This window comes from Eubalaena glacialis, chromosome 11 (assembly GCF_028564815.1).
Source record: "Eubalaena glacialis isolate mEubGla1 chromosome 11, mEubGla1.1.hap2.+ XY, whole genome shotgun sequence".
Taxonomy (NCBI): domain Eukaryota; kingdom Metazoa; phylum Chordata; class Mammalia; order Artiodactyla; family Balaenidae; genus Eubalaena; species Eubalaena glacialis.
In genome coordinates this window covers 74,413,089-74,989,804 of record NC_083726.1, presented here as the reverse complement: position 1 = coordinate 74,989,804, position 576,716 = coordinate 74,413,089, and the positions used below count along the sequence as shown (strand labels likewise).

The following is a 576,716-nucleotide window of genomic DNA, read 5'->3' as shown; positions in this document are numbered from 1 at the left end:
AGAGTACTTACTGTTTACTAACATTGGGTGCCTTAATAATAGTCTAAAAAGTTCTGTTTAAGAAATTACCTTTGACTTATACATCAGGATCCTTTCTTACTTTCACTGTGGTTTAGTGATTAGTAAGCTGATCTAGCAATTGGTCTTGAATTCCTAATTAATTTTTTCTTAGGCAAATAGGAACAGGGATTATGTAGTACATAGAATTTGGTGAAAGTCATAAGATAATGTCCTGGATAATGGAAAATCAGCCTGGAATAAGTTCAGTTGGTTTATGCATATATTAAGACTGTATTTAGACTTTGACTTATCCCTAATTCTGTTGATCTTTATAATGTGGGAACTGCTTATACAATTGATATTTCTTTTTTCTCTTTATAATCTGGATTGTTTAGTGTTATTGCAGCTTCTATCACTTCTTATATTTCTGACTTTGGAAAGTCACTTTTCTCTCTGTGCCAAAGTTTTTTAAGTTTTGAAATGATGGAGAATAAACTAATCCCAAAGGTCCTCTCTAGCCTTAGCATTTAATGAGTTAATGAAGTGTAATTTGTTTCCTTTTTCTTTTCTAAAGTTTGAATGCCAACAGTACACTTATGCTGCATGGAGCAGAATAGATTGGATTTATTGTTCAGTGACCTCAAAATGGTCAATTTAAGACATACTATTGGGAAATATGTTAAAGAACAAGTTCAGTAAGTGGCAGAGGACTTCCCTGGTGGTGCAGTGGTTAAGAATCCACCTGCCAATGCAGGGGACACGGGTATGATCCCTGGTGCAGGAAGATCCCACATGCAACAGAGTAGCTAAGCCCATACGCCACAACTACTGAGCCTGCGCTCTAGAGCCCGTGAGCAACAACTACTGAGCACATGTGCCACAACTACTGAAGCCCACCCACCCTAGAGCCCATGCTCCGCAGCAAGGAAAGCCACCGCAATGAGAAGCCTGCGCACCACAACGCAGAGTAGCCCCCGCTCACTGCAAATAGAGAAAAGCCCGTGCACAGCAACAAAGACCCAACACAGCCAAAAATAAATAAATTTATTAAAAAAAAATAAAGTGTCAGAGTCGGGGGATATTCAGTAACTGTCATTCATGTAGTTTATGAAAAGCATTTGGAAAAATGAACAGCTTTGTATATTCACAGTTGGCATACTTGGCAGGCAGTAAAAGGCACTGGTTAAAAATTTTAAAGCTAGATTTCTTGGATTTGAATCCTGGTTCTACCACTTATTAGCAGTATGACCTTGGGAAAATTACTTAACTTCTCTGTGTCTTAGTTTCTTCATCAGTAAAATGGGGATAAAAATAGAACTTACCTTATAGAGTTGCTATGAAAATTAAATGAGTTTATACATGTAAAGATTCTGGAGTATCTAGAATGGTACAAGATTTATGGTACTCATTATTAGCAATTTTATTTTCATGTTATTATTACATAATCTCATATAGCTAAAATACATTTTGTTATTTTACTTATAATTCTTGCACAAATCTTGAATTTGAGAGCATAGTTTCATGTATATCCAAAAGATATATTGTGTAGATCTGACTATATTATCAATGTTTTATAGCGTTCTGCTATTATTAATAGAGCAAATATTTTATAACTGTTAAATACTGCATTACCATTGGGATTCAGTGCAGTTTTTGGCACAAAGATTATGTGGTTTGAAGCACATCCATAATGAATACCTGTTTTTTAAAGAAGTTGTGAGGTTTCAGGTACACATAGCTGATATATTAAGGCAACTGAAGTTGCTCTAATAATAAACTTAACATTTCCTTAGATCCTATATAGATTTTGATCTTCTCTCTATTCCATGTTGATTTCAGTAGAATATTGAAATACAAGGAAAGGCAAAGAAAATAGCAGTGTTGACCAAGAATATTGCTATCAGATGAGAATGTTTCAGTGATACATTCTTTCCAGTGCATTTGTTTCTCTACTTATCTTGTTTTTTATAACAGGCTTATTTTATGCTTAATTATTCATCATAGGTCTAGAGTCTTTTTTATTAGTTGTTGTATTTTCTATCTGGGAAAATTTTGTGAAGCAGTATATATACTTTACAAATAATTTAAGAACATTTTCACAGTTGTCACTACACTTTTAGATTTTAATTCCAAGTCTTCAATTCAGCTAAAATGGCAATTGTTTTAGAGACTATTTCTTTAATCATTATATGTTTTATCATGCTTCCCTTTTCAGGACCAGAGTTCTGATCAAGCAGGAAAGGAGAAAGCAAAAGGTAAAGAAAATATATTTTTATTGTGTCTCATAGCCTTATGAGAACAGTGATCTTTTGGAGCAGTTTTCCAAGGTTAATAAATTCACCTGAGTGAAACTGGAAGACCATCTTTCTTTAGTCTTCTTCCTTCTTGTAGATAGCTTAATTAGCTACCCATTTTGCTCAGGCAGAGAGTTAAGGATCATGATGATTCTTGTTGTCATCTAGTTCCAATATATCCCAAGTCTGATCACTTCTCACTAACTGTACTGTTAGCCCCCTGATCCACATCATTATCATTTATTGCCCAGAGTACTATAATGACCTTATAACCTATTTCCTACCTTTTTTAGTGTTTTTTTTAATTATTACATTGACTGTATTACATAGTAAAGTTGAGCATGTATACGCCTTGCAACTGAGCAGTATATATCCCAGAGAAACTTCCACAAGTGCACTTTATGTACATGCTTGTTTGAATCGTTGTTGTTAAGTAGCAAACAAAAAAAAAAAAGAAAGAGAGAAGGAGAAAGAGAGGAAGAAGAAGGACAGGGTACAGGGGAGAGAAAAGGGAGCACCCAAACATTCAGGAGCAGTAGAATGGTTAAGCAAATTGTGGCCTACCCAAGTAATGGTATAGCCATGAAATGTATCATCAGAATGTAATTAATGTAGATGAATCTCAAAAACAGAACGTTGAGCAAGTGAAGCAACTCACAGAAGAATACAAGCAGTGAAATTCCATTTACAAAAAGTTCCAAAACAGTAAAAATATGTTCAAAGGTGGTAAAATTTAAAGAAAAACAAGGGAGTGATTATGATATAAGCAGGATATTTGTTAACTCAGTGAAATGATACCTTATTGTAAGTTTAACTTGTATTTTCTTGATTACTAATGAAGCTGACTATCTTTTCATTCAGGTTTTCTGTTTTTTGGGGTTTTTTTTTAACATCTTTATTGGAGTATAATTGCTTTACAATGGTGTATTAGTTTCTGTTTTATAACAAAGTGAATCAGCTATACATATACATATATCCCCATATCTCTTCCCTCTTGTGTCTCCAGGTTTTCTGTTTCATGAGGTGCTTTTCCAAGTATTTAAAATTTTTTTTCTTTGGGTTCTTTGTCTTTTTCTTATTGTGTCTTTATACATTTAGAAATTCTTTGTCAGTTATATGTGTACTCCGTAGCTTTTATTTTTACTTTCTTAATGATATCTTTGAAGGAAAGTTCTTACTTATAATGTCATTGAATTTGTCAAAAAATTTTTTTGCTTTTTCTTTTACTCTTTTGTATTCTATTCTTCACACAGCTGTTAGTATGATTCTTTTTAAAACACAAACCAGAATTTATCATTTCCCTGCTTAAAAGCCTCAATTATTTTTCATTGCTTTTAGAATAAATCTGATTTAAACATATCTAAAAGGACCTGAAGGTTCTGCATCCTGCCTGCTTCTCTGACCTTATTTTTTACTACTCACCCTATTGTTCATTGTATTTCAACCACACTGAGCTTCCTTCTGCCACTCTTCTTCCCTTTCTCTGGAATATTCTCCCTTGAGATAGTTTTATGTCTGGCTTGTCAATCTTGGGTCTCAGCTAAAGTATTTCTTAGACTGGCTTTCTCTGATCACTACATCTAAATGCTCCCCACCCTCCAGTTACTCTCTCTTCAGTACTCTCTCTTATTCATCACTCTTTTCAAAGTCTGGTATTTTCTTATATATTTCTTGATTCTGTTCTCTTCCCCCACCCCCTATTAACATATATTCATAAAAAAAGGATCTTATCACTTTTATTCATTCTGTATCTCCTGTGCCTAGAATTGTGTGTAACATAGGCACTCAATAACTAAATAATCTATGAATGTAATCTGTACCCAGACTATTTTTCAAAAAATAATCTAACTCTATTTGGATCATTCTTTTGAATATTTATAAGAAAGAAAAAGACTCACGGCCCTTTCCCAAAGTGTTGATCTCTAGTCATGTCACTTTCTTATTCTTTGAAAATTTCATACCTTCCTTTGTCTCCTCAAGCCTCTCTTCCCCAACCCTATTCTTTATCCCTTCATACTCATTAGATGACCTTGTCTCATATTTCAAAGGAGATAGAAACTATCAGATGAGAATTATCTGAAATTTCTATCACCAGTTCTATAAATCATCTTATATCTTCACCCATCTTCTCTTTCCTTCCTGTAACTAAGGAAGTAGTTTCCTTTTGTCAAGGTCTCTCTATCTGTGATCTGGATTCCATTTACTTCTGCTTTCTCAGGGACCTCACTGCATCAATTACTTCACCCCTTTCTTGTATCTTCAACCATTCTGGGTCAACTGGAGGTTTTGCATCGATATCATACATACTCAATTCTCTCCTGTTGAAACAAGTAAAAGCTCTCTCTGGATCCTTTCCCTTTTCTGCTATGGCCCATCCCTCTTATCTCCCATTCGCTTCTCAGTACACTCCACTATACAGCTCTTGCTAATGCTGAAATTGAACTTCATGTTGTTCAATTCCAAGGATGTTTTTCAGTCCAACTTACTTTAGTATGTCATTATCTCCTGCAGTTTGCCATTACCTCCATCTTTTCTTTTTGTAGGTGTGTGAGATATAAACAAACCATTCAACACTTCATAAAGTGGATAGTCTCCATTTGGAGAACTGCACACTCCCTTTATCTTGAAACAAGCTCTTACCTTGCTTTCTTCAACACATTCTCCAGATTCTATTCCTGTCTCTCTAGCTGCTTCTTTTAAATGGCTATTATCAAGTTAAAAATTGATTATTTCCTGAGGTTTTCTAACTATCTTCTAATTATTTTCTATTTGTCTCTACCAAATGAAACTTGATAGAAAAATTGAGCCTAACCTTGTCAGGTAAATCAGTTAGTCACATACCTTTGTTCTTTCTGGGAACACAAAGATTAGAGGCTATCATGATATCTAGAGTATGAGGATTCGTTCTCTTCAGCACAGTGTCCCCTGAAATAAAGACTTACTTGCTTTGTAGATAGTCGTTGTCCTGTTCTTCCTTATTCCTAGAACCTTGTATTTCTATACTCTGGCTTACTCTTGACTCATCCATCTACCTTAGAAATAATTTCATAAGAAACCTTCCCTCTCCTCCTCTGCCTGACCTCCCACCACCTACCCATAGGTTGACTACCCTTTTGGGGTAGATTCTATAACATCTCGTATCACATTGTGTTGTAATTATTTGTGTCATTGTCTCTCTCGCCGTAGTCTTATTTATCACAAAGTATACTGCCTTAAGAAATAACATCTTAATTCTAAAATATCATCAATTATAAGATCCATAGTCAGTTTTTTCAAGGGGAAAAAATATTTACATCCTGAAGGTACTGTCATTTCATTGCTGAACCATAGTGTGATCTTTTCTAAGACATTTAAGTCCAATTTGGGATTGCAAATCACTGAAACAAATTATAAACAGATATGTTTATCTGTGGTTAATTTTGCATAACAACATGACATTTACTTTGTTGCTTGAGAACTGGTAAGTTTCTTACAATTCTTACAAGTTTTTTACAATCTTAAGTCTAAGTCTACAGTATAAAAGTCTATTATAATTAATGGTATTCTGAAAGGTTAATGTGAAAGAGCTTTAATTTCTTGGAAAAGCGATACTTCCTCTTTAGTTTTTTTGCCATCTTGGACCTTCCTCATTTTTGATATCTCACATTTATAATCACATTCATGGCAATGTATTATGAATTATTAATTTAAGAGAAGATGTTTTCGCAATTTGTTATAGTGTTAGTACATAGTAGTTGCTCAATAAATAAATTTTAAACAAATAAATGCCTTTGAACTTGGTAAATTAAGGATATAATCTGAAAGAAAAGAATGAAGATAAGGAAGAATAATTAAGTTCAAACAACCAAGAAGAAAATAAATGCTGGATGAAAAAAGATAATTATGTACAAGTCTGGTTTAAAAAAAAATTGTAGTCATGGAGGTATAACAAAGGGAATTAAATTGCCTTTGGCTGCAGATTATTTCTCACATAGCTGCTTTTTTCCCCCCCCTCTTCTCATCTCAGTTGACTTTTGATGGCACCCAGCTGAGAATATCTTTAAGGATTTTTATATCTATAGAATAGCACACTTTGTAGAAAAACAAATTTGTAGCCTGTCAGATTTGTTTTATCAGATTTTTTAAAACTTTCTACATTCAGATAATTTTTGATACCTGTGAATGGCTTTATAAAGTTCTGTTTTAAAAGTATTACATTTAACAAAAGAAAGATTATAAGAGGCTGTGAAATTTAGACTCTTTAGGCAAACTGCAAGTTATCATGATTGATTTTAATTTGTAAACATATAAAGTGTGTGTCACAAGAATATAAAAATATCAAGTCAATTATTTGATTGTATTATTGCTTTTTATTATTTATGATTCTGCCTGAAACCATATAGTTGCTGCAATAACTTTTTATTTATAATTACTTTAGGAATATTTTGAAAAGAAAAGGTTAAAATCAAAAATGGAATTACTGGGAGTTTCATCCCCTGTCAAAAATTCTACTGTCAGTTTAGACCTCCTTAACCTGTATATGGTAAATCAGATATCTTGCCAGAAGAAAACACCTGGTAAGTAAGTTTTTCTAATACCATTTTGTTTTGATTCTGATGTGATTATAAGATTTAGTTCTCTAATAGGTGTAATATTAGAACTCAAAGGATGTGGAAAGTAAACTAATTTTAAAACTTGGTTGCCTGGTTAAATAAGATTTGTTAATTTTTGCTTAAAATCTGTTGTTGTTTAATCCATTTACTTTTATTTTTAGGTTAAGTGTTATATAAAATTAATTTTATAAGGTATGGTTAGACTTATTACAGTGCAGCTGTTTCAGTTATTACATTATTCTGTCTAGGCAGATAGTTATCAAAGTTTAGCTAAAGAGCAGGAAATAAATGTATTTACTATCTTATACTATTTAGAGAATTTGTTTGAAAGGAAGAGCTGAAAGGATTTTTGTCTCAATGATCAGTTTCCTGTCTCGCAATATGAATAATTTCTTAGGCATTCCTGGGGTATTAACTATGATAGTCTAATAATTCAAAATAAAGTTCCTTTTGGCATGCACTTTGATTCTTTAAGTAAATAAAAAGTTTAATCAGAGTATTTTTTTTCTCTCTGAAGGGAACTTGTGTCTGATATTTAATTTTTAAAATAAATGCTAAAATGAGAGCTTAAAGAAGTAAGAGAGTTCATAAATGATGGATAGAAATTGATCATACTGTTCTTAGTATCCCCTCTTTTCCTTTCTCTGCCGTTTTTGTTTCTCCCTCCACAGATGGCAGTTTACACAAGTAAAAAACTTCTACTGTAGTAAAAGTAAATACGTTTTTCATGGACTTTGGGAATAAAAGCTTTTGTTGTAAATCTGTTTGTTGAATTTACCTTTTATTTTCTTCACATGTAATACAGTGTTACCAACTATAGTCACCACATTTTACACTAGATCTTCAGACCTTAATCATCATACAGCTCAAAGTTTGTGCCCTTTTACCAACCTCTCCCTATTTCCCCTACTCTCCAATCCCCAGCCCCTGGAAACCACTTTTCTACTCTGTGTTTCTATGAGTTTGACATTTTTTTTTTTAAGATTCTACATGTAAGTGATACCATGCCATATTTGTCTTTCTCTGTCTGGCTTATTTCACTTAGCATAATGTCTTCAAGGTCCATCCATGTTGTCACAAATGGCAGGATTTTCTTCTTTCTCAGGGCTGAAGAATATTTTATTTTATATATATACCACATCTTCTTTATCCATTCATCCATTGACAGACATTTAGGTTGTTTCTATATCTTGGCTATTATGAATAATGCTTCAGTGAACATGGGAGTGCAGATATGTCTTCGAGATCTTTTTTCATTTCATTTGGCTATATATCCTGGAAGGGGGATTGCTGAATCATGTGGTAGTTCTACTTTTAATTTTTTGAGGAACCTCCATTCTGTTCTCCATAGTGGCCGCACCAATTTATATTCCCACCAACAGTGCACAAGGGTTCCCTTTTCTCCACATTCTTGTCAACACTTGTTATCTCTTCTCTTTTTGGTAATAGTCCTTCTGACAGGTATGAGAAGATGTCTTATTGTGGTTTTGATTTGCATTTCCCTGATGATTAGTGATGTTGAGCACCTGTTGGCCATTTGTATGTCTTCTTTGGAAAAATGTCTATTCAGGTCCTCTGCCCATTTTTAAATTAGATTGTGTATTTTTTTGCTAATGAGTTATGTGAGTTCTTTATATATGGTGGATATTAACCCCTTATTAGATACATGATTTGCAGATATTTTCTCCCATTCCATAGGTTGCCTTTTCATTTTGTTGATGGTTTCTTTTGCTGTGCAGCTTTTTAGTTTAATGTAGTCTCACTTGTTTATATTTGCTTTAGTTGCTTTTGTTTTGGTGTCAAATCCAAAAAATCATTGCCAAGATGGATGTCAAGGAGCTTACCCTTTATGTTTTCTTCTAGGAGGTTTATGGTTTCGAGTCTTATAATTTTTACTTTTTTTTTTTTTTTTTTTTTTGGCCACGCTGTGTGGCATGCAGGATCTTAGTTCTCAGACCAGGGATCGAACCCTTGCCCCCTGCATTGGGAGTGCGGAGTCTTAACCACTGGAACGCCAGGGAAGTCCCTTGGGTCTTATAATTAAGGCTTTAATCCATTTTGAGTTGATTTTTGTTTATGGTGTAAGATAAGGTTCCAGTTTTGTTCTCTTGCATGTGCTGTCCAATGATGAATTTATCTTTATGTATTTTCTTTCTCCCTTACTTTCTTTTCACTTATGCATTCAACATATGTTTACTGAATACCTACCATAAGTATTGTGTTGGATGCTGGGAATAGAATAGAAAGTGACAAGGTCAGGACACGATACCCCAAAATATGGCACCTTGGCATTTTGAATATTTTAAGCTGAAGGAATTTGAGAAGCAGCATGTGCGGGAAGGATTCTCATGTGAGAGGTACCCTATACCTGGAGGAAAGGAGCATCTTTATCTCCAAGACAGAGGGGCACTGAGAGGAATCTAAATGAACAGGACTGCTGTTTCCCCCAGTTTACTACACTTTACTCATACCCTTTTTTTGTCCTGTCACATTCTTCATGACTTTCCATTGTTCATCAAACCTAGCATTAAAATGCTCAGGTTTAAACACTTCTTTGGGTCTTCATTTTCTTTTGAAGTTTTCTATGTAGAACCTATATTAAATAAATTTGTATGCTTTCCTCTTGTTAATTCCTGTTTTGTTACAGGGTCCCCAGCTGGGAGTTTAGAAAGGTAGAGGATAGAGATATTTTTACTCTCCTACAAAAGCAAGACTTTATTAGTGAGGACTCATGGCTGCAAACAACAGACATTTAAAAATATATACTTATTTAATGTTATGAACTGAATGTTTGTGTCCCCCCCTCCAAACTCATATGTTGAAATCTTAATCCCTAATGTGATGGTTCAGGAGGGACATTTAGGAGGTGATAATGTCATGAGGGTGGAGCCCTCATAGATACCATTGTACCCTTATTAAAGAGACCCCAGAGAGCTCTCTCTCCCTTTCTACCATCTGAAGGCACAGTGAGAAGATGGCTGTCTGTGAAACAGGAAGCAGGCCCTCACCAGGCACCACATCCGCCAGTGCCTTGATCTTGGACTTCGCAGCCTCCAGACTGAGAAATAAACTTCTGTTGTTTATAATCCACCCAGACTATGGTATTATGTTACAGCAGCCTTGAATGGACCAAGGCACTTAACTAAAAGGAAGGGCTGTGGTGCAGCTGGGCCTCAGAGACTGCTTAAATCAGGGACTTGAATACAGCCAAGATTCTTTCTCACTTCAGATATTAGCTTCATTCTCTCAGACTGTCTTCATCATTGAGGCTTAAAACATTACCTTAAAAAACTAATATTGCTCATCTCTCCTAGTTTTGCTACCAGGGAAATACTGAGATTTGTTTCTCTGGTTCTGAACTTTAAAAAATTCCACTGGAGGGATGTTGCCTTGCCCTACTGGTGCCAGGGCCCAGCACTGGAACAATTACTTATTTTTTTAACTTTTTATTTTATACTGGAGCATAGCCGATTAACAATGTTGTGATAGTTTCAGGTGCACAGCAAAGCGACTCAAACCTACATATACATGTATCCATTCTCCCCCAGGCTCCCGTCCCATCCACGCTGCCATGGAACAATTACTTATAACCAGAGGGAACAATTATTAATTCTTCTTGGGTCAGATGAGTACCCATTATTTTTTCCAGAAAGGCAGGGTTTTATAACATAGAAAGTCTCCACTAGAACTACATAGTTGGTGCATGTGTAAAAGCATTTCACAGAAAAGAATAGTTGTCAAAAGTACTGAACAGACAAAATAGAGACTTCTTCTATAAAGAGAGACAAGGATTCTGCTCTATAAAGTTTAAAAATCTAGTGAGAGAAATAGAGTTAATCAAGTACTACAAACTATGGTAAGTGCTATAATAGAGAACTTATATAGCGCTATGGGAATGTATCAGACAACATCTGATATAGTCTGGGGGTCAGGGAAGTCTTGGAGGAAGAAAAAAGTAGAAGTGAATAAGTAGAGCCCCTTTCAGGAGGAATATATAAGATGATGAAGAAAAAGAGATGATTTGACTTACTATGATAGTTAGTATTGTAATGACTTCTAGCATATATATCAATAGAATATAGGTGGTTTCAGTAAATTTCTAAAATGTACATTTATTTAATGAACATAGTATATCAAACAATGCTTTTAAAAGATTTTATTATTCTTATAATTTTTAATAAATTGTAATTGTAATTTTTTTCATTATAGAAACTGTGAGAAAACCAATCCACGTGAATATGAATAGAGACATAAAAATGCCCCTAAGAAAGCATGATATAGAACTTCCAATGTCGCCTCACTGTGTACCATCTAACCTCTGCATTGATGATGTAGAAAACAAGTAGGTTTTAGCTAAGTTGTATATTATTAGGTATTTAAATGGATTATTATCAACACTCTTTTATTCATTGGAAAATGTACAAAGGATTTATCCTTCTAAGCTTCAGTTTTTATTTGTTCGGCTGTTATAATATTATTAAACTATTAAGACCTTTATCAAATGACCAAATGTCCACGCTAAGTTTTTTGTACACAGTTTCACTTTCTTTATCATAAAAATGTCTCTCTTGTAATAATATAATTTTTAGAAAACTCAGTAATATTATGACCCTGGAATGAAGAGAGTTACTTAGAGTTCCATATATTTTCAAGTATTTGTGTAGAACCGTATGAATTTTAAGTAGATATAAAAAGATGGTCAATTTTATTGCCAGCTATATTTTTAACCTTAAAATTTTATTTTTGTTAGTATATACTCTCAAAGACTAAGCAGCAAGGAAGAATTTGATCCAGTTCAGGTGAGTTTTTTTTTTAAATTTTATTAATTATTTTGACAATTGTGACATGCCACCAAATGATATAAATTTTTCAAATACTGGAGAAAATTATAGTCCTTAAAATGATTCTTTTAAAAGTTTTTAATGTAAAGAACCTATACCTTAAGAATATTTTAACTGATTGCTTATGAGAAACAATTTGGAGTTCTGATAAGGTAGACTAGGCCTACGTGTGCATAACATTTGATTCTGCTTGTTACTGACAAACTGCAAAGGATAATTCATTTGGAGATTCCTACTTTGGGTTCATGTGATCATCGAGCAATTCATCTCTTCAAACATAGTGATCAGATTATTTTATTTTACATCAAATTGTGATTTTCAATATTCACATTGTTCCTAAGATTATTTTTTAAAGTATTGCAAATGATTATTTTTTAGCAAATAAATTATTTTTAATTTAAACATTTTTATTTTTTTAAATTGAAGTATAGTTGATTTGCATGTCATGTTAGTTTCAGGTGTACAGCACAGTGATTCAGTTATATATATATATGTATATATGTGTATATATATATATTCTCTTTCAGATTCTTTTCCCTCATAGGTTATTACAAAATATTGAGTGTATTTTTCTGTGCTATACAGTAGGACTTGTTGATTATCCATTCTGTATATACTAGTGTGTATACATTAATTCCAATTTCTTAATTTATCCCCCCCTCCCTTTCCACTTTGGTAACTGTAAGTTTGTTTTCTATGTCTGTGGGCCTATTTCTGTTTTGTAGATAAGTTCATTTGTATCTTTTTTTTTTTAAATTCCACATATAAGCTATATCTTATGATATTTGTCTCTCTCTGTCTGACTTCACTTAGTCTGGTGATCTCTAGGTCTATCCATGTTGCTGCAAAAGACATTATTTCATTCTTTTTTTATGGCTGAGTAATATTCCATTATAACTATAAACCACATCTTCTTTATCCATTCATCTATTGGTAGCATTTAGGTTGCTTCCACATCTTAGCTATTGTAAATAGTGCTGCAAAGAACATTTGGGTGCATGTAGCTTTTCGAATTATGGTTTTCCCCAGATATATGCCCAGGAGTAGGATTGCAGGATCATATGGTAGCTCTATTTTTAGTTTTTAAGGAACCTTCATACTGTTCTCCAAAGTGGCTGTACCAATTTACATTCCCACCAACAGTGTGTAGGAGGGTTCCATTTTCTCCACACCCTCTCCAGCATTTATTGTTTGTAGACTTTTTAATGGCCATTCTGACCAGTATTGGGGTGATGCCTCATTGTAGTTTTGATTTTCATTTCTCAAATAATTAGCAATGTTGAGCATCTTTTCATGTGTCTTTTGTCTACCTGTATGTCTTCTTTGGAGAAATGTCTATTTAGATCTACTACCCAGTTTTTGATAGGTTATTTGTTTTTTTGCTATTGAGCTGTATGAGCTGTTTGTATATTTTGGAAATTAATCCCTTGTCGGTCGCATCACTTGCAAATATTTTCTCCCATTCTGTAGGTTGTCTTTTGATTTTTTTATGGTTTCCTTTGCTGCAAAAGCGTTTAAGTTTAATTAGATCCCATCTGTTTATTTTTGTTTTTATTTCCATTATTCCAAGAGATGGATCCAAAAAGATATCACTGTGATTTATGTCAAAGAGTGTTCTGCCTATGTTTTCCTCTAGGAGTTTTATAGTATCCAATCTTACATTTAGGTCTTTAATCCATTTTGAGTTTATTTTTTACATTGTATTAGAGAATGTTCTAATTTCATTCTTTTACATGTAGCTGTCCAGGTTCCCAGCACCACTTATTGAAGAGACTGTCTTTTCTCCATTGTATATTCTTGCCTCCTTTGTCATAGATTAATTAGCCATAGGTGCCTGGGCTTTCTATCCTGTTCCATTGATCTATATGTCTGTTTTTGTGCCAGTACCATATGTTTTGATTACTGTAGCTTTGTAGTCTGAAGTCAGGGAGCCTGATTACTCCAGCTCTGTTTTTCTTTCTCAAGATTGCTTTGGCTATTTGGGGTCTTTTGTGTTTCCATACAAATTTTTAAAAATTTTGTTCTAATTCTGTGAAAAATTCCATTGGTAATTTGGTAGGGATGACATTGAATCTGTAGATTGCCTTGGACAGTGCAGTCATTTTAACAACATTAATTCTTCCAATCCAGGAACACGGTGTATCTTTCCAACTGTTTGTGTCACCTTCAGTTTCTTTCAACAGTGTCTTATAGTTTTCAGAGTACAGGTCTTTTGCCTCCTTAGGTCGGTTTATTCCTAGATATTTTAATCTTTGTGATGCGATGGTAAATGGGATTGTTTCCTTAATTTCTCTTTCTGATCTTTCATTGTTAGCATATAGAAATGGAACAGATTTCTATGTATTAATTTTGTATCCTGCAACTTTACCAAATTCACTAATGAGCTCTAGTAGTTTTCTGGTAGCATCTTTAGGATTTTCTATGTATAGTATCATGTCATGTGCAGTGACAGTTTTACTTCCTGTTTTCCAGTTTGGATTCCTTTTATTTCTTTTTCTTCTCTGATTGCCATGGCTAGGACTTCTAAAACTGTGTTGAATAAATATCATATGATATAGCTTATGTTTGGAACTTTAAAAAAAAGACAGAAACTGTGTCCACAAGAGTGGACATTCTTGTCTTGTTCCTGATCTTAGAGGAAATGCTTTCAGCTTTTCACTGTTGAGTATGATGTTATCTGTGGGTTTGTCATATATGGCCATTATTATGTTGAGGTATGTTCCCTCTATGACCACTTTCTGGAGAGTTTTTATCATAAAAGGATGTTGAATTTTATCAAAAGCTTTTTCTGTATTTGTTGAGATGATCATATGGTTTTTATTCTTCAGTTTGTTAATGTGGTGTATCACGCTGATTAATTTGTGGATATTGAAAAATCCTTGCATCCCTGGTATAAATCCCGCTTGATCATGGTGTATGATCCTTTTAATGTGTTGTTGGATTCGATTTGCCAATATTTTGTTGAGGATTTTTGTATCTAAGTTCATCAGTGATATTGGCCTGTAATTTTCTTTTTTGGAGGTATCTTTGTCTGGTTTCTGTATCAGGGTGATGGTGGCCTCATAGAATGAGTTCGAAGTGTTCCTTTCTCTGCAATTTTTTGGAATAGTTTCGGAAGGGTAGATGTTAACTCTTCTCTAAATATTTGGCAGAATTCTCCTGTTAAGTCATCTGGTCCTGGACTTTTGTTTGTTGGGAGTTTTTAAATCACAGATTCAATTTCAGTGCTTATGATTGGTCTGTCATATTTTCTATTTCTTCTTGGTTCAGTCTTGGGAGATTGTACCTGTCTAAGAATTTGTACATTCTTTCTAGGTTGTCCATTTTCTTGGCATATAGTTGTTTGTAGCAGTCTCTTATGGTCCTTTGTATTTCTGTGGTGTTGGTTGTAACTTATTTTTCATTGCTAATTTTATTGCTTTGGGCGCTCTCCCCTTTTTCTTTATGAGTCTGGCTAAAGGTTTATCAATTTTGTTTAGCTTTTCAAAGGACCAACTTTTAATTTCATTGATCTTTTCTATTGTTTTCTTGGTCTCTATCCCATTTATTTCTGCTCTGATCTTTATGATTTTTTTTCCTTCTACTAACTTTGGGTTTTGTTTGTTTTTCTCTCTGTAGTTGCTTCAGGTGTAAGGTTAGGTTGTTTGAGGTTTTTCTTGTTTTCTGAGGTAAGCTTGTATCACTATACACTTCCCTCTTAGAACTACTTTTAGCAAATAAAATTTTAATCAATTAGAAAATGCACCGATTGTGATTAAAGCTTGAAATATTAAGGTCTAAGGCTATATTATTACCCTTTCTTTCCTTTGAATTGCTAAAGTTATACTAGAGAAAGGTAACAACAGTGATACTAAAATCTCTTGGAAATCTTTTCACCTGTAATGTGGGTTAATGAAACTCAGGTTTCCCGTCTTTAGGAGATGGCATGTAGGAGAATGGGGCTTGAGGATGGAGGGGACCAAGTGTGATAAAGGCAAATGAAAAGGAACTCTTAAGTATAATCTTAGTTGATAACCTCTCTTGTCTTAATAAGTCTTGTCCATTACTGATGGGCTTGCCTTTCCTTGGGACTTTTTCTGCAACCCATGACCTTTTTGCACTTCTATTTTCACTTTTATCTTCTCTAGTTTTTACATTTTGGCAAATCAAATGATTGTATCTTCTTTCATATAGTCATCACAAGTCATGGACTCATATAGAATGTTTGAACCTCAATTCAATGGAACAGAAAACTGCAGTTTCACTCCACCATCTTTTTCAGCTGAATTATCTTCCAATAGAAATATTACAGAACTAAATTTCATTCCCAGAATAGCACCTAGTCTTCAGAAAGTTGCATATGAAGAGAAGCAGAATGAACAGGTATCTTTAGATCACGAGTTCTTAGCATTTTGATATTATTATATTTTTATGATATATTCCTTTCTCTTTTTATAGATTTAAAAATATTAGTTGTGAATTGCTATAAATATAGCTAAAATAAGATATAAATTAAGTGTAATAGTTCCTCAAATGTCAAAAACTTAATTCTCTGCACTGTAGAAGATTATGAATCCAAAAACTGGAGTGTTCTTTAAAAATCTTTGAAAAAAATCATTTTTTATCAAATTGATAGTGAAATTGAAAATTGTTCAGTGTGTTATATAGTAGTATGATTGTAATCACAGTAAATAGCTAGTTGGTGATGTCATGGTGGCCCGGTAGACATGTTATGGAAAGGCTCTTGTGAATAGCAGTACATAATCTCAGTGATATCATAGTAGCCTGTTAAAGTATGAGTTGTGATGGCTTGATTCTTTTTATGATTTGTCAGATGACAACTGGTTATATGCACTTCAATTATAATTATACAAATGTATTTATATAGAGATGTATAGTGCTAAAATATTGTTCATTGTGTGCTCTAAAGTAAAAATGTGAAAATGTCCAAAATTTAAAATTCTGAAATATATCTGCCATAGAACATACCAAGAAATGATTTTTTATTAAATTTATATAGAGTTTAAAAATAAAATTATTAAAGATTACTAATGTATAATGATAGGAAAATGGTTATATAAACACTGTCTTATTAACAGGAATATTTAGTTTTGAATTTCTCCCATTTTTAGCATGCAGTAGTTTTATGCCATATTTATGTATTTATTATTTTTAAATTAATTTATAATTATAAATTTATAAATTATAGTTATATATCATGCTATATTATAGTTATATATAGTATATAACATGATTCAATTTTATTAAAGTATGTTTTCTGTTTTTCAGAAAATAGAAAATGAAGTATTATGTTTCAGTGATATGTGTTAGCCTTATTAATTTGAGGACCCAATAATTTTTGAAAGATGCAGTGAAAAACATCCAATTACCCATTCAGTTTGTATTTTACAAGACTAAAACTTGCATCCTAGATCAGCTTATAACTCATCCTTATTCTGTTAAATAGTTTATAGGCTAGAGAATGAAATGCTCTGTAATCTCCTACTTATAGACTGCAGGTTAGTGATTATCTCCAGAGGGGTAAATAATGTTATTCTTAATATGACAGAAGAGAAAAAGAGAGTTTAATGTCCCTGTCCAAGGCATATTGTCACATTGTGACCTTTTAATGAAGTATTTAATAGTTTATTTGGAGGGATTTCAAGAAAAGTGAGAAGAATTAAAATGAAATTATATGATACAAAAGAAAATGAGTTGAAAAAACATGTTAGAAGAAAAAGTGGTCTGGGGCTCACTTCTCACTTCCCTAGAGAAGTAGTATTTGAGCCCATATATAATATTCCCTTCTCTTTTGATTTATTTGTTTCTCACTTCAAGGGATGCACCTTTGTCTCTGCACCTCTGTCACTGTCTCTCTGAGGCTGAGATGTGAGGTGTATTATCAGACTTTATTTTCAGCTCTCCCTCACTTCAGACCTTTTTTTTTATAAGACTTTCAGTATCTCTTTTTGTCTCCCCCTCTTTTTTTCCTATTTCTGTCACTGATTGTCTTTGGACTTGTCATTTCTATGTTTGATGACTTGTAGATAAATATATACTACAGATATAAACTATTATTGCTGGATAGATTAGTGCTGAGCCAATATAATATCTTATATTTATATGGTACTTTCCACATTAATAAATGGATTATCTCAACTGCTTTTCACAATAGTCTTCCAACAGTTTCCCCATTTTGTATTCAATGATATTGGTATTTGGAAATATTAAAGTAGCAGTCTAAAATTACTCAGTAAATGGAAAAACTGAGATAAGTACAGCTGTTTTCTTGGGAGAGATCATGTATTTTTTGTCAGAGAAATTTAACTTTTATTTACTCAAGATCCTGGTGTACTGGGTATTTTTTTAATCTTTTTTTTTAATCTCTGAGAAAATGTTTAGCTCACCATAGTATCAACCCTGTTATTTCAATAATTACTCAAATACTGATATTGCTTTCATTGTTATAACAGTATTTATTTTGTTTTCAATTAGGACACAATTACTTTCTTTTAGACTAAAATAATACATTTTTGTATATATATGTTCACTTAAATGGCATTGTGATAAATAATTTAACTTGTATATATGTACATTTACCACTTTGGCAGGCTCTTCCTTTCTTTTTGCAGCTCAGTAGTGTTAATTATTCTAATTCCTTGGTTTCTAAATTAAATGAAAGTCAAGATACTTTCAGTCCATCATATGAAATAGCACAATTTGGACCATTACTTGAAAGATTAAACAGGTAAGCAAAGATGTTGAACGTAATAAAGAACCTGTAGCATTCTTTCCTTGAATTATTAATTTGACTTTTAATAGATACAAATATTTTTTGTTAGAAATGTAAGCAGACCTAAATATTACTTCTAGAAAAAAAAACACTATCAGTAAAATGTAACATTTCACTAAAACACTTGTAAGTAATTATTTTCTAATGTGCACATTTACCTTTCATTTATTTATTTTAAAACATATTTGGGGCCAAGGTGTTTTGTACCTGTTTTATAATCTCCATGAATTACTAGTTTCTTTTGCTGTGTCATAATCATATTTCTTTTTCATATTTATGATAGTTGATCAGTGTCTTATTTTTATTTTCTAGATGTCTGTATATAAACCCTAGTTATTTGTTTTAAATCCATTGAACTTGTCAAACCAGTTTGAATAACTCTTGGTAATTGTGGTGAGAAACCTTGACTCTGTAATCCTACCCCAGTCTTCTTCATGTTAGTAAACGGCAACACTATTCACTCAGCTGCTTAAGCCAAAATAAAAGTTGTCCTTGATTCCTTCCTTTTCTGCATCTTCCAATATACATTTCACCAACAAAGTATTGTCATTTCTGTATTCTAATAAACTTTAAAATTATTTACTTACATTTTCATCTCAAAGGGTTCCATCCCAGTCTAAGCAACCACTGCTTCTTGCCTGGAGAATTGTAATAGCCACAAAACAGTTCTTTTTGTTTTCTCTTTGTCCTGAGATAAATTTTTTTTACAACTTTATTAATGTATAATCAACGTACAACAAAGTGAACTTATCTAAAATGTGCACTTCAATAAGTTTTGACCTGTGTTAAAAATAATGAACTTATTTATCATCTCCAGTAGTTTCTTGGGCACCTTTGTAATCGCTTCTTCTGGTCACTTCACATCCCTTACTCCCGTCCCAAGACAACTGCTGATCTGCTTTCTGTCACTATTGATTAGTCTTTAAGTGGCATCATACAATATGTTCTCCCTTTTTTTCGTTTAGCTTTTTTCACTCAGCATAATTATTTTGAGATTCATCTATATTGTTTATTGTATGTATCAATAAGTCTGTTTCTTTTTATTGCTGAGTAGTATTCCATTGTATGGACATGGCACAATTTATTCATCTGTTGATGGACATTTGGGTGTTTTTCTCCCAGTTTTGGCTATTCCAAATAAAGCTATTATTCCAAATAATACTATGAACATTGATGCTGAAATCTTCATTTGGACATATGCTTTCATTTATTTTGGGTAAATATCTACAAGTGGAATAGCTGGGTCATATGGTAGGTGTATGTTTAACTTTTCAAGAAACTGACAAACTGTTTTCCCAAGTGATTTGTGTCATTTTTACATTCCCATGAGCAATGAGTGAGAGTTCCATTTGCAACACATACTTGACAACACTTGGTACAATCAGTTTTTTTAAATTTACACCATTCTAGTCAACATGTAGTGGTGTCTCATTGGGGTTTTAATTTTGCATTTCCCTAATGACTAATGATGTTGGCATCTTTTCATGTGCTTACTAGCCATTTATGTATCTTTGGTGAAATGCTTACCCTTTTCATTTTCTTAATGGTGTCTTTTTGACACCAAACTTTTTTACAAAGGTTTTAATTTTGATGAAATCAAATTTATTAATTTTTTTAATTTATGAATCATGCATATGGTGTCAAAGTTAACAAATCTTTGCCTAAGGCAAGGCCAGGAAGATTGTCTCTTATGTTTTCTTCTGTCTTGTAGTTTTCAATCTAATATTTTTGAGTTAATTTTTATGTATGGTGTGAGGTAAGGATCTAATTTCATCATTTACATTTGTGGAAAGAGAAGAATAACTTTTCCCCACTGAGTGCTTTGAGACTTTTGTTGAAAATTAATTGACCAAAAATATGGTTTTTTTCCCTATAATCTCAATTCTGTTTTATTTATCAATCATGTCTATCTTTGTCACACTGTATACTAAAGCTTTAGTATAAGTTTTGAAATTGGGACTTGTATTAGTCCTCCAATTTGTTCTTCTTTTTCAAAAATGTTTTAGCTTGTCTTAGCTCTTTGCATTTTCATATAAGTTTTAGGATCAGCCAGTCAGTTTCTGGGGAAAAAAAAGTTTAATTGGATTTTTATAGGGATTGTGTTGAATCTATAGATCAATATGGGAGAAATTTTAACATTTTAACAATAAAATTTAACAATTTTAACAAAGTGATTCTTCCAATCCATGAGCATGAAATGTTTCTCCTAATCGATTTTTTTGTATGTCATAGCAGCTTTATTCTTAATAGCCCCAAACTTGAACTAACCCAGAAGTCCATTAAGAATAGAATATTATATAATATTCATATAATGGAATAGTACACGGAAAAGAAAAAGAATGGACTGCTAATATATGTAATAGCAAGCAAGAACATGAACAAATCTCAACACAAAAAGAGAACCATTGTATAATTCAATTTAAATGAAGCTCAAAGACAGCTAAAATAATGAAGCTAAAATAATGTATAGCAACAGTAATCAGAATGGTGGTTACTTTTCAGAGGTACGAACTTGGAGGGACATGAGAGAGCCTTCCAGTGTGTTTGAAGTGTGGTTTTCTTTCTCTCCAGCTTTAATGACATATAACTGACAAATAAAAATTGTATATATTTAAAATGTTCACTGTGATGATTTAATATACATACACATTTTGAAATGATTACCACAATCAAGCTAATTAACACATCCATCACCTCACATAGTTACCATTATTGTATGTGTGGTAAGACCACTTAAGATCTACTCTGTTAACAAATTTCCAGTGTAAATATAGTATTAAGAACTGTAGTCACCATGCTGTACACTAGATCCCCAGAACTTATTCATCTTATAACTAGAAATTTGTACCCTTTGACCAATATTTCCCATTTCTCCCACTTCCCAGCCCCTGGCAACCACCATTCTACTCTCTGCATTTTTGAGTTTGGCTTTTTAGATTCTACATATAAGTAAGATCATACAGTATTTGTCTTTCTGTGTCTGACTTTTCACTTAGCAAAATATCCTCCATGTTCTTTCATGTTGTCACAAATAGAAGGATTTTCTTTTTATGGCTGAATAATATTCCATTGTATTTAATCTTCTTTAATTTTTCTCAGTAATTTACGTAGTTTTCAATGTATAAGCCTCATGGTTATATTGTTAAATTTATTCCTACATATTTAATTCTTTTTATGCTGTTGTGATTGGAATTATTTTCTTTTTTTAAGTTTTATTGAAGTATAGTTGATTTATACTGTGTTAATTTCTGCTGTACAGCAAAGTGACTCAGTTATACACACACATACATATATATGTATATATATACACACACACACATACATATATATTCTTTTTCATATTCTTTTCCATTATGGTTTATCACAGGATATTGAATATAGTTCCCTGTTCTGTACAGTAGGACCTTGTTGTTTATCCATCCTATATATAATAGTTTGCATCTACTAATCCCAAACTCTCAATCCTTCCCTCCCCCCCAGCACCCCCTTGGCAACCACAAGTCTGTTCTCTATGTCTGTGAGTCTGTTTCTCTTTCATAGATATGTTCATTTGTGTCATATTTTAGATTCCACATATAAGTGATATCATATGGTATGTCTCTCTCTTTCTGACTTACTTCACTTAGTGTGATAATCTCTAGGTCCATCCATGTTGTTGCAAGTGGCATTATTTTATTCTTTTTTATGGCTGACTGATATTCCATTATATATATATATCTTAATCCATTCATCCATCAGTGGACATTTAGGTTGTTTCCATGTCTTTGCTATTGTAAATAGTGCTGCTATGAATATAGGGGTGCAGGTATCTTTTTGAATTATATTTTTTTCTGGGAATATGCCCAGGAGTGGGATTGCTGGATCATATGGCAACTCTATTTTTAGGTTTTTTGAGGAACCGCCATACTGTTTTCCAGAGTGGCTGTACCAAATTACATTCCTACCAATAGCGTAGGAGGGTTCCCTTTTCTCCACAACCTCTCCAGCATTTATTTGTAGCCTTTTTAATGATGGCCATTCTGACTGGTGTGAGGTTATACGTCATTGTAGTTTTGATTTGCATTTCGCTAAGAATTAGCAATGTTGAGCATATTTTCATGTGCCTATCGGCCATATGTATGTCTTCTTTGGAGAATTGTCTATTTAGGTCTTCTGCCCATTTTTTGATTGGGTTATTTTTTTTTTTGTTACTGAATTGTAGGAGCTGTTTGTATATTTTGGAAATTAAGCCCTTGTCAATTGTATCATTTGCAAATATTTTCTCCTAATCCATAGGTTGTCTTTTCATTTTGCTTATGGTTTCCTTTGCTGTGCAAAAGCTTACAAGTTTGATTAGGTCCCATTTGTTTATTTTTGCTTTTATTTCTATTGCCTTGGGAGACTGACCTAAGAAAACGCTGGTACAATTTATGTCAGAGAATGTTTTAACTATGTTCTCTACTAGGAATTTTACGGTGTCTTGTCTTATATTTAAGGCTGTAAGCCATTTTGAGTTTATTTTTGTGTATGGTGTGAGGGTGTGTTCTAACTTCATTTATTTACATGTGGCTGTCCAAATTTCCCAATACCACTTGCTGAAAAGACTGTCTTTTATTGTGTATTCTTGCCTCCTTTGTCAAAGATTAATTGTCCATAAGCATGTGGGTTTATTTCTGGGCTCTCTATTCTGTTCCATTGATCCATATGTCTGTTTTTGTGCCAATACCACACTGTTTTGATTACTGTAGCTTTGTAGTATTGTCTGAAGTCTGGGAGGGTCATGCCTTCTGCTCTGTTCATTTTCCTCAGGATTGTTTTGGCAATTCTGGGTCTCCCATGGTTCCATATAAATTTTAGGATTATTTGTTCTAGTTCTGTGAAAAATGTCATGGGTAATTTGATAGGGATCACATTAAATCTGTAGATTGCTTTGGGTAGTGTGGCCATTTTAACAGTATTAATTCTTCCATTCCAAGAACATGGGATATCTTTCCATTTCTTTGCATTATTTTCAAGATTTCCTTTATTAATGTTTTGTGGTTCTCAACATATGTCTTTCACCTCCTTGGTGAGGTTGATTCCTAGTTGTTTTTTTTTTTTTGATGTGATTTTAAAAGGTATTGATTTTTTTACATTCCCTTTCTGATATTTCATTGTTAGTATAAAGAAATCCAACTGATTTCTGTATGTTAATCTTGTATCCTGCTACCTTGCTGAATTTATTTATCAATTCTAGTAGTTTTTGTATGGAGTCTTTAGGGTTTTCTATATATAATATCATGTCATCTGCATATAATGACAATTTTACCTCTTCCCTACCAATTTGAATACCTTTTATTTCTTTTTCTTATCTGATTGCTGTGGCTAGGACTTCCAATACTATGTTGAAGAGAAGTGATGAGTGTGGGCATCCTTGTCTTGTTCCAGATTTTAGCAGGAAGGCTTTCAGCTTTTCACCATTGAGTATTATATTGGCTGTGGGTTTGTCATAAAAAGATTTTATTATGTTGAGATATGTTCCTTCTATACCCACTTTCATAAGGGTTTTTATCATTAATGGATGTTGAATTTTATCCGATGCTTTTTCTGAATCTATTGAGATGATCATGTGGTTTTTATCTTTTCTTTGGTTGACGTGGTGTATCACATTGATTAATTTGCATATGTTGAACCATCCTTGTGACCCTGGGATGAATCCAACTAGGTCATGGTGTATGATCTTTTTTATGTGTTGTTGGATTTGGTTTGCTAATATTTTGTTGAAAATTTTTGCATCTATAGTCATCAAAGATATTGGCCTGTAATTTTCTTTTTACTAAAAAACCAATGGGTCAACGATGAAATCAGGAAGAAATTTTAAAATGCCTTGAGGCAAATGACAATGAAAACACAACCAAACAAAATCTATGGGATGCAGTAAAAGCAGTTCTTAAAGGGAAGTTCCATAGCAGTACAGGTCTTCTTTAAGAAACAAGACAAATGTCAAATAAACAATCTAACCCACCACCTAAAAGAATTAGAAAAAGAAGAACAAACAAAACCTAAAGTTAGCAGAAGGAAACAGATAATAAAAATCAGAGAGGAAATAAGTAAAATAGAGGTTAAAAACAATAGAAAAAAATCAGTATAACCAAGAGTTGCTTCTTAGAAAGGGTAAACAAAATTGACAAACCTCTGGCCAGGCTCACAAAGAAAAGAGAGAAGACCCAAATAAAGAAAATAAGAAATGAAAGGAGAAATCATAACTGATACCACAGAAATACAAAAATCCATAAGAGATTACTATGAACAATTATATGCCAACAAATTTGACAACCTAGAAGAAATGGACAACTTTCTAGAAACATACAGCTTGCCAAGACTGAGTCAAGAAGAAATAGATAACTTGAACAGACCAATCACTAGAAATGAAATAGAATCTGTAATAAAAAAAAAAAAAAAAAAAAACAACTCCCTACAAACATAAGTCCAGGACCAGATGGCTTCACAGGTGAATTCTACCAAACATACAAAGAAGAACTTGTACTGATCCTTCTCAAACTCTTCCAAAAGATTGAAGAGGAAGGAACACTCCCAAAGACATTCTGTGAAGCCATCACCATCACTCTGATACCAAAACCAGACAAAGACACTACCAAAAAAGAAAATTACAGGCCAATATCTTTGCAATTATTTTGTTAATATTATTTTTGGATTATTCATTGCTAGTATATAGTTATACAATTTTGTATATTGAAATTGTATCCTTTGACCTTGCTGTATTATTAGTTCTACTAGTAGTTTTATGAGTTCTTTAGGATTTTCACCATATTGGATTATGCCGTCTATAAATATAGATATTTTTACCTTTCCCCTTTCAATCTGAATGCCTTTTGCTTTGTTGCCTGACTCCAGTGACTTGAACCTCTAATACAGTGCTGAATAGCAGTGGCAAGAGTGGGCGTGTTTACATTGTTCCGAGTCTTAGGGAAAAAGCATTTTACCTTTCACTATTAAGAATAATATTAGCTTTAGGTTTTTTGTAGGTGCCCTTTGTCAGGTTGCCCTCTATTCCTAGTTTATTGAAAGTTTTTATCATGGATTTTTGTCAACTGCTCATTCTGTGTCTCTTGAGATTATCATGTAGTTTTTTTTCTTTATTCTATTAATATATATAATATATTACCTTATTTTCAAATGTTAAACCACCTTGCCTTCCTGTGGTAAAGGCTGCTTAATCATGTTACATAACCCATTTCATAAAATGCTAGATTTATTTTGCTAATTTTTTTATGATTTTTACATCTATACTCATGAGAAATATTGGTCTGAATTTTTCTTTTCTTGTGATGTCTTTGTCTGGCTTTGGTAACAGAGTAATACTCCTGGCTTCATAGAACAAGTTGGAAAGCGTTTCTTCCTCTATTTAATGGAAGAATTTGTGGAGGATTGGTTATTTCTTCTTTAAGTGTTTTTGCACCTTGGCTTTTCTTAGTGGGAAGACTTTTAACTAATAATTCTTTTTATTTTTAGTTGTTATAGGTCTAATCAGATTTTAAAATTTCTTCTTGAGTACTTTGTGTGAATGTGTGTTTTTATAGGAATTCATCCATTTCATCTAAGGTGTATAATTTGTTTGCATAAAGTTGTTCATAGTATTCCCTTGAAGTCCTTTTAATTTCTATAAGGTAAGTGTTGATATCCTTGTTTAACCTGTTTAATTCCAGATCTGTGTCTTTTCTACTTTTTTTCTTGGTCAGTATAACTAAAGATTTGCTAATTTTATTTGCTAAGTTTTGAGTTTCATCAATTTTCTCTATTTTTTTTCTATTCCATTGATTTCTGCCCTATTGTTTATGATTTTCTTTTTCTACTTACTTTGGATTTAGTTTGGCCTCCTTTTTTTCCTAGTTTCTTTTTAACTAGTTTCCTAGTTTCTTAAGGTGTAAGCTTAACTTATTGATTTGATATTTTTCTTCTCTTCTAATATAGACATTTAAAGCTGTAAAGCAGTGCTTAGAGGTCAACCAATGATTAGTTGGAGGTTGTGTTTAAACACCTTGAGCTAATAAGACTTCCTCCTGGGCATAAGACCTTACATTCAGCCAGGTATGAGTGGATACCTCACATTCAGGCAGGATGAGTGTTATTTTTCAAAGACATTTTGAAAAATGTCTTTGAGTGGCATTGTTTCCAACTAGAAGTTTGCTGTCATTCTTATCTTAATATCTGTGTATATATAATATATAATTTTCTCTGTTTTTAAGATTCTTTTATCGTGGATTCTCTACCACAGATTTTTTACGGTGGATTTCTCTCCATTAGGATTAGGATGTTTGTTTTCTATTTCTTGTGTTTGGACTGTGTTGAGCGTCTTGGATCTGTGGACTTCTTATTGTTTTTACAAAATTTGGAAAAAATTCAGTCATTAATTTTTCAAATATTTTTTACGTATTTTTTCTGATTGCTCTCTCCTGTGTGTGCTCACAGCCTTATACATGTTTGCAGCTTTCCAGACCACCAGGGATGGCTGAGAGTTTATGAAAGCCTATTTGTTTTCTAGATTTCTCCATGAAATTTCTGGATCGTTTTTTGCTTTCTCCAAGTATTATAGCCTTAGGCAGCTGCAATGTTAGCCTATCCTGATGGTCTGCCACCAAGATAATGATCGATTTTGACAAATTCCCTGGGCATGGGGCTCCCCCATACCCACCTCCAAACTGCCTAGCCTTGGTAGTGCTACCAGCCATGGAGCTGGGGATGGAGGGAAGCAGCCCAAGACTAAAACTCCACAGACTCCCACTCTTCCTACTAAGGTTTAGTAGTTTTACCTGCTTCTCAGTTTATTGTATACCTTTGGTCACTCCCCAGATTCTGAAATAGTTTTTTTTGCAAATGTTATTTGGTTCTGTTGTTGCTTAGAGTGGGGAAGAATTTGCCAAGCTTCTCTATCAATTCCAGAGGTCCTGCTCCTCATCGATTAATTTTTTAAATATTAAATCAGTCTTGTATTCCTGAGATAAACTCCACTTGGTCACAGCATGCTATCCTGGTTATGCATTCTTGGATTTGATTTGCTAAAATTTTGTTAGGAATTTTTGAAAGAGATTGTTTTCTAGGTTTCTTTTTATTTTAATATCTTGGTCTGATTTTGATATCAGCCTAATGCCAATATCATAGAATAAGTTGGGAAGTAACCCCTCCTATGTAATTTTCTGAAAGTTTGTGTAGCTTTGGTATAATTTACTCCTTAAATGTTTGGTAGAGTTCATCACTGAGGAGTTCTTTTTGTGGGAATGTTTATTTTTTACTATAAATTTCATTTCTTACTAGATACAGGCTAGTCAGATTAGTTTTAGTGAGATTTGATAATTTGTAATGAACAAAAAAAGTATTCATTTAATCTGTTGTAGAATTTATTGACTTCAAGTTATTCATAATATCCCCTTACAATGCATTTAACATCTTTAACATCTGTAGTGATGTCTTTTCTCTCATTGATAACATCTTCTCCCTTTTTTCTCCTGATTATTCTGATTAGAGACTTACCAATTTTACTTATCTTCTAACAGAATTAACTTTCAATTTCACATATTTTTAATTTTTCTAGTGTTCATTTCATTGAATTCTGCTTTTATTTCCATTTGTCTATTTAATTTGGATTTAATTTACTCTTTTTTTTTTCTGGTTTCTTAAGGTGAAAGCTGAGGTCATTGATTTGAGACCATTTTTTCTTTTCTGTGTGTGTGTGTGTGTTTAGTGCTATCAATTTCCCGTTAACCACTGCTTTTGCTATATCCTACAAGTTTGATATGTTTTGTTTTAATTTTCATTCAGTTAAAAACAATTCTAATTTTCCTTTTGATTTCATTTACAATCCATGAATTATTTAGAAGTTTGTTGTTTGGTTCCTAGAAACCTCAAGGCTTTTCTGTTATCTTTCTAAATTCATTATATTGTGGACCAGGAAGATGCTGTATGTGATTTGAATCCTTTCAAATTTATTGAGATGTATCACTGTTAAGAATATGGTTTACATTTAATGTGACAATTGATATGGTTGGGTTTAAGTCTGTTCTCTTGCTATTTGTTTTTTATTTGTCCCATATAATTTTGTTCCCCTTCCCTCTTTTTCTGCCTTTTGAGTATTTTCTATGGCTTAATTTATCCCTTTTGTTGGCTTATTAGATATAACTCTGTTTTTTGTTTTTCAGCAATTGCTTTAGATTTTATAGTATATATTTAATTTATCATGGACTGTCTTCAAGTTATATTATGCCAATTCAAATATAATATGAGACTTATAATGGTATGCTTTTATTTCTTTCCTTTAGCCTTTGTGTTTGTTGTATTCATACATTTTACTTATATGTATGTTATAAATCCATTATTCTTTTTGTTTTAGAGAGAGTTAAAAAATAAATAAACAATTTTTTATATTTAGTTCAAATTTATCATTTTTGGTGGTCTTCATTATTTTGTGCAGATCTAGATTTACATCTGGTGACATTTTGCTTCTGTTTAAAAGGCTATCTTTAACATTTTTTATAGTGTGGGTCTGCTGGTGATTAATTCATCTCTTGTATACTTTTAAGTCTTTATTGTTCTCTTCTTTTTGAAAAATGTCTTTGAGTACCATTGTTTCCAACTAGAAGTTTGCTGTCATTCTTATCTTAATTTCTGTGTATATATAATGTACAATTTTCTCTGTTTTTAAGATTTTTCATCATGGATTCTCTACCACAGATTTTCTACTGTGGATTTCTCTCCATTAGGATTAGGATGTTTGTTTCCTATTTCTTGTGTTTGGGCTGTGTTGAGCTTCTTGGATCTGTGGACTTATTGTTTTTACAAAATTTGGAAAAAATTCAGTCATTAATTTTTCTAATATTTTTTCTGATTCCTCTCCTCTCTTCTTTGGGATCCCAAAAAATATGTAAAGTAGTCCAACTGAAGTTTTGTAACAGTTTGCTGATGCTCTGTTTATTTTCCATTTTTTCCCTCTCCTTTCATTTTATATATATTGTTAGATCTTCAAATTCACTAATTGTATCTTCTTTGGTATCTAATACTGGTAAATTTATTCAGTGTATTTTTCATCTCTAGAAGTTTGATTTAACTCTTCTTTTTATTTTCCTTGTATCTATTCAACATGCTCAATCTTTCCTTTAGCTTCTTGAATATAGGGAATATAGTTAGGATAACTCTTTTAACGTTTTTGTCTATAAATTATATCATTTTGTGTCATTTCTTAGTCTATTTCTAATAACTGATTTTCCTCCTCATTACAGATTGTAACTTTCTGCTTCTTTGCATTCTTGCGAATTTTGTTTAGATTCTATACATTGTGAATTATCTTTTTGGTTTCTGGAAATCTTGTATTCCTATAGATCATCTTAAGCTTTGTTCTGGGATACAATTTAGTTACTTGGAAGTAGTATGATTTTATTGAGGGTTGCTTTAAACTTTGTTAAGCAGGACCAGATACACCTTCAGTCTATGGTTAATTTGCCCTCTGCTGAGGCTATACTCTTCTGAGTCCTCTCCAATTTCCTTTGAATTACAAGGTTTTCCACTCTGGTTGATGAGAACACAAAATTTTCCCATCCTTGTGTGAGTTCCTGGAATTGTTCCATCTTCTCATGTTGGGTGGTTCTTTTCCCAGCCTTGACTAATTGCTTCATATGTATGTGCTGGTCAGTACTTGGTTAAAGATTTGAGGACTCTCTGTAGATCTCTGGAGCTTCCTCTTTTTGAAACACCCTCCTTCATGGTACTCTGCCCTGTGAACTCTATTTTCTGTAGTCTCCCTGAACCCCCAGCCCTATTTCCTCAAGAAGGGTAATCTGTGGGCTCTGACTAGGTTTCCCCTCCAAGTATTCAAGTATTCTGTGGCTTGGATACACTCTCAAGGTAGTAAGCTAGGAGCAGTTATAGGATTCATTTGATTTGTTTTCTCTTTCTCAGGGATCATTATCCTGTTCTACCTGATGGCCCATGTCTGAAAATCATTGTCTCATGTATTTTGTCTAGTTTTTTAATTTGGTCAGTTGGGAGGATAAATCTGGTCCTTTTTACTTCATTTGGGTAGTCAGAAGACCTGAAATTCATATTCACCCAGCAATCAGACTGATATTTTCCAAGGCAGAAAGCAGTCAATTTTACTTTTGTACTTGGAACCTTTCAATGTTTCTTATTGCTCTTTTCAGAAATAAAGCTGTGCATGATTTTTGGCCCTTTTTTACCTTTTAAGCCTTAAGTCATAAGTTTTCTTTCACTGATTCTAATCTAGCTTTATTCCTCTTCTTTTCATTTCCCAAACATGCTGCAGACCTTGCATTTGTTATTATTCCATTCCCAGGGTGTGCTTACTCCTTTCCTCACATGTCTAACCATTCTGTACTTTTAGCTTATTTATCACTTCCTAATTAGGGACTTTCCTGACCAAACTATCTGAAACAGGACCTCCAACATGTTATTCCATCACGTGATTTTGTAGCACTTATAAAGGCACTATAATTATCTTTATCTGTTTAATTCTTTATTTCTTTTATTCATTGTACTTATTAATGGTTAATTATCTTATTTGTTTAGTATATTTGTTCACTAGAATATAAGCTGTATTGTCTCCTTACCACATAGTAGGCATACATTAAATATCTGTTGAATACTCTTTATTAGATAATAAATTTATCCCTATTTTTGTACATAATTTTCATGAATTTTATATTTATCTATAGGAAAAATTGAATTGTTAAAGAAACTGGATGGATTTGTCTTAATAAGACTTTTAAATTTTTAGCATCATTTCTCTCATTTGTACAAGTAACAATTCTTCCCAACATTTGGTCCCCAACTCAAATGCCACCTGCCTGATTTTTCTCAATCAAAAGAATTTCTTCTTTCTATGTACTATAGTAACAATTTACTGTAGGATAGCACTTTTCACTTTCTAATTTTTTCTTGCCTCTTCTAGACTATTTCTTGTGAGCAATGACTGTGCACTATACACTTCTGTATTGCCCACATCTTTTGAGTTACTGATTATCCTGAGTCTGAATGCTTAAAATACCCTTTTAAAATGATGATTTACATTTTGTAGTATGCTTTCTAACTTACTAAGTGCTTTTAAATTTATTTTCTCATTTAGAGTAATAGAAATTTCTCTGGTGTTAATGGTGTGTTATTGCATACTATAGGTTATGCCTTTTGGTAATAACAGAGTAGCATTTTTCTGCCCAAAATACCAATAAGACCCATATTGAGAAATAATGTAGGATCATGATCTGTGTGCATTCATGGACAAAACATCTCTCTCTATCCTTAATACCAAACTGAAATATTTTATCTCTCTGTCCCCAACACATGGCACACTGCCTAGAACAGAGTAGGTGTACTTGCTCATTAAATATTTAATAAATTAATTATAAATAAAATTGAAACTCAATCAGAGTTTCAGCAGTCTATGTTTTTCTAAATTTCTTTGGTACCTCCAATCTCTGGAACAAAACCAACCCCAAGTAAATTTGTAGATAGTCAAAGGGAACAAAATTCATAATACCTTGATTTCTAATTACTTTCCATGATAACTTTGATTCTTTAATACAAGTTGGATATAACTTAGAATTATGATTTATAATAATTTATAATAATTATGCATTAGAAGGGAGTTTGCAAGCTATCTTGTCTAACATTTTCATCTAATCCATCTTATCTCTTGGCTTTATTACTTACGTATGCATTTGTAGTTATATTGCTCTTCCTTGGGAACTTCAGAGATAGTTTGTTAGGTTGAGTTCCTTGTTAGGTTGAGAAATATCTGATTTAATGTTCTCATAACAATTTTATTTGACATTTTAACACTAAGGGTAATTATTTTCTCTGAACAGTCTTCAGAGTGTCTTTCTCTGGTTAAATGGAGTGGCATTTAGGTACAGTGTTTGCCTAGGTAATTCTCTAGACGGTATTATGGAAGACATACTATAGATTGGTCATATTTTGTTTTGTTAATAGAACAGTAAATTGAACCACATACTAGTTTTTCATGTTGCAGTACTAAACTAAGTGTAGATTATTTTTATACTCACTAAGGTATTAGAAGAGGATATTAGACAAATTTCCACCCAAAGCAGTATTATTTATTTAAATTTTAAAAATGTAAACATGGTCTACTTAAATGTTAGCAGCTACTCAATATGTTCTGTAAGAATTTAACTTCACGTGTTTCTAAATGAGAATGCTCTATGCTTTTCTTGCTAAATATGTTTTTATTTATCCTAAAGTCCAGAAAATAGAAATTTCCTTACTAGGAGATCTGCTATAGTTGTAGGTGAATATTGTGGAAGCATGGATGAAAGAAGACAGTCAGACTTCATTACTGAAAAAAATTCATTACAACATATTTGGGGAGAAAATAGAAAAATGTTTTCTAATGAAGATATGAACCAGCAAACCCCAAGCCTTCTATCAGATAATTGTGACTCTTTTATTAGTGAAAATATGATCAACTTATTAAACATAGATCAACAGAAGATAAATAAAACCTTTGACAAGTGTGGTTATGACAGTGCAGTCATTAGTTCTGATAAAAACCATTTCACTGATAGATGCATTAGAAGTACTTTTACAGATCCAGAGTTGACTTCTAGTAATTCTACTTTTAATAAATCAAGTTTTCCAGAAAAGTGTCGACCAAACAAGAATTGTCAGAAAGAGTACAACAATAATGAAAGAAATAAGTTTAGTACATCTTTTGAGAAGGATTGTTACCCAGCCAGCTCTGATAAAAAAGGTTGGTGTTATAGATGGAAAGTGTAATAATCTATTGAGGCCTTTTGTTTGTTTGTTTTCAGTTTTAATGAATATCCGTATGTGTGTATGTGTGTGTGTGTGTGTGTGTGTGTGTGTGTGTGTTTGGAGGAACATGAAATTAAAAATAGAATGACATTCTATTATATGACATTGTGGACCAGTGGCATCCCTCTATATGGGTCATGCTAATAAGCTTCAAATTAAAAAATAGAAATTGTCTATGCTAAAGTTTTATTTCAGTGCATACTTTTATTTTTAAAGGAAAATTTGAAAGTGATTACCAAGAGAAGACATCCCAGAAAAAAACCCAGAAATATTCAGTGAACCATATGTAAGTTTTTAGGTAAATTTGGGGAATGCAAATTGGGACCTAATATAATGCATGTTTAAGGATTAAACTGATACAAAGTGAGGTAGGCATAATGCTGTCTGAGGGTGGGCAGACTGGCCTCAAAAATCAATTGTCAGACCTTGGTAGTATCACCCTAGTTGAGAGTTTGGTCCTCATATTCACCAGTGCAAAAATATCTTCTTATCTGAATCATAGTGTTAATTAGATTTGAGAAAACTGACTTATGTGTTCAGGAAATTTATTTACCCACCAGAATGTCAATTTATTAATTTACAATAAGAAATAGAAGGGTGACATATATAGGAATGCTTACTGGCATAATTTTCTTACTGAATATTTTCTACCTTTTGGCAGCTTGCCATGGGAAGGTTGCTTGGTTAATATAGAATCAGAACAAGGGAGTAATAGAATTCAAATGTTAATGTCATAAACAAGCATATCAACAATTTATGGGACTGACATTATAGGAAATTAAAGAAAACTTGTAGTTTCAGAATATGCCTAACTTTCTCAGTAATGATTATGATTTAATCAAATCTTTGTAATTGAAAATCATGAATTAGGATAGATTTTTATTTTGGAAGTACTTTCTTATGGAAATATGTAAAATATCTATTAATACAAAGAATTATTAGATGCCATTTTTATGGCATTGGTACAACAAATTAAAAAATAGATTCACCACTTATTTAATAAAATCAACAACTTAGGTTCTTTGTTGTCAAACCTCCAAATACTCAGAAACTTATGAATGAAAAACAGGATGTTAAAGCTTGAATTTTAAAACATATTTTATGAAAGTGATTTAGAACATGGCTTCCAAACCTGTGTGAAAATCCTCATCACTTGAGGGGTTTTTTTTTTCCTAATAAATTTATTTATTTATTTATTTATTTATTTATTTTTGGCTGCATTGGGTCTTCATTGCTGCACGTGGGCTTTCTCTAGTTGCGGTGAGCAGGGGCTTCTCTTCATTGCGGTGCAATGAGGCTTCTCATTGTGGTGGCTTCTCTTGTTGCAGAGCATGGGCTCTAGGCATGAGGGCTTCAGTAGTTGTGGCTTGTGGGCTCTAAAGTGCAAGCTTAGTAGTTGTGGCGCATGGGCTTAGTTGCTCCGTGGCATGTGGGATCTTCCTGGACCAGGGATAGAACCCCTGTCCCCTGCATTGGCAGGTGGATTCTTAACCACTGTGCCACCAGGGAAGCCCAAGGGGTGATTTTAAAATACAAAATATCAAGTTTGACCTACACAAAATAAATAGGCTCCTTAAGATAGAGCTTATGAATCCTTATCTTTTAAAAAACTTCTCTTATAATTCTGATCTTTAACCAACTTTGGGAATCATAATTTAGAACAATAATTTTCAGAGGGAATACAACACACTCTAATACTTTCTTATTTAAAACCCTTAGGGGTAATATCCCTTTGGAAGAATTGTGTTCTAAGCAATCATGGGACTTTGGAATTGGTGAGGTAAAGTACATCTTACATTATCTTTCCAATTAAGTAAGTTGTATTATCATGTCTTATTTTAGTATTTGAAATTTACTTTAAGGTTAGCTCTTTCTGAAAATTTTCTTTTTAGGGTAGCTTTTTTTTAATATATTTTTTTACTCTGGGGAAATTATAGCTTAGATTGAGAAATAAAATTAACAACATTTCAGAAACTGTAATGTGCCTTATTTTAGTCAAACCATATAGATGCATTTAAAGTTCTTTCTATAAGTCCTATAAAATCTATTCCAAGATGAAATTTCTTTAGGTTTAATTGTGTTACAGGTGAAAATAGTTATATATTTAAGAATACTAAAACATATATAAACATTGGTTACCTAAGTTGTAATCCCTGCTCATAATAAGGGTGTATGATTCAGTCATTCAAAAAACAATACACATTTTTTTTCAAGAGCGCATGGGACATTCTCTAGGATAGGCCACATACTAGGACATGAAACAATGAACAGTTAAGGAATAAGCACAAAGATGTAAAATATAATGTAAAAAAACCCACAAAATGTAAGAGAAGGGAGTAAAAAATGTAGATATTTTAAAATGTGTTTGAAATTAAATGACTATCAGTTTAAAACAAGTACAGTAAGTCCCCTATATATGAACCTTCAAGTTGAGAACTTTCAAAGATGCAAATATGCATTCACGTGTCCAATCACATAAATTAGTTCATGTGTCTGGCATACATTGTCACATGCATGCGTCTTCTAAAAGTGGTTGTGCTTTTGTGTACTTTATTCTACAGTACTGTATAGAGTATAGTAGTACAGTGTCTTTATTTCAAGCCCAGGATGTCTGGAAGCAAGCGTAAAAGCAGTGGTGATGTAGCTGGTACTGCTAAGAAGCACCAAGCGATAACAATAGAATTGGAAGCCCAAAGAAAGGATGAAGAGAGAAAAGAGGAAGAAGAAGTAACTGAAGAACTAAAGAGATTCACAATGCAGGGAATTTGGTAAGGGGACTTTCTTTATTTGAGGAGGCACTGTTAGTTTTTGAGGCACAGGACCCGAACGTAGTACATGAAAGTTGCAGCAGCCATTCAGAATGCAATCCAGTGCTACTGTGTCATCTATGATGAGAAAAAAAGAGCTACTACCCCCCAAACATCACTGGATCTTTTGTTCAAGAGGGTAGATAGAATTGAATCCAGCAAGGAACCAGAACGTTTGTCATCAACGTCAGGCATGTATAAAATTGCAGCTTGCCCTCCATCTCTCATTGCTGATGATCCTTCAGCTCTACCATCTCCTACCTCCTCTCCCTCCTCCAGTCAGTAATTCTTCTTGCCTGTTCACTCAGTGCCAGCCCCTGTATGCCAGCTGTTGTACTGTACTACTGTACTTTTCAAGGTACTGTACTGTAAGATTAAAAATGTTTTCTTTACTTTTGTGTTTGTTGGCTTTTTATGTATTATTTGTGTGAAAAGTATTATAAACCTATTACAGTACAGTACTATATAGCTGATTGTGTTAGTTGGGTACCCAGGCTAACTTTGTTGGACTTACAAACAAATTGGACTTATGAACGCGCTCTCAGAACAGAACTCATTCGTATGTAGGGGACTTACTGTAGATATAATTATGGGTCAACATATGTGATCCTCATGGAAACCACAAGTCAAAAGCCTATAATGGCTACACAAAAAGCAAATAGCAAGGAAACCAAGGAATTACTAAAGAAACTCATGAAACCACAATGGTAGAAACAAAAAGAAAAAATGAACAGAGAAGGACTACAGAAACAACTGGAAAACAAGTGATAAAGTGGCAATAAGTACATACCTATCAATAATTACTTTAAATGTCAGTGTTCGATCAAAAGACATAGGGTGGCTGATTGGGTAAAAACCAAGACCCTCAATATGCTGCTTACAGGAGACTCACTTTAGGGCAAAAGACACATACAGAATAAAAGTGAGGGGATGGAAAATGATATTTCATGCAAATGGAAACAACAAGAAAGTGGGAGTAGCAATACTCATATCAGACAAAAGAGACTTCACAACAAAGGATATAACAAAAGACAAAGAAGGGTATTATATAATGATAAAGGGATCAAACAAGAAGAGAATATTATACTTGTTAACATATTTGCACCCAAAACAGGAGCACCTAAATATATAAATCAAATACTAACACTTAAAGGAAGAAAAGGACAATAATACAATAATAGTAGGGGACTTTAACACCTAACTGACATCAATGGACAGATTATCCATACAGAAAATCAATAAAGGAAGAGTGGTCTTAAGGACACACTAGACCAATTAAACTTAGTAGATATCTATAGGACAATACATCCAAAAACAACAGAATACACATTCCTTTCAATTGAACACAGAACATTCTCCAGGAGAGATCACATACTAGACCACAAAACAAGCCTCAACAAATTTAAGAGGGTAGAAATTGCATCAAGCATTTTTTTCAGAACGCAACTGTATGAAACTAGAAATCAACTACAGAAAGAAAAATAGGAAAAGAACAAACACGTGAAGACTAAATGACATGCTACTGAAAAGCAAATGGATCAACAATGAAATCAAAGAGGAAATCAGAAAGTACCTTGAGACAAATAAAAATGGAAACGAAACTTTTCAAAATACATGGGATGTTGCAAAGTCAGTTCTAAGAAGGAAGTTTATAGTGATATAGGACTTCCTCAGGAAACAAGAAAAATCTCAAACAGCCTACCACCTAAAAGAATTAGAAAAAGAAAAACAGAGATCAAAGTCAGCAGAAGGAAGGAAATAATAAAGATCAGAGAGAAAATAGAGATTAAAAAAATGGAAAAGATCAATTAAACTAAGAACTGTTTTTCTGAAAAGATAAACAAAATTGATAAACATTTAGCTGGGTTCACCAAGAAGAAAAGAGAGAAGACTGAAATAAACAAAATAAGAAATGAAACAGGAGAAATAAAAACTGATACCACAGAGATACAAAGAAATTATAAGAGAATTCTCTGAACAGTTATATGCCAACAAATTGGACAACCTCGAAGAAAGGACAAATTTCTAGAAACATACAGCCTGCCAAGACTGAGTCCAGAAGAAACAACTTCAACAGACCAATCACTAGGAGTGAAATAAAATCTGTAACTTGAAAAACTCCCTACAAATAAAAGTCCAGGGCAAGATGGCTTCACAGGGGAATTTTACCAAACATATAAAGAAGAACTAATACCTATCCTTCTCAAACTATTCCAAAAAATGGAAGAGTAGGTAACACTCCCAAATTCATTCTACAAGGCTACCATTACACTGATACCAAAACCAGACAAAGACAGTACAAAAAAGAAAATTACAGGCCAAATATTTTTGATGAATATAGATGGCAAAATCCTCAACACAATATTAGCAAGCCAAATCTAACAATATATAAAAAGGATCATATACCATAATCAAGTTGGATTCATTCCAGGGTCAAAAGGATGGTTCAATATTTGCAAATCAACCAATGTGGTATGTCCCATTAGCAAAAGGAAAGATAAAAATCACATGATCTTCTCAATATATGCAGAAAAAGCATTTGATAAAATTCAACATCCATTCCTGGTAAAAACTCTCATCAAAGTGGGTATAGAGGGAAAATATTTCAACATAATAAAGCCTATTTATGACAAACCTATGGCCAATGTCATACTCAATGGTGAAAAACTGAAAGCCATATCACTAAATTCAGGAACAAGATAGGGATGTTCACTCTTGCTGCTTTGATTTACCATAGTACTGGAAGCCCTAGCCACAGAAGTCAGACAAGAAAAAGAAATGAAAGTTATCCAAATTGGAAGGAAAGAGGTAAAATGGTCATTAGTTGCAGATGACATGACACTTTATATAGAGAACCCTAAAGTCTCACACAAAAACTACTGGAACTAATAATGCAGCAAGGTGGCAGGATACAAGAGAAAGTTTTTAAAAATTCCATTTAAAAATCACACCAAAAAGAATAAAATACCTAGGAATAAACTTAAGAAGATGAGAGACCTATACTCTGAAAGCTATAAAACATTGATGAAGGAAATTGAACATGATACAAACAAATGTAAAGATATCACATTTGTGGCTTTGAAAAATTAATATTGTTAAAATGACCATATCACCCAAAGCAATCTACAGATTTCATGTAATCCCTATCAAACACTCATGACATTTTTCACAGGACTAGACCAAATAATCCTAAAATTTATATGGAACCACAGAAGACCCTGAGTTGCCAAAGCAATCTTGAGAAAAAGAACAAAGCCAGAGGAATTACCCTCTCAGACTTCAGAGAATACAACAAAACTGAAGTATTCAAAACAACATGGTACTGGCACAAAAACAGACACAGATAAATGGAACAGAATAGAGAGCCCAGAAAGAAACCCACAGAACTATGGTAAATTAATCTATGACAGAAGAGGCAAGAATATACAATGGAGAAAAGAGAGTCTCTTCAACAAGTGGTGCTGGCCAAACTAGACAGCTACACATAAAATAATGAGATTAGAACATTTCTTCACACCATATTCAAAAATAAAATGTTTAAGACCTAAATGTAAGACATGAAACAATAAAACTCCTGGAAGAGAACATAGGCAGAACACCCTTTGACATAAATTGTAGCAATATTTTGGGGGGTCTGTCTCCTAAGGCAAAAGAAATAAAATCAACAATAAATAAATGGGACCTAATTAAATTTAAAAGCTTTTCCACAGCAAATAAAACCATCGGCGAAACGAAAAGCCAACCAGCAGAATGGGAGAAAATATTTAGAAATGATGCAATCAACAAGGGATTAATATCAAAAAATACGTAAACAGCTCATACAACTCAATATCAAAAAAACCAAATAACCAATCAAAAAATGATCAAAGACCTGAACAGACTTTTTTCCCAAAGAAGACATACAGATGGCCAACAGGCCCATGAAAAGATGCTCAACATCACTAATTATTAGAGAAATGCAAATCAAAACAGCAATGAGATATCACCTCACACCTGTCAGAATGGCTATCATCAAAAAGTCTACAAATAACAAATGTTGGAGAGGATGTGGAGAAAAGGGGACACTTGTACACTGTTGGTGAGAATGTAAATTGGTGCAGCCACTATGGAAAACAGTATGGACGTTCCTTAAAAAACTAAAAATAGAGTTAACATATGATCCAGCAATCCCACTTTAGTATATATATCAGGAGAAAAAGAAAACACTAATTTGCAAAGTTACATGTGCCCCAAAATTTATAGCAGCACTATTTGTACTAGCCAAGACATGGAAGCAACCCTAGTGTCCATCAACAAAGTAATGAATAAAGAAGATGTGGGATATATATATATATATATATATATACACACACACACACACACACACACACACAATGGAATATTACTTAGCCATTTGCAGCAATGTTGATGGCCCTATGGCCCTAGAGGATATTATGCTTACTGAAATAAGTCAGGCAGAGAAAGAAAAATAGTGTATGATATCATTTATGTGTAGAATCTAAAACATAATACATATGAATGCATATGCAAAACAGAAATTGACTCACAGATATAGCAAACAAACTTATGGTTACCAGTGGGGATAGGAAAGCAGGGAGGAACAAATTAGGGCTGTGGGGTTAAGAGATACAAACGACTAAGTATAAAATAGATAAGCAACAAGGATGTATTGTATAGCACAGGTAATTAGCACCATTATCTTGTAATAACTTATAACGGAGTATAATCTGCAAAAATACTGAATTACTATGCTGTACACCTAAACTAAATAATATTGTAAATCAACTATAGTTCCATTCAAAATTGCTTTCCAAGATTCTGTTAGATTTCAGTAATTAATACAGTAAATAAAATCGGAATAAACAAAACTGAATTATGTATTAATAATTTTCCTTTTGTTTGCTAATCAGTGAAAATAAATATTGTTTACCATCAAAAAAGAGAGAGAGAATGAGCTGCTAGAGAGATTTGGGAGTTCTCAAAGAGTGGTGTCATAGGAAAGAAAAATGGGAGAGATTTTCAAGGAAGGGAATGTGGTCAATAATATTAAATGCTATCCTGTTACTCCTTTAAATAACTCATATTTCCTAAATAAGAATAATATAGATATATCCTCTTAAAGAACGAATCATGAGCAGGTTAGAATCCTTAAAAAACAATCTCTACATCTATGGCAGCTTGAATGTGTCTAGAGCAAGTCAGAAAAGAAAATAAGCTCACTGGTGGAACCTGAAGGGTATCAGGTGCCATGAGTTCTTTAGGTAGAGCAGGCATCAGCTTTTAATTTGTGATGCCTAGACAGGGCTAAAGGCATAGTAGAACCCTGGCTAAAATCTTAAATTTTACAAGAGAGACCAAGGCAGGAGTCACAATAAGAGAGGAATAAAGGGATTGAAGCAGTAGAGGAGCTGAGCTATACCTGCCTACCGGTTGGGAAACTTCGGGACAGGTAATTCCTACTGAGGCAGAATTAATGAAGAGATAGCAAACAAGCAAACCAAAACCAAAAATCAAACCAAACAAAAACTCCTCTTGGATGGCAGATAGTAGGGTATGGGTAATTAGGGGTGTTCCAAGATCCTTTTGTTGGATGTGGAATGGAATAGGAAAGAAGAACATCTTGGAGGATATAATAATTTTTTTTTCCGGTTTTCCCAATGAGTTTTATTTGGGCAGACCTGGGGACAGGGAGGGCCTGCATCTAAAAGAAGGTGTTGGGCCTCTTAATGGTGAGGTGTGGCTTGTGCTGGCAACAGAGAACCTGGTAGGGCAGTGGGAACTTGATCTTGGAGTCGTGGAACTGCTTGACTGCTGGTCGACAGCACTTGCTGGCTGCCATCTCTTCTGCTTTTGTGATCTGGGTCGAGTGGGCCCAGGCGCGGTGCCAGGCGCACATGTCTCGGTAGCACTGGGTGACCGCACTGGCTGTAGTCAGGTCCCGGTACTCTCAGTGCTGTGGAAGTCATAGCGCAGCCAGAAGCCAAAGTTCTTCACCCGCAGGGGAGATTTCTCCAGCACCTGTCTACAGTAGACAATTTCCCCTGAATACTCTCTCATCTTCTTCAGCTGAGACACAAAGTACCAGAAGTAGGACTTGGCAACATGATTAGGCGCAAAGATTTGCATGCAGTAGAAGGGAGACATGCCGCATTTGGGGATCAGCAGGCAGCACCCTACCACCTTGTACTCTGGAAGTGTGCCCGAGGCCTTCATGGTGCTCTATCCGTGCTCGCTGCCACCCTCGAAAAGGAAACTACTTTATTATTTTTATGGCGGTATAATTGACATATAACAGTTATTTAAAGTTTACAACATAGTGATTTGATATGTGTACCCACTGTGAAAAGATCACCACAATAAGTCTAGTTAACATGGATCACCACACAGTTACAAATTATTTTTCTTTGGATGAGAAATTTTAAGATACACTCTCTAGAAACTTTCAAATATAAAATACAGTATTATTAACTATAGTCGCCATCCTGTACATTACATCCCCAGGACTTATTTATTTTATAATTGGAAGTTTCTACATTTTTACCACCTTCCCTAATTTTGCCCATACCCCACCCCCCAACTCTAGCAACCACTAATCTATTCTATTTATGAATTTTTTTTCAGATTACATGTATAAGTGAGATCATATGGTATTTTTCTTTCTCTGCCTGACTTATTTCACTTAGCATGATGCCCTCAAGGTCCATCCATGTTGTTGTAGTTGGCAGGATTTCCTTACTTTTTATGGCTGAATAGTATTCCATTGTGTGTGTGTGTGTGTATATATATATATATATATATATATATATATATATACACCACACCTTCTTTATTCATCCATTGATGGACACGTAGGTTGTTTCCATGTCTTGGCTATTGTAAGTAATGCTTCAGTGAACATGGTGGTGAGGATAATCTTTTTGAGTTAGTGTCTTCTTTTCCTTGGAAAAATACCAGAAGTGGAATTGCTGGATCATATGGTAGTTCTATTTTTAATTTTTTCTTCCAGTTTTATTGAGATATAATTGACATACAGCATGTATGAGTTTAAGGTATACATCATAATGATTTGACTTACATACATTATGAAATGATTAGCACAATAAGGACAGTGAACATCAATCATCTCATATAGATACAAAATTAAAGAAATAGAAAAAAATTCCTTGTGATGAGAACTCAGGATTTACCCTATTTTTAATTTTTTTGAGGAAACCCCATTCTATTTTTTGATAGCAGCTGAACAATTTACATTCCCACCAACAGTGCACCCGGGTTCCCTTTTCTCCACATCCTTGCCAAGGCTTGTTTTTGCTTATGTTTTTGATGCTAGCTATTCTCACAGATGTGGTTTTGATTTCCATTTCCTTGATGATTCATTTTGTTAAGCATCTTTTTCTGTACCTGTTGGTTGCCTGTAGATCTTCTTTGGAAAAATGTCTGTTCAGGTTGTCTGCCCATTTTTTAGTGGGATTGTTGGTTTTTCACTTTGAGTTATATGAGTTATTTATATATTTTGGCTATTAACCCCTTATCAGATATATGATTTACAAATATTTTCTTCCATTCAGTAGGTTAGCTTTTCAATTTTTTGATGGCTTCCTCTTCGGTGAAAAGCTTTTCAGTTCGATGTAGTCCCACTTGTTTATATTTGCTTTAGTTGCCTTTGCTTTTGGTGTCAAATTCAAAAAATCATTGCCAAGATGTATGTCAAAGATTTTGCCACTTGTGTATTTTTCTAGTATTTTGGTTTCAGGTCTTATATTCAAGTCTTTAATCCATTTTGAGTTACTTTTTATGTATGATATAAGATAGGGGTCCATTTTTCATTCTTTTGTGTGTGGCTGTTCAGTTTTCCCAGCACCATTTATTGAAAAGACTGTCCTTTCTCCCTTGTATATTCCTGGCTCCTTTGTCATAAATTAATTGACCAAATATGTATGGGTTTATTTCTGGGCTTTCTTTTCTGTTCCATTGGTCTATGTGTCTGTTTTTTTGTCAATATCATACTGTTTTGATTACTATATCTTTAATATTGAGATTATGAAATATGATGCCTCCAGCTCTGTTCTTTTTTCTCAATATTGTCTTCGCCATTTGGGTTTTGTTGTGGTTCCATACCAATTTTATGATTTTTTTTCTATTTCTGTGAAAAATATTGGAATTTTCACAGAGATTGCACTGACTATGCAGATGACTCTGACTAGAATGGGCATTTTAACAATATTAATTATTCCAATCCATTATCGTGGACTATCTTCCCATTTATTTGTGTCTTCAGTTTCTTTTATTAATGTCCTATAGTTTTTAGTGTACAGGTATTTCACCTCTTTGGTTAAACTTATTTCTAGGTATTTTATTCTTTTTGATACAATTGTAAATAAGGTTGTCTCCTTAATTTCTTATTCTGATAGTTCATTATTAGTGTATAGAAATGCAACTTATTTTTGTATATGGTTATGTATCCTTTACCCAAATTTATTTATTGTACAGTTTTTTTGGCAGCAGTGGAATCTTTAGCATTTTCTATGTATAATATTATGTTATAAGCAGATAAAGACAATTTTAATTGTTCCTTTCAGTTTTGAATGCTTTTTATTTCTTTTTCTTTTCTTTTTCTTGTCCATTGGCTCTAACAAATATTACCAATATTATGTTGAATAAAAGTGGTGAGAGTGGGCATCTTTCTCTTGTTCCTGATCTTGGAGAAAAAACTTTCAGCTTTTCATCATTGAATGTGATATTAGCTGTAAGTTTGTCATACATGGCCTTTATTATGTTGAGGTACACTGTCTTTATACCCTTTTGTTACAGATTTTTAGACATAAATGGATGTGAATTTTTGCAAATGCTTTTTCTGCATTCATATCAATGATTATATGATTTTTACCCTTCATTTTGTTAATATGGTATATCTCGTTGACTGATTTGTGTTATGTTGAACCATCCTTATCCTTGGAATAAATCCTACTTGATCATGCTGTATGATTCGTTTAATGTATTGTTGAATTCAGTTTGTTAATATTTTGTTGAGGATTTTTGAATCTATGTTCATCAGGGTTATTGGCCTGTAATTTTCTTTTCTTTTTGTGTTCTTGTCTGGTTTTTGTATCAAGGTAATGCTGGTTTATAAAAGGAGTTTTGAAGTGTTTCTTCATCTTCTGTTTTTTGGAAGAGTTTGAGAAGGATTTATATTAACTTTCTTTAAATATTTGGTAGAATTCATCAGTGAAGTCATTGGTCCTAGACTTGTTTGTTGGGAAGTATTTGATTACTGTTTTGATCTTCTTACTAATTATCAGTCTGTTCATATTTTCTATTTCTTCATGGATTAGTCTTGTAGGTTGTAGTTTCTAGGAATTTTCCATAAATTCTAGGTTGTCCACTTTGTTGGTGTTCAGAGTACTGTCTTATCACTTGTATTTTTGTGGTATCAGTTGTAGTGTCTCCTCTTTCATTTATGATTTTATTATTTGAGTCCTCTCTTTTTTTGTTGTTGTTGGGTCTAAATAAGTTTGTTAATTTTGTTATATCTTTTCAAGAAAGCAGTTCTTAGTTTTATTAATCTTTTCTATTATCTTTTTATTTTCTATTTTGTTTATTTCTGCTCTGAAATTTGTTATTTTATTTCATCTACTATCTGTAGGCTCAGTTCGTTCTCTTTCTAGTTCCTTGAGGTGTAAAGTTACTTTGTTTATTTGAGATCTTTTGTTTATTGATGTAGGCATTTATCACCATGAATTTCCCTTTTAGAACTGTTTTTGCTACATCCCTTAAGTCTTGTTATGTTGTTATTTCCATTTTCATTTGTCTCAAGATATTTTTTTCTCTTTTGATTTCTTCTTTAACCTGTGATTGTTCAGGAGCATTTTGTTTAATCTCCACATATTTGAATTTTCCAGTTTTCCACTTGTAATTGATTTCTAGTTTAATACCATTGTAGTTGGAAAACATGCTTGATATTATTTCAGTCTTTAAAAAGAATTTGAGACTTGTTTGTTTTTTGATATTGAGCTCCATGAGCTGTTTGTATATTTTGGAGATTAATCATTTGTCTGTTGTTTCATTTGCAAATATTTACTCCCATTCTGAGGGTTGTCATTTCATCTTGTTTATGGTTTCCTTTGCTGTGGAAAAGCTTTTAAGTTTAATTAGGTCCCATTTGTTTATTTTTATTTTTATTTTCATTGCCCTAGGAGGTGGGTCAAAAAAGATCTTGCTGTGATTTATGTCAAAGAGCGTTTTTCCTATGTTTTCCTCTAAGAGTTTTATAGTGTCCGGTCTTACATTTAAGTCTTTAATCTGTTTTGAGTTTATTTTTGTGTATGGTGTTAGGGAGCATTCTAATTTCATTCTTTTACATGTAGCTGTCCAGTTTTCCCAACACAACTAACTGAAGAGGCTGTCTTTTCTCCATTGTATGTTCTTGCCTCCTTTGTCATAAATTAGGTGACTATATGTGCATGGGTTTATCTCTGGTCTTTCTATCCTTTGCCATTGATCTATATTTCTGTTTTTGTGCCAGTACCATATTGTCTTGATTACTGTAGCTTTGTAGTATAGTTTGAAGTCAGGGAGCCAAATTCCTTCAGCTTCATTTTTCTTTCTCAAGATTGCTTTGGGTATTCAGGGTCTTTTGTGTTTCCACATGAATTGCAAAATTTTTTGTTCTAATTCTGTGAAGAATGCCATTGGTAATTTGATAGAGACAGCATTGAATCTGTAGGTTGCTTTGGGTAGTATAGTCATTTTCACAATATTGAGTCTTCCAATCCAAGAACATGGTATATTTCTCCATCTGTTTATGTCATCTTTGATTTCTTTCATCAGTGTTTTATAGTTTTCTGAGTACAAGTCTTTCACCTCCTTATGTAGGGTTTTATGTTTTTCTTTTTTTAATAAATTTATTTATTGATTGATTTTTGGATGCATTGGGTCTTCGTTGCTGCACGTGGGCTTTCTCTAGTTGCGGAGAGCGGGGGCTACTCTTCGTTGAGGTGCGCAGGCTTCTCATTATGGTGGCTTCTCTTGTTGTGGAGCATGGGCTATAGGTGCACAGGCTTCAGTAGTTGTGGCACATGGGCTCAGTAGTTGTGGCTCACAGGCTTTGTTGCTCTGCGGCATGTGGGATCTTCCCAGAGCAGGGCTCGAACCCGTGTCCCCTGCATTGGCAGGTGGATTCTTAACCACTGTACCACCAGGGAAGTCTCCCTTAGGTAGGTTTATTCCTAGGTATTTTATTCTTTTTGTTACAATGTTAAGTGGGATTGTTTCCTTAATTTCTGTTTCTGATTTTTCATTGTTAGTGTATAGGAAAGCAAGAGATTTCTGTGCATTTATTTTGTATCCTGCAACCTTACCAAATTCATTGATTAGTTCTAGTAGTTTTCTGGTGGCATCTTTAGGATTTTCTACGTATAGTATCTTATCATCTGCAAACAGTGAAAGTTTTACCTCTTCTTTTCCAATTTGTATTCCTTTAATTTCTTTTTCTTCTCTGATTGCCGTGGCTAGGTCTTCCAAAACTGGTTTGAATAAGAATGGTGAGATTGGACATCGTTGTCTTGTTCCTGATCGTAGTGGAAACACTTTCAGTTGTTTACCATTGAGTATGATGTTTGCTGTGGGTTTGTCATGTATGGCCTGTATTATGTTGAGGTAGGTTCTGTCTATGCCCACTTTCTGGAGAGTTTTTTTTTTTTTTTTTTTAAACATCTTTATTGAAGTATAATTGCTTTACAATGGTGTGTTAACTTCTGCTTTATAACAAAGTGAATCAGTTATACATATACATATGTTCCCATATCTCTTCCCTCTTGCATCTCCCTCCCTCCCACCCTCCCTATCCCACCCCTCTAGGTGGTCACAAAGCACCGAGCTGATCTCCCTGTGCTATGCGGCTGCTTCCCACTAGCTATCTATTTTACATTTGGTAGTGTATATATGTCCATGACACTCTCTCACCGTGTCACATCTCACCCCTCCCCCTCCCCATATCCTCAAATCCATTCTCTAGTAGGTCTGTATCTTTATTCCCATCTTGCCACTAGGTTCTTCATGACCTTTTTTTTTTTTTTCCTTAGATTCCATATATATGTGTTAGCATACTGTATTTCTTTTTCTCTTTCTGACTTACTTCACTCTATATGACACACTCTAACTCCATCCACCTCATTACAAATACCTCCATTTCATTTTTTTTATGGCTGAGTAATATTCCATTGTATATATGTGCCACATCTTCTTTATCCATTCATCCGATGATGGACACCTAGGTTGCTTCCATGTCCTGGCTATTGTAAACAGAGCTGCAATGAATATTTTGGTACACGACTCTTTCTGAATTATGGTTTTCTCAGGGTATATGCCCAGTAGTGGGATTGCTGGGTCGTATGGTAGTTCTATTTTTAGTTTTTTAAGGAACCTCCATACTGTTCTCCATAGTGGCTGTATCAATTTACATTCCCACCAACAGTGCAAGAGTGTTCCCTTTTCTCCACACCCTCTCCAGCATTTATTGTTTCTAGATTTTTTGATGATGGCCATTCTGACTGGTGTGAGATGATACCTCATTGTAGTTTTGATTTGCATTTCTCTAATGATTAATGATGTTGAGCATCCTTTCATGTGTTTGTTGGCAATCTGTATATCTTCTTTGGAGAAATGTCTATTTAGGTCTTCTGCCCATTTTTGGATTGGGTTGTTCGTTTTTTTGTTATTGAGCTGCATGAACTGCTTGTAAATCTTGGAGATTAATCCTTTGTCAGTTGCTTCATTTGCAAATATTTTCTCCCATTCTGAGGGTTGTCTTTTGGTCTTGTTTATGGTTTCCTTTGCTGTGCAAAAGCTTTTAAGTTTCATTAGGTCCCATTTGTTTATTTGTGTTTTTATTTCCATTATTCTGGGAGTTGGGTCAAAAAGGATCTTGCTGTGATTTATGTCATAGAGTGTTCTGCCTATGTTTTCCTCTAAGAGTTTGATAGTGTCTGGCCTTACACTTAGGTCTTTAATCCATTTTGAGTTTATTTTTGTGTATGGTGTCAGGGAGTGTTCTAATTTCATACTTTTACATGTACCTGTCCAGTTTTCCCAGCACCACTTATTGAAGAGGCTGTCTTTTCTCCACTGTATATGCTTGCCTCCTTTATCAAAGAGAAGGTGACCATATGTGCGTGGGCTTATCTCTGGGCTTTCTATCCTGTTCCATTGATCTATATTTCTGTTTTTGTGCCAGTACCAAACTGTCTTGATTACTGTAGCTTTGTAATATAGTCTGAAGTCAGGGAGCCTGATTCCTCCAGCTCCATTTTTCGTTCTCAAGATTGCTTTGGCTATTCGGGGTCTTTTGTGTTTCCATACAAATTGTGGAATTTTTTGTTCTAGTTCTGTGAAAAATGCCAGTGGTAGTTTGATAGGGATTGCATTGAATCTGTAGATTGCTTTGGGTAGCAGAGTCATTTTCACAATGTTGATTCTTCCAATCCAAGAACGTGGTATATCTCTCCATCTATTTGTATTATCTTTAATTTCTTTCATCAGTGTCCTATAATTTTCTGCATACAGGTCTTTTGCCTCCTTAGGTAGGTTTATTCCTAGATATTTTATTCTTTTTGTTGCAATGGTAAACGGGAGTGTTTTCTTAATTTCACTTTCAGATTTTTCATCATTAGTATACAGGAATGCAAGAGATTTCTGTGCATTAATTTTGTATCCTGCTACTTTACCAAATTCATTGATTAGCTCTAGTAGTTTTCTGGTAGCATCTTTTGGATTCTCTATGTATAGTATCCTGTCATCTGCAAACAGTGACAGCTTTACTTCTTCTTTTCTGATTTGGATTCCTTTTATTTCTTTTTCTTCTCTGATTGCTGTGGCTAACACTTCCAAAACTATGTTGAATAATAGTGGTGAGAGTGGGCAACCTTGTCTTGTTCCTGATCTTAGTGGAAATGGTTTCAGTTTTTCACGATTGAGGACAATGTTGGCTGTGGGTTTGTCATATACGGCCTTTATTATGTTGAGGAAAGTTCCCTCTATGCCTACTTTCTGCAGGACTTTTATCATAAATGGGTGTTGAATTTTGTCGAAAGCTTTCTCTGCATCTGTTGAGATGATCATATGGTTTTTCTCCTTCAATTTGTTAATATGATGTATCACGTTGATTGATTTGCGTATATTGAAGAATCCTTGCATTCCTGGAATAAACCCCACTTGATCATGGTGTATAATCCTTTTAATGTGCTGTTGGATTCTGTTTGCTAGTATTTTGTTGAGGATTTTTGCATCTATGTTCATCAGTGATATTGGCCTGTAGTTTTCTTTCTTTGTGACATCTTTGTCTGGTTTTGGTATCAGGGTGATGGTGGCCTCGTAGAATGAGTTGGGGAGTGTTCCTCCCTCTGCAATATTTTGGAAGAGTTTGAGAAGGATAGGTGTTAGCTCTTCTCTAAATGTTTGATAGAATTCGCCTGTGAAGCCATCTGGTCCTGGGCTTTTGTGTGTTGGAAGATTTTTAATCACAGTTTCAATTTCAGTGCTTGTGATTGGTCTGTTCATATTTTCTATTTCTTCCTGGTTCAGTCTTGGCAGGTTGTGCATTTCTAAGAATCTGTCCATTTCTTCCAGGTTGTCCATTTTATTGGCATAGAGTTGCTTGTAGTAATCTCTCCTGATCGTTTGTATTTCTGCAGTGTCAGTGGTTACTTCTCCTTTTTCATTTCTAATTGTATTAATTTGAGTCTTCTCCCTTTTTCTCTTGATGAGTCTGGCTAATGGTTTATCAATTTTGTTTATCTTCTCAAAGAACCAGCTTTTAGTTTCATTGATTTTTGCTATTGTTTCCTTCATTTCTTTTTCATTTATTTCTGACCTGATCTTTATGATTTCTTTCCTTCTGCTAGCTTTGGGGTTTTTTTGTTCTTCTTTCTCTAATTGCTTTAGGTGCAAGGTTAGGTTGTTTATTCGAGATGTTTCCTGTTTCTTGATGTAGGCTTGTATTGCTATAAACTTCCCTCTTAGAACTGCTTTTGCTGCATCCCATAGGTTTTGAATCGTCGTGTCTCCATTGTCATTTGTTTCTAGGTATTTTTTGATTTCCCCTTTGATTTCTTCAGTGATCACTTCGTTATTAAGTAGTGTATTGTGTAGCCTCCATGTGTTTGTATTTTTTACAGATCTTTTGCTGTGATTGATATCTAGTCTCATAACGTTGTGGTCGGAAAAGATACTTGATACGATTTCAATTTTTTTTAATTTACCAAGGCTTGATTTGTGACCCAAGATATGATCTATCCTGGAGAATGTTCCATGAGCACTTGAGAAAAATGTGTATTCTGTTGTTTTGGGGTGGAATGTCCTATAAATATCAATTAAGTCCATCTTGTTTAATGTTCTGGAGAGTTTTTATCATAACTTGGTGTTGAATTTTGTCAAAAGCTTTTTCTGCATCTATTGATATGATCATATGTTTTTTTTTAAATTTGTTAATATGGTGTATCACACTTGCTGATTTGCATATATTGAAGAATCCTTGCATCCCTGGGATAAATCCCACTGGATCATGGTGTATGATCCTTTTAATATGTTGTTGGATTCTGTTTGCTAGTATTTTGTTCAGGATTTTTGCATCTATGTTCATCAGTGATATTGGTCTATAATTTTTTTGTTTGATATCTTTTTCTGATTTTGGTATCAGGGTGATGGTGGCTTCATAGAATGAATTTGAGGGTGTTCCTCCCTCTGCAATATTTTGGAAGAGTTTGAGAAGGATAGGTGTTAGGTTTTTTCTAAATGTTTGATAGAATTCGCCTGTGAAGCCATCTGGTCCTGGACTTCTGTTTGTTGGAAGATTTTTAATTACAGTTTCAATTTCATTACTTGTGATAGGTCTGTTTATACTTTCTAATTCTTCCATGTTCAGTCTTGGAAAATTGTAGCTTTCCAAGAATTTGTCCATTTCTTTGTGACTGTCCATTTTATTGGCATATAGTTGTTTGTAGTAGTCTCTTATAATCCTTTGTAGTTTTGTGGTGTCAGTTGTGATTTCTCCTTTTTCGTTTCTCATTTTATTGATTTGTGACCTCTCCCTTTTTCTCCTGATGAGTCGGGCCAAGGGTTCAATTGTGTTTATCTTCTCAAAGAACCAGCTTTAGTTTTATTGATCTTTGCTGATGTTTTCTTCGTTTCTATTTCATTTATTTCTGCTCTGATCTTTATTATTTCTTTCCTTCTACTGTCTTGGGTTTTCTTTGTTCTTCTTTCTCTAGTTGCTTTAGGTGTAGGGTAGATTGTTTATTTGAGATTTTTCTTGTTTCTTGAGGTGAAATTGAATTGCTATAAACTTCCCTCTCAGAACTGCTTTTGCTGCATTTCAGAGGTTTTAGGGAACATGTTTTCATTTTCATTTGTTTCTGTGTATTTCTTAATTTCTTCTTTGATTTTTCAGTGATATCTTGGTTATTTCATACTGCACTGTTTAGCCTCCATGTATTTGTGTTTTTTATAGTCTTTTTCCTGTAATTGATTTCCAGTCTCATAGCATTGTGGTCAGAAAAGATGCTTGATACAATTTCAATTTTCTTAAATTTTCTGAAGCTTGATTTGTGACCCGAGATATGATCTATTCTGGAGAATGTTACGTTTGCACTTGAGAAGAAAGTGTATTCTGCCACTTTTGGGTGGAATGTTCTATAAATAATAATTAAACCTATCTGGTTTATTGTGTCATTTAAACCTTGTGTTTCCGTATTTATTTTCTCTTTGGATGATCTGTCCATTGGTGTAAGTGGGGTGTTAAAGTCCCCTACTATTATTGTATTACTGTCGATTTCCCCTTTCATGGTTGTTAGCATTTGCCTTATGTACTGTGGTGCTCCTTTGTTGGGTACATAAACATTTATAATTGTTATATCTTTTTCTTTGATTGATCTCTTGATCATTAGGTAATGTCCTTCCTTATCTCTTGTAACAGTCTTTATTTTAAAGGCTATGTTATCTGATATGAGTATTGCTACTCCAGCTTTCTTTTTATTTCCCTTTGCATGGAATATCTATTTCCATCCCTTCATTTTCAGTCAGTATGTGTCCCTCGTTCTGAAGTGGGTCTCTTGAAGACAGTATATATATGGGTCTTGTTTTCGTATCCATTCAGCCAGTCTGTATCTTTTGGTTGGGACATTTAATCCATTTACATTCAAGGTTATTATCGATATGTATGTTCCTATTACCATTTTCTTAATTGTTTTGGGTTTGTTTTTGTGGGTCTTTTTCTTCTCTTGTGTTTCCCACCTAGAGAAGTTTCTTTAGCATTTGTTGTAAAGCTGGTTTGGTGGTGCTGAATTCTATTAGCTTTTTCTTGTCTGAAAAGCTTTTGACTTCTCCATTGAATCTGAATGAGATCCTTGCTGGGTGGAGTAATCTTGGTTGTAGGTTTTTCTCTTTCATCACTTTAAGTATATCCTGCCACTCCCTCTGGCCTGCAGAGTTCCTGCTGAAAAATCAGCTGATAACCTTATGGGGACTCCTTTGTATGTTAATTTTTGTTTTTCTCTTGCTGCTTTTAATATTTTTTTCTTTGAATTTAATTTTTGTTAGATTGATTAATATGTGTCTTGGTGTGTTTGTCCTAGGGTGTATCCTTTATGGGACTCTGTGCTTCCTGGACTTGGGTGACTATTTCCTTTCCCATATTAGGGAAGTTTTCCACCATAATCTCTTCAAATATTTTCTCAGTCCCTTTGTTTTTCTCTTCTTCTTCTGGGACCCCTATAATTCAAATGTTGGTGCGTTTAGTGTTGCCCCAGAGGTCTCTGAGATTGTCTTCAATTCTTTTCATTCTTTTTTCATTATTCTGCTCCTTGGCAGTTATTTCCACCATTTTGTCTTCCAGCTCACTTATTTGTTCTTCTGCCTTGGTTATTCATTCCTTCCATTGTATTTTTCATTTCAGTTATTGTGTTGCTCATCTCTGTTTGTTTGTTCTTTAGTTCTTCTAGATATTTGTTAAACATTTCTTGTGTTTTCTCAATCCGTGCCTCCATTCTATTTCTGAGATTCTGGATCATCTTTCTATCATTACTTTGAATTCTTTTTCAGGTAGATTCCCTATTTTCTCTTCATTTATTGGTCCTGTAAGTTTTTACCTTGCTCCTTCATCTGTGACATATTTTTTTGCCGTCTCATTTTTTTTTTTTATGGGTGGGATTGTGTTCCTGTCTTAGTGGTTGTTTGACCTGAGGCTTCCAACAGTGGAGTTTGTAGGCTGTTGAGTAGAACTGCATCTTGGTGCAGAGATGAGGACCTCTGGGAGACCTCACTCCAATGAATATTCCCTGGGGTCTGCGGTTCTCTGTTAGTCCAGTGGTTTGGACTCAGAGCTCCTCCCATCACAGGAGCTTCAGCCCAACCCCTGGCTCGTGAACCAAGATCCTTTTAGAGAAATGGTATGCATCCAAATTTTAAGCCTCTCTGTCCAGAAGTTCCTTAACTTCAGACAAGTTCTTTAATCTGGTGAGCCACTTGCCAGGCGCTTCCCAGACCCCCTCTCTGTGACCGCCAAACTTCTTTTTCCTCCAGACCCTTTAAACTGCCTCTAGGTATTTTTCTGATTTCCTCTTTCTATTGGTTGTTTAGTAGGATATTGTTTAGCCTCTATGTGTTTGTGTTTTTTTACAGTTTTTTTCTTCTGGTTGATTTCTAATCTCATAGTGCTGTGGTCAGAAAAGATGCTTGATATGATTTCAATTTTTTTAAATTTCCTGAGGCTCACTTTGTGGCCTAGTGATCAATCCTGGAGAATGTTTCATGTGCACTTGAGAGGAATGTGTATTCTTCTGCTTTTGGATGGGATGCTCTGTAAATATCAGTTAAGTCCACCTGGTCTAATGTGTCATTTAAGGTCTGTGTTTCCTTATTGATTTTCTGTCTGAATGATCTGTCCACTGATGAAATTGGGGTGTTAAAGTCCCCCACTAATATTGTGTTCCTGTTGATTTCTCCCTTAATGGCTGTTAATATTTGTCTTATATATTGAGGTACTCTTATTTGGGTGCATATATATTTACAATTGTTATATCTTCTTCTTGGATTGTTCCCTTGATCATTATGTAATGTCTTTCTTTGTCTCTTGTAAAGTCTTTATTTTAAAGTGTATTTTGTCTGATATGAGTATTGTGACTCCAGCTTTCTTTTGATTTTCATTTGCATGGAACACTTTTTCCATCCCCTAATTTTCAGTCTGTATGTGTCCCTAGATCTGAAGTGGGTCTCTTGTAGACAGAAGATATATGGGTCTTGTTTTTGTATCCATTCAGCCAGTCTCTGTCTTTTGGATGGAGCAATTAATCTGTTTACATTTAAAGTAATTATTGATATATATGTATTTATTGCCATTTTGTTAATTGTTTTGTGTTTGTTTTTGTTCGTCTTTTTTCTTCCCTTCCTCTTTTGTTCTCTTCTCTTGTGAGTTGATGGCTAACTTTAGTGTTGTGTTTGGGATGCTTTTTCTGCTTTATGTGTGTATCTATTGTAGATTTTCAGTTTGCAGTTACCATGAGGTTTTGATATAGCAGTCTATATATAAGCAAGATTGTTTTAAGTTGCTTGTCTTTTCATTTCAAATGCCTTTCCAATATCCTGCATTTGTGCTCTCCTCTTCTCACAATTGCTGGTTTTGATACCATATTTTGTATGGATGATTTCCTACATTTACTGTTTGTTTGCCTTTACCAGTGAGCTTCTCCATTAGTAATTTTCCCGTTTTTAGTTGTGGCTTATTCTTTTCTGCTTAGAGAAGTTCCTTTAGCGTTTGTTGCAAAGCTCATCTGGTGGTGCTGAATTCTCTTAGCTTTTGCTTCTCTGTAAAGCTTTTGATTTCTCCATTGAATCTGAATTAAAGCCTTGCTCAGTAGAGTATTCTTGGTTGTAGGTTTTTCCCTTTCATCACTTTAATATATTGTGCCACTCCCTTCTCGCCTGCAGAGTTTCTGCTGAGAAATCAGCTGTTAACCTTATGGGAGTTCCCTTGTATGTTATTTGTTGCTTTTCCCTTGTTGCTTTTAGTATTTTTTCTTTATCTTTAATTTTTGTCAATTTGATTACTGTGTCTTGGCGTATTTCTCCTTGGGTTTATCCTGCCTGGGACTCTCTGTGCTTCCTGGACTTGGGTGGCTATTTCCTTTCCCATGTTAAGGAAGTTTTCGACTATAATCTCTTCAGATATTTTCTTGGGTCCTTTCTCTCTCTCTTCTCCTTCTGGGACCCCTATAATGCAAATGTTGGTGCATTTAATGTTGTCCCAGAGATCTCTTTGGCAGTCTTCATTTCTTCTCATTCTTTTCTCTTTTTTCTGTTCTGCAGCAGTGATTTCCACCATTCTGTCTTCCAAGTCACTTATTCGTTCTTCTGCTTCAGTTATTCTGCTATTGATTCCTTCTAGTCTATTTTTCACTTCAGTTATTGTATTGTTCATCTCTGTTTGTTTGTTCTTAATTCTTCTAAGTCTTTGTTAAACATTTCTTGAACCTTCTCAATCCTTGCCTCCATTCTTTTTCCAGCATCTTGGATCATCTTCACTATCAGTATTCTGAATTCTTTTTCCAGCAGATTGCCTATCTCCACTTCTCTTAGTTGTTTTTCTGGGGTTTTATCTTGTTCCTTCATCTGGGAGGTATTCCTCTGCCTTCTCATTTTGTGTAACTTTCTGTGATGGTGGTTTCTGTTCCACATGCTGCAGGATTGTAGTTCTTGCTTCTGTCTGTCCTCTGGTGGTTGAGGGTGTGTAAGAGGTTGTGCAGGTTTCCTGATAAAGAGACTCCACTGGTGAGTGGAGCTTGGTCTTGTCCCTCTGGTGGGCAGGGCCATGCTGAAGAAAACTTTAAGCAGCCTGTCTGCTGATGGGTGGGGCTGTGTTCCTGCCCTGTTTGTTGTTTGGCCTGGGGCACCCAACACTTTTGGGTGAGGCTAATGGCAGCCTCTGGGAGGGCTTACACTAAATGAATACTCCCCAGAACTGCCACTGCCAGTGTCTTTTTCCCCACAGTGAGCCACAGCCACCCCCCGCCTCTGCAGGATACCCTCCAATATTAGCAGGTAGGTCTGGTTCAGTCTCCTATGGGGTCACTGTTCCTTCTCCTGGGTTCTGGTCCACACAGAACCTTCTGTGCCCCCTTCAAGAGTGGAGTCTCTGTTTCCTCCAGTCCCATGGATTTTCTGTGATCAAACCCCACAGGCTTTCAAAGCCAGATTCTCTGGGGGCTCCTCCTCCCATTGCTGGACCCCCAGGCTGGGAAGACTGACATGGGGCTCAGGACTTTCACTCCTGTGAGAGGGCCTCTGTGGCACAATTGTTCTCCAGTCCATGGGTCACCCACCTGGCTGGTATGATATTTGATCTTTTCGTGATTGTGCCCCTCCTAACATCTCATTGTGGCTTCTTCTTTGTCTTAGGCTGTAGGGTATCTTTTTTGGTAGGTTCTAGCATTTTTCTGTCTATGGTTGTTCAGCAATTAGTTGTGATTTTGGTGTTTCCGTAAGAAGGGATGAGTCCACATTCTTCTATTTCACCATCTTGAGCTCAAGATAAAAGCTCTACATTTTTATTTCCCTCCCCCATTTTGTTTTCGATGTCACATCTTACTTCTTCTTATCTTGTGTATCTATTAACAAGTTACTGTAGTTGTTATTTTTACTTCTTTTGTCTTTTAACTTTCATACTAGTATTATAAGTGATTAACGACCCTTACAACATTAGATTATTCTAAATTTTACATATTTACCTTTACCAGTGAGATTTATACTTTCACATATTTTCCTAACTACTGTTATTTTGTTTTGTCTTAAAGAAGTTCTTTTAACATTTCTTTTAAAGCCAGTCTAGTGGTGAAAAACTCCTTTAGTTTTTGCCTTTCTGGAAAACTCTTTATCTCTTCTTCTAATCTGAAGAACAAATTTGCCAGGTAGAGTATTGTTGGTTGGTGGTTTTTTTTTTCTTCCTGCAATTTGAATATATTGTGCCACTCCTTTCTGGACTGCAAAGTTTATGCTGAAAAACCTGCTGATAGTCTTATGAGGGTTCCCTTATACTTAACAAGTTGTTTTTCTCTTGCTGCTTTTAAGACTGTTTCCTTGTTTTTAACTTTTGATAAGTTAATTATAATGTGTCCTGGTGAGAGTCTCTTTGGATTCATCTTATTTGGAACTTTATTGTCTTCTTGGATCTGGAGGTATGTTTCCTTCCCCACGTTAGGGAATTTATTGGCCATAATTTTTTCAAACCAATTTTCTGCCCTTTTTTCTTCTTCTTTTCATTTTTGGACCCCTATAATGTAAATAATGGTCCACTTGATATTGTCCCATAAGTCCCTTATGCTATTTTCACTCTTTTTCATTCCTTTATCTTTTTTGCTACTCTCATTTGATGAATTCCTTTGCCTTATTTTGAGTCTTCTGATCACTTATTCAGCTTAATCTGGTCTTCTGTTGAACCTTTCTATTGTATTTTTCGGTTCAGTTATTGTATTCTTCAGCTCTGATTTCTGTTTGGTATTTTCTTATATTTTCTGTTTCTTTGTTGAAATTGTCACTTAGCTCATGTGCTGATCTCCTGACCTCAGCGAGCAGTTTTATGACTGTTATTTTGTAAGGTATACGCTAAATTGCTTATCTCCATTTCATTAAGGTCTTCTGAGGCTTTATCTTTTTCTTTCGTCTGGAAAATATTCTTCTGTTTCTTCATTTTCCTTGACACTCTTTGTTGGTTTTTATGCATTAGAGAAAACAGCTACCTCTCCTAGTCTTGAAGGAGTGGCCACATGCAGGGGATGATCACTATGTTTCGACCTCACCCTAGGTCTTTGTTGTCTCTCAAACCTTTGTGATTGTCCAAGCAACCTAGTTCATTTTTAGTGGCTCCCAGCTGAGGGTGTGCCAAAACCACCAGGTTCCTAAACGGGAAGATCTCAGTCAAAACATAGATTTAGTTTGATTGGAAGCTGGACCCTCAGCCAACAGCTTTTAAAGTACACAAATATGCCTCTTCCATGAGAAAACTTTCAGATGGGAATTTCTTTCTGCTCCCTCTGCTCTGAGACCTGATGTGATAGCCAGTTGAGAACTGTTTCTTTGTTTGCTACCATCCCATTGAACCTGTGAAAATAAGCGCTGCTGACCACCAGAGCTAGGCTGTCAAGGGATGTGTCCTTTGGGCAGCAGCCTCAAAAGTCAGGGTGCCAGATGTGTGCACAAACTCTTTTCTGGGAGATACCCATGTCAACTGAAAAGAATGCACAACCTAAAAATTGAGAATTATGTTTTATTCAGCAGGCATACTGAGGACTTAAGCCCAGGGGACAGCCTCTCAGATAGCTCTGAGGAACTGTTCCTTAGAGGTAAAGGAAGAGCCAGGATATATAGGAGTTTTTGCAAAAACAAACAACAAACAAACAGATTGTCAGAACATCAAAGGATTACTGTTAATTAAAGAAAAACCAGACAATAATATAGCACTTTTCTATGTGTGGGAAGATGCAAGTATCTGGGCTCATTGAAATCATTCCTTTGATATGCACTTTAACTGTCTAGGTCCAGTAGCCTGGTTTCTCCATCCTGAATCCCTCAGGGTGCACCTGTGGGTGCAGGGGGTTGGGGAGGCTGCAGTAGCTGATGGCTTGATGGCTGCAACATCCTTTGTTTACTGATTTAACAAGTGACATTCTTTGTGACAACCTAGAATAAGACAGAGGGAAAGGGCAAAGATGGCACCTGCTGGTCTCTGTGGTCTTTGAAAAGTATTTCAGTCTGTCTCTAAATGTGTGTCAAATAAGAAGCCTGTTCCTGAGGCTGAAGATTTAAGATAAGCAAATAAGCCTCTCTCACGGAAACATTCGGGGTATGTTTCAGTCTGCTACCTCTGTGCTGTGCCCTGGGGGAATAACTGGTTAAGAATTCTTTCTCCATTTGTTATAGTGCTATAGGACCTATGGATGTAAGACCCATTGGCTACCAGAGCAAGGCAAACAAGGGGTGGAAACCACAAAAACTGGGGCACAGATGTGTGTACAGGCTCATCTCTGGGAACAAGGCAGAGAGAGAGCATGAAGATAGTGCCTAGACTCTGAGGTCTCTGGAGAGGATTACAGTCTGCTCTTAGATATGAGTTTAATTAGAAGCCTTCTGTTCAGGCCACATCTGTGAAGTTAAACTAATAGGCTTCTTTCACAGAAAGATTGGGTATGTCATTGGACTACTTCTGCTCTAGGCCCTGGGGAGTAGTCTTGTGGAGCTTGTGCAAACACTTTGAGAACTGTTTCTCAGTTTCCTATAGTCTTGTGGATCTCATGGACAAAGGCTTCACTGGCTTTCAAATCTTGATGTTTGGGAGGCTCATCTCTCAGTTGCAGGTCTTAGAAGTTCAGGAACCAAATATAAGGTTCGAACCATTAGCTCTTCATGGAGAAACTTGTAGTAAGTTCCTTCCTGATTGGGGGTTGCTGCACCTGGAGTGGGGGTTATGGTGTCTCAGCATAATCTGAGATTGAGTCTGTCCTACCTGTCCTACCTGCTTCAATGTGGGTTTTTTCTAATTTGGCCAATGTGTGGGAGGCTCTTGGCTAGCTGAGGTTTTTTTTTGGGGGGGGAGGTTCTTTTAGAAGAAATTGTTCTGTGTGTAGCTGTAGATTCAGTGTGTCCATGGGAGAAGGTGAGTTCAGGATCCCTCTACATTGCCATCTTTAACTGCAACTTATTTAATTTTAAAATAGTAGAGGAATACAGTTTAAACATGATAGTTTAAAATGGGAGGATAATCACTAGAGAAATGGAGACACGTGGAAGAACTTCAGAATGCAAAAGGGTGGGGATGTCACACTAGGAAACCTGATCAAGGTGGGAAAAAATGAGAACACTTCTACATAAACAATAAATGTAAAATGTAAGGAATGAATGAATCCTGCTTAGCAATATATTAAATTTTATTAGAGGGCTGGTGTTTCTTATCAAGATTAGAGGAATATCAAATTGAGGAGACAAATATCTCTACATATTTTTCAAGAAACATGTAGAACATAATAATAAAGGTTGAAAATAAAAAGATAGCAAAAGATATATATATGAAGAAAATATATAGTATTAGGGACAGTATAAATGCAATAAATGCCCATTTAGAGAAGAGAAGAGAATATAGAAAGTTATTGATCCATACCAATAATGAAATCCTGCTGAGCAGGCATTGTGAAGGCTTGCTGAACCTACAGAATGGGGGAAATTCCTTGAATAATTCAGTTTTTTTTTTCTATTTGGGCTGCTCTTTTTCTGTTTTTCTCTCTCAAAAGATCTGAAGTTGGCATTGTAGTATATGTCTACCTTGGAGTCTATGTAGCTTTCTCAGCTTGTGGGTTCCTGGTACAAGTTTGAGACTTGAATGTTTTAAGGATTGAGCATACAATACTTTTTTTTTTTATATACAGCAGGTTCTTATTAGTCATCCATTTTATACACATCAGTGTATACATGTCAATCCCAATCTCCCAATTCATCACACCCCCACCCCCACCCCCTGCTGCTTTCCCCTTTTGGTGTCCATACGTTTGTTCTCTACATCTGTGTCTAAATTTCTGCCCTGCAAACCGGTTCATCTGTACCATTTTTCTAGGTTCCACATATATGCGTTAATATACAATATTTGTTTTTCTCTTTCTGACTTACTTCACTCTATATGACAGTCTCTAGATGCATCCACATCTCTACAAATGACCCAATTTCGTTACTTTTTATGGCTGACTAATATTCCGTTGTATATATGTACCACATCTTCTTTATCCATTCATTTGTTGATGGTCATTTAGGTTGCTTCCATGTCCTGGCTATTGTAAATAGTGCTGCAATGAACACTGGGGTGCATGTGTCTTTTTGAGTGATGGTTTTCTCAGGGTATATGCCCAGTAGTAAGATTGCTGGGTCATATGGTAGTTCTCTTTTTAGTTTCATAAGGAACCTCCATACTGTTCTCCATAGTGGCTATATCAATTTACATTCCCAACAACAGTGCAAGAGGGTTCCCTTTTCTCCACACTCTCTCCAGCATTTGTTGTTTGTAGATTTTCTGATGATGCCCATTCTAACTGGTGTGAGGTGATACCTCATTGTAGCTTTGATTTGCATTTCTCTAATAATCAGTGATGTTGAGCAGCTTTTCATGTGCTTCTTGGCCATCTGTATGTCTTCTTTGGAGAAATGTCTGTTTAGGTCTTCTGCCCATTTTTGGATTGGGTTGTTTGTTTTTTTAATATTGAGCTGCATGAGCTGTTTGTATATTTTGGAGATTACTCCTTTGTCCATTGATTCGTTTGCAAATATTTTCTCCCATTCTGATGGTTGTCTTTTCGTCTTGTTTGTAGTTTCCTTTGCTTTGCAAAAGCTTTGAAGTTTCATTAGGTCCCATTTGTTTATTTTTGTTTTTATTTCCATTACTCTAGGAGGTGGATCAAGACCTTGCTGTGATTTATGTCAAAGTGTGTTCTTCCTATGTTTTCCTGTAAGAGTTTTATAGTGTCTGGTCTTACATTTAGGTCTCAAATCCATTTTGAGTTTATTTTTGTGTATGGTGTTAGGGAGTGTTCTAATTTCATTCTTTTACATGTAGCTGTCCAGTTTTCCCAGCACCACTTATTGAAGAGACTGTCTTTTCTTCATTGTATATCCTTGCCTCCTTTGTCATAGATTAATTGACCATAGGTTGGTGGGTTTATCTCTGGGCTTTCTATCCTGTTCCATTGATCTATATTTCTGTTTTTGTGTGAGTACCATGTTGTCTTGATTACTGTAGCTTTGTAGTATAGTCTGAAGTCAGGGAGTCTGATTCCTCCAGCTCCATTTTTTTCCCTCAAGACCTCTTTGGCTATTCGGTGTCTTTTGTGTCTCCATACAAATTTTAAGATTTTTTGTTCTAGTTCTGTAAAAAATGCCATTGGTAATTTGATAAGGATTGCATTGAATCTGTAGATTGCTTTGGGTAGTATAGTCATTTTCACAATATTGATTCTTCCAATCCAATAACATGGTATATCTCTCCATCTGTTGGTATCATCTTTAATTTCTTTCAACAGTGTCTTATAGTTTTCTGCATACAGGTCTTTTGTCTCCCTAGGTAGGTTTATTCCTAGGTATTTTATTCCTTTTGTTGCAATGGTAAATGGGAATGTTTCCTTAATTTCTCTTTCAGATTTTTCATCATTAGTGTATAGGAATGCAAGAGATTTCTATGCATTAATTTTGTATCCTGCAACTTTACCAAATTCATTGATTAGCTCCAGTAGTTTTCTGGTGGCATTTTTAGGATTCTCTATGTATAGTATCATGTCATCTGCAAACAGTGACAGTTTTACTTCCTCTTTTCCAATTTGTATTCCTTTTTATTTCTTTTTCTTCTCTGATTGCCGTGGCTAGGACTTCCAAAACTATATCGAATAGTGGTGAGAGTGGACATCCTTGTCTTGTTCCTGATCTTAGAGGAAATGCTTTCAGTTTTTCACAGTTGAGAATGATGTTTGCTGTGGGTTTGTTTTCTGATTTGGATTCCTTTTCTTTCTTTTTCCTCTCTGATTGCTGTGGCTAAAACTTTCAAAACTATGTTGAATAATAGTGGTGAGAGTGGGCAACCTTGTCTTGTTCCTGATCTTAGAAGAAATGGTTTCAGTTTTTCACCATTGAGAACAATGTTGGCTGTGAGTTTGTCATATATGGCCTTTATTATGTTGAGGTAGGTTCCCTCTAGGCCCACTTTCTGGAGAGTTTTTATCATAAATGGGTATTGAATTTTGTCAAAAGCTTTTTCTGCATCTATTGAGATGATCATATGGTTTTTATTCTTCAATTTGTTAATATGGTGTATCACATTGATTGATTTGCATATATTGAAGAATTCTTGCATCCCTGGGATAAATCCCACTTGATCATGGTGCATGATCCTTTTACTGTGTTGTTGGATTCTGTTTGCTAGTATTTTTTGAGGATTTTTGCGTCTATATTCATCAGTGATATTGGTCTGTAATTTTGTGTTTTTTGTAGTATCTTTGTCTGGTTTTGGTATCAGGGTGATGGTGGCCTCATAGAATGAGTTTGTGAGTGTTCCTTCCTCTGCAGTTTTTTGGAAGAGTTTGAGACGGATGTGTATTAGCTCTTCTCTAATTGTTTGATAGACTTCATCTGTGAAGCCATCTGGTCCTGGGCTTCTGTTTGTTGGAAGATTTTTAATCACCGTTTCAATTTCATTACTTGTGATTGGTCAGTTCATATTTTCTGTTTCTTCCTGGTTCAGTCTTGGAAGGTTATACCTTTCTAAGAATTTGTCCATTTCTTCCAGGTTGTCCATTTTATTGGCATAAAGTTGCTTGTAGTAGTCTCTTAGGATGCTTTGTATTTTTGTGGTGTCTGTTGTAACTTCTCCTTTTTCATTTCTAATTTTATTGATTTGAGTCCTCTCCCTGTTTTTCTTGATGAGTCTGGCTAATGGTTTGTCAAATTTATCTTCTCAAAGAACCACATTTTAGTTTTATTGATCTTTGGTATTGTTTTCTTTGTTTCTATTTCATTTATTTCTGCTCTGATCTTTATGATTTCTTTCCATCTGCTAACTTTGGGTTTTGTTTGTTCTTCTTTCTCTAGTTCCTTTAGGTGTAAGGTTAGATTGTTTATTTGAGATCTTTCTTGTTTCTTGAGGTAGGCTTGTATAGCTATAAGCTTCCCCCTTAGAACTGCTTTTTCTTCATCCCATGGGTTTTTGGGTCATCGTGTTTTCATTGTCATTTGTCTCTAGGTATTTTTTGATTTCCTCTTCGAGTTCTTCAGTGATCTCTTGGTTATTTAGTAATGTATTGTTTAGCCTCCATGTGTTTGTGTTTTTTACAGTTTTTTCCCTGTAATTCATTTCTAATCTCATAGCGTTGTGGTCAGAAAAGATGCTTGATATGATTTCAATTTTCTTAAATTTACTGAGCCTTGATTTGTGACCCAAGATGTGATCTATCCTGGAGAATGCTCTGTGCGCACTTGAGAAGAAAGTGTAATCTGCTGTTTTGGGATAGAATGTCCTGTAGATATCAATTAAATCCATCTGTTCTATTGTGTCATGTAAAGCTTGTGTTTCCTTATTAATTTTCTCTTTGGATTATCTGTCCATTGGTGTAAGTGAGGTATTAAAGTCCCCCACTATTATTCTGTTACTGTCGATTTCATCTTTCATAGCTGTTAGCAGTTGCCTTATCTTCTTCTTGGATAGACCCCTTGATCTTTATGTAGTGTCCTTCCTTGTCTCTTGTAACATTCTTTATTTTAAAGTCTATTTTGTCTGATATGAGTATTGCTACTCCCGCTTTCTTTTGATTTCCATTTGCAGGGAATATCTTTTTCCATCCTCTCAGTTTCAGTCTGAATGTGTCCCTAGGTCTGAAGTGGGTCTCTTTTAGACAGCATAAATATGGTTCTTGTTTTTGTATCCATTCAGCGAGCCTGTGTCTTTTGGTTGGAGCATTTAATCCATTCCCGTTTAAGGTAATTATCAATATGTAAGTTCCTATTACCATTTTCTTAATTGTTTTGGGTTTGTTTTTATAGGTCCTTTTCTTCTCTTGTGTTTTCCACTTAGAGAAGTTCCTTTAGCCTTTGTTGTAGAGCTGGTTTGGTGTTGCTGAATTCTCTTAGCTTTTGCTTGTCTGTAAAGCTTTTGATTTCCCCATCGAATCTGAATGAGGTCCTTGCCGGGTAGAGTAATCTTGGTTGTAGGTTCTTCCCTTTCATCACTTTAAGTATATGATGCCACTCCCTTCTGGCTTGTAGAGTTTCTGCTGAGAAATCAGCTGTTAACCTTATGGGAGCTCCCTTGTATGTTATTTGTCCTTTTTCCCTTGCTGCTTTCAATACTTTGTCTTTAATTTTTGCCAATTTGATTACTATGTGTCTCGGTGTGTTTCTCCTTGGGTTTTTCCTGTATGGGACTCTCTACACTTCCTGGACTTGGGTGGCTATTTCCTTTCCCATGTTAGGGAAGTTTTCGACTATAATCTCTTCAAATATTTTCTCTGGTCCTTTCTCTCTCTCTTCTCCTTCTGGGACCCCTATAATGCGAATGCTGTTGAGTTTATTGTTGTCCCAGAGGTCTCTTAGGCTGTCCTTATTTCTTTTCATTCTTTTTTCTTTATTCTGTTCCTCAGCAGTGAATTCCACCATTCTGTCTTCCAGGTCACTTATCCCTTCTTCTGCCTCAGTTATTCTGCTTTTGATTCCTTCTAGCGTATTTTTCATTTCATTTATTGTATTGTTCATCTTTGTTTGTTTGTTCTTTAATTCTTCTAGATCTTTGTTAAGCATTTCTTGTATCTTCTCGATCTTTGCCTCCATTCTTTTTCCGAACTCGTGGATCATCTTCACTATCATTATTCTGAATTCTTTTCCTGGAAGGTTGCCTATCTCCACTTCATTTAGTTGTTTTTCTGGGGTTTTATCTTGTTCCTTCATCTGGTACATAGCCCTCTGCCTTTTCATCTTGTCTATCTTTCTGTGAATGTGGTTTTTGTTCCCCAGGCTGCAGGATTGTAGTTCTTCTTGCTTCTGCTGTCTGCCCTCTGAACATACAATACTTTTTAAATGGTTGAATAATGGGGTTGGAGAAGAGGCTCTGCTCTATAAAGTTATTCAGGACCCCTAGCTGGTAGGGACTCTGCTGTCTTTTAACTGGTAGCTTTCCATGTTTGCACTGTATGTTGATATCAGAGGGAAAAGGAAGTGGAGGATTATGCAGAAAATTTTTATAGACCAAGACTGGTAGTGGTCTGCACCATATTTGCCAATGACCAGAACTTAAATCACTTGTTCAAACCAGCTGCAAGGGAGGCTCGGAAATGTAGTTTAGCTGTATGCCTAAGAGGAAGGGGAAACAGGTTTGATTGAGCAGCCAGTTTCTCTTTTATACTACCTATCTATCTAAAAAACTATATCCCACCAACAGAGAATATTTATTTTCTATGAATCCGTGGTACATTTATAAACATAATTCATATATAATAATAAGCCATTCATATATAATAATAAGCCATAAAGAAACTCTAAGATATTTATCTATGGAGAGATTCATAGCCACATTCTCTAGTAAAAAATCATTAAAGTTGTAATCAACAGCAATAACAAAAGTGTTTAACCTCCCTTACCTTCTTGGAAATTAAGAAACACTGTGGGTTTAACAAAGAAAAAGAAAAAAAAGAAAAAAATCGAAAGAAAATGCAAATTACATAGAAATTGATGAAAATCAAAGCCAGTGGTGTGTTATACAGAAAATTTATACCTCTAAGAGCTTTTATTATTTAGAAAACCTGAAAGTAAATGAACTGATATCCAACTTAAGAAATTAGAAAGAGAATAGAAGAATAGATTTTCAAATTGCTTTAATATCTTTGTCTTTTTTCAACTACATTTGCTAAGGTTACCTGAAGCCTTTCCTTTTTTCAATAATTTATTTCTTGGTAAATGTCTATTCTGTTGCTTGCTGTTTCTAAACCAATTTAAATTTTATTTCATTTTATTGTTCATCACAGGCAAATTTTTCTTTGTGATTTTAAAATCATCTTAGTGGAATTAAAGTAATATGAAAGAAGAATGCTATAAGATGAATTGGTGTGGTTAAAAAGGAACTATAAGTAGGTATTATTTTATATACTTTGGAGTTGTTAAAATTTTGTTTTTCTTCTAGATACTGATGGAAGAAGGAGGAATGTGTTCTTTAAAAGGTGGGATAACATCTACTAAGAAAACCGGTCAGTATAACTATAAGTGAATTTTATTCTTTTAAAAAACAACATTTTAACAGAAATCAGTTAAATTTTAAGGTTTTTTTAGAGTTTTGCGAGCAAATATATTTTATAAGTATCTTAGAATATATTAATAATGCAATTGGCTTTTTAAAATTAATTTTATCTTCTATAAAATGTTATACATGATGAGTATATATAATATATATGTACAACTTACTGAATAATAAACAGATACCTTTGTACTTAGTTTGTATAGTAGTTTAAGAAATAATACATAATTAGTACTTTTGAATATCTTCCCAATTGCATTGCCTATCCTGCCCCCTAGTGGTAACTCTTTTCCTGAATTTGTTTTTTGTGATAGCACATATAGACTTTTCCAATTGCTTGATTTTGAGCTTTCTGCAACAAATTGAGTCAAACTCTATACATTTTTCTGCAACTTACTTTTTGTTCACCCAGTAATATGTTTCGAGGTTCAATCACCCTGACACTTGTGACTCTAATACAGTTCATCATTTGTTTTCTCCTATATAGCCTTCTATTGTGTGAATGTAGCACAATCTATGTATGCATCTTCTGACAAAGATTATTTGAGTTGTTTGTAATATTTTGCTATGATAAACAATGCTACTTTGACAATTTTTTGACATTTCTCCTGGCACACATGTATAAAAGTTTCTTCTAGGATATAATTCTAGAAGTAGAATTGGCTAGTTCATATGATATTCACTCTTCTAACTCTTCTTCTAATGCAAAATTGTTTTCCAAAGTAGATGTGCCAGTTTAAACTCCCACTAGCAATAGGTAAAGAGTCTTAGCTGTTACATATTCTCACTAACACTGGGTCAGCTTTTTATCATTGTTGGCAATGTGATATCTCATTGCAATTTCAATTTATATTTCCCATTATTGATTAGGCTCATTGGCCACCCATATTTCATCTGTGAAATGTCTTTCATGTCTATTGTCCATGTTTCTTTTAGGAAGTTTGGCTTTCTTTATGGGATGTGTCTTTTGTATATCTATGTCCTTTATACCTTTTATATATCCTAGATTCAAATTGCTTGTAGACTCCTGTGTAGCAGATATTTCATATTTGAGTAGCAGATATTTCATATTTGAGTGGTCTTTTTATTCTATATTGTCTTTTTATTGACAGTACTTTCTGGCACTTTTTAGATATTTTGTGATAGAATGATTCTTCAGCATATCTAGTCTGTTGGGATACCTAGAAATCTTTATGGACTTTTTCCAGTTTTACTTAATTTAATTTTTTTAATATGTAAAGCATCAGTTTGGTTTCTATCCCTCTCCTGTCTGCCCTATTTCCTTCTGCCTCATATGAGTAGCTATTTTTTGTTGGTTTACTGTTTATCATTCCAGTGGACTTTTTTTCTAAATAAAGCCTGATGTGTATAAATGCACATATATGTGTGTCTTAGTTCCCTGCCCTTTTCACTCTAAATGTAATGTAGGATATTTTATTTAATACAGTATATTTTATAGATGAATTAAATGGATTTATTTAATAAATTTTCTGTAGATTTCCTCATATTAGTAGTGGACATTTATTCATCCTTTATTTATGCCCATTTAGTAATCCATTATGTGGATGATCTATAGTTTACTCAGTCAGTGCCCTGTTGGTGGACATTTAGGTTGTTTCAAGTATCTCTTTCTTACAAACAATGTGCAGTGAACAACTTTGAGCACATATTTCTTAATTGTGGAGGTACATTTTTAGGGTAATTTCTAGAAGTGGGATTGCTGAATCAAAGAAGAGATACATTGTGGGGTTTTTTTTTTGATAGTTATTGCCAAAATTTGATTTTCATAGAAATTGCCAAATTCCCCATTGCATCATTTTGTAATCCTACCAGAAATGTGCTTTTTATTCCACAGCCTCACCAACAGGGATTGTGGTCAAACTTAGGAATTTTTGTGAATCTTATAAAGATATATAGATAGAAGTTTCAGTTTGCACTTCTTTTTCTATGAGTGCAGTTGAGCATCTTTTAAAAATGTGTAATGGCTATTTGTGATTTTTTTTCTGTGAACTCTCCATTCATGTCCTTAGACCCATTGAGTTTTTATATATTTTTCTTGACATTTAAGAGCTCTTCATGTATTAATATTAAAGAGATTTAGGTCTTTGTAATGTGTCACAAATATTTTCTCCTAGTTTATTATTAATTTTTGATTTGTTTTGTCTGTTTTTACTATGCTTATGGTGTCTCCTGCTTTGCAAAAGGCTTAACATTTTTTATGTAGCTAATATTATCAATCTTTTCTTTTATACCTTTGGATTTAATTAGAAAGACTCTTTACACTCCCTGGTTGCAAATGAATTCACTTATATTTTCTTCTAGTGTTAGTATGATTTTATATTTTTGCACTTAGAGTTTATCCTGATTTAGGAGTTTATCGTGATTCAAGTTTTTAAAAATGCATCTTTTCCCTAGGTATTTGTAATACTACCTTTTTATGTATCAACTTTCCATATATACTTCAGTCTGTTCTGGGGCTTTCTTTACCATTCCATTGATCTTTCCTAATCTTCATGTGCTAATATCACATTATTTTTATTATGATTACTTTATACTATGTTTAATTTCTAAGAGTTACACCTCCCTTTACACTTTTTAAAGAATTTTTCTGGCTATTTTTTATTAATTTTACATGTAAACTTTAAAATCAACTTGTATAACTTCAAGGAAATGGTTTCTTTTTTCGGGGGGCGCACACTGCTTGGCATGTGGGATCTTAGTTCCCTGACCAGGGATCAAACCTGTGCCCCCTCCAGTGGAAGCACGGAGTCTTAACCACTAGACACCGGGGAAGTCCCGCCAAGGAAATGTTCCAATTTTTATTAGAAAAGTACTAAATGTATACATTAATTAAGTGTGAATTGTCATCCTAATGATGTTGAGTAGCCCTATATAAGAATAAGGATGCCTTTTTATTAATTCAGTCTAATTTTATATCTTTAATAGTTGTTTAAAACACCTTTATGCACTTTAATGTTTTCCTCAAGCAGATTCTGCATGTCCTTTATTAGATTTAGCTATAGGTACTTTTCGTTGTTTTTGTTGCTACTTTAGTGTGAATGTACACCCCATGTTTCTACATTAAGTAAGAGTCTGGATTTTGGACTTAGGCACGTGTGTGTTGATTGTTTTATTGAGAGTTTTTTTAGAGGTGATTTTGAGGCAATTAGTAATTTGGGGAAGAGTGATTATTGGCATCTGTGGAAATGATTATTATCTTTCCCTCATATATCTTTTTTTGTACCCCAAAACACATAACATAAAATTCACCCTTCCAACAATTTCAAAGGGTACAGTATACCTCTCCTTCCCCCCAGCCTCTGACAACCACTATTCTGTTTCTATGAGTTTGAATATAAGTGTAATCATACAATATACAAATATTGTATGTAATCATACAATATTTATCTTTTTGTGACATTTCACTTAGCATAATGTCTTCAAGGTTCATCCATGTTGTAGCATACAACAGGATTTCCTTCTTTTATAATGCTGAATAATACTCCATAGTATGTGTAAACCACATTTTCTGTATCCATTCTTTTGTCGATAGACATTTAGGTTGCTTCCACCTCTTGGCTATTATAATTCTGCAATGAACATGGGTGTGCAAATATCTCTTCAAGATTCTGTTTTCAATTCTTTTGGATATATCCCTAGAAATGGGATTGCTGGATCATATGGAAGTTCTGTTTTTAAATTTTTGAAGAACAATTCATACTGTTTTCCATATCAGCTACACCATTCTACATTCCCACGAATAGTGCACCAGGGTTCCAACTCCTCCAAATCAGTGCCAACACATTATTTTCTGTTTTTTTTTTCAATAAGTAGCCATCTTAATGGGTGTGAGGTGATATCTCATTGTGGTGTAGATCTTTTAAAATGGTGAATCTTGCTAATGGATTTTGTGATATGGACCATTCTAGCATTCCTAAAATAAATCCCACCAAGTCATGATGAATTATGATTAAGTTTGCTATTCTATTTAATTTTTAATTTTTTTTGTTTTTTAATTTTAAATTTAAAAGTTTTAATACTTATATACAATTTTTGCATTGATCCTATAAGTGAGATTGGCCTATAATATGTATGTGTGTGTGTATGTGCATGTGTAATCTTTCTCAGATTTTGGAATTAGTGTTATGTCAGATTCACAAAAATTTTTTAAGTTCATACACATAAAAATTGAGGCTATTTGAAAGCTTTCTTGAAATTTGAATCACTTGCCTCTTCAACGCAGCCCCACTGTTTTATTGCAGATCCTCGTCACTTCATAACTTGATTATTGAGTTAATCTCCTAACAATCTGCTTTCATATAGTTTCACCCTTCTTTAATTAATCCCCAATTAGATGCCTTGGTAGACAGTCTAAAATTAATTTTGTATTAAAGTGCACCTCTACACTTTCTTTTCCCCCATCCCATATGCTATTTTTCATCTTGTCTTTTGGGAAATTGTTTATTCATCTTCCAAAACCCGTTCTTTATCTTGTGCTTTCTCTATTACTCTTCACTAAATCTTTTTTCCCTAGAGCTCATCACACTTAGGTCTCTACCACTTTTGTACCTTCTATGACTTCTATTGTTGGGCCTAATTTTGTGACTATTTTAAAAAAATAAATGTATGTCTTTTTCTCCATCTCAAGAGTCTGAATACTTTGAGCTTTATGGCCACATATTCCTAAAAACTACTAAGTGACTTACATAAGGTAATTACTCAATAAGTGTTGAATTTACATTTTAATCTACATATCCTTTTTTACACTGTTAGAGGTAAGACATTCATTTAACAGACATTTGTCTTCTCTACTAATAACTATGGGTTTACTATACTTATGAACTGAATGAACCTTGTTGTTGGGGAATGCCCTTAGATCATGTTGTTAGTAAAATCCTACTGTTCACTTTTCTTTTCTCTGCTTTCCACTGTTGAGGAGAACCTGCTTTGTGAGGGTATAAATTCCTTCTAGAATGATGAACTAAGGGTAACTGAATTTACCTAAGAAGTTCTCTCTACCTCTCAGCTGACTGATGGTTAGATTCTGTTACAGAAGGCATCAGATCTGATCTGAGGTATGAATAGTAGTCATGGTCTGTTATGTATGGGAGGACATGTGATTTAATATGTGTTGTTGCACCACATTCCATTACCTTTTTCTTTTTCTTTTTTTTTTTTTTTTGGATAGCAAATTCATTTTCACAAACAAGAGGAATGGTTGAAGCTACTGTTGATCTATAGTATTTATGCATTCTAAGGAGTCATGACCTACTTTTCAGGCCCTTTTTTAAACTTTACTTGTAATCATAAGAGAACACATTAGGCAGATAATGAAAGAATAACATACTGGATGCTTTGAGTTGAGTTTTTTTACATACAGCTTTTTAAAAAATAAATTTAACAGTGTCACAGTCACCATCAAATTTCAATAGATTATATATCTTTTTATATTATTTTGAATTCATAAATGGCTTTAAAATTCTATAGTTATGAAATCATATTAAAGGTTAAATACAGTTTTGATTGTGTGATAAAACTTCATTTACTCAATTAGCAAATATCTGGTACCTTAACTTGACTTATTTCTCCTTCCTACAGATTGACACTTTAAATTATTTGCTCATAAAAAATGGTTTATTGTATTGGAAAAAATCAATTCAATTTCCTCTGTTCTCCTTTCTTCCCTTACGTTACGTACCCTCATTTTACTTGTAGATACACATCTTTTACATGTAGAATAATTCCAAAATACCCTGTCAAAAATGCAAGCTGCCACATATCCAAAATTTTAACTTTTAAAATGCTCTGTAGTATGTTAGCTAAACTTATTTACCAGCAGCTATCTTCTGCCTATGTACATATTAATAGGTACCATTCTTCACAAATTAAATCTTTATTTTCAGATCTTGATTCTTCACAGAGTAGTCAGTCTACCAGTTGCTCCCCAAGGCCAGCAGATAGTTGTTTCAGTTCTAGTTCAGAGATGGTAAGTTATGCTCTTTTTTTTTTTTTGCTTGTTAATATATGCTATACTAATTTAGAATGATTTGTATTTCTCATAGTTTACTTTTTCATTCTGAAAAAAATAGTTGAGATAATAGTGAAAATAAATGTAAACAAAAATGTGAAAATATTAAAAATGTAAGAAGAATGTAAATTAAAATGTAAGTGAGCATCATTCATTCATATTTATGAGATGATGAATATGTTCATTGTTATTTACAAAACCCACTCTTATTGAAATGTATGTGTATATGATAAATGCATTCTTCTTTTAAAAGAGTTTTTAAAAGAACCCATTCACAATAATTGAAAACCTAAAACAACCAATAATACACACAAAAAGAAAGTCTCAAGACTTATGTGAAGAAAACTATAAAATATTATAATCTGAATAATTGGAGTGACATGTTTAATGCTGAGTGGGAACTGTAATCTGAATAATTGGAATGGCATATTCTGAGAGAGTTTCTCACAAATCACATGTTTAAATTGAATTCTCCACTAATTCTTCCATCTTCATTTCATCTACCTTTTGTGTCTAGCTCGCTGTCCAAACTGCTCTTGCTGAGGAAGGACACCAATGACCTCTAATGATGCCAAATTCATTGGACAATTTTCAGTGTTTATTTTACAAGAATTTCTAACAATATTAGTAGAAATTATTATTTTCTTTTCTTGAAACATTTTCTTCTCTTTGCTTTTGTGATACACACTATCTTAGTTCCCTGCATACCTCTCTGAATGCTACTTTATGCCTTTGCCCACTTCTCTCCCACCTTTCCCTGTATATAAATGTTGTAATGTTTAGGGTTTGCTTCAGGAGCCTTTTCTTCTCTTAACCTACACTCCAAACTCTAGATGATGTTACATACTCCATTGATTTTTTATACTATTACCTGGTTGATGACAATTCTCAACTTTATGACTTTAGCTTAGATCCTTAATTAGGTGTCCAGTTTCTTATTGGATATCTTCTTGGATATTTCACAAAAAACTGAACACTCCTGATCTCCCCATATCAGTTTTTCTGATAGTTCCCATATTAGTAGATACCTTTTCTATCCACTCAGTTGTTCATGCCAGAAACTTTAGTTTGGCATTTCTTTCTGTCTCATCTGCCTTCCTTAACCATATTCATTTCATCACTTGATCCAATCAATTCTACCTCCAAAATAAATTGCATATTTATCTACTTCTCACCTAGGGTACTAGGTGTCAGTACCCTAATCTAAGGTACCATCATCTTGTTCTTGAACTATTATGGTTGTTGGCCAAGAGATCTCTCTACTTCCACTCTTGCCCCACTTTTTCTCTAGTTAACAGTCATCATGGTCTTTTGAAAACTGAAACTGAATGATGTTATTTCTATGTTTATTCAATGGATTCCTGTTTTACTTTAGAATCTAAACTGCTTTCAGTAGTGACAGGCAATGTGTGATCTAGCCCCTGGCTACATCTCCAACTTCTAGTATTCCTCTCTCACCACACTTTACACATACTGACATTCCACTTCCTTAGCTTATTAAGTCTCTTTTCTGCTTCAGCACATTTATATATTCTGTTTCTTACCTTACTGTTATTCATCCTTTAGGTCTCAGCTTAAATATGTCACTTCTTTTGAAAGCCCCTCCTTGGCTTTTCAATTTAAATTAGGCCCCTTAGTTATGCTCTTGAAGTGCTTCCTGCTTGCTCTTCATAATGCTTTTTTCAACTTGTAATTACATATGCTTGTGTGTAATTATTTGATTAACGTCATTTCCACACATAAGAGTGTGTGCTGTAGAGAGCAGCAAATATGTCTGCTTCACTCACATTGCAGGTGCTGAGTATTTATTTCTTGAATAAATAAATGTACTGATCCTATTTTCTCTAATTTATGCCCAGCCAGTTTTAATGCTGTTTCTTGGGCTTACTTTTCCTATTTTAGTGCCAATCAGCTGAGGCCTATATCTCATTTTAGGTTTTTTTATGTTAACTTTCCTTTTTATTTTTAGCTAGAATAATCAATACTTCTATATATGATTTTTATTAAAACAGTATTTTGGTTCAGTAATTAAAAGATAAATTTTTCTTGAAGTTGAAAAATTCAAGCTACTAAATTGAAACCTAGACCTATTAAAAGTTCTTAAAATTTGATTTTTTATATAACAGTTTTGATATTTATTGCTGTTTAACCTTTCTTTTGTCTATTTGATTTCCTGTTAGCTGATACCATTCTTAATGAATCTTTTTTGAGACTGAGCCCGTGAAAGATACAATATAGATATTTTTTGACTTAATGACTCAATGAGTGAATATTAAAACAAATTATATGTGTTAGCTTTTTCTTTCAAAGTTATACTTCTACTTCACTCTTTTTAAGTAGTTGAAGAGTATATGTTGTATTTCATTTCCTCTCTGTGAAAAGGTAGTAGGGTGATGTCACCTATGAGTATGAAGACTAATAATAGACAAAAATCTTCTCTTTTTTGTGCTTTTGCATCTTTAATATAAGGATTATTATTATTGTTTCATGCTATTTTAAAATCCATAACCTTGATTAAAAAAAAAATTAAAAATCTAGGTTGATTTGCCACCTGCCAAAGTCTCTTCTTTTTTTGAAATTTTCTATAATGTGAATTTTAAGAATGTCTGCTTTGAAGTGATTAAATGATTTTTTTTTAATTTAAGCATCATTAACAGCAAAATTACTAAATTTCTTTTAGCCATCTGAAGATGAAGATCAAATTGAAGGTTCAAATAGGAGATCCATCAAACCAAAGAAATAACTAATAATTTTTATTTAGAAAGCATGGAGAAACTTCCATGTGATAGGATTATTAAAAACAATGCCAAATTCCATAAACAAAATGAGAATTTTAACCAGTTCTCAATGAATAGTAATATAGATCAGTTTCCACAGTCTCAGTGTAATTCAGCACATATATTGCAAGACATAACCAATAATAATTGTATTCTACAGGTTGCAAGGTGTGATGCATGGATACAAACGGAGAGTGGACCTGTAATGGAAGAAAAATTAGATGCTGCCGTACAATGTGATATAATTTCAAAATGTAAATGTAGAAAAGATGTGTCTTCTTTTTGTAACGTTGAAAGGTGCAATGAAAATATTAAGGCAGATACCACTGGAGGGCAGGAAATCCTTAAAAACAACTAATATTCTAAAACCTCAGCCTGAGATTTTGCATTTGGTTTAATGTTTAGAATTTTATTAACATAATAAAGAATGAGAATATTTTCATAGCTAAGCAACTAAGTGGAAGTATTCAGAAGATGTATTTTTTAATTTAATAATATTAATTTATGCTTTAATTTCCCATAGGTATTTTTAATAGCTTTAGTATGTCAAAGTTTTTTAGAAAATAATATGTATGTAAATTTACTATCTATCATTCTTATGGTGATTATTCATTACATTATGATATGCTGCTGTTTATGGATTAAAAATATGTTTAATTACTTCCTTCTTTGTTGCATTTATTTTAAAATTTAGTGCTGTTGCATCTTTTGGCAAAAATGTTCTCTCCCAAGAGCTTAAGACAGAAAATAATACTAAATAATACTAAATATGTTTTATAACTTAATTATAAGAATTTTCTTAGCTATTTCCCTTATTATACCATCATTAAAAATTCTGGCATTAATTTTTAGATAAAGTATTTTTTTCTAATTTGGAGAACATTTTTTCTTGATGCTTATATTAATTCAGAGGAATGGGTTTTCTCTTCAAGATTAAAAAAAAATGTTTTAATGCTTTTGTAAAAGAATTGGTCAACCTTGGAAAATAATTTATGTTTACTAATTTTAATATTACATAAGATTTTCATAAATATTGCATCAGAATTTCTCATTTGTAAAATATAGGCTTTGTTTCTAACATAACACTTATTTTTTTTTTTTTTGTCAAGATTTTAAATGTTCACACTAGTCATTTTAGAAAATGGACATTTGTATGGGTATATTACAAAGTGACCAGCAGGGGGCATTCTGATATCTAACTGTAATAAAAATAAAATTGTTAGGAGTTTCTGTTAAAGGATGATTAGATGCTGCATTTTTACATGTACACATATCACTCAATAGTTTGTTTTACAGAGGTGATCTGAAACATAACAATTTAGAAACACCAATAGCTAATATTTAAACAGTAGCAATCTTTAGGTTTTTAGCTAGTTTTAGGAAGCTCTCTTTGCTGCCTCAGAGAGAGCACAATGAACTCTAAAATAATTTTCTTAAAGTAGGGTAATCATCTCATGAAAGGGTAATATAATAATCTGATGTACACTGATAGTTTTTCAAAAGGCCAGATTTTCATCCTGATATTCAATAAAAAGTATTCCATAGTGGATTGATTGTCTTGAGCATTGCTTTGTAAAATATGACATATTGTAGTAATGAAGACCTATATATGGAAAAGAAGACTATACTGGTGATACTAGAATAAGATTGAGCTTTGAATCTTGGGTTGTTTCAAATATCATGTAAACTGATTTTTTCCCCAAATACAAATCAAAGTCTAGCAGTTATTAAAAGCACATTCATTACAAAAGTTCACACCTAGTTACATTTTTATCAATATCGTAATGTGGCAGTTAAGATTAGTAAGGTAAAGAAAAATATAGGGGCTATTTAGTGTAATGACTGCACACAATGATAGCAGGGTAAGGTTCAGTGTAGTAAAGAATTTAAACTTGCCCCAAAAGAGATCTGGTTTTTTACCCTTGACTTTTGTGAGGTAATCTCTAAGCTCTTGGAGTGTCATGGCTGATAGAAGTGTCTCTGTTTGCCTTGGGACCTTGGGCCAAGCCAGATAGTTAACAGTGTGATTTAGGATGGGACTTTGAGTCAAGCAATATCAGCTCAACTTCCTAAGGGGCTAGAAACTGAAATCAGCCATGTGGGCTGTCAGTCATGCCACTGTGATAGAGCCAGAGTAAAGGCTCTGGACACCAAGGCTCAGGTGAGCTTCCCTGGTTGGCAGTACTGTGTGTTGTCACACATTGATACCAGGAAAATAACACTGTCCATGACTTGTAGAAGACTGGAAGCTCTGTATTACTTTCTTAGACTCTGTACTAAGTGCCTCTTACCTGGGCTAATTTTAATGTCTCCTTTCCTTGTAATAAACTGTAACTGTGAATATAACAGCTTTCAGTGAGTTCTGAGTCCTTCCAACAAATTATCAAATCTGAAGGTGCTCTTGGAACCCCTGAATTTTTATGGACTGTTCCCTAACATTGTAGTTGCTAACTCTTTAGGGAAATAAATATATTTGGATAGGAAAGTGAGTACAGATTTACAAAATAAAGAGGACATATCTTATATAACAGAATAGATTATAACATACTTCTCAAAATACTAGTTTAGAGTTTCTCTTGTTGAAACAATTTAATGAAAAAAATTAACTGAGGTAAACATTGCTTTCTTCCATATTTGCAATTTAAGGTTTATAAAACAAAGTAATCCTAGCTAAGTTTTATCCAAATGAAACAAAATGGAAAACTTAATGATTCTGCACACACTTATAAACTGTCAATCACAGTGACTTCAAATAAAATACTGTACATCCAATAATGGCTATTGTATATAATATCGATCTGGAGTTTGTGTTTAACAGTTTGTGAAAAGCTGCCACCTGAAATTATATGAAGCTATATTTAGGGGTAGTCTCATGTAATTTACTTTTACAGCACATCGTAATTGTAAGTTATTTTTGTAATTTCCTGTTTAATGTTTATTTTCCCCATGACACCATATATAGCAGTATGGCAAATGTCAGTACTCTGTTCACATTACCTTGGCACTTTCCATTTCAATACATGCCAACCTGATTTCCAACTGCCAGCACATTTGACTCATTCCCTGAGGGGTTTCTCCTGGCTGCAGATACCTGTTTGGCCTATGTGCAGGCAGGCAGGAAGTACCAGGGTATTAATACTGTCTGAAAGTGATCTTTTTAGAGCAATGACTGATGGTAAATGGTGAATAAACACCCCAGTTCCCTTGCCTCTTGAGCAAGATAATGTCCTCAGAAGTGTGTTCTACACCACTGCTTAAAGTGTGATCCACTGACTTGTAACATCAACATCACCATTGCTTGAGAGTTGGTTAGAAATGCAAATTCTTAGAATCCACTCTAAAATTACTGTATCAAAATCTCTTGGAGTGGGGCCAAAGAATCTGTGCTTAAATAGGTGATGTTTATACATTCTAAAGTTGGAGAAACACTCTTCTTCCAGAGTTCCTCAGAAGTATTATGCTTCAGTTGCTTTCAATGGTAACTTGCTTGATAGTAAGCTCTTTGTTAGCTTCCTTCTTTTCCTGTCTCACTTCTTCAATTCCATACCAGTGTTTCTTGAGATCACACCCCAAACATATTACATGCACTTAAATTCTTGGCTTATGATTTGCTTCTGAGGTAATCCATACTGACAAGTTAGGGAGCATGACAAATAGCTGAATGAATCGTCTTTATTGGTGTCACTCAAATGTTAACATTAATAATTTTCTGGTTTTACAATTCTCTTGTACCAGTTTTCTATTTCTGCCACCTGCTTAAAACTCAGTAAATGGGACTAGAAGCATATAGACACAAGTGAAGAGAGAATTAGTGAAATGAAATATTCATCATAATAAATTATCCAGATGCAGGAGAGAAAAAGAAATAGAAAATATGAAAGAGAGTGAGTTAAACAGTAACAAGGATATAATGAGAAACTCCAACATATGTTTAATTGAAGTGTCAATAGTAGAGGAGAGAAATGGGATTTTGAAGAGATAATGGCTGAGAATTTTCCAGAATTCATCAATCACATTAATCCACAATTCAAGGAGGCCAACAGATTCCAAGTAGCATAAATAATGTGACATCCATGTCTAGACCCAGCATAATGAAATGGCAAACCTCAAAGACAAAGAAGATGTTGAAAGCAACTGGAGAGAAAATGATGACCTTCCTAGAAGGATGACAATACTGTTGTTAGGTTATTTTTAAAAGCAATAATGAATGCCAAAAGACTAAAAATACCATCCAAATCCTGATAGAAAAATAACAAGTCACTCTAGAATTGTGTTTCCAGCTCTACAGATCTAGCACTATTTGACACCACCATACTAGCCAATACTAGCATGAAGGATCCAATTTTGTAGGCTACAGAAATTTATATTTAGGCTTTTTGAATACAGGTAGTGCTTTCTCTTTGTGGAAAAAGTTTCTAATTTTTTCACTGTTTGGTTTTTAACCCATATGCACAATTTTTCCACTGCTTCTATTTTTTTAGGCCCTCTTCTTATTGACTGTGCAACACTTGAAGTTGTTCCAGCGATGGACTTTATTTATCTTTTCAGTGTTTTCTCTGATGGTCTGCAATGTATATTCCTTTATGCCTGTTGCTGAGGAGCTACCACATGTTCTCTCATTCCTTTAAAATTACTTTATTATTTCAAACTTCTCTTTAATACTTAAAGCTTTACTTTTACATGCACTGCTTGGCCTTTTTGAATCAAGATATTTAGATCTGTTTTGAATGTTGATATCTATATCTATCTGTTTATATAGATATCCACAAATATGAAAACTTAAAAGATAACACAGTGAATTAAGGTAACTGCTAAGTTTTTAATGGATGTGTGTTCATTTTGTGTATACCTATATGGTTCAGTTCAAATGGGTGAAGTTTTCTGCATTCACCTAGTGTTTCTTGTGGATGCAATTGAATATCAGTCAGTGCAAACTTCACATCATGCTCCCCAGGACCTGGGTCCTGGGTCCACCCACCCATGGGCCAGCACTACTCCCAGGACATCCTGGGCCCTGGCCTACCTACCAGCAGGTTGACACCAGCTCCAAGACACCTTGGAACCCTCAGCAATGCACACCAGGATCCAGCCCCAATCACAAGTGAGCCAACACCAGCTTTAGGATACCCTGGACCCTGAAGCCAGCCATGTCAGGAACCAGTCCCCCCTACCAGCAGATTGATACTAGATCCAGGAACCCCAGCTTCACAACCACCCAGCCCAGAACTTGATTCCACCTACCAATAGGCCAACACTAGCCCTGGGACCCCCTGAGGCTCCACAGCCAGCCATCTCATGACCTGGCCCCACTCACCAGTGGCCAGCAGCCTCTGCGCAAGACAGGTTCTGGCCACCAGCTGGACCAGGAACCAACCAAAACTGCTAGATAGTCCATAGTAGTCAGTCCACCACCACAGAAGGACACATGCAGCCTACCTAGGGGGCACCCCAGAGCATATAGCTCTGGTAACCAGATGGGAGTGCACTGCTGGGAAGCATAGGACATCTCCTACAAAAGGTCCCTTCTCCAAGATTGGAAAATGTAACCAACCTACAAATACATTGATATAAAAACAACAAATTAGGCAAAATGAGGTGACAGAGGAATAAGCTCCAAAAAAAAAAAAACAAGGTAAAACCCAGAAGAGAAACTAAGTGAAGTGGAGATAAGCAATCTACCCAATAAAGCGTTCAAGGGAATGACTGTAAAGATGTGCAAAAACTCAGGAGAACATTGGATGAACAGAATAAGAATTTAGAATCTTCAACAAAGAGAAAATACAAAGAAGAACCAGAGGTGAAGAAAATAATAACTGAAATTTCAAAATACACTGGAAGGAACAAATAGTAGATTAGATGATACAGAGGAATGGATCAGTGAGCTGGAAGACAGAATAGTGGAAATGATTGAAGTTGAACAGAAAAAAGAATAAAAAGAAATGAGGACAGTTTACTACCATTCACATTATAAGGCAGTCTCAGAAGGAGAAGAGAGAGAGTAGGGGCAGAGGACATATTTGAAGACATAAAAGATGAAAATGTCCCTAAGCTGGAAGAGAAAACAAACATCCAGGTTAAGAAAGCACAGAGTGTCCCATACAGGATCAAGCCAAAAAGTACCAGACCAAGGCATATTGCAGTTAAAATGTCAGAAATTAAAGAGGGAGTATTAAAAAGCAGCAAGGGAAAAGCAACAAGTTACATAAAAGGAAACTCTCATAAAGCTATCTGCTGACTTTTAAGAAGAAATTCTGCAGGTGAGAAGGGACTGGTACAATATATTTAATGAGATGAAAGGCAAAAAGCTACAACCAAGAATACACACCCAGCAAGGCTTTCATTCAGATTTGATAGAGAGACAAAAAGTTTCATGGACAAGCAAAAGCTAAAAGAGTTCGGCACCACCAAACCAGTTTTACAACAAATGTTAAAGGGACTTCTCTAATTGAAAAAGAAAAAGCCACAACTAGAAACAGGAAAATTACAAAAGAAAAAATCTCATTGGTAAAGGCAATGTATAGTAAAGGCAGTAAATCAACCACATATAAGCTAGTAAGAAGGTTAAAAGACAAATGTAGTCAAATCAAATATATATCCACAATAACGAGTTAAGGTATACACAAAAGAAAAAGATGTAAAATATGAGGTCAAAACCAATAAATGTTGTGGGAGGATAAAAATATAGTGTTGTTAAAATTCATTTGAACTTGAGAGATCAGAAACTTAAAATAATGTATACCTTATGACAATTACAAACCAAAAATCTATAATGATAAATACACACAAAATAGAAAGGAATCCAAACATAACACTAAAGATAGTCATCTAATCGTAAAAGAAGAGAACAAAAGAAAAAAAGAACAAAAAATAACTACAAAACAACCCCAAAACAATTAACAAAATGGCAATCAGTACATATATATCAATAATTACTATAAATTTATATGAACAATATGCTCCAATCCCAATATATAGACTGGCTGAATGGATACAAAAACAAGACCCATATATATGCTGCTTATAAGAGACTGACTTTAGATCTAAAGCTACACACAGACTGAAACTGAAAGGATGGAAAAAGATATTCCATGAAAATGGAAATCAAAAGAATTGCAAATATATATGCACCCAACAGAGGACCACCTAAATACATAAAGCAAATATTAACAGACATAAAGAGAGAAATTGACAGTAACACAATAATAGTAAGGGACTTTAACAGCCCACTTACGTCAACGGACAGATCATCTAGACAGAAAATCAACAAGGAAGCACTGACCTTAAATGACCCATTAAGACCAGATGAATTTAATAGATGATAGATAGGTAGATTATAGATATAGATAGAACATTCCATCCAAAAGCAGCAGATTACACATTCTTTTCATGTGCATGTTGAAAATTCTCCAGGATATGTCACATGCTAGACCACAAAACCAGTCTCAGTAAATTTAAGAAAATTGAGACAATATCAAGCAACTTTTCTAACCACAACACTATGAGACTAGAAATCAACTACAAGAAAAAAATCTGCAAAAAACACAAACACGTGGAGGCTAAACAATAAGCTACTAAACCAATGGATCACTGAAGAAATGAAAGAAGAAATAAAAATATGGGAGACATATGAAAATGAAAACACAATGGTCCAAAATCTATGGGACACAGCAAAGGTGGTTCTAAGGGAGAAATTTATAAATAGTGATACAAACCTACCTCAAGAAACAAAAAATCTCAAATAGAAAATCTAGCTTTATACCCAAAGGAACTAGAAAAAGAAGAACAAGTGAAACCTAAAGTTAGTAGAATGAAATAAATCATAAATATCAGAGCAGAAATAAATAAAATAGAGACTAAAAAAATAGAAAAGATCAATGAATCTAAGCGCTGGGGAATAGCAAGCATACAAATAACTTATGCATATTTTGCTCAAACAATTCCAAAAAATTGAAGAGGAGAGAACAGTCCCAAATTCATTTTATGAAGCCACCATCACCCTGATACTAAAACCAGAAAAAGACACTGCCAAAAAAAAAATTATAGGCCAATATCTTTGATGAATATAGATGAAAAATTCTTAACAAAATATTAGCAAACCAAATCCAAGAATACTTAGAAAAAGATCATACACCATGACTAAGTTGGATTCATTCCAGGGTCACAAGAATGGTTTGACATAAAAAAATCAATGTGATACACCACATTAACAAAAACATGATCATCTCAATAGACTCAGAAAAATTTTTTTTGATAAAATTCAACATCCATTTATGATAAAAATTCTCACTAAAGTGGGTATAGAGGGGACATACCTCAACATAATAAAAGCCATCTACAGCAAACCACAGTAAACATAATACTTAATGGTGAAAAGCTGATAGCCTTCCGACTAAATTCAGTAGCAAGACTAAGATGCCCACTGTCACCATTTCTATTCAACATAGTATTGGAAGTCCTATCCATAGCAGCCTAACAAGAAAAAGAAATAAAAGGTATCCTAAATTGGAAGGGAAGGGGTAAAACTGTCACTCTTTGCAGTTGACATGGTACTCTATATAGAGAACCCTAAAGTCTCCACACAAAAACTAATAAATCAATTCATCAAGGTAGCAGGATACAAGATTAATATAAATAAATCTGTTCCATTTCTTTTCACTAACAATAAAATATCAAAAAGAGAAAGTAAAAACTAATTCCATTTAAAATCCCATCAAAAAAAAATAAAATAAAATACCTAGGAGTAACTTAACCAGAGAGGTGAAAGTCCTATACACTAAGCACTATATAACATTGATAAAGGAAACTGAAGATAATTAAAAGAAATGGAAAGATATCCTGTTCTCTTGGATTGGAAGAATGAATATTGTTAAAATGGCCATACTACCCAAAGCAATCTACAGATTTAATGTGATCCCTATGACGTTTTTCACAGAACTAGGACAAATAATCCTAAAATTTATATGGAACCACAAAAGACCCAGAATTGCCAAAGCAATCCTGAGAAGAAGAACAAAGCTGGAGGCATAACCCTACCAGACTTCAGACAATACTACAAAGCTTCAGTAATCAAAGCAGCATGGTATTGGCACAAAAACAGACATATGGATCAATGAAGCAGAATACAGAGCCCAGAGATAAATCCACGCACCTATGGTCAATTAATCTACAACAAAGTAGGCAAGAATATACAATGGATAAGACAGTCTCTTTAACAAGTTGTTCTCAGAAAGCTGGAAAGCTACATGTCAATCAATGAAATTAGAAAACTCTTTCACACAATATGCATAAAAAAACTAAATGTGGCTTAAAGACCTAAATATGAGACATGACACCATAAAACTTCTAGAAGGGAACGTAGGCAAAATATTCTCTGACATAATCGTAGCAGTATTTTCTTAGATCAGACTCCCATGGCAAAAGAAATAAAAGCAAAAATAAACAAATGGGACCTAATCAAACTTAAAAGCTTTTGAACAGCAAAGGAAACTATCAACAAAACAAAAAGACAACCTATGAAGTGGGAGTAAATATTTGCAGATGTTGTGACTGACAAGGCATTATATCCAAAATATAAAATTAACTTATACAACTCAATATCGAGAAAACAAACAACACTATCAAAAAAATGGGAAGGAGACCTGAATAGACATTTCTACAAAGAAGACATACAGATATCCAACAGGCATGTGAAAAGATGCTCAACATTGCAAATCAAAACCACAGTGAGATATCACCTCACATCTGTCAGAATGGCTATCATCAGAAAGTCTACAAATAACAAATGTTAGAGAGGATGTGGAGAAAAGGGAACCCTTATACACTGTTGGTGGGAATATAAATTTGGTGCAGCCACTGTGGAAAAATAGTAGGGGAGTTCCTCAAAAAACTTAAAACTACCGTATGATCCAGCAATTTCACTCCTGGGTACATATCTGAAGAAAATGAAAACACTAATTGGAAAAGATATATGCACCCCAATGTTCATATAAATATTATTTACAACAGCCAAGAAATGGATGCAACCTAAGTATCCATCAACAGGTGAATGGGTAAAGAAGATGTGAGATATATAGATATAGATATAGATATAGATATAGATATAGATATAGATATAGATATATAGATATATATAGATATACACCCCAATACAATGGAATACTACTCAGCCATAAGAAAGAATGAAAATTTGCCATTTGAAACAACATGGATGGACCTGGAGGGTATTATGCTTAGTGAAATAAGTCAGATAGAGAAAGACAAATACTGTATATATTTTATATGTGGAATCTAAAAAATAAAACTAATGAATATAAGAAAAAAGAAACAGACTCTCAGATATAGAGAACAAACTAGTGGTTGCTAGTAGGGAGAGGGAAGGAGGGAGGGGCAAGATGGGACAGGGGATTAAGAGGTATAAACTACCATGTATAAAATAAATAAGCTACAAGGATACATTGTATAGCACAGGGAATGTAGCCAATACTTTATAATATATAAACTATGAATGGAGTGTAATCTATAAAAATTTTGAATCACTATGTTATACTCTTGAAACTAACAAAATATTATAAATCACCTATACTCAATAAAAGAAATAAAATTTAAACTGTCATTTGCCTAACAGTTATTTGAAAAAAATAATTTAAAAATGGGCAAAGCACCTGAAGACATTTTTTTCAAGGAAAACATACAGATGGCCAACAAACACATTAAAAGATCCTTGACATCCAGAATGGCCGTCATCAAAAAATCTGCAAACAATAAATGCTGGAGAGGGTGTGGAAAAAAGGGAACCCTCCTACACAGTTGCTGGGAGTGTAAATTGGTGTAGCCACTATGGAAAACAGTATGGAGGTTCCTCAAAAAACTAAAAATATAGTTGCCATATTATCCAGCAATCCCACTCCTCAGCATATATCCCAAGAAAACCATAAAACTATAATTCAAAAATATACATGCCTCCCAATGTTCATTGCAGCACTATTTACAATAGCCAAGACATGGAAACAACCTAAATATCCATAGACAGATGAATGGATAAAGAAGATGTGGTACATATATACAATGGAATACTACTCAGCCATAAAAAAGAATGAAATAATGCCATTTGCAGCAACATAAATGGACCTAGAGATTATCATACTAAGTGAAGTAAGTCAGAAAGAGAAAGACAAATGCCATATGATATCACTTATATGTAGCATCTAAAATATGACACAAATGAACTTATCTATGAAAAGGAAACACTCACATAGAGAACAGACTTCTGGTTGCCAAGGGGGTGGGGGGTGCAGAATGGGTGGATTGGGAGTTTGGGATTAACAGATGCAAGCTACTATATAAAGAATGGATGAACAACAAGGTGCTACTGTATAGCACAGGGAATTCAGTATCCTGTGATAAACTATAATGGAAAAGAATATGAAAAAGAATATATATATATAGATATATATATATATACATATATATGTATGTATAACTGAATCACTTTGATGCACAGTAGAAATTAACACATTGTAAATCAACTATACTTCAATAAAATAAATTTTTTAAAAAGATGATTGACATCACTAATCATTCTGGAAATGCAAATCAAAACCACATGCTATCTCCTCAAACATGGCATAGTGGCTATTATAAAGTAGATAACAAACAGCAAGCATTGGAAAATTGTGGGAAAAAAGGGAACACCTGTGCACTATTAATGGGAATGTAAATTGTGCAGCCATTCTGGAAAATAGTATGGAGATTCCTCAAAAAAATTAAAAATAGAACGACCATAAAATCTAGCTATTTCACTCCTGGGTATTTACCTGAAGAAAATGAGAACACTAATTAGAAAAGATGTATGTACACCTGTGTTCTTTGCAGCATTACTTACAATAGCCAAGATATGAAAGCAAACTTAGTGCCCATCAATAGATGGATCTATATAGAAGACGTGACATATACATACAATGGAATATTACCAGCCATAAAAAAGAATGAAATCTCACCATTTGTGACAGCATAGATGGACCTGGAGCATACTATGCTAAGTGAAATAAGTCAGACAGAGAAAGACAAATAATGTATGATTTCATTTGTATGTGGGATCTAAAAAACAAATGAACAAATGTAACAAAACAACAGAGAAGAAACACATGATTGCCAGAAGGGAAGTGGGTGCAGGGAGGAGAGAAACAGGTGATGGAGATTAACAGGTAGAAAATTCCAGGTGCAAAATATGAGTCATATGTATGAAATGTACAGATGGGGAAGATTCAATAAGTATGTAATATCTTTGCATGGTGACCTATTGTAATTTGACTTATCATGATGATCATCTTGAAATATATAGAAATATTAAATCATTATGTTATGTAACAGGGAACAAACAAACTCATAGAAAAGAGATCAGCTTTATGGCGACCAGAGACTGGGGTTGCAGGGAGGGGGACTTGGATGAAGGCAGTTAAAAGGTACAAACCTCCAATTATAAGATAAAAAAGTACCAGGGATGTAACATACAACATGATAAATATAATTAACACTGTTGTATGTTACATATGAAAGTTAAGAGAGTAAATCCAAAGAGCTTTCATCACACGGAAAATTTTTTTCTATTTCTTTAATTTTGTATCTATATGAGATGATGGATGTTCACTAAACTTATTGTGTTAATCATTTCATGAGGTCTGTAAGTCATATCATATGCTGTACTCCTTAAACTTATGTAGTGTTGTATGTCAGTTATATCGCCATAAAACTGGAAGAAAAAAAAAAAGAAATTCATGTCATTCTCAAATTGTCCCCTAATATGTCACATGGGAACAAATTTGTCTTCTCAAAACAATTGTTGTAGCAAAACTGACTCTACTTTCCCCCAGACAGAAGGGTCTTTTTATTTTCTTAATGGTGTCTTTTGAAGAACAAACGTTTTAAATTTTAATAAAATCTAATTTATCTTTTTCAAAAAATCATGGTCACTAAAATTCTCTTCTGTGTTTCTTTCTAGAAGTTTTATATTTTAAGTTCTTACATTTACGTTTATAATTCATTGCCAGCTAAATTTTTTGGTATAAGGTAATGTTGTAAGGGTTTTGTTGGTGTTGTTGTTTGTATATAGATAGACATTCAATTGCTCCAGTAGCATTTTTTCAAAAGACAATTTTCCCCTGTTCAATTGACTTTACAGCCTTGTCAAAAATTACTTGACCGAGAGGCTTCCCTGGTGGCTCAGTGGGTAAGAATCTGCCTACAAATTCAGGGGACACGGGTTAGAGCCCTGGCCTGGGAAGATCCCACATGACACGGAGCAACTAAGCCCATGCACCACAACTATTAAGCCTGCGCTCTAGAGCACGTGTGCCACAACTAATGAAACCCGCGTGCCTAGAGCCCATGCTCCACAACAAGAGAAGTCACTGCAGTGAGAAGCCCATGCACTGCAATGAAGAGTAGCCCCCGCTCGCCGCAACCGGAGAAAGCCCGCATACAGCAACGAAGACCCAACACAGCCAAAAATAAAAATAAAATAAAAATAAATTAAACAAAAATTAATTGACCGAAATCACCTTGAGGGGGCACCTTCAAGATGGCAGAGGAGTAAGACGTGGAGATCACCTTCCTCCCCACAAATACATCAAAAATACATCTACATGTGGAACAACTCCTACAGAACACCTACTGAACGCTGGCAGAAGACCTCAGACTTCTCAAAAGGCAAGAAACTCCCCACGTACCTGGGTAGGGCAAAAGAAAAAAGGAAAAACAGAGACAGAAGAATAGGGATGGGACTGCACCTCGGGGAGGGAGCTGTGAAGGAGGAAAAGTTTCCACACACTAGGAAGCCCCTTCACTGGTGGAAATTGGGGGTGGGTGGGGGGAAAGCTTCAGAGCCACGTCGGAGAGCACAGCAACAGGGGTGCAGAGGGCAACATGGAGAGATTCTTGCACAGAGGATCAGTGCCGACCAGCACTCACCAGCCTGAGAGGCTTGTCTGCTCACCTGCCGGGGTGGGTGGGGGCTGGGAACTGAGGCTCAGACTTCGGAGGTCAGATCCCAGGGAGAGGACTGGGGTTGGCTACATGAACACAGCCTGAAGGGGGCTAGTGCACCACAGCTAGCTGGGAGGGAGTCCGGGAAAAAGTCTGGACCTGCCTAAGAGGCAACAGACCATAATTCAGGGTGCGCGAGGAGAGGGGATTCAGAGAACTGCCTAAACGAGTTCCAGAGACAGGCGTGAGCTGCGGCTATCAGCGCGGACACCAGAGACGGGCATGAAATGCTAAGGCTGCTGTTGCAGCCACGAAGAAGCCTGTGTACAAGCACAGGTCACTCTCCACACCTCCCCTCTGAGGAGCCTGTGCAGCCCGCCACTGCCAGGATCCCGTGATCCAGGGACAACTTCTCCAGGAGAACACACAGCGTGCCTCAGACTGTTTCAACATCACACCGGCCTCTGCCACCTGTAGCCTCACCCCGCATTCTGTGCCCCTCCCTCCCCTGAACTTGAGTGACCCAGAGACCCTTAATAAGCTGCTATATTAACCCCATCCTGTCTGGGGTGGAACAGACGCCCTCAGGCGACCTACATGCAGAGGCAGGGCCAAATCCAAAGCTGAACCCCAGGAGCTATGTGAACAAAGAAGAGAAAGGGAACTTTCTCCCAGCAGCCTCAGGAGCAGCGGATTAAATCTCCACAATCAACTTGATGTACCCTGCATCTCTGAAATACCTGAATAGACAACAAATCATCCCAAAATTGAGGTGGTGGACTTTGGGAGCAACTGTAGACTTGGGGTTTGCTTTCTGCATCTAATTTGTTTCTGGTTTTATTTTTATCATACTTTAGTATTTAGAGCTTGTTATCATTGGTAGATTTGTTTATTGATCTAGTTGCTCTCTTCCTTTTTTTATTTTATATATATATACATTTTTTTCTTTTTTTTCCTTTTTCTCTTTTTGTGAGTATGTGTATGCTTCTTTGTGTGATTTTGTCTGTATAGCTTTTCCTTTCCCATTTGTCCTAGGGTTCTGACTGTCCGTTTTTTTACTATAGTTTTTAGAGCTTGTTATCATCGGAGGATTTGTTTCTTGGTTTGGTTGCTCTCTTCTTTCTTCCATTCTTCCATTTTTTTTCTTACTTTTTTATTTTTAGTAATTTTTTTCAATTTTAATAACTTTATTTTATATTATTCTTTCTTTTTCTCCCTTTTCTTCTGAGCTGTTTGGATGACAGGGTCTTGGTGCTCTGGCCAGGTGTCAGGTCTGAGCTGCTGAGGTTGGAGAGCTGAGTTCAGCACATTGGTCCACTGGAGACCTCCCGGCCCCATGTAATATCAAACAGCAAAAGCTATCCCAGTGATCTCCATCTCAACACTAAGACCCAACTCCACTCAATGAGCACAAGCTACAGTGCTGGACACCCTATGGCAAACAACTAACAACACAGGAACACAAACCCACCCATTAGCAGAGAGGCTGCCTAAAATCATAGTAAGTTCACAGACACCCCAAAACTCACCACTGGACATGGTCCTGCCCACCAGAAAGACAAGATCCAGCTTCATCCACCAGAACACAGGTACTAGGCCCTTCACCAGGAAGCCTACACAACCCACGGAACCAACCTTACCCACTGGAGCAGACACCAAAAACAATGGGAATTACAAACCTGCAGCCAACAAAATGGAGACCCCAAACACAGTAAGTTAAGCAAAATGAGAAGACAGAGAAATACACAGCAGATGAAGAAGCAAGGTAATAACCCACCAGAACAAACAAATGAAGAGGAAATAGGCAGTCTACGTGAAAAAGAGCTCAGAGTAATGGTAGAAAAGATGTTACAAAATTTTGGAAATACAATGAAGAAAATACAAGAAACGTTTAACAAGGACCTAGAAGAACTAAAGAGCAAGCAAACAATGATGAACAACACAATAAATGAAATAAAAAATTCTCTAGAAGGAATCAATAGCAGAATAATTGAGGCAGAAGAACGGATAAGTGACTTGGAAGATAAAAGAGTGGAAATAGCTACTGCAGAGCAGAATAAAGAAAAAAGAATGAAAAGAATTGAGGACAATTTCAGAGACCTCTGGGACCACATTACACACACCAACATTCGAATTATAGGGATCCCAGAAGAAGAGAAAAAAATGGAACTGAGAAAATATTTGAAGAGATTATACTTGAAAACTTCCCTAATATGGGTAAGGAAATAATCAAGTCCAGGAAACACACAGAGTCCCATACAGGATAAATCCAAGGAGAAACACTCCAAGAAACGTATTAATCAAACTATCAAAAATTTAATACAAAGAAAAAATAATGAAAAGCAGCAAGGGAAAAGCAACAAGTAACATACAAGGGAATCCCCATAAGGTTAACAGGTGATCTTTCAGCAGAAACTCTGCAAGCAAGAAGGGAGTGGCAGGACATATTTAAAATGATGAAAGGGAAAAACCTACAACCAAGATTACTCTAACCAGCAAGAATCTCATTCAGATTTGATGGAGAAATTAAAATATTTACAGATAAGCAAAAGCTAAGAGAATTCACCACCAAACCAGCTCTACAACAAATCCTAAAGGAACTTCTCTAGGCAGGAAACACAAGAGAAGGAAAAGACTTACAATAACAAACTCAAAACAATTAAGAAAATGGTAATAGGAACATACATATCAATAACTACCTTAAATGTAAATGGATTAAATGCTCCAAGCAAAGACATAAACTGCCTGAATGGATACAAAAACAAGACCTGTATATATGCTGTCTACAAGAGACCCACTTTAGACCTAGGGACACATACAGATTGAAAGTGAGTGGATGGAAAAAGATACTCCATGCAAATGGAAATCAAAAGAAAGCTGGCGTAGCAATTCTCATATCAGACAAAATAGACTTTACAATAAAGACTATTACAAGAAACAAAGAAGGACGTTACATAATGAACAAGGGATCAAGCCAAGAAGAAGTTATAACAATTGTAAATATTTATGCACCCAACATAGGAGCACCTCAATACATAAGGCAAATGCTAACAGCCATAAAAGGGGAAATCGACAGTAACACAGTCATAGTAGGGGACTTTAACACCCCAATTTCACCAATGGACAGATCACCCAAAATGAAAATAAATAAGGAAACACAAGCTTTACATGATACATTAAACAAGATGGACTTAATTGATATTTATAGGACATTCCATCCAAAAAGAGCAGATTACCCTTTCTTCTCAAGTGCTCATGGAACAGTCTCCAGGATAGAACATATCTTGGTCACAAACCAAGCCTTGGTAAATTTAAGAAAATTGAAATCATATCAAGTATCTTTTCCGACCACAACTCTATGTGACTAGATATCAATTACAGGAAAAAATCTGTAAAAAATATAAACACATGGAGGCTAAACAATACAATACTTAATAACTAAGAGATCACTGAAGAAATCAAAGAGGAAATCAAAAATACCTAGAAACAAATGACAATGAAAACACGATGGCCCAAAACCTATGGGATGCAAAAAAAAGCAGTTCTAAGAGGGAAGTTTATATCAATACAATCCTACCTCAAGAAACAAGAATCATCTCAAATGAACAACCTAACCTTACACCTAAAGCAATTACAGAAAGAAGAACAAAAAAAAAACCCCCAAGTTAGCATAAGGAAAGAAATCATAAAAATCAGATCAGAAATAAATGAAGAAGAAATGAAGGAAATGATAGCAAGGATCAGTAAAACTAAAAGCTGGTTCTTTGAGAAGATAAACAAAATTGATAAACCATTAGCCAGACTCATCAATAAAAAAAGGGATAAGACTCAAATCAACAGAATTGGAAATGAAACAGAGAAGTAACAACTGACACTGCAGAAATAAAAAGGATAATGAGAGAGTACTGCAAGCAACTACATGCCAATAAAATGGACAACCTGGAAAAAATGGACAAATTCTTAGAAAAGCACAACCTTCTGAGACTGAACCAGGAAGAAATAGAAAATATAAACAGAACACTCCCAAGCACTGAAATTGAAACTGTGATTAAAAATCTTCCAACAAACAAAAGCCCAGGATGAGATGGCTTCACAGGTGAATTCTATCAAACATTTAGAGAAGAGCTAACACCTATCCTTTTCAAACTCTTCCAAAATATAGCAGAGGGAGGAACACTCCCGAACTCATTCTACGAGGCCACCATCACCCTGATACCATAACCAGACAAAGATGTCACAAAGAAAGAAAACTGCAGGCCAATTTCACTGATGAACATACATGCAAAAATCCTCAACAAAATACTAGCAAACAGAATCCAACAGCACATTTAAAGGATCATACACCATAATCAAGTGGGGTTTATCCCAGGAATACAAGGATTCTTCAGTGTACGCAAATCAATCAATGTGATACACCATATTAACAAACTGAAGAATAAAAATCATATGATCATCTCAATAGATGCAGAAAAAGCTTTTGACAAAATTCAGCACCCATTTATGACAAAAACCTTCCATAAAGGGCATAGAGGAAACTTACCTCAACATAATAAAGGCCATATATGACAAACCCACAGTCAACATTGTCCTCAATGGTGAAAAACTGAAACTATTTCCACTAAGATCAGGAACAAGACAAGGTTGCCCACTCTCACCACTATTATTCAACATAGTTTTGGAAGTGTTAGCCACAGCAATCAGAGAAGAAAAAGAAATAAAAGGAATCCAAATCGGAAAAGAAGTAGAGCTGTCACTGTTTGCAGATGACATGATACTATACATAGAGAATCCTAAAGATGTTACTAGAAAACTACTAGAGCTAATCAGTGAATTTGGTAAAGTAGCAGGATACAAAATTAATGCACAGAAATCTCTTGCATTCCTATACACTAATGATGAAAAATCTGAAAGTGAAATTAAGAAAACACTCCCATTTACCATTGCAACAAAAAGAATAAAATATCTAGGAATAAACCTACCTAAGGAGACAAACCCCTGTATGCAGAAAATTATAAGACACAGATGAAAGAAATCAAAGATGATACAAATAGATGGAGAGATATACCATGTTCTTGGATTGGAAGAATCAACATTGTGAAAATGACTCTACTACCCAAAGCAATCTACAGATTCAATGCAATCCCTATCAAACTACCACTGGCATTTTTCACAGAACTAGAACAAAAAATTTCACAATTTGTATGGAAACACAAAAGACCCCGAATAGCCAAAGCAATCTTGAGAACGAAAAATAGAGCTGGAGGAATCAGGCTCCCTGACTTCAGACTATATTACAAAGCTACAGTAATCAAGACAGTTTGGTACTGGCACAAAAACAAAAACATAGATCAATGGAACAGGATAGAAAGCCCAGAGATAAACTCACGCACATATGGTCACCTTATCTTTGATAAAGGAGGCAAGCATATACAGTGGAGAAAAGACAGCCTCTTCAATAAGTGGTGCTGGGAAAACTGGACAGGTACATGTAAAAGTATGAGATTAGAACACTCCCTGACACCATACACAAAAATAAACTCAAAATGGATTAAAGACCCAAATGTAAGGCCAGACACTATCGAACTCTTAGAGGAAAACATAGGCAGAACACTCTATGACATAAATCACAGCAAGATCCTTTTTGACCCAACTCCCAGAATAATGGAAATAAAAACACAAATAAACAAATGGGACCTAATGAAACTTAAAAGCTTTTGCACAGCAAAGGAAACCATAAACAAGACCAAAAGACAACCCTCAGAATGGGAGAAAATATTTGCAAATGAAGCAACTGACAAAGGATTAATCTCCAAGATTTACAAGCAGTTCATGCAGCTCAATATCAAAAAAACAAACAACCCAATCCAAAAATGGGCAGAAGACCTAAATAGACATTTCTCCAAAGAAGATATACAGATTGCCAACAGACACATGAAAGAATGCTCAACATCATTAATCATTAGAGAAATGCAAATCAAAACTACAATGAGATATCATCTCACACCAGTCAGAATGGCCATCATCAAAAAGTCTAGAAACAATAAATGCTGGAGAGGGTGTGGAGAAAAGGGAACACTCTTGCACTGTTGGTGGGAATGTAAATTGATACAGCCACTATGGAGAACAGTATGGAGGTTCCTTAAAAAACTAAAAATAGAACTACCATACGACCCAGCAATCCTGCTACTGGGCATATACCCTGAGAAAACCAAATTCAAAAAGAGTCATGTACCAAAATATTCATAGCAGCTCTATTTACAATAGCCAGGACGTGGAAGCAACCTAAGTGTCCATCATTGGATGAATGGATAAAGAAGATGTGGCACATATATACAATGGAATATTACTCAGCCATAAAAAGAAACGAAATGGAGGTATTTGTAATGAGGTGGATGGAGTTAGAGTCTGTCATACAGAGTGAAGTAAGTCAGAAAGAGAAAAACAAATACAGTATGCTAACACATATATATGGAATCTAAGGGAAAAAAAAAAGGTCATGAAGAACCTAGTGGCAAGACAGGAATAAAGACACAGACCTACTAGAGAATGGACTTGAGGATATGGGAGGGGGAGGGGTAAGATGTGACAGGGTGAGAGAGTGGCACGGACATATATACACTACCAAATGTAAAATAGATAGCTAGTGGGAAGCAGCCGCATAGCACAAGGAGATCAGCTCGGTGCTTTGTGACCACCTAGAGGGGTGGGATTGGGAGGGTGGGAGGGAGGGAGATGCAAGAGGGAAGAGATATGGGAACATATGTATATGTATAACTGATTCACTTTGTTATATAGCAGAAACTAACACACCATTGGAAAGCAATTATACTCCAATAAAGTTGTTAAAAAAAAAAAAAAGAAGGTAGATCAAAAAAGAAGTGATGTTTGAAAAAACAAAGTACAATGAGTGCAAAAATGTTCTTTTCCTATCATAACGTAATTATATTGAAACTTTATTACGTTTCATATTAGTCATTTCTAATCTGTCTTTAGTAATTGATAATAAGGAACTACTTCATTTTACATAAGATCAGATCCAAGTGTTATTATTTTCCTGAGCTGCTTTTACTTGAAAATAAGTTCATCTGACTTTACAGAAAGTGACCCCCACAAAAAAATTAAGTGACATATCCTAAATTATTTCATAAGATCTCTGAGTAGTGATTTATTTGTTCAATACCCATGAAGGTGATATATTTTAATATGTCTTTTTTTGAAGTTTTAATTATTTATTGCCAGTTAGGTGCCCATGTTATTTATATTAGTGTTGATCAGATTCCACTGAGTCTTAAAAGTAACTAAATATTAATTATTAATAATGAGTTATGGCAATTATATTTCTATAGCCCATACACTGAAGATGATGTATCACTGTAAATAAGAAAACCATTCAAATACAGAAGATGATAGCCAGACCTGGAATTTCAAGAAATGTTCTTTGTTTTTATTTTTTTCCTATTTATTTATTTATTTTTTTTTCTGTTTTGTAAATATATGTTCATTTGTATCATTTCTTTTTAGATTCTGCATATAAGTGATATCATACAATATTTCTCTTTGTCTGTCTGATTTACTTCACTCAGTGACAATCTCTAGGCCCGTCCATGTTGCTGCAAATGGCAGGATTTCATTCTTTTTTATGGCTGAGTAATATTCCATTGTATATATGTACCACATCTTTATCCATTTCTCTGTCGATGGACATTTAGGTTGCTTCCATGTCTTGGCTATTGTAAACAATGAATTCAATGAAAAATGCGGTGCATTTAGCCTTTTGGACCATGTTTTTCTCCAGATATATGCCCAGGAGTAGGATTGCAGGGTCATATGGTAGCTCTATTTTTAGTTTTTTAAGGAACCTCTACTGTTCTCCATAGTGGCTGTACCAATTTACATTCCCACCAACAGTATAGGAGGGTCCCCTTCTCTCCACACCCTCTCCAGCATTTATTCTTTGTGGATTTTTTGTTGATAGCCATTTTGACTGGTGTGAGGTGATATCTCATTGTAGTTTTGATCTGCATTTCTCTAATCATTAGTGATATTGAACATCTTTTCATTGGCCATCCATATGTCTTCTTTGGAAAAATGTCTGTTTAGGTCTTCTGCCCATTTTTTGATTGGGTTGTTTATTTTGATGATATTAAGCCACTTGAGCTGTTTGTAAATTTTGGAGTCTAATCCCTTGTTGTTCACATCATTCGCAGATATTTTCTCCCAGTCTGTAGGTGGTCTTTTCATTCTATTTATGGTTTCCTTTGCTGTGAGAAAGCTTTTGAGTTTAATTAGATTCCATTTGTTTATTTTTGTTTTTATTTCCATTATTCTGGGAGACAGATCAGAAAAGATATTGCTGCAATTTATGTCAGAGAGTGTTCTGCCTATGTTTTCCTCTAGGAGTTTTATAGTGTCTGGTCTCACATTTAGGTCTTTAACCCAGTTTTAGCTTGTTTTTGTGTATGGTGTTAGAGAATGATCTAATTTCATTTTTTTGCATGTAGCTGTCCCGTTTTCCCAGCATCATTTGTTGAAGAGACTGTGTTTCCACCATTGTATAGTCTTGTCTCCTTTGTCGTAGATTAACTGACCATAGGTGTGTGGGTTTATTTCTGGCCTTTCTATCCTGTTCCATTGCTCTATAGTTCTATTTTTGTGCCAGTACCATACTGTTTTGATGAATATAGCTTTGTAGTATAGTCTAAGGTCAGGGAGCCTGATTCCTCCAGCTCCATTTTTCTTTCTCAAGATTGCTTTGGCTACTCGAGGTCTTTGGTGTCCCCATACAAATTTTAAGATTTTTTCTTCTAGTTCTATGAAAAATGCCATTGGTAATTTGATACGGATTGGATTGAATCTATAGATTGCCTTGGGTAGTATAGTCATTTTGACAATATTTATTCTTCCAATCCAAGAACATGGTATATATTTCCATCTGTTTGTGTCTTTGATTTCTTTCATCAGTGCCTTGTATTTTTTGGAGTACAGGTCTTTTGTCTCCTTAGGCAGGTTTATTCCTAGGTATTTTATTCTTTTTGATGCCATGGTAAATGGGATTGTTTCTTGAACTTCTCTTTCTGATCTTGCATTGTCAGTGTATAGAAATGCAACAGATTTTTGTGTATTAATTTTATATCCTTCAATTTTATCAGATTCATTGATGAGCTCTAGTAGTTTTCTGGTAGCATCTTTAGGATCTTCTATGTATAGTATCATGTCATCTGCAAACAGTGACAGTTTTACTTCTTGTTTTCCAATTTGGGTTCCTTGTATTTCTTTTTCTTCTCTGATTGCCATGGCTAGGAATTCCAAAACTTTGTTGAATAAAAGTGGTGAGCATGGGCATCCTTGTCTTGTTCCTGATCTTAGAGGAAATGCTTTCATCTTTTCACTGTTGAGTATGATGCTAGCTGTAGGTTTGTTGAATATGGCCTTTATTATGTTGAGGTATGTTCACTCTATGCCCACTTTCTGGAAAGTTTTTATCATAAATGGGTGTTGAATTTGTCAAAAGTTTTTTTCTGCATCTATTGAGATGTTCATATGGTTTTTATTCTTCAATTTGTTGATGTGGTATATCACTCTGATTGATTTACTGATATTGAAAAATCCTTGCATCCCTGGGATAAATCCCACTTGATCATGTTGTATGATCCTTTTAATGTATTGTTGGATTCAAACTGCTAGTATTTTGTTGAGGATTTTTGCATCTATGTTCATCAGTGATATTGGCCTGTAATTTTCTTTTTTAGTGGTATCTTTTTTCTGCTTTCTTTATCAGGATGACAGTGGCCCCATAGAATGAGTTTGGAAGTTTTCCTTCCTCTGAAATTTTTTGGAACACTTTCAGCAGGTTAAGTGTTAGTTCTTCTCTAAATGTTTGATAGAATTCGCCTGTGAAGCCATCAGGTCCTTGACTTTTGTTTGCTGGGAGTTTTTAAATTACAGTTTTAATTTCAGTGCTTGTATTGGTCTGTTCATTTTTTCTAATTCTTCCTGGCTCAGTCTTGGGAGACTGTACCTTTCTAAGAAGTTGTCCATTTCTTTCAGGTTGTCCATTTTATTGGCATACAGTTGCATATAGTAGTCTCTTATGATCCTTTGTATTTCTGTGGTGTCAGTTGTAACTTCTTTTTTGTTTCTAATTTTATTGATGTGAGCCCTACCCCTTTTTTTCTTGATGAGTGTGGCTAAAGTTTTATCAATTTTGTTTATCTTTTCAAAGAACCATCTTTTAGTTTCATTGATCTTTGCTATTGTCTTCTTTGTCTCTATTTCATTTATTTCTGCTCTGATCTTTATGATTTCTTTCCTTCTACTAACTTTCAGTTTTGTTTGTTCTTCTTTCTCTAGTTGCTTTAGGTGTAAGGTTGGGTTGTTTATTTGAGATTTTTCTTGTTTCCTGAGGTAAGATTGTATTGCTATATACTTTCCTCTTAGAACTGCTTTTGCTGTATTCCATAGGTTTTGGATCATTGTGCTTTCATTTTCATTTGTCTCTAGGTATTTTTTGATTTCCTCTTTGATTTCTTCAGTGATCCATTGGTTGTTTAGTAGCATATTGTTTAGCCTCCATGTGTTTGTGTTTTTTATAGTTTTTTTCTTGTAGTTTATTTCTAATCTCATAGCATTGTGGTTGGAAAAGATGCTTAATATGATTTCAATTTTCTTAAATTTACTGAGGCTCGTTTTGTGGCCTAGGATGTGGTCAATCCTGGAGAATGTTCTGTGTGCATGTGAGAATAATGTGTATTCTTCTGCTTTTGAGTGGAGAGCTCTATAAATATCAATTAAGTCCATCTGTTCTAATGTGTCATTTAAGACCTGTGTTTCTGTATTGATTTTTCTGTCTGGATGATCTCTCCATTGACCAAAGTGGGGTGTTAAAGCCCCCCACTATTATTGTGTTAGTGTCAATTTCCCCCTTTATGACTGTTAGTATTTGCCTTATGTAGTTAAGTGCTCATAAGTTGGGTGCATATATGTTTACAATTATTATATCTTCTTCCTGGATTGATCCCTTGATTGCTAGGTAGTGTCCTTCTTTGTCTATTATAACAGTCTTTATTTTTAAGTCTATTTTGCCTGATATGAGTATTGCTACTCCAGCTTTCTTTCGATTTCCCTTTGCATGGAATACCTTCTTCCATCCCCTCATTTTCAGTCTGTATGTGTCCCTAGGTCTGAGGTGGATCTCTTGTAGACAGCATATAAATGGGTCCTGTTTTCATATCCATTCAGCCAGTCTGTGTTTTTTGGTTGGAGCATTTAACCCATTTACATTTAAGGTAATTATTGGTATGTGTGTTCCTATTGCCATTTTCTTAATTGTTCTGGGTTTGTTTTTGTGGGTCTTTTTTCTTTCCTTCCTCTTTTGTTCTCTTCTCTTGTGGTTTGATGACCATCTTTAGTGTTGTTTGGGGGTTGCTTTTTCTTTTTTTGTGTGTATCTATTGTAGTTTTTGGGTTTGCTGTTCCTATGAGGTTTTGATATAGCAGTATCTATATGAACAAGGTTGGTTTAAGTTGCTAGTCTCTTTCCCACCTAGAGGAGTTCCTTTAGCATTTGTTGCAAAGCTGGTCTGGTGGTGCTGAATTCTCTTAGCTTTTGCTTGTCTGTAAAGCTTTTGATTTCTCCATCAAATCTGAATAAGAGCCTTGCTGGGTAGAGTATTTTTGGTTGTAGGTTCTTCCCTTTCATCTCTTTAAATATATCTTGTCATTCCCTTCTGGCTTGCAGAGTTTCTGCTGAGAAATCAGCTGTTAAGCTGATGGGAGTTCCTGTATATGTTATTTGTTGTTTTTCCCTTGTTGCTTTTAATAATTTTTCTTTGTCTTTAATTTTTGTCCATTTTATTACTATGTGTCTCGTCATGTTTCTTCTTGGGTTTATCCTGCCTGGGACTCTCTGCTCTTCCTGGACTTGGGTGGTTTTTTCTTTTCCCATGTTAGGGAATTTTTCCACTATAATCTCTTCAAATAATTTCTTGGGTCCTTTCTCTCTCTTCTCCTTCTGGGAACCCTATAATGCAAATGTTGGTGCATTTTTGTTTTTCCAGTGGTCTCTTAGGCTGTCTTCATTTCTTTTCATTCTTTTTACTTTACTCTGTTCTGTGGCAGTGATTTCCACCATTCTGTCTTCCAAGTCACTTATTCCTTCTTCTGCCTCAGTTATTATGCTATTGATTCCTTCTAGTGTAGTTTTCATTTCTGTTATTATATTGTTCATCTCTGTTTGCTTGTTCTTTAATTCTTCTAGGTCTTTGTTAAACATTTCTTACATCTTCTCGATCCTTGCCTCCATTCTTTTTCCAACGTCCTGGATCATCTTCACTATCATTATTCTGAATTCTTTTTCTGGAAGATTGCCTATCTCAACTTCATGTAGTTGTTTTTCTGGGGTTTTATCTTATTTCTTCATCTTGGACATAATCCTCTGCCTTTTCATTTTGTCTATCTTTCTGTGATTGTGGTGTTCATTCCATAGACTGCAGGACTGTAGTTATTCTTGCTTCTGCTGTCAGTCCTCTGGTGGATGAGGCTATCTAAGAGTCTTGTACAAGCTTCCTGATGGGAGGCACTGGTGGTGGGTAGAGCTGGGTGCTGCTCTGGTGGGCAGAACTCAATAAAACTATAATCCACTTGTTTACTGATGGGTAGGGCTGTGTGTCCTCCCTGTTGGTTGTTTGGCTTGAGGTGACCCAGCACTGGAGCCTACAGGCTTTTTGGTGGGGCTAATGGAGGACTCCAGGAGGGCTCACACTAAGGAGTACTTCCCAGAACTTTTGCTGCCATTGTCGTTGTTCCTGCGGTGAGCCAGACACCCTCCTGCCTCTGCAGGAGACCCTTCAACACAAGCAGGTAGGTCTGGTTAAGTCTTCTATGGGGTCACTACTCCTTCCCCCTGGGTTCTGGTGTGCACAAGACTTTGTGTGTGCCCTCCAAGAGTGGAGTCTCTGTTTCCCCCAATCCTATCAAAGTCCTGCAATCAAATCCTGTTGGCCTTCAAAGTCTGATTCTCTGGGGATTCCTCCTCCCATTGCTAGACCCCCAGGTTGGAAAACCCAAGGTTGGGCTCAGAACCTTCACTCCAGTGGGTAGACTTCTCTGGTATAATTGTTCTCCAGTTTGTGAGTCACCCACCCAGTGGTTATGGGATTTGATTTTATCGTGATTGCACCCCTCCTACCGTCTAATTGTGGCTTCTCCTTTGCCTTTGGATGTGGGGTATCTTTTTTGGTGAGTTCCAGTGTCTTCCTGTCAATGATTGTTCAGCAGTTAGTTGTGATTCTGGTGCTCTCACAAGAAGGAGTGAGCGCACGTCCTTCTCCTCCCCATCTTGAACCAATCTCCAGTAGATGTCTTAATCTAGAAGTCTTTATTCAATTTCACTGCAATATGTAGAATAGTTTTTGATATATTATATACAATGCTTAGAATAGTGTGTATCTCACAATAAGTGCCTTTTAAATTTTTGTTGAAGAAATGACTCAAGGGATCAATGGTACAATAAAATTTTAAAAAACAATAGCAAGATGAGTTTCTCCCTCAAAGGACCATTACTTTTCCCATAACCAAAGAACTGAATATCTTTCTTGTTAATTGATATGTTCTAATCCTCCCGATCAACCCAAAGAACTGAAAAGTGTGGTAATAGTTCTTATTATTAGGACTCTATTTTTCAGTAGATTTGGTCACCTTGCAATTACTGGAATTACATTGAGATGGACATGTTTTTAGGATGGATTATGTTTGTTTTTATTTACCATTTTGTAGATATATACAAGCCATCCAACTTTCAAGGCCTTATGTAACCAACAGTTCCTTCCTTGCTGTCACACCAAGCCTACTCCTTTCACAGCCCATTATCAATATATGCTCTACACAGCATATGTCATCTTTGGCTAATCAGTCCACAATATTATTGAACTGGGGTGAGCATTTGTAGCCCAAGAGAGTTTTGAGTTTCTCCAAACCCTATGATGCTAGAATCCACAATGTAGTAGGAAGAAACCAGACTTTTTATTTAAATCTATGAGATTCTATTAACCGCTACTGATCTATTATTAAATACTCTTTAATGACATTAACCTTCATATTTTTATTAAATGAAATAAAAAGATGTTGGAAATTCCCTGGTGGTCCAGTGGTTGGGACTCCATGCTCTCACTGCCAAGGGCCCTGGTTCAATCCCTGGTCAGGGAACTAAGATGTGGGGTGTGGAATAAAAACAAAAACAAAGCAAAACACAGGAATTTTGAAAAATAAATAAATGAAAAAAAAATTTTTTAAGGTGATGTTATTATGAACCTTTTCCATGGTAAAATGGCTGATGAAAGAGCTCTTTACAACTAACAGTAAGGTTGAGGTAGGAGTGCTATTGCAGAATAGGTATAACTTGTTGTATTTATAGCTAAAAGGTCATATATCTTTTTTCTCCTCTGCAATGTGGTGAAGTCAATGTTTACAACCAGTCCACACATTTACAGACAGCCAGTTAATTTTCTGGTGTCACTAGGATGGCTATACATATACTTGAACATATACTTTTGAACATGTACACATTAAAAAATCCTGTAGGGTGAAAAAGCATGAGAAGTGTTTTACAGAATTCTTTATTTATTCTTCTTTATTCTTTATTATTATTAAAGTATAATTGATATAAAATATATTAGTTTCAGGTATACAACAGTGATTCAATGTCTGTATACATTATCAAATGATCATCACAATAAATTTAGTCACCATCCATCCCTATAAAAGGTTAATACAACAAAAAAAGTTAATACAATATTATTGACTGCATTCACCATGGTTTACATTAGATTTCCCATGGCCCATTCTCTTTATAACTGGAAATTTGTACCACCCAATCCCCATCATCCATTTTGCCCACCCCAAAACCCTGCTCCCTTCTGGCAACCACCGGTCTGTTCTCTGTATCTATGAGCCTGGTTTTGTTTGTCCATTTGTTTTGTTTTTTATATTTTGTATATATGTGAAATCATACAGTATTTGTCTTTCCCTATCTGACTCATTTCACTTAGCATAATACCATCAAGTTCCATCCATGTTGTTGCAGATGGCAAGATTTCATTCTTTTTTATGGCTAATATTTTGCATATTCTTTATCCATTCATTCATTGACAAACACTGTTTGTATCCCTATTGTAACATTTGGCTATTGTAAATAATGCTGCAGTGAACATAAGGGTATGTATATCTTTATAATGAGTGTTTTTTATTTCTTCAGATAAATCCCTAGAAGTAGAATTGCTGAATTTTATGGTAGTTCTATTTTTAAATTTTTGAGGAATCTTTATACTGTTTTCCTTAGTGGCTGCATGAATTTACATTCCCACCAACAGTTTACAAGTGTTTCCTTTTCTCCACATCCTTGCCAACACTTACTGTTTTTTTGATAATAGCCATTTTGACAGGTGTGAGGAGATATTTCATCATGGTTTTGGTTTCATTTCCCTGATGACTAGTGAAGCTGAGCATCTTTTCATGTGCCTGTTGGCCATTTATATGTCTTCTTTTGACAAAGGTCTATTCAGGTGCTCTGCCCATTTTTAACTGGATTTTTTATGTTGAATTGCATAAGTTCCTTATATACTTTGAATATTTGCCCCTTATCAGATGTATGATTTGCAAATATCTTCTCCCATTCAGTATGCAGCCTTTTCATTTTGTTGATGTTTATTCTTCACTGTGTAAAAGCTTGTTAGTTTGATATAATCCCATTTTTAATTTTCACTTTTGCCTTTGCCTGTGGAATCAGATTCAAAAAAATGTCACTAAAATCAATGTCAAGAAGGTTACTGCCTATGTTTTCTTTGAGGAAATTTATGGTCTCAGGTCTTACATTCAAGTCTTTAATCCATTTTGAGTTAATTTTTTATATGGTGTAAAATAATGGTCCAGTTTTATTCTTTTGCATGAAGCTGTCCACTTTTCTCAACATCATTGTTGAAGAGACAACAAATCTCTTTTCCCTGTTGTATATTCTTGCTTCCTTTGTCATAGATTAATTGACCATATAAGAATAGGTTTATTTCTGAGCTCTCTATTCTGCTCTATTGATCTCTGTCTATTTTTGTGCCAGTACCATACTGTTTTGCTTACTATAGCTTTGTGGTATATTTTGAAATCAGGGAGCATTATTCCTCTGGATTTGTTCTTCTTTCTCAATTTGCTTTGGCTACTTGGGGTCTTTGGTGTTTCTATACATATTTTAGGATTTTTTTTAGTTCTGTGAAAAATATCATTGGTATTTTGATAGGGGTTATATTGAATCCATAGATTTCTTTGGGTAGTAGAGGCATTTGAAAATATTAATTTTTCCAATCCAAAATCATTGTTTATGTTTTGATTTATTTGTGTCTTCTTCAATTTTCTTCATCAATGTCTTATAGTTTTCATAGTACAAATTTTTCACCTCCTTAGTTAAATTTATTCCTAGGTATTTTATTCTTTTTGTTGTGATTGTAAATGGAATTGTTTTCTTAGATTTTCTTTCTGAAAGTTTGTTATTAGTGTATAGAAAAGTAACAACATATTAATTTTGTGTCTTTCATCTTTACTGAATTTATTTATTAGTTCTAACAGCTTTTTGATGGAGTCTTTAGAGTTTCTTGTGCATAGTATCATGTCATCTGCAAATAGTGACAATTTTACTTCTTCCTTTCCAATTGGTGCCATTTATTATTTTTTTCTTGCCTAATTGCTGTGGCTAGAATCTTTTTTTGTTTTTCTTTCTTTCTTCTTTTTTTTTGCTGCAAGGATATGTCTTTTTTTTTTTTTTTTTTTTTGGGTGCTGTTTGTCCTTATTTTTAACCTTGCCAAGGAATCCAGCAATACAGATTTTAATTGTCTGGCACAGTCACTGACCAGAGCAATTTCCTCTGGGCTCAAAAAATCTGGGTGACATTTTGAGCAAATTTACTATCTCTTTTCTTTCAGGGTAAAAAATATTCTTTCTACCCATCATGACATGGTGTTGTCCTGGGAACTCCGTCAAAGCACAGACTCACTAATCAAGTTTCTTTGCATAGGATTAAGATGGAAATGTTCATTTTTTAAAACTACAATCCACGTTTTCTTAAAATCTGTTGTCATTATTCCATAGGAGGAGTGGGGAATCCAATGTTACATGGAGATCATTGATCCCAGGGTGTGCAGACAGGAGATAGCACTCAGGCTTGTTATAGTTGTTTGGTTTGGAGTTTTTTTGTTCTTGCAGATCTGATCCTTCTTTATCCTCTTGGTGCCTAGGGTTGGGGTTCGGGTAGGAGGGGGAAATGAGCAGTCCTCTGACGGAGGGGGTAATGAGCAGTCCTCTGACTGAGGGAGGAGATGGGGTGGAGGCCTTTGTTTTAAGACCACGTTCTGATTATGTGGTTAGAATTTCCAATACTGTGTTGAATGAAAGTGGTGAGAGTGGGCATCTTGTCTTGTTCCTGATCTTAGAGGAAAAGGTTTCAGCTTTTCACCATTGAGTATGATAGCTGTGTATTTGTCATAAATGGCATTTATTATGTTGATGCATATACCACTATGTTGAGAATTTTTATCATAAATGGATATGAAACTTTTTCAAATGCTTTTTATGCATCTATTGAAAGGATTATATGATTTTTGTCTTTTATTTTGTTAATGTGATGTATCACATTGGTTGATTTGCAGATGTTGAACCATCCTTGCAGCCCTGGAATAAATCCTACTTGTTCATGGTGTATGATCCTTTTAATGCATTGTTGAATTCAGTTTGTTAATATTTTGTTGAGGATTTTTGCATCTGTACTTATCAGGCATATTGGCCTGTAATTTTTTTTAATGTGTGTGGTGTCTTCGGTTTTGGTATCAGGGTGATGCTGGCTTTGTAAAATGAATTTGAAAGCATTCTCTCTTATTCAGTTTTTCTTGAATAGAAGGATAGGTATTAAATCTTCTTTGAATATTTGGTAGAATTCACCAGTGAAGCTGTCTAATCCTAGACATTTGTTTGTTGAGAATTTTTTGATTACTGATTCAATCTCATTACTAGTAATTGGTCTATTTAGGTTTTCTATTTCATCATGATTCATGGAATTGGAAGATTGTAAATTTCTAGGAACTTATCCATTTCTTCCTGGTTGTCCAATTTGTTGGTGTATAATTGTTCATAGTAGTCTCATAATCATTTGTATTTCTGTGGTATAAGTTATAATGTCTCCTCTTTTATTTCCAATTTTATTTATTTGGCCCATCTCCCTTTTTTTCTTGCTGAATCTGGCTAAATGTTTGTCAGTTTTGTTTATTGTTTTAAAAAACAGCTCTTAGTTTCATTGATATTTTCTAATTTTTTAGTCTCTATTTCATTTATTTCCACTCCGATCTTTATTATTTCCTTCCTTCTACTAATTTTGGGTTTTGTTTCTTCTTCTTTTTCTAGTTCCTTTAAGTATAAGATTAGATTGTTTGAATTTTTTATTGTCTTTTGAGGTGGGCTTGTAATGCTATAATCTCCCTTCTAAGAACTGATTTTGGTGCATTCCATAGACTTTGGAATGTTGTGTTTCCATTTTCATTTGTCTCCAGGTAATTTTTGATTCTCAACTTGATTTCTTCAGTTACCGATTTGTTGTTCAGTAACATGTTGTTTAGTCTCTTTGTGTTTGTGTTTTTCCTTGTGTTTTACAAGTTTTCTTCTTGTAATTGATTTGTACTTTCATATCACTGAGGTTGGAAAAGATGCTTGCTATGATTTCAATGTTCTTAAATTTATTGAGACTTGTTTTATGACCTAACATGTGATCTATCCTGGATAATGTTCCATGTGCACATGAAAAAAAAATGTGTATTTTTATGCTTTCAGATGGAATGTTCTCTATATATCTATTAAATTCATCTGCTCTTAATGTGTTGTTTAAGGCTAGTGTTTTCTTATTGATTTTTTGTCTGGAAGACCTATCTATTGATGTAAATGGGGTATTAAAGCCCCCTATTATTGCTGTGAATTTCTCCCTTTATGTGTGTTAATATCTGCTTTATATATATTTAGGTGCTCCTATGTTGGGTGCATGAATATGTACAAATGTTATTTCTTCTTGTTGGACTGATTTTTTAATCATTATGTAATGCTGTTCTCTGTCATTGTTAGAGTCTTTCTTTTAAGGCCTATTTTGCCCAATAGGCCTAGTATTTTGCCTAGTACTGTCACCCCAGCTTTTTTTTGGTTTCCATTTTCATGGAATATCTTTTTCCATCCTTTCCGTTTCAGTCTCTGTGTGTCTTTATCTGTAGTGAGTCTCTTATAGGCAGCATATATATGGGTCTTGTTTTTTTTATCCATTTAGCCATGCTTTGTCTTTTGATTGGAGCATTTAGTCAATTTACATTGAAAATAATTGTTGTTAGGTATGTACTTATTGCCATTTTATTCCTTGTTTTCTGATTGTTTTTGTAGCTCTTCTCTGTTTCTTTCTTCTTCTCTTGTTCTCTTCCCTTGTGGTTTGATGACTTACTTTAGTGCTTTGTTTAGATTTCTTTCTTATTATTTTTTTTTGTGTATCTGTTATAGGTTTTTGGTTTATAGTTACCATGAAATGTGTATATGTGTTTGTAGTTACCATGAGATGTGTATATATATATGTGTATATGAGATGCATATATATATGAGAGAGAGAGAGAGAGCAGTCTATTTTGACAGTCAAGTTAGAACACATTTCAAAAGCACTATATTTTTACTCTTCTCCTCCACATTTTGTTTCTGTTGTCTTACTTTACAACTTTAATTTTGTGCATTTCTTAACTAATTATTGTAGTTAAAGTTGATTTAACTAATTTTGTCTTTTGACCTTCATGCTAGCTTTATAAGTGGTTGATCCACTACCTTTAGTTTGTTTGCCTTTACTATTGAGGATTTTGTCTTGCATATATTTTTTTATTTCTAGTTATAGCCTTTTGTTTCAGCTTAGAGAAGTAAGTCCCTTTAACATTTCTTGTAAGGCTGGTTTAGTGGCGATGAACTCTTTTAGGCTTTGCTTGTCTGGGAAATTCTTATCTCTCCTTCAACTCTGTATGACAACCTAGCTGTGTAGAGTACTCTTGGGCGGAGTTTTTTCCTTTCTGTCTTTTGTCCTGCAAAGTTTCTGCTGACAAATCAGCTAATAGTCTTATGGTGGTTCCCTTGTACATAACTGGTTGTTTTTCTCTTGCTGCTTTTAGATTTTTCCTTTATCTTTAATTTTCAATATTTTAATTATGTTTCTTGGTGTGGATCTCATTGGATTCATCTTGTTTAAAGCTCTCTTTCCTTCCTGGACCTGGATCTCTTTTTTCTTTCCCAGGTTAGGGAAGTTTTCAGCCAGAATTTCTTCAAATAAGTTTTCTGCCAATTTTATTTCCTATGGCAGATTTCCTATGGTGAAAGTGGAATTAGGAATTAGAATATGTGTGAATTATATTGCTTTCCAAAATGTTTGTATCAAGTTAGTAGGAGATAGGTATCCATTTTCACTAAAACAATGTTGTAATTTGTTGTAATTTTTAATGTTCTTTTTTGTTTGTATGTTAGTTTTGTTTTGATTTGGGGGAGCACTTTGCCAAGCAAAAGTGAAAATATTAAGGTTTTATTTAGTTTGCATCTTGGGTTCACTTGCAAGGATAACTTGTGTTAGAAATATGAATTGCCAGATGGAATCAGTGAGACCCTTATGTTGCTGTAGAAGTAATATAGTGAAAAAGAAAGAAAGTGAGATTTGGAGTTGAAACAACTATATCTGCTAATAAAATACAATTTTCTTGTTTTTTTTAAGAAGGTTATTTTTTCTCTTTTCAAAAATTTTTTTTCTTCCCCTAAACTAAGGGATAATGTTTAAAATCCAGCTATTCAGTGATTTTTTTTATAGTAAAATTAAAGGCATGTAAAAGGAAATCTGATTTATGTTGTCTGAATGAACTAAAAAATTTAATGTAACATGAGTAGTTGTTTCATGAACAAAAGTGCTCCTTTACATTCTTAAACATCTTTAATTTATAGAAAGCATTTCAAGTTCTTTCAAAATTCATTTCTATAGTTCTCCTTGGAAAGTTATTTGTCTTATGCATTTAGAATTTTCATTAGATTTACATCTCTCTTATTCTGTCATTCCAACTGGACTTTGAGGTTCTCATGGGTTACATCCTTCCCTTTATAAGAGTACCTTACATAGGACCTACTATAATCCTGGGGACATACAAGCATTTCAATAGAATTCAATCGGCATGATCATCATCTTATTAGGGAATATGATTAGAATGTTATATCTCCATTTTGCTGAGGAGAATCAGTATTACTGGGGACAGAGGAATTTTATCACATGATTCATTTCATAGGGCTTGGGGTATGGAGTGATGGTAGAGTGACAATGTTTTCTGATCTGTGCTCAGCTGGATGCTTTTTTATAAAAGGCCACTCTCTCAGGTTCCTTTCCACAGTTAAACATCTTTTCTTTTGAGAGAGAGAGGAAGAGGTCATGTAACTGCCAGTTATAACTAAGCTATGTTTATTAAGTGTGTTGATATATGAGCTCCAACATCTAGCAATTTGAGGGCTTCCCTGTTGACACCTTCAGGTTACCTGAGATTCCTGATTAAACCTCAAAAATAAAGGTAATATATATTTTTGTTTTCTGAAGTTACAGCTGTCTTGGAGCTCAGGGACTTCCCTGCCTGTGACCACCTCTGAAAAGGCTTCAGTGTCTTCTGGTCACTTGCCCAGTAGTTCCTCCTGGTATGAAAAAGGTCTCTTAAAGTGTATAAAAAGGTATTGTGTCTACCTCAGCTGAAGTAATCCTAACTGTATATTATAGAGCCGAGGAAGCTTATTAGTTTCTGGTCTGGCATGTAAGGAGCTTGGGAGTTATACACCACCCTAATAACAAGTAAAAAGCTGAACAAACTGAAAATCAACAACTCTTCCATATGAGAAGTGAGGTCACAGGGCAAATTGCTGCCCCCTAAACTGGAGACAGGAGGACACAGAGAATCACAACTTACTTAAGCAAAAAGTCAAGAGCAGAAAACTCTATGGGAAGCAGTGCCAAGGTGAGAAAACTAAATTGTAATTGATAGAAGCTCAGTGTGGAAAAGTGTGAGAGTTAAAAATTCCAGGATGTCACAGTCATACTGAGGCTTCCATACACTTTTTGAGCTTTACTTCTAAGAGCTCTACCAGGTTCTGACAGTGGAGATTGGGGAAAATCTCTCAGGCTTCTGGCAGGAGGAAGAAAAAGGAAGCATTTTGAAATAGGCCAGAGCATTCTGTTCTTAACAAGGTCAAGAGAAACTGAGTTACTACAGCCTAACCTGCTGGAGTTTTATCAGAATCTAATTGACCTGGAGGAAGGGAAATACCCATCTCTAGTTCCCTATAGTCATCTTGTTCCACCTAAGGGGAAAAAAAAAAAAAAAACCTGAGAACTTGTGAAGTTCATAGCCCAGGGGCACAGGCTCACTAAAATACTGAGACCTAATCACAGGACTTTAGAACACTTCTCCTCCACCCACACCCTATGTCTGTATCACTAAAGGCCTATTTATTGGAGTTCCTTTTATCCAGTATGTCAAGTCCAGCTTTCAACAAAAAATTACGAGGCATACTAAAAGGTAAAAAACACAGCTTGAAGAGACAGAACAGCATCAGAATCAGATTCAGATATGCCAACGATGTTGAAATTATCAAACTGAGAATTTGTTGTAACTATGATTAATTTGCTAAAGACTCTAATGGAAAAAGTAGAAAATATGCAAGAGCAGAGGGGTAATGTAAGCAGAGAGATGAGAGTTCTAAGAAAGAATCTATTCTTTCAATAAAAGAAATGCTAAAGCTCAAAAACATTTTGACAGAAATGAAGACTGACTTTGATGGGTTCATTAATAGACTGGAAACGGCTCAGAAAAGAATCCCTGAACTTGAGAATATGTCAACAGAAACTTTCAAAACTAAAATCAAAGAGAAAAAAAGACTTAAAAAATTGAACAGAATATCCAAGAATTGTGGGACAATTCCAAAAGGTGTAACATACATGTAATGGAAATATCAGAAGGAGAAGAAAGAAATAGAAGAAATATTTGAAGCAATAATGACTAAGAATTTCCTCAAATTTATGTCAGATAACAGATCAATGATCTAGGAAGCTCAGATAAATGCCAAAAAACCTACACTTAGGCATGTCATATTCAAACTGCAGAAAATCAAAAATAAAGAAAAAAATCTTGAAGGAAGCCAAAGGAAAAAAACACCTTACTTATGGAGGAGAAATATTAGAATTACATCTGATTTCTCAGAAACCAGGTGAGTAGGAAGAGAGTGGAGTGAAATATTTAAAGTGTTGAGAGAAAAAAACAACAACAAAAACACACCAACCTTGAATTCTGGATCCTGTAAAATTATCCTTCAAAAGTGAAGAAGAAATAGATCTTCTCAGATGAAAATTGAGGGAATTTGTTGCCATAAGACCTGACTTGCAAGAAATGTTAAAAGAAGTTCTTCAGAGAGAAAGAAAATGATGTAGGTCAGAAACTTGTCAACAACAAAAAGAATGAGTGAAGGTAAATTAAAAACTTTTATTTTTCTTATTCATAATTGATTGAACAAATAGTTTATTCAAAATAATAACAACATGGCATTCAATGTATAACATGTACAAGTGAAATGAGTGAGAGCAGAAATAAAAGGAACAAAAATGAGAAATTAGGAATATTTTGTTATTATATGGTACTTATTCTACCTGTGAAGGAGTATAGTGTTATTTGAAATGGACTTATATTAGTTGCACACACATATTGCAAACTCTAGGGCAACCACTTTAAAAAAGTGAAGAAAAAAGTATAATTGATACGCTAAGAACAAGAGGAATGGGATCATATATGTTCAATTAAAACCACAAAGGGCAGAAAAAGTAGAAAAAATAGCAACACAGAACAAAGGCAACAAATAGAAAAGAGTAACAAATATGATAGATATTACATCACTTTAAATGTCAATGGTCTAAATACACCAATTAAAAAGTGGATTGTCACAGTAGATCAAAAAACAAGACCCAACAATATGTGGCCTTCAAGAAACCCACTTTAAATATAAAGACACATATAGATTAAAAGTAAAGGGATGGAGAAAGAAATACCAAGCTAACACTAATTAAAAGAAGCTGGAGTAGCTATATTCATTTCAGACAGAGAACAGTTTAGAGCAAGGAAACTTATTAGGATTCTGAGGGTTAATTCATAAATGTAAATTTGGGCATGTTTTCAGAAATTACTGATCATTTTTGACTTTAACTAAATCCTAATCCTTTCACATTTGACTCTAAATTATACTGTCAGTTTTATCCAGTAGTTATGTTTTAGTTCCTAAATCCATAACCAGAGACCCTGCAGGAAGAAAATAGTACAAAAATTTTCAGATAGAGGCAGGTATCAATTTTTCCATGATAAAGCTCATTGTAAAAAACAACAACAACAACAATAAAGGGAAGTGGTTAAAAGTGACAGAAACTGACTTGGGTCTAAGTTCAGACTCTACAAGTTACGCTACTGAATATGTTACATTACTTCCTGTGACAATTATTTCCTCATTCATAAAGTTGTGGTAATAACAGTCTTTTTTATATAGGGTTTTTGTGAGGATAGAATAAAATGATGTATGCAAAGTATCTGTCATATGAGTTGTTGTTTATAAAGAAAACATAGAAATAGATTAATTTATTATAAAACACACAAATTCCACCCCAAGCTTGCTATCCTAATATTTAATAATTTTGTTATTATCAATAGATTTCCCCTTCTTTTAACAGGAATCATAACAAACAAAATTTATCATCCAAATGTGTTTATGTGAATACACATGCATTCATATACCACACGGAATTTGCTGTTTGATTAAAACAGCTTTCCTATACAGAGGTTCATTTTCAAACCATGCTTGTTGATATTGTCTGGGTGCCATGGTGTCATTTTCATCATTTTTTTAGCCCAGAAAAATCTTCCACTGTTTCTTTGTGGACCGAAGGAGCACCTGTGATGCATGCATCCATTTATTCTTCAAATATTTATTGAGCACATATTATATGCTAGGTGTTGTATGAGGTGCTGGAGAGTCAGTGGTAAATAATACAATTTCCCTGCTCTCATGCTGTGTATATTCTAGTGGGAGAAACAGACAAGAAATAAGAAAAATAATTTTCAAATAGTGATAAACACTCGGAAGAAAATAAAACAAGGTTACCTGATAATGTCATGGGGAGGAAGGGAGTAATTAAGTTGTATAATCAAGGTAGGCCTCAGAGATGATTTTGAGCTGATATTTGAATAACAAGAAAGAATTAGATGCACAAATAGGGTGATGAGCATACCAGGCAATGGTAAAACCATGTGCAACACCCCTGAAGTGTCAGTGACTTAGCTTTATGAATTCCTAAGTAACTTGAAGATAAATCCGCTCAATTAGTTCAATATTCAGTAGATGAGCTTACCATTTGAAAGAACATGCTGACTCCTTTTTAAAGTGATGATTTCAAAATTCTAATGCAATGGTTCTCACACAATCATGTGCTTAAGAATCACCTGGAGAGTTTGTTAAATTACAGTTTCCTGATCTAAAAGAGTTGAACTTATAAAAACAGAGAGTAGAACAGTGGTTACAAGAGGCCGGGGGTTAGAGGAATTGGGGAGATGATTAAGGTTACAAACTTGGAATTAGTGGACAAATAAGGCTTGGTGAGTTTTATAGACAATATTGTATTATAAACTTCAAAGCTGCTAAGAGACTAGATCTTAATTGTTCTCACCACAAAAAAGAAATGTTATGTGATATGATAGAAGTATTAGCTAACTCTATGGTGGTACTTCTATTGCAATATATAAATGTATCAAATCAATACATTGTATACCTTAAACTTACACAGTGTTATATATGTCAATTATATTTAAAAAAACTTTTCCTGGGCTACAATTCCAGAGATTCTGATTCAGTAGGTCGGGTAAAGTCCACAGATTTGCATTTGTAATAAACTCACAGGTGATGCTAGCGCTACTACTCTGGGGACAACACTTTGAGAACCACCGCTCTATCAGATCTGTCTTGTGAGTTTAATATCTATTTGATAAAAGTAAAGCATGCCAATATTTTCTTTCATGTAAAAAATTTACTTACCATGCATGGTGATCATCTGAAATTAAGTTTTGTAAGTGTAGTGGAAAAGTGCATGAAATACTGGAGGTAAAAAATACCTTCAATGTTTCATGTTGAATTCATAGCATCTATAATAATATGAGCTTAATTTCAATATAGCCTGTTGGTAAAAGGGTTAATGTCAGTTGTCATTCAGAGAGGATTTCAAAATTATTTTTTAAATGCTGAAAAGAATTTAAATGATAATTAACTGAGGGTTTTTTTTAAATTATGTTTTTCATGGCTGGGAGATCACATAAATAGAAATTATATATTACATCCTGTTAATCTGGAGAAAATGAGAAGGTTGTGTTCTTATCAGCTGTGCCATTCAGGAGGATGCTAATGGAAAAGAGGTGGAGAAAGGAAGAGGGGTATCAGGTTAGTCAGCGAGATCCGCTCAAACAATTCTGGTCAGCAAAGAGCTTGGCTGTTGTGCTCACACAGCCTGCATGACGTGTCAAAGAAGCCCATGTGCTCCTGTCCCTATGCACAACATGACCTTAGCATCAGGGATAGCATATGGGTGATGATACTAAGAACAGCCAACAGTTATCCAGCACTTACTATGTGCCATTCCTCTAAGTGCTTTACACGACTAACCAATGTGACCCCTCCCTGCCACAACACATATATGAGGTAGATAGTAACATCTCCATTTTATAGATAAGAAGGTGAGGCAAAGAGTAACTCAGTGATTTAGGGTACCAGGCAGTAAGGGGAAACGCTGGGATCCAAACCTAGATAATTTGTATCAGTCTGACCTCTTAAACAATGTATTATACAGATCTTCCTCATTCTGATGGGGTTACATCCTGACAAACCAATCCTAAATTGAAAATACACTTAATACTAACCTACTGAAATCATTGCTTAGCCCAGCCTACCTCAAATGTGCTCAGAATACTTACATTAGCCTGCAGTTGGGCAAAATCATTTAACACAAAGCCTGTATTACAATAAAATGTTGAGTATCTCATGTAATTTATTGAATACTGTTTTGAAAGTGAAAACAGAATGGTTGTGTGGGTATGGGATGGTTATAAGCGTATCAGTTGTTCACCCTGGTGACAGCGTGCCTGACTGGGAGCTGTGGCTGCTGCCCTGCCCAGCATCACAAGAGAGACTATCGTACCACATGTGGCTAGCCCAGGAAAAGATCAAAATTAAAAATTCAAAATACAGCTTCTACTAAATATGAATCACTTTCACATTATCCTATAGTTGAAAAATTAAGTTGTACCACTTTAAGTTGGAAACCATTTGTATACTGCTTCATATTTGGAAAAGAATCCCCAAATTAAAGGTTTTCAAGATTTGTGTCTATAGTCCAGGTTAAAATGAGGTATCTGATTCTTTTTCTTCACACCCTTTAAGTTATAATACAGCAATAACATGATGTCTATTTTTTAATCTTTCTGCCTGGATCTGACAAGAAGACATTCCAAATGAGGATCAAGAGAGAAAGAGTGTGGCGTAGTCACTGCAGAGAAAAATTTTGTACACACTTCCTAGTGTGTGATCTTGGGCAAATCACCAAAATGTTCTGAACTTAAGTTTTAGTATCCACAAAAGGATGACAACATTTACCCCACAAGATTAGACAATTAAATGAAGACTTTTCTGACCACCGATACAGATATGAACTGCACTATTCAGGTGTTCAGATGAGTGGACACTTTATGCATAACTTATGGGATTTTCAAGGGTCATTTTGACTTCAAGTAGGATTTTTGCCTTACCTGCTGACATCAGAATCCTTGCTTAAGATGCAACTCCATTGTAAGCCTTTGAGTGACAGTGGATCTAGTGTCTTCAGAGGATCTCCTCAGACTAGTTCTATAGTTGGGCTCAGGATGGCACACCCTAACTATGGAGATAAGTCTGATGGCTGCCCAGATCAAACAATAATATAATGCTTACTAATAAAATCTACAGTTGGGGCAGAATGGCAATGGAGAGCAGCAGAATTCCAAAAGAATTGCCAACTGGTCATCCAGCAGGTATTTTGTTTTCATTTACAAAGCAACAACCATAAACAATTTTTGTCAATCTGACACAATGGTTCATGTCAACATCTGGTTCTGACAACAATAAGAAATAATATTTCAAGGATTTCTGAGTACTTCATTTCAAAGTTTTATATTTACTATTTAGAATAACTCCTTGCAATAATTTTTAGGTATTATAAAATATTTTCAAAGGTAGTTAAGTTTAACCATGGTCAAAAAGAGGTAAAATAGCATTAAAATGAGTAGCATTGCATAAATATATAGAGGTAGGTAATCTTTGTAAGTGCTTTTACTTTGTAACCTAGATCTTAAAATCCAAGGAAAAGAATTGGATAAAATACAAAACTGCAAGGGAGATAAATGAGTAGTGAATTGTCTTAACTTTTATTTGACTATTTTCATTTACAGTTCTGGCACTGACACTTTTTTTAAAAAAAGATTTAAATTTTATGTAAAGATTGAACGTCAATAAAATAACTTAAAAAACATTTACATATACATCACTAAATCTCCATAAAATATACAATACTTTTGATACAACTATAGGCTACAATGACTTTGAAGGAAATGACACGTATTCATAATTGTAAGAGCTATCCCATGTGTCACATGTAGGAATAAATATTTATGTTGGATTTGCTAAGACATGTGGAGTATTAAACACTATATAACATGCACTCTCAGAAATTAAAATATACTTTTGAAAACATATTTTAAAAGCATAAAACTGTGTTTTCATTTAATCTAGATGTACATTAGAGCTTTTAAATAGAAATTTGAACATTTATTACAAATAAAAGATACTATAACATCAAGTGAGATATAGTCCAAAAGCTGCTAGGAACAAGTTTGGACATGTAGAATATAAATTTCAACTTTGGCTAGAGATAAGTATCATTTTTTTTAAACCTCAAATGAGAAGGAATAATGTTAAATTTGCTAAAATTTTAAAACTTGACAAAATATTGGTGGTTTTTAATTTTTAGTACTTGTAAGCTATATTTCTTTTTCCCATTTATATAGATATGATAAAATCAAATGCATGGACTTAACTGTCTAAAATCAAAACCTGAATATTACTGCTAAATGAAGGTATATATTTAACATTCCATAGACCAAATCACTCAAGTGCAACAGACTGTGTTTTATACATACAAAGTAAAGATTTATAAGAATTATATTGTTTTACACTCACAAGCAAATTATGAGATAAAATTCTTTCATGTACTTCTGAACATCATTAACACTTACAAAATAACTCTCTGATGATTATTGGCACATGAAAATCTCCTTCTCTAAGAGATGATGTTTAAGAGAGTTGGTAGCACTAAGCTGTTTGGCATTTTAAAATGATTGCTATTTCTAGAAAATAGCAGCAATATTGCTCACCCAGAAGAACTGAAAATTGATACATTGCTACAACCTGAATCACTTCATCAAATTAGCTTAACATTACTGTACATGAGGCTAAGAAAATGAATAGAAAGTGACAGAAAACAGGATGTTAAAACTAATGCAGAGAACAGTTCTGAGTCTTTTAATAGGAAGAAGCTACACATGAGCTGTAAATTTTACCCACAGTTCAATACATTTTGGTATAAAGCACATATTATGAATTCTCTGCTTCTGGCATGGTATGTCATTCTTTTACTCGTAGTTAGTGAAAATGTCTGAATTTGGCAACTTAAAACATGATACAACAACTGTATAAATGTCAGTTGTTAGGTACTTAGTATAATTTGAGATATTATAACTAAGAGAATAGTAAAAAAATCTGATTATAACAAAAATCTTATTTTATTGTTCTTAATTACTGTGCTGATGAAATAAAGTCAAAACAATTTTCTCACTCCCCTTACTGTATTACAGTATTTGTAAAATATATTAGTGTCATTAAACTAATGAGACTAGTGAGACTTTCTTAGATAACATGTGAAGAGTATTTTCTAGAATATCCTCCCCCCAAGCTCTATGGATTATTATAGTACATTTCAGTTTTACTTTCTGATATAAAAGGAAAAGGATAAGTTGTCAACTTATATTTTTCCTGTTAATTCTTTCTCTATATAACTGATTTTGAAATTATAGTAAACAATTTCTAAATTCTCTGCCTTAAAAGATTTCCCATTTTAGAGTGAATAACTTAAGAAATAATATTTAGACTCTTTTATATTAAAATGGTTCAGTGGTAAAATAAAAATATGGAAAGCACTTGATAGCATTACACTCATAGCATTTTCCATCTGGGAACTAACTACTGCATATGACTGGGAACAAAATTTCAAATGGAAATATTACCTTTTAAATCTAGTTTTAATTTAGATCTTTTACATATACATTAAAAATCATGTTTTGGGCAATTATTGACTAAGGTGCAACAATCAAAATTATAAGAAATTTTATATTTAAGAAAAATATTAATACCAAATCTTTAAAATCTATCTGACATCACATTCAGCCCTATGTGTTCAGATGCAGATGAAATGTTACATTCTCTTAAGTCTAGTGCAGATCTCACCAGCCATCCAGCTAAGCCTCAGTAAGGGTTATGACTGTCTTCCCTATATTTTCCTAAATCACAATATACCTCTATTAAATTTGCAGCATGTTTAGAAGGAAACATATAATTTCAGCTAAAAGCATGATTCTTAATGTGTTTTAATATGGTAGGTCAAATCATACCATATATAAATTGTTCTACAAAATATATATTTGATGATATTTCAAATGGAATGTATTCAAGTTGATAGTGGTAGCCAAAGATGTTTGATAACTTAAAAGGTGCATAATACTAAAAAACCTGCAAAATTCAAACATTTAATTTTTAATATACTATAAATGTTCACTGAATCTAAAAATAATACCCTAATTGTATAAGGTTCCTTTTCAAGTAGTTGTTATTAAAAAATTATAAATAATTCTTATACTGTGCCTCTCTGTCTTATACTTCAAAGATATGGAATATTATCTTTATCACTATATAAATAACAAGTAGTCCTTTATAGAAGGAATTGAGGAGAATAGAGGAAGAGAACTGTGGCTATTTTTCCCTGTTATTATGTGCATTTATGGATATAAAGTTGAAAACACCACTTGCTTATGTCAAGGAGAACAGGCTATGTTCTGCTTTAGGAAATAATGAGCCCAGGTGCTCCTTTAATAAAGTTACTGTGCATTCAGCTCAGCTGAGTGTAAGCATATAGTTAAGGCTATGTATACAATAAAGAGAAGAATTGAGGCAATTATTTGGATAAACCAGGAAAACAAACTTCTAAAGAGATCACTTTATGGGTCTAAATATTTTTTCTCCACATTATATTCTGATATATATTACCACACAATAGTTCATTTTCCGCTTCACTTTACCTGTGTGAAATATTATACAGATAAGAAATTTCTTATGGGAAAAGCAATATCGATAGAATAATAACTTTCTCTATCAAAGCACATCTGCTTTTCTGGGGAAAATCAAAATCAATATCCCCTTAGAAATCAATTGCCAAAGTGCCTAATTCAAGGAAAGAAGCTCTCTAATTTTTTTTAATTACATGAAATTATCAAAGGGAGATAACTCTTTTTTGGCTGAAGGATTTTTAGGTTTAGAGAATGAACCTCCTTGGCTACATTCTCAGCTGTGATCATTGTGATAAGAACAAGCAAGAGAGACCAAACCATCTCAGAGATTGGCAGAAACATTCTGAATTTAGAGACAGCCACTTTTTCACTCCAAAGAGTACCTTATTAGATATTTAGGGCTATTTTAAAATGCATCAAATGTACGCACTCTTAACTGACCACAGAAGAGTCATTCGTATTTCCACTGGAACTAGCAAGTAATTTTGTGAGTTATTTTGTACATACTATATAGTTCTTAACATACGAGTGAAAATTGGAGTTCATTGATGAATGAGCATAAAAACCAATGAACACTTTGAAAAGATATTGTAGAAATGTAGTAAGTCAACATTTCTTAAAGACGTATTGTATGAGAACCATTAATCTGTTCCAGTAGAAAATCCCAATTTTTAGACACGGAGGAAAAAAATCCAAGCCAAGCATGAGACAAAGGAAACACCCACAGACAAATCTATGTATCTTTTTACATAGAATGTCATGTAAAATGAGAAAGGGTGTGCAAAATAAAAACCAGTTTATGCTCTTAGAATTAAAAGAAAAAAAAGACGAGTATCGTAAGTAACAAAATGTGACAATTCCCTTAGGAAGAGTTAATAAAAAGTTAAGAAAAATAGAAGTCCCACTACTTAATTAAACAAACATCAGTAACAGCAGGATTATTTCTGCCACCGATTTTCTTCCTTCCTTTCTTGTTTCAGAAATTATTTGATTAAAAGAAGGGGAAAAATAGTCTGCTAGAAGTTATTTATATCACACAAATGAAGGCACAAATAGTAGGACTCCAGAGTGGATGAGTGAAGGCATGGTGAATATCAGGTGATTTTGGCATGAACAAAAACTGACCCTGAAACACAGTTGAAGATCTAGTGCTATTTTGTGTTTACAGTTGCACACCTAAGTGACTAACTCAGGGTTAAAAATCTTTAAGGTCCATAAAAATCTTTTCTTTCTTACTTTCTAGCAATAAAATATACTTATCAAAACTTGCTAGCTAATCTGTGCAAATGTATACTTCTCACTGATGCAAAAAATATGTAGGAAAATAAACCTTAAAAGACCTGCTTTTCATAATGTTCAAATGATCCTATACAGAGTCAGCTTCTGAAGAACTTTCCAGATTTGAATTGGAGAGAGAAACCAAAATGTGGGATCCAAAGGATATAAGGACAGCTGTGCCCCTGTAGGACGCACTTTTGAATTTGTTGATGAAAGCTTAAATGGAGTTTACTTTCTAATAGCTGATCACAGGTAAGCTCCGTGTCCTTAGGAGAATTTAGGGCCAACAGGCCATGCTTTGACAGAAAATACCCTTGGACCATACTTCAGAATCCTTTGCTGTAAGTATATCACATATATATGATTTGGCTAGATTAGCACTGACTCAATTGCCACTAATAATTATATATAGTCTTAGGAAAAAAGGATTATCACGGAAGTCACTGGGTACAATATTCATTTTAAACTATCTCAGGAAGGAATTATACACATTTGCTCAATAACTATTAGTTTAAAATCTCTGTAGATTTTTTTTTATATCTCTGCTTGTGAAAAAAAATGTCATTGTGATTGTATCTTCCTTGGAATCAAATATTCTAGAATATGAAGTCATTCAAAACTAGACTGTGGAAAGAACCAGATTAAAAGCAGGGCAGTGAGGTCACCAATTGCTGTTCTTCTCTCCCAAGTTTGTTTAAATGACTAAATATATCAGCAACTGACAATTATTCCACATCAGAAGCGTCATTGTCAGAAAGATGATAGTTACTTCCTTTCACCCGAATATATTCAATATATCTCCCTTCATCAGAATCTGAAGCACCACATGTACATAGCCTGTTATCAAAGAGTGATTCAATTTCCTCTAATTTTTTCCCTTTGGTCTCAGGAAGACAGCCGTAGATGAAAAGGAGACCCACAGCAGCGAATCCAGCATAGAGGAAGAAGGCTCCTGCAATGGGAAATAATATATATGTATAGGTTTACATTGGAAAGGGTACTTGATCTTAACTTTTCTTTCTGGTCAATCATGCATGACTGTGGTCTGAGATGGAACCAAAAAATTGCTTCCAGCCTCGTTTATTCTAATTGTTCTAATGCTGTGAATATAATGCAATTTGTCTTTCTAAACTCAAGTCATGTAATCAAACTCAAGAAGAATGACAGACCAGGCTCAGATGTAACTTCTGCTTTGAAGTCTTTCCTCACTTCCCTGGTTAGAGTTAATTGTGTTTTCATGAAACTCTGCTGAGGTAAAGTGGTATATAACAACCAAGAAGTATTATAATTATGTGAATATATTTGTCTGTCTTGTCTACTAGACTGGAGGCACTTTGAGGGAGAAATTAACTTCTCATTTGTCTTGTATTTCCAGAACCACATTCAATGACGATATTGCTGAATTCATGGGTCAATGCCCAAAGTATGGGAGTCAACTTTGAGTTTTCTCTTACTCTCACACCCAATACCCACTCTGTTAGAAAATCCTGTTGGATCTACCTTCAATCACAATCCAAAGATGACCACCTCTCACCATTCCTGGATATCTCTGGTCTTAAAAGACAAATGGCTGGAGAAAGGATATCAGATTGGGAGTTGGAAGATCTGGTTTAAGTCTTGCTATGTGACTTCCAGATAGTCATTTAACCTCCTCCCTGGACCTCAGTTTCCTCATTAAGTAAAATAAGATCATTTCTCAGCTCCTATTTAAATTTATGGTTTAAATTATAATTCTGTAGGTTTTACAACCCAAATCAGGACCAGGTATAGGAAAGATGGTTATGAGATGCTTGAGGAGGAGACCAGCAAAAGTGGTCTCCTCAATGACAGAGTCTATGGCTTGTCTTTGGGTTCCTAGCACAGTGCGGACACATTGGAGTGTTTAGAGAATGAACGTTCTCTTGTTGACTGCCAGATGGAACACACTGGGTAGCAGATCTGAAACAAAGGGCTATACTAGACATCATGAAGACATATTTGAAAGTCAAGCTATAAGCTAAATAGTACAGCAATTAAAGAACTGAATAGTATTTCTCAGTTCTGCTGAATCATTACAGAATATGGAAAAACATTACTAAAACTACTTTCTTAAAGTAGTTTTTAGGCCTATAAAGTAGTTTAGTAGGCCTATAAGTAACCATTTCAGTACTATCTACAGAAACATTTCTTGGGAAGACTCAAGGAAAACTACAGAGGAAAAATGCTGCTGAATTGGCCACTCCAAAGAATCTGCTCTTTGGAATGAGGAGCCATGAGAAAATAAAAGGGAAACAGAGGTAAACTATGAGACATTAGGAAAAATATGAAAGGGCTGACTAAACCAAGACATAATTTGTTAGATTAAATCATCAGAAGCTATATAATTCTTAAGGAGTGGGACCTGCATAAATCAAATTCTTTCTTTAATAAAAATACAATTCCATTTACAAATATAAATAAATAAAATTACTTCATTTCAGTGTGGTTTACATTAAACACTTACTACAAGTTTATATATTTTTATGTCATACTTGATAAATAATCAGAAAATAATAATAGGTCATCTGGAATGAATAGCTGAGTGTTATAGTGAGAGAAAGGCACCATGTCTCTGTAGAGAGTGTAGGTCTGAAAGTCACAAAGTGATGCAGGCTGAATCCTTGAGCAGTTTCTTGAATTGTCTTGACCTTAGTTTCCTGATCTGACAGGGAAAATAAATTCTGCCTGGCTAAACTGCAACGAATAGAAACAATGTATGTTATAGTCCTATTAGAATTTTGGATGTTAGTTGCTCAAAAGAGTGATAGACAGCATTATTAAATTCTACTAAATGACTAGGGAAGAACAGTTGCTAGTAAGATCAGCATGACTAATAAATTGGTAATGTTTTCATCTAAAGGGTGATACTGACATGCTAGCTCTTGGAGAATGTGGAATTTTGAGAAAAAAATGATAGGAGATGAAGTCCTGTGTTCTGAATACAGATAAACAAAATTGTGGACATAAGAAGAGAAATGGAATCTTCAGTGGGGAGGGGTAAAGAAAGGATGGTAATCATGTTGATAATACAGAAAAAAATAAGTGTGGAGGGCAAAACATTTTAGACCAAATCAGGACACTAAACTCTAAAGTATCTAACAGAGTAAATATAGTCTGGCTTTATAAAATATAATATTGAGAAATATTCATCATCTTTCACAATTTAGGTGCAGTGGCATGATTAGAAGTAACAAATCAAATCTGTTAGCACTAAACTCATACAGTCAAAAACAATTAGATGGATTATGAAGATTCTTAAAGGCCATGAAGTTTCTTGTGTGTGAACCAGATTCCCAAAGCCAAATAACATTAAGGAAATTCTATTCCTTTTATAAAAATCTGAGTAATCTAAAGAAGGCAAATGTCAAAATTGCGTACATGGGCTTCACTGGTGAGACCTGTGGTTAAGCCACAGAGGTGAGGTGTAGGCAGGCCTGGGAGGCTGTGACCTGCTCCATGTAATGGGCAAGTCAATTATGTAACTTACTTTCTTAATTATGCCCCCTTGGAATGAAAATGAAAAAAAAAGTCTGTAACAAGTCTGTCAGGATTGTTAAAGAGTGCAGATATTCCTCAGCTTTATTCTAAAGGAAATAAATCTTATTAGAATCCTATATTAAGTTTCAGATTAAAACAAATATTTAATTAAATCATATAAAATGAGGAATTAAAGACCATGTTTGATTGAATTTCAGTACTTCAACACAGGAACTTTAATAATAATGCTCACCAAGGGATCTATTTAGTCACATGTGTTATAAATAAAGTGATATACTGGTGACATTTTAATGATAATTTTTAGTAATAAACATTACTGAATGGGGTCCAAGGCATACCTTTCTAGGCAGTATAGTTTAGGAAGGAATCAAAACCTGAGGTCTCCAGAATGGCCGTCATCAAAAAGTCTACAAACAATAAATGCTGGAGAGGGTGTGGAGAAAAGGGAACCTTCCTGCACTGTTGGTGGGAATGTAAATTGATACAGCCACTATGGAGAACAGTATGGAGGTTCCTTAAAAAACTAAAAATATAACTACCATACGACCCAGCAATCCCACTACTGGGCATATACCCTGAGAAAACCATAACTCAAAAAACGTTATGTACCACAATGTGCATTGCAGCGCTATTTACAATAGCCAGGACATGGAAGCAACCTAAGTGTCCATTGACAGATGAATGGATAAAGAAGATGTGGCATGTATATACAATGGAATATTACTCAGCCATAAAAAGAAATGAAATTGAGTTATTTGTAGTGAGGTGGATGGACCTACAGTCTGCCAAACAGAGTTTAGTAAGTCAGAAAGAGAAAAACAAATACTGTATGCTAACACATATATATGGAATCTAAAAAAAAAAAGGTTCTAAAGAACCTAGGGGCAGGACAGGAATAAAGATGCAGATGTAGAGAATGGACTTGAGGACACGGGGAGGGGGAAGGGTAAGCTGGGATGAAGTGAGAGAGTGGCATGGACATATATACACTACTAAATGTAGAATGGATGGCTGGTGGGAAGCAGCTGCATAGCACAGGGAGATCAGCTCGGTGCTTTGTGATCACCTAGAGGGTTGGGATAGGGAGAATGGGAGGGAGACGTAAGAGGGAGGGGATATGGGGATATGTGTATACGTATGGCTGATTCACTTTGTTATACAGCAGAAGCTAACGCACCATTGTAGAGCAATTATACTTCAATAAAGATGTTGGAAAACAAACAAACAAACAAAAAAAAACTTGAGGTCTTATGAAACAATAAAAAAGGAAGTAAAAGAAGACATGAATATTTCCAGAGAAATACATCGTTATGGTGCATATTTGTTAAATCAGTAATATAAACATATACCTTACATAAATCAGTAACCTATAGATTAAAATACAGAGCAGTAAACAGAGAAAATCTAACCTGAGCTGAGATATTGTTCCACTAGTGAGGACCTAATGGACAGTGTGCTGACATGATAGAAGCTTGGCTTAATGCAAAGCAAAAAGCTTCTTCTAAGGAGATATTTTTGAAAGTAGCCTGGCTATGCCATATTTAAATTTTGTTTCTGTTGCCTCATGTTTTTCTGACAGAATTTATTCAAGGAAGAGGTGCTTTGCTATCAAAAGTCTTACCACATAGACTTTTATTATTTGGTCTATGACTTTCTATTAAAAAATGCTTTCTCAAGATATTAGTCTATATTTAGGTCTTCAAATATTTACATGTTCTTAAGAATCAGAAAATATGGATAAATATTTATTGTGTTCATATTTATGTTGTGAGGAAGATAAGCTTACAAATTTATGTAAAACATTTTAATTGGCAAATGGGATAAGGCTGAATATACTAAATATATATCCAGTTTAAAATGCCAGTGCGTTCCCTTTCCAAGAAAATAAATATTTCTAAATGTCCCAAATGGTGATCGGCAGAGAGAGGAGTTTTATAAAGATAAAAAAAGCATTAGATAAATAGTTTTAAATAAAAGTAAATATCAATTCAGCATGTTCAGAAGAGAGGAGGAATAGACTTTTATAATGTTTCCTCATATTCACCATTCAGCCAAAAGTTCATCTGTGTATTTATTCATTTGACAAATACTTCTGAGTGCTTATTAAGTGAATAGGATGCCCTGGAGGGCACTGGGAATATAATGGTGAACAAAGCATAATCCTGGTCTAAGCGCAAGGGATTTATGGTCCAGTAGTGAGGGGTGGGGTAGGGGAGCTGACAAATAAACCTGTTCTTACAAAAAGGAATTATAAGTAGCCAGAACATGGGATGAGGTGAGATGAGGTAAGAGATGGGGGAGGGGATCAGAGAATGGTCTAAGCAATAGGCATTCAATATACAATCACAGAGGCTCATGAGAAGATTAGATTGAAAACCTCCTATTTCATCACCTAGAATCCAATCACAGCTATACACTCATAAAATGAAGAAATCCTCTTGCTAAAAAGCCAAAATCATTTCATTTTAGCAAAAATAAACTTGAAGTAGCTTCCCAAAGTTTTTTCCTAACTCAGTCACTTCTCAAGATTGTTTTCTTTGAATTACGGTCTCCACACATTTTCACTTGAACACTTCTGCCACATTTATAGTTTTGGCAGTGGTAAGCACTGGTCTCAGTGGATCCTGAAATGCTTTGGCCTGAACAGCACAGATGATAGAGTGGAAGGCATAACTCATAGCACAACATTTGGGGGAGCTACTTTAACACTACTTCCACTCTTGGATACCACTTCATCCTGTTATGAGACATCTTCAAGCATTAGCCCTAGACTCCTGCAGTTTTCTACCATTCTCTGTTTATGTTTTTTCATTAAACTAAAAGCCTTGTTGTTTAGATTTCCAACTGGGGAGATGGGTGGGAGATGTTTGGGTTTGAAGTGTAGGTGGGTGGGTGAAGGCTATAAGCAATACTGCTTAGGAAAGGAGAGTTCCTCTTATTTTTTCCCAGAAACATTTCCAAGGGCTGTGGGGAATAAGAAAGCCATATAGAGACATTTATAATAGCAAAAATATAACCATCTAATCTTTCAATCACAAATGATAGCATATCTAAAAATAGAGTAAGAAAATAAAAATGAAACTATAGCTGGAAAAAATATTCTCTTACCATAGTATGTAAGATACTCTGCTGTGTGTAAAAATGTCAATGAAACCAGAACGTTGAAAATCCAATTTATTCCAGATGAACATGCATTTCCTGTACTTCTTGCCCAAAGGGGATATATTTCAGAATTCACAGTCCAAGGCATTGGTCCCATTCCTGAGAAATACAAAATGAATTTCAGTAAATGTAGTAAGAAATTTAAAAGAGTAGTTTTTTTCCTTTAAATAGAGACACTTTAATTAACATAACAATAATAACAACAAAGCCTTTGTTTACCAGGTGCGAAGAAAACAAGATATAAAATAAGGCCCAGAAGTGCAGTCCAGGAGTATGGAGTAGGGCAGAAATTGTAAGCCCAAAATACTTCTTCTGTTTTGAATTTGGTTTCATTTTCACACCTGAAAAATAATGCAATATAAATATTAACTTAGGGTTTTAGGGTATAGTTGCAGAAATTCAGTGTGATCATCTAGAAGGTATTTGGAAGTTCCTTAATGTCATTAAGGAAAAGAATCCAAGATGTTTCTCTTGAAAAAAAATTTAAGATTTAAATAGGAGGATTAGATATGTAAGCTCACATAAAACTTTTTAGAGCTGAATATAATTCAAGAACAACAACACATTGTGCATTCAACTCAACAGCAAAAAAACAATCCGAATGAAAAATGGGCAGAGGATCTGAATAGACATTTTTCGAAATAAGACATACAGATGGCCAACAAACACATGAAAAGGTGCACAACATCACTATTCATCAGGTAAATGCAAATCAAAACCACAACGAGATATCGTCTAACATCTGTTAGAATGACTATCATCAAAAAGACAAGAAATAAAAAGTGTTGGCGAGGATGTGGAGAGAAGGGAACCCTCATGCATTGTTGGTGTGAATGTAAATTGGTGCAGCCACTATGGAAAACAGCGTGGAGATTCTTCAAAAACTTAAAAATAGAACTACCATACGATCCAGCAATTCTACTTCTGGGTATTTTTCAGAAGTAAACAAAAACACTAACTTGAAAAAATATCTGCACTCCCATGTTCACAGCAGCATTATTTTCAATAGCCGAGACATGGAAACAACCTAAGTATCCATCAATGGATGAATGGATAAAGAAAAATGTGGTGTATATATATAGTATACACACATATATAGTATTCAGCCATTAAAAGATGGAAATCTTGCCATTTGAGACAACATGGATGGACCTTGAGGGCATTATGCTTAGTGAAATAAATCAGAAAAAGACAAATACTATATGATCTCACTTATATGTGTAATCCTAAAAAAAACAAAAACAAAAAAGAGCTCATAGATACAGAGAACAGATTGGTGGTTGCCAGGGGTGAGGGGTAATGTGAGGTGAAAATGGGTCAAAAGGTACAAATTTCCAGTTATATAATAAATGAGTCATGAGGATGTAATATATGCCATGGTAGCTATAGTTAATAATACTGTATTGCACAAGAGAGTAGATCTTAAAAGTTATCATAAGAAATAAAATGTAAATATGTGTGGTGACGGATGTTAGCTAGACTTATTGTGTTGATTGCCCAATATATTCAAATATTGAATCATTGTGTTGTACACCTGAAAGTAATATAATGTTGTATACGTAAAAATATACCTAAAAAAAAATTGTGTTTCATACCCATTTCATACGTCAGACATGATTTTCAGTTAGTCCTTGAAGGCTGCAGCAACAGTTTAAAACCACTGAGAGTAAGTAGGTTGTGGTAGAAAGCTTTAGATTTTGCAGTTAGGACAAGATTCAAATTTCAGAACCAGATTTTTTTCATCTGTAAAATGGGGTATAATGCCTAACAGGTAATTTTAGGGATTAGAAGGGTCACCTGGAAAGGGGTGATAGGGAAACGTGGGCAGGGAGCAATGCTTATTTCTTATTCAAACTAACCCTTTACTTTCCTGCTGTGTGTACTTGCTTCTCTATCAGTCACTCCCTGCTGACTTTGCTTCCTAGTTCTAGACTGATTCTCAAGTTGAACTCTCAATTCTTTACCTTAATTGAAATCTGAATTGCACCTGAAGTCATGATCAGCCTGAAAAACTTTCTTATCCTTTACTGTCATTTTTTTAGGCTATTGTTTTCTCTCTACCAACCTCTATTTTTGAACTTTGACATCTAAGCCCTGTTATTATTGCTGTGTTTATGACCTCCATCGTAACACCCCATCTGACTTGATGCCTGGTCAGTCATCTTCTCCATCCCTCTCATCCTCTGTCACATTCATTTATGTCTACTTCTGGCCTGTCTGATAACTTGGCTTCATAGTTCCTTATTTAACCTCTGAAACTGTGGAAAGGGCAATATAATTAGCTTGATTTGGGACTATTTTACTTCAAAATTTTACTGTTTTACTTCTCAAACTTAGAGCATTCCATTTCTGATTACAAGCACTTTATTTCTTCATTTCTGGTAGCTTGTTCCACACCCAAATTACAATCTTTAGATTCTACATTCCTCTCAGTATTCATTCACATCACTGTTTAGACCATGCCAATACTGTCTTCGCTGACCTCTAGAATCCATCTTTCATTCCTCCATGCTTGCCTGTCATTCTCACAGTTTCAGTTCCCAACCCTGAGTGGGACCATTAACTTCCTTTAATAACTGCTTTTCAGAAGCTGGGCAAAATTATGAAACCATGCTGCTGAGTTCTATTAAAAGTTCATGCTATTTCTTCTCAGTTGGGTTCCTAATTATGCTTATTTTTATCCTTTATTGTCTTCTCTACTGAATTTTCTGCTTATTTCAGAGTAGACATTGAATAAACTTTTTGTCAACTGTTGCCTCAATTAATTAAAATATTTCTTACTATCCTCTAGTCATGAAATCTTTCCCTCTCTTTCTGGGTATGAAGAACTTGCCTCCATCTTTAACACAATTGAGGACTTTCAATTTGAATACGCTCAGTTTTTCTCTACTGGACCTCTACTTTTCTATATTTTATTTTAGATTCTTCTCCTACCTAGAATGGTAACATGTCCCTTTCTAAGGTCTGCCCTTCCTATTAGTGGTCCTGCATCTCATTCTCCTTCTGTCTCCTCTGGGGTCATGTTCCATCAGTAGTCAATTCTCTTTATGCTATCTTTAGTTTCTTCCTACTTGAGCCTACCCTTCTGTTTACAACACAAAAAATTACTCCTATTAAAATCTTTCATCCCTCTCATATTACTACTACTAGCTCATCTGAAATTACAAAGAAGTTTATACTAGTGAGCTCTGTATCCTTACTATCCACTCTTTCCTACACAAGCCCATTTCCCCACCTACTCAGACACCTGCCCGATTCTTACTCAGTCTCTGTTTTTTTCCAAATCTGCTCACCCCAGAATCGATGACCTCCTAATCCCCAAATGCACTTATCTTGCCTTAATTCTGAGGCTCTTTGATTACCCTGTGGTGGTTGATATTGCTGAAAACCCTCCTTCCTTCTCTTTCCCCTTTGCTTTTATATCTATATATGCATCTCAACTCTCTGATACATATGTCTTCATTGCTTTTTAAAATGCCTCTTCCTCCCCTCAGCCTCTAAACATAGGTGTTCTCTAAGGTTCTGGTTTGGAGCTTATACCCTCTCCCTTAATCATCTCATCTAATTTTAGGGACTTTTGATCTCCACATGGATGCTCCCTGACAGGGAGCTTAGCCTTGACCTTTTCCTCAAGCTCCATTTAATAGAATTTATATATCTGCTGAATATCCATATCTAGATTTCCTGCTAGGGCTACAATGGAATGCATTGTCTACTCCAGGAGGTAGAGTGAGGCTGTTCTGAGTTCAACTCATGACTCTACCACTTATAAGCTCATTCATTCAAAAATTTATATAATGAACACTTTTTTATGTGTCAGACATTAGAGATAGATAGAGCTATGAACAAAATAACCCTTTGCACTTATGGAAACGAGGGTTTAGTGGGCACAGGCACAGTCCTGTTTTCTGATCTGTAAAATAGGGGAAAGGACTATTTTCATAGGCTGTTGGCAACATTAAATGTGATTATGCATGCTGAGTGCTTAGCACACTGCCTGGCATGTAGTGTACGCACAATAAATATTACTTTAATAGTGCTTCTCACGACGTTTCTCTGAGTTGAAATGGAGTTGAAAATAGTTGAAATCTTGGAGTTATCGTCAATATTTTCTTATCCATCTCTCTTTAAATTCTCTATACTTTTAGGTCCAAGTAAAGAAGGGTGGCCACGGCTATGAGCTCTGGGACTGCCATCCTACTTTCAAATCTAGGTTAGGACACTCAGATTTGAAGCTCATATGTATGTGATCTAGGCACTTAACTTTTAAAAGCCTGTATCCCCACCTGTGAAATAAGGATTTTCTTGGCACCTACGTCAAAGAGATATTTTGAGGCATATATGAGTTAATGTATGCAAAGAATTTCAAAAGAAATCATAATTATATTTCCTAGATGTAATTTCTTGAATCTAACTCTTCCTCTCTATGTGCATTCATACCACCCTAATTCAGACTCTTGAGTGTTTGTTTCACCAACTGTATCTGTCTGTGGCAGACTCTAGAGTAGACACTCTATGACCCATGTTTCCTGATGTTCACGCTCTTGGATCATCCTCTCCCCTTAAGTGTGGGGGTGACCTTTGACTTGTTGGTTAGAAACCAACAGAATATGGCAAAAGTGACAGGACACATGTGATTAAGATTACAATGCTATTTAGCTGAAGTCTCTCACTCCCTTGCTGGCTTTCAAAAAGCAAGCTGCCACGTTATGGAATGCCAGTGTTGGAATGCTCATGGCAAGAACTGAGAGAAGTCTTTAGGAGCTGAGGGTAGCCTTTGGTTGACAGCTAGCAAGAAACTGAGTCCTTGATACAAAAGTTACTGAATTCTGCTAACAAAAACTAATCCTTTCCTAGTTGAGCCTCAGATGAAATCACAGCCCCAGTCAACACTTTGATTGTAGCCTTGTGAGACCCTAAGCAGAGGACCTAGCTAAGCTGTGCCTAGACTCCTGACCCACAGAAACTGATATCATAAATGTTGGTTGTTTTAAGCTGTTAAGTTTGTGGTAACTTTGTTATGCAGCAATAGAAAACAAATACAGTTTCTGAATTATTTTTCCTGCTTCTAGCATTCCTTTCTTCAAACTACTACCCCATCAAGTTGAGCTCTTTAGAGCATTGTTCTTGCCACCTCATTGCTCAAAAATCCTCATCCTCCTTATTCCAAATGCCTATGAAATGGGGCCTGCAAAATTTGGCTGTAGCCTACTTTATCCGGTACTGTTGTATACAATCTCTTTCTCCAACTAAACTAAACTACTTATTTTCTGAACCTACCTTCCAGACCCAGCATCTTCTACGCATGCCATTTCCTCTAACTGAAAGCAAATTCTCACTCCTGATCTCCACCATCAAAATCTACCTCAGTCCTCAAGGCTAGTACAGATGCCACCCATTCACCTGTCTGAAATATTCTCTCCCTCCTCTCAATACCTTTTCATTTTCCTCATCTATATTGTTATCACATAGTGCTCTGTATTATGCTGTCTGAATATACTCCCTCTTCTACTGTCCTGAGCTCTCATTCTAGGCAGCATAGCACAAAGGTTAAGGACATAGGGTCTAGAGTCAGGCTGCATGGTTTTGAATCTCAGTTCTGCCATGTACCCACTGTTTAACTTTGGGCAAGTTACTTAACCTCTTTGTACCTTGGTTTTCTAATCCGTAAAATGAGAGTCCCTAATAATAGACTTGTTACAAAGATTAATTGCTCAGCACAAAGAAAGCAAGTTATCTAAGTGTTTGCCAAAGAATAGTCATTTTTGTGTCTCCCGTCTAAAAATCTCAACCTCTAGTCCATAATAGTACTCTGTATAGAGAAAAATGCTCATTGAATGATGAATGAAGCATACATTTGTTTAATAGTGAGTAGTAAACAGCATTAGAAATCCCCTGATCAATAATCCTCCACCTTCACTTCCCACTAGTCAAATAGTCTTTTGGGTTGTGAACATCTTAAAGTGAGAAAATAGGATAGAAAGTGGGAGAGGGGAGGGGAATGATGGGAGAAAGGGATGGAGAGGGAAGAAAGGGAAAAGACAGGCTACTGTGGAGGGAAATGCTTACAAATAATCAAATCACTAAAATTCACTGAAAAATTCTATTTACTATTTACACTGATTAGTATCAAAGTTCCTTGTATGATTGCTTGCTGGAACAATGGAAAGCAGGATATTTTCAGGTAGACTCTGTGCTTGCTGTGATGTAGCTTTTAACCATCTGGACACACACATTTATATGCATAAAAGGCTAACGCCTCTTCATCCTCATGCTGATTTTAGGAAAGCACTGCAGGCATGGACCTGGCAGAGTTACATACCCAGCAATACGTAGACAGCTAATGACTAAGAATGTGACATCACACATGACCTTCAAAATATAAATGCTAGAAATTCCAACTAAAAAATAAAAAATGTATATTCCAAGTGTTATTGCAAAATACCCTCATGTTTTCCTGGCTTAGTGACTGCTGGTGGAAGAACACAATGCTCTGGGGAAAGAACAAAAATACTCTGACATCAGTGTGTGGGTTGGGATAAGAAAAAGTCATGCTCTCTGATAGGGCGCCTTCTCACCACATCCTAGAGCAAAACCAGAAAATATTACAATAATGGCAGCTGTGCAGATAGTGCTGCAGTGGACAAAGCAGAAAAATCATATGCAAACAGGCAAAATAGGTCTCATTTTGGCAGAGTGACAGAACTACTCTTTACTAGCAGACTAGACTAACACCTGATATGTAGACCAAAAAAATGATTAGTTCCCTGTTTCAGCCATGGAGCCCACAGTGCTTCCCTTAATAATGCGTCTAGAAATTAACAGCCTTCTTTGAAGGTAGAACAATCCTCCCTTGCCTACTCAACACCCACCCCAAAATCAGTTCATACATAGAGCTATTTCTGCCTATTTTTTGGTGTTACTTCTCCATCAGATCTCTAAAGAGTTTTGAACCAAAGAAATAACCAAAGGAACTAAGTGGTGCAATTGCTCTTGCCACAATTAACCATAAGGAACTTATTCTTTGCTTCCTACACAGGACATGCTTTTTGTTTTGTTCCTTTATTTACTATGATGAAATTATTTAAGTGTTTCATGTTCATATATGGGGGATGGGTGAAAATACAACTTGTATGTATAGCACAAAACTTCTAATTTTATCTATCTAATCCTAATCATTGAGAAACCTACAGAACTTTGCCACCTTCCCAAAAGAGTTTATAAAAGACCTGGGGTTTTGGAGAAGGGAAGGGACAGGTTACTACGATTTGTGTGACACATCTACCATTCTTCTACTGGGTTTACTGCACACGCTTTACTTGTCAATTCATTACGTAGAAGTGTGATTGAAGCATGATTTCATCTCCAATTCCTGACGCAGGACTGTGGTTTCTTTGAACAAGATCATTAAGCTATCTCCTCAAAACCAAATGGATACTGCTAAGGGTTAAATTTAATAGTTCTTTATCTATAGGAATTTATGATCTGATTACACATTTATAGTCTGATGTTGGTGGTAGAGAGGTACCTAGAAAAGGATAAAGTATCTCCCCAGGAAAGGACACCTTCACTTTTGTCTGAGGAGAAATAAAGAAACACAATGCCAATCAATCAGAGGACTAGGATGATATAAATTTATAAATAACCCTAGCCATGAGAAATTTCAACTCAGCAAAGCAACCAGAAAAAGTTACTCTTACAAACCTGAATCATTACTACTCAGACATTGTAATTTCTGTTCACTAGTATAATTCCTGTATAATAAACTAACATGAAATAAACTTATGTCAAGCATAAGTTGAACTGCAACATAGCATTTAAACTCTAACATATCTGTAGTTGAATAATTTTAGGAAAGTATGGCTCCCGAGCTTGCAGTATGCAGACCATGATGAACATCTTGGCCTTGGATAATTTTCTATTGTCAAGCCTTTTCCCCTGTTTTCATGTTTTACGTTTTTCCTGCAGAGGACTGTCACATAAAGGCAAGTTGAAAAAAATCACCTCTTTTGCTAATTACTATTATTTTCTGGTGAAAATAAAACCTTTAGAATTATTGAGATGATTAAACATGGACATCAGTAAATTTCAAAAGCACTAGAAATTTGTAACTAAAAGCCATTTTTATTGAATAATAAAGAATTAATAAAGTTTTATTTATATATAAATCACTGAATATAAACCATATACCAGTATGTTGGCTAGCTTACATGTCCTAAATATGTGAAAAAGATGGACAGAATATGAGTGGGCAAGCAAATGAAAATAATAATAATACTTAAAGCTGATGAAGATACAGTGGTATTGGTATAGTCTCTAATTCTGGTAAGAATTTAAGTTAGTATAACTTCCTCTTGGGATGAAATCTGGCAGTTTTATGTAAGAATAGTCACACCCAAATATTCCTGACCCAAAGTTTCATTCCTAAAATTTATCCTTAGAAAATGATCTAAATGGAAAAATATTATATGCTGAAAGATATACTTTCACTGTACTTTTATTTATCGCAAGCATAACATAGTTAAATAATTAGAAAAATTGCAGATATACTACAATGGAGGGTAGTTAAGTCAATTAAGGTACCACAACTGAATAGCATAAAGGAGCCATTAAAATAATAATTATAAAGTAAGCTGGGCCAAGCCACAAAGGATGGTCTGGGTTTGAAGATTGGTCAAAATGTCTTAGATTTAACTTCAGTTACTTTCATTTTGGTATCAAACTGGCAAACAAACAGTACAATGGATGCACAACTAAGGACCCAAGTAAGAGGACATGGTCCCCTGTTGCCTGTCTGGCCCCTCCCAGACTTGTCTCTGAAGTTCTGTGCTCAATGTAGAGTAAAGAGTCTGCCAAGTCAGAGGAGCCCTGAACTCTGCCTTGGAGAGAGCTCACATTAGCATTCAGGGTTCAACCCCATTTCTGTGTAAGAAAAATTTTCCACTGTATTACTTAATAAGAAAATACTTCATTCTTTTTCTTACTGCATCATCACACCTACAGCCAGCCTGGTCATGGTCTACTTTGTAAAGATTACCTGGCAACATGGAAAATGCCATGAAGTTGGCAGTATAGGGGATATCAAACTCAAAATATTATCTAGGATATAAGGTTATATGGGTAAGAGTAAATGGAAACATGGAAAATTGGGGGGAAAGTAAATCTATTAAGATGATGATTGTTTTCACTTTTAAATTTATAGTTGTGATAGCGTCACTCTGACAAGGTGGGAAAACCTTTAGTGACTCATAGACAACTAATCTTGGGATTCTTCTTCCATTTTTTTTCACTCTAAAATTTTTCCCATAGTAAAGGCAGACATTAAAGTTATTAGCTATTCTTCTGCTTCGACTGGCACTGAAAGGAAGGGAAATCTTGCCTTTGAATTACATACCTTCTCCATCACGCTGTTACCCAAAAGGGTTCAAAAGCTTTGGTTTGCATATTTATATGCCATAGTCATCACTACACTGCTTCCCTTCTCAGGAGTCTCACGGGGCCTGCCTCTATCCACAGCTTAGGGGTCTCCCATGTGCAAATGGTAATGCTCTGTCCCACAAACTGCCTGCCTAGCTCTAACTATGTTTGACACCAAGGCTGTCAATAGCCTTGGCATAGGGTGGATGCTTTATACCAGAGAATGTTGAGAAACGATTTATATTTTCTCTCTCTCAGGAAGTCAGAATATGAAATATCTGAAGAGGATAGAGCAATACAGAAGTGGAAAGACTCAGAGAGAGAAGAATAGGCAGAGGTCATAAGAAGGGTCATGTAGCTGATAGCCATGGGGGACGTGCAGAAGAGAGAGGCCAAGAGCAGACAGCTACCAGTCTGATGATTAGTATTCTAGATATCCATGAAGCAGAGCTGGGTAGAAGTTGAGACTTTTTTCTTTCTCATTTCCCCCCTTACTTTTCTATGCAACTTTACCATACAACTTCCATTAACTGAGGAAATCAAGTGTCTCTGTTCTTCTCAACATGAGAAGTTCTAACAAGATAAAGGCTAAGTTCTATGATAGAGTACTGATCCTGATTCTAAATCTATAAAATTCCACAGGTCCTCAAAAGAGTGTACAGAGTGTATCACAATGGCCATACAGATCCATTCCTGCAACAAGGTTTTTTCAAACATCACAACATTTCCCCATGTAGTCACTGTGGGAGGTGCTACACTTATTCCAATTATGCTGTATTATATTGCTCATATTTTCTAGAATTCCTTTGGGAATCATATTCAGAATCTGCTTCTTTTGTCAGTCAAGAAAATCAACCTTATTTTTTTTTTTCTTTTACTTTCTACTTCAGGCTCTCTTCCTTTCCTTTCCTTCCCTCTTTCTTTTATTTCTTGCCATTGTGAGGCAATCATGAGGAATTCTGAAGTACTGGGTGGAAAGAAGAGACTGAACCAATGGAGTGGAGGTAGGTAAACAGTGTAATGGAAATAACAGCAACAAACACAGAGAAAAAGTGCATTTGTGTATTATGGGCTCTAGAACAGTGAGAAATGAGAGGGATGATGCTAAATGGGGTTTGCTGAAGGCACCCTTCTCCAATCATCAGTATATAAGCTGATAGCCACTTGTTGTGATATCTTAAATGATGTTCATTACCTGGCACAATGTATACATTCGTCAAATAAATGAATGAAGAAAAGGCTTAATGTGTTCAATAGAGTTATTCTGCTGGTTACTACTGATTTAATAATTTAATAACAATTTAATAATCTTTTAATAATTAAAAACAAATTTTCAAATAAAAAATACTAAAGCAAGTAAAATTAGTAATACAATTTATATATTATATATATAAAGGGTTAGGATTGGTCCTCATGTGATTGTGCTGTGACAAGAATCTCAGGATGGGGAGTTATACCACCCCTCTCAAGTTTCAATCAGAGACTTGAGGTTTTTCCACACTGAAGGGTTCTCTCTCCTACCTGACTTCTTTTACTGCTCCCGTTTTACTTGGGGACCTTTCTCCAGTGAGGACACAGCACCTCTATCTTCCTTCTTCCTTCCCTGGGCTTCACAGGCCAGTACTCAGTACAACATTTTACACATAAGCAATGCTCAATTAATGTTTGTTAAATAAAACAATAAAAATAATTTAATCAGTTCCCATTAAGCTGGTCTTTGATCATCTGACACTCATTTCTTATATTGTAATTTAATTTCACCAATTAAATTACAATACTATTTTATAATTATATTGTAAGCATTAGAGAAGACAGATATATTTGTCATTAAAATTTTTTTAAATTCTAAGAAGGTTATTGCTACTTACTTAAAAGAGTTATTGCCTGTGGTAGTACATGTTTCCATACCATAGGCATTGCAAAATCCATCTGTATCATTTCAAACCACACCAAGACTCTGATCTGATTTTCTTTCCACTGCAAGAATGTTTGCACAGGATCCCTCACTTGTTTTTATTTGCAGGTGCATGGGAATGAATGTAGCTGATATTGCTGTAGGCTATCTTGTTACAAACAATGGTATAATTTGTTCTTGGATTCTTTTCAATCCATGCTACAGCTGCCTTCCATCAAGTGTGAGTTCTATGGCTTCTTTATGAAAATTGTGCTCCCAACAGAAATGTCCTTGAATAACTGTAAATCTTCACTTGATGAAACTGACTAATATTTGTATAAAGTATTACACTATACAATACACCTTAATATACATTAACTCATTTAATTCTCATAATAATCCAAAGCAATAGCACCATTCTTCCCATTCTGCATATGCTACAAGCCTTTTTAAAATACAGTGATTTTCCCAAGATTACACAGCAGAGGTAACAAACATTTGAAATTCAGTGTTATCTGTTTCCTTCACCTTCAACATAATCATCCCACCAGTTAACGTATATATGAAAACCTCTCTCTCGGGGTACTTTACTTTTTGTGGAATTTAAATGGAAAAAGAATTGAGATGAAAACTCTGCTTGAAATCTCCCCTAAGTCAGTGTTCTGCCTTAATGTCGGGAGTAAAGTCAGTCATTTAAACCTCTATCTAAAATGAGGAGAATAAACTGCTTCCTAAAGAGCATTAGGAATTAAAATAAGCAGCATCATGGCAAACCTGGGCCTCTGTGTCTTGTACATTCTCTTTTGATTCAGCATCCATTTTTTCTCCAAAGCACAAAACAATAATTAGAACAAAAAGAATGCTTATATAAGCTGGACACTAAAATATCATATAACAATCTCAATAACTGGCTAACTCATTTGAGGACAACACTACAAATGTATGACAAGGAAAACAGTCATTCTAATATTATAAGATGGCAGTATAGCAGTCTTTAAGTAATACATATTCTAAAACACAAAGCTACCTAATGACTTTGTCTGATACAGTTATAAGGAATTTAAAAAAAGTTTTCCCAGAAGTTTCTTGGAGGATGATGAAAATACATATGGAATGTCTCAGCAATTACTTAAAAAGAAATAGTGCCATTAGTTATTGACATAAAAATTTTGTAAATAAAGAGAGGGAAAGTCAATATAATAAAACTGTAAGACAGTTTCACATTATTTTATCTCAAATTACTGCTAAAGTGAAAATGTAATAGCTTAACAAATTAAGCATTATAACTGCAATTGCCTGTTTTCTCACTTCCTGATTTGTAATAGAAATTTCTGAAACACCTTTTATCAGCAATGAAACAGAACTATAAAACAGAAAAGATGCGTCTCAATCGTTCTAAGCAAAGGATGGTTTTTCTACCATTTCGGTGAATACAGCTAAACAGGTCCATTGAAATCCACAATATCCTTCCTTCTGATCTGTTCCTGGCACTGGAGCAAAGCAAACTGTGTCATACTCACCATCACACTCATCCTCCTAAAAACAGCTGTGGCTTCACGCTGGGGGAGGCCCCTGCACCAGCCTTACCTGGCACCTCCTCCACTTCACTACCATCAATCACTCCTGTGCCTCCAACCCCAGCCCAGAGGCAGGTTCACAGTTGGGGCTCATTAAATATTTGTTAAATGAATTACTTTATTTCCAAAACAATTTTATGTTAAGGATAGAATGAATTAGCAATGTAATGTATCTTTTATTCTTTGTGTGAATTTTCATATATTTTGATAATCTACAGCAGGTATTTAAAGCTACATAAATTTTAACTCCAAGTAATTACTCATTTGATTATTATTTCAACAAATAAATGTCTGTGTGTTCTAGGTATGAGAATAAGCATTAGAATAGATGAAATTAAATATTAAATCATTCTATCATTCAACAATCATTTACTACAAGCTAAGTGCCAACTGAAATTATTAGAAACACAGCCAAAAAGAAATTGTCAGGTGAAGTGAGATGGGAGTTTTTATATTTCCCAACACACACACACACACACCATAAAAGAAATATTTGTGGAAATCTGTGGTATTTTTCTTTACAGAGAGAGAAAAGGGTCTGGTAGCAATGGACAAAAGTGGAGGGTGGGCTTGGGTAGGACTCTGACGTATCTTGAAGGAGCGGACTTTTAGGCACATTTGCCTGTATTTGTAGGGTTGTTTAGGCGATCATCTCTAATGCCTGGTAATGAGGACTATTCTGGGCAAGTGAATAAGCAATGGACAATCTGAGATTATGGGTGTCGCATGAACATGTGAACTGGGAATTACTCAATGTTTGGGTTCTATCTTGGATCCTAGATAAACTTGTACTCTGTGGGGTTAGGGTAACCATGGTCATGGAATTATGCCTAGAAATAAGGCCAAGGTCTTAGCAGATACAGACAAATTTTAGGGTGAAAAGCATATACTCAAATTTAAGGAAAGCTTGCTATGCTTTTATTACAAAGTAAAAGGAAGTCTCCTATTGAGAAAACCTTGAATTTACCTTGGGAGAAGTTTTCCCAGAAGGACCCTTGGAGCTAGTAATATGTCTCAAAGTTCTTTCACTTAAGGGAAAGGAGGTCCCAAAGCATCTGAAATACATTCTCAGCAGATACTGGTATATACAGAGAGAACACAAAATTCAGCGGTGGGTCCTCAGGGATAGTTAGATCAGTCTGGCTACCCTAATCACACCTAGAAAACCCAGTGTCACAAAATTTAGGAGTTGGGGAAACTTCAGACAAAGAATGTTAAATATGGGCTCAACCCTGGTGAGTGGATCATTTTTGCACTATCTTTACCGTATGTGGAGTGTGGAGTGTGGGAGATAGCTCATGGGCCTCTCTCTCTCCTATAACAGGTAAAAGACTATTCTCCCTGGAAAGTGAGTGCTACTTAAATTTAAGATTACAGTAAATGGGCTACTTTGAGCTCCTTTTTGTCCCACTTGTGTTTGTTCTTGGCTTAGTACCTATAATAGCAGGAACATTTTTATATGAGTCAAATCATAGCCACAATTAAATTTTCTGTAAATGTTTTTTCTTTTAAAAAAGTTAAAATTAGGGCCCTGTAATGTAGTAAAACAATGTAATCAACCTAGATGTTAAGATAAACCTCTGATCCATATACCAGGAATGACTCAATCTGGTTAAAAGCTACAGAGGAAATGAAGATGGATTTGGGTATGTGGCCAGTTTTACACAGAGTCTGTTTAACAGAAACAAACTTTGCAATAGAGCAGACCAGGGTTTGAATTCTAGCTCAACTACTTACTAGCTTCCACCAATGACTTTAAGCAAGTTATTTAACCTACCTGAGGCTTGCTACCTTTCTTTAAAAATGCTTAGCATGTAATGAAATTATTATTATTATGAAAATAACAGTAATTATTCTTGCTATTAATAAAATGCATGTATTCAGCAGGTCTGGGCTCCAAAGACAAAAAAGAATATTTTTCCTTCTATAAAGTTCTATACATTACAATACTCCCTTGTGGATATGATGTGTTTCCTAAAGGAGAAGGAAGTAACATCATCTGGATTCCTAGGACATTATTTTTTCCTTCAGCTCATTTTATGTATTTATGCCAGTCACAAGCTTTTTGTTAATCTTTTAATAAATTGTTATACTTCCTTAGCTTTCTCTTTTGTTCTTATTGAAACAAGTTTTCCCTTCATTCAATCACGAATGAACTTATTGGTATTTCTATACAGTAATGTAAGCATTGTCTTTCAGACCATTATGATAAATTTTAGGATGAAAATGAATAAATAGTAAGAGTAAGAGACAAGAGAAGGTGGCCTGTGAATAAATAGATGAATCATGATGCAAAGTGAATGGAAATAGTTGAGAGACTTAGCTCATATTTCTTCTTTGTCTAAAAATATAAAAGGGTGAATTCACCAAGTTTATTGATGATAAACTGATATTTGCTAGCCATGAATCGACCAAGAGAGGAGAGGTATTGTTACTCACTAAATGTACAATACAAGTTTACTGGTACTAAGATAATATGTGATACTGTTACATGTGATAGGGTTCATTCATCATAGAAATTTGACTGGTGCATGAGAATATATCCTAAGAACAATTACATAGTAATCAAAATAATATTCTATTACATACTTGCTGAAGTATATAAAAAATGTTTTCCACTTCTAGCAGACTTATGTACATTCAAATGAACTAATCATAACTTTCTATATGTGCAAAAGAATTAGAAAGCATCTAGAATGTTCCTAAACATACTCAAGCTTGCCTGTTAGGTCTGTAGTGATATAATGCTGCTTATGTTTTTGATAAGCACAATTAGCAAAATGCTGACCTCTATTAGAAAGTAGCTCAACAATCAAAGCTGCCCTGCAACCTGAATGTCCAAACTTCTACTTGAATTACTCATCTACATGTATCCTTTCATCATTAAATAAATATTTTGGTGTACTTCCTTAGAGCTCTTTTCCCACACATATTTAAAAATCTAGTTTTTGTGTGTGTGTGTGCAAATAAAATTAGTTTCATGATATAGTTGTTTTATAGCCTGTCTTAATTTATCAAAATTTATCATACAAACAAGGAACTTCTTATAAGATATTTATGTATACTTTAAAGAACAATAATAAGATAATCACTGATATACTCAACAACCAGGTTAAGAACTACATCATTATCAGACTTCAGAAGCTGTCCGTGGGCCACTTTCTGATTGTATCCCCTCCCTTGGCCCACAGATAATCACTATCATTAATTCTGTGATAATTATGCTGTCTCTCTATTATGATCCTATTTATACACTCATTTCTAAAAAATAAATTGCTTGGTTGTGCCTGATTTTGAATTTAATATAATGGGATTATATGCTTTCTCTTATGACTTGCTTCATTCTTTAATATTATGCTTTTGAGATTTGTCCATGGTGATTCCTTTAGCTTATAGCTGATTTTCAGTGCTCTATAGTATATAGTTGTATGAACATACCAGTTTATCCATTCAATTGTTTTTTTCCAGTTTTAAAAAGTTGCATATAATGCTGCTATGAATATATTTTTAACGTGTCTCCTGGTGCATGTGTCTAAGAGTTTCTCTATTAAATACAGGGAAGTAGAATTGTGGGATGATAGGTATATACAAAGTCAACTTCATAGATAACACAAATTGTGTCCTAAGGAGTTGTACCAGTTTAGATTCTCCCCAGCAGTAGACAAGGGATAGCTCTGCACGGAACCTAAACAGTTTTTTTTTTTTTTTCCCAAAACATCCACTAATCTGATAGATGAAATGGTAATCCATTATAGTTTTAATTTGCATTTCCTTAATTAAGAGCTAGAAGTATTATAATTATGTGAATATATTTGTCTATCTTGCCTACTAGACTGGAGGCACTTGAAGGAGAAATTTCCTTTTCATTTATCTTGTATTTCCAGAACCACATTCAATGTGATATATATATATATATATATATATATATATATATATATATATATATATATATATAAAACAAATCTAATATCTGAAACCTCTGCAGGCAATTACTGCTGTTGTGTGTTTCTTTGATTCCCATTCATGGTGCCTAGTACCCTTGGATGTTTTGTGATTTGCTCTGTGAACTGCTTGTTTTCCTTGGAATTTTATCTATGGGAATGATTTGAGGCTTTGATTGAGGTTGATATTTCCAGATAGGATTTACATTTGCTTCTGCTAGACCAGCAGGAGCTGCTGTAAAATCAGGACCACTTTAGATTAAGTCCTCAGCTGGAGGTTTTACAGACACAGGGAGCATGAAGCCACACATAAGGGCTGACTTCTGGTTTTAAATTCTTGGGGTAGAGTGGTTTCCCCTTCTATCCACCTGAGGGCTGAGAAAGGAAAGTTTCCTTGTACTTTTCTGCAAGGGAACATTTTTTCTTTCTTTTATAACAGTTTTATCGAAGTATAATTCACATGCCATAAAATTCATCATTTTCCAGTATATACTTCAATGATTTTTAAGTATATTCACAGAGTTGTGCCACCATCATCACTATCTAATTTTGGAACATTTTCATCACCCCAAAAAGAACCCCCATCCTCGTTAGCAGTCTCCCCAATCCTTCTTCCTTCTAGCCACTGACAACCATAATTCTACTTTCTGTCTCTAGATTTGCCCATTATGGACATTTCATGGAATCATACTGTATGTGGCCTTTTATAACTGGCTTCTTTCACTTAAAATAATGTTTTCAAGGTTATACATGGAAACTCACATTTCATTCCCTCTCAAATGCAGAGTGTAGCCCTTGACATCCTAACTTTACCTCAGTGTGACCAAGTTACTAAGTTTTAGCCATTGGAACGTGAGCAGAAATAATGTATGTGACTTCTAGGTCATTTTCTTAAAAGAAAGCTGCTTGCTCTCCCTTTCCTTTTTCCCCATTCCCATGGGCTGGCGCAAAGTGATGGTGATGGTGAGTTGGCTGAAACTATGTAGAAGGTATTATTCTTCAAATTAACAGAGAAAGAGAGTGGAAACCTAGGTCCCTGACCATGTTTTGGTGCACAGTCACAAGGTTTAGTATCTCTGGAATATTGAAATTGACTGAAATAAACCTTATTTAGATAGATCTTTTGGTTACAACAGTTTAACCTGTATACTAAATAACATAATTAGAATGTAGCATCATTTATTTTATCATTTGCTAACTGGATATTATTCCAATATTTTTAATAATAATAATGCTGCCATGAACATATATGTCCTTAACTTACTCTCCAGTTATTTCCTTATAACACATTTCTAGAAGTAGGGTTGCTAATCATAGGTTGAGGACATCATTAAGTCTCTCGATAGGTATTCACAAATTTCCATTTAGAAAGATGATTTGTTTTATTCTTGACAGTGCAGTAGAGTGCTTTTTGATCATTTTTTAAAACTTAAAACTTAAAAAAAAAAACCTAAAAAGTGCTATTTGATAACGTGCTTAGGGTAAATAATAGTAACTAATGAATAGTGAAAACTATTCATTTTATTATTTGTATAAGTTCTGATGCTAAGAAAATAACACATATCTCTTCAAGGGATGTAAAGTAAGCATGTGATCATCCCTAAGCCCTTCAACTGGGAAACAATGGTAAAAATTGTATTATGTTTGCAATATAGTTATCTTTAAGTACATTAAAAAATGCTAACGTTTTCAGCGTACACTGAACTTATTTTGGATTTCTGACTTGCATTTCCTGACCTATAATTATAATGTTATTTTCCCATTTCAGCTCAATATTTTCTCATTTATGTTGTGGTTCTGTAGCAGAAAATGGTTTTCTGTTTTCATAAACAATAGCAATATGTAAAAAATATGTAAGTGGTGATTTGACACAAAATGAGGAACTAATCCAATAACCCATCTCCTCTTAGCTAAATATTTCAATCCGTTTCACATAGATGATGAGGACAGTTGCCTAATTTTTGTTGTCTTGTATTGGTAGCTTTTATGCTGTGAGAATGATAAACATAAATCAGATAATTTAACCATAGTCCCAGATACAAGTGTGCTCTAAAATAAAAAAGTTAATGGATACATGTTATATGCCAGTTATCGTAAACACAGACACACATAGACACAGACTGAAAAGCATATATTCTGTCCATATGAATATAAAAGCTATTGTTTTGATTAAAATCTACTTCACACATGACTTCTATTTGGAGTTATGGGAAACAGCCTGCAAGATGTCCCCCAATGATCCCACTTCCTGGTACTCATGACTTTGTGTATTTCCCACTGAAAATGGTTACCTGTGTAACTAATATTGTGGAATGATAGAGTATGATTTCTGAAGCTAGTTCATGAAAGATATTGTGACTCCTGCCTGACTGTCTCTTGGATCATTTGTTCTGGGGAAGCCAGGTGCCATGTCACGGGAACACTCAATCAGACGGACAGGGAGTTACACATGAAAAGAAACTAGGCATGACTGACAACAACCGGCATTATCTTGCCAGGCACATGACTGAATCGCTTTGGAAGTGGATCCTTTAGCTCTAGTTAAGACTTCAGATGAGAGCAGTCTATGAGCAACACTGAGCTAGAATTTCTCAGCTAGGCTATTTCTGGACTGCTGACGCATAGAAACTATATGGCACAATAAATGTTTATTGTTTGATGCCACCAAATTTGGGATTTTTATTACATAGAAATAGATTACTAATATAGGGGCTTTTGAATATAAAATGAGGCTCAATTAACCTGAATAAGAAATTGAGAGGCAAAAGGAGAAACCTTAATAGTAAATTAAAATCTATATTCCCAAGTAACTTTTTAACAACTTTATTGGAGTATAATTGCTTTACAATAGTATGTTAGTTTCTGCTTTATAACAAAGTGAATCAGCTATACATATACATATATCCCCATATCTCTTCCCTCTTGCATCTTCCACCCTCCCACCCTCCATATCCCACCCCTCTAGGTGGTCATAAAGCACCGAGCTGATCTCCCTGGGCTAGGCGGCTGCTTCCCACTAGCTATCGATTTTAGATTTGGTAGTGTATATATGTCCATGCCACTCCCTCACTTTGTCCCAGCTTACCCTTCCCCCTCCCCGTGTCCTCAAGTCCATTTTCTAGTAGGTCTGCGTCTTTACTCCTGTCTTGCCCCTAGGTTCTTCATAACCATTTTTTTTTGATTCCATATATGTGTTAGCATACGGTATTGGTTTTTCTCTTTCTGACTTACTTCACTCTGTATGACAGACTCTAGGTCCATCCACCTCACTACAAATAACTTAATTTCGTTTCTTTTTATGGCTGAGTAATACTCCATTGTATATATGTGCCACATCTTCTTTATCCATTCATCTGTTGATGGACACTTAGGCTGCTTCATGTCCTGGCTATGGTAAATAGAGCTGCAATGAACATTGTGGTCCATGACTCTTTTTTAATTATGGTTTTCTCAGGGTATATGCCCAGTAGTGGGATTGCTGGGTCATATGGTAGTTCTATTTTTAGTTTTTTAAGGAACTTCCATACTGTTCTCCATAGTGGCTGTATCAATTTACATTCCCACCAACAGTGCAAGAGAGTTCCCTTTTCTCCACACCCTGTCCAGCATTTATTGTTTGTAGATTTTTTGATGATGGCCATTCTGACTGGTGTGAGATGATACCTCACTGTAGTTTTGATTTGCATTTCTCTAATGATTAATGATGTTGAGCATTTTTTCATGTGTTTGTTAGCAATCTGTATATCTTCTTTGGAGAAATGTCTATTTAGGTCTTCTGCCCATTTTTGTATTGGGTTGTTTGTTTTTTTGATATTGAGCTGCATGAGCTGCTTGTAAATTTTGGAGATTAATCTTTTGTCAGTTGCTTCATTTGCAAATAGTTTCTCCCATTCTGAGGGTTGTCTTTTTGTCTTGTTTATGGTTTCCTTTGCTATGCAAAAGCTTTTAAGTTTCATTAGGTTCCATTTGTCTATTTTTGTTTTTATTTCCATTTCTCTAGGATGTGGGTCAAAAAGGATCTTGCTGTGATTTATGTCATAGAGTGTTCTCCCTATGTTTTCCTCTAAGAGTTTTTACAGTGTCTGGCCTTACATTTAAGCCTTTAATCCATTTTGAGTTTATTCCATTGTATGTTCTTGCCTCCTTTATCAAAAATTAGGTGACCATATGTGCGTGGGTTTATTTCTGGGCTTTCCATCCTGTTCCATTGATCTATATTTCTATTTTTGTGCCAGTACCATACTGTCTTGATTACTGTAGCTTTGTAGTATAGTCTGAAGCCACGGAACCTGATTCCTCCAGCTCTGTTTTTCTTTCTCAAGATTGCTTTGGCTATTAGGGGTCTTTTGTGTTTCCATACAAATTGTGAAATTTTTTGTTCTAGTTCTGTGAAAAATGCCAGTGGTAGTTTGATAGGGATTGCATTGAATCTGTAGATTGCTTTGGGTAGCACAGTCATTTTCACAATGTTGATTCTTCCAATCCAAGAACATGGTATATCTCTCCATCCATTTGTATCATCTTTAATTTCTTTCATCAGTGTCTTATAGTTTTCTGCATACAGGTCTTTTATCTCCTAACGTAGGTTTTTTCCTAGGTATTTTATTCTTTTTTTTTTTACAATGGTATATGGGGGTGTTTTCTTAATTTCACTTTCAGATTTTTCATCATTAGTGTATAGGAATGCAAGAGATTTCTGTGCATTAATTTTGTATCCTGCTACTTTACCAAATTCATTGATTAGCTCTAGTATTTTTCTGGTATCATCTTTAGGATTCTCTATGTGTAGTATTATCATGTCATCTGAAAACAGTGACAGCTTTACTTCTTCTTTTCCTATTTGGATTCTTTTTATTTCTTTTTCTTCTCTGACTGCTGTGGCTAAAACTTCCAAAATGATGTTGAATAATAGTGGTGATAGTGGGCAACCTTGTCTTGTTCCTGATCTTAGTGGAAATGGTTTCAGTTTTTCACCACTGAGGACAATTTTGGCTGTGGGTTTGTCATATATGGCCTTTATTATGTTGAGGTAAGTTCTCTCTATGCCCTTTCTGGAGGGTTTTTATCATAAATGGGGGCTGAATTTTGTCAAAAGCTTTTTCTGCATCTATTGAGATGATCATATGGTTTTTCTCCTCCAATTTGTTAATATGGTGTATCACATTGATTGATTTGCGTATACTGAAGAATCCTTGCATTCCTGGGATAAACCTCACTTGATCATGGTGTATGATCCTTTTAATGTGCTGTTGGATTCTGTTTGCTAGTATTTTGTTGAAGATTTTTGCATCTATGTTCATCAGTGATATTGGCCTGTAGTTTTCCTTTTTTGTGACATCTCTGTCTGGTTTTGGTATCAAGGTGATGGTGGCCTCGTAGAATGAGTTTGGGAGCATTCCTCCCTCCGTTGTACTTTGGAAGAGTGTGAGAAGGCTAGGTGTTAGCTTTTCTCTAAATGTTTGATAGAATTCGCCTGTGAAGCCATCTGGTCCTGGGCTTTTGTGTGTTGGAAGATTTTAAATCACAGTTTCAAGTTCAGTGCTTGTGACTGGTCTGTTTATATTTTCTATTTCTTCCTGGTTCAGTCTCAGAAGGTTGTGCTTTTCTAAGAATTTGTCCATTTCTTCGAAGTTGTCCATTTTACTGGCATATAGTTGCTTGTAGTAATCTCTCATGATCATTTGTATTTCTGCAGTGTCAGTTGTTACTTCTCCTTTTTCATTTCTAATTCTATTGATTTGAATCTTCTCCCTTTTTTTCTTGATGAGGCTGGCTAATGGTTTATCAATTTTGTTTATATTCTCAAAGAACCAGCTTTTAGTTTTATTGATCTTTGCTATTGTTTCCTTCATTTCTTTTTCATTTATTTCTGATCTAATTTTTATGATTTCTCTCCTTCTGCTAACTTTGGGAATTTTTTGTTCTTCTTTCTCTAATTGCTTTAGGTGTAAGGTTAGGTTGTTTATTTGAGATGTTTCTTGTTTCTTGAGGTAGGATTTTATTGTTATAAACTTCCCTCTTAGAACTGCTTTTGCTGCATCCCATAGGTTTTGAGTCGTCCTGTTTTCATTGTCATTTGTTTCTAGGTATGTTTTAATTTCCTCATTGATTTCTTCAGTTATCTCTTGGTTATTTAGTAGTGTATTGTTTAGCCCCCGTGTGTTTGTATTTTTTACAGAGTTTTTACTGTAATTGATATCTAGCCTCATGACGTTGTTGTTGGAAAGGATACTTGATACAATTTCAATTTTCTTAAATTTACCAAGGCTTGATTTGTGACCGAAGATACGATGTATCCTGGAGAATGTTCCATGAGCACTTGAGAAGAAAGTGTATTCTGTTGTTTTTGGATGGAATGCCCTATAAATATCAATTAAGTCCATCCTGTTTAATGTATCATTTAAGGCCCAAGTTTCCTTATTCATTTTCATTTTGGATGATCTGTCCATTGGTGAAAGTGGGGTGTTCAAGTCCCCTACTACGACTATGGTACTGTCGATTTCCCCTTTTATGGCTGTTAGCATTTGCCTTATGTATTGAGGTGCTCTTATGTTGGGTGCAGAAATATTTACAATTGTTATATCTTCTTCTTGGATTGATCCCTTGATCATTATGTAGTGTCCTTCTTTGTCTCTTGTGATAATCTTTATTTTAAAGTCTATTTTGTCTGATATGAGAATTGCTACTCCAGCTTTCTTTTGATTTCCATTTGCATCGAATATCTTTTTCCATCCCCTCACTTTCAGCCTGTATGTGTCCCTAGGTCAGAAGTGGGTCTCTTGTAGACAGCATATATACAGGTCTTGTTTTTGTATCTATTTGGCCAGTCTATGTCTTTTGGTTGGAGCATTTAATCCATTTACATTTAAGGTAATTATCAATATGTATGTTCCTATTACGATTTTCTTAATTGTTTTGGGTTTGTTATCATAAGTCTTTTTCTTCTCTTGTGTTTCCTGGCTAGAGAAGTTCCTTTAGGATTTGCTGTAAAGCTGGTTTGGTGGTGCTGAATTCTCTTAGTTTTGCTTGTCTGTAAAGGTTTTAATTTCTCCGTCAAATCTGAATGAGATCCTTGCTGGATAGAGTAATCTTGGTTGTAGATTTTTCTCTTTCATCACTTTAAATATGTCCTGCCGCTCCCTTCTTGCTTGCAGAGTTTCTCCTGAAAGATCAGCTGTTAACCTTATGGGGATTCCCTTGTGTGTTATTTGTTGTTCTTCCCTTGCTGAATTTAATATTTTTTCTTTGTATTTAACTTTTGATAGTTTGATTATTAGGTGTCTTGGTGTGTTTCTCCTTGGATTTATCCTGTATAGGACTCTCTGTGCTTCCTGGACTTGTTAACTATTTCCTTTCCCATATTAGGGAAGTTTTCAACTATAATCTCTTTAAATATTTTCTCAGTCCCTTTCTTTTTCTGTTCTTCTTCTGGGACCCCTGTAATTAGAATGTTGTTGTGTTTAATGTTGTCCCAGAGGTCTCTGAGAGTGTCCTCCATTCTTTTCATTCTTTTTTCTTTATTCTGCTCTGCAGTAGTTATTTCCACTATTTTATCTTCCAGGTCACTTATCCGTTCTTCTGCCTCAGTTATTCTGCTATTGATCCCTTCTAGAGAATTTTAAATTTCACTTATTGTGTTGTTCATCATTGTTTGTTTACTCTTTAGTTCTTCTAGGTCCTTGTTAAACATTTCTTGTATTTTCTCCATTCTATTTCCAAGATTTTGGATCATCTTTACTATCATTACTCTCAATTCTTTTTCAGGTAGACTGCCTATTTCCTCTTCATTTGTTTCATCTGGTGGTTTTTTACCTTGCTCCTTCATCTGTTGTGTGTTTCTCTGTCTTATCATTTTGCCTAATGTACTGTGTTTGGGGTCTCCTTTTTGCAGGCTGCAGGTTCATAGTTCCCGTTGTTTTTGGTGTCTGCCCCCAGTGGGTAAGGTTGGTTCAGTGGATTGTGTAGGCTTCCTGGTGGAGGGGACTAGTGCCTGTGTTCTGGTGGATGTGGCTGGATCTTGTCTTTCTGGTGGGCAGGTCCACGTCTGGTGGTGTGTTTTGGGGTGTCTATGACCTTATTATGATTTTAGGCAGCCTGCTAATGGGTGGGATTGTGTTCCTGTCTTGCTAGTTGTTTGGCATAGGGTGTCCAGCACTGTATATCTTGCTGGTCATTGAGTGGAGCTGGGTCTTGGCGTTGAGATGGAGATCTCTGGGAGATTTTTGCCATTTGATATTACATGGTGCTGGGAGGTCTCTGGTGGACCAATGTCCTGAACTTGGCTCTCCCACCTCAGAGGCACAGGCCTGACACCCGGCCAAAGCACCAAGACCCTGTCATCCACATGGCTCAGAACAAAAGGGAGAAAAAAAGAAAGAAAGAAAGAAAGAAAAAAGAAAGTTATTAAAATAAAAAATAATTATTAAAAATAAAAAAATTAAAACGTAATTAAAAAAAAGAAAAAAAGGAAGAAAGAAGAGAGCAACCAAACCAAGAAACAAATCCACCAATGATAACAATTGCTAAAAATTATACTAAAAAAAAACCCCAAAAAACAAAAAACCAGAAAATGGACAGACAGAACCCTAGGACAAATGGTAAAAGCAAAGCTATACAGACAAAATCATACACAGAAGCATACACATACACACTCACAAAGAGAAAAAGGAAAAAAAAATATTGTTTCTCCCAAAGTCCACTGCATCAATTTGGGATGATTCGTTGTCTATTCAGGTATTCCACAGATGTGGATTACATGAAGTTGATTGTGGAGATTTAATCCGCTGCTTCCGGGGCTGCTAGGAGAGATTTCCCTTTCTCTTCTTTGTTCGCACAGCTCCTGGGGTTCAGCTTTGGATTTGGCCCCACCTCTGCGTGTAGGTCGCCTGAGGGCATCTGTTCTTCGCTCAGACAGGATGGGGTTAAATGAGCAGCTGATTAGGGGGCTCTGGCTCACTCAGGCCGGGGGGAGGGAGGGTTATGGAATGTGGGGCAAGGCTGCGGTGGCAGAGGCTGGCGTGAAATTGCACCAGCCTGAGGCGCCCCGTGCATTCTCCCGGGGAAGTTGTCCCTGGATCACGGGATCCTGGCAGTGGCGGGCTACACAGGCTTCCGGGAGGGGAGGTGTGGATAGTGACCTGTGCTTGCACACAGGCTTCTTGGTGGCTGTAGCAGCAGCCTTAGTGTCTCTTGCCCATCTCTGGGTTCCATGCTCATAGCCGCGGCTCGCGTCGTCTCTGGAGCTCGTTTAGGTGGTGCTCTTAATCCCCTTTCCTCTCACACCATGAAACAAAGAGGCAAGAAAAAGTCTCTTGCCTCTTTGGCAGTTCCAGACTTTTTCCCGGACTCCCTCCCAGCTAGCTGTGGTGCACTAGCCCCCTTCAGGCTGTGTTCATGCGTCCAACGCCAGTCCTCTCCCTGGGATCTGACCTCTGAAGTCCGAGCCTCAGCTCCCAGCCCCAACCCACCACAGCAGGTGAGCAGACAAGCCTCTCAGGCTGGTGAGGGCTGGTCAGCACCAATCCTCTGTGCAGGAATCTCTCCACTTTGCCCTCTGCACCCCTGCTGCTGTGCTCTCCTCCATAGCTCCAAAGCTTACCCCTCACCACCCTCCATCTCCGCCAGTGAAGAGGCTTCCTAGTGTGTGGAAACTTTTCCTCCTTCACAGCTCCATCCCACTGGTGCAGGTCCCATCCCTATTCTTTCATCTCTGATTTTTCTTTCTTCTTTTGCCCTACCCAGGTACGTGGGGAGCTTCTTGCCTTTTGGGAGGTCTGAGGTCTTCTGCCAGCATTCAGTAGGTGTTCTGTAGGAGTTGTTCCACATGTAGATGTATTTCTGATGTATTTGTGGGGAGGAAGGTGATCTCCACATCTTACTGTTCCACCATCTTGAAGGTCTCCCCAAGTAACTTTTAATTCATCAAAAATTTACAAGATACTATTATGAATAAGAGCCCTTTAACTCTGTCAACTGTAGAGCCAGTGCTTCACTCCTAAGTAGGCCGTCTAGCCTGTGTTCAGCCTCTTTGCAAGGTACATGAATACAACTCCCAGGAATATTCTAGGCTAGTGCTAAGGCAGAGGAGAGACTCATGGGACACATCAGCTCCATTCAAGGTTTTCCTAAGTTTTTTTTTTTTTTTTCCTAAGTTTTTAGAACATTTCCATGACACCTTTGTATAAACATAAATATCTCTCACACCCTTTTATACTAAATGAAGTTCAAAATACTTTATAAATGGCCCCCAAAATAAATCAAGGTAATGAAACAAAGGTACTGCCTCTCTTCAAACTATACGCAGTCTTATCACCCTTATCCCCCATTCCCACCTCAAGAAAGGTACAACCACTTGGAAAATCAGTGTTGTACTTTAATTTTGAACATTAGCACCCCCAAGGTACACTTTTACAGGGACATACACAGAGTAATCTCAAGATTACAGTAAAAATAAGTTTCATTTCCATGGCCACTGGCTGAGTAAGGCAAATAAAGGAAACAAATATGACAGCTCAAAACAAAAATCTGAAATATAGCTAGTAGGTGGGTCAAAAAAGATTGGAAAAATCAAGGCTACAGATTGGTCTGTACAACTAATAGCAATTCAAAAGGTGGAGACTGGATATCAGTGAAATGCAGCAACTGAGTGCATTTTGAAGGCCAATTATAAAAAAACATGCACAGAGACAAAGAGGAATAATGCCTTCCCATTACTAAAGTTTGACAATTGAGGAGGATTTGCTGAACCATGAGTTCACATTATCCAGAAAGAAACTTGGTAGACCTTTCAGTTCACTGGTCAAGAGAGAATCAAATTTATAACAGTATAATTTGTAACCTGTCAGAATCCTTAGAGTAAGAATTTGTTCCCGATCTGCATTGAAGCAACTGTTACATACAAAATATGTAATGAAGATAGATCAGCTTTTTCTTCAATTCCATGAAAAACAGATCCTTGCTGAGAAAACTTATACACAATACTTATCGTGTATTTAGTTGGAACTATTCCAATCTTCTTAGTACATGGAGAAATCAGGGCAACTCTAAAACTGCCGCTGAGCTTCCCACATCAGTCATACATCTTCAAACCCTTGGCATTTTTGCAGAGAGGTAATTGATACTGACATGTTCTGAATAAGAACTGTAAACAAAAGAAAAATTTGTGGCTAAATTCCCTTTTGAAAATATTGATAATATAAATAGGAATGCAAGTTATGCTGAGTAAGATTTTGCAGACCCATTTCCCAGAGGGGGCTCTGTGGGTAGCAGAGTCATAAACAGAGAAGTTCCCTCAGAGATGAAGACAATCTACTTGAGAGGGCTGACCTTCTGGCTAGCCTGATTCCCACTGGCACAAAGGTAAGATTCAAAATTGGTAGTATTCCATTACAAGATTATTTAAAAGTCAGGTAGTTGATCCCATAACTGACTCCCATCCATCCCCAATATCTTCTTTTGTCTTTAGCTGGAGATGTTATTTAAGTGAGGGGTTGGACCATTTTAGGGAGTTACTCAGTTTTCCTGGGTATCTTCCATGTTATAAGGAGGTATACATGTTATTAAATTTTTTTTTTTTTTTTAAAGTCAGGTAGTTGAATAAAAAGATGACTAGAATAGGAAAATTCACTGAAGGTACTAGTGCTGAGAGAAAGAAGATTTAATTGGGAGTCAGTTGACTTATTCTCTTGTCCCAGCTTGGCCATTAATTAGTTCACTTTGTGAGTCTTAGCAAATCATTTAAAATGTCTGAGATTCAGTTTCCTCATCTGTATAATGAAAGAACTAGACTAGGATCTAGGAATTACTAGTTTGTGGAAAATCAATATTGTGCTGAGGAAAATTCTCAGGCTGCTTGGACCCCATTAGGAAAGGAGACTGTAACCAGTTAGTAATGTCTGCCAGGGCAAGACATGGTGAAAGAATGGCTGGAGAAGGGCACAGTCACTACCCTTGGACTCAATCATCCTTAAGGGCACTTGCAACTATAACTTTCTATCATTTATTCATTGAACATAACTAACCAGAAAACCCATGATAGGTTATTTCAAGAGCTTAGTAATGAACAGAAGGAAAATCCTTTATTGTTAAAGGTTGTTAATTTGCAGAGGTAATAATGACTATATTAAAGAAATTCATGTTCAGTTAAAAAAGAAAAGTAAACTTAATGGTGGGTACTAGTTTGCATAGATAAAAATCCAAGATCATGACCAAAACATGGTTATGCATTTCACAGGCATGAAGCAATATTATACCTATCACGGGTATAATGTCCAGCACTTCACTAAAATGCCTTGTACTTTGCCTGTTACCTCACTGTAAAACTCTAAATAGCTAGAGCAGCATTTAAAAAAAACATTGTAGGCTTTACCACCTAAATTTGAAAAGAAAATGGATTAAAAAGTAGAGCTGTCAATTTACTGTCACATTTTTAATCCATGGTTTTTCTGCTGCTATTGGGGAGATCATTAACCTATTTCTCAATTATGAATTAACAAAAGCTTAGTTAAAATGTACATTTATCAAACAACAAACTAGAAAATATTTTAAGTGATTTTAGTCTAGAATCATTTACACATTCATAAAAATATTTTAAAGTACATTCTGATAAAGTTGTAAAATCATACAAGTATAGGAAAACCACAGAAGTTAATGAATTCAAATTCATTTCCTCTTGTAAGGCTTGGTACTAAGTTATCTGACCATAATGGATTGACTGTCCTTGGATCAAAAAAAAAAGATGAAATCTAGCAGTAAGAGAAGATGCTAATGATAAATTTCAATATCACTGACATTTTCAAGACAATAAAACCTGCTTAAGTCCATATGATAGTTTTGAGCTTTACTTGAACTCTGAAAAGAATAAAATAAAATTGCTATTCAAAAAAACATAAGTAAAATTTGCCTTCACAAGTTCTTGGGAACCTTGGTAACATTAACCTCTTTTTTTTTTTTTTTGTAATAAACAACATCACCAAACATCATTTCGTATTAGATGAACAAAAACATAAATCATTTAAGGTCTCTCTTTTTCTTGGGTCCTAGAATCCATCTTCAAGCATCTGAATGGGAAGAATATTTTTCTTGCTTCTAAGCTAATCTTTTAAAATTCTGATTGTGGGTTTACTTTTATATCTATCAAATACATATGTTGTTTGAGATTTTCTGGCTTTAGGGATAGGGTAAGTCATTCTAGAATATCTCTGGCCTTAAAGTAGATTGCTTTTGTAACACTGAAACTAATGGACTAAGTTATTCACTCATAAAAGAAAATATTTATGGGGCCAGGCAAAATTCTATGCTACAGCAGTGAACAATATGGAAGTCCCTGTTTGCAAAGATTTTATATTCTAGCAGTTGGAGATAGGCAATAAATAAGTAAGCAAATAATTTCAGATAATGGTAATCGTCATGAAGAAAGAAATACCAGAGTGAAAAACATAGAGAAAAACTAAGTGGAAATGGGCATTCGATTGGCTAGTCAGGGAAAGTGGGGCCAGCTTCTTCATTGTATGACATGTGTGATTGCACAGGCCCATGCTTAGGAGAGCTTGTTTAATGCTCTGTTGTCACTGTCTTGAAGTTTTTAATAAAGGATCTTAAATTTTCATTTTACACTGAGCCTCACATGTCTCTGGTCTTGCAGAGAAGTGAGACCTGAAGGGCAAGAAGGAGCTAGATCTCTGTGATAATGGTGGAGGGACATTCTACAAGAGGGAACAGCAACAAAACCTTGACGTGTTTGAGAAACAGAAGACTAAGAAGACTGATGCATGGAACTGAGTGAAATGCAGTGGCAGCAGGTGAGGCCAGAGAAGTAGGTAAGGGCCAGTTCATATAGTGTCTTGTAGGAGATTGGATTTTATCTAGTACAAGGATTGTGTACTTGATAAAATTGTATAAGAAGGAAATTTCACTCAGTGGCAGAGGGACACAAGAAAGCTTGTCCATATACACATATTTATATATGATTATATCTACAAGCCAAATATCACATCAGATTGAGATTTCTTGGTATAAACTGAATGATTTAGGAATGCCCAATTAGAGAAATTAACATAAAAATATGTACTAGGACAGTAAAGCCCACTAGAAGGGCAACTCAACCAGTATGGAGTAATCCAAGATAATTACATTTGAAAAGAAGTCTCAATGTAGGTATCTTCCATGGGCCCTCCGGGATACTAAAATGACAGAAATGTCTAAATTTATTTGTAAAAGTGTTCAGAAAAGAGGAGTAACATACAGCTCCCTCCAACTGAAATATAGGGGATAGGGCAGCCACTCTAGGTGCCCTTTTAAAGGACCAACCTGCAGGTTGGTGACAGCCCTGCACAGTACATAATAGAAGCAAATGGAAACATTTTCTGGAAGAACAATCTCAATACACAGGATTGCCAAGATAAAACCACGTTGAAAATAAACTTATGCTACAATTATACAGAGCACATAAGGAAAAAAAATCTACTGTGATCAACTGCTAGTAGATAACAATAAATCACAGATTCACAGCTGCAAAAAACTTTAAACTGTAAAACTCATCTACAAGCAAAAATAAAGAATAATTAAATGATTAAAAGAAGATATCTAAGTTATAAGTAAAATACCATAAAATATTCATATTTGAAAAAGAATCAAATATAATTTAAAATATATAGTCATTGGAAAGAAATCCTTCAATAGATGTGCTAATCATCAGATTAGACACCAGTGAAGAAAATTAGAGAACTGGATGATCTGAGAAAATGTCCCAGAACATGGCACTAAAAAAGACATGAAATAAGAGACAGAGAAGGCAGAATGTGAAGGCCAACATGCATCTCACTGGAATTCCAGGATGACAGAAGAGAGAGAATTTGGGGAGAGAGACAATATTTTGAGATATAATGCTGGGAACTTTTCGTAAGTGATGAGAAACAAGACTCTTAATATTCAGAAAGAACAGTGATCACTTAGCAGGATAAGTAAAATTAAATTCACATCAAGGTACATTATTTGAACTACAGAATACTAAAGACAAGCAACAGGGCTTAAAGCATCCAAAGGAAGCAAAGAATACTTAAAAATGAATGATAACTACCCTGGCAGCTGGCTATTCAGAAGACTAAGAAATGACATTTTCAAAGTATTGTGAGGAAAAAAACCCTAAATCTAGATTTCTATGTCCAGGTTATTATCAATAAACAGTGATGCAAAAATAAGTAAAATTTCAGACAACTCTTGGTAGAGTTGTCTCTCAATACTCTTGCAGAAAAGGTTTCTAAAGGATACAGTAGAAAGAAGAAATATATATACATATTTCTTCTTACATATATTCATATATTTATGAATATAAGTTTAGCAAAAACAGAAGGAAAAAAATATAGAACAAGAAATTATGAGGGAGTGGCCAAGATGGTAGAGAAGGAAGACCCTGAAATAATCTCCCCTCATGGACACACCAAAATTACAGCTACTTACAGAGCAATTATCTATGAGAATGACCTAGAGACTACCAGGAAAGATTTTCCACAGCTAAAAACATAAAGAAGGAACCACAGTGACATGGGTAGTAGGGACAAAGATGGGGTATAATCAGGACTCCCAGGTGGGTGACCCACAAATGGGAGGAATATCACAATCATAGAGATCCTCCTCAGAGAGTCATGGGTCTGAGCCCCACATTGGGTTCCTTAGCCTGGGGGTCCTGCACCAGGAAGACAAACTCCCAGAAGGTCTGGCTCTAAAAGCCAGTGGGGCTTATGTTCAGAAGAGCTTTAGGACTACAAGACAGAGACTCCATTATTAAGGGCGTGTGCAAAAATCTCACAAGCTCTGACTCCCAGCACAGAGGGGTCTGCGTCAGGCCCACCTGCTGATATTGGAGAGCCACACAGAGAGGCAGGAGGCAATTGGGACTTCCCTTGGGGAAGGAGATGCTGGCATCAGCCATTTTGGAGAGCTTATTCTACTGTGATAACACTGGCACTGGCAAGTGCTATTTTGGAATCTTCCCTCTAGCCTATTAGTGCTGGGGACCTGGCCCAATGTCAGCACCAGCACTGAGGTGCTGATGCAGAAAGCCTGGCAGGGACCTGGCCCAATATAAGAGCAGAACTGCAGTCACCACATGAGCCAACCAGGCAGGGCTGGTTCCCAGCCTCCCACATGCCCACAGTAGTCATGCCCCCCACCCCACAACAGAAGAGCACATACAACCCCCTTATAAGGTACCCCAGGAACATATAGTTGAACAGAGGGGACTGTGCTGCTGGGCCACATAGGAGGTCTCCTATATAAGATCACTTCTCCAAGATTGGGAAATGTTAATGACCTGACTAACATATAGAAATAAACACAGAGAACTGAGCAAAATGAGGAGACAGAGAAATACATTCCAAATGAAGGAACAAGAAATAACCTCAGAAAATGAACTACACAAAATGGAGATAAGCAATCTACCCAATAAAGAGTTCAAGGTAATGATCATAAAGATGCTCAATGAACCTGGGAGAAGAATGGATGAACACAGTGAGAATTTCAACAGAGTTACAAAATATGAAGAAGAACCAAACAGCTGAAGAATGCAATAACTGAAATTAAAAGTACACTAGAAGGACTCATCAGTAGATTAGATATTACAGAGAAACAGATAAGTGATCTAGAAGACAGAGTAGTGGAAATCACCCAAACTGAACAGAAAAAAAAAAAAAGAATTAAAAAAAATGAAGATAAGTTTAAGAGATCTTGGAGACAATAACTGCTATACCTAAATTTATATTTTAGGGATCCCATAGGAGAGATAGGAGAAGAGAGGGAGAAAGAAGCAGAGAAACTATCTGAAGAAAGAACAGCTGAAAATTTGCCTAACCTGGCAAGGAAACAGACATCCAGGTCCTGGAAGTAAAGAGAGTTCCAAACAAGATCAACCCAAAGAGGTCGATACCAAGACACATTGAATAAAATGTGTGAATAAAATGGCAAAAATTAAATATAGAGAGAGAACCTTAGGAAAGCAGCAAGAGAAAAGTAACTAGTTAAGTAGAAGGAAACTCCCAAAAGACTACCAGCTGACTTTACAGCAGAAACTTTGAAGCCAGAAGAGTGGCAAGATATACTCAAAGTAATCAAAGGAAAAAACCTCTAAAAAGAATACTCTATCTGGCTAAGTTATCATTCAGATTTGAAGAAGAGATAAAGAGTTTTACAGACAGGCAAAAGCTAAAAGAATTCAGTACCACTGAACCAGCTTTAAAAGAAATGTTAAAGAGACTTCTCTAAGTGGAAAAGAAAAGGCCACAACTAGAAATATAAAAATTATAAAAGGAAAAATCTCATTGCCAAAAGAAAACATACAGTAAATGTAGCAAATCAAAAACTCATAAAGCTAGAAGGGGCTTTCCTGCTGGTGTAGTGGTTAAGAATCAGCTGCCAATGCAGGGGACATGGGTTCAAGCCCTGGTCCAGGAAGATCCCACATGCCATGGAGTAACTAAGCCCGTGAGCCACAACTACTGAGCCCGTGTGCCACAACTATTGAAGCCTGTGCATCTAGAGCCCGTGTTCCACAACAAGAGAAGCCACCGCAATAAGAAGCCCGTGCACCACAGCAAAGAGTAGCCCCCACTCGCCGCAACTAGAGAAAGCCCACGCACAGCAATGAAGACCCAATGCAGCCAAAAATAAATAAATAAAATAAATTTATTTAAAAAAACTCATAAAGCTAGAAGGAATGTTAAAATCATCTATATCCACAATAAAAGGTTGAGATACACAAAACAAAAAGATGTAAAATATGATGTCAAAAATATTAGATGTTGGAGGGTAGTAAATATGTAAGGTGGTAAGAATGTGTTTGAATTTAAGAGATTATCAACTTAAAATAATATATTTGTGTGTATATGTGTATATTTGTGTATTACATACATACAGTTATATATAGTTATATATGAACTTCATGGTAATAACAAACCAAAAACCTATAATAGGTACACACACAAAAAAGAGAAAGGAATTCAAGCATAACACTCAAGACAGTCAACAAATTACAAAGGAAGAGAGCAAAAGCGAAAGGAGCCAAAAAAAATAAATAAATAAAACTACAAAACAACCAGAAAAAATTAACAAAAGAGCAATAAGTACATACCAAACAATAACTACTTTAAATTTAAATGGACAATATGCTCCAATCCAAAGATATAGACTGGCTGAATGGATACAAAAACAAAACTTGCATATTTGCTGCTTACAAGAGACTGACTTCAGATCTAAAGGCACACAGAAAGTGAAATTGAAAGGATGGAAAAAGATATTCCATGAAAATGGAAATCAAAAGAAAGCTGGGGTATCAATACTTGTATCAGACAAAACAGACTTTAAAACAAAGACTGTAACAAGAGACAAAGAAGGACGTTACATAATGATAAAGGGATCAATCCAAGAAGAAAATATAACAATTGCAAATATATATTCACCCAGTGTAGGAGCACCTAAATACATAAAGCAAAAAGAAACAAACATAAAGGGGGAAATTGACAGTAAGACAATAATAGTTGGGGGGACTAACATGCCACATATATCAATGGAAAGATGATCCAGACAGAAAATCAATAAAGAAATACTGGCAGTAAACAGCACATTAGACCAGATGGATTTAATAGATATATAGAAAACATTCCATGCAAAACAGGCAGAATACACATTTTTTTAAAAGTGCACAAGGAACATTCTTCAGGATAGATGACATGCTAGGCCACAAAACAAATCTCAAAATTTAAGAATATTAAAATTAAAAAAAAACGAATATTAAAATTACATTAAATATATTTTCTGACCACAAATGTATTGACTATAAATCAACTAAAAGAAAAAAACTACAAAAACCAAACATGTGGAGTCTAAATAATATGCTACTAAACAACCAATGGATCACTGACAAAATCAAAGAGTAAATTAAAAAATATCTAGAGACAAATAAAAATGGATAAAAACAATCCAAAATATACCATATGTAGCAAAAGCAGTTCTAAGCTTATAGTGATAAAAGCCTACCTCAGAAAATAAGAAAAATCACAACTAAACAACCTAATCTTACACCTAAAGGGACTAGAAGAAGAAAAACAAAAAATCCAACATTAGTAGAAAGAAAGAAATAATAAAGATCAGAGCAGAAATAAAATAAATAGAGACTAGAAAAACAATAGAAAAGATCAATGAAACCAAGAGACGGTCTCTAGGAAATATAAACAAAATTGGGAAAAATTTAGCCCGACACATCAATAAAAAAAGAGAGAGGGCTCAGATCAATAAAATCATAAATGAAAGAGGAGAAGTTACAATCAACATCACAGAAATACAAAGGATCATAAAAGGTTACTATGAACAATTATATGCCAATGAAATGGACAACCTAGAGGAAATGGATAAATTCCTAGAAGTCTACAATCCCCCAAGATTGACTCAGGAAGAAATAGAAAATATGAACAGACTAATTACCAGCAAAGAAGTTGAATCAGTAATCAAAAAACTCCCAAAAAACAAAAGTCCAGGCCATACGACTTCAGAGGTGAGTTCTACAAAACACTTAAAGAAGAGTTAACACCTATCCTTCTTAAACTATTCCAAAAAAGTGAAGAGGAAGGAACAGTTCTGAACTCATTGTACAAGGCCAGCATCATCTTGATAGCAAAAGCAGACAAAGACACTACAAAAAAAAAAAAAAATCACTGATGAATATAGATGCCAAAATCTTCAACAAAATATTAGCAAACCTAATTCAACAATACATTAAAAGGATCATACACCATGATTAAGTGGGATTAATCCTAGGGATGCAAGGATGGTTCAATATTTACAAATCCATCAATGTGAAACCCCACATTAGCAAAAAGAAGAATAAAAATCATATGATCATCTCAATAGATGCAAAAAAAGTTTTCAGCAAAATTCAAAATCTATTTATGATACAAACTGTCAACAAAGTGGGTATAGAGGGAACATACCTCAACATAATAAAGGCCATATATGACGAACTGACAGCCAACTTCATATTCAACAGTGAAAAGCTGAAAGCATTTCCTCTAAGATCAAAGAGATGATAAGCATGCCCATTCTGGCCACTTTTATTCAACATAGTATTGGAATTCCCAGCCACAGCAATCAGACAAGAATACAAAATAAAAGGAATCCAAATGAGAAGGGGAGAAGTAAAACAGTCGTTGTTCACAGATGATATGATACACTACATGGAAACCCAAAAGACGCTACCAAAAACTATTAGAACAAATAAGTGAATTCAGTAATGTTGTAGGATACAAAGTTAATACTTGTACTCTGAAAACGATATGACATTAATGAAAGAAACTGAAGATGACACAAACAAATGGAAAGACATATCATGCTCATGGACTGGAAGAATAATATTGTTAAAATGTCACTACTACCCCAGGCAACCTACAGATTCAATGCAATGCCTATGAAAATACCAAATGCATTTTTTTCACAAAACTGAACAAGTAATTCTAAAGTTTTTATGGAAACACAGAGACTCAATAGCCAAAGAAAAAAGCTGGAGGTATCATGCTGCCTGATTTCAAACTATACTAAAAAGCTGTAGTCATCAAAACAGTGTGGTACTAGCACAGAAACAGACACATAGATCAAAGGAACAGAAATGAGAGCACAGAAATAAACCCACACATATATGGTCAATTAATCTACAACAAAGAATGTAAGATTATACAATGAGGAAAAGTCACTCTTCAATAAATGGTGTTGAGAAAACTGGACATCTACATGCAAAAGAATCAAACTGAATTACTTTCTCACACAATGTACAAAAATAAACTCAAATGGATAAAAGACTTGAAAGTAGGAACTGAAACCATTAAAATCCTAGATAAACACATAGACAGTGGGCTCTCTGACATCAGACTTAGGAATATGTTTTTTTGGATCTGTCTCCTCAGGCAAGAGAAACAAAAGCAAAAATACATAAATGGGACTATATCCAAATAAAAAGCTTTTGCACAGTGAAGGAAACTATCAACTAAATAAAAAAGCCATCTACAGAATGGGAGGAGATATATGCAAATGATACACTTGATAAGAGGTTAATAACCAAAATACATAAAGAATTCATATAACTCAACATCAAAAAAACAAACCATGCAATTAAAATATGGACAGATGACCTGCATAGACATTTTTCCAAAGAAGACATACAGATGGGCAGCAGGCATACAAAAAGATACTCAGCATCACTAATCATCAGGGAAATGCAAATCAAAACCACAATGAGATATCACTTCACACCTGTCAGAAAGACTATTATTAAAAAGGCCATAAATAACAAGTATTGGCAAGGATTTAGAGAAAAGGGAACCCTCACGCACTGTTGGTGGGAATGTAAATTGGTGCAGCCACTGTGGAAAACACTATGGAGGTTCCTCAAAAGATTCAAAATAGAACTACCATATGATCCATGAATTTCATTTCTGGGTGTTCACCCGAAGAAAATAAAAATAGTAATTCAAAAAGATAAATGTACCCCAATGTTCACTGTAGTATTATTTACAACAGCTTAGATATGGAAGCAACCTAAGTGCCCACAGATAGATGAATGGATAAAAAAGATGTTATACACACACACACATGCATGTGCGTGCACACACACACACAATGAAATATTACTCAGCCATAAAAAATTGAAATCTTGACTTTTGTGACAACATGGATGGACCTGAAGGGTATTATGCTAAGTGAAATAAGTCAGGCAGAGAAAGACAAATACCATGTGATCTCACTTTTATGTGTAATCTAAAAACAAAAACAGACAAAGAAAACAAAATGAAAACAGACTCATAGGTACAGAAAACAAACAGGTGGTTGTCAGAAGGGAAGCAGGTAGAGGGTGTTGGGAAAAATAGGTGAAGGGAATTAAGAGGTACAAACCTCCAGTTAGAAAATAAATAAGCCATAGGGATGTAATATACAGCATAAGGAATATGGTCAATACTATTGTAATAACTTTGTATGGGGACAGATGACTACTAGACTTATGGTGATCATTTCATAATGCATGCAAATGTCAAATCATTAAGTACACCTGAAACTAATATAAAATTGTACATCAACTATATTTCAATAAAAAAGAAAGAAATTATGAACAGAAAACTGGTTTACATGTGGATAAATGTAAACAAGCAGTGATTTGATGAAAAGGCACTGGTTAGAATGGTGGGAAAAAAATACTATGTTTGCTATTCAGAAGACATACCTAAATATATGGATGCAGATATTTGAAATAATAATGAAGAAAAAGATATAACAAACAAAATTAACAAAAAGAAAACTGGAGAACCTACACAATAATAGACATATGGATTTTAAGGCAAAAATAGTTATCAGGAATAAATGATTCATAATAATAAAAGGTTCATTTCATCAGAAAAATATAATAGTTCTCATCTTGTAAACACCTGATTAAATATGCTTCAAGCTATGTAGAGCAACACTAGGATTTCAAATAAAACTGACAACTTCACAATCATGAGGATAGAATTGAACATTCATTCTCGAAAACTCCTAGGTTAATAATAATTATTATCTGTCAAAATCAATTTACTTATCATTCTCATGTTATAAACATATGCTTGCTTTAGTATTCCCTGATTCCTCTGCTCTTAGGTTGTTCTGCCACTTTTGCTAATGCAGTGTAACGTAAAGGGGACACAGACTGGTTAATTAATGTACTCAACAAATATTTACTGCTTGACTCCTAGGCTCCAGGCATTTTTCTAGTCTGTGGTGTCAGAAAAGGTCTCTACTCTCATGGAGCTTACATTCTAGGTGGGCACACAGAAAACAAACAGATAAACATACAAATATGTTTGTATTTACATGTTAAATATAAACATAGTATTATAAATACAAAAAGGGAAACAAAACAGAGTGAGAAGCACAAGGAGTAGGGCAGGGGTAGTTTGCTATTTTTATAGGGCTCTAATGTAAGGTGATGATTGAGCAGAGATGGAAGAGAGCACTCCCTGTAGGTATCTGAAGAGAGGCAAGTGTGAAACCCAAAGATGGAAGCCTGCTCAGTATCTGCAAGAACAGAGGCTGCAGCAAAGTGAGCAAGGAAGACTGCATTGGGAGGCCAGGGCAGAGAAGTGTGTGTTCCATATGCTCAGAGTGTGTAGGACTTTGTAGGGGTGGTTTTTATTCCAAGTGACACGGGAAGCCATGAGAGGGTTCTGAACAGAATAATAGTGTGAACTGGCTTCCAGTTTAAAGGGTCACTCTGGCAGTTTTGTGGAGAACATAGTACAGGGGAGGCTGTGCAGGTGCCAGGGCTAATGCAGGCAGATGAGTTAGGAGGCTCCTGAAGTAATCCAGGCGAGAGAGGACAGTAGCTGGAAACAAGGGTACAAGAAGTGGAAGGGATGGGAAGAAGTAGGATTCTGGGTATATTGTGAAGAGGGCCCACAGGATAAATGATGAGTCTTTTCCAGGCAGCAGCAGCCACCCACATTATACTCTTTCTTTCAGGTTCTTTATGCCTCTGATTTGCTTTTCTTTTCACAGTCCTAACCCCCATAGGCTATTGGCCTGAAAAAACTGTATTGAAAAACTGATCTATTGCGACATGTGTAAAAAAAAGAAAAAACAAAACTTTGAAGAAGTTGTAAATACTGTTAAGAGCTCTCATTAAAAAATCTGTTCTTTGAAAAATGCTCTTGGTATTTTGATAGGGATTGCAATGAATCTGAGATTGCCCTGGGTGATATGGTCATTTTAACAATATTAATCCTTCTAATCCATGAACACAGTATACCTTTACATCTGTTTGCGTCGTCTTCAATTTCTTTCATCAGTGTCCTAGTAGGTTTTGAGTACAAAAGGTCTTTTACCTCCTTAGGTAAGTCTATTCTTAGATTGAGTTTATTCTTTTCGATGCAATGGTAAATGATATTGTTTCCTTATATTCTCTTTCTGATAGCTCATTGATACTGTATAGCAATGCAACAGATTTCTGTATATTGATCTTGTATCCTGCAACTTTACCAAATTCACTGATGAGCTCTAGTAGTTTTTTGGTATCATCTTTAGGATTTTCTGTGTATAGCATCATGTCACCTGCAAACAGCGACAGTTTTACTTCTCCCTTTACGACCTGGATTCCTTTTATTTTTCTTGTCTGACCACTGTTGGCTAAAACTATACTATGTTGAATAAAAGCGGCAAGAGTGGGCATCCTTGTCTTGCTTCTGATCTTAGAGGAAATGCTTTCAGCTTTTCAACACTGAGTGTCATGTTTGCCATTGGCTTATCATATATGGCCTTTATTATGCTGAATTATGTTCCCTCTATACCCACCTTCTGGAGACTTTTTATCATAAATCGATGTTGAATTTTGTCAAGAGCTTTTTCTGCATCTATTGAGATGATCATATGGTTTTTATTCTCCAAATTGTTAATGTGATGTATCACATTGACTGACTTGTGGATACTGAACCATCCTTGCATCCATGAGATAAATCTCACTTGATCACGGTGTATATTTTTAATGTATTGTTGGATTGAGTTTGATAATATTTTGTTGAGGATTTTTATATCTATGTTCATCAGTGATATTGACCTGTAATCTTTTTGTACATGTTTGATATCTTTCTCTGGTTTTGGTATCGGGGTGATTCTGGCCTCTTAGAATGCATTCAGAAGCATTCCTTCCTCTGCCATTTTTTGGTATAGTCTGAGAAGGATAGATGTTAATTCTCCTTTAAATGTTTGGTAGAATTCACCTGTGAAGCCATTTGGTCCTGTACTTTCATTTGTTGGGAGTTTTTATTACTGGTCAATTTCAGTACTGGTAATGGGTCTGTTCATATTTTCTATTTCTTCTTGGTTCAGTCTCGGGAGGCTGTACATTTCTAGGAATTTGTCCATTTCTTATAGGTTATCCATTTTATTGGCATATAGTTGTTTGCAGTAATCAATTTGTATGGAAACACAAAACACCCTAGATAGTGAAAACAATCTTGAGAAAAAAGAACAGAGCTAAAGGTATCACCCTCCCTGACTTCAGACTATACTACAGAACTATAGTAATCTAAATAGTATGGTACTGGCAGAAAAACAGACACATAGATCATTGGAACATAACAGAGAGCTCAGAAATAAACCCACACACTTATGGTCAGTTTATCTATGACAAAGGAGGCAAGAATATACAATGGAGAAAAGACAGTCTCTTCAATAAGTGATGCTGGGAAAACTGGAAAGCTACACATAAAAGAATGAGATTAGAACACTTCCTCACACCATATACAAAAGTAAACTCAAAATGGATTAAAAACCTAAATGTAAGACCAGAAACCATAAAAATTGTAGGAGAAAACATAGGCAAAACACTTTGACATAAATCATAGTACTATTCTTTTGGATTTGTCCCCTAAGGCAAAGGAAACAAAAGCAAAAATAAACAAATGGGACCTAATTAAACTTAAAAGCTTTTGCATAGCACTAGAAACCACTGACAAAATGTAAAGACAACATACTGAATGCGAGAATATATTTGCAAATGATATGAGTGATAAGGGGTTAATAACCAAAAATACAAATAGTTCAAATAACTCAATATCAAAAAACCAAACAATCTGATTAAAAAATTGGCTAGAAGACCTGAACAGACCTTTTTCCAAAGAAGACATACAGATGGCCTACAGGCCCATGAAAAGGTGCTCAACATCGCTAACCATCAGGGGAATACAAATAAAAAAACATGAGATATCGCCTCACACCTGTCAGAACAGCTATCATCAAAAAGACCACAAATAACAAATGTTGGGAAGGATGTGGAGAAAAGGGAACCCTTGTATACTTTTGGTATGAATGTAATTTGGTGTAGCCACTGTGGAAAACAGTATGGAGGTTCTTCAAAACCTAAAAATAGAACTACCATATGATCCAGCAATTCTACTCCTGGGTACTTAGGTAAAGAAAATGAAAACTAACTAACTTGAGAAGATACATGCATCTCAGTGTTATTAGCAGCATTATTTACAATAGCCAACATATGGAAGCAATCTAAGTGTCCATCAATAGATGAATGGATAAAGAAGATGTGGTATATATATGTACAATTGGATACTACTCAGCCATAAAAAAGAATGGAATTTTGCTGTTTGCAACAACATGGATGAACTTGGATGGTATTATGCTTAGTGAAATAAGTCAGGTAGAGAAAGTCAAATACTGTATGATATGACTTATGTGTGAAATCTAAAAATAACACAAACTAGTAAATACAACAAAAAAGAAACAGACTGACAGATATAGAGAACAAACTAGTGGTTACCAGTGCAAAGAGAGAAGAGGGGAGAGGCAAGATAGGGGTAAGGAATTAAGAGGTGCAAACAACTATGTGTAAAATAAATGAAATACAATGATATACTGTACAGCATAGGGAATATAGCCAATATTTTATAATAACTATAAATGGAGTATAATCTTCAAAAATTGTGAATCACTACATTGTACACCTAAAACTTATATAATATTGTAAATCAACTATACCTCAATAAAAATCTATTCTGCATAAACAATCTGTTTATTAAAAGGCAAAGGGAAGTAAAGGGAGTTTGGGGGGTGGCACCTCCTCAGTAACTCAGGTACCCAGGAAACTGGATCTGAGTGGGCAATTCAGTCAAGGTCTTAGACAAATGACAGAGAAAGAGGAGTTACCTGGCCTTTTCTTCACTTTTGTTTGCTGAACGGAAAAAGGAAAGATAGCTGAATGGACATTTTAGAAACATAGGCAGAAAGCAGAAAGCTGTGGGGAGAATTCACCTAGTTTCATGGGTAAATGGATAAATCAGCAAGAGACAATTAATGGCTGGTGTATTCATTAAACACTTTTCTTAGCTATAGCAGCTTGCCTGAAATTTTTACAACCTTCTTTCTGATATTGGCTGCTACCTGAGAAAGCTTAGAGTGACAAAATCTTAGCTACAGCAGAACAGATTATTTAAAATCACAAGACCATTTGTATATGAATGCATAAAACAGGCTCCTGAGAATGTAATTTCAAAATCAAAAAATTAATAAAAATGTGTTGAGAAGTTTATATTTTAGAGTTGATTTCCCTGATCTTGCCTGAAACCTCTGAAGCTGAACTATCAGACCAAAAGCTCTCAATCCTTTTGAAAATGAAATGAAGGATATGTCGGAACCATACCTTTGTCCAACAAAGTGTAAGGTATTCTTAAGGGAAATATCTAATTGACCCTAGGTGCCTGATGAATTACCCTTTTCCAGGACAAAAGGGTATTCTGTCCTTTTCCCCTAAATGCTACTGGATACATTTCCCCTAGGCTCCAATTAGAAGCGACACAGGATGCTGACTGCATTTATCATTACCTGCATATTATAAAATGTCCATAAAAAGGCATGCTTTCAGTTGAGATAAAATCTAATCTGAGACAGATCTAGGTGCTAGATAAATGAAATACTACTGTGCTTGAAAAGCTATAACTTCTTCAAGAAAACTTCCTTATAGTTCAACTCAGCAAAAAGATCTCAAGGGTACTTTAGACAGTATACAAACGGTCAACATCATAATATTTGAAAATTCTCCTAAGTGCTTAAATTACATATGGGAAACAATTTAGTTGTTATAAGTTTTGTCATGTAATAATGAAATCAAGATATTTGAAAATAACTTTTTAGCATTTAAAATGGGAAACAACCCAGATGTCCTTCAATTGGTGAATGGTTAAAAAATGATACATTCAGTTCTATGCAATACTAGTTAGCAATACAAAGGAACAAACTACTGATATATCAATACAAACCTCTAGAGAATTATGTTGATAAAAAAGTCAGCCCCCGAAGGTTACATACTTTATGATAAAATTTATTGAACATTCTTGAAATGACAAAATTATTGAAATAGAAAACATAGTGTTTGTCATGGGTAAAGGCCGGGGTTGGAGAGGTTTGAGGGGAGGGGAGTGGAGGAAAGTGGATATCATTATAACAGAGCAATATCTGGGATCCTTGTGGTGACGGAACTGTACCTCGACTGTGCTGGTGGATATGCAGGTGTACAACTGTGATGAAATACACATACACATACAAGTAAAACTTGGGAAACCTAAATAAGATAAATGGGTCAATATCCAGGTTGTGATACTGTAGTACAGGTATGCAAAATGTTATCACTGAGGGAAACTGGGTAAGGAGTACATGGGATCTCTTTCTATTTTTTTTTTTAAATTGAGGTAAAATTGGCTTATAACATTACATAATTTTCATGTGAACAGTGTAATTTGAATTCTTGTACACACTACAGTGTACTCAGCACTAAAAGGCTAATAATAATATTGCATTCCACTGATTTTAGTGATAGTATCCTTTGCTGTACAGAAGCTTTTCAGTTTAATGGCAGTCCCATTTGTTTATTTTCACTTTTGTTTCCCTTGCCAGTATCCAAAAAGACACTACCAAGACCAATGTCAAAGTGTACTGCCTATGATTTGTTCTAGGAGTTTTATGGTTTCAGGTCTTACATTCAAGTATTTAATCCATTTGATTCATTTTTAATCCATGGTGTAAGATAGTGACCTAGCTTTATTATTTTTTGTGTGGCTGTCCAGTTTTCCCAGCATCATTTATTGAAGAGACTTTCCTTTCTCTAGTGTATGTTTTGGGTAATTTTTTGTAGATTAGTTGTCCATGTATTTGTGGGTTTATTTCTGGGCTCTCACTTCTGTTCCATTGATCTGTGTGTCTGTTTTTCTGCCAGTATCATGCTGTTTTGATGACTGTAGCTTTGTAGTATACCTTAAAATCAGAGAGCATGGTACTTCCAGATTTGTTCTTTTTTCTCAGGATTGCTTTGGCTATTCAGGGTCTTCTGTGGTTACAAACAAATTTTAGAATTTTTTGTTCTGTATTTGTGGAAAATGTCATTGGGATTTTGAAAGGGATTGCTTTGAATCTGTAGATTGCATTAGGTAATTAACATTTTAACAATGTTAATTCTTCCAATCCATAAGCATGAAGTATCTTTCCATTTCTTTGTGTTTTCAATTTCTTTCAACAATGGGTTATAGCTTTCAGTGTACAGGTCTTTCACCTACTTGGTTAAATTTTTCCTAGGTATTTTATTCTTTTTGTAGTGGATGAAAATGGGATAATTTTCTTAATTTCTCTTTCTATTAGTTCATTGTAAGTGTATAGAAACACAACAAATTTTTTTGTACATTAATTTTGTACCCTGAAACTTTATTATATTGGGTTATTATTTCTAATAATTTTTTGTGAGTGTCTTTAGGATTTTCCACATCTAAAATCATTTCATGCACAAATAGTGACAGTTTTACTTCTTTATTTCTAATTTGGCTGCCATGTATTTCTTTTTCTTGACTAATTGCTCTGGCTAGGACTTCCAATACTATGTTGAATAAGAGTAGAGAGAGTGGGGATCCTCGTCTTGTTCCTGATCTTAGAGGAATAGGTTTCAGCTTTTCATCGTTGAGTATGATGTTAGCTGTGGGTTTGTCATGTATGGCCTTTACTATGTTGAGGTACCTTCCTTCTATACCCATTTTATTGGAAGTTTTTATCATAAATGAATGTTGAATCTTGTCAAATGCATCTTTTGAGATGATCACATCATATGATTTTTACCCTTCAGTTTGTTAATGTGGTCTATCACATTGACTGATTGGCAGATGTTAAACCATCCTTGCATCCCTGGAATAAATCCCACTTGATCTTCATGCATGATCCTTTTAATGTATTGTTTATTTGGTTGCTACTATCTTGTTTAGTATTTTTTCATCTATGTTCAAGATATATTAGGCTGAAACTTCTTTTCAGGGGTATTCCTTGTCTTGTTTTGTTATTAGGGTAATATAGGCCTCATAAAATCATTTAGGAAGCATTGCCTCTTCTTCAGTTTTTTGGAAGAGTTTGAGAAGGACAGGTATTAAATCTTTTTTTAATTTGTTTGGTAGAATTCATCAGTGCAGCCCTCTGGTCCTGGACTTTTATGTTTTGGGAGCTTTTTGATCTTACTAATGACTTGTCTGTTCAGATTTTCTATTTCTTCATGATTCTGTCATGGACAGTTGTATGATTTTAAGAATGTATCCATTTCTTCCAGATTGTTCACACTGTTGGCATGTAGCTGTTCATAGCAGTTTCTTATAATCCTTTTATTTCTGTGGAATCCATTGTAACTTCTCCTCTTTCATTTCTGGTTTTATTTATTTGAGGCTTCTCTCTTTTTTTTTCTTAGTGAGTCTAGCTAACACTTGTCAATTTTGTTTATCATTTTGAAAAACCAGCTCTTAGTTTCATTGATCTTTTGTTTTTTCAGTCTTCACTTCACTTATTTCCACTCTTATTTTTATTATTTCCTTCCTTTCGACTGACTTTGGGCTTCATTTCTTCTTCTTTTTCTAGTTCCATTAGGTGTAAGCTAAGATTTGTGTATTTGAGATTTATCTCTTTTTTTGTGGTGGGCCTATATTGCTACAAAAGTACCACTTTTGCTACTTCCCATAGATTTTGGTGGGTCATATTTTCATTTTCATTTGTCTTGAGGTATTTTTTTAATCCTCCTTTGATTTTTTCTATGACCCAATAGTTGTTCAGTAGCTGCTGTTTATTTTCCACGTATTTGATTTTTTTCAGCTTTCTTCTTATTGCTGATTTCTAGTTTCTTACTGTTGTGTTTAGAAAAGATGTTTGATATGATTTCAAACTTTTTAAATTTACTGAGACCTGTTTTGTGGCCTAGCATGTGATCTATTCTGGAGAATGTTCCATGTGCACTTGAGAATGTGTATTCTGCTGCTCTTGGATGGAATGTACTGTATATACGTATTAAGTCCACCTGATCCACTGTTTCCTTTAAGGCTGATATTTCCTTGCTAACTTTCTGTCTGGATTATCTATCCATTGATGTAAATGGTGTGTTAAAGGTCCCTACTAGTATTGCTGCCAATTGCTACCCTTAGGTCTGTTAATAATTGCTTTATACATTTTGGTGCTCCTATGTTAAGTGCGTATATGTTAATAAATGTCATGTCTTCTTAATATATTGACCCCTTTGTTATTATATAATATCCATCTTTGTCTCTTGATACCTCTTTTGGCATGAAGTCTTTTCTGTCTGATATGAGTATGGTTACACCTGCTTTCTTTTGGTTACCATATACTTGGAGAATCATCTTCTATCACTTTACTTCCAGCCTGTTTGTCTTTAGAGCTGAGATGAGTCTCCTGGGGGAAGCATATATTATTTGGATCTTGTTTTTCAATCCATCCAGCCATTCTGTGTATTTTGATTGGTGAATTCAATCCATTTACATTTAGGGTGATTACTGATAGATGAGGACTTAGTACTGCCATTTATCTTTCGTTTTCTGGTTCTCAATATCTCCATTGTTTATTTGTCCTTGTGTTTCTGTCTGCTATTTTAATTTGGTGGCTTTCTATAATTTTTTTTCTGTTTTTTAATTTTTTTATGTTTTGTGTCTATTCTAGATTTTTGTTTTGTGGTTACCACGAGGTTTGTAATAAAACCTTTAATAGATAAAATAGTCCTTTTTCTGCTGATATCATTTATCTTCATTTGCCTATACAGGTTGCATCCTTTTCTTCTTCCCCTTTACTTTTGTTGTCACAGATTGTCCCCTTTTATATTGCAAGTTTGTTACCAAATCAAAGTAGCTATAGTTATTTTTAATGCTTTCTTCCCCTTTAACATTTATGCTATAATTCTTTAACAACCTATTCTGATATAGAGTTGCAATTTTCTGATTCCGTCTGTCTATTTATCACCTTACTCAAGGTTTGTGTACTTTTGCAATTTCATTTCAGGTAGAAAAGCTCCTTTCAACATTTCTTGTTAGGCAGGTTCTAGTAGTGATGAACTCCCTCAGCTTTTGTTTGCCTTGGGAAAGCCTTTACTTCTCCTTCATATCTGAATGATAACTTTGCTGGATAGAGTATTCTTGGCTGACATGTTTTTTATCTTTCAATATTTTAAGTATGTCATTTCATTCTGGTCTGTAGAATTTCTTCTGAGAAATGTGCTGATAGCTTAGTGAGATATCAGCCTAATTGGTGCCTTTTTTCCCCCCTAGCTGCCTTTAAAATTCTTTCCTTATGACTGACTTTTTAATATAATGTGTTTCGGAGAAGGTCTTTCTGCATTTAGATAATTAGGTGTTCTATTAGCTTTGTTGATTTGCATATATAGTTCCATCCTCAGGTTTGGAAAATTTTCAGATGTTATTTCTTTAAATAAACTCTCTGCTACCGTCTCTCTCTCTTCTTCTTCTGGGATACTCATTAACTTTATGTTGCCTTTTCTAATGGTGTGGAATAGTTATTGTAGAGTTTTTTTCATTAAAAAAATCTTAATTCTCTCTCCTATTTAAATCATTTCGAGATTTCTATCTTCAAGTTTGCTAATTCTCTCTTCAATATGGTCAGCTCTACTTCCAATGCTTTCTAATGAATTCTTCATCTCATTTAGTGAGTTTTTCAGCTCCACAATTTCTGTTTGGTTCTTTATTAGAGCTTTGATCTCTAGTAAAGTATTCCTTCTGTTCATTAATTTTATTCCTGAGCTCACTGAACTGCCTTTCTGAGTTTTCTTTTAGCTCGCTGAGTTTCTTCATGACAGCTATTTTGAATTCTCTGTCAGTTAGATATCAACATTATGTGACTTTGGTTTCATATGTTTTATCATTTTCTTTTTGTGATACTGTGTTATTGTGGTTTTTCATGGTGCTTGATGAGTTGTTCCTCTGCTGGTGTATTTGATGTAGCAAACAACTTTCTTATTTAGGCAAAGCTTTGATTTTAACAATTGAAAGATTGGCAATTCGAGATCTTTGTTTTGTTTTTCAGTAGTTGGCACTATAGCCCAAGTTTTTGATATCTCTCACCTGAGGTGCTTCTGGCTATATTGGAGAATCAGCACTTTCCACCCTCTACTGCCTCTGCCAGAGGTGTCCCTGGTGCCTTTGTCTTTGTTGCTTGTTCCTCCAGGGTTCCTGGTGCCTTGCTGCTGCTGCTGTTAATGGTGTTGGTGTCACCACCAGGGGCATGGTGATGGAAGGCACCTCTGATGTGTCTGGGGTCACCTGGGTCATGGGCACCATCACCATGTTGGAGGAAGGGAGAAGGTGGTGGGGAGAGCTGGGGTCAGGGATGCCTCCACTGCATCCAAGGTTGTTAGGTTTGTGGGTGCCACCACTGTAACAGGGTGGCCTGAGTTACATCACTGTGGCTAGAGGGCCCAAGCTTACAGGACCTGCCATGTCTGCCCAGTTCCCTGCCTGTGGGTGCTGCTGTGACTGGGAGGCTGGAGTCATGTGCACCACCTCCACTGCTGTTACTGGGTTGTCTGGGGATGTGGCCTCAGCCACTGTGGTCAGGGACCAGGATTGTGGGCACCGTCTCTGCTGTTCCCCTGGTTCTGCCTCCTCTATGTGTTCCAATCTACCCATGTTCAGATGCACAGACGTATGGATCTCTCCAGCATCTTGCTGTGTTGGGTGGAGGAACCCTTGTAGAGTTACGGATGTTTAACTAGATGTAGATTGAAGGGGAGAGACAAAGGAACTGTCCCATAATGCTATGATGCTGATATCACTCACCCTTAATTTCTTAAAGCTGCCTGTAAATCTAAAATTATTTAAAATTAAAAGGTTAAAAAGTTTTAAATAAAGCATGGCTAGAAGACATGATAAATATATGAGCTTGGCTAATCATTCACTTTCAAAGGTAAACTGATAAAGTTATTCAGAATTTGGCTTTTAATAACTACCAGGAGAATCTTGCAGTAGCTCATAGTGCCACCAAATGCTGCTTGCTAAAAGAAGAATCAGTCTGCCCTTTGAAAACAGCTAGAAAAACGTAATTTTGTATCTTAGGATCTGCTTTTGGTCACTAGAGATTAGTTTTGCTTTTCTAGAATTTCAAATAAAGACAACTATACATTATATATTGCTTTGTGTCTAGATTCTTCTGCCCAATATAGTGTTTTGAAATTCTACCAAGGTATTGGATATACCAGTCATTCATTTTGTTTATTTCTGAGTGGTATTCAACTGTTAGGGTATATCATAGTTTGTTTATCCATTCACCTATTGATGTAATCTTTGGAGTAGTTTCCAGTTTTGTCTATTATGAATGAGGCTGCTATGAACAATAACATATAAATCTTTCTTGGACACATGTTTTTATCACAGTTGAGTAAATACGTAGTAGTTGGATTACTGGATTGTACAGAAAATGTATGATAAGCTTTATACGAAACTTCCCAGCTGATTTCCAAAGTGTTTGTACCAGTTTACATTCCTACAAACATGCTTTGCAACCTCACTAACACTTGGTAGTGGTCAGTCTTTTTCATTTTAGCTATTCTAGTGGTTAGCTGTGGCGTGGCATGTCACAGTGATTTTTATTTGCATTTCTCTGATGACTAACAATGTTAAACATCTCATTATGTGCTTATTTGCCATCTCTATATTGTGTTTGGTAAAGTGTCTGTTCAAATCTTTTGGTCTTTTTTGGGTTATTGTTTCCTTGTTTATCTTATTATTAAGTTGTAAAAATTCTTTATCCATAAAGTTTTTTGTCAGATACATGTATTGCAAATATTTACTTCTGGTCTGTAAATATTACTTCTAGTCTGTATGCTTTTCACTCTTTTAACAGTGCCTTTCAGAGTAGGTGATTTTAATTTTGATGAACTCTAATATATCAAAAAATTTTCTCTTTTATCGTCTGTGCTTTTTGAGTCCTACCTTCCTAAAAATTATTTGCCTATCTTGAAGTCACAAAGACTTCCTCCCACGTTTTCCTATAGAAGTTTTATGATTCTAAGTTTTACATTTAGGTCTATGATCCATTTTGAGTTATTTATTGTTTATGGTGTGAGGTAAGGATTGAGGTCCATTTCTCCCTGATTCAGATATCCAATTTTTCTAGTGCCATTTGTTGAAAAGAATATCCTTTCCTCATTGAATTAACTTTGTATCTCTGTTAAAAATCAACTGGTCATACATGTATGGATTTATTTCTAGACTCCATTCTGTTTCATTCATGTGTATGTCTGTCCTACCAATACCACATTTTCTTGATTACTGTAACTTTATAGTAAGTCTTGAAATCCTTCAAGCCAAATCTTCATTGTTCTTCTTTTTCAAAACTGTTTTGGCCACTCCACTTCTTTTGCATTTCTGTATAAACCTTAGAACCGACTGGCCATTTTTACAGAATAAGCTGTTAGGATTTTGATTGGTATTATTTGAATGTATAGATCAATTTGGAGAAAACTGACATCTTAACAATACTGAATCTTCCAATTCATGAGCCTGTTATATCTCTCTACTTAGTTAGATCGTCAGTTCATTCAGCAACATTCTGTAGTTTTCAGTGTAGTGGTCTTGACATTTCTTGTTATATTTATCTTTAAGAATTTATACATTTTGGTGTTATTATAATTAGCTTTGTTTTTAAAACACATTTCACTTGCCAGTTGTTAAGTATTAGAAATAAAATTTATTGTTGTATATTGACCTTTTTAAGAACTTGCTAACCTCACTTATTTGTTCTAGTAGCTTTTGTGTAAAAACAGTGTCATCTGAAAATAGAATACATGTTCTTTTCCAACCTGTACGCTTTTTCTTGCCTTATTATACCAGATAAAACTTCCAATAAAATGTTGCATGGAAGTAGTAGTAGACTTTCTAACCTTGTTCCCAAGGTTAGAGGGAAAATATTCAGTTTTCACCATTAAGTATGATGTTAGCTGTAGGGCTTTCCCACAAATGTCCTTTATCAGTTTGAGGAAGTTTCCTTCTAATACTATCCTTCTGAGAGTTTTTATCACAAATGGGTGTTGAATTTTGTCAAAAACTTTTTCTGTATATATTGAGATGATCATATGTGCTTTTACCTTTATTCTATTAGTATGATGAATTACATCAACCGATTTCAGAGGATAAATCAATCTAGCATTCCTTTATATTGCTGTATTCAATTTGAGAATTTCTGTATCTATATATATGAGGGATATTAGGATGTTGTTCTATAATTCTCCTTTTTTTTGTAGTTTTTGTATGGCTTTGGTACCAAGATGATACCAATCTTAAGTTCCCCTGCCCTCCACTTCCCCTGCTACTTTCTGAAAGAGTTTATGTAAGATTGGCATTATTTCTTCCTTAAATATCTGGTATCATTCACCAAGGAAGCCATCTGGGTTTGGCTTTTCTTTGTGGGGAGGTTTTTAATTACAAATTTGATTTTTAAAATAGATATAAGATGATTTAAGTTTTTAATTTTTGTGTGTGTTTTGGTAATTTGTATCTTCAAAGATTTTTTCCACTTCATCTAAGTCTTCTCTTTTAATTCTAATAGTAATGAGTTATATATTCTCTATCTTTTTTTTCCCCTTGATGAATCTAGGTATAGTTAATCAACTTTATTGCTCTCTTTAAAAATAGCTTTTGATTGCATTTACTTTACTGCTTTATCTACTGTCCTGTATTCTATTTTATTGATTTCTGTGTATCCTTTCTTTTCTTCTACTTACTATGGGTTTTATTTGCTCTTCATTTCCTAGCTTCATAATTGGAAGTTATTAGATTATTGATTTGAGACCTTTCTTATTTTCTAATATAATTATTTTAAACTAACATTTGTCCTAAGCATTGCTTTAAGCTACATCCCAAGATTTTTGATGTATTTTCATTTTCACTGGGTTAAAAATATTTTCTAATTTACTTTGTGAGTTCTTCTTTACACTATGGGCTACCTGGCAGTGTGCTGTTTAATTTCTAAATATGTGGAAATTTTTGTGAAAACTTTTTTTTTTTACTGATTTCTAAGTTAATTTTACTGTGGTCAGAAAATGCATTTTATATGAATTCACTTATTTAACATGTTGAGACTTGTTTTATAACCCAGAATATTGTAGATCTTAGTAATGTTCCATGTTCATTTGAGAAGAGTATGTATTCTGCTGTTGTTGGGTGGAATGTTCTGCAAATATCCAGTCGTCTAGGTCCTGTTGGTTGACAGTACTGTTCAAGTCTTCCATGTCTTTAGTATTTTTTGTCTGTTTGTACTATCAACTACTTAGGCAGTGGTGAAAAACTCTCCAATTATAATTGTAGATTCAGTTTTTGCTTTATGCAGTTTTAAGCTTTCCTATTAGAGATATATATACTTAAGATTTTTATATCTTTTTGATGAATTGGCCCTTTTATTATGAAGTGTCTCTCTTTATCTCTAATAATATTCCCATCCCTTTACTTCTAACCCATAATTGTCTTTATATTTAAATTGCTTTTTCTCCCCTAGACAGCAAATAGTTAAGTATTGTTTTTTTAAAATCCACTTGGACAATTTCTGTTTTTTATTTACTTGGAGTTTCTAGACAATTTACATTTAATTTGTCAATATAGTTGGTTTAAATCTACCACCTGTTTGTCTTGTATTTCTCCCATCTGACCTTCATTACTCCTCCTCTTCTTTTTTTAGGATTTCTGTTGCCATAACTGCATATGTTTTCATATTCCATTTTATCTCTTCTATTTGCTTCTTAGCTATCATTTTTGTTTTAGTTTTTAGTCATTAATCTAGGCCATCATTTATTTTGATATAATATGAACATTTTCTTTTACTACAAATATGTTCATATATACTCAAAAGACAACCAATATAATTAATTTGATATACCCATAATAAAACTTCAACAACTATAAATACATTTGTTTCATCTAAACACCCACTAACTCTCCTCTCTTAGATTATTTAGACGCAAATTCCAGACATCATATTACAGGCATACCTCATTTTCTTATGCTTTACAGATATTGCATTTTTTTAGAAATCAAAGGTTTGTAGCAACTCTGTATTGTCAGATGGTCAGCATTTTTTAGCAATAAAGTATTTTCAAATTAAGATATTTACACTGTTTTTGTAGACATAATGCTATTGCATATTTAACAGGCTGCAGTATAGCGTAAACATAACTTTTATATGTACTGGGAAACCAAAAAATTCGTGTGACTCGCTTTATTGTGATATTTGCTTTACTGCAATGATCTGGAACCAAACCTGCAATATCTCAAAGGTATGCCTATATTTCATCTGTAACTATTTCAGTATGTATCTCTGCAAGGACTTTTAAAAATATAAAAGCAATATAATTAGTGCATTTAAAAAATTAACAATAAATTCTTAATAGCATTAAATAGCCAATCACTGTTCAGATTTCTCTGGTTGAACTGTTAAAAGATTTTTTTTTTCACAGTTTATTTGAATTGAGATTCTAATAAGGTCATTCCTTGCAATTGTTTATTTTTATTGGGGTGGTGGGAATGAAAGAGATTCAGGGAGATTTAAAAACACTGCTGCTGTCACTACCATCTTTGAATCCCATCATGACTTCCGTTTGATTTAAAATTTAAAATAATAATTAAGAGATTTAATTTGTAATATTAATTAAACAAAACTCTTACACTACATACATTTTTTGAATTAGGGTTTCCATTTTATATTGAAGAATGTCAATCTTGGAAATTCTCTAATGCCTACCCTCACAAATCTTAGGTAACTCCATATTTTAAAAGTCTCAATTTTGGACAATATCCAGTATGAGTGATTTCCTATTGCTTCATTAATATTATATTGCCAAATTCTGTAAGGCCATAATCACACCTTTCAGGAGGAGGAAAACTGCTCATGAATATTCTCTTAAATTTTGCCTGCACAATGTTGTTTATTTCTTTATGACAATTAGGGGTTAAATTAACTTAAAATGTGAAGACTAGGGACAAGACTCCAAAAAATTAACCAACCATTCTGATGTAGACTGTACTTCTGGAGTTTTAATGTCATTACTTCACCACTCAAGGCAATGAGCTACGGATATAGACAGCAGTTGATAGTTTATGAGGAATAAGCTCATTGATGACATTTAATGAATTATTTATAATTTCCTCAACGTACATTTTTTTTTTACCAGCCTAAGCTTTTTACAAGTAGAGGGTAAAGTGGAAACATCTATTACTTGAAGAAAAATACAACAAGGCTTGAGCTGATTTTATTATGTCATCAAATAACATACTGTCTTACTAAAGAAATTTAATAAAAATTCTGATAATACTAAGCATTGGTATAATTGTATAAGTATAATGAAAATGAATTGATGAAAGTTCTTATAAACTTAAGAATGCATTTATAAGAAAATGAACTCTTTTATCTCAAAATACTTGCATGCTTAATAAAGAAATTTTTAATTTTACATTTGCCGATTAGGTATGCAATTCCAGTTTACAAAGTTAGTTAAATCAGGAAGTTATCTTAGATTGTGGAAGTTATCTATAGATTGTGGAAATGAGATTTACAATCAGGTCTTTTTAATCAAGTGTACATATTCTTTTCACATATATTTTCATTTGACTTTTTCAATGATCTTGCATGGCAAGTAAAATCCTTCTTTCCATTTTAAAGATAAGCAAACTGATAACAAGACAGGTAAAATAAATGACCCAATGGCACACTGTGGTCAGCTACTGAGTCCAGATAAAAATCAAAGTCTTCTGACTCCATGTAGTGCATTCTTTCTGCTATACCAGAGGTCAATTCATTTTAGACTTTTGAAAAAAACTTCTGGAATCCCATATACTCAACTATGAGTCAGAAATAGAAAAAGAGACAATAGAATAAGGCTTAGAATCCTGTGAGCTGTGGTGGATATGATAATGGTCTGGCCTTTATTGTTAACTATTGTCATTTCTACTACAAGTTTCTCAAAAAAGTCTGGCCTTGTCTATATTACACAAAATCATCCAGAAGAATAAAATTGACAGATTCTTTGTCAAAACACCTATAAAGGACTGGGGCTGGAGCACTCTCATTTTCTTTATTACTATTGTTTCAACAATTTTCACACATACTGAGAGATTTCTATGTGCCAGGCATAATGCCTGGCAGATAGAACAACACTGTCTAACTTTGCCCTTGAGAAGTTTCCCGTTTGAGGATAGTTAGAGGAAAACAGGTATATAAATTGCCATAATGCAACATAAGGAAATAGTTATAGATTATTGATAAAGTACTAGAGAGCAGCTGTACTTAAGGCATTGAGAATAGGGTGTTTTGGAGTAATAGATGAAAAGTATCTTAATATATGCTAGCTGTAATGAAATAACTTCCTATATTTCCAGTCTGAGAAAAATAATTAACTACTATTTTACAATAGTTGATAAATTATATCACAGGCCACCACTCTGTAAGAGATTTTTGAGAGTTTTCTGTAAGGCCACACTTTTTATATATTTTATGTATAAAACAAATGTAGCCAAAAAACTGGAGAAGTAAAATAATCTTTTAATGTTTACACTTCAGAATCAGTGGGTGATATTATAAATCCAGAGGTTTCTGAAATATTTTCCCTTTTGTTCAGAGCAATATTTTTTGTTCAAGAAATTCAATTAGATGTTCAAGTATTAATCAGTTAGCTATACTGTAGATCCTACAGTGTTCACAAAATTCTAACTATAACATTTAAATCCATGAGGCATACAGTGTGTCCTAGAGTGATACTGAAGTTTGAAATAGTTTCACTTGAATTTGCCTCTTCCTCTTAAAATTTTAGTGAACTGATTGTTTGTTTCCAGGTTGGGTCTATGCTTTATTGTCATGCTTCTCAAATTAGCACATGTGCTACAGAATAAAAGCACATTTCCAAAGAACAAAAATTTTCCTTTTTTTACTGATGGGATGAAGGATGAGATGAGAGGTGGTAGGTTGGGGTTGTCTAGAAAAATTAATGGATAAGTAGTAACAATTATAATACTAAACTGAATGTGGCATCACTTTAGAATATAAAGGAGAATTCATATAAATTTTAAAAAACACTAGATTAAAAACCAAACAAATACAAACAAATAAACCTGCCCTCTCATGCGTCTCTTTGGACTATGCTGCCAGAACCTCTATCCATTGGCTTTTATTCTACTTAGCTCTTAGGGATAAGTTTGTGATAAGCAATGCTTTATTGAATTCAGAATAATTCTGAATATTATTATTTTTAAGAGTTTGAAAGACTTTAATAAAAAAAGGCATAGAGGATCAGATGCTTTGAACTTGTTTTATATCCAATACACTAGGTGTGCCTATCATTTCTCTTATCTTGGGCAAGTATATTATTATTCCAGTGTGGTTTGGGTCATTTCCAATTTTAGAAAGACAACAGCCACAAATACCTTGAAGGGGGGAAAAGAATATGTAGGTAGTGAGTGACTTTCTCCTTCTCTTTTCAAAACAGCACACACAGAATATCTCATTCAATTTTTTGAGTTGGAAGATAAAAGAAGAATGAATGGTACTGGGAAAACACTAACTTCTTTGAACATCTCACTCAGGAGTACTGAAAACAAATTCATAAGGGCTAGAAAGTGTCTTTCCAAAGACTCAGATTAATTCACAACCAGTTTTATGTCACTCATTTCAGGAGTGGTGTGTACCTGTGGGGTGGGATGGAGGAGGTCATCAGTCAAGGTTACACTGCTGCTACAAATCACAAGTAAATTCACAGGGTGATCAGCTCTATTCCTATTTCAATTTAGGATGGGCTCTGCCAGCTTACAATTGTGGATTACATGCTCCACAAATTTAGGCTCACAATAATTTATACTCTATCACCTCCTCATCTAAAGCAGAAAACAATACCTTGCCTGAAATGAAATGACTGCACTACAGGACATGAAAAATTTATAGAAACCAGTTGAGAAAAGAAACTGATGATTGCTGAGGGGTTTAATGAAACAAAGATATAGTACCCTTCATCTACATTCAAAAAAAAGTTATTTGTACACAGTAGATATAATAAAATTAATGCTATAATACTATTTCATCTTTAGTTTTTGTATATGTTAAATATATACTTAAGAAATTTCTATACCCAATGTATTCAATATACAGCTACTAAATACTAAATCCATAAGAAAAATTCAAAGCTGTCAATCTTATGAGGACTTTGTCAACATCTAGAGCAATTCTGCTTACTTCAAAGGCAGTTCTTTGCCCAGGCAAGAGACATCTGCAAATAAGAAAAAACTCACTACAGAGAAGACTGACTATATGTCCACAGTGTGTTTCCTGAGCTGCCTTCCTGGAACTTGTCTACGTTTGCCATTTTTATCTCCAGATTCTTCTCTACTTTATCATTCCAATTTGGATATCTTTATGATAACATCTTCCAGCTCTTTATCCTCTCCCCATACTCCTAATTTACTTCCTGCATTATACTCTGCTGCTGAGCTTTCTTGAGCAGCTCCTATGACCCAACTGACATACTTAGGAGTGTGATCCCCCTTCATAGTTATGCCAAATAAACGAAGCCAGAATACGTCATGCCAAAATAGCCTTTTTCATATAAGAATTATTTTGATCTAAAGGCAATTAAAAAGTAGCAAAAGCAGGAAAGCTCTCTGCCCTTCTCCTATGTGCCTAAAAGCAGGACATAAATTTAGAAAGATGTCCCTCCTTCCCTCTCTAAAAATCACAGGAACAACTGTAGGCTCTTATCAGCCTGGAGATGGCACCAGAGGAATCTATGTAACAGACTTTACCAACTAGCCTTGATCTCCCATTCCTTTCCCATATATTTGCCTTCCTACAATTTGCCACCTCTAGGGACTCAAGGGCCTTTGCTTTTGCCTTGTCACTTTCTAAAATTTATTGTTCTTTGTTGAAAATGCTACATAAGCCTGAATTCTGAGCCACCTCTTTGAGTTATTCATTCCTGAGCTTCTCACATTAACATGTATATATGAGATATAGATGTTAATAAACTCCTGTTTGTTTTCTCTGGTTAGTCTGTCTTGTTACAGAGCCTAGCCGAGAACCTAGGATGGGTAGAGGAAGAATTTTCTCCCCTATGTGAATTCTCAGAGCTTGCCTCCCTCCTGGCTCAGGGCAGACAGAAATAATCACATAGAAATTCTCAGGCTTAAATAAGCAGCAGTACTAAATATGTTTCCTGGTTTAATTGTAAAAGATATAGACTATTTCCTTCTTAATTTCTATTTAAAGGAGCCAAGTTGTAACACTATATCAAGAATTATTTGCTAAATGTTCACTGCTCCCAAGATATCAGATATCTTACAAATCAATGAAGAACTTAGAATAATAACTTTGTTAGCAGGGAAGAGGATGTTCTGGGCAATAATACATCTTTGCTGAACTCTGATGTTACTAAAAGTGGCTTCTGTGACATTGCCAAAGGCAAGGACATTTCTGTGCTTCGTAATCACCTTTGAAATTCTTTTTCAAGTCTGTCTAACTGTCCTACTTGATCTCTCCCAATTTTTAAGAATACTAAACTTTGCAATCCTATTTTAGGTTATAGGCAAAGTTATTAGTTAATGTTTGTTGAATAAATAGGCAGAATATATATAGATAATAAGTTTCATACATGTTTTCCCCCACATGACAACTACAGTCTGAATGCACAGATGTAGAAAAGAGTTTCAGATGTTATTGAAATATAAAATGTTGACTTAACTCTGTTCTGCCCTTTCCTTCATCCCTAGATTCTCTTGAGCAGAATTCTGATCTCCTGTTTCCTAAGCCAAATAATTAAAAAGTAACAATAGGTCTGCATAATCAACTACTTCCTAAAAGCTCAATGCTAAAACAAGTAAGATGATTTTCCATTACTAATCAGTTTTCAGTCAACCAGCATGCACCCACAAGGAACAAAATCAGTACAGTTATCTGAACAATAGTTTCCCATCCCTGATGCTTCAAAAATTTGGATAGCTCTAATATTTTAATAAATGGGATTCCATGCATCACACATCAATCTCATTTTTAAGCTTTCAATGAAATTTTCATCAAGAATAATAAAGAACATTCACTGCAGTGTTATTCACAAGAGCCAAGATACTGAAACGACCCAAGTGTCTGTCCATGGATGTATGGACAAAGAAAACATGGTTTTATGTACGTGTGTGTATACACACACACACACACACAATGGAATATTATTCAACCATAAAAAGAGGAATATCCTGCTATTTGTGACAAAATGGATGAGCCAGGAGAGCATTATGCTAAGTGAAATAAATCAGACACAGAAAGACAAATACTGTATGATCTCACTTATACGTGGAATCTAAAAAGTCAAGCTCATAGAACCAGAGAGTAGAATGGTGGTTGTCAAGGTCCGGGGGATGCAAGAAATAGGGAGACGTTGGTCAAGGGGCACAAACTTTCAGTTATAAGATGAGTAAGTTCTGGGGACCTAATGTACACCATGGTGATTACAGTTAACAATACAGAATTTTATATTTGAAATTTGCTGAGAGAGTAAATCTTAAATGTTCTCACCACACACAAACACATAAAAGGTAACTATGTGAAGTGCTGGGTGTGATAACTAACTTGATGATGGTAGGCATTTCACGATGTATATGTATGTTAAATCACCATGTTATACACCTTAAGAAAATCATATTGTACAACCTAAATATAAACAACTTTTATTTGTCAATCATATCTCAATAAAGCTGGAAAAAATAATAATAAAGAATAATATATGCTATATCTTCATGAGGCTTAAAAGCTCATAAAATTAATTAATGATTTATTAATGGGTTTACAGCTTAGAGACATTTTCCTCAGTTATGTCATAGAAAGTTCAAGTAAGTTACCATGATAGGGGGTATTCAACATTATTTTAAAATATACTTAAGGTGGGAACACATAATTTTATAAATATTTACAGTCCATACTTTATATCTGAAATACTCTGCCTCCTAGCTTGCCATAAGCATTTATTCCTCAAGCCTTCCATTATTTGAAATTCCTAAAAGCCAGGTTTGGTTTTTTAAACTCATTCCATATTTGCACATGCTACAACACATTTTCACACACCTTCTCTCCCAAATGGCCTTGACCTTAAGTAGTATACATGGTAAATACTTTTCTTTTTTTTCATATTTGTAAAAAGAAACATTCATTTATTTACAATTACTTTAAAATTTGCTTGCATAAATGTTTCTATCTGTCCTAGATTATAAGTCTTGAGGTAATGTCTGTGTCTTTTTATCAATAAATACATTTTTTTTGGTTTTCACAGAAGAAAAATATTTATAAGCCTTATAAATCATCACATACATCACATACAAAGGACAAAGCAGAAAAGAGGGAAGATAAGATCCAATATGCAGAACATTGTAGAAAGATCACAGAGCTCTTTAGAAGCAGAGCTGAGTCTGAATTTCTGCTCTGCTGCTTATTTTGTGACTTCAGTCAAGTTTCCTAACATCCCTGGCCTTATTTTTTTCCCTACCTCAGAGGATAGTAATGAGGACTAAGCTAATGTATATAAAGTACTTGGTAGAGTTGCTGGAACGTAAAAAGTTTCCAGTAATGGTAGTAACTGCAGTTTATCATCATTATTGTTGTAGACATTATTTTTGTCTTCCTCTCATTATTGGAGCTGGTTATTCAGCGTCCTAAGGCCTTTTTCGTCTCCTCACCCTTCACCTTCCTTTTGACCCCTGTTCTTTACTGCAGAACTCTTTTTCCTGCTCTTTTCATGAGTGCCCTAAGCTTCAGATACCACCCTTTCATTGCTAACTCCCAAACTGATATCTCCAGTCTGGCTTCCTATTCTACATCTCCAGTTAAATGCTGAAATGTTGTTTCAAATTTAACATGTCTAAAACTAATTTATGTCTCTCATAATCTTTCCCACATCAGTAGGAGTGCTGGACAAGAAGCCACAAGTGCACAGAGAACTAGGCCAGGCTTAGGTACATGAAGATCCCCTAAATCTCTCAGCCTTCAGCTCCTGACCCTGTAAAGTTCCTCCGGGATGGGGAGAGCCTTGCTCACACAGACTTTATATCTCATGTGTACTGCTGGTGTCCAAATCCCGGCCATGGCAGTCATTGCCATTACCTTGTTACTGGTGAGTCCTGGCATTGAATAGGAAGACTCCTAGATATTTCTGGGTTTTAATTCTGGTCCCTTCCTAAGTCCATAACTTTGTCTAAGTCACAGCCCTGCTCTGTGGCTTGGTTTCCTCACTTGTAACACAAGGGTGAAGATACTAACACTAAGGTAACCATATAATTTTAGTCCAAACCAGGACACTTTTGAGAATGAAAGGGAGCTGTTAATAATTATGATTAGAGTCACAAGCATACCATGACTATCCTGGGCAAACCAGGAAGTAGAGTGGCCCTAGCTATCACTCAAATCCCTTCCTGCATTTCCAATAGTTGAAATAAATACATTTTTAATAGCATATAGCACAATATCAAATTTCAATGTTATAAAATGACTTCAGAAAAAAAAAACCTCTTTGTATTTCCAGTTACAAATAGATAGAATTTAAACATGAATAGAATTTAAATTCTGTTACAAAAAGCCAACCTACCAATAATTAAAGGAAAAAATATTAACATATATGAATTTGTACATGCATAACAGGTCTATTTCCAACCTTTTCCCCATACTCATATATCAAATAGATAAATAACGACAAAAAGGAAAAAAAAATTTAGTTTTTAGAGGGTTCCAGGGCACATGGGCCTCTGAAATGAAAATAAAGTTGGTTAATACTTTGGAATTATTTACTTTAAAACTAAATTCTTAGATGACATGGGGAGCACTTATCATAATAGATGACAAGTGACGATACAGTGAACAGTGTTATAATGAATTCTTCCCAGAAATCACAGGGATAGAGTATTGTGTTCTCAGTTTCCAGGTTGCCATTTTGGTGTTATTTTGAAACAGTAAGAATTCTGATTGGTTCTGGTTCATGAATGTCTATGCAAATTCCAAGTGATAAAACATGCAGTTGTTACTGTACAAACTGTAGAAGTTGTAAACCCAGATAATAACTAATGGAAAACCAATTTTGTTTACTTTTTTCTGAAGCTAGCACTGAAACCATGAGAGTAGGAAGGACTTGAGTGCTAAATTATGTGTACTGAGGCAGCAGCTCTTTAATGTGAGTAACTGGATTTTAGTTCACACCTGCTATCTAGCAAGAAACTTCCTGAGAGTATTTGGATTTCTAATGCTATCCTTCTTTCTGTATCTTAGCAATGTGTATAGTCTGCCCTTTAAATGTCTTTATTAAAAAATATAACAACATTTTAAACTGCAGATACCATTACTCTATATATCCCTTATATTAATAAATTTCCAAATGCCTTGCCTTACCTTCTACCCGTGCTTTTAAAAATTCTTCCCTCCTTTTTCTATCAGAATTTTACCTTCTAAACCCAAAGCCATTCACGTTAGCCCCTACTTAAAAACCTAACAGCTCCTACCACATATAGCAATATTCTTCAAAGTTAAGGCATTTGGTAACCACCATGTCTTTCTTTTTCCTGTATTATTATTTGTTTAATAGTTTTTTAAAATGAGCTTCCTTTTATAGCGTAAGTAAATTTTGTGCCACTTGCACAGTGGAATGCAGTTCATCTTGCTTTGTCAGTCAGAAGAGAATAGGTTATGCAGAGGTAACAAAAGAGCCCCAAATCCCAGTGCCATAAACTGGGTTAATTTATTGCTCATGCTACTGGTCCATTGAGGTTAGTCGTGATTCTGTTCCACATTTTCTTTACTCTGTGACCAAAGCTAATGGAACACCTTCTATACTGGGACATTGACAACTTTACTGCAGATGGAAAAGAGGATATGGCCAATCATTGCTCTTAAAGCTTCAGTTTAGAAATGACACAGATTGGTTCCACTTTCATTTCCTTGGCCAGAGCAAGGCATGTGGATAAGACTGAATGGGCCAGGGAAATCTAATCCTTTCCTAGCGAGTGCAGCAGATAGTTTGAACAATAATACAATCAAACACACTTATCAAAAATAGAAGATAATTAAAATAAAATGGAATGAAAACAAAATGTTATTAATTTCTAGTTAGATAATATTTCCTACCAAGTGTTAAAATTTTGCCAACTGATTTTCTTCTTAATATATTTAGAATATTTGAAAGAGAACTATATCTCTCTATATGATATAATTCATATCCACATCCAGGTATAACATAAAGTCATTCACCTAAAATCGTTACCAGTATGATTTCCACACCTATGAAAATACATCTACAAAAGTCAAAATAGAACTCCTAAATAAGGCTCTCTGAAACTCTGATCCAACTCACATTTCCAGTATCAGCTCCAGCCATGCATTTTCCTACCTCTCATTCCCACTGCTCCCTATGCCCCCTTTTTGGCAAATCCCAACCTCCCCAGACTTCATCTCTGCGGTACCACACCTTCTGTTGCTTAATTGCACCATTACTTGATGAACCAAGACTCGCTTCTGTTATATTTACCAAGCACATGCAATTCATGCCTCGGCCCTTATTCTCATACAAAAAGTCTTACAGTCTTATTTAGTGAGAAATAACTCACAGGCTACTTTTCAGATGAAGTATAAACTGAAGAGTAATTTTAAAAATGTAAAAGGAAAAGGAAGTGACTAGAAATGTAAGGTTTTGGCCTAAGATGAAGGGTAGTCAAAACATTATGAACATTACTACTTAGATAAAACTGTTAAAATGTGTTTATTTATTATAATTAAATGTCAGTGAAGAAATTGGACAAACTAACATGGAGGAGGGAGATAAATTATTCAGAAATGTTTTGCTCTTTTCTGATTTGTACACTTTGCAACATAAATAGCACCAGAATCTGCAATATAGATAATCACTAAATCCAAGAGAGTCTTAGTTTCTGGACTTGAAAAAAGAGGCTTGCCATCTCTGAAATTATTTATGGATAGATAAAACTTACAAATATATACTATACAGCTACAGATCTTAAAGGGATTAATCTAACATAATGACTTCTATTCAAGCAAAAGCATGAAGAAAAGTGTAATTTAAAAAGCAAAATTGTGAGGCTACCATCACCTTGATATGAAAACCAGACAAAGGTATCACATAAAAAAGAAAATTACAGGCCAATATCACTGATGAACATAGATGCAAAAATCCTCAACAAAATATGAGCAAACCAAATGCAACTATACATTAAAAGGATCATACACCATGATCAAGTGGGATTTATCCCAGGGATGCAAGGATTATTCAATATCCACAAATCAATCAATGTGATACACCAAATTAACAAAACGAAGAATAAAAACCATACGATCATCTCAAATAGATGCAGAAAAAGCTTTTGATAAAATTCAACATCCATTTATGGCAAAAACTCACCAGAAAGTGGGCATAGAGGGAACATACCTCAACATAATAAAGGCCATATATGACAAACCCACAGATAACATCATAGTCAATGGTGAAGAGCTGAAAGCATCTCCTGTAACATCAGGAACAAGACAAGGATGTCCACTCTCATCACTTTTATTCAATATAGTTTGGGAACTCTCAGCCACAGCAATCAGAGAAGAAAAGGAATCCAAATTGAAAAGGAAGATGTAAAACTGTCACTATTTGCAGATGACACGATACTATACATAGAAAATTCTAAAGGCACCAGCAGAAAACTACCAGAGCTCATCAATGAATTAGGTAAAGAGTCAGGATACAAAATTAATATACAGAAATATGCTGCATTTCTATACACTAACAATGAAATATCAGAAAGAGAAACTATGGAAACAATCCCATTTACCATCACATCAGAAAGACAAAAAGCTAGGAATAAACCTCCCTAAGGAGGCAAAAGACCTGTACTCTTAAAACTATAAAATGCTGATGAAAGATACTGAAGACCACATGAACAGGTGGAAAGATACACCGTGTTCTTGGATTGGACAAATCAACATTGTTAAAATGACCATACTACCCAAGGCAATCTACAGATTCAGTGTAATCCCTATTAAATTACCAATGGCGTTTTTCACAGAACAGGAACAAAAAATTTAAAAATTTTTATGGAAATACAAAAGACACCGAATAGCCAAAACAATCTTGAGAAAGAAGAATGGAGCTAGAGGAATCACACCTCCTGACTTCAGACTATACTACAAAGCTACAGTCATCAAAACAGTATGGTACTGGCACAAAAACAGACACATAGATCAATGGAACAGGATAGAAAGCCCAGAAATACACCCACATGCTTATGGTCAATTAATCTACAACAAAGGAGGCAAGAATACGCATTAGAGAAAAGGCAGTCTCTTCAATAAGTGGTGCTGGGAAAACTGGACAGCTACATGTAAAAGAATGAAATTAGAACATTCTCTAACACCATATACAAAAATAAACTCAAAATAGATTAAAGACCTAAATGTAAGACAGGATACTATAAAACTCCTAGAGGAAAACATAGGCAGGACACTCTTTGACATAAATTGCAGCAATATTTTTTTGGCTCTGTCTCCTAGAGTAATGGAAACAAAACCAAAAATAAACAAATGGGATATAATTAAACATAAAAGCTTTTGCACAGTAAAGGGAACTATAAATAAAACGAGAAGATAATCTATGGAATAGGAGAACATATTTGCAAACGATGTGACTGACATGGGATTAATTTCCAAAATATACAAACAGCTCATGAAGCTCAATATCAAAAAACAAACAACCCAATCAAAAAATAGGCAGAAGACCTAAACAGGCATTTCTACATAGAGGACATACAGATGGACAACAGGCACATGAAAAGATGCTCAACATTGCTAATTATTAGAGAAATGCAAATCAAACCAGAATGAGGTATCACCTCACACCAGTCAGAATGGCCATCATTTAAAAGTCTACAAACAATAAATGCTCTGAGAGGGTGTGGAGAAAAGGGAACCCTCCTACATTGTTGGTGGGAATGTAAACTGGTGCAACTATTACGGAGAACAGTAGTTCCTTAAAAAACTAAAAATAGAGTTGCCATATGATCCAGCAATCCCACTCCTGGGAGTATATCCAAAGAAAACTCTAAGTTGAAAAGATAAACACACCCCAATGTTCATAGCGGCACTATTTACGATAGCCAAGACAAGGAAGCAAACTAAATGTCCATTGACAGATGAATGGATAAAGAAGATGTGGTATATATACACAATAGCATACTACTCAGCCATAAAAAAAAGAGTGAAATAATGCCATTTGCAGCAACATGGATGGACCTAGAGATTATCATAGTCAGTGAAGTACGCCAGACACAGAAAGACAAATATCATATCACTTTTATGTGGAATCTAAAAAAGTGATACAAATGAACTTATTTACAAAACAGAAAGAGACTCACAGATGTAGAAAACAAACTTATGGCTACCAAAGGGGAACTTGGGATTAACAGATACAGACTACTATATATAAAATAGATAAACAACAAGGACCTACTATATAGCACAGGGAACTATATTCAGTATCTTGTAATAACCTATAATGGAAAAGAATCTGAAAAAGAATATATATATATGTACAATTGAATCACTTTTCTCTACACCTGAAAGATTACAAATCAACTCTACCTCAATAAAAAAATAAAAATTATAAAAATTTAAAAAAGCAAAATTGATTAAAAGTATCCTATGTTAGATTCTCTGTTACTTCTCTCTATATATAAAATATATGCTAGCAAAAATTAATTTTGAACTATACTGTTATTAGTTTAGGAGCACAGCTTGAGGATTTTAAATCCCTAATATGAATAACTAATAAAAATATCAATCTTGTACATGAATAATTATGATACTGATATAGTTTGTTAATGATAAAATAAATTCCTTTTTCTAAATGCAAAACTGATATATGTCTTTAAAAATTAAAAAAGAAGAGGTGATAAGGGGAAAATCCCCTTTTTGCTATTTGGCCTACTTCTGTAATACACCTGATCTTATACTGTCACCATAGATACATTGCTTCCCTAGCATACCAATGAATGTTTGGAGGAAATTTGCTGAATACTTCTTCCAATAATTATTAAAAAGTATTTTTCATGTAGTATGACTACAAGCAATATGCAGTATGCATATTTGGAGTACATGGTTAATTTTTATTTTTTAAACTTTCTTAGTGTTTTAATGAGTACCAGGTAAACATTTAAGATTGTTTACTAAAAATCACATCATTCTCATTTTTCCTTTAGAATGAATGTAGAAGATATCACTAAAATGAAATAATGGGAACATCATATCCTCTCATTTGGAACTTTGTTACTTTCAAACCCTTATATATTTTCTGGTGATGGCAGACTTTTCCCTTTTTGTTATTTAATGATTATTGACTGAATGGTAAGGCACTGAGGCATTTAAAATACTGCAGGATACAGACATTGGAATTTATAATCTAATAAAAGAGAAGATACATCCAAACTCAAATCACTATCACATAAGACAGTATAATTATCATAAGTTACACAGGTAAGTGCTAGAGGGGACAACAGGGGATATAATAAGCATTGTTCTCTGGGGCTAATCAGAGAGATTGCAAGGAAAAAGTGATACCTAATCTGGGCAAAAAATAATGCTTAGAAGTCAGAGTCAGAGATTCAAAAGAGGGAGAAGGAGGGTAAATCCTAGGCAGAAAGCACAGTATGAGGAAAGGCAAAGAGATCAGAAATCATAATGGATATTAGGGTGACAGCAGGGGGTTTCGATTGACTAGACTTCTGTGTGGGAGAGTGGTGGGTAGCTGGGAAGACAGGCTGGTGTTGTATCAGAGTGCAGCTTTGAGAAAAATATCTGCTGAATGAATACAATAAACCAGACGTTCAGTGCAAGTTAGAACAATGAATTGTCAAATAAGGATCTATCTGGCTATTTTGGTGTGTCTAATTACAGAGCAAAAATGTTGTATTATAGGAAACAAATACTGAATCAGCACATTAAGAAAGTATCCCTAATTAACAATACTTTTAAAGAGTCAGGATATTTGAAGTACCAGAATAGATTATTTTTGTTTTTGTGTGTATAGAAAGCCAGGAGAGATGGAGGTGCATGAATAGACACAGATAAATAAATAGAAAGTATTCTAATGCACTTATCTGTTAGGAAGTGCTTATTCTAGTCTAGAAAATGTGTTATTGACAAATGTAAGAAAAATAAAAATTATTACAGGATATTTACTACTTATATGTGTGCAGAACATTACATTTTTATGAGTGTCTTCAGAAATACTCATTTAAAGTTCATAAAAACCATACTGCTGTGGATAAAAGGGAACCGTCAAATGTTGGTGGGAATGTAAATTGGTGCAGCCACTTTGGAAAACAGTATAGGTTTCTTAAAACACTAAAAATAGAGCTACCACATGATCAAGCAATCCCACTCCTGGGTACATATCCAGAAAAAATGAAAACTCTAATTCGAAAAGATATATGTACCCCAGTGTTCATAGCAGCACTATTTATAATAGCTAAGACACAGAAACAACCTAAATGTCCATTGACAGATGAATGGATAGAGAAGATATGTGTGTGTGTGTATGTCTATAGATATATATATACACACATACACACGCATATATATATACATATATATATATATCTATAGACACACACACACAATGGAATATTGTATGTTATGTTGTATATTAGGAGTATGAGATTAACAGACACAAACTACTATACATAAAATAGACAAGCAACAAGGATTTACTGTATAGCACAGGGAATTATATTCAATATCTTGAATAACCTATAATGGAATATTACCTGAAAAAAATAACTGAATCACTGTGCTATACATCTTAAACTAACACAGTATTGTAAATCAACTATACTTCAATAAAAACAAATAAAAACCATATTATTCAACACAGCAATTATATTATTCCCATTTTAAAGATGAAGACTAGGGCTCAGAGAGGCCCAGGCTATCCCAGTGCCAATGATGAGGGAAATGATAAAAGCTCAGATTTGAAACTGACTCAAAAATGTGCATCTTTCTTCTACCCAATTGTTGCTCCCCTAAAAGCAATGGACTTACTGGCTTTTTGACTTTGAGAAAGTAATTCAGACCCTCTAAGCCTCACTGTCTTCATCTGTACAATGGGAATAAAAATCACACTTCACAGAGGTATCAAGCTGGCTCTGGAAAGTTACGTTTTTTCTAGAAAACTGTCTATTTTATTTGTTTCCAAATGCACTGGACAGCATTATTCATAATATTCTCTTATGAATTTTAAAATCTTTACTATCTTTATATGTCCTTTTTTCTCATTCTAAATACTGTCTGTGCCTTCTCTCTCTTCTTAACCAGTATTGCCAGAGGTTTCTCCATTAAATTTGTCTTCTCTAAGAACCAACTTTTGTTTTTGGATCTTCTCTAGTATTTCTTTGCATTATTTTTTCCTCTTGTCTTTTAATTTCCATCCTCTGCTTACTCTACAGGCTAACTCTGTATTCTAGCTCTCACTTCTTGTGGATCTTGTCAGTTACTAATTTCAGTGTCCTGGTTTCCATTATGATTCCTTCTTAACCCATTAATTAATTTGAAGATTTTTTTTTTTAAGTTTACAGACTAAAGTAAAAGACGTGATAAATATCTTTCTATTGCTTTGCAGTGTTATCACTGAAAAGACATTTTGCACAATACTGATTATCTGGATTTACTTAGAATTTATTGGAATTTACATTTATATAAATTTATTCTTTGTGCTTGAATATGGTAAATCTTCGTAAGTGTTTTATGTTTGCTTGAAAAGAATGAAGTTCTCTGTGTGTTAGGTTCATTATTTAACTCTTACATCAAGCTTGTTATTAAGTTTTCCAAATTCTCTAACCTCTGCTATTTTTTGTCTTCTTGATTGAGCACTTATCTAATTTTTTCCACTCCTTTATTTCCAACCTTTCAATGATTGTCTCTTGTAAATAGCATATAACTGCATTAAAAAAATCTAGTGCGAGGAACTTTGTTTTTAATAGGTATGTTTAATTGAGTTATTTTCACTCTAATAACAGGTACATTTACATGTAACTAATTTTGCTGGGTTTTTTTTTTTTTTTTTTTTTTGGTGGTTTCTCTTAACCATGTTTTTTTCCTGTAATTTTCCCCTTTTCCTGTCTTTATTAGTTTGATTGATTCTCTTTTTTCTCTCTGTACTAGTATATATCTTTAAGAGATTATACTCATATTTTTAACACCTATATTTAACAAGTTGCAAAACTAATTATAATCTCCATTTCCTTCTGAAAACAAACAAAAGAATATAGAGGGCTTTTTTTTTTCCCCAAAGTTCCCATACCACATTCTACGTTATTTATCCAGAAGTTTAGCTTTCCAAGTTTTTTTTTTTTACAAAATTTACTTAAGTATAACATTTGTTATATATGTATATATATGTGTATATATATACACACACGCACATACATACTCATATACTGCACAAATCATAAGTGTGCAGCTTTTAGTATAATTGAAAAAATTATACTATTTCCTTTTTTTCTTTTAAACATATTAAAGTCTCTTAAAATTTTTTTTTTTTGGTAATACAAGGTTCTTTAGGTATTCATTCTTCCATCTGTCACACTTGGTGGCTTCCTTTCCTTCATAAATTGATGTAATTTTAAATTTTTGACTATCTCATATTTGCTTTCCATGGAAGTCTCATGTTGTCCTGGATTCTGACAATTGCATGTTTCTTTCTGAGTTAGCTCTATAGATGTCTCCAGTTTGGGACCCACTTGTTTTTTTCACTCTTCATGTTTCTCCTATGGTTCCCCCTTCACAAAGGCAGTGTGAAATTAGAAGCCATATTTCCCCACAGCAAATGCTCCTGGTTTTGATTTCTCATGTGTGACGCTATTTCTATTCAAGGTCCCAAGTGGGCCACACAGAATTTAGCAGCTTGCCTAACCCAGGCCAACAGTTTTTCCTGTCTCTATTTCAGAGCCTTAGGTAGTCCATCATAGCTCCAGAGTCAAGACCTGCACCTTTGTCTTCTCAGCACCTAAAATACTAGCCTCTCACCCTTTAGGCCGGCTTCTGATATTCCCATGGGCTGCTGGGTTTCCACATGGGTTCACTGCTCTCATTCTCATTGGTGGCACGTGGGCATTTCTCTCAAGTTCAGCTGTGAATTAAACCTGTATTTGCCTGTGTGGGGGAGGCATGTGGGAGGTACAGAGGACGATGGACGGGTGGAGGTTTTCTATCAGCTAAGTGTACTATATTTTCTAGACGTATGTTAAATGATTTTAACATGGATTTTCCTTCTTAAAAGTTTTAATTGTAAAGTACACATTACATAAAAGTTACCATCTTAATTAACCATTTTAAATTTTAATCATTTTTTATTGTACAGTTCAGTAGTGTTAAGCATATTCACCTTAGTGTGCAAGCAACCTCCAAAACTCATTCCATTTCCAAAACTGAAACTCCATACCCATTAAACAAACTCCCTATTCCCTTCTTGCCCCTGCCTGTGGCAACCACCATTCTTCTTCCTGTCTCTATAAACCTGACTACTCTAGGTACCTCATATTAGTGGAGTCATACAGTATTTGTTCATTTCACTTATCATCATGTCTTCAAGGTTCATTCATGTTGTAGTAGCCAGAATTTCTTTCCTTTAAATATGAATAATATATCATTGTTTGTATTTACAGTTTGTTTATCCATTCATCTGTCAAATAACACTCGAGTTGCTTCCATCTTTTAGCTATTATGAATAATGCTGCTATGAACATGGGTATTCAAATATAACTTCAAGACCTTGTTTTAAATTCTTTTGGACATATACCCAGAAATGGAATTGTTAAATGATATATTATTCTGTCTTAAAATACTGTTTTCCATACTGGTTGCACCATTTCACATTCCTATCCACAGTGCATACAGTTTCCAATTTTTCCACATCCTTCACAACAATTGTTGTTTTGTTTTTGTTGTTGTTTTTTATCCTAAGGGGTCTGAGGTAATATCTCATTGTTGTTTTGACTTGCATTTCCCTAATGATTAGTGATGCTGAACCGTTTTTCATGCGCTTGGTCATTTGTATATCTCTTTTGAGAACTAAATGATTTAAAAAAATCTTTTGATTGAAATATAACTACATAGATATAGAAAAGCATGCTGATTGACTTAAAGTTTTGTTTCCAACTAATTATAGTTGATTATATGGACAAATGGTTTTCATTATGTTGAGATAATTCAGAGTACATCAAAATCAGCATACTATCCCCATCATGAATGGTATTATCATTTTACCTGGTGTCTTTTCAGGAAAGAGCTACGATCAGAGATCTCAGTTTCTGTCTATGAATTGCCTCAATACTTGACCCTAAAACATCTAGAAATAGTATATCTCAAATATGAATCCAAGGTAATGGTAGATTTTACCCTGAAAATTCCATTCTAGGTAACTGCATAAAACCTGTCAACCAACTAATAAACAAAAATATAGTGAATGCTATTTTACCTACAAATGGAAAATCTGTTGTAGGAATTTTTCATGGTTAACACATCCTGCATTTTTTGCTTCCTTTCTAGAACAGATTGAGGCAACCCACCACAGTGGCCAAGCTAGGAGGAGGGTTGTTGCTTAGCACAGAGAAGAGTGAGAAAACCTGTTTTTTTTTTTCAGGGGGGCGGGCAGTAAAGAATTTGAGGTTATTCTAAGAATAGTCCACAAACATTAAAGTTCTTTGTATATTTTGTTTAGTTCTTTGTATTTTTCCTACTTGGTATTATCTGTTTTCACTTTTCTCTAGTAGTGTGTGTAACCAAGGAATAATGGTACAAAAATATAAATAAAATCTAAGAATAAGTTGAAATAAAAGAAGTAATACACATTTCTATTAAAAAGTTATACAATTTGTTATTTGCAAAAAGAACAAGACTCTTATTTTGAGACCTCTGACCTCTAGACCTTCTACTGAGGAAGAGAGAAACATCTAATTTTAGTGTCCCCTTACCATCAGTAGACATTTCCCTTAAGTTTGTATATTAATTCTATGAAATACAGGAAACTACATACACAGATTTCATAATGTTCGTAATTCTTGACTAGTAACTTTCAGGTTTTTTCTATTGAAAAAAATCATAAGGATTAAAGCTGTAAACTATTACATCTAAAAGTATTTAATCAATTAACTTCCTAATAAAGCTTGACTGATGAAAAGTATGTGCTGGGTGTTTTTAAAAGAAGCTCTTTCATGTTTTCATTTTAAGTAATAATTGCATTTCTTTTACATATTTCTTTTTAATCAGTGTATTTAAAATGTGGTCTGGATTTTCACTCAACTACCATATAATTTATTTCTACTTCTTGGGGGTAATTCCCTAATAAAATGATTAATGACAACAGCATAATGATTAATAATGATATATTATACTTCATGGCTCCTAGGAGATACAAGCACTTTATTACAGATTTCATTGCCTTCATCAGTATTAGGAGACAGAATGAGAGGATACTACTCTTTTTATGAGAATTTAAAACACAAAAGAGGTTAAAGCCATGTCAAATAATACTTACATGTTTTTGTGTCCATGAATATGAATATTAGTTCATATTTGTTCTATACTAATATTTCTTTTATGTGCCTACTATAAACCAATGTGATCTGTCAAAAAGAGAAAGGTTTATACTTTCTCATACATGCCTATAATTACCAACTTTATCCTTACTTTGTTTAATTTCTCTGACTTCCAGGAAAGTACTAAAAGAATAAAAGAATTTAAAGTGATAGTAATTCATTTTGACTTGACAATTTTCTGTCTTTCACTTAAGTTTGGGAGTTTGGAAATTATTAGTATAATTTAAAAATACCCAACAGGAGAAACTGCCTTGGCAATATTTAGAAATACTTGCCTCAAGATCCAAACTGTAGCTTATTAGGACAACGCTGGGTCTGAAATTTGGATTTCCTGAAGTCTAGGCTAGAGTTTATATTCTAAGTTTGTGAAACGTACAGTTGCAATGTTGTCTACCCACACTCATCAGAATATGCTGTAAAGTAATGTAGTTATAAAGACCAGTTTCAAAGATTCTTTAAAAGAAGACCAATTTAAAAGAAGTAGAGTCATTGAGTGTAAGTGCAGTCATTCTGTAAGTTTAAAAATAAGACTCATTCTGAAATTTTATTGTAAATTCTTATGGTATATACTGAGCTACATACCTGCCCCAGGCTGCCTCATTTGTAGATGCTTTATTAACTGGAACACAGGAGGAGTCACTGACAGCTGATTTATTCATCTTATAGCAGAAACCGCAGTCTGGATCCAACATACATTCATTACAGTAACTGTAAAATGAAACGAGTTGTAGTCATGTTAGCAGAGACAATTGCTGCTCAGTCAGTACACAATATGTGCTCCCCTGCATTTTCCACTTTACTTTGCAGTAAGCTTGGGGCCATGGCACTTGTTTTGGCCATGGCAAATGACATGTGCTGAGACAGGTGAGAGCTGGCTGGTCTCTTCCATCTCTCCCTCCTCTGGTTGCAGCAACTCTGGAAACTACTTTGAGATGGAGGAGGATTGGATGTGCAATATTGGATGTAGAAGAACCCCTGTCTACCTACAGCAAATATACTTTTGTTTTCCTAAGCCACTGAGATTTGTTACTGGAGCATGGACTGGTCCATCTTGAACCAGCTTGCCTGGTTCCCAACTGTACCAAAGCATTTATTTCTCTTAAATGTCTCCATCATGTACCATATCTTCTAAAAAATGGAATTTTCCCCTAATATATATCATGAAATAGAAAATTCAAAGAATGAAAAAAATTATATCTAGAGAAAAAAGTTAAAAAATAAAAATGCCACCACCCAAATAATGGTCACTGTTAACATCTTGGTGGACATCTGTATTTTTAATAAATATATATTGAAAATCAACTATGTTGTGTGCTTAATTAAAAGAAGTTGTAACCTTTCAAAATTGTATAATTTTTTTTTTATTTTTTAGGCTGCACCATGTGGCATGTGGAATCTCAGTTCCCCGACCAGGGATCAAACCCAGGACCCTGCATTGGGAGCGCAGAGTCTTAACCACTGGACCACCAGGGAAGTCCCTAAAATTTTTTTTAAAAAGAGAAAAGAAAAAAAAAGTTGGTGTAGGGAAAAAGGCTAACTTTTCTCTAAGTTAATTACATCCACTGCTTGGATTACAGAGCCATAACCAATTAATCATTGCTCACTTAACAGCAGTATCCTAAATGCAGGAAAATTTTAAAGAGGCAAAATCCTTTAGAGGGCAGGGTTTTCCAACATAAGCCTACAGCGTGCTTGTAGAATGAGTTTTCTCACTGTCATACTATTTGCCAGACAAACCTGGAGCACTTTATACATAGCAGGCACACACAAGGTATGGAGACCCTAAGGTGAATAAGCTAAAGTCCCTGCACCTTGATAGATAAAAGGCAACAATGAGAAATAGCTACACCAGTAAATAATGGTAATATGATAGAAAACAGTTAAGAACTACTCTAAGGACAGAGACCTGATTATTCGCCTGTAAGAGTGGGGGATAATTTCAGAAACGATATTTGAACTGGATTATAAGAGAAATTTACCCAGCAAAGAGGTAGAGAGAAGGGCATTTCAGAGAACTGCTTGTTCTTGGGTTGGCCAAAAAGTTCATTCGGGTTTTTCCATAACATCTCACAGAAAAACCTGAACGAACTCCATACATAATTAAAGAACAGTCAATACAGACTTATTAAATATCTACTGTGTACAAGTAATTACACAGTGGGGTGTGGGAGAGAAACAGGGTAAGAACTACCACAAGTTACCCAAAGAAGACATGAATCCTCAAAACCAAAATACTTCTTTGATACATTTAGCTAAATGGAAAAAAACTGGTGTTGTTTAAAAATTAGATTATTGCCATTTCAGCCTCTGTCTGTAAACCTTTCCTTTGCAAATAGTCTATTTTTAATGAGACTTCAACCATATTCTAAAAGCAAAAAAGAGGTCATTCAAAGCCTACTGAAAGATCAATACACTTTAGAAAGGTGATACAGTATTGCGAATCTAAAATTTCCCACACTGGTGATAAGCAAAATAAAACAATAGAAAGCATAAGAAGTACTCCGAGCTTCTGGCTTTGAGAACTAGACTAGGCTAATTTGGAAAGGAAGATCATTGCTACTAGTATTTTGTTTATTTATTTGTTTGTTTGCTTTTTTATTATGTCCATATGAGGTAGAATTAACAACTTTGATTGTTTCAATGGCTTTAAATGATACTTATTTGGGAAATGTCAATTCATCCATTTGTAGAGAAATGACTCTCTACTTAATTTCTCAAAAAATACTTATTTCCTATAAAAGGCCAAAAAACTTAATGATAAAGACTAATAGTTACCAAGAACCTACTGTATGTGCATGTCAGACATACAAGGTGTTACCCATAATGCTCCACCTCTCTATCACCATTCAAGCATCCAACTCTGACCACAACCTTCCATTCTTCCAGCTTTCTTCCTAAATGATCCCTGCTCTGCCATGATCATTCATTCAACAAATACAAATATTTTACACTTACTCTGTGCCAGGCACTGTTCCAGGGGCTGGGACTCATTAGCGAACAAAACAGTTTCTCTGCCCTCATGAAGCCGATTTGTATATTAGACCTCCTGGTGACCTCCAGTTAAGTGATCTATTTGCTCCCTATTCCTTAGCTTTTTCCTTTCTTTAGTTCTGTCCTTAACTAGCTTATTGACCCTGACCCATCATTTCAACATCCTAAATTTCCCTGCCTATTTATCTTCTCATTTCACCCATCTAGCTATATATGAACACAAACATTTGCCTTTTCTGTGCCTTCACCCACCTACCCAAATGCAGTTGAAGGAATTACACAACACAGCAGATCAGTAGTTCCTCTGTAACACACTACTACCAGCCTCAAAAGGATCCTCAACAGCCTGAAATTCTCAATAGTTTTCTCTAGTCAACTCTATAGGACTATTTTAACCATTCTACACAAAAACTATTCCTCAAATCTCCAATGCTCCATTTCCCTTTACTCTCTGCAAATGACCTCAACTTCAGCTTTACAGAGAAAACAGATGAAAGCGGTAAAGATGGGAAATTTATAATCTTATAGCAAACATATAAACCATTCTACTTTCCTATGCTCCAGTTATGAAGAGAAGCCATTCTTCTCAGCTAAGGTCAACTTCTCTATCTGGGCTTTCATCCCATTCCATCTCCTCAGGCCATCTAAGACCTGATTATTGCTCCTTCTTTCTCTTAAGATAAAAGATTAGATTTTTGATTGTGATATTTTTCTCCTTTTAATGTAGGCATTTATAGCTATAAATTTCCCCCTAAGCACTGCTTTAATTGCATCCCATATTTGGTGTGTTATGTCTTTATTTTCATTCATCTCAAAGTATTTTGTAATTTCCCTTGTGATTTCTTCTTTGATACATTAGCAATTGAGGAGTGCATTATTTAATTTTCATATACTTGTGAATTTCCCAGATTTCTTTGTTAGTGATTTGTGATTTCTAATTTCACTCCACTGTGATCAGAGAACATACTCTGTACTATTTCAATCCTTTTAAAATTTACCAAGGCTCGCTTTGTGGCCTAGCATATGATCTGTCCTGGAGAATGTTCCTTGTACATTTATGAAGAATGTGTTTTTCTGTTGTTGTTGGGTGAAGTGTTCTCTAGATGTCTGTTAGATCTAGATGGTTTATATTCAATATACTAATCTTAAAGCATCTTGGCCCCTTGGTTTCTAACAGCCTTCACCTCCACTTAACTTCCTCCACATCCTGGTAATTGTCATTATCTTCAAGAGGGGTCAGCAAACTATAGCCCTTGAGACAAATACAGACCACCCCCTGTTTTTGTAAATAAAGTTTTACTGAAACATAGCCATGCCCATTTGTTTACTTATCTATGAATACCTTCAACTACAAGGGCAGAGTTGAGAAGTCTAACAGAATCCATATGGCCTGCAAAGCCACAGACATTTACTATCTTACCCTTTACAGGAAGTCTGCTGATCCCTGATCTTAATCACAAACACAGATTTCTTATTCCTTTCCTTCAAGATCTCTTACTTCCTTACTCCTAGGATAACTGTTCTTCTGTCTCAGAGATCTTCCACACTCCTTTTTTCCTGATGCTTCACTAACTTCATGGCTTTGCATCCTTCTCTGTCAGACTTTCATGGTAAATGACTTTAACCACTTTCACCAGACCCTCAGCGTTTTTGTATTTAGTTTCTCCTATAAAGCCAACCTATAAACTTGTATGTTTGTTTCTTTCTATGTTTTTACTTTCTACATCTAAGTTGCTCTTTACTGGTGGAGAATTAACATAACCAGGCATATTGGTGAAACTCCACAATCACAGTATTCAACTGCAGCTGGATCCTCACTGCTGGGAGGAAACTTTTACCTGTCCCTCATCAGTGATTTTCCCCACTCCCACAACTGATATCCCAAATGCCCACAACTCTCCTACAATCCCAATCCTTATTCCCTCCTACAAATCTTTTTGAAAATGGCCTTGCCTTGCTTCCCAGTGAAAACTGAAGAGATTAGGAATGAACTTTTTCAACTTTCAACTCAGACATGAACATAGATATCTATAGCCACATCTATCCTTGCCTGTTTTCCTCCAGGCTCTGAAAAAGAATTGCTCAAAGGTCATCCTTCTATCAGAGCTTTTAATCTTACTCCCCTTGGTCTTCACTAGGACCAACACTTTGTCTCATTGGTTATTTTCTTCTCTTTATACTTTCAGACCTCTCCTAGAACATACCCCATAGTTTATGTGCAGGCTCTGGCCTTTCTCATTTTAAAAAAGCATGAAAAACTGTCTTTTGTACTACTTCACACCAGTTCATAGGAGTCGGTCAGTGAAAAGAGGCCAAATATTAAAAAGAGTTCAATTTCCTTGCCATCTCAGGGAGTGGGCCACTGTTGGGAACTGACTAGCCAACTGATCTGGTCTTGGAGCCTCTCAGGCTTCTGAAGGCAAAGTATGATTCCCTACCACTCCCTTATCCTTGACCTGGAATATTTGTTTTTCATCATTTGGACTATTTTATGGCAAAATTCTCCCAAATGTAACATTTCTAACTTCAACTTGACATTTAGAAGATAACACAAAACTTTAAGTATCCTGTGGAATTTGCTAATTGACCTTTTACAGAGAGCATATATCATAACTGTGGCTTTAACAAATAGTGTTGAAAAAAGGAACAACTTCTAGAAGTGGCTATTTTTTATTCATGATTTGCTCTTTAAGGCTTTCTTGAACGTGACCTGATAAATTTACATGAGATTTTCTAAATATAAAATTTGAGAATTTAAATATTTTGTTACTAAATATATTGTTACTAAATCAATGCTCATAAGAACATTCTAAGCATAGATTAAAATATTTTTTTGTGAAAAGCAGACTGGTATATTAGGCCCTATTTGTCCCCTTTCACAGTATGACCTGGTGAGCTCTAAATTTTGGACTTCAAGTTTTCCATCCCAAGAGCACATGATCTCTAAGAACCCACCCAGTTGCAAGATTCTACATGAAAGAAAAAGAAATACATATACTCTCACTTTAAATTCACACAAACTTTAATAGTGTAAAACATATTAGGATGCTGTAACATCTCACAAATATTTACTCTTACATACTTATTTCAAGGGCAGAAATTATAAGTGTGCCTTACTTTAAGAAATTCTAAAGTTACAAAGGAAACGAATTAAGAAAGCATTTACAAAAGGGCTATGTTTTATCAACGGAATTGCTGAATTAATTACATAAAATGGGGATCCCTCTCTTTTGATACAAAATATTTTAAACTTCAGACAAGTCAGTATATAGTACAGTTGATGGTGATGGCCCTCCTCTCTGCTCTGTGCATACCTCTATTGTAGAACTTACAATGTTCTTTACTGACTGGTTTGCAAGGACCTGAGGGAAAAGGCCATGCTTACGAACTCTGCAAATGCAGCACCCCATTGTAGGCTAGATACCCAATGCATGTTTATTGAATGAATCAAAGCATGGTACCTCTATAAATCAAGGCACACTGTAGGTTCATTAATCTGTTTCTGCCCATTAATAGAAAATAATTTTGGGGGGTGGGTAGCTTGGAGTGAATATCTGAGTCATTTTTTGGAATGAAATTAAAAGAAGGTAAAACCTAGTGTCAGATGGTACTTTAAGCTAAGCCCAGTATTTAAATTGCCAGAGGCTAAAGCTGCCATTTGCAAACATTTAATCCACAACATAAATGGAACTGGTTAGTAATTTTGATAACTCACTTTCAGAAACAGCAGCTGCAAGGGCCAATTTCCTTGAAGCCCAAAGAAAAGAGCCACACAGAGAGAGGGCTCTCTTTTACATCACAGCCTGCAAAATTTCATAGTGAAAGGACATTATGATATTTAGAGAGAAATTGTGGTAAATAAGTGTGCCCAGAATGCATGCTGTTGTTCTTGACTGTGGATACTTTCAATTGGGGAAAATATACAATAGCCAATGTTCTACTAGGGGATGAAACTGCTGGGAAAACTAGCAGAGCATACTAGAAACTCTACTAGGAAACTGGAAAATATATAATCCAGACAATAACTACAATTAGAACCAAACAGTTCTTTTCTTGCTAGTTTCAAGGAAGGAAGATTTAACTTCTTAATCTCTGACATTTCTTTTTAGAAAGGGAAAAAAATAAGTATTCAGATATTTAGAAAAAAACTGGACCTAAAATCTTAAAATATTTCCAATTAAGGTAAAAAAGAGTAGAATAAAAGGTGGCTTAGTGTCTAACGGAGAGAAAGGATGGCCTATTTTCATTCAGTCAATCTTTTACATGTTTCACATGGCACTCAGGGTCTTAACCAAATGTGCCCTCTTCTCTCTCCTGAGAAAATCTTTTAAAAATTGATTTCGGTTAATTTCGAACATTTTAAGTTTCTACTCTGTGAAGTCGAGTGTGAATCTGGCCCTATAGAAAACAGTCCATTTGTTTTTAAGTATGTCTCCTTAAATCCAATAAGATAAGAACATTAAGAACAGTGGTATTAAAATGCCTGTCTTGGCATGGCCTAAATTAAAAAAAAAATCAGTTGTGGTAAATGCAAGTGTTAGGACAATCCATTGCCACAGGTCCACTTTCATTCTCTGTGGGTAACTTCACTCATTCATTCCTTATGCATGAATTTAATACCCTACTTTGTGTAATTATGTCACTCTGTTTCCCAGACAGCTATTCTAAATTTTCTCTACTCCTTACTATGCCCTCCTTACTCCTAACTGTCCCCATTGCCTTCAAGTAGGCAACCTGGAATCCAGTTTACTCTTACTGGGGGGACAGCTTGCCTTGCTTGTAGCTCTCTGCAGGACCAGATTTCTTCACGAGTTCTGCAAAGAGAACTCCAGGACACCTGCCTTCTTTCTCAGCCAGACAGTAGATGTCAAGGGACTCCCTCTCCCCATTTGGACTGTGAAAGTAGGGAACTTGTGAGAATTTTTTAAAAAATAAGAAATTCTGGGGGACTTAAGTAGACCATTGGAAATTAATTTAAAAAGCTAGGGACTATTGGTGTTGATTTTACGAAGTAAGTCATGCCTCACCACTTCATGAAAACTGCCCTAACAGAGATTGCTGGTGATCTTCTCATTGTTAACTCTGGGTGCTTTTCTTTCCTAAACTTATCATTCTATGATAAAATTTCCTAAACATTTTCCCCCTTTCCTAAAATTTTCTCATTCCTTGACACCATGCCCTTTATGTTTCTTCCACCTCTCAGACTGATGCATCTTTTCTTTCTCCTTGGTTCTGTTCTTGGCAATCTTCTTTCATTACTCTGTATAACTTTTGCTGGGAAACATCAGCCATACACAACCATTATTATCAGTGATACACAGAGACTCCATGACCTGTTTCTCTAGTTTGTTTCTCCTCCCTAAGTGCCAGACCCATATTTCCACTGCCCAATTTTCTGAATGTTCACAAGTACCTAAAGCTCCATCTTTGACTTTCCCCTCAAAGCTTTCCTACTGCTCTTCTGTGTCTCACAATTTAATGACCTGAGCATGATCTGAGACCACTCACATTTAAATAGTTACAACTCCATCATGTCTATCTCCAAAGCATGTGTAGTTTCTCTACTCTCCATTCTTACCACTTCTCACCGGGACTTTGACTTGAACTTGCCACCTCTCACCTGACCTCTTCCAATAGTCTTCTACTGAGTCTTCCTGCTTCTAGACTCCTTCCACTTCATCTTCTACATTGTCCTAAATCTAACCCGATCCAAACTCTCTCTTGTTTAAATCCTGCAATAGCTTTCCATTGCCTATAGGATGAAGACCAATCTTATTATGGCATGATCTAGTCCCTTCTTGTCAATCTTTTGTGCTATTTCTCCACAGATGTCACGGGTTGTAGTCATTCCATACAAACTGCAGGATTCAGAATATGACATGTTCTTATGTTTTTCCTCATAATGTTTTCTCTGTCTGGACTATTACTTTCCACCTTTGTTTTCCTACACATTTGCCTCGAGACTCATATTTGGCATCACCTCCTCTGTGAAACTCAGACCCCAGCAGAATTAGATGTATCACTATGTTATCAGAGGATCACAAAAGTCTATTATTATTACTGCCCATCCCACCATTTCTCTAAGGGTTTGTGATATGTTTGCCTTCCCTTAATGCACTGTGACCTTTTCAAGGTAGAGACTTTTGTCTTGTACATCTTTTATTCCTAGTGATTTCCATGTTGCCTGATAGATAAGTGTTCAATAAATACCTGTTGTATAAATAAAGGGATGAATGAATGTCACTTATATTGACAACAGATTTGGTAGTTCTCCCTGCAGTTCCATTAGAGAAGTGACATCTCATTCACCACATCTTGGTCCATGAGATCATAGGATTGAAGCTTGAAATCAAGCTATGAATTGTTCCTTACAATTCATGGCTCTCAGATCAAATCCACATATAATTTGCTGCAACCTTTTGGAACACAGTCATATTTCTCATCACTTCCCCTTAGAAACTGAGGCTGAAAATGCAGTGGATTCCTGAGTTAGAGGCAAAAAGTAATTCACAGCAGTGAGGCTTGCTGATTAAAAGCAAGCACAGGCTCTTGCTCTTTGGTGCTATTAAATAAGGAAAGTTTAGCTGATTTGTCAGAGTGGGTTTCTTTTTTTTTAAAAAGAAATTTTATTAGTACTTTAGGCTCTAATTTCTAGTCACTGATTGTCTAACCTTCTTTTATGAATTCTTGGATTTGTTCTCCCATTTTATCTCAGAAAAGTACACCAATAAACTCTCTAAAGGGGAAGGAGGTAGAAGAAGAGAGTTCTATCTGCCAAGCCCGTCACCTTCAATAGGGCTAAGTGCTTTCCTATTATACTACATAAACCTTTGGTCAACATACTTAAAAACAAAACCCTTAATTCCAACTTTGCAAATATAAGATGACATGTATATGCATGTGTTTATATACATACATATGTGTGTTTATGTAAGTAAATCTGCATGTGTGTGTGTGTGTGTATATATATATATATATGCACACGCATTTAAATACAAATTTTTCAGTCTATAAGTTGAGAGTAAAATCAGATTTACAATACTATTTGGTAATCAACACATAGGCACCCAAATACAATCTAATTAGTGTGCAACATGTCACCTTCAAAGGAAAAAAACAGTAATTCATCTACTCTGGTGACAGTATATGTTATTCATTTTTGATGGGACAGAAAAATATTAGAAGAAACATTAAGAGATTGGAATTTTTAGGTTTGCCAACAGACCGAGTCGATTAGCATTTGTAGATTTCAAGAGAATTGTGGAGGGTGCGTTTTATTGTGGCGCTATCACAGAGCTCACCACATGCAGAACACTGTACATGTGCTTAGTTAATCCTTACATGGGCTTTGTGAGAGACGCTTTACTTTCCTTTTTGCTAGATGAGAAACCTGACATTTAGAGAGATTAAGCTATCTAAGCAAGGTCACACAGCTAAAATGTGGCAGAGCCGGAATTCAGACCTAAGTGTATTGACTCCAAATGCCCAGATTTTTATAAGTTTATTTAAAGTGAAATAGGCTAAAAGTTTTAAAGAAAATATGCTAAAATTAAAATTGGAAAGAAAAGAATAACTACAGCTTCTATAGCAGTGTAAAATTTACAAAGCACTTTCACATACACTGTGTCATCTGGTCTTTGCAACAAGTTGGTGAGGTATGCATTAAAATTCCTACTTTACAGATGAGAAAACCAAAGCTCAGAAAAGCAAGCCTTGCTCATGTCCCTAATGCAGGTTCTCTGACTCCAAACGCAATTTTTACTCTACTTAGCCTTTAATTTGTTGAAATTTAAAGTTATCCTTGTGAGAAAATTGATTAGCATATTGAAGATACTGACATTGTGATAGATAAAATAAATACTTATTGTGCATAGATGATTTGGAATCTTCTGTTGTCTTGTGTAGAGAGCATATGAAGCAGTGGTTACACTCCCAGGAAAATGAAGGCAGAGAGGTCAACACAATTTGGAAAAATGGTGACCACTATGGCACATACTTTTGTTTTAATTAAAATTTTTTATTGAGAAAAAACTCATATAATATAAAATTTACTATTTTAACCATTTTAGAGCTTACAATTCAGTAATTTTTATTATATTCAGAGTTGTGCAACCATCACCACTATCCAATTCCAGAAAATTTCCAACACCCAAAATAAACCTCATATCTCCCAATTTCCACCTCTCACCATTTCATGGCAACCACTAAACTACTGCATGTCTCAACAGATTTCTGTATATACATGCAATCATATAATAATATGTGGTCTTCTGTTTCTGGCTTCTTTCAATATGATGTTTTCAAGGTTCATCAAAATTTTAGTACTTCATTCTTTTCTATAGCTTTGTAATATTTCATTGTGTGGATATATCACATTTTGTTTATCCATTCATCAGTTGATGGAACAATTGGGTTATTTCTACTTTTTGGCTATTATGAATAATGCTGCTAGAAACATTTGTGTACAAGGTTTTATGTGAACGTTTAAAAAAATTCTTTTGAGTATATGCCTAGGAGTGGAATTGCTGGGTCCCATGGTAGATAACTCTATGTTTAATGCTTTGAAAACTGACAAACTGTTTCATGCATGTCAAACATGTTTCATGTTCTGATATTTAATCTTCAACCAATTGTACTGGTACAGGCATAGTCTTGAATGTCATCAATTTTTCCAGAGCAGTAGTCAACTGAAGAATTTTGTCATTTTTAATGGGTACCACCAAAAAAGGAGATGTTTTCAAGATCACAGTGCTATCAATCAGCAGAAAGAAAATTCTTTACGCCTTTCTGCAGAAAGAATGATAGGGAATCTTGGCCAATAAGAGCAGCAAATAAATTGTGGGAAGATACAAGTAATGTTCACCAATGTCTAGTTGCCCTCCATTTCAAGATTTATGGAGGATTATAATTCCCTACCCTCTTGAAGTTAGGAGCAGCCAAGTGACTAGCTGTGGTCATATATTGTGAGTAAATAATAGTGGTAGGTCACTATTTATCTCCGCGATGAATCCTAAAGCCTTGAGGTAAGAGGTGGCATCATAAAATGTTGGAACTTCCATTAGCCTAGGTTCCTGAGACATGAGCAGAGCCTTTGTTGCTTTAAACCACTAATATTTTGGTGTTTTTCTTTTTTTGTGTGTGTGTTATAAGGTAATGCCTTTCCTAGCCTGACTGCTATAACAGCTGAAATTATTTATGTATCATCCTGGTTACCAGCTACAGTAATATGATTATTGACACGTGATTTTATTGAAGAGTTACAAACTGATCACTATTTTGTTGACAGATACTTTATATTAAGTCACATAGTTTTACCAAAATAATAATAAATAAAAATAATGTAAGAACACAGTTTTGTTTGGGGCTCATCATTACCATTTGAAGACTTTTATATAAGCCTTATTTTATGTATTTGTGATTGTATTTGTATAAACACTGTCCCTAAAAAGCTGTATAAAACACTCCTAAGATATGCATTTAACTAATCACACCACCAGATATGAGTTGCTGATTTCTGCATGGTGCTCCTAACACTAGTTCTTCTACTTATTGAGAACTTTCCAATATTTCAAGGTCTAGGTCTCTTGTTAACTTTCACTGTTTGGAGTATAAAAAGTGAAATGTGAATATATAGTATAGTATCTGCATTCTTTGTGAATACATGGTTATATTGACTTTCATATATTTTCTTTAGGTCAACACAAAAAAATAGGTTGTTTTAAAATAACAATATTTTTTTTATCCATCTGTGCAAACACTTCTTAAAACTGCCTCTCTTTGGGGGACCCATTTTTGTTTGTTCATTTGCTTTGATAATTCACAATTCTATTTTAAGTATTACCCAAGTATCTCCTTATGCAGCAAGAAAGAAACTTGGTGATCAAGCCTGTTTTATATTTTTCATCAAACCCTACAACACCTGGCACTATGTTTAACATACTGGCAAGTACTTCACACAGAGAAAACAAAATCAAGAGGTAAAATACATTTTGGTTTATTTGGCTTTGCTTATCAGCTCTTCCATGGTTGCTTGGAGGACTTCTTGATTTTCATAGGAAATGATATGTTTGAAAGTGAAGGACAAAGTGAGTTTTACTTGGAGAGTGAGAGAAACAATCAGCCCTGAAGCCCCAGAATGATGCTTGATTTGGAAGCTGCGCTGCTTCATGGAGATGAAATGAGGTGGCCTGGACGTCATCTCTCTGGACATGATGATGTCCTTTGATGCCTGCAACTCTAGTGTGATCATGTGCTCTTTCAAACTAGAACCTGCCTCACTGACAGCATTTTACAAAATAAAAAGAATTGAAAGTGGATGAAACCAATAGGAACCAGTAAAGTGATGTCAGGGGTTGGGTCAAAATACTAATACCAGCACACAGTGATTCTTCCTCTCTAAGGAAAATATTCAGATTCACACATATCATACATCTCTCCATAACTAAAGAAGGAAGATAAGAAGAAGAGAACAGCTTTCATGGTCTTTTTTTTTTTTTCTCATCTGAGTGTATAGGTACAGTCTAATTTGCCCAAAGGGTATTTCTTTGTGAGTGCATCTCATCTCTTTGCTTCTTTTCTTAAATTACTTTCTCCATATTTATCTATCTGTGTAACAGAGGCCTAAAAAACAACACTCACCGCAAACCAACTAAACAAAATAAAAACTACAATTAAACTTGCATCAGATACTCAAATTCAAAACTATGTGGTGAAGGCCACTCTGCTCTAAGGAAACCAAAGGTAGTGAATCATTTAAAACACTTAAGAATGATTTCACTTTATGTTAAGCACTTGCTTTTATAGCAAAGATGTTCTATGATGATACTGCTAACAGCAGAAAAATAATTTTCTGAGCAGAGTAAATACATGTAAATGAAAATAAATGAACGAAATAAAAATAAATCTTCTTTAAGTCCCAAATAGACTACCACTCACAAAAATGGTTTCTTAGAGAAAGAATCTCAATTACACTGAATGAGTGAAAATACACCAACATAGGTATTTTTAGACCTACTGGCTTTTGATCATCAGGAATTACTGTCCATTTCCCAAAGAGTGTGTGACACCTGTCAGTAGAAGCATCCTGCTGCTTAACTGGTAAATTTCAGAATGATGAGTGTAGTGCTAGCTGGGCTCTTACTTAAAGCTAGTTTTACTGTCTGCTAAGCCACATGATCTTCTAAACTTCTTCACTCAACTTATTTAAGCCTCAGTGTCATTGGTAACATGGGGGAAATAATACCATCTACCTCCGTTTTGCTGAAGGATAAAAGAGAGAATCCATGTAAGCCTTAGCACAGCAGTTGGCACATCGTGACTATACGATAAATGGTAGCTGACATGATTACTCCTTTTGAATAGACGAGCAAACCGCACAACAAAGAGCAGCTATTTCACTGGTTTCCAAGGCCAAAAGAAATGCAATAAATGAAGAGACTGTAATGATTCTTCTGCCCTTGCAAAGCTGGAGGTACATTATCTAATGTGGCCATATTTCTTGCCACCTGCAAAGCTGACCTTAGACTTCCAGTCACTATAAAGAGAACGAAACCAAAAAAAGTAAGTAGCTAGAGCCCTATTTAATCAGTTAATTCATCCATCCTGCTGTCAAGCAGAACCACCTATTCATGTCCCATAAAGTTAACTCCAGTACTGTTGTGTCAAAGATTGTTAGTGTTCTATCCCAAGATTCCTTCTTTGCTTCCTCCTTTGTAAGAGAATTCTGATTCTTAACTGGGAACACTGTGCCCCCTGTCCCTTCCTCTCCCAACCACTGATTAAAAGAATACATTTCCCAGTTTCCATTAAAACTAGATATGACCAGGGGACTAATTCTGACCTGTGAGAAGTATTGTGTGGGATTTCAGGAAGGCTTCAATTCAAAGGGAGCTGATTCAGCCAGGAAGCATTGCTCCTTCTACATTTTCTCCTTCTGGCCTGTGTCACAGACATGACTGTGGTGCTCCTGCAGCCATCCTGGACCTTCCTCATGAACTTGTGAAGAATACTTATATGGGTACAGCAAAAAGACAGGTGCCTGGATCCCTGATGACACTAGGTATAGCACAATGATTCCAAAATCCCTGCCTTTGAATTTATCTTACATGAGCAAGAAAGAAACTCCTTTCCTGTTTAAGAGTTATTTTGGGTTCTTCTGTTATCCACAGCCAAACACAATTCCTCACTGATAGAAAAATACTTATTCAAATGCGTAAAACATATTTTTGCTAATTTCTATATATATATTCTGAAATATCAGCTTCTACCCAAGTCGCAACATCTCTGAAGATATGAGACTTGAGTATGGGTTCAAAATGTAAATAAAAGCCATTCTAAGATATTGCCAACTCCTGACAAGGGGCTATATCTCATGTTTTGTTTTCTTAACAGCTGGCACAGCACTTGGTAAATGGTCAGTAATGGAGGCCAAATGAAAGAATAAAAAGTGGGGAAAAAAATCCCTAATAGTGTCTCTGTGTACCTATAATTGCATATTTGTAATTCTGGATCTTCTCAGTGATGCAGTCAATGTCTAGTGGTGATGGGGCATTTACCAAGCATGCTGGTTCCTTCAAGTTACTTGGACACCAAGAAAGGTGACCTAAAAGTCTCTAAGAGTTAATGCTTCACCCAGTTAATTGCACTCACCCCAGAATGGCTGAGCTTTCATGGCTGGCCTCTTATCTGTGAGACTCCAGCTTGGTGACGATGAGGGCAGTGAGTGCTCTAGCTTGTCACAGTTATTTTGCTTTGTGATTCTGTTTTTTGAGGTGCTTATGACTGCATCTATCTTACTTCAGCACCTCTCTGAGATGGTAAATTGTTCCTCTGTGACTCTTCCTTATAGGGTAATGGAGCAATTAAGCTTCTTTTTTAGTGCTACAATTTCTGTTGCTCCGATTTTTCTCTGACAGAATAATTACCATGTGTGTCCCTCTTGGAGTCTCAAAGATTCATATTTATTTGAGTTTCATTTATGTGTAAATTTCTTAGCTTTTTCTACTGTATGTTCAATTTGTTGCCTTTATCTTTTAATACTTTAATCCTCAAAGATCTTGTAGACCCAAACTTTCAGAATTATATGGCCATTCCCCTCTTTTCTTTCCTGGTTAGATTTCAAAGCTCTGTTTACTTTTTTTTTTTTTTTAATTCTCTCAGAGGGGTATTTTTCTTCTGTTTTGTTATTAATATATCAATATATAATTAATATAACAGTAATATATATAAATTTATTTTAGACCTGCAGTTTAAAATCTATAGATTCTTGTGTCTTTCCACATCTTCCTTGATAACTCAATTCAAATTGAGTTTATCAGGACAAAATAGACAAGTGCTGAAAGCTCAGTGCAAGAATCCAATCAAACAGCAATAAAGCATTATCAGTGTTATCACCAGGCCTGAGGAGCGGTTTAGAGTACTGCAACGGACTTGTCTGAAAACCTTGAATTAGCTGAGGTAGGCATAAGACCGATGGAAAAATTTCTTATTGAATTTCAGATCAGTTTATGTAATTATTACAGTTACAGAGGAAAAATACATGTCAACACCATAGTCATGCACACATCAGTCTCAATACTTGGCTAAATCAGTAAACAAATACATTATATAAGACATGATGTTAGCTGCTAGGTATATAAAGAAGAAAGTAGAGAGGAAAACAAACAAGAAAAAAAGAAAAAAAAACAGGAAACATAATTCCTCCTTTCAAGTTACAAACTTCCATTTGGAAAGACAAGCCACAAAAACTGGGCAGTTAAGTAACATTAACATTAACTTGTAAATAATAAGTCATTCCAGTCACCAAGACCTGACAAGAGCCCATCCCTTCACTTCAGGTCTCAATTTAGACCCAAAGGTTTGCTCTTCTGCCATCTCCACTTTGCTGCCAGAGTGGCCTCTGTAAAACACATATCTGATAATAATATTCTTAATAGCTTCACATAATTTTTTTTAAATGAGAGAGTCCAAAATCCTTATTACCTTTATACATGACTTTTTTTTTTTTCCACAGAAAATGTCTTAAATGAATTTTTTTTCTTTTTAAATCTTTATTGGAGTATAATTGCTTTACAATGGTGTGTTAGTTTCTGCTTTATAACAAAGTGAATCAGCTATACATATACATATATCCCCATATCTCCTCCCTCTTGCATCTCCCTCCCTCCCACCCTCCCTATCCCACCCCTCTAGGTGGTCACAAAGCACCGAGCTGATCTCCCTGTGCTATGTGGCTGCTTCCCACTAGCTATCGGTTTTACATTTGGTAGTGTATATATGTACATGCCACTCTCTCATTTTGCCCCAGCTTACCCTTCCCCCTCCCCGTGTCCTCAAGTCCATTCTCTAGTAGGTCTGCTTCTTTATTCCCGTCCTGCCCCTAGATTCTTCATGACCATTTTTTTTTTTTTTTTTTAGATTCCATATATATGTGTTAGCATACGGGATTTGTTTTTCTCTTTCTGACTTACTTCACTCTGTATGACAGACTCTAGGTCCATCCACCTCACTACAAATAACTCAATTTCATTTCTTTTTATGGCTGAGTAATATTCCATTGTATATATGTGCCACATCTTCTTTATCCATTCCTCTGTCAATGGACACTTAGGTTGCTTCTGTGTCCTGGCTATTGTAAATAGAGTTGTAATGAACATTGTGGTACATGACTCTTTTTGAATTATGGTTTTCTTAGGGTATATGCCCAGTAGTGGGATTGCTGGGTCATATGGTAGTTCTATTTTTAGTTTTTTAAGGAACCTCCATACTGTTCTCCATAGTGGCTGTATCAATTTACACTCCCACCAACAGTGCAAGAGGGTTCCCTTTTCTCCACACCCTCTCCAGCATTTATTGTTTGTAGATTTTTTTACACATGACTTCTTATAATTTAAATTCCCAACAGTCTCTTCAGGTTTTATTTCTTGCCATTTCCTACTTCTGTTTAGAGATCACCACATGTCTCCTGAATGGAATTATAGGCAGCATCTCATTTCTGAAAATTTGTCTGAAATTCAGCATCTGAAAGTAGGAGAGGTATCTGCTACAGAAGAACTACCATAGAGCCTTCCCTGGGACGTGTCTCCTTTCCAGACCTCTGCCTCTCTGCCACAGGGCTGGGAAAGATGGTTGGAAAGCCCCTGCTCTTTGAACTTCTGAACTAGCCTGTGACAGACACCTGGAGCAGGTGTTGTCAAGGCTGCTGGGGGTGGGGAGTGGGGAGTCTCTATCCTCACTATCCTCCGCAGCCTCAGCAGCAGAGACCACCATGGGGGCGAGGCCTTGGCTGTTCTCCTCTACAAACCCAGGTGACCCTGGTAAAGCTTGCCACATGCTTAACTGTCTAATAGAGGCAGGGGATGGGAGGGTGATTGGGCCAGGCCCTGGGAACTGATGCTCACTGGTGACGCTGACCCTGACTGGCAAGTGAGCCCCTCTGCTTGGAAAAGAAAGGGAAAGGGACAGGAGACAGTTGTAGATTCTCTGAGTTGGGCTGATGCAGCTCTGCTAAGCTCAGCATAAGCACTTTTGAGAACCTTCAGAACCCCCTTCCATGGCTTAGCCTTTTCTCTTACTGGCAGTGCTCCCATACCAGAAATTAAAATTACTGTTCCACAGAACATCTCCAAAAAATTAGGCATATAAGGCACATAGTTCAATGAAATGGAAAATATGAATTTTGTGAAATCAAGTATCTGAAACTAGAGAATATCCTGTACTTGTAGTTTCTAGAAAATATTAAGCTTTCTCCTGTTTCTGTACACACGCTATTTCCTCTGTCTGGGATGCTGTCTTCCTCTGCTTATTCCATCTAACTCCAACCAGTTCCTCACTGCCCAGCTTTGGGAAGCCTTCTATAATAAGGAGTTATTACTTTAAAACATAATTAGATGAATGGCTCTTTAAAATACTGAGTTCCTCTACGGCAGTGATATATTTTTCAACAATCTAGGGATTAAGTAAAATAAGGTGGCCTATAGACATTAGTAGAATAGATATTTAAAAAGTACAACACTCTAACCCCTCTTGTAATTCTTCTGTAGTTGAACTGAAAATGGCACTCTCAGTTTGCATAAGAATGTAAGACCACTTTGGTATACACATTTGCAAGACGAAAAGCAGTAATATTAAATTTAGCCTGTTTAGATTTCTGAAGTTTATTTTTATAATTTATAGCAAGCCATCACACACATACATTATACACTTATATAATATGAAAGATGAAAATAAAGTTAACAAAGAGTTATAACTGTGTAAACATTAGTACGTGTTAACTGCCAAGAATTTATACGTTCATTTACTTGTGGTTTTTCTATAATACAACACACAATTGTATAGCATATATGAGTAAGGATAATATACTTTCTTGCTGAATTTGATTACACGGGCCAAGATTTGAGGGATTTATTGTTTTGAGGGATAAATTACTATCTTAAATTTCAAATGGTTATTATTTTACACTAAAATTCTGTGAAGATATCTAACTGACATAGTCACAAATCAATTTCACAATGATAAAAATTAAAAATCAGGAAGAACTAAATATTTAGGTCCCACAAAGTTAAACATTTATATAAATACTAATCAATTTAAATAAAATAAAGATTTCCTTTACTTTCAAAATGAATGAACTAGAAAATGCTAATAAGTTCTCTCAATGAAATTATTTTTATTCCTGATTTGATAAGACTAATCAGCATGCATTTATCATATAAAAATCAAAATCAAACAAAAGAAAGGGGAATAAGAAGCTTAAAAAATTAAATTCTGACCCTCATCTGGGCTACTGGCAATGACTTTATGATTCACTGATAATTATAAAAATGAGCAGTATATTTTTAACCTCTGTGAAGGGTGGAAACTTTATTATCTACCAGCAAGTTGGTTGTAATGTACGACATCATTTCAAAAAATTTTGTTCTATGATGAAATTACCATAGAATTCACATAATGATCAATGTTAATTGCCAAGGAGTAACAGGTTTCCACAAAAACTGGTAACTATGCAATTTAGATGCACATGGAGAAAAATGCCAGTTACTCTAGAAGTATCAAGTGAAAAGCAGGGGAATAAAGGACTGATTTGTATTATCAGCTACTTAATAATATGGCATGCTCAAGATATGCTGAGCTTTGAGTATCAATCACTATAAATTAAGTACCCCTACAGAGTTTAAAATAAATTTTCAAAGTTTACCTTCCAAAAATGATAGAATCATCTATTTCATGTCAAGAACACTGTCACAGGACTGGATAATGTATTCCTTTTTTAAATATAGGACAAAATGGGGATGATAGTCTAGAGTGGATTGACTTGAAATGTGAACAAAATTCCAGGCTGATTTTATTTACTCATTGTAATGATCAGAGCTCTAGAATGAGAATAAAAGTCCTTGAGTTTAGGAGATACACGTTTTCCCCTTTACCTCTTTGTCTTACTTCAGACCTAAATGGATAAGTTCAGAAGAGCTTTTCTCAAAAGTCTTTTGAGTTCAAGAGGGAGTAAAAATGATATTTCAAATAAAAGTATAAGTGACAGCAAATACTGTTCCTTGTATGGGACTGCTGTACTTAACTGGAAAGCAAGGGAAAGGCTCTCCTGATTTATATCTTTGAAATTGTGTTCTAAGAAGTAAGCTACAGTGAGATTTCAGAGTCCCAGACTCCTGTTACATAAGTACTATCCTAACCACATGTAAAGCATCTGTTCTTGTATGTCATTCATCCAATCACCCAGCCCTGTTACACCCCTCCAAAATATCTCTTGAATCTCTACTGCCACTGTCAAGGCTGCATTATTTTCTTACCTAGGCTACTGATTTCTTTTATCTGATCTCCCTTCACTGCCCTTTGTCCTGCTCTAATCAATTCTCCTAAGCAGCCAGAGTGATCTTTTAGAAACACAAATCTGATTAAATCATTCTTATCTTATCATTCTTTAAAGGTTTCTCAGTATTCTGATGCTGTCTAAAATTCTCATGGTTTATGAGGGTCCCAGTGTGGTCTGTCACTGGCCTGCCATCCAGTCTATCTTTGTGCTGTTCCCTTGCTCACGCTTAGGGCCTGTACACATGATGTCCCCTCTTCCTGGAATGCTCTTCCCCCACTCTTTGCAAACCTAAAATAAAAAGCCTTCTTTTTTGTCTTTAAGGCTTCCCAAAAAGCACTTCTTGACTGTGGAAAATAAGGTTTGAGTAGGGGATCTTGCCACTGTGGGGGCTTGGCAGGTCCTCGGCCAAAAGCCCAGGCATCAAGATAAAAAGGTCATGAGGAACTCAACGAATATGTCCCATAAGTGGTCAACTTCCACCATCCTCCTATCCAGATGTCAAATTCGGTACTGGGTATTTAAGTGCTAGCAAAAGACATGTACAATTATTTGGAGATAAAGGTACATGATAAGGTTATGTGGGCTTTTTGTTTCAAATCTCATTTTCCCTTTCAACTAATTTAATTACATTTATCTTTATCTTAAGTCTGTGGATATTACTCAACAGATATATTTTCTTCCGTAGTTTTATTAATATTAACCTCAAGGCCTATTAGCCTGTACCATCAGGCCAAAAAAAATTAAAATATGTTATTTTTAAAGGAAATCAGTAAGTTTTAGAAAACAAAATTCAACAAAAGTAAAAGTCTCATTCACAGTATAACACTATATTCATTGTCAAGTTGCTAAGAATTATTAGAAACAAACACATTATCAGTCAGCAGGATGCCAAATACTGAAAAAAAAGGAGGAGGTAATAGGGTTTCTGCACATTTCTAAGGTCAGATAAGAGTTTTATGATTGAATCTAACAGTCTCATAGTGCTAATGCCAATGACATGTGCTCAATCACACAAGGTTGGCAAAAGGAGAAGAAAAGTGTAGTGAATGCAAAATTATTTTTTATTGTAAATGAACTTTGAAGAGACTAATTATAATTAGTTAGGCATATACAGTTTCTCAAAACTAGTGTCACCACCATAGGGAGGTCTATAGATGCAGGAAGGGTTTGTCAACTTGGATATTTGGAAACTTCATTTAGAGAGGGAAATATGAAAATATTACTCTATAGAAAAAGAGCCACATTGATTATTTTTATACTCTTGGTTTAATAATGTTCAAGAAGAAAAAAAAAGGAAAGAAAGAAAGCTGGCAGTTATGCAGTTAAAGAATACTGAAGCGGGCTTCCCTGGTGGTGCAGTGGTTAAGAATCCACCTGCCAATGCAGGGGCCACGGGTTTGAGCCCTGGTACAGGAAGAACCCACATGCCGCGGAGCAACTAAGCCCGTGCGCCACGACTACTGAGCCTGTGCTCTAGAGCCCGCAAGCCACAACTACTGAAGCCCGTGCGCCTAGAGCCCATGCTCTGCAACAAGAGAAGCCACCGCAATGAGAAGCCCGCGCATCACAACGAAGAGTAGCCCGCGCTCGCTGCAAGTAGAGAATGCCCGTGCACAGCAACGAAGACCCAACACAGATAAAAATAAATAAATTAAATAAATAAATTTAAAAAAAAATACTGAAGCGTATGGCAGTGGTTCTTAATGAAAGATGTACTGGAATCACCTACTCTCCACTGTCCTGGTGAGGCAGATCTGTGGGAGTGAGGGATGGGTAGCTTTAAATACCTCCTCAGATGGTTCTAGGTAAGACTCTCAAATGAAAAATATTAATAGCAAAAAGAGCAGTGAATTAGAGGCACAGTCCCTTTAGTCAATTTCTCCTTCAATTACCCCAACGCATTTCCATGATCTATTCTACCTGGTTGCTCACAGTTAATCAATTACTTATTTTTAATTCCTGTTGATTTTTCTCTCTTAGATATATCTAGAATCTGTCTACCTACTTATCTTGAGTATCACCTTCATAGTCCAGGCAATTATCAATCTCTCTCATAGACAATTCTAATAATCAGTCTGCCTATATCAACATGTGCTCTCTGTGCCCCAGAGAGAAAGTTTAGAATAGAAAATCTGGTCAAGTCACGACTTAAAACTGCTTAAAATTAAAACACGACTTAATACTGCTTAAAACTCCTCTTCTTCAAAAGATGGGGAAGATTTCTACCCATCATCACAATCTCATCTCCTTTTATAGGTTTTATGGATGATAACAAAGGCTATAATATTTATTGAGTGCTTATTATGTGCTGAGCACTGTTTTAGGTGCTTTCCATATATTAATTCATCCTTACTATAATCCTATGAATAGGTGCTCCAAAATATTTTTTAAATGCATGCATGCATGAATGAATGAATTAGTGGCAATGTGATGAAAGCCCTAGGATAAGAGTACCTTGCAATTCTACAGCTGTATACTTTAAGATATATGTTTACTTTGAAGGGTTTGAATATAATGAGATCATACTTACAAGTAATAAAAAGTCAAAGATTCGAGGGAAGTGTTACATAGGAAACGTTTGAATCCTCAAAGCTTGGATAGCTCTCATAAGAAAATATGTTTATTAGTAATTTGAGAGCATGGAGCTTAAGGCCATATTAGGAGTATGCATGTGTATTCTTATTCGGATATATGATTCAGATGATACCCCCACTAGAGTTATTTCTCCTAGCCTTAGCTGGCACCCTGTGACTGTACACAGTTTTAGCTGCAAGAAAGTGGATCTGAAAGATGTTCTTTAATACATTTGGTTCACAAAATCTAACCAGGACTTGGAACAAAATATCATCAATTAAAAAATTTAAAATTCTAAAAAGGGTAAGTTCTTATTAGAAATTATTTAGGGTAGTCAATGTCATGGGTCCAAAGTCATTAGTGAGCCCCAACCTACAATATTTTTGGTTCTAACCTACCTGGTGATGCCACACAATCAATATTTATTGAATTAAAATAAAGAACAACCATTGTTCCTGAACCATCCACTTTCTTAAATCTTCTACTCTACTCTAGTCAGAATGCATTACATACTAGTCACTGTAGAATATAGATTACTACAAGTGGAGGTGCTGAATAGAGGGGCCTATGTATTTAAGTTTTATTAGGTGAAAGTATATTAATTTCCAAAATGGAGAAAAATTTACACTCCCACCAATAGCATACAATGTTCTTAAGATACGGGGAGGGGGAAGGGTAAGCTGGGACAAAGTGAGAGAGTGGCATGGACATATATACACTACTAAATGTAAAACCGACCACTAGTGGGAAGCAGCCACATAGCACAGGGAGATCAGCTCGGTGCTTTGTGACCACCTAGAGGGGTGGGATAGGGAGGGTGGGAGGGAGGGAGATGCAAGAGGGAAGAGATATGGGGATATATGTATATGTATAGCTGATTCACTTTGTTATAAAGCAGAAACTAACACACGATTGAAAAGCAATTATACTCCAATAAAGATGTTAAACAAAACAAAAGATCTGGCTTCCCTGGTGGCGCAGCGGTCAAGAATCCGCCTGCCAATGCAGGGAACACGGGTTCGAGTCCTGGTCCGGGAAGATCCCACATGCTGCAGAGCAACTAAGCCCGGGTGCTACAACTACTGAGCCTGCGCTCTAGGGCCCGCAAGCCACAGCTACTGAGCCCATGCACCACAACTACTGAAGCCTGCGCGCCTAGAGCCCCTGCTCTACAACAAGAGAAGCCACCGCAATGAGAAGCCCGTCGACACAACTAGAGAAAGCCCGCGCGCAGCAATGAAGACCCAATGCAGCCAAAAGTAAATAAATAAAATAAATAAAATTTAAAAAAAAGATAGGTATTAAACCATCTCTCCTTTGTTATAAAGCAGAAACTAACACACCATTGTAAAGCAATTATACTACAATAAAGATGTTAAAAAAAAAAAGATAGATACTAAACCATCTCTCCCTTTAAATCTGTTTTCTTTTTTCAATTTTCCTATATGGATCATTCCAAGAGGAAAACATACCACCTATACTTACAGCATGAACATTACTCATCCTAAGGTCAGGCAAACATGACTGTTTCATGTTTATCTCCTTTTTAATTTTTATTTTTCTTCCAGTCTTATTGAGATATAACTGACATAAAGCATTGTATAGTTTAAGGTTTACAGTATAACGATGTGACTTACATACATCATGAAATGAGTATCACAGTAAGTTTAGTGAACATCATCTCGTATAGATACAAAATTAAAGAAATAAAATAAATCTTTTTCTTGTGATGAGAACTCAGGATTTACTCTCTTAACTTTCATATATGTTGTATATTGTATGTTTCATGTTTATTGTAAAGAAATGGGAAATGTGTATAGATAGTTTTAACAACAACAAAATCAGTAAGGGGACTGCAGATATATTTTATAAAATCACTCAGACTATAAATACATGTTATCAAATTCTCACAAAGCCTAATATGTTACTCTGAAAGAAAGCACACAAGAAATAAGTGTTTTGCATACTCAGTGACTCCCAGAGGACATCTAAAATCTGGTTCTGTTTTCAAAAATTGCTGCCCGTTTTTGTGATAAGAATAAAATTAGGTTGTACCACTTCTCTCACTCCACTACAACTTTATATTATATTGGTAGGTGATAGTATCTTATTGTCACTTACTTATATTGGTAGGTGGATGATAATAACTTAGATGGATCAGGAGGATTAATAGATTGATGATCATAAATTGCTGTGCAATGAACTATACTATGGCAATAAATATTTTTATTTAAATTTTAAAAGTCGATGTCAGGAAAACTATTTCATTATGTAAATCATTAAAAAGTTAGTTATTCCTTTCCTATATCAGAACTTCATAAAATTTTTTTTTTCATATTCTCTGGCTGACTTTCTGCCTTTAGTTGACCTGACAGTGTATCAATATTATTCTGAATCTAAATTGCTGCATCTAAATCAGACATCAGATCTAGAGGGTATTCTAAGTTGTTCAAACAATAGTAATTTTTCTAATAATTTGTTAGAGGTAACTGTGTTAAAAAACATTTAACTTAAAATATCTGTCAAGAAAAACAAAATTAGAGCATGCAGAATTCTAGCAATGGTCTGTCATCTTTCTAGCAGTTGAGGTGAGATGTCCAAAGAAAGTAAAGATCACTACCTCCAGAAATAGTCTACGCTAAGGGTAACTTCTTTTACGACACCTTTCAATCTCCTTTAGAACATAAAGACTGTTAAAAAAAAAAACAGTAAACCGATAAACATATAAACTATTCATTTCCAAAGGCAAGTGGATATCACAAATTGCAACCAGAAAGACATAATAATGTATGTCTTCCTCATTGTTGTAATGAGAAGGCACCATAAATTCTATTCAATGAGAAGCTCCTAGTGATTCCAAGTGGAATTTAGTATATCAATGTAATGTTTTAATTTCACATAGGAGTATCTGACTTAATAAATCATTTACCCATTGATTTGAGACTTATGTCTGGTTAGTTGTAGCTGAAGGAATATCATTTTTTGTTTTTAAAGCTATTCTATCCATATATTTTAAAGGGGTCGCTAGCCTTTCCAGCCACTAAAATGAAGTAAAAAACTTTGAAACTCTCCTGACAAATTTATTAATTGATCTGTTCAATCATTCAATCTTTAATTAATTCACTTGCTCATTCTTCAGTCCATCTGTCAGCCCATGTATGCATCCATCCATTTCTCCATCTATCAATCTATCACGTAGGGTGTAAACTGTTAAATTTAATGAGCTCTCAAACCTGCAGCTGACCATTAAAACACTCTCTTCTACCAACTCTTTCCACTTTCTATTGCTCTGCAAGAAACCTAGTAGTGAGAGGAAACATTATTTTCTGCTTAAGTGAATGAGGCGATACCTGTGGAACACAGTGAAGATTAATGGCTAGAATATCCAGATGATAAACAACTGTATCAGACATGTACATCATGGAAAAGTTTAATTACTGATGAAAGTTCTTTATTTCATCTAGAATGTAGATGTCACTGAGTCATATACGATATAAAATAGTTTCACAGTATTCCTGCTTAGATTCTGTATCAATATATATACTTTCAACTTCCAGAGAAACATCACCAAAATTGTGTCTAATAACTCACTTTTCCTTAAGCATGCACTTGCACATGCTGTTCTTTGTATATGCTCTTCCCCTTCCTGGTGGTCCCTCCCTAACACCTTTCCCATTTTCTTCCTTTCCAGCATTAAGTCTGGATACCTAGCAAGCTCCTACTCACCTTTCCTATTTTAGGAAAGTTATAAGCAAAACAAAAATGTTACCAGAGTTAGGTTAAGGAAGGGGACCATTATAAAATCTCACCTGTATCTTGTGCAAGAAGTGTTCTGATCTAAAGGAGCTATTGGATTAAAAGTGATGGGTGGAGAAACCTGGGCTGATAGCAGAAATCCCAAAGCAAGAATAATGAGTGCTACGGTGGTACCTAAAAAAAAAAAAAAAAGGAAAGAAAAAAAAAAGTTTACATCAGAGAAGAATTGACAACATTCTTCCAAAGCAGACTGGGTTTGGTAAGACATATCTCTAAAAAAATACCTTGATCTATCTTCATTGGATTAAAAAAAAATGATCCTTATACATATATATTGTCATAAAAACTCACTAGCATATTCACTGTGAGAAATGACAAGAGTAAAATTCAAATCAAATACATTTGCTAGCCAAGCAGTAGGTTGGTTAATAACTTTCTAAACAAACACCATCTTGGATTGCTGTCTCAAAATCAGTTAATGTAACCAACATTATTGAGTGCCTAACATGTTAGAACTATGAAAGGCAACAGATTTACACCAAGTGTTCATTTCATTACCAAGAAAATTGTTCTAATGTCATTCAATCAGCGAAGACCCAAATAAGTAAACTAAAAAGTAACAAACTAAATATATCAAAAGCAGTTGAAAGAGTATTTCTCATTAAAAAGGAGTGGCATTTTGTAAAGACTTAAAATGTCAGAAATGACATAACACATATATTCAGTTGTCTTTCCTGTTGGCACTTGGAAGTGGAATATTTGTCTTTGATTTTAAGGTACAGAATGTGATTATATGTATCACTTAAAAAGCTCATTTTTGAGTCCCTGATAGAAATACTGATAGTAAATAAGAAAGTTTTCATATTCCTGACTATTGTTCCAGCCATTGTGAGGATTAAAAAAAGGGTCATGGGAAGAAAGGAGAAAGAAAATATGGGGGCATTTGTTTGTACAATTTATTTGAATGAGGCAACATGTTTAAAATATGGAATTCAGGGAGGTCATTTATGTAGCAGTAAAGTTTCTATTAGATAAATGGGAAAGTAATTTAAGAATGACCAAAAATACTTTTTAAATGGACAAAAGAACAACTTTGGGACACACTGTGAAAGTGCAATTGGATTACATAATAGGTTTGTGTTTAAGATAAAGGGGATGTGTCAAGTTAAGCACTGTGGTTAAGTCCTAGCTCTGCTGTTTCTTGACTCAGTGATCTTGGGCAAAACACACGACCTTTCCAAAATTCAATTCTGTCTGCTGAAACTGGGGCTTAGTGAGAATACTCACCTTGCAGAATTGCAGTGAATTTTAAATATCACAATACATTTGAAAGATTTTTATAATGCTAAAAATGTTAATTATTGTACTATAATTATCATTAGAAACAGCAGCAGCAGTGTATTTTTAAAACTCTAGAAAAAAGTTGAAAAAGGGGGAGGAGGCTTGAAGAAAAGATCAGAAGCCATTTTACCACACCAGGCTGAAGAGGCATGAATCTAAAATCACAGTTCATTTTCCCCTGTTGGCTTAAAATTCAAACCAGAACTAGGAATAGTTTGAGGTATTATTTTCTCAAAAAACTACCAAGCCCTGAATTGGGAAACAAAACAGAAGTCTGTCTCTTAGAAAGAGAAAAGACATATTAGGCCTGTAAATAAAAATTATCCCTCTCTCCTCAAACAAAGCAAAATAAACCATGAGTTTTACTGTTACTTTGTCTATGAAAGAAGCTGGGTCCCTAAGTATTTTCCCAAATTACCTCCATAGAATATTGTCATGGGACAGGTAAGATTTGTTTCAACCTGGAAAAGTTGATACTTTTGGATGTGAAGGAAAGATGATACTCTTCTTTCATAACACTACTTAAATAACTTGTCTGTGATAAACTGTAAACTCTTAGATGGTGTACCTAACACATACTAATATATGTTCAATTCTAGTGCCTGGCATAGAGCAGATCCCATAGTACCACAGATTTTTGCAATACTGGCTATTTTTGAAGAACACAACAAAACATGTTAAGACTATTCAGTTGAGGTCATGGGGTTAGTATGGGACAAATATCCTAGATGAGAGTTCTTCAGTATGGATATTATATCTCTTGGATCCATCTCTAAAAAAGTCCAACCAACTTGCAAAATTTGGGGAAAAAACCATTTTGGATATAAAAAAATCCCTAAACAGTTGAAGGTTTATCCTTCTTAAACACAAATTTATTTTTATTTTGACCCATTGGGGATGGAAATCTTCTAAAAGTCAGTATCATTCCTTTATTACATATAGTAGTGTTTCTCAATCCTGGCTTCCTATTGGAAAGCAAATCTTTAGAATGTACCTCAACCTCTGAATCAGAGTCTCCAGAAAATGGGGATCCGATAACATGACTCCACAGGTGATTGTGATACCCAGATAGGGTAAAAATCCTTATGAGACGATAAACTCCTTAAGGGAAGGGAATGGTGTCTTATATAACTTTATTTATGGAATAAATTTTTAAAACGATCACCTTGCCCTTCATATACTCATATATCTTTAAGGCTTAAAACTACTTGAATTATCTATTTCCTTTAATTTAACAAATTACAGATGTTTTATCAGTCACTTGTTAGTATTTAATGTTGTTATAGTTGTTGTCAATGATCCATTATTGCAACCTAGATTTGAGTCCAATACAGGAAGGCCTTGTATGAAAGGATCTTCTCCACTGTACTGGGTAGGTTGGGGACATTCTTTATATTTTAAGAGAAGAGTCCCTCTTAACCAAGTATACTGTCACATTTTGGAATTCTGATATCATTTTCCTAATAAAAATGTTCTCCATAGGAGGTGAAGTGTGTTGGATAAATAGCATTCTCAAAAACATCTGATGAAATAAGTTACCTTAATTACCTGGTACAGGGTTTGGATTATTAGTAAATGCTCAGAAAAAAATAATTTCCCTCCCTAAGACTCTAACAGAGCACACTTTTTGTGCGTAAGTATCACCTGCACATACTCCAGACCTCATCTTCAGAGATTCTAATTTAGTTGATCTGGGGTTGGGTCCCAAGAATTCACAATTTAAAATAAGTATCCCTGGCAACTCTGATGAAGACAGCCTGTGAGTAATGTTTTAGGAAATATTCCACTACCAAAATATCTGGCAGAAAATAACACAGTGTTTCTGGCTTTCTGATTTATAAGCAATAAAGCTACATAGATATAAGCCTTCCTCTATTAAAAGGATCAAGAGGTTGCCATTAAATTCACAATATTTACAAGAAAGACCAGTTCTCTTAGGGAGCTTTGAAAATATTAAAAGTCAGAACACCACAAAATGTCCTACATTTAAAATTATTCATGGACTATATATTTTACATTTCTTTGTATAAAGAGTTTCTTTGTCCCAGTTTAACTAAATACAGTTTATTTGTAGTAATTTTTAAAGAACAAGTTCCTATTGAAAAGGTTATTTTGATTTTTTTTTTTTACTATTTTTCACCCAATATAATAAAATAAACCATAATAAAAACACAAAATAGGGAATAAAACTGAATCAAAAGTTAAAAATTCTAGGCTAATTTAAGAAATTTTAAATAGAACAATATTCTAATACTTAGCAATGGTAGAATATCAAATATATTATGATTTATTTTATTAGGTGAAAAATAGTGAAAAAACATATCAAATTAATTTCTTTAAAATTTTAAAAATAAATAAATGAATTCTTAAAAAAATTTTTTTTGGTGCTAATTCTTTAAAAAGTACTACAAATAAACTGTATTTAGCTAGACCCAGACAAAGAAATTCTTTATACAAAGAAATACAAAATATATAGTCCATGAATAATTTAAAGGTAGGACATTTTGTGGCTTTTAATATTTTCAAAGCTTGCTAACAGAACTGGTCTTTCTTGTAAATATTACAAATTTAATGACAACCTCTTAATTCTGCAGGAAAGAAAAGTGCCTCCAGGTTGCTCATAAAGGCAGTTCCTGGAATCTCTTGGTCTTTCCCCCAAGTCTTAATACTTTCTTTTAATAGTCAGGAATGGGCTCTGGAAATCCTTGGGGCAGAGGACCTACGTGGAAGGGTGAAACATGACGTCAGCAAGAGGAGTTCAGGAAAGTTCCTGGATTCTGATGCAAGTTGATTTTACATTATGGTTAAAACAACAAAGAATCACTCTTTGGCAGTAACACTACTGTGATAGCAAAATGCTTTGGGCATTTTACTGTCTGTGTCAGGCACTGTTTGAAATGTTATACATGTATAAATGTGTTTAGTCTTCATTACAACCCTATGAAGTGGGGACTATAATTAACCCCGATTTACAAATGAGAAAATAGAACCTTGCTCAATATCACACAATTCAAACCCAAACAGTCTGGCTTTATATCTATAATGCCTCAAAATCCTGGAATACAACAAACGAAGGGACAGAGGCTGCTAGTAAAAGCATTTTCCCCCATCTCAAAAATCAGCATTGTTCTCCAAATCTCAAAACCCAAATTCCAAATTCAAGACCTGAAATTCTATTTAAAAAATAGGCCTCTTGAGGTAGCAGTATACTAAGGCCCTGTCAAAGAAATTGTGTCCATTTAAAAAATTTTAAAGCAGCTATTACCTCTTCTTAGAGTTGACCTGAACCTCAGGCGTCGGCAAATCCAATTTTCAACCCACTGTAGGAATTTGTTTCTAGCACATCACTGCCTGATGGCCATCTACCCTTTTGTTGAGAGTTTACTGTCCTAATGAGGCAGCCCAATTCATTGTTGGATAGCTCTGATTATTAGGAATATTTTTCTTATATTAAGTAAAAAATCTATGTCCTCATAACAGCTACCATCTGCGAGAATAAGATATCTATTAGGTGTCTCTTTAGTCTTTTTTCTAGGCCTAAACACTTATGGTTCCTTGAACAGGTTTATAAATATATGGTTTTTAACCCTCACTTGTCCCTCGCCTTTCCTCACTTACCCTCCCGCTTCCCTATATACACTGGCTGTTGTGATTACCTTTGCCTTTTAATCAGACAGTCTTCCCCCTGCCTTCCCCTCAGAGCTGATACTGAAGTTCAACTTACATTATTGAACTCAAGGCTTCCACTCAAGGCAAGAACAGAGGGCGGAAGCATTCCACTCTTCCTTCTGGAGTCAAGGGTCGGAGGTAGTATGTGCTCTTAATAACTGAGTATGAAACTCCAAATGTATTTTCTCATCAAAATCTGGGACAACTGCCTTGAGCAGTTCTATTAGATCATAGTTTTAGGTATAATTTAGTTAAAATAGAATTTAGTTAATGCAGGCCTGGAAACTTTACATTTTAATACAAAAATGTATTCTTACTCTAAATAAACTTATAAAGGAGCTATTAGAGGACAGCTAATTGATAAGTAGGAATCTGATTGTATATTTGAAAAAGATTAGAAAATTATATGATGCAAACATGTGAAGACAATGACAGAGATGGGTCTCATTTTGGCAAGTGAAACAGCCCTTGCATTACAGAGAAATAATAAATGAAATGGGTGGGATTTAAAGACAAAAGATACTTGAATGTGAGAAGGGTTTTTCTTACTTAGTTATCATAGGAAACATACTTAACCAACCAGAATTTACACTAGGATTTAGGCCTCGTTCAAACACAAAAAGAGTCTGTCCCTACTTTGTGAAGAAATTATATGGTTCTAATGTTCTACTGTTGAAAGAACTTTGAAAAAAAATGCTCCAAATTTACTTCCACATTATCCCAAATTTAAAAAAACTATGTTAAAAACTGAGTTTATGAATACCAAATTTTCTTTTTCATTTTGTACCTTTGAGCAAAACTCAAAATAATAACAGCAAAATGTTACCCTCAGTAAGTTCAAATTGTTATTACAATTCTAATTTCTAGTTATATATCATAATAAGTTCTCATTAAAAAAAATTTTCGGAGGAACTCTATTATTTAGTTATGAAAACTATATCAGAAGTGGTACTGTATTTTAAAAGGTTAACTTGTCATCATTAGAGAAAAGTTTATAACTGAATTCTTCGGCACCTACCTGCTAAACTACCAAACGTGAGCTTTCTGCGACCCACTTTCTCAACAAGCCAGACACCCACAAGTGTGAAAATGAAATTTGTGAAGGCTGTAACTGAAGCCAGCCATATTGCAAGTCTATCATCTTCAACACCAGACATCTGCAGAATGGTTGCACTGTAGTACCTAGGAGGCAAGAATAAAACAATTGTTGTTAGTTATTCAAAGAAACACAGTTATTCATATAGAAAAATATCTACCCAACTAAAACAGACCAGGAATAACTATTAATAACACCAAGTTAAGATGGGAATTCATGCAAACTATTTAAAGGATCACAATATAGAGACTGTGTTCAGATGAATTCATTTTTAACTTTGTATCAGTAAGAAGAAATACTCAAGCAAGTGAATAGAGGGCTGAAGTCTTTAAAAGTTGAATGTACCCCACACCTAGGGACAGTTGACAGCTGGTAGTTTCACTAAAACTACGAAGGATAAAGCTCCAAATCCATGGAATGAATCAGAAGTCACCATACGCTATAAATTTATGTACTTAAAAGAATAAAGAGAACTGCTACATATACTAAAGAAAATGTGATATAATGGCAAAAATCTGGTACAAGTAAAGAACTTCTTCAAAGACACAAGGAGTAAGAATATATCAGTTTACCTGGCATCTGGTAAGGAGATAAGAAACTTACATGATGTACATGTAAGTACATGTACTTTGTGGTTTTGTGGTTCCTAGAAAGGTATACTCTTTGGTAAGTCTCCAGCACAATGTGCCTAGTTAGGTTCTATAGACTCATTTTGTTCCAAATGAATACACTGGAAACTGGCTCTAAAAAATCATAATGCCAACTTGTTGACGCACAATGGGAGATATGTCTGGTACATTTAAAGTGACAGGTTTCTCATAGGACATTTTTTTCCCTGGGGAAACATCAGGAGCTGTATCAGATTACTTTAAAGCGGCCCTTAAAACAAAGGAAGCAAAATACTCCTGGCAAATCATCTATGAAATGTGACAAAATTAAAATACTGAAGATACATTCTGAACCATGGCTTTGCCTGGCTTTTAAGCCATTCCAAAACAACAAGTTAGCTTTACCCAAATCCAACAGTTGGCATCTGAGCAGTGTATTCAATCAAGCTGGATATTTCCATAGTTACAATCTACAGTTTCTGGATATTAGTCAACTTTTTCATAATATTTCAAAAATAAAATCTGTTTGAATACATTTAAGTCTCATTGATTCATCAATGGCTACTGTCTACTATTTTTTAAATTCTTATTTTATTTTTTAAAACTTTTATTGGAGTGTAGTTGATTTACAATGTTGTGTTAGTTTAACAAGGTGAATCAGTTATACATATACATATACCCATTCTTTTTTAGATTCTTTTCCCATATAGGTCATTACAGAGTATTGAGTAGAGTTCCCTGTGCTATAGAGTAGGTCCTTATTAGTTATCTATTTTACATACAGTAGTGCGTATATGTCAATCCCAATCTCCCAATTTATCCCTTCCCCCTCTTTCTCCACTGGTAACCATAGCTTGTTTTCTACATTTGTGACTCTATTTCTGTTTTGTAAATAAGTTCATTTATACCATTTTTTTAAGACTCCACATATAAGCGATATCATATGATATTTGTGTTTGTCTGACTCAGTATGACAATTCTAGGTCCATCCATGTTGCTGCAAATGGCATTACTTTGTTCTTTTTTGTGGCTGAGTAATATTCTATTGCATATATGTACCACATCTTCTTTATCCATTCCTCTGTTGATGGACATTTAGGTTGTTTCCATATCTTGGCTATTGTAAATAGTGTTGCATTGAATATAGGGGTGCATGTATCTTTTTGAATTATAATTTCTTCTGGATATATGCTCAAGAGTGGGATTGCTGGATAATGTTGGGCAGGGCCGTGTCGAGGGGTGCGTTTTGAGGTACCTATGAGCTCAGTACGACTTTAGGCAGCCTGTCTGCTAATGGGTGGAGCTATGTTCCTGTCTTGCTGCTTGTTTGGCCTGAGGCGTTCCAGCTCTGGAGCCTGTAGGCTGTTGGATGGGGCCGCATCTTGGTGCTGAAATGGGGACCTCCAGGAGAGCTCACGCAGATCAGTGTTTCCTGGGGCCTCTGCCACCAGTGTCCTTGCCCCCACAGTGAGCTACAGCTGACCCCCGCCTCCTCAGGATACTTTCCAAGACCCCTAGTTAGGTGTAGCCCCGGTTCCTATGGAGGTATTTCTTTGTGCTGGGTCCCAGTGCACCTGAGACCTTTGTGCACCCTCCGAGAGTGGAGTCTCTGTTTCTCCCTGAGTGTGGAGCTCCTGCACTCAGGTCCTGCTGGCCTTCAAAGCCAAATGCTCTGTGGGTTCTTCCTCCTGATGCCTGACCCTCAGACTGTCTTGGAGGGCTATTTTTATGTGGGAACATCCCTGTGTAGGCTGTGTGGGTTTAATATTTTTTGGTGTGAGTGCTGTTTTTAGTATGGATGTCTGCTACCTCTCGCCTCAGTGCATGCTGGCTGTTATCCCCTTGATAGGAGGCATGACTGTTGTTGTGGTGACCAGAGCCTGCACTGGATATTGAGCGGGGCTTCCCCTTTGCTCTGTGGTTGTCACTGTCCTGTCAGGGGCAGTGCCTGCTCCCTAGATGTTGGAGTAGAGGGCCCCAGATCTGTTTCTGAGCTGTGTTTCTGGGCTGTGGTATGAGGTAGGCAGGACTGGAGCACTCCCACTGGGAGAGAAGCCTCTCAGTTTTCCTCTTCTGGAGCTGTTCACCTGTAAGTGTACTCTGTTGTGTCACTTTTCACCCGTGTGCAGGCTCACAAATTACACTGTTGTTGGAAATGCTCTCAGCCCCATCTTAACCATGGGTATGCTGGCAATTGGCCCTGGTGTCTCTAAGGCATTGTTTTCACTAGGCCTCCAGTGCAGATCCACCGAAGTCAGGTCCCAGGACTGCAGTAATCGTGCACCTGGACCCGCTGTAGGAGCTATGGAGGCACCTCAGACTCCGGCCTGGCCCAATCCCCACCTGTGCGTGCCCACAAAGCCCACAGCTGCCAAAGCTAGACCCGTCTCAGCTGCAGTAGCACTCTTCCATTCGGATGTTCTACAGGTGCTGAGTTTACAAAGCCGGCAGCGGGGCTGTAAATCCGCGGTTCCCGCAGCCACAAGAAGAGATTTCAGCTCTTCTTCATTAGATGCATGGCCCCTGGGGCTTAGCTGTGGTTTCAGCCCCACCTCTGTGTGTGGGCCTCTCACCAGAGTCTGCTCCCGAGGCTACCCAGTAGAACCGGCGCCCACCCAGGCAGGCGGGGGCGGAGGCGGAGACAGGCGGGTCATGGGAGCCTGTTCAGGTGGGAGCCCCTCCTAGCGCCTGCGGAGGCTGGGGCCTGCACATAGGGAAGGCGGCTGCAATGGCGGTCCCGCCCCTTGCGTGCCACTCAACAATGGCGCCCTGCTTCTATGGCAGCCCAGGCTTCTTCCGTGAACATTCCCAGTTGTGGAGCTCCTCACTCCCGTCCCTTCAGGCTGTCTCTTCTCAGCTAACAGCTGTCCACTCCCTGGGTCTACTCTCCAAACCCCACGTTCCAGCACCCAGCCCCCATGCACCATGGCGGACACCTGTCTCAGGCTGAGGCACGGCAGGGCTGTGGCAGGGACCATCTGTGTACCTCTCACTCTGTCCTACCTGCCACAGACCAGTTGCTGCGCTCTCCTCTGAGCCCCCGAAGCTCCCCTTCTGTCCCAGCTGATCTCCCCGCTGGTGAGGGGGCTTCCTCAGTGCAGGAACTTCTTCTCCAGCTCCGCACCAGGGGTGCAGGTTCCGTCCTGTTTTTTCTTTTCTTTTTTAATTTCTTTCATCCTACCCGGCTGCACGGGGATTTTACTGGTCCTTTTAGGTGTCCAAGGTCCTCTGCTAGTGTTCAGCAGGTGCTCTGTGAGAGTTGTTCCATTTGTAGATGTATTCTTGATGTACTTGTGCGGAGAGGTGAACTCCACGTCCTCCTATTCCGCCACCTTCAGTAGTGATTTTTAAAAAGTCTGTTTTTTAAATTAATGATGATCTTCTTATGTAAAATATTAACACCAATACGAACTCATTCATCTTAATAAAAAGTGTTTTCCTTTTTTAAAGTGATAAATAACTTACTATGCAGTGTGAAGGATGTATTTTACTGATCACACTAAAAGTTATGCTAACCATTTTAAGATTTTGAATTCTGACAGCTGTTATAAAAAGAGAAACTCCCAGTGAAACCTCTACCATCATTGTGACAATTGTGAACATTTTGCAGTCAGACTGTAAAGTGATAATAAAAATTATGAAAACAATTCAGTCCATATGAATGGTACTATACAGTTTCCAAGTGCTACTCCATACATTATCTCATTTTCATAAAGACCTGGGCAGCAAGGTCATAGCTGTATGTAACCACTGAGAAACTGACATAAATCTAGAAAGGCAGAAAACAGAAATGCTGAGAGAAAATTCAAATATTTAAAGCCAAAAGAATTTGATACTTGTCATGCTATTCTATTACATTTTAGAATCTTCTCAATGTTTTAAGAATAACAACAGATACACTGCACAAAGTAATCCTTCCAAATAGAGCGAGAATAAACTAAACAAAACAGAGATATTACAAAAGGCCCTCCCTCTCTATTTGGGGATGCAGAACCTACAGACACTGAGGGCTGACTGTACTTTATCATTTTACATGAGGGACTTAAGCATCCACTGATTTGAGTATCCATGGAGGTCCTTGAACCAATCTCCCGTGGGTACCGAGGGACAACTGTATTTCGATGTTTTCATTTTTGACACAATAAAATCATGAAATTACAGGTGTTAAATTAATGGCTAGAAATGGGAGTGGTATCAAACAAAATAAGTTGGTCAGTTTATTTTATTTATTTATTTAGTGATTTTTAACAAAATATTTATTTATTTAGGCTGTGCCAGGTCTTAGTTGCAGCATGCATGCGGGATCTAGTTTTCCGACCAGGGATCGAATCCGGGCCCCCTGCATTGGGAGCGCAGAGTCTTACCCACTAGACCACCAGGGAAGTCCCCAGAATTTTATTTAAAATGAAAAATGTGTCCTAGGTATGTAAAATAATTTCTTTTATGGTACTTAATTTATAGAGGCAGACTATAAGTAAAGAGTGGCCTGGGAATCAGAAACTGTCATTCTAAAGGCATCTCTGTGGTGTGCTGGCCAGATCAGGTAACATAATCATTTGTTCACTTAATATTTATGTATTGAGGACATACTATTAAGCTATGTGAGTTACTGAGAGCCCACAGATATGTTATTAGATCCAGTTGTTGCCCTAAAGACACTCACAGTTTAGTATAAGACAATGAAACAGAAAGAAATAATTTTAATATCGCAAGGTATACAAATCACAATGTGGCATAAAGGACAGACCAAATAATTTTCTTTGATGTATAAAGTTCCTTGATTTTCCAGTAAATTTAATGTTTGAGTTGAGTTTTGAAGAATTCATAGGGGTTTGCCAGCAGGTGTGATGATCTGGGAGGACATTGGTGGTAAAGGAAATGACACGTACGAACGAAAAAGTACAAAATACTATGCTGGGCTCATAGACCAAAAGTATGTTACCGTGGCTGAACATAAGAAGGTCCATAGGAAAGAGAAGTATGACATAAGGCTGTAGCAGAAGGTTTTGTTATAGAGGGGTCTTGATTGCCATGCTACACATTTGGTTTTTATTCTGTAGGCAATGGAGAACCATGAAATGGACTTTAAAGAGAAGTAACACAATTAAGTCTGTTCTGTGAAAAGATCACTCTAACTACAGCAAACTGGGCAGACAGGATGCAGACGGAAACAAGGGTATATTTCTTTAAAGCATTTTTCAGGTCATTATACTGGAAACAGTACCCTGTAGATTTTCTCTATTAATGTGAAACAGTGAGAGCAAAGGCTGGAATTCAATGATGGCCTTATATACTCCTGTCATCAAGAGTTGCAACTTCAACCCACACTAAATCTTTTTCTGGATGGAGTGTCTTGAGTTTTCATCCTCATTTTTCTTTCTAAAACACTGGTAAATGTATTAGGTTTTACTGCTGCCATAAATTACCACAAACTTAATGGCTTAAATCAACATAAATTTATTTTCTAACAGGTCTATCAGTCAGAAATCTGACACAGGTTTCATTGGGTGTCAAAAATCAAAGATGCCAGCTGTAGAGGCTCCAGGGGAAATTGATTTCTTTGCTTTTTTTGGCTTTTACAAGTCTCCCACATGCCCTGGCTTGAGGGGCCCCCTTCCTCAATATTCAAAGCCAACAAAGGTAGGTCCAGTCCCTCTCAGGTCCTTTCACTCTGATATTCCCTTCTGCTTCCTCTACATTTAAAGACCTTTGTGATTACACTACCCCAGATAACCAGGATAATCTCCTTATTTTAAGGTAAATTGATTAGCAGATTTAATTCGATCTGCAACCTTAATTTCCCTTTGCCATGTAATGTAAAATATTCACAGGCTGTTTACAACATGCACATCTTTGGAGGGAATTGTTCTAGTACATAAAGGTGCTAATAAACAGTAAAATAAGCAAAAGGCCAACAGTTAGAACGAGAAGGGGAGGAATGAAGATAAGGATATTCACTTAAAGGGTAATCAGTTCCAGAAGAATTTAGACAATAACTATATTCCCTTTCATAGGACTCTTTCAAGGGCAGGGGATGACATATCTAGGTCAGAATAATTCATGAACCTAGTTTTTAAAAGTCAGGTCATGGAGTGGTAAAAAGACACATTTAATTTACATTTTAAAATGTGTGAATTCCAATGTTTTTGTAAATGATGCTATCAGCCAACCATTTATGTAATAGGCTACCACTGTACTTAGTCTGAGCCTTTATGTAGTAGTTTAAATTTGCACAAAGCAAACAGAGTTTTCGTCATAAGAGAACAATATGAACAACTAAAAAAGGCTTTCTTTCCTTTTTAGACTCAAAGGAGGGATGCCTTCTCTTTTCAAAATCATTTTATACTATCTATCTGACAAACTATCATCATCTTCAAAGATTCCCTGGGTAACCTTTGGTTATCTCACACATACTATCTGTTCCCCAGAGTGAATATGAAAGGCCTGAAGGCAGTGTGTTCTCACAGAAGACCAGCTTCACAAATCTCTATAGATGTCTAAGAACAGAAACAGCCAGATTGTATGTATATCGCTATCTTAGAGATTATGTGAGAGGCAGCTTCCAGTCCTGAATTTTAAATTTGAGTAAAACAAAATAGCTCTGGAAAACATGTAGGCTTTGCTAATAGCAATCTATCCTAATGATGACTTTTAACTAGCAATAAAAGCATAAACATGAGCACTTTATATGCTGAGCAAAATACATATGTTATGTTCCTATTTGAATAAAGCATTTCATAGGAATTTCTGAAAAAGTTATTTTTTTCAGCTTCTTGAAGCCACAGCCTGTCTTTTTCACTATTGCTAATATAACAGTGTTAATTTAACAGCAAGAAGTAGGTACCCAATAATTGTTTGTTAAATTTATTGAACTTATCTACCACCAACTTTTAAAAAGGAATTAAGAATATTTATAATAAAAAACATGACAGAATTGCTAAAATAAAAATAAAAGACTGAGGAGAGAGTAGGAGGGATAAAAGATAAAGATAACTATATGAAAACTTTGGATGCATAATCACTATAAGCTATCTCTAAAATTTCTGGCAGCCAAGGCAAAATAGTAAATGATTGTTTTAACTGTCTGAAAATAAAAAAAAAACAATTCATAATGAAGATAAACTTTTTCGGGCATGAAATTAGAAAGAATTTAATTTCATGAGTAAAAGAGATATGGAATATACTCTTCCTGACACTGTCAGCCAGTCTAAATACAACAAATTAACAGATGAAATTTAGTCATAATTATTTTAATTCATGTGGCACAAAGGTGATATGTACTAGCAGTGCTGCGGATAGTTTCCAAATACAAACCTTGTCTTACTCAATAGCCTTACAGGTCATGTTCACACTTGGGAGAACGACCAAGTTAAATGAGAAGATTGGAACTTATGGAGCATAGCTGAAGGACTATAAACCCTGAAAGATTCCCATTATCTAAGTTATGTTGTTTGATTCTTTTGGCCCCTATTTGTATCATATGCCAGAATACACTGACTACAGATTTAAGATGCTATTCTAATAGAAGATGTTCTTTTAATGGAAAATATTATATTTTCCTACTGGGATGGTGTTTATACAGTCAAAAACATGGGTGACTATGGTAACTACATCAATAGCTTTAAGAGAAGAATATTTCACCCAAATAAAAAATCTTAAAAACAGTTTACAAAATAATTAAACTTTTTGAATCTATTTTATGTATTTTGTATATTGAGAAATCTTCTTTGTGTATTATTAGATGCAAACCATAAAGCCAAAAATAAAAGTTAGAAAAGTAGAAATTAGGATGTCATTTATATCATACATGTGTTTAAGCTAATATACTCATTTATTGTTGTCATACTATTCTTAAATCAGGCAATGATCCAAAAATTATAGTAATCCTCAGAAAGCATAATTACTTATCACATTTAATATATTACAAGACAGTTTTCATAATTTAAATGATTCTATTAATCTTTTGGGAAGAAAAAAGTAAAAATGTGCCAAAGGAAATTAGGGATTTCTACAGACTCTCAGGATACCCAATGTGACTGGTACTCCATCTCAGAGACCAGTCCCTCACCCTGGCTTCACATGACTGGAAACCTCAGGAGAAATAACTGATCTCACCCAGCTTAACCACATCATTAACCTTCCCCTGTGCATCACTAAGAACAATGATAGAAGCTCTCTAATCTGACCTCCAATTCATCAATATGCCAGATTAACCTATTAATTCTTTCTATAAAATATATGGCCACAGGACATTGAACATCTGGGACTTCATGCAGGCTTACATTCTCCATTTGTTGAATGTATGTGTATCAAATCAGGTGTGTTTGTTCCCAAATCTGTTTATGCCTGTCATTATAATTATGTAATTTAATCAAATAATACCTAAATCAATAAAAGATGCTAAAAGAGAGTTACATTAAAAATAAAACTGTATGCTTTTAAAAAGTCAATAAAGGTTAAATTATTTTAAAAAAATTTGTGGGCAACACAACCACAAAAAAATTGGGGATAAGATGTAAAAGTCTAAGAAGATTCTGCCCTTAGGATTCTTCTCATATGTCTTTCAGTTCTTGTTCTATTTGAAAGAAAATAAACCTGGAATTCATAGATGACAATACTGAGTGTGGTTTATGAAAGAAAAACAATTTGGAAGTTCAAGCAGTGGATGTGATGAATTATTGTACAACTAAAAATAAAATGTTGAAGGTATATATGTATCATTTCCTCATAACTGTCTTTTTCAGTTAACTAAACAAGAGCCGATCTTCATCATGTCAGTTAAGAGGGTTTCCACCTTTCCTCACCATATCTCACAACCCTACTTATTTCAGCAACAAGCAGCAATCCAAGGCTTTCAGGTCACCTATTTCCAGCTGGTCACTTACTTCCATATTAACCTGTATATTCAGTAATTTGCCTCAATCTTCCTCTTGTCCCAGCCCTCCCACACTCTTTCCCTGGGCCCTATTAACTAAGTCTGGACATGAGGGTACCACCTTCTTACAGCTTGGATCTAGAGTCCAGGCTGTTTTTCTCTCACATCCTATAAACTCAAGGAGACCTGAAGAAGAGGAGAGGGTAGCAAGGGGAATAAATGAACTACAGCATCCTCTAACCCTCCTTTTTCAGTTGTTGGCCTATTTCTGGTCACTCCTCATTCAGTGGCAATTTCAGTACCTGCCTCACAATTTCTTCTCCACTTCTACCTCTGTGTCATGATGCTTTGTAAGAGTAGCGTCAACATGGTCCACCCATAAAACACCTAGTCTCTTAACTGCTTCACTTCTAAAATCCTTCAATTATCCTAGTCTCTGACCAGCACCACCTGGTCACAGCTCGCTTACTTGAATTCCTTCACCCACACAATTCTTCACTCTTGTGGAGACTTTTACGCCATACACTCTACCTCTTTTCGGTTATCCATCATCACCCATTTCTGCTTCTTTCCTATAACTGTACTTAGAGTCTTAAGTAGTTCAGATTTCCCAAACCGGTGGTTCTCAGGTATTGGTGTGCTACAGAATGACTTGGAGGACCTGTTAAAACACAAATTGCTAGGTCCCACTCTAAATTTTTGATTCAGTAGGTCTAAGACCAAGAATCTGCACTTCCAACAGGTTTCCAGGTGATGCTTTGAAAACTTACTCCCCAGACCATTATTATAATCATTTTCTTTTTACCATTCTCAAATTCCCTGGCCTATTCCCCCTTTGTAATATTCATGCCATAAAATCCGTCTCTGTCTACTTACATTCAGCTCTTCTTCCACTCTGCAATTACACCTAGCAGCTGAAAGGTTCTAGAGAGAAACACACAAATTGACTTCACATGAAATTCCCTAAGGTGCAAACTCTACAGCTCTCAAAAGGATGATTTCATAGTATCTCCCTTCTTTCCACTGTTCCAGTCTAAATAGCCTCAGGTGAAATCTCGCCTAATATTCACTGAGAAAGTGTGAACAATCAGAGAGGTACACCCTCATCTCACCACCACCAAATCTATCAACCTACCTGATCAATTCTACATTAATTCATGGAAAATCAACTAGCACTCAAATATTTCTCTTCTAGATTCCTTCTTCAATATTTGCTGCTTGAATTATTAATCTTTTTGTCTGCTATTCCTCAGCAATTTACGTGTACCTCTCTTACAATACATACCACTTCCCTTCTGGTATTGGAGTTAACTTACTTTTTTAAAGTGTATAATTCAGTGGTTTTTAGTATACCTATGACTAAATTTAAATCCCTTAATTAAAATAATGTTCACAATAAAGTATTAAAACAACCCAGAGGGTTTAAAGAAATAAAAATGTTTCTGGAGTAGGGTGAGAGGGAAGGGTAGAGTTTCAATACACTCCTCACCACCATGCATTCCTGATTCAACTGCACTCCTTTCCACTCCACTGGCCAGCCTGGTACCCGGGTACCCTCAAGGCTAGGGAAGAGAACCTTAAAAGTGACTGTCTGACTTGTGAGCCTTTTTACTCAAACAATGACAAATTTTCTCTTTAGCTCCAAGTTATATACATATAACACCTCATTAAAGCAAACAAGAGGGAAAAAGGTGATGGTCTATTTAAAATTTTTCTGAGGGGGTCTAAGAGCCTGAGTGAGAAAAAAGGGCAGGTCATGTCATTTACTTTATGAAAAAACTGCTTTTGGCACTATCAAAAGGGTATAAAATGGTATTTTATTTTAAGTTACAAGGCACTCAAAGGTTTGTTTGTAAGCAAAAGTTTACAAGAACTTTCATTCTATGTAAAAGCAACATTTCACAGCATGGTCAACAAAACTGTGATTATGCAAAGATATGTAGTTTTATGCACATTATTTATAACTGTAAATCTCTGCAGAATCACAGATTGGGAAAACAGACCAAGAATATGGAGGATGAAGTAAAAAAAAGAAAAAACAAAATGCAAAATTATTTAGAGAGCGGAATCTCAACTATTAAAATTAATCACAGAAAAATAAGACAAATAAATACACCAAAATGTTAAGATACACTAAATCAAAGATTTTAGGTGCCTTTTCTTCTTTATAGGTTTCCACTTTTCCATAATAAACATATGCTATTTAAAAGTATTAAAATTTTGTAGATTAGAATATGTCATACATTGTATTCAGGCACCATAAACCTCCAACTCTGTGAACTAAATCCAATATTATTTTAAGTAAAACAAACATGAAATAATAATCATGAGGAACTAATATATGTCTGTTTCCCTTCAGATAAAGCCACTTACAACTTATTTTTTCTTTGCCAAATTTAGTATTTTCTTAGATGAAATGATATATTTTTTTATGTCTTAGTGCCCAAAACACCACAAATAAGACACTGTAATAAATTTGTAACTTATCTATTTAATTCAACAAATATTTACATGATAATAGTAATAGATGTTTTAGTGGAAGATAAGTATATAATGGCTGAATGTCTCAATTATATGCAATTAAAATATATTTATTCGAGGGGTACTATGTGCTAGAGACAGTGGGATATAAAAAGACAAGTAATATCTGGGACTGTTTGGGGAGGGCAGGGTCTCTCATTCCACTGAGGGAAACTGCCATACACATAAAAATTACATCCCAATGGGCCAAGTTTTATGGGAGCTGTAAGATTAAAGTGCTATTCGAACATAAAGGCAGTGATCAACTCCACCCAACAGTCCAAATTGTTAATCAGTGATTCCAATTAGCCATATTACCACATCTCATACTCCAACATTGAAAAAAATACAAAAGGTCAAGGAACTTAGGGTGCTAGTTACCACAAGACTTAGTCTGGGACAGCCTTTGAAACCAGCTCAAGGATCATGCACAGAGAGAAGTAGAAAGGACTTGTGAGACTATAAATCATAATCAGAATGACAAATACCTATTTGGTTCACTGACTAGAAAAACTGTAGTGGCAGAGATGGATGTTATAGCCAGGAAGGAAATTCTTGATTTTGATTTCATAGGAGATGGCAAGGATCTGAATGTGACTACATTTAAGGTGAGCCTTTGATGCAGGGGATCCATGATAAATGGAAAAGGAGCTCCATCCACTGGTGCTCATGAAGCCAAAGAGTTGAGTGAGGAAGAAGGCATACTGGAAGGAAAGGATGCTATAAAGGTCAACAGGATTGCTCACTTCTCAAAGAGTGAGAACAACACACTGCCTGGCTGTACTTGAAATTCCCTAATATGCTGACTCTTCCACTCTCCAAAATGATGAGTCCATCTCCTGAGGAAGAGTGGGCTTGTGGAACAAGAGAAAGCAGCAGAAGTAGAATGCAATCCTGTGAACAAGGTACCAGAGAATTCCGTCACCTAACATGTAAAAAGTATACAGATAATTTTCTTTGTTTCCCTATTTCCTGCTATACTGTGGATGAAGGAATTGCATGGCATGACTTAACTGTTCTAGATATGAAAACCAATACCTATAAGGTTAGATGATTACAATAAACTTTCTATGAAAAGATAAATATTAATGGATATTATAGTCACCACAAGGACCCAGAGAGAAGTTCTCTCTGACCTTAGTAAGGAGGAGTTCTTGTGCGTCTCTGGGATAATTGATTTTTTTCAATCTTAGGGACACTGTGAAACATGTATTGTCTATATTGTATTGGCTGCTAAAACATTTAGAGTAACACGATTCTCAAACTGTAGTGTGAATAAAAATCAATCTGGAGATTGTAACAAACACAAGATTCCAAGTTGTCCATCCTCTTTGCTCATCCTCACCCACTCACCACTGCCCAGAATTGATTCATTTTAAGAGATTCTAACTTAGGGGGTTCCAAGAACACTTTGAAAATGATAGGCTTTGTGACCTAGTTCATACAGACACTACTCTACAGCAAGTTTCTTTTACAGAAATCATCTTATCTTGTCCTACTTTGTCCTCTTTCCTAAATCACTATCTTTAAAGATTGTACCTACTGCCTCTCTATATGTTTAATTAAGTCCTCTTAAACTTTTTCTGGAATAAGGAAGGGTTGAAGTGAATAAAGACTTTTGAATTAGTATTAATAAATCTTATTTTTCCCTTTCCAAATATTGGGGAAAGAAAGCTGATCAATTTTTTAACAGCAGAGGAACAAGTTGAGCTGTAACAGCCCTAGGCAAAAAACACTGCAAAGAGAGGGCTCCCACACCAGTGTATTATTAAACAGTAAATTAGGCTGACTTGATGCAGGCACGTTGACAGCACTGTGCCCTTTGATGTTCAAAGAAAGACCTAAAACTGCACTTGGTTCATTTCAAGTGCATGCAGGCAGCACCAGGACATGCTTGTTCAATTATTAGTGGAAGTGCAGGACCTTTCACCAATGACAGAAAAAATTCTGCCTATGTGTACACATGAAGTTTGACCTAAAGAAGAAAAAGCAATTATCAGTGAGTCAGCATACATTTATTGAGGTGATACATCATGAAAGACATTCATTTTAATTTTTAAATACTATAGAAAAGCATTGAATCATCTTGTTAATTCTGAAAACCAGAATTAGGAAAATACTTTTGAGTTAAATATTTTTTGTGTGTCTGAATTGACTGGATTGCCTTAATTCTCCACTTTCTTTTAAATATGTAGAATTGGTTCTATAAATGCCCTTTTCATTTTTTGTTTTCTGAGTCTATGAAACTCAATTTTAGAGTTGGAGCTGATGGCAGAACTTCTCTCCTGATAAAAGTGGAAAAGGGGAAATAACATCTATTGAGCATTTACCATATGCCAAGTAGTAGCCAGATGTGATTTACCCATATTATATCATTCAATCATCACACTTTATGAAAATGTAAACTCAATAAGAGTCAATAATAAGCATTTTTAGGGTATAATTAACTCAACATAAAGCTCTCCATTCTCACACATACTCAGGATCCCAAAGAGACTGTTATGGAAATTCTTACTCAGTTTATTCACTCTATGCACAGCACAAAACATAAACCCTTATGCGCACATTTACAACTTTACAATTTTTTTCTGCATGAAAACTATTTTCATTTTCTGCAGCTAGAGTCTTTTGTATTGTTTAGCACTTTTGCTGCCAAATAAATTGTCGTTAATTCATAAAATATAAAAATCATAAAATTACACTTAGTTAGAAAGAGACCTTCAGAGATGGGCCAATGGATGGGCAGCCAGCCTGTTACAAGAGATATCCCAGAAGCATGCTGCCCCTTAAGGGGGATATAGAGCACTAGCTTGTCCCAGAAGCCCAAAGCCAACTAAACTCTCCTCTCCACTGGGAACTCTGGAATCAATTAAAATAAACTTAAATAACAGACTTAAAGGGGAATATAAATAACAAAAAGAGCATCTTTACAAACGTAGGAGAAAAAGGAGAAGTAGAGTTACTCACACATTCTGTCTATTATGGTGATGGTGGGGCAAGGAACTATTGGATACTGAACAGGAGTTTTGTTTTGTTTTGTTTTTTAAACACCGGAGATTAGACTTCCTTCTCTTTCCAGCTGCTTCTATTTTAATGACCTGACTGTGGTTGAGGATTACTTACTTATTCCAGTTCTATGAGAAAGCAACCTGTTATTCTGTTGTGAAGACTATTGTTATATTTTAACTAAATCTGTGTGTGTGTGTGTGTGTGTGTGTGTTTTGATTTCTAGAAGTTCTTTCTTCTTGGCAAGGAAGGCACAGAAGTGACGGTATTACTACAGAGAGGAAAGAGCATGGACCTGGAGCCAAGAAGTATGTGCTTATTCTTGTCACTGTATGAGGCCCCTCTTCTGTTTTGCCTTCCCCTTATTGATTAAATAAGGCAGAAGCCAGAGGGGTATGGTGTGAACAGACCAGTGATCAACAACTCTTTTCCTTCTAATTTCAGGAACCTTCAAAAAATGAGTTTGCTCCTGCTCTGTACCCTACATCCCAGACCCACTCGCAGCCTTGTGATGGATTGCCTGGAAACTCTATGGAACTGATCTGGCAGATATCAACTAATGAATCGATTGGGCTGACTTAGTAAAAACCCCTGGAGAATCCATGTCCTTCTGGAGAAGTAGCAGAGCCATGTAAGTAGGCTGCCTCAAATGCCCAAGTTCTGCTGCTTGTCTAGTTCATGGGAGAAAATGCTTATGTACTTAACCGTTCTAGGTTCTTTACTTAAAACATACAATTTAGCGACGTACTTACAATTAGTGACAGTATGCAAAACTTATCCTGTTTTTGAATATTTACCCTTTATCAGACAGGACAGAATTGCAAGAGGGCACTGAACTAACTTTTCGTGATCCCTTTTTAAATATGATGTTAACAGTGGCATAACAGGCAAAGAAGTTCAACATAGAGATCCCTTTGAATATAGACAGTATTTTCTTCCATATGGAATTCTTATAATCAAAATTTTATAATATAATACTACTTGATGAGACTTAGCTTTATATCCTGACTCATACAGCTATAATCTCATACAGTTATGATCTGCTTATATCTGAATAAAAACAACTAAAATTATTCCAGGATTTCAAATAACCATAAACACTGAACTATTTTTCTTCTGAACAGTTCAAAGTGTTTACTTTTCAAAAATACAAATGAAAACTCTCCCTATATTGAACAATATAACTTAAAATGTTAGCCGTGATACTGTGGTTTTAGAAATATTTACAAACTAGATGAAGTGATTGCTCTTATTTTTACTAAAAGCAAACCAGATGTTGGCTTACATTATCATGTCATACTATTCATCTTAAAGTTTATTAGGCCTATCTTTTTGCAGATCATACATATCTGACTGCTCACTTATTTATCATTTATAATTCCAATTCAAATCTCAAAATTTGTTATCAATCTCATATTTGTTGCTAAATTTTTCATTATGTATTTCTAAATTATTACCTTATTTTCTCAGGATGCTATATATTTCTCTTAAAATTTAAAGTACTGGCAGATTCTTGTGCTTTTTTATATTAAATGAGAAATTTTAACATACATTAATACAAGTATATGCTTCCTCTCAAACAAGTTATTCTATATTTTATAATTATTAGAGTGTGAATGTACTTTACACCCCCACACACTATTATACACTTCAAGTGAGTACAGGCAGAGTTTATGCTTTAGTGGTGAAAAATATTTTACTTTAAGTTCTAAACCCTCATTTGTTCTTATTATCTCATATGACTATTTCAACTAAAAAATAAATATAATTATTCATATCTTTATCTGCTTCTGCTTCCAACTTGTCTCTGGCTAATAATATTTTTTATTTCTATAATAAGTTAAAATTGCTACATGTGAGTAGAAACTCTACAATCTGTAAAATAATCCCAGTCACCAGTATTAAGTATTATATGTCTGTATCACTTTTTTAGTATGAAATCATGCAATTATTAGTATATAAAATCTTGAGTCATATGTAATGAATAAGTAAGGAGAATATTATTCAATTTACAGGAAAATGTTGGCCATCTGTTTACCTTAAAAAAAGAGATGTAATTGAAAACTCATGTAGTTCATTAGAGCATCATTATTATTATACAACATGGTTTATGAAACTGAAAAAAATTAAAACCACATTGTGCCTGGCAGAGTAATGGCCTTCCAAAGGTGTCCATGTCCTAATGTCCAGAATCTGTGAAAATGTTATTTACTTTACACAGTAAAGGAAAATTAAGGTTGCAGATGGAATTAAGGTTGACCTTGAGATAGGGAAATGATAGTTGATTATTCAGGTGGGCCCAACATAATCACAAGAGTCTTAAAAGTGAAAGATGGAGGCAGAGAAGAGTCAGAGAGACATGTGACTAAGAAGGAGGTCAAAGTGATGTGATGTGAGGATTCAACTCACCATTGCTGGCTTTGAAGATGGATTTTTGGGTGGAAGATGGGAGGGGGCATGAACTGAGGGTTGCCTTTAGAAGTTGGACAGGCAAGGAAATGGATTCTTCCCTACACATTCCAGAATGGAATGCAGTCTTGCTGACATCTTGATCTCAGCCCATTGAGACCCCTGTCACATTTCTGACATAGAGGATTTAAGATAATAAATTTGTAGGATTTTTGTAAGTCACTAAATTTGTGGGGTTTTGCAGCAGCAACAGAAAACTCATACATTGATACCCTACCATTATGAGAATGGTTAAACAAACTATGGCCTAGCTATACAAAATAATTCTATAAACTATTAAAAACATTTTAAAATGATAAGTAATAACATGGAAAATAGTAACATCCTACTATTAAGTAAAAAACTAATAAATGGGTATATATGACATGATTTTAATTCTGCAAGTCAAAGTATATACACATAACATAAAAAGGGAAATGTCAGCTCTGAGAGATGGGATTATGAAAAATTTAAATATATTTCTTTTTACTTTTTCATGTTAATGATGAATTTTATTACATACATATTCTTAAAAAACAAATGGTAACAGAAAAATGTTGGGAACCTAAATTACTAAGTCCCTCAAAGTTTCAAAAGTACTTTTTCAGATCTAATTTGAAGATGCATATAAGAAGCTTCTTCTCTTGGAAAACTTTACCAACAATTCCCCATCCCCATCACCCTTTCCATTAAGCACTAAGCTCCCATCTATGCACTGTGATTACCATTAACATGGCATCTTTGCATTGTAGGATAACTGCTTCTTTATTTCTGTGACTCCTCCATTGAACTCTCAATAACCTTAAGGAAGTCACCCTATTTTGCTCATGATTGCATATTCCTATCCATTCACAGAGCTTGGCTCATGAGTAAAATCATTAATAGTTTAGGCCAGAGAAGATGGGGGGTTTATAATTTATTTTAAGAAAGCATATGAACACCTCTGATATACTTACTCAATCCTACTGCTTCTTCAGTTAATGAATTATAGGAGCAATGAAAGTATGTTACTTCATGAGTTCTATAGTGAAGATTAAGACAGGAATTTGAAAATAATGGATATTTTCTGCAGGCCTATTTTACTGCCAACAGTCCTCAAGGTTTGCAATTCTGCATCTTAGAAACCTGGAGGCTTAGAGAGGTTAAGAACTTGCCTGAGGTTAGTGGTAGGGATGGGTTCAGATAAGGACTCATTCCCCTAAATCACACTGCTGCTTAAATCTATATGGGTTCAACATTTATCTATAGCCTTTCCTAGTCACTCAGCTGAGACAATCTGCCTCCTTTACTGTGAAATTACCATTTTTATAAGTGGTCTCATCATCATCATTATTGCCTATGGTTCTGCTTTTTTTTAAAAAAAAAAAAAAGGTTTGTAAAGATACAGGAGGAAAATAATCCTTATCTTGGGAAATATGTTTATCTCAATAATGAATATGGTTTTGTTAGTAGGTTTAATCAAGCCTATTAATTCTCCCCTGTGGAGAAGAGCAGACTTAACTTCTGTTCTCAAAAATTTGCAAACCATCAGGGAGCATGCATTTTATTGTAGTTTATGTTTCCACTTCTGCACCACATAGTATACTATTTATATTGTAAGTAATAAAAGGAGCCTGAGCTGAGAGAAAGCCATGGTTACATTTCTGTAACTGTTAAGGCTGTCTCTTACCCCATCTATCTCATTAGTCTGCATGTCTTGCAGCAGGTTGGCAAGGGCACATTTCCTTATTCTTTCACTGGTTGGGTCACAGGGATAGATATGCTGGTTTGTGCATGTCTTTACTCCTCCCTGAGGGGATCCATGATACTGTTTGGCCCGGCCACAGGAGCTGCCATTGGTGCTATGTTATAACAGATTTCACTGGATAAGCTCTAGATTGCTTATGATTTTATCACTGTGCCTTGATCTGTAGACTGTTGAGGCTTAACTTTAGTCAACAGGAAGACACTTTAGAAAAAAATATTGCTATCCTCATTTTAATTTTCATTGGTTTCTTGTTTTTTTTTTTTAAATGATAATTTCAGTGCATTAAACAATAAACCTATTTCTTTGAGCAGATTCTCATGAATCTGCCTTTCATCTCGACCACAGAAAATAGCGATTAATGAATATCGATAGTAGCCTGGTCAATTAATTTGGACCTAGTTGGTTTTCTTTAAAAACAAACAAGAAGGGCTTCCCTGGTGGCGCAGTGGTTGAGAATCTCCCTGCCAATGCAGGGCACAAGGGTTCGAGCCCTGGTCTGGGAAGATCCCACATGCCGCGGAGCAACTGGGCCCGTGAGCCACAGTTACTGAGCCTGCGCGTCTGGAGCCTGTGCTCCGCAACAAGAGAGGCCGTGATAGTGAGAGGCCCGCGCACCGCGATGAAGAGTGGCCCCCGCTTGCCGCAACTAGAGAAAGCCCTCGCACAGAAACGAAGACCCAACACAGCCATAAATAAATAAATAAATAAATAAATAAAACCAAACACCAACTAATTATTAAAACAAACAAACAAACAAACAAGAAGTATCATATTTGTTCCAAACTGGTAATAGAAAAACTCTCTGTAACAGAGGGGATAAAAATTTGTCCCTAACATGAGTATAGGCCTAAGTTTAAAAGCAGAGGTCAAATCAGCCAAAGTTGTACTAGATTTTCTGCCTTTTACATAAGCCAAAATTGTAGAGCATCATGAAGTTTGCAAAGAAAGCAAATCCTGACATTTATACTGATACTCGGCCAAACCTTATATTGAAAAATAAAATTAAAAATTTTAACTAGATTCTAATTTTGATATTACAATCTGAATTCAAGTTACTCAATTCAATTAATTGAATTCAATCTCCATATTATTGAAATGAAAACCATGATAATGTACTCTTTGCATATTCTCTACTGAGAAAGACAGTACAAAACATTAAATAAGAGAAACCAATGAGGGTTACAGAGAATAAGAAAGTGAAACCATATAAGTCATTTAAGTTACGTTGGCCAATTCTCTACGAAAATACCTGATGGCATTTTAAACAGATGGTTGTCTTCTTCCAATAATTTATTTTATCTGTATCTATTTTATAGAAAATAAAATATTTATTTGAAAATTTACAGCTCTTTTCTAATAAAAATAAAATTTAGGGTTAATTTAAAAATAAGAAGTCAGATTCCAAATAGAAAAACTAATCTTTTGTACAATAAATAATATGTGCTTTTTTGGGGGGGACAGGGTTTGTTTATGGGAGGAGTCCTGGACCTGGTTTTAAAGTCTTCATTTTCAAGTTATTTATTTAACTAACCTTAAAAGAAACATATTTTCTGCAATTTATTTTAAGCATAAAAAATAATGTCTTCAGATTCTGTTAATAATTGAAAACATAAAAAGTCAATCAATTCTTTTTGTTAAACAATAAATTAATTTTTACAACTGATAAATGTGTTAGTAGGGAGTAACATAAATATTGAAAAAAATTGACATGTAGAATATTTCAAACGGCAAAGCAATTTACTTTTAAATGTTTTAGTACACTTGGTAGGCAGTTGGTACATTATGGTAAATGTTTAGTACATTTTAATAAATGTTTTTGCAAGCATTTAGCAAGCATGGTCATACCAGCATTCTACTAGCTACAGTACCATATCACTAGGTCTTTGCATATAGCAGCAGCTCTATTAACTAAATTGAAAATGAAGGACTCTGAAAGTCTTGATTTGTCTTCAATTGTTATCAGTAAAAAATACGGCCATCACAGCTTTTGAGCTAAAACTTTATTTTGCTTTACTTTGTTTAATTCTAATTCACCGAATACTAGTTATCCACATTTTCAATCTGATTAACAGAACATTCATGAACATGATGAATAAAAGTAGATTACAACAAGATTTTTGTAGAATTTTTTCTCTGAGCTATAATCAACATTCAGACATGTAAGTCACTAAACCTTTAAGGAAAACATTTGCTTGATATAAGAAAAGAATGTCAAGAAGAGGTAAAATTAGCCTTCAAGTCTACAAAAATAATTTGTCCTGCTGAATTGATTTAGCTTGGATATTGGCGTGGTTAAACCCAGACCATATTTGAAACGGATTAAAAATTCTAACACTGAACTGATTAAAGGGCAAAATAAAATTAAACCGATCTTTTTGTGTTACTTCAAAGGTGTATATTTTAGAATCAGGGTAAACAACTACAGCAGACATCAGCAATCATTAAGTTCAAGGTCAATCCAAAGGACTAGCTAGGCTCATGGGAGAATACTGGCCTTCGGTGGCAATAAAAAATACAAGTAAAACAAATGTAAAGGTTAGGGAAGAAAGCAGAGAGATGCAACAAAGATAAAGATAGAAAAAGCAAGCAAAAAGGGAAAGAAAGGAAAAGGAAGGTAAGACAAAAAAGAAGAAGAAATGGAGATGAAACCACAGAGTACTAACAATAACTGTCCAAGCTACTGCTACACAGAAAGTTGGTGAGCAAACCCTACTATACCTGTACTTAAAATGCACTCTAGGACCATGACCTAAATCCTGCAGGGAAGAGAAGGAACCACAACCAGCAGCAGCAGAACACTAAGTAATAGGTGGTGAGTGGGTCTGCCACTCTTGGATGCACCTTAGGATGTACTAAAATGCAGAAGTTACAGGTATTTTTCAAAGAAAAATACGATTTCCAGAAGAAAATAATAGTGCTCAACAGCATTTAAATATGTCCAAAGTTTTCTTAGAAATTGAAGACTTCAGATATTATTCAGTATATCCCAGTAAAACACCTTGTACTTCATATTTATTAGTTTTTCATATAATCAAAAGCTTGTAAAGTTATATACACTTTTATTGAAAAACAAATTATTTTGCCAATAGTGAGCTAAAATATTTGCAACTTTTATAATTGTTACAATCAAGTTACATGCATGAAAAAACCCATGTCCTTTTTTTTTTTTTTTTTAACTGGAATTTCAACTTGCTACATGGTGGAGTGTATATGTAATATATGTCTTCACTTATCTTATTTTAACCAAAAAGATGGGATAGCAAAAGAAAAAAAAAAAAAAAACTGAAGAAGAGACAATTTCTAACCCTTAGTTCAGTGCTTACTTTCACGAGGGCAAGCAATTGATATTGTTATTTCTGTATCAGTATTCCTGTGAATAAAGAGACCTCTGGAGTAAGAGACATATTATACCTTTTGGCCAATCTTTCTGCGACCCAATCCTTCCATCCGTTAAAAAAAAGGATGGTGACAACTGATATCTATATAATACACACATTTAAAACAAAGAGACTAGCTCAAACCCTTTATTATTTTTTATTGTTAATTTTTTAAAATTGAAGTAGAGCTGATTTGTAATATAGTGTTAGTTTTAGGTATATAGCATAATGACTAAGTATTCTTGCAGATTAAATTCCATTACAGGTCATTACAATGTATTGAATATAATTCCCTGTGCTATATAGTCTATCGTTGGTCCTTATCTATTTTAAATATAGTAGTTTGTATCTGTTAATCCCATATCCTTAATTTGTCCCTCCCCTGCCTTTTACTCTTCCTTTGCTGACCACAATTTTGTTGTCTATGAGTCTCTCTCTGTTTTGCATATACATTCATTTTTATTATTTTTTAGATTCCACTATTCCACTATGTATATAAGTGATATTACATAGGATTTGTCTTTGTCTAACTTACTTCACTAAAGCATAATATCTTCTAGGTCCATCCATGTTGCTGCAAGTGGCAGTATTTCATTCTTGTTTAATGGCTGAGTAATATTTCACTGTATATATACCACATCTTCTTAATCCAATTGTCTGTTGATGGACATTTAGGTTATTCCTGTATGTTGACTATTGTAAATAATGCTGCTGTGAACACTGGGGTGCATGTATCTTTTCAAATTAGTGTTTTTGTTTTTTTCTGGATATATACCCAGGAGTAGCACTGCTGGGTCATATGGTAGTTCTATTTTTAGTTTTTTGAGGAACCTCCATACTGTTTTCCAGAGTGTCTGCACCAGTTTACATCCCTACTAACAGTGTACAAGGGTCCACTTTTCTCTGCATCCTTGTCAGCATTTGCTATTTGTGGTCTTTTTGATAACAGCCATTCTGACAGGTGTGAGGTAATCAAGCACTTTGAAAGAACACGGTTATATTTCTGCCAGTCTTCAAAGACAGACTTTAAGCTATGCCCAAATAGGGCTCCCAATTTCAGAATCTCATCCCTCTGCTTAACAGACAGCTGTTATAACAATCAATTGCCTGCCACAAGTATGCAGGAAAAGATATAACAATTACACTGCTATAACTAGTAGGATGGAGATGTTTTACTGTTTCTACAAGGAACTGCTGTTGGACTACAGCCTTTAATTCAAGAGTTAGGCAGCACTGGCCCAATAGAGCATTGTGTGATGATGGAAATGTTTTATATTTGCTTGTCCAATATGAAAGAGACACCAACCACCTGTGGTTATTGAATACTGGAAATGTGGCAAGTGCTACTGAGGAAGTGAATTTTAGATTTTACTTAATTTCAAATTAATTTTCATTAAAATGCATGTGGCCATTCTATTCCACAGAGCTATTCTATTGACAGCACAGAGTTAGAGAATCTGTAACTAAAAGCCCAAATGAAGTTAATATCTGCAGTTTATAAAAATTAGAAAACACAATATTAAAAAAAAAATCATTCCACAGAGGGCAATCAAGATGGCGAGTAAGAGGACGTGGAGCTCACATCCCCCCACAAACACAACAAAAATACATCTACATATGGAACAATCCTCACTGAAAACTAATTGGAAACTGGCAGAAGGACTCCTATACGACCAAGGCTGTAAGAAAGATACATATGTTCTTGGATAAGAGGGGAAGAACAGTTATTAGGTTGGGACCTGTGCCCCTGGGAGGGGACTGAGAGGAGAAGGGAGATAACATGAGTGGACACCCACCATGGGGAGTGAGCAGGTTGAGCCATAGACTGTGCATTCCAGTCCTGGGGTCCTACAAGGAGGAGACAAGCCCCCTTGGGTGGTTGGAGGACCGCTGGGTCAGACAGAAAGGCTGGAGAAACCTGGACGGTGCTCACGAGGGGCGCACAAACTAGCCCGAGGCAGGGTGCAGAGAAGTCTGCCCTATCAGCAGTCAGCTTTCCTGTAACAGACTCACTGTGGGCTCCAGTCTGAGCTGAGCAAGTGCTCCAGCCCTGCTCACTCCACACCACAGTGCAGCACTGGATCTGGGGCTGCCAGGACCAGGGGAAAGACTCAACCTGGTCCCAGAGTGGAGCCTGGGTGGGATAGCAGTGGCTATTGTTGGTGCTTACTCAGGCAGAGACTCATAAGCAGCCCAGATCCCTGATGGTGGCTGCTGTACCACAGCTAATCCCCAGACATGAGCTGAGAGTCCACATGGGTCCCCACTCGGCCTGCAGAGTGGTTCCACAACAGTGGGGGAGCAGTGAAGGCTGGGAGCGGTGATAAGCTGTGAGAGACAAAGGGGTCTTGCATGTAAGGCTGCATCTGAGCAGAGCCACAGACACCTACACTGGCAGCTCCTCGGATCTCTGTTGGTGAACAGGCCTCACTTGTTTCAGCATTCCCCTTCTCTGGGGCAAAGGTCCCAGTGCAGGGAGAGGGAAAAACACACACTTAAAGGGAACAGAGCCAGCTCAAGCCTGAACCTCAGGGCTTCTGCTCCAGCAACTTAGAATCTAGTGGTAAGCAACTTAGACTGGGTGGTGAGCAGAAAAGTCTAGCCTCATATCTGCAGCCTGTTCTAGCCCGTCCATCTCCAGACCCACCCACTACCAAGGTGACTGCTGCCAGCACACCCAGAGGAAAGACGACTGCATCCATGTTAAACCCAGCTCTCCCATCAAAGGCATTGGGCACATGCAGTCTGTATAGATACACTACCACACAACAATACCCCTTTAAGGCTGTAATAAGTAACTGTTTCACCTAAATTCATAGAGGCAGAGAAAGTTAAAGCAAAATGAAAAGGCGGAGGAACTACTCTTAATTGAAAGAGCAAAAGAAAAATCCCTGAAAAAATAAATAATGAAACAGAAATAAACAGTTTACCAGATAAAGAATTCAAAACATTGCTGTAAGAATGTTAACTGAATTAGGGAAAAGAATTGATCTAAACACTGAATATTTTAACAAGGAACCAGAAAATATTAAAAAAAAATCAGAAATGGATAATTCAACAGCTGAAATAAAAAAACACACACAGAGGGAGGGGCAAGATGGCGGAAGAGTAAGACGCGGAGATCACCTTCCTTCCCACAGATACAGTAGAAATACATCTACACGTGGAACTGCTCCTACAGAACACCCACTGAACGCTGGCAGAAGACGGCAGACCTCCCAAAAGGCAAGAAAATCCCCATGTACTTGGGTAGGGCAAAAGAAAAAAGAAATAACAGAGACAAAAGAATAGGGAGGGTCTCTTTCTAACATGTGAGGATACAAGGAGATGTCAGCAATCTATAGGCTGGAAGAGCATCCTCATCAGAACCTGACCATGCTGGCACCCTGACATTGAACTTCCAGTCTCCAGAAATAATTCCAAGTCCCAAGATGGAGCATTCAATTGGTGAAACCTAGGTTATACATCCATGACCAAATGCCAGGGAAGAAGAGGTTGAAGTACCAGCTTTGGGGGTTTGAGAATTGCAAGAAAGAGATGGTCAGCCTATCTGTGTTAGCACCATAAAGACTCATCAGACTTTCTGGAGAAAGGAGAATGTGATTATTCTGAAAGAATCAAGGATTCTTACTTACTTACTGAAGAAAGTAACATTTAAACCCAGTCTAACATAAAGAATGGATAAAATCTGAATGGACCTGAATGTGAGGGAAGACATACACATTAGAAGGCATAGCAGGAGGGAAAAATCCCTGGATGGAAAGACAAGGAAACATGTGAAGAATAGCTGCGGTCAAGTTTCAGCGTCTGTGAAGGAGAACAGGATATAACCTTGAAAGGTAGACTAAATCATACAGCACCAGATTAAAGGATTAATTTCATTCTCCAGCCAATGGGGAGCCATCGAAGTTTTTTGAGTATGGAATTATAAAATCAGAGCTATGCTTTTGGAAGTTTAATCTGGCTATATTGTGTCAGTTTCAAATAATCTCTATAGATAAATTTTATCCGATATCACAAAAAAAAAAAAAAAAAAAAAAAAAAGAATAGGGAGGGGACCTGCACCAGTGGGAGGGAGCTGTGAAGGAGGAAAGGTTTCCACACACTAGGAAGCCCCTTCGTGGGCAGAGACTGCGGGTAGCGGAGGGGGGAAGCTTCAGAGCCACAGAGGAGAGCGCAGCCACAGGGGTGCGGAGGGCAAAGCGGAGAGATTCCCACACAGAGGATCAGCGCGGAGCAGCACTCACCAGCCCGAGAGGCTTGTCTGCTCAGCCGCTGGGGCGGGCGGGGGCTGGGAGCTGAGGCTCGGGCTTCGGTGCTAGCTGGGAGGGAGTCCGGGAAAAAGACTGCAGCTGCCGAAGAGGCAAGAGACTTTTTCTTGCCTCTTTGTTTCGCGGCGCGCAAGGAGAGGGGATTCAGAGCGCTGCCTAAACGAGCTCCAGAGACGGGCGCGAGCCGCGGCTATCAGCGCGGACCCCACAGCAACAGGGGCGCAGAGGGAAAAATGGAGAGATTCCCGCACAGAGGCTCGGCGCCGAGCAGCACTCACCAGCCTGAGAGGCTTGTCTGCTCACCCGCCGGGGCGGGTGGGGGCTGGGAGCTGAGGCTCGGGTTTCGGTCGGATCCCAGGGAAAGGACTGGGGTTGGCGGCGTGAACACAGCCTGAAGGGGTTGGCGCACCACAGCTAGCCAGGAGGGAGCCCGAGAAAAAGTCTGCAGCTGCCGAAGAGGCAAGAGACTTTCTCTTGCCTCTTTGTTTCGCTGCGCGCAAGGAGAGGGGATTCAGAGCGCCGCCTAAACGAACTCCAGAGACGAGCGCGAGCCGCGGCTATCAGCGCGGACCCCAGAGGCGGGCGGAAGCCGCGGCTATCAGCGCGGACCCCAGAGACGGGCATGAGACGCTAAGGCTGCTGCTGCTGCCACCAAAAAGCCTGTGTGCGAGCACAGGTCACTTTCCACACCTCCCCTCCTGGGAGCCTGTGCAGTCCGCCACTGCCAGGGTCCCGTGATCTGGGGACAACTTCCCCGGGAGAGCGCACGGCACGCCTCAGGCTGCTGCAACGTCACGCTGGCTTCTGCCGCCGCAGGCTCGCCCCGCCTCCTCCGTACCTCTCCCTCCCCGCGGCCTGACTGAGCCAGAGCCCCCCAATCAGCTGCTCCTTTAACCCTGTTCTGTGTGGGCGGGGAACAGACGCCCTCAGGCGACCTACACGCAGAGGCGGGTCCAAATCCAAAGCTGAACCGCCGGAGCTGTACGGACAAAGAAGAGAAAGGGAAATCTCTCCCAGCAGCCTCAGAAGCAGCGGATTAAAGCTCCACAAACAACTTGATGTGCCTGCATCTGTTGAATACCTGAATAGACAACGAATCATCCCAAATTTAGGAGGTGGACTTTGGGAGCAGGATATATTAATTTTTCCCCTTTTCCTTTTTTTGTGAGTGTATATGTGTATGCTTCTGGGTGAGATTTTGTCTGTATAGCTTTGCTCTCACCGTTAGTCCTAGGGTTAGGTCCGTCTGTTTTTTTTTTTTTTTTTTTACTTAAAAAAATTTTTTTCCCTAATAAATGTTTTCTTAATAAATTTTTCCTTATTTTCTATTTTTAAAAAATTTAAAAAAATTTTTTTAATAAGTTTTTTCACATTTTTTATTTTAAAAAATTAAAAAATTTTTTTCTTAATAATTTTTTTCTTATTTTTTATTATAAAAAATTAATAAATCTATTTTTAAAAATTAAAAAAATTTTTTTCTTAATAAATTTATTCTTAATAATTTTTTTCTTATTTTTTATTATAATAGCTTTATTTTATTTTATCCTCTTTCTTTCTTTCTATTTTTTCTCCCTTTTACTCTGAGCCGTGTGGATGAAAGGCTCTTGGTGCTCCAGCCAGGCATCAGGGCTGTGCCTCTGAGGTGGGAGAGCCAACTTCAGGACACTGGTCCACAAGAGACCTCCCAGCTCCACATAATACCAAACGGCGAAAATCTCTCAGAGATCTCCATCTCAACATCAAGACCCAGCTTCACTCAACGACCAGCAAGCTACAGTGCTGGACACCCTATGCCAAACAACAAGCACGACAGGAACACAGCCCCATCCATTAACAGAGAGGCTGCCTAAAATCATAATAAGGCCACAGACACCCCAAAACACACCACCAGACGTGGACGTGCCCACCAGAAAGACAAGATCCAACCTCATCCACCAGAACACAGGCACTAGTCCCCTCCACCAGGAAGCCTACACAACCCACTGAACCAACCTTAGCCACTGGGGACAGATACCAAAAACAACAGGAACTACGAACCTGCAGCCTCTGAAAGGGAGACCCCAAACACAGTAAGATAAGCAAAATGAGAAGACAAAAAAACACACAGCAGGTGAAGGAGCAGGGTCAAAACACACCAGACCTAACAAATGAAGAGGAAATAGGCAGTCTACCTGAAAAAGAATTCAGAATAATGATAGTAAAGATGATCCAAAATCTTGGAAATACAATAGACAAAATGCAAGAAACATTTAACAAGGACCTAGAAGAACTAAAGAGGAACCAAGCAATGATGAAAAACACAATAAATGAAATTAAAAATACTCTAGATGGGATCAATAGCAGAATAACTGAGGCAGAAGAACGGATAAGTGACCTGGAAGATAAAATAGTGGAAATAACTACTGCAGACCAGAAAAAGAAAAAAGAATGAAAAGAACTGAGGACAGTCTCAGAGACCTCTGGGACAACATTAACCGCACCAACATTCGAATCATAGGGGTCCCAGAAGAAGAAGAGAAAAAGAAAGGGACTGAGAAAATATTTGAAGAGATTATAGTTGAAAACTTCCCTAATATGGGAAAGGAAATAGTCAATCAAGTCCTGGAAGCACAGAGAGTCCCATACAGGATAAAGCCAAGCAGAAACACACCAAGACACATATTAATCAAACTATCAAAAATTAAATATAAAAAAAACATATTAAAAGCAGCAAGGGAAAAACAACAAATAACACACAAGGGAATCCCCATAAGGTTAACAGCTGATCTTTCAGCAGAAACTCTGCAAGCCAGAAGGGAGTGGCAGGATATACTTAAAGTGATGAAGGAGAAAAACCTACAACCAAGATTACTCTACCCAGCAAGGATCTCATTCAGATTTGATGGAGAAATTAAAACCTTTACAGACAAGCAAAAGCTGAGAGAGTTCAGCACCACCAAACCAGCTTTACAACAAATGCTAAAGGAACTTTTCTAGGCACGAAACACAAGAGAAGGAAAACACCTACAATAACAAACCCAAAACATTTAAGAAAATGGGAATAGGAACATACATATCGATAATTACCTTAAATGTAAATGGATTAAATGCTCCCACCAAAAGACACAGACTGGCTGAATGGATACAAAAACAAGACCCATATATATGCTGTCTACAAGAGACCCACTTCAGACCTAGAGACACATACAGACTGAAAGTGAGGGGATGGAAAAAGATATTCCATGCAAATGGAAATCAAAAGAAAGCTGGAGTAGCAATTCTCATATCAGACAAAAGAGACTTTCAAATAAAGACTATTACAAGAGACAAAGACGGACACTATATAATGATCAAGGGATCGATCCAAGAGGAAGGTATAACAATTGGAAATATTTATGCACCCAACATAGGAGCACCTCAATACATAAGGCAAATACTAACAGCCATAAAAGGGGAAATCGACAGTAACACAATCATAGTAGGGGACTTTAACACCCCACTTTCACCAATGGACAGATCATCCAAAATGAAAATAAATAAGGAAACACAAGCTTTAAATGATACATTAAACAAGATGGACTTAATTGATATTTATAGGACATTCCACCCAAAAACAACAGAATACACATTTTTTTCAAGTGCTCATGGAACATTCTCCAGGATACGTCGTATCTTGGGTCACAAATCAAGCCTTGGTAAATTTAAAAAAATTGAAATCGTATCAAGTATCTTTTCCGACCACAACGCTATGAGACTAGATATGAATTACAGGAAAAGATCTGTAAAAAATACAAACACATGGAGGCTACACAATACACTACTTAATAACGAAGTGATCACTGAAGAAATCAAAGGGGAAATCAAAAAATACCTAGAAACAAATGACAATGGAGACACGACGACCCCAAACCTATGGGATGCAGCAAAAGCAGTTCTAAGAGGGAAGTTTATAGCAATACAAGCCTACATCAAGAAACAGGAAACATCTCGAATAAACAACCTAACCTTGCACCTAAAGCAATTAGAGAAAGAAGAACAAAAAAACCCCAAAGCTAGCAGAAGGAAAGAAATCATAAAGATCAGATCAGAAATAAATGAAAAAGAAATGAAGGAAACAATAGCAAAAATCAATGAAACTAAAAGCTGGTTCTTTGAGAAGATAAACAAAATTTATAAACCATTAGCCAGACTCATCAAGAGAAAAAGGGAGAAGACTCAAATCAATAGAATTAGAAATGAAAAAGGAGAAGTAACCACTGACACTGCAGAAATACAAACGATCATGAGAGATTACTACAAGCAACTCTATGCCAATAAAATGGACAACCTGGAAGAAACGGACAGATTCTTAGAAATGCACAACCTGCCAAGACTGAACCAGGAAGAAATAGAAAATATGAACAGACCAATCACAAGCACTGAAATTGAAACTGTGATTAAAAATCTTCCAACACACAAAAGCCCAGGACCAGATGGCTTCACAGGCGAATTCTATCAAACATTTAGAGAAGAGCTAACACCTATCCTTCTCAAACTCTTCCAAAATATTGCAGAGGGAGGAACACTCCCCAACTCATTCTACGAGGCCACCATCACCCTGATACCAAAACCAGACAAAGATGTCACAAAGAAAGAAAACTACAGGCCAATATCACTGATGAACATAGATGCAAAAATCCTCAACAAAATACTAGCAAACAGAATCCAACAGCACATTAAAAGGATTATACACCATGATCAAGTGGGATTTATTCCAGGAATGCAAGGATTCTTCAATATACGCAAATCAATCAACGTGATACATCATATTGACAAATTGAAGGAGAAAAACCATATGATCATCTCAATAGATGCAGAGAAAGCTTTTGACAAAATTCAACACCCATTTATGATAAAAGCCCTGCAGAAAGTAGGCATAGAGGGAACTTTCCTCAACATAATAAAGGCCATATATGAGAAACCCACAGCCAACATCGTTCTCAATGGTGAGAAACTGAAACCATTTCCACTAAGATCAGGAACAAGACAAGGTTGCCCACTCTCACCACTATTATTCAACATAGTTTTGGAAGTGTTAGCCACAGCAATCAGAGAAGAAAAAGAAATAAAAGGAATCCAAATCAGAAAAGAAGAAGTAAAGCTGTCACTGTTTGCAGATGACATGATACTATACATAGAGAATCCTAAAGGTGCTACCAGAAAACTACTAGAGCTAATCAATGAATTTGGTAAAGTAGCAGGATACAAAATTAATGCACAGAAATCTCTTGCATTCCTATATACTAATGATGAAAAATCTGAAAGTGAAATTAAGAAAACACTCCCGTTTACCATTGCAACAAAAAGAATAAAATATCTAGGAATAAACCTACCTAAGGAGACAAAAGACCTGTATGCAGAAAATTATAGGACACTGATGAAAGAAATTAGAGATGATACAAATAGATGGAGAGATATACCATGTTCTTGGATTGGAAGAATCAACATTGTGAAAATGACTCTGCTACCCAAAGCAAGCTACAGATTCAATGCAATCCCTATCAAACTACCACTGGCATTTTTCACAGAACTAGAACAAAAAATTTCACAATTTGTATGGAAACACAAAAGACCCCGAATAGCCAAAGCAATCTTGAGAACAAAAAATGGAGCTGGAGGAATCAGGCTCCCTGACTTCAGACTATATTACAAAGCTACAGTAATCAAGACAGTTTGGTACTGGCACAAAAACAGAAATATAGATCAATGGAACAGGATAGAAAGCCCAGAGATAAGCCCATGCACATATGGTCACGTTATCTTTGATAAAGGAGGCAAACATATACAGTGGAGAAAAGACAGCCTCTTCAATAAGTGGTGCTGGGAAAATTGGACTGGTACATGTAAAAGTATGAAATTAGAACACTCCCTGACACCATACACAAAAATAAACTCAAAATGGATTAAAGACCTAAGTGTAAGGCCAGACACTATCAAAGTCTTAGAGGAAAACATAGGCAGAACACTCTAGGACATAAATCACAGCAAGATCCTTTTTGACCCAGCTCCTAGAGAAATGGAAATAAAAACACAAATAAACAAATGGGACCTAATGAAACTTAAAAGCTTTTGCACAGCAAAGGAAACCATAAACAAGACCAAAAGACAACCCTCAGAATGGGAGAAAATATTTGCAAATGAAGCAACTGACAAAGGATTAATCTCCAAGATTTACAAGCAGCTCATGCAGCTCAATAACAAAAAAACAAACAACCCAATCCAAAAATGGTCAGAAGACCTAAATAGACATTTCTCCAAAGAAGATATACAGATGGCCAACAGACACATGAAAGAATGCTCAACATCATTAATCATTAGAGAAATGCAAATCAAAACTACAATGAGGTATCATCTCACACCGGTCAGAATGGCCATCATCAAAAAATCTAGAAACAATAAATGCTGCAGAGGGTGTGGAGAAAAGGGAACACTCTTGCACTGTTGGTGGGAATGTAAATTGATACAGCCACTATGGAGAACAGTATGGAGGTTCCTTAAAAAACTAAAAATAGAACTACCATATGACCCAGCAATCCCACTACTGGGCATATACCCTGAGAAAACCATAATTCAGAAAGAGTCATGTACCAAAATATTCATTGCAGCTCTGTTTACAATAACCAGGACATGGAAGCAACCTAGGTGTCCATCATCGGATGAATGGATAAAGAAGATGTGGCACATATATACAATGGAATATTACTCAGCCATATAAAGAAATGAAATGGAGGTATTTGTAATGAGGTGGATGGAGTTAGAGTCTGTCATACAGAGTGAAGTAAGTCAGAAAGAGAAAAAGAAATACAGTATGCTAACACATATATATGGAATCTAAGGAAAAAAGAAAAAAAAGGTCATGAAGAACCTAGTGGCAAGACGGGAATAAAGACACAGACCTACTAGAGAATGAACTTGAGGATATGGGGAGGGGGAGGGGTGAGATGTGACAGGGTGAGAGAGTGTCATGGACATATATACACTACCAAATGTAAAATAGATAGCTAGTGGGAAGCAGCCGCATAGCACAGGGAGATCAGCTCGGTGCTTTGTGACCACCTAGAGGGGTGGGATAGGGAGGGTGGGAGGGAGGGAGATGCAAGAGGGAAGAGATATGGGAACATATGTATATGTATAACTGATTCACTTTGTTATAAAGCAGAAACTAACACACCACTGTAAAGCAATTATACTTCAATAAAGATGTTTAAAAAAAAAAAACACACAGTAAAAGGAATGAATAGCAGACTCAATGATACAGAAGAATGCATAAGTGATCTAGATGGAATGATGGAAATCTCCCAATCACAACAGAAGAAAGAAAAGGAAACTTTCAAAAATGAAAGCAATTTACGAGATCACTGAAATAACATAAAGCATTCTGACATTCACATTATAGGGGTTCCAGAAGGAGAAGAGAAAAGGAAGGGGATAGAAAAGGTATTTGAGGAAATTATGGCTGATAACTTCCTAAACCTGAAGAAAGAAACAGATATCCAGGTACAGGAAGCTCAGAGGGTCCCAAACTAGATGAACTCAAACAGACCCACTCTAAGACACATCAGAATTAACATAGCAAAAGTTAAATATAAAGAGAGAATTCTAAAGGCAGCAATAGAAAAAAAAAAAAAGACACATACACAGGGATCCCTATGAGACTATCAGTTGATTTCTCTGCAGAAACTTTTCAGGCCAGAAGGTAGTGGCATAATATATTCAAAGTGTTAAGGCAAAAATCCTGCAACCTAGGATACTCTACCAAGCAAGATTATCATTTAGAACAGGAGGGGAGATAAAGAACTTCTCAGACAAGGACAAACTAAAAGAATTCATCAATACTAAACCTACCCTAAGAAAAATGTAGAAGAGCCTTCTCTAAATGGAAAGGAAGTATGAATCTATAGGAAAGGGAAAATTCCACAAAGAAAGGAAAATATATATTAAGAATTGAGGACCAACAAATTAAGTAAGCCAGGGCATAGATTAAAAGACAAAAAACTGTAAAAGAAACAATAACTACAGTAAACAGTTAAGGGATAACCATAAAGATGTAAAATATAACATCAGAAACACAAAATGTGGGAGAAGGGAGTAAAAAATGTAGATCTTTTAGAATATGTTTGAACATAAATGACTACCAGTTTAAAACAAGTAGATATAATTATAGGTCAACATATATGAACCCCACGGTAACCACAAATCAAAAAACCTAAAATAGATACACAAAACACAAAAAAGAAATGAACACAAGCATACTACTAGAGAAAATCATCAAACCACAAGTGAAGAAGCAAAAAGAAGAAGAAATGAACAGAAACAGAAAAGAACTATAAACACAACTAGAAAAGTTATAAAATGATGATAAGTACATACCTACCAATAACTTTATTTATTAACATCTTTATTGGAGTATAATTGTCTTACAATGGTGTGTTAGTTTCTGCTTTATAACAAAGTGAATCAGCTATACATATACATATATCCCCATATCTCTTCCCTCTTGCATCTCCCTTCCACTCACTATCCCACCCCTCTAGGTGGTCACAAAGCACCGAGCTGATCTCCCTGTGCTATGTGGCTGCTTCCCACTAGCTATCTATTTTCATTTGGCAGTGTATATATGTCCATGCCACTCTCTCACTTCGTCCCAGCTTACCCTTCCCCCTCCCTGTGTCCTCAAGTCCATTCTCTACATCTGCACCTTTATTCCTGTCCTTCCCCTAGGTTCTTCAGAACCTTTTTTTTTTTTTTTTTTAGATTCCATATATATGTGTTAACATACGGTATTTGTTTTTCTCTTTCTGACTTATTTAACTCTGTATGACAGTCTCTAGGTCCTTCCACCTCACTACAAGTAACTCAATTTCGTTTCTTTTTATGGCTGAGTAATATTCCATTGTATATATGTGCCACATCTTCTTTATCCATTCATCTGTCAATGGACACTTAGGTTGCTTCCATGTCCTGGCTATTGTAAATAGAGCTGCAATGAACACTGTGGTACATGACTCTTTTTGAATCATGGTTTTCTCAGGGTATATACCCAGTAGTGGGATTGCTGTGTCATATGGTAGTTCTATTTTTAGTTTTTTAAGGAACCTCCATACTGTTCTCCATAGTGGCTGTATCAATTTACATTCCCACCAACAGTGCAAGAGGGTTCCCTTTTCTCCACACCTTCTCCAGCATTTACTGTTTGTAGATGTTTTGATGATGGCCATTCTGACTGGTGTGAGGTGATACCTCACTGTAGTTTTGATTTGCATTTCTCTAATGATTAGTGATGTTGAGCATCCTTTCATGTGTTTGTTGGCAATTTGTATCTCTTCTTTGGAGAAATGTCTATTTAGGTCTTCGGCCTATTTTTGGATTGGGTTTTTTTTTTTTTTTTGATATTGAGCTGCATGAGCTGCCTGTAAATTTTGTAGATTAATCCTTTGTCAGTTGCTTCATTTGAAAACATTTTCTCCCATTCTGAGGGTTGTCTTTTCGTCCAATAGTTACTTTAAATGTCAATGGACTAAATGCTCTGATCAAAAGTCACTGGGTGGCTGTTTGGATAAAATAACAAGACATCCATATGCTTCCTACAAGAGACTCACTTCAGGACTAAAAATACATACAGACTGAAAGTGAGAGGATGGAACAAGATAATTCCTGAAAATAGAAATGAATAGAGAGCAGGGGTAGCAAAACTCATATACAAAAAAATAGCCTTATACAAAGGCTATAACAAAAGACAAAGAAGGGCTTTATATAATGACAAAGGGATCAAAACAAGAAGAGGATATTACATTTGTTAACATATTTGCACCCCCTACAAAAGCATCTAAATATTATAAACAAATACTAACAGACCTAAGGGGAGAAATTAACAACAGTTCAATAATATTAGGGAACTTTAACACCACATAGACATCAATGAACAGATCATCCATACAGAAAATGAATAATGCAACAGTGATTATAAATGACCCAAGAGACCAGCTGGACTTAAAAGATTAATGTCTATGGGACATTATATCCATAAACAGCAGAATACACATTCTTTTCAAGTGTACATGGATCATTCTCCAGGATAGATCACATGCTAGGCCACAAAAAAGTCTCAACAAATTTAAGGGGATAGAAATTATATCATACATTTTTTCTAACCACAATGGTATGAAACTAAAAATCAATTAGAAAAAGAAAAATGGGAGAAGAAAAAACATGTGGAAACTGAACAATATGCTACTAAAATCCAACAGGTCAATGACGAAATCAAAGAGGAAATCAGAAAATACCTCGAGAAAATGAAAATGCAAACACAACACTTCAAAATCTATGGGATACAGCAAAGCAGTTCCAAGAAGGAACTTTATAGCAATACAGTCCTTTCTCAACAAACAAGAAAAATCTCAAACAAACAACCTAACTTAGCACCTGAAGGAATTAGAAAAAGAAGAACAAACAAAGCCCAAAGTCTGCAGAAGGAAGGAAATAATAAAGATCAGAGAGGAGATAAATAGAATAGAGATTAAAAAAAAAACAATAGGAAAGATCAAGAGCTGGTTTTTGATAAACGTTTAGACAGGCTCACCAAGAAGAAAATAGAGAGGATGCAAATAAACAAAATAAGTAATGAAAGAGGAGCAATAACAACAAATACCACAGAGATAAAAAAAAATCATGAGAGTACTATGAAAGATATATGCTAACAAATTGGACAACCTAGAAGAAATGGATAAATTTCTAGAAACATACAACCTGCCAAGACTGAATCAAGAAGAAAGAGATAATCTGAATGAAACCATCAGTAGTAGTAAAATTAAATTTGTAATAAAAAAACCTCCCAGCATATATATATAATGGAATATTACTCAGTGATAAAAAAGAATAAAATAATGCTATCTGCAGCAACAGGGATGGACCTAAAGATTATCATACTAAGTGAAGTAAGTCAGATAGAGAAAGACAAAAATTATATAATGTCACTTATATGTGTAATCCAAAAAAATGAGACATAAACTTATTTATAAAACAGAAGTAGACTCATAGACATAGAAAACAAACATATGGTTACCAAAGAGGAGAGCAAGGGGTGTGGGAAGGAGAAATTAGGAGTTTGGAATTAACAGATATACACTACTATATAAAAAATAGATAAACAAAAAATAGATAAACAACAAGGATATAGCATAGGGAATTCGATATGTATTCGATATCTTGTAATAACCTAAATGGAAAAGAATCTGAAAACCAAAACACTTTGCTGTAAACCTGAAACTAATGCAACACTGTAAAAAAACAAAGCAATACTTCAATTAAAAAAAAAAAAAAAGACAAAGGAAAGGAAAACAAAACAAAACAGAAAACCTCCCAGCAAACAAAAGCCCAGGACTGGTTGGCTTCACAGGGGAATTCTACCAAACACAAAAAGAAGAACTAATACCAATCCTTTTCAATCTGTTCCAAAAAACTGAAGAGGAGGGAACACACTTAAGTTTATTCCACGAGGCCACCGTTACCCTGCTAACACAACCAGACAAAGACACTACAAAAAAAAAAAAAAAAAGAAGAAAATAAAAAAGAAAATTAAGGACCAATATCTTTTATGAATATAGATGTAAAAATACTCAACAAAATATTAGCTAACTGAATCAACAACACATAAAAAGGATCATACACCATGTTCAAGTTAAATTTATTTCAGGGTCACAAGGATGGCTCAATATTTGCAGATAAATCAATGTGACACACCACATTAACAAAAGGAAGAATAAAATTCACATGATCATGTCAAAAGATGGAGAAAAAGTATTTGACAAAAGGCAACATCCACTCATGACACAAATGGGAACATACTGTAACATAATAATGGCCATTTATGCCAAACCCACAGCTAACATCACACTCAACTGTGAAAAGCTGAAAGTCTTTCCTCTAAATTATGAATAAAACAAGGATACCCACTCTCATCACTTTTATTTAAGATAGGGTTGGAAGTCCTAGCCATGGAAATCAGACAAGAAAAAGAAATAAAATACATCCAAATTGGAAGGGAAGAAGTAAAACTATCACTATTTGCTAACAGCAAGATATTTTATAAAGAAAACCATAAAGTCTTGACCTTAAAACTATTAGAATTAATAAATGAACTCAGCAAAGTTGCAGGATACTAAAGGTGTATACAAAAATCTGTTGCTTTTCTAGACTCTAGTAATGAAATATCAGAAAGAGAGGGTGAAAAAAAAAAGCAATCCAGCTTAAAATCGTATCAATACCTAGGAATAAATTTAGGCTAGGAGTTGAAAGACCTATATATTGAAAAGTATAAAACATTGATAAAAAAATTTGAAGATGATACAAAGAAATGGAAAGATATCCTGTGCTATCAGATTGAAAGTATTAACATTGTTAAAATGACCACACTAACTAAAAACAATCGGCAGATTTAGTGGAATCTGTATCAAAACACCCATGAAATCTTTCACAGAACTAGAATACGTAATCCTAAAATGCATATGAAACCACAAAAGATCTCGAATTGTCAAAGCATTCTTGAGAAAAAAGAACAAAGCTGGAGGTATCATGCTCCCAGACTTCAGAATATACTACAAATCTTTGGTAATTAAAATAGCATTGTAGTGGCACAAAAACAGATAAATGGACCAATGGAACAGAATAGAGAGCCCAGAAATAAACCCACATACTTATGGCCAATTAATCTATGACAAAGTAGGCAAGAATATACAACGAAGAATAGACAGTCTCTTCAATAAGTGGTATATATATATTATATCATTTATATGTATGTGGAATCTTATACATACACAATAGAATATTAGTCATAAAAAAGAATGAAATTTTGCCATTTGCAACAACATGGATGGACTTGGAGGGTATTATGTTTAAGGAAATAATGGAGATGGAGACAGACAAATATTGTATGTTATCACTTACATGTGGAATCTAAAAAAAAAAACTAGTGAATATAACAATAAAGAAACAGACTCACAGATACAGAGAACAAACTAGTGGTTACCTGGGGGGAGAGGGAAGTGGGGAGGGGCAGTATAGGGGTAGGGGATTAAGAGGTACAAACTACAATTAGGAGAGTTTGTACCACTATGTATAAAATAAATAAGCTACAAGGATATATTTTATAACACAGGGTATATAGCCAATAGTTTATAATAACTATAAATGAAGTATAACCTTTAAAAATTGTGAATCACTATGTTGTACACCTGAAACTTATATAATATTGTACATCAACTGTGCCTCGATTAAAAAAAAATCAAAAATAGCAAGGAACTGGTACAAAACCAGACCCATAGATGAATGGAATGAAATAGAAAGCCCAGAAATAAATCCACACACCTATGGTCAATTAATCTCTGATGAAGTAGGCAAGAATATACAATGGAGGAAACACAGTCTCTTCAACAAGTGGTGCTGAGAAAACTGGACAGCTACATGTAAAAGAATGAGATTAGAATGCTTCCTCACACCATATACAAAAGTAAACTCAGAATGGATTAAAAACTTAAATGTAAGATCTGACACCATAAAATTCCTAAAAGAGAACAGAGGCAGAACCCTCTTTGATATAAATTGTAGCAATTTTTTTGGGACTTGTCTCCTAAGGTAAAGGAAATAAAAGCAAAACTAAATAAGTAGGCCTGAATTAAAAGCTTTTGCATAGCACTGGAAACCATAGACAAAATGAAAAGACAGCCCATGGAATGAGAGAAAATATTTGTAAATGACATGACTGATAAGGGGTTAATATCCAAAATATATAAACAGCTCATACAACTACACAACAAAAAACCAAACAACCCAATCAAAAAATTGGCACAAGACCTGAATAGATATTTTTTCAAAGATATACAGATGGCTAACAAACACATGAAAAGATGCTCAACATTGTTAATTATTAGAGAAATGCAAATCAAAACAATAATGAAGTATCACCTCACAACTGTCAGAATGGCTATCAAAAAGTCTACAGATAACAAATGTCAGAGAGGATGTGGAGAAAAGTGAACCCTTGTACACTGCTGGTGGGAATGTAAATTGGTGAAGCCACTGTGAAAAACAGTATGGAGGTTCCTCAGAAAACTAAAAGAAAACTGCCATATGACACAAGCAATTCCACTTGTGGGTATAAAACCAGAAAAAACAAAAACAGTAAGTCGAAAATATACATGCACTCCAATGTTCACAGTAGCACTATTTACACTAGCCAAAACATGGAAACAATCCAAGTGCCCATGAACAGATGAATGGATAAAGAAGTGTGGCATATATACATACAATAGATATTCGTCATAAAAAAGAGTGAAACTCTGGCATTTGCAGCAATGTGGATGGATATAGAAAATATTATACTTAGTGAAATAAGTCAGATAGAGAAAGACAAATACAGTGTGTTATCATTTATGTGGAATTTTAAAAAGTAATACAAGTGAATGTATTTGTAAAACAAAAACTGACTCGCAGATATAGAAAACAAACTATTGGTTACCAAATGGGAGAGCAAAAGGGGAGGGCAAATTAGGGGTATGGGATTAAGAGATACAAAGTACTATTTACAAAATAGATAAGCAACAAGGATATATTGTATAGCACAGGGAATTATATCCATTATCTTGTAATAACTTAATGGAGTATAATCTGTAAAATTACTGAATCACTATGCTGTACACCTGAAATATAATTTTGTATATTAAAAATACTTCAACAAAAGAAATCATTCTAACCTATTTCACCTATATTGTTATTTACATTTTTGTTATAGTCTCCTAAAAGTTTTCGTGTACAAATATATTCATAAATCACAAAATATATCCATGCATATATAAACTAAATATATACAAATATAATATTTTAGACAAAATCTAATGGCTGTTAAGAATTATACTACATTAATACATGTAATTTTATTATGTGCCTGGCACATGGTAAACACTTTATAGACATCATTTGTTATTACTAATGACTTACTAGTACACCGTTATATTGAGGTGGAATTATTAAACAGTTCGTCATTGTTGAAAGTTTAGGTTTTTGTTCCTATTTTTGTTCTTGAAAAAGCCCTGCGGTGAACATATTTGTACATATGTTTTTCAATATTCAGGAATATTCCCTTAGGAAAAAATTCTAGAATTGAATTTAATGGGTCAAATGTCTCCTTTTCAGACTGCGATAACTATTATCAAATTACTTCACGGAAAAGAACCAATGAAAGACAAAGCTCTTTTGAAAATATTAGATAAGGCTTACAAACCCTATGCCTATATAATTAGGGTGAAGAGATAATGGTGATGGTGATGATACAGTGGAGATGATTAGGCTCTAAAGGTCTCATAATTTTCTTTCAAAATCCTTTGTTTTACCCTTAAAATACAGTAAATAGTATTTGTATGTCCCTTTGAAGATTGACATACCACATTCTGCCCCTCAAGAGCTCCATGTTGCTTCCTGTGGATTTAGCAGCCCTTCAGAGTTAGCAAGGTGGATTATTTTGTGCATTTAGCATCTTACCTGGACTCTCTGACTTGACAAACTGAGAACAGGGAAAGCACAGCTAACTGGCCGGCCATGAAGAACTGAGGAGGCAGACCTACACCTCAAGTCTCTATGATGTCTTTTCAAGACATTTAAGAGGTATCAGCTATTTTTCAAGCATTGGAGATACAGAGATGAGCAAGTGCTGGCCCTCAAGAAGAATATAATATCAGGAAAGAGCCATGTGGCTGACAGAGTCTTGATGCTCCAGCCGGGTGTCAGGACTGAGTCTCTGAGGAAGGAGAGCTGAGTTCAGGACATTGGTCCACCAGAGACCTCCTGGCCCCACGTAATATCAAATGGCAAAAGCTCTTTCAGAGATCTCCATCTTAACACTAAGACCCAGCTCCACTCAATGACCAGCAAGCTACAGTGATGGACACCCTATGACAAACAACTAGCAAGACAGGAACACAACACCACGCATTAGCAGAGAGCCTGCCTAAAATAATAATAAGTTCACAGATACCCCAAAACAAAGTGGTCCTGCCCACCAGAAAGACAAGATCCAGCCACATCCGCCAGAACACAAGCACTAGTCCCTCCACCAGGAAGCCTACACAACCCAATGAACCAAACTAACCCGCTGGGGGCAGACACCAAAAACAATGGGAACTATGAACCTGCAGCCTGCAGAAAGGAGACTCCAAACACAGTACGTTAAGAAAAATGAGAAGACAGAGAAACACACAGCAGATGAAGGAGCAAGGTAAAAACCCACCAGACCAAACAAATGAAGAGGAAATAGGCAGTCTACCTGAAAAAGAATTCAGAGTAATGATAGTAAAGATGATCCAAAATCTTGAAAATAGAATGGAGAAAATACAAGAAATGTTTAACAAGGACCTAGAAGAACTAAACAACAAACAAACAATGATAAACACAATAAATGAAATTAAAAATTATTTAGAAGGAATCAATAGCAGAATAACTGAGGCAGAAGAATGGATAAGTGACCTGGAAGATAAAATAGTGGAAATAACTACTTCTGAGCAGAATAAAGAAAAAACAATGGAAAGAATTGAGAACAGTCTCAGAGTCCTCTGGGACAACAATAGATGCACCAACATTTGAATTATAGGGGTCCCAGAGGAAGAAGAGAAAAAGAAAGGGACTCAGAAAATATTTGAAGAGATTATAGTTGAAAACTTCCCTAATATGGGAAAGGAAATAGTCAATCAAGTCCAGGAAGCACAGAGACTCCCATACAGGATAAATCCAAGGAGAAACATGCCAAGACACATATTAATCAAACTATCAAAAATTAAACACAAAGAAAAAATATTAAAAGCAGCAAGGGGAAAACAACAAGTAACATACAAGGGTATCCCCATAAGGTTAACAGCTGATCTTTCAGCAGAAACTCTTCAAGCCAGAAGGGAGTGGCAGGACATATTTAAAGTGATGAAAGGGGAAAACCTACAACAAAGATTGCTCTATCCAGCAAGGATCTCATTCAGATTTGACAGAGAAATTAAAACCTTTACAGACAAGAGAAGCTAAGAGAATTCAGCACCACCAAACCAGCTTTACAACAAATGCTAAAGGAACTTCTCTAGGCAGGAAACACAAGAGAAGGAAAAGACTTACAATAACAAACCCGAAACAATTAAGAAAATGGTAATAGGAACACACATATCGATAACTATCTTAAATGTAAATGGATTAAATGCTCCAAGCAAAAGACAGAGACTGGCTGAATGGATACAAAAAATAAGACCTGTATATATGCTGTCTACAAGGGACTCACTTTAGACCTAGGGACACATACAGACTGAAAGTGAGGGTATGGAAAAAGATATTCCATGCAAATGGAAAGCAAAAGACAGCTGGAGTAGCAATTCTCATATCAGACAAAATAGACTTTAAAATAAAGACTATTACAAGAGACAAAGAAGGACATTACATAATGATCAAGGGATAAATCCAATAAGAAGATATAACAATTGTAAATATTTATGCACCCAACATAGGAGCACCTCAATATTTAAGGCAAATGCTAACAGCCATAAAAGGGGAAATCAACAGTAACACAATCATAGTAGGGGACTTTAACACCCCACTTTCACCAATGGACAGATCATCCAAAATGAAAATGAATAAGGAAACCGAGGCTTTAAATGATACATTAAACAAGATGGACTTAATTGATATTCATAGGACATTTCCTCCAAAAACAACAGAATACACTTTCTTCTCAAGTGCTCATGGAACATTCTCCAGGATAGATCATATCTTGGGTCACAAATCAAGCCTTGGTAAAACTAAGAAAACTGAAATCGTATCAAGTATCTCTTCTGACCACAACGCTATGAGACTAGATATGAATTACAGGAAAAAATCTGTAAAAAGTATAAACACATGAAGGCTAAACAATACATTACCAAATAACTAAGAAATCACTGAAGAAATCAGGGAGGAAATCAAAAAATACCTAGAAACAAATGACAATGAAAACACGATGACCCCAAACCTATGGGATGCAGCAAAAGCAGTTCTAAGAGGGAAGTTGATAGCAATAGAATCCTACCTGAAGAAACAAGAAACATCTCAAATAAACAACCTACCCTTACACCTAACGCAATTAGAGAAAGAAGAACAAAAAACCTCCAAAGTTAGCAGAAGGAAAGAAATCATAAAGATCAGATCAGAAATAAATGAAAGAGAAATGAAGAAAACAATAGCTAAGATCAATAAAACTAAAAGTTGGTTCTCTGAGAAGATAAACAAAATTGATAAACCATTAGCAAGTTCATCAAGAGAAAAAGGGAGAAGGCTCAAATCAATAGGATTAGAAATGAAAAAGGAGAAGTAACAACTGACACTGCAGAAATACAAAGAATCATGTGAGATGACTACAAGCAACTATATACCAATAAAATGGACAACCTGGGAGAAATGGACAAATTCTTAGAAAAGCACAACCTTCCAAAACTGAACCAGGAAGAAACAGAAAATATAAACAGACCAATGACAAGCACTGAAATTGAAACGGTGATTAAAAATCTTCCAACAAAAAAAAAGCCCAGGACTAGACGGCTTCACAGGCAAATTCTATCAAACATTTAGAGAAGAGCCAAGACCTATCCTTCTCGAACTCTTCCAAAATATAGCAGAGGGAGGAACACTCCCAAACTCATTCTACGAGGTCACCATCACCCTGATACCAAAACCAGAAAAAGATGCCACAGAAAAAGAAAACTAAAGTTCAATATCACTGATGAACATAGATGCAACAATCCTCAACAAAATACTAACAAACAGAATCCAACAGCACATTAAAAGGATCATAAACCATGATCAAGTGGGATTTATCCCAGGAATGCAAGGATTCTTCAATATACGCAAATCAATCAACGTGATACACCATATTAACAAAGTGTAGGACAAAAACTATATGATCATGTCAATAGATGCAGAAAAATCTTTCGACAAAATTCAACACCGATTTATGATAAAAACCCTCCAGAAAGTAGGCATAGAGGGAACTTATCTCAACATAATGAAGGCCATATATGACAAACCCACAGCCAACATCGTTCTCAATGGTGAAAAACTGAAACCATTGTCACTAAGATCAGGAACAAGACAAGGTTGTCCACTCTCACCACTATTACTCAACATAGTTTTGGAAGTTTTAGCCACAGCAATCAGAGAAGAAGAAGAAATAAAAGGAATACAAATCAGAAAAGAAAAAGTAAAGCTGTCACTGTTTTCAGATGCCATGATACTATACATAGAGAATCCCAAAGCTGCTACCAGGAAACTACTAGATATAATCAATGAATTTGATAAAGTAGTAGGATATAAAATTAATGCACTGAAATCTCTTGCATTCCTATACACTAATGATGAAAAATCTGAAAGAGAAATTAAGGAAACACTCCCCTTTACTATGGTAACAAAAAGGATAAAATATCTAGGAATAAACCTACCTAAGGAGACAAAAGACCTGTATGCAGAAAACTATAAGACACTGATGAAAGAAATTAAAGATGATACAAACAGATGGAGAGATATACCATGTTCTTGGATTGGAAGAGTCAACATTATGAAAATGACCATACTACCCAAAGCAATCTACAGATTCAGTGCAATCCCTCTCAAACTACCAATGGCATTTTCACAGAACTAGAACAAAAAATTTCACAATTTGTATGGAAACACAGAAGACCTTGAATAGCCAAAGCAATTTTGAGAAAGAAAAACGGAGCTGGAGGAATCAGGCTCCCTCACTTCAGACTATACTACAAATCTACAGTAATCAAGACAATATGGTACTGGCACAAAAACAGGAATATAGATCAATGGAACAGGATAGAAAGCCCAGAGATAAATGCATACACATATGGTCACCTTATCTTTGATAAAGGAGGCAAGAATATATAATGGAGAAAAGACAGCCTCTTCAATAAGTGGTGCTGGGAAAACTGGACAGCTACATGTAAAAGAATGAAACTAGAACACTCTGTAACACCATACACAAAAATAAACTCAAAATGGATTAAAGACCTAAATGTAAGGCCAGACATGATAAAACTCTTAGAGGGAAACATAGGCAGAACACTCTATGACATACATCACAGCAAGATCCTTTTTGACCCACTTCCTAGAGAAATGGAAATAAAAACAAAAATAAACAAATGGGACCTAATGAAACTTAAAAGCTTTTGCACAGCAAAGGAAACCATAAACAAGATGAAAAGACAACCCTCAAAATGGGAGAAAATATTTGCAAACAAAGCAACTAGACAAATGATTAATCTCCAAAATATACAGGCAACTCATACAGCTCAATATCAAAAAAACAAACAACCCAATCCAAAAATGGGCAAAAGATCTAAATAGACATTTCTCCAAAGAAGATATACAGACTACCAACAAACACATGAAAGGATGCTCAACATCACTGATCATTAGAGAAATGCAAATCAAAACTACAATGAGGTATCACCTCACACCAGTCAGAATGGCCATCATCAAAAAATCTACAAACAGTAAATGCTGGAGAGGGTGTGGAGAAAAGGGAACACTCTTGCACTGTTGGTGGGAATGTAAATTGATACAGCCACTATGGAGAACAGTATGGAGGTTCCTTAAAAAACTAAAAATAGAACTACCGTACGACCCAGCAATCCCACTACTGGGCATATAACCTGAGAAAACCATAATTCAAAGAGTCATGTACCACAATGTTCAATGCAGCTCTATTTATGATAGCCAGAACATGGAAGCAACCTAAGTGTCCATTGACAGATGAATAGATAAAGAAGGTGTGGCATATATATACAATGGAATATTACTCAGCCATAAAAAGAAACGAAATTGAGTTATTTGTAGTGAGGTGGATGGTCTTAGAGACTGTCATACAAGTAAGTCAGAAAGAGAAAAACAAATACCGTATGCTAACACATATATATGGAATCTAAAAAAAAAAAAAAAAAATTGTTCTGAAGAACCTAGGGCCAGGACAGGAATAAAGATGCAGACGTAGAGAATGGACTTGAGGACATGGGGAGGGGGGAAGTGTAAGCTGGGACAAAGTGAGGGAGTGGCATGGACATATATACACTACCAAATGTAAAATAGATAGCTAGTGGGAAGCAGCCACACAGTACAGGGAGATCAGCTTGGGGCTTTGTGTCCACCTAGAAGGGTGGATAGAAAGGGTAGGAGGGAGTTGTAAGACGGAGGAGATATGGGGATATATGTTCATGTATAGCTGATTCACTTTATACTCCAATAAAGACGTTAAAAAAAATAAAATAAAGAGCTCCATGTTGTATTCAGGTTTTTTTCCTCTATCACCGAACAGATTACTATTTCCTTAGCTAGACCCCAGGCAAAGTATAATAGCTGACTTGTCCTTAGGTGTATTTTATATGAAACATATGTATCTTTAAATTAAGGATTCCCACACAAGTCAGCATTATATTCACATTATTAGATATACAGGTAATTGAGACATCATGAGAAAACAGCAGATTGTAATTTCCCATTTACTGCTCAATCTGGGACATATGTTCATGGACTGGAACTTTAGTCACCCACACAATTTATATCTCTTGGATTATTCTCTTTCAGCATGAACAAGTTAAATGTATAAATGGTGTGACTTTGCTGTATAGGATATTCAACACATTCTTCATCTTTGTGTATAAAATGAAAGACGGAAGAAAAAGGAGGCTGAGAAGGAAAACAAATGAGTGAAAAAAATGTGCGTATGCACATGAGAGAGAACTATTTTTAAACTGAAATGTGTCCTTTTCTCCCCCTACCAGTGTGCAGTATTATTTCAATGCTCTGTTTATCCTGCTTGTAATGAATTAAACAGTGGTATATCCTTGGTACACACCATAGAAGATCTATGTTGTTTTTAAGCTCTGCCAGGTGTACTTAAATTAAAATCATAAGAGAGAAGAAATATTCTTTTTTGTACCAAAGTGAACCCTAGAAAAAATGTGTCTAAATTAGGCTTAGCATGTCAGAGGCACAGGTTACCATTTTCTTGCACTGCCTTGTAACTCATGTATCCCATAGAGTCATCTTCATTTACCTTATAGGCTAATAGAAAGAATAAAATATAATGGGATTTATATAATGTTACATTTACATAATTTATGTAATTTTAGTTATCTACTGTGAATGAGATGACTGACACAGCAGTTTCATGTTCAAACTCAAAAGAAATAAGCAACTGGGAAATGAATTCCCTTAAGAATTCAATGTCTTATTCTGCATCTTATTCCCTATTGAGTTGCATACAAAAGGTTGACCACATTCTGGGAAACATTTGTTCATAAAAAACTAATTTCCTTTCTTCAAGGGGATGGAAAGTTAAATTACTGTGCTTAGTAGACAAGAGACAGAATTAAAAGGCCATAGGAATCCAGTAATTAACTTAATTTGAATCCAGTTAGCCAATCTAGGTGGAAAAATAGGCTAAAAATCTAAATTGATATGATAGGCATAGGCTCAATTACTTAGAGAAAGTCTGAATAATATTCTGAACCTGAAATATGGCATTCATCTCATTAATCTAGGTATGGAACTTAACTGGAATACAAAAAAAGGATTTCAGACTGATCTGTGTGATCAGCCCTTTAATCAAAAAAGTGTATTGGATAGATTAGCTACTTTGGGCAGAATTTTTTCAAAAGGCACAAAAATATTGAAGACACAGTTATAAAATTTATCATGTGTACCAGGGATTTTAAAAATTTGATATATGAATATATTGGTTAGTTAACACATCCTTCACCTTACATAGTTACAATTGTGTGTGTGTGTGGTGAGAAATTTCAAGACCTATTCTCTTAGCAACTTTCAAATATACAATACAGTATTGTTAACTATGGTCACCTTGTTGTACATTACATCCCCAGAATGTACTTATCTTATAACTGGAAGTTTGGTTTTTTAGATTCCACATATATGTGAGATCATGTAGTATTTGTCTTTCTCTGACTTATTTCACTTAGCATAATGTCCTCAAGGTTCAGCCACACTGTTGCAAATGACAGGATTTCTTTCTAATTTAAGGCTGAATAATATCCTACTGTATATGTGTGCATAAGAGTGTGTGTGTATATATATATACATTAGTGTTTGAATATATATATATATATATGTAATTTTCTTTAACCATTTATCTGTTGACCAACACTTAGGCTATTTCCTTGTCTTGGCTATTGCAGATAATGCTGCAATGAACATGAGAGTGTACACATCTCTTAGAGATATTTCATCTCCTTTGGAAATATACCCAGAAATGAAATTGCTAGATCATATGCTGGTCCTATTTTTAATTTCTTGAGGAAATGCCATACTGTTTTCCTCAGTGGGTGTACCAACCTACATTCCCATCAACAGTGTACAAGGGTTCCCTTTTCTCCACATCCTTGCCAACACTTGTTATCTCTTGTGTTTTTAATAATAGCCTTCATAACAGTGTAATGCAATATCTCATGGTGGTTTTGATTTGGATTTCTTTGATGATAAGTGATGTTGAGTGTCTTTTCATGTAACTGTAGGCCATTTGTATATCTTCTTTGGAAAATGTCTATTCAACTCCTTTGCCTATTTTTTAATCAGATTATTTTTTTTTTTTGCTATTGAGTTGTATGAGTTCCTTATAAATTTTGGATATTAAGGCCTTATCAGATGTATAGTTTGAAAATATTTTCTTCTCCTGTTCCATAGGTTGCCTTTTCTTTTTGTTGATCATTTCTTTTGCTTTGCAGAAGACTTTCAGTTTGATATAACCATTCTTGTTTATTTTTGTTTTTGTTTTTTGTTGCTTGTGCTTTTGGTGTCATATCCACAAAATCATTGCCAACACCAGCATCAAGGAGCTTTTTCCTCATGTTTTCTTCTAGGATTTTTATGGTTTCAGGTCTTACATGTAAGTTTTTAACCAACTTTGAGCTAATTTCTGTGAGTGGTGTAAGTTAGGTATTCTTTCATTATTTTGCATGTAAATACCCAGTTTTTCCAGCAGTATTTATTGAAGAGACTACCTTTTCTTCAGTAAGTATTCTTGGCTCCCTTGTCAAGTATAAGTTGACTATATATGTATGGGTTTGTTCCTGGAATCTCTATTCTGCTCCATTGTTCTGTGTCTGTTTTTATGCCCGTACCATATTGTTTTGATTACTATAGCTTTGTAATATATTTTGAAATCAAGACGTGTGATGCCTTCAGCTTTGTTCTTCTTTCTCAAGATTGCTTTGGCTATTCAGGGTCTTTTGTTGTTCCATACAAATTTTATGGTTGTTTTTATAATTTTGTAAAAAAATGCCATTGGAATCTTGATAGGGAATGAATTGAATCCATAGATGACTTTGGAAAGTATGAATATCTTAACAACATTAATTCTTCCAATTCATAAACACAAGCTATCTTTCTATTTATTTGTGTCTTCTTCAATATCTTTCACCAATGTCTTAGAGTTTTCAGTATACTCAGAGATTTCGGTATATCTTTCACCTCCTTGGTTAAATTTATTCCTAAGTTTTTTATTCTTTTTGATGCTACTGTAAACAGAATTGTTTTATTTATTTATTTTTCAGATAATTCATTTTTAGTGTATAGAAATGCTACTTATTTTTGTATGTTCATTTTGTGTTCTGCAATTTTATTGAATTTGTCTATTAGTTCTAGCAGTTTTTGTTGGACTTTTTGGGATTTTTTTAATATATGTAATATTATGTCATCTGCAAACAGAAACCATTTTACTTCTTCTTTTCCAATTTGGATAGCTTTTATTTCTTTTTCTTGCCTGATTGTGCTGGCTAAAACTTCTAGTATTATGTTAAATAGGAGTGGTGATAGTGGGCATATTTGTCTTGTCCCTGATCATAGAAGAAAGTGTCATTTGAGCTGAGCATCAAACCGAAACAAGTTCTATCCCAGAATTGTTCAGTTATGAGAATCAATAAATTCCAATTTAGCTTAAGTTTCCCATCACTCAACACTAATGGGCATGGAGGTGGAAAAAACAGGGTAGACTGAATGCCTCTTATATTGTCAGAGGAAGTGAAGAAAAGGTACTTCAAACTGGACCAATATCTCTTGGAGTCTCATATTTGGACTTATAGACAATAAATAAGATACTGCTATCCATCAGATCTCCTGCTGTTACATATTAGTTTGAAATTCAGATTCTGCCTTTGTTGGGGGGGGTCCCTACAACCATCCTCAGTCTCAATGATTCAGTGGACAGTCTCACAGAACCAAGAAGTTGTTATATTTATGATTACAATGGTAAAAATCAGCAAGGGAAAGGCCTATTAGAGTGAAATCTTTAGGAAACCAGGTGCAAACTTCCAAGAGTCTACCAGTTTAGTTACACAGGACATACTTAATTTCTTCAGTAATGAGTTGTCACAGCACCTGTGAAATGTCTACCAGGGAAGATCATTAAAGAATGAGTGCCCAGGGTATTTTATTGGGGGACAGTCACATAGGCTGGAGGATCTTGCCCTTGTAACAGAGCTCCCTAACTGATGATGCAGTGCAGGTGGCTTTGGAGGCTGTTAAATTTAAGGCCTGTGTCATTCCTTTATTTACTCCCTGAATTGCAGCTGTTTGTTTTTTATATTTTCTATATTTCCTTGGTTCTTTAAAAACGAATGATAGAAATAGTTATTTGCTTTAAATTTTTTTTTGTAGCATGTACAAAATTTCCAGACTCTCTGAGGGAAAATGGATATTCAGTATAAAACACATTGTAAAAATAGTTTAGACATAGTACACAGTGAGCCACACCTGCCATTTAGAGAAAGTTTTAAATCAGTCTAGGAAACTTTATCATTCAAGTTCCCAAACACCAGCCAAAGGCCAACCTTAAAAGCCAGTGTTCCTAAGGATAGCAGTCTTAGACCTGCTATGTTGACTCTTCCCTGCATGCTATCTTTCTTTTAGGATATTTCAAGACTTCGAGTTGGATACTCCTCCAACTGCTGCCCACCACATGCTGTGGAGACTTGTTTGCTACACTGGACATCATAGATATTGCAGATGAATTCAATGTCCTACCATTTGCCCTCTTCTGATAGAAGGATGGACCTCATTTCAAGCTCCAGCCTTTCTTTATATGCCCTGCTCTGCTGCAGCCAAGTAAACTAGACTACAAACCACTGGAGATCAGGGCAATGCTCTATTTATTTTTGTATCCAGAGTTCTTAGCCCTTCATACTTCTTTAAAACATATTTTTTGGATGAATACCTACCTCCCAAGATGTAAACCTGCCATGCCCCTGAACTAATGGATCTTCCACACTCTCTTTTTGTTGTGTTGCTATCCTTTGAATGTATGTGCACATGTTCATAGACACATAAAAGGCATCACACTTTCTGACACAGACATACAGTTTAGGCAAACTAACCAAGTGTCAGCAGTAGAATGGCTGCTTCAGTTGCCGGAGCTAAAACTAGTTTACCACTTCAGCTACAAAGTCACTAAATTAACTTGAAGAACACAAATATGCCCATAGCAAAGGGCTTATGATCATATGAACAATTTTAAAATCAAAATTTTAAAATCAGAGTAACCTGCTGATCTTACCAGGAACAACAGTTAAAATGGAAATATATTTTGTTTTTTACTGCATTCTGAACATTGTATTGAAGAAAAGTGATGAGCATTTAGGTGGCTAGGAAATCTACCTAGAAAATACCCTGCATTCAGCATTGCTGTCTTGCTGCTCTGGCTGCTCTCCACAGATCCCAGATGTAATATGCTCATAAGCAGCCTGTAATACTGTTCATCCAAGCTGCACAGTGTGTTGTGAGACTGGCAGTCTCCCTCTGTGGGAAGCAAGGCTGCAGATGACTAGCTGAAAATAAAACGAAACTCAAGGCTGAATGTATCATCATGATTTTAATTAAGTTTATAGAAGAGTTGCTTCATTTTGTGGCATCTTGCCCCGTTTCTTATTTACAATACTATCTCTAAGTAAATAAGGCATTTTGAATCAAAGTACAGTAAACATATATGAGTGAATTTTCCTCATTTTGTCTTACAAATATTGCTGATTTTAATTTAGAATGCTATCTTTAAGACACCTAATACCTATAAATATTAATATTCTAAAGTATACTGCAGAATCACAGAGCTCGAGAAACCTCAGGAAGCAATTGTGTATATCCTTTTAACCTAAAGAGAAAAGGTCTGCTCCAAATTCAAACAGACGCTCATATGGCACTAGTCTTTTATTATATGAAAATACTCTCTTAAAAAATTTCCTTACCCCCGTGGGTAACTCATTCCATTACCTCTCATAGATGAGATATTCTTTGAAATTTTTTTATCAATATGTCTTTGGCTGTGATGAATAATAGTTTCTGTTAGGTTAAATTATATCTGGCTTTAACATATTTATAATTTTACTTCTCAAGTGAAAACAAACAGCTGATTAAAAAGATTCTTATAATCTGAAAAGCATCCAAAATCCTAAAAACACTTCAACTTTACTGCTACAGACAAACCTGTTTGTGATAAAATTCATATGTTAGTTAGATAAGCTCTAATTCTTACATATAAAGAACTGTGGTTTGTTTTCAATTAAGACCGTTTTACAAGGCACACCTTTCTATTGGCTTTTATACCCCCAGTCCTCAATCCCTGAGGGCAATAACTCCAATTCTCATATTCTATCTTAAGGAAAGAAATTGAGGCTATGGGCAAATTACTACCTGAAACTCTATTTAAATAACTAAAGAAAGCTTGTTAACTAAATTTCATCAGAGGTCACTGTCACAACTCCTACTGTTTATGAGGATTAAATTTATATGTACATACTCGCACATATTAGATATGTAAATCATGAGATAACTCTCCCCAGTGTTTTATCTAATCTGGAAGAAATAGTTTCTTTTCATCAGTTTCTGTGATCGTTAAGACTGTTTTTGTTCTGCTGGGTCTCTGCTCTGTTCTATGTTGCTGGGCAACCAAGAGGATGAGGATGGAGTGGTGGCAGAGAATTTCACTTTCATTATTCAGGCCAAATAAATATTAAATCAATTACTGAAATTCTTATTAAAGTGAGAGCTACTTAAACGTAGGGGGCTCATATGTCTTCTGTGATTATTTTAAATTACAAGTTGATAAAGTGGAGATGATTGCATTAATGTTTTTTCCCCTCTTTTCCTTGAAGTATGAAAGTAGGCAAAACCATTATGAGGGAAGACAAAATAGGTAAGATAAAATTTGTTTTGCAATGTCCATTAGGAAGTAAAAATGTATATTTACTTGATTCTTTTTATAAATAGAAAAGTCAATTTTTTTTGTCTCTTAGATTTCTCCATTGTATACAATGAGCTATTTCTAAGCAGAAACTAAGCAAATTAACACATAAATCAAGGTAAATGAATAGAAGTCTTATTATATTTATATGCTATTAATGCTTAATTTATTGTTGTTATTGCATTTTAGTAACCCTTTGCAATTTTCTTGGTAATTAAAATAATATATGAATCTTATAAACAGGAAAGCTATTCTATTTTATTGGCTCTAACAAGTATGGGTATGTATTTAGTCATTAAAATGTCTACATATTCATGAAAATCCATCAAGATATAAAATATTGAAAGAGAACATACTTGTATTATTTATAAACACAGTGAGCAAATTTAAATTGATTATGCTGATTTCCTTATTTAATTTTCTCAGTTGAGAAACAGAAAATATTTGTTCACTGAGTTTACAAGCTGATCTCTAGTTTACAAGATTCCAAAAATCTATTTGTGTGGTCCTCAGGATGAGTTGTCTCATAAAACAAAAGGAAGTTAGAGGCCCTGGCCTCTCACAAAACCCTATTAAATCCATAATGTACCTGATATATAATACTAATAGAATATAGGACCCATCCATAACATAGAGTGATATTTTAGTGGGATAGTGTGTTAAATGATCCAGTTTTGAGTGCTAAAATTACCTATCCCCTACACGTTGTCTTGGAAATAGAATCAGGCACATCTCACTCACCAATCTTCTGTAGAAAACTCTCTGCCTGTAAAATAGAAAGCTCTAAAGGTCTGGAAAGTATCTGGGCTAGATGCTCATCCTGGGAGTAATTTCTTTTCTACATGTATTTGCCTATCTGATTGTTTATCCACTGATTCTAACTCTACTTCAGCTCAAGTGCTCTCTCTCCTTCCCTAGGTACTAGAAAGAGAATGGAACCTTGGAGTCTACACTCCCAATCTACCCATTCTCTTTCCCTGATCATTCCACCTTTATAACCACACCTTCAAAAGTTTCAGTGTGTTGGAGCCATGGTGGGAGCCACATGGGAACCACAAAGGAAGCAAGGGGGAGCTGCAAAATTTATGAATCACAAGAACTGTACAGACCATCTATTACAGGGATTGGAGATTGAGGGGCATCTTTCTTCCTAAATTTCTCTTCTCAATTTATTCCAACAACAGTGAGAAAAACAGATAAAGTTGGATGAAGGTGATATAGATTCTAATGGTGAAGCTTGAAATGTGAACATTCTCCTGTTATTTCTACCCATTGTTGGACACCCTAATGTTTCTAATAGTAAATTCCCCTCAGACCACCACAAAGACTTATATGCTTGCTTTGGGATTATAGGTAAAGGGAAAACTGTATATGGCTGCATTCCTTTCCTCAAAACACAAGGAGGAAGAGAAACCTCGAGTTGACACAACAGATTGTATTAATGGAGGAAAAGAGAGGAGAGGAGACAGAAGGAAAGAGGGAGGGAAGGGAAAGAAAACCAGGGTGTGGCTGAGGAGAACGAGATGAAGGTCAAGGGGTGGATGCTGGGGATGCAAAAATACCAGGATGGTGGTTTTAGAGGTGAGTTTTATGGGAGTGAGGAGGTGTTTCCTTGACTTCACTTTCATCCTAATGTCCAGATCAGTACTTCTCCTTGCACCACAACTGCTGTGAGGCCTTGACTGCAGGGGTAAAGCAAAAAGCAAAATGGGTTTGCTATCTGGAAGGACCAGAAAAACAGACTTTGTATGTATGAAGAAGATGGAAGGAAATTCTATGGGGCAATTCAGAACAGGTGTGTAGCTGATAACAGGGCCTGAACAGTTATTTATAAGTGAAGGATACAGACAAGTCAGAGATGGACTATATCAAGATAAGATGTGAAAATTAGTAAGTATTAAGAGAGGTTTTTTTTTTTTTAAATGACTATATTAAAAAGGGAGTAATTCATGGGGGTAGAGACAAGTAGTACTCACAAGACATCTAGTGACACACATATATTTTCCATGTTTGGAAACCTCTAGGATAGAGATTAATGACAGAGGAAGAAAATTAATATTTTGTACTAATCAATTTTCAAATAAAGATAAAAGGATTATAATAAGATCTTTCTATCATACACTGCTGTGAGGTCTAAATTTATAATATTTCTCAATCATATAATTCCTTTTAAGTCATTTCTTCTTATTTCTAAATTCTATTTTAAATTTGCTTTTCTTTTCTGAAATTAGTTTTACAGAATGAGAGGAATGGCATTTACAACAGGACTAACAAATTTACCCAATGACAAAATATGAATAGCCTGTATCTGTCAATAATGTGGCAAAAAAAATTTGCCAAAGAATTTTTAAAACTTGATGCTCTTTGTTTTGCCTACCATGAATATTTCAGAAGAATGTGTTAACCTTCAACATATTGCTATAATATTGCTGAATACTCATTACATTCATACAGTCCTGATATAATATGTCCAAAGCCATAAAAAAACCCAAAAATCAATGTTGACTCTATGAATAAATTTATTTTATCTTTTTAAAGAGATATTCAAAGACAATTTATTCAATCTTTCTGAGTACAAGTTGTTCAAATTGTGCTAATAAAAAATACTTAGGGAATTTCATTGAAAATTCAATGAGAAAATGTAGGCAATTTGTACAGCGTGGGTACTCAACAAATACCAGTTCTCTTCTTACTTCTTTCCTTTCAGGGTTTTTTTTTTTTTTTTTTTGAGGAGGTTAAGTAACATAGAGAATGTCTCCCTAATACATAGGGAATCCATAAATGTTTGGCTCTCTCCACCCTCCCTTGCCACAACTCCAGGTTACAGTAAAAAATAAATAAATAAATAAATCATAGATGTTTGAAATAAAAGGCAAGTTAAAAGGAGCTCTGGTATTTTACCACACACACACACACAGAGACACACACACAGACACAAATGCAAGAGGAGGGAAGGAGTTCTGGCCTACTATTCTATCTGGGGGTACTTAAGGTACTACAATTTCTCCCCTTTTAGGGAGGGCCTTTAGATCCACTAGGGTTATGTGGCTTTCTCAAGAGCTCCTGGAAGAGGAAGGACTATACCCTCATTACCTGTCTCCCTGTGCAGTAATGTCCACTGTGTCACATATATTGTATATACATTTCCTTCCTGAATAATTAATGACATTAGCAATCCTGGAAATTGATATTTATCATTACATGAGTATTTCAATTTTTAATAATTGCTATATTTAAATAAATATATGTATATTTTTATAATTTAACCATTTCTTTGAGGCAAATGGTCTTTTAGTCTATACTTATGGAAAGTATGTATTTATGCTCTAACCACCCATATGGTATAGCTAATACTTGGATAAATGTCAAGTGATTTTATTTTTAAGGATACAACCATTATCAAGCCACCAATGTGTTATAGGTGATATTTTTGTAAGTCTGAGGTAATTTTTTCAGATATAATCACTGACTGGCTTCAATACATAAATACATTTGGAATACTAATATGCTTGCCTCCTGTTAGGTAGATATTCTCTTCTGTTCTCTTGCACTCCATCTGTTATGGCAGAGGAAAATCAACAACCTCAGGAACCCACAGAACACGTCTGATAGCTGCAGGACTCAAATCCTTAGTTTAACAAATTGTCATTCACTAAGACTTCCTGACAGGAAAAACTACTACAACCTGGTGGGGCTGTGTGTGTGAGCATGATTGTGTGTGAGTGGTTTAATTAGTAAGTTTGGCTTATTAAAGGAAGAACAAAATGCCCAACCTTTTTCATTTTAATAGGAATTGGTATTTCATTAATATTCCATGAGCTTCTATTTAGAGCACATGGCAAGGGTGAATATGTTCAAATTTTGGCCTTGGCAAGAACATGACTAAATTTAGCTTAAAACAACAATAGAATTTTGGTTTTTATTAATGTCTGCTTTTAATTTACTGAGCTGCCTTTAGAACATCACTGTTGTTCTGATACTTTCTTTCACTTACTGACATTATTTTAAAGTCAAATCTTTTGCTGTTTGGTGACTTAATATAAGTATTATTGTAGGTATATAACCTGTTTTGCTGTTGTTTTAGGATACTGTTACCTCATCCTGTTGTCTCCCTTTGTGATAATTAGATTTAATAGAAATTAGGGAATAAAAGGAAAAAAGCACAAGAGGATTTATTAAATGCGGGGTTTAATATAGCCCTTACCCTTTCTTGGCATTTGTTCCAGCCTCCAATTTGTATTATGTTTCAATGTAAGAACAGTACCCAAAATTCACAGGCTTCCCTGACACCGCCCCTTTTTTTTCAGTTACTACTAGACAAAGGTCCATTTCCACTGCCTTCTGCAGTGTTGGCACCCTTCCCTGAAATAGTGTCTGAGAAGTTCTGAATACCAAGGAAATTACTGAGCTGTAAACTAAGATAAAATCCAATATTAAAGTCCTTTACCTGGAAATTTAAAGAAGAGTCAAGGACAGTGGGTAGTGTGTCCAAAAATTAGGACTACATAGACAGGAACAGGGAATGGTCTCAATCAAGGTGTGTAAGACACACTGCCAGGCAGGACAATACACTGTCAGATGGACAATATGGCTTGGTCACTTGCAGCTGCTCTTTAAGAGAGATTCCTGTCTCCACTTCTTTGAAATTCAGGACTGGTTCTGACTCTCTAACTAGAGAACACTCATTCCTGACTCCTGTGATGAGCTGGAAGTGGGAGGTGGTCCAGCCTCCTGAAACCATGTAGAAAAGGGTCACTCAGTGATCCTCAGCCTCTCCCCTGAGTCCCCTTTTCCCACAATGGTCAGCTCTCCTAGGAGTTTAGCAGATAAAACCCTCCTAAGATTCTGATAATTTCTAGGCTAATAGGCCACATATATAATTAAATTTCATAGCTTTTCTCTTTTAACCGAAGAATGTGTTTGATAATCATCTGTGAAAACTCTCTCGGCATTAATTCCCATTTGCATTTGCATCCCAAAACAATAGTAAATAATAATAATAAATGATAATAAATTCTATGAGGACTACCAATTCTGGACAAGATGAAGAACTACCGTGGGCTGATGGATTCTTTTCCCAGCCAAATCTCAGAGCTATTACAGGTAATATTGAGCTCTGAGGTTTTCAGAACCTTACTTAGAAAATAAAACAACAGCTATAACAATAAAAACAACCACAAACAAGAAACCCTGGGGAATAGGAAGAAACTGTCCTAACATGGTAGGGAAAGTTATAATCTAAAGAGAAAGAGTCAAAAGCCACAGACTTGGGATGGATTGGGAATGGCTCTCTAACTGACCTTTTTTCTCTACCAGAATTCCCTGATTAAAATATCACGTGCCCACTCATACTGATGTGACAAGAAAGGAATACCTCCTGCTCAGTATCATCCAGAAACAGCAGGGTAACATCAAGGCAGCTCTGGAGCTCTGTTGGAGTGTGGAGCTTTTACCAGAGACTGACTGCTGACCAGGCCCCTAGTGTTCTCTACCCCTCTCTTCTGTACCTTGTGTAAACTCCAGAGGGCAGATATTTTTATTGGCTTTGTTTCCTTCCTCAGACCTAGGATAATATCTGTTACAAAACAAGTAACCACTAAATAGCTGCTGAATGAACAGGGGAAGAAACAAAAAGAATGGTCTGAGATGTGACCACAGATCCATAGCCTAGGAAGAGGTACTAGTCTCAGACAATGAATCACATAATTACAGATATTCTGAAAATATCTTGCAGGATGTTCTGTAACAAGAAGAAAAATGAATTTAGACAAAGCAAAGAGATAAGGGAATCAATGGCAAGTAATAACTTAGTAAATTTATTGCTAACAGAATAAGCATAAAAAATATAGAACAAAAACTCTAAAACATTCCAACATGAAAGGAAGGGAGGTCATAGTAGAGAAGTGAGTTGAGAGACTGTTAAGATTCTTGTTGAGAGAGAAGACAGGGATACAAATTTTATACATTACAAGGGAAAAACAAGTATAATGAATCTTAATAAGTTAGAGATAACAAAAGAAAAAATAGAATTTGTAACTTTCAAACAAAAAAATGAAGTCTGAGTTGTCAACATAATAGAAGGTAGGAAAGGAGGAAGAATTAAGAAAACATGATGGATAAAAACATGAAATAAGATGGCAGAAATAAAGTCTCCATACAATAACAAAGACAATAAGAATATATTTCTCAAACTCAATGATCAAAAGACTCAGATCAGATTTACAAAAAATCTAGCATTAAACTGTCCACAAAAGACAAAGAATGGTCAATGGAAAAGATGGAAAAAAATACATAAAGTAAATGTTAACCAAATGAAAGATTAAATAGCAGTTTAAACTAATACTAGAGCAAGCAATTTAAGAAGAAAAGAAACATATTTTGCTCCTAAATATAGTGTATTAATAAGACATAATAACCATAAATATACATCCATCTGAAATGAAACCACTAACAGAACAGGTACAATTTTTCACTGGAAATTTTAATACAGATTTCTTAGAAATGGATCGATCATGTAGAAAAAAAGAAGCAAATGCACAGTAAATGTGAATTACACCATTAACAATCTCAATCTAAAAATATAAATATAGTAAAACTTTACCCAACAAACTAAATGCTCATTTTTTTCCAAGAACATATGAATGTTTTATGCATTAGACCAAAAGGACCTCTCAACAAATTCCAAAATATTAATGTATGCATCATGATTTCTATAAATTTCAAAACTTTAATAATAAAAGAAAAGCTAAAAAGAGGTCAAGAAACTAAATAGTTAAATGAATGAACTCATAGTTAAATGAAGTGGAAGTAACAAGACAAATTATACAATGCTTAAGAGCTGAATGACAGTGAAAGTTCCACATGTCAAAGGCTGTGTGAGATGCATCTAAAACACTAGGAAGAAATGCAGAGATTTAAATAGCTTTTCACATAACATACGAGCTAAGCATTCTACTTGAGAAATTAAGAAATGGAATGTCTGCTTACAACAATGGCGGAATAACAGGAACTGAATTTACCCTACTATGCTAAACAATCAGAAAATCAAGTGACATATAAGAAACTAGGGTTTTGAGACTTTGGACAACAGTCAGCACAGGACAGAGAACATTGAGAGAAGGGGGGACTATGAGGTGACCTCTACAGATGTCACAGCTAGCTTCCAGACTGTAGCACAAGGGAACTCAGAGTAGTGGAGAGGAGGGTTGCACAGAGGAAACAGTACTCCAGAGGTCTGCCATCAGTTCTCCTGAAGCCTTTGGTAAGTAATGCTCAGTGCATGTGTGTGGAGAAACTACTGAGGCTGGACAAAGAACCACCAAATGAGCAAGTGGAAAAAAATCCCCCAGAGCTCACATGGGGTCAGGAATAGTTTGTATACACACCAGCCAGAATGGACACACAGGGCACTGAGTAAAGTCCTTAGCATGGCATTACCTCAATAGTGTGCACACTGAAACTAGTTCTGGAACTTTCCCAACAAAATTTAAAAGCAAGCCTTGAAAAGGACCATGTTATTTACAAGTAACTGAACTATGTCCTGTCAGAATCTGTGAAGGGTCTATTTTACCCTCTTTGTAAGCTAAAAGTTAACTTGTTATTGTTTCATGGATGCTGGCAGAAGACACAGACTACTATGTCAGAGACAAAGGATTTTGTTACACAAGGAAGAGTAAGCAGCATGAATATCATATTATTTGGCAATGGTTCTCCCTTGACATGAAGTCCCTTGGTGGCAAACACAAGTGGACCTATACAGTTGTCTGCACATGCAGAGGGTTAAACTACAGGAGATAAACACTGACCTTGGTAGAATGTGCCACTTTTAAAGCAAGTGGGAATAAGTTTGTTGTTTGTCTGAGGAAAGATGTTATCTATTACTCAAGGCTGTTCACTGCAAATACCACCCTGAGAAATGGCCCTATAGGTGGTAAAGAATATATAAAAACTCTTAGAACTCAGTAACAACATGACAAACAACTCAATAAAATAAGGGCATAAGATTTGACCAAATGTTTCATCTAAAAAGGTTTATAGATGGCAGAACCAACATCCTTGGGAAAGAATGTCATAGTCCAGGAATCCAGACCAAGATGGTAACACAGGAGGCTTCTGAATTTCCCTCCTCCCATGGACACATCAAATGTACAGCTAAGAAATGGAACAATTCCCTGAGAGAATTCCAGAAACTAGCTGAGTGACTCGTATACATCAGGTGACTGAGAAAATACACACATCAAAACTGATAGGAAAGGCTAAAATACACCCCACCCTTGGCACAGCACCATAATCAAGAGGGAATGCTCAACTTCCAGCTTCTCTCTGAGAAGTGATGGGTTTGGACTACACATCAAGTGCCCCAACTTTTAAGGCTACCATCCAAGGGATGGACCCCCAAATGAACTAGCTCTGAAAGCCAGTGGGGCTTGCATTCACAAGTCCCACAGGACTATAGCAAACAAAGAATCAGTTGTTAATGGGTGCATGAACACTTGCTGTGGCTATACCCCCAGGGCTCAGCAAAGAGGGAACAGGCAAAAATGCTCAACTCCCAGTCTTTCCCTGGAAAAGGTCTGACTACATACTTTACCAGCTGCTCCCTGAGGGCTTGACTTTTAATCAACCTGCATCTAGATGCTGTCTTCCTCCTCTTTGGGCTACTGATGGGTCTTGGCACACCCTCTACTACTGGGAGACACTAAGAACAAAGATGGTGACTCAGACATCACAAAGGTTTATTAGAGGGAACCAGAAGCTCAGGCCAGGCTGATCTGCAAGTTTCATCTCCTACACAAGACCAGTCTGTCAAAACTGGGAAAGGTGACTTCTATCTAACGTGTAAAAACCAACATGGAGAGTCAAGGACAATGAAGAAACAGGAATATGTCCCAAACAAAACAACAAGATAAAGCTCCAAAAACTGATCATAATGAAAAGGAGATAAGTGATTTATTGGATAGAGAATTCAAAATAATCATAATAAAGATGCTCACTGAGGTCAGAAGAGCAATGCATGAACAAAGTCAGAATTTAAACTAAGTGAAAGAAAACACAAATGCCAAACAGAAATCAAAGAGCTGAAGAACACAATACCTAAAGTGAAAAATTCAGTACAAGGATTCAACGACAAACTAGGTCTAGTGAAAAAAGGATAAGAGAACATGAAGGCTGGGCAGTGGAATTCACCCAATCAAAGGAGAAAAAAGAAAAAAAGAATAAAAAAGAGTGAAGATAGGTTAAGAGACTTATGGGACATGATCAAGTATACCAATACCTACATGATAGGGATCCCAGAAGAGAAAAAAAAAGCAGAAAGATAATATAAATAAGTAATTGCTGAAAACTTCCCTGAACTTAGAAAAGAAACAGACATAAAGCTCCAGGAAGCCCAGAGAATTCTAAATAAGATGAATCTAAAGACATCTACAAAGACACACTATAACTAAGTTGTCAAAAGTTAAAGACAAGGAGAGAATCTTAAAAGCAGCAAGAGAAAAGCAATTTGTTACATACAAGGGAAGCCCCATAAGACTATCAGTGGATTTTTCAGCAGATACTTTGCAGGCCAGAAATAGAATGATATATTCAAAGTACCAAAAGAAAAAAAAAAAACCTGCCAACCAAGAATTCCCTACCCAGCAAAGTTGTCCTTCAGAAACAAAAGAAAAATAAAGAGTTTCCAAACAAATGAAAGATGAAACAGTTCATTGCCACTAGACCAGCCTTAAAGGAAATGTTAAAGGAAGTTCTTTAAGCAGAAATGAAAGGATGCTAAAGTATAAAACTCAATGGTAAAACTAAACATATAGTTAAATCCTATATAATGAGATTTATAATGCTGGTGGGGAAATCACTTATAACTCTAGTGTAAAGGATAAAAGATAAAAGTATTAAATATAACTGTAATAATTTGTTGATAGATACACAATATAAAAAGATATAAAGTATGACACCAAAAGCATAAAATTTGGGAGGAGCAAAGGTAAAAATGTAGAGCTTTATTATTCATTTGAAGTTAAGTTGTTCCCAACTTAAAATAGACTTTTATAGGATGTTTTATGTAAGCCTCTCAGTAACCACAAAGCAAAAACCCACAATAGATACAGTAAGATACAGAGAAAGGAATCAAAGCATACCACTGAAGAAAATCATCAAAACAAAGGAAGAGAGTAAGAGAGTAAGAACAAAGAAAGGAACTACAAAACGGACATTAAAAATGAACAAAATGGCAATAATAACTCATTACCTACCAATAATTACTTTAAATGTAAAGGAACTAAATTCTCAAGTCAAAAGACATAGAGTGGCTGAATGGATAAAATAACAAAACATAACTATATGTTACCTATAAGAGATTCACCTCAGCTTAAGGACACACACAGATTAAAGGTGAAGGGATGAAAAAAGATGTTCTATGAAAATGGGAACCAAAAGAAAATAGGGTAGTGGACAAGAGAGATTGTAAGCCAGAACTGTAACAAGAGACAAAGTTTATTATATAATGATAAAGGGGTCAATTCATCAAGAGGATATAACATTTGTAAATATTTATATACCTAACATGGGAGCACCTGAACACATAAAGCAAATATTAACAGATCTGAAGAAAGAAATAGACAGCAATACAATAATAGTAGGAGACTTCATTACCCCATTCTCAAAAATGCATAGATTATCCAGAAAGAAAATCAATAAAGAAATATTGGATACACACTACATGTTATACCACACTGACTTAACAGATATATATGGAATGTTCCATCTAACAGCAGCATACACATTCTTATCAAGTGCACATTCTGCAGGACAGATCATATGTTAGGCCACAAAACAAGTATTAATAAATTTAGGAAGACTGAAAGCACATCAAACATCTTTTCTGACCACAACTGTATAAACTTGAAATCAATTATAAGAGGAAAACTAGAAAATTCACAAATATACAGAGATTAAACAACACTTTTCTGAACAACCAATTTCAAAGAAGAAATCAAAAATATCTTAAGACAAAGGATTAAAGATGATACAAACAGATGGAGAGAGAAACCATGTTCTTGGATTGGAAGAATCAATAATGTGAAAATGACTATACTACCCAAAGCAAGCTACAGATTCAATGCAATCCCTATCAAATTACCACTGGCATTTTTTACAGAACTAGAACAAAAAATCTTAAAATTTGTATGGAGACACAAAAGACCTAGAATAGCCAAAGCAGTCTTGAGGGAAAAAAACGGAGCTGGAGGAATCAGACTCCATGACTTCAGACTATAGTACAAAGCTACAGTAATCAAGACAATATGGTACTGGCACAAAAACAGGAACATAGATCAATGGAACAGGATAGAAAGCCCAGAGATAAACCCATGCACATATGGTCAACTAATCTATGACAAAAGGAGGCAAGGATATACAATGGAGAAAAGACAGTCTCTTCAATAAGTGGTGCTGGGAAAACTGGACAGCTACATGAAAAAGAATGAAATTAGAACACTCCCTAACACGATACACAAAAATAAACTCAAAATGGATTAGAGACCTAAATGTAAGACCGGACACTATAAAACTCTTAGAGGAAAACATAGGAAGAACCCTCTATGACATAAATCACAGCAAGATCTTTTTTGATCCACCTCCTAGAGTAATGGAGATAAAAACAAAAATAAACAAATGGGACCTAATGAAACTTCAAAGCTTTTGCAAACCAAAGGAAACTACAAACAAGACGAAAAGACAACCCTCAGAATGGGAGAAAATATTTGCAAATGAATCAACGGACAAAGGATTAATCTCCAAAATAGATAAACAGCTAATGCAGCTCAATATTAAAAAAACAAACAACCCAATCAAAAAATGGTCAGAAGACCTAAATAGACATTTTTCCAAAGAAGTCATACAAATGGCCAATAGGCACAAGAAAACCTGCTCAACATCACTAATTATTACAGAAATGCAAATCAAAACTACAATGAGGAATCACGTCACACCAGTTAGAATAGGCATCATCAGAAAATGTACAAACGACAAATGCTGGAGAGGGTGTGGAGAAAAGGGAACTCTTTTGCACTGTTGGTGGAAATGTAAATTGATACAGCCACTATGGAGAACAGTATGGAGGTTCCTCAAAAAACTAAAAATAGAATTACCATATGACCCAGCAATCCCACTACTGGGCATATACCCAGAGAAAACCATAATTCAAAAAGACACATGCACCCCAGTGTTCACTGTAGCACTATTTACAATAGCCAGGTCATGGAAGCAACCTAAATGCCCATCGACAGATGAATGGATAAAGATGTGGTACATATACACAATGGAATATTACTCAGCCATAAAAAGGAACGAAATTGGGTTATTTGTAGAGATGTGGATGAATCTAGAGACTGTCATACAGAGTGAAGTAAGTCAGAAAGAGAAAAACAAATATCGTATATTAATGCATGTACGTGGAACCTAGAAAAATGGTACAGATGAACCGGTTTGTAGGGCAGAAGTTGAGACACAGATGTAGAGAACAAACGTATGGACACCAAAGGGGGAAAGTGGTGGGGGGTTGGGGGGCATGGTGGTGTGATGAATTGGGAGATTGGGATTGACATATATACACTAATATGTATAAAATGGATAACTAGTAAGAACCTGCTGTATAAAAAAATAAATAAAATTCGAAAATTCAAAAAAAAAAAACTAAACTAAAAAGAAACATCTCATGCATGACCTGAACATCCTAGACAAGAAGTAGATTGATGCTGCATTTTATTTTACCCAATAGATATATTCTATCAGAATGTGATTTATGTATATAACATGTTTACAAATTGAATTAAAATTTTTTCTTTTTTACAAAAAAAAAAAAAAAAAGACAGAGGAAAATGGGAGCACAACATACCAAAACTTATGGGGTGTACCAAAAGCAGTTTTAAAAGGAAGTTTATAGCAATAAGTGCTTACATTAAGGAAAAAAAAATTTCAAACAACATAACTTTACACCTCAAGGAACTATAATAGCAAATGAAGATTAATGTGAGTAGAAGGCAGAAAATAAAGATCAGAGTAGAAATAAATGAAATAGAAACTAAAAAGATAATAGAAAAGATCAATAAAACTAAAAGATGGTCCTTTGAAAAGTTAAGCTGGTTGACAAATATTTTGTTAGACTCACTAAGAAAAAAAGGAGACAGATAAAATCAGAAACAAAACAGGAGACATTACAACTGATAACACAAACATACCAAGGATCATAATAGACTACTATAAACAGTTTTACACCAACAAATTAGATCACTTGGGAGACATGGACAAATTGCTAGAAACGTATAACCTACTAAGACTGGATCATGAAGAAATAGGAAATTTGAGCAGACCACTTACTAGTAAGGAGATTGAATCAGTAATCAAAAATCTCTAAACAAAGAAAAGCCCAGGACCAGATGGCTTGAATGGCAGGTTCTACCAACATTTAAAGAAGAATCAATGCCTATCTTTCCAACACTCTTCTAAAAAATAAAAAAAGGAGGAAACACTTCCAAACTCATTTCATGAGGCCAGCATTACTCTGACACCAAAGACAAACAAAGGAATTATAAGAAAAGAAAGTTACAGGTCAATATCCCAGATGAGCATAGATGCAAAAATGCTCAACAAAATATTAGCAAACCTAGTTCAAGAGCACATTATAAGGATCATACAAAATTAATCAAGCATGATTTATTTCAGGAATGCACACAAATCAATTTGAAACACCACATTAATAAAATGAAGGATAAAAATCACATGAAAATCTCAATAGACACAGAAAAGCATTTGACAAAATTCAGTATGTTATCACAGTAAAAAATCTCAACAAATTGTGTGTAGAAGGAATGTACCTCAACATAATAAATGCCATATATGACCAACCTACAGCTAACATCACACAAAACAGTGAAAAGCTTAAAGCTTTTCCTCTAACATCAGGAACAAGACAAGAATGCCCACTCTAGCCGCCTTTATTCAATAGCACTGGAAATCCTAGCCCAAGTATTAAGCAAGAAAAAAAAATTTTTAAAGGCATCCAAATTGGAAAGAAAGAAATAAAACTGTTTCCATTTTCAGATGACATATTATATTTAAAAAAACCTTTAAGGCTCCAGTAAAACAATGCTAGAACTAATAAAGGAATTCAGTAAAGTTGCAGGTTACAAAATTGATGTGTATAAAAATCAGTTGAGTTTCCACATACTAACTCTGAACTATTGGAAAGAAAAATTAAGAAAATAACTACAATTAAAATAGTAGCTTGCACTCATCTTGGCCTGAGATGAGAGCAGTGTGTGTGCATACACACACCCACGGGAAGAGCTCCCCGTCCACCAGGAATGCACTGCTCCGGCAGAACAGATGAACACAAAAAGCAAAGATCAGTTGGGGAATTTCTGTGTATCACAGAAGGATTCACTAGAGCAACTGAGTATCTTAAATCTCAGAAGACTGTCAGTTTTATGTATCCATTAAAGAACTAATGTTTCACAGTAAGTTAAGCAAAATTGGAAGACAGAGAAATATGCAGCAGATGAAGGAGCAAGGTAAAAACCCACTAGACCAAACAAATGAAGAGGAAACAGGCAGTCTACTTGAAAAAGAATTCAGAATAATGAGAGTAAAGATGAGCTGAAACCTTGGAAATAGAATGGAGAAAATATAAGAAACGTTTAACAAGAACTAGAAGAACTAAAGAGCAAATAATGATGAACAACACAATAAATGAAATTAAAAATTCCCTAGAAGGAATCAATAGCAGAATAACTAAGGCAGAAGAATGGATAGGTGACTTGGAAGATAAAATAGTGGAAATAACTACCGCAGAGAAGAATAAAGAAAAAAGAATGAAAAGAATTGAGGACAGTCTAAGAAACCTCTGGGACAACATGAAACGCACCAACATTCGAATTATAGGGGTCTCAGAAGAAAAGAAAAAGAAAGGGTCTGAGAAAATATGTGAAGAGATTATAGTTAAAAACTTCCCTAACATAGGAAAGTAAATAGTCAACCAAGGCCAGGAAGTGCAGAGAACCCCATACAGGAAAACTCCATGGAGAAACATGCCAAGACATATATTAATCAAACTATCAAAAATTAAATACAAAGAAAAAATATTAAAAGCAGCAAGGGAAAAGCAACAAATAACATACAAGGGAATTCCCATAAGGTTAACAGCTGACCTTTCAGCAGAAACTCTGCAAGCCAGAAGGGAGTGGCAGGACATAATTAAGTGATGAAAGGGAAAGACCTAAAATCAAGATTACTCCACCCAGCACGGATCTCATTCAGATTTGAAGGAGAAATTTAAAACTTTACAGATAAGCAAAAGCTAAGAGAATTCACCAACACAAAACCAGCTTTACAACAAATCCTAAAGGAATTTCTCTAAGTGGGAAACATTTCTCTAAGTGGGAAACACAGTGCTAAAGGAAAAGACCTACAAAAACAAACCCAAAACAATTAAGAAAATGGTAATAGGAACATACATATCGATAATTACCTTAAATGTAAATGGATTACATGCTCCAGCCAAGACACAGACTGACTGAATGGATACAAAAACAAGACCCATATATATGCTGTCTAAAAAGACCCACTTCAGACCTAGGGACACATACAGACTGAAAGTGAGGGGATGGAAAAAGATATTCCATGCAAATGGAAAGCAAAAGAAAGCTGGAGTAGCAATTCTCATATCAGACAAATTAGACTTTAAAATAAAGACTATTACAAGAGACAAAGAAGGACATTACATAATGATCAAGGGATCAATCCAATAAGAACATATAACAATTGTAAATATTTCTGCACCCAACATAGGAGCACCTCAATACATAAGGCAAATGCTAAGAGCCATAAAAGGGGAAATCGACAGTAACACAATCATAGTAGGGGACTTTAACACCCCACTTTCACCAATGGACAGATCATCCAAAATGAAAATAAATAAGGAAACATAAGCTTTAAATGACACATTAAAAAAGATGGAGTTAATTGATATTTATAGGACATTCCATCCAAAAACAACAGAATACACTTTCTTCTCAAGTGCTCATGGAACATTCTCCAGGATACATCATATCTTGGGTCACAAATCAAGCCTTGGTAAATTTAAGAAAATTGAAATCATAGCAAGTATCTTTTCTGACCACAATGCTATGAGACTAGATATCAATTACAGTAAAAACTCTGTAAAAAATATAAACACACAGAGGCTAAATAATGCATTACTAAATAACCAAGAGATGACTGAAGAAATCAATGAGGAAATCAAAAATAAGTAGAAACAAATGACAATGAAAACACGACGACCCAAAACCTATGGGATGCAGCAAAAGCAGTTCTAAGAGGGAAGTTTATAGCAATACAATCCTACCTCAAGAAACAAGAAACATCTCAAAAAAACAAGCTAACCATACACCTAAAGCAATCAGAGAAAGAAGAACAAAAGAATCCCAAGGGTATCAGAAGGAAAGAAATCATAAAGATCAGATAAGAAATAAATGAAAAAGAAAAGAATGAAACAATAGCAAAGATCAATAAAACTAAAAGGTGGTTGTTTGAGAAGATAAACAAAATTGATAAACCACTAGCCAGACTCAACAAGAGAAAAAGGGAGGACTCAAATCAACACAATTAGAAAGGAAAAAGGAGAAGGAACAACTGACCCTGCAGAAATACAAAGAATCATGAGGGATTACTACAAGCAACTATATGCCAATAAAATGGACAACCTGGAAGAAATGGACAAATTCTTAGCACAACCTCCCGAGACTGAACCAGGGAGAAAAGAAAATATAAACAGACCAATCACAAGCACTGAAATTGAAACAGTGATTAATAATCTTCCAACAAACAAAAGCCCAGGACCAGATGGCTTCACAGGCGAATTCCATCAAACATTTAGAGAAGATCTAACACCTATCCTTCTCAAACTCTTCCAAAATATAGCAGGGGAGGAACACTCCCAATGTCATTCTACGAGGCCATCATCACCCTGATACCAAAACCAGATAAAGATGTCACAAAGAAAGAAAACCACAGACCAATATCACTGATGAACACAGATGCAAAATTCCTCAACAAAATACTAGCAAACAGAATCCAACAGCACATTAAAAGGATCATAAATGATAATCAAGTGGGGTTTATCTAAGGAATGCAAGGATTCTTCCATATGCAAATCAATCAATGTGATACAACATATTAAAAAATTGAAGGATAAAAACCATATGATAATCTCAATAGATGCAGGAAAAACTTTTGAGAAAATTCAACACCAATTTATGATAAAAACTCTCCAGAAAGTAGGCATAGAAGGAACTTACTTCAACATAATACAGGCCATATATGACAAATCCACAGGCAACATCGTTCTCAATGGTGAAAAACTGAAACCATTTCCTCTAAGATCAAGAACAAGACAAGGCTGTCCACTCTCACCACTATTACTCAACATCATTTTGGAAGTTTTAGCCACAGCAATCAGTGAAGAAAAAGAAATAAAAGGAATCCAAATTGGAAAAGAAGGAGTAAAGCTGTCACTGTTTGCAGATGACATGACACTATACATAGAGAATCCTAAAGATGCTACCAGAAAACTACTAGAAATAATCAATGAATCTGGTAAACTAGCAGAATACAAAATTAATGCACAGAAATCTCCTGCATTCCTATACACTAATGAAGAAAAATCTGAAAGAGAAATTAAGGAAACACTCCCATTTACCATTACAACAAAAAGAATAAAATACCTAGGAATACACCTACCTAAGGAGAGAAAAGACCTGTGTGCAGAAAACTATAAGACACTGATGAAATAAATTAAAGATGATACAGATGGAAACAGATAGAGAGATATACCATGTTCTTGGATTGGAAGAATCAACATTGTGAAAATGACTATACTACCCAAAGCAATATACAGATTCAATGCAATCCCTCCTAAACTACCAATGGCATTTTTCACAGAAGTAGAACAAAAAATTTCACAATTTGTATGGAAACACAAAAGACCCCAAATAGCCAAAGCAATCTTGAGAAAGAAAAATGGAGCTGGAGGAATCAGACTCCCTGACTTCAGACTATACTACACAGCTACAGTAATCAAGACATTATGGTACTGGCACAAAAACAGAAATAAAGATCAATGGAACTGGATAGAAAGCTGAGAGATAAACCCATGCACATATGGTCACTTTATCTTTGATAAAGGAGGCAAGAATATACAATGGAAAAAAGACAGCCTCTTCAATAAGTGGTGCTGGGAAAACTGGACAGCTACATGAAAAAGAATGAAATTAGAACACTTCCTAACACCACACACAAAAATAAACTCAAAATGGATTGAAGACCTAAATGTAAGGCCAGACATTATAAACTCGTAGAGGAAAACATAGGAAGAGCAGTGTTTGATGTAAATCACAGCAAGATCCTTTTTGAGGCACCTCCTAGAGAAATGGAAAAAACCAAAAATAAACAAATGGGACCTAATGAAACTTAAAAGCTTTTGCACAGCAACGGAAACCATAAACAAGACGAAAAGACAACCCTCAGAATGGGAGAAAATATTTGCAAACAAAGCAACTGACAAAGGATTCATCTCCAGAATACACAAGCAGCTCATGCAGCTCAATATTAAAAAGCAAACAACCTAATCCAAAAATGGACAGAAGACCTAACAGACATTTCTCCAAAGACGATATACAGATTGCAAACAAACACATGAAAGGATGCTCAACATCACTAATCATTAGAGAAATGTGAATCAGAACTACAATGAGGTATCACCTCACACCAGTCAGAATGGCCATCATCAAAAAATCTACAAACAATAAATGCTGGACAGGGTGTGGAGAAAAGGGAACCCTCTTGCACTGTTGGTGGGAATGTAAATTGATACAGCCACTATGGAGAACAGTATTTAGTTCCTTAAAAAACTAAAAATAGAACTACCATACGACCTAGCAATCCCACTACTGGGCATATACCCTAAGAAAATCATAATCAAAAAGAGACATGCACCACAATGTTCACTGCAGCACTATTTACAATAGCCAGGACATGGAAGCAACCTAGATGTCCACTGACAGATGAATGGATAAAGATATGGCACATATATACAATGGAATATTACTCAGCCATAAAAAGAAATGAAATTGAGTTATTTGTAGTGAGGTGGAAGGACCTAGAGTCTGTCATACAGACTGAAGTTCTTCATAAAGAGAAAAACAAACACTGTATGCTAACCCATATGTATGGAATCTAAAAAAAAGAAAAAAAAATGCTTCTGATGAACGTAGGGGCAGGACAGGAATAAAGTCGTAGATGTAGAGAATGGACTTGAGGACATGGGGAGGGGGAAGCGTAAGCTGGGACGAAGTGAGAGAGTAGCATTAACATATATACACTACCAAATATAAAATAGCTAGTGGGAATCAACTATATAGCACAGGGAGATCAGCTTGGTGCTTGTGACCACCTATAGGCGTTGGATAGGAAGGGTGGGAGGGAGGCGCAAGAGCGAGGGGATATGGGGATATATGTATACATACAGCTGATTCACTTTGTTATACAGCAGAAACTAACACAACATTGTAAAGCAATTATACTCCAATAAAGATGTTAAAATAAATAAGTAAATAAAATAAAATAGTAGCAAAAGAATAAAATACTTAGCAATAAATTTAACCAAGGAGGTGAAAGATCTGTACACTTAAAACTCTAATACATTAGTTAAAAAATTAAAGACACATATAAATGGAAAGATATTCCACGCTCATAGACTGGAAGAATTAATATTGTTAAAATGTCCATAATAGCAAAAACGATCTACAGACTAAATGCAATACCTATCAAAATTCCAATGACATTTTTCATAGAAGTAGAACATAAAAAATTCTAAAATTTGTATGGAACCACAAAAGACTCCAAATAGCCAAAGCAATCTTGAAAATGAAAAACAAAGCTGGAGGCATCATGCTCTGTGATTTCAAACTATATTACAAAGCTGCAGTAATAAAAATAATATGGTATTGGCATTAAAATCAAACACATAGGTCAATGGAACAGAACAGAGTCCAGAAATAAATCCATGCATATATGGTCAATTATTTTTCAACAAAGGAACCAAAATTATGCAATGGGGAAAGGATAAATAGCACTGGGGAAACTAGATATCCACACAAAAGACTAGATTGCTATCTTATACATAAAAATCAACTCAAAATGGATTAAAGATTTGATCATAAGATTGTTAAACACTAAACTCCCAGAAGAAAACATAAGGAAAAAGCTTGACATTGATCTTAGCAGTGATTTTTTGGATTTGAAACCAAAACCAAGGTGGCAAAAGCAAAAATCAACAAGTGGGACTACAACAAACTAAAAAGTTTCTGCACAGCAAAAGAAAGAACCAACAAAATGAAAAGGCATCCTGTGGAATGGGAGGAAATCTTTCCAAACCACATATACTATTTGTAATTTCCAAAATATAAAAGATAAAATGCAATAGCAAAAAACAACCCAATTAAAAACGGACATAGGTAATGAATAGACAGTTTTGCAAAGAAGATTTACATGGCCAACAGGGACATGAAAGTTGCTCAACATCAATAATCCTCAGGGAAATGCAAATCGAAATCACAATGAGTTGTCACTTCACACCTGTTAGGATGGCTATTATCAATAAGATAAGAGATAACATACTGTGGGAAGATGTGGAGAAAATAGAGTTGCCATACACTGTTTTAGGAATGTAAACTGGTACAGACATTATGGAAAATAGTATTCCTGGTCTGAGTATTGAGGGCATTTCTCAAGAATAAAAAATAGAACTATCATGTGATACAGCAATTCTAATTCTGGATATATAGCTGAAGGAAACAAAATCACTATCTCGAATAGATATCTGTACTCCCATGTTCACTTAAGCATTATTCAGAATAGCCAAGACATTCACTAGATACTCAGGTTGTTTCCATGTCTTAGAAAATAATAAATAAATATGTGAGGTGATGGATGTGTTAATTGATGGGGGTAAAAACTCTTTCACAATGTATATGTTTATCAAATCCTTATGTCATGTACTTTAAATATATTACAATTTTATTTCTCAATTATACGTATATAAAGTTGAAAAAAGATATATGGATGGCAAATAAACACATAAAGGAATATCGAACATCATTTAGTCATTAGGGAAATGCAAATGAAAACCACAGTGAGATTCCAGCTCACCTCTACTAGAATGGCTAAAATTACCAAGATTGACTATGCCAAATATTGGCAGGATATGGAAGAACTAGAACTCTCATGGAGATGCAAAATGTTACAGCCACTTTGGAAAACAATTTGGCAATTTCTCAAAATGTTAAAATTACACCATATGACCCAACAGTTCTATTTCTAACTATTTACCCAAGAAAAGTGAAAATATACGTCTACACAATGATTTGTGTATATACATTAATAGCAGCTTTATTTGTAATGGCAAAAACTGGAATAAATTAAAATCTTCATCAACAAACGAATAATCTTAAAAAGTATATCTATGATGGAATATTACCTAGCAATAAAAGGAAAAAATGACTGATATATACAACATAAGTGAGATACAAAAGTCTTATACTAACTGAAAGAACCAGACACAAAAGACTCCATACTGTATGATTATTCCATTTATATGAAATTCTAGAAAAGGCAAGCCTATAGTTACAAAATCAACTGAGTAGCTGTCAAGGGTAAGGGGCAGGGTGATAAACTGACTCCAAAGTGTCATGAGAAAGCTTTTGGGGGTAACAGAACTATTTTTTATTATGATTGTATATATTTTTCAAAACTCAAAACTTGTTTACTTAAAATGGTATATTTTATTTTATATAAACCATACCTCACTAGAGTTGAATAGCCTCCCTCTAAGTGGAATGATTAACAAAACGAAAAATTGACTCTTTGAAAAGATTTATAAGATAGACAAAACTCTGGTAAGATGGATCAAAAGGAATAAACAGAAAATATAAATTAACCATAGAGTGAATCTATGGGTAACTACTATCATGAAGTATTACACAGATTAAGCACAAAATAGATGAATGAATATTATGAACAAGTATAAGCCAATGACTTGAATACCTGAATGGAATAGATCCATTCTGAAAACCAAAAACCAAAAAAAAAAAAAAGTGAAACGGAAAATATGATGAGTTCAGTAATTTTTTAAGAAGTTGAAACAGTATCTAAAACCTTATACCACCATCCTCCCCCACCTCCCAATAAAAAACTGTTTCATGTCCAAATCATTTTCAGGACTATCTTATAAATGTTTATTATCAAACAATTATAATAAAAACTCAGAAAATAAGATATCAAGGAGAACTTCGATAACTCAATAAAGAATAGCTATCAAATTCTATAGGAAACACCGTACTTAGTGAAGCAACTTTAGACATTTCCTTTAAGTCTGGGGCAAGTATGCCTGTTTTTCCATTTATGTTCAGCAGTATCATAGTCCTGGCTCATCAAATCAACCTATAAGTTTTCTTAACTTTTCTCTACACCAAAAATAAACAAGTTGAACATGTGATAGAAAATGAGATAACATTTGCAATAAGAAGAAAAACATCTGGGAATCAACCTAACAAAGAATGCACTGGATCTTCATAAGAATATTTTAAAAATCCTATTAAGGGTGCAGAAGAATAAAGTTCCATGTTATAATCATGCCTATGTATATATACATACTTATGATATAGATAGCATAACAAACCAGTGGGAAATGACAGACTATATGTTAAGTGGAGAATGAAAAATTGACTCAGTATATAGAATTGAATTCCCAACCTTACATTACCAAAAAAAAAATCCAAAAGAATATAAGAACTAAATGTATAAGATAAAACTATAAACTAATAGAAGGAAATGTGAGAAAACATCTTTGTGACTTTATTAAAAAGCAGAATATCTTACATATCTAAAGTGCACAAATTATGAAGGAAAAAACTGTTGACTACATCAACAAAGGACAACACGGAATGAACAGGTAGGTGATAGACTTGGAACAAAAGACTTCAAGGGATTGATATATGCAATACATAAGATACAACCTTCAAGTCAGACAGAAAAAGTCAGGAAGACCAATAGAGAAATGAGTAAAGGATATGGATGGTCATGCATGGAAAAGGAATTTTCAATAAATAATAATTTTAATAATCAGAGTAAAGTTAAATCTAAAATATTAGGTAAAAATATATACCTGCCAGATTGCCAAAATTTATAAAGTTGCATAATATAAAGTGTTAGGAGGGGTGGGAGTTGGGAATGATGACACTTACACAAATGCTTATAATGAATATGGATGAAGTCACATATGAGAATAATAAGAAAAGACTTGGTAAAATTAAGAATAATATCCTAGGACTTCCCTAGGGGCACAGTGGTTAAGAATCTGCCTGCCAAAGCAAGGGACACGGGTTCGAGCCCCGGTCCGGGAAGATCCCACATGCCGCAGAGCAACTAAGCCCACGCGCCACAACTACTGAGCCTGTGCTTTAGAGCCTGCGAGCCACAACTACTGAAGCTTGTGAGCCTAGAGCCCGTACTCCACAACAAGAGAAGCCACTGCAATGAGAAGCCCGTGCACCGCAATGAAGAGTAGCCTCTGCTCGCTGCAACTAGAGAAAGCCCGTGTTCAGCAACGAAGACCCAACGCAGCCAAAAATAAATAAATAAATAAATAAATAAATAAATAAATAAATAAATAAATAAATAAATACATTTATTTAAAAAAAAAAAAGCCTTAAAATGATTGACCTGAAGTTGAGGTAAAAATTATTTAAAAAAAAAGAAGAAGAAGAATATCCTAGAACTCATAAACTCCATTCCAGGATATATATTAATACCTCAGAAATATGCTCATAGAAATTAATATGGAGATATGTAACAGGAAGTTCATCCACGATTGTCTATAAAAGCTAAGAGATGGAGGCACCAAGATTCTCTATCAGTAGGAAAATGGATACATTAAATGTGTTACATAAATATGCTAGGATAAAATACAGCAGTCAAAGTATTAAAAATGCATATAACAACCTAACATTATGGGGGAAAGTTACAGAACAAGATTTCTAGGATAATACCACAAAACAAAATTAATCAAAATAAGAATTTAGCAGATTGAAAGAATATATATTAAATACATTGAGTATTAAGTACATAGGTACATTGAGTTCCTATAGAGAAGGAAAGATGGGGGGGGATAATAAAAAAAAGAAGAATGGCAATGATAACGTGCAAAAACCTAAGAAACTAGGACAGGGCCTTGGTTATGTTTTATACTGGCATAAAAACCAGTAAGAGCTAATATAAAATTTTCAGTAAAGGTAATCACATTGACAAATGAATTAACAGTGACATGAAAAGAATGACTGAAGAAAAGTCAAGAGCAATGTTGTCACTGGGCAGACAATAATAGTGATGCATAAGACAGTCATACAAACACCCTCACAAGGAAGTAAAATACTCATAGGGGAAGGTCAGATACCTGATTCAGTCACAAAGACATATCATGGCTGAAGAGTTAAAAGTATATGGATCCCTTCTGAAAGGAAAGTTGAACATAGAAGTTTTGAAAATAACTAGCCCATCAATTTTCAGTGAGTAAAAGATATAACATTTATTGTCATCTTTCACAGGGAACTTAAAAATAGTCAGTGATGAAAGGGAATTTTTGAGTATTACATATAAAGAAAGCACAAAATTCTAGGGTTAAAAATATCAAGACCAAGTTGGTTCATCAAAATGACAACCTGACAACCGAGCACATTGCTGACTTAAAAATAGCTGCAGAATCCAAAATGTCCAAACATTAATCACAGTCATTGTGAAGAAATTCTGAAGCTTAAGAATATATGTGACATAAAGAGCTCAATGATTGACTCCATCATGACAAATATGCTTCACAGCACATTTTCTAAGAAAAAGTTAAAAAAATAATCAAGAAGGCTTGATCACATACCTTAATTCAAAAGACATAGAATGTCTTCTAAATGCCTTTTATTCCTGCCTATTTCCAACAATCTAACCATCCTCAAAGGACAAAGATCTACCACCACTGAGAATATTTAAAAGAACTTGCCTTAGGAATTGATAAGCAAATTAAAAAGGGAACATTTTTTAAAAAACAGCAATCTTCTTCGATTCCTAAGGTGACTACTATGAAGGGACAACATTAATTTAAGAAGTATAAATTATGTATGATTTTTAAGTTCCATTATGGCACAGATACATCTCAAGTAGGGCAGTACATAATAAATAACATAACTGAACATAATCAGCTGCCAAAATGTACTTCATTTTTCTTTTGCTCTCAGTTGTCTGGAGGAAATTTTCTGAGAAATTAAGGCCAGCAGTGCTTCCTCTTACAAAAATAAAAAACATAGACCTCCCTGTTTACTGCTAAGGAAAGTGAAAGTGAGAGTCAAAACTAATTTCTTCCTACTACTGCTAAAATCTTAATTCTGAAAATGGAAATCTCAACTGCTAGCTTAATTATACATACTATTTGTATCCCAATATCACACACATCGACATTCTAAAACTAAATGGTATTAACAGCAAAGGTTAATTGTTATTTTTTCATGTGAGGAGAAAAACATTTTTACAATTAGTCACGTTTTCCAGAAATGTTCCCTTGGAACACAGACCTCACCAGGCAGCTAGGTCAGCTTTGGCTCGCACCATCATTATATATTAAAAACATCAAGAGCACAGCAATAACCTGACTTCTACAAGAATTTGAAGTTCATGTGTTTATGTAATTAATGAACTTAGTATCTCTATCCTCCTAATTCTGTAGTCATGGTCCTGGGGAAGGAGTATAATTTAAATAATCAAAGTGGAAACAGACAGTTCTTCTCCTGGGGTATGCACAGGTACTAGCAATTTCATCTTCTTCCCTAACATATAGGACAGGGAAAGCACAGCTTTATTCATTCTCCACCTTGGATGACCTCATGAGATTTCAAGAATCCTCTTTCTTAATTACACCAGTAAAATATGTCACATTTCACATACTCATCAACAAATAGTTATTGAACACCTGCTATGGGTCATCCACTATGCTGGTAGCAAAACCAAACATGGTCCCTCTGTTCCCGGAGGTTCTGGTTTAGGGTAGGATATACACATCAATCAAATACATACAAATAAGTTAGAATGTGATGATGACTCCAGAGAAGCGTATGGAGCTTTGAGAATACGACCTAATCAGAGTGGTCAGAAGAGTCTTTGCTGAGGAAGGGATGATTAAATAGAGTTCTTAAGAGTTAGCTCAGAAAAAAGGGAAAGGAAGGCTATTTATTCAGAAGACACAGCATGTACAAAGGTCTCTGGTAACACAAATGCCCATGTGGCTGAAAAGCAAAGCAGCCTTTTCCTCTTCCTTTCCCTTCTCCTCTATTATTCACTTTATCTTAATTTTATTTCTTCCCTAATCTCAGTTTCCAAAGATGAAAAAAATAGCTTAAGTGCAAAAAACAAACAAAAAAAACCTTAATTGAAAAAAAAACCTTAATTGTCAATGAGGAAATGTACATAAAAATATCAATTAAACACTCATTTAGTATCTACCATGCAAAGCCCTTAGGATTAAGAAACACGGTCACTACAACATTCATATATCCAGCATACAAGAATGTTCACACTGTCTGTAACTTTTAGTGTTCACACCCCCAGGATCACAACCTTGTCCTAGGCAGTATAAAATCCCAGGAGTTAATATGGTACATCTTCTTTGAGCTTTAACTTAACTCAAGTTTTTGAGGAAGTGGAGTAAATTAAAATAAACATGAACATGTAGCAGAATGGAATATAGGATTCCAATTTTTGTGTGTGGTGGGGGAAATATACACAAGAGTTTTCATGGAGAACTACTTCAGGCAAGATCCTCAGGGATATTCAGGAGTCTACACTGACATTATTTTCTGTGAAAAGCATGAAAAGATCTGCTTGACATGTTGAGAGAACAACAAAACATGCCACATATTGAAAAAAGAATAAATAACATACCTGTGTTACCCAATTCACTCTATATGAGTAAAGAATTTTGGCTCCTACTTAACGGAGGCCTGCACTCTCTCCATTTTCCTGTTGTGATAAACATTCACACACTAATTCCTCTCTCTTTTTGCATAGAGAAGCCAGACAATGAAGGGGTTGAAGGGAGAAGAAGACACAGGCAGCTTAAAAGACAGGGGAAGTAACTAGGTTCTAATTTCAAGTTCTAGGATCCTCCTTGACAAGACACATCATTTCCAGTGCTTGGATGCTATGAAAGTTTCTGTTGCATCCTTTCAATGATGTTACTCTTTTTTTCTTCACTTAGTTGAAGTGGCTTTTACTTCAACACAAATCAGAGACATGTCTGAAAAACAAAATCTTTACATTCTTTATTATATTAGCTACTTCCCCTCATTCCTTAAGCATACCAAAGTCTCTCCTGTTTTACAACAAACCCAGACAAAACAACCAATCAAATAAAACTGTGTACTAGGTTGAACAGTGTTTCCACACAACTTCGGAATGTGACCTTATTTGGAAATAGGGTCTCTGCAGATGTAGTTAGTTAAGGTTAGGCCATAATGGCATAGGGTAGGCTCTAAATCCAATGACTGGTGTCTTTATAAGAAGAATGAAAGGGGGATTTAGATACAGACAGAGAAACACACAGGAAAGAAGAGCATGTGACAATGGAGGCAGAGATTGGAGTGATGTGTCTAGAAGGCCAAGGATGGCCAGCAACCACTGGAAGTTGGAAGAGGCAAGGAAGGATTCTTCTCTAGAGCCTCCAGTGGGAACATGACCCAGCAGACATCTTGATTTCAGGCTTCTGGCCTTCAGACCTGCTAGAGAATGTTTCATTTGTTTTAAGCCACCCCATTTTTGGTACTTTGTTACGGCAGCCTTAGAAAATGAATACAACCTTCTTAATCCAACATCTAGGGTGACCACACATATTGATTTGTACCTGTTGTCCAGGACAAATTATCATTGACATCCCTTTCCATTCTCAAAAGCATCCCCATTTGGATGACAAATTATGGCCACTCCACTCATCCTGTATGTAACTACTGCTCTCTCTCCACTGAAGCCATGTTTCTTCAAAGAGATGCATTCTCCTCAGAAATTTATTTATTATCCTTTCATTCTAGCAGTGAAGAATAATTAACAAATTTGAAACTGTTCTTTGGTTTTACTTTTATTCTCAAGATTAATCACTTTCTTCCACCTTTTTATTGTGAGAATTTTCAGAATTCTACAGAAAAATTTAAAATGTAGCACAATAAACATCTATTTGTTCTTTACCTAGATGGAGATGACAAATGGCCCAGGGGCCAAATTTGGCCTGCCGCTTGTTTTTGTATAGCCCACCAAATAAGAATGAAAAATAATTTAAAAATTAAGAAAGTGTCAATTGTTATTCTTTATTGTAAACATTCTTTATCTATGACTAAACATTTATCAATTACCAGGATGGAAAACTCAGGGCCCCTCAGTACTTTCACCATTTTCTCATTTCTCATTTCTCAGACTTGCAATGCCTTTCTACTTTGTCTCCTTATATATAGTCTCTCCACTACCTATTTATCTTGTCCACTTATGACAGGTCAATTGTCTCAAATGAGGATTTTGTCAGTCTCTTACTCAGAACCCTGTAACAGCATCCCACTACCTACAAAATAAAGTTCACTTCTCCTTTGTCTCATATTCAAAGCACTCTATAGCCTATTTCCACTACTAGATTCTCACATGAACTCTGAAGTCTTCACACTCTTGAACAAAATGTGTTTACCTCTAAAACTTGAACTCTTCTGCTCAAATGAAAACACTTTACCTACTCAAAAGCATCACTCAGCAATCTTCCTTCTTTCTCCTGCATCATTTGTTTTCTCTCTACTGGAACATTCCCATCAACCAAAAAACATGCAACTTGCTTGACTCCACTTCCCCCTTTTTTTAAAAAAAAGGCAACTCAAAAGACTTGGCTGTACTCATTGTTATTCCTTTGCTCTTATTCTTCTAATTAGGTTTTTGATTGCCCCACCCTATCTCAAGGTCACCAACATCCTCCATGTTTTAAGTGTAATAGCCAATTCTTAGTCCTTCCATTAATCGGCTTATCAGCAACATCTGACACAGCTGATTACTCCCTCCTCCCTTAAATCAGCTTTTTCCCCCTACTAGGTTTGCATGAGACAGCACTTTCTAGGCTGCTCCTTCTCCTTGGTTGGATCCATCTCATGCAAAGTGCCACAGGAACATCCTTGGATCTATTCTTGTCTTTCAGCTTCTTTGTTGATTCCACCCAGTTTCAGGACTTTAAATACCATCTACCCACTGCTGACTTCTAGGTTCATATCCCCAGCCTGGACAGCTTCCCTGAACTCCTTTCCCCATTTATACATGAATATATAGGCGACTGAAGCTTCATGTGAGCTCCTCATCCTTCCCCGAATTGACTGAATGCAGAGTCCTCTGCATTTCAGCTCCTATAACTAATCCCTTTTAATTCTCTGACCTCATTTCCCTCACCCACTCACTGCCAGCCTTACTGGCCTCCTTGGTGCTCTTCTAACATGCCAGGCACTTCTTAGAGTCTTGGCATGTTTTCTCTCCTCCACTTGGAATGCCCTTCCCCCAGACATACTCATGGCCCATTCCTTCAATTCTTTTATGACTTATTTTCAATCGTTACCTTCATAGTGAGGCCTCCCCTTAACACTATTTAAAATTCAACCTCCTCTCCACCCCAGCCCCCATATAATCCCTTCCATTTTATTTTTCTCTACAGTATTTGTTTTCTAAAATATTACATAATTGCTTTATGTTGCTTACCATCTATCTTCCATTAGAATTTAAACTCCATGAAGGCAGCAAATTTGTGTGTTTTGTTCCCAAGGAATCCCCAGTGCCTAGAATACTACCTGATGTATAGTAGGTGCTCAAAAAGATGTTATATTCTTTAATTGAAAGGATCTTATCTACTTTATTTTGCTGTACTCCAGTGTTACTATATATATATATATATATATATATATATAATATATATATATATATACACCATGTGCACTAATTATATTTGAGTAGAATTAAATTATTCACTAAAGTGAAAGATGAGAATTATTTTAATGATATTTAACTCACATAGCTTACATCATCAGATGCTATGCTCTGAGACACTTCACTATACTGGCTTTTTATTCTTTCTTTTTAAAACAAAACAAAAACAAAAAACGGCTTTATTGAGGTAAAATAACAAATTTTGTATATATTTAAGGAGTATAACTTGATATCTTGATATACATATACATTGTGAAATGATCACCACAGTCAAGCTAACTAATATATCTATCACTTTACATAATTACCGTTGTCTTTCCTACATAAAAATTATTTGACTAATTAGAACCCTTTCCTGATTAACAAGAACTTTTTTCACATCTAACCTCTAAAATAAAGAATTTAATTCAAATAAAATAATTTTATATCAGACATTAATCCCCCCATGCAAATTTTACAGTTAGTCCTAAATAAGGTCAAGGAAGCTTCTATTCAACCTTTGACAGGGAAGAGCCAAATCTTGACTGCATGTTGGATCTGTTTTTTTTATTTTAACATTTGCTTTCTGATGCTTTTGTTCACTAAAAGGATACTGTCTATACATAATATCTGCCTCGGGGAACCCTGCCCCTCTGCCTGAATGTTAAACCAAAGTGCCTTTGTTCAGGCAAACATCCAGACCCTGTCCATCTGTGGATGGCTACAAGAAAGAAGAAATTAACACATCCCCTCCCAGAGGCTGGCCACTCCAGGTGATGTCTGCAAAACTTATGGCCTTTTTACTTTACTGCCTTATCTCCTCTCCCTCTCTATGCTATAAAAGAAACTGGCATCCAAACCCTGATAAGATGGTTATTTTGAGACTTTAGTCTGCCATCTTCTCAGTCTGCAGGCTTTCTGAATAAAGTTGTATTCTTTGCCTCAACACCTTGTCTCCGATTCGTTGGCCTGTCGTGCAGTGAGCAGAGCGAGCTTGGACTCGGTAACATTTGTACTGAGCAATGACTATGAATATCAGAAAGCTGACTTCATGGTACTTCTCATCATTCATGAGAAACAAATATACAATTATTTTTACCATATTTTATATGTATCTACAAAATAGGATGGATGGTGAGTGCACATGTGCACAGGATTTTAGAAAGAGTTAAAGAAAAACTTTTTAGTTATAACCAGACCTGAAGTTTCTAGATGCTTGCAGATTATGAATATTTTAATGTGGAAGAATATAAACTGTATATGTGATAAATATTCTTCTTGGCTAATGCTGAAGTAAAATGCTACAATGAAAAAAATCCCTTAGTATTTCAATATTAAAAAAGATATAATTGTGATTATGGATAACTACATCACAGATGACCTTATTGATATCTTTGTATCTTGTTTCATGCTAAGGTAAATAAAGGTACTTATGAAAGAAAAATAATCAAGATGAACTGATACTTTTAACAATATATTACATTACTCCTTTTTTTTGTTTTTCAAGAATGTTCACTCATATGTCTAAAATTTCTCTCTGATACTGTCAACAACAAATTGGCACTTGCCAGCTACCTCTACAAGGATTAAATCATGAGCTGCTGCAGCTGCTGATTTTCAACACCACCTGAAAGGAGTTCATGGTGGAGAGCAGAAATGAGGCCCTCTGTGCTCTGGGAAAACTGGCAGAACAGGTCTTCAGATAGATAGATATTTTCAGGAGCCATTTTTATGAGCCCAATTCTTGTATCTCCTCATATCTAGAAAAGCACTAAAATCCTTCCTGGTGATGACTGCTCCTCGTGACTAGCAGAAACCTTCCGCAAAAAAATATGCGCTTGATTGTATATACACCCCCTTCACCAAAATAACATATATACTGACTTTCCCCCTTACCTCTTTGGAGCAGTTTCTCAGAACTATCTGAAATGCTGTCTCCCGGCTATAGTCCTCATTTTGCCCCAAATAAAACCTGACTCACAACTATCACATTGTGCATTTTTTTTAAGTCGATAGTACATAATTAATACAGTAATTAAAAAAAAATCTATCAACCCATAGGTTTCAAAGTATAGTTATCCTAACATGTTCCAAGAAAACTGTGTAAATAAGATAATGTTTTAGACCATAATATAAAATCTTAAAAGTATAAACATACACAAACATAACAAAGAAAATCTACAAGTGCCTAATATTTTATAAACTTCATTAAAAAACAGCAATTTTTACCTTACCTGGTGGTCATATATTAATGTAAATCACCATTGCTTTAATTAGATTTTATTTATCTAAAGAGAATTCTTCCCACATGTTCCCATATTTTGTGATGATGATTAGATGTGAAAAGCTCTACAGTGCATTCTTTCTCATTCCCCAAAGCTATTATATTAAAGCTATTATATTAAATTTCAAATATTATATTAAATTTCAAATGATTTTACCTAAACCAGACTTGGCACCTTGATACACTTATTATCTCTGGATAACATTATTTTAATCAGCTTTGTTACTTAAGAGTTCAGCTGTGAAATATTAGCAAACTGATCCCTGGTAAAAGGAGTCTCAGCTGGCCTGTGCTCATCAAGGAAAATGCACCTTCTTATATTCCTCATCATCCAAGACACATTCTAAGATGCTCACACACCATATTTAAAAGTGAACACTTCCAATACTCATAGAGTGTATGGATATATATACATATTATATATATATATAAAATATATATATATATTATATATATATATAATATGTATATATATAGTTTTTTTAACCTTTTTTCTGTATGTAACTAGAATCAGCCATATCCTACATGTATGTATGTATAATATATAACAAGAGGCTATGAATTTCTACATATTAATTATCTCCCAGGAAACCTAGCACATTAGTTAAGCACATGCTTAACCAATTCCTCTGACTGGTTAATGGCTTATACTATGGAAAGAGGCAAGTTAGGATAAGGTGGGCTAGTGGTAGAGAGAACTGTACCAGAGTTCTTCTTAACCTCTGTACTTCTTCATAACCTCTATACTGCTGACAACTGGGGTATAAACCTAAAAACTGAACAGAACACAACGGCAGAATATATCCTGGCTTCTTCCTTCATTTAACAAAGCACTCTGGTCAACAATCATTTATAAACACAGTATAGTTGAGTAGTTAAGAGCTCTGGGGTGAAGTTCAGGCTCTGAATCCCAGCTATACTGATCACTGCTCTAAGACCTCAGGCAAAACAGGTCACTGAGCTCCCGCTTCCTTACCTGTAAAATCAGCATAGTAATCAAACCAACCACACAAAGGTATTGTGAGGATTAAAGAAAGTCATCTGTGCAAAGCATTCTGGCACACAAACACAACTGAATAGACCTTAGCTATCATTAGAATGCCTACTAAATGCCACGTACTATGCCAAAAGCTAGGGACAGATAATTGAAGGAAAGCCATTCCTGCCCTCATTAGCTGGTGTAAATAATCAGCAGGCCTAAACAACATTGGAACTAAGCATTTCAGTACTTTGTGTAAAATTTTTTGCAAAGAGTAGTTCAGATACAGAAAACCACAAGCCTGATAGGATTAAGGGTGATACTGAAATGTAAAAAAAAAAAAATTGGAACATAACTGACTGATTTTGGCTTTATGTATAGGATTTCTAACTGGGATATTTAGCACTGGGATTGAAATGGAGCAGGACCTTGTGGGGCCCTCTCCAGTACAAATCCTTTCCTTGTCCCCTGCTTCTTGTTTGTAGGAAATAGGCTTCATTCAGCCTTCCTGACCTCCCCTGAGTTCCAAAGGGCAGATTCAAACAGTTGCTAGTCAGGGAAGGGAGGGAATGCAGGAAATAAGGAGGGGTGGTCAAGAAACAATACTACAGCCTTGGGGCAGGGTCCTGGTTCTTCCTGAAGGAAGAATATACTTAACAGTACCTTTGAGTTCTTCTGCAGGAACTAAGGCCCCCACCCAGGAGGAGGATGGTAACTACAGGCTGAGCACAAGAGTCCTGGAACACTGCCCTGTTACCTCACAACAATCAATCAGAAGAAAGTCACAGACCCTGTAGCTCTCATCCCAAATTTTGCCTATAAAAACTTCTCCCTGAAAACCACTGGGGAGTTCAGGGTTTTCGGGGGCACAAGCCACTCGACTCCTTGCATGGCTCTACAACCTTTCTCTGCTCCGGACTCCAAATTTTCAGTTTGTTTGGCCTCACTGTGCATCAGGCACATGATCTTGTGTTTGGTAACAGGATTGCTTATATAAGCACTGCAAAAGGGGTAATTTTCAAGTGTTAGAATTGAGTTTTGTGCACAACCTCTGGTGTTCACCTTGGAAGATTAGCTTGTTTTCAGTGCATGAATTTCCCTCTTTCTGTTCCTGGAAAATGATAATCTTCAGTTATTAACAACATCTTGGAGAGTCTTTCTGAAGCAGGAGCTTCTTCTTAGTTCAAAGAAGCCACTGACAAAGAAAGGGAGCTCTCTCCTGCCCTGCTGTCACATTTCCCCCATTTCAGGAGCCTTCAGTGTGTTTTAAGTATGCAGGAATGTGTCCCAGCCATCCTTGCATAGGAAAGTCACCATGGGAGCTTCTGGCACTTCTAGTTGCTTATACTGAGTACACTGTTCTCAAGTGATACACATTACTGCTTATAAGTCCATGACTGATGACCAACAAAATATTCTACAAAGGGTATCAGTGCAGGGCATAAGTATTACCATATTTTTGTATTCTATTTTAGTTTGGCAATTCACAATTCTGATTTGGCCACAAGGCAGCATCTAAGAGTAACATACCTGCATTGAAGTAACCCCAACTGGTTATATTGGATATGATAGTAATCCTTGTATGTGTGTCTTAAACATTCTAGCTAAGGGAAAAGGAAAATTAGTTTAAAGTTAAATTACTACAACATAATTAGAATGCATTTCATGTGCCAATAGACTAATTCAAATAACATGTAAAGTAATATTGAAATCAACCTTTCAATAAGGTAAAGCCACTTAACCTAAATATAACAATAAATATTATTTATAACATATCACATTATTTATAAATATATTTTGTTTATATTTTATTAAAAATAAATGAATAAATAAACTAGACATTATCACAGGCTGAGGGAAAGCAGAAATGGGGAATTACTGCTTAATGGGTATACATTTTCTGTTTGGGGTGATGAAAAGTTCTAGCAGTAGATAGTGGTGATGGCTGTACAACATGTGAATGTAATTAATGCCACTGAACTGTACATTTAAAAATGGTAAAAATGGCAAATTTTGTTAGATATATTTTACCACAATAAAAATACACTAAAAAGGAAGCAAAAATGGAAAAACTACAAAAAACAAAAATACTTGACAAATCTCTTAGCACCTCAGTATCTGTTCTGTCTCCCTCAAAGCACATTTTACCTGTTTATGAGGTAAAATTAGCATAAGCACATCCTTTTTTATAAACACATAAGACATGTAAATAATACAAATGTGAGAAAAGAATTAAAACCAAAAACATGCTATTATTTTCATTTCTCCACTAAAGCTATAATAATTCTATTTTTTTGTGAAGGCTTTTATACTTAAAGCTCCAAAATTACTTGTATTGAATATAGCTTATCAAGGTAAATAACAAAAACAAAATAGAATGAAGAAGTGTTATTTTAAAATGACTTTCTTTCATTTCTCTTCTGAATACATTAATAATATAAACTCTTAAACAAATATAATTGTTTGCACAAAATATCCTACAGTCTTTAACTGTCAGAAAACCCAAAACATTCTTGAAAACAAAATGTTTAAACTTGTTAAAATGAAGACTTTTACCAAATATTCAAGCATAAGAGATATCCAGATTTTTATTTTGATGTCAGTAAGTTATGTGGGAAGCTGAATTAGTCATTTAGCAAGTTGAAAGGCCTTCACCTTTTTCTGACTCCACAGAGATACTAATTATGAAGAACAAGTTTCTTTGTCTGTCTATGTTAATACACTGCAGAAAATCTGCCAAGGACTGTTCCTTTAAAAACATTCTTCAACATTTATTAATATCACCATACATATTATGGAATATGATATGTAATATACCACATGAATGAAAAGGTCAGCTTTCCTATATATATATATATATATATATATATATACAGATATATTATTTGCATTTGTAATATCAACCTAAAACAAGTCAGAAAGTAATAAGATGAGCTGAATGAGTGTATTTTACTTCAATCTTTCAACTTCTGTCATTTATCTTTTACCACTGAATGTCAATCTTTAAAAAAAGAAAGTAGCCATAGTAATACATGTCAATGACCGAATTTACTTATACCAGCTGAGCATGTACAATGACAGCACATTAGTACTTCTCGTTCGTATATTTAAAAAAATTAAACAAGAGAAGTATTTTTGAAATAAGGGTAAAGAAATATTCAAAAGTCTACAAGCTATGGTTTGGAAATTTTATAATTTTTCATGGCTTAATTTCTTTTAGATAAATTATTTTGGTTTTTATTATTAAAAAAGTCACACAAGTATCTAATAATACTAGTTCCCTATATCACTTCTAACTCATTTCTGAGGTCATTGCCACTTTACTTTCAGTTGTTATTTACTTCTATATCTGTCTGTATGTTGATGTTTCTTGATAAAAAGTTTTTAGCAATTCTTATCCATTATTCCCTTAATCATAGGGATTTAGCACCCTGTTACTATTCCTACTACCACCCACACAAACACCTTGCTCATATTCCTATCCTCCTAATACTGTTACAATAGTCCCCCCCTTATCCATGGGGGATACGTTCCAAGACCCCCATTGGATGCCTGAAACCACAGATAGTGTCAAACCCTACATGTACTACATTTTTTTCCAAACATACCAATGATAAAGTTTAATTTATAAATCGGTCACAGTAAGAGATTAACAACAATAACAATAAAATAGAACAATTATAACAATAAAAGTTATGTGAATGTGGTCTCCCTCTTTCTCTCAAAATATCTCATTGTATAAATTCAATGCATTTTCATCTTAACTAAGCACTCATCACACATTGAGGCCATAACTTCTGCAGTTTAAGGTGTGAAAGCAAAACTAGCATAAATTTCTCTCTCTTCACAATTTCATGGATAGAAGATTCATTCTTACCATAGATCTAGCAACCTTGGCAAAAGACTTTTTTCTTTCCTTATTAAGTCAAGAACTTTCACCTTTCCACTTAAAGGAAGCAGTTTATGACTATTCTTTGGTATATCCAAATTGCCAGCATTATTACTCTTGTGCTTTGGAGCCTTTATCAAGTAAAATAAGTGTTGCTTGAATACAAGTACTGTGATACTTCAACAACCGCTATGATTACTGATTTTCATCTTCCTCAAGAAGAACCTTCAGAAACCTTGTTACACCCTAATCAGGAGACTTCAATAGCTTCCTCTTAATAATGGAACAGCCAGACAGAAGATAAGTAAGGAAACAGAGAACTTAACACAACTAGACCAAACAGACATATACAAAATAGTCTCCTTAAGTGCACACAGAACATTTTCCAGAATAGACCATGTGTTTTTAGGCCATTAATTAAAGTCTCAATAGATTTAAAAATACATATCATATAAAGTATCTTCTCTGACCACAACGGGATGAAGTTAGAAATCAATAACAGAAGTAAAACTGGAAAATTCATAAATTTGTGGAAATTAAACAACATAATCTTAAACAATCAATAGATCAAAAAAGAAAAATCACAATGGAAATTGGAAAATATGTAAAGACTAATAAAAACAAAAACACAATATAACAAAACTTATGGGATGCAGCAAAAGCAGTGTTAAGGGGAAAATTTATAGCCATAAGCCCTTACATTAAAAAATAAGAGAGATCTCAAATCAACAACCTAACTTTACAATATAAGGAACTAGAAAAAGAGGAATAAACTAAACCTAAAGCTAGCAGTAGGAAGGAAATAATTGAGATTAGAGGTAAACAAAATAAAGAAAAGAAAAATAATGCAGTCAAAAGTTGGTTCTGGACTTCCCTGGTGGCGCAGAGGTTAAGAATCTGCCTGCCAATGCAGGGGACAAGGGTTCAAGCCCTGGTCCAGGAAGATCCCACATACCGCAGAGCAACTAAGCCCGTGTGCAACAACTACTGAGCCTGTGCTCTAGAGCCTGTGAGCCACAACTACTGAGCCCACATGCCACAACTGCTAAAGCCTGTGTGTCTAGAGCCCGTGCTCCGCAACAAGAGAAGCCACCGCAATGAGAAGCCTGTGCACTGCAATGAAGAGTAGCCTCCACTCACCATAACTAGAGAAAAGCCTGTGCGCAGCAACGAAGACCCAATGCATCCAAAAATAAATAAATAAGTTAAAAAAAAAAAGCACTAGAAGAATTAAAAAAAAGAAGTTGGTTCTTTGAAAAGATCAATAAATTTGACAAATCTTTAGCTAGATGGACTAAATAAAAAAGAGAAGACTCAAGTACTAAAATCAGAAATGAAAGTGGGGACATTACTACAGATACTACAGAAATAAAAGGGATTATAAGAGAGTACTATGAACAATTATATCCAATAAATTGGATAACCTACATGTAATGGACTACATGTAATTCCAAGAAACACAAAACTTACTAAGACTAAATTATGAAGAAACAGAACATCTGAATAAACCTACAACTATTAAGGTGTTTGAATCAGTAGTCAAAAATCTTCCAACAAAGAAAAGCCCTGGATTAGATGGCTTCACTGGTGAATTCTACCAAACATTTAAACAACTACTATCAATCCTTTCCAAACTTTTCCAAAAAATTGAAGAGGAAGGAACACTTTCTAACTCATTCAATGAGGCCAGCATTACCCAGACACCAAAGCCAGACAGACATTATAAAATTAAAGACCAACATTCTTTATGAACAAACTAGCAAACCGAATTTAGCAGCATACTAAAAGGATTATACATCATGAACAAGTGGGATTTATTATGGGAATGTAAGGATGGTTCAACATATGAAAATCAATCAATGCAATATGTCATATCAACAAAAGGAAAAAATCACATGATCACATCTTAATTGATGCAGAAAAAGCATTTGATAAAATTCAACACCCTTTTGTGATAAAGACAGTCAACAAACCAGGAATAGAAGAAAACTATCTCAACATAATAAAAGCAATATAAGAAAAACCCATAGTAAACATCATACTCAATGATGAAAGACTAAAAGCTTTTCCTCCAAGATCAGGAACAAGACAAGGATGCCCATTTTCCACTTCAATTCAGCATCGTATTGGAAGTTCTAGCCAGAGCAATTAGGCAAGAAAAATAAAGGAGAAGTAAAATGATCTCTGTTAGCAGATAACATGGTCTTTTACACCAAACCCCCTAAAGTTTCTATAAAAATTCTGCCAGAAGTAATAAACAAATTCAGCAAAGTAGCAGGATATAAAGCCAACAGACAAAAATCAGTTGCATTTCTATACAATGACAATGAACAATCTCAAAGGAAATAAAGAAAATAATTCCATGTACAACAGCATCAAAAAGAATAAAATACTTAGAAATTAACTTAAGCAAGGAGGTGAAAGACTCGTACAATGAAAACTACAATTTTTTTCTAAAAGAAATTAAGGAAGACATAAATACATGGAAACACATCCCATGTTCATGGATTGGAGGACTTAATATTGCTAAGATGTCAATACTATCCAAAGTGTTCTCCAGATTCAATGCAATTCCTACAAAAGTCTCAGGGATGTTTTTTTCAGAAATAGAAATAGAAAATTCTTATGGAATTTTGACAGTCTTTTCAACAAATGGTTCTGGGAAAACTGGATATCTAAATGCAAAAGAAAGGAATTGGATCCTTACCTAACACCACATTCAAAACGTAACTCAATATGGATCAAAGATCTAAATGTAAGACCTAAAATTATAAAACTCTTAGAAGAAAACACAGGACAAAAGCTTCATGAAATGATTTCTTATATATAACACCAGAGGCACAGGCAAAAAAAGAAAAAAATACACAAATTAGACTTCTTAAAAATTTTTAAAAATTTTGTGCATCAAAAGACAGTATCAGGCTTCCCTGGTGGCGCAGTGGTTGAGAATCTGCCTGCCAATGCAGGGGACACGGGTTCGAGCCCTGGTCTGGGAAGATCCCACATGCCGCGGAGCAACTCGGCCTGTGAGCCACAATTACTGAGCCTGCGCATCTGGAGCCTGTGCTCGGCAACGAGAGGCCGCGATAGTGAGAGGCCCGCGCACCGCGATGAAGAGTGGCCCCCGCACCACGATGAAGAGTGGCCCCCGCTTGCCACAACTAGAGAAAGCCCTCGCACAGAAACGAAGACCCAACACAGCCATACATACATACATACATAAAAAGAATGTAAGCAGACAAGAATAGCATTAGAAAAAAAAAAAAAAAAGACAATATCAACAGAGTAACAAAGTAGCCCACAGAATGGGAGAAAATTTTGCAAATCATATATCCCATAAGAGATTAATAGCCATAATACATAGAATACTCTTAAAACTAAATAACAAAAAACAGATTGTTGAGTCCATAAATCTGTAAATTTGTATCTCCTAACAAATTTCAGAGGCTTTTCGGCAAGTATTTTTTCTATTTCTTTTTTCTGCTCCATTATCTCACTCTCTCCATCTGGGATTCCATTTTTCTTCTGAAATTGCCTCACATAATCTGAGGCTATCTTTACTCAAAAAAAACTTTTTTCTTTCTCTTCTTCAGATTTTTATTGTCTTCATTCTGATATTAAAGCCATCTAGTAAACACTTTACTTCTGGTACTTTATTTTTCAGTTGTAAAATTTGCATTTGGTTATTCTTCATAGTTTCTTGAGATTCCCTATCTTTTCATTCATTACAAACATATCATCTTACATCTCTTGGAGCATAGTTATAACCGATGCTTTAAAATTGTTATCTAATGACTCTAACATCTGGGTCATTCTGGGGTTGCCTATGAAATAATTAATGAAAACAAAACCAGAACAACGATTACTTTAGAAAAGTTGCATTTTAATTAGATTCTTAACATGGAGGATTCAATGATTTAATAAAATAAAATAAAATGCATATTTCTTTCCCTCTAAGATGCTTCAGTTTTATTACATGGAAAGATGAATGATAAATTAATTGAATATGAAAAAAACTGTCTAAAGCATTTAAAACCAAATCAACTAATAGCACATTTAAGTCACATCAATATTTACCAATCTTTCATAGCAGTACAGAGTTTAATAAAAAATAAATAATTTTCCTATTTTATTTAAGTTAACCACATTAATTTCTTTAGTGACTCTCACCTAGTTGTTAGGCTATCCTATGCAGTCCTTTATGAAAGGGATAGATTCCAAAATACAAAAGGAGCCTATTGCTTCAACTGGGCATGGATTTGATGCACTTCTTTATTTGGTTGGTTAAATATTTATAAGACTGAAACAAAGGTTGTTCGGAATTTACTGGAAAAATTCAAATAATGTGCAGAACATTAAAGCAGTGAGAAATAAAATGTCCCTCAAAACACAATAAATTCATCCTCAGTCATTAAAATATGTGAATAATAGTAATCCTTTTTATTTAAGTAATTCTTTCCACTCAAAGACAAGGAAGATTTTATTAAATAGTGACTGATAACTATTTTGAGGAAGTGAATAATACCCCTTTAGTCAGTTTTTAAGAATATCTTACATGTACATTTCAGGTTTAGAGGCTTGGGAAGTTTCAAAGACATATGTTATAACGAGTGCCCTCAGGAAACATTATAGATACTTTTCTTATGAGGAATTTCAAAAATTCAAACATATTTATATGGTTCTGACATTTATAAAAGTGGGAGCCGAGAGATGAATTGCATGATCAGCATTCTATAATAAATGAGTGAGACATGTAATATTGTTTTGTAAACTGCTCTTAAGTATTTTGACATATCTTTCGCTGGTATTTTAACAGCCATATCATCATTTCAATAGATAATAAATCTTGACAATTTTATAAACTGTATATATTTCTAACTTTAAATGTGAAGAATTTTTATAGGTTTCATTTGTAGAGAAAATTCTCTTCCTGATGCTATTTGATTGAGAAAGGCTGCTCAGCTGATGGAGCAATCCATCAAGGTGTTGGTATATAATTAATAGTACCTTTAGAACCAACGCATTTAGTTTGTTCACATACAAATTAAACAGTAATAGACTGTGCACTAAGCATTTTAAAGAGGTAAGATTCCTGTCAGCCAAATATCTATAGTTCTTGTATTAAAATCAAATGGCGTGGTGCTTCTGAGCTAAGAAATAATGTTTCTCTCTCATTCTCTTTATGAAATGCTCCATTACATTTTGTGCACTTTATAGAATTTTTTAAAATCTTGAATTTCACAAGTTTACTTCTACCTTTGATCCCTGATACCAAAATATTTGTATAGTTTAATATTTTCTTCTAGGTATAGAATAATGATCAATGTACAGAGTAAACTAATTGAAAACTGGTGAGGCATATGAACTAAAAAGTTTTGTGGAAAAAGTGTAAACATATTAATCAAAGCATATCCTTGCCTTTTTCTCCCCCCAAATGTCATTTAAAATATAAAATCTTTAATATGCAATAAGTTAGTTCAGGATTTCATGGGCTATTAAAGTTAATAAATGTTTTATATTTCAAAGAAGCATATTCATTATATCTGGCCTACATCTAATTAGAATGTATCTTTTGTAAAAGAATAACACCAAACAAGAAAAGAATATTGTATTTGTTATTGTTACCTTCAAAGCTGTTTTTCAAAATCAATATTCAATGCTATAGAAACTTGGCTAAATTTTGTTTCATATTCAAAATTTTTATTTTAAGGGATATTCAGAAAAGCTAAAGGATATGCTTTAATTTGATGAATTTATTAAGCTTCAGTATGTTCAAAGCACTGTGCTGATATACAAAACATGACTGTCTTATTTCAACATTTATTGAGCTCCTATGGAAGTGTGGAATACAAAAATAAACAGTACATACCCTTGAAGTCCCTGAAATAAGTAATTAAATAAATTAAACTTCAAGTTAATTGGACACACAAACATTAAAGTATAAATTAAAACATATGTGTAATTATAAGCTTAGTATCAAATGCATATATTGTTGAAAAATGAATTAAATTTCCAGTAACAAGAGCCTGGCATATGTTTAAGAATTTATTACTTACTTCATTTTGATTCTCTCCTATAGCAACATTATTTCTAAAAGGGAAACAATGTTTTAACACAACAACATCTGTTTCAAAGATCAAACAATGATATTTCACATATCAGAAAAAAAATTTAATGTCACAGAGCACTAAGTTTTGATATGCTTTTGCCCAGTTTCTGCTAATTCGAGTAAAAAATCTTACTCAGACTAAAAAAGTCTATAAAGTAAATCCATGCTATTTCTTTCTCTTTTTTTAATTGAAGTATAGTTGATTTACAATGCTATTTCTAATATGTAAATTTACTGATTTGAGAGCCTGCCAATCCTTCATTCAGGCTCTGACTGCACTTTCTGTGTGAGTGGTGGGACCAAGAGTTCTTCTTCTAATAAATGAGCAATACATAAAATAGAACCAAAATGCTAGATTCTCTACTATACAGATGATGAGAGTTAAGATTTTTAAATCTTAAAAACTTTGAAGATATATTAAGTACAGAACTAATTTGTATAGTGAAATAGTTGTTTATTTTTGTTTTGCATAACTTTCCTTTTTTAATTGAAGTATGTTGATTTACAATATCGTGTTAGTTTCAGGTGTACAGCACAGCGATTCAGTTATACACACACACACACACACACACACACACACATATTCTTCAAATTCTCTTCCCTTATAGGTGAAACACTATTTCACTGACTGAAAAACACTGAGTGTAGTTCCCTGAGCTATACAGTAGGTCCTTTTAGGTTATCTATGTGCTATATAGTAGTGTATATATGTTAATCCTAACCTCCTAATTTATCCCTCCTCCTACCACCCATCCCCCTTTGATAATATAAATCTGTTTTCTATGTTGATGAAACTCTCTGTGTTTGGAAATAAGTTCATTTGTATCTTTTCTTTTTTTTTAGATTCCATATATAAGTGATATCGTATGATATGACTCTTTCTCTTACTTCACCTAGTACGATAATCTCTAGGTCCATCCATGTTGCTACAAATGGCATTATTTCATTCTTTTTTAGGGCTAAATTGTATTCCATTGTATATATATACCACATCTTCTTTATCCATTCATCTATCAATGGACATTTAGGTTACTTCCATGTCTTGGTTATTGTAAATTGTGATGCAGTGAACACTGGGGTGCACGTATGTTTTTGAATTATGGTTTTCTCCAGATATATGCCCAGGAGTGGGATTGCAGGATCATATGGTAGCTCTATTTTTAGTTTTTTAAGGAACCCCATACTGTTCCCCACAGTGGCTGTACCAATTTACATTCCCACCAACAGGGTAGGAGGGTTCCTTTTTCTCTACACCCTCTCCAGGATTTATTATTTGTAAGCTTTTTGATGATGGCCATTCTGACCAGTGTGAGGTCATACCTCGTTGTAGTTTTGATTTGCATTTCTCTAATAATTAGCGATGTTGAGCATCTTTTTATGTGCCTTGTGGCCATCTGTATGTCTTCTCTGGAGAAATATTTAGAACTTCTGCCCAATTTTTGATTGGGTTGTTTGTTTTTTTGATTTGAGCTGTATGGGCTGTTTGTATATTTTGGAGATTAATCCCTTGTCGGTTGTGCTGCTTGCAAATATTTTCTCCCATTCTGTAGGTTGTCTTTTTGTTTGGTTTATGGTTTCTTTTGCTGTGCAGCAAAAGCTTTTAAGTTTCATTAGGTCTGATTTGTTTACTTATTTCCATTACTCTAGCAGATGGATCCAAAAAGATATTGCTGCAATTTATGTGAAAGAGTGTCCTGCCTATGTTTTCTTCTAGGAGTTTTATAGTATTTGGTCTTACAGTTAGGTCTTTAATCCATTTTGAGTTTATTTTTGTGTATGGTGTTAGAGAATATTCTAATTTCATTCTTCCATATGTAGCTGTCCAGTTTTACCAGCACCACTTATTGAAGAGACTGTTTTTTCTCCAATGCATATTCTTGCCTCCTTTGTCATAGATTAATTGAGATCAGGAACAAGACAAGGATGTTCACTCTCACCACTTTTATTCAACATAGTTTTCGAAGCCCTAGCCATGACAATCAGAGAAGAAAAAGAAATAAAAGGGATCCAAATTGGAAAAGGAGAGGTAAAACTCTCACTGTTTGCAGATGACATAATACTACACACAGAAAATCCTAAAGATGATACCAGAATGTTACTAGAGCTCATCAATGAATTCGGTAAAGTTGCAGGATACAAAATTAATACACAGAAATCTGTTGCATTTCTATACACTAACAATGAAAGATTAGAAAGAGAAATTTAGGAAACAGTCCCATTTACCATTGCATCAAAAAAAATCCAAAAACCTAGCAATAAACCTACTTAAGGAGGCAAAAGATCTGTACTCCAAAAACTATAAAATGCTGATGAAAGAAATTGAAGCTGACAGAAACAGATGGAAAGATATACCATGTTCCTGGATTGGAAGAAGCAAAATTGTCAAAATGACCATACTACTAAAGGCAATCTACAGATTCAATGCAATTCCTATGAAATTACCAATGGCATTTTTCACAGAACTAGAATAAAAAAATTTTAAATTTGTTTGGAAACACAAAAGACCTTGAATAGCCAAAGCAATCTTGAGAAAGAAAAACAGAGCTGGAGGAATCAGACTCCCTGACTTCAGACTATACTACAAAGCTGCAGTAATCAAAGTAGTATGGTACTGGCACAAAAACAGAAATATAGATCAATGGAACAGGATATGGTCCTCTAATCTATGACAGAACTAATATTTTAAAACAACATGTATTTTACTTCAGAGAAGCATTTCAATTATGAACTCGACTATATTTTGCCTTAATATTTTAAAATACTTATGTCCAGTTAAACCCAGCACCTTTATTTCCCCAACTTCTCCACTAAAACAACTATAAGTTAAAAGTTTTAAAAACTATGCAAAGATAAAGAACATTAGACTAGAAGTTTCGGACTGATAAGAGATTAGACATGTGGTGACTTGCCTAAAACATCAGAACATATGGGAGTGGGGGAGCAAGGGATGAGTTACATGACAGAACTCCAGAAAAGTCCAAGGATTGGAGGTACCAGATATTTCAGACACTGACTGAAAACAAGTTGAGAGCCTTTATAACAATCAGTTAGAGCCTCTCATCTCCCTCCCAGATCTCTCACCCTACCCACACATGGAAGGAGGCAGAGGTTTAATGTCTAGAGACAGTGAGCAACTAAGCTTGCAGATTTGAGGAGAACAGGTACAATGAAGGCCAGCTGGAAGGCATGGTCTGAAAATGAGAGTCTATGGCTTGAAAATTCTGAGGGGGAACAACAATTAAGTCTGGGGGCAGAATAGAGATTTTCATGGTCTCAGTTTTTTTTTACTTCCCATTGAGCTTTTCACAGTCAACTACTGCATTGTAAGGCTAAAGAGAGGAAATGGGATCCAGGAAACATGGAAGCTAATGAGAAGAGAAGTAAAGAGAATTCCTACAGCTGCGCCTGGACAGCATCCTGATGGGGGGATGGGGCAGGCAGGATAATGGAGGCTCCAGGAGGAGGGTCAGCAAGGAAGGCAAGGCGTGGGGAAGCAGAAGTACAAGGATGGATTTTCTGATGTTTCTTATTAGGTTTAACCAACAAGAGAGGGGTTTCACAGTTCCACTGAGGACTGTGCAGAAAGGATTAATGAGGGGTACACAGAACACTGAGCAAATTAAAGGAGGAGTCAATTATTTACAATAGGGAGGAAAAAATGTTGGTACACATGTATCAATCAGTTCACCAGGCCAGGCTCAGGCAGAGTAAGGTAGAGAAAGATGGAGATGTCACCTGAGTAGCAAACAGAAGATGTGCAGCACAACAGAAGTACTGTTAATACTCACAGCACACTGAGTTGCTCAGTTGGAAACAATGTTTCTGTAGTCACAATGTTGAAAACAGTGAACATTAGTTAATCCCAAAACTTGAGATATAATTATAAAGGTGGGGGGAATTGTGTGAATGTGAATGTGAATGGAGGTGGTTGGAAGAAGTATCTTCTGTAATGGAAAGTCAATACAGAATTGCAAACATTGAAATCAATAAAAATTATATAAATATTATTTACTTAGAAATACAGATAGTGTTAATATGGAAAGAAATATCTAAAAGAAGTGAAAGTAATTGTCCTTGGAGTGTAGAACTTGAGGGAGAGGATGAGGGACAGGGACAACTGCTTTTCATGGTAAACCTTATACTACCTTGACTCTTATATGTGTAATACCACAATAAAAATTAAACTCAAAATATAAAATATGAATAACATTAAAACGAGTCTGTGACTTTTTTAACCCACCACATAAATGACCCAGATTCAAGAGCATAGTTTATTGTTTATTGAAAAAACTTTAAAATCAGGAAAATAGGAAAACTTGTTTTACTGTGCTTTGATAGATCAATCTTCAAATCAGTAAACCCATTTGATTCATATTCTACTATCAAAATAACCAGCTAACCAATATTTTTCACCTGCTTGTTGAAACACTATATACATGGAACCTAAGTTACCAGTATAATTTTAATAACCAAATTAATTCATAAATTGGCTTTCTAATGAACATGTGGGAACAAACAATTACTATACGATCCATGCTGAGAAGCCCTAATCGTTTCAGATTTTCTGGTTTTAGAAATCATTTGAATTATCAACTAATATATCCATATTAGAGATAACCATTTATATACAAACATACTAACAATTGATACATGGGAATGATCTTGTGCCCCTTTCACCTCTAACACTGTCAGAACAATTATAAGCATCATCTACTTCCTTCCTCCCCTACCAGGGGCAAGACAAACACCCTACAATAACCAGAGCTCTCATCACTACAACCAGCTGCCCTTGCCAATGCCTTTGCTGTTGCCACTCCCTCTCCTGTGCACCCATTCTCCTGCTGACAGGGTCTGGTACCTACCTACACCCACACCTGTACCTGGGCCACCTGACCATCTGCGTTCTCTCATTCCACTCCCATCTGGAACTGGTGCTACAGGAATTCTGGGGCTGAGGGAAAATACACTTGGAATCTTGAGTTGTAACTTGGAAGTTTTCCTACAACAGCAATGATATGATTGTTTCAGCACTTCAGATATGGTAAGGCATAAGGGGATTTTGTATAACAGTTTAACATAACCACATAGTTAACCACCGGGAAATTTCCAACTGAATTTTAAATCCTTAGAAGATAACCAATTAGTAAGTTTGAGGTACACTCTGTAAAGATTAGTGAAAGAAAGAAATACTCTCCCACAAAACAAACAGCCAGAAAATAAATGCCTACAATTGTAAATACTTATCTGAATTTACTTGTTTGCATTTTACCCTAATTACAAAAATGTTATTATAGACTTAATTTATTGTATATTATTCTGTATTATTATATTATAGTTTTATTGAGGTCTAATCATGGAGTCCTCATTTTGTTACTCATGAAGCTATTCTTCTCTTCACTGATTGTTGCAAAGATTCATCTCACTGAACTGCAAACTGACCCTGTGCAATACAATTTGGCAATCCAGTTCGTTCATTTGGGATAAACCCAAAGGCTATATAAATACCTTTCTTCCATGCTGTTTTCAGTTCTGTGTTTTAATGGAATGAGGGATATACAGGAGTGATTTTGATTTTACTATATATTACTCCAATACTTCTCCAGCTACGAGGTTTGCCAATTCAGAGATTTGGGTAAAGAGGAAAATAGAAAAGGAATTTTTTCTCAGTTGTTTAATAAATTTACTAAGGATTTGGAAAAGTCAGGCACTTCAAATAAAGGTAGAGTGCAGTATGACTACATTTCTTGACTATTAAAGCAAAATAAATAAATGCTCCAACATTTGACCCCCCAAGACACTTAGTTCCCCATCTTTCAGAACTTCAGCAAGACTTTACTATAAAGAAACAGCAAAGGGCACATGATCATCAGTGACATCATTTGGTTCTAAAGAAGGGAAACAGAACAAGCATTTGCCCACATTTCCAATGCTACCAATATTTTCTGAGTGTCTACTGTATGCTGAGCAAAATTTAAAGGTGAATAAGACAGATGAGGGCTCTACTCTCATGAGCTTATTAACAAACAAGTAAACAAAGAGGATAATTTTAGGCAGTGATAAATACTGTGAAGAAAATAAATGGAGAGATATAACAGTGAAGGGAGGAGGTCAAACAGGGTCAAGGCCTAACTGAGGTGTTGACATTTAAATTTAGACACAAGTGACAAGGAACCAGCCACTGGGAAGATCTAGAGAAAGACCTTTCCAGGCAGAAGGAAAAGCAACTGCAAAGTCTCTAAGGTGGGCAACAAACATAGATAGTTTGAGAAACAAATTAAAGGAAAAAAGCCATTGTGCTTGAAACCTGGTGAGTGCTGGGGTGAGTAGCAGGAGATGAGGATGGTAAACAAGATGTGAGCCCAAAGAGCAGAGTCACAGGAACATGGTGAAAAGCTGGGCTGACTTTAAGTGTGATGGAAAACTACCAGAAGTTTCTGAGTAATGGAGAGTTAAGATCTTAATTCTGGCTGCTCTGTGGAGAATGGTTTATGGAGGGTAAACATGGAAACAGAAAGACCAGTTAGGAGACTGACAATTGCAATAAATGAGACAATAGTGGCTAGTGTGGCTGGTAGTAGTGGAGATGAAGATAAGGGGAAGGATATACACTACACCATAGAGCTGAAGTTCCCAAACTTGTTTGCTTCATGGAGCCCTTCGTGTCTGAGTAATTTTTTTCAGCACCTCTAAGCCAAAAGAAATACCTAATGGTTCTGTTTATTAAAGTAAAACTACTTAATACTGGTAGTCTGAGCATGTAGTGTTTCCCTCACACATTTAATTTAAAATATCCTTCGGCTCCCCTGTAAGGAGTGTCTCATGCCTCTCCACAGTTCGAAAATCATGGTTTTGGGGCTAAAACTTACTGGAGAACTGGATTGGGAAGTAAAAAGAGAAGAAAATCAATGATGACTCCTGGGTTTTGGGCCTGAGCAACTGGATAGATGGGAGCACTGCTCACTGAGATGGGTAAGAATGAAGGAAAACACAACCACCCTGGAAGGTAGATTATATCCCATTTGTAAATAAGAAAGCTGAGACTTCGAGTGGCTGTGTAAGTCATTCAAGGTAGCACAACTGGTCAGAAAACATGGTAAAATTTGACTCCAGATCTGTCTGATGCCAAATAAAATAATAATGTAATAAATAATGAGCTGCTATAAGTTAGTTACCTTAGAGTACATTAAATATGGTATCTCATTTAATTCTAACAACATTGTTAGATAGATCTGTCTGATTCCGACGTCACCTACAGCACATTCCCTCTTAGGTGATAAAAATGATTGTAAAGTAATGGCAAATGGTAGTCTCAAACACTTAGTTTCAAAAAAAATTTTTTTAATGTGGAATGAAGGTCTTGAGGGTAGAAGATGAAACTGAACATTTTACAAATATCCACAGCTTTGCTGTAATGATTAGACTATACTGCTATTCCTAAAATCAGAGCAATCTAAATTATCTGCCCTCATTTTTATCCAGCCTTGAACAGGACATACATGCGAAAGTTCTAAGTAGACTATTAATTGAATGTTGATTTCTTAGGGCAGGTGGCACAACCTTAACCGTCTTGATGGTGCCCAGCCATGGAGAGTAGCAGGGAATGTGGGGAACTGGAGAGGACACATAGGCTCCAAGAGGCAATGCAGTCCCCTTGAAATCCGGACTTTAGTGTGAAATTTAACAAGTGCAAAAATTCTGTCCTTTCCAAAGAAAACATGTCTCGGGGCTAAATTTAGTCCTTGTAAATAGTCTTAGATACAGAATTAAACTTCTCCAACAAAGTTATGACAAGTGACTGAGGGGAGAACCTTAAAGAAGTTGAAGAAGATCATCAGAAGAATCCAGGGGGAGACTGTTAATTCTATGCAGGAAACTGTAGTTAAAATCACATAGTTAAATATACTCTATACGTTTTCTATTTTCTGGTACTGTGTGTTTTTACAGAAATGGAAACAGGAGCACCTTATATTTCATTCTGTATATTTTAATCTGCCCAGTAAAAAATAATCTTATCAAAATAAATGAAGATGTTCCAGCAGGGAACACTGTTCATTTTTCTCCCTGCCATGAATGACATGTCATTAGACTATTTGTCTCTGCATCTAGCAGCTTAATAGCATTTGAAATCCTGTAATTCTATCAGCCACAGGAAGTACTATCACAAATGTGGACAGAAGTCACTACCTTAGCTCTTCAGTTGCCCTAAGAAGGAACCAAGAGCTCTGCCTTCAGAATTTTTGTCATGGGACCTTCAGTGTTGAAACTCAAACTAAACTTAAAGAGTATCTAACCAATATTATACATTAGTAGAAATGTCATTATAGCTTGTCACTAATTCTAAAGATGAGAACTCATTTGGCAGTGGTTTTGAAAAATCCTGTTCTCAAATCTTGAATGTCATTGGTTTTGTTTTCCTGAGGTCATAACTGCAAACTAGTTAAGGAAGACACTCACATAGTCAGACAGAGACAGATCCAGCATAACACAATACTATGACCATGGTGATGAACAGAATAAAAACAGAACAGTCAGTAGGAACAAAAATCTAGCTGGCTCTCCCTGGGGAGTACTTTGAGGGGGGGCAATTTTATTATTTGTATAGTCTTTCTGGGGAAATAAAAAAATAAATCTGCAGTTTTATAAAGCATAAATGTTAAATAAAGCACAAACAAATAAAGCAGAATAATTGTTATGACAGATATCTACTCAGAGTGCTATAGGAGGCTAAAGGAGGATCATCTGAATTAGCTCCTGAATGTAGGGAGATGGCATGTGACCTGAGTTGGGAGAACGGTATGTATGAAGGCCCTGAGGCTTCAATTAATCATCACCTAAAGCAGAGGACATTCCATAGAGCAGGAGGCAAAAGCATGTGAGAAGTGGTCGGACACAGGACAGTGCAGAGATGGACACAAGTCAGACCACGAAGGGCTCTAGACTTTGAGCTCTGCTGAACGCTATGCCTACCATTAAATGATTTTAAGTCAAGATGGGATAAGATTTGACTTTGTTTCGGAAAGTTCACATGCAGAGATAAGAAGGATGAAATGAGGGACGTGAGATTTATTGCAGAAAAATTCTCTGTGCATCTCCTCCTATGGTATTGCCCAGCTGTCTGGCCACACATCCTCCCTCACAAAGGGAGGTTCACTTTGATTTTTCTCTCTTAGGAATTAGGAATTGAGACAATTCCAGTCAATCTTTTGTGATGCTTGAACTTAGAAGTATATCCAAGGTTATGGTGGCAGAGTGTGATCACATATGAGCAAAACCAGAGAAAGATCTCAAAGAGAAAGAAGGAAGAGAATGCATATAGCCAGAGAGAAACAAGAACACAATACCATGTGGAAACAGAGGCTGCGTTTCTGGTTTCAGCCCTGATGAAATAAAAATTCATATTTTAAGGCAAGACAAGAAAAAATTTAAATGTAAAATTTTTCTCTGCCCAATTTGGCCTCTACCCTTCCTTCTAGTGTACATCTACATTATGCCTTAACCAGACCTCCCCAGTAGGAGAAATACCGGCTCAACCACATAGATCAATTTTTCCCCTTCTGGCACCAGTGATGTAGCTCCTTAGAAAGTAACACTGCTTTCTCAATCCTGTAAGGGGTCACAATGACCCACTATTTTCCTTGTAGGTGCAGACATCTTTGGTGAACTTTATGCATGTCCAATGCCAATTTATCATTTCCCTTAAAGATAACAATTGGTGCAGAACAGACTAGTCAGACAACCTGAGGAGATACTGGGCCAAACCTACTGGAGGTTCTTAGCTTAAATATTTACTTATGACCTACTAGCTATATTACTTCTATTCTGCCTATTTTATAAGATTATTGTTTCTTGCATTACCAAATGTGTGACTGAGCGTCAGATAAAATTAATGATGATTAGGTAACTTGAAACGATTGATCAAATATATAGTTCTATAAGATCAATGACTGTAATAATACTGTAACTCTAGATATGGGAAGAAGCAATGAGAGGGAACAATTTCCTGGATCGTAACAGACTAGTAAAGCAGTGGTCCAGAGGCTTTGGCTACTGGTAACAGGGCCTAGTCCAGCAATAGCACATTGTGTGGCCTATCAATGAAATCCTTGCCTGATCTGGGAATGCGCATTCCTAGCACTGTGGGACAAACTGGTCACGAAATGCCTCCCAAACCTTGGTCAAAATTAAGACTGAAAGGGAAGGGATTGTAAAATAAAGAATGTTGCCCAGCACTTCTACAAGAATCAAGTCATTAATCACTGCAGTCGCTGACCTACAATATACGCAGAAAGGAATTCCAGGCAAGGATCAGGATGAGGTGAAAGTGACAGAACTGCCCCTCAGATAGTTAGATATTTTCGGGAGAAATTTTTATGAACCTGATTCTTGTGTCTTCCCATATCTATAGAAGCACTAAAACCATTAACAAAGATGTCTATTCCTAGTGACTAGCAGTGACCTTCTACTGAGATGTGTGCTTGGTTGCATGTACTCCATTCACCAAAATCACACATATATTGGCCTCCCCCTTTACCTCTTCAGAAGATTCTCAGAGCTCTCTGAGAGACTGTCTCCCAGGTTATAATCCTCAGGTTGGCCCGAATAAAGAAATTTTCCATTTCTTTCTTAGATTGACTACTGATTGATTTTTTTGTTGACAGCCTCTTGGTAGGTGCAGTTGTATTTCTTAACTTCAGTCCCGGTGCCCTTACTGTAAACTGCCCTGATTTTTCTTAAGTTAGGTTGGAGTAAAATTCAAATACTTGCAAATACAATGAACCCTAACTAAAGCAGGGCCTAAACTCGGACAGAGAATGAAAATGAAGAGAATAGGAAGGATATAAAAGGTGTTAAGGGAGTAAAATTAAGGAAATTGCAACTGGTTGGATTTGGATGTCTTGGCTCCCCAGCCATAGTCTTGGGCACCCACTAGTCATACCCTTCACTGAGATGGGGATAATAGGAGGAGGGGCAGAATTGGTGAGAAACAATAGGGATTCAGTTTTGTGCATGTAGAGATTGATGAGAGTAGGATATCCAAATAAAAATGCCCAGCAGTTGAATATGACTGTGCATCTCAGAGGAGTTCTGATATGGAAATGTAGGCTAAGCCACCTCTTCTATGTAGCTGGTCATTGAAACTATGGAAGTGAACAAAATCTCCCAGCAGAGTTGTAAGCCAAGGCCTGCAGAGCACCAGCCTTAAAGTATAAATTGAGAAGAAAAAGTCATGAAGGAGACTCAAGATGAAATGCTATGACGTGCCAATAAGCGAAAATTTTTAAAGAGAATGCTGGCCAAGTGAGGACATCTCAGATACCTGACTAATTGAGAAGACAACAAATGTGAGTGTGAGAAGAGAAGAACCAAACTCCCCAACGTCCTCTAAATACCTCCTGTGTGGCAGACATTTCATGCCTCACTTCATCTTCAAAGCAACCTTTCAAGACAGGTGACAGTATATCCTTTTAAAGATAAGGGAAAAGACCAAAGTTCCCTGGGGATGGGCTATGTCATATTGTGTTTATCTAGTCCCTGGAGGAGTGCCTTCCACGGATTTGTTTAAAGAATGAACATTTTTACAATTTTGTAACAGTCTACCTGGAACTAACTAGACTGGTTACTCTCAAACTCACATATGATTTGGGGGGCAAGGTTCTGCTTTAGGGACACAGTAGGCCTATTTCTTGGGGCACATCCCTGGATTTCATGCTATTATTTCAACTCATTAACAGCATCTTCATTTCTTCTGCTTATCTTTCAGCAAAACATTAAGTCAGAGAAAGGGCAGTCAAGAAAACCATATTTTCATATCACCAAAGATGTCCTGAGGAACACAAATCTTAGTTGCTGATACTTTACAAACCAGTGGAGATAAATTTTGATTAATTATCACAGAACCTTAAATTCACATCTGACTTGGAAAACATGCCAAAAGGATTTGACTATCTTTTGATGTAAACCACAAGTCATGCCACCCAGGGTATACTTAGTCACAGATCCCCCACTTCCTAAGGAGGCATTATTAGCTCTTATTGTTCAAAAGTCATTGAGGTCTTTTCTGGTTCGCTTATATGTGGAATCTAGAAAAATGGTACAGATGAACTTACTTGCAAAGCAGAAATAGAGTCACAGATGTAGAGAACAAACTTATGGTTACCAAGGAGGGAAGAGGGGATGCGATGAGTTGGGAGATTGGGACTGACATACATACACTACTATGTATAAAATAGATAACTAATGAGAACCTACTGTATAGCACAGGGAACTCTACTCAGTGTTCTGTGGTGACCTAAATGGGAAGGAAATCTAAAAAAGAGTGGATATAGGTATACATATGACTGACTCACTTTGCTGTACAGCAAGAAACTAACACAACACTGTAAAGCAACTATACTCCAATAAAAATTAATTAAAAATTAAAGTCATTGAAGTCTTTTCTCCCTGACTTAAGAGGTAAAGAATGTATCTAACACTGAAGCAGACAACACTCCTACCACATTTATAAGTTAGAAGAAAAACACTATTTTGACTTCTTTCTATATTTTGAAAGTTAGAGACAAGTATGAAAAAAAGGGTATTACAACAATTTTGCTTCTACAAAGGATGCTTCAAATGCTGGACTGATGGATAGGTTTGGGCCAAAGAGAATGAATCAACTATGGAATGGCCCTGCTTTCCACAAATGCTCTGGAATTTCTAAGCTGCAACACACAGTGAGCAGAAGGGAAGTTAACATGGTCTCAGTTCCCCTCTTGGGCCTGAACCATACAGGATATTTCATTTAATCACAAGAAGCACAGGAGGTATTTTTCCTGATTTTCAGATCACTGAGGCTCTGAGAAGTTAAGAAGCTTGTGGAGTTTACACAGCTAGCAAGCGTGATGGGTTTTGATTTAAATTCAGATCTAACACCATAGGTTGTATTAATATTTGATGTACCATGTTTCTACCCCCAAAATGACTCCATATAAAGAAAAATTTTTAAATAACAAAAAGTCATTTATATGTTCCCTCTTTATTTTCGAGGTAGAATTAGTCACTCATTTTTTCTGTGTTCATATAGCATATTAATTTGTTTCTTTATAATACTGCATTATAATTATTTGGTCTGTCTGCTTAGGTAGAATATAGACTTCTCAAAGACAAGAATTTTAGTTTCCAAATATTTGAAGCTCTATCAACAATATAGTAAATGCTGGTTGAAGAATAAATAAATGAATACTTTAGCAGATGTAGTTTTAAGATTCCTATTACAGGACACAATTATTTGTGAATTATAAAAAGAAAACAAAAGATTATAATATTCAAGAAAATATACTCTCACCATCTCTTATGAAACTCCTGTTTTATTGCTTACATTTTTCTTTTTATATTAAAATCAATCTCCTGATAACTTTTCACTCAAGAAAGGTTTAAAGTATTTCAAATGCAAATGTTTGAGCTTCCACTTTCACTTGAAACTCCTTTTTTCTTCATTCAAATGTACATTAAAGTCCATCTATTTCACTTTATAGGTAATTAGAATGAAGGCAGTTACCTGGCATGCCCAAAGTTCCATGGTGGAGACAGATCTTGAAACTAATTATCCTGATTCCTGGGTCAATATTCTTCCCAGCACTCTAAACTCATCTTTCAAAAGAGTAAACCATGAAACTGAACATTTTCTCATTCATTCAATGACTTTCACCCAATGAACACAAATGACTAAAATACACTCATCTTGAAACATTCCAATGAGATAAGCATATTATCTTTCAATAGCTTTTTGGCTTATGTTCTGAGCCCTACTGAGGATGCAGAGAGAGGAGAAGGCTCACATTAGTGAGTTAGTATTTTGGTCCACTCATGCTGCCTGCTGAGGACCTCAGAGAGAGTAAAACGTCACCTCTGGTTCAGACTTACAACATAAGAGAGCATAAATCCTTATTCTTTTCTTCTTATTTCCTGTCACCTTTATTTTTCTCTGCATTTACCACCATCTGGCTTGCTTGTTGTGCCATGTTTCCTGATTGCACGGTAATTTTTTACACTAGGAGAGCTTGTTGGGGATAAAATATGAGAATGGAACAGATTCAGAAATATTGCACTTATGAAATTAAATTAATTAAATATGATTAACAAATACCATGCCATCAGCCTGGCCTGCCCAAGAACTCTAGATCAGAGTATAGAGCAAAGGCCTCAACTGGGTACCAGTAGATTAAATAGTTTGATGAGTTTTATGATTCTTGAGATGGATGCAATTTTATTAGCACAGAGTCGTTTTGGACTTCTATCCTTGGGTGGTAGTGAATTTCACTAACATTTATTTGTTGACTTATATTACCCCCAAACAAGCTTTAAAGATTCAGCCCTGGGCATTTCAGGTGTTTTACAACTGAAGGGTAGCCCAGGTGACCTAGAGTCAGAAAATCAGGGTTCTACCCTCAGCTCTAAAACTTATTGTGTGAGTGGACAAGTCACTTTAACTCATTAAGCCTTTGCTGCCTTGGCTTGAGAATAAACAGAACTGCCCTGCCTACTCGACAGGATTTTTATAAAGAACAAGGGAGATCATGTCTATGAAAATATTTTATAGTGTTAGATATATATATATAAAACAGTAAACATCTTTGTTTTTATCATGACAATAATAAATAATTACACCATTAGACAGGCTAAGAGTTTTGTCCTATTTTTCCTTTTCTGTTAATATTTATTGAGCTAATACATGCTAGAGTAGTACTGGTATTAATGCTCAATAATGATACCTATTAAGATGATTATTGCAAGGGCATATTTTCCAAATATTTTCCGAAATATTTTCTATTATCTCGTATAAATACAATAGAAGAAGTGACCCACTGGGGATTAAGGTAAAGCAGTTATAGAGGTAAGAATGATCTGCCCAGCCAATATAATTGCCTATTTCCCACTCCTACTTTAAGTTAGTAGAAAAGGGAAGAGTAAGAAGAGATGAAGCTGGGAGCATTAACCTAAAAGAAGAGTAGCTTAAAAATAAAGGACTGGTATGGAGTGTCCAAAAGAAGTTTACACACCCACGGTTCCTTTTACCTGAAGATGACATAAAAAGATTAAAATTCTGGATTTCCTTCTCTTTACTGCAGATTTTCTGTGTAACCTTAAAATAAGCCATTGAACCTCTTGGTCTTCCCAGGTAAAAATCTGATACTTTCCACCTGTCCAAGATGGACTGATTTTATGTTTATCAAGACATATCAAAATATAGCTTATTTTAAGTTCCTCAAAAGAAGCAAGATGCTATCAAACCCAGATGGAAACAGTTGTTTTCTTTCTTTCTCTTTTTTTTTCTCTCTCTCTCCCTCCCTACCTACCTGCCTACCTACCTAATTACTCACCCATACACATTTTGGTTGTGGTAATAATAATGTGGGAAGGATCCATTTATTAATAAAATAAACATCCTTAGTCAGAAAATTGAAAATTATTGACACTATAACTAGGGTTTAGAATAGATCACATGAGAATTTCTTAAGAGAGCTGTCTTCACATTAACCATCATCATCTTCATCTATCATTACTCTCCCTTTTATTTTGACAGATGTGGAAATATTTTATTGGTCTGTGAGGCAGTGCAATAATATAGCAGGAATTTATTAGGAAAATAGAACTCCATTTGCTCTGTTCTTTCTCTCTTGTGAATAGAGAATAATCTATTCAGCTGCATGTTTGAAATTATTAAGTGATCAGAGTCATAACAGAAAATTGCCTCTTCTAAAAGTTAAATGTACTGTCTGAAGCATGTAATCGTTTTAAGATCTTAGAAGTCCTATGCACAATAGGATAGAAGAGGATGATAAGGTATGGGTCAGGATATAAACATAAGTTATACAAATAAAAGATACTTAAATACACTCACACCACATATATATTTTTTTCATGGTAGAGAATGAAAAAACTAAATATTCCAAGAAGTAAATCTATTTCCTTAACTGAGACAGAACATTAAATAATTCATGGAGATAGAAATAAAGATCCCATGAGGGAGAAAAGAGAAAACTAAACATGGTAAGATTACATAATACAATTTTAAGGATGATTTATCTTTCAATATTTTCCCATATGATCTTTCTATGAACTTTTCTTGGCAAAAAATAGAATTCAAAATACCTCATATTTCAGGTTCACACAAACTTGGGGTGAAAGATGGATTTCATAAAAAACATTTCAACTTCTACAGATTATTAAGTAGAACAAACAAAAAAGATTTTCAGAAATAGGGCATATTTTAATTTAGGTTGATAAACTAGATTTTCACATAGGGTTATTACTGCATTGCATTATTTGAAAGCTTGGTGCTAGTCTTGTTACAATTCCATATCATCACCACACTGAGGACAGTGGACATGCCACAGAAAAGTCATGGTGTGCCACATCCAGAAACAAAAATGCTGGGCACCATACCAACAGATGGGCCTAAATAGAGCTGATAAAGGTGAGGAAAAAAATGAAAGTAAATGTTAGAGGGAAGGAGGAGAAAACCAATATTAAAAATGTAGTCCAGGAAGCTGAAGTCCAACAAGAATTACCATCAAAGTCAAATTCACAAATGGCGTGGATGTATTCAAGGTGGAGTTTCTTAGCAAATTCCAATTTAATCTAATCGGTAATTGGGCCCTAGCCATTATTTTAACTAATTCACTCTTCTCAAATTATCATGGAATAATTCATTATAACCCAAGTAATTTTAAAGGAAAATATCAAGAGTCTCAAATACAAATGGTTTACTAGGTAAAATTTAATTTTACATAATTTGTATTTTTCTAATGAATAATTTTAACCAACAGGTAGTGGGGGAAAGCTTCTAAGATTTAGGAGCTTTTCACCCAACAACCAGATTCTCAGCAAAAATCGTGGCTTTTCTCTAACCCACATTCTATCACTTAGGATCTTAAAAGTCCCCCCTTGGAATAGTCCTACATAGACCTTATGACAATTTGAAATTCTGTGTTAAACTGTGAGTTTATTTAATGTGTTGTTTCCTCCACCAGCCTGTATGCTCTGTAGGGCCAAGGACCATGTCTACTTTATTCACTGCTATGTACCTAGTACAAAATAGACCATCAAAAATGGGTTTAATAATGAATGAATGAAACATGGTAGAACCCCCACTATTCCCCCTGCTCCACCCACAACACACATATAACTTTGGGAATTAGTCTGAAAACTAGAAAACAGGGAACTTGTGTGTCTTCCCTACTTCTCTGCTCCCACTCGATCCCTGGCCCACTGTACTCTGGTTGTAAAAAACATACTTCTATTAATGTTATTATCACATTGCATTGTAACTGACTGCCCTAAAAGGAAGTGAACTAGTTATCTGTGTGTCCATTAATCTCTAATAATGCCAGGTGATTTCCTTTTGTTTTACTTTTTAATGTGAATCAAGAAATAGCTTATGAAAATGATACATTCAGTAGCTCAGAATATAGGGACATATTGGATGGCATAAAAGAGAAATTGTGTGAAATCAAATAAAGTCAATAATTATAACAAACAAAATGTCACTTCCTTCTAGTTACAATTTCAAAGGATTTAAAAAATTGTAAAGTTAAGTATCTTCCAAAAGGAGAATTCTACACATTTAATAAAAACAAATCACCAAGACTACTACTCTTTTTTTTCCATATAAAATAATTCCTTCACAATCTTTTCAGTAAAAAGCCAGAAAGAAATACATACATGATGGTGTTAATGCCTGAGAGCTGTTGGAACATTTGTAGGCCACAACCCACAATTAAAGCTCGGCGAGTTGGGGGATAACTCAGCATTCTGCAGATCACAGGTCCAGCTTTTATAAAAAAGAAAGAAACAGAAGGACATGTCTATTATTTTTAGCTCCCAGAGTAATTATTCCCATTAGGATAAATTTCCCCAAATCTCTGTGAAATCAACATGACTGGGCATTTAAAAATAGAACATATGTACTTTTACAGAAACCTGGGCACAATATATTTTTGAAAACAGTACATATTTGAGTTAAAACTATAAAATCAACAAGAGAGAATTCAAGTTAAAGCAATTTATGGATATTAGAAAGATCTACATAACTGTAACTGCCACAAATTATTCTTCCTTAAATCCCTACGAGCTGTATTAACCACTCTTTTTTCTTCTGCTTCCTGGGCAATTAATTACTATTTAAAATCCATTCAATGTGGGACTACTTACAAAGTCACTGGAAAAATTGCTTTAATCAACTGAAAGAATGGCATTCATTAAAAACAATTAAACAAGTAACAGAATTCATTACAATTTATTTGGCTAAAGTAACAAAATTCATTCCAGTCTATTTAATTCAAGTTAAGGAATTTGGGGGTGATATCAGAATTGGTTATGACTGTAATGGATATTATTAATAAAAATTACCCAAAAGGTAAAAAAAAAGGATGAAATTTAATGTCTATTTTATATAGGTATATATGTATGATATTTCTAGATATTTTTAATAGTTCCCTAAGAGGTATTCAATGATCATTTCAAAATATAAATGGGCTTTCAAAATGGTGCAGATCCCTTGGTCCCTATATCAGAACTCTAGATCAGTTCTGAAAAGCTGTAGATCTGAACCACTGAGGCCTTAAGTAAGATGACTAACCAATTGATGCCTGTTGTCTGGGCATAATTACCTAAAGTGCCCCTTCTATTCTCAGAAGTGCTTGTTATGCCTTCACCTTAGCCTTAAGAGGCATTCTATATAGTGTCCTTATGGGACCAGAGTTGACTCCTAGGACTTATGGTATAGCTTAGGATCACTGGGATGTTAATTGCTTCATTAGCAGCATTTTTCCTGGAGGCAATTTTCATTAGTGAACCCTAAACCAAGTCAAGTAAATTAAATTCTGAGGAAATTTTACCATTTCAGAATCTTTTGGAAATCTAATATTCCAGTTCACAGAAATGGAATATGGAATAGAATGTGCTATTGTCTCAGCAATAAAAGTTAATACAGGATGTTAAGCCAGGGGATTAATTAGAACTGAACATTACTGGGGTGAGGATATTCATCTCTACACAGGTATGATTACAATCACATGAAGACTTGATTTACTGCAAACAATTTTGTCTCTAAATGCTAAGACTGGACACACCCATTTAGAAAGCAGGGTGAGAGTATTATAAATGTCAAAATGTTTTAGATGTAAGTAAAGTGGTATTAAAACCTAGTATATCAGAAAGGTTATATGAAATAGGTAGACTTTGTGACAATATTGAAATATATCTGGATCAGTTCTCTGAAAGATAAGCAGACTCATCTGCAAATTTAGATATCTATGAATGAGCCACAAAATAAGAAATGTGCACAGCATCATATAAACATCTACCTATTTCCATAAATCAAAAAATTCAAATAAAAGATTATAATTTACCTTATATACCATGGAAAAATTTAAAAATGACATCTATGATGTTGTAACAAAACAAAACAAAACAAAAAACACCCAAACCCTTTTTTCAGCTTTTAAGAAACTCCACAGATGAGAAACTGGCCTTCTGCAAGAAATCTATCATAATCTTTGGATAGTTGTATCTACTTTCACTATTAAACTGTTCCATGGTTTGATAGACAGATTAGGTAATACTGATTTTGGAGGGCAGAAAAATAAAGAGAAAATTAAGACAAATTTGGATTAAAGTTTGACTTGCCAAAATATCAAGAGATAAATTATCACATAAACATCATATATTTATTTCCTAGTTTTAAAAAATCTGGGCTTTGAAAAAAGGAGCTGGAGGAATCAGGCTCCCTGACTTCAGACTATACTACAAAGCTACAGAAGTCAAAACAGTATGGACCTGGCACAAAAACTGAAATACAGATCAGTGGAACAGGATAGAAAGTCCAGAGAAAAACCCAAGCACCTATGGTCACCTAGTCTATGACAAAGGAGGCAAGAATATACAATGGAGAAAAGACAAGTCTTTTCAATAAGTGGCGCTGGGAAAACTGGACAGCTACCTGTAAAAGAATGAAATTAGAACACTCCCTAACACCATACACAAAATAAACTCAAAATGGATTAAAGACCTAAATGTAAAGCCAGATATTATAAAACTCTTAGAGGAAAACATAGGCAGAACACTCTTTGACATAAATTGAAGCAAGATCTTTTTTAATCCACCTTCTAGAGTAATAAAAATAAAAACAAAAATAACAAATGGGACCTGATTAAACTGAAAAGCTTTTGCACAGCAAAGGAAACCATAAACAAAATGAAAAGGCAACCCACATAATGAGAGAAGATATTTGCAAAAGAAGCAGCTTACAAGGGATTAATCTCCAAAATATACAAATAGCTCATGCAGCTCAATATCAAAAAAACCCAAACAACTCATCAAAAAGTGGGCGGAAGATCTAAATAGACATTTCTCCAAAGAAGACATACAGATGGCCAAAAAGCGCATGAAAAGATGCTCAACATCACTAATTATTTGAGAAATGCAAATCAAAACTACAATGAGGGGCTTCCCTGGTGGCGCAGTGGTTGAGAATCTGCTGCCAATGCAGGGGACGTGGGTTCGAGCCCTGGTCTGGGAAGATCCCACATGCCGCGGAGCAACTCGGCCCGTGAGCCACAATTACTGAGCCTGCGCCTCTGGAGCCTGTGCTCGGCAACGAGAGGCCGCGATAGTGAGAGGTCCGCGCACCACGATGAAGAGTGGCCCCCGCACCGCGATGAAGAGTGGCCCCCGCTTGCCACAACTAGAGAAAGCCCTCGCACAGAAACGAAGACCCAACACAGCCATACATACATACATACATACATACATAAAAAGAATGTAAGCAGACAAGAATAGCATTAAAAAATAATAAAAAAAATAAAAATTAAAAAAAAATTAAAAAACTACAATGAGGTATCACCTCACGCCGGTCAGAACGGCCAACATCAAAAAATCTACAAACAATAAATGCTGGAGAGGTTGTGGAGAAAAGGGAGCCCTCCTATGCTGTTGGTGGCAATGTAAATTGGTACAACCATTATGGAGAACAGTATGGAGGTTCCTTAAAAAACTAAAAATAGAGCTACCATATGATCCTGCAATCCCACTCCTGGGCATATATCTGGAGAAAACCATAATTTGAAAACATACATGTACCCCAATGTTAACTGCAGCACTATTTACGATAGCCAGGACATGGAAGCAACCTAAATGTTCACTGACAGAGGAATGGATAAAGAAGATGTGGTACATATATACAATGGAATATTACTCAGCCATAAAACAGAATGAAATAATGTCATTTGCAGCAACATGGATGGACCTAGAGATTGTCATACTGAGTGAAGTAAGTCAGACAGAGAAACACAAATATCTTATGATATCACTTATATGTGCAATCTAAAAGAAAATGGTACAAATGAACTTATTTACAAAACAGAAATATAGTCTCAGATGTAGAAAACAAACTTATGGTTACCAAGGGGGAAAGCAGTGGGGGAGGGGAGGGATATACTGGGAGATTGGGATTGACATATACACACTACTACATATAAAATAGATAACTAAGAAGGACCTACTGAATAGTATAGGGAACTCTTCTCAATACTCTGTAATGACCTATATGGGAAAAAAATCTAAAAAAGAGTGGATATATGTATATGTGTAACTGATTCACCTTGCTGTACAGCAGAAACTAACACAATATTTTAAATCAACTATACTCCAATAAAAATTAAAAAAAAAAAAAAACATGGCTACATCTAAAAAAAATCTGGGTTTTGGACTTTCTTTTGGATTTCCTATAAAAAATAAACAATGGTAGTTCCTTTATAAGACTGGATTGTTTTTTTTAAAGATAAATTTTGGTCACAGCAGCTGCATATCTGATTATGCATAAACAAAAGTAAAAAATTTCCTTTTATTAAAATCATAAACCTAGTTTTATTAGGCAGTAAAACTAACTTAACAAATGCAAACCATTAATCTTTATATCACAGAAGCTGAGGCGAAGACGAATTCAAATACATGAATTGGTTGAATGTTCATAAGTGAAAATTTAAAATGTCATGCTCTACTTATTACATTTCCTTTGACTTTTGTAATTAAAAACATTTTTATGTATATAACCATTTCACACCTTATTTTTTTTTTGTGAATGTTAACTCTTGCTTTTATTATTATTATTATTTTTTTAAACATCTTTATTGAAGTATAATTGCTTTACAATGGTGTGTTAGTTTCTGCTTTATAACAAAGTGAATCAGTTATACATATACATATGTTCCCATATCTCTTCCCTCTTGCATCCCCCTCCCTCCCACCCTCCCCATCCCACCCCTCTAGGTGGTCACAAAGCACCGAGCTGATCTCCCTGTGCTATGCGGCTGCTTCCCACTAGCTATCTATTGTACATCTGGTAGACACACCTTATTTTTAACAAAACATCTGTGTCTTTGAAATACAGAAATTCCCACACAATAAAAACTAAAACCTCTAGATAACAAAAGTAGAATGGAAATGCAGAACTCAAAATATAACACATAATAAAACAGTAGAGGCAAAAACCGCAAATGGGTTCATCTTTTCCGTCATTCTGGACACCTCATACTAAGTAAATTTCACAACGGTTGTCCAGGTGTGGCAGGTGCTCTGGTGGCTCTGGTGGCTGAAAAGGACAGTGCAACAAGTGCAACCACTCCTGTGGACAGGATGTCTGTGAGGAAGCTGAGTCTACAAAAGTTTCTCCAGGTATGATTAAAAATGTACTAGAACACACTTTGTATAAAAGTCCAGCTCTTGACTTCCACTTCCAGCCAAGATGGAGTAACAGTTATCAGATTTACCTCCAACATGAAACAACTAAAAAGTCAGGTAAAACTGCATGAAACAGTAGTTCTCATGATAATGGGACAAAGAATAGTGACCCCTGATATTCAGGAAGCAAATGAGATGAACCCTCCAAATGCCCCAGCCTAAGCCTGGAAAAAAGTATCCAGGCTATAGCACAGGGAGGGGAAAGCAGGCAGACGCTGGTGGTCTCCTTGAGTTGAAAAGATGCAGCTCAGGATCCAGGTGGCTAGAGTTCACAGGGCAGCGTGCTGGAGAGGAGAGAGACTCACGGAGAAGACACTGGAGATCTGCGGGGCTCCTTGACTTTTCAGGTGAATACTGATCAGTGGATGTGTGTGAGGAAACTACTCAGTCAGGGGAAAGAGCCACAGGAAAGGACGAAAGAAATGAACCCCAGGAATTTACACAGGACAGAGAGTGAAAAACCTAGAGCATAAGGAAGAATATTCAGAAGGGTTTTTACCTCAGTAATGGTATAAATTTAGTCCTGGATTAAACATTGCTTGGGTACCATCTAAACAGTTTAAATGAAAGATCCAAATGCTTCCAAGTAACTGAATAGCATCCCACAACTAAGTTCAACAGTAAGATAAAACTGATAATATCTGGCATACCATATAAAATTACGAGGCATGCAAAAAGGCAGGAAAGTACAACTTGTAATGATAAAGGGATTAATTCAGCAAGAGGATATAACAATCCTAAATGTCTCTGCACCTAATAAAAGCTTCAAAATATATCATACAAAAAACACAACTGCAAGGGAAAATAGAAAAACCTACAATTATACTTGGATATTTCATCACCTCTTTCTGAGTAATAGTAAAAGTAGGCTGATAATCAGCAAAGATACAGAAGACATCAACAGCACTATCAACAAACTTGACCTGACATTTAGACAATACCCTACAGACCAAACGTTCTTTCCAAGAGTAAATGCATGGTAAATGTCTTGGAACATTTACTGAGATAGATTATATTATATTCTGAGCTCTAAATCCAGTCTCAAGTAACTTAAAAGGATTCAAGTCATACAAAGAATGTTCTTTGATCATAATAAAATTAATATACAAATCAATAAACTGAAAGATAACTGGAAAATTCCCTCCAGATCAGAAACTGAATAACATATTTCCATGGATCAAAGAAAGAATGGGAAATGAGAAAGTATTCTGAACTGAAAGAATATGAAAATGCATCATATGAAAATTTGTGGAATGGAGCTAAAGTATGACAGAGGAAAATTTACAGCAATGACCTTGGCTTCCACCTTACAAAACCAGAAGAAGAGTGACAAAGGAAACCTCAAAAAAGCACAAGATAAAAAAATAATAAAGATCAGAATGGAAATCCATTAAATAGATAAAGAGACAATTGAGAAAAAAATTAATGAAACTAAAATCTGGTTCTTTGAAAATATCAATAAAATTGATAAACTTTGAGCAAGACTATGGAAGGCTGAATAATGGCCCCTCAAAAGATACATACTTGCTAACCCCTGGAACTTGTTAATGTTACCTTAGATGCCAAAAAAAAAGACTGTGCAGATGTGATTAAGTTAAGGATTTTTGATGTGGGAAGATTATCCTGGATTATTTGGGTTGGCCCTAAATGCAATCACATGTATCCCTATAGAGGGAGGCAGAGGGAGATTCAGGACAGAATGGGAGAAGGCAATGTGACCGTGAATGCAGATACTGAATTGATGTAGCCATAAGCCAAGGAATAATGGAGGGAAGGAGGGTGGGAAAAAGGGAGAGAGGGAGGGAAGGAGGGAAGGAGGAAGGGAGGGAGAAAGGGAAAGAGGGAAGGAGGGAGGGAGGGAGAAAGGGAAGGTGGGAGAGAGGGAAGGGGAGAGAAGGAAGGAGGGAGGGAGGGAGAAAGGGAGAGAGGAAAGGAGGGAGGGACGGAGAAAGGGAGAGAGGGAAGGAGGGAGGGAGGAGAGGGGGAGAGGGGGAGGGAGAGGTCTGTTTTCTTCTTCATGAGAGAGGGTTCCACTCTCATGACCTCATCTAAACCAATTATCTCCCAAAAGCTCCATCTCCAAACACCGTCACTTTGGGCATTAGGGCTTCAACATACGAATTTTGGGGAGACACAAACATTCCATCCATAACACCAAGAGTATTAGGCATCTGTTCAAATCTCAATGAATTTTCTAATATTCTGATACCTCTTCATGCCTTATGAACCATTTTTCATCATCATAAGAGTGCTACCAAGTAAGAAACAGGTAATATTATTGAGGAAAGAAGTACATAGAGATCAGGTAACTTTCCAAAGGTCACAAACTACTAAGTATGTAGAGCTAGGACTTGAGCTAACTTCTGTTCATGCCATAAATGACAAGAAATTTTATATGTATACTTAAATGAGCTGATTTTCCTTAGCATAAAAAGAAAATCAACAATTATGAATAGTATGAGTAACAAAACATAAAACTAAAGCACTTTCAAGCTACAGGAATACACATTCTCTGTGTTCATCATGACTCGATCCCTCAATCTCTTTTTTTTCTCTTATCTTTTTTATGGCCTCACTTGCCACTATCGCCAGTCTTTACTCTCGAGTTATCTATCTCAAATCATTCATTTCAATCTGTTCTTTTCTCCAATCCTATATCCAGGGAGTTGAACATTGTTTACAAATAATTAGGAAAATAGACTTGGTTTCATGGCAAATTAAGGGTTTCTGTGAGTCAGGCCCTCCATGCTACCTGAGGAGTGCCATTCATCTCGAGTTGGCTCTCAATTACATTCTCAACAACATCCATTTCAAACACTCCTCCTTGGACTTCCATTGTTCTCTGCAGCCTCTCAGACCAAGTATTCCCTAGCTCACTTAGCATACTTGAAGCACCGACCATCATCAGCCTACTCTTTGCTAGGTACAGAAACATGAAGAGGCCCTGCCCTGCAAGAGCTCATAATATCAGAGTGGGGAAGGACTCATGCACAGAAACAAAACGAGTTGCACCACAAAAATCTAAGGGCTCTAACAGAGGTACATGTAAAGTATTATCAGACTGAGGAATAGGGAAGAACCCAGAAAGGGTGTGCCAGCTCAAGGTCATATAAAAGAGAAGTCATCATTTCTCACCCCAAACCCTATGGTACCTAATTTCACATTAAGTCAGGATAAAAAAATGTGGCATTTGGCTATTCATTCCCTCTTCCTAATTTCCATATCCAATGAGTTGCCAAATTCTAATGAAAATTAATGTATATATACCTGACTTCTTTCCACAAAATGTCAGAAAAACTTCTCTTGCTTTTGCATCCGTGCCCTCTCCAGCTCTCTACTGCCCTGCTGGGCTCTCATCTGTGTCCTCGGTGAGACTGCATGGACAGTACTTGCGCAGGCCGCCGTTGAAATTCCAGCTCCCCCACTCAGCTGCCATGAGGTTTTGCGCATGTTATTCAATCTTGCTAAGCCTCTATCTCCTCTTTGGTTAAGTCGACATAGTAGTAGTACTTGTCATTATGAAGATTAGAGATAGTAAACTTCCAGGCATACACTATGCATAATGGTTAATTTGTGTGTCAGCTTTACTGGGTTACAGGGTGCCCAGATATTTGATTAAACATTACTTCTGGATGTGTCTATGAGGGTATCTGGATAAGATTAACATTTGAATCGGTAGACTGAGTAAAGCAGACTGCCCTCCCCAATGTGGATGGGCCTCATCCAATCCATGAGGACCTAAAATACAACAAAAAGAGGAGGAAGGGAAGGTCTGTTCTCTCAGCCTGCCTATTATAGAGCTGGGACATTGGTTTTCTCCTGCCCTCTGACTGGGACTTTCACCATCAGCTCTCCTGGGTCTCCAGCTTGCCAAGGGCAGAGTAGACTGTCTTCTCAGCCTCCATTATCATGTGAGCCCATTCCCCATAATAAATAAATCTCATAGGAGATATATATGTATATTATATACATATACATATTAGATATAAATATATAGATATAGATACAGATATAGATATAGACATAGATGTCCTATTGGTTCTGTTTCTTTGGAAAACCCTGACTAATACTAACTCACATGTTATGTATTCAATAACAATGCCTTGTTTGTGTATGGTCTCCACATCTCCAATCTCTACTGAATCAATCCAGCCTCTCCACGTTGCTTCCATCCTGTCTACTAAAGCATAACACTGATCACTTTCTTCACTGACCTGCTCAAAACTTTTAATAACAGACCCATCAGGGTCTACTTCATGAAAGGCACACTCCTGCCTTTCAAGACTTATCTCACACTACTTCTTCTCTAACACACATGGCTTCAACAATCTTTGGGTAGCCTGTTTTACACAAAGAAGCCTCATATTTTTACATTTCTGTCTCGTATAATGTTCCTGTTCTATGAGGTCGCCCCTGTTCCCAAAAGAAGATATTCTCTCATCGGAATGATGGTGTCAGTTTCATACTTCTCTTATGTTCTCACTGATGGCTAATTTGTTTTACAGGTTATGTAGCTGATGTCTCTTCCATACTGGATTACGATCTTTATACTGGATTATGTGGGGTGAATGGCCCAGGTTTTATCTCTGTTTTATCATTTTGCTTCCCATTGTACTTAGCTTAGGGTCATGCAAATAGAAGAGATTCAATAAATATCTGTTTAATGAACATGAAGAAGAAAAGAAGGAGGAAAGGGAAGAAGGGAGAAAGAAACACTGTTGCAAATAATGGTTACTGAGATCAAGAAAGAAGCAATCTGAATACACTGCAAGTTGCTAAACAGTGTTGTGATTAATTATAAACTACCACTAAGATCTTGAGCACAGCCATGCTGTTTTCCTCTTCAATATGCAGCAGATGATGCTTGTGATTACAAGCTGGTGCTTGGCACATGTTCTGTTCGGAAGAATGGACTGCTGCTATTGATAAATTCAACCCCATGTGGTTCAATCATTCCTTCACAGTCTGGCATTTATGCCAATACATTCTGAAATCCTTCTAAAGCATCAATTTGCCAAGATGTTGTGTTGGGCTGATTGTCTATAGCTGCCTGTTTGTGAGCTGATCATGGTACAGTATGCACTGACTCAGTAATCTAGTCATTATTCCAGGTTGCTAAAGTAAAGACTTGTTTTCTGTGATAGGGCTTAATGCTACTAAAATACTGTTTTTCAAAAACCTATTCTTGTTACTACCATGAATTCTTTTTAAATTCTAAAAATATTTCCTTCATCAAAGGTATCTATATAAACAAAAGCCATCATAAAATATATCCCCTAGCCAAGCAATTCTCAAACGAGAGATCTCTGAACTTCATAACAGCCATGGGAGTGTGGTGTGTTGCTGAGGGGAAAAATGTTAAGAATTACTACTTTAGAAAACCTTTCTTGAGCAAAGTGAAGTATCTTTTTTTTAAATAAATGAGTAATTATTAGTAAATAAATGAGTAGTCCTTAAACAATTATATTCTTAACATTAATACTGTCTTTAGCAAAGCAATTTTTAAATGAAAGGACACATACTTTTAACCTGATGGTATTCTGAGAGTATTTTCATAACAAGTTGTCATTCTTAGTGATATAAAGTTTCTCACTTACCTAACTTTTCAATAGATATTAAACACTAAGATATAAGACAGTGTATGATTTGCATCTGCTAAAGGCTATACAACCATAAGCAGTGTTGAACAGTATAAAGAGTAAGGGTCTCCAAAACAGGGAAACCCAGATTCAAATCCAGCTCAGCTATGTAGAAGCTGTGTGACCTTGGGCGGGTTCCTTACCCTTTCTGAGCCTGGCATGACTCATATGAGATAACATCTACTTCACAATTCTATTTTGATAATTAAAGGTGGTAATACATGTGAAGTATATTGCACCAAAACTCAAATAATGATGCTATGATTTCATCCATCAGCTCTGTAGAATTTCTCCATAGTTGAATACAATTTCAAAGTTTTGAATAAAAAACAACTGTCAATAAATTACATAGGGTTTCCCTCTATGTAAACAAAGAGATTTCATTCTTAAGGTCTCATAAAATAATTCAAAAAGCTTCATTAACATAAAAATAGATTAATTCTATACTTATAACTTCTATATCTTTTATAATTAACAGAACACTCCTACACAGATAACTGATAAACACAAGGTGATAAATCAATAGGAATTATACTTCAGGCTCCTGTAATAAATGGCAGTTCTATCAAATTCATTTATATATACTGCCAAACTATTCATACAAATACAGATAAATTAGAATGATCTTATTCCCCTGACTTCATTTTAGATCACACGTAGCCTTCCTAGAATCTAAGTATTTCTACATTACTATCAGTTAAACATTTTAAGATATATGAACTATGTTTCTAAACATTAATCATTTGTTTGGTTAAAAAAGTATGTATTTATATGGATATTTGAATTCTATATGTATATTTGAACATATTCTATTAACATGACTTTTTTTTAGATTCAAGCATTCAACAAATAAGTACTATTTAGAATAAAGATGAAAATCTAACCATGATTCATGTATTTCATACTGTTCTTTCTTGGTATATTTAGCTTTACATGTGATAGTTACCATGAATAAAGATACCAAAAAGATAAAAACCAGGCCGAATTAAAGGGCCCATGATTTACAGTGGGGCAGAATATCTAAAATCACGTTTGTTCCACCAGATTCTGGAAGCATGACTGCTGTAAACATATGTGGTACCTTGAAATATAACATCTTAAAGGAAAGAGACTGTGTTTTCTGTCAGTATGATTCTTGGGAAACCATATTTATTTCAAAAATATCCAGGAATGAGAAACAAAAAAGAACCAAAACAAATTTATAAGGATATATATATACACGTATTTTCTAATTCCAAAGCAGTTCTCCTGTCACAACTCTCTTCCTACTTTTCAATTACATCTTATAAAAGAAAAAAGATAAAGAAAAATAAAAATAATTGTCTCCTACCTGTGAAAAAAATATGTGATAGTTATTAAATATAGAGTAAGAAATAAAGATGTTCTGAGGTGTGGCCAAGATGGCAGAGTAGGAAGACCCTAAGCTTATCTCCTCCCATGGGCACACCAAAATCACAACTATTTACAGAGCAACTATTAAAGAGAAAGACTGGAAGACTAGAAAAAAAGATGCTCTACAACTGAAGAATTGAAGAAGAAACCACAACACGATGGGTAAGAGGGGCAGAGACGTATAGTTAAGACCCATACCCCAGGGTGAACATCCCACAAATGGGAGGATAATTACAATTGCAGAGGTTCTCCCCAAGAAGTGAGGGGTCTGAGGTCCACATTGGGCTCCCCAGTCAGGGAGTCCTACACTCAGAAGATGAGCCCTCAGAGTGTTTCACTTTGAAGGCCAGCAGACTTTAATTTTTGGAGAGCCAGAGGCTTGTGGGAAATAAAAGACTCCACTCTTATAGGGTGCACACAAAATCTCACACGCTCTGGGACCCAGGACAGAAGCAGTAATTTGACAGGTGCCTGGGTCAGACCTACCTGCTGATCTTGGACAGCATTCCAGAGAGGCAGGAGGCAACTGGAGCTCACACTGGGGACACAGACCCTGGCAGCAGCCATTTCTGGGAGCTTCTTCTACCACAAGGACACTACTGCAGGCAAGCACCATTTTGGAATCCTCCCTCAGCTTATTAGAACCAGGACATGGCACCACCTACCAGCCTGTTACCACCTGTACTGGGATGCCTCAGGCCAAGCATCTACCCAGGCAAGGACACAGCATCTACCCACCCACCAGCAGACCTGTTGCCTTAAGACCCCCTGAGCCCTCAGCTGTCCTGGGACATGGCCTTGTCCAACAGAGGGTCCAGGACACAGCCCTGCACACCAGGCAATACACTAGGCCCAGGACCCATAGAGCCCTGCAGCTAGAGACCCCAGGATGCAGTTCAGCCCACCAGTGGGCCTATACTAGACACAGGACCAGCTTTACCCACTAGTGGGCAGGCACCAGCCCCAGGATACCAGAGACCCAGGCCCAACTCACCAGCAGGCCACACATCAATTCTGGGACCCCCAGGGCCCTACAGCCAGAGACCCCAGGATGTGCCTTGCCCAACAATGGGCAGGCACTAGTCCCAGGTCAAGGTCTCACCTACCAATGGGTGGGCACCAGCTGTGGAATCCCCTGGGCTCTGACCCCACCCACCAGTGGGTGAACATGAGCCCCAGGACAACCACGGACCCGCAGCCTATCAGTACCCAGGTCACAAAACAGCAGGCGGGCACCAGAGCAGGGAACTCTTGAACCCTGGCCCCACTCACCGGCATGCCAACACCAACTCTGGGACACCTTGGGTCCCTCAGTAAGCCACCCTAAGATTCCTCCCCTCCCCACAAGTGGGCCAACACAAGCTTCAGGACACCCTGGCCTCTGCAGCCAGCTATGTAAGGAGCTAGCATCACCCATCAGCAGGCTGACACTAGATCTGGGACCCCTGGCACAACAACTACCCATCCCAGATACCAGCACTGCTTAACAGTGGGCCAGCACTAGACCTGGCCCCACTCACCAGCAGCCAACAGCCTCCACACAAGGAAGGACCTGGCAACCAACCAGGTCAGAAGCCAGACACACTTACCAGAACACCCACAGTTCTAAGCTTGTCATGACAGAATGACCCACATAGCCCACATGGGGGGCACCCATAGAGCATATAGTTCTAGTGACGAGAGCAGAGTAGGCTGCTGGGACACATAGGATGTCTCCTACAAAAGGTCACTTCTCCAAGGATGGGAAACATAATCAACTTATTAAATGCATAGAAATAAAAACAGGAGCTTAGGCAAAATGAGGTAACAGACAAATATGTTCCAAACAAAGGAACAAAATAAAGCCCCAGAAGAAATACTAAGTGAAGTGAAGATAAGAAATCTACCCAATAAAGAGTTTAAGGTCATGATTATAAAGATGTTCCAAGAACTCAAGAGAAGATTGGATGAACAGAGTAAGAGGTTAGAAGCTTTTAAAAGAGTTAGAAAATACAAAGAAGAACCAAAAACTGATGACGACTACAATAACTGAGATAAAAAATACACCAGAAGGAATCAACAGTAAATTAGATGATATCAGCAACTGGAAGACAGAGTAGTGGAAAGCACTGAAGCCAAACAGAAAAAGGATAAAAGAAGAAAAGAAAATGAGGACAGTTTAAGAGACCTCAGTGACAGCATCAAGTGTACTAATATTCACATTACAGGCAGAAGGAGAAAGCGAGAGAAAGGGGCAGAGAATATATTTAAAGATATAATAGCTGAAAACTTCACTAACCTGAGAAAGGAAACAGATGTCCAGGTCCGGGAAGTACATACAGTCCCAAACAGAATCAGTACAAGGAAGAACACACCAAGACACATTGTAATTAAATGGCAAAAATCCAAGACAATGAGAGAATATTAAAAGCAGTAAGGGACTATCTCTATTGCTGCTGCTACTGCTGCTGCTGCCGCCACTGCCACCACTGCTACTGCTGCTGGCAGAGCTGTTGGGAGTGGGCATCTCCTGTCTGGGATACCCACCGTTGCAGCATCTCCTGCACACCCAGGCCCCAAACGGACCTGCCAGCCCCAGTGAACAAAAGTGGAGCCCCCCCGTCCTCTCCTGCTGAAGCCAGAGGATGACTTGAGAGGGCTGAGTGGAGAGTGTGGTCCTCGGCTGCGGGCGGGGAAGGAGACCTTCAAGATGGTGGAGGAGTAAGATGCGGAGATCACCTTCCTCCCCACAAATACATCAAAATACATCTACATGTGGAACAACTCCTACAGAACATCTACTGAACACAGTAGAAGACCTCAGACTTCCCAAAGGGCAAGAAACTCCCCATGTACCTGGGCAGGGCAAAAGAAAAAAGAAAAAACGGAGACAAAAGAACAGGGACAGGACCTGCACCTCTGGGACGGAGCTGTGAAGGAGGAAAAGTTTCCACACACTAGGAAGCCCCTTCACTGCCGGGGATGAGGGGTGGGTGGGGGGAAAGCTTCGGAGACACAGAGGAGAGCGCAGCAACAGGGGTGTGGAGGGCAAAGCGGAGAGATTCCCGCACAGAGGATCAGTGCCGACCAGCACTCACCAGCCTGAGAGGCTTGTCTGCTCCCCACCGGGGCGGGTGGGGGCTGGGAGCTGAGTCTCAGGGCTTCAGAGGTCAGATCCCAGGGAGAGGACTGGGGTTGGCTGCGTGAACACAGCCTGAAGGGGGCTAGTGAACCACAGCTGGCCGGGACAGAGTCTGGGAAAAAGTCTGCACTTGCCTCAGAGGTAAGAGACCATTGTTTTGGGGTGCACAAGAGGAGGGGATTCCTTCCCCGTCTGCCCACAGAAGGCAGAGCACGGCCTAAACAAGCTCCAGAGATGGGTGTGAGCCACGGCTATCAGCTCGGACCACAGAGACAGGCATGAAACAATAACGCTGTCACCACTGCCACCAAGAATCCTGTGTGCAAACACAGTTCACTACCCACACCACTCCCCTCGGTGAGCCTGTGCAGCCCGCCACTGCCAGGGTCCCAAGATCCAGGGACAACCAACTTCCCCAGGAGAACACACCGCGTGCATCAGGCTGTTGCAATGTCACACTGGCCTCTGCCACTGCAGCCTAGCCTGCATTTCAATTATGACTACCGTACCCCTCCCTCTCTCCGGCCCGAGTGAGCAAGAGAGCACTAATTAGCCACTGTTTTAACCCCCTCCTGTCTGGGCAGCGAACAGATGCCTGAGGGTGGCCTACACACAGAGGCAAGGTCAAAACCAAAGCTGAAACCCAGGAGCTCTGTGAACAAAGAAGAGAAAGGGAAATTTCTCCATGCAGCTTCAGGAGCAGCAGATTAAATCCCTACAATCAACTTGATGAACCCTGCATCTGTGGAATACCTGAATAGACAACAAATGCTCCCAAAATTGAGGTGGTGGACTTTGGGAGCAACTGTAGACTCGGGGTTTGCTTTCTGCATCTAATTTGTTTCTGGTTTTTAGGTTTATCTTAGATTAGCTTTCAGTGCTTGTTCTCATTGGTGGATTTGTTTATTGGTTTGGTGGTTTTCTTTTTTTTCTTTTATTATTTTTTTATATATATTAAAAAAATTTTTTTTCCTTTTTTCTCTTTTTGTGAGTGTGTATGGTATGTTTCTTTGTGTGATATTCTCTGTTTAGCTTTGCTTTTACCATTTGTCCTAGGGTTCTGACTGTTTGTTTTGTTGTTGTTGGTTTTCTTTTTATGGGTGTGTGTGTGTGTATGTTTCTTTGTGTGATTTTGTTAGTTTAGCTTTACTTTTACCATTTGGTTTGGAGCTCTATCTGTTCATTTTGTTTGTTTGTTTGTTTTCCTTTCTTTCTTTCTTTTCTGGTGAGACGTGTGGCTGACAGGGTCTTAGTGCTCTGGCCGGGTGTCTGGCCTGAGCCTCCAAGGTGGGAGAGCCGGGTCCAGGACACTGGACCACCAGAGGCCTCCCGGTCCCACGTATTATCAATCGGCAAGAGCTCTCCCAGAGATCTCCGTCTCAACACTAAGACCTAGCTCCACCCAATGGCCAGCAAGCTCCACTGCTGGACGTCCCATGCCAAACAACTAGCAAGACAGGAACACAACCCCAACCATTAGCAGAGAGGCTGCCTAAAGTCATACTAAGTTAACAGATACCCCAAAACACACTACCAGACGTGGCCCTCCTTACCAGAAGAACAAGATTCAGCCCCACCCACTAGAACACAGGCAACAGTCGCTTCCACTAGGAAACCAACACAAGCCACTGAACCAATCTCACCCATTGCGGGCAGATAACAAAAACAATGGAAATTACGAACCTGCAGCCAGCAAAAAGGAGACCCCAAACACAGTAAGTTAAACAGACTGAGAAGACACAGAAATATGCAGCACATGAAGGAGCAAGGAAAAATACCTACAGACTAAACAAATGAAGAGGAAATAGGCAGTCTACCTGAAAAAGAATTCAGAGTAATGATAGTAAAGATGATCCAAAATCTTGGTAATAGGATGCAGAAAACACAAGAAACGTTTAACAAGGACGTAGAAGAACAAAAGAGCAAACAAACAATGATGAACAACACAATAAATGAAATTAATAATTCTCTAGAAGGAATCAACATCAAAATAACTGAGGGAGAAGAGCGGATAAGTGACCTGGAATATAAAATAGTGGAAATAACTGCCACAGAGCAGAATAAAGAAAAAAGAATGGAAAGAATTGAGGACAGTCTCAGAGACCTCTGGGACAACATTGAATGCACCAACATTCGAATAATAGGGGTCGCAGAATAAGAAGAGGAAAAGAAAACGTCTGACAAAATATATGAAGAGATTATAGTTGAAAACTTCCCTAACGTGGAAAGGAAAATAGTCAATCAAGTCCAGGAAGCGCAGAGTCCCATACAGAATAAATCCAAGGAGAAACACACCAACACACATATTAATCAAACTATCAAAAATTAAATACAAAGAAAAAATATTAAAAGCAGAAAGGGAAAAGCAACAAATAACATACAACGGAATCCCCAAAAGGTTAACAGCTGATCTTTCAGCAGAAAAACTGCAAACAAGAAGGGAGTGGCAGGACATATTTAAAATGATGAAAGGGAAAAACCTACAACAAGATTACTCTACCCAGCAAGGAACTCATGCAGATTCGATGGAGAAATTAAAACCTTTACAGACAAGCAAAAGTTAAGAGAATTCAGCACCACCAAACCAGCTTTACAACAAATGCTAAAGGAACGTCTCTAGCCAGGAAACACAGGAGAAGGAAAACACTTACAATAACAAACCCAAAACATTTAAGAAAATGGTAATAGGAACATACATATCGATAATTACCTTAAATGTAAATGGATTACATGCTCCACCCAAAGACATAGACTAGCTGAATGGGTACAAAAATAAGACTCGTATATATGCTGTCTACAAGAGACCCACTTCAGACCTAGGGACACATACAGACTGAAAGTGAGGGGATGGAAAAAGATATCCCATGCAAATGGAAATCAAAAGAAAGCTGGAGTAGCAATTCTCATATCAGACAAAGTAGACTTTACAATAAAGACTATTACAAGACACAAAGAAGGACATTACATAATGATCAAGGGATCAATCCAAGAAGTTATAACAATTGTAAATATTTATGCACCCAACATAGGAGAACCTCAGTACATAAGGCAAATGCTAACAGCCATAAAAGGGGAAATCGACAGTAACACAATCATAGTAGGGGACTTTAACAGCCCACTTTCACCGATGGACAGATCATCCAAAATGAAATTAATAGAGAAACACAAGCTTTAAATGACACATTAAACCAGATGGACTTAACTGATATTTATTGCACATTCCATCCAAAAACAACAGAATACACTTTCTTCTCAACTGCTCATGGAACATTCTCCAGAACAGATCATATCTTGGGTCACAAATCAAGCCTTGACAAATTTAATAAAATTGAAATCATACCAAGTATCTTTTCTGACCACAATGCTATGAGACTAGATATCAATTAAAGGTAAAACACTGTAAAAAATACAAACACATGGAGGATAAACAATACACTACTAAATGACCAAGAGATCACTGAAGAAATCAAAGAGGAAATCAAAAAATACCTAGAAAAAAATGACAATGAAAACATGACGACTCAAAACCTATGGGGTGCAGCAAAAGGAATTCTAACAGGGAAGCTTATAAACAAGAAACATCTTCAATAAACAAGAAACATCTCAAACAACCTAACCTTACACCTAAAGCAATTAGAGAAAAATAACAAAGAAAACCCAAAGTTAGCAGAAGGAAAGAAATCATAAAGATCAGATCAGAAATAAATGAAAAAGAAATCAAGGAAACAACAGCAAAGATCAATAAAACTAAAAGCTGGTTCTTTGACAAAATAAACAAAATTGGTAAACCACTAGCCAGACTCATTAAGAAAAACAGGGAGAAGACTCACATCAACAGAATTAGAAAGGAAAAAGGAGAAGGAACAGCTGACCCTGAAGAAATACAAAGAATCATGAGGGATTACTACAAGCAACTATATGCCAATAAAATGGACAACCTGGAAGAAATGGACAAATTCTTAGAAAAGCACAAACTTCAGAGACTAAACCAGGAAGAAACAGAAAATATGAACAGCCCAATCACAAGCACTGAAATTGAAACTGTGATTTAAAATCTTCCAACAAACAAAAGCCCAGGACAAGATGCCTTCACAGGTGAATTCTATCAAACATTTAGAGAAGAGTTAACACCTATCCTTCTCAAACTCTTCTAAAATATAGTGGAGGGAGGAATACTCCCAAACTCATTCTATGAGGCCACCATCACCCTGACACCAAAACCAGACAATGATGTCACAATAAAAGAAAACTACAGACCAATATCACTGATGAACATAGATGCAAAAATCCTCAACAAAATACTACCAAACAGAATCCAACAGCACATTAAAAGGATCATACACCATGATCAAGTGGGGTTTATCCTTGGAATGCAAGGATTCTTCAGTATACACAAATCAATCAATGTGATTCACCATATTAACATATTGAAGGAGAAAAACCGTATGATAATCTCAATAGATGCAGAAAAATTTTTCGACAAAATTCAACACCCATTTATGATAAAAACTCTCCGGAAATGGGCATAGAGGGAACCTACCTCAACATGATAAAGGCCATATATGACAAACCCACAGCTAACATCATTCTCAATGGTGAAAAACTGAAACCATTTCCTCTAAGATCAGGAACAAGACAAGGTTGTGCACTCTCACCACTATTATTCAACATAGTTTTGGAAGTGTTAGCCACGGTAATCAGGAAGAAAATGAAATAAAACGAATCCAAATCGTAAAAGAAGAAGTAAAACTGTGAATGTTTGCAGATGACATGATACTATACATAGAGAATCTTAAAGATGCTACCAGAAAATTACTGGAGCTAATGAATGAATTTGGTAAAGTAGCGGGATACAAAATTAATGCACAGAAATCTCTTGCTATCCTATATACTGACAAAAAATCTGAAAGAAAGATTAAGGAAACACTCCCATTTATCATTGCAACAAAAAGAATAAAATACCTAGGAATAAACCTACCTAAGGAGACCAAAGACCTGTATGCAGAAAACTGTAAGACACTGATGAAAGAAATTAAAGATGATACAAACAGATGGAGAGATATAGCATGTTCTTGGTTGGAAGAAGCAACATTGTGAAAATGACTATACTACGCAAAGCAATCTACCAATTCAATGCAATCCCTATCAACCATCAATGGCATTTTTCACAGAACCAGAACAAAAAATGTTACAATTTGTATGGAAATACAAAAGACCCCGAATAGCCAAAGCAGTCTTGAGAAAGAAAAATGGAGCTGGAGGAATCAGGCTCCCTGACTTCAGACTATACTACAAAGCTACAGTAATCAAGACAGTATGGTACTGGCACAAAAACAGAAATAAAGATCAATGGAAAAGGATAGAAACCCCGAGATAAACCCACACATAGGGTCATCTTATCTTTGACAAAGGAGGCAAGAATATACAATGGAGAATAGACAGCCTCTTCAATAAGTGGTGCTGGGAAAACTGGACAGGTGCATGTAAAAGAATGAAATTAGAACACTCCCTAACACCATACACAAAAATAAAGTCAAAATGGATTAAAGACCTAAATGTAAGGCCAGACACTATAAAACTCTTAGAGTAAAACACAAGCAGAACACTCTATGACATACACCACAGCAAGATACTTTTTGACCCACCTCCTAGAGAAATGGAAATAAAAAGAAAAATAAACAAATGGGACCTAATGAAACTTACAACCTTTTGCACAGCAAAGGAAAACATAAACAAGACGAAAAGACAACCCTCAGAATGGGAGAAAATATTTGCAAACGACATAACTGACAAAGGATTAATCTCCAAAATATACAGGCAGCTCATGAAGCTCAATATCAAAAAAAAAAAAAGAAACAACCCATTCCAAAAATGGGTGGAAGACCTAAATAGACATTTCTCCACAGAAGACATACAGATTGCCAACAAACACATATGCTCAACATTACTAATCATTAGAGAAATGCAAATCAGAACCACAATGAGGTATCACCTCACTCCGGTCAGAATGGCCATCGTCAACAAATCTACAAACAATAAATGCTGGAGAGGGTGTGGAGAAAAGGGAACCCTCTTGCACTGTTGGTGGGAATGTAAATTGATACAGCCACTATGGAGAACAGTATGGAGGTTCCTTCAAAAACTAAAAGTAGAACTACCACATGACCCAGCAAACCCACTACTGGGCATATACCCTGAGAAAACCATAATTCAAAAAGAGTCATGTACCACAATGTTCATTGCAGGACTATTTACAATAGCCAGGACATGGAAGCAACCTAAGTGTCCATCTACAGATGAATGGATAAAGAAGATGTGCCACATATATACAATGGAATATTACTCAGCCATAAAAAGGAACAAAATTGAGTTATTTGTAGTGAGGTGGATGGACCTAGAGTCTGTCATACAGAGTGAAGTAAGTCAGAAATAGAAAAATAAATACCATATACTAACACATATATATGGAATCTAAAAAAAAAAAAATTGGTTCTGATGAACCTAGGGGCAGGACAGTAATAAAGATGCAGACGTAGAGAATGGACTTGAGGACATGGGAGGGGGAAGGGTAAGGTGGGACAAAGTGAGAGAGTAGCATTGACATACATACACAACCAAGTATAGAATAGATAGATAGTGGGAAGAAGCTGCATAGCACAGGGAGATCAGCTCGGTGCTTTGTGACCACCTAGAGGGGTGGGATAGGGAGGATGGGAGGGAGGCACAAGAGTGAGGGGATATGGGGATATATGTATACATATAGCTGATTCAATTTGTTATACAGCAGAAACTAACAGAACATTGTAAAGCAATTATACTCCAATAAAGATGTTAAAAAAATTTATTACATGCCAGAAAATAAAATAAAATAAAATAAAAAATAAAAGCAGCATGGGAAGAGCCACAAGTTATATATAACAGAACCCCCTTAAGGCTATCAGATGACTTTTCAGGAGAAACACTGCAGGCCAGAAGGGAGTGGCATGATATATTTAAAGGGATGAAAGGGAAAACTCAAAACCAAGAATACTTCACCTGGCAAGGTTTTCATTCAGATTTTATGGAGAGATAAAAGTTTTACAGAGAAGCAACAGCTGAAAGAGTTCAGCACCACAAAACCAGTTTTACAACCGATATTAAAGGGACTACTCTAAGTGAAAAAGGCCACAACTAGAAACTGGAATATTACAAAAAGAAAATTCTCTCTGGTAAAGGCAATACACAGTTAAGTTGGTAAATCAACCACATATAACCTAGTAGGAAAGTTAAAAGACAAAAGTAGTAAAATCATCTGTATCTGCAATAAGTAGTTATATATATATATATATATAATATATAATATATATTTATATAAATTATATAAATGTATATATTTATAAATATTATTTATATTATATTTATATATATATATAAAATGTTGCTGATCTATTAAGTTCAAATGCATTTTAAGAACCTTGCATTTTTATTAATATATAATTATATATAAAATTATATTATATATAATTATGTATAATTAATTATATGTATACAATTATATATTATATAATTATATATAATATATAATTATAATTATATAATTATAATATATTGTATTCATAATATAATATGAATATAGTTTTGTATATATTTGCATTTATAAATATATATTATATACTTAAAATATATATATTTATATATATTATACATATGCATTTGAACTTAATAGATCAGCAACTTTATATATATATATATAGAGAGAGAGAGAGAGAGAGATTGCTATATACAGAAACTGATTTCAGATCTAAAGATCAACACAGACTGAAAGTTCGGAGGTAGAAAAAGGTATTCCATGCAAATGCAAATGAAAAGAAAGCCAGGTTATCAATACTTGTATCAGACAAAATAGACTTTAAAACAAAGACCGTAACAAGAGGCAAAGAAGGACATTACAATATGATCAAGGGATCAATCCAAGAATAGGACATAACAATTGCAAATACATATTCATCCAACATAGAAGCGCCTAAATACAGAAAGCAAATATTGACAGACATAATGGAAGAAACTGACAGTAACACAATAATAGTAGGGAACATTAACACCTCACTTACATCAATGAACAGATCGTCCAGACAGAAAATCAATAATGAATAACTGGCCTTACATGACACATTACACCAGATGGATCTATGTGTGTGTGTGTGTGTGTGTGTGTGTGTGTGTGTGTGTAACATTCCATCCAAAACAGCAAGTTACACATTCTTTTCAAAGGCACATGAAACATTTTCCAGCAGGATATAACACTTGAAAGGTAATAATCAAGTCTCAGTAAATTAAAATAACTGAAACCATACCAAGCATCTTTTCTTAACACAGTGATATTAGACTAGAAGAAAAAATCAACTACAAGAAAAAAATGCAAAGAAACACAAACACGTGGAGGCTAAACAATATGCTATTAAACAAACAATGGATTACTGAAGAAATCAAAGAAAAATCAGAAAGTAATGTAAGGCAAATGAAAACGAAAACACAAAGATCCAAAATTTATGGGATGCAGCAAAAGCAGTTCTAAGAGAGAAGATTAGAGCTATACAAGCTTACCTCAGGAAAAAAGAAAAATCTTAAATAAATGATATAACCTTAACACCTAAAGGAACTACATAAAGAACAAACAAAATCCAAAGGTAGTAGAAGGAAAAAAATGATAAAGTTCAGAGCAGAAATAGACGAAATAGAGACCATGAAAAACAATAGAAAAGATCAGTGAAACAGAGCTGGTTCTATGAAAAGATAAACAAAATTGATAAACATTTAGACAGACTCATCAAGAAAAAAAAGTGAAAAGGCCCAAATCAGGATAATCAGAAATGAAAAAAGGAAAGTTACAATTGACACCACAGAAATGCAAAGGATCATAAGAGATTTCTATGAACATTTATATGCCAATAAAATGGACAAATTCCTAGAAATGTATAATCTCCCAAGACTGAACCAAGGAAGAAAAAGAAAATATGAACAGACCAATTATCAGTAATGAAACTGAATCAGTAATAAAGAAATTCCCAACAAACAAAAATCCAGAATCAGATGGCTTCACAGGTGAATTCTACCAAATATTTAGAGAAGAGTTAACACCTATCCTTCTCAAACTATTCCAAAAAACTGCAGAGGAAGGAACCACTTCTGAACTCATTCTAAGAAGCCAGTGTCACCCTGATACCAAAACCAGACAAAGGTATTACAACAAAAAGAAAATTACATACCAATATCACTGATGAACACAGATGCAAAAATCCTCAACAAAGTATTAGCAAACCAAATTCAACAATATATTAAGAGGATCATACAGCATGATCAAGTGTTATTTATCCCAGGCATGCAAGGAGGGTTCAATATTCATAAATCAATCAATGTGATACACCACAATAACATATTGAAGAATATAAATCTTATGATCATCTCAATAGATGCAGAAAAAGGTTTTGACAAAATCCAATAACCATTTATGATAAAAACCCTCAACAAAGTGGATTTAGAGGGAATATATCTCAACATAATAAAGGCCATACATGACAAGCCCACAGCTAACATCATACTAAATGGTGAAAAACTGAAACCATTTCCTCTAATATCAGGAACAAGACAAGGATGCCTACTTTCACTACTTTTATTCAACATATTATTGGAAGTCCTAGCCACAGCATTAAGACAAGAAAAAGAAATAAAAGGAATCCAAATTGGAAAGAAAAGTAAAACCGTCACTGTTTGTAGATGACCTGATAGTATACATAGAAAGTCCTGAACACCACCAAAAAAGTACTAGAGCTCATCAATAAATTTGGTAAAGTTGCAGGATACAAAATTAATATTCAGAAATCTGTTGCATTTCTATACACTAAGAGCAAACTATCAGAAAGAGAAATTAAGAAAACAACTCTATTCACAATCACATCAAAAAGAATAAAATACCTGGCATAAATCTAACTAAGGAGGTAAAAGAACTGTACTCAGAAAACTATAAGACATTAATGAAATAAATTGAAGACTATACAAACAGATGGAATGAGATACTGTGTCCAGTTTGGAAGAATTAATATTGTTAAAATGACCACACTACCCAAGGTAATCTACAGATTCAATGCAATCCCTATCAAAACACCAATAGCATTCTTTACAGAACTAGAACAAATAATTCTAAAATTATATGGAAACACAAAAGACCCCAAATAGCCCAAAGAGTCTTGATAAAGAACAAAGCTGGAGATATCATGCTCCCTGATTTCAAACTCTATTACAAAGCTACAGTAATCAGAAAAGTCTGGTACTGGCACAAATACAGACCCACAGATCAACTGAGTAGAATAGAGAGACTAGAAATGAATCCACACCTATATGGGCAATTAATGTATGACAAAGGAAGCAAGAATATGCAGTGGGGAAAAGACACCCTCTTCAGTAAATGGTGTTGGGAAAACCAGACAGCTACATGTAAAAGAATCAAACTGGACTACTCTTCCACACCATGCACAAAAATAAATTAGAAGTGCCTTAAAGACTTAACTGTAAGACCTGAAACCATAAAACTACTACTAGAAGAAAACATAGGCAAGTAAGCTTTTTGCCATAGGTCTTATTAATATTTTTTTTGGATATGTCTCCTCAGGTAAGGGAAACAAATGGGACTACATCAAACTAAAAAGCTTTTTCACAGCTAAGGAAACTATCAACAAAATGAAAAGCCCACCTGTTGACTGGGAGAAGATATATGCAAATGATGTATCTGCAACTCAACATCAAAACAACAAACAACCCAATTAAAATATGGGCAGAGGATCTGAACAGACATTTTTCCAAAAGGATATACAGATGGGCAAAAGACACATGAAAAGATGATCAACATCACTAACCAGTAGGGAAATGCAAATCAAAACCACAATGAGATATCACCTCATACATGTCAGAATGGCTATTATCAAAAAGACAGAAAATAACAAGTATTGGTAAGGATGTGGATAAAAGGAACCCTTGTGCACTGTTGGTGGGAATGTAAACTGGTGCAGCCACTATGGAATACAGTATGGAGATTCCTAGGAAATTAAAAATAGAACTACCATGTGATCCAGCAATTCCACTTCTGGGTATTTATCCAAATAAAACAAATAATAATTAGAGAAGATATATGCATCCCTTGTTCATTCCAGTATTATTTCCAATAGCCAAAGTGTGGAAGCAACCTACATGCCCATTGACAGATGAATGAATAAAGAAGATGTGGTATATATATGTATATATGGAATATTACTCAGCCTACTCAGCCATCAAAAAAAAAGAAAGAAATCTTGCCATCTGTGACAATATGGATGGACCTAGAGGGTATTATGCTAAGTGAAATACAGACAGAGAAAGACAAAACTGTATGATTTTGCTTACATGTTATACCTACAAAAAGAAAAGAAATGAACAAACAAAACAAAACAGAAACAGAGTTATAGATATAAGGAATAAACAGGTGTTTGCCAGGGGGAGGGAGTTGGGAGTAAGAAAGGAATAGGTAAGGAAGATCTGGAGGTATAAACTTCCAGTTACAAAACACATGAGTCAAGAGGATGAAATGTACAGGATGAGGAATACAGTCAGTAATTATGTAATATTTTTGTACGATGACATCTGTAACTAGAGTTATGCTGGTGATCATTTTGAAATGTACAGAAATAGTGAATCACTATGCTGTGTAATAGGAACTAACATAGTGTTGTAGGTCAATTAAACTTTCAAAAACAAACAAACAACAAACTCATAGAAAAAGAGATTAGATTTGTGGCTACCAGAGGCAGGGGGTTGGGGGGGAGGATTAGATGAAGGCAGTCAAAAGGTATAAAGTTCTAGTTATAAGATACATAAGTACTAGGGATATACTGTACAACGTGATAAATATAATTAACTCTGCTGTGTGTTATATATGAAAGTTGTTAAGAGAGTAAATCCTAAGAGTTCTCATCACAGGGAAATTTTTTTCTATTTAACTCTGTATCTATATGATATGATGGATATTCACTAGCCCTATTGTAGTTATTTCATGATGTATGTAAATCAAATCATTGTGCTGTACACCTTAAACTTACACATTGCTATATGTCAATTATATCTCAATAAAACTGGAAGAAAATATCAAAAAAAGAAATAAAGATATTCTGTAAAAAGAACTTAGTGCTAAGTTCTCCAAAATAGAATGATCTTTAAATAGAGCTTTGGGTTCATGGAAAAGAAGAGTTGATTAAAAATATGGATTTTCCAGTACTCTCATCTTTCACTTATAGGTTTAACTCCTAAAATAAATAAAACTTATGTCAGAATGTAAATGCTGCTGAAAAAGGAACAAAGCAATAACCTTATCTTCCATTTGTTCAGGTATGCTAGGACACGTGAGATTTAAAATGTCTTTACCACACTATGAACACAACAGACAGATCCTACAAGGGAGCTCCATAAATGTGTTTGGTCGCTAAATGCAAGAGAGTTGGTACACAGGATCCTGAAGGCCACAAGGTCGATGATGGATTCTAGAATGTATTTTGCTCACAGTGTCATTCAAGAAACATCCTATATCATAGCATATAAATAAAACAAATCTCTCTTCTTAGGGATGCTTTTATTCATGGCATCTCAGCAATTAAGGTCTTTCCGCCAAAGCTCTGCATGACTGCTGAGCTTGCTTTGAGTTAGTAAAGGATACCAGTCACTTCTGCAGACCTAGAGAAAAGGTTGATCTATAGAGCAAGTATGAATCAAATCCTGGATTTCCATAGAAAAATTCACTATATATGCCATTTAGTCTTCTCGTCTTTATTTACAAAATTTCAGAAGAAAACAATCACCAGTAAAATGTTCCATACAAATGAGAAATATAATCATTGTATTTCCCAAATCTAATAACTTAAATAACAGTAAGACCAGTTAACTGGCATAAACACAGCTTCATTTATTCCAGAAGGATATGCTAAGAACAATACAGTACCACAATAATCACTTTAACTTTCTTTTCCACAAAACATTTCATGGCCTAAAGTGATCAACTAAACACCCCCTCCTCATGCGATCAATACCTAAGGCAAATCAATATTGAAAAGGAAGTTTATGCACATTAACAAGCTGGTATATTAGTTTTAGTTTTAAAAAGCTATTGGATTTCCATAATGAATCAATCTTTTTATTGTTTCTCTGCTAACAACTCATCCTGTTACTTTTAGCAAAGCTGAAAGAACAAAATGAGATAACTAGAAAAGGTGGAGATTGATAAATCTGGGTGAGTTCAAAATACCTTTAAAAACCACTTATAAATCTGGGTTAGAATGAAGTAATCTTCTAAATTAAAACAAAACAAAAAAGAATTTCAAAAATAAATTTTCACAAATTTCTACTTATAAATACAGTGATATATATCTCTATCCATCCATCCATCCATCCATCCATCCATCCATCCATCTATATGAGGGGGCTCAGCTTTGTAAATCTATGGTTTAGGTTTATTCATATATTGTAAAGATTGGTTCAGAAATTTCAGTGACCTTTTATGCAGAGTGTAATTTTCAGTGTTCTTGGTCTATGAGGGCGGTTTCCTTCAAGGTCACAACTTTATTTTAAGATAAATCTATGACATATCACTACCCGAAACATAACTCATCACTCAATGAAACCCAATAAAATAGTACTACATCCAAAGGAAAGCAAAGGGAAACTAAAGCTCTCAAATAACATTTAGGAGTGATTAATATTATTTTATTAACTTTAGGCACATAGCATATCTCTGAGTACCCAGGGCTACTTAGGCATCTGGAGAAATGTCTTTTGAATTCTCCTTGCCCAGTTGTTATACACAGCAGGATAACACATAAAAGCAACATTAAAAGCTATCCTGTGCTATGGTGGTCAAAATGGATTTAGTGAAAATGCTGAAGGGATGATCAGCAGGAGTTTTGTTTAAATCAAATCTTGGACATGAGAGGTACGCTAGCATAATACAGCATCTACAGGAAACAGGGCTTTCCTGTACACTACAAGGGTGTTAAAATTGTTAAAATCTTCCTTTTTCCCTCATACATACATACATGTACACACAGACATATGTATGTTTATGGATATATAAATATATATGTGTGTGTATATGTATGTGTATATATTATTTATACATACACACACACACACACACACACACACACACACACAGATTTTGCAATCCAGTGATCACCATTACAGAATCTCTTATTACTTACAGAAATTTAGTTCCTCATGCCCCTTTTTGACCTCTTCTCCACTCCTACTTAGATGAGGAAAATGAGGTATCATTAAAGATATAAATAAATTTTTTCAAATTGCTACAACAATTCTGTTCCTTCTTCCTTGCTTTTGTTTAATTCATAGGCACATGCCCACAAGACTAAAACTTCTGAAAAACCGTGGCAGAATTTCAGCAGAGAACAATTGGCAGCAGGAAATGGGAGAAGTGAGTTCCACATGTCCTGCTCTAGAAACTGTATGGTAAGAATGAGAAAAAAAATAATATTGGTGTTCGATTAGCACAGCCAGCAGAGCCTGCTAGCCTGAAAACAGATACACACAGTGAGCATCCCTGCTGATCACACCTTCAGTATTTTCACTAAATCCATTTTGATGACCATAGCACAAGACAGCTTTTAATGCTGCTTTTATGTATTAAGCTACTGTGTATAACGACTGGGCTAAGAGAATTCGAAAGACATTTCTCCAGATGCCCTTGCTTTTAGATGTCTGTGGGTATCTAACCTTATTTCCTTGATATTTTTAACTTGTGATTGTTTTCCATTAGGCAGATTCTTCCAATCTTTTAACATGACACCTTAATTTTACTTGATGTGGTTTAAGAAGCTCTTCTAGATAAATATGGCTCTCTAGGGATGAGGTCAGTATTGCAAATCTACATATGGCCGTTTTATTTTGAGGCATGTCTGTAGTTACCATATGGTCAATAGCAGTCTGTGAAGGGAGTCAGGATGTGTCTATTTAAAATACTGACTGAAATTTGAGTTTCTACTTAGAAATACTTTGATCCTTCTACTTTTCCTGAATGCTGAAACTTAGTCTTTTAAAAATGCAACCTGCTCACTGTATCACAAAATTCAATTACAAAATAAAACTCATTTCTATATATTTTTCAGTTATGCATATATAAAAAGCATAGCATTATATTCATTATCAGAGATGTGGAAATGATTCTAATCTCGATACTCAACTTGTTTATGGCTTACTTAGACTATATCCTTGTATGGCTCGTGATCATTTGAATATAAAATTTAAATAGGGGTGAAGCAATGTGTGGCTGAATGCTTTTCAGGGATGTTCTAGAACATCCTGTCCTCTGAGGTCCCTTAAAACAAAAAGATTCTAAGACTCTGTTAAATGAAACTATTTTAGCAACATTTATGTTAAAAAATATATGGCTCTTCATGTGAAATATAGCCATGATGTAGCTGTTACGTAGGAGTATAAACAAATGTTGTATTTGAGTGAGGTCTGTAGCTATTATGAATTATTCCCATTCATTATTCATCAAGTTACTATAAATGTTTTAGGAAAATAGTGAAAAGTCATTTTTTCAGCACTCTCCTAAAAACTACTCTTCATAAATATTCTATTTAGCCTATTAGTATAAAGCTTTCACTTTACTGCTATATATCCATTTGGTATTTTAAGGAAAAAGCAACACATCTGTGGGGGAATTGAGTGGTTCTAAAGGGACAAAGCAAACTAAATTATTCCTGATAAAACAAAAAACTGACATTTAAAACCAGGAAATGGCATTTTCATAACCTCAAAAATATCTGTTCTAAAATGATGTTTTGACTTAAGAGAGTCATGACTTAAATAGAATCCCCATCCACACATACTTTCAACTCACTTTGCAGATTACCTCAAATCTTCAAGCAATTCAGAAGCCATGTGATGTAAATTCCTGTAACTTACTTAGCTCCTTTCCAATACAAAGTTCCTCAGTACCATTACCTGTTTCTCTTCCCCTTCCAGCTCACTGAAAGTAATCCTTTCCTCCCTGAGCCTCCATTTATATGGTCCTGTCTCCTTCCTCCTCTGAGATCTTGGACATGATTATTCCCCTTTCTTCCCTTTCAATCAATTCCTCTATCCCAATTATGCCAAACTACAATTTTATCATTTGTGAAAGAATATCTACACATGCTTTCTCGATTTCTGCCACTGTAAGCTCCCTCACCCCCATCCCTCACCATTCTACTGAAACAACTCTCTCAAAAGGTCATTAATGATATTCTAATTGCTAATTCTAATAATGAAGTAGTCATTCTCTTTGAACTCCTTACATTTCATGTTATGTCCAGTTCTTTTGCAAAGCTCTCTTATCCTTTGCTTTCTCTGACACTACAGAATTTTGTTTCTCCTCTAACATTTCTTTGTTTTATTTCATTGACTCCTGCTGGATCCTTTTCTTCTTTCATCCTTCATGTAGGCATTCTCCAAGGTTCTTCCCCAAGTCCTTTAAATTCTATTGTAGCCAGTCTTTTTTACTTCTAAAACGCCATCTTTTAATTTAAAAAAATTTAAAAATGCACACACAAAAAATTTTTACCGATAATTCCATACTTTTTGATCACCAAAGTACTATATTAATATAATAAGTGCCCTGATGTTTCAAGAACTAACTTTATAAACCACATTACTGCATTTGCTGTCCTAGAGGACATTTTCTCCTATCCACACTGGGTATCTCCTATATGAAGCCTCATGTAAGAAAATATGTAAATGCCAGTGAAAGTACGCGGGGGACATGGGTTTGAGCCCTGGTCCGGGAAGATCCCACATGCCGTAGAGCAACTAAGCCCATGTGCCACACTACTGAGCCTGCGCTCTAGAGCCCGCGAGCCACAACTACTGAAGACCGCACACCTAGAGCCTGTGCTCCGCAGCAAGAGAAGCCACCACGACGAGAAGCCTGCGCACCGCAACGAAGAGTAGCCCCCGCTTGCCACAACTAGAGAAGGCCTGCATGCAGCAACAAAGACCCAATGCAGCCAAAAATAAGTTAATTAAAAAAAAAGGGGGGGAGGGGCAAGATGGCGGAAGAGTAAGACGCGGAGATCACCTTCCTCCCCACAGATACATGAGAAATACATCTACACGTGGAACTGCTCCTACAGAACACCCACTGAACGCTGGCAGAAGACGGCAGACCTCCCAAAAGGCAAGAAAATCCCCACGTACTTGGGTAGGGCAAAAGAAAAAAGAAATAACAGAGACAAAAGAATAGGGACGGGACCTGCACCAGTGGGAGGGAGCTGTGAAGGAGGAAATGTTTCCACACACTAGGAAGCCCCTTCGTGGGCAGAGACTGCGGGTAGCAGAGGGGGGAAGCTTCGGAGCCACGGAGGAGAGCGCAGCCACAGTGGTGCGGAGGGCAAAGCGGAGATTCCCGCACAGAGGAGCGGTGCCGACCAGCACTCACCAGCCCGAGAGGCTTGTCTGCTCAGCCGCCGGGGCGGGCGGGGCCTGGGAGCTGGGGCTCGGGCTTCGGTGCTAGCCGGGAGGGAGTCCGGGAAAAAGACTGCAGCTGCCAAAGAGGCAAGAGAATTTTTCTTGCCTCTTTGTTTCGCGGCGCGCAAGGAGAGGGGACTCAGAGCGCCGCCTAAACGAGCTCCAGAGACGGGCGCGAGCCGCGGCTATCAGCGCGGATCCCACAGCAACAGGGACGCAGAGGGAAAAACGGAGAGATTCCCGCACAGAGGCTCGGCGCCGAGCAGCACTCACCAGCCCGAGGGGCTTGTCTGCTCACCCGCCGGGGCGGGCGGGGGCTGGGAGCTGAGGCGCGGGCTTCGGTCGGATCCCAGGGAGAGGACTGGGGTTGGCTGCGTGAACACAGCCTGAAGGGGCTAGCGCACCACAACTAGCCGGGAGGGTGCACGAGAAAAAGTCTGCAGCTGCCGAAGAGGCGGGAGACTTTTTCTTGCCTCTTTGTTTCGCGGCGTGCAAGGAGAGGGGATTCAGAGCGCCACTTAAATGAACTCCAGAGACGGGCGCAAGCCGCGGCTATCAGCGCGGACCCCAGAGACGGGCATGAGACGCTAAGGCTGCTGCTGCCGCCACCAAACAGCCTGTGGGCGAGCACAGGTCATTCTCCACACCGCCCCTCCCGGGAGCCTGTGCAGCCCGCCACGGCCAGGCTCCCGTAATCCGGGGACAACTTCCCCAGGAGAACGCACGGCGCGCCTCAGGCTGCTGCAACGTCACGAGGCCTCTGCCGCCGCAGGCTCGCCCCGCCTCCTCCGTACCGCTCCCTCCCCCCGGCCTGACTGAGCCAGAGCCCCCGAATCAGCTGCTCCTTTAACCCCGTTCTGTCTGGGCGGGGAACAGACGCCCTCAGGGGACCTACATGCAGAGGCGGGTCCAAATCCAAAGCTGAACCCCGGGAGCTGTACGAACAAAGAAGAGAAAGGGAAATCTCTCCCAGCAGCCTCAGAAGCAGCGGATTAAAGCTCCACAAACAACTTGATGTGCCTGCATCTGTTGAATACCTGAATAGACAACGAATCATCCCAAATTTAGGAGATGGACTTTGGGAGCAGGATATATTAACTTTTCCCCTTTTCCTTTTTTTTGTGAGTGTAGATGTGTATGCTTCTGGGTGAGATTTTGTCTGTATAGCTTTGCTCTCACCGTTAGTCCTAGGGTTAGGTCCGTCCGTTTTTTTTTTTTTTTGGCTTAAAAATTTTTTTTTCCCCTAATAAATGTTTTCTTAATAATTTTTTCCTTATTTTCTATTTTTAAAAAATTTTTTAATAAGATTTTTCATATTTTTTATTTTAAAAAATTAAAAAAATTTTTTTTCTTAATAAATTTTTTCTAAATAATTTTTTTCTTATTTTTAGTATAAAAAATTAATAAATCTATTTTTAAAAATTAAAAAAAATTTTTTTTTCTTAATAAATTTACTCTTAATAATTTTTTTTTCTTATTTTTTATTATAATTGCTTTATTTTATTTTATTTTATCCTCTTTTTTTCTTTCTTTCCATTTTTTCTCCCTTTTATTCTGAGCCGTGTGGATGAAAGGCTCTTGGTGCTCCAGCCAGGCATCAGGGCTGTGCCTCTGAGGTGGGAGAGCCAACTTCAGGACACTGGTCCACAAGAGACCTCCCAGCTCCACGTAATACCAAACGGCGAAAATCTCTCACAGATCTCCATCTCAACATCAAGACCCAGCTTCACTCAACGACCAGCAAGCTACAGTGCTGGACACCCTATGCCAAACAACTAGCAAGAGAGGAACACAGCCCCATCCATTAACAGAGAGGCTGCCTAAAATCATAATAAGGCCACAGACACCCCAAAACACACCACCAGACGTGGACGAACCCACCAGAAAGACAACATCCAGCCTCATCCACCAGAACACAGGCACTAGTTCCCTCCACCAGGAAACCTACACAACCCACTGAACCAACCTTAGCCACTGGGGACAGATACCAAAAACAACGGGAACTACGAACCTGCAGCCTGTGAAAAGGAGACCCCAAACACAGTAAGATAAGCAAAATGAGAAGACAGAAAAACACACAGCAGATGAAGGAGCAGGGTCAAAACACACCAGACCTAACAAATGAAGAGGAAATAGGTAGTCTACCTGAAAAAGAATTCAGAATAATGATAGTAACGATGATCCAAAGTCTTGGAAATAGAATAGACAAAATGCAAGAAACATTTAACAAGGACGTAGAAGAACTAAAGAGGAACCAAGAAACGATGACAAGCACAATAAATGAAATTAAAAATACTCTAGATGGGATCAATAGCAGAATAACTGAGGCAGAAGAACGGATAAGTGACCTGGAAGATAAAATGGTGGAAATAACTACTGCAGACCAGAATAAAGAAAAAAGAATGAAAAGAACTGAGGACAGTCTCAGAGACCTCTGGGACAACATTAAACGCACCAACATTCGAATTATAGGGGTCCCAGAAGAAGAAGAGAAAAAGAAAGGGACTGAGAAAATATTTGAAGAGATTATAGTTGAAAACTTCCCTAATATGGGAAAGGAAATAGTTAATCAAGTCCTGGAAGCACAGAGAGTCCCATACAGGATAAATCCAAGGAGAAACACACCAAGACACATATTAATCAAACTATCAAAAATTAAATATAAAGAAAACATATTAAAAGCAGCAAGGGAAAAACAACAGATAACACACAAGGGCATCCCCATAAGGTTAACAGCTGATCTTTCAGCAGAAACGCTGCAAGCCAGAAGGGAGTGGCAGGATATACTTAAAGTGATGAAGGAGAAAAACCTACAACCAAGATTACTCTACCCAGCAAGGATCTCATTCAGATTTGATGGAGAAATTAAAACCTTTACAGACAAGCAAAAGCTGAGAGAGTTCAGCACCACCAAACCAGCTTTACAACAAATGCTAAAGGAACTTCTCTAGGCAAGAAACACAAGAGAAGGAAAACACCTACAATAACAAACCCAAAACATTTAAGAAAATGGGAATAGGAACATACATATCGATAATTACCTTAAATGTAAATGGATTAAATGCTCCCACCAAAAGACACAGACTGGCTGAATGGATACAAAAACAAGACCCATATATATGCTGTCTACAAGAGACCCACTTCAGACCTAGAGACACATACAGACTGAAAGTGAGGGGATGGAAAAAGATATTCCATGCAAATGGAAATCAAAAGAAAGCTGGAGTAGCAATTCTCATATCAGACAAAAGAGACTTTAAAATAAAGACAATTACAAGAGACAAAGACGGACACTATATAATGATCAAGGGATCGATCCAAGAGGAAGGTATAACAATTGTAAATATTTATGCACCCAACATAGGAGCACCTCAATACATAAGGCAAATACTAACAGCCATAAAAGGGGAAATCGACAGTAACACAATCATAGTAGGGGACTTTAACACCCCACTTTCACCAATGGACAGATCATCCAAAATGAAAATAAATAAGGAAACACAAGCTTTAAATGATACATTAAACAAGATGGACTTAATTGATATTTATAGGACATTCCACCCAAAAACAACAGAATACACATTTTTCTCAAGTGCTCATGGAACATTCTCCAGGATAGATCATATCTTGGGTCACAAATCAAGCCTTGGTAAATTTAAAAAAATTGAAATCGTATCAAGTATCTTTTCCGACCACAACGCTATGAGACTAGATATCAATTACAGGAAAAGATCTGTAAAAAATACAAACACATGGAGGCTACACAATACACTACTTAATAACGAAGTGATCACTGAAGAAATCAAAGGGGAAATCAAAAAATACCTAGAAACAAATGACAATGGAGACACGACAATCCAAAACCTATGGGATGCAGCAAAAGCAGTTCTAAGAGGGAAGTTTATAGCAGTACAAGCCTACATCAAGAAACAGGAAACATCTCGAATAAACAACCTAACCTTGCACCTAAAGCAATTAGAGAAAGAAGAACAAAAAAACCCCAAAGCTAGCAGAAGGAAAGAAATCATAAAGATCAGATCAGAAATAAATGAAAAAGAAATGAAGGAAACAATAGCAAAAATCAATGAAACTAAAAGCTGGTTCTTTGAGAAGATAAACAAAATTGATAAACCATTAGCCAGACTCATCAAGAGAAAAAAGGAGAAGACTCAAATTAATAGAATTAGAAATGAAAAAGGAGAAGTAACCACTGACACTGCAGAAATACAAACGATCATAAGAGATTACTACAAGCAACTCTATGCTAATAAAATGGACAACCTGGAAGAAATGGACAGATTCTTAGAAATGCACAACCTGCCGAGACTGAACCAGGAAGAAATAGAAAATATGAACAGACCAATCACAAGCACTGAAATTGAAACTGTGATTAAAAATCTTCCAACACACAAAAGCCCAGGACCAGATGGCTTCACAGGCGAATTCTATCAAACATTTAGAGAAGAGCTAACACCTATCCTTCTCAAACTCTTCCAAAATATTGCAGAGGGAGGAACACTCCCCAACTCATTCTACGAGGCCACCATCACCCTGATACCAAAACCAGGCAAAGATGTCACAAAGAAAGAAAACTACAGGCCAATATCACTGATGAACATAGATGCAAAAATCCTCAACAAAATACTAGCAAACAGAATCCAACAGCACATTAAAAGGATCATACACCATGATCAAGTGGGGTTTATTCCAGGAATGCAAGGATTCTTCAATATACGCAAATCAATCAACGTGATACATCATATTAACAAACTGAAGGAGAAAAACCATATGATCATCTCAATAGATGCAGAGAAAGCTTTTGACAAAATTCAACACCCATTTATGATAAAAGTCCTGCAGAAAGTAGGCATAGAGGGAACTTTCCTCAACATAATAAAGGCCGTATATGACAAACCCACAGCCAACATTGTCCTCAATGGTGAAAAACTGAAACCATTTCCACTAAGATCAGGAACAAGACAAGGTTGCCCACTCTCACCACTATTATTCAACATAGTTTTGGAAGTGTTAGCCACAGCAATCAGAGACGAAAAAGAAATAAAAGGAATCCAAATCGTAAAAGAAGAAGTAAAGCTGTCACTGTTTGCAGATGACATGATACTATACATAGAGAATCCAAAAGATGCTACCAGAAAACTACTAGAGCTAATCAATGAATTTGGTAAAGTAGCAGGATACAAAATTAATGCACAGAAATCTCTTGCATTCCTGTATACTAATGATGAAAAATCTGAAAGTGAAATTAAGAAAACACTCCCGTTTACCATTGCAACAAAAAGAATAAAATACCTAGGAATAAACCTACCTAAGGAGACAAAAGACCTGTATGCAGAAAATTATAGGACACTGATGAAAGAAATTAAAGATGATACAAATAGATGGAGAGATATACCATGTTCTTGGATTGGAAGAATAAACATTGTGAAAATGACTCTGCTACCCAAAGCAATCTACAGATTCAATGCAATCCCTATCAAACTACCACTGGCATTTTTCACAGAACTAGAACAAAAAATTTCACAATTTGTATGGAAACACAAAAGACCCCGAATAGCCAAAGCAATCTTGAGAACGAAAAATGGAGCTGGAGGAATCAGGCTCCCTGACTTCAGACTATATTACAAAGCTACAGTAATCAAGACAGTTTGGTACTGGCACAAAAACAGAAATATAGATCAATGGAACAGGATAGAAAGCCCAGAGATAAGCCCACGCACATATGGTCACCTTATCTTTGATAAAGGAGGCAAGCATATACAGTGGAGAAAAGACAGCCTCTTCAATAAGTGGTGCTGGGAAAATTGGACAGGTACATGTAAAAGTATGAAATTAGAACACTCCCTGACACCATACACAAAAATAAACTCAAAATGGATTAAAGACCTAAGTGTAAGGCCAGACACTATCAAACTCTTAGAGGAAAACATAGGCAGAACACTGTATGACATAAGTCACAGCAAGATCCTTTTTGACCCAGCTCCTAGAGAAATGGAAATAAAAACACAAATAAACAAATGGGACCTAATGAAACTTAAAAGCTTTTGCACAGCAAAGGAAACCATAAACAAGACCAAAAGACAACCCTCAGAATGGGAGAAAATATTTGCAAATGAAGCAACGGACAAAGGATTAATCTCCAAGATTTACAAGCAGCTCATGCAGCTCAATAACAAAGAAACAAACAACCCAATCCAAAAATGGGCAGAAGACCTAAATAGACATTTCTCCAAAGAAGAGATACAGATTGCCAACAGACACATGAAAGAATGCTCAACATCATTAATCATTAGAGAAATGCAAATCAAAACTACAATGAGGTATCATCTCACACCGGTCAGAATGGCCATCATCAAAAAATCTAGAAACAATAAATGCTGGAGAGGGTGTGGAGAAAAGGGAACACTCTTGCACTGTTGGTGGGAATGTAAATTGATACAGCCACTATGGAGAACAGTATGGAGGTTCCTTAAAAAACTAAAAATAGAACTACCATATGACCCAGCAATCCCACTACTGGGCATATACCCTGAGAAAACCATAATTCAGAAAGAGTCATGTACCAAAATATTCATTGCAGCTCTGTTTACAATAGCCAGGACATGGAAGCAACCTAGGTGTCCATCATCGGATGAATGGATAAAGAAGATGTGGCACATATATACAATGGAATATTACTCAGCCATATAAAGAAATGAAATGGAGGTGTTTGTAATGAGGTGGATGGAGTTAGAGTCTGTCATACAGAGTGAAGTAAGTCAGAAAGAGAAAAACAAATACAGTATGCTAACACATATATATGGAATCTAAGGGAAAAAAAAAAAAAAAAAAAAAAAAAGAGGTCATGAAGAACCTAGTGGCAAGATGGGAATAAAGACACAGACCTACTAGAGAATGGACTTGAGGATATGGGGAGGGGGAGGGGTGAGATGGGACAGGGTGAGAGTGTGTCATGGACATATATACACTACCAAATGTAAAATAGATAACTAGTGGGAAGCAGCCGCATAGCACAGGGAGATCAGCTCGGTGCTTTGTGACCACCTAGAGGGGTGGGATAGGGAGGGTGGGAGGGAGGGAGATGCAAGAGGGAAGAGATATGGCAACATATGTATATGTGTAACTGATTCACTTTGTTGTAAAGCAGAAGCTAGCACACCATTGTAAAGCAATTATACTTCAATAAAGATGTTTAAAAAAAAAAAAAAAAAAAATTTGTTGCGTTTGCTGTCCTGGAGGACATTTTCTCTTACCCACACTGGGTATCCCCTATATGAAGCCTCATGTAAGAAAATATGTAAATGCCAGTGAAAGTATCATTCCATTTTTCTTCCTCGTGGGCAGTGAGAATCATGTACCTGATTGCATTATTCTTCCTGTTATGGCTGATAGGAGGCTCAGAATCAAGTACGCAACCAATCGTTACTGTTTATGCCTCTATGGTCAATAATATATATCTACACATTAGTTGTCCCCCTGGTATTGACTTTCTCTTCTAATTTTCAATTTCCCATATCATTATGTTTTTATTTTTATTTTAGCTCCATTTATTTAATATATTTACCATAAGTTTCCCCAAATCATTTAGGGAATAAGACATAACAAAACAAGCAAACAAATAAAATAGAACAACTGTAGGTACTCAGCAAATTCAAAATCAAATTCATTAAATCACTCACAGTTATACACACAAAAACAAAGAAATATGATATCCCTGCTCTGTGTCCCTTTTTGGGGATAAAAGTTATAAAAAAAAAGTCTTTCTAGAACTATCAGCTCATTTTTAGTTTCTCTGCTCCTTATATACTACTTTGGGTGGATCAACAAATATGCTTGTCAAATGGCCTCAGACTATCCCCTACTTCCATTTCATACTTTGTGACCAATTATCAAATTAATGAGCAGCCATAATCATTTCACTCCCTTCTTCAAGATATAATTTCAGTGTTTCCCCCGATGCTTAGAGAATCCTTATTATCGTGCTCAAAATAGTTTCAAATCTAACTCCCATAATATAACCACACTGAACCTGTCACCACTCAGTAACACATACACTGCCACCCCTCTATGCCTTATTCCAAGTTCTTCATCTTCCTGGAGTGCTTAAACCAGTCCCAAATCTCCTCTTCCCAAATCCTACCCATCCCTTGAGGTCCAGCTCAAATAATATCTTATCCATGGAGTCCTTCTCTAATGTGGCACAAATGTCAGAATTATTTGCTTGCTCCTATTTTTCACACTCCTCTCATATCTCTTATATTTTGACTTGCACAATGACCATTTTTATACATATCTTTATCTATCAGGTGTTTAAGCTCCTTAACAGCTTAGTTCATGTGTTATAGATATATCTGTCTCCTCGGTGTGGCTTAGAGCACGTGCTCACTGAGAGATTACTGAACTGAATTATTAAAAAGAATTTGGTTTATATAAAACATTTCCTTTAAATGGTTTTCATCTAATAAACATTTATTTCTTTTAAGGTCTAACATTAACAAATAATTTTAAATGTGGTAACCTTTGTCAAAAGGTACAAGAAGCTTATTAATCATAAGCTTTTCCATCATTTCAGAATTGGCTTACATCATGTCAGCATCTCTGGGTGGATGAAAATTTCTATGCTATAGATTCTTATGGCAGTGAGTAAATAAATAGGTGGTTCCTCTCATTACCTTATGACTTACTACGTATACTATATATAGCTATAAATTATAATTATAATTTATATTAGGGGTTTGGAACAATATACATGTCTACAATGAAAAATGAAGATATTGTGTATGTATAAAGATTGACTGTGATGCCCTACTTCTTAGGAAATCATCTGATAAAAACACAGTGAAAAACTGAAGGAATAAAATACGTTGTTCATTGGGACCTTTCATTCACACCTGACCGGTCAACTGAAATCTGTAAGAATCATATGGTAGAAACAGAGGAACAGCATTTATGGCTAAAGTAGGGCAGAGAACATAGTCCATAAAGTCTAAAGCCCTTCTGTTGGGAAACATATCTCCCAGGATCCTGCTGCCCAAGAATGCAGTTTATGCAGATATTGGTTAATTAACATGACTCATCCATTATAATTACTGCACTTGCTAATGACCTTGGTTCTTATTTTACTGAGAAAAGAGAAGCAATTAGAGGAGAACTAATTCATCTTCTCACCACCACAAAGGCAATCTCCCTGTATCTTGACCCATATGTATACTCTGCCATCTCCTCAGTACAAGGTTAGCCTCTCTACTTAAGATCTGAATCCTAGCCCTTCGAGCCCACAGAGAATATTGCTCCTGTAATAATTATATTCCCTCTATCCCAACATCAGTTTTCCCCATCAATTGGATCCTTCCCATTAGCATATAATCTCGATGTACTAACATCCACAGTAAAATAAACTGAAATGTCAACTTTCAGAAAATCCACATCATCCTCCAGTTCATGCCTAATTTTTCTGACCTAGTTTACAGAAAATCTCCTTAAGAGTCATCTTACATCTCCGCTTCCTTACCTCCTGCTCTCTTCTCAACCCCATTCTCAGCAGGCTTTCATGCCCACCAATCCACTGAAATTGTTCTTGTCAAGGTCTCCAGCTACCTCCACTTTGCATATTCAATGATCAAACCTAAGCTATGAGCAACACAGAAAACAACTGTTTTCCCTTCCTTCCTGAAACACTTCCATCACTAACTTCCAGAAGCCACTTTCTCCTAGATTTACTCCTCCATCACTGGATGCCTCTGCTCAGTCTCCTCTGCTGGATCCACATTTTGGGATGCCCTAAGGCCCAGATCCTTTCTTTTCTCTCCATGTATGCATTCTCCATGGATCTCCTCCAATCCCACGACTCCCAAATTAACATTGCCATGCCAACCTCACCTCTAAGCTCCAAACTTACACATTCAACTTTTTACCCCACATCTGCATTTGAATATATAATCATCACCTCACATGATACTATCCAAAACAGTACTCTTGATTCCCTAGCAATTTACTTCTTTAGCATTCCCCTTTCCACAAAATAAAACCTCCATTCACCCAGCTGCTTAAGCAACTAGAGGCATCTCTCCCTCACACCTGTCAATAAAATGTATACACTTAGGCTGCTTTTTTCTCCATAGCACAATATATTTGTTTTCGAGGGTACTGTTTCTCTCCCTCACCAGACAAGTTTCTATGCGGGTGGGGTCCTCGACTTTAATGCCTATCCCCCAAACAGTCCATGCCTTGCATATTTGTTGAGAGAATTCTTTTGCTTCAAAAACTACAACTGCTTTTGATTCAAGGCATATTTCCACACAATTCTGTCTGATCTTTCCAGTATCAGAGTCAGTGGAAAAAGCACGTATTCTGGAATTATAGATATGCCTGAGTTTCTGTATGAGCTCTGCTCTACTACCCCACCCCCACCAGCATCATTATCCTTGTCAGTGACATCATTTATTCAGCACTTACTATATTCCACAAACTATGTTAACTTCCTCATACACATCATTTAATTATAACAACAAATATATGAGGCAAGTGTTATTATTCCTGTTTCATGAATCACAGAAATGCTAACTGGTATACCCAGAATTTAGTTGAGGATCTGATTCCAAAGCTCCTCCTCTTAATCCATATGTTCTCCTACAACCCCAGTTCAACAAATTGCCCAAGGCCTCCTGCATAGTTAAGAATGGCACAGAGAGGACTCAGGCCATATCTGACCCCAACTCATGGTCTTACTGTGCTGATATAATCAGTGTCCTCATCTATAGAGCAGGGTGATGATGACACAAATCAAGATGATGTATGCACACTGCCTGGACAAGGTATGCAGTCATCAGCTACTAGCCCCCTGTCCTGAGTTCTGACACTTGTATGCACTAGACTGCATTTTCAAAAGCTTCATGTTATTTCCAAAAGTTTTTAGTCCCTGTATTATCTTCCAGTATTTTTGAAGCACTTCTTCATTGAGAATCTAAGCGTAAATGCTACAAAATTATTTTACAAGATACGTTCAAACTTATTAAAGTACCATATTATATAGCAATTTGTACAATTTTAGAAAAATGGCATGGAACAATGACAAACATCACTGAAAACCACTGCCTTTAAACTATCTGAGAAGTTTCACAATATGAATTCTGATAAATTACACTATACATTTTCTTTGTAAACTTTTACATAATTTTTCACAGAAAACTTAGTGGCAAAATCCATTTCTGTTGTCAACATTTCCTAAATGTCAAATTAATCAAATGTTTTGTGTTCAAGCACTTTTACGTGTTATAACCGAATTATAGCTCAATTTTACTTTGCTATTCAGAAATTGTAAATTTCATAGTAGCATCAAAAAGCATGCATTCTTTCTCTCCAAGATTTTTCTTTTATATCACATAACCAAATACTTTTGCTATGCCTGGAAAGGGCTGAACTGCTGCTCACCATGGAGATCCTTTTTACCCATGCCTCCAGTTTAGACAGACATTTAACAGACAGATTTGGAGAGCACATTTCATGTAGGCAAACTATATACTTTCTGTTAAACAGTAAGTGTTAAAAATTAAGGTAGAGGAAAAAAATTATCCCCTCCACCTGGCTTACACTTTGTTAATTTGCTATAGAATAGGAAGAAGATAATGCCCCAAGGAGGGGACCGAGAAAGGTTTGTACTTCCTAATATTAAACCAATACAGCAATTTTAACTACACACATCCTATCTGCATTTTGAATTTCCATACAAAAATAAGCCCATGTAATAAGCTTTATTCAAGTGACTACTTGGACAATGCCTATATTTTTACTATATTTGTGCCACGGAAAGGTAGTGAAATTTTTCTAAATTTCTCCCTGATAGATTCCATTAATTTTAATTGAAGCTTCCCATTCCCTGCTTATCTTTGGCAGATAAAACAGTTTAGAAATTGCAGCCAAATATAAGATTTCCCAAGAGGAATCTGAAAATAAGTTATAAGTATTCAAGTAAGCCACCTGTCTGAAGATTTACTTATTTGATCAGAATAGCTCTCCAAACGTCAAACAACCCATGCACAGAACAGATGTAGCTCTTTATACACAACTGTTTTTATTTCATTTTCTATTAACATGCATCACAAATGCATACAGCAACTCCAAAGAGTCAAAGTATATAAATATTCAACAAAGCATATTTCTTATAAATCCTGAGTCATAAATAAAGGTCAAACCATGTTCTTAAATTTGAACATTCTAAATAATTATATGTACTAACAGCAGACTAGGAGTGCTCCCTTCTAAGTTAAGTATCCAAATATAACAACTCATGCATCATCAGAACAATGACACCATTCAGAAATGTGAATCACACAGTTGTCATAGGTGTCAGCTTTGCTCAGGAGTGCATCTTCTTGTCTTCTAATAGGGCTGAAAACAGACCTTGAAATAGCTGCTCCCTTAAAAAATAGTCTCAGGCACCCATTATGACCACACCAAAGTAAGTTCTTTCTAGTTACTATCAAATGCAATTTATCATCATCATCAGGCCTGTAATAACTGCTAGGCTCAAAGATAAATTGGACATGTTCCTTATCCTCAAGAAACCTACACTGCAGATGGCACTGATCACAGTAGGCTAAGGTAAGAGCTATCAAAGGTGAATGAATGACCTGAGAGTTGAGAACAGAAGAGAGATATTCTAGCTGAAATAGACTCTATATGAACACCTATATAATATGTAATCCCATTTATTATTTTTAAAGTGATTATTTATTAGTTCCATGATTCATTTCAAGTTATAATCATTAACTTTCATAAATGCAATTTATGGTGTTTCCTATGTATAACAGTGTTTTAACTTTAAATCAGAAATATATCATTTGAGCGTGGAGGACCAAACTGACTTACCTTATCAAATATTTTATATAAGAACTTTTCATTGTATATTTTCCATCTACCAAAGCCCAAACTCCCATCTTTCTAGACACTTACATCTCTTGAAGCTTTCTAGCCTTATCATTAGATGAAGAATAAAATCTACTTCTAGAAAAACTTTAGTCTGTGGTCTTTCTCTACCCTTAATCCTACTATTGCTACCTCATGTAATATACTAACATGTTTTACTAAAAATTAAATTTTAAAAAATCAGAAAGGAAAGCATGAAAACAATGTATATATTTTAAGCCAATGACTGGATTTCATTAGGTTTGATGCCTATGGTAAAACTGGGGGCTGAAGGGATTAGAGAGAGGAAGGTTGGCATGGACTAATATTTATTTAATTCCTACTAGATTCAAGCGCTATGCAAATTAATCTGCACTGCTACCTAAGAGATTTGTAATATTAATCTCATTTGGCAGATTAGAAAACAAAGGCTCAGAGAGGCAAAGTAACTTTTTAAAGATCAAAGAACTAGTAAATGCTAAGGTCAATGCCTATCTGACTTCAAAGTCCCAAACAGTCCCTAATCTTTCCACATATCAAACTGTTTCTCTAATTTCTTTCAGACATTGAACAGCAACTGAGGCAAACAGAACTTCATTCATGATTACAGAGATTGTTTTGTCTCAATCTTCACTTTCCCTAGAAGAAAAAGCGGCCCTCTCTAAAAAGAAGTACAGCCTTTTACTATTCTTATTACATTAAAAATGGTTATGGAAGAAGCATTTCATATGTCATTAGTAGAAATGGGGCTTGCAGGCCGAGATGAATGATGTATACAGTACAGAGCATCTATAGCAGCCCAGAAGAAAGTTTTCTGTTGTATGTAGACCATTTCAGGCTTATTTTTCTTGACTTGTTCTGCAATAGTGCTGGCCTTTTTTTTTTTCTTACATGTTGAACCGTTAGGAATTTTTCAAAAAAAGTTAATAAATATTTGCTTTCAAGTAAAAAAAAAAATGTTATGAAGTAATGTGGCTCATTTTTGAAGAAACATATCAGAACTTCAAAATCTGTTTCCTTCAAAGTCACCTTGGGAAGGAAATTATACAATCATTTCAGTGATGATGTTACAGATCAATGTATTTCTGAAAATCTTCTAGAACCACCTTCAGCACCAGTGGCACACTATGAATATCCTCAGTGGTCACAAAGTTTCATCCTTTGCAAAAGAATTTGGCTTTTGAGAGTGGAGTCATCCAAAGGCAAGCCTTATTGATAAGATGGCTTGTTTAGTTGAGTAAAAGCATTTGAGATGAAAAAGAGGTGCCAATAAATTAACAAGCTATGCCAAGCTATTGTGTATTCTTCACCTGCTTTAAATACCCACCCCTCTTCTATCTAAATTATCTTTCATAAGCACATGTTTGTTTTCTTTATAGTTCTTATTACTACTTTTAAAAGTATTTACTGTGTGTTTTTATTAATATTGTCTCCCCTACTACATTATAAGCTTTTGAGCTCAATAACCATGTGATTTTGTCACCACAGTATATCTGGCATCTAGAGAGAACTGATACAAGAGTAAGAATACAGTAAATTTTTGTTGAGTGAGTGAATGAAACATTGGTTTGTGACTCAAGAACTGGCTCTCAAGGTAATTCTAATAAAAGTAGAAGTCTTCTGAGCAACAAATGGCAGTGTCACTAAAGTATAGTCCTTCTCCCTCAAAATGAGAGAATAGGTAAATTCTTCCTGGTTGATTAAGAAATTTTACTTTTAGAGTCACACTCTCTCTTTAATAAACTAGTATAATAGTATAATAGTATAATAAAGCAAAAATAAATGTAATATTTTATAAATAAGGGGTTTAATGAAAAAAGAACATAGGAATAATTTTTTGATCTAATTTTTGTTTCTACCCAATTTAAATGTAAATTTCTGGTACATAAACTATGAATCAATATGCTATACTATATATACAAAGAAAGTAAATTATTAGAAAACCATTACTACCACTGATTATAAAGGTTTAATGCAGAAATTTCTGGGTTATTAACAACCAGTAAATAATCCCATTTATTATTTTTTAAGTGATTATTTTAAAATCAAACCATTTACTTCTTTAATAATGTTTCATAAAAAGTAGCCAATAGTTTCTTTCAGTTAATTTTTCAAGTGGCTGATGTCCTTGTTGACTAAAACTTGAGAGTATTCTATAGGGATTGAAAGATGTTTGTTAACATCTTTATGGTTTTGAAAGTAGCAAAGCAAACAGCTCTTAAACAAATAGCTTTTCAGGTGCTCGTTACCTGCCAGAGATTTGCTGTCATATATCTTTGCAAAGATGGAAGAAGCAGTCTATAGGATGTCACTGGGGAAATCACAAAGAAGTTTGACAATAATTTTTAAGCTCTTCAAAAGCAAGAACATCAAAACTAGAATACCAAATCCACCAACTTGCTTCTTCAACCTGTAGTTAGTTTACTTATATGTTTGGGGGAGGACTATATGGAAACAATTTTTATAATAATAATAATATACAGTTAATGTTGATAATCTGGAAAGTTCCAAAAAATGAAAAACAGGGGAGACAATCTCCAGAGTCATAGTCTAGAAGAAACTACTCTTATTATGGTCTTGTTTCTCTTCCTGGTGCTTTATTGTGTATACTGCTCATCCTGCTGTTTGTTGCTTATTATTAGATGGCTTGATAAAAATTCCCATAGCTTCCCTTTACTTTTATTCCTCACAGCTGCTTATTTCCTTTTTCTGAAATTACCAGGTTAGCTATTAATTGCATTCTTTGAGGCATATTACCATTGCTTGTTAATAAAAATGAAATAAAATTATTCATGGGAGGTAAGAATGGTTAGGGAAAGTATTAAAGAACTGACCAAAATGATTATTAATTCACGGTGTGTCTTTTGATAATTTCCTTTTGAAGTGTCAAAAAGATAAATGAAAGGTGTAAAAATGCTCCAGAAGCTAAGAAACAAGGTTAAGTATTTGATGCATAGATGAGTTGTAGACCAGAAGATTATTTTTAGGAAACCATAAAACAACACACTGACATGTGAAGAAACATCTAAAGTTTGGGTGCTAAAAGGAAATGTTTACAAAACCCAGCAGGGGTCCTATACCTTATAATCCACCCACCAAAATGTCAGACTTAGGATCATAGGCAGCTTGACCAACCAAAAATTAAACAAATCCCTCAGTTTTTTAGTTTCCTTGTAGTAGGGTGGTTCTTTTACCACTTTTCATGCTACCGTATCATAGCTCCCCCCATCAATGTCATCGCATGAATATAAAGAATTTTTTCAATGTACACTTATCCTCTAGAGATACTAACCATGCTTGTTGGCTACGTTTTCAACCAATTCCAGTGAGAATTACTGATTTAGCTGAGTCTTCAATTAATGAAGTGCCTTCTGATATAATGAACCAGTATATTGCTTCTCAAACTATCTGTGATGGAACAAATTAAAAAAATTTTTCAATTTTCTGCTGACTGACATTTTGTTAAATACAAAAAAATGAATTACTAGGAAAATGAAATTTTAAAAAGACACACAAAATACAAGCAATTTTCATTAGATTCAACAGACATAAAATTACTCTGTCCAATGCTATAAAAGCTTCTAAATGCTTATTCTCGATTTCTGTATTTAATCTATAGTAGATTAAAAAAGGGGGTGGTGAATTAAAGACAGGCACCAGTTTATGGGCCTCACTTTAGGTCACACTGATCAAGCTGACCAATTTCAAAGAGCATAAATCTTAGGCATATATATGGTGCTTGCCAACAGGTTGCAGGTCTGGGTTTACATGAAGTTTATTTCCTTCAGGGTTTCTAAGGCACTGGTCTTGATTAAAGTTGCCACGCCAGACTTCCATGAACAAAATATTTAAATGTCAAAAAGATGCAGTCTCTGCCCTCAAGGATCTTAACCTAAACAGACAGATATGCAACAAACAATGACAAAATAATGAAGTAAGTGCTATAACTGAGACATGTATAAAGATCATGGTCTCAGATACCATCTATACACCAATGATTCCCAAATTCACATCACCAAATTTACCCTGTCTCCTTAACCGAAAATTTACTCATCTAGCTGTCTGCTGAATTTCTTCTTTGGATGACTAAAGGCATCTCAAACTAAGTGTGTTGAATGCAAACTCCTAATTCCCCTCCCCCAATTAATAATAATAACAACCTGCTGCTTTCACTGTCTCTCTCAATTAATGGCTACCCTATCTTCTAAAATGCTCAAGCCAAAAAACGTCAGGTCATCTTAATTCTTCTATTTCTCTTATAACCCATTTCCAGTGCATCAGCAAATACTGTCAATTCTACACTCCACCACTTCTCACCCCTCACCCCACCCCCAGCAATCACCTAGGCCTAGACCTCTTGTTTCTGGGTTATTCCAGTGGCCTTCAATTTAAGGGACCTGATTCAACCATTGTCTCATCATTGTCTCTCCACTGTCTATTCTGAGCACAGGAGCCAGATGAACCTTTCTAAACCCAAGTCAGTTGCGTTAGTTCTCTGCTCATAACCCTCCAATGGCTTCCCTTCTCATTCAGAAAAAAGCCTAAATCCTTTTAGTCCCTACATAACCTGCTCTTCTTTCTGACCTTACCTCCTAAAACTTTCCAGGTCATTGTGCTTTAGCCATGCTGGCCCAGATATCTGCATGGCTCACTCGCCTAACTTATTTTAGCCTTTTGAACACATGCCACCTTTCTGACCTTCCTGGAACAACCTATGAAAAAAGTGCAACCACTTTGCCCCACTGTCATCTACCATCCTTCCTCTGCTCATTAATTTTTATCACCATCGCTCTTTATTAACACCTGTTATTCATATGTTTATGTGTTCATTGGTCACCTCTCGCCATTAGGAAGAAAACTTTAAGAAGGTTTCCTTTTGTTCACTGCTAAATCGTCAGTGCCCACAACTGTACCTGGTATGTAATAGGCATTCAAAAAATATTTTCTGAATGAATGAATAATCAAAGTTGGATACCTTGCTCCAGTTGTTTATGGGGAGTATCAGGGACAGATTTACACAAACCAGATGACACTGAAACTAAGTCTTGAAAGATTCAAGCTTGTCTGATATGGAAAGGGCTAAAAATATCATTGTCATATGCGCAACATTTTCCACAAAATTTTGAAGCAGAAGAATATATTGTAGGAAAGACTATTAACTTTTCAACTGAGAAAAACCCCAGGAAAGAAATTAATCCCCATGATCCAGAAAAGAATCAGGGTACAGATTAGCAATAAGAAAATTACCACAGTTCTCATGAAATTTTACAGATAAGAAATTACTATAAAATATATTAAGCTCCTGAATAATATAAACGTACTCCCAGTAATCTGTTTATTATTGCCTCGACTTTTTTTTTTTGCTGTAAGATTTCAATTTTATTCTCCTAGAATTTTCCCTATATGATAGGACTATAGCTCTGATTTTAAAAAAGGAAACCAGGACTTCCCTGGTGGCGCAGTGGTTAAGAATCTGCCTGCCAATGCACGGGACACGGGTTCTAGCCCTGGTCCAGGAAGATCCCACATGCCGCAGAGCAACTAAGCCCATGCACCACAACTGCTGAGCCTGCGCTCTAGAGCCCGCAAGCCACAACTACTGAACCCACGTGCCACAATTACTGAAGCCTATGTGACAAGAGAAGCCACTGCAATGAGAAGCCTGCACACCACAACTAAGAATAGCCCTCACTCGCCACAACTAGAGAAAACCTGCACATGGCAACAAAGACCCAATGCAGCCAAAAGTAAATAAATAAAATAAATAATAAAAAAGGAAACCAAGGAGAAGAAAAAAGTATTCAATATGTAGCACTTCAGAGTTCTGTGGAAAATCTATTCTACTGACACCTATGCCATGCACTCTAAAATCATATTTCTCAAATATTACCTCATTTTACTAACTGCCTTATACATATTTATGTATTTTCTTGCTTATTTCTTACATTCTCATTAGAAAATGAATTCCTTCAAACAGAGTAGGGACTTGTCTATCTTTCCCACAGTACCCCTAGGGTCTGATAGGTGCCAACCACACAGAGCAATCAATAAATGCTCAATGAATAAATAAAAATAAATAAATATTTATTGAATAAATAAAATTCAAGTAATAAATAAATGAATGTTTCACACAGGGAGTTAAGACTTTAACTTCCAGCACGTATTTTAGCAGTACATTTTCTCCTAAGAGGTCTTTTCCTTAACGACATCATCAAAAGTACAAGTAGAATTGTGTCCACACTTGCATTTCTGGCTTTACCACCTCTGGGAATAGTATCTCAGCACATATTAGAGAAGCATAAAGTGTGGGGAAAGTTGCTCTGATGATATAGTGCTTGGAGAAACAGGACCAAAGAAGGCAAAGGGATTCTTGCAACCTTGGTTTCAGGGCGGCAACTAGGTATCTCTGCCTCACAGAGGTGACACTTGGGGCCTTCTGTCGTCCTCTCGTGGCAGCTGTGCTTGGGACACTTCAATGTATTACTACCCATACTTAATGTATGCATTATATAACATGATCACAGTTTAAAAACTTTAAGCAATGCCAATTGTCTCTATAATAAAACCTTTAGTAAAAGCCAAAATAGTATTGCTCCTTAAATCTCTAAACTCCCACACACACACTCAAATTAGTCTCAATTGTATTAAATTTACAAACCTAAGCATCAAGGCCTAAATCTTCTCTATTTTTTCCATCACTGCAGCATCCATTTCTCCCTTCCTCCACCTCATCTTCTGCTGCCCACCATCAAAATTCACTCATTCATTCATTTATGCATTCATTTAGTTATACATTTCATGAACGGCTATTAGCATCATTCAAAAGACATTTTTTTGTTTATAACACATGTGAAATAATGTTTCACTGGTTGATGAAGGAACCCCAAGGCCTGCTAATTCCCTGTCAATCATTGCAGGTAGTAATCAACAGTGCCTTCTATATTGGTTCAGACAGCTGCCCGGGAACCGTCTTTCTTTCCTGGTTCAGGTCTCCTCAGGCTGTGGCAGCTCCCTAATTGGCTTTGTGAACAAAAAGCACTTCACCACTGCCTTCCCCACCCACTTTAAGGACCTTCTCTCAGCCTCTCCTCCCCCCACACCAGCCAGACAAGCCAGATACCTGGAAAGCTCACTGATGGTCAGTGATCTGGAGAAAGCTGTAAAACCTGCCATAACTGCTGTTTCTCTCTTTTTAAATTGCTTGCAGGGTAATAGTGGGTGCACCTTATTCAGACCTTAAGTGTAATCAAAGTGAAAAAAGGGGAAAAAGAATGCCTAGAGAATATTTGGGCTTACCAACCAGGATGTGTGAGGTAGAAGGGGCTGGCAACTTTTAATTTTTCCATCAAAAACAAACAAAAAAACCAATTACACTCTTCTATCACCATTTCATACAGAAAAGAATTTTAAAAGTAGAAAGAATATGATCTTAGCATAAGGTGAAGTACTTCCAAAGAAAGACCCTTAGGCAACCTTATACCAAGACACATGAAAAAATAATAGCATGGTGAGTGGGACTTTTTTAATTGCCCTGAATTGATATGTGAATAGTGTCGAAAGCTGTGGTAGATCAATGGCAATTAAGTAACCTATATTCTAAAAAGGGTTCCCATGTGAGAAGATATGGGTTGTTCCTTGTCTCCTAAGCCAACAGATAAGGGATCAAGAAAATCATCCATAAAGATAGGAGGTGCCTGCATGAATGGGGGAGTCCAGCATCTCACTGCCTAGCTGGACACGTGTTTATGAGGTATCCTTGCTGATCTGCCCCCTGAGTGTATTTGAAAAGAAGGAGGGAGATGTGGAGAGTAATGGCAGCAGGAGTAGTAGGTGGGAAGTAGGAGAGGGGAGAGTAGGGGAGTCGAATGCAGTAGCCTGAACAACTGTCATGTGGCAGAACAACAGTGATGCTTTGAGCTCATCTTAGATGAAGGGCAAGGCGTTAATTCAGATATGAAATTGAAGTTTTAAATCAAATGGATTTATAAAAAATGGGGAACAGAATTTGAGAACTCTGCTTACCTATGAGAAAAGGCAGTTCTAAAAAACACAGCTGGGCTCAATGAGTAAAGAAAAATAAACTATTTTTATGTTGGAAATCTTTGAAGTTAAGACTATATAATGAACCCAATGTAAAATACTTAGTTTTCTAAGTTGGCTGCAAATCAAGGAAAACCTCTCTATGGATCAACACAGGTCCACCATGTAGCTTTTGGGAAAGACTTGATCTAATCCAAGCTTTTATTTCACACATGAGGAAAATGGTGCTCAGCTCACACTTAAGGACCCAGGTGATTATGCTTTCTACCCTTAACCTTTTTTCCATCTGAATATGTCATGGATAACACCAGTTGCCCCTAGTAGGGGCTAGCTGGTTAGCAAACTCAATACTGGGCAGGAGAATAATAGAATAATATTTTATAGAGGCAGTAGGCAGAAAGATGTAAATTCCACCGCCCCTCCACTCATTGGTTGTAGCCATTTTTTTTTACTCATGCTTCAGCTTTCCTTCCATTTTCCTCTTGCTCTCTTTTCCCATCTTCACCCATCACTCTTCTTTTTATCTCCTTTCCTAGCTAGGGTCAATTACAGCAAATGGCAGAGTGACAGTTGAAAAAGGAAGAGACATCATTTCAGATTCTTGTCATCTGAAAGCCATTATTTTCTAATAGATATGTCTTATTATTATTATTATTAACAGGTTAATATCATTATATTTTACATTTTAGACCACCAAAATTAAGTGATAAGATTAAATGACCATAAAAATATATAAAAGTACAAAATCATAGTTTCCATTTTAAACATGTGCTAAAGCTGACAAAATCAAATTACTATCAATTTCTCATAAACAGAAATTGGGGCTCAGTTGGTGTTATTTTTCTTAGCTTAAACATAATGAAATTTATCATTTAGTTCACAAAGCATTTTTCAAATTGCCAACCTAAAGGTTTAAAATTCACAGATGTGTGCACAACAGTTACATATACATGCATATATGTATAATATATTTACAGTACATTGTCCTCCTTTCTTTTAAGGAAAAAAACTGAAGATACATCTTATTTTATAAATATGAACAAGTAATTAGGCATCTAAGAGGAATATCCTTATAACAGTAAAGATTTTAATTTTCAAGCATAAAACAGAATTGATTTCATCTCCTTATCCCAGTAACCATCAATTCAAGATTACATAAATAGCAATGACTATTTAAAACCTATTACTACTGATGAAACTTTCCAATAATTTGAAAGTTTTTTATCATCACTACTCAATTTTTCATGCTCATCTTCTATGACTATCCTTTTTAGAAGCTAATAAATGTAAGAGGCATGCTTTTAGTAGAAACCATGAAGAGAAACAATGTAATCTGGGTACCATTTCTCAGATGCTGTTTGAGAAATGCAGAGCAAGTCCCTGATGGCTTTCCTTCTGCATCCTCCACGTGAGTCAGTTGCTAGGAAACGTCAAAGAGGGATTCAGTATTAGGTCTGGGGAACAAAGAGCTAGCTTAATCGTTATCTGAACACTAACATATAACCTTCTTTAACTGTTGCCTACCTTAGGGAGCTAAAGATTACAGGTGATGTTTTGCAGAGAAACAGACTTTGAATCGTACCCTTTAACTATTTTAAACAGACTCTATTACCTACTGAAATAAGAAGTAACACCTGTAGATGCCTTAAAATATTTTTTTCAGCCAGGAGTTGCACCCATCCTGCTATCCAAACTTACAGATGATAAGAACTAATCTCTTCACTGCTTCAAGCTGTATTTTGATACTGCTACACATATATATGTGTATGCACATTCACCTTTGTGTACACACACACACGATACACAAGAAATGAAAAAGAATAAGAAAGAAAGCACACACATCACCACTACCACAATAAAATACTTGGCTCAAAATAACCAGAGAAGAAAAAGGAGAAACAACTAGAAACAACTTAAGGGAAAACACACACATACACACACACACACACTGCACACACAGGCACATGTGCACACATACGCTCACATACACATCAAATGCATTTCTCAGTCCTTGGGGCTTGGTTTACTTGGGCCTAAGGAAAAATAAAAGAGCTCTGAATGGGGAGCTGGGAAACATGAGATCCATTAATTCACTGTGTGACTCTGAAAAAGTGTCTTAACTTCTCATTAACTTCTCTGGGAATCATTTCCCAGAAAATTAAGAGAATAATGCTAGCATAAGTAGGTTTTGGGGGGGATGGGATGAGATGATGCATGTGCAAGCATTTTAAAATTGTATAGCACCATACATGAAAAGGGAGTATTGTTATCTTATTTATAAAATGGTCAATTCAGTGAATAGACATGTGAATAGGACTCAATATTTGAAAATCAAAATTAAGCCAACTAAAAATCATTAATGGATGAGGTTTTTTCCAAAATTTCATACATAAATTAGACTGTTTCATTGATATTAACATCAAAACACTTGGTGTGATTTACTAATATGGGAAAGCAATGATTCAAAACAAAAAAAAAACACAAGAAAGAATTTACGTTGTGCATGTCTCTAAAAAGGTTTTAAGTCATTTGCATTAATTCCTCCATAATTTCAAAGTGGAACAGTATATCAAACTATGAAAGATGTAAAAGTAAGCTTTTAAATAAACTATCTAAAATAATGTCCTCTTCGTCTTTTCCATGCTAAAAGTAGCTTTGCCATCACTTCTAACTTCAAGAGAATGAACTTACAAGCTGTAGGATCTGTGACCCTCTACCAAATTCAAATTGAAACTGAATTTACATGTGGGTTATGCACCCTTTTTAGGGTGTTTCTTACAATCCCAGTGGCCAACATATATGCAAGGAATTCCAGCACCTGGGATCTGGGGGATTCCATGTATTAGTTTGCCAAGTCTGCCACAACAAAATACCAGAGATTGAGTAGCTTAAACAACAGATATGTATTTCCTCACAGTTCTGGAGGCTGGAAGTCCAAGATCAAGGTGTGAGCATGTTTGGCTTCTCCAGAGGCCTCTCCTCTTGGCTTGTAGATGCTGCCTTTTCACTGCGTCCTCACATGGTCTTTCCTCCCTGCACATGCACCCCTGGTGTCTCTTCCTCTTCTTATAAGGACCCCATAGTGAATTAGGACCCACCAACGTGACCTCATTTAATCTTAATTACCTCTGTAAAGGCCCTATTGCCCAAATACAGTCACTTCTATGGTAGTAGGGGTTAGGATGTCATAAATTTTGGAGAGGCACACTTTAGTCCATAACATTCCACTTCTAATTGATCTCAGTGGAACCCTAAGCACTAAGAAAGGTAACCAGATGACCAGCTCCAGACACAGGCTGCAAAGCATTCCCTAGTGTGCAAAAACTCCAGGTCCTTATCAAGAAAGAAAAAAACAAGGGAGGGCATGGCCATTCAGGAGAAATTATGTTAATATATATAAATACCAACATGGCTGAGGAAATAAAAGTCTCTTGGACTCACAAACTGAAAGGATAAACACTGGTATGTTCAACTGTTTTCAGAAAGTTTCCTCAACCTTAACTGCAGACTTTGGCATTTACTTAAGCTGGGCCTTCTACTAAAAGAACCGCATTGCTAAAATGCAAACTGGCAGTCAACAGTGGGGAGGCGATACAAATGACAAGCCATTATGTGATGACTTTGCAAATTTTCTTTCAAAGGGAACTATAAAAATCATTAAAAACAGTTCCGGAATATTTCTAAAATTTATTTGGAGTAAAAACTCACATAGTAAACACATTTTCACTGTTTTAGCCTGAGCTCTAATCTCATCTAAAAAATTAACATCACAGAACACTGCCTTACACAAAAAATAATATCTTATATTTTTATAGTTTTCACCATCCCCTAACATTTTCTCACTTCACCCTCATAATGACTCTGTGAGGTAGAGAAGGCGGGAAAAGATGAGGATAGTGAAACTGAGTGACATTAAATGACTTGCCTAAGGTCACAAACTAATAACCAAGGGAATCAGAACAAGAATGCAGGTCTTCTGACTTCTAAGTCAGCACTATTTATTCTTGGGACTTAATGACATTCAGGGCATCGAAACTACAATCTCGCAAATTGCTCTTTATTTAGCACCACTGGGCTGTAAAACTCTATAAATAAAATTAGATTTGCTGAAATTCTGCACATAATCACAAAATGAATTTAGTCTGAAATAAAAATAATTCTGACCACTTCTTCAACAAATATAACATTTTAAAAGTATCAGTCATCTTAGATTTTAGAAGTAGCATTTTTGTTGAGAATTTATTTCACTACACCAAATAACTAGGTAAACATAATAAAAGTTCAAAGCAACAAAAGGAATTTCCGGGCTTCCCTGGTGGCGCAGTGGTTGAGAGTCTGCCTGCCAATGCAGGGGACACGGGTTCGAGCCCTGGTCTGGGAAGATCCCACATGCCGTGGAGCAACTAGGCCCGTGAGCCACAACTACTGAGCCTGCACGTCTGGAGCCTGTGCTCTGCAACAAGAGAGGCCGCGATAGTGAGAGGCCCGCACACCGCAATGAAGAGTGGCCCCCACTTGCCGCAACTAGAGAAAGCCCTTGCACAGAAACGAAGACCCAACACAGCCAAAAATAAATATAAAAAAAAAATTAATTAAAAAAAAAAGGAATTTCCATAATTCATAATACAAGGCAGAATTTAACCTAGTAGATCTTATTTATCTACCATACACATTTTCACTAGTCTATAAACATTCCTCTTGCTAACTGAAATTAATGACAACAATTGAACTACTGGAAAATTAGACTCTGATTAGGTCAAAGAAAATGTCCTTAATTAGGATGAAGGGAAAACCAACTATCAAATATCAACTACAATAAAATTTGTTTTATTGAGCACTTACTATGTGCTTATTATTAGCCTGCTAAGTGTTTTGTGTGCATTATATCGCTCAATCCTCACAACCATTCTATGAAGCGGGTACTGCTTCATACCCATTTTTCAAGCCCATTTCACTCTACTGCCTTGATTCTGAACACAAAGAATAACGTGATATCACCTATCACAAGTGAAAGCAGGAGAAGAAATGGGCATATAGAGCCACAAAAGTAAACTAACTTTCTAAACAGTATGCACTATTAATAAAATTAATGAATGAGACAATGGAATTTCCTCTGAAAGTCTCAAAAAAAAGAAATATTTATTCTTTCATGCAACAAAACTGTTGAGTCATAAACCATAAACCATAAATCAGGCACTCTCATAGCTCCTTAAGACTCTAAGAATAATATGACACAATCCCTTCACTTGAAAAGTTCAAAGTCTACAAAGGAAGGTAAACATTCAGAAGACATTTTAAAAGGTATTAATATGAGTAATGGCATAGACTAGAGTTACAAAAATGCCATATGAAGGGGTTTCGTAATGCTGGTTTTCACTCTCCTTGCAAGCCAGTGACATGTAATATTCTGTTATTTGGGAAGAAGTAAATTTCTGATGGGCCAAAATTATGTGGACCAAATACAACTTTTTGATAGTTATACTATCTAAATAATAAATGAAGGTGAATTTTATGGTATATGAATTTCATCTTGATAAAAAAATTTTAAACAAGAATGAATGAATTGTATATCCTTCAGAATTTTACTCAACATGTTATATTTAAATGATCTTTAAGCATAACATGAAAGAGAGAATTCAAGTTAAAATCTTTTAAAGACTCTGTTGATGAGACCTTCAAGATGGCGGAGGAGTAAGACGTGGAGATCACCTTCCTCCCCACAAATACATCAGAAATACAACTACATGTAGAACAACTCCTACAGAACACCTATTGAACACTGGCAGAAGACCTCAGACTTCCCAAAAGGCAAGAAACTCCCCACGTACCTGGGCAGGGCAGAAGAAAAAAGAAAAAACAGAGACAAAAGAATAGGGACGGGACCTGCACCTCAGGGAGGGAGCTGTGAAGCAGGAAATGTTTCCACACACTAGGAAGACCCTTCACTGGCGGAGACGGGGGGTGCAAGTGGGAAGCTTCAGAGCCACGGAGGAGAGTGCAGCAACAGGGGTGCAGAGGGCAAAGCAGAGAGATACCTGCACAGAGGATCACTGCTGACCAGCACCCACCAGCCTGAGAGGCTTGTCTGCTCACCCGCTGGGACGGGTGTGGGCTGGGAAGTGAGGCTCAGGCTTCGGAGGTCAGATCCTAGGGAGAGGACTGGGGTTGGCTGCATGAACACAGCCTGAAGGGGCTGGTGCACCACAGCTAGCAGGGAGGGAGTCCGAGAAAAAGTCTGGACCTGCCTAACAGGCAAGAGACCACTGTTTCGGGCTGTGCGAGGAGAGGGGATTCAGAGCACCGCCTAAATGAGCTCCAGAGATGGGTGTGAGCCGCGGCTATCAGCGCGGACACCAGAGACGGGCATGAAATGCTAAGGCTGCTGCTGCAGCCACCAAGAAGCCTGTGTGCAAGCACAGGTCACTATCCACACCTTCACTCCCAGGAGACTGTGCAGCCCACCACTGCCAGGGTCCCGTGATCCAGGGACAACTTCCCTGGGAGAACACACGGCATGCCTTGGGCTGTTACAACATCACTCTGGCCTCTGCCACTGCAGGTTCGCCCCGTATTCTGTACCCCTCCCTCCCCCCAGCCTGAGTGAGCCAGAGCCCCCTAATCAGCTGCTGCTTTAACCCCATCCTGTCTGGACGGGAACAGACGACCTCAGGAGACCTACATGCAGAGGCAGGGCCAAATCCAAAGCTGAACCTCAGGAGCTGTGAGAACAAAGAAGAGAAAGGGAACTTTCTCCCAGCAGCCTCAGAAGCTGCGAATTAAATCTCCACAGCCAACTTGATGTACCCTGCACCTGTGCAATACCTGAATAGACAACAAATCATCCCAAAATTCAGGCGGTGGACTTCAGGAGCAACTGTAGACTTGGGGTTTGCTGTATGCGACTGACTGGTTTCTGATTTTATGTTTATCTTAGTTTAGTATTTAGAGTTTATTATCATTGGTAGATTTGTTTATTGATGGTTGCTCTCTTCCTTTTTTTCTTTATATATGGATATATTTTTTTTTTTCCTTTTTCTCTTTTTGTGAGTGTGTATGTGTATGCCTCTTTGTGTGATTTTGTCTGTATAGCTTTGCTTTTACCATTTGTCCCAGAATTCTGTCTGTCCATTTTTTTTTGTTTTTTGTTTTTAGTATAGTTCTTAGCGCTTCTTACCATTGCTGGATTTGTTTTTTGGTTTCATTGCTCTCTTCTTTCTTCCTTTCTTTTTTCTTTACTTTCTAATTTTTTAAATTTTTAATAATATTTTAAATTATTTTTATTTTTTATTTTAATAACTTTATTTCCTTTTATTTATTTATTTTCTTCCTTTCTTTTTTTCTCCCTTTTCTTCTGAGCCGTGTGGCAGACAGGGTCTTTGTGCTCCAGCCAGGTATCAGGCCTATGCCTCTGAGGTGGGAAAACTGAGTTCAGACCATTGGTCCACCAGAGACCTCCTGGCTCCACGTAATATCAAATGGTGAAAGCTCTCCCACAGATCTCCATCTCAACGTTAAGACCCAGCTCCACTCAATGACCAGCAAGCTACAGCGCTGGACATCCTATGACAAACAACTAGCAAGACAGGAATACAAACTCACCCATTGGCACAGAGGGTGCCTAAAATCATAATAAGGTCATAGACACCCCAAAACACAACACCAGATGTGGTCCTGCCCACCAGAAAGACAAGATCCAGCCTCATCCACCAGAACACAGGCACTAGTTCCCTCCACCAGGAAGCATACACAACCCACTGAACCAACCTCAGCCACTGGGGGCTGTACCAAAAACAAAGGGAACTACGAACCTGCAGCCTGAGAAAAGGAGACCCCAAACACAGTAAGTTAAGCAAAATGAGAAGACAGAGAAACACACAGCAGATGAAGGAGCAAGGTAAAAACCTACCAGACCAAATAAATGAAGAGGAAATAGGCAGTCTACCTGAAAAAGAATTCAGAGTAATGATAGTAAAGATGATCCATAATCTTGGAAATAGAATGGAGAAAATACAAGAAATGTTTAACAAGGACCTAGAAGAACTAAAGAGCAAACAAACAATGATGAACAACACAATAAATGAAATTAAAAATTCTCTAGAAGGAATCAATAGCAGATTAACTGAAGCAGAAGAACGGATAAGTGACTTGGAAGATAAACGAGTGGAAATAACTACTGCAGAGCAGAATAAAGAAAAAAGAATGAAAAGAATTGAGGACAGTCTCAGGGAACTCTTGGCCAATATATAACTCACCAACATTCGAATTATAGGGGTCCCAGAAGAAGAAAAGAAAAAGAAAGGGACTGACAAAATATGTGAAGAGATTAGAGTTGAAAACTTCCCTAATATGGGAAATAGTCAATCAACTCCAGGAAGCGCAGAGAGTCCCATACAGGATAAATCCAAGGAGAAACATGCCAAGACACATATTAATCAAACAATCAAAAATTAAATACAAAGAAAAAATAGTAAAAGCAGCAAAGGAAAAACAAAACATAACATATAAAGGAATCCCCATAAGGTTAACAGGTGATCTTTCAGCAGAAACTCTGCAAGCCAGAAGGGAGTGGCAAGACATATTTTAAGTGATGAAAGGGAAAGACCTACGACCAAGATTACTCTACAGAGCAAGGATCTCATTCAGATTCGAAGGAGAAATTAAACCTTTACAGACAAACAAAACCTAAGAAAATTCAAAACCACCAAACCAGCTCTACAACAAATGCTAAAGGAACTTCTCTAGTCAGGAAACACAAGAGAAGGAAAAGACCTAAAACAAAAATGCAAAACAATTAAGAAAATGGTAATAAGAACATACATATCGATATCTACCTTAAATGTAAATGGATTAAATGCTCCAACCAAAAGACATAGACTGGTTGAATGGATACAAAACCAATACTCGTATATATGCTGTCTACAAGAGACCCACTTCAGACCTAGGGACACATACAGACTGAAAGTGAGGGGATGGAAAAAGATATTCCATGCAAATGGAAATCAAAAGAAAGCTGGAGTAGCTTATACTCATATCAGATAAAATAGACTTTAAAATAAAGAATGTTACAAGAGACAAGGAAGGACACTATATAATGATCAAGGGATCAATACAAGAAGAAGATATAACAATTATAAATATATATGCACCCAACATAGGAGCACCTCAATACATAAGGCAACTGCTAACAGCTATAAAAGAGGAAATTGACAGTAACACAATAATAGTGGGGGAATTTAGCACCTCACTTACACCAATGGACAGATCATCCAAAATGAAAATAAATAAGGAAACAGAAGCTTTAAATGACACAACAGACCAGATAGATTTAATTGATATTTATAGGACATTCCATCCAAAAACAGATTACACCTTCTTCTCAAGTGCGCACGGAACATTCTCCAGGATAGATCACATCTTGGGTCACAAATCAAGCCTCAGTAAATTTAAGAAAATTGAAATCATATCAAGCATCTTTTCTGACCACAACACTATGAGATTAGAAATGAATTACAGGGAAAAAAAGGTAAAAAACCCAAACACATGGAGGCTAAAAAATACATTACTAAATAACCAAGAGATCACTGAAGAAATCAAAGAGGAAATCAAAAAATACCTAGAGACAAATGACAATGAAAACACGACGACCCAAAACCTATGGGATGCAGCAAAAGCAATTCTAAGAGGGAAGTTTATAGCTATACAAGCCTACCTAAAGAAACAAGAAAAATCTCAAGTAAACAATCTAACCTTACACCCAAAGAAACTAGAGAAAGAAGAACAAACAAAACCCAAAGTGAGCAGAAGGAAAGAAGTCATAAAGATCAGAGCGGAAATAAATGACATAGAAACAAAGAAAACAATAGCAAAGGTCAATAAAATTAAAAGCTGGTTCTTTGAGAAGATAAAGAAAATTGATAAGCCATTAGCCAGACTCATCAAGAAAAAGAGGGAGAGGACTCAAATCAATAAAATCAGAAATGAAAAAGGAGAAGTTACAACAGACACCGCAGAAATACAAAGCATCCTAAGAGACTACTACAAGCAACTCTATGCCAATAAAATGGACAACCTGGAAGAAATGGACAAATTCTTAGAAAGGTATAACCTTCCAAGACTGAACCAGGAAGAAGTAGAAAATATGAACAGACCAATCACAAGTAACGAAATCGAAACTGTGATTAAAAATCTTCCAACAAACAAAAGTCCAGGACCAGATGGCTTCACAGGTGAATTCTATCAAACATTTAGAGAAGAGCTAACATCTATCCTTCTCAAACTCTTCCAAAAAATTTCAGAGGAAGGAACACTCCCAAACTCATTCTATGAGGCCACCATCACCCTGATACCAAAACCAGACAAAGACACTACAAAAAAAGAAAATTACAGACCAATATCACTGATGAATATAGTTGCAAAAATCCTCAACAAAATACTGGCAAACAGAATCCAACAACACATTAAAAGGATCATACACCACGATCAAGTGGGATTTATCCCAGGGATGCAAGGATTCTTCAATATACGCAAATCAATCAATGTGATACACCATATTAACAAATTGAAGAATAAAAACCATATGATCATCTCAATAGATGCAGAAAAAGCTTTTGACAAAATTCAACACCCATTTATGATAAAAACTCTGCAGAAAGTGGGCATAGAGGGAAACTACCTCAACATAATAAAGGCCATATATGACAAACCCACAGCAAACATCATTCTCAATGGTGAAAAACTGGAAGCATTTCCTCTAAGATCAGGAACGAGACAAGGATGTCCGCTCTCACCATTACTTTTCAATATAGTTTTGGAAGTCTTAGCCACAGCAGTCAGAGAAGAAAAAGAAATTAAAGGAATACAAATTGGAAAAGAAGTAAAACTGTCACTGTTTGCAGATGACATGATACTATACATAGAGAATCCTAAAACTGCCACCAGAAAACTGTTAGAGCTAATTAATGACTTTGGTAAAGTTGCAGGATACAAAATTAATGCACAGAAATCTCTTGCATTCCTATACACTAATGATGAAAAATCTGAAAGAGAAATTATGGAAACACTCCCATTTACCACTGCAACAAAAAGAATAAAATACCTAGGAATAAACCTACCTAGGGAGACAAAAGACCTGTATGCAGAAAACTATAAGACACTGATGAAAGAAATTAAAGATGATACCAACAGATGGAGAGATATACCATGTTCTTGGATTGGAAGAATCAACATTGTGAAAATGACTATACTACCCAAAGCAATCTACAGATTCAGTGCAATCCCTATCAAATTACCAATGGCATTTTTTACGGAGCTAGAACAAATCATCTTAAAATTTGTATGGAGACACAAAAGACCCCGAATAGCCAAAGCAGTCTTGAGGGAAAAAAAACGGAGCTGGAGGAATCAGACTCCCTGACTTCAGACTATACTACAGAGCTACAGTCATCAAGACAATATGGTACTGGCACAAAAACAGAAACATAGATCAATGGAACAAGACAGAAAGCCCAGAGATAAACCCATGCACCTATGGTCAACTAATCTATGATAAAGGAGGCAAAGATATACAATGGAGAAAATACAGTCTCTTCAATAAGTGGTGCTGGGAAAACTGGACAGCTACATGCAAAAGAATGAAATTAGAATACTCCCTAACACCATACACGAAAATAAACTCAAAATGGATTCGAGACCTAAATGTAAGACTGGACACTATAAAACTCTTAGAGGAAAACATAAGAAGAACACTCTTTGACATAAATCACAGCAAGATCTTTTTTGATCCACCTCCTAGAGTAATGGAAATAAAAACAAAAATAAACAAATGGGACCTAATGAAACTTCAAAGCTTTTGCACAGCAAAGCAAACCATAAACAAGATGAAAAGACAACTCTCAGAATGGGAGAAAATATTTGCAAACGAATCAACGGACAAAGGATTAATCTCCAAAATATATAAACAGCTCATGCAGCTCAATATTAAAGAAACAAACACCCCAATCCAAAAATGGGCAGAAGACCTAAATAGACATTTCTCCAAAGAAGACATACAGACAGCCACGAAGCACATGAAAAGATGCTCAACATCACTAATTATTAGAGAAATGCAAATTAAAACTACAGTGAGATATCACCTCACACCAGTTAGAATGGGCATCATCAGAAAATCTACAAACAACAAATGCTGGAGAGGGTGTGGAGAAAAGGGAACCCTCTTGTACTGTTGGTGTGAATGTAAATTGATACAGCCACTATGGAGAACAATATGGAGGTTCCTTAAAAAACTAAAAATAGAATTACCATATGACCCAGCAATCCCACTACTGGGCATATACCCAGAGAAAACCATAATCCAAAAAGACACATGCACCTGAATGTTCATTGCAGCACTCTTTACAATAGCCAGGTCATGGAAGCAACCTAAATGCCCATCAACAGACGAATGGATAAAGAAATTGTGGTACATATATACAATGGAATATTACTCAGCCATAAAAAGGAACAAAATTGAGTCATTTGTTGGGACGTGGATGGATCTAGAGACTGTCATACAGAGTGAAGTAAGTCAAAAAGAGAAAAACAAATATCATATATTAACGCATGTATGTGGAACCTAGAAAAATGGTAGAGATGAGCCGGTTTGCAGGGCAGAAGTTGAGACACAGATGTAGAGAACAGACATATGGACACCAAGGGGGGAAAACTGCGGTGGGGTGGGGATGGTGGTGTGCTGAATTGGGCGATTGGGATTGACATGTATACACTGATGTGTATAAAATTTATGACTAATAGGAACCTGTAGTAAAAACAAACAAACAAACAAAACAACTAATACTAAACTTTCATTGGGTTATTTGTATGGAAATATGTTAATATAAATGCTTCAGACATTACATGAAATTTCTAAAAATCTTATATGTTCTGGTATAATGTTATAAGTCATAATCCTAGTTATTACTTTAAAATGTATATCTCAGAAATAACTAAATTTCTTGTCAACTGCATTATTATGAACTTTCATCAAATCTTTAACCGTGGTCATTTTTAGGTATTTTGTCATTTACAGACAGTTCTGGGTGTACTCAGATGCTTTTGCAAATATGTTCCTATAAAAGGGTTTCATCTTCAAGAAATTCATGGAAAAGACTCTGACAAGTACAGGTTTCTGGTAACTGACTGTACTGCTGAACTGAATGAATAAGCATTTTCAGAACTCTAATGAAAAACTGATGAACTCATAAAAGTGCTAACAAAAGATCAAGATGAAAAAAAAAATTAATTACATGGGACTGAGTGAACTGATGAGGATGAGTATAATTTTTGTGACTTTCTGTTTGATTTAAAAAAAAAAAAATCCCACGAGGACTCAGAGGTAAAGAATATACAAATCAATTTTCACTGCAAAGTAAAGGAGCTGTTACAGTGGAGGATTACTGGACTGAATGTTAATATTATGACATAGTATGAGTGTGTTTCATGTTTGGTAATTGCAATCATTGTTGCTTTTGTTGTGGTCATCCATGTACAATGCTTGGTGTCAGTCTATTTATCTCTTGTAAAAATAAAATACAGTGTGTGTGTGTGTGTGTGTGTGTGTGTGTGTGTGAAAAAAAAAAGAAGAAGGAGTTCTTGAAACTTTGAGGGAATTATAGAGAAGTCTTTGTGTCTATAAATATCACTCTGAAATAATGCATTTTCTCAGAAATAAACTAGGCATAAAATTGTAGGAAAAAACTTCATGAAATGAAAGAGCATGTGAGATGGCCATACAAGAAAAAGAATATTCTCAGAGAATAATGAACAGTGTGGAGTTCAGCAGAAGGGTAATACAGATTCAGAGAGTAAAACTTTGGAGAGCCTAATTATGAGTTCCTCATATTTCATCTTTGGAGACATGGTAGTCATTGGAAATATGATGTTATAAGATGACGTTAACATACTTAAATATTTTCGTTTAGAAATGACCACTTAGAACCAGAATAAATGAAAGAGAACACATACACACACACACACACACACACACACACACAAAGTGTCATGTACCAGAATGTTCATTGCATCTCTATTTACAATAGCCAGGACAGGGAAGCAACCTAAGTGTCCATTGACAGATGAATGGATAAAGAAGATGTGGCACATATATACAATGGAATATTACTCAGCCATTAAAAGAAATGAAATTGAGTTATTTGTAGTGAGGTGGATGGACCCAGAGACTGTCATACAGAGTGAAGTAAGTCAAAAAGAGAAAAACAAATACTGTATGCTAGCACACATATATGGAATCTAAAACAAACAAACAAACAAAAAAAGGTTCTGAAGAACCTAGGGGCAGGACAGGAATAAAGATGCAGACGTAGAGAAGGGACTTGAGGACACGGGGAGGGGAAGGGTAAGCTGGGACGAAGTGAGAGAGTGGCATGGACTTATATACACTACCAAATGCAAAATAGATAGCAAGTGTGAAGCAGCTGCATAGCACAGGGATATCAGCTCGGTGCTTTGTGACCACCTAGAGGGATGGGATAAGGAGGGTGGGAGGAAGATGCAAGAGGGAGGGGATATGGGGATATATGTATATGTATAGCTGATTCACTTTGTTATAAAGCAGAAACTAACACACTATTGCAAAGCAATTATACTCCAATAAAGGTGTTAAAAAAAAAAAAAAAGACTGTTGATCAGTTATCCTACTACATAGCAAGGTCTCCTACATAAGAGTCAGTAGAGCAAATCAGACTTCCTGTTTCAGTAATAAGAAAAGCTGCACTTCTTCCAAACAAGTATACATTTTCATCAAATGAGCATCATAGATGTAATAAGTGACCATGCTGCCTCCCCTTTTCCCTGACTGTTAGCATTTTTTACACAGTGACATTTTAATTTTTCATAACTACCTTATTACACACATACACACAAAAATTTAAAGAGAATTTCAGAAATACATAAAAGCAAATATAAATAACAAAAAAAGTGATAAAACATCAGTTAGAGAGACCCTGGTTCTTATTTAAGTCCTGTGGCTAAGTGACTCAGTAGACTAGCAATAAAAGAAACATGATCCTGATAAGCACTTATGAAAGAATTACATAAAGTTGTGGATGGAATATTATGTTAGTAACCTTCCAATAATGCCCATGCAAGGACATTACTGTCCTTTCACACAAAATATTCGTTTGATCACTCCGATATATTACACAGTACATTCTTCCAAGGTGATCTCTTCTCCAACGGGCCAGCCAGTGCTCCCCAAGCTCCCAGAAACATAGCAACTCAGGATAAAATCTGGTATGCCTCTTGCTCACATTTATTCACTCATCCACCTTCAGTTCATATTATTTCATCAAAGTAAGATATTTTCAGAGACAAGCACTATTTTGAACAATCTAAACATCTAAACAATCTAAAATGAAACAATGTATGGAATAATAGCCATTTATTTGCCTTACTCCATTTTACTAACCAACACTCACAAACATTCATTTCATACTAAATAAACAACAAGTTTGTGGAATAAGTCTCCCTTATTAAATTTATTTTCAGTTAGAATACTTGAAAATAGTTGTCAAACACAAATAAACAGTTGACATTTTTATGAGGTACCCAATCATACAAATCATGATGGCTCTTAATATGGTATGACACCATCAAAAAAGTAAATATATGTTAGCAATTTCAAGCATAAACTTTCTGGAGGCTTTTTGTAACTGCTAAGCAAAGAAAGTTGGAAATTTTTAATTCCTTGTAGCAAAAAGTATTATAGCTTCTTTTTGTTATTGATTTATTTATACCTCCCTTTACTCCAAAAAAAAAAAAAAGTATTTAAAGCAGTTAACTTGTTTGTGACTTACAAATCAAATTATTTGCTCTTTTAACACTTTATATATGAGAGTATTTTACCTGGAAATTGCCCAGAGGGCGCATTATATTTTAAAAAACAAGTACGGTTGATCCTTGAACAACACTGGGGTTAATCTGCGTATAACTTATAATCAGCTCAATGTATCCTTGGTTCCTCTATATCCGTGGATTCAACGAACCACAAACCATGCAGTACTGTAGTATTCACCATTGAAATATATCCTCATATAAATCCACCTGCTCAGTTCAAACCCATGTTGTTCAAGTGTCAACAGTAATTCTACTGCTTTTTTAATGAGTGAATCTCTGATACTAGTTCAAAGAACTCTAAATTCTGACAGCTCTTAATAATATCTTTTACTGTCAGTCTAACAGGCAATTCTAGTAAGGTTTTATTAAAAATAAAGACACAGACCTACTAGAGAATGGACTTGAGGATACGGGGAGGGGGAAGGGTAAGCTGGGACACAGTGAGAGAGTAGCATGGACATATATACACTACCAAACGTAAAATAGATAGCTAGTGGGAAGCAGCCGCATAGCACAGGGAGATAAGCTCGGTGCTTTGTGACCACCTAGAGGGGTAGGATAGGGAGGGTGGGAGGGAGGGAGACGCAAGAGGGAAGATATGGGGACATATGTATATGTATAACTGATTCACTTTGTTATAAAGCAGAAACTAACACACCATTGTAAAGCAATTATACTCCAATAAAGATGTTAAAAAAAATGCTATCTTATTATTTACGAGTAGTAACCCATTGGCAACATAAAATGAGTCATTACTAATGAATTACAATTACCAGAGACACTGTTTTAGACTCTTCTGATGATGAAAACACAATTAACTATACCTATAAAACATCTCAGAAGACTGCTTTACAATGAACAATTTCAGGCTAACATAACAAAAATCACTAGTTACACCATCAGATGAAATGGCTTTCTGGAAGGTGGATATTGGGGTTAGAGATATTTCTGTTTCTATGTCTCATATTACAGGTTCTGAAATTGTTCTTCAAAGATGGCCACCTACTTAATACAAGTTAGAATCCAGTCATTCTGCAATTTCTCATATCAATATTTGTTATTGATATTGCAGTGCTAGCTTCCGAAGAAAGTCATGGATATCTTCTAGGACCAAGGAAGAGAGAGATGAAAACATCAGTTAACCAAATAATGAATGGGAGCTGACAGTAAGAACCAAACTTAAAAGTCAAAGTTGCCCTGTAGGAAAAGTTGCCCTGTAGGATATTGAATCCTTAAGTCTAAGCCTTGGGCACACTGCACAGTGGGGTAGCTAATTCTAAGACTCCCACTAAGGTGAATTTTGAAGGGGCTAAACAACATCCCAAATCCCTGATATGCCTTAACGCTTGATATAAAAATGCGAATCTTCCCGAAAGAGAAACCTTCAATAAGTGTTGGGATTTTACTTTAAGAAATGCACCGAATCTATAATTCCTCAGCTCCCAGAGTGGTGAAGTTAGGAACGTGTTTTCACAGCAGACCAGGAGGCCCCCTTACAAAAGCTTATTGGCAGGGATGTGAAACAAGATCTCTGAAATAAAAATATACACACTGAGGAAAGAAAGCACCTAGGCTAGTGACCTGTGCCCTACATCACGATTTGAGAGCTTGTGGGGAAAAAAGGCTCAATACAGCTGAATGTATGGCTGCTGCAGAATCAAAATCTGCCTCTGGACCAGCAATTGTGATTTGTAAAGCAATAGGAGAGGCTGAGCATGTGAACCAAAAAGAGCTGTAACCTGGTGTGGTACCAGAGGCATGTGCCCCCCTACAAAAGATTCCCACGCCTTAACCCCTGGAATCTTCATACATACAGCCTTCTTTATCTTATACCTATCATCTATTATCTTTTTTGTTACATTACATGGCAAACGGAACTTCCAGATGTGATTAAGGTGATGATAGATTTCTTTCAATAAGACAGTTAAGGGTTTCAGTGATTCAACTTAAAGAATAAATTTAAATGATGTGCTCTTTTGGCTCTCTGAGCAACACCTGCTGGTTGGCAAAAACAAGCGTCTTATGAAAAGTGGCAAAAAGGGAGCCAAGAAGAAAGGTCGATCCATTTTCTAAGAAAAACTGCTATGGTATGAAAGCACCAGCTATGTTTGATATAAGAAATATTGGGAAAACACTAGTCACAAGAACTCAAGGAACCAAAAGTGATCTGGTGGCCTCAAGGGTTTCTGAAGTGAGATTTACTAATTGCAGAATGAAGAATTTGCACTTAGAAAATTCAACCTAATTACTGAGAATGTTCAAAAACTACCTGACTAACTTCCATAGCATGAATCTTACTCATGAAAAGATGTGCTCCATGATCAAAAACATAGCAGATATGAATGAAGCTCATGTTGATGTCAAGACTACTGATGGTCATTTGCTTTTTCTGTTCTGCATTGGTTTTACTAAAAAAACACAAAAATCAGATTGAGAAGACCTCTTATGGTCACCATCAACAGGTCCACCAAATCCAGATGAAGATGGAAATCATAAGCTGGAAGGTGCAGACAAATGACTTGAAAGAAGCAGTCAACAAAGTGATTCCAGATAGCACTGAAAAAGATATGGAAAAGGCTAATCTACTTAATCCTCACCCCCGCCCCCATGATGTAGTCATTAGCAAAGTAAAAATGCTGAAAAAGCTCAATTTGAATTGGGAAAACTCATGGAGCTTCACCGTGAAGGTAGTGGTTCTGGAAAAGTTACTGGGGATGAGATAGGTGTTAAAGTTGACCAAGCTGAAAGATATGAGCCATCAGTCCAAGAATCTCTTTAAAATCCAGTCTTTTAATGGTGACAAATAAAAAGTCTTATTTGCAAAAAAAAAAAAAAATTAATGATGTGACCAAATTTATAATTCCAAGTTTGTAGAGCAATTCAAATAATTTCAAATCAATAATGGGAACTCATTATTTAAAACAATCCCACTGTTGAGCTCTCTATAAACTTAGTTTCTCATACATAAAACTTACTTAATATGAGGTAAAACTGAACATTGAATCAAATGTCTATTTTTTTCTCCAACAGAGCAGATAATAAGTTTGAAGCATATATGCTGGCTAGACCTAAGTCATACCCATGTCTTAGAATTAATCCAGCTTCCCAAAGACATATTAGGGAAATGCTGAAAAACCTTGGACCTTTCAACAGCATTCAACATACAAGTCAAGCTGGAAATTACATGTGATAATTCTCTATTTTATGCCAATCAATGTGCTCAGTTCCCTACATACTTCATTTCATTTAACCCTCACTTCAGCAAGGTAGCTATTGCTATTCCCATTGCCAAGTTTACCTAGGCAATAAGGGAAAGAGCTCTTACCCAAACCTGGTCTATCGCCATACAAGAACATGACGAAGACATCTTATCTTCATTCATGAATATTAAATTGGAAAATACTTTAGTAGAGATCCTGAAAGTCCATAAGGTGGCAATATTATTCCATGAAATGATCAACCTCTCAATCTATCTCTGCTTTCTTTTCTCCCTCTCCCTTCATAGCCTATTTGTCTCTCCCTGGATTTCAATATAGTTCCATATAAAAAAGAAAAAAAAAGTTTAAAAAAAGAGTAGAATTCCTTGTAGTAGTTGTTCAATACACAAGCTTTAGAACCAACTCATCACAAATATTGGCCTTCCTTATTTTACTATATTTTAATTAAATTAAGTATATTTTAAAAAATCTTCCTAAATGTATAAATTCTCAAAATTGCCTTTCAGAAAGACAGAGACAGAAACAGACAGAAACTAGGGTTAGATCATTAATTCTTGTATTTTTGTTCTAACCATCTTCATCCTCTTCTATTTCTCAGATGTCATGTCTCTTCTCCCCTTTGTTCTCATTCCATGTACATTACCATTATTACCATTACTATTTAGAAATATCACTATGAACTCAGGATTAGCCTAATATAGATATACCTGGTTACATATAGAAATATTTATAGATATGTATATCTACCTGGAATTGTATATGCACATATATTTCCTTGTTCTCAGCTGAGCTGGCCTAAAAGCAATAATACTTACATGGCAATAAGCACAGCAAGTGCCAGACCTTGGTTTCTAATACTGTTCTCCAACTGGAGTTGAGTCAGAAATTAAGGAAATGCTAAAAACAAAAATAATGACAGGAGTAGATCAGAGGGGCATAAGGGCCAACTAAAAGAGCTAGCAGAGGCGAAGGCTGAATAATTTATGCAGCAAAATATATTGGATTATAACCCAAAGTATAAAGTAAATATCCATGAGTCCATAGTGATGTATATGTGATGAATAAATAAATAGATGGAGAAAAAGAAACAAATCTCCCATGTGAAAGAATTCCAAAAAAAATATGTAGATACCTGTCCTCAAAGAGGTGAAGATAACGTCCAAGCTTTGAGTGAGGGCTATGCTGTGAGTTTTTTTCAAAGAGTACAGTAAAGAAGGTTGCGGGCTGGAAGGGGAGAAGAGTAACTGCACCATACATCAGCAGTGACGAGTCATGTTGATAGTATGCACTCTTGATATGATGTTATGAAAATGGCACCTTATCTTTATGGTCTTCCTTCCAAAAGCCCACAGTCTCAGTCTAACCACGAGGAAAAACTCAGATAAATCCCAGTTGAGGGACTTTCTACAAAATATATGACCAATATTCCTCATATCTGAGGGTCAACAAAATCAAGGAAGGTCTGAGAAATTCACAGTCCAAAAGAGCCTAAGGTGACATGATAGCTAAATGTAATGTGGTATCATGGATAGGATCCTGGAACAGAAAAAAATGACATTAAGTAAAACTAACAAAATATGAATAGTGAGGTTTAGACTGAGAGATCACGATGGCAGTGTTAAGAGGACATGAAGCTTACCTCCCCCAACAAACACATCAAAAATACATCTACATGGGGAATAATTCTCATGGAAAACTAACTGGAAACTGGCAGAAGGACTCCTGTACAACCAAGGCTGTAAGAAAGATACACATGTAATCGGGTATGACGGGAAGAAAAGCATCAGATCGGGACCTGTGCCCCTGGGAGGGGACTCAAAAGAAAAGGAAGATAATATGGGCAGACACTCATGCTGAGGAGTGAGTGGATAGAACCACAGACTGGGCTTCCCAGTCCTGGGGTCCTATGCAGAGGAGACAAACCCCCTTGACAGCCTGGAGAACCACTGGGACAGAGAGAAAGGCTGGAGAAGCCTAGATTCCACTTGTGAGGAGTGCTGGTTTGCCCCCAGTTAGGGCAGAGAGAGGTCTGTCCTAACTGCTGCCTCCTCACCATGCTCCCCAGTCTGAGCCTGGTGAATGCCCCAGCCCCACCCACCCCAGGCCACAGCCTAGCACTAGATCTGGGGCAGCCACAACAGGGGAAAAGACACAATCGTGGGCTGCATCTGAGTGGAACCACAGACATCTGCACAGGCAGGGCATCGGACCTCTGTAAGCACACAAGCCCCACTTGCTTCAGCACTCCCCTCCTTTGAGGCAAAAGTCCCAGTGTAGGGAGAAGGGAAAACACACACTTAAAGGGAACACAGTCAGCTTGGACCAGACCCTCAGGGCTTCTGCTCCAGCAAATTGGAAACAAGTCCCACTCCTGACAGGGTAGTGATGGCCACTGAGCAGATAGGAAGTCCTGCCTCACACCATGAGCAGGCTCTAGCTAGCTCCCTTATCTCCAGCCTCACCACCTACCAAGGTGATAGGTGCCAGCACACCCTGAGGAAAGACATGATTGTGTCCACATCAAATGCAGCCCTCCCACCAAAGTCACTGGGTACATGCAGTCTGCATAGGGGTGCTCCCATGAATGAACACCCCTTCAAGATCACAATACGTAATTGTTTCAACTAAAATCACAGAGACAGAGAAACTTAAGTTAAAAAAAAAACAAAAAAAACCAAAGTCAAATAGAGTAAGAGAAACATAAGTTATGAAACAGAAATAAACAATTTACCAGATAAAGAATTCAAAACATTGGTAATAAAAAATGTTAACTGAATTAGGGAAGAGAATTGTTTTAAACACAGATCATTTTAACAAAGGACTATAAGATATAAAAAGACTCAACCAAAAATAGGTAATTCAATATATGAGATAGGAAAACTCTAAAAGCAATCAATAGCAGACTAAATGACACAGGGGAACACACAAGTGATCTGGAAGATAGAATAACGGAAATCACCCAATCAGAACAGTAGACAGAAAGGCAAAGGCAAAAAAACAAGGGCAACATACGAGATCTCAGGGATAACATCAAATGTGCAAACAGTCACATGATAGGAGTTCCAAAAGGAGAAGAGAGAGAAGGGTATCAAAAATGTATTTGAAGAAATTACGGCTGAAAACTTCCCAAACCTAAAGAAGGAAACAATTAGCCATGTACAGGAAACACAGAGGGTCCCAAACAAGCTGAAGGTCCCAAACACACACACCAAGACATATCATGATTAAAATGTCAAAAGTTAAAGATAGAGAGAATTCTAAAGGCAGCAAGAGAAACAGAGAGTCATATACAAAGGAATCCCCATAAGGCTATACACTGATTTCTCTGCAAATACTTTTCAGGACAGAAGGGCATGGCATGATATATTCAAAGTGGTGAAAGGGAAAAAAAATGCAACCTAGGATACTCTACACAGCAAGACTATCATTTAGAAAAGAAGGAGATAAAGAATTTCTCCAACAAGGAAAAACTAAAAGAATTCAGCAATACTAAACCTACCATAAAAGAAATGTTGAAGGGTCTTCTCTAAATGGAAAAGTAGTAAGAATCTACAGGAAAGGGACAATTCCAATAAGAAAGGCAAATATATAGTAAGGATTGAGAATCACTTAAATAAGCCAGTACATATATTAAAAGACAAAAAATTGTAAAAGCAACTATAACTACAATAAACAGTAAAGTGATAAGAATGAAGATGTAAAATATGACACTAAAAACACAAAATGTGGGAGAGGGGAGTAAAAAATATAGATCTTTTAGAATGTGTTTAAATTTATGACAATCAGTTTAGATCAAGTACATATAATTAAGGGTCAAGATATATGAACCCCATGGTAACCACAAAAAAACAAAAAGAAAGGAACCCAAGCTTACTACTAAAGAAAATCACCAAACCACAAGAGGAGAAATAAAAAGAAGAAATGAACAGAGATGAACTATAAAAACAACTGGAAAACAAGGAATAAAATGGCCATAAGTACATACCTATCAATAATTACTTTAAATGTCAATGGACTAAATGCTCCAATCAAGACATGGGGCAGCTGATTTGATTTAAAAAAAAAAAAAGACCCTTCAAAATGCTGCCCACAAGAGACTCACTTCAGGGCTAAAGACACACACACAGACTGAAAGTGAAGGGGATGGAAAGATATTTCGTGCAAATGGAAACAACAAGAGAGTAGGGGTAGCCATACTTGTATCAGACAAAAAAAGACTTTAAAACAAGGCTATAACAAAGGGCATTAAAATATATGTACCCAATACAGGAGCACCTAAATGTGTAAAACAATACTAACAGACATAAAGAGAGAAATTGACAATACAATAATAGTAAGGGACTTTAACACCCCACTGACATCACTGGACAGATCATCCAGATAGAAAATCAATAAGGCAACAGTAATCTTAAATGACACAAAAGACCAGTTGGTCTTAAATATCTAATGAACATTACCTCCAAAAACAGTAAAATATACATTCTTTTCAAGTGCACATGGAACTTTCTCCAGGATAGTTCACATACTTGGCCATAAAACAAGCCTCAATAAATTTACAAGGAGAAAAATTATACCAAGCATTTTTTTCCTACCACAGTGGTATGAAACTAGAGATCAACTACAGAAAGAACTATGGGAAAAGAACAAACATGTACACTAAACAGTATGCTATTGATGATGAAATCAAAGAGGAAATCAGAAAATACTTTGAGACAAATGAAAATGGAAACATAACTTTCCAAAATCTATGGATTCAGTAAAAACAGTTTTAAAAGGGAAGTTCATAGTGATATAGGCCTTCCTCAAGAAACAAGAAAAATCTCAAATAAAGAATCTAACCTACCACCTAAAATGATCAGAAAGAAGAAAAACAAAGTAAAAGTCAGCAGAAAGAAGAAAATAATAAAGATCAGAGAGGAAATAAAATAGAGATTAAAAAAAACAATTTAAAAAAATCCATGAAACCAAGATCTGGTTTTTTTTGGAAAGATAAACAAAATTGATAAATCTGTAGCCAAACACAGAAAGAAGAAAAAAAGAAAGGTATCCAAATTTGAAGGAAACAGGTAAAACTATCACTATTTGCAGATGACATGATACTTTACATAGAGAACCCTAAAGTCTCCACTCAAAAATTATTAGAACTAATAAATGAATACAGCAAGGCAGCAGGATACAAGATTAATATACAGAAATCTGTTGTCATTCTATACACTAATAATGAACTAGCAGAAAGAGAAAGTTAAAAAAATCCTGTTTAAAATCGTACCAAAAAGAATAATATACCTAGAAATCAACTTAACCAAGGAGGTGAAAGACCTATACTCTGAAAACTCTAAAACACTGATGAAGAAAATTGAAAATGATACAAAAAACAAAAAGATACCCTGTGCTCTTGGACTGGAAGAATTAATATTGTCAAAGTGGTCACTTTACCCAAAAGGATGACTCAAGAAATAAAAGTTGATATAAACATATTTCTTTACATTTGAAGGTGAACATATTCTAAGAGAGTAAAGTGTTTACTCTGTAGAAGGATGATGAGAGGTAAAAAAGTTTGGGCACTGTCATTTTTTTGCATTATAAATCTTTAGGATTATTTGATTTTTAAAAAGCTTTGGGTATCTATTGCCTTAATATTTTTTAAGGTAAAAATAAAACTTTTAAAAGTAATATGTGTTAAGAAAATTGACATAACCTTACAGAGAGATCAAATAATTTGTTTTTAAGTGGCAGAATCAGAATTAGAAACCAGGCTGCATGAGTTCAGTCCATGTGCTTGGCTTTATGCTTTACCTTTTTATGTGGTTGAATGAAAAAATAAAATAGAATTACTGTGATATAGAAAACAATGAATGGCAGGTATTGTTATAACTATATACCAATGTAAATTTTTTAAATCAAAGAATTTCTTGCTGAAAAGCAACTTGTTACTTTTAACAAAACTCTACCTTCCCCCTATTCTTTCCCTTCTTCAACAGAAAGAATGTGCTAACTGGCAAAGTAACTGATATCTAGGACCATCCACAAAGGTATGAATGTGAGATTTTTGACATCCTTTATAGATCATGTATCAATCCCTCCAGAAATATGTGTAATTGATATAGTGTGCTTCTAAATTATCTTCTCTCAAAGAAAAATTTAAATAGCTAATTTTATTAAACAACAGACTGTGTATAGCATTGATAGTTTCAATTTTAAATGGAAATTCTCTCCACCCAAATTTATTACTGGCAACTTTATAGCCAAATAACAAGGTTTTATCTGTCCTTTTCTCCTCCAATTTTTTTCAAAATGCCAACTTTCTCTACCTCACACCCATTAGGATGACTATTATCATAAAAACAGAAAACACCCAGTGTTAGTGAGAACATGGAGAATTTGGAACCCCTGTGCACTGTTGGTGGCAATGTAAAATGGTACAGTCACTATGGAAAACAGTCTGGCAGTTCATCAAAAAATTAAGTATAGACTTACCACATGACCCAGAAATTCCACTTCTGGGTATACACTCAAAAGAACTGAAAGTAGGGACTCAAACAGGTATTTGTACACCCATGTTCAAAGTAGCACTATTCACAATAGCCAAAAGGTAGAAGCAATCAACAGATGAATGGATAAGCAAAATGTGGTGTGTGTGTTTGTGTGTGTCTATGTGTACATGTATATATAATGGTATATTATTAGTTATATTATACATAAGTTAGCAAATATATATAATAGAATAATATTCAGCCTTAAAAAGGAAGTAAATTGTGACACATGCCACTCATGGATGAATCTCAAGAACATTATGCTGAATTAAGCATAAGTGAATTAAGCTTAAGTGAATTAAGCCAGACAAAAAAGATAAATACCGTATGATTCCACTTAAATGAGGTACCTAGGGTAGTCAAATTCATAGAGGCAAGGGCTCGGGAGGAAGGAATGGGAAGTTAATGGGTACAGGGTTTCAGACATGTGAGATGAAAAGTTACAGAGATGAATGGTGGTGATGGTAGCACAATGTTATGAATGTACTTAATACTACTGAAATGTAACTTAAAAATGATTTAAGATGGTAAGTATTATGTTGTGTGTATTTAACCATAAAAAAATTTTTTATTCCAATTTTCTAAGTTAAATAATCCTTTGGTAAATATTGGCTAACCCTAATTTACCTATAATCATTTACCATTGTTTCTAGCAAAAGTGTGTGTTTTTCAACAAATTAGCAAAAGGAAATTAGGGTGGAAAATATTCACCTTTGGGGATTTTAAAACTCACTGAAGAAGTAAAGAGAAAAAAAGAAAGCCTATAGCTATGGTATGAAGAGATCTCTAAACTGAAGTGATCTGACTATAGTTCACAGGATAGGTGAAGGAAGAGTGAAATTTACTTGAGGTCTTGCCATGTGGGCAAAAACAAATCCCTCATGTAGAGATATGACTACACTTTAATGGTGGTAGTGGGCATATGGGGGCTCCTAGTAATTCTGAATGATAGCTTGCAAAGGCAACGTGGGTATGTAGCCAGAAGGGTGGGTGGGTATGGTATGATCACTTAAACTAAAAGGACAACTCAGAAAGTGAAACCTTCACTGCCTCAAAGAGCAATACCTAGACCTGCAGTGGTTCTCAAAGGACAGCACAAAAGAGCAGTATCAGGATCACCTGAAAACCTGTTAGAAAAGCAAATACTTGGGCTCTGCCTCAGGCCAGACCTACTGACTCAGACTGCTGGGCAAGCTCTCTCTGCAGGTGATTCAGATGTACAATAGTTACGAGCCATTGTTCTAAACTATACTAAGTGCCATGTAACCACCAAAGACTATTTTAAGTCCCTGGTTCTCTACATTGACTGCACATTAGCATCACCTGGAAGCTTCTGAGGTTGGGCCCCACCTCAGAAAGTCTGATTTAATAGTTGCTTATTTATTCGTTTAGATTCCTAGTATTCCTATGTTCGGCCACGGTGGAGAATCATGTCTTTAAATGTCTCAGTCAAACTGGTTTAAAAATTTAAGAAAGAAAAACAGTGTATTAATGTTTTAAGTCCCAAAATACTCATCTTTTTTTTGCCAAATAAATATAAATTAATAACTAAAACAACTACAGAGTCAGCTAATACTTAGGCAAAATACAAAGTTGAAATCAACAATACAGGTTTAACAGTTAAAAATAAAAAATGAAAAGGGTTTTATTAAACAAGTCAATTGTGAAAAACATAAGACTGGAAAAATTATTTTTCTAAAATGAAATTTTGAAATACATAAGCTCTAACAGAGTGGTAAGAAAAATTGACTTTGCAACTCAGGTACAGGTGGGCAAAAGTTTTTGGCTCTGTCATCCATCAGCTGTAACATTTTGGTTAATTTCATTTTTCTTTCCTAAGCTTCCACTTCTCTTCCACTATAAAATAGTCAATATTATGAGCCTATATCAAAGCAAGGTTGCAAGGATTAAATAAATAAAACATGTAAAGTACTTAGTACAATAACTGGCACATATTTATGCTAAGCGTGGGCTTATAACTAAGAAGAAAATCATACTAAAATGAAAATACAGCAACAAAACAATGTGTAAGTTCTAAGAGTCTGGTAAAACATCTCTGATATTCTAAGCTAAGAAAAAAGTATAAAAACAACAGCAGGGCTTCCCTGGTGGCGTAGTGGTTGAGAATCTGCCTGCCAATGCAGGGGGCACAAGTTCGAGCCCTGGTCTGGGAAGATCCCACATGCCGCGGAGCAACTAGGCCCGTGAGCCACAATTACTGAGCCTGCGCGTCTGGAGCCTGTGCTCCGCAACAAGAGAGGCCGCGATAGTGAGAGGCCCGCGCACCGCGATGAAGAGTGGCCCCCACTTGCCGCAAGTAGAGAAAGCCCTCACACAGAAACGAAGACCCAACACAGCCATAAATAAATAAATAAATAAATAAATAAAATTAAAAAAAAAAAAGAGTATGGAGAAATAAATTAATTCTTTATATCACATGGTGATACCTAAGATATGTTAGATTTCTAAAAGGCTACGATTTTATGACTTTTGTCCTATATACTATGTAGCTAAGAAAGAATCTACCACTAAAACAAATGAATCAAGACAACACTGTAATGCTATGATATAGATGGTCCACAGATCTACTTTCTAGGAACTTACCCTAGGGAAACATATGTACATGTGCAAAAGAAAACATATAAAGGATGTTCATTACAACATTGATACCAAAAATGTAATGTCCGTTAACAAAGAAACAGAAAAATAAAATGAGGTATAATCATACCTGGGATATCATATAGCAGCTAAAAGAAATGAACTAGATTTATATAAGATCTGACTCAAATTGACTGAACTTGTCTAAAGAAAGCAATCAAGTAACTAAACAATACATACAGTATGATACCAGAACTCTAAAAAAAATCTGTAGAGGTGTGTGGGTGTGTTTCTGTGTGTAGGGGGGTGTCCTTGTCTGGAAGGATACATTTCAAGTCTGTATTAGATGGGCAAAGAGGAATTTAGCTTTATCTCTAAAGTTCTAACCTTTTAAAAGGAGGGTATATTTATATATTACTTGTTAAATTAAACTACTTTTTAAAAAAGTTCCTGATGTCTTTGATCATAAATGTTAAATCCTTTGTTTTACTAGCCAAATAAGATGTTTATGCCTAAATTGTTCAACAATGTCTGCAAAATTGTGATGACTGATGGAAGATAAAATATTATGTGGTGTAACAAAGATGTGTTACATTGGGTATAACAAAAAGTACCAAGGGTTGATTTACATTAAAGAGGTTGTCCACTGTTCTCTTTCAACAAGCTCAGGATTAAGTGACCCAGAACTCTGCTCCAAGTCAGGGACACGAGTCCTAAGAAGACAATATCAAGTTAAAAGCCACCCTGAAAATCACACAGACTAACAAATAAATGTCTCTCACCTCAACTCAAACAGTATTTTGGAATTAACTGATTGACGACACTTCCAATCATATTACTTATACTTGCTCAACTCTCAAAGAATGTGACACATTACCTCTAATCTATCCAGGCACATGGAAAGTTCAAGAAATAAAATATATGAACTAAAAAGGAAGCAAGCAGCTCTTGAATCTGGCAAGAGACAGACCTTATGTTGGTGTTTATGGAATCAAAAACTAAAGGAGTATCTTCTTAAGATATAAGGTAGTGGTAAGTAAGGAAAATTATTCATAGACATCACTGAGCTGAGAGTTGTTTGGCTCTACAAGTGACCAAAGTAGAATATCTAAATATATTCTTTATTTCCACCAGAAAATACAGTAGAAAGCCTGTTGTCTGATACACTGATTATTAGGAAAATCATCTTAAGTTACATTCCTAAATAAAACAATTCATACCATTCCAAAATACATAAATGTCATTCTGCAGTCTTGTGATGTGGGTCAGGCCTTTCTCTGAGCATGGATCGGTTAGCTAAAGTAGTCTTTCTTGCAAAAACCACAGATGTAGTTGTCTATAGTCTCCATAAATATGGTTATGCAAATTCAACACAGAATCTAATTTTAATGATTCTCTCTCAAATCTTTTAGAGTCATCTTGCCTACAGTTAATTCAAGGGCAATTTTCTTTAGTGACACCTTTATTGAATCTTTCCAAAGCATTCAACTTAGATTTTCACTGAAATCTCTCTCTTTTTTTATATTTTTCTTTCCCTAAATTTCTGTAATAGTTGATTACATTGCATAATGACAGCAACCAGCACAATGGCGTAAACAGATTTGGGAACAAACCTAAGGACTTGGTAAACTGACAGCCCAACAGGTGGCAGCAGAAATACAAAGGCGTCCTGGAAAGTCATCCACCAACTGTCAGTGTGGTGTGTTTTAGAGAAGGTCTAAAGAGGGTCAGGAGCCTGCCAGTTAACTGGGTTAAGTGTGAGAAGTGGAGAGAGTATCTCTGTACTGCACCTTGTGGCAATGTTAGATTACATTCAATAATCACCAGATTCATTCTTCAGTCTGTATATGGGAAGGAACACAACCACCTCAGATCCTGGCTATACCCACTGGTTCAACAGCCACTGAGTAACCTCCCTGGTGCAGTACCAAGTGTTAGAGATACAAATAATGAGTTACGCAGGGTTTCTCAACCTCAGAAGTGTATAAATTTGGGGCTCCTTTGCTGTGGGGGCTGTCCTGTGCATTTGGAGGACATCCTACTACGACCAGATGCCAGTAGCAGCTTCCCCTGAGCAGGGACAACTGAAAATGTCTCCAGACATTGCTTAATGTCCACTAGAGGGCAAAATTGCTCCTGGCTGAGAACCATTGTGGTTAGGGTGAACATGGAGCTTTCGGTTTCTAGTAAATTTTGTTGGGACTCTGAACTCCACATTGAGGATCTTTGTTGCCTTTTCTGAAATTCAGAGAAGTAACCTGTCAATGGCCAGGACTGGCCATTTGAAGGGCAGAGGGAAAAATGAAAACGTGAGCCCCTCATTCAAAAATTAAGAATTTCAAGGCAGCAACAAGTAGAGCATTAAACCAAGCACAGGGCCCTTTTGAGTGCAGGGCCCCAGGCAACTGCAGAAGATGCACATCCACGAAGCTAGCCCTGCTGATGGCACCTAGTCATGGGCAGGGCAGGACTTATGATTTGGGATTCCTGATGCTGTGTTTCCTAAACTTAGAGTCATGTTAAGATCTATTATATCTCAACGAGGAAGGTCTCGAATTCTCCTTTATCACATTTTTTCATTAATATTCCCTATATTTCACAAAAATATATCAAATAGTAAATTCACGTCTTGTCTCGATATTTTAGAAATCAGACTTTTCAACACAAACCTACTAAATGACATTGACAGTTCAAATTATAGGACCAGGAAATCATTTGTGTTTTATTGGAAACAACCATGAGGAGCTCATAATATTTTACTGGTAGCATCTGTCTCCTTTCTTTGACTGCTAGAGAAGATATTAGTGATGTTCTTTTGCCATTTGGGAACATATACTCTTTCTTCAAAATTTATCTTTGGCAATGGATTCATTCTTTAAGTGATTAGTGTTTTGACTCCAGGTGTGGAAATTAACATTGTCTCAGTATAATCAAGGGAGATATAACCACTTACTATAAAATGTCAGAACATGTGTTAATGAAAGATATGATGTTTATGTTTTTCTATCGCACGTGTGTGACCACAATGAACCTAAAAATCTAGCTTTAATATCATCAGTTTGGTCTTACCTGTTGAAGATCACTAGGACATACTTGACTCTACCTTTTCCTTTCCTTTGTTTTTTTTTAACATTCTTCCAAATGTAACTAAACAAGGCAAAAGTATTTCTGTTATGGATAAGGTGGCTTCCAAAACACAGGTCAGTACATTGGTTCAGTAATGTTTAAAACAACAAATCACAATCTTCTGAACAAGTGATTGAAATCCAATTTTACCATTCCAGAATAGAAAGTGTCATAGGAAGTCACACTTCAGCAGCCAGAGACAGCACACCTCTGAAACCAGGACCAAATGACAATGTTGTTAAAAGCAATTGCTAGGGAACGTTTGACAGAAGATGTCACTTCTAAATCCATGCTTTCCAGTTTCTAAGTTCAAGGGTGTTGGAAGAAAAACTCCTCTAAAGATATTTCTATCATCCTTCAGACATAAGGAGGCACTGGCAAAATATATATAGTGGCAGCTACAGAAAAAAAATAGTTTTAAAAATTTGTATAATCAAAAGATACATACAAAGCACAGTTTCTAAGAAACTATTTGCAAAAATGTGTCAATGAAAAAATTAATAGTCAATCTAAGAAAGAAATGGAAAATTTTACTCAAGCCAACCTGAGTGTTACAACCTGGGAGACAGTCTCTCAGAGAGCTCTGAGAATTGTTCCAAAGAGGTAAAAGGGGAGGCCAGTATATGTGTGATTTTGGTGAAGGGGGTACATGCAACCAAGTACACATCTTGGTAGAAGGTCACTGCTAGTCACTAGGAATAGACATCTTAGTTAATGGTTTTAGTGCTTTTATAGGTATGGGAAGACAGAAGAATCAGGTTCATAAAAATTTCTCCTGAAAATATCTAACTATCTGAGGGGCAGTTCTGTCAGTATTCCCAGAGTAGAGTGCCTCATCCTGATCTTCACCCTGAATTCCTTTTAGGATGTACTGTAGGTCAGTGACTGCAGTAGCTAATGACTTAATTCTTACAGAACTGGATGGTGGGCAACATTCTTTATTTTACAATCCCTTCCCTTTCAGTCTTAATTTTTTTTTTTTCAGTCTTAATTTTGACCTAGGTTTGGGTGGCATTTCATGACCAATTTGTCCACAGCACTAGGAATGCTCATTCCCAGATCAGGCAAGGATTTCACTGATAGGTCACTCAATGTGCTATTACTGGACTAGGCCCTGTTACCAGTAGCCAAAAGCCTCTGGACTGCCCATCTTACTAGTCTGTTATGGTCCAGGAAATGGTTCCCTCTCATTGCTTCTTCCCATATCTAGAGTTACACTATTACAGTCATTGACCTTATAGAACTATTTATTTGATCAATCGTTTCAAATCACCTAATCATCATTCATTTTATCTGAGGCTCAGTCATACATTTGGTAATGCAAGAAACTAATCTTATAAAATAGGCAGAATAGAAGTAATATAGCTAGTAACATTAGTAGGTCATAAGTAAGTATTTAAGCTGAGAACTTCCAGTAGGTGCAGCCCAGTATCTCCCCCAGGCCATCTGACCAGTCTGTTCTGCATCAACCACTATCTTCAAGAGAAATGACATATTGGCATTGGACATAAAGTTCACCAAAGCTGTCTACACGTACAAGGTGAGTGGTATGTCATTATGACCTTTTATATGACTGAGAAAGGAGGAGAAATATTGATCTTTATGGTTGAGCAGGCATTTCTGTTATTGGGGAGGTCTGCTTAAGGCATAATGAAGATGCACAATGCACTCTAGAGGGCAGGAGGGAGGCAAAAATGGGCAGAGAAAAAATTTATGTTTAACTTTTTCTTGTCATCTCTTAAAATACGAATTTTTATTTAACCAGAAAGTAGCACAAAACACCAAGTTTTATTAAATGATGAAAGAAAAAAACGAGTAAAAATGAACTATTTTCTACAAAGGCTGAAGGAGATCTAAAACTTACAATAGAGTAGAAAAGGGAAGGATTAATGTTAAGGGCAGATAATCTTATCACCCTCTTCCCCATGCCTAGAATGTTGCAGGCACTCAAAAAAATATATATTAAATGAATGAAATCAGTTGTCACCTCCAATGATAAGTGAAAAAAGACAGGTGTTTTCAAAAAGATAGTAGAATAAATTGGCACATAATGGATTAGATTCTGACTTCTCATTCTTTATATGAAACCTTTTAGAAATGCAAGAGGTGTGCAAACTTAATTACTTTTAGCACACCCTTGGTTACTTTGTTGGTATGTTAGCCTCAATAATAATAATTAACACTTTTACAGAGCTTATAATGTATTAAGCAGTATTCATATAGATTTATACATTAAATCAATCAATATATTGAGACAGACATGATAACTATCTCCAGGACACAAAAGAGGAAACTGAATCACAAAGAGGTCAACTAAATTGTCTAATGTTGCACAGCTGCAATTAAGACCCAGGTGTTCTATTTCTAGAGTTCACATTCTTAACCTCTTTACCACAGAAGTACAAAGAAATCTACAGGACAAAACACTATGATGAAAAGCACTGCTTTCCTATCTCACTCATAGTAAATATATCATCATTTCACAAATCTAGGGAAAAATTAAACTTTATGTTGCCAATCAAATATAAGGTTATCCTTTGCCAAATTTTACGGTTTGTTTTTTCAGTGTAGGGGTGGAGCTGAAGATCTTTTTGTTTTTTATTATGGTCTATGACTCCCTTTGCTTCTTTTAACCTATCTTTTAAACAGTCTTTCTCACAAAATGAATTATAGCAAGAATTTGTACATTTTATCTTCAGTTGTAATTCAGAGACCATTGTGAATTGCAGTTTATTCTCCGAAAGGAACCACTGTAAACAAATACTGAGGGAACTCCAGAGGCCTCTGGTACTTTCGAAGAAGCACATCAGATGAGATCAGCAGGGTCTCCTAGCTGGTCTCTGCTCCCTCTCAGCCCACCTAGTCTGGTGGATTGCTTAGGCTTAAAAGATCAGGATGCATAATAAAAGAGAATATTATATGGAAATATGATGTTTAAAGGAAATGTCTTCATTTTTTATGCTTAACCCTTATAAAATTAAGAAAACCAGTGAGGGTCTTCCTAAAATAGCTACAATGGTAGCTGTGTCTTCCACAAATTTATCTCTTAATAACTGCTACCGAAGCCCTTAAAGCCACCATCAGTTCCCAGAGATTTTAAGGCAGGCAGCTCTCTAGACATAAAACACTGAATGTATAACCAATACCAATGTCAGAAAACTTGTAGATTCATGAAACCACTGCAAAGTATGGGTCTTAAGAGACTGACCAGGAGGTCATAATAGATAAAGCTGCTCATTCCACAATGAATAATTTCAAAAAGTCGCCTGGAACCTTTAAATCTTACTACTCCTTCTGTATTGAGTTCAGAGATGTTAAGTAACTTATCGAAGTCACAAGCATCACAGCTAGGCCTTGAATCCACTCAAGTCTGCCATTTTGCAAAGCTGATCCCACTATATAATGAACTCATTATCCTAAACCTATAACGGTAAGCCACTCAGACATTTTACATTTATATTTCGCATAATGAAAATAACTTCATTATAATTTGACTGTGGGCATGCTCTTTTGGGGCTTACTTCACCAATGTACAAAACAAAGGATGAGGACTCCACTCTAATGAGCTCTTACTGTCTGTAGCCCCGCAGCAAAAGGCACTGTACATACCCCGTCCTAGTCATGCCTCACAACAACTGTGTAGTGCAGACTTCACCTGATTTTAAAGCCAAAGAGATTTAATACTTAGAAAGGAAATTAAGTATTTTCCTCATGTTTACACAGATAGCAAATGGTCAGGCTTATATTTAAACAAAACCATATAATTTCAACAGAAATGAGAAAATACAGTCTATTGAGACATAAATGTTCATATATATCTAGAACATATCTATACTCAAATATTATATAACACCAATTTCCTGCTTCCTTGTTTAGATGTTTAATCTTATCTAGTAAAGTATAAAAGCTCCTGGAAACAGGAAGCTTTGTTTTTAAAAACTTTGCATACCACACTGCGTTTAATACTATAACCTGCAAGTAGTGAACTGATAAACATGTGTCAAATAATGAATGAATATGTATGTCTGGCCCAGAGGTAAGAAAAATTCACCAAAGAACTAATGTGTGTCTGATATGCCAATTAAGTGCAAGATACAAAATGCTAACAACTGTGGAGATCTCTAGCTCCCACTAATTTACCTAAGTAGGGAAACTGTCTATCCCTCTATAAAAGGGGAAGATTTTACAACTAAGCAAAGTAGTATACCAAAACATCAAGTTGAGAGACAATTCCCCTAAGAATTCCATACAAATATTCCATTTCAGTAATTTAAAATCAAGTGTTAGACTCATCCAGTTTACGAAAGACATTCCTAAAGTACCACCTTCCTATACAAATAAGCTATATTAGATCCAGCCAAATTTTATCCATTATCCACACCAGCAGCACTGGCTTCCTTGAACTTACCAAGTACCATCCCACCCCAGGGATCTTCTTAACAATGACCAGTAGGTCCCCCTCCCAGACCACTCTTCCTGGAGACATGTGTGTGGCTGGCTCCCTCAATTCCTCAGGACTCCGCTCAGAGGGCACCTCAACAAAGAGGCCACTCCTCACCTTTCTAACCCACAGGCTCCTAACACTGTCTCTCCCTTACACACTGTACGTTTCCACATCACACTTACCACTCCTCGGTATGTTATATATTCCTTTACTGTCTGCATTCCTTCACCAGAATGTCGATCCATGAAGGCAGAGTCTGTGCTGTGGTCACTGCTGTAATCTTAGCAGTAAGAACAGAGTCTGGTGTTTGATAGGTGCTCAATTTTTGTTAAGTGAATAAATTAATGAATGTAATGAAAGTTCTGCTGCCAATGGGTATGCAAGTTTGCCACTTACTATAGGTTCTGTTCTAATTTTACCAATTCTCCAAACTTCAAAATACGCAGGAAATAGCAAACTAAGTATAAAAGAGTCATCACTTCTTTATAGAAATTCATAAGAATTTTGACATCATATATATTTTGGTAAACTGTATTTTTTGAGATAATCTTTGTATCTATTTGTGGACCTGTACTTCCTTTTGAAAAATGATTGTAAGTCCTAAACTCCCCTGTCTCAAGTTTTCAAGGGACACACCAAGTTTTGAATAATGAAATGTAGCAAATAAAACCTTCTTTCTTACTTACTTAAAGCCTTTTGATTTGTTGACTAAATAGCCTTCATTGTTTAAAGGATCATTAAAAGAAACAAAAATGTATCACATGATAGACTACCCTCACTGATACTACTGGAAACCATGCAAACTGCATTCTGAATCAATGCACTTACTTTGTGTACTTCCAAGGGCTACATAAGTATAATATTAACAGATAAGATTATTGAAAGCTTTGTATGATTTAATAAGAATCTTATCTGATTCCCCTGTGTATTACTGTGTAATACACAGTATTACTGTGTCTACACAACCCTATCTGCCCCTATCTCTGTATTTTTGTGACCACCCATTGGAATAGTCCCCCATTCCTCCTCAGAACATTTCAATTTTATTGACAGTAGTTGGCAGTCTCTTCTTTACTTATTTTGCTAGTTAGTGATTGTTTCTTTTAGTTAGAAATAAGGTCCATCAGAATAGGGACCTTGTCTATTTTATTCAGTATGACGGGCTATAAAGTATGATGGTTAAGAGATGATTACTTAGAACGAATCTTGGCTCTGCCACTTACCAGCTGAGTTAAGTAATTCAGCAAATTACTTGATCCCTCTGAGTCTGTTTCTTCATCTGTGAAATGGGGATCCTAATAGTATTTACCTCTGTTGCCGTGATAATTATACTGGTTAGACACATAATGGACTTAGAATAATATGTGGCACATAGAAAGTGCTCAACAAATATTAGCCATCATTATTGTAAAACCCCGTATCCTGGCACCTAGCATAGTACCCGAAACATGGTACGTAGCCAAACAATGCTTGTGGATAAATGAGTTATTCTAACCTTACAAAACTCTGAGTTCTTAACTGCCTCTCTTCTATTATAGTTGATAGTCAATAAATAAAGTGTGATCAACCTTTACTTAAAAAATAAAACTCTGATTTGAATCAGAAAAAGTATGAACAATTATCCTTGGGAACTCATTTTAACATGGCAGGAACCATAAATAAATGAACTGATAACTAGGCAGAAAAAGAGTTTCATGTTGTTCAATTCCAACTACTAAAATGATGTGATAATATGTTACAGTTCAAGAAAGATTGTCAAAGAAATTGAATAGCCTGTGTTTCTGTATAAACAAACACACTATGTATATGAAACTGTAATACAACAAATACTTTTAAAAACAAATCTAAAAGCATGGAAATAATACTTTTCTTATCATACAAAAATCTTAAAATTCATTGAATTACAGGTTAATGATTAAGAATATGTATCTGAACTAAGGTTTGAATTCTGACTTCTGCCACTTATTAGACAAGGAGACCTATGTTTTCTAAGCCTAATTTTCTCATCTCTAAAATAATATAATAACAATAATAACAACTTCTACTACTACTATTTCACAGGATTGTAGAATTAAAGGATGCAATAATACCATATAAAGTGCTATACACAGTGCACAGCACATAGTAAATGCTCAAAAATGATCATTATTTTTCATTAATTTCAAACAAATTGCTAACAGATAAATTAAAATCAGAATATTCATGATTGCTTTTCAAACTTCCTCTTTAAAAACAATAAGACTTTAAGTGATACTATTCTCTTTGCTGCCAAAAAAGTCACCTGTATAGGTAAGCAGCAATTGCCATTATTCCATATAAGGACACAGAACTCATATTCTAAAACACACTATTTTAAAAAAACACTACTCCAGAAAGCTGAATGAATGTTCAACAGATTATTAAGCATAAGATAGAAAAATCTACAGAATTATTACATTAATGATGCCAACTGTATTTCATTAATTCTTGTGAAATGAATAGACACCCTGATGAAAAGCTGTTTCAAAAAGTAAAATTAAAACATTTTTCACAGAACATTTTTGAGGAATATGAGTTTCCAATTACTTCCTGAAGTGGGTACATCTAAATATATACTAGTTAATGAGAGTAGCAGAAACAAAACAAACACCAAATTTCACACCTAAAGTTCTGACTACAATTCTACTGTCAAAACTGTCATTTGTTTTAAGAGTGCCAAAACCACTGTAGCCATGGCTAGTGAAAAAAATATCTGGATTTCAGAAGGCTCACCTTTCACAGTAGAAGATTCTCCACTTGAAGTCTGCATACCTATAAGCACCTACTCTGAATTATAATCTGTTCCCCACAATTCATTCATTTGTAAGTGGTATTTCCAGATTTGGACATGAACAAGGGTCTTTTTAAAAATTAATTCTAAAATAATAATAAATCACATAAGATTTTATAACTTTTATATTTGAAATTCCATTTTACTCATACATGTTTGACCTCAAAAAGTTTAAGTTTTTTAATTGGGCCCAACATGTTAGAGACCAAAAGAAAATACTAACTCCTCACACACAAATAAATTCCAAGTGGTTTGGTAAAATCCACAATGAGATTTTAAATATATACATCTGCCCCTGAAAACAGGGTCATTCAACAAATAATCATGTGTGCTGAATTACATCTCCTCTTCACCAACCACTGGGGCTCCCTGGAGCTTCAGGATGACTGAGTCACACACAAGGAAGGCTTCTCATGCTGTAAGAACTCCATTTCCTCCTCCAAATCCCAGGGTCAAAGATAAGACTTCACCATCCACTCCTCCCATGTGAGTGGAAAATCAATCAGAGAAACATTAAGTACCTTGTTGATGTAGGGCAGGGACTGTATCTGGTGGCAGGGATGCAAAGATAAATAAGGATGAGTCACTAGTGGGACAGGGACGGGAAGATCAAACGTCAGCTGCCGCAGAGATGCATTACTGAGGTTCTGGAGGGGCGCAGAGAGGTAGGCACTGCCCTCCCCCATTCTGAGGTAAGACCTGCCTCCACCCTTCCTCAGAACTCTTATTTACCTGCGCTGTAAAACCCCAGGTTTTTTCCCTCTTCTTTGAGAAGTTCATTGTCAATGAACCTCCCTATTGCAACAGCCTGAATAAAATCATCTCAACTGTCCAATGCATTTTGTCTTCCACAAAGGGTATCATCTTGCGCTGACTGTAATCCAAGGAAAAGGAGTGACAGTTTCTGTTCATGTGTGAACAAGGGGGTCAAGCCGTTTCGAAAGGGCAGCTAGGCAAAGCCTCTCTGAGCAGTGGTCTCATAAAGGTTTATTGCTTCTATTACACAGAAGCTTCCCTGAAACACCACCTTTTTGGTTCTGTGACTATGCACCATGTGCACACTTACACACAGACACACTCTCACACAACTTCACCACCTGCATAGAAAGCAAAGGAGACACACCCACTAGTGAATATTATGTTGAAGAGGCTTCAATGCACATTTTTAAAGTAGAATCCCTAATTTAAAATAGTCGTAAGAGTAAAAACTGAGGCAACTGATAAAATAAGACATTTTTAATGACTGATTAAGAAGGGGTCAGCAAACCATAACCCATAGGCCAAATTTGGTCACCTTCCTATTTTTGTAAATAATAAAATATAACAGGTACAAAATAATAAGCTTTTGTGTTTTATTGTCACAAGCCACACTCATTCCTTCACAGACTGTCTCCGGCTGCATTCATGTTGCAACAGCAGGCTGAGTAGTTCCAACAGAGACCATGTGGCCACAAAGCCAAGTATTAACTATCTGGCCCTTACAGAAAAAGTTTGGGACTCCTGGAATAAGGCATCAAAATAAAAATCATTCTACCAACAATGAGAACAGCCCCAAGCCTATTACATTAAAAGCACAATTAAAATATCCCTATTAGTACCTTTTTAAAATTTCTTTCAGATGAAACATGATTTTACCTAATTTGTAGACTTTCTACTCTTGTACAACCCAATAAAAACAATACTAGCATCTACTGGACTAAGCAGAAACACCTAAGTACTTCTATATCTGTCTTTTTCAAAAAAAGTTCACACAAGAAAACTGAATGATGAATCACGTTAAATTTGCTAATGGAGAGTAGTATCAAAAGGTCTTCTTAGCATAGAAAATCGCTACTATGTTACTAGTCCTCAAATTTAATATATTCTTTTTGCGAGGCAATGTTTACATTTTCTTTGCATAATGCTGGATTAAATAGTGAAGCTCAGGAACTCCACCCAGACCATCTCAGGGTGTGTCCCACTCTACCCCACCTCCAACCTAGTCATCAACTCCCTGCCCTGAGAATCAGGAGGTTCTCAGTCAATGGGGGCGGCTTCTTCCTTTTGATGATGATGGAGTCTTGGCTCTAGTGAAATAAACTGGAAAGGAAAACTGAAAGCATATTTTAAAGAAAGTTTAATGCAAGTTAAGAAATGTTTTTCTGAGAAGGAAAGGGAAATGATGTTGTCTGTGTGTTGGGATGATAACCCTTGGAGGCCTTTGGGAAAGTGAATGAAGAGGGGGAGATGCCAGAAGCAAGAAGATCAGTGGAAGCCATTGTTAGCTATTACCCAAGTGGAGAAGATGAACAGAAGAAACCCAACGCAGGCAATGACATCAAGAGTGGAGAAGAGGGAATTGATGGGAAATATGCTCTCAAGGTGAAAGCAAGTGAATTAAATTAACTTGCCAACTGACTCTGAGGGTTGTCTTATTTATATATTTTCAGGTTGTTTTGTGTTCTTTCCTTTAGAAAAGGAAGACATTCTTAAGGAAATTTAAAAAGTTCTAAGCTTCTTAAGAGCAAGGACCAAGTCTAATTTATTGTTTCAGCATCTACATCCAAACTGCATAGCACAGAAGTGGCATGATATGCACAGTTGGCCAAGTGGAATAAGGAAAGGCTTGAGAGGTGGTGGTGTGGGGATCAGATCCTGCCTCTTTCACTTCCTAGATGTTTGACTTTGACAGCTGTTCATTTATTCAGTACAATATGGATGATAATGTCTAATTTTTAGGGTTGTTTTAAGAATCAGAGAGAATGTGTGTGTGTGTGCGCACACAAGAAACATTTACAGAACTAGGCATTCAGTAAATAGTTATTACTACTGTCATTTTCACACTATTATTATTTAAATATGAATAAGACAGCAGTATAAAAGATCTTTGCTTTTATGCAAAGCTGGTTTTAAAAGTCTCTGGGTCTCAGACTTCCCTGGTGGCGCAGTAGTTAAGAATCTGCCTGCCAATGCAAGGGACATGGGTTCGAGCCCTGGTCTGGGAAGATCCCACATGCCACGGAGCAATTAACCCTGTGTGCCACAACTACTGAGCCTGCGCTCTAGAGGCCGCGAGCCACAACTACTGAGCCCACCTGCCAAAACTACTAAAGCCCGCGTGCCTAGAGCCTGTGCTCCATAACAAGAGAAGCCACCGCAATGAGAAGCCCGCACACTGCAACGAAGAGCAACCCCCACTCGCCGCAACTAGAGAAAGCCCGTGCACAGCAATGAAGACCCAACACAGCCAGAAAAAAAAAAGTCTCTGGGTCTCCTCCAACCCCCAGAAAAGAACATTTATTGGGCTCTATCTTTAAAAAAAAAAAGTATTTTGAAGGTTTATTCTAAGACATGCAGTGGGAATCATTTTCAAAGAAATATCTTGAAACATTCAGGGAGGAAACAACTATACAAAAAATGTGAGACAATTCTACAGCAATTTATTACTGATGCAGCTTCAGAAACCTAGTATTTTTCTCCTCAGTCTATCCTGCCAAGCACACATCTCCTTATCAAAGGCTACTACATTCAAGCAATATAGATGCTGATAAGTAAGTTAACTGAAATGTAAACACCTGTGGTAAGTGTTCACTAAGATTAAAAATTAAATAATTTGTTAAAAATACTTTATTTAATTAGTTAAATTCGTTAAAGTTAACTGATTAAAAATCACTCTCACTGGGTAAACCAAAGGGTTTACAGGGCTTGATGTACAGTGGTAATAGGAGGAGAAAATTAATGTTATTTGCCTACTCTATCTACCAATACAAACTGAATTTAAAACGTTAGAAAAGGGGGACCTTCAAGATGGCGGAGGAGTAAGATGTGGAGATCACCTTACTCTCCACAAATACAACAGAAATACATCTACATGTGGAACAACTTTTATAAAACACCTACTGAACACTGGCAGAAGACCTCAGACTTCCCAACAGGCAAGAAACTCCCCACATACCTGGGTAGGGCAAAAGAAAAAAGAAAAAATAGAGACAAAAGAATAAGGACAGGACCTGCACCTCTGGGAGGGAGCTGTGAAGAAGGAAAAGTTTCCACACACTAGGAAGCCCCTTCCCTGGCGGAGACAGGGGCTGGCGGGAGGGAAGCTTTGGAGCCACGGAGGAGAGCGCAGCAACAGGGGTGCAGAGGGCAAAGCTGAGAGATTCCCGCATAGAGGATTGGTGCCGACCAGCACTCACCAGCCTCAGAGGCTTCTCTGCTCACCCGCTGGGGCGGGCGGGGGCTGGGAGCTGAGGCTCGGGCTTCGGAGGTCAGTTCCCAGGGAGAGGACTGGGGATGGCTGCATGAACACCGCCTGAAGGGGGCTAGTGCACCACAGCTAGCCAGGAGGGAGTCCAGGAAAAAGTCTGGAACTGCAGAAGAGGCAAGAGACGATTGTTTCGGGGTGCATGAGGAAAGGGGATTCAGAGCACCGCCTAAACAAGCTCCAGAGACAGGCGCGAGCCACGGCTATCAGCGCGGACACCAGAGACGGGCATGAGACGCTAGGTCTGCTGCTGCAGCCACCAAGAAGCCTGTGTGCAAGCACAGGTCACTATCCACACTTCCCCTCCTGGGAGCCTGTGCAGCCCACCGCTGCCAGGGTCCCATGATCCAGGGACAACTTCCCCAGGAGAACACATGGTGTACCTCAGGCTGTTACAACATCACTCTGGTCTCTGCTGCCACAGGCTCGCCCTACATTCCGTATCCCTCCCTCCCCCCAGCCTCAGTGAGCCAGAGCCCCTTAATCAGATGCACCTTTAACCCCATCCAGACAGGACGGAAACAGACGCCCTCAGGAGACCTACATGCAGAGGCGGGGCCAAATCCAAAGCTGAACCCCAGGAGCTGTGCGAACAAAGAAGAGGAAGGGAATTTTCTCCCAGCAGCCTCAGGAGCAGTGGATTAAATCTCCACAATCAACTTGATGTACCCTGCATCTCTGGAATACCTGAATAGACAACAAATCATCCCAAAACTGAAGCGGTGGACTTTGGGAGCGACTGTAGACTTGGGGTTTGTTTTCTGCATCTAATTTGTTTCTGGATTTACATTTATCTTAGTTTAGTATTTAGATTTAATTATCTTTGGTAGATTTGTTTATTGATTTGGTTGTGCTCTTCCTTTTTTTTTTTTAAATATAGACATATATTTTTTTTCCTTTGTCACTTTTTGTGAGTGTGTATGTGTATGCTTCTTTGTGTGATTTTGTCTGTATAGCTTTGCTTTTACCATTTGGCCTCGGGTTTTGTCTGTTTTTTTTTTTTTTTTTGGTATAGTTTTTAGCACTTGTTATCATAGGTGGATTGGTTTTTTGGTTTGGTTGCTCTCTTCTTTCTTTCTTTTCTTTTTTTTTATTACTTTTTAATTTTATTATTTTTAATAATTTTTTTATTTTTTATTTTAATAACTTTATTTCATTTATTTATTTATTTTTCTTTCTTGCGTTCTTTCTTTTTCTCGCCCTTTTCTTCTAAGCCGTGTGGCTGACAGGGTCTTGGTGCTCCAGCTGGGTGTCAGGCCTGTGCCTCTGAGGTGGGAGAGCTGAATTCGAGACACTGGTCCACCAGAGACCTCCCGGCTCCACATAACATCAAACGGTGAAAGCTCTCCCAGAGATCTCCATTTTGACACTAAGACCGAGCTCCACTCAACAAACAGCAAGCTACAGTGCTGGACACCCTGTGCCAAACAACTAGGAAGACAGGAACATAACCCCACCGATTAGCAGAGAGGCTGCCTAAAATCATAATAAGGTCACAGACAGCGCAAAACGCACGACCAGACACGGTCCTGCCCAACAGAAAGATAAGATCCAGCCTCATCCACCAGAGCACAGGCACCAGTCCCCTCCACCAAGAAGCCTACACAACCCACTGAACCAACCTTAGACACTGGGGCGGACACCAAAAACAATGGGAAGTACGAACATGCAACCAGCGAAAAGGAGACCCAAACACAGTAAGTTAAGCAAAATAAGAAGACACACACAAAGCAGATGAAGGAGCAAGGCAAAAACCCACCAGACTAAACAAATGAAGAGGAAATAGGCAGGCTACTGGAAAAAGAATTCAGATTAATGATAGTAAAGATGATCCAAAATCTTGGGAATAGAATGGAGAAAATACAAGAAACGTTTAACAAGGACCTAGAAGAACTAAAGAGCAAACAAACAATAAAAATGAACAACACAAAAAATGAAATTAAAAACTCTCTAGAAGGAATCAATAGCAGAATAGCTGAAGCAGAAGAACGGATAAGTGACCTGTAAGAAAAAACAGTAGAAATAACTATCACAGAGCAGAATAAAGAAAAAGGAATGAAAAGAATTGAGGACAGTCTCAGAGACCTCGGGGAAAACATTAAATGCACCAACACTCAAATTACAGGGGTCTCAGAAGAAGAAGAGAAAAAGAAAGGGACTGAGAAAATATTTGAAGAGATTATAGTTGAAAACTTCCCTAATATGGGAAAGGAAATAGTCAATCAACTCCAGGAAGCACAGAGACTCCCATACAGGATAAATCCAAGGAGAAACACGCCAAGACACATATTAATCAAACTCTCAAAAAGTAAATACAAAGAAAACATACTAAAAGCAGCAAGGGAAAAACAACAAATAACACACAAGAGAATCCCCATAAGGGTAACAGCTGATCTTTCAGCAGAAACTCTGCAAGCCAGAAAGGAGGGGTAGGACATATTGAAAGTGATGAAATGGAAAAACCTACAACCAAGATTAATCTACCCAGCAAGGATCTCATTCAAATTCGACGGAGAAATTAAAACCTTTACAGACAAACAAAACCTAACAGAATTCATCACCACCAAACCAGCTTTACAACAAATGCTAAAGGAACTTCTCTAGGCAGGAAACACAAAAGAAGGAAAAGACTTACAATAAAAACCGAAAACAATTAAGAAAATGGTAATAGGAACATACATATCGATAATTACCTTAAATGTAAATGGATTAAATGCTCCCACCAAAAGACACAGACTGGGTGAATAGATACAAAAACAAGACCTGTATATATGCTGTCTACAAGAGACCCACTTCAGACCTAGGGACACATACAGACTGAAAGTGAGGGGATGGAAAAGGATATTCCATGCAAATGGAAATCAAAAGAAAGCTGGAGTAGCAATTCTCATATCAGACAAAATGGACTGTAAAATAAAGACTATTACAAGAGACAAAGAAGGACACTACATAATGATCAAGGGATCAATCCAAGAAGAAGGTATAATAATTGTAAATATTTATGCACCCAACATAGGAGCACCTCAATACATAAGGCAAATGCTAACAGCCATAAAAGGGGAAATTGACAGTACCACAATAATACTAGGGGACTTTAACACCCTACTTTCACCAAAGGACATATCATCTAAAATGAAAATAGATAAGGAAACAGAAGCTTTAAATAATACATTAAACAAGATGGACTTAATTGATATTTATAGGACATTCCATCCAAAAACAACAGAATACACTTCCTTCTCAAGTGCTCATAGAATATTCTCCAGGATAGATCATATCTTGGGTCACAAATCAAGCCCTGGTAAATTTAAGAAAATTGAAATCGTATCAAGTATCTTTTCCAACCACAATGCTATGAGACTAGATATAAATTATGTGAAAAAATCTGTAAAAAAAAAAAAAAACACATGGAGGCTAAACAATACACTACTAAATAACCAAGAGATCACTGAAGAAATCAATGAGGAAATCAAAAAATACCTAGAAACAAATGACAATGAAAACACAATGACACAAAACCTATGGGATGCAGCAAAAGCAGTTCTAAGAGGGAATTTTATAGCAATACATTCCTACTTCAAGAAACAAGAAGCATCTCAAATAAACAACCTAACCTTACACCTGAAGCAATTAGAGAAAGAAGAACAAAAAAACCCAAAGTTAGCAGAAGGAAAGAAATCATAAAGATCAGACCAGAAATAAATGAAAAAGAAATGAAGGAAACAATAGCAAAGATAAATAAACAAAAACTTGGATCTTTGAGAAGATAAACGAAATTGATAAACCATTAGCCAGGCTCATCAAGAGAAAAAGGGAGAAGACTCAAATCAACAGAATTAGAAATGAAAAAGGAGAAGTAACAACTCACAATGCAGAAATGCAAAGGATCATGAGAGATTACTACAAGCAACTCTATGCCAATAAAATGGACAACCTGGAAGAAATGGACAAATTCTTAGAAAAGCACAACCTTCTGAGACTGAACCAGGAAGAAATAGAAAATATGAACAGACCAATCACAAGCACTGAAATTGAAACTGTGATTAAAAATCTTCCAACAAACAAAAGCCCAGGACCAGATGGCTTCACAGGTGAATTCTATCATACACTTAGAGAAGAGCTAACACCTATCCTTCTTAAAGTCCTCCAAAATATAGCAGAGGGAGGAACACTCCCAAACTCATTCTACAAGGACACCATCACCCAGATGCCAAAACCAGACAAAGATGTCACAAAGAAAGAAAACTACAGGCCAAGATCCCTGATAAACATAGATGCAAAAATCCTCAACAAAATACTAGCAAACAGAATCCAAGAGCACTTTAAAAGGATCATACACCATGATCAAGTGGGGTTTATCCCAGGGATGCAACGACTCTTCAATATACACAAATCAATCAATGTGATAAACCGTATTAACAGACTGAAGGAGAAAAACCATATGATCATCTCAATAGATGCAGAAAAAGCTTTCGACAGTATTCAACACCCATTTATGATAAAAACCCTGAAGAAAGTAGGCATAGAGGGAACCTACCTCAACATAATAAAGGTCATATATGACAAACCCACAGCCAACATGGTTCTCAATGGTGAAAAACTGAAACCATTTCCACTAAAATCAGGAATAAGACAAGGATGCCCACTCTCACCACTACTATACAACATAGTTTTGGAAGTTTTAGCCACAGCAATCAGAGAAGAAAAAGAAATAAAACGAATCCAAATCAGAAAAGAAGAAGTAAAGCTGTCACTGTTTGCAGATGACATGATAGTATACATAGAAAATCCTAAAGATGCTACCAGAAAACTACTAGAGCTAATCAATGAATTTGGTAAAGTAGTAGGATACAAAAGTAATGCACATAAATCTGTTGCCTTCCTATACACTAATGATGAAAAATCTGAAAGAGAAATTAAGGAAACACTCCCATTTATCATTGCAACAAAAATAATAAAATACCTAGGAATAAACCTACCTAAGGGGACAAAAGACCTGTATGCAGAAAACTATAAGACACTGGTGAAAAAAATGAAAGATGATACAAATAGATGGAGAGATATACCATGTTCTTGGACTGGAAGAATCAACATTGTGAAAATGACTATACTACCCAAAGAAATCTACAGATTCAATGCAATCCCTATCAAACTACCAATGGCATTTTCACAGAACTAGAACAAAAATTTTCACAGTTTGTATGGAAACACAAAAGACCCTGAAGAGCCAAAGCAATCTCGAGAAAGAAAAACGGAGCTGGAGAAATCAGGCTCCCTGACTTCAGACTATACTACAAAGCTACAGTAATCAACACAGTATGGTACTGGCACAAAAACAGAAATATAGATCAATGGAACAGGATAGAAAGACCAAAGATAAACCCACGCACATAAGGTCACCTTATTTTTGATTAAGGAGGCAAGAACATACAGTGGAGAAAAGATAGCCTCTTCAATAAGTGGTGCTGGGTAAACTGGACAGCTACATGTAAAAGAATGAAATTAGAACACTCCCTAACACCATACACAAAAATAAACTCAAAATGGATTAAAGACCTAAATGTAAGGCCAGACACTATAAAATTCTTAGAGGACAACATAAGCAGGACACTGTACAACATAAATCTCAGCAAGATCCTTTTTGACCCAGCTCCTAGAGAAATGGAAATAAAAACGAAAATAAACAAATGGGACATAATGAAACTTAAAAGCTTTTGTACAGCAAAGGAAACCATAAACAAGATGAAAAGACAACCCTCAAAATGGGAGAAAATATTTGCAAATGAATCAACTGACAAAGGATTAATCTCCAAAATTTACAAGCAGCTCATGCAGCTCAATATTAAAAAAAGAAACAACCCAATCCAAAAATGGGCAGAAGACCTAAACAGACATTTCTCCAAAGAAGATATACAGATTGCCAACAAACACATGAAAGGATGCTCAACATCACTAATCATTAGAGAAATGCAAATCAAAACTACAATGAGGTATCCCCTCACACCAGCCAGAATGGCTATCATCAAAAAGTCTACAAACAATAAACGCTGGAGAGGGTGTGCAGAAAAGGGAACCCTCTTGCACTGTTGGTGGGAATGTAAATTGATACAGCCACTATGCAGAACAGCATGGAGTTTCCTTAAAAAACTAAAAATAGAACTACCATGTGACCCAGCAATCCCAGTACTGGGCATATGCCCTGAAAAAACCATAATTCAAAAAGAGTCATGTACCACAGTGTTCACTGCAGCTCTATTTACGATAGCCAGGACATGGAAGCAACCTAAGTGTCCATCGACAGATGAATGGATAAAGACGATGTGGCACATATATACAATGGAATATTACTCAGCCATAAAAAGAAATGAAATTGAGTTATTTGTAGTGAGGTGGATGGACCCAGAGTCTGTCCTACAGAGCGAAGTAAGTCAGAAAGAGAAAAACCAATACCATATGCTAACACACATATATGGAATCTAAAAAAAAAAAAGCAAAAAAATGGTTCTGAGGAACCTAGTGGCAGGACAGGAATAAAGACGCAGACATAGATAATGGACTTGAGGACACTTGGTTGGGGAAGGGTAAGCTGGGACAAAGTGAGGGAGTGGCATGGACATATATACACTACCAAATGTAAAATAGATAGCTAGTGAGAAGCAGCCACATAGCACAGGCAGATCAGCTCGGTGCTTTGTGACCACCTAAAGGGGTGGGATAGGGAAGGTGGGAGGGAGACGCAAGAGGGAGGAGATATGGGGATATATGTGTATGTATAGCTGTATATGTATAGCTGATTCACTTTGTTATAAAGCAGAAACTAACACACCATTGTAAAGCAATTATACTCCAATAAAGATGTTAAAAAAAAATAAAACGATAGAAAAAATTAAGAGTAATTCTTCGATCTTTGAGAAACATTCGGGAAGATCTCTTCTGATATTTGTTAATAGGCAAGGTTCTTCAGATATCACACGACATGGTTATTAATACCGTGATTCTAGAGCCCATCAATGGAACTTTCCTGTTATCACTAAATAGTCCCAACATTCAAGAGTAGTTCATGTGCCTTCCCCTTTGAGATGGAGAAAATTGGGTTTTCTTCAGAATATTCCTCTAACCTTCTCCACACCCTAGGTAACCTTTAAAGGGCACAACAACTTGTCTTTTCTCAAGGAAAAAAACTCCAGACCAGAGTTTTATTTACAAACCAGACTATCACTTGTGTTGAATGATGGGTTTAGGGTTAAGTTGGAAATGAACTACCCTAAAGCAGCAACTCAAGAACTATATTCCTTTTGAAATGTACTTTGTTGGGTTTTCTCCTCCTATTTGTATTAAATACAGAAAAACTTCACAATGTGTAGGAGTAAAAAAGAAAAATTTGACACAATCAAAACTCCTTTAGCATGGATTTTTTTTATGAAATATGGATTTAAGTACATCGTAGCAAGAAAGCAGAAGGATGAACCATGAAGTACTACCTATCAACTTCCTAAGACAATCTGGATTTTCAATACAAATTAGTGAAAATGGCTTGAAAGGCTACAGGTAATGTGAAAAGTACTTCCTTCTCCTGTGATTTGCCGAGTGGAAAATCTTCTCTATGCCATTCTTTATCTCTTTGTTTAAGAACTATTCTAATTCTGCTTATGATTTTAAAAATTCTCTGGGGTTTAGAAAATCCAAAGCAACCTTTATTTAAAGCCATGTTGAATTAAATAGAGGTTCTTTTAAATAAGTCATGATGCCTAAAAAAGTAAGTTTAACTAAAATCTGAGGAACTTCCCTGGTGGTCCAGTGATAAAGAATTCACCTTCCAATGTAGGGGATGCAGATTCAATCCCTGGTTGGGGAACTAAGATCCCACATGCCACGGGGCAACTAAGCCTGAGCACCACACCTACTGAGCTCGGGCACCTTAATGAGAGAGCCTGCATGCCACAAACTACAGAGCCCATGCGCTCTGGAGCCCACATGCCACAACTAGAGAAGAGAAAACCCGCACGCCACAACTAGAGAGAAGCCCACACGCTGCAACGAAGATCCCGTGTGCCACAACTAATACCCGACACAGCCAACAAAATTAAAAAAAAAAAAGACAATAGAATTATATATTGTTTTAATAATCCTTCAGCTTACAGCTTGTTAACACAAGGATAGAAAATTAAAGCAGCTTTTTACTTGACCTTTTATTTTAATCTACCCTTTACCATAGGAGATACGTATAACAACCTCACACGTTGACAATTTGGGCAATTCTGTGACAACCTCAAGAATATTAGATATAGATATGTTTTCTTGGCCTACATGTGGAAAATTGGTTGTCATCTTGCTGAGAAACAATTTGTTAATATCTATTTCAAGTTCACCCAGTAAATAGCATACATGCAATTACTTTGGGTCAGAAAGCACTGTACTATCACACGAAGAAAATATAAGCAAAACTACCAGAAATATTAGGAAAAACGACACTTTGCTCTAAGTGCAGCAGATGTCACCTGCAATGAGAGTTCCACTGCAATGTCACTAGGCTGGAATTAGATTTCTAAAGAAACTTTTGGAAGGATTTCTATCAAAATCGATGATATATATCTAGCCTTTCTGACCTCTCTGCAGAACATGATTTGTTGAAATGACCACAGACAATATCAGTTCACAGGGAAAGAAACTGACTTATAAGGATATGAGTCTTGATGACCTAATTGTAAAATTACTGGAGGAAAAAAAGAGAGAGATGCAGCTGTTCTTTCCTGTACACCATAGATGTGACCCCCAAAGAGCTAGAGGTAAATCAAACCAGGTTTTAAAAAACAAACTCACAGGAGGGTCTTGAATAAATTTTCTACCCTACAACATTCTTCCTTTCCAGGCTAGAGATTAAACTACCCAACAAAGGGAAAACACAGAGCCAACATTCTCCCAGTTTACTGAGTTGATTTGTTGATACAATTAAACAAGGTAAATCTTCTTGATGTAAATGTTTCTGCAAAGATTATACACCACATAGGTAACCCTGAATGCACTACAATAGTGACTAGCAACCAGTAGGCCTGGATCTAATTTCAGTTTAAAGCATTAGTTAGTGCCTCTAGGCTGCTACTTCTCACATATACCTAAATATTAAGATTTTAGTGCCCAAAGGGTAGGGCCAGCTTTCTCAGTGACACTTTTACATGAAATAAATCAATTTTGGAAGTATCTGTGATTTAGGTGACCTAGGTAATATTAATTGTAAAATATATATATATATATATATATATATAAATAGATAGGACACACAAAAAAGCTTTTTCCTTAAAAGAAAGTCCATATACAGTTTTAAATTCCTGAGAATGACCATGTGCTGTAAACAGATGAACAGATTTGCAGGAGGCTGCCCCTGCCACCCGAGGTCTGGACTCAGTCTCCCCCTTGCCTGGCTCCCTTTATCAATCTGTTGTTGCACTGAAGTTGCCCTGACAACTCCAAGCTCCCAAAACACCTTCTCTGGTCTTTTTGTAATGGTTCTAACATCAACATCTGCATATTTCTCTAGGGAGAAAAAGCTTTCTTTGTTTACATTTTCCCTCCAATGATCCTGCCTTAATCCCCCACTGCAGAGCCCAGAAGGGAGTGGCAGAGATGATACCCTTATTTCATACTTTCCCTGAGCCCTGCCTAAGGGGTTCTTCTGCTAAGCATGTCAGCAACGGCCTTCACCCTCCTTTGACACCACCCTATATAAATACCTGTTCTCTGGTGCTGGATAAGAAATTGAAAAAGTTAAGAAAAAAAATGTTTTTTATTATGTGTGGTGATGGATGTTAAGTAAACTTATTGTGGTGATCATTTCACAGTATGTACATATATCAAATCATTATATTGTACACCTGAAACTAATATAAAGTTATATGTCAATTATACCTCCATTTAAAAAAAAAAAAGAAAAATGAAGAGATCTTGTCCATAATGGTGGAGTAGGAAGACCCTAAGCTCACCTCATCTCACGGGCACACCAAAATTACAACCATTTACAGAGCACCTATTGATGAGAAAGACCAGAACCTACCAGAAAAAAAAATATTATACAACTAAAGATACAAAGAAGAAACCACAATGAGATGTATAGGAGAGGCAGAGGTATAGTCAAGACCCACACCTCCAGGTGGGTGACCCACAAATGGGAGGATAATTACAATTGCAGAGGGTCCTTCACTGGGAAGACAAGCCCCCAGAATATTTGGCTTTGAAGGCCAGTAGGGCTTACATTCAGGAGAGCCAGAGGGCTGTGGAATGTAGAGATTCAACTCTTAAAGGGCACACACACCACATGCTCAGAGACCTAAGGCAGAAACAGTAATTTTAAAGCACCCTGGGTCAGATGCAGGCTGATCTTGCTGACTCTCCAGAAGAAGCAGGAGGCAACTGGAACTCACCCTGGGGACACAGACACTGGCAGTATCCATTTTGGGGAGCTTGTTCTACCACATGGACAGTGGTGCTAGCAAGCCCTCCCTCTAGCTTATCAACCTAGGGACCCAGCCCTGCCCACTAGGCTATAAGCACCTATACTGGGATGCCTCAGGCCAAGCAACTAGCCTGGAGGGGAAACAGCCCCCCAAAAGCAGGAAGGCTGCCTTAAGACCCCTTGAGCCCATAGCCACCCCTGGACATGGCCATGTCCACCAGAGGGCCTAGGACCGAGGACCACACATCAGTGCACAGACACTAGACTTGGGACCCTCAGGGCTATCAGCTGACTTTTCATTGCAAACCCTGCAGGCCAGAAGGGAGTGTCACAACATATTTAAAGTGATGAAAGGGAAAAACCTATATCAAAGAATACTTACCCAGGAAGGCTTTCATTCAGATTTGATGGAGAGATCAAAAGGTTTACAGATAAGCAAAAGCTAAAAGAGTTCAGCACCTCCATAACTCGTTTATGAGAAATGTTCAAGGAACTTCTCTAAGCAAAAAAGAAAAGGCCACAACTAGAAACATGAAAATTACTAAAAGAAAAAGCTCATTGGTAAAGGCAAAAATACAGTAAAGGTAGTAAATCAACCATGTACAAAGTCAGTAAAAAGGTTAAAAGGCAAAAGTAGTAAAATCTTCTGTATCTGCAATAAGTAGTTAAGGAATACACAAAACAAAAATATGTAAAATACGACGTCAAAAAAAGTAATCCTGGGAAAGGGGAATAAAATGCAGGATTATTAAATAGCATTTGAAATTAAGAGATCAGCAGCTTAAAATAATCATATATATATATGAATACATATATTGCTATAAATATACCTCATGGTAACCACAAACCAGAAACCTATAATAGATACAAACAAAAAAGAGAAAGGAATCAAAGCATAACACTAAAGACAGTCATCAAATAACAAGGGCATAGAACAAAAGAAGAGGAAATAAACAAAAAATAACTACAAAACTACCCCAAAACAATTTTTTTAAAAGGCAGTAAGCACATACCTAACAATAATTACTTTAAATTTAAATAGACTACATGCTCCCATGAAAGGACATACAGTGGCTGAATGGATACAAAAACAAACCCATATATATGCTATCTACAATGGACTCACTTCAGATCTAAGACACACACAGACTGAAGTGAGGGGATGGAAAAAGAAATCAAAGGAGAAAAAAAAAATACCTTGAGACAAATGAAAACAAAACACAATAATCCAAAATCTATGGGATGTAGGAGAAGCAGTTCTAAGAAGGAAGTTTATAGTGATACAAGCCAACCTCAGGAAATGAGAAAAATCTCAAATGAACAAACTAACCTTACCCCTAAGGAACTAGAAAAAGAACAAACAAAATCCAAAGTTAGTAGAAGGAAAGAAATCAAAGACCAGAGTAGAAATAAATAAAATAGGAACTAAAAAAACAATAGAAGAGATCAATGAGATGAAGAGCCAGTTCTTTAAAAAGATAAACAAAATTGATAAACCTTAAGCCGGACTGACCAACAAAAAAAGAGAGAGGACCTAAATCGATTAAATCAGAAATGTAAAAAGGAATACTTACAACCAACACCACAGAAATACAAAGGATCATATGAACAATTATATGCCAATAAAATGAATAATCTAGAAGAAATGGACAAACTCCTAGAAATGTACAATCTCCCAAAACTGAACCAGAAAGAAATAGAAAATATGAACAGACTGATTACCAGTAATGAAATTGAATCAATAATCAAAACTCTCAACAAATAAATGTCCAGAACCAGATGGCTTCACAGGTGAATTCTACCAAACATTTAGAGAAGAGTTAACATGTATCCTTCTTGAACTATTCCCAAAAATTGCAGAGGAAGGAATGCTTCCAAACTCATTCTATGAGGCCAGCATCACCCTGATACCAAAAACAGACAGAAATATCAAAAACAAGAAAAACAATTACAGGCCATTATCACTGATGAACATAGATGGAAAAATCCTCAACAAAATAACAGCAAACCAAATCCAGCAATACATTAAAAGAATCATACACCATGATCAAGTGGGATTTATCCCAGAGATGGCTCAATACCCACAAATCAATTAATGTGATAAGCCACATTAACAAAATGAAGAATAAAAATCATATGATTATCTCAATAGATGCAGAAAAATCTTTGGATAAAATTCAACATCTGTTTATGATAAAAACTCTCCACAAAGTGGGTACAGAGAGAACATACCTCAACATAATAAAACCAAATATGAAAAACCCACAGCTAACATCATACTCAGCAGTGAAATTTGAAAGGATTCCTATAAGATCAGGAAGAAGACAAGAATACCCTCTCTCACCACTTTTATTCAGCATAGAATTGGAAGTCCCAGCCACAGCAGACAAGAAAAAGAAATAAAAGGAATCCAAATTTGAAAGGAAGAAGTAAAACTGTCACTGTTTGCAGATGACATGGTACTATACATAGAAAATCTTAAAGCAGCCACTGAAAAAGCACTAGAGCTCATCAATTAATACAGTAAAGTTGCAGGATACAAATTTAATATATAGAAATATGTTGCATTTCTATACACTAAAAATAAAATATCAGAAAGAGAAATGTTTTACAAATCCCATTTACCATCACATCAAAAATTATAAAATACCTAGGGAATAAATTTAACTACGGAAATAAAATACCTGTACTCAGAAAACTATAAAACACTGTGAAAGACATGGAAGAGGACACAAACTGATGCAAAGATATACCATGTTGATGGATAGGAAGAATTAATATTGTTAAAATGACCATACTACCCAAGGCAATCTACAGAGTCAATGCAATCCCTATCAAACTACTAGTGGCATACTTCACAGAAATAAAACAAGTAATTTTAAAATTTGTATGGAAACATGAAGACCCTGAAAAGCCACAACAATCTTGAGAAAAATAACAGAGCTGGAGGTATCATGCTTCCTGACTTCAGACTATACTACAAAGTCATCAAAACAGTATGGTACTGGCCCAAAAACTGACACATAGATCAATGGAACAGAATAGAGAGAAATAAACTCACACATTTATGGTCAGTCAATCTATGACACAGGAGGCAAGAATACACAATGAGGAAAAGACAGTCTCTTCAATAAGTGGTGCTGGGAAAACTGGACAGCTACATGTAAAAGAATAAAATTAGAACATTTTCTCACACCATTTACAAAAATAAACTCAAAATGGATTAAAGACTTAAATGTAAGACTGGAAACCATAAGACTTCTAAAAGAAAGCATAGAACACTCTTTGACATAAATCAAAGCAATGTTTTTTGGATCTGTCACCTTAGGCAATTGGGACCTATTTAAAAGCTTTTGCACAGCAAAGGAAACCATCGAAAAAATGAAAAGACAACACACAGAATGAGAGAAAATATTTGCAAATGATATGACCCATAAGGGATTAATATCCAAAAATATAAATAGCTCATACAACTCAATATCAAAAAACAAACAACCCAATTAAAACATGGGTAAAAGACATGAATAGACGCTTTTCCAAAGAAGACACAGAGATGACCAACAGGCACGTGACAAGATGCTCAACATCACTAATCATCAGAAAAATGGAAAGCAAAACCACAATGAGGTATCACCTCACACCTATCAGAATGGCTATCATCAAAAAGACCACAAATAACAAATGTTGGCGAAGATGCGGAAAAAAAGCGAACACTTCTACACTGTTGGTGGGAATGTAAATTGGTGCAGCCACTGTGGAAAACAGTATGGAGGTTCCTTAAAAATCTAAAAATAGAACTACCATATGATCCAGCAATTTCACTTCCAGATATTTACCCGAAGAAAACCAAAACACTAATTCAAAAAGATAAATGCACCCCTGTGTTCACTGTAGCATTATTAACAATAGCCTAGACTTGGAAGCAGCCTAAGTGCGCATGTACATACAAGTCATGACTCTATTCCACATCTATGTAACATGAAATAAACTAGTAAGATAAACCATACGAGATAAGCAACAAAATGTTAGAAATGGTATATTATTTTGTACTCAAATGTGCTTTTAATTCTTAAAGTAGTAATTGTGTCTCTACTAATTCCAAGCTTTGGCTTGGCAACCTGGGATAAATAAAGATATACAGTTAGTTATTACTGAAATGTCTTTAAACTCTGGTACATGTACATGTATATATATAATCAAAATGTTCCAAGAAAATTAATCTGGTAACTTGACGATACATATAATTTTGCATTTGCTGTTCCCTCTGCCTGGAACAGTCTTCCCTTTAGTTCTCTACATTGCTGATTCTTTATCACCATTCAAACTCACCTCTTCAGAGAAGCGTTTCCTAATCATTCCACCTAAAGTAGCCCCTCTTCAGTCCCTCTATAAATATGTTATTATCCTGTTTGTTTCCTTCAAAGCAATTACCACAATTTGTAGTTATCTGGTAATTATTTACTCTTTTATTTATCAGTTGTGTGCCTCTTCCCAGTGGGCCAGAACCTTGTCTATCTACTTACTGCCACATCCCCACATTTATTGGTGTCACTCAATAAGTATTTCTGAATGAAAGACTCTTGTACAGTATTTAGAATTTTTATTTTATTATTTTTAATTTTTTTTATTTTTGGCTGCATCGGGTCTTAGTTGCACACGGGATCTTTATTGCGGCATGTGGGCTTCTCTCTAGTTGTGGCGCACAGCCTCCAGAGCACATGGGCTCTGTAGTTTGCAGCACACAGGGGGCTCTCTAGTTGAGGCGCACGGGCTCAGTAGTTGTGTCGCGCGGGCTTAGTTGCCCTGCGGCATGTGGGATCTTAGTTCCCTGATCAGGGATCAAACCTGCGTCCCATGCATTGGAAGGCGTATCCTTTACCACTGGACCACCTGGGAAGTCCCAGTATTTAGAAATTTTAAAACAGGCATTTCTCACAGGCTTTTAAAACTAAAAAATCAGACTGTGGAGCTGTTATAATCTGGTTCTCTTTTCTTACAAACCTAATAGAAAACTGAGGTTCAGTGCTCCCCCCAAATCCTTTTAGGATTACAAGTTTGGAATGGAGCCGGGACAAGTCTTTCATTTCCCTGTCTCCCAATTCCGAGAGCTTTCCCAACCAAGCTGTCATTTCTTCTAGTGTCACTTTATTAGTCCTACAGGATGTATAAACAGTGTTGAACACAAATGAAAATTGTTTGCTTCTTTTCCCATAAACTGCCTTTTTTCCCCTATAGTGGAGAAATCGCATGCTAAAGAGGTCGACTTTTATGTCATGTGCAGAAGAAGAGATGAAATCCCATTATAACCCAATCCTGTTCCACAGCATGGCCTATGAGCCTCACTTCTCCTGCAGACCTGGTCAGAGAAGCCACCATATTCACTACATAAAGTCATAAATTATGTTTTGAAACAGGAAGCAAATAAGTCCCATATACACTGACATTTCACACATCAAAAAAATTAATACATAGTTCAGCAGCTATGCCTATTTTCATCAAAGAGGTCAAATTTAAACTCAAGTGACCAAGGAAAAAAATCCTACAAATAGAGGAGGGTCACATAACCAAGTACCATAACAGTCACAAGTCACAAATCCACTGGAAACTCTGAGAGAAGAACATCGTTTACTGATCTGGAATCAGACCTATTTGGCTCACAGGTAGCAGGTAACTAAGCCACCATGTCTGATGATAAAACATTTCTGCCAAAAGGAAAGGTGGTCGTATTAAACAACTATTTTCTACCCTCCTGGAATAGCTGAGTATTTTATGGTGCCTAGGACAAGGTTCGTCCCTCCAAGCAACTGCCCTCCACTATTCAGAGTTCCTGGGCTTGAAGTCATGGCTCAAAATTCACCTCATCAGAATCCATGGACAGATTAACACAGGTCACTCTCTAACCCTCCAACACAATGGCTGACTGTTCTCTGAGCCAGAACATTTTTGTTATTTCAAAATTAGCTGTTTCTTCATGTGTAATTGTCCATCTAGCCTATCTTTTCAAATGTAAAGTGACTGAGGGCAGGACCTTCTGGTTTGTAACACAAGTCCTAGCACTACTCTCTATTTTCCAACTGAACTGACACGAAAACGATGCAATAAAATTCATCCTGTGCAGAATATGTTTTACTGTGGTCAAATTTATCAGTCACAAAAATGAAGCCCCAAATTACTGGTGCTTGTGTAACCCTGGCAAAACTGTCTGTGTGCATTCATGCCATAATGCTATTAATTCTTTACCTTTATAAAAGAACATGAGATTAGTTTTAAAATTAAGCAAGATGACAGTACTCAAATAATACAAATCCAGAAATGGAAAAATTATTAATCCTATTAGTTACAAAGTTTACAATATTTACCCAAGCATAAGACAAATTAGGATTCAGTGGATAATATTATGGTGTTAAGATTTGTGCCACTTTGTCTTTGAAGTGATATCTGCCTTTAATTTTTCTATCAATGGGTAATGCATAACAAATAAATTTTATGTATATAATTTAAAAAAAAAGATTTGTGCCAAATGTGCATATAAAGCAATATGAGGAAATAGGTAAATAGCTAACTATTTTATCTATATCCAATAAGTACAGGTAAAATAGTGCCTTACTTAGTTCCCAAAGACGTCTAATAAAAACTAAAGCAGACACAGATAACTGCAATCCTATCTACCTCGTTTCTAAAAACCCATTTGGTTACACATTCCAAACAGTCATGAGACTCAAACAGCGTGCATCGTCAACAACTGCATGGCTAGACCAGTCAGACAACTTTTTAAGTAGTCAAAGTGAAGCTACATGTTCAATGCTTTGTAGTAAAGTCAGTGGTATCCCTACTCCTAAACAAGAAGTGTTTTTTATTAAGTTGTTGTTTCTATCCTTAACATAAATTAATAAAAACTTATGTTCTAAGTAGTATTTAATATAACCTAATACTCTGAAAAGATTTCCACTCACACATCATTAGCACATGGGTTTCAAGTATACTGATTACATGTAATTACATTACATTACTGATTACAATATGAAACAACCTCGTATTTCGTTCAAGCAGCTGCTGAGAGGAATTTAGACAGAAGCATGAAAGAAGTTATTTGTAATTTAAATAGACACTTAAAATTGTATTTTAAAAATTAACACAATCTTGAACTCACTAAGTGAATTAATTTTGTTAAAGCAAAATTCTCTTTAATACTTGCACTAATGTGCAGAGTATCGGAAATGCTGACAATGCCAGGCACATGGTATATACTCAGAAACTTTTTGCTAAAAATGACTTTCACCTAGAGTGGGCTCACAATTATCTAGGGGCTTTGGTCTGAGCAAGGAGGTAATAAGATCACACTGTGTATGTAAATATCATGTACTGTGTATATGTAAGTCAAACCACGTGTGGCTACCACAGTGACCAGTTTCTGCAGAGTGTTCATTCTATTGCTTCTTCAGCTCTACCAAAAGATAGTAAGAGTGAGTGAACAGACCTTCCAAGACTTGTGTATGGCATATATCAATAAAGGGTTGTGTGTGTTTTTGGCATTTTCTCAGGTGTAAAAAATAATTTGACTAATATAAGTAAGCATCTCCATTGAACAACCAATTAATGTAGAGGCAGAAGGAAGGTTGAGAGAAAATGAAACAATTTTGGGAAATGTGAATCCAGCAGGGAATTGTAAAATGTCTACCTTTTCCCATCATTCCCATCTGGCAAATTGCTTACCCAAGTCAGACTGTCAAGATTACAGATCTTGCCGGAGAATTTTTAAATCCCTACATGATTTCTTCTCTGAAAATAAATTCATCAACATAAATTAACCAGAACCATGCTTTTTTTGTTTTCTGACATGGTTAAATTGTGATTAGACAATCAAACATTTTAATGAGAACAGGGAAATGCAAAATTATTCCATAAATAGTATATGAAGGTATTCTTAATCTTTATAAAAATTAGTATGGAAATTAATGTAACACATGTAAACAAGGTATTTAATTTTACTAAAGTGATTTATTTTGACAATAGTTCAAACTGAATTTTTATTTAATATAGAAGGTCAATAATACATACTTATCTTTTTTTAAAATATTTATATGTAAAATATACATATACTCAAAAAATGTCCCCACACTCAAAATGACAACTATGTCAAGTATATCTGACTTAAAATAAAAGAAATTACAAAAATAAAAATAGTAATTATTTGAGGACAGTGGCATTATGGCAGTGTTTTCTTCATTCTTTTATAACATTATTATATTGCTTTTAAAATTAAAATATATTTATTTTGGTTTAGTAATACATATTAAACCACTTCATCATTTAGAGACATTAAATAATACTAAAAGAATATAATTTATAAATAAAACTATTATGTAGTTTTAAAATTCATATATGTATAAAATCCACATACCTGAGCCAACCTCTTTTTCCTCTTCTTCAATGTTGTTTTTGATGCTATCATACTCCTCATCAATGGTCTGGTTACCACGCATCTGAGATAAAATTCTACGGGCCTTTTGAGTCTGTCCTTTCTGAATAAGCCATCGAGGGCTTTCAGGTAAAAAGAGAAAGCCAAAAAACTGTATAACTGCTGGAATTGCTGCAAGTCCCAGCATGTACCTGCAATAAGAAATCAATACATTGTTGTAAAATGTGGTCTTATTAGCATTGAGTATGAATAAAAGGTTTGTGTTCACCACATTAGGAATAACATATAATGGTAAAAATTAGAATGATTTTCTTTTCATCGTATGTGCATGTGTGTGTCACCAGAAAAGATATTTTTATATTGTAGTGAAAAATTGAAAAATGAGAAAAATCTGATTCTTCTTTATCTCTCCCACAAATTACAATGAAAAAGAATGGACAAAAGTCACGATCATTTTGGATAGGCATTCTGAACCAAACACAACATGCAAAACACCAAAATCACCATTCCTATCTAATACTAATATAATATAATTCTGTAATTTACAATATAAAAATGGGGCTAAGACAAAACTCTCTGATATCTGTTTAAAAGATATACTTTTCATTAAAATAAATGCCCAGATTTATTTCTTTACAGTTATTTCTTCTCTGTAAATGATTAGTTATGATTTCATTTTGCCATCAAGCATCATTTTTTTTTAGACAAAAAAGGACTTTACTTAACAAAAAAAGGGGGGTGTGGAGGGAGAGTTAGGAAAGCACATAGCAGCCGATAGCAGAAAAAAGATGAAGTCAGATGCTAATAATCATTATTAAAATGACTAGAAATATGAAAAAGCTGCTAATGTTTTAAGTTGTCATCTTCTTCAAATGTCTATTCTTAATGACTGGCAAAATTCTAAATAACAAATAAGTATAGCACTTTAAATCTACCAGAGAAATAACAAAAATAGCAATATGAGTATATCAATATCAAAGATCTCTCCAAATTATTCTGACCACTGGACTAATCTCCTAATACCTCTAGGCCGAATCTTTTTAAACTGAGTTAGATTACATAAACTTCAAGGTCTCTTTAAATTGGTGGCTTCTATGAATCTAGGACACCTGGATGTTTTCTATTGATCCAAGTTCCCAGAATATTTTCCATGGTAGATTTATGGTGGTAGAGCTCAGAAGGCCAGTCCTGATTACATAACAACCCATACTCACTGGTATTCATAAATCAACGAGAATTCACCTGACTCAATACACTTTTCAAAGCTGTTCTAACTTTTAAGCCATGCTAAACCTAAAGTATAGCAGTCCTGAAGACACATATCTTGTGAATGTCTATTATTTTCCAGGCAATTTCATTTTACTTCCAAAAAGAGTAGAAAAACAAAACACAATTGCTACATGGGTGTTAAGAGTACCTCCTACTCAAACAGTAGCTATAAATACACTCAGAAAAATTAAGATTTAGAAAGTGAACAAAGTGTTTATGAATGACTAAATGAATCACTTGGCCTACAATATTAAAGGAAATCTTATTAGACATGTTTTATACTTTAATCCATGAGTACTGATAATTACACCAATACTTAATCACTCCTTCCTCTGCTCACCTAGAAAACATTTTTAACCTCTATTTATGTCATTATACCTTGTATTATAATAAATTATTTACCTATTTCACTTGATTGCATATTTAACTTTATATTCAACATAGCACCTTATAAAGTATCTTGCACAGTAGGCATTTAGTAAATGTTTTATGAAATGATACAAAAACAGCTATATATATCAAAACTGTCTATATAAACTAAACAGAAAACTGTTTCACACTCATATAGTAACATTTTATGCAGCAACTCTACTGGATCATTTAGCTCTGCAAAGTTACTTACACAGAAATTCTTTCCAATGAAACTATTTGTTACTCTAGATATAACCAGACCTTTTCTTCTGTTTGTTACTCTAGATATGACCAGACCTTTTCTTCTGAAGACTCATCTGATGAGAACTAGAGAGATCAGCTCACACAAATGAATATTTCTGGCTTCTTTCCCTTAAGATGTTAACTTGTATAACCAAATCTTAACGTGTGTTTTAATGCTATAAATGAATGAAATTTCTATTCAGTGTGTTCTCTCTTAAAAAATTTAAGAAAAAAGGTTATCCTACATTGCCAATTATTAAAAAGAAAAGCAATAAAAAGGTAGAAACCAAATATATTGGATTAGGAAATAAATAAGAAAAGTACTAAAGATGAAAGCCTTTACTTTTCATTTCTCTATACCTTTCTTGATCTTTCCTTCTGTTTTCCAAACCCCCTTAGTGATGAATTAAGATTAAAGGGGTGCACCGACTACTTCAAAGAAGCACTGAAATGAATATAGAAACTGAATCATTTTTAGACCCGAAGATGCTCACATAATACTTTGCACTTTACTACTCACTATTTAATCCCAGAACATAATATTTTTTAAAAATTAAAAGAAAAAAGAAAAGAAGGGAAGAAAAGGGAAAATACAAAAAGAAAAATGCAAAGATACATATTAGCCTGTTTTTTTAAGTGAGCTGTAGAAGACAGAATACTTTAGCCCTCCAGCCTTCTGAAATCTCTAAATCCCAAGAGTCTAGGTCTGACTTTTACAATTCAATGCCTTAATACTAGGGTAGGAAAAAGGAACTCACACTCGATTGCCAAACTTTAAGGATATTAAAGCCTGTTTTCAGAGACTAGTCAAGATCAAACATGTTTTATACATTTACATCCTAAGATTTCTAAAAGTAAAACAAAGGAGCTTATTTTACTATATTTTAATTATCTTTCATGATAAAAATATTTTGATAGAAATAAATTACCATGGCTTTGTAGAGACCAAATACACAAGAGATCAGGTAACTGTGGTTTAGGATGGAGAGAGGGTAGGAGCAAACCTGGGTCATACTTCACCTCTGGACATATTAACCACAAAACCCTGATCAAGTTACGTAACATTTTAATGCACAGATGACAGTGTCCATTTCATTGAGCTGTTGGGAGAATTAAGTGAGATCATTCTTTTGGTACCTAAGCACAAAGAGAAAGCTCAGCAAAAAATGTTTTTACCTCCCTGACCTTCTCCCCTCTCAACTAATTCAATGCAACTTTTCTATCCCAGCTATATCATCCACCCAAACTTTTAGTAGGAAGCAGTAACCAGTTTCTTTCTTGAGGAAAAACTGTTCCTCCAATGATACGCATACTGGAGAATAAGAAGAATAAATAAGAGTTTGCTTTGCTGTGATACTGATGAAAATTTTAACATGAGACTAAGAGAGGAGGAACTCTATAGGCTAGTTAAGGCACGATTACAGACTTACCAAGAGTCCTCTAAATCCAAGGAAACCAGGAACCAGATGAATGACAAGAGTACACTGACAAACCAGGCAGGCAATCCCCAAACAGACAAGCAGCCCCCTATTGACATGGGGGATCTCATAATTATAAGCCAAATCAAGGGTTCTAAACCCTGGCTGCACATTAGAATCACCCAGGAGACTTTTAAAACACACCAGTGTCCAGGGCCCACCTACCCTGGGGATTTTGACTAATTGCTCTGGGCTTCAAGTTCAGGGAATTCTATTTTCTTAAAAGCTCCCCAGGTGCCATCAAGGCTGAGAACCACTGATCTAAGTGTTTTAAAAATCCAGGGGGTGAAAGTGAACAATAAGCACCCAAGGTCCACCTTAGAGCAAATGCCATTTACCTTCTGGAGGCCAGATAGCACATCAAGCTGACAGAAGGGGAAAGGAGGTTGACTCAATCAAAAATGCCAAGCCTTCATGAGTTCTAAAAATTTTTAGAATATTCTTTAGCATCATGATCACTCACAGAAAGATACCTTTTAAAACTTTCTAAACTGAAGTTAACAAATGAGCTATTTTCTGGTACAACTAGCAGTACCAGCGCCTGCCTACCAGAAAACTAAGAAGGGGACCTCAAATAGTAAGCAATACTTTCAAATTGTGTGTTTGGGCCACCTATCAACAAAGGAGACAAGTCGGGCTTCTTCACCTCAGATTAAGCCTTCCCAGTGTCAGGAACTGAAACTCTGTACACCAAACATCCCTCATTCCTGGGTGCCTGCCCTCCCCACTGTGGCTGAGCAGACTTGCTGAGCAGACTTGCTGCCATCAGATGGCCTGTGCCTCACACAAAACCAAACAAGTCCTTCATTGAACTGAACAATTTACAATCATTCTTGTTTTAAAGGAATCATATTGCTCTAACCTATGAAGAAAAAGACCAGTATCTTTGAATAGATGGCCATTTAAGACACAGAATTTTGTAGTTCATAATTGCCCCTCTCTGAACTGACGATAACATGGTTATCTGAAAACACAGTCAACAGATAAACATGTTTCTTATCTCTAGTAGTTCCACAGCGGTGATGATTATGTTCCAAATACATAAAAATCTACTTGAAGGTCAAACTCAGCTTGAACAGCAAAAGTAATAGCTAACACATAGCACTAGTTACTATGTGCCAAGCACCGTTCAAAAGAATTAAAATACTTTAACTCATTAATCTTCGCAACATCCCTATAAGGTAGGAGCCATTATTATTACCATTTTAAAGACAAAGAAATGAGGCACAAAGAAGATACAGAACTAGCATGCGGTGGAACTAGGATTAAAACCCAGGCTCCCTATAATAAATGTTTATTGTAAGTCAAGCTATAATAAATGTTTCATGATTACTTGATAATAATTCTGCAGAACTCATAAAAGGGGGCATAAATTTACCTCAGCCTCATGTTTAAGGATCGCTTTAGAAGTCTGCTGTTCACACATCTCTGTGAAATGCAGTAAAGCCCTGTGGCAATAACAGGGGAAAGGGCTGCTGGGTGCAGTCCCTCCCAATCTTGCCAAACCCTGCGTAGCACCTGACACTTAGCACCCACTGGGCTAGGGAACTGCAAACTGGATTTAACAACACGGACCCGCTCGTGGCAAATGGGATATTCTATTATCCTCAACACCAGAGTGCTTCTATGAAAACAGTTGACTATTAGTTAAAAGAAAATATATCATTTGTAAGGGTAAACTTGCAGTGCTCACTTTGAACACTGTGCCAAAATGAATTTTGATTTCATTTTTCTTTAACATACACTGGTAAACTTTTCATATAGGAAAATTTAGATAATAACACAATAGATAGTTTAAAAGATGATTGAGAGCAAAAAATTTGGACTTGAGATTTGATCCTTTTAAAATGTTTTATATGACAGATGTGATAGATCTAAAGTTGCTTTTCTCTACACTTTGGTTTCCAACGTCTGCCTTCCAGAGGCCACCCCAAAAGGAATTGTGCTGGATTGAGGAATTGTATCCTGCATCACGTTCTGTTTACTTCTCTTCTCCCCTCTATTCTTTTTCCTCCTTAAATTCTCAAATGATGGGAAAAGGTTGCCAATGCCTTATAATGCAAGAGCTATACGATTTATGGTTTTACTTGTAAGTCAAGCTGTAACAGAAAGACTATCATAGCTAAGGGAACTGTATTACAAAATATTATATTTAAAACAAATTGTATAAAATTATTTTTATGGCTCTTGAGGTGCTGAATTCTACTAAGGGAAGACATTTTCACTCTGAGAAGCACAGTAAAGATTTTTTGGACACTGCAGTCATTTAGCCAAATATCCTCCTAATAGGCCATGACAGCATTAATGTGCAGTTCAATAATCACTTCCTCACCTGTCTCTAGACCTCGTGTTGTTAAAAGTATACATTTTTAAACCAAATCCTCATGTTACATTTTTCTAGTCCTAGAGAATCTTGATATTTTTCAAAACAGTAAGATGAGCTCAGTCACAATCTCTGAAACTGTCCTGGGTATAGGGAGGGTTTTTAGCAATATTCTCTAATAATATCTAATACTGTCTTATAATAAACTGAAAAAAATCAAATGACAAATCTGTATTTGTTATTCCAATAGTTTTACCTCCATTCTCTATCTTCTAGCTTGCATTCTGTTTATATCTATTTGCTATTAATTTGGAAATCAAGAATGGTTAGCCCATTCTAAGAGCGCAAATCAATTAGAGGAATACTGTATCATAAATACTAAGCATAATGCTATGCTTTATTCTTTAAAACTCTACAGTTTCAAATTGGCATTCTTTCACATATAACTATGAAATAAACTTTAAACCTTTTTTTTCCTGAAACATTTTATTGAAAATAGAAAGGGTTAGCAGTTAGAATAAGTAAATTCTTTGAAAATGTTACTTTTTGAAGATTTACTGTTTGCTTTGAAAGCTAAGGCTGAACTTGCCATCTGAGATGTTTCCAGCTGTTTACCCAGCAAACATCTGAATGTGAGTTAAGTACCAAACTCTAAGCCAATCATTAAGCAATTGAGCATCATGAATGAACTTAACCAGAGAGAGTGCATTATTGTATAAATCCGAAAACATCTCCCCAAGCACACCTTTCCAATGATCTCTATCATTATACACTTTTTAAGTTTCCCCTTAAAATGGCATAACCCCATCCCTTCAAATCACATCCAAGAACACCGTCCTTCAGCTCTATATCTAGAGCTACCCAACTTCGTTGTTCAAGAGTCCTATGGATTTTGAGATTTTTCATAAACTTTAAGTAATAATCACATGAGTAATGCATTTACTCCGAGATCCCTATTCTTGGATTTACAAAAGAAACAGCCGCCTTTAAATATCAATGATAAAATAATTACTCGATAGTCATCAAACATGAATTGTGATTTATATATGTTCCTACTTAATGCAAGTTTTAAATGCAAGAAGATAACACTGAATTTAACTACCTGCTATAGTTACAACAACTTACTTGATATTATATTTAAAAATTTTTCTTCATCACTCACAGATCCATTTCAATAGATAAGAAATTAAAATAAGAAAACACTGCCTAAAAAAGGCTACAAATGAACTTACCTACAAAACCGAAATAGAGTTACAGATGTAGAAAATAAACTTATGCTTACCGGGGGGTAAGGGGTGGGGGAGGGATGAATTGGAAGACTGGGATTGACACATACACACTATGATATATAAAATAGATAACTAATAAGGACCTACTGTATAGCACTGGGAACTCTACTCAATACTCTGTAATGGCTTATAAGGGAAAAGAATATAAAAAAGAGCAGATATATGTATTTGTACAACAGATTCACTTTGCTGTACATCTGAAACTAACACACATTGTAAATGAATTATACCCCAATAAAAATTAAAAAAAAGAAAAAGAAAATACTGCCTAATTGAGACCTCAGGCTAATAAGTTAATTTTCCTCTGCCATTAAGGGCCATGTAGAATATCAACATCAGTGACTGATACACTTGAAAATTTGATGGCAGTTAGAGAGCAAACAGGAGACACACAGCTGGGGGTACATAATAAAAAAAAAATCAATGTGTCAAGTTGGATTCTGGATACATCACCAGCAAATGAGCAATTTTTATGTTACCTAGTAAATGAGTCTATGTAAACTGTTAAAAAATTCATAGCCATAGATGTAAACATATATATAAGCCAAAGAAAATATTAACTCTATCTACATAGTTAGGGGAAAATCTCTCCAAGTAATTTGATATCAGTACATAAGGCAAATGGCTTGGCCAAGGTTATTTAGTGCTGTGGTCATAGCAGAAGCAGCAAGATATACTTGCTTTAATAGAATAAGATTAGATGCTATTTAAATAAATGAATGTGGTATTTTGCAGAGATATTAGTTTTAAACAACATGGCAAAATGCATTAAGACGTACAAAATTCACAGTACGAGTGCTGAAAATAATGCACGCACAACCATACCTATATACACACCCTTTTTTTTCAAACTCTGAATATCTTCCATATGCAAAGCTCTATGTTTGGGATTTTGGAGATACAGAAATGACTAAGAGATATTCCCTTGCTTCAAGGAGCTCATACCTAGTAATCATGGAACAAAATTGGATTATGTAATTGCTATGACTGAGATTTAGGCACAGTGTAAGAGTAAGGAGAAAAGTTATTTCAACAGAGGATATTAGAAAAAGTGTCATGGCAGAAACAACATTTAAACTATCACTGACCATTGCAGAAAAGGAATATAATGGAGGGAGCCAACATAAGGTTGAAATTAACTTCTTTTTAGGCAAAATTTGCATATAATAAAATGAGATCCAAGGTGTACCATTCTATGAGTATATATATATGTGTGTGTGTGTGTATATACATATATCCTTGTAACTACCATCCCAATCAAGAAACAGAACTTTCCATCCCAGAAAGTTCCCTCATACCTTACCCCCTTCCAGTCAATCCCCACTGCCTTAGACAATCACTGATCGAATTTCTGTCCCCATAGCTAATTTTGCATATTGATGAACTTCATACGGAATCTTAGAGACCATACTTCTTTGTATCTAGCTTCTTTCAATCTTGTTTTTGAGATACATCCATTCTTTCTGATCCACCGATTTACTTATCAATCCTTACCAGTCTCATTGTTTTAGCTTTATAGTAAGTCTTGAAATCAGATAGTGAATCATCCAACTTGTTCTTCAAGATGGTTTTGGCAATTCTAGGTCCTTTACGTTTCTGTAAAAATTTTAGAATCTACTTGTCCTTTTCAGTGAATTTGAATGAATGTAAGTGGTGACAGCCGACATCTTTGTCTTGAATTCCATCAGAAGGGAAAGCATTCAGGCTTTCCCCATTGAGTATAAAGCTGGCTGCAGGTTTTTTTGTAGATGCCCTTTATTAAATTCAAGAAGTGCTCTTCCATTCTAGTTTGCAGAAAGGTTTTATCATAAATAAAGGTTATTCTGTCAAATGTTTTCCTGCATATATTGCGATACATCCTTTAGGTTTTCCTCCTTTAAATAATTTCAACATGGTGACTTGCACAAATTAATTTTCATATGGTAAACAAACTGACTTTTCTGAGAAAACTGCCTTGGTCAGTTTATATAATAGGATTTATTATTATTTTATATATTATGGGGTTTGATTTTACTAATATTTTAAGGATACTTCAAACTGTGTCTAGAATTTTCTTTGCTTGTAACAACTGAAGCCACTTCCAGAACTAACAAGCCATGAATCTGAACCACTGTCTTTCCCAGTGTACTGGAATCTCCATTACTACCAAAAGTGCAGCCCATCCAGGTCACTGCTGGTCTTTAACAGTCTCAGAAGGACAGAAACAAAATTAAGTAAAGTGTATTCAGTGGCAATTTCACAAAGAAGAGCCTCATTCAATTTGTTATAGGAGTGGGTAGCCCTTAGGTATAGTATCTAACATAAAATGTATTGGAGTCTGTTATGATATACTTTAATATTTAACATGTAGTTATGAATTATTGAGAATCTGTGTCCCTATTGAATGTACTAAAAAAAAAACTGGACAATTAAATGAGGCATGACTAATTTCAGAACAAAAAAAAAGCCACAATATTAGTTATTCTGGCCTCAAAACTCAGCCGGGAAGTACTCCTTCTACCTCTATTTTCTTAAAGCTTTTGTTTAAGCTTGGAGCTATTTATTCTCTAAATGTTTTATTTAATTCACCAGTGAAACCATCTAGGCCTGAAGTTAGCTTTTCAGGTACGTTACTAGCAATGATTCGACTTAATAAATATAGGAATATTCAGATTTTCCATTTTACCTTGTGTTTTTAGTAGAGTTGTGATTTTCAAGCAATATGTCCATTCCATCTAAGTTGTTGACTTTATTGGCACAAAGTTTTTCAAAGTATTCCCTCACTATCCTTATTATGTCCATAGAAATGGTGTGCTTTTACTCCTGATATTGATAATTTGTGCTTTATCTTTTTAAATTGGTCATAATCAGTTTACCAATTTTATTAATAATTCCAAAGAACCAACATTATTTTTCTATTGTTTGTCTGCTTTGTATTACATTGGCTTCTATTCTTTATTATTTAACACCTTTTGTTTCATTTGGTTTTAATATGCTCATATTTTTCTAGCTTAACATGAAACTTAGATCATTTGACTTCTCTTCTCTAATAAAATCACTTTAGCTATATATTATGCTCTAAGCACAGTTGAAGCTGCATTCTACAAATTTTGATATATTTTATTTTCTTTGAACTCAAAACTGTTTTCTAATTTTCCTTCTGACGTATCCTTAAATCCATGAGTTATTTAGAACATGCTGCTTTAATTTCCAAATATTTGAAGCTTTTCTGGTTATTTTATTGATGTCTAATTTAATTCTGCTATGGTCAGAGGACATATTCTATAAGAGTCATTTTTTAAATTTATTAACATTTATTTTATGATTCAGGATATGGCCAATTTTACAGAATGTCTGATGTGAATTTGAAAAAGAATGTGTACGATGCAGCTGTTGGGTGTAGCTATCCACAAATGTCAATTATGCCTAGGCAATTAAGAGTGTTTTCCAGTTTTTCTACATTTTTTGTCTAGTTGTCCTATCAGTTGCTAAGAAAAGAGTTAAAAATTTTCCCAATATGAGCCTGAATTTGTCTATTTCTTCCTTTAGTTCTGTAATTTTTAAATTGTGATAAAGTATACAAAATAAAATTTTCCATTTTAATCATATTTAAGTGTATAGATCTGTAGCATTAAGTACATTCACAATGTTGTACAACCACCATCTGTTAATTTTTGTTTATGCATTTTGAAGTAAACTATACATTCTTTATCATTTTTAATTCTGATGAATTGACTCTTTTATCATTATGAAATGTCCCTCTTCATCTCTGGTAATACAACTTGTCTTAAAGTCTACTTTGTGTGATTATTAATATAGCACACAAGCTTTCTTATACTTACTGTTTGCATAGTCTATCTTTTGCCATCCTTTCACTTTTAACCTATCTATAGCATTTTACTTAAAGTGTATCTCTTTTACACAATATAAATCTGTGCCATGCTTTTTGTACACAATGATAATTTTTTACATTTAATGTAACTGTTGCTGTAATTGTATTTTAAGTCTACCATTTTGCTATCTGCTTTCTATTTGTCCCATCTGCTATTTATTTTTTTTAAATTTATTATTTATTTATTTATTTTTGGCTGGGTTGGGTCTTTATTGCTACGCGCAGGCTTTCTCTAATTGTGGCAAGCAGGGGCTACTATTCGTTGCAGTGTGCGGCCTTCTCATTGCCGTGGCTTCTCTTGTTGTGGAGCATGGGCTCTAGGCCCACGGGCTTCAGTAGTTGTGGCACGTGGGCTCAGCAGCTGTGGCACAGAGCACAGGTTCAGTAGTTGTGGCGCACGGGCTTAGTTGCTCCGTGGCATGTGGGATCTTCCTGGACCAGGGTTTGAACCTGTGTCCCCTGCATTGGCAGGCGGATTCTTAACCACTGCACCATCAGGGAAGTCCCTATTTATTTTTTTCTTGCCTTTGTTCAGATTATCCAAATATCTTAAGTATTTCATTTTAATTCTTATAATGGCTTCTTAGCTGTATCCTTTTGTAATCTATTCCAGTGATTGTTCTCGGGATAAAACATGCATCTTAACTTATCAGTCTACCTAGAGATAACACTGTAACTCTTCACAAACATGTATAATTCTATTTACTGACCCCAATTTTTCTGCTATTGTCATCATATATTTTATAACTTATATACATTATAAATTGCACAATAAATTTAAATGTAAACAGTCATATGTCCTTCAAAAAATGGACAGAAGAAGAAAACAAATTCCTTTATATTTGGTCTCTTATTGATAGCCACTACTTTTCCTCCCTACTGTAGATGGATGAGCTTTCACCTAGTGTCATTTCCCTTCAGTCTGAAAATTTTCCTTAGCATTTCTTATAATGCAGGAGGTCTAGTGGTGACAATTTGTCCTAACTTTAGCTTATTTGAAAATGTCTTTATAAGCATAATCTTGAGGTTTGCCTATACTGACCAATTTTTCTTTCAATTATGGGTCACATTTTCTGTTTATTTGCATATCTAATAATTTTTAATGTGTTTTGAGTATTGTGGATAAACTCTGGAGACTCTAGATTTTGTTCTCTTCTGAAGAACACTCACTTTTTTATTAGGCACCTTATATCTGTGGAAGCTTGGTTTTACACTTGGCTAGTGTAAATCTGTTTTCAGTTTTGGCTTGGTCTTAGGGGAAATTCCTTAATCACGCAACAAGTCTTTACTCCTAAGGCTGGTGCTTCTATGATTTCCATGGAAGCTAAAGCTGTTGGCCCCTCTAACCTGGCAGGTTTCAGATTCCAAATATGTCCTTCCTCCTATGGGCAGGAAATAAAATCTGTCTCATCTTTCAACTGTTGCTTTCTGCAGGCTCCATGGAATCTCCCCTGTAATATTCACAGTTCAGGGATCTGTAAAACATTTGTAGCAAATTAATATTCAGATTTGGTGGCTTCCTCCTTTCTGAGTCATTCTTTTCCTGGATTTTACCCCTCAAATTTCAGCTGCTCTGGCCATCCCAAACTCTAGCCACTTATACCACAAGCCAATAAAACTGTAGTTTTCTGCTTAAGTTCTCGCTGCCCAGCATCATAGATTGAGGGCTGCCCTCAGAGAAAAAGTCATAGGTGTAGATCTCACCATGAACTGTTCCCTTCAAGGATCAAATCCCCCTTTAGTTTCTTGGTGCTGGAGCTCTCCAGTGTTTTCAACATTTTTTTTTTATTCTGTCTATGACTTATAATGGTTACCTTCAGGGGAAGTTAGTCTTACGCCAATCAGTCTCATTAGCAAACTATATTAACTTTTCACCTGGAAAATTCAGATAGTTGAACGTGGGGGCGATTTTTATTGCCAGCTTTATGCAGGATAGAGACCCAACCTAAGATTTTTCTGGAGATAACAGCAAACAATACTTAGGAACATTTAAGAGTCTATAAGTATGTTCACAGCTACTAAAACTCATTTGATCCTCACAATAACACTGTACAATTGCTGAAGCATTAGCTAATGAGCATGTCAGTGCTTAGATAAAGCAATGCATGTGTTGTTAAAGCAAGTCTCAAAGCTCTTCCGTCCACTAAACCTTTATGATAAACAGTCATATATATATCTTGTATCTTAATTCTGTCAAATTACAAATATCTTCAGTAGTAAGATATTTACTTGTTAACCAAATCCATCTATCTTAAAATGGCCAATGTCATAAATTATAAGAGTACTTTCCCCAGCATAAATTTGTTTAGAAATAACACCCTCTTTTAAATATGATTCTGAAAATCATCGTATTGGCATGGTTTTTAAATTGCAAAATATTACGGGGGAGAGAAGCTCATAAATTTTTTCATCTAAAGTAATGTTGATTTTTTTTTAAATTATTTTCTAAGACTGTCAATAAACAAACCTGAACTCAATGTACTGTTAGAGAGTGCAATGGATTTAAAGTTCTATTCATACCTGTTAAGACTAGCCTTCCCACTTCACTCTCAAACTCCCAAATAGTAATCATTGGCCCTCCCAGTAGCCACTCTAAACTTCTCCCCATTGCCCAAACATGACCAGCTCTTTTACACTATAGGGCCTTTGAAAATTATATTTCACCTAGAGTTTCCCTCTCCCTCACTCTGCCTCAAACTCTTTTATTCATAAAAGACTCAGCTCAAATATCATTCCATTTGTGAAGCTAAGTTATTTATTCCCCGAGAGCTCCCATAACACTATCATTTACCTAACACGCTGACGAAAAGCCTCTCCTTCATTAGTCTGTGAGGTGCTTGATTGCTTAAGGACAGGTACATTTCTTATTGATCTTTCTATCTCTAGTATCAAGTACAATAGGAGTATGTAGTAGGTGCCAAAAATTTTTTTTGAATGACTGAATGATTTCCATACTCCAAAAAATTATACTCCAAAAAAAATAAAACCATGTGCCATATTGTGAAGCAATTATACTCCAATAAAAATGTTAACTGATGTCTCCAAGAGTATCACGTCAGTACCTCACACCAATATTCTGGCAGTACTCTCACAATAGGTTCCCTGAACCCACCCAAGAGCCAAGAGTTCCAATAAATTCTGGACCTCACTGTCATGTTAATCACTGGCTAACATTATGGCATGCACTGCTTAAAAAGTAATAGATTCCTTTTGTCTGTAGATAAAATTTCAAAGATAAAATTCTCCAGCCTAGAATTCATAGACCTCTACAATTTGGCTCCAATCTACCATGTACATCTTAACTTCAGTTTCAAGCCTCCTGATCCTGCCCTCATCCATCCTACTCTCTGTCCTCATTTTCACCTCAGTCCACATGAATCCTGCCAATTCTTCAAAGCTCAGCACAAGTCTCACATTGTCCATGAATTAGCCTGGTGATACTCCAGAAAAATATCTAATATAGAGGTAACTAGCACTAATACCTTGTGCTTTTCATTCAATACCTGTATTACCTCAAATTTTCCTTCTTCAGCTGAAAAAAGAAAAAGAAAACAAAAGAACATCATGTGAATGATGAAACATGCAAAAATACCCAGTATACTTTGCAAATAGCTGTATATAGTCTAGTGAGGTGGAATAAGATAACTGTAATTTAAAAAAATTAAACCTGAGAATTAGTAAAAGTCAATATAAAGGAGAATTTAGCCCTTCTATAGATATACCATTCTTTTTAATATAAATCACATGATGATTTATGTAATTATAAACAGAGGAACACTCATTTGAAAATCAGCTCTATCCAAGAGAGAAGAGCAAAGAATGTCCTGGGGCCCAGAGAGGTACATTATTTTGAGGGATGTAAATTTTCATAGGCTCAGAAACCAGTTTTCTTTCTCTGATTTTTATGCTCAGTAAGAAATACTTACAATTAATAATTTAGTTTTTCAGCTACCTGCAAAGATATCTATTCCCCAGCATAAATTAATGAATTGGTATTTTGGTTTATAATCAATATCTTTTTACTTTGGTTAAGAGTCTCTTCCCTGGAGCCCAATTTCAGCTAAGTTCAATAAAGATTTAGTAAGCCTTTACTATGTTCCAGACCCTTTCCTAGACCTAAAAATGAGTACAAGGTCAACGACGTTAAAAAGCTCCAAAGTGAATTAGAAGAAATAGACAAAATAAGCAACTGGTTCAAAAAAATAGTGAGTATAAAAGTGATGCCACGTACAAAGTATTATGAAAAGGCAAAGGAACAAAGACAGTTTCACATGATATACAAGCAAAAGATTTAAAAGAGGAACAAGAACTGAACCAGTAAAGTAGGACAGAGTAGAAAGACATTATAGGCAAAGTGAGCAAAAGGAAAAAACAAACATGAAAAAGCAAGATGTGACTAGTGTATACAGTTTATAGGCATAAACCTATGTTGTATAAAGAAGGAAGGAAGGAAGTAATAATGAATATAAAAGTCTAGGAAAGCAGGCATGGATTGGATAATGAAAGACACTACAAGCCATGATGAAGAGTCTGATTTTTTCCTGTAGGAAGTGGGGAGTCTTGGAAGCATTTTAGCAGTGGCATGTCCAGATAAGTGTTTTAGACCGATAATGGTGGTGGCGAAGTTCACTTTACTATATGTTTATAGAGGCCAGGCTTTAACTCGGCAATTAAAAAAAGAAAACCATGTGCCATATTGTGAAGCAATTATACTCCAATAAAAATGTTAAAAAAAAAAAAAAAAGAAAGAAAGAAAACCTTTCTTTGCCTGAGGTGTAGTGAGTAAATCTCACTATGTTCAATAAGCACAATTCAAAAATATTAGCACAGAAAAGGGCAAACAGTGATAAAACGTCATGTAGGTGTTAACTACCAAAATAACTGTCATCTTTATAAGCACTATAATGTATTAGGTAAAAATAAAATCTTTCTCAAAATTATTAGTCATCAGGGAAATGGAAATCAAAATCACAACAATATGCCACTTCATACCCACTGAGATGACTATAATTGAAAAAGAGAGATAATAAATGTTTACTAGGATATGGAAAAACTGGAACTCATACATTGCTGAATGGGAATGTGAAATAGTGTAGCCACTATGGAGAAAAGTCTTGCAGTTCCTCCAAAGGTAAACATAGTTACCATATGACCTAGCAATTCTACTCCTAGGTATACACCCAAGAGAACTGAAAATATATGCCCACCCTGCAACTTGTACACAAATGTTCAGAGCAGCATTATTTTTAATAGCCAAAAAAGTGGAAACCACTCAAATGTCCATCAACAGATGAATGGCTAAACAAAATGTGGTATATCCACATTACTTGCTAATAAAAAGAAATGAAGTACTGACACATGCTACAACATGGATGAACCTTAAAAACATGCTAAGTGAAAGAAGCCAGTCACAATGGACCACATATTGATACATGAAATACCCAGAATAGGCAACTCTATGAGGAAAAAAAGTATATTAATAGTTGCCTAGAGCTGGGAGGAGCTGGGAAGTTGGATGATGACAGCTATGGGGTACAAGTTTTCTTTTCGGGGTAATAAAAATGTTCAAAATTTGATTGTAGTGATGACTGCACAACTCTGTAAACATACTGAAAGCCACTGAATTGTACATTTTAAATGGGTGAATTGAATGGTATATGAATTATATTTCAATAAAGTTATTTTTTAAAACTTAATCTTTACTGATATTTTCAAAATCCTTATTTCCTCTTTCCTCATGGAGCCCAATGATATTCTTCCCAGTATAGTAGTATTATGACACTACAGTGCTACAAAAGTATCAGCAGGCAATCTTCTACTGGCAATTTTTTCTAGAAAAGCTTATCTTTCAACAGTTCAGCAAAAAACAATTTACTTCTGTGACATCCAAACAATAAGAGAACAGAAGCTTTGACCCATCTGACACAAAAGGTGATTTAGTCTTTCAACAACCTCAACACCTAAGAAGTTTTTCTGTCAGTTTCATCTTCTGTATATCTTAATCTGATCACTATCATAAAAATTATCAGTAATCATATTTTAGATTATAAACACTTACAAGCAGAATGAGGAAAAAGGTGGTTACATTTCAAGTAAAAAGAACTGGCTCTAATCTATGCCACATAATAACCATGTGGTCTCAGGCAAATATTTAACTTCTCTGAGCATTTTTTTAATCTACAAACAGGGAATAATACTAGTTCCACCAGCCTCTCAAGGTTTTGGTGAAGATCAAATGATATTCACTAACAGACTCTAAAACTGTTCATCAGTGTAAAGTGAACTAGTTAATCTGGAACACTAGGTATATGGTATGACATCAAATGTTAGTAACTTAAAGTAGAGTTTCAGAGCAATAAAAGTCAAAAAGGCAAATAAAAAAGAAACAAAATGTTAACATATTCAAACTCTTGGAATGTAAGGAACATTTTACTTTATGATACACAAAAATATGAGTATGAGAAAGCAATTTTATATGAAACATCTAAAACCACATTTCCTTAGAACTTTTGGAATACATGGCCACAAAATGATGAATTATCTATTGTTATAATCATGAGTAAGCTATAATTGCTGATAATTCTAATGTTGATGCTTAGGTAATACTCCAATTTTCACTTGCTTGTAACCACACTCCTATGAGTCCAGGAGTCAGATGAAGTAAACACACAGCTAAGGATGCTGAAAAATAGAAGAAAATAGTACACAGAAAATTCACCTGTAAGAAAAAAAGTAGACATATTTGCATGTATACACAAATAAACATGTATTTGTACAAAAATTAAGTGGATTCAAAGTGATCTAATATGTTAATGCACTGGTCTGAATACTAGCCCAAGTTTGTTTTCCATCCTCTTATTTTATTTTTTCACCCCTGGGTTCTCCAATATTATGGGAAAAATTCACACAGGTGTGCTACTTCACTTTACTGCAAATATCTGCCTCCAACATCAGCTGGGATCTCATGGTTATTTGGAAAATCGTTTTTGTCTTTAGTCTTTTCCTTCTTGTACTTTCTATGGTAGACATAAGCATTTAACATTTTTTTTCTCTAGGCCTCTGCCCTAGTACCTCCAAGCCCCAACTTTACTGGTTAAGAAACCAGAGGTCATAGAATGTGTTACCTTCAACCTCCCTTACAATTTACCTCTAGTAGCACCCATCTTTTATGCATTCAACAGAATAGTAAATAATAACGTGATTCATCATTTATTGAGTATTTGCCATGTGCCAAACACTGTGCTGAGTACTTTATATACAATAATTAATTTAGATCCCACAATAACCTTACAAGATAAGCATCTTTGGTTGCATTTTTTACAATGACCAAAGTGAATCTCAGGGGAACTAAGTAACTTGTCCAAAGTTTGTAGCTAATTACTCATAGAAAACAGATTTAAATCCAGTTCTGTCTATCACTATGTCACCCTGCCTCTCAAAAGTGTTCTAATGCCTATCCTAAGACCTCCACTTCTGCACAGGGATACCACATTAATAAATTATTTTCACTACTGTATCTTTCTTTCTTTCCTAACCCAGTACTGAGAAAAGGTACCTAAATTGCTATACTTAAGTGGTGTTGGGAAAACTGGACAGCCATAAGCAAAAGAATGAATCTTATACCATACACAAAAATTAACTCAAAATGGATTAAAAACTGGAACATAAGACCTGAAATCATAACACTCCTAGAAGAAAACATAGGCAGTAAACTCCTTGAAATAGGTCTTGGAGATAAATTTTGAATCTGAGAACAAAAGTAAAAGGAACAAAAGCAAAAATAAATAAGTGGGACTATATCATGCTAAAAAGCTTTTGCACAACAAAGGAAACCATCAACAAAATGAAAAGGCAACCTACTGAATGGGAGAAAATATTTGCAAATCACATATTTGATAAGGGGTTAATATCCAAAATATATAAAGATTTCATACAAACTCAATAGCAAAAAAGCAAACAATCTGATTAAAAAATGAGCAGAGCATCTGAATAGACATGTTTTCCAAAGAAGACATTCAGATGGCCAACAGGTACATGAAAAGATGCTCAAAATCACTAATCATCAAGAAAACGCAAATCAAAACCACAATGAGATATCACCTCACACCTGTTAGGATGGCTATCATCAAAAAGACAAGAGATAACAACTGTTGGTGAGGATGTGGAGAAAAGGGAACCCTTGTGCATTGTTGGTGGAATTGTAAAATGGTGCAGCCACTGTGGAAAACAGTATGGAGGTTCCTCAAAAAATTAAAAATAGAACTACCATAAGATCCAGCAATTCTACTTCTGCATATTTATCTGAAGAAAATGAAAACACTAATTCAAAAAGATATGTATATCTGTATTACCATGTTCATTGCAGCATTATTTACAATAGCCAAGATTTGGAAACAACCTAATTGTCCAACACTGATGGCGGAATTGATAAAGAAAATGTGGTATATATACACACAATGGAATATTATTCAGTCAGAAAAAGAGTGAAATCTTGCCATTTGCGACAACATGGATGGACCTCGAGGGCACTATGCTATGTGAAATAAGACAGACAGATAAAGACAAACACTGTATGAGCTTTCTTATATGTGGAATCTAACAAAAAAAAGCAAAATAAAAAAGCAAATAAACAAAACCCCAAGCTCATATATACAGAGAACAGACTAGGGGTTTCCAGAAGTGGTGGGTGGGGGATGGGGGAAATGGGTAAACTCTCTTTTTAGTTTAAATAAATTGCTTAATTTTTAAAATTAATAAAATAAATACATAAATAAAAATAAATTGTGATACTTGGATTAAAAACATGACTTATGTAATTTATATGTTTTCACTTAAAAACAGATTTTTAATAAAAGCAGATATATATTTCTATATTGGTTACATTAATAAAATTCCTTAACAAAATGTAAATAGATAATTTAGATCTTAAAGCTATGTGGGGCTGAAAGATTAACTGACTTCCATTGAGCTTCCAGGAAAAACTCAAAATATCAGGTTATGCTTGTAACAAGTTATCATCTCCCTCCTTCTGTTCTTCTACAGAGTGGAAAAGAAAGATGAAGTTGTTGCCTCTTCAATTTTTCAGTAATTTCTCACTTTTTCGGAGATTCATTCCTTCAGAGGTAGAAAGTGGTTTAGCAACATGTGCAGACACAGCTAATGTTTTAAAGAAATGTGTCCTCTCTTTAATGGTCCTGACAAACATACACCCTAACTGCCTTCACTGAGTTTTCTCACATGACTTTTAACAAAACTTCATCAGTCTAAGTCTTCAATAGCTTCGATTTATTGTGCTACTTGCATACATAAGTTTAATTCCCTACATCCACATAGCAGCAAATCCTTTTTCTTCAGCTGTTAAGAATTAACTTCGATACTTTAAGCACCATGCTAACACACCAGAGTCTGTCTTGTGGAATATTTTATCTCCAGCACCTATACAGAGTATAGGGAAATTTTATTAAAATTTAAAACCCTGGAAGGGTTACATGAAACTGTTGTTTTGAATACCATGAAGTATATCAAAATCCAGAGCCCACAATATCTTTAAGCTTTAACATAAGATCAGTTTGTTTTACAATATTAGGTTTGAAAATATTTTAAAGCAGTTTTTAAAACATTTTTCTCATCTCTTTTGATTCAAAGTAAGCCAAATAATGATCATAATTTGTGTATTTTAAGTTTTACATATATAACATCTTTTCATATAACTAAACCTGTACCTTTAAAGACTGAGTTTTCTTTCATTCAGATTAGAATGTAGCTACCTAAATCCAAAAAGGATGTTAGTTATATCTGCAGTTCATAAACAGCTTGTCAGTCACTGATACAATTCAAAAACTCCATGCATATTTATTGCTGCATTCATTTTAAACAAATATTGCAAAATATTACACACACTGTGAGCAATGTCACATAAATGCTAAAACACCCTGTAAATATCAATTCTTAATGATAGGTTCCTTGTCTATCATTAAAATAAATATCAGCTTCTTGTCCACTTTCGATTTTGCTGAATGCCATCATATAAATTAGCTATAATGATTCAAAATACCCTATATTTTTTTCTATCATTTCTCAATTTTTCTTCCATCCCCTAAATAGTCATAATTCATTTGAAAATTAAATGTAAGAACTATTTACAGACCTCCATCCATCTTTCTGGAGATAACTGAAGGCTCCATCAACAACACTTGCAAAGAACTGCCCTCCCGTGATGAAGAGGGTATTAATGGTGACTAATCGACCTCTTAAATTGGGGGGTGAGACCTCAGCGATGTACACTGGCACTGTCATAGAAGCAATGCCTATAAAGGAACAATAAAAGGTAAACATTAGACATTTATTCAAGATTTCTGTTGTCATAGATATTAAGACAGATTAAGACATACACACACATATACGGGCTTAGTTTTCTACTTTAAAAAAAGGTTTACCACATATTCAAAGATTTTGTTTATAAGTAGTGACTACTGCAGATAAGATGTGAGATAACAATCTCCGAGCATCATTTTTCATATTATCACTTGAAAGCCTACGAATGAAAGTACCCCTAGAGATCTCAGATAACTTTAGAATGCATGTCAGTATGCTTTGTAACTTTTTGAAGACTAAAAATAGGAAAATGCTCTCTAGATAGAATATAATTATTGAAATATTGTTGGTCCATATGGAAATGTAATCAGACAATGGTGAGAATAAAAAATTATCCCCAAATACATATTAACTATTCAAAGTCATCATTTCCAGTAGACACACCAAAACTCTTAACTGGTTTACTAATTAGATGTCTATACATTAAATCACCTTACTCAACTGGCTAGATGTACATTTCAGAAACAGCTTACAACGGATAGTACCTTGGGAATTTACAGTCTTCAAAAACAGATGATCTTAACCATAAAATAGATGGTTTTGTGGATAATGTGTATTTGGTTACATCTGCTTTAAACTTGTTTCTGTATAAAATTAATACAGCATAATCTATAATTCTCAAACTTCACTGATCACTAGAATCACTTGTGTGGCTTTTTTTAAAAATGAAGATGCTACAGATTCAATGCAATCCCTATCAAACTACCACTGGCATTTTTCACAGAACTAGAACAAAAAATTTCACAATTTGTATGGAAACACAAAAGACCCCAAATGGACAAAGCAATCTTGAGAAAGAAAAACAGAGCTGGAGGAATCAGGCTCCCTGACTTCAGACTATACTACAAAGCTACAGTAATCAACACAGTATGGTACTGGCACAAAAACACAAATATAGATCAATGGAACAAGACAGAAAGCCCAGAGATAAACCCACGCACATATGGTCACCTTATCTTTGATAAAGGAGGCAAGAGTATACAATGGAGAAAAGACAGCCTCTTCAATAAGTGGTGCTGGGAAAACTGGACAGCTACATGTAAAACAATGAAATTAGAACACTCCTTAACACCATACACAAAAATAAACTCAAAATGGGTTAAAGACCTAAATGTAAGGCCAGACACTATAAAACTCTTAGAGGAAAACATAGGCAGAACACTCTATGACATAAATCACAGCAAGATCCTTTTTGACCCACCTCCTAAAGAAATGGAAATAAAAACAAAAATAAACAAATGGGACCTAATGAAACTTAAAAACTTTTGCACAGCAAAGGAAACCGTAAACAAGATGAAAAGACAACCCTCAGAATGGGAGAAAATATTTGCAAATGAAGCAACTGACAAAGGATTAATCTCCAAAATATACAAGCAGCTCATGCAGCTCAATATCAAAAAAACAAACAACCCAATCCAAAAATGGGCAGAAGACCTAAATAGACATTTCTCCAAGGAAGATATACAGATTGCCAACAAACACGTGAAAGGATGCTCAACATCAGTAATCATTAGAGAAATGCCAATCAAAACTACAATGAGGTATCACCTCACACCGGTCAGAATGGCCATCATCAAAAAATCTACAAACAATAAATGCTGGAGAGGGTGTGGCAAAAAGGGAACCCTTTTGCACTGTTGGTGGGAATGTAAATTGATACAGCCACTATGGAGAACAGTATGCAGTTTCCTTAAAAAACTAAAAATAGAACTACCATACGACCCAGCAATCCCACTACTGGGCATATGCCCTGAGAAAACCGTAACTGAAAGAGAGTCATTTACCACAATGTTCATTGCAGCACTATTTACAATAGCCAGGACATGGAAGCAACCTAAGTGTCAATCGACAGATGAATGGATAAAGAAGATGTGGCACATATATACAATGGAATACTACTTAGCCATAAAAAGAAACAAAATTGAGTTATTTGCAGTGAGGTGGATGGACATAGAGACTGTTATACAGAATCAAGTAAGTCAGAAAGAGAAAAACAAATACCATATGCTAACACATATATATGGAATCTAAAAATAAAAAATCGTTCTGAAGAAGCTAGGGGCAGGACAGGAATAAAGACACAGACATAGAGAATGGACTTGAGGACACGGGGAGGGTGAAGGGTAAGCTGGGATGAAGTGAGAGAGTGACATGGACATATATGTACTACAAATTATATTATATACAAATGTAAAATAGATCGCTAGTGGGAAGCAGCTGAATAGCACAGGGAGATCAGCTTGGTGCTTTGTGTCCACCTAGATGGGTGGGATAGGGAGGGTGGGAGGGAGACGCAAGAGGGAAGAGATATGGGGATATATGTATATGTATAGCTGATTCATTTTGTTATGCAGCAGAAAGTAGCACACCATTGTAAAGCAATTATACTCCAATAAAGATGTTTTATAAATAAATAAATAAATAAATAAAAATAAAATGAAGATGCATTCACCTCTCCCACCCAAACCTATTAAGTAGAAAACTACAGAGGCAGGAGATGAGCCTGTCTTTTAAAAATCCTCCAGGTGATCCTGATGCTCACCACATATTTAAAAAACTATAGTTCTATGGTATACAACTTTGAGCCAATCCTAAATTATTTCTTAAGAGAAAATCTTTGCCCTGCTGGCCATATCTAGCTCACTTCCCAGTGGCACTTCCAATTTCCAGATATGTCTGGTTATTTAACATAAATCTAACATCTAATCAACAGTCAGCAAAAGCATAGTGAAAAAAATTAAGGATTATCTAAAGTAATTTAATCTTTTTATATTTGTAGATACTATAAACAGATACCCAGTTTAAGCAAGAACATCAATGGGTTGCATAATAGACCCATGTAGAATTGTTTTTAATGAATTGATCTTTACGATGTCAAAAAATAGCCTGCTGCTATTGAAGGTATCAGCACTAAGAAATCCGGTGGCTGTGTTTTCTGTACAAGGGCTGAAAAGTTGCCATTTACCATTTACCACATTCCGACAAAGGAGAAACTCCTCTCTAGTCTCAGCAGCTGCAATAGTTGTGTTTCTCAATAACTGACTTGTGTTTGTTTATGGGCACTATAAATCACATAGCCGTCTTTTATCTCCCTTTTTATGTAGAAGTCAGAGAGGCACACTTCTACCAAGTGTTTTGGACTTCATGGTATTTATTCTGTGAACTAAATTCCTTCCTGATGCCACAATCATCTCCAATTTCATCTATTTTAAACATTTTTTTGTTATTTATTTGTTTTGTTCAAAGGCAGAACAAATAAACAGATCAAGAAGATTTATTTAAATAGTACATATATCTACTTCTGGAATATTCACTGTATTGTTGTAAAACTACTGGTAAGCATTTATTGAGTTTGCACACAAGTCAGACCATTAAGTCTCAGAACTATATACTCTGTATTTTCTACCAATGTTATTTGCTACTGTAGTGCTTGTCGGTATATGGTGATGGTGAAAAAAATCATATGATTTTATGAGTTTCATAAAATAATAAGCAAATGTTAGTAGACAAACTATGAATAGTCGTTATAATTGAATCATCACCTAAACTGCTGAAAGTTTCCATCTGACTGCTAATCAATTTAATAGCACAGACTATTCTAAATCGACTTTCATTTAACTTGGAAAGAGGAAACATTAGCTGCAAATGTTGACCTGTTAACTGTATACTCTTTTTAGTTCTTTTATGATTAGAACATCTCAATAAACTTTCAAAATCAGATAACAGTAACTGATTAGATTTCTTTTTCTGCTTTGGTCTGGCTGTAATTCAGTTGCTCTCTTTAGCCAGAGATCTTTACTCAGCCATCTAGCAGGGAACTTGAGCATGGGAAATCAGCACTGTAGTTTTAGGCAGCACAAGCTTTTCACAAAGCCCTTAGATTTTACTTGATAGCAAATGCAGAGATGTCCTCAGGCCCTTATAAATGTTGATTATTAAAAATAAATACCAGAACATTGAAAAGTAAATGGCAAATGGAAAAGACTAAAAAACTATAAAAAGACTCACTGGATTTAGAGTTGGAAAGAATCCCAAAAGATCTGTCCAAGTGCTCACACTGACTTAATGCTGTTACAATTGCCTACATCCTATTAGATATTACAGATGGACTGACTATTTAATCGTCAGAACATCCCTATAAAGGACATATAATTATCCCCACTTTACAGAGAAGGACCTTACCCCAGGTCATACCAGTAAGTAGAAACAGAATTTGAATCAGACAAAGATTCCAGAACTCAATTTTGAAAGCGCTATGACTACAGTGACTGTCCCACAGAGGGGGGTAGGCTCCGGAAACAGTGGGTTTAAATTCCAGCCTTGCCACTTACCAGCTGGTTAAGTCTGGACAACTTATTTAACCTTTCTAGGTCTCTAGTTCATTTATAAATTGGAAGAATAAAAGTAACTCCTTCATAGGAGTTGAGATGATGCAATGAGTTAGTAGCGTGAAAGAACTTAAAATTGTGCCTAGCATACAGAAAATAATAATGTCAGCAGTTATTTTTATTATTACAATACCTCTACTTATGAGTATGCCAACTTTTTTGATTCAGTGTGACCTTGTTAGGTGCTGGGATTATCAAGATGAGAAGTAAACAAAAATACTGCTCCTGCTATAAAGGAAGCCACATACGGCCCTACTCACAAAAACATGCAATCAAATAATTTCAGAATACCATGGTAAGGGACACAGTGCAGCTACACACTGGTTTCTATTTTGAGGTGCTGACAATGATTATGTGGTAGCTAGGAAGGACTGGGAAGACAATTCTGCAAAGAAGAGCATGAGCTTAAAAAATATGAAATCACATTTTCTCAGGGGTAAATAGAGTGTGAAGCAGAATATGTATGGAGATGAGAGACAGACAAAGCCCAAATCATGGAAGAAGTATCCTTTAATCAGCAAGTGTTCAACTAATACTTGATCTGAGCTGGGCACTGTGCTAACCACGTGGGATGAAGTGCTACAGGAGAGAGCACTTCATCCCTCGTGGAGCTTAGGATCTACTGTGCAAAATGTGTGGGAACAAGTAATTAGATTTCAAGTGCAATGGGTCTCATCAAAGAGACTGGGCCCAGCCTGAGGAGTCAGAGAAACCTTGGATGAGGAAGTTGGGGGGCAGGGTGGAGGGTGAGGAGGGTGAAAGATACTTTAGACAACCAGACCAGCTTAGACAAAGGCCTTGAGGCAGGAAGAAATGCATCCTGTTGAGGAAGGGACTATTTTTAGAGACATAAGCAGAGACCAACCAGAGTATACAGGATCTTAGAGGCCATAATTAAGGGCTTGGTACTCAGAAACCTTTGAACAGTGTAAAGGAGGAAAAGGCATGATCAGATTCATGTTTTTAAAGGATCATTCTGGTTGGAGTACGGAAAACGTATTGCCGGGGAACAAGGAGTTCACTGGCAGCAGTAGATATGGAGAGATATCAGAAGTAAAATGGAGAGACTCTAGAAGTATGTATTCAGTATCGAGGCTGAAGAGAACGTGAATGGAACTGTGAAGGAGAGGAAAAATTTGAGGATGACGTTCAGATGTCCGGAATAAGCAACTAGAAGCACGATAGATACTTTGTGTGAAGATATTAGAGGAGAAGCAAATTTGTGTGGAAGATAGTAAGGTCAAGTTTTAGACAGGCTGAGTCAGAGGTGCTCTGTGAAATATACAAGTAGAGAACAAGTAGAACACTCCACAAGTACGCTGGGAACATAAATTATTTACATGTAAATGTTCCCAGCCCCCTCTTTTCTCCTACCCAAATAAGAGCCTTTGCCACATTAACTAACCTTTTCTTCCTCTCTCATCCTCAAGGGAGAATCTGGTGTTTGCCGCCTAGTTCTTGGGCTGTTATCATGCTAGGCAAAAAAGGATAGAGAAGAAAACATGGGCCAAAGATCTGGTTTGTGAGAAGTTCAAATGAAAAAAGACTGCAGGGAGTTGTGAGTGAGAGTCTCAGGCTCAGTATGGAAAAATGGGAGCCCATAACACAGGGACTGACTGAGGTTTGACTGGGGGCGGGAGTGGATAAAAGATTTTTTTAAATATTGCTGAATTATAACCTCCATGCTATTATATTCTTCGAGACTCAAGTAAGGAGTAGTATTACTATTTAATTACTTTTAGTTGCTGGACTGTATTTCTTTAAATGCAATTCCAAACTGAGACTGGACTGGGCCCAGTGGAGCCTGGGAGTTATACAAATACCTGGAGCTCAAAAGATGGTTCTGTGTGGATGGTACATATAACGGAAACCATGGGAAGGATGAGATTTCCCAGAAATGGAACCCGAGAAGAATGCCTAGAACTGAGTCCCGAAAAATTCCAATATTTAAGAAGGAAGAAAGAAAAGAAGTGACCAGCAAGCATCTACCTTACCCTTGAATACTATGTTATTTTCTACAATCTTTTTATGTTACCATTTTGTATTTCATGTAAAGTCATCCTTTCAATAGGTAGGTGGGACAGGTATCATTCACTATCCCCTTAGGAAAGGTAAAGAACCCCAGCCTCAGAGGCAGACAATAAGAAGCTTTCAGAAAGTCCCATAGCAAGTTAACATCAAAGTGGATCTCATAGACTCACATCCCCTAATCTTTGTAACGTGTCACTGGAAGACGGACTGCCGTGCCTCTGTTTCAAATGTGACCCTTTGGAAATTTCTCAGGAACATTTTATTTTTGGCCCTATTACCTTAGTGAGCACATATGCACTTTGAGCGGCAGAAGAGTCTGATCTCTTCCCTGCTCCTACTACCTGCTATGTGACTTACTGCCAGCAGGTGTCATGTTAAAGAGCTCAGATGAATTAGTAAGAAAAATGAGAACTGAATGTGATTAACTGTATAATTTCAAGCTAGACAAGTTTAAAGTCTCCTTTCATAAAACTGCCTTATGAAAATGGAGAAATATAAAAGAATGCCGATGATCAGGAAGAGTAGTAGTAGGCTCTGTGTTCACTACTCACATTTGTCCAATATGCATATGTTAAGCACAGGCCCTGTTAACTCACTTTGCTGTCAATAAAACAACCTGGCAAGCCATCACTTGTGGATTTCTAAACATGATGTCTACTCTGGGAAAACCTTCAACATTAAGGCTATGACAACCCAAAATCTCCATTCCACTTTGGGGAAACAACAAAGCTCACTATTCTTATGAAGGACAGTTAAGTAATATTGTATGAGATCCTGCAAATTAAGAACTAAGTGCTTCACAAATGGATGTAATTAATGATATTTAAAGCTTAGGAGTATTCTATAAAGAGCTTTTGATTTCTGCCCTATTCAAATCACTAATTAAATAAAATAAATATCTCATAAAGAAAGAACAAATTCTTAATTATCCATACTAAACTCATGAATTGAAATTAACATAAACAATGTAGTGGTACAAGTTCTTGTTAATAGCTTATTAGAGTAAATACAACCACAAAAACCTGTGTTGGTATTGTTTCTGAATAATTTTTAAAAGTTTGATTTCTAACAAAATAAAGAGGTCTACATCAAGGAAAACTCATTATCATGTTTAGCTTGAGGAGCCTCACCAGAAAACTGTACCTCAGGTACTACAGCTCAACCCAATTCACACATTCTCATACTGCCAAGCTGATTCACCATAAATGGCACAAAATGCTCTTGAGCTCAAAAGTTGGCTTTCAAAATCTGCTGGAAGCCCTTTTAAAGCCCTGAGTCAGAAGTATAAATAATTTCATAACCAAATAGCATTAGAAAATCCTGTTGCGATGGGTAAATTCCCATGAATCATAGCAGCCTCTCAGCATGATAAGCCAGGCAGCAACTAATTAGCTTCTTAGAAGCACATGAAGCTACCTTTTAATAATAATGCTTCTTGAACAAGAATGATTATGAGGTCCTAATTTCATTTTGTAAATTATTGCTCTATGATCTCTAAAGAAAAAATTTTAATAAAAATAATCTGTCCAAACAAACAGTATCCCTCACTGTAGTTGTTTCAGTTTGGCTGTCCTGCCCAGGACTGGTATGTCTGCATTCTTCTAAATAATCAAGTATCTACATTTACCAGATTATTAACACCTTAGAATCCAGTTTTTGTTTTTGTTTCTTTTTTGAACAATAAGGATTACGGCACATAAAAACTGCTGGGCAACTTCAAAGAGCAGTAAGCCCCAAAGTGATGAAAATATATACAACACCAAGTGCCTGTAACAGAAGAGCCAGGTTATGAGAAAGATTCTATCTATGGGGATAACTAGCAGAGTTCATGTTCTACAGTGTTAAAAACCTCCTAACAAGGCATTACAAACATATCACCATCATTTCAACTCAGTAAAGTCTCTCACAACGTAAATGGCCTCTTCCTTTTTTATTACTTGAGAATATTCTATTGATCTGCCAATTTCCTTTTTTACTGGTAACATCTCAGTAGAGCCTGTATCACATTGTTTCTCAAAGCAGGACTACAAGCCCTTTAATGGAATGTTCATATCTCATGTATCTTCTGAACTATAATTGGTCTACGTGTCAAGCACAGACCTGGGCTTAACGGTTGTCGCTTAATACTATGGGATGCATACACAAAACCATATCCTTTTAAGTTAGTCTTAATAGATTGGTTTTATACTAAATATATTATTTATTAGGGAAAATTTGGAAACTACAAGTAAGAAGTAAGGTAATTAAAAATCCCCTTTAAGCACAGCACCCGTAGATAACCACTATTAAAATTTGGTTATAACTTGCAGTATTTTTTCCATAAGTCTTTAAAGGTAACTTTAACTCATTATACTGCAAATATTTTCATTCTAACTATTCTTTTCCATTAAGGAGTTTCAAACTTCTTACATAAGCTAGGCAGGTACCATAAATATAGAAGCTGACTGAGCATAAGATATAAGGTATAAAGCTGCTTACATAACAACTAAGGTACAATACACTATAGGCCAATGAAAACAGCCAAACAAAACACATCCCTATGTAGCCATATACAACACTCTTGATACTGGTTTAGTACCCTAATAGTACAAAATCATTTTAAGTAACAGTATAACATTCCAGCATTCAGATAAGGTGAAAAAAGAAGTGTTCCTGGAACACACAGATGTAACCAAGGAAGGAAAATAACAGAGAAGGAAAAAATTTCTTTATGGGGAGAGATAGCAAATATAGAAATTACTAGATATGCAAGAAATTTCTTACAATAGAGTTTCGAGGTTATAAGAGAAAGAGAGCTGTATGAAATGCTGCAAAAGCAGAAGCAGTATGTTTTTACACCTGACAAATGGAATGCACAAAGGTTAATAAGAAATCAATACCTTTTCATCAAGGCAATGAATTTAGCAGACAGCAAAGTAAGTGGTGCTTTGTCATATTTAGCTCTATGTGACATCTAGAGGTAAATGTTCTAAGGACAACAACAATGTGGACCTAAACTGGAGCTAAAAGTCTGTGAATCGCCTGCATATAGACTGTAATTGAATAGGAACAGATAAAATACATAAGAAATATATACAGAGTAAGATAAGCTCAGGGCTAGAAGTTACCTATAGAAATATTCATCCAATAGATATAAAGGGTTGAGGAGTAAAATAGAAGAACTATTAAAGAAAATATTAAAGTAGCAAAATAATAAATGAACACACCCTTCAAAAAATGTTTAAGCTGTTCTTCAATATGGGGTTGGGCCTTACCTAAAATGCAGGAAGAGAGCCAGGAGGAGGGAACTGGTTTAAGTAAAAAGACAACAGAATAGAATTAAACAGGGAAATGGGTAGGGTACAGAAGGGTTGCAAGAATGCTAAAAATTTAATAGCAGAATATATAAATAATTACAGAAGTAAACACCATATTGGAGGCGGTAAATAATAGAGATAAATATGTGTGAAATTTGAACCAGTGTGGAACATCAATTTGAGATGTTCTCCAAGAACGGAAAGCATAAGTTCCAGTTCAAGATGGCAACCTAAGAAGATTCTGAACTCACCTCTTCTCACAGACACACCAAATCTACAGCTATTTATGGAACAATTGCCTCTGAAAAAAAACCTAAACACCGGCAGAGCAACCACTTCACATCAGGCAAATGAGAGGCAAACAACATCCAGCACCCCAACTTTTAAGATGGGCCCCTGAGAGATGAGCCCCCAAAACATCTAGCTTTGAAGACCAGTAGGACTCACACCCATGAGACCAATGAGGCTGGGATGAACTGAGGAATGGCTCCTAAAGGGCCAGTGCACAGACGCATCCACCCAGGTCCCAGTGGAGAAGCAGCCCTCTGAAAAGTGACCAGACTATATGAAAGAGACTCATTTTCGACTTTTAAATAAAGTGTTGGTCTGAGGGGCAGGGGCCTCCTGGTATACTCTATGGATATGCAGGCTAGTGGGCGCCATCGTCCTGCTCTCTCTCTGCCTTGCTAAACCTGGCAGGCACCATCTCCCCACCACAACACTTTATTTTCCCTTTCCCCCGGGTGCCATCTTTATGCTCCAGCCAGTGGGTGCCATCTTGCACACTCTCATCTACCTTGCTAAAGCCAGTGGGTACCATCTTTTTCTTTTTCTTTTGTTTCTTTTATTTTCCATTGTTTTCTTTTTCTCAGCAGCTGCCATCTTTGCATTCCCCCTCTGCCATGCTCCAGAGCTCCAGTATTTCCCAAAGGGAAACTTCTACACGTATCTGGAGCCTGTTTTCACCCGTGACCTGTTTTTTGCAGCTGCCACCCAGGGGATGCCCCTTGATTTCCTGAAGCGCCTGGCTCTGGAGGCCAGTGGGCTTTTGTCCCTTGGTCCCCTGGGATTGTAACAATCGGAGAGACAGTTCTTGGCAGACTGCCACTCTCAGTGCCCTGCACAGATAGCAGGCTAAAACACACCCTAATCTTTCTCAGAAATAAGCCTAGCTGCCTGTCCAGGAGCTTTGGCCTGAGGGGCTGGTTTCTGGTTTGGCACACTTATAGGGCCTACAGAGGGGCTGTCAGTGAACAAAGGCTGGTGAATGCAATCTTTGCACTCTCCTTCTCTCTCACTCCAGCTCAGCAGCATCTTACAGAAAGGAGCTTATGCACTTGTCTGACACCCTGATTTGTGTGGCTGCAGCCAGGGAACAAACACACCTATGACACCTGGCTCTGGTGGCCAGTGGGGCTTAGCTCGCAGGTCCCACAGAACTGTAACCAACATAGAAAGAGGTCTTAAACAGCTCCCACCCCCAGGGCACAGGAAGAGGCAACAGACTCAAGAGCTCACCTTTCTGTGAAAGAGGACTATTACCGTGCCACCACAGCAGCAACATGAGGGGTAGGCTTCTAACTAAACACACATCTAAGGTCTGACTATAAACCTTTCCTGAGACCTTGGAGGGAGGTTACTAACTCCACATTCTCCCTCTGCAGCACTCCAGAGCACCAGAATCTGTCCAAGGGGAGCTCTTATGCATATCTGGTTCCCCTTTTTTTATGACTGGTGCCTTGGTTTTTATGGCTGCTGCCTACAAGATACCCCTTGATCACCTGGCTCTGGTGGCCAGGAGGGCTTATGTTCCTAGGTCCCACAGGACTGAAACAATCAGAAAGACAATACTTGGCAGGCTACCACCCCCAGAGCACAACAGAGATAGCAGACTAAAACACACCCTTAGTCTTTCGGTGAAAGAAGCCTCCTTGCTAGTCATGGAGGTTCAGCCATAGGGGCAGGCTTCAGCCTTGGCACACAACTAGAAGCTATGGAGGTATGCTCAGGGATAGTAGAATGGGGACCAACATTTCTGTACTCCACCTCTGCCTCACTAAGCTCATCAATATCTCCCAGAAAGGAGTTAGTACACTGGTCTGAAGCCCTGATTTTTGTGACTGCTACCCAGGTGACACTGCCAGATCACCCTCAGAGCTTAAACTTGCAGACCCACATGACTATATATTTGCACTCTTTAAAAGCCATGGCCTGAGCATCTGCCTCCCAATCAACCTGAATCTAGATGCTGATTGAGATCTTCCCCTTTGGGACACTGACTGGTCTTGGCACACCCTCAATTACCAGGAGCTACTAAAAATAAAATAGGCTGCTTGGACAATCACAAAGGTTTGAAAAACAACCAAGAGCTACAGCAGGGATGAATGATAAATAAGGTTCATCTCCTATACAAGGACAAATACTGTATTCAAGACTGAGAGAGGTAGTTGCTTCATTTAATACACAGAAACCAACACAGAGAGTGAAGCAAAAAGAAAAAAAAAAAAGAAAAGAAAGAAACTGAATAATATGTTTCCAGAGAGAATAACATAAAACCTCATTAAAAAAAAAAAACAAAACCTTAATGAAATGGAGATAAGTAATTGACCTGATAAAGAGTTAAAAAGTAATGGTCACAAAATTGCTCACCTAACTTGGGAAAACAATGGATGAACACAGTGACAATTTTAACAAAGACAGAAAACATCAGAAAGTACCAAACAGAACTAACAGAGATGAGGAAAACAATAGCTGAACTGAAAAATACACTAGAGGGGTTCAATAGCAGACTGGATGAAGTAGAAGAATGAATCAGTGAGTTGGAAGATAGAGCAATGGAACTCACCCAGACAGAGCAGAAAAATGAGGAAAGAATTTTTAAAAATGAAATTAAGGGACTTACAAGACAACATCAAGTGAACTAACATTCACATTATAGGAGTCACAGAAGGAGAGGAGAGAAAGGAGCAGAAAACTTCATTGAACAAATAATGCCTGAAAACTTCCCTAACTTCACGAAAAAAATAGACAACCAGATTCAGAAAGCTCAGAGACTACCAAATAAGATAAACCAAAAGAGACACAAAACACAGCATGTTATAATTTTAAAATGTTAAAAGTTAACAACAAGGAGAGAATCTTAAAAGCAGCAAGAGAAAAACAACTTGTTACATGTAAGAGAAACTCCATAAGACTATCAGCAGATTTTTCAGCAGAAACTTTGCAGGCCAGAAGGGAGTGGCATGATACATCCAAAGTGATGAAAGAGAAAAACTTCCAACCAAGAATTCTCAAACTGCCAAAGTTATCATTCATAATTGGAGGAGAGATAGAGAGTTTTCCAGATAAGCAAAAGCTAAAAAAAGTTCATCACCACTAAAATGGCCTTAACAAGAAACGTTAAAAAGGCTTTTTTAAGCTGAAAAGAAAGGGCACTAATTAGTAACAAGAAACATATGAAAGTATGAGTCTCACTAGTAAAGGTAACTATACAGTAAAGGTAGCATATATATCACCTATGAAACTAATATAAAGGTTAAAAAACAAAAGTAGTAAAATAACTGTAACTACAATAATTAGGAAGGGATACAAAATATAAAGAGATGTAAAATGTGACATCAAAAATAAAATGTGTGAGGGAGAGTAAAAATGTAGAGCTTTAGAATGCATTAAAAGTTAAGTTGTCATCCACATAAAATAGACTGTTCTAAATATAAATTGTTATATGTAAGGCTCATGGTAACCACCAAGCAAAAACCTGTAGTTGATACACAAAAGATAATGAGAAAGGAATCTAAGCATCCCCCTAAGGAAAGTCATCAAACCACAAAGAAAGAACAAAAGAAGAAAAAAGAAACAGGAAGTACAAAACAGCCAAAACAATTCAGAAAATGGAAATAAGCACACCTATCAATAATTACTTTAAATGGAAATGGACTACAGGTTACAATGAAAAGACAGAGTGACTGAATGGATTAAAAAAAAAAAGCAAGATTCATATGTATACTGCCTATAAGAGATTCACTTCAGATGTAAGGACAGACATAGATTAGAATTGAAAGGATGGTAAAAGATATTCCATGAAAGTGGAAACCAAAATAAACCTGGGGTAACTATACTTATATCACACAAAAAAGATTTTAAAACAAAGACTGTAATAAAAGATTAAGAAGGACATTAAATATTGATAAAGTGGTCATTTCAACAAGAGAATATCACATTTGTAAATATTTATGTACCCAAAAAAGGAGCAACTAAATATATAAAGCAATATTCACACACCTAAAGGAAGTAATAGACAGTAACACAATAATACTGGGGGGATTTAATAACCCACCTACATCCAGAAAGAAAATCAGTAAGACTATATTGGCCTTAAAGGACACCTTGGACTACATGGCCTAGTCCAAGGTATACAGGTACATACAGAACATTCCATAAAAAGGCAACAAAATTCACATTTTTCTCAAGTGCAAATGAAACATTCTCCAGGACAGATCATATGTAAGGCCACAAACAAATCTAAACAAATTTAAGGAGACTGAAATCATATCAAGTACTTTTACAACCAAAGTGGTATGAAACTACTAATCAAATACAAAAAGAAAATGAAAGAGTCACAAATATGTAGAGACTAAACAATACACTACTAAACAACCAATGGGTTAACAAAGAAATCGAAAGTGAAATAAAAAAATACCTGTAACAAAGAAAAATAAAAATATAACATATCAAAACTTATGGGATTCAGCAAAAGCATTTCTAAGAGGGAATTTCAGAGTAATAAATGCCTACTTCAAAAAACAAGAAAAATTTTAAATAAACAACCTAGCCTTACACCTAATGGAACTAGGAAAAGAATAAACACAGCCCAAAGAGAGTAGATGGAAGGAAATAACAAAGATCAGAGATCAGAAATAGAAGACAACAGAAAAAAATCAATGAAACCAACAGCTGATTCTTTAAAAAGATAAACAAAATTGACAAACCTTTAGCTAGAGTAAGCAAGAAAAAAATAATTTTTTTATTTTTTATTCAAATAAATAAAATCAGAAATAAAAGAAGAAACCTTTCAACTGATACCACAGAAATGAAACAGATCATAAGAAACCACACAAAATTATATGCCAATAAACTGTACAACATAGAAGAATTTGGTAAATTCCTAGAAACACACGATCTTCTAAGACTGGATCATGGAGAAATAGAAAATGTGAAGAGACAGATTACTGGTAATGAGATTGAATCAGTAATTTAAAAACTCCCTACAAAGACCATGACCAGATGGCTTCACTGGTGAATTCTACCAAACGTGAAAGAATTAATACCTGTCCTTCTCAAACTCTTACAAAAACAGAAGAGAAAGGAACACTTCAAATTCATTTTACAAGCCCAGTAGTACCCTGATACCAAAACAATGTAAAAATACTACAAAAAAAATACATATAATAAGTATATATATGTAATAAGTACATACAATGAACATGTATTAGTAAAATACATATGTACACTGAAATCAGAGGCTAATATCCCAGAAAAACATAGAGGCAAAAAACCTCCACAAAACATTAGCAAGCCAAATTCGACAATACATTAAAAGGATCAGGGACTTCCCTGGTGGCGCAGTGGTTAAGAATCCACCTGCCAATGCAGGGGACATGGGTTTGAGCCCTGGTTTAGGAAAATCCCACATGCTGTGGAATAACTAAGCCCGTGTGCCACAACTGCTGAGCCTGTGCTCTGGAGCCCGTGAGCCACAACTATTGAAGCCCACGTGTCACACTACTGAAGCCTGTGCACCTACAGCCCGTGCTCCGCACAAGAGAAGCCACTGCAATGAGAAGCCCGTGCACTGCAACGAAGAGTAGCCCCTGCTCGTCACAACTAGAGAAAGCCCGCACACAGCAACGAAGACCCAATGCAGCCAAAAATAAATGAATACAAATAAATAAATAAATAAATTTATATATTAAAAAAAAGGATCATACATCGTGATCAAGTGGGATTTATCCCAGGGATGCAAGGATGGTTAAATATCCACAAATCAACAACATGATACACCATATTAACAAAATGAAGGATACAAATCATATAATCATCTCAATACATGCAGAAAGCTTTTGATAAAATTCAAGAGCCATTAATGATAAAAATTCCCTCCAAACTGAATACAGAGGAAACGTACCTCAACATAATAAAGACCATATATGAAAAGCCCACAAAATACATACGCAATAATAAAAAGCTGACAGCTTTTAATCTAAGATCAGGGGGAGTTCCCTGGTGGCCTATTGGTTAGGATTCCAGGCTTTCACTGCTGTGGCCTGGGTTCAATCCCTGGTTGGGGAACTGAGATCCCACAAGTTGCACAGCACAGCAAAAAAAAAAAAAATCTAAGATCAGGAACAAGACAAGGATGCTCCCTCTCTCCACTTTCATTCAAAATAGTATTGGAATTCCTAGCCACAGCAATTAGGCAAAAGAAGTAAAAAATTAAAAATAAAATAAAAAATAAAAGGCATCCAAATTGGAAAGGAACAAGTAAAGCAGTCACTATTTGTAAATGACACAGTACGATATATAGAAAATCCTTAAAGACTCCACCAAGAAAACTGTGAACTAATAAATGAATTCAGTAAAACTGCAGGATACAAAATCAATATACAGAAATCTGTTGCATTTCTACAGACTAATAATGAATTATCAGAAAGAGAATTAAGAAAACAATCTCATTTAAAATTGCATCAAAAAGCATAAAATACCTAAGAATAAATTTAACCTGGGAGGTGAAAGAGCTCTACACTGATAAATATAAAATACTGATGAAATAAAATGAAGATGATGCAAATAAATGGACAGATATTCTGTGCTCATGGACTGGAAGAATGAATATGTTTTTAGAGAATTATAGTTGATTTACAATATTGTGTAAGTTTCAGGTGTACAACAAAGTGATTCAGTTATATATATATTTTTCAGATTATTTTCCATTATACATTATCACAAGAAATTCATATAGTTCCCTATGCTACGCAGTAAATCATTGCTGCTTATCTATTTTAAGTATAGTAGTATATATATATATATATATATATATATATATATATATATATATATATATTTTAAGTATAGTAGTTTAATATCTGTTAACTTACTGCTAATTTATCTGCCTCCCTCCCTTTCCTCTTTGAAAACCATAAGTTTGTTTTCTATGTCTGTGAGTCACTTTTTGTTTTCTACACAGATTCATTTGTATTATTTTTTATATCCCACATATAAGTGATAATCATATACTATTTGTTTTCTCTAACTACTACACTTAGTATGATATTTGTTAAGTCCATCCACGTTAATGCAGATGGCAATATTCCAGTCTTTTTTATGGCTGAGTAATATTCCACTACATATATGTGTATGCATATTTGTGTGTGTATACATATACACCCATTTATCACTTCTTAAACCAATCGTCTGTTGATGGGCACTTGGGTTGTTTTCATGTACTGGCTATTGTAAATAGTGCTGCTATGAACATTGGAGTGCATCTACCTTTTAGAATTATAGTTTTCTCCAATATATGCCCAGGAGTGGGATTACAGGACCATGTGGTAACTCTATTTTTAGGTTTTTAAGGAACCTCCACACTGTTCTCCATAGTGGCTGTACCAATTTACATCCCCACTAACAGTGCATGAGGGGTTCCATTTTTTCAGCATCATCTCCACCATTTATTATTTGTAGACATTTTCATGATAGCCTTCTGGTTCCACAGTGATACCTCACTGTGGTTTTGACTTGAATTTTTCTAATAATTAGTAATGTTGACATCTTTTCATGTGCCTGTTGGCCATCTGTATGTCTTCTTTGGAAAAAACTACTATTGAGATCTTCTGCCTATATTTTAATAGGATTGATTCTTTTTTTGATATTGAGTTGTATGAGCTGTTTATTTTGAATATTAACCCTTTGTCAGTTGCATCATTTGCAAATATTTTCTCCCATTTCGTACTTTGTCTTTTTTTGTTTTGTTGATTGTTTCCTTCACTGTGCAAAAGCTTTTCATTTAATTAGTTCCCATTTGTTTATTTTGCTTTTATTTCTTTTGCCTTGGGAGAGTTATCCAAGAAAATACTGCTATGATTTATGTGCCAGGATGTTCTGTCTCTGTTCTCTTCTAGGAGTTTTATGGTGTCATGTCTTATATTTAGGTCTTTGAAACATTTTGAGTTTATTTTTGTATATGGTGTGAGTGAGTGTTCTAATTTCATTAAAGCACTCATAGCTGTCCAGGTTTCCCAACACCACTTGCTAAAGACACTGTCTTTTCTCCATTGTATATTCTTGCCTTCTTTGTTGTAGATTAACTGACTGTAGGTGTGTGGGTTTATTTCTGGGATCTATATTCTGTTTCACCAATCTATATGTCTGTTTTTGTGCCAATACCATGCTGTTTTGATTACTGTAGCCTTGTAGTATTGTCTGAAGTCTGGAAGAGTTATGCCTCCTGCTTTGTGCTTTTTCCTAAGGATTGCTTCGGCAATTCTGGATCTTTTGTGGTTCCACATAAATTTTAAGATTATTTGTTTAGTTCTGTGAAAAATGTAATGTGTATTTTCACAGGGATCACATAAAACTGTAGATTGCTTTTGGGTAGTATGTCCATTTTAACAACATTAATTCTTCCAATCAAAAATATCTTTCCATTTTTTTGAATCATCTTCAATTCCCTTTAACAATGTTTTAGGGACTTCCCTGGTGGTGCAGTGGTTAGGAGTCCACCTGCCAATGCAGGGGACATGGGTTCGATCCCTGCTTTGGGAAGATCCCACATGCCACAGAGCAACTAAGCCTGTGCACCACAACTACTGAGCCTGCGCTCTAGAGCCCTTGAGCCACAACTACTGAGCCCAAGCACCACAACTACTGAGTCCACGTGCTGCAACTACTGAAGCCCACATGCCTATAACCCATGCTCTGCAACAAGAGAAGCCACCACAATGAGAAGCCTGTGCACCACAACGAACAGTAGCTCCCACTCACTGCAACTAGATGAAGCCTGTGTACAGCAATGAAGACCCAAGGCAGCCAAAAAAATAAATAAAATTTTTAAAAAAACCAAAAGAACAATGTTTTATAGTTTTCAGCATATAGGTCTTTTACCTCCTTGATTAAGTATATTCCTAGATTTTTTTTTTTGTTTTGCTATTATTTTATTGAGGATTTTTGCATCTATATTCATCAAAGATATTGGTCTGTAATTTTCTTTTTTTGTAGTGTTATTTGTCTGGTTTTGGTATCAGGATGATGGTGACTTCATAGAATGAATTTGGGACTGTTCTCTCCTCTTCAATTTTTTTGAATAGTTTGATAGGATAGGTGTAAGTTTTTCTTTATATGTTTTGTAGAATTCCCAAGTGAAGCTGTCTGGTCCTGGACTTTTGTTTGCAGGGAGTGTTTGTTACAGATTCTATTTCACTTCTAGTGATTGGTCTATTCCAATTATTTGTTTCTTCTTTACTCAGTTTTGGCAGGCTGTATGTTTCTAGAAACTTGTCCATTTCTTCTAGGTTTTCCATATTGTTGGTATATAACTGTTCATAATATTTTCTTCTGGTATTTTGTATTTCACAGCATTGGTTGTAATTCTCCTCTTTCATTTCTTATTTTGTTTATTTGGGTGCTCTCTTTTTTTTTCTTGGTGAGCCTGGCCAGAGGTTTGTCAATTTTGTTTATCCTTTCAAAAAACAGCTCTTAGTCTTATTGATTTTTTTCTATTTATTTTAATCTCTATTTTACTTATTTCCTCTCTAATCTTTACTATTTCCTTCCTTCTGCTGATTTTGGGTTTTTTGTTCTTGTTCTAATTCTTTTAGGTGGTAGGTTAGGTTTTTTTATTTGAGATTTTTCTTGTTTCTTAAGGAAGGCCTGTATTGCTATAAACATCCCTCTTAGAAGAACTTTTGCTACATCCCATAGATTTTGAGATTGTGTTTTTATTGTTGTTTGTCTCAAGGTATTTTCTGATTTCCACTTTGATTTCATCATTGACCCACTGGCTTTTTTAGGAGCATGTTGTTTAGTCTCCATGTGATAGCTTTTGTTTCCCATTTTTCTTTCTGTGGTTGATTTCTAGTTTCATACCGTTGTGGTCAGAAAAGATGCTTGAAATAATTTCTATCCTCTTAAACATTAATATGTTGAGGTTGTTTTGTGGCCTAGTATACGGTCTAACCTAGAGAATTTTCCATGCAAGCTTGAAAAAAATGTGTATTCTGTTTTTCTTGGATGTAGTGTCCTGTAGATATCAAGCAAGTCCAAATGGTCTATTGTGTCATTGAGGATCTCTGTTGCCTTATTGATTTTCTGTCTGGAAGATCTTTCCATTGATGAGAGTGGGGTGCAAAACGTTTCCTACTATTATTGTAGTCCTGTCAATTTCTCCTTTAATGTCTGTTAGTATTTCTTTTTTTTTTTTTATAAATTTTTTTTAAAATTTATTTATTATTTATTTATTTATTTATGGCTGTGTTGGGTCCTCGCCTCTGTGCGAGGGCCCTCCCCAGCCGCGGCAAGCGGGGGCCACTCCTCACCACGGTGCACGGGCCTCTCACTACCGCGGCCCCTCCCGCCGCGAAGCACAGGCTCCAGACGCGCAGGCCCAGCAACCGTGGCCCACGGGCCCAGCTGCCCTGCGGCACGTGGGATCCTCCCAGACCAGGGCTCGAACCCGTGTCCCTTGCACCGGCAGGCAGACTCTCAACCACTGTGCCACCAGGGAAGCCCAGTATTTCTTTTATATATTTAGGTGCTCCTACATTGGGTTCATATATGTTAACAAGTGTAATATCCTTTTCTTGTATTGATCCCTTTATCATTGTATAATGCCCTTGTCTTTTGTTACAGACTTTATTTGAAAGTCTATTTTCTCTGATATGAGTATTGCTACCCTCACTTTCTTGCCATTTCCATTTGCATAAAAATGTTTTTCCATCCTCTCACTTTCAATCACTTTGTGTCTTTAGCCCTGAAGTGAGTCTCTTTTAGGCTCTTGTATTCTATCTTGTATTGTAGGTTCTTTTTTCTTATCCAGTCTGCAACTCTATGTCTTTTGATAGGAGCATTTAGTACATTAACATTTAAAGTAATTATTGATAGGTATGTACTTACTGCCACTTTAAACCTTGTTTTCCAGTTGATTTTGTAGTTCTTTGTTCATTTCTTCTTTTTGCTTTTCCTTTTGTGGTTTGAAGGTTTTCTTTTGTATTATGGTGGAGTTCCTTTCTTTTTGGTTTTTGTGTATCTATTGTATGTTTTTGATTGTGGTTACCCTGGTTTTCAATTATGTTAACCCAAACTATATCTACTTGCTTTAGACTTACAGTCATATAAGTTCAAACACATTCTAAAAGATCTATATTTTTTACTCCCCTCCCCTACATTTTGTGATTTTGATGTCCTACTTACATCTTCATGTTTACCCTTTTGCTGTTAATTTTAGTCATAATCACTTTCACAAAATTTTTAGATTGTTTTTTGTAATGTACAGATTATGTACTGGCTTATTTAAGTGATCTTCAATCCTTTTATGTATTTTCCTTTCCTATTGTGATTTTCCCTTTCCTATAGATTCTTGCTTCTTTTCTATTTAGAGAAGACCTTTCAATAATTCTTTAGGTTAGGTTAAGTATTTCTGTATTCTTGTAGTTTTTTCCTGTCTGTGAAATTCTTTCTCTCTCCTTCTATTCTAAATGATAATCTTGCTGGGTAGAGAATCCTAGGTTGCAGGTTTTTCCCTTTCGGGACACTGAATGTATCATGACACTCCCTTCTGGCCTGCAAATTTTCTGTAGAGAAATCAGCTGATAGTCTTATGGGGGTTCCCTTGTAACTGGCTCTTTGTTTCTCTCTTGCTGCTTTTAGAATCCTCTCTTAACCTTTAACTTTTTCCATTTTATTTATGATATGTCTTAGTGTGGGTCTGTTTGGGTTCATCTTGTTTGGGACCCTCTGTGCTTCTTGTACCTGGATATCTGTTTCCTTCTTTAGGTTTGGGAAATCTTTGGCCATAATTTCCTCAAATACATTTTCAATCCCTTTCTCTCTCTTCTCCATCTGGAACCCCTATTATGTGTAGGTTGGCACACTTTATATTATCGCATAGATCTCGTATGTTGCTTTCATTTTTTTTTTTTTTCATTTGTCTTTCTGTCTGCTGTTCTGATTGGGCGATTTCCATTATTCTATCTTACAGATCACCTAGTCATTCTTCTGCATTACTTAGTCTGCTATTCATTGCTTCTAGGTTGGTTTTTGTTTGACAATTGAGTTGTCTATTTTTGATTGGTTCATCTTTATAGTTTCTACTTCCTTGTACAGTGATCTCCATTTCTATCAATAAACTTTCTTAATTCCTTTAGCACTTTTATTACCTCCTTTGTGAGCTTGGGGTCTAGTAGACTAGTGAGATCTGTTTCACTATTCTTTCAAGGAATTTCTCTCGTTCTCTTAATTAGGAGTAGTTCCTCTGCTTTTTCACTTTACTTAATTTTCATAGTTATCCACTATGGTCTTAAAGTGTTGTTTTTATGTGGGGGCATCCCTGTGTAGACTGTGTGAGTCCAATATTTTTGGTGCAAGGGCTTTTTTTGGCATGGATGCCAGGCACACCTTTCCTCAGAGTGTGTTGGCCATTATCCCCTTGAGCGTGGGTGTGATTGATGTTGTGGTGTCCAGAGTCTGCACTGGATTTTAGGTGCAGCCTCCTTTTTGTTCCTTGGCTGTCCCAGCCCTGTCAGGGGTGAGATCTGCTCTCGAGTTGTTGGAGTACAAGCCCTGAGGGTTGGGGTTGATAAGTCTCCGTTGCCCTTAAGTGCATGCTCTCTCCCAAAGGAGGTGAGTGCTGAAGCAAGCGAGGCCGCCTGTGTGGTCACAGGAAACCTATGCGTTACCCTTGCAGGCATCCATGGTTCTGCCCAGAAGCAGCCCAAGTTCATGTTCCTTTTTCAGCTGTGTTCATCTCAGACCTAGTGCTAGGCTGGAGCTGGGGCCTGAGGTGCTGTGACTGCAGGAATTGAGATGGTTGTGCTGCAACATGGGACCTGGACTGTCTCTGTGGGAGGGCTCTCCCAGGACCTGTCCACCCCCAATGTGGTTTCAAGCTTCAGTGTTAGGTGAGTGGAACCACAGCATTCCCACAGGGAAAGAAACCGCTACATACTTCTCCCCAGGGGCTGTCCACCAGAAATATGTGATTCTGTGACACCACCTAGTGGGCATGCAAACAAAGCTCACCATTGCCAGACCCACCTCCAACCCACCCGCCATGCACAGGCTTACAATGGGCTCCAATGGCAGACCCATACCCCACTATGCACATGCTGACCATGGGCTCTGAGGTTAGGCCCAGACCCCACCTTAGGTCCCTCAGGGTTGTCTCTGAGCAGCTAGACTGATTCCTCTCCCAGGGCCTGTCCACCTGAGACTCAGCACTTAGCTACTGTGCATACTAGCAGCCCTGCCTGGTGACCATTTTGGGCTGGGAAGTGCTGTGAGGTGGCAGCCATCAGTGCTGGTCACTCTCCACCCTGACTGCTAGCAAGCTAGCATGCATGCACTCCTCATAAGCAGAGTCCAGGCCCCTCTAGCCCCTCTATCTGTCTTGGCAGACCTCCTAGGAGGCAGGGGGGGGTTCCAAGGGTGAGGGCTTGCATGGGTGGACCCTCCCTCCTTCACAGATTCCTCCCAGAGGTGCAGGTCTTGTCCTCTTCATTTTCTTTCTATCCTACCAATTCTTGCAGCTCTGACTGTATGGGATCTTCTGCCAGTTTCCAGTTGGTTTTCTGTGAGAGTTTTTCCACATGTAAGTGTATTTTTGATCTGTTTGCAGGGTGGGGGGGAGTAAACTCCATATCCTCCTACTCTGTCATCTTGATCCACCTTTTAAAGAATTAATATTTTTAAAATGCCCATACCTACTCAAAGCAGTCTACAGATTCACTGCAAATTCCCCATTAAAATTCCATTGGCATTTTTCACAGAACTAAAACAAATAACTTTTTAGTTTGTATGGAAACACTAAAGACCTCAAATACCAAAAGCAATCTTGAGAAAGAAGAACAAAGCTGGAGGCGTCAGGTTCCCTGATTTCAAACTCTATTACAAAGCTACAATAACCAAAACAGTAGGGTACTGGCATAAAAAGAAACACGTGGAAACCAAGTGAATAGAACAGAGGTCCAAAAATAAACCCACTCATATATGGTCAATTAATTTATGAGAATGGAGTCAAGAATATATAATGGAGAAAGGCTAAATTCATTCAGTAAACGGTGTTGGGAAAACTGGAGAGGAACATGCAAAAAAATAGATCTAGACCACTATCTTACAATACACAAAACTTAACTCAAAATAGATTAGACTTGAATGTAAGACCTGAAACCATAAAACTCCTAAAAGAAAACATAGGTGGTATGCACCTTCACATTGACCTTAGCAATAATTTTTTGGATTTGACACCAAAAGCAAAGGCAATAAGAGCAAAAATTAACAAATGGAACTTCATCAAACTAAAAAGCTTCTGCACAGCAAAGGAAGCCATCAACACAAATGAAAAGGCAACCTACTGAATGGGAGAAGGGATTTGCAAATCATATATCTGATAAGGGGTTAATATCCAAAATATATAAAGAACTCATAAGCTCACTAGCAAAAAAAGTAAACAATCCAATTAAAAAATGGGCAGAGGACCTGAATAGTAATATTTTCCAAAGAAGACATACAGATGGCCAACAGGAACATGAAAAGAAATCAGGGAAATACAAATCAAAACCACAATGAGATATCACCTCACACCAGTTAGAATGATCCACCTTTATGAAAAAGACAAGAGACAACAACTGCTGGTAAGGATGTGGATAAAAGGGAACCCTTGTGCACTGTTGGTAGGAATGTAAATTAGTGCAGCTACTATGGAATACAGTTTAGATGTTCTTCAAAAAATTAAAATAGAACTACTATAATCTGCTCATTCCACTTCTGGGTATTTATCCAAAAACACTAACTGGAAAACATATATGCATCCCCATGTTCACTGCAGGATTATTTACAATAGCCAAGAAAGGGAAACAACCTAAATGTTCATGGATGAATGAATAAAGAAAATGTGGTATGTTTATACAATGAAATATTATTCAGTCATAAAAAGAATGAAATCTTGCCATTTGTGACAAGATGGATCGACTTCAGGGTATTATACTAAGTAAAATAACTCAGACAGATTAACACAAATACTATATAATCTCACTTATATGTAGAATCTTAAAAAAAAACCTGCCAAGTTCATAGATGCAGAGAATAGATTAGTGGTTGCCAGGGTCAATGGTTGGGAGTGGGAGACATGGGTGAAAGGAATCAAAAGGTACAAACGTTCGGAACTTGGGAAGTGCAGGGAGAGTGACACTTGTGCCTCTTCCCCATGCCTTGCTCTATGCATCTCTTCCGTCTGGCTGTTCCTGAGCTATATCCTTTTATAATAAGCCAGTGATCTAATGATAGTACTGAGGAGATTAACCAAGATGGAGGAGTAGAAGGACGTGCTCGCACTCCCTCTTGCGAGAACACCAGAATCACAACTGGCTGCTGGACAACCATTGACAGGAAGACACTGGACTTCACCAAGGAGGATACCCCACGTCCAAGGATGGAGGAGAAACCACAGTGAGATGGTAGGAGGGGCACAATCAGAGTAAAATCAAATCCCATAACTGCTGGGTGGGTGACTCACAGACTGGCGAGCACTTATACAACAGAAGTCCACCCACTGGAGTGAAGGTTCTGAGCCCCACGTCAGGCTTTCCAACCTGGGGGTCTGGAAATGGGAGGAGGAATTCATAGGGAATCAGACTTTGAAGGCTAGTGAGAATTGATTGCAGGACTCCGACAGGACTGGGGGAAACAGAGACCCCGCTCTTGGAGGGCACACACGGAATAGTGTGCACATCGGGACCTGGGGGAAGGAGCACTGACCCTGGGGGAGACTGAACCAGAACTATCTGCTAGTGTTGGAGGGTCTCCTGCAGAGGCGGGGGGTGACTCTGTTTCACCGTGGGGACAAGGACACTGGCAGCGGAGGTTCTGGGAAGTACTCCTTGGCGTGAGCCCTCCCAGAGTCTGCCATTAGCCCCACCAAAGAGCCCAGGTAGGCTCCAGTGTTGGGTTGCCTCTGGCAAAACAACCAACAGGGAGGGAACCCAGCCCCACCCATCAACAGTCAAGTGGATTAAAGTTTTACAGAGCTCTGACCACCACAGCAACAGTCAGCTCTACCCACCACCAGAGCCTCCCATCAAGCCTCTTAGATAGCCTCAACCACCAGAGGGCAGACAGCAGAAGCAAGAAAAACTACAATCCTGCAGCCTTTGGAACAAAAACCACATTTACAGAAAGATAGACAAGATGAAAAGGCAGAGGGCTATATACCAGCTGAAGGAACAAGAAAAAACCCCAGAAAAACAACTAAATGAAGTGGAGATAGGCAACCTTCCAGAAAAAGAATTCAGAATAATGATAGTGAAGATGATCCAGGACCTCGGAGTAAGAATGGAGGCAAAGATTGAGAAGATGCAAGAAATGATTTAAAAAGACCTAGAAGAATTAAAGAACAAACAAACAGAGATGACCAATACAATAACTGAAATGAAAATTACACTAGAAGGAATCAATAGCAGAATAACTGAGGCAGAAGAACGGATAAGTGACCTGGAAGACAGAATGGTGGAATTCACTGCTGCAGAACAGATTAAAGGAAAAAGAATGAAAAGAAATGAAGACAACCTAAGAGACCTCTGGGACAACATTAAAGGCAACAACATTCGCATTATAGGGGTCCCAGAAGGAGAAGAGAGAGAGAAAGGACCAGAGAAAATATTTGAAGAGATTATAGTCGAAAACTTCCCTAACATGGGAAAGGAAATAGCCACCCAAGTCCAGGAAGTGCAGAGAGTCCCATACAGGATAAACCCAAGGAGAAACACGCCGAGACACACAGTAATCAAAGTGGCAAAAATTAAAGACAAAGAAAAATTATTGAAAGCAGCAAGGGAAAAATGACAAATAACATACAAGGGAACTCCCATAAGGATAACAGCTGATTTCTCAGCAGAAACTCTACAAGCCAGAAGGGAGTGGCATGATATACTTACAGTGATGAAAGGGAAGAACCTACAACCAAGATTACTCTACCCGGCAAGGATCTCATTTAGATTTGATGGAGAAATCAAAAGCTTTACAGACAAGCAAAAGCTAAGAGAATTCAACACCACCAAACCAGCTCTACAACAAATGCTAAAGGAACTTCTCTAAGTGGGAAACACAAGAGAAGAAAAGGACCTACAAAAACAAACCCAAAACAATTAAGAAAATGGTCATAGGAACATACATATCGATAATTACCTTAAACGTGAATGGATTAAATGCTCCAACCAAAAGACACAGGCTTGCTGAATGGATACAAAAACAAGACCCATATATATGCTGTCTACAAGAGACCCACTTTAGACCTAGGGACACATACAGACTGAAAGTGAGGGGATGGAAAAAGATATTCCATGCAAATGGAAATCAAAAGAAAGCTGGAGTAGCTATACTCATATGAGATAAAATAGACTTTAAAATAAAGAATGTTACAAGAGACAAGGAAGGACACTACATAATGATCAAGGGATCATTCCAAGAAGAAGATATAACAATTATAAATATATATGCACCCAACATAGGAGCACCTCAATACATAAGGCAACTGCTAACAGCTATAAAAGAGGAAATTGACAGTAACACAATAATAGTGGGGGAATTTAGCACCTCACTTACACCAATGGACAGATCATCCAAAATGAAAATAAATAAGGAAACAGAAGCTTTAAATGACACAATAGACCAGATAGATTTAATTGATATTTATAGGACATTCCATCCAAAAACAGCAGATTACACGTTCTTCTCAAGGGTGCACGGAACATTCTCCAGGATAGATCACATCTTGCGTCACAAATCAAGCCTCAGTAAATTTAAGAAAAGTGAAATCATATCAAGCATCTTTTCTGACCACAACGCTATGAGATTAGAAATGAATTACAGGGAAAAAAACGTAAAAAACATAAACACATGGAGGCTAAACAATACATTACTAAATAACCAAGAGATCACTGAAGAAATCAAAGAGGAAATCAAAAAATACCTAGAGACAAATGACAATGAAAACACGACGATCCAAAACCTATGGGATGCAGCAAAAGCAGTTCTAAGAGGGAAGTTTATAGCGATACAAGCCTACCTAAAGAAACAAGAAAAATCTCAAGTAAACAATCTAACCTTACATCTAAAGAAACTAGAGAAAGAAGAACAAACAAAACCCAAAGTTAGCAGAAGGAAAGAAATCATAAAGATCAGAGCAGAAATAAATGAAACGGAAACAAAGAAAACAATAGCAAAGATCAATAAAACTAAAAGCTGGTTCTTTGAGAAGATAAACAAAATTGATAAGCCATTAGCCAGACTCATCAAGAAAAAGAGGGAGAGGACTCAAATCAATAAAATCAGAAATGAAAAAGGAGAAGTTACAACAGACACTGCAAAAATACAAAGCATCCTAAGAGACTACTACAAGCAACTCTATGCCAATAAAATGGACGACCTGGAAGAAATGGACAAATTCTTAGAAAGGTATAACCTTCCAAGACTGAACCAGGAAGAAACAGAAAATATGAACAGACCAATCACAAGTAATGAAATTGAAACTGTGATTAAAAATCTTCCAACAAACAGAAGTCCAGGACCAGATGGCTTCACAGGTGAATTCTATCAAACATTTAGAGAAGAGCTAACACCTATCCTTCTCAAACTCTTCTAAAAAATTGCAGAGATAGGAACACTCCCAAACTCATTCTATGAGGCCATCATCACCCTGATACCAAAACCAGACAAAGACACTACAAAAAAAGGAAATTACAGACCAATATCACTGATGAATATAGATGCAAAAATCCTCAACAAACTACTAGCAAACAGAATCCAACAACACATTAAAAGGATCATACACCATGATCAAGTGGGATTTATCCCAGGGATGCAAGGATTCTTCAATATATGCAAATCAATCAATGTGATACACTCTATTAACAAATTGAAGAATAAAAACCATATGATCATCTCAATAGATGCAGAAAAAGCTTTTGACAAAATTCAACACCAATTTATGATAAAAACTCTCCAGAAAGTGGGCATAGAGGGAAACTACCTCAACATAATAAAGGCCATATATGACAAACCCACAGCAAACATCATTCTCAATGGTGAAAAACTGAAAGCATTTCCTCTAAGATCAGGAACGAGACAAGGATGTCCACTCTCACCACTATTATTCAACATAGTTCTGGAAGTGCTAGCCACGGCAATCAGAGAAGAAAAAGAAATAAAAGGAATACAAATTGGAAAAGAAGAAGTAAAACTGTCACTGTTTGCAGATGACATGATACTATACATAGAGAATCCTAAAATTGCCACCAGAAAACTGTTAGAGCTAATTAATGAATTTGGTAAAGTTGCAGGATACAAAATTAATGCACAGAAATCTCTTGCATTCCTATACACTAATGATGAAAATTCTGAAAGAGAAATTATGGAAACACTCCCATTTACCACTGCAACAAAAAGAATAAAATACCTAGGAATAAACCTACCTAGGGAGACAAAAGACCTGTATGCAGAAAACTATAAGACACTGATGAAAGAAATTAAAGATGATACCAACATATGGAGAGATATACCATGTTCTTGGATTGGAAGAATCAACATTGTGAAAATGACTATACTATCCAAAGCAATCTACAGATTCAGTGCAATCCCTATCAAATTACCAATGGCATTTTTTACGGAACTAGAACAAATCATCTTAAAATTTGTATGGAGACACAAAAGACCCCGAATAGCCAAAGCCGTCTTGAGGGAAAAAAATGGAGCTGGAGGAATCAGACTCCCTGACTTCAGACTATACTACAAAGCTACAGTAATCAAGACAATATGGTACTGGCACAAAAACAGAAACATAGATCAATGGAACAGGATAGAAAGCCCAGAGATAAACCCACGCACCTATGGTCAACTAATCTATGACGAAGGAGGCAAAGATATACAATGGAGAAAAGACAGTCTCTTCAATAAGTGGTGCTGGGAAAACTGGACAGGTACATGTAAAAGAATGAAATTAGAACACTCCCTAACACCATACACAAAAATAAATTCAAAATGGATTCGAGACCTAAATGTAAGACCGGACACTATAAAACTCTTAGAGGAAAACATAGGAAGAACACTCTTTGACATAAACCACAGCAAGCTCTTTTTTGATCCACCTCCTAGAGTAATGGAAATAAAAACAAAAATAAACAAATGGGACCTAATGAAACTTCAAAGCTTTTGCACAGCAAAGGAAACCGTAAACAAGACGAAAAGACAACCCTCAGAATGGGAGAAAATATTTGCAAATGAATCAACGGACAAAGGATTCATCTCCAAAATATATAAACAGCTCATTCAGCTCAATATTAAAGAAACAAACACCCCAATCCAAAAATGGGCAGAAGACCTAAATAGACATTTCTCCAAAGAAGACATACAGATGGCCACGAAGCACATGAAAAGATGCTCAACATCACTAATTATTAGAGAAATGCAAATCAAAACTACAATGAGGTATCACCTCACACCAGTTAGAATGGGCATCATCAGAAAATCTACAAACAACAAATGCTGGAGAGGGTGTGGAGAAAAGGGAACCCTCTTGCACTGTTGGTGGGAATGTAAATTGATACAGCCACTATGGAGAACAGTATGGAGGTGTCTTAAAAAACTAAAACTAGAATTACCATATGACCCAGCAATCCCACTACTGAGCATATACCCAGAGAAAACTGTAATTCAAAAAGACACATGCACCCGAATGTTCATTGCAGCACTATTTAAAATAGCCAGGTCATGGAAGCAACCTAAATGCCCATCAACAGACAAATGGATAAAGAAGTTGTGGTACATATATACAATGGAATATTACTCAGCCATAAAAAGGAACGAAATTGAGTCATTTGTTGGGACGTGGATGGATCTAGAGACTGTCATACAGAGTGAAGTAAGTCAGAAAGAGAAAAAACAAATATTGTATATTAACACATGTATGTGGAACCTAGAAAAATGGTACAGATGAACTGGGTTGCAGGGCAGAAGTTGAGACACAGATGTAGAGAACAAATGTATGGACACCAAGGGGGGAAAACTGTGGTAGGGTGGGGATGGTGGTGTGCTGAATTGGGCGATTGGGATTGACATGTATAAAGTGATGTGTATAAAATTGATGACTGATTAAATAAAAAAAAAAAGGTGCAAACTTTCAGTTATAAAAATAAATAAGTCATGGGGATGTAATGTACATGTAATGTACATGCTATAGTTACATGCAATGTTAACTATAGCATAGCATGTTGACTATAGTTAATACTTTATTACATACTTGAAAGTTGCTTAAACAGTAAATCTTAAAAGTTATCATCAGAAGGGGAAAAAAATTTTGTGTGTATGTATGGTCATGGATTTCAACTAGAGTTACTGTGATGATCATTTTGCAGTATGTATAAATATCAAATAATTACGTTGTACTCCTGATACTAATTATACCTCAGTTATAATGTCACTTATACTTTAATTTAAAAATGGAGGGACTTCCCTGGTGGCGCAGTGGTTAGGAATCTACCTGCCAATGTAGGGGACACGGGTTTGATCTCCGGTCCAGAAAGATCCCACATGCCACGGAGCAACTGAGCCTGTGTGCCACAACTACTGAGCCTGCGTGTGACAACTACTGAAGCCCGCACGCTTAGAGCCAGTGCTCCACAACAAGAGAAGCCATCGCAATGAGAAGCCTGTGCACTGCAATGAAGAGTAGCCCCAGCTTACCTCAACTAGAGAAAAGCCCGTGTGCAGCAATGAAGACCCAACGCAGCCAAAAATAAATAAATAATAAATAAATAAATAAAATTTTAATTGAAAAAAATAAAAATGGAAATCAAAGGAAATTAAAATGATAAAAGATATTGTTGAAAAAGAAACCATTATAAAAAAAGTAAACGGGCCCAGGGGTAGGTAGTAACAGCTAGAGACATCCTGGGAAATGTTCTGATTTGCAAGGTTAACAAAAATTGATCAGTTTTCTTATGGACAGGGCAGAAAGAAAAAAAAAAAGCTTACACACAAAGTAATAAAAACCAGGCAATATGAAATGCCATATAGCAACAACTGCAACATTTAAGGAGAAAAATGTTGTGATCCAAGCATTTTATGCCTTGCCAAGTTGTCTTTCAGGAGTGAGCATGTGAAAGCCAGTCTCAAGTAGGAAAAACCTCAGAAAATAAATCACCACTTTACTACTTTTGAAACAACCTCTAAACTAACCCGAAGATTAACAACAACAAAAACTTTATGAATAGGAAAGTTTTAGTATAAGCGGCTCAGAGGATCTGCCCCTCACTTAGTTTGGACTACAGAAATCGAGCTGAATAAGTATACCACTGAGTGCTCATTCAACTATTCTTCCTATGGCTCATCTCTTTCCCCAGTTCTAGTAACACACTTCTTCAGCTACATAGAAAGAATTTCTGGCTTGTCTGATAACTATTGATACTTCAAAGCATTAACTGCCCTTTTCCTGTCCCAGCACTTGGTAACAATCGCTAAACATTTTACCTGGTGAGAACACTAAGCCTGAGTAATTATTAAACTAAAATTTCTGCTTTCTTTTTTTTTAATGTTCATGAGACATAGATTCATAGAGCAACATAATGTCCCTCTTCATTACCAAAGATCTCTATTAATGATTTCCTGTGTCTCTAAAAAGTAGACTGAATGACCCTGGCTTTTGAGTTTTTTTCAAGTGGTAAAAATCATATAAGCCACCCACCGAAAGATATTATCTTTCCCAATCTCTTCTAATATTATCTTTCTACCTAGGCCATATGAATATCACTATGCTGCTTACACTCAAAAATCAATATAAGTAGTAAATTCTTAACCAAGTAAAAATGCATAGGAAAAAGGTACATTTTTTAAAGATCTACAATGATACACACTTACTTCTCCAGAATCCTCAATGATAATCCATGGTAATCATGGGAGTCTATTACAAATTTTTAATTTTTTGATGAGGAACATAGCCAACTTTGCTTCCACTTGCTCTTATTGCAGTACTATAAAATAGGGAATTATTTTCTACATGTACACTTTTTGTGTTATTGTCCAAGACACTTTTGAAATAGAAAATGGAAGTCTGTTAAAGAGCAATGGTAAGAATTAGAGCCACGCTAAAATTAAACAGAGTCTGCTTCTAGGAGCTCTAGTTCTGTATCATCTAGCTTTAAGGAAGCTAAATCTCACTAATGATAAAAGGGAATGGAGTGAAGGAGAGGGAAGATCTTTATGTTCTCTTTAACACAGAGTCAAGATTATTTTAATAGATATAACCAACTTCATAATTTGTTCTTTAGTATATCAGGAATGTACACATAATGCTAATATCATTTGGTTGATTCTTTGAAATTGTAGGAACCAATCACAGTGAAACATATATCAATGCTTTATAATGTTTTTTTCTTGGAGGGTCTAAAGAGAGTATACGGATCCTTAACATTTATAAAAGGCAATAAGCAAGATACCACAACTAACACTGTTAGAAATAGACTCCAAGTGATATGACAAATAATGAACAAGCCAAATGACTATGAAAAGAGCTGGTTTTAGAGAGAGGTGATTAAAATGAACCTCTTATTACTCTCCATGGTTTATAAACATCTTTTCACTCTACTTGTACATCTAATGGCAGCTCTAAGTCAACAGAGCCTAGTTCTGGCACAAATTATGTGGCATTAAGTCTGAAATTGTCTCTTATTTCTGTTCCAGCAGCTTTGTGACACTGACAAGCCAGAACAGAAGCAGTGATTTCCAATTCTTTGACAAATGATGAGGTAAGATGACTTTTACCACTGCTGCTACTCACATTTTACTTTAACGATTTAATTGTAAAAATACCTAGCTCATTGTCTTATTCTTTTTGAATTATATTTTGCAAAATCTCTTATCTATAAGTATGTCAATGGCATATTTCAATGGGTTCTTATTTATATAAAGTCAATCCCCTATTCAAGAGAAGGCAGAGTAGGTAGAAAGACCTATGATAGATAGATACAGAGGACAGACAGAGGTGGAAGGATGATGAGTAGGTGACAAAAAAAAAGATATATAACTAAATATCATTTAAATCCATTTTCAAAGGACTAATTTCAACTTGATGAAAACTTTTAAACATGTAACTTTAAATGCAAAAAATTAAAAACTCCTTTTATTAACATTTGTCTTGGAAAAGTTGGAAAAGATCCCCCAAGTCCTGAGGTTTCTTTTCTTCGGGTATGTCCCAACTTTAAGCCTGTGTTTTTCTTCATATTTATGGGAGGGGATCAGAAACATAAGAAGGGAAATTCCCACGTATAACTAGTTTCTTCGGAAATACAAAGTTGAAAGCAAGAAATACCACAGTATTTGGCCATCTCCAATGTTCTAATTAACATCAGAAATTCTCTGTTAAATGACAGCTAACATCTTGCCAGCAACAATGGAACCCAAAAGACAGTAAAATGGTATTTTCATTTTCATTGTGCTGAGAGAATATAACTATCAATCTTCCCTTTTCAGAACAAAGGCGGGGCTTGGATGAAGGTAGTCAAAAGGTACAAACTTCCAGTTATAAGATAATTAAGTATAATATATATAACCTAAATATAAATATAATGAACACTGCTGTGTCTTATATATGAAAGTTGTTAAGAGAGTAAACCCTAAGATTTCTCATCACAAGGAAAACATTTTTTCTATTTCTTTAATTTTTTATCTATACGAGATGATGGATGTTCACTAAACTTACTGTGATAATCGTTTCATGATACACATCAAATCATTATGCTGTACACCTTAAACATATACAGAGATGTATGAAGAAAAAAAAAAGAAAAAAGAAAAATGATAACTTAAAAAAGAAAACTACCTGAGGAGAGCCTCAGAGTGATTATTCACATCCACTTCTCCTCTCCAACCTAGCACGAGGGAGGATTTCCCTGCTCTGTGCATGACAGACTGGCAAGCTGTGAGGTGAAGTGATATGCATTCATTTAACTCCTGGTACAAACCCTCCAGCATCTTCTTCCAATACAACAGCTACCAGGAAGCCTATGTGTCTCAGATGGTACAGCTCTATGACAGTGGAGCCTCCACCAGCCCGGATCCATGACAGACAGTGAGAAACAGTTTGACACATTACACATGTAGAGTGAGAGGTAAATAAAAGTTTATTATGTTAATTAAAAAAAAAGAATAAAAGCAAAATTCCTAAATAAGGAAATTCCAAAAGTGTATTTCTTTGGGGACCCAATCGCAGTGGCGGGGGTGGGGTTCTCCACACTAAAAAACCATTCTTGGACACCAATAGGATGTCTCAGAATTCAACTCAGTTCAACTCAATTCTAACACCATCTGCCCAGAGACAGCATCAGATTCCACAGGTTGAGGGCTCAGTCCTACAAGACCGCCCCCTGCACACACCCCCAATTTCAAATGCCAGTTGCAAGTCCAGGCTGTGCTTCTGATCAACTGGCTACAAACTGGAGGTTCCAGGGACCCCACCCCCTCCAACTCAGGATGCCAATTGCAAGTCCAGGTTGTTACCTGTACCTCTGACTGACTGACTATAAATCAGAGGTTCCCACAACTTCCTCCTAGGGTTCGATTCATTTGCTACAGCAGCACACAGAGCTCAAAGAAAATTTTTTACTTATTAGATCACCAGTTTATTATAAAAGGTTATAACACAGGAACAGCCAGATGGCCGAGATGCACAGGTCAAGGAATGGGGAAAGGATGCCGAGCTTCCATGCCCTCTTCAGGAGCCACTCTTCCAGCACCACCACATGTTACCTAACCTGGAAGCTCTCTGAACCCTGTCCTTTTGGGTTTTTAATGGAAGCTTCATTCCATAGGCATGACTGATTAAATCACTGGCCACTGGTGACTTTATCACCCTCCTCCCCAGAGGTCAGGGAGTGGAAATGAAAGTTCCAACCCTCTAATCACAAGGTTGGCTCCACTGGCAACCAGCCCCATCCTTACGTGCTTTCCAAACGTCACCTCCTTAACATAACAAATGACACATTTATTACTCTCAACATTTACGAAATTCCAACAGTTTTCAAGCTGTGTGATCCAAGAACTGTGGATGAAGACCAAATATACACGAGAAATATATCCTGGTCACCTGAATGACCAAATATATATTTCCTATAAATCATAATATCACAGTATTTCAGACAGAAAGTGATCTCAAATAGATGATGCAAGAAAAATGCAAGAAGGAATGAAGAGCATAGAAAGTGGTAAATACATATGAAAATCTAAAGAAGAAAACAAAACAAAACAAAAAAAATTAGCAATATCTTGTGGTATATAAATGCAACCTCAGGAAGGAAATCAAAATACATGAAAAAATGGAATTAAAGCTGGGAGGAGGTTAAAAGGAGTTAATGTGCTGTTAAGTTGTTTATGTTATTCAGGAGGAAGATAAAGATACTGTGTAACTTCAGACTCTGTTACGTTAAATATGCATAAGTAAAATTTCAATGGCAACTACTAAAAAATACATGCAAACAAAATATAACTTCCAAACTAGTTGAAAGAAAGTTGCATGAGAAAAAAATATACATACAGGGCAATTCAAAGAGGAGAGAAAAAGAAGCACAAATAAGTTGGGGATGCAAACACAGATATAAATACAATTACATCAATAATCATAATATGTATAAATGGATCAAATGTACCAAGTAAAAAGAAGAGCAATCAGCCTGGATTTAAAGCAATCTGTCTGGATTTAAAATTTATACTTTATTTTTGTACCGAAAAAACATAAGTTAAAAGGATAGGATTAAGACTGAAAGCAAAAGAATAGAAAAGATAAATGAGGAAAAGTCTAAACAAAAAAAAGCTGAAGTAGCCATATTCATCCAGACAAAATAAACATTAAAGCAAAAACATTACTAAAGACCAAACAGGTCATTTGCTAATGATAAAGGGTTCAATTCACCTGTTAAACTGTATATGGGAGATGCAAGAGGGAGGAGATATGGGAATATATGTATATGTATAGCTGATTCAATTTGTTATAAAGCAGAAACTAACACACCATTGTAAAGCAATTATACTCCAATAAAGATGTTAAAAAAAAAAAAAATCATAGTGGGTGACAGTAACACATCCAAAATCAGTAATTGATAGATGTAGGAAATAAATGTTCAGTGAAAAATACAGACGAGGTGAACAATACAATTAAAGTGGACCTACATCCACTTTATGAACTTTACATTCAACAAGTGAAGATATCAATACATATTATTGTTACAAGCACAAAAGAAGCATTTATAAAAACTATCTTCTAGTCCATGAAACAGTCCTCACCATGTATCACAGGGTCAAAATGATATGGATCACGATTTCCAACCTCAAAGCAATTACACAGGAAACTTAAAAAAAAAATGCTTAGATAAATGGACACACTCCTAAAAAAAATTATTCAGGAATAATTAGAAAACCTGAATCGTCCTGTAATCATTAAAGAAACAAGATCAATGGTCAAAAAAATTTGCCATAAGGAAAACATCAAGTCTAGATGGTTTTATTTAAGTAGTTCTACCAAACTTTCAAGAAACAAATTGTGTTGGGAGACTCTTCTCTGTGGATCTCTTGGGTTTTGCATGTCTTACAAATAGGCACTGACTGCTTTGTTCCATACTGTCTTTTCAAGGATGTTTAGTATAGCAGTCTTGTAAGACAGAGAGAGTATCTCTCTTCAGAGCAAAGGGCAGTTTTGAATACAGCATTAAAGATATAGATAGTATCTCCCACCAAAGCAGAAGGCAGGCATGCTTACTGCCCATTACAAAGTTTGAATTCCTTAAGCTCAGGGATCCTGTCCTGAAACACAATCCACTGTGTGTGAAAGTGTTATCCGGTTCTCTTCACATCACCATGCAGGAACTAGGGCTCAGGGAATAGGTGCAAAAATGCTGATTCTCTGGGTATTCCTGTGCGTAAAAAACTGCCCTTCATCTCTGACCCAGGAAACTTGTGTCTTCTACCAGAATCCATAAAACTATGGCAGGTTAACTTTTAGCTTACAAGAAGAATAAAACCTCACACCCTTCACAGCTCCTGACATGCTTAAACCCAAAAAGGCCAGCATAAGTCCTATAGCACAAATGAGCAGATGAAAAAAGAAAAATCCTAAGAATGTATAACAAACCAAACCTAGCAGTCCACCACTGTATAAAAATGTATCATGCTATCCCAGGAACCAAGATTAGCCTCCAAATACAATATCAATTAATGTATGTACTTTAGTAAGCCATCAAAGAAGTGTAATATGCTTCTAGCAACAGATATAGAAAATGTGCTAGATAAAATTCAACATACATTAATAATTAAAAATAAAAATGAAGAGTAAACAAAGAATTAAATGAGGACTACATTAATTTGATAAAGGGTATCCACAAAAAAATCTGTAACAAACAGCATACTTAACAAGAAATGATTAAAGCATTTTACCTGAAATTGGAAAGAAAACTTCTAGTCAACACTAGAGGTTCTAACCAGTGGAATAAGACAAGAAAATATGTATAAGATTTGAAAAGAGATAAAGTCATTATTCACAAGTAATATAATTGTGTATTTTTTTAAATCCCCAAAATACTTCAGATACCTTATCGGAATTTAATAAAAGGGTTTAACAATATCACTGGATTTTAAAAAGTACTTAATAATCTATTATATATCTACACACTAGCAATGGCTGAAAATAAAATTTTAAAATATACCATTAACAACAGCATCAACAAATATAAAACATCTAGCTTCAAGGACAGATCCTCAACTTACAGTGAGGTTATGTCCCGATAAGCCCATTGTAAGTTGAAAACATCTTAGGTCAAAAATGCATTTAATATGCCTAACCTACCAAAGGTCATATTTTAAATGTGCTCAGAACACTTATATTAGCCTACGTTGGGCAAAATCATCTAATACAAAGCCTATTTTATAATAAAGTGTTGAATATCTCATGTAATTTTTTTTAATACTGTACTGAAAATAAAAACAGAATGGTTGTATAGGTACAGAATGGTTGTAAGTATATCAGTTGTTTCCCCTCATGATTGCATGGTTGACTGGGAGCTGTGGCTTGCCACCCTGTCCACCATCACCAGAGTATCATACCACATACTGCTAGCCTGGGAAAAGATCAAAATTCAAAGCAGTTCTCTACTGAATGCCATTGCTTTCACACTATTGTAAACGCAAAAAAAAAAAAAAAAGACTTTTAAGGAGAAAATTATATGACTTTATTTTTACAACATTAAAGAATATCTCAATATTGATGCATAAACCATGTTCATGGATTAGAAAACTCAGTATTATAAGATGCTAATTCTTTCTAAATTGATATATAGATTCAGAACATTCTAAATCAAAATTCCAACAAGCTTGCGGGCCTTTTTTTAACTTGATAAGCTGAAAATAAAAATGGAAATTTGCAAGTTGACACTTTGATGGAAATCAAGAAACCAAGAATAGTCACTATATCTTGAGAACAAATAAAGAACTTGTCTCCCCATGTGTCAAGATTTACTATAATGCTATTATAACCACACAGTACATACAGACCAACAGAACAGAAGAGAACACTCAGAATGAGACACAATCATACATCAACACTTGATATATAGCAGAGGACATATTGTAGGTCAAGAGGAAAAGATGGGCCTTTGAACAAATCATGGTGAGATAACTGGCCATCAACATGTTAAAAATGAAATTGAACCCCTACCTCTCACTATTATCAATGCAAGCTGAGTTAAAGAAATGCATTCCAAAATCAAACGTATAAAGTTTGTAATGAGGCTACTATTTTGTAATGAGAATATCTGCAAATCTTCAGGATAATCTACGCTAGCTGATGATAGAAGGTAGCACCGTGACCAGAAATTGAGATTACTATAGTACAGATTCACAAAAAAACACTAAATTTCTTGTTTTCTTACTTTTGTAGCATCAGAAAGAGAAAGCAAAAGATCCACAACTTGTAAATATGGAGATGATATAAAGAAGAAAATATTGCATATTGATAACACAAAACAGAAAAAAAAAAAGCATATCTGATTTTATATACTTGAGGATTTTCAGAAAAAAATGAGAAAAAGATGTTTGTAATTAAAAACAAAATTAAGAAGTCAACTCTAAACTATTTTAGGAGTAAGTTCAGAATAAAAACTAATGGCTAAACTAAACTTTACTGCAATCTTTCATATTCCTAGAAAAAAATTACACTGGGTTGGCATGTTTTTAAAAAGTACTAAGCTGTTAGGGGAAAAAAAAAACTTACAGTTTAAGATAAACATTCAAATTCATCTTGAGTAGGAAAAAATTTTCCTAAAATCTTTTGAGTATTACACTAACATTAATTAGACACTAAATTTAGAGAAAAGTCTCCCTTTTGAAAACTTGAATTATATATCCTGCTTTATCTATCTTTATGGAAACTTAGTGATTGGTGAAAGAGTAAGAAGTCATTGTATCTCTTTTTTTAAAATGACATTTACTGAAAAAGTTAATAGCTAGCTAGTGAAATGCAGATAAAATTACCATTTTCCAGTATCTATTTTATAATTTTTATATAGATATTCTTTCATCAATCTCTCTAAACAACTTTTTATTTTATCCCAAGGAATGGGATAAATCTATACATTTCAATTACTAAAAAATCTCTTAGTGAAGTTTTGTAGATTATTGATTGTTCCACCATTTGTAACATCTCAATTTTAAAGCCAAAAGAGAGAGAGGAAATTCAGTTCCAGAACTACTCTCCGGAATTTTCACAAACTGTCCCAATATTTACTTGAAATCTAAATTTGCTTTCCCTTTGATAAACAGTAGAAAAAGGAAATATTCCTGCCAACAATTCATTTGAAGCATGATGTCTATATACCTAAATTAGTATAAAACTGAAAAGAAAAAACCAGCTTCTGTTTCTCTGTTCAGAATCACACAGCAGCTGTGAAAAGGGTTTTATTCTTCCACTTCTAAGTCAGTACATCAAAACTCTTGCCCAAGAGCCTGCCAGAAAGTCCCACACTAATCGTAGAATTGCCATAGCGATGAAATGACAATAGCCACACGCATTCATCTGGATTACCAAGTATGGGCTATTTATAACTGGAGGAATGATTCCAACCAGAAAGTCAAAGAGGAGAGATTAATTAATTAAGGTGTGCAACTCCAGAAAATGTTATCGACAACTTCACCTTGTTTTATTCAGCTTACCTCATAAAAATAATGACTGTCATTTCATGAACTAGTTTGTTTCCTTTTGATAAAACCAAACATCATTGCTTATGCAGCACATATCAAACATTGGGTTACTTTTCTCTAGTGGTTTTTGTGTGAAAAAAATCTTCAGTATCAATTATAAGTATACGTTAAAGTATCAGGTCCATTTCTCACAACTGAGTGGTCTTAAATTTTTAACATGTAAGTTTCAAAAATAAATAATAAATGTTATTTTGCTGCATTTCAACTTAAATAAAAATACCTAGGGTGAAGCAATTATCTATTGATGAAAGAAGGAAGGAAAGAATAAATATGACAATAATTCTAAAAAAGCTAATGGACTCCCACAGCGCAAGGAATTTCTTTTCATGATCAAGAGAATCTCACTCCAAGTTAAGTGTCCCACAGCTTTCTGCCTTATTAAAATTACCAAAATTGGAATCCATTACAAGCTTGTTACATCTCATAATAATATCTCAGTATATTAAGTTTCCATTACAACAAACATAGCAAAATATTTAATCAAGGCTATTAATATTCCATCAAGGATGCTATTTGAGGCTACTGTAAAATACTAAAGTGTTAGTAGTGAAAATCAACAGGAGAAATCATGGTGAATCATTAGTCATATTAGTAGAAACCCTTCAAAAATCTGTATTTTGATGGTTAATTTAGTAAATCAAAACTCATTAAATTTCAATATAAAATTATTTCAAAGAAAAATTTAAACTTTTTTCTTAAAACCAAATAATATAGATTAAAATAAAAACTTAAAAAACGTAAACACTGATATCATTATAATTAAATGACACAACAAAACAATGCCCTACTTTTTAATTTATAATTCATTCAGCAAATATTGTGGATGGTCTATACTGATGATACCATGATGTCATAACATTCAATCTTGAAAAGTTTAAAGTCTAGCTACTAAAAACTAAGTGGAGCACTAATATTTAAGTAAGACCAAAAAAAAAAAAAAAAAATGAAGGAAACTCTAGTCCATGGTAGGCTACATGAACAGGATTATCAACATGAAAATAAATCGCTGAGATAATACAATAATTATAGATCCTTCTGGCTATTTTATTAACATACTTAGATCTTTCTGCCACCCTTCAAAACCTGAATGTTTAAAAAATGTTGTTAGCTGTCTACTAGAATTCTATAAAAATTCTATATGGCACAGACACCTTATTAACTTCTCCATTGCAACCTGAAGTGACCTGAAGAGCCAAATTATCTTAAAAGGATAGGAATATTTGATTGTGATACTATATTACAAAATTTGACCACAGTGGAGGCAAGGTAAATCAGGAGATAAACAATAATAATTTCTTGAACACGTACTATGAGCCTGGTTTTACATACATGCTTTCATTTTAATTCTCACAACTGCACTTTGGAATATAGTTAGCCCAATTATACAACAAACTAAAGAATCAGAAGCCTGAATGCAGTAAACAAAATACCCAAGGTCGCACAGCTAGTAAGTGGCAAGACTGTCTGATCTGAATATTCATGCTTATGTAGCCCAAGAGTCTCTCTAAAACTATTTATATTTGGCCCACTTTTCAAAAATAGTTTTAAGAAACTTACACATGAAAAACAATTTAAGAAAGTGCATGCATGTACACACACACACACACACAATTAAAAGGAGCCATCTAATGGATGTAACTAAATGCAGACATTTGAGATTAATTATTTATTAAAGTAACTTTGAGTCCATAAAACCAGTCTCCAGGTAAAGAGGTCTGGCTAGAAAGTTTTAGGCCTGTATCTAATAATATTTAAAGCAGTGACTAGAAAGACAAGCTGTACTGAATATAATATTCAGGTAATGGCCTTAAAGTCAGCCATAAAACAAACCCATAGGCATTTCTTCCAATCTTGCTTGCCTAAAATATAACTACTCTAAAGGAAAAGTGAATATTATATGAGTGTCTAGTCAAAGAAATAACATGCACTCTTTTAAGAAATGACAGAGTAGCAAAGGCTTTCAGCTCCTTCAAACTCTACCTAAAGAACATTCACTGTGAGAAGATGACCCAACATGTTTTAGAAGTAGAACTAAGATATAAAGGAGCAATAATAATCACTCATTCAGAAAATATCGAACATGTACTATAATAAGATGCTATGCCTACACATAAAGATAAATAAAATACAAGGAGCCTGTAATATAGCTGGAGACACAAAACAATTAATAATAATGCATAATAGTATGTGTGAATTGAATGCTAACGATAAGAAGCACTCCTAAATTCATAGGAGGGGAAGATCACTTTGGATTTATCAGGCAGTTTCAAAGAACTAGGCTTGAAGTAAAAAGGAGGTAACTTAACGAAAGGAAAATTATTACATCTTAATGAATAATTATATCACAGTCACATAACTGTCAAAAGCTAAATCCCAAAGTTGAATTTAAAAAAGCTTTTCTCTAGAATCATGAGACTTAACAATCCTAAAGACTTAGTTTTAATATTCCTAAGGAAATTAATTTAAACTAGCTACTAAAGCAAATCACATAGTGGTATATGGAGAGAGCCAAGTATTTGGATTTCACTAACAGACAATATTCAATTTACAGCTCTGCCACTTACACTTCCTATGTATGTGACCACTGGCAAAATATTTAACCATCTATAAAATGTGGGTGATAATCTTAACTCAAGAGGTTTAGGATTCAATTAGATAATATACAAGAGAAAGCAGAAGTGCTTATTTTATTATCTAAATTCTTTACAATCAAATTCTTAGTCTAAATTAAATAAGCTGTTCTGTTTTTTGTATCTAAGAACTTTCTTTGAAAGAATTTTAATATTTATAATGAGCAGGGTCTGTTATTTAAATATAGTAAACATGGTAATATAAATAATAATCATTTTTTAACTAGCTTCTTTTATTTACACAGAAGTATTAATTCTTTGGAATCATTGGTAATTTATAGTATCAGACCACTGTCTCTAAACATACAACTTTCTATTCTTTTTTCTTCTTTATTCTACTAATACTATTTAGTATTACTAATTTATTACATGTCTATTCAGGTCACCAGTAGGTTGCTGGTAATATGTAGGACTGAAGAAACTGTTTATTAAGGCAAATATGTTTCTGCATATATTCTTTTCTCTCTACAACCTTTATTTTACTTACTCAAAGAATATTTGTCATTATATCAATTTTTTCATTGATTTTCTCTCTTCTTTCCCCTTCTTCACTGTTTAGCCTCAAACACAGGTTGATTCTAGTAAAAGTTGTTTGTTCTTACCATGTTGAACAAATATTCTGTTGCACAAAAAGTTTAACCTTCTGAATTGTAGGCACTTTTCATAAATTTAAAAATAATTATGAAACTACTCCACAAATAGGTATATATAATGAATAACTATCAAATTAATTCACTTCATCTAAGTACTCCGTTTTTTCTTTTCCAAAAGTGAAATGACCCAAAGACAGGACTAGGAAGAAAGGGCTAGGAAGTACCTGAGTAACCAAAAGTTGACCACAGGGCACGCCTGCAAGGAATTGAGGGACTGGTGAACAAATGACTTATGAGCAGCCATATTTAGGAATGTCTAAACATAAATGGGCAGAGGAAGACAGTCTTTTTACACATTTATGTTTCTTAATGGATAAGATGATTATATACTTCGTAATTATAATAAGAGTCATAAAGACAAAGTATAAGGAAAAGCTGGTATAAGTTGGCAAATATTAGGTACGTAATATCTGTTGAAGGGAAGAGAGAGGGAGGCAAGGGAGAAAAGTCTTTATGGTATCCATTAGCAGAAATATTATATTCAGAAAAGTGCATACAGTATAATGAAAAAAATTGAATACTATACTTATTCATTTAATGTTTCTGACCAATCCTTTTGATGACATTCAGTAATAAAGTTAATTCCCTTTTGTATCCCTTCAATAAGATGAAATATTAATTTTGTAAATGATGTAGATTTTGCATGTCAAGAAATATAAAGAAATAAGTCAGAGAAAAAAGAAAAGTCTCCCGAATCATGGTGTCCAACACAATAGCTAACATTTCTGTAATAGTACATTTTATTTTAATCCATTAGCAACTACTAAATTACAAGTGTGTACATCATACTCAATGGTGAAAAACTGAAAGCATTTCCTCTAAGGTCAGGAACAAGACAAGAATACCCACTCTGGCCACTTTTACTCAACATAGTTTTGGAAGTCCTAGCCACAGCAATCAGATAAGAAAGAAATAAAAGAAATCTAAATTGGAAAAGTAGAAGTAAAACTCTCACTGTTTGCAGATGACATGATACTATACATAGAAAATTCTAAAGAGGCTACCAGAAAGTGAGCTCATCAATGAATTTGGTGAAGTTGCAGGATACAAAATTAATATGCAGAAATCTTTCTATATGCTAATAAGATCAGAAAGAGAAATTAAGGAAACAATCCCATTTACCATCGCATCAAAAAGGATAAAATACCTAGGAATAAACCTACCTAAGGAGGCAAGAGACCTATACTCCGAAAACTATAAGACACTGATGAAAAACTGAAGATGACACAAACAGATGTAAAGATATACCATGTCCTTGGACTGGAAGAATCAATATTGTTAAAATGACTATACTACCCAAGGCAATCTACAGAGTCAGTGCTACCCCTATCAAATTAAGAATGGCATTTTTCACAGAACTAGAACAAAAATGTTAAAATTTATATGGAAACACAAAAGGCCCGAATAGCCAAAGCAATCTTGAGAAAGAAAAACGGAGCTGGAGGAATCATGCTCCCTGACTTCAGAAAATACTACAAGGCTACAGTAATCAAAACAGTGTAGTACTGGCACAAAAACATACATATAGACTGATGGAACAGGATAGAAAGCTCAGATATAAACCCACAAACCTTTGATCAATTGATCTACGACAAAGGAGGCAAGAATATACAATGGAGAAAAGATAGTCTCTTCAATAAGTGGTGCTGGGAAAACTAGACAGCTACATGTAAAAGAATGAAATTAGAACATTCTCTAACACCACATACAAAAATAAACTCAATATGAATTAAAGACCTAAATGTAAGACCAGGTACTATAAAACTAGAGGAAAAGATAGGCAGAACACTCTTTGACATAAATAGCAGCAATATCTTTTTGGCTCCGTCTCCTAGAGTAGTGGAAATAAAAACAAAAATAAACAAGTGGGACCTAACTAACTCAAGAGCATTTGCACAGCAAAGGAAACCATAAACAAAATGAAAAAACAACAGGGAGAAAATATTTGCAAATAATACTGCCAACAAGGGATTAACTTCCAAAATATATAAACAGCTCATACAGCTCAATATATTTTTTTAAAAAATCAAAAAATTGGAAGATCTAAATAGACATTTGTCCAAAGAAGACATACAGATGGCCAACAGGCACATGAAAAAATGCTCATCATTGCTAATTATTAGAGAAATGCCAATCAAAACTACAAGATATCTCACACAGGTCAGAATGGCCATCATCAAAAAGTCTACAAATAATAAATGCTGGAGAGGGTATGGAGAAAAAGGAACCCTGCTACACTGTTGGTGGAAATGTAAATTGGTACAGCCACTATGGAGAACAGTAGGGAGGTTCCTTAAAAAAATAAAAATAGAGTTATCATATGATCCATAGATCCCACTCCTGGGCATATATCCCGAGAAAGCCATAATTCAAAAAGATACATTCACCCCAATGTTCACTGCAGCACTATTTACAATAGCCAAGACATGGAATCAACCTAAATGTCCATCGATAGATGAATGTATGAAGAAGATATGGTATATATATACAACGGGATATTACTCAGCCATAAAAAAAGAATGAAATAATGCCATTTGCAGTAACACAGATGGATGTAGAGATTATCATACTAAGTGAAGCCAGACAGGGAAAGACAAATATCATACGATATCACTTATATGTAGAATCTAAAAAAGGAAAAAGAATACAATTGAGCTTATTTACGAAACAGAAATAGAGCCACAGACACAGAAAACAAACTTATGGTTACCAACGGGGAAAGGTGGGGTGTGGGGAGGGATAAATTAGGAGTTTGGGATTAACATATACACACTACTATATATGAAATAGATAACCAACAAGGACCTACTGTATAGCACAGAGAACTATATTCAATACTTTGTAATAACCTATAAGGGAAAAGGATTTGAAAAAGATTATGTGTTTATACGTATATATATACACCCGCACACACAAACACACATATATATAACTGGAATCACTTTGCTGTACACCTGAAACTAACACAACATTGTAAATCAACTACACTTCAATTTAAAAGAAAAAAAAAGTGCCTAGAGGTGCTATCTTGCTACCATGGAAATGTAGAATATATGAATTAATTAGTACTGTGATGGGAAGAGGGGAGAATGGTGCCTACCTTCCACAGAAAGAAGTTTCTTTCAATAGTTTCTTATCCATTTAACAAACACCCCATGTTTTAAAACCTCCTAATCATTTGCCATTTAAACTTTTGTTCAGATAAGGCATCAGTCACACATTATTTACTTGCTATGACTTTTTAAATTTTGCATTTCATCAATAGGTTTCACATTAAATCATTATTGTGCACCACTAATTTTATACTGCTCATTATTTCTTAAGTGTAATCAGTTTAAGAGAGCTATTTGTAATTATTGTAAGAGAACTATTATTAATATGGTTCCCTTCCGTAAGAGAAGGTTTATAAACAAATTCTTGATTGAAGGGTTCCAAACACCAAAGCTATTATAAATCAAGGTGGTAAGAACATACCCTCAGGAAGGCATGAATGGAATCTGATGTAAACTAATCAGTCGTATTAGTATTAGTTTGAACAACAAGTATTTTAATAGAATGCCAACTGGTCTGTATGAAACCTAGGATGAGAAAAAAACGCCAAAGTGGAAGACTTGTCCATGTGTCTCTGGCATTGAAAAAGTAAAGAACTCCCTGAAAAAACAGTGGAAGAGTACTTGACTTGGTAGATTTCTCTCCGGATTTGAAATAAACGGGAAATGAATATTTAAATATCACGAACTATATTCTAGGTATGCTACTAACTCTCTTTGTGCTTACTGCAAGTTCACCAAGCATCTTTCCATAAAGGTGAGTGGGTTGGAAGAGAGACAAAACAAAAACAACAAAATGCTGACCAGCTAAACTGAGCATTTCAATCCACCTGGCACTTATTCTTCTCTAATTTCACAAAAGGCATCTGGTTCTTCCTCCATCTGTGCTGGGTTGAATTGGTGGGAAACAGCACTCCTAAACCTAATCAACTCAATAAAAACTGGGAAAAATCAACTTTATAGACTTGAAAATTGAGGGCCAGCACCTGGACATTAGTGACCCCAGTAAAGTTACACCATCCAACGAGGTCCTGTTTGAACAGCTACTATATATCTTTCCTTAATTGTCAATCTTCTCAATCTCTATTCAAAATATTTTTCTTTAGCTGTGATCATAATAGGTACTCCCTTTCTTTTCTGTGCATCCTTTCTTTCCCCAAAATTTTATTTTTTATTCCTAACAATCTAAAATCATAAAATCTATTTGGAGTTTTACATTTGGCAAAACACTTCCACATTATCATCTAATTGATGCTTAGGACCACCTTCTGAAACAGGCAGGACCAGTTATGAGCCAATTTTCTTATGTGGAAACTGATGACCTAACAGGATACATACAGTGACTCAATGTATGGGTGACAGCAGTGGTTCTCAACTGGGGACAATTCCCCCCACATCTAACAACTGGGGGAACATTTGGCAATATCTGGAGAAATTTTGATTGTTGCAACTGGGGGCAGGAGGTTGCTACTGGTATCAAGTTTGTACAGGTCACAGATGGTGCTAAATATCAAACAATGCACAAGATAGCTCCCTACAACAAAGAATTATCCAGCCTAATATATCATACTGCCAAGACTGAAAAATCCAGTTAGGAAGAAAGAAATGAGGCCTCTCTCTGCCATTTATTAGCTTAAAACTTTATTTAACATCTCCAAGTTTCAGTTCCCTCATTTGTATAAAAGGGAATAAACTTAATTATTTTTAAATTTATATTTTATAAAATTTGCCCTTTAGTGTACAGTTCCATGAATTTTGATAAATGTACAGTAATGTAACTACCACCACAGTCAAGATGCAAAAGACTTCCATCACCATAAAGCTTTCCCTCATGCTATCTGCAGTCAAATAGCAGCCCCACACCTAGTGACTTAGGTTTTGACATCCCTATAGTTTTACCTTCTCTACAGTGTCATATAAATATTATACAACATGTAGTCTTTGAGTCTGATTTATTCACTTAATTCATTCGAGATTCAAATGTTATGGTGGTGCATATATCAGTACTTCATTCCTTTTTATTGCAGAGTAATAGTCCACTGTATGGAAATACCACTGTTCATTCACCATTTGAAGGCATTTCAGTTGTTAACAGTTTTTGGTGATTATGAATAAAGCTGCTATAAACATTTGTATAAAGATTTTTGTGTGAATAAGTTTTCATTTTCCTTGTGTAAATATCTACTAGTGGGATGACTGTATGGTACGTGTATATTTAAATTAGATGGGCTGTATGGTAAGTGAATATCTGAATTAGAATGAACTGCCAAGCTGCTTTACAAAGTGGCTCCACTATGTTGCATTCAAAACAGCAATATGTGAGAGTTCCAGTTGCACCCTATACTCACTTGGTATTGTCAGATTTCTATTTTAGCCATTCTAATAGGTGTATAGTGGTATCCAGTGTGGTTTTAATTTGCATTTCTCTAATAACTAGTGATATAGAGCATTGGTTTAAAAATTATTATTCTTTAGAGCAGTTTTAAGTTTACTGAAAAACTGGGCAGAAAGTACAGAAGTTTCCATATACCCCCTTTCAATTCCTGATCCCCTATCCCCCAAACCAGTTTCCCCATTATTAACATCTTAGATTAATATGGTGCATTTGTTACAATTGATGAGCCAATATTCACGCATTATTATTGATTAAAGTCTTGTAATTTACATGTGGGTTCACTTTTGTGTTGTACATTCTATGAGTTTTGGCAAATGTAAAATGGTAAGTATCTACCATCACAGAATCACATAGAACAGTCTCACTGCCCTAACAATCTCCTGTGCCCTGTCTATTCATTCCTCTCTCCCACCTTCCCCCCAAACTCCTGGCAATCTTTTTACTGTCTCCATAGTTTTACCTTTTCCAGAATGTCACATAGTTGGAATAATACAGTATGCAGCCTTTTCAGATTGGCTTCTTTCATTTAGTAATATGTTTAAATGCATATTCCTTGATTTTTTGTGTGTGTGGCTTGATAGCTCACTTCTTTTTAGCAGTGAGTAATATGTATCAATTGTATAATCGATACACAGTTTATTTATCCATTCACTTATCGAAGGACATCTAAGAAAAATGTCCTTGTTTTGAAGCTACTTCATCTGATATTAACATAGACACTCAATTTTCTTTTACTTAGTGTTAACATGATATATCTTTTCCCATTCTGTTAGCTTTTAACCTATATTTACCATTATATTTAATGTCACCTTTTTTTTGTAGAAAGTACACAGATTTCCTTTTAAGTTAATCTGACAACCTGTGTATTTTAATTGCTGTATTTAGACCATTTACATTTAATATAATTTTGTAATTAATTTATTTGTTTTCTGTTTATACACTCTGCTTCTTGTTCTTCTGTTCCTCTTTATTGTCTTGTTTTGGATTTTTTGACTGTTTTTCAATATTCTATTTTAATTTATATATTGGGTCATTTGGCAGTATCACTTGGTATTATCTTTTTAGTATGTGCTCTAAGGGTTACAGTATACATCCTTAACTTTTCGGTCTACTTAAAAATCATATTTTACCACTTTCAGTGAAATGCAGAACTCACAACAATAGACAACCCTTCACCTCCCCCTCAGTAATAGGAGTCACATATATTAAACTACATACACTGAAAAAGCATCAGACAATGCCATGAATTTTGTTTTGAACACCACACATAATTTAAAGAACTTAAAAGGAGAAAAATAGAATACTATATTTACCCAGTTATTTACTATTTCTGTTGCTCTTCCTTCATTCCTGATGTTCTAAGTTTCCTTGTGGTATCATTTCCCTTCAGTATGAAAATTTTCTTAATATTTTAGGTTAGAGCTGCTAGCAATAAATATTCTTAATTTTCCTTTATTGAGAATGCTTTTCTTTTGCTTTCATTCCTGAAAGATATATTTTCACTAGATATCAAATTCTGGGTTGACAGTTTTCTCTTTCAGCACTTCACAGGTTTTCTTCCACTGTCTTCTGGCTTCCATGATTTCTAATGAGAAAACCACAATCATTAGAGTCCCTAGTGTATACTGGAGGTGCAGGGGGAGGGGGGGGGTGGTTCTCACTGCCTTCAAGGTTTTTTCTCTTTGATTTTCAACAGTTGGATTGTAATATATGTAAGTATGGCTTTCTCTGAATTGACACTGCTTGAAGTTCACTGAGTTTCTTGAATCTGTAAGTTTATACCTTTCACCAAATTTGAGAAGTTTTCAGCTGTTACTTCAATTTTTTTTTTTTTCCTGAATCCAACTTTTTCTCCCCTCCTTTTGGGATTCTGATGTCATAAATTTTAGACCCTCTAATATTGTCCCACAGGTCCCTTAGGCTTTAGTTAATTAAAATCTTGCTCCTCTTTTCTTCTGGATAATTTCTATTGTTTGAATAATTTCTACTGATCTATCTTAAGTTCACTGACTTTTCTGTTTTCTCCCTTCTGCTAAAACGCCTGTGCAAAGTTTTTGGTTTTTTTTGTTTTTTCAATTTCAGATATTGTATTTTTCAGTTCTAAAATACCCATTTGGTTCTTTTTTACAGTTTCTTTTTTTTTTTTTTTTTTTGCTGAGAACCTCTACATTTCCATTCAAGAGTATTCACTTTTATCTCTTAGATCATAGTTATAAAAGCTGTTTTAAATTCTTTGTCTGATAAACCCATCATCTGGGTCATCTTGCAATTAGCATTTGTTGATTTTTCTTTGAGAATTGGTCAGCGCTCTCTGGTTCTTTGTATGTCAAGTAATTTTGGGTTATATTCTAGATATACTGAATATTATACGTTGTGAGTCTCTGGGTACTCTTAAAATCCTTTAGCAAATGTAGATTACTTTTTTCCTGTGTTTTTTTGAGTAGTCAGTCGACCCAGTTAGGTTCAGAATACAAATTCTGCCCTGCCTTCTGTAGGAAATAGCTCCATATCAAATCAGTTTTCAACAGCCTATGCTATTTGGGTTATTTAGGGAATAGTCTGGGACTTGAATGGTAGTTTACACCATAAACTTTGCTATGTCTCTTTGGGCATAACTGATCTGTGCATATGCAGCTTAGGGGTGAACTTGGGATTTGTGTTGATTTACACACAAATTACAAGCTCCCCCTTTTCAGCTCTCTCTTCTCCAAAATTTCCCTGACACTCTCTTGCTCCCAGGGTCCCCTTTTCACAATCTATTGTCTAGAAGTTCAGGATTTCCCTCAGAACTTTAATCTTTTACACTGGCATGTAGTTCCAGATATTTGGGACTGCCCTTGGGCAAAGTAGCAAGAGAAACTAGAGAGAAAAGTAACAGTAATTTCCCCACACACTCTCTAGAACCCAAAGACCCCTTTCCTGGTTCCTCTAGGCAGAAAGTGGGCTCTATCTCAGCATCTTGGTGCCTGCACCATTGCCACTACCACTGCAGCAGCATAGCTTTGTGACCGGAGCTGGCCTGAAAGCAGGGCCAGGAGAGGAAAGAAAGAAAAAAGTCCACCCACAGGAGATTAAGGAGGAAAAAAACAAATAGTAAATTCACTGCCATACCAGTTAGGCTTCAAATTTTGACCTCCCTCCCCAATTTGCCTGCTATCATTTACTTTTCAGTCCTTAACTGTGTTCTACATCATTTCCAGACTTTTTTTTTTTTTAATTTATTTTATTTATTTATTTATTTTTGGCTGTGTTGGGTCTTCGTTTCTGTGCGAGGGCTTTCTCTAGTTGCGGCAAGCAGGGACCACGCTTCAGCACGGTGCGCGGGTCTCTCACTATCGTGGCCTCTCTTGTTGTGGAGCACAGGCTCCAGACGCACAGGCTCAGTAGTTGTGGCTCACGGGCCCAGTTGCTCCGCGGCATGTGGGATCTTCGCAGACCAGGGCTCGAACCCGTGTCCCCTGCATTGGCAGGCAGATTCTCAACCACTGCGCCACCAGGGAAGCCCCATTTCCAGACTTTTTAACTGTAATCAGTGGAGAGACAGGATGTAGAGGACTTACTACTCCATTTTAACCAGCACTAGATATCACTCACCATATTTTAAAATGCAGTTGTTTTCCTTTACGGCATATAGTATAGATACAAATATGGATTTGGGAGTTAGTAAAAGGTATTCCAACAATATTAGTAACAATTAAGTATTCAGAATATTGGACATTAGACCAAATGCTTTTAACTGATACATTTATTGAAGAAGTGCACATCTCACAAGGTAATGGCAAAACATCAATGTATTCTAAGATACTGTAAAAATAATCAAATAGGAAACTCCAGACCTGGGTCATGCTTTCTTTTCCTTCTTTAATACTTACAAATACTTCAAACTACAAGCACTGGGCTCTCAAGTACTTACCTGTGTGTTCTATCCACCAAAAACTACTTTGAAACCGTGTCAGTTGGCTTAGAATTGTGTGGTCTATGAAAACACAAAGCCACTTTTCAATGCAACAGTTTTCCATTAAAAAACACTTTCAAAGAGTGTACTCTTCAGCTTCAACAAGATGCCTTAAATAACAAGAAATACACAAATAGCCAGCAAAGCAAGCTTCTCAAAGCACTGGTTCAAATAACAAAATTTAACGTAAATGAGGTCATTCAATTGAAGAGCTATCCAGAACTGAGTACCAATTCCTAGTGGAGGGAAACAGCAGTCTGTTAAAAGCTAAAATGACTTAGGATGAATGCAAAAATATATACCATAGGGCAGGCTTGGACTTAAAGCCTCATTTTCATAATGAACTTAAGTTATCTATGTAGCATCTTGTAATTTTATGAGACTAGGATTGAGCTCTCTCTCCCGTTAAGGCCTGACACGCTCTGTTTTTGTGTCCATTTCGCATTGAGAAAGGGGCCTGGAAGGTGGCAGATCATCTCAGTACTCATTTTTCTTTCCTCTCATCTGGTCAATGAAGTGCCTATGTTAAAAGAAACTCTGTCTAGAATCTGATGAAACTCTCTTACTTTATAGAAGAGAAAGCAAGCTCAGAGGGGTTAAGTGACTTGTCAAAAATCACATATTTAAGTAAAAGACAAAAGCAAGACCATAACACAGGATTTCCAATTTCATATGCCAAGTTCCCTCCATTCCACTACTCCATGCTGCCTTCCAAGCGAGGGTAAAACGTGGGAAACTTCTGAACCAATGCCACCTGGGAGATGCTAATACGGGCACCAATAGCAGATACACTGGCAGTCAAAATGCAGGTGGCCTGGGTGATTTTTTTCTTAATCTCCCTGTTCCCACCTGATATCATCTTTCTGAAAAACAATTTAATTTGAAGACGTCTGATTTTATCTATTCATAAAAATAAATAAAAGTAAACACGTTGCCATGAGAAAAGGAAGTGTGGTCTTTTCTTTTGATGGCATATATTTTCTTAACCTGTGGTCACCAATAACATGGCAAAACCAAACCTGAACTGAGAAACAAAAGAGGCTCACAAACAAGAAGTTACATGTCTAGTCTCATGTTTTATTCCTATGGGTAAGAAATATTTCGTTTTTCCCACTGGTGAAAAATACCACACTCTTTTCCTTACTACCTCAACAGCAGAAGGTATTCCAAACAATTCAGTCTTAAAAGCCAAACAGTTAGAAACTAAGAGGAAAGAACAATGGAGGGAGGCACTGTTGCCTCTTGCCCACAAGCAGAAAGACCTGTAACAAGATCGTGGCACACATAACTGCCAGGACACAATTGATGGGCAGTGTAATTAGGTGTGCCTCTAAAGCTACGGACAGATCCTAGTTGTTCCCTTGACCTAACACTGCAACATGTTTCTGGAGAAATCACCAAGTTGAGGGACTGACCTATCAAGCTAGACTTCTCTCATGTTGTTACCAAAGGTCAGTCTCAGGACATAAGTTTCACTACCTCATCCCAAGAGACATAATGAGGCCTTGAGACAGAACATCACAACCAACCCTTGAAAACACATCTTCCCTCCCAACTGCTGCCTTAGCTCTGACGGTGAAGATAGACAATATGTCCTCAGTTTGATTTCATCAGATACCAGGTTGTTTGCTCTTGTTACTGGTGATGCAACCACACACACACACACCCTCATCAAACTTCCATGCCCCTCACTACCACCTTTGGCTGCAGTTCCATTCAGAAAGGATTCATCAAAGACCTATAGGCAAAGAGTAAATAATTTGTTGAAAATAAAGGCTAATCATCTAATTCGATTTCCAAAGGCCCCTGATCACTGGCGCTAAGACTCTGAAGCTACTGCTAAAGAGTATTATCTAGAGCTTTAGAATGTAACATGTCTATAGTACTTACTAAATCTCTTACCCTTTCTTTGTCTCTCCACTCTCTTCCACTCTTCAGTCCTTAAGTGGCCATATTAGTTGTATAATACTTTAGAATTAAATATGAGAACAGTTTAACCTTTAAATTAAAAAAAAAAAAAAAGTAAGCTTTTAGATTCATGTGGCCTTCAAATGACCTTCTTTCCTAGAAGAAAATTACCTCCAGGAGAAAAATTTCCACTCATATGTCCTTCCTTCTGTTCTTTCTCCTTCCAATGCTCTCATTCACTTATTCTACAAGCGTTTACAAAATGCCTACTATGTGCCAGCAGCTGTGATACACCCTTGGTTGGATGCAAAAATAATAAAACATTGACCCTGTCTTTAAGGAACATACATCTCATAAGGGAGCAGGGTAAGCCAACACTACTAGACATTTATATGTACCAGTTACTCTTATATAATGCTACCTAATTTAATACTCATAAAACCACTATGAAGTGGGTACTATTTTCCCTATTGCTAATGCTAACAACTCAGAAGGGGCTGGTAAAATATATAAGTTCATGGAACAAGTCACATTACAATCAGTATCAATATCATTTATACTATCCCACTGAGGAAGATACATGGTAGACTTATTAAAATCAAAATGAAATGCTAATAGCTAACACTTACTATATATTTACTATATGCTAGGCACTATCCTAAGACCTTTGTACAGTTTGTCTCATTTACTTTTCACGCCAACTCTGTGAGACAGGTATTCTTATTACCAGCTTGAAGCAGCATGGTGCAGTGGTTAAGAGACCAGACTCTGTGGTTAAACCACTGGCTTCAAATCTCACCTCCACAACTTACTAAATGCATGTCCTTCAGAAAGTTATCCAATCTCCTGTGTCTGAGATCCTATTTTATAAAATGAGAAATAACATTATTGTATGCTATGAAGATTAAATGAGTTGATACATTAGAATACTTTGAACAATGCCTAGGGGAAGAAATATATTTCAGGAAGAGGAAACAACTCAAGTCAGATGAATTGGAAAACTACATGACTCCACTTAAAATGAGGTAGCTAAAATAGTCAAACCCATAGAGGTAGAGAGCAAACTGGTGGTTTCCGGGGGCTGTGCAGAGGGAGGAATGGGGAGCTGCTAACCATTGGGCATAAAGTTTCACTTAAGCACAATGAATAAGTTCTACGGATCTGCTGTACAACATTGTACCTATAGTTATCAACACATTACCATACACTGAAAAATTTAAGAGTAGATATCTTAAGTGCTTTTATCAGAATAAAACTTTTTAAAATAAAAACTAAAAGACTACAGACAGAAAGAGTATTACAATTTCTTCCTAACCTTCCAGGTTTTTTCTTCCATGTACTTTACCAAATTTTTGTATGAAGGAAGGAAGGGAGGGAGGAAGAGAGATACTCATTTTTTTAGTGGCCTGAAAACATGTTTAAAGTAAAAGGAATTAAGTATTAGGAATCAAGTAAAAGGAATCAGTGGTATAACATTTCTTTTAGGACACGAAGCTCAAAAGAGGAAGAGTTAAAGATAATAAGCACCACAGTGTGGGCAGTTCTTACTCAAAAACAACAACAACAACAATGACAAAAACAACCTGCTTGGTAGAATGTGAATATTTTACTAATATCTAAACTGAAGAAGATGACATTTAAACACTGATTTTGCAAGACCACTTTATTTTAAAACTGCTATCTTTCTGACTGACCTCAAATCACATATAAACGGAATTACAAGGTAGAAGAAACTGCATCTGACTAGCCAGTCAACTGTTCGGGGGTAAGAATCATAGATTCTTCAGAATACTTTTTGAACCCAATAATCAACAATGGCTGCCTTTTAAGGACAGGTAATTACCTAAACAGATGTCACAGCTCCATAAGTTCTATATGGATGGGATTTGGGGGGTGTTACTCAGGGTGAAGAAGAGCTAGGGGCCTTGTCTTGAAGTACTGTTGACACAGCAAGTATACTATGGGACTTCCCTGGTTGCTCAGTGGTTAAGAATCCACCTGCCAATGCAAGGGACACGGTTGGATCCCTGGTCCGGGAAGATCCCACATGCTGTGGAGCAACTAAGCCCGTGCACCACAACTACTGAGCCTGTGCTCTAGAGCCTGTGAGCCACAACTACTGAGCCCACGCACCACAACTACTGAAGCCCACCCACTCTAGGGCCCACATGCCACAACTACTGATCCCACGTGCTGCAACTACTGAAGCCTGTGTGCCTAGATCCCATGCTCCACAACAAGAGAAGCCCACACACAGCAACGAAGAGTAGCCCCCGCTCACCACAACTAGAGAAAGCCTGCGTGCAACAAAGACCCAACACAGCCAAAAAAGTATACTATGTATGTGGTATATACAGATCAATAAACAAAGCAAAGAAATTCTAAAGATGGTTTTATTCACACTTTACCTAAGATCGAGAAACACCAACCTTTTTATCAGAGTAAAAACACCAATGTATAATGAGCATGGAGGAGGGAAGAAAATGAGGGGATAGGGAGGGGTGGGGACCTAAGCTCCAGGAAAGGCATGTGACAAAACAGTTGGCTTTCATTTTTACAAGGCAAGAATTTCTTTGGCGAAATATTTTTTAACAACAACAAAACTGAAGATGAACGTGTAGTATTGAGCCCACACCTACTAGTTTTGAGAGCCTATGAATCTTTGAATATCTGTTCTAAATAACTCAATTACAACTCAAGTAAGTGTGGAAATAATTTCTAGTTTTCAGAAATTGGTAAATTTACCAAAAAGTGCTTAAGATCACAAGATTATTTGCAAGCCAATCACCTCAAGAACACTAAATAATTGATTTTGTTGAGAGGAATCATGCAAGTGGCAGAATGAATCATTTAGAGTCAAGAGAGAATTAAGGAATTCCACGGAGGATGCCAGAGACATATGGCTTGCAGAGTTGCCTTCTTCATATTCTACCAATTCTCTTTATAAAAAGAACAACAGGAAATAATGTTCTTGATTTCATAAAAACAGGCTCAAACTATATTCAAGAAGAATAAATTTGATAATTTATAACACAGGAGCCAAAAGTAATAAAATAAAATGACTCAGGTGTTGTCAGTGAGTCAAACAACATTTACTAAACACTAATAGGAAGTTACAAAAAGGGGACAGTGTCTCACCTCTTAACTAGTATGCAATATTAGCTGATTTATTCCATTTCAGAGGACAAGTTCCCTTGCAGATTTGACAAAACCATTTCTCCACTGTAATCATCAAAGAAGCCCTTTGAATTTTAGAATCAGGTGGGACTACGGCAGTCCTCCAGTCTGGCTGTGAATACAATGCAGACTTCTCCTTCAGGTTTTAAAGAGGCCTCTGTCCCGTAAGCAGACTGCCCACTTGGACAGACTCCTATAGTCTCCCTACTGGACATACACTGGAGGACTCTGTCTCACTGCTGGCCAGGTCTAAGTGTGGGTCAAGAGGAAATACTGCAAACATATCTGAAATGTAAAAGATAGTATAAAGATATTATAAGCATATTACCTGTGACTTTTAATTTTTCTCAATTTTTCAGAGCATTCCAGTATCTTGAAAATATTTTGAATATTAACTCTGTTATTGAGCATAACAGTGATTTGGCTTACTCTGGGCTCCCCAGATTTGATAAGCATGGAGCATGAAGGACTGAGCTTTGGGTTGTACCCTGTTAGTGACCTCCTTCTGGGCCTACTCTTCAACCCTGATAGAGCATCCAATGAAGCCTCATCTTTTTTATCTGCCAAATTTCAGAGATTACTTGTTATCTTTATCCCCCACAGGTTTAATAAAGTTTATTTTGCTCACCACCAAGTACAAAGTAAATGTTCTACAAATATGTTAAATGAAAGGAAGTATGTCAAATTCTTTATCTGTAGAATTTCCCTAATCTACCAACCCAACAATGCTTTCAAAGAAAAAGAAAATGAGGTTAGTTTAATAATACATATTCCTACTGAACCCACAAAAGGTCTTAGTAATCGTCAGACTGTTTTCTAAGTGCTTCCAAATCTGCACTTTAATATTTTATAATTTTGCTAGAAATTAATGTCATGTCTGTTGATCTATAATTCCGAGAACTCATTCCCTCTTGAACTATTAAGGCACTGTCTGCCTCTATGTCTTATCTCTGGATACCTCATCTTCATGACTGCTTAGAAATAGAAAAATTTACTGACAGTGGCTTTGAGTTCACATCCACAAATTCTTTTAATCCAAGTTGGGTTAAGTCCACTAGTTGTTCACTTAGAATAAAAGATAACTATTAACCACAGCAGTGGCTATCTATATGCAAATCTTTAATGCTTATCAACAGGTAGAATTCTGAATGCTTAATACATATAAATGTATATTTGAAAATGGTGTTAAACTTAGAAAAATATTAATTTTGAAAATGCTGCAGAACAAAATCTCTTACACAGATGAAGGTTAAATAAATGACTGTGTAATTACCAAATGAATATCACAAAATTATGTGTTTCTTTTCCAGCATTCATGTTTTTCTTAATCAGGTTAAGAAACTCAGTTTTTCAAAATGAGTTCTTACTTCTTGGATCTCAATATCTGCTTATTCACAATAAATAATGTCCTTTCTATTTGTGGCTATTTTATATTGCCTTATGAAAAAGAAAATGAAGTTACTGCCATAGAATCTTTAGTAAGAGATTCTTGGTAAAGATGTACACATGTAGATATTTTGTTATATAAAATAAGATCCCTGAATTCCATTTTATGTATCATACTTTGTGCAGTAAGTTAAATATTGACAGTAAATTCATCCATCTAAATGTCATTAGATTCTATAAATTTTACTTATGTTGACACTGTTACAATATTAAAGTCTCATTTATTTATTCCTGTTTATTTCACAGGATAAGAAGAAAATCTGATCCAAAAATAAAAGCATATTATTAGAATCTTTTGTTGTATTTTTGTATACCGTAACAATAGCCTACACTGCAATTAAAGTTGAAACTGGCCAACTACTGACAACAAAGAGTAATGACATTTCATGTATTAATGTAGTAAATCCATTTCTTTCTATCCAGCCTTAAAGTTTAAGGTTCAAATCACACTATGGAAATTTCAAAATTTCTCTCTCCATTTTGCTATGAATTATGGATGTGAAACTAGGTAAGTGGCCTATTTGTACTCATATTAATATGCAAATTATAGGCCTACAAAAGATTTTCATTACTAACATGCCAGTAAAACTTAATGAGCATAATCTAGTTCTAGTCACCAATCCAATAGGTATTGATGTCTAGCTACAACAGAAAGAAAACGAGAGAAAAAATTCTGATCAGTCAATCAAACACAGGTGCCAGGACTCAGCTAGACCACAGAGATTTAAAAAGGGGTTAGGGGTGGGCAAAAGACATGGTCTCTGTACTTCTAAAATTTACACTATGGTAGAAAAAACAGCTATGTAAAAACACAATTACAACAACAACAATATTATTAGTTAATTTTTATTGAGCATTTTTACTAAGTACTAGGAACTATGCTAAGCTTTTAATAGAAAATACCTTATCAATTTGCCAACACAAAGAACTCTATGAAGTAAATTCTTTGTGAATCTGACTTGCTAGCTCCAGGTAGATTTTATCTGTGCTACTGTGCCTCACATATTTTTCTATTACCATCTGGATCAATGAGATATGAATATCACATATGTTAATAGAAGAGGTATAGAGAAAGGCATAAGAAAGTGTGTCTGGGATGCAGGGACTTTTTCATAGTTATTAAGGGTTAAAGCGGTTTACAAGATTAAAAACTAGAATGGTAAACTGGAAAATCTGGCTTGAGCCAGGTCTTCATAACATAATTTATTTTGTTTGACAGTTTAAGTTTCTACATTTATCTGAAGCACTTATATTCAAACAGAAGTTTAAAATGTAATCTAAGACTAGTATTTTAATTATCACAAATTGGAGTAATGATCATGCCACTTCATTGTTATGAAAAGTTACAAACTGGCTTCACTTGAAACACAGTCCCACTTTTCATACCCAGATTTAAAATCTAAATCATTTAAGGATCAGAGCAAACTCAAGATCACGATACTTATTTTTTAAATTCCATACATTTAATACCCTCTTTTAACATTTATCACATCATAATACACTTACATATATTTTTTGTCCCCTAAATTTATAAGCAAACCCGTAAGTGGAAAATAGTGTCTTTTATGAAATTCAGATTGAGCACTAAGAAGAGAACAAGAGAAGATTTCAAATTCCATATCCAGTATGGATCTTTCTCCAGGAGAAAGGTTCAATGAACTTTGAAAACTGGAGTCATCACAGAGATGACTGAAGGTCAGGGAAAAGAGACCAGGTCTCTTTTATAGTCTGAGTGAAATATGGCTCTCCAACACCCCTTCCCATCTTATTTTAATTCTGGGTTCAACTATAAAGATGCAACTATTTGAATCATAATCTTTCTTCCCACCAATCTCCCTGTGAGGAAAGATAAGAGACATTAGAGCATTAGTACCATCTGAAAAGGACATGCATCACGTAATAAGTTTGCATGCCAGTTGATTTCACCATTGTATGTCAATGTAGTTACTGTAAATTCATCCCTGAGACTCTGTCATTTTTCATACATGAATCAACTTCTATTTTTTTTGGACTCGCAAGACTGATGAAGAGATCTGCTTTTGTCCCAGGTACTGAGAACAATATAAGACTTGTAAATGTCTTAATTGAACCTAAAATTAATGTTTTTTCCCAACTACTTTAAAAAGTTTGAAACCGCAGACTTGAGTCAGAAGCAACCCTAGAGAACATTACCTCTACCCACTGCACACACTTCTTACAATATCCTTGATGCACAGATAATCCAATCTCAGCTCAAAAATTACTCACCAGGGTTACACAGTTTTAGTTTTTATCTACTCATTAAGCATTTATTGAATGTCTGCTGTGTGCCAGATACTACACTATGTACTCATGGAACAGGAGTAAACAAAACAGAAAAATAAAAACCTGCCTTCATGAAGATTACATCCTAGTGAAAGGAAAGAATATGTAACATAAATATCAGTTAGTGAAAAGTATCATAGAGAAAAATGAAACAGGGAGAAAAAATAGAGCAAAAAAATAAGAAATTTTTAAAAAGAGAATAGGGAATGCCAGTGGGAGGCGCTGAAACTTTAAACAGAGAGATTAAGGAAGAACTCACTAAGAGACATTTTAGGAAGTGCAAAGATGAGGGACTGAAGTGGATATCTGGGGAGTGCTTTCTTAGCAGAGGAACCAGCCCTTGCAAAGGCCTGGGAGGATGACTTGTTTGTTCCTAGAGGCCAGGGTGGCTGCAGCAGGAGTAGGGAGAAGGAGAAGTAAGATCACAGGAGGAGAGGGGAAAGGCAAGAACACTACAGCACTGCAGGCCACTGGCTTTTACTCTGAGCGAGATGGAGAGCTACTAAGGGCAGCACTATGAGTAGTAGTGAACTGGCATAATCCTATTTACATAAGAATCATTCTGGCTGTCATGTGGAGAAAAGGTAGCAAAAGGGTCAAGAAAAAGACAAAGTGAAGTATTAGGAGAGTTTGCAATGCTCCAAATGAGAGATGGCATTTTGGATCAGGGTAAATAGCAGTGGAAGTGATGAGAAACAGAGTCTAGATATAATTAGAAGCTAATTACAGTTATATAAGCTATAAGAATATAGATTCAGAGGATTTCCTGGCAGATTGAATGTGGGGCATGAGAGTCAAGGACAACTCCAAGGCTTTTGACCCAAACACCAGGAAGGATGCCCTTACCTGGTATGTGGAAGATGGTGGGCAAAGCAGGAACCTGGGTGAGAAGCTGTGGACAGGAGTCTAGAGATCTGGAGAGAGGTCTGGGCTGAGATCTAGATTTGGGAGTTTTCAGCACACAGAAGGCATCCCAATGAGATGGGATGAGATCACCCGCAGTGTGAATGCAAACACAGAGGAGGAGAGCTCCAAGGAGTGATCCCTGGGGCTTGCCAAAGTTAAAAAGGTGTGGGAGATGAGGAAGAATCTGCAAAGGCCATTGAGAACGAACAGCCTAAGGAAAATCCAGGACAGTGTGGTGTCCAAGAAGCCAACGAAAGTACTTCACAAAGTCATGATTTCCTGTGTCAAATGCCTTTGACAGGTCAAATAGGATGAGGACTGAAAATTGCCCTTGGACTGAGCAACACAGAGGGCATGGAATCTTGACAAGAGCAACGTTGGTAGAATTGTAAGGGCAAAATCCTGCCTGGGAAGGGGGTCACAAAAAAATGGAAAGAGAGGAACTGAAGAGAAGGAAAGCCATAGGCAACTGTTTTGTGTAAAAAAAGGAGATAAATGTGATAGTAACTGAAAGATGAAGTGAGGTAGAAAGGTTTTTTGTTTTTTTTTTTCAGATGGCAAAAATAACAGCATGCTTATGGGAATGATCCAGAAGAAAGAGAAATTTATAAAAGAAAGGGGGAAATAGCTGGAATGATAGCTTTGAATAGGAGAGAAGGGATGAGCTCTCAGACACAAGTAGAGGGGCTGGCTTTGGCCAGGAGCACGAACAGTGGAAGACAGAACCTCTGGACAGTGTAGGCAGTGACATCTGAGGAAACATGAAGGAGATGAGGGAGTTTGGGGATGGACACCATCATTCTGATTGTTTCTATTTTTCATAGTGATAAAGTAAGCAAGATTCTTTCCTGGGATTCATTAAAAAAAAAAAAAAAAAAGATAAAATAAAATGTGCATGATACATCATGAGGTCTTGCTAATTTATGTAGTGAGTTAAAAATTGGGAGAAAAAAATACAACCATGCCACTTTCATATGATTAGTCTTTATACTTTTGTCATCATTTCTTAAAAAGGTCATTCCATAAAATAAAGGTAAAATTTCATTTGTAAAAATATTCTATTGCTGGAGTCTTTTGTTATATATGTGTCTGTGTATTTTAAAACAAAAATCTGAAATCCACGTACAGTTATCACGACAAATATAAAGGAAATAGTAAAAAAATGAAATATAAAGTCCATTTTGTCATAGGTAAATTATATATACAATTTTATGCCTTCTTCCAAACTCTATGTCCAGCCATAACATTTTAGATAACTGTAACCAGTGTATCCACACAACTAGGTTCTATTCTTTGGATTTATTATTTGTGGATATATATGTATCTCAGGTCCACGTTTTCATTTTAACAGCAATGCAATGTTCCTCTTTATACCATGGTCTACATAATCATTTCCCAGTCACTAAGCACTTGGAGATTTCCCAAGTTTTTAAAAAATTGCATTGTATACATCTATAAATATCTTTATGCAAAATGAGTTTTTCTTTTATTTCTTTATATTGTAATCCCTAAAGCGAAAGTTTCAGATCAAAGAATATCTGATCAAAGTGAACCCCAAGAGCATATACCTCACCGGATTAACTTCCACATTCCAAGTATTTACTTTGGTATCTAAAATATATGAGTAATTCAAAATAGGTTTGTTGAATTCATGAACAAAAGAATTAATGCATGAAACATGACAAATATGCCTGGCTATTATCTAGAATATTCTCTAAAGAAAATTATCCCAATATATTTTAAAGCAGAAAAATCTCTTCCTAGGGTACAACCCTGAGTGTTTTCTAATTTGCTAATTTACTAAGTACAATGTTATCTTAATTTTCACTTCTAATTTTTAACAAGGTTTAACACTTTCCCAAGAGTTTATTCACTAATTACATTTTCTCTTGCTGTAAATAGTCTACTTAATATGCTTTGGGCATAAGTATATTTAGTTTTAGGTAAATAAATGTACCACAATATTTTTCCAATCTGTCATTTGCTTTTAAAACCTGATTGGAGGTTTTAAAAATTATAATATAAATAACAATGTCACTGACACAGATAAAAGAAAATCACTCCATTCCTATTTTTTTAATTTTGATGACATTTATTTTAAGACTATTTTTTTATTGAGGTATAGTTGATTTACAATTATTATTTCAGGTGTACAACACAGTGATTCAAAATTTTTATAGATTACACTCCATTTGGAGTTATTATAAAATATTGGCTATATTCCCTGTAATGTACAATATATCCTTGTAGCTTATTTACTTTATACATAGTAGTTTGAACCTCTTAATCCCCTCTTAATTAAGAATCCTCTTAATCCGATCTTGCCCCTCCCGGCTTCTCTCTCCCTACAGGTAACCATTAGTTTGATCTCTGTTTCTATTTTGTTATATTCACTTATTTCTTAGATTCCACTAATAAGTGATAACATACAGTATTTATCTTTGTCTGATTTATTTCACTAAGCATAATACCCTTCAGGTTCATACATGTTGTTGCAAATGGCAAAATTTCATTCTTTCTTATGGCTGAGTAGTATCCCATTGTACATATATACCACATCTTCTTTATCCATTCACCTGTCGATGAACACTTAGAATACTTACATATACTGGCTATTATAAATAATGCTGCTATGAACATTGAGGTACATGTATCTTTTCGAACTAGTGTTTTCGTTTTCTTCAGATATACACCCAGGAGTGAAACTGCTGGACCATATGAAAGTTCTATTTTTAGTTTTTAAATGACTCTCCATACTGTTTTCCATAGTGACTGCACCAATTTACATTTGCACCAACAGTATACAAGGGTTCCCTTTTCTCCACATCCTCGCCAACTTTTGTAATTTGTGGTCTTTTTGATGATAGCCATCCTGACAGGTGTGGGTGATATCTCATTGTGGTTTTGATTTGCATTTCTCTGATGATTAGCAATGTTGAGCATCTTTCCACGTGCCTGTTGGCCATCTGTATGTCTTCTTTGGAAAAAGGTCTATTCAGGTCTTCTGCCCATTTTTAATTGGGTTTTATTTTTATTTTTTTGATATTGAGTTGTAGGAGCTGTTTATGTATTTTGGAATACTAACCCCTATTTGGTCATATCATTTGCAAATAATTTCTCCCATTCAGTATGTTGTCTTTTTGTTTTGTTGATGGTTTCCTTTGCTGTTCAAAAGATTTTAAGTTTAATTAGGTTTCATTAGTTTATTTTTGCTTTTATTTCCTCTGCCTTAGGAAACAGATACAAAAAAACACTGGTACGATTCATGTCGAAGAGTGTTCTGCCTACATTTTCTTCTAGTTTTATGGTTTCTGGTCTTACATTTAGGCCTTTAATCCATTGCAAGTTTATTTTTGTACATGGTGTGAGAAAATGTTCTAATTTCATTCTTTTACATGTAGCTATCCAGTTTTCCCAACACCACTTATTGAAGAGATGGTCTTTTCTCAAGAGACTGTTTTCTTGCCTCCTTTGTCATAGATTAACTGAACACAAGTGTGTAGGTTTACTTCTTGGCTCTTTATTCTGTTCCATTGATCTTCATGCCTGTTTCTGTGCCAGTTCTGGACGGTTTTGATGACTGTAGCTTCATAGTATAATCTGAGGTCAGGCAGCACAATACCTCCAGCTCTGTTTTTTTTCTCAAGATTGCTTTGGGTATTCAGGGTCTTTTGTGTTTCCATACAAATTTTAAAATTATTTGTTCTAGTTCTGTAAAAAATGCCATTGGTATTTTGATAGGGATTGCAATGTATCTGTAGATATCCTTGGGTAGCATGGTCATTTTAACAATATTAATTCTTTTAAACACATTATATCTTTCCATCTGTTTGTGTCATCTTCAATTTCTTTCATCAGTGTCTTATAGTTTTCTGAGTATGTGTCTTTTACCTCCTTAGACTTCCTAGGTATTTTCTTTTTGATGTGATGCTAAATGGAACTGTTTTCTTAATTTCTCTTTCTGTTAGTTCATTATTAGTGTATAGAAAAGCAACAGATTTCTGTATATTAATCTTGTAGCCTGCAACTTTACTGAATTCGTTGATGAGCCATTACTAGTTTTTTGGTGGCATCTTTAGGATTTTCTATGTATAGTAACATGCCATCTGCAAACAGTAATAGTTTTACTTCTTTTCCAATTTGGATTTCTTTTATTTCTTTCTTGTCCAATTGCTGTGGCTAGGACTTCCAATACTATATTGAATAAAAGTGGTGAGAGTGGGCATCCTCGTCTCATTCCTGATCTTAGAGGAAATGCTTTCAGCTTTTCACTGTTCAGTATGATGTTAGCTGTGGGTTTGTCATATATGGCCTTTATTATGTTGAAGTATGTTCCCTCTATACCCACTTTGTGGAGAGTTTTTATCATAAATGAATGTTGAATTTTGTCAAAAGCTTTTTCTGCATCTATTGAGATGATCAAATGATTTTTATTCTCCAATTTGTTAATGTTTCTATTTTTTTAAACTTAGATTCTTAAACCAATATGGTATTAATGAGAATATAAGATCAAATTGCATTTACATTATTTTTCTTCATATTGTGTTTTTCTCAGTTGTTTTTCATAATTCTTTCTTTTCCCTATTATCTTATCTGACTGGTTCAATACGAAATTCTTACAAATAGTTGGATCTACTGCTGAAGTTTTTATTCTGTTCTGTTCACCTCTTTTCTGCTTTTAATAATATATTATTATACCACCTAAAACATATATATTATATATTTTATATACACATATATGTATACATACACATGTACTAACCTAGGAAATATCATTATAACTATACTTAGCTTTCACAATCAAAAACTGCATTTATCACATAGTGGAGAGGTAAGGCACACATTGGTTCTTGAGCAGAAACCTGGATTTGAATCTCAGCACTGTCACTAACAGTACTAATTTACCTAACCTCTTTGCACTCCTTTAATTCACTCTTAAACTAAGGAAAGTACTAACCTTCTTGGTTAATGAGTGAATGCACATAAAAAACATACACACATAGGCATGAAGAATGGGCTTTGTTTTAGGACCTACCATATTTTGACTTTTTACAATACCTCAATTAAGCTACCTTTAAGTAAGCATCATATCCCAAGCAATGAAGATTATGAATTTTCACAGATAAAGGGTATTCAAGGAAAAATGACAAACTGTTAGAATTCTATGTTCTTTGCAGTACTGGATGAATTTTAACTTAAAAAATCATTTAAAAAGGACAAACAAGTAGAGGAAGGAATAGTAAACTCCTAAAAATTCTAAATATTTTCCTAACATAGGAATGAATATAATGAAAGATTTTATAAGAATTTTTATAATGAAAGAATTTACAAGAATTATAAGAATATAATGAAAGATTTTGTAAGATTTTATAAGAATTTTATAAGAAACAAGCTTGCTTTCAAGAGACATGACCAAGGACTTGAACAGTTTTGGGCTTTGTGTGTTTTTTGTACATTTTCCGGCCTCACCAACTTCACTGCCAGGTGGGCAGGAGAGGCCCTGCATGGCCTCTGATATAGTCCAGACACACATATTATCTTACCTACAAAATCACGGAGGGCCACGTTACACTGACTATACCTATGCACCCAAAAATAGTGGAGAGAGGAGTTCTAGAAGCCATTTTCTTTATGATTTTATAGTAAATATTAGAATTAGGTAGACACAGCAGTACTGCTTGAAATTTTATGCTGATGTTAATTTCTAATAATGACTATATTTCAAGAATCTTTGAAATCTACTGTTAGACATGGTTGCAACTTATTTTCAGTCACTGTATTTTTCTTTCAAAACTACAAGCAGTTGCTAAGCAAACATTAAATGGTTAATGTTTAGTCCTTAAAAACTATGCACAGGATTTTCGTTTCCAATTTTCTTGCTATGTTGTACAGAATGAGTTCCTGACATGGAGTCATAAACTAGGCCCAAAAACATGATAATGAAGTTTTATATGAAAGTTTCCATTATTAAAATTCTTTTTATTCCAAAACTATTATTTTTCAAGTTTTACTAACACTATTCATTCTTTGCCTCTAAAAAGGCAGATATATCTTTTCCACTGAGAACTGAACTATTTTGTCTGTAAGTAGGCATATAAAATACTACATTACAAGACAGAGCTAATATCACAGCTCCAACTGGTTCCTTACTACTAGCTCTAACAAACAGGTTCACATTTTTACTTTCTTATTCAACCCCTCCACCTAGCCAAGAAAAGCTGCCTACTTTCTTCAATGCTTTACATTTATCACTGCCCCCTTCCCCAACCAGAAATGTACCCTTCTCTCAGATAACCAATTTTGTAACTTTCTTCAAGACCCAGTTCAAAACTTCATCTGTCTTGCTGGAAAATAAATTTTACATAATATAACTGAACACTTGAAAGAAAGAATACTGCCCCACTTTTAAACTACTCATTCTTTCAAGTTTGACTGTTCGATTTATGTTATGGAATTTTTACTCATCTGTTACTAGTTATGATAAACATAAAAATCTAAGGATAATTTAATTCCATTGATTACAAAAGGTGTTAAAGCAATGATCAAGAACTACCATTTATTGACAGCCAGATAGTTTTACATGAATTAGTTCATTTAATTTCTACAACAATGCTATTTTCTAAGCGCTATCATAACACTCATTTTAAAGACATGGAAATTGAGGCACACAGTGGTAAATGCCCAAGGTTACACATCTTATGTGTGAATGTTTAACAAACACTGATGCTTTACTTTGCCAGGCACTTTAAAAGCACTTTTATAAATATGAACTCATTTATCCTCTTAACTACCCTAGGAGGCAGGTCTTATCACCATTCTACAGATGAGGAAACTGAAGCACAAGACTTGACATAATCACCCAAGTAGTAAGTGGCCAGCCAGGGTGTGAGCCCAGGCAGTGTGAATCCAGAGGGCTCAAGCTTCACCACCATGTAGTCCCATTTCTGAATTAACAGTGAAGTAATTAAGTATGTACCTGAGCCTTCTAGTGTTCAACTACAGTAATGTTCTTTTGGGTATTACTTTTACATACGCATTAGTTTGTTACATATTTAAGAGCTTAATATATAAACAGTGTGTAACTCAGCACAGTAAAAGACACAAATACTATTAATACCTAATTACCTAACCCCATGAGTTTCTGTTCTACCAGGGGAGATGAGTCACAGCCAAAAAGATATATATATTGTAAGGAATAATGCAGTTAAAGGCCATGAGTTGCTTCAGAGAAAGTGCCAATATTTAGCAGAGGCCAACTGAGAAAGCTTTCATGATAAAGCTGAACCTGGAAGGATGAGTAAACATCCTATAGATACTTCTATTGTAGGATTAAGAACATGTTACTGTGCTCTCATGTTTGTCTCTCCCCTACTAGACTTAGGTCTCTGAAGAACAGGGACTAGTTTTATCTTTCTCTCTCCAACAACCAACAAAGTCATCACTCAGTAAATAGCTTTGGGACAAGGGGTAGAGAGAATGTTATAGAAAAGCTCATTCCAAACAGAAAGAACATCAGGAACTTAAAGGGAAAAGCAGCAGTTTTTAATTTTAGTTGCTGTATCATAGGCAATACTTCTGTGCTGTCCAACTCCAGGGGGCCCCACTTTCGCTATATTCCATGTGAATATACCTCCTCAAGGGTGAATACAGTGTGCATGAGCCCCCTGGAGTTGTGCAACACAGCAGCTCTGATTATAGGCATCCCTGTTCACAAGCTCTTAGCAAAGGAAAGAGATGTTCTAACCTCTAAGCTTTGCTTTTCTCATTGTCATTCCTTGACATGCTGTGGCCATGTTCTTGAAAAACTCATTTAAAAATTTTATATTTTAAAATTAACTTTCACAATAATATATCATGGTAAAAAACAATTATGCTATTTTCAGGGAGAAGCGACAGAGTTACAAAACAGTTGAGCATGGACAGACTCTGAAGCCAGACCTCTTGGGAGCGATCTCTGGCTCCACCACTCAGGAGCTTTGTGACCATGTGAAAGTTACTTCATCTCTTTTCACCTAAATATCCTCTTCTTTAAAAGAAGATACAGGCATACCTCCAAGACATTGCAGGTTCAGTTCCAGACCACCACAATGAAGCAAATATTGCAATAAAGCAAAGCAGCAGTAAGTCTAAAAACTCAATGTACTACTTTAAGTAAAAAACACTTTATTGCTAAAAATACTGACCATCATCTGAGCCTCCAACAAGTCGTAATCTTTTGCAAAGGTAACAGAGATCATTGATCACAAATCATCATAACAAATATAATAAAAATTTAAAAGTTTGAAATACTGCAACAATTACCAAAATGTGACACAGGGACATGAAGTGAGCAAATGCTCTTGGAGAAATGGTGCTGACAGACTTGCTCAATGCAGGATTGCCACAAAACTTCAATTTGTAAAAAGCACAATTATCTGTGAGGCACAATAAAATGAGGTATGCCTGTAATAGTATTACCTCACTGGGTTATTATGAAAATTATGGGAATATAAGCAAAATGTTTAGAAGAGTGTCTGGCATAGAGTAAGCATTGAATAAATGTTAGGTATCACTTCCAGGGCGCTGGTTGCTAAATCGATTGCCAATTCACATTCTGCCTTGAAGCGACTGGGGAGACTCCCCCTGGCACAGAGCAGGGAGATGCTGAAATCAGTACAGAAGGATGCTGGTGCCACCATGATGCCACTGTGCACTGTGGCACTGGGGACCCCATCACACTGCTCAGCCTTGTTGTGAAATGAGGCTTCTGCTGTGTGGCTTTCAAAACATATTCCAGACCACATAATTCCAAACAATGGTGCTAATATTTAATAAAAGGCCTAAGTATGAAGCATGCAGTACTCCCTCCCAAATTGAGTCTAGACGTATCTGTAAAACTTGGCTATTTTTTTCTCTATACATCTAAGGAAGTTAAAGTTTAAATATACAAAATGGTTTGGGGTTTTCTACTGAGTACATATTTTCTCCTGACAATGAAAGTTTTCTCTATAGAAGTGTTGCTTACTCTTTACTCTGAAGGTCAAAGGAAAGAGAAAGGTAAGAAAATGAAAAGAGTTACAGACAGGAAGGATGGGAAGGATGTATAAAGGAACCAAGTTCAATCAGGAAGAAAAAAGAAAAATAGCTTTATGTGGTTTTGAGTAAAGATGGCAAAGACTGCTTGCTATTTGAGATCTACCAGCAGGTTCTATATCATTAGCGGTGTTAAAGCCAAAGACATTAGTGTGAATCAGTCAACTCAGACTGTGTTCTTACTTTGAGCTTAAGACACAGAAGAGAGAAGTATGGATGGATGAAAAAGAGAACTGTTTTATAGAGAAGTCACATGAACAACTTCATAGAACTCACGTTAACACTTATGTCATCTCACTGACAACTCACTCAAGGAGCACAATGCAATACTACTAGGCAAACATAATTAGGTCATAACTCTCACTATAACTCTACAATGTCAATGCCACCAGATATAAAAGTGTGGAGGTAGCGGGGTGGGGCAGCGCACACAAACTGTTAACGTGTATGAAACAAGGAAACAGAAGTCGAAGAAGTCAAACGAAGTTTTACTTTACATGTCAGTTTCATACCAGTAGAGAGCATAAATCCAATACAGAAATCCTGCTTTAAAAGAAGATAAAACTGTGCCACATCTTCTTTAACCATTCATCTGTCGATGGACACTTAGGTGGCACATAAATACAATGGAATATTACTCAGCCATAAAAAGAAATGAAATTGAGTTATTTGTAGTGAGGTGGATGGACATAGAGACTGTCATACAGAGTGAAGTCAGAAACAGAATAACAAATACCGTATGCTAACACATATATATGGAATCTAAAAAAAAAAAAAATTGGTTCTGAAGAACTTAGGGGCAGGACAGGAATAAAGACACAGACGTAGAGAATGGACTTGAGGACACGGGGAGGGGGAAGGGTAAGCTGGGACAAAGTGAGAGAGTGGCATGGACATATATACACTACCAAATGTAAAATAGATAGCTAGTGGGAAGCAGCTGCATCACACAGGGAGATCAGCTCAGTGCTCTGTGACCACCTAGAGGGGTGGGATAGGGACGGTGGGAGGGAGATGCATGACGGAGGGGATATGGGGATATATGTATACATATAGCTGATTGTTATACAGCAGAAACTAACATAGCATTGTAAAGCAACTATACTCCATGAAAGATGTTAAGAAAATAATTATTCAGATGACAAACAAAAAAAGATAAAATTGAAAGAAATTATGGGGGATGGGGAAGGGAACAAACTTGGTTGCAAAAAGAAAAAAATCAGCACTAGCTGATGAATTATTTAAAAATCTGTCTGATTCTATGATTACCTTAAATGAAATTCTTTATTGATATTAATCTCAGTATTGCATGACTTTCTAATCAGACAAGATTTTACATTTGCTTTGCATTAAAGGATAAAAATTCCAAGTGCTGTTTGAATAAAACTGATATATTTTTGAAAAATATTACTCAACAGACCATAACATACCAACTAAAAGCTGCAATAAGCAGCTACAAACTGTGTTTCAGTAGAGAGAGTACCGCAACAGAGGCCGACAGAGGAGAAACTGGTGTAAATCTAAGATTAATTCAGCAAGCCCAGTGCTGTATAAATTAACATGTCAATTCTCAGTAAATGTTTTGGATACTGGTAAATATCTGAATTTAGACCCTTTTTAATACGCCCCACACAGGCGCTAAATCACCACTTATAATGAGCAGTAAATGCCAACACTATGGAAAAAAGGTCGAAATTACATTATGTGCTTTTTGGCTATGGACATGCTAAAAATGATAACAGTATAGTATTCTTATACTCTGCCCTGTCACAACAACCTTGTGTGTGTGTTATGCATGAGAGACACAAGGTCCCAGACAATAATCAAATGAAGCAAAACATGCAAATTCACACTACTTCAATCCTTCTGTACCTAACCACACCTAAAAACTTTGATTGTAGGTACAATTTTGCTAAACACTTACAAAATGTAACTGTGTAAAAGACATGAAAGTAAGATTCTCTATAGAATATAATAAATTCTGAGTTTGCAAATTTGTGTCCTATTTGAAATTAGAGTCTTCAGGTTTAAAAAGCTTGGTGTCAGAAGTAGTAGGGCAGGAACAATGGCAAAAGTCTGGTCCCAGGACTCAAGTCAAGGATAAGAGATCGGAGGAACCAAAGGAACCTCTGGTGAAACCAAAACCTGAAATATCCCATTTTCAAAATGGGTACTCAATAAACTGATTTTGTTGTAACTAGTCAAGGAAACTGAACCCTTAGACTAAAACAAACACCCCCGATTTCTGATGCTTCTGTTACATGACTCATTTAATATTATTATACATTCTAATTATAGATTGAACAATTATACTCAACTGCTTGATATCTTTATATTTTTCAAAGATTTCTGTTGAAGGGAGCACTGACTCTTCCTATTCCAGTAATTCATGACCACGTTTTAGCCACCTGGTAGTAACCATCTCGGCAAAGGATTTCTCATACTACAAAATTGAAAGAGGCAACGTGTGAAAGGAAAATCAAAATGGAGTCAGTACTGCTAAAAGAGCTCTCTTAAACGGAGCTGGGAGGCCATTAAGAAAGTGCATTTCTCAGCCTGTATGGAATCTGACCTTTGGACCTGCAGTCACCCAGAACACCTGCCAGAAACTCAAGATACTTATTGGACCCCTACTCTAAAACAACTCATGATTCCTTAAGGATACATATTTTCCAGTTTGCATCAGAGAAAATCACAATACTTACCAGGCAACTTTTAGCAACCTCGTGACTTTCTGTCTTTATCTGACTCTTTCTCTTCCTTGGAACAACACTCTTTCAGGGTTACCTGAATCTGTATCTCCCGAATCACAATTCTTAAGACCCCAAATAAACTCTTTTCTTATTTGCAGCCTCCTGAATTTTCTGGGGGGAGGGCGGTTGACAAAAGGTTGAAGAAAGTAAGAGTTTAAAAGCAGAATGGTTTAAAGAAGGAGGAAAAAAAAAAAATTCAAGGGTGTTTAATCTGATCATATCATTTACAACTGAAATCTCCAAAGACTGTCCCCGCATAGGCAAGACCAAATAAACCCTATTCATCCTAATCCATACCTCTCCCTGCAAAAAATCATTCCAGTTTCACGGCTGACCCATCACCACCCTTCAGTCACTTTTTGCTTCATATACTGCTTTTACTTTTTGCTGCCTTTACTCTTGCTGTTAACTTAGATGCCCAGTAATTCAAAGAGCAAAAGACTCCGAGGTTTTGTTTTTTTAATTCTGATTTCGCACCAGTGACCTTGTCATTTAACTGCTGCACCTTGTTTTATTGCATACCTTGTTTCATTGAGCTTTGAAGATACTACATTTTTTAGATTGAAGGTCTGTGGCAACCCCGCAGAGAGCAGGTCTATTGGCACCATTTTTCCAGCAGCACTTGCTCACTTGCTCATGTCTCTGGGTCACATTTTAGTAATTTTCACAATATTTCAAACTCTTTCATTATTACTATAATTGTTATGGTGATCTGTGATCAGTGATCTTTGATGTTACTAATGTAATTAATTTGGGGCACCACAATCCGCACGCATATAAGATGGGAACTTAATCAAAAAATGTTGTGTTTGTTCTGACTGCTCCAAGAACCAACAGCTTCCCAGCGCCTCTCCCCCTGTCCTCAGGCCTCCCTATTTCCCTGAGAGGCAACAATATTTAAATTAAGCCAATTAATATCCCTACTTTTAACAGTCTCTAAGTGTTAAAGTGAAAAGAGTCACAGGTCTCTCACTTTACATGAAAAGCTAGAAATGATTAAGCTCAATGACGAAGGCATGTCTCAAGCCAAGACAGGCCACTAGCTAGGCCTCTTGCACCAGTTAGCCAAGTTGTGATGGCAAAGTTGAAGGAAATTACAAGTACTACTCCAGCGAATACACAAATGATAAGAAAGCAAAATAGCCCTATTGCTAATACAGAGAAAGTTATAGTGGTCTGACAGAAGATCAAACCAGCTACGACATTTCCTTAAGCCAAAGCCTAGTCCAGAGCAAGGGCCTAACTCTCTTCAATTCTACGAAGGCTAAAAGAGGTGAGGAAGCTGCAAAAGAAAAGTCTAAAGCTAGCAGAGGTTGGTTCATGAGGTTTAAGGAAAGAACTCCATACATGAAAGTACAGGGGAAGCAGCAAGAGCTGATGTTGAAGCTGCAGCAAGTTACCAAGAAGATCTAGTAAAGATAATTAATGAAGGTGGCTACAACTGAACAACAGATTTTCAACATAGACAAAACAGCCTTATATTGGAAGAAGATTCCTTCTAGGACTTCCATAGATAGAGAGAGGTCAATGCCTGGCTCCAATGCTCATTTACCATTCTAAAAATCCCTGGGCCCTTAAGAATTAGGCTAAATCTACCCTGTCTGTGCTCTATGTATGGAACAAAGCCTGGATGGCAGCAAGTCTGTTTACAACACGGTTTACTGAATATTTTAAGCCCTCTATTGAGACCTACTGCTCAGAAAAGAAGATTCCTTTCAAAATATTACTGCTCATTGACAATGCAACTGGTTACCCAAGAGTTCTGATGGAGATGTATGAGATTGATGTTGTTTTCATGGCTGCTAACATAATATCCACTCTGCAGCTCATGGATCAAAGAGTAATTTCGACTTTCAAGTCTTATTATTTAAGAAATACCTGTGTAAGGCTATAGCTGCCATATATAGTGATTTCTCTGATGGATACGGGCAAAGTCAATTGAAAACCTTCTGAAGGATTCACCATTCCAGATGCCATTAAGAACATTAGTGATTCATAGTAAGAGGTCTATTTTGCAACATTAACAAGAGTTTGGAAGAAGCTGATTCTAATGATGACTTTGAGGAGTTCAAAACTTCAGTGGAGGAAGTAACTGCCGACGTGGTAGAAACAGCAAGAGAACCAGAATTAGAAGTGGAGCCTGCAGATGTGACTGAATTGCTGCAATCTCATGATAAAACTTTCATGGATAAGGAGATGCTTCTTACAGATAAGCAAAGAAAGTGGTTTCTCAAAAAGAAACCTACTCCTGGTGAAGATGCTGTGAAGACTGTTGAAGTGGCAGCAACGGATTTAGAATACTATCAATACATAAAGTTAGTTCATAAATCAGTGGCAGTGTTTGAGAGGATTGATTCCAATTTTGAAAGAAGTTCTAACTATAGGTAAAATGCTATCCAAACAGCATCGCATGCTACAGAGAAATCATTTGTGAAAGAAAGTCAACTGATGCAACTGATGCAGCAAACTTCAGTGTTGTCTTATTTTAAGAAATTGCCACAGTCACCCAGGCTTCAGCAACCACCACCTTGATCAGTCAGTAGCCATCAATATGGAGGCAAGACCCTCCACCCGCAAAGGTTACTAGCTGAAGACTCACACGATGGTTAACAATTTTTAGCAGTAAAGTATTTTTTTTCTTACTTTTTTTAAAATTAATTTATTTATTTATATTTATTTTTGGCTGTGTTGGGTCTTCGTTTCTGTGCCAGGGCTTTCTCCAGTTGCAGCGAGTGGGAGCCACTCTTCATCGCGGTGCGCGGGCCTCTCACTGTCGCGGCCTCTCCCGTTGCGGAGCACAGGCTCCAGACGCGCAGGCTCAGTAGTTGTGGCTCACGGGCCCAGTTGCTCCGCGGCATGTGGGATCTTCCCAGACCAGGGCTCGAACCCGTGTCCCCTGTATTGGCAGGCAGACTCTCAACCACTGCGCCACCAGGGAAGCCCAGTAAAGTATTTTTAAATTAAGGTACGTACATTTTTTTTTAGACATAATACTGTTTGTACACAATAGACTACAGTATAGTGTAAATATAACTTTTTATGCACTGGAAGTTGGTGTAACTCACTTTATTGCAATAGTCACTTTATTTCAGTGGTGTAGAACCAAACCCACAATATCTATGAGGTATGAATCCAGCAAAAGGAGACCTGTTTCTAGAGCTAAAAGGATTAAATGAGATAACCTATATAAAGTAACAGCAGGGTTCCTAGTCCATACTAAAGCACTAAATAAATAGTATTTCCTTTCATGGCTCTCTGTAAATCTGCTGAACTCCTACTCATCCTTCAAACCCCATTTTAAATATCTGTTTCTACAAAACCTGCTTAGTTATGTGTTCTATTTTCTTCCCCCCCAAAAATGCAATTGCCTATTCTCCTGTGTTTCCCGTGGCACTTAGAGAAACCTCTATTGTATTTTAATTGCTTTTTTTAAAAATTAATTAATTAATTAATTTTGGCTGCGTTGGGTCTTCGTTGCTACATATGGGCTTTCTCTAGTTGCGGTGAGCGTGGGCTACTCTTTGTTGCGGTGCATGGGCTTCTCATTGCGGTGGCTCCTCTTGTTGCAGATCACGGGCTCTAGGCGCGTGGGCTTCAGTAGTTGCAGCACGCGGGCTCAGTAATTGTGGCTCGCAGGCTCTAGAGTGTAGGCTCAGTAGTTGCTGCGCACAGGCTTAGTTGCTCTGCGGCATGTGGGATCTTCCGGGACCAGGGCTAGAACCCATGCCCCCTGCATTGGCAGGCAGATTCTTAACCACTGTGCCACCAGGGAAGTCCCTAATTGCTTGTTGCTGGCCTTTCTGTTCCATTAGAGTATGAACACCTCCAGGGTGGGATTTTTATCTAATTACTCCCTACTCCGAAACTGACAGAATCAATAATGGAAGCTTAATTTGCATTTGTTAAACAAATAAATGATTTCATTAAACTATTACAAACTAAAACCCTTAGATGGCCTTTCAAATATTTCATAATACCCTTAAAAAAATAATAACAATCCTAACTTAGAGTCATACCTTATCAGCAGTGGAATTTTTTAATGTTTCTTCTTACTATCACTCATTTATTCAACAAGTACAACCAGTGCCTCCTACGGGCTGGGAGTACTGTACATTAGTGAACAAAATGAATGAAAAACCCTGTCCTCCCGGCCCTTATATTTACCACAGGTAAATCTGTGGAAGTAAGAAATTACCATTGCAAACTTGTCTGAAAAATATACCAGAAGACACATTTTGTTATTCTTCAACATTTACTAAATATCAAAAGAACAACGAAAAATTCCTGACCACACATAAAATTTAACTACTTAAAACAGCATGAAATAAACTCAGATTTAGTGTACTAAGCAAGCAAAACTGATTTTGTATCCCTAAAAAAATGCTCATGTTAGGACCCATTTCCTTGTAGCTAAAAATATTTGTGACTTCTTTTTTGAATGGTTAGTAATCTTTGTGAGTTTTAAGGGTTTTATGTGTACAATTACATGCATCACATAGATCCTAATTTGAGGTGCTGATGTTTAATGTGGCTTATTTGAAAACCTGTTTATGACCTTAAAACATTCTTCACTTTATAAGTGAGGAGGGCTTTTTATGAAACTTTGTATCAGGGCTTCTAGTCTAAGGGGTGCTCTCCCTGAAATGAGACAGGCTGTTAGTTAAAAAAAATTTAACTAATTTTTTATCAGGACCATGTCTCAACTGGCTGCACTATCGGGCAAGCAGCCCAGGTGCCACAGACACAGATGCAGTTCTTGCACACCAACCTTTCCAATCTAACCTCCAGCTTCATCCTCTTCTGCATCCACCTGGTTCCCCACGTACGGCCTATGGTTTCCTTTCTTTCCTCATTCCCTGGCTTAGAAGGTCCTTTCCTTACTTTTACTGTCAAAATACTACTCATCAACATACCATTTCCTTCTGGAAGAGCTTAGGCTTTCCTCTGTTGGGGGTAATGGTACCCTCTTTTAATTCATCAGCCCTCACTGTGATCCTTTCTTATGGAGATTAGCAAGTTCTACCTTGCTTTAGTCCTGCCCTGCCACTCTCACTGAAATATAAATGCGCCTCACTGTTCTGCTCACAACATCTGGAAAGGGCCCTTACACACAACAGCGGGTTAATTTTCCTATCAGATAAAAGAGTAAACATAATACCCAAATATCCAATACTTGCCATAGCTAAACACTAGGAAACTTCATTTAGAGATCTCTGCAAAACAGTATTGAATTCCAAAATCATAAATAAGATTCAGTCTTACTGAACAAATCTTGCTACCTAAAATTACATTATTTCAATGTCCAAAGAAACAAAAAAGGTAGTCTGATATCCCAGGCAGAGAATTCTGAGAAAATAATCCTCAAGGCACAGGTAGTTCCTGTACAGAGAGGTTTCATTTCAGCTGTACTTTTTGGTCATTTTGGACTTTAATGCACGAACTCAACATTCTACTGAGAGGCTTGTCCTGCTTCCCAATTAACAGTGCGATACGCAAACAAAAAGGAAGTCCGTAATTACCGATTTTGGATCTAAAAGTGCAGTGAGTTGGGTTTTAGGCCCATGGTTTCTACATGTGGAGTTGTATAAATGGGGCTCTCTCCCCCATAGAGCCTACAGAGAAGAGGCAAAAAGCATAAAGGTCAAACAAGTGGTGAATGGACAGATCATCAGGAGCCCAAGATTTAAAGGGCTCTTTCATCAATCCCTAGCCATAGGGAAGAAATACTTCAACAGCACCCTAAAGGAAACAAAAAAACTGAATTATGAAAGGCAACATTAAAAAAGCAACAGTGGCGTGTCTTAGAAAAATTACTAGCGAGATTTAAGTCTCAACCCCCTACTTTGTCTCAAAAGTGTTTTCTAATAATACTAAGCACATTCCAAATAGCTTCCATCTGCCAAGAACTTACCAACTGCACCTCCCCTGCTCAGCAACCAGGGTGAAAAATCAATGCCAAGGGAACCTAAATCCCTTCATTTTGGAAGTAAATTGCGAACACCTACCTTGCTAGGCATTTATCCACAGGGCGAGTAGTTCCTAAATGAATTTAGGAAGTGAACATGACCCAAGGGAAAGCAGGAGAGGCAAAACAAAGAGAAGAGTGGGTGAATATAGATTTAAAGGAAAAAGTCAGAGAAACAGAAAAGGCAAGAATTCATTTGGGAAGAAAATGAAAAGCAAAGGGCAATACAAAAAGTAACAGCAAAAGAGGAGAAAAGATAATACTCCACCCTAAAGATAAATGACTAGAGAAGGAAAGTGAGCAGTAGCAAAAAATAGAGTCCAGATGACTTGATTTAACTTTAAAAATTCTCTTACTGTGACTTTTAAGACTGATTGGGTTCGGAGTTTGGAATCCTAGGAAAGGAAACGGTCTAGCAATGGAGAAACAAAGTGAGACAGTGCTGAAAAGTAAAGAGACCCTCCTTCCTAAGCTCTAGATAGGCATCAGGTAGGGCTGGATCAAGGAAAACGCTGGTGATACGCGGGGCTCCTGTAAGGGCTCAGAGAGGCAACAATCACGCGGATTCACTTGTCTGTGAGAAATCGAAGATTACTCGTGGGCTCGGGAGAGACTACAGCGAACCCCCACCCCCACCCTAGGGGGAGCCTGCGAGGCCGGACTAACAAACAGATGGGCTCTCGGAGCAGGAGCAAGAGACGCGGAGTATTCTCGGGAGCCGGCCAGACCCGACGGGGACCCCGAAGGGGCAAAAGGAACGCAGCGACCAGGGTCAAGGGCGGTGTCGCCAGGGGCCCCCCGGGCGCCCTTCGCCAATCCGGAACTCACCGATGCCGAGCCCTACAACCAGGCGGCCAGCGAGCAGCGTCTCCTTGTTGTTCGCCGCAGCCAGCACCGTGGAGCCGGCGGTGAAGAGGGCACTGGCCAGCAGGATGGCGGCGCGGCGGCCGAAGACGCCGTTGAGGGCCCCGCCAGCCAGCGCCGAGACTGCGGCCGCCCCCACTGTGCTGGACACGAGCAGCTCCTGCCACAGCGCGTCCAGGCTGAGCTGCCGCTTGAGCAGCAGCATGGCCCCCGACACCACCCCGGTGTCATAGCCGAACAGGAAGCCGCCCAGCGCGGAGAAGACTGCCACCACGTACACGAAGGCGGGGGTCTCGTCCTGCTGGAACTGCCTCCGCGCCGCGCGCTCCAGGTCCCCGACGCCGCCACCGCCCGAGCCCTGCAGGCTGGCGCTGGACTCGGCGGCCGCCAGGAGGCTGCGCTCCCCAGCCGTGCTCGCCGCGTCCGGCTCCTGCTGCTTCCTGCGCCGCTCGCCCATGAGGCTGCTCAGGCTCCGCAGCGTGTACTCCACATTCTCGCTCGCCTTGCGGGACATAGGGCAGGGGCCCGGGACTGCCCGGGGGGACGAGGCTCCGCGGGCCGGCGGTCTCGGAGGGCTAGACAGCCCGAGTGGGCACAAGGAACCGCTGCCGCCGCCTTCCTCCTCCCGGCTCCCGCTCCGACTGCCACGGCAGCAGCCGCCGCCGCCGCGGCCGCTCCGGGGAGAAAGTTGCTGCCCGCCGAGCCCCGGCGCTGCGGAGTTGGAACCTGGCGGGTCTCACTCGAGACTCACGCCCCGCGCCTGCCGAGCTGGCGCTGCGGAGCGAGCGGGAGGTGGGGCCGCGGGTCACGTGCAGCCCCAGCCGGCAGGGCCGAGCCGGAGACGCTCCGCCCCCTCCCCGGGCGGGGCCAACCTGAGCCCGCCCCGATCCCTAAAACCCACCCCCCGGTCGATCGCGACCTCTGACCTAGGCTCCTTCTTACGTGGCTCTCGCATCCTTACAGCTTTAAGCCCCCTAGTTTGGGGGCCGCAGCTGGGTAGCAAGCCAATGTTTGAATGCCGGGTACTAGGCTTTCAGACCCGAAGAAACCGCCTACGATGATTGCACGGTTTGGAAAGGCAAGGAGAGAATCCCTTATAAAAGCCTGAGGATGGCCAAGGCTGGAAAGGGCCTAGGAACAAATATCCTGTTACGGCATATAGCAAGTACCCTTCCTTACTTTTATAATATTGTGACAAAAACGGGTCTGTTCTGGAGCAATTAAGTTTCTTATCGCCAGTCCCTCCTCAACTTATGCTTATTTTAAAGGCACGGTACATCTTAATTCTTTGAGGACAGAGATAACGAATCTCCCCAGGTGAATCCCAAACTTCCAGGGATCCCTGATGTGTAAAAGAAAATTCACATTTATACATTACACTCCTGTATCACCAAGGAGCTCCCACTGGTACAAAGTAAACCCAATATTTGATGTGATTTAAGGTTTAAGAGGAAATCTCCACCTAACTCCCCCAACATACTCACTAAAAGGAAGGATGTCTTCTCCCCTGAGAAGTCTGCACTGTTGCCTTCCATTTGCAAGGGCAATTTTAACTGCTTCATTTGCTTGAAACAAAGCAAAGATGACATTACATGCCACCAGTTTTTTAAACTGTTGAGTTAATTGCTGGTTGTTAGTTTTTTTCCTCACCTTGAAGTCAGTAGTAAATCATTTTATACAGCTCCACTTTAGAAGAGAAACTTTGTCCCTCTGATTTGCTTTCATTCTTCAGGCTCAGGGCAGGAGGTAAAGCATCATATAATTTTGTTCTTTATCATTTCAGTGCTCTTTTATTTTCCTTATTTGAGCAAAAGTCTTAGTCTGAGGCCTATTTTTTCATGCAGCCTAAAACTTGTTCTTATTAAAGAAAAGGATTTTGTCGTTTCGTTTTCAATAAAAATTTATATTAGAATTTGTCAAAATTGCTTTCCTTTGGATTATCAGTCATGATTATCTCCATAATATAACACTTTCCTTAACAGCACCAAGGAAAAATGAACTAATGGGCTTAGAGGACTTAACTGTTTAAACTTATTGTGTGGCTTTAAAGTAAGGTTCTCTCATAATTCCCAGGGATCAATTAAACAGAGAGAGCTTTTAGCTCTGGAGCAATGAACTCTAATATTCAGGCTACAGAAAAAGATTCAGGTAAGAGAGCGCCCTTTTCCATGCCTGCTGTAATAAAACCGCGCCACCTGGTGGTGAGCCGGTTCATCGCTTTTGAAGAGCAGGGCTCTTCTACCAGATGAGAATCAGCTGGTACTGTTGACAGTTCCCTCTTGTTGAGATGAAACAAACTTCCTTTTACTCCTGGCAGGAACACCTTGGCTCCTGAGCATCCCTTGCTGGAAATTCAGCTTCTGTGTCACAGAACGCTAAACTACTTAAAATGGTTCCACTCCAAGTCATCAGGGCACCTAAATACCTACGATCAGGTTACATCTGAAAAGAAATGTGACATGAAAAGAAGGGATCAGAGAGTTCAACAGAGTTCTTTCCAGCCCTTGGAGGGAGCCAAGTTCATTTTAACACTACAGCGTGAGTCCAAAGTATAGTTCCCTGAAGC

The 576,716-nt window shown here is 35.9% G+C and overlaps 2 protein-coding genes and 2 pseudogenes across 2 annotated transcripts; 2 read left to right on the top strand and 2 right to left on the bottom strand.

The window, feature by feature from the left end:
- Positions 1-2,222: 2,222 nt before the first annotated feature.
- Positions 2,223-77,123, top strand: REDIC1 (regulator of DNA class I crossover intermediates 1). The gene is given in 13 exon segments (XM_061206063.1): positions 2,223-2,255; positions 6,712-6,850; positions 11,096-11,228; positions 11,637-11,685; positions 15,901-16,089; positions 18,339-18,454; positions 32,740-33,248; positions 33,530-33,599; positions 35,033-35,093; positions 67,850-67,913; positions 73,864-73,946; positions 76,669-76,714; positions 76,717-77,123. Coding segments are annotated over 12 exon segments (1,833 nt in total). The 5' UTR covers positions 2,223-2,255; positions 6,712-6,744.
- LOC133101238 (large ribosomal subunit protein eL20-like) lies at positions 41,822-42,333 on the bottom strand (annotated as a pseudogene).
- Positions 77,124-124,132: 47,009 nt separating the features above from the next.
- SLC2A13 (solute carrier family 2 member 13) lies at positions 124,133-574,925 on the bottom strand. The gene is made up of 10 exons (XM_061205134.1): positions 574,115-574,925; positions 491,580-491,739; positions 470,531-470,739; positions 355,118-355,226; positions 238,786-238,949; positions 232,811-232,931; positions 206,192-206,317; positions 130,480-130,601; positions 130,207-130,359; positions 124,133-124,534 (listed from the first exon to the last, which is right to left on the bottom strand). The coding sequence occupies exons 1-10, from the start codon at positions 574,662-574,664 to the stop codon at positions 124,308-124,310; spliced, it is 1,941 nt and encodes a 646-aa protein (XP_061061117.1). The 5' UTR covers positions 574,665-574,925; the 3' UTR covers positions 124,133-124,307.
- On the top strand, positions 426,713-427,490 carry LOC133100649 (small ribosomal subunit protein eS1-like; annotated as a pseudogene).
- Positions 574,926-576,716: the final 1,791 nt, after the last annotated feature.

Coding starts and splice junctions, on each gene's coding strand:
- SLC2A13 (XM_061205134.1), bottom strand. CDS start 574,664: ATGTCCCGCAAGGCGAGCGAGAATGTGGAGTACACGCTGCGGAGCCTG. Junction 491,740..574,114: donor GGTTGTAGGGCTCGGCATCG/GTGAGTTCCGGA, acceptor GTTCCTTTATAG/GCATTGCTTCTATGACAGTG. Junction 232,932..238,785: donor CACGTTTGGTAGTTTAGCAG/GTAGGTGCCGAA, acceptor TTTTTTTTTTAG/GTACCACCGTAGCACTCATT.